At 36.6% G+C, this 576716-nt stretch overlaps 1 pseudogene across 1 annotated transcript; it reads right to left on the bottom strand.

The window, feature by feature from the left end:
- Positions 1–569761: 569761 nt before the first annotated feature.
- LOC308614240 (non-selective voltage-gated ion channel VDAC3-like) lies at positions 569762–570651 on the bottom strand (annotated as a pseudogene). Its single transcript has one exon. The product of its transcript is annotated as a non-selective voltage-gated ion channel VDAC3-like (transcript).
- Between the last annotated feature and the right edge of the window lie 6065 nt (positions 570652–576716).

The raw sequence follows: 576716 nt of genomic DNA, 5'->3' as shown, positions 1-576716 counted from the left end.
AAAATTGATAAACCATTAGCCAGACTCATCAAGAAAAAAAGGGAGAACACTCAAATCAATAGAATTAGAAATGAAAAAGGAGAAGTAACAACTGACACTACAGAAATGCAAAAGATCAAGAGAGATTACTACAAGCAACTCTATGCCAATAAAATGGACAACCTGGAAGAAATGGACAAATTCTTAGAAATGCACAACCTGCCATGACTGAATCGGGAAGAATTAGAAAATATGAACAGACCAATCACAAGCACTGAAAATGAAACTGTGATTAAAGTTCTTCCAACAAACAAAAGCCCAGGACCAGATGGCTTCACAGGCAAATTCTATCAAACATTTAGAGAAGAGCTAACACCTATCCTTCTCAAACTCTTCCAAAATATAGCAGAGGGAGGAACACTCCCAAACTCACTCTACGTGGCCACCATCACTCTGATACCAAAACCAGACAAGGATGTCACAAAGAAAGAAAACTACAGGCCAATATCACTGATGAACATAGATGCAAAAATCCTCAACAAAATACTATCAAACAGAATCCAACAGCACATTAAAAGGATCATACACCATGATCAAGTGGGGTTTATTCCAGGAATGCAAGGATTCTTCAATATATGCAAATCAATCAATGTGATACACCATATTAACAAATTGAAGTACAAAAACCATATGATCATCTCAATAGATGCAGAGAAAGCTTTCGACAAAATTCAACACCCATTTATGATAAAAACCCTGCAGAAAGTAGGCATAGAGGGAACTTTCCTCAACATAATAAAGGCCATATATGACAAACCCACAGCCAACATTGTCCTCAATGGTGAAAAACTGAAAGCATTTCCACTAAGATCAGGAACAAGACAAGGTTGCCCACTCTCACTACTTTTATTCAACATAGTTTTGGAAGTTTTAGCCACAGCAATCAGAGAAGAAAAGGAAATAAAAGAAATCCAAATCAGAAAAGAAGAAGTAAAGCTGTCACTGTTTGCAGATGACATGATACTATACATAGAGAATCCTAAAGAAGCTACCAGAAACCTACTAGAGCTAATCAATGAATTTGGTAAAGTAGCAGGATACAAAATTAATGCACAGAAATCTCTGGCATTCCTATACACTAATGATGAAAAATATGAAAGTGAAATCAAGAAAACACTCCCATTTACCATTGCAACAAAAAGAATAAAATATCTAGGAATAAACCTACCTAAGTAGACAAAAGACCTGTATGCAGAAAATTATAAGACACTGATGAAAGAAATTAAAGATGATACAAATGGATGGAGAGATATACCATGTTCTTGGATTGGAAGAATCAACATTGTGAAAATGACTCTACTATTCCAAGCAATCTACAGATTCAATGCAATCCCTATCAAACTACCACTGGCATTTTTCACAGAACTAGAACAAAAAATGTCACAATTTGTATGGAAACACAAAAGACCCCGAATAGCCAAAGCAATCTTGAGAACAAAAAACGGAGCTGGAGGAATCAGGCTCCCTGACTTCAGACTATACTACAAAGCTACAGTAATCAAGACACGTGTGGTACTGGCACAAAAACAGAAAGATAGATCAATGGAACAGGATAGAAAGCCCAGAGATAAACCCATGCACATATGGTCAACTTATCTTTGATAAAGGAGGCAGGAATATACAGTGGAGAAAGGACAGCCTCTTCAATAAGTGGTGCTGGGAAAACTGGACAGGTACATGTAAAAGTATAAGATTAGAACACTCCCTAACACCATACACAAAAATAAGCTCAAAATGGATTAAAGACCTAAATGTAAGGCCAGAAACTATCAAACTCTTAGAGGAAAACACAGGCAGAACATTCTATGACATAAATCACAGCAAGATCCTTTTGGACCCACCTCCTAGAGAAATGGAAATAAAAACAAAAATAAACAAATGGGACCTAATGAAACTTCAAAGTTTTTGCACAGCAAAGGAAACCATAAGCAAGACCAAAAGACAACCCTCAGAATGGGAGAAAATATTTGCAAATGAAGCAACTGACAAGGGATTAATCTCCAAAATTTACAAGCAGATCATGCAGCTCAATAACAAAAAAACAAACAACCCATTCCAAAAATGGGCAGAAGATCTAAACAGACATTTCTCCAAAGAAGATATACAGACTGCCAAGAAATACATGAAAGAATGCTCAACATCATTAATCATTAGAGAAATGCAAATCAAAACTACAATGAGATATCATCTCACACCAGCAGAATGGTCATCATCAAAATATCTCGAAACAATAAATGCTGGAGAGGGTGTGGAGAAAAGGGAACACTCTTGCACTGTTGGTGGGAATGTGAATTGGTACAGCCACTATGGAGAACAGTATGGAGGTTCCTTAAAAAACTACAAATAGAACTACCATATGACCCAGCAATCCCACTACTGGGCATATAGCCTGAGAAAACCATAATTCAAAAAGAGTCATGTACCAAAATGTTCATTGCAGCTCTATTTACAATAGCCCAGAGATGGAAACAACCTAACTGTCCATCATCGGATGAATGGATAAAGAAGATGTGGCACATGTATACAATGGAATATTACTCAGCCATAAAAAGAAACGAAATTTAGCTATTTGTAATGAGGTGGATGGACCTAGAGTCTGTCATACAGAGTGAAGTAAGTCAGAAAGAGAAAGACAAATACCGTATGCTAACACATATATATGGAATTTAAGAAAAAAAATGTCATGAAGAATGTAGGGGTAAGACGGGAATAAAGACACAGACCTACTAGAGAATGGACTTGAGGATATGGGGAGGGGGAAGGGTAAGCTGTAACAAAGTGAGAGAGTGGCATGGACATATATACACTACCAAACGTAAAACAGATAGCTAGTGGGAAGCCGCTGCATAGCACAGGGAGATAGCCCGGTGCTTTGTGACCACCTAGGTGGGTGGGATAGGGAGGGTAGGAGGGAGGGGGATGCAAGAGGGAAGAGATATGGGAACATATGTATATGTATGATTCACTTTGTTATAAAGCAGAAATTAACACACCATTGTAGAGCAATTATACTCCAATAAAGATGTAAAAAAAAAGATAAATAAAGAAGGGGGAAATGGTATTTGCTTTATCGAGGGGCAGATATAGCCTTTTTTGTGTGTATGATTCAATATTTTTATAAATTATACTCCAGTTAAAGTTATTGTAGAACATTGGCTATATTCCCTGTGTTGTAAAAAATAAAAAACAAAAAACCACATCTGGTGCTGCAGCTGCAGTTGGAGTCATGATCTGATTAAGTTTATGATAATCTACAGTTATGCTGCAAAATGTGTCTGTCTTCTGCATCAGCCGAATAGGCAAGTTGAATGAGGATGTGGTAGGAATCGCTACCCCTGTATTAATGGTGGTGCTAATCTCTGCAATCCTTCTAGCAACAGAGTACTGCTTTTGGCTTACCATTTTCCTACGTAGAGGCAGTTTCAGTGGTTTCCACTTGGCTTTTCCCACTAGGGTAGTGCTCACTCCACAGATGAGAGAACCAATGTGGGGGTGTTGCCATCTGATGAGTATGTCTATTCAAATTATGCATTTTGGAACTGGGAAAATAACTGCAGGATGGGTTCAGGGTCACGCTATCCCTGCCCACTGTGCAGTGGACCTGACGTCCATAATCCTTACTCTGACTAGCAGACCACAGTGATATTTTGGGTCTCCTGGAATTAATATCAGTTCAGAGCTAGTGTCTGTTTAAGTTAGAAAACTCAAGTAATTCTTTTGGAGTGTGTTGTACCTCTTCACAGGTCACAAACTATACCTCACCTTTAGGGGCCTGCTGGGACTTAAGTCTAGTTAGGTCTAGAAGAAAAGAAAGGTGGCAGGGGTGTATCTTGAGGAGAATCAGCATTGTTTTGCAGGGCGACTGCCTCAGGGCAGGCCATTATGGTCTCCTCAGGCAATCTGGAGTTAATCCTTTCAGGCTGGGTAGAGAGGCCACTTCCACCATGGCTGGAAAGACTTTTTCCACTGGCAGAGAAGACTCACAGAATTTAGGGCTCAATGTTTCCACTTCATCAGGGTCTCCCAATATAGCCTATTCCAACTTTCACGACCCCATTCCATCCCAATCAAAGTCCTCACTTTAATTGTAGACACCCTTGTATTGTAATTCAGTCAGTTGCAGGATGAGATTTTTGGGTTTGATTTTTCAGAAATTTTAGCCCTCAGCTATAGGAGATAAGGGTCTCCTTTAGGGAACAGGTAGAAGCTTTCAGGTCGTCTGTGAATACTTGAGCTGGGAATTTGAATCCCTGATCTCATCCTTTTCTTTTTAGGAGTATTCAACAGTGATACCTATACAACCAGATCACACCATGAACTCACTCTATAGTGAACTCACTCACTCACTTCTATAGTGGAAATGGAGTCATTAATGTCTTTAAATCTGACCAGACTAGAGAGCCAATTCCAGGAACTCCAGAACAAATTTAGAAAATTCATCCTTAAAATTTTATTCTGATAGAACCACTCTCTGTATCAATATTTCACTAATGAATTATGTGAAACATTCATTGAAAAATAATACTAGTCTTAAATTATTTCAGATAATAGAGGAGGAGAAAATATTTCCAAACTAATTTCATGAAGCCATTACAATCCTGATAGGAAAACCTTACAAAGACATTACAAAACAACTATAGAGCATTGGCCCTTATAAACATTGTGCAAAAATCTTTAACAAAATATTAGCAAAGAAAATGCAATATTTTCTGAAAAATGATAATGTATCATGGCCAAGTGGTATTTATCCAAGTAATTCAAGATTGTTTTAACACTTAAAAGCAATCAATGAAATCCACTATAGTGCCAAATAAAAGAGGAAAATCCTGTGATGTGTTGAATATCATTATTTTGATACATAAAGCCAAAACATGTGACCAAATATAAAACCCATTCATGACACAGAAAAAGAAAATCTGCTAGGATGCTTCGAATAAACCACAATTTCTTCATTCTGAGAAATGACATCTATGAAAAATCTGCAACTTACATCATACCCAATATTCTCCCTAAGACTGGGATTTATGCATGACGGCTCTTACCATTTCTATTCAACATTTTTTGGAGAACCCGGCCATCACAATAAGTGAAGAAAAAAGGAGGGAAAATGCATATGGATTGGAATGGAAAAAAGTTAAACCATCCTATTCAGAGAAAATCTGATAGCTTTTTGTAAAAACAACAACAACAATAAAAACCCCAAGGAATTAATAGCAATAAAAAAAGGTTCTCAAACTAATAAGTGAGGTTCACAAGACCTGAGGTTACCAGAACAATATACAAACAATTATATTTCTATATACTAGAAGCAAACAACTGGAAAAGGAAAAAAACAATTAAATTCCTTTTACAATTATATAAAACTATTTATAAAGTGCATAGGAATATATTTTGAAAAGTCACACAAAACCTTTATTTTTATTTATTTATTTATTAGTTTATTTTTGGCTGTGTTGGGTCTTTGTTGCTGTGTGCAGGCTTTCTCTAGTTGCAGCGAGAGGGGGCTACTCTTCATTGTGGTGCATGACCTTCTCCTTGCCGTGGCTTCTCTTGTTGTGGAACATGGGCTCTAGGCACGCTGGCTTCGTTAGTTGTGGCACATGGGCTCAGTAGTTGTGGCTTGTGGGGTCTAGAGCACAGGCTTAGTAGTTGTGGCACACGGATTAGCTGCTCTGCAGCATGTGGGATGTTCCTGGACCAGGGCTTAAACCCGTGTCCTCTGCATTGGCAGGTGGATTCTTAACTGCTGCACCACCAGGGAAGCCCAGAAAACCTTTCTTTCTTTCCTTTTCTTTTTCTTTCTTTCTTTCTTTTCTTTCTTTCTTTCTTTTTCTTTCTTTCTTTCTTTTCTCTTTCTTTCTTTTCTTTTTCTTTCTTTCTTTTTCTTTCTTTCTTTTCTCTTTCTTTCTTTCTCTTTTTCTTTCTTTCTTTATTAAAGTGAGGGAAGGGGGTAGGGGATGGACCCAGCATTTTCTTTTCCTTTTTTTAAAAATAAATTTATTATTATTTTTTAAATTTTTCGCCGTGTTGGGTCTTCGTTGCGGTGAGCAGGCTTCTCATTGCAGTGGGTTCTCTTGTTGCGGAGCATGGGCTCTATCTAGGTGTGTGGGCTTCAGTAATTGTGGCTCACAGGCTCAGTAGTTGTGGCTCACAGGTTCTAGAACACAGGCTCAGTAGTTGTGGCGCGTGGGCTTAGTTGCTCTGCAGCATGTGGGATCTTCCCGGACCAGGGCTCAAACCCGTGTCCCCTGCATTGGAAGGCGGATTCTTAACCACTGCACCACCAGGGAAGCCCAAAAACCTTTATTTTTAAAACCATGGAACATTGCTGAAAGAAATGAAGAGACATATCTATATCTTGAAAGATGCAATATTTTAAAGATGTCCATTTCTCCAAAATCAATCTATAGATTGCATATAATCTCAGTCAGAATCCCAGCAGACGTTTTTGGTTTTGTTTTTTTTGCAGTACGCGGGCCTCTCACTGCCGTGGCCTCTCCCGTTGCGGAGCACAGGCTCCGGACGTGCAGGCCCAGCAGCCATGGCTCACAGGCCCAGCAGCTCCATGGCACGTGGGATCCTCCTGGACCTGGGCACAAACCCGCGTCCCCTGCATCAGCAGGCGGACTCTCAACCACTGTGTCACCAGGGAAGCCCCCCAGCAGACGTTTTTTATATAAATTGATAAACTTGTACAAAAATGTATATGAATATGTAAAGAATCTAGAATTTTCAAAACAATCTTGGGAAAAAGAAAAGCAAAAAAGCTAGAAGTCTTATACTCATGACTTCAAGACTTACTATAAGTTATATTGATCAAGATAGCATGGCACTGTCAGAAAGACAGATAATAGATCAATGGAATAAAATAGAGGGTCCAAGTGAACCCATATTATATAGAAAATTGACTTTCAATAAAGGTGCCAACTCAATTCAATGAGGAAAGGACAGTCTTCTCAACAAATGGTGCTGGGACAATTGAATATTCACAAGAAACAAATAAACAAAAATCCACCCCCCCTTTCTCACACTATACGTAAGACTTAATCTGTTATGGATCATAGACCTAAACATAAAAACTGAATCTAGGGGGCTTCCCTGGTGGCACAGTGGTTGAGAATCTGCCTGCCAAAGCAGAGGACACGGGTTCGAGCCCTAGTCTGGGAAGATCCCACGTGCCGCAGAGCAACTAAGCCCATGCACCACAACTACTGAGCCTGCGTGTCTGGAGCCTGTGCTCCGCAACAAGAGAGGCCGCGGTAGTGAGAGGCCTGCGCACTGCGATTTAGAGTGGCTCCCACTCGCTGCAACTAGAGAAAGCCCTCGCACAGAAACGAAGACCCAACACAGCCATAAATAAATAAATAAATAAATAAATAAAAGAAAACTGAATCTACATAGCTTTTAGAAGACTACATACAAGAATATTATCATTACCGTTAAAAACATAAAGAACATGAATAGACAAGCCACAATATAGGAGAAAAGTATTCAAAAACGTATATTCACAAAACATATCTGACAAAGGACTTGTATCCAGCATATATTCAGAATTCCATGACTCAATAATAAAGCAAAATTAACCCAATACAAATATGGGCAAAAAAAAAAAAATGGGCAAAAGATGTGAACAGACACATCACAAATTAAGTTACCAAATGGTCAATAAAGACATGAAAAAATATTCAGCATGGAAAATGATCAGGGCAATGTAAATTAAAACGATATCACTAAGTACCCAGCAAAATGGCTAAAATATAAAAGACTAACAACACAGATTGCAAGGACCTGGAGCAACTGGAACTCTCATACGTTGCTGGCAGAAATGTAAAATGGTATAACCATTTTGAAAAAGGTTTGGCAGTTTCTTTTAAACTGCCTGCTCTTTGACCCAGCATTCCACTCCTAGGTATTTACCTAAGAAAAATGAACACATATGTCCACATAAAGACTTAGATGAAAATGTTCACGGCTGCTTTAATCACAATAGCCAAAAACTGTAAGTCCAAATGTACATCTGCAGAAAAGTAAACAAACTATTGTATAGCCATAAAACAGAGCACTACTCAACAATAATGAATGACTTGTTGATTCACTCAATAACATGGATGACTCTCCCAAATAATGTGCAGAGAGAAAGAAGGACATATACAAACAGTACATGCTGAATGATTGCATTTATGTTAAGTTTTAGAACAGGCAAAACTTACGTAAAGTGAGAAGAAAATCAGAATACTATTTGCCTGGGTTGGGATGAAGGGAATGTGACTGGACTGGGACACCACAAAAATTTCTAGGGAGACAGGAATACCCCACATTATGATAGAGTTGTGGATTGTGGATTACTCAGTTTTATCCATTTTTCAGAACTGTATATCTAATATTTATATATTTTAGTATATGAATTTACCTCAACGAAAAAGAAATTAAAATACTACTACTACCACTACTACTGCTGCTGCTACTACTACTGATAAAGTGGTGGATAGATAATGAATGACCGTATAGAGAAAATAAGAATGACGGGTGTTGATAATTGTAGCTAATGGGTCCAAGAGACTTCACTATACTATTCTGTTTACTTTTTATAAGTTTTAAATTTCCTATAATACTAAAAATAATTTGATATGCAATACAAATAAGTAACATGACAGTGACTGAAAAACAGGGTTATCCAGTAATCATTTAACACTCAAATTCTTGTATTTTATCTAAAAAAGTAAATCTAATTGCTCATGTATACATACATGTTTTTAACTTAAAAAATCAATTGGGGGGGCTTCCCTGGTGGCGCAGTGGTTGAGAGTCCGCCTGCCGATGCAGGGGACGCGGGTTCGTGCCCCGGTCCGGGAGCATCGCACATGCCGCAGAGCGGCTGGGCCCGTGAGTCATGGTCGCTGAGCCTGCACGTCCGGAGCCTGTGCTCCGCAACGGGAGAGGCCACAACAGTGGGAGGCCCACGTACCATAAAAAAAAAAAAAAAAATCAATTGGGGCCCGTCGCTCGCCGGCCGGTGGCCTCGCTCAGCCCTCAGCTCTGTGGCGGCGTTGGAAGGCTGCCCGGGCCTTTGCAGGCACATGGCGGCGGCCGCGGCGCTGCCGGGCGCTGCCGGGCGCGGGCGGGCCTTCCGCGGGCGGCGGCGCCGGGGGCGGCGGGTCCCCGCCGGGCGGCTGGGCAGTGGCGCGCCTCGAGAGCCGCGAGTTCGAGTACCTGATGAAGAAGCGCATGGTGACCATCGGGCGAAACTCGTCGCAGGGCTCAACGGATGTGAGCATGGGCCATTCGAGCTTCATCTCGCGGCGCCACCTCGAGATCTTCACGCCCCCGGGCAGCGGCGGCGGCAATGGCGGGGCGGCCCCGGGGCCGTCAGCGCAGCCCGGGCCCGACGTGGGCGGCGACTTCTACCTGCGCTGCCTCGGCAAGAATGGCGTGTGCGTTGACGGCGTGTTCCAAAGCTGCAGGGCGCCGCCGCTGCAGCTGCGGCGCGTATGAGTGGGGCCGGGGCCCGGGGGGATGGCCTGGCCGTCGCGACCCGGACCCCGACCACGGCCCCTACCCAGACCCGGACCACCGACTCGCAATCCACCGTGACCCACGACACCCTACCCCCACCTACGACCAGGAGGGACCCAGATCCGGGCCCTGACCAGCAACCCCCCCCACCACGTACGGCCCGTGGCCAGGACCCAGCCCCCGGCCAACGATCTCCACCTGGTCCTAGCCACAAGCAGGACACAGTCAGGACCCAGACCCGGAGGCCCATTCCGACCCCAAGCCCTTGTCCATCCTCCCCACAACCAAGACCTGTATCCCGACATCTGGCCTTGTTCTTCCTCCACATGGGCTGAGGTTTTCTGGGGTTCTGGGAGTTTGCATATATTTTTCATAACTAGCATGTAGGTAGTATGGAATAGAAATGTAAAACTCTGGTTGGTGGAACTGCCCCAAACAAAAGGCTGTATCTTCTTAACTGATAATGGGTTATCTGTTACTTTCTTTTTGTTCTACATGTTTTCAGTAGTGTATTATTTCAAGAGTGTGTTTTTTAAGCTGCAAGGACTTCTTTTTCTCATTGTTTTTTGTAGTCTAAAAATTGAAAGCTCTTGAAGCATGATGGATTTTTAAATCTGTTCTCTGAACGCTGAAATTTTGAGAAAACTAGATACTTTCAACATAACTTTTTTTTAAGTCAATTATTTAGAAATTATTATAAGGTGTTATAGAGTATAATTAAGTGAGCTTCATGAGGAACTGTCAATCCTGCTACAAAGCAGTTCAGCTTGATTCTATGTTTTTGTGAAGTTATCATTTAGTCTGCTTGAAAAACAAACTTGCTCTCTAGGAAATGCTAATTATTCCTTAGGGGCTTTCTAGATTATTCCAAGTAGAACCTTTCTCCACAAACTGGAATTTTTGACTGCTTTCAGTTGTTGAAGATGGTGCTTTTCTTTATTCCTTCACTCTTGTAGGTGGCTGCTGTGTTACTGCTTAGCCTGGAAAGCTGCACCAGCTAGTTCCTTAAACCTTGATGGGAGCATTTCAAGGACGGTTATTTTTCAAACCAGAAAAAAAAAATCAATTGGAACAAATCAATAAGAAAACAACCCAATTAAACAGTGGCAAAAAATTTGAACAGACACTTCACTAAAATATAGAGATGGCCAATAGGCATATGAAAAGATGCTCAACATTATTAGTCATTAGGGAGATACAAATTAAAACCACAATGAGATGTCACTACACGCCCATTAAAATAACTAAAATGAAAAAGATTAACAATACCAAGTGCTGACAAGGATGTGGAACTAGTGGGAATGCAAAGTTAAACGTACTTTTCAAACTACCTAGCAATTTCACTCCTAGATATTGACACATGGGAAATAAAAATATATGCCCATACAAAGACTTGTAAGGGAATGTTCATAGTTTTTATTCATAATAATAAAAAACTGGAAACAACCCAAATATTTATCAACTCAAGAATGGACAAACAATTTTGGAATATCCATAAAATGAAATGCAATTCAGCAATAAAAAGGGAGAAACTACTGATACTTACATCATGCCTGAACCTCGATAGCATCTTGTTAAGTAAAGGAAGACAAACAATTACACGTCCTATACTTCCATTCATATGAAATTCTAGGAAAGGGAAAAAGTATAGTGATGGAAAGCCGATCAGTGGCCCAGGGTTCAGTGGGTGGGAGGAGACAATTGACTTTAAAGGTACATATGAGAACTTGTTGGGATGAAGGAAATATTTTGTATCCTGACTGTAGTAGCAATACCATAGCTATATTTTTGACAAAAGTCATGAACTCGGACACTTTAAAAGGGCCGATTTTGCAAATTTTAAAAACAATGTATTGAGAGTGTGTAAAAACACATCTATTTTCTGGGGGAAGTATAATTTTCTTCCTAGTACTGTTTCTGGCAAAGTGGCAAATATGATTACAGAAACTGCAGTAGTATAAAATCCATTAAACATGAAGACACAGAATGGAAACTAGGCTTATACTTTGGCACAGGCACTAAAAAGCTCAAGAAACACTAAGATCTGCTTAGACTCAGTCTTATGACTCAATTAGAGTAAAACGTCTTCCCACTGAAATTATTAATGGGCTGTGGGGCTTTAAATAACACACTTCCCAAATCAGTTCTAGGTAGAGGCCAGCTTCTTATATGATATCCTACTTGCTGAATGTACCTTACATGGTTACAAAGTGCTTCTGCAAGAAGTTGTTTCAGAGTGTTATTTTAGTCTTCTGTCCTTCTGAGTCAGAAAGGGAGAAAGAACTCAGTTGTTGATATTTGAATGGGTGAAAATGAGACACAGAAAATAACTTGTCTATATTAAGAGACAAATAGAGCTAAAAAGGCAATCATTTGACTAGTGGTAGTATCAACCTATTCTCAAAGCTTTTTTTTTTTTTGACAATTGTTTTAAGGATGAGAAATTCAAAGTGTATCTTAATAGCATCCCTGGGAATTCAAAGTGTGAATAATCTTCCTGATATCTTCTTTAAACTCCTAGTTGCCATTTTTGGTTCCAGAGGTCCTAGAATGCAAAGGGGACAATGGGCATTCCTTGTTTTCAGTACAGTCTCACTTATGGAAAGCTGGCAATTCCAGGTTGCTGACAGTTTCCTAACAATGTTTACAGCCAATTAGGATGGTTTGGCAGCAGCATAGGGAAGAAATGACAGAGAGGATCTAGGTTATTCCTGCTGCTAAACCCAATGCCAAAAGTCGCTGTTCTTGGGCTCTTTCTCAAAGCTGTGTCCTGGCAACAAGCATTTCTAGAAAGAAGAATATGTGTATGTGTGTGGGGGGAGCAGGGTAAGCTGTTGAAGGGAGGGAAAGAGATATCAGGGAGACAGTGTCTTCATGTTTCCTATATGGTACTCAGCTGGGTACATCAATCATATTTAAATATTAAGTTGGTCTCTAAACCATATATCAGAATTTTGGTGGCAAATCTTTCACTCTACCCTTTTGAATCCCAGTGTTCTCCCCACTGCACCATTCTGCTCCAGCTGAGGCGGGTGCTATGTTGAGAGTGGATTGGCGAGGGAAAGGATAAATGAAGGGCAAGAAGACCTCCTGGCTGTTGCAATAAACCAGGGTAAACCAAGCAAGTAGGGATGATGGAGATGTAAAAAATTTCAAGATCCAAAAAAAAAAAAAAAAAAAAAAAAAGGTCTTGGTGACCTAATCAGGTGTGGGAATTAAGCAGAGAATTCTTGCTTGAGCAACTGGGTAGAGAGCAGCAGCATCCATGGAACCAGAAAAACATAAAAAATTGCTAGCTGGGTTGACGTTAGTTGGGGGAGCATAGCCATATAAGAAATGCATATGCAATTCAATAGGAATCTTAAACTGTGGTGCAAATCTTGTGACCCCATTATTTTTTGTTTGCTTGTTTACTATTATTCCATGTGAGTCTCTCTCCAGCCTCACTTCTTCCTATACATTTTCATGCCCACTTGCTTTGCTTCCTTAATCCCCTAACAGACTTACACTTAACTTCTTTTAGTTCCTTGAATGTTCCTTTCCCTATCTCACTTCTGCAACTAGACATATGCTTTGCTTTCTGGAGTGCTTTTCTCCTTCCCTCTAGTCTTCTTTCTTTGGGTCACTGCTATTCACCTTTCAGTTTTCCTCTTAGCCATCACTTTCTCCAGAATCCTTCCTTGCACCATCTGCAACCTTCCCAAGCCCATGTTAGGTAACTCTTTAATGTACTTCTACTTCCTCTATCATAGTGCTTATCACTAGTATTGAAATTGTCTGTCTTCACCTCTACATTATAAGCTCAACTAAAACAGAAGAAATGTTTGCCTTGCCGATAATTAAGCCCAAAGAATCAGAATAAAACGTAAATACACATTAGTAGAATTGAATATTTCTAAAATTATCTAGCAAACATAAAATAAATGTACAGAGACCCAAATTCTCAACCTTCGTAGTCATTATGACCTTTCTTCATTTATATCAATTGATATGTCAATTATAATTTATAAGAATAAGTAAGTATATATGTATGACATATATAATATGGGGAGGGAGAGAGAGGTAATGAACTAAGAGCTAGAAAATAGAGTTCTATATCACATTCTGTGCTTAAAAAGCAAAGTATGGCTTTATATATGGCATTTAAATACTCTGGGTTTAAATTTTATCATCTGTACAAATGAAAGGTAGGATGAAGAAAGTTTTATGTTTCTTCAGATTTAACATTATGTGGATCTATGAAAATAAACAACAAGGAGGAATCTAAGTCTTATAATTGTAAATGTTGTAAACAGAGATTTTCAAAAATAAGAAGAATTGGGGTGATGTACAATAATATGGGAGTAGAAATAAATTTCAAATTTCTGTCAAAAAATAGAAGTACCATGCGTTTTTTGTTTTTTTTTTAAAGAAGAACTTTATTCCTGTATTCTTCAAGTTTGACTTTGTATATTATAAATATTTTGTAAAGCCTAGCTGTAGACTTGCTCATCAAGATGGTTAAAGCTCACCATAATACATGATAAATCAAGTGCAGCTAGTAAGCACTGGTAAAAAGACCTTCTACTAACATGTAACATTAATGAGGGGCAAGATGGAGGGAGACTGTAGACACAAACAAAGCACTTGGATACATGCAAAGATAAATTACTGATATAATATTACATCATTTCCAAATAAAGGTAAGATATTAAACCAATATCAGGGAAAGTGGAAATCCTTTCAAGTGTTCCAGAACCAAATAAGTACTGGCTGGGAGAGACCTTAGAGATCATTTGATCCGGCCTCACTAGGGTCTTTGATCTTGAAATACCCCCAGTAAGTGCTGCCCCACTTATTCTTGAATGTCTTTGAGGAGACAATCTCACTGGAAGCAACTCATTCCATCTTTGGGCATCTCTATCTATTCCAGAATGTTTTCTTTTATCATGCTCCCTGAAGCTTCCATTCACTGGTCTTAGTTCTGCCACTGAGATCAAGCAAAACACCATCAAATATCTCTTTCACATGACAGCTTCAAATTGCTATTGCAAATCTGGAATGAATTCGCAATTATGTATTTCTATGCAACATAAAAATATACTATGACAATCAAGACCTTTTTGAACTAGATGTGATAGGAGTTTAATTTCTTTTTTATTCACCAAATTATAGAAATTACAGTTTTGCTTAAATCTGATTCATGTTGTTTTTAAACTAAAGCTATCCTTTTAAAAAAGTATCACACCACCTCCTGCCTCTTTTCTGTAGTTTGCCATCAGTCATCACAGTGTAATTGCTCTTGTTCTTGCTTCTTGGTATGTGAGAGGTGGGTGGTCAGTTTGTATGACATCTGACATTAAATGCTTGCTGAGTTCCCTCTTTTATAGAAATAGCTTATGTATCACACTGTAATATGCTGCCAGCTAAGGTACACTGGGGAGTAGAGTGGCCGTGAGGATGGTGTGAACAGAAGCCACTTCTTCTCTCAGACAAAAGTATGTTGCAAAACAGGGTTAAGAAAATGACAACTATAAAACAATGAATTCTTTGGAATAAGACCAGAACTAATTTTGTAACTTGGCCTAGAAAGTTACCATCTATATAACCTTCATTAAATGAGTTAATTTCACTCAGCCCTAGGGTCTTCATCTATAAAATGGGAATAATATTGACTTTGCAGGCCTCTTGTGATAATTAAATGACGCACTTTCATCTAGTAAATGCCTGGCTTGCTTCTCCTGTTTCAAAGCTTGTGTAGTTAGAAACTTTCCCTCTTAGCTCTTGATAGCTTCTCCAGGCCTCCACATCCTCCCACACAACAGTGCTGCTCAGGACACCCTCCAGCCCTATATTGAGGCCAGGTAGCATTTTCTGCTCTGAGCTCTTACCTCCTCCAACTGGTTGATTCCAAAATGAGAGCTCCTCAGCAGCAGTGAAAGCATCAGGACTGAACTGAGCCGCCTTATTCTCATTCCTCAGAGTAATAAAGATGCCAGCAATGCACAGACTGATGAGGAATTGAATGTCTCCGTGACCCAGTTTGGTAGGTCCCTGAGTAACTGAGGCTGCTTGGCCTCTGAAGGTCCTCTGGGTGGTCTTCTTTGGATAGCTTTGGTTGAGAGAAGCCTGCTGCTATTGCCCAGTGAACCAAGGGGAAGGAAACATGTACAGAATACTGATCATGTGTCAAGTACTGTGCCGGGTCTGTGCCTCAGAAACACTCGTTGAGATATCCATGCATTCTTCATTTATTCATCAAAATCTATTGTAAGCCACCTCTGGGCCAAGTTGTGTGTGACAGTCTCAGAGAAGTACAGTGAAATGTGTAAAACAGAGAAATTACACAGAGAGAAAGGAACTCTTAGTCTCTGGGGTTGTAAGATCCTGGAAGAAATGACATAGGAACTGAGGTTTGAAAGAGAACAGGCTTTAGAGGGAAGAACAGTTCAGGCATGGGAAACACACATATGAAAATACAGGAGGCCTGACCAAACATAGCTTGTTGTGGAAATCTCCATATGTTGACATTATAGAAGCTTGACATGCAAAAGAGGATTGTGAAAATAGCTTAAGCTAGAAAGAGGGTTTTGTGTAAAATAAGACCAAAGACATAGAACTTAAAGCTATGTTGCTTACCAAGGTAGGAAGGAGGGAAATCTCACCAGCTCATGGCTGGGCTGAAATCACTTCTCAATTCCTTTGCACATCAGAATCACAGACTTTCTGGTCAAAGGTACAAACTTCCAATTATAAGCTAAATAAGGACTGGGGATGTGATGTACAGCATTGTGACTATAGTTAACACTGTTGTACGGTACATATGAAAGTTGTTACAAGTAAATCCTAAGAGCTCTCATCACAAGGAGAAAAAAACCTTTTTGTTCTTTTTTGTGCTTTTCCTTTTTATTGTATCTATATGAAATGATGGATAGTAACTAAATCTAATGTGGTAATCATTTCACAATATATATAAGTCAAAACATTATGCTGTATGCCTTAAACTTATACAGTGCTGTATGTCAATTATATCTCAATAAGACTGTAGAAAATTAAGCACAGAGTTTCTTTTATATAAGGATACAACATAAGATCCTTTGAGAATTGAATTTTGTCAGCAGTGGAGTAGAAATTTGAGGATACGTTGGTGATGCAAGTATAACATGATGCGGGGGTAGGGAGATTCTTGGGAAAAGTTGTGGAGAGAAACCTTAATGAAAGCCCACCTCAGAAGGTTATCTGTGAAGGGTAGTAACAATTTAGATGTGAAAGAGGCACAGGACTTCTGTGGTAAACATTAAGGTATTTTTATTTTGCTGAGACCATATACTCTTCTAACTAACAGGAAGTTATATAAGATGAAGTTCTGTTTAATATAGGAGAGTTGACTTTTTTCACCAGGAACCTGGACTCGTGTGTTCTATATATTTTGCAGGGTTAATGAATAATTTAAGCATGTAGAGTCATGATCAGATTTACACTTCATAAATATTACCTTGATCACAATGCAGAATATAAATTTGTGGGGGATGAGGCTGGAGGCAGATAAATTAGTTAGGAGGCTACTGCAATATCCTGAGGAGAGATAATGAGGGATTAAACTAAGAAGAGCCACTGGGAATAGAAAGGAGATGAGGTTATCTAATAAAAAACTGCAGAAAATAGCAAATATAATGGAGAAAATTTAGATGCATTCTGTTTAAAGTTGGAGTAAGCCATGGGTACCTGCTATCACTGATACTTTTCAACATAGCACAGAGATTCTGGTCAATTCAGTGATATTAGAAAAAGAAGGTGCAGTAGATGAAAGCATGAGACAGTGTGTGACTATTTACTGATGATATAATCACACACACACACACACACATCCACAAACTATTAAAACAAAAAATAGAGTCCATCTGTATGCTGGATACAAGATCACTTTAAAAATCAACACACAGGGCTTCCCTGGTGGCTCAGTGGTTGAGAATCTGCCTGCTAATGCAGGGGACACGGGTTCGAGCCCTGGTCTGGGAGGCTCCCACATGCCGCAGAGCAACTAGGTCCGTGAGCCACAACTACTGAGCCTGCGTGTCTGGAGCCTGTGCTCTCTGCAACAAGAGAGGCCGCGATAGTGAGAGGCCCACGCACCATGATGAAGAGTGGCCCCCACTTGCCACAACTAGAGAAAGCCCTTGCACAGAAACGAAGACCCAACACAGCAAAAATAAATAAAATAAATTAATAAACTCCTATCCCCAACATCTAAAAAAAAAAAGCTACAAGAGAACAAACTATACCTAATAAAATACAGGTGTTGGAGGAACAACAGAGCAGAACAGAATTAAAACCAGAGCCCCTAACTCCTCATTTAAAAAAAAATAAATAAATAAAAATAAAAATCAACACACATTTAGACCTTTAATCCATTTTGAGTTTATTTTTGTGTATGGTGTTAGGTAGAGTTCTAATTTCATTCTTTTCATGTAGCTGTCCAGTTTTCCCAGCACCATTTATTGAAGAGGCTGTCTTTTCTCCATTGTATATTCTTGCCTCCTTTGTCATAGATTACATGACCATAGGTGTGTGGGTTTATTTCTGGGCTTTCTATCCTGTACCATTGATCTATATTTCTGTTTTCTTTGACATAAATCACAGCAAGATCTTTTATGACCCACCTCCTAGAGTAATGGAAATAAAAACAAAAATAAGCAACTGGAACCTAATTAAACTTAAAAGCTTTTGCACAGCAAAGGAAACCATAAACAAGATGAAAAGGCAACCCACAGAATGGGAGAAAATATTTGCAAATGAAGCAACAGACAAAGGATTACTCTCCAAAATATACAAACAGTTCATGGAGCTCAATATCAAAAAAACAAACAACCCAATCCAAAAATGGGCAGAAGATCTAAATAGACATTTCACCAAAAAGACATACAGATGTCCAAGAGGCACATGAAAAGATGCTCAACATCACTAATTATTAGAGAAATGCAAATCAAAACTACAGTGAGGTATCACCTCATACCAGTCAGAATGGCCATCATCAAAAAATCTACAAACACTAAATGCTGGAGAGGGTGCAGAGAAAAGCGAACCCTCACACACTGTTGGTAGGAATGTAAATTGATACAGCCACTGTGGAGAGCAGTATGGAGGTTCCTTAAAAAGCTAAATAAAGAACTACCATATGACCCAGCAATCCCACTACTGGGCAGATAACCCGAGAAAACCATAATTCAAAAAGACACATGTACCCCAATGTTCATTGCAGCGCTATTTATGATAGCCAGGAGATGGAAACAACCTAGATGTCCATCGACAGATGAATGGATAAAGAAGATGTGGTACACATATATAATGGAATATCACTCAGCCATAAAAAGAAATAAAATTGGGTCACTTCTAGAGATGTAGATGGACCTAGAGTCTGTCATACAGAATGAAGTAAGTCAGAAAGCGAAAAACAAATATCATATATTAATGCATATATGTGGAATCTAGAAAAATGGTACAGATGAGCCTATTTGCAGGGCAGGAATAGAAACGCAGATGTAGAGAATCGATGTGTGGACATAGCGGGGAAGGGGAGGGTGGGGTGAACTCGGAGATTAGGTTTGACATAAATACACTACCAAGTGTAAGATGGTTAGCTAGTGGGAACCTGCTGTATAGCACAGGGAGCTCAGCTCAGTGCTCTGTGATGACCTAGATGGGTGGGATGGGGAGGTCCAAGAGGGGATATACGAATATATATAGCTGATTCACTTCACTGTACAGCAGAAAGTAACACAACATTGTAAAGCAATTATACACCAATAAAAATCAACACACAAAATATCAACAAATTGCATCAAAAACAATTGTGCCAAAGACTACATATCTACTCAGGGATTCCACCCCACTCCTCCCCAGCTCTCTTCCTTTTTCCCACTCACATCTAAGTGTGGCAAACCTTCCTGCCTCCTTCATGGGAAACCCAGGGAACTACAGTACTCCTTGTGGTTACCCTACATCTTAGCCACATTTAAGCAAAATATCCTTTATTAATCTCTCCTGCTAGGACCCTGACAAATCATAATACTAATCATCCCTTCTCAAGATGATTAGTATTAGCCACCACAGAAATTCCATGTTTCTTTTCTGTCATTGATCCAACAAATATTTGTTGACATGTGACCCAATTTTGGCCAATTAAATGGGACAGGAAATCTAATTGGCTTCCAGGGAAAAGTTTATACACTCATTAAAAAGCATCACAGCCTGGTGTATAGCACGGGGAGCTCCACTCAATACTCCGTAATGGCCTATATGGGAAAAGAATCTAAAAAAAAAAAAAAAAAAAAAGAGTGTATAGGGATTTCCCTGGTGGCGCAGTGGTTAAGAATCCACCTGCCAATGCAGGGGACACAGGTTCGAGCCCTGGTCCAGGAAGATCCCACATGCCACGGAGCAACTAAGCCCATGCACCACAACTACTGAGCCTGCACTCTACAGCCCACGAGCCACAACTACTGAGCCTGCGTGAAGCCCGTGAGCCTAGAGCCTGTGCTCTGCAACAAGAGAAGCCACCGTGATGAGAATCCCATGCACCGCAAGGAAGAGTAGCCCCCGCTCACTGCAACTGAGAAAGCCCGCTCGCAGCAACGAAGACCCAATGCAGCCAAAAATAAAATAAATAAATACATTTATTAATTAAAAAGAGTGGATATATGTATATGTATAACAGATTCACTTTGCTGTACACCTGAAAGTAACACAACGTTGTAAATCAACTATACTTCAATAAAAATTAAAAAAAAGAAGTATATGAAAAAAATAGTATCACAGGAAAAGATGGTTCTCTTTTTCCCCTGAACATTGTCCTAACTGAATGTGGAACTTGAAATTTCTGAATCATCTTTCTATCACAATGTGGATGAAGTTATCCCAAAGAATTTGTTCAGCACTGAGAGAATGAAGTGAGAGAAGAAAGCAAAGAACCAGACTCTAGAGAACTTCAACACTGATAGGTGGTGTGAAAGAGGAGTTCTAGAAGTGACTGAGAAATGTCAATCAAAGAGATAGGACATGAGTCAGAAGAAAGGACAAGTATGGAAAGTAAGAAAGAAAGAGCTTCAAGAAAAAAGGGCATGGTTGATATCATCATGCTGTTGAAGGGGTTGGTCAACTGAGGTCTGAGAAGAGACTATACAATCTGAAGCAAAAGCAGTTGCAGGGGAATGATGGTGCTGAAACCCAATTGTTAATGCTTGAAAAGTTAAAAAGGAGTTAGAACATAGATGTAGAACATGAGGAGAAACTGGATACATTTTCGGACAGTTTTCCAGAGAAGCAGGGCATTAAAAGGAGGAAAGGAAAGTTGTTAGCCCTTTTTTCTCCTTTTTATATAAGAGATAATCCAGGATGGAATAAACCTGCGGGTAGGGAGTGAGAAATTAAAACTGCAGAGGAAGACAGATTGATCGCCATAGAACTTTCATCAGTTTGAACAATTACACTATTTTTAACAGCGGATTGATTTTAATCAAGTCTACCTCATGTATTTGAACACTTATACCTATGGTCTGAAGGTGTAGGACCTGAGTTTCTACTCCTGTAGCCCCCCACCCCTCACTCTCTTCCTGCACCTCCCTTTAGGGCTTTAACACTCCAACTTAACCTGATAACTGTCAGGAATGTTTGTGGCCCTGGCTGCAGCTTGAGTTTTAGGTATGTGACCCTCTAGTGAAAGTAAGAACTATGGAAAAAAGCAGGAGAGCTGACCAGAACCAGAGCACTTGGGCAGATACTCTGACTTCTGATGACATTTCTGGCCACAGAGTCATTTCACTAATGCCTGAAATCTAGGTGGTGAGGCAGGGCAAGGGGCCTGGGGCTTGGAGAGAAGCAGGTTAGAAAAGGGATTTCCTTGGGGAGATTGCTCAGAGGTAGGTCTAGAAAATGTACTGTTCAAAGGGAAAACAGTAGCTACTTTTCTTTTCCTCCCTCCCTTCCTCCCTCCCTCCCTTTTCCTCCCTCCCTTCCTCCCTCCCTCCCTTCCTTTTAAAATTACTAACGCCTTTATAATAGTTACAGTTATTCAGAAACGAATCTAAGCTTTTCTAATTTATTTTGCACTTCCTGGGATTCATTTCCTCCTCCACACTCTGCCCTCCTGTATTTTCTTCCTGTTTAATATTAATGTGATTCCCATCTTGTTTCTCCTCCACTCAGCCTACTTTCTTTTTCAGCTTCAGTGACGAGTCTCTGGCACTCAGGTTAATTTTCCCTTTATTTTAATCATTTCTACTTTCTCACTTTGACCTTTCCTTCATTTCTAATCGACACCCCCAGACTGCTGTGAGAAATTTAAGTCACCTCCATCCATTTCAGAGGACAAAAGAGTGCACTGCTCAGTCACAAATTCTCCATCTCATTTCCTTCCATAACAGAGGCCCAGCGAGATTAGTCGAAAGGAGCAAGAAATGGGTGAACTATTTGTCCGTGGCAGCTAAAAATTTAGCATACAACAACAGCACATTTGCCTAATTTCCTAAGAGTATGAGGTGTTCCACAGAAGTGATTTTTAAAGATAACAGGAGTTTACTGTTTCTCAAGCTCCAATATTTAAAAGAAAAAACTTTCTGTTGGAATCTTTATGAAGACTGATTATTCTGTAATGCACTTGCTAAATACCAGCCTCAGTGCATGAAGTCACTAGAAAAGAGAAGCAGTGTGGTGAACACACTGGCTATCTGAGTTATTTTCTTAGCTCTGACAACCTCTTCAGGTGAAGCTGTGCAGCTTTGGGCAGTTACTTAACTTCTCTGACACTAAGTGGTTTCATCTGAAGTAAATTAGGTCTCTGCTCCCATGAAGTCAGCAGTGCTAGAGAGATCTTACTTTCTTTAATGTTCATAGTGTCATAATGTGATTATTACGAGGGTGGAGGCTTTGTTTTATTCAACTTACCCAGCATCAAAGAGACAGGTTTTAGGGCTTGTGTGTGTTCAGTTTTTGTTCTGGATTTGCCCTTTATTTGAGTGTTAAAGTACACAGAGTGTGGTGCTGTATGTCCAGATTGCAGGGAATTAGGATTCCCTTCTCATTTACCAGTATCTTTTTCAGCACACAAATGTTTTATTTTCCTATTAGTCTATCCCAACATTTTACTGCATCTAGAGATTTATACAGGGTGCAAGTTTGGGGGTCCATAAAGGCTAGAAATGGAGGCCCACTCTTCACTTCTGCAACACTGATGCATTCACAGACTTGTACAGTCAGTATTTTTGTGCCCTGGAAAACCAGGTTGGATGACAGCACCTGGAGAACACTAATGTCTTTCATTTTAGTTTCATTTCCTGGTGTCATGGCAGAGGAGGGCATGTTCCCTTTGCTGCTGGCAGGTGTTGTTAACTATGTTCAACTGTATTTTCCTTGTAATTTACTTCTGTTCTTTTTTTTTTTTTTTTTTTTTTTTTCTTTTTGCGGTATGCGGGCCTCTCACTGCTGTGGCCTCTCCCGTTGCGGAGCACAGGCTCCGGACGCGCAGGCCCAGCGGCCATGGCTCACGGGCCCAGCCGCTCCGCGGCATATGGGATCCTCCCAGACCGGGGCACGAACCCGTATCCCCTGCATCGGCAGGCGGACTCTCAACCACTGCGCCACCAGGGAGGCCCCTTTACTTCTGTTCTTGAAGTAAATGTCACTCATGGTTTCTTATAGCTCCCATTGGTCTAAAGTGTATAAAATCCAAGCCTGAGTCTTGAATTGCTGACCTATCTGAGGTTATTGCAGCAACAGTTCAAGAAGACTATGACACAGAACTGGGGACAAAACTTGGGAATAACCTTGAACAAGTCCATTAACCTATTTTGGCCTCAGCTTCTTTATTGGTACAGTGCACATGTTAACCAATATCATCCCTTCATCTGTGACATTCGAAGATTCTAGTTCTTGATGTTGCCACTAGTGGTTAGTTTCTGCATTTCTCTGTGAGTTGTTTAGAGATTTTCTTTACATATATACTTAATTATTGGCCTGGGCCATTGATTTCCATTTCATGTATATATCTAGATATTGGATTTAAAAATATGAATGGATCATTATAAGCCCATGTAATTCAATATCAGAAGGTGTTGCATTAAGGAAAACAGTCTAGCTTCCAAATTTAGAAGTAACTCAAATATTTTCTTGAAAGCCTCAAGACTAAGAGATCCTCCAAATAGTTCATGAAATATTTCTTAACATCCCTTGTCCTCTCTTCAATTCTTTATCTTCATAAAACTCTTTGCAGACTCTCCCTCCCCAAAATGCAGAAGACCTTATAATTCCTCACTTTCTTCTTCCTCCCATCATTTCCCCTTACTTATTTCCTGTTTTACACAGGTTTCTCCTGACATGTTTTTTATCCTTGTTCTCATGCTCTGTCCCCATCCAGTTCTTGAGCAAAGGGTAAAAGGCAGGGAGGCCAACAGTGAATGTTCACTTTATTGCCACATTCATCTCTAACTGATGATCTTTTGCAAATAACTGAAAAAGCAGGAAGTCATGGTGAGAAATGTGACAAAAGTACAGCTTAGTTCCTCACCTGTAGTCTGGGAGAGACAAAGGGAAAACAAAAGAATTAACTTCCCAGTAGTAACCTCTTCTTTTCTCCCATATTGAGTTCATCAAAATGCAGGGGGTCATACATCTTTGGAATAACAAGCTAGGCACACTGTCCATTACTTCTCCTCACAAATACTAGAAAACTATGGGACCTTCATAGGCTAATTCTAAAATAATGGAATATTTTAAGGGCCTAATTCAGGCAATAATTGCCCTAAAGAGCCCATTCTAAGACAAATTATTTATGAGGTAGATAACTCTAGACAGTCAAACCAATCTTTCCCTTCATTTATTTAAATTCCAACTTTCTTGAGAGGGTCTTGAGTTGCTCTGTTTCTGATCACGTTTATCCCTATCCAGTCTGGGTGTTCACTAATGGGTGTGTATTATTATCTGTTTAATCCTTTAAATAGAAGGCATCCTGTATCATTTAGAAACCATTTGGCTACTAACACTAAATAATGAAGGCTGTTTCTACATGCAAAATGTCTCCAGGGATGCTGCTGATTGCACTGTTTTGGGGACTTGACTTACGACATCAGAGCTGGCTGGCATCTCTGTGATTAATCTAGCCATCTCTTATTGTTTCATATCATGAACACAAGATGGCTCTTGTAGTGTTAGTTTAATGTCCGCATTCAAGCAGAAAGAAGGGGAAGGGGAAAAGGGTTATAAGTCAGGAATTTTGTCCCTTTAGTTAGGAAAGCATAAGCAAAAGTTTTCCCCAAACACTGCCCCACCTCTAGCTCAGCAGCCATGTCACTGAATAGAACTGGATCCCATAGCCATCCCTCACTGTAATGGAGGCTCAAAAGGATGAGAAGAGGATTGATTCATGAGCCACTGCCTGAGGCTGTGAATATTATTTCTCTGAACAGATTAGGTTGCTTTTCTCAAGGATAATATGGGAATGGCTCTGGAGAAGCCAATCCCCACTGAATCTGCTGCACCTTTCAAGGAAGTAGAGAAGCATCTTTGAAAGAAATTTTCTTAAACAGATAAGGGCTATTAAGTTTTTGTAGAGATTTACTAGTAAGTGTTGATCAAATAGTCTCTTCGATGTATGGGAACAGGAAGGAAAAAGAGGAAGGGAATAAGAAGGCAAGAGTATCTGTGGAGAAGGCAATGGAACTGAGACTTTTTCTGGTGGATCCAGAATTCAAATTTATATCTCTCTGTAGAATTTATCATCCACACTACTTTGTATTTTACTGCTGTGGAATTTTTCATCCATTCTACTTTACTGCTTCAATTAGTAAGTATTATATTTTAACTTAAATTCCTTAGCATCAACACCACTGAGAGGGTTACAGAGTGACTGCTGGTATATCCCTTTCCTTCACTTTTATAAAGATAAGTGAAAAACTGAATGTATAATTCTCTGAGAACTCAGAGGTCACAGTGGTGAGTATTTTGATGAGGAACAAAAAACTATGGTCACCATTTGGATGTGGGAAAATTTTTCTCTCTTGGGGGAAGTAGATTTTCTAGAATTCTGAGAAACTAGAGGTAGAGGTATATTCAGAAACACTTGGACACTGAATCTGCTTTTGCACCTTAGCTGTCATGTGGCCTCACTCCCTCTGAGTTTATTTGGAGAACTGCAAGAGCCTGATGTTTTAAAACATTCCTTTAAATTGTAGTGAATAAATTAAGTGTAATTTCTTCTAGATGGAGATGTAAGCCTCAAATATAAAAGACATTGGTGTAGCAAGAATAGAGTTTTTCACCTTTGGTAAGACCCTAACTTTGTGTGGGCAATGCCACTGCAGCTTCATGCCCAGACTGGGGACTCTGAAACTGAGGAAAGCTCTGCTAAAATAATATGTCAGTTTTGTTCCAGCCCCATGTGTCATTTCACTTCCATTAAAATATTTTACCTGTGAAGAATTAAATGGTGAGGTAAGTCTAATCTTAGGGTTATCTGTGTGTGTGGTTCTTTCTCGCTTTCTAGTCTCCAAAAATGCAGGTTCCACAAGTCAATGACATGGAAGACTGTAGTCCTGTTCTCTCTTCCCAGTGTTAGTTTCCAAGTCACACTATTACAAGGTTGTTTGGGGAACGACTACTCTAAAAATGAGCAAGTCGTACCACTGGAAGGATGCCAGAAAGCCTCCTCATTGACTGAAATGATCTATTATGCCAGTCTCAGTGGGTACATGAAATGAGTCCCAAGGAAAGACAAAAAGTGAGAAAATTTAGGAGGTACCTGCTATAGAACTGATGGCATATTTACTCATAATCACCCACCAAAATCCTAATAAGAATTTACATGCTTGCTTTCCTTGTTGGAATCTGTTTGGAAAACACTGAATCAAGTACTTGTCTGCAAAGATATAGTCCTGAAGCCCAAAAGGCTGGCCTGCATAGACAAGCTGCAGAAGTGATTTCTGGGATCCTAGGCTGCAGCATGAGTGGGTGATATATAAAGAGAATGGTTACTGAATCCCAGCAAAGAAACCCTGTCTATCCGGCGTGGTTTCCTACAGCTAAGCAAAGGAGCAGCCTGTCTCTATATAAATGGCTTTAGCACCAACATAGCTGTGGATTTGGAGCAGAAATAACTAGGAAGAATCTAAAAAATGTGGGCTTTAACAAAGAGATGCCAAAAGCCTGTAGGAATAACACAAGAACAGGAGCCTAACCAAGCAGAAAGCAACAATCTTTATTATAAAGCAAAGAGCAACAGCAAATTGAAAGGCATGAGCTATATCAACCAGTTATAGATACAGCAGGAAGGGAAGCCACACAGAAGGATGCCATGTGGAAAATGTTCTGTGAGCTTCTTAAAGAAACACAGAGCAGAGAGCATGGTGCAGAACTAACATCCCACAGGCTGATTCTTACTGTCACGTTATGATGCCTTGATTTGCTGTGATTGTCAAAGACATGAGAGTTGCTGGAGTTCATCCCCACCCCCACACTTCAAATACAGCTATCCTAGTAACTTCACTGACAGCAAATACAGCTGAGGTGATTACTGCCATGCCCTGAGTTCACCACACTAGGAGAAAGCTCTGCCACTCAGCTACTGGGGGTCTGAAGCTTTGCCATTGAATACGGTGGCTTCAGATGTCCTTTGATTCTTCTTCTGCAAAAGAATATGCTTAAGCACAAGCAAGCATAGGGTATCTGGGAAAGGACAGGGGCACCAAATAAAACCTCTATTACCTCATAATTTTGCATGTGGCCAGTGTTACAGTTATGGAGAAGAGCAAAACAGGTTATTTGGGTACAGCTAAACATTTTATCTTAGTATCAAGAACAAAACAAACACTTGAGACACCAGACTAGTGAGTAGCTGTGTTTTCCTAAAAAATGGTGTATGTTATAGACTGAATGTTTGTGTCCCCTTCAAATTCATCTGTTGAAAGCCAATGCTGGGCTTCCCTGGTGGCGCAGTGGTTGAGAGTCCGCCTGCCGATGCAGGGGACACGGGTTTGTGCCCCGGTCCGGGAAGATCCCACATGCCACGGAGCAGCTGGGTCCGTGAGCCATGGCCGCTGAGCCTGCGCGTCTGGAGCCTGTGCTCCACAACGGGAGAGGCCACGACAGTGAGAGGCCCGAGTACAGCAAAAAAAAAAAAAAAAAAAAGAAAGCCAATGCCCTCCCCACCCCCCACCTCCAGGGATGATATTAGGAGGTGGGGCCTTTGGGAGGTGATTAAAATTAGATGATGTCATGAAGGTGGAGTTCTCATGAATGGGATTAGTGCCTTTACATGAGTTACCAGAGAGCTTGCTTTCTCTCTCTGCTCTTCATATTATGAAGTTACAAGGAGAAGTCGGCAGTCTGCAACCAAGAAGAGGTTTCTCACCAGAACTTGACCATGTTGGCACCCTGATCTAGGACTTCTAGCCTCTGGAACTGTGAGAAGTACATTTCTGTTGTTTATAAATACCTGGGTGCTTTTATCTTGGGCTTTTACAAAACATTAAAAAAAATTGTTGACAGAAGAGAGAGGCTTGCAAAATGGCAGAGCAGGAGGATGTGGAGCTCACCTCCCTCCCCATGAGCACGTCAAAAATACATCTACATGTGCAGCAATTCTCACTGAAAACAGACTTGAGACTGGCAGAAAGACTTATACAACAAGAGTATGAGATAGAGCTACACAAAATCAGGCAGAAAGGGTGGAGAAGTGATTAGGTTTGGGCCAGTGCCCCTGGGAGGTAACACAAAAGTGGAGGGAAATATCACGGCTTTGAGATCCCCCCTGGGTAGTAAGTGGCATGAACCACATATTGGGCACCTGAGCCATGGGGTCCAACACTTTGAGAATGAGTCCCCTTAGCTGGTTGAAAACCAGTGGGACTGAAAGCAGGGCTGTAAGAAATCTAGACTCCGCTTGTGAAGAGCACACACATGCTTGCTTACTACTGAAACAAGGCAGAGGAAGCAGACTGAAACCGTCCAGGTCTCAGGCCAGTTTCTCGCACTGCCCCAGTGCATGCCCCAGCCTGAGCAGAGTGCCCCTTCTTCTCCTCTTGCTCTGCCACACAGCTCCACATTGGGGTGAGGGGTGCTGCAGTCAATGGGAGTACATAGTTGTGAGGGATGGAGCCAGCATTTGAACATGTCTAAGGCAGCCATTGCTGGCACTGAAGGAGGCAGTGAATCAGAAGCAGTCCAGGACTTTAACTGGTGTGACTTCACCACACTAGGGTGAAGGCTGGTGATGCCAAGGAGAGTGCCCAGTTGTGGTGGATGGAGCCATATTGGACCTGGCACAACATCCAAATGGGACAAAAGTGGCCATTACTGGTGTTCATGGAGGTGATAGATGGGGAAAGGTCTGGAGCTCTGACTGGTGTGACAAGACTGCATAGTATGCATCCTGACCCATACAAAGTGCCCACTCCAACACATCTTGCTCCAGCACTGCTCCCTTCTAGGACAAAGATGCCATTGCTAGTAGGGGGGACGGCATAGGAAGCACCTGGGGAAGGCAACACCCAGCCTCTAGCAATGGCCTTGTCATCTAGCAGGTGATTTGATAAATGTTTATTGACTGAATAAATGAGCACAGATGATTTCCTTGACAGGTCTCACTGGTAGATTCATTTGATCTAATGAATCAATTAATTCATTCTGCATTGGCAAATTGTGCAGATTTTAAATTAAATCCTTTTTAAAAACTCCCTATTTCTCTATTTTAAACATAAGGCTAGGACTTTGACTCTGTGATCATTCTCTATACCTAGGCTGCCAGATTGGTGGTCCTTGCCATTCCAGAACAATAGAGTTCATGACAGAGATGTGCAAATCCATATCCACATATGATCAGAGCATCATGGTACACATAAGGACATGGGGAGCTATGAAGTGCATCTGGCCCAGGAAAGATGCACTCCCAGAAAAAGAGGATTTTGTCCGAGCTTTAAGATGCTGCGGTGTCCAATTTATTCATAATAGTTTTCAAGGCAAAAATCCAGGGATGCGTAAGTATAAAAAAGAGGAGGAATAAAAATAACACTTGCAACTCAACAAGCTCCAGATCATTTTAATCAAAATTATTTCCAGTTACTGTCACTCCTCCCGAGCAGCCAATTCTGCCACAAGGCATTAGGCCAATACAGTCAGGTTCCTGAATGTTTTCTTCATCAATCCAGGAAATATATAGCAGGCCATTTGTACCATCTGCCACCCAGGTGTCAGTCATTGGAAAGCAGCTAGGAACCCGGGAAAGTGTGTTGGAATGCCATTTGGAAAAATAATGAAACGTGCTCTGGGAAAGAGACTGGGAGTGTATGGAGCAAGAGGAAGAAAGAAACTCCACAAAAAGAGCACATAAAAAGCAAAGATATGTTAAAGCTCTGACAAATCAAAAGAAATTCTTCTATCACCTCTCAGCCAATTTGATATCATTCTTGCTTTTGGCAATCATAAAAAATATAATATTTCCCAGGCATTTTGTTGTGGTTGATATTACATTCTTTATGCATATAAATATCTCCTTGTAACAATATTTGTGCACCTCTCTTTTTTTATAGTGGGGAATACGGGGGAAGAAATCTTGTTACAGGGCATCCTAATCCTGACCTTATCTCAAGCTGTAATAAAAAAAAATCTTCATTGTAGTTAACCTTCTGAAATAATTATGATCTTTATTTAGAGACTGATTAAAGTCACATAAGTGCAACCTTTACACAGCTGGTATTAGAAATGCTGGCAGCTTTGGTCTTCAGTAATGTGGCCATTTCATCTGCCACAAAATTATACTGTCTTACTTTTCAGTTAGGAATCCTTAATACAGACAATTGAGAAGTTTTCAGGCAAGGCACACCTGTGATAGAATGGCATCCGGTTACATAGAACGGTCATGGTTTTGTCTGTCTTTGTGTGCTGTTCAGGTATCCATATAACTGACACAGTCATAGGAGTCAGTAATAGTCATTGTATCTTCAGCAATGGAACAGACAAAAGTGTGTGGTTGGTAAAAATTTCCCTGAGTATCATGTCACCTTTTTTAGTGTTGCTTCTGCTTTTGTGGGACTCCTCTCCTTCCTCCCCCTACCTGCCTCTTTGCTCCCACACAAATTGCTTATCTGTTGATTTATTTCATGGAAATCTCACTTGGAGTTTGGGAGAGTTCAAAAGGACCTAGGCCATGTTTCTCTAACTTGAGTAATGTGTGGCTTCCTTTAAAGAATTTTTTAAAAATCTCCTGGAATTTGAGTATTAACTTAAGTGATTTTTACAATAATGTTACTTAAGTATTTATAAACCTAAAGCTAGGTATAAGCTCCATCTGCTTATAGCTATTATACATGAATACAATCAAGACAAATTACATATTAAATACAAGGGAAACTACAAAACAACATGAATTTAATGTGACAGATAAACCTGTTTTGCTAAAATTAAATTGACTCTCATATTGTAAATATTGTCCTCAGTGCTATGGCTCAAGTCCTCTTGAGTTTGGCATGTATATAACTATTATAAGCTCTGAAGTGACTATACAGGAATACAGTGGGGGATGTAGGACAGTTATCATTTTGACTTGTGCACACAGGCAGTGTGAGGGCAGTCAGATAGCTTTGCCAGCACAGCAGAAGGATTCCAAAGATTCTACTATATTTAAAACACCTTTTTTTTTAATTTTAAAAATAATCTTGGAATTAAAAAAAAATTCAATTCAAAGCAACAATTCCATTGGTGGTTACTTTCAACAGGTTTTCCCACCATGAACTATTATTACCATTAAAGAAAAAAATTGTTGGTGAGAATTTATCTCCCTTAGTTCATGTTTCTTTTTTACCTAAAAAAAAAGAGCTCTACATGTATTAATTATTGAAACAAAATATAACAAATACCAAAACTAAGACTTGCTATTAAACATCTGCATTTTTTGCAACGCTGTAGTAAATCTTGCTCACTGCATTATTTATTCCAATTTCTTTTTCTTCAAACCTTCAGCAATATTTTCTACGAGTCTTTCTGATATTTTGCTGATAAAAGAACACATTTTAGTTTTTTTCCAAGTTGTTTTTTAATGTATTATTTCATCCATTTTTACTGTATCAGGAAGAACAGGGATTTACTCAATGGTTATATAGCTTTTTGTTTGTTTTTTGTTATTAAGGAGGAAACCTAAAATCAACTTACAAATATTTATAATTAAATTAAAAATTTTTTAACCTTGAAATAATTATAGACACAGGAATTTTCAAAAATAGTCAAAAGAGGTCCCAGGTACCCTTCACTCAGCTTCCTTCAAATGTTCAAACATCTTGTCTAATGCTAATATAACATCAAACATGAAAACCAGGTCATTGGCATTGGTACAATCTACAGGCCTTATTTATTATTAAATTTTAGTGAAACTTTGTAAATACTGGCTTGAGCATAAAATAGCCTCAGGTATTACTGAACAAATAATTAAGGTATGTATCATGATCTAGCTGCTTAGTTTGTGAATGTTTCGGGGCTCATCATGATGCCTTCATAGTATCCATTACCTAATCAACTGAGGGAGAATCTGTGCTTGGGGCAAGGCTCTTTATTTATAATAATGGATATAAATCATGTTGCAAATATTGTTCTTGATGATTTATGTTTCTAGGCTGACACTATGTGTAATTTGATTAGACTGCTTTTTTAAAAATTTGATATGTGGCTGACAGTTTTCCTAGAATTAGAAAATATATCTGTTCTTTCCCTTTATTGATTTATATTAGTGCATATAGTAATGTATTATCTTTAACCTAGTTTCTTTTTTTGGTCACTTTTGATTTGAGGATTTAATTGAAACTAAATATTTATGCAGTAAATCTACTTGACTAGGAACATGTAAGCTACATAAATTGCTTAATATAAAAGGGTGATTGAGGGTCCTATTTCTCTCTCCTCTCCCTTTATGTTAAGGAACTCTCTTCACTCAAGATTACCTCATGTATTTCATATGACACCTGACCCATGACCTTCTTGTAAATAGATTTTAAAAAATAGGACTTGAAGTTTAAACACTCAATGGATCATCTTATGTCCCTATTGGAGGTTATGAACTCCCTTAAAAGCACTGACCCACAAGATAACAAAGCCTTCACTGTTTCTTTCTTCCTTTCTAGCGTCATTACTTTGTGTTTATAGCTCATAATAGCAGACTACTGTTAACTGATGAGAAACATCTTCTTAACCCTTTGTAAAATACTTTTCACTTCGTCTGGAGTTCTCTTCCTTCCTTTACTGATCTGGAAAACTATTCTTTCTTTGAAACTCCAACTCAGATGTCCCTTCTTCCAAAAAGCTTTCCCTTTTCCTTTCTCTGTATTACATGTTCCATGTAAATCCACTGGCATACTTATCTCCCCAGGCTGTACTTTGTTTCATTACGTCCCTACTCAGTAGAGGGTAGAAGCTATGTCTTATTCTTCTCCCTCAGTGTTTGGCATCTTGGATCCAATTGATTTTAGACTTATCTTTTCCCAAAATGCAATGGCTTGTCTTTATAGAATCTTGACCGCTTGAACCACATGGAACCCACCAGAAAAAGCACAATGATGGTGTGGAATAGAGTATTTGCCATTAAAAATTTTAACCATGACGATTTTCAAAACTAATACAACTGGAGAAAAGAATTAACCTGTAAAAGAAACAACAAATTTATCTTTGATAGCTTCAGTTATATTACTATTATGAAAGAATTCTGAGGATAATAAGCATAATTTTCCCATAACATTCAGGATTATTGTCTCCACTGTGCATTAAATGGCCTATTATTTTCTTACTCATAAAGGTACAATGAATATCTCTGAGGTATTTCATGACCCTGCCTCCACAAGCCCCCAGAGACCTTAAGCTGCATTGTAGCCTCCAGGACTGCAGAGCATGTTATATGGCGGAGGGTAAGGGAGGTGTCTCATATTAGACTTTAAAAACTAGGCTTTATGCTGTCATATCCTTTGGGAAATGAACCACAGGGTATACATTTCTCATTTCTTTTCTCTCAGGAGGGTGCCAAACTCTTGCTTAGGCACAAGGGAGAGAAGGTGCTTTGGGCTATTTTTTCTTTTCCTCTGATATTTGTTTTATAAAGGAACTATTACTGGACTCCAGCTAAAATTCCCCCATTGCATATACCTGAGTGTGTAATATCCATTTGTTTTAAGCTTCCTCAAATGCCAAATTATCTGTCAAGTCTTATGCTTAATTGTTATGTTTTCACTGCTTCTGATTTATAGTGTTTGTCTCTGGTGCTCATAGTAAAGATATCTCAGACATCTCAGTGACCAAAAGAGTATAGTCAGAGACAGTAGGGAGTTAGGGGAAGAGCATAACCTAGCTCACTAGATACTTGGGGAGTTAGGTAGATGAAGTCTTGATTTGTTTGTCCTCAGGTACATAATCTGTCCCAGACTGGGAGGAGAAAACGGGGAGATAAAACAGGGAAGACAGTAGTTTTTTTCTTAAGAGCTGGTTGTTGAAAATTTTCCAGCTTACCATTGGGAATAGATTTAATATGACAAAAATGTATCTAGCATCCAAGCAGTCTATAAGAAAGACTGTCTCCAATGCTATTGTACCTACTGTATATACTATTACTTATTACCAGCAAAAAGGTTGAGCTTTTTCCACACTTAGTTCCAGCATCCACCAGGGTCCTGGCAGGGGAAAATAACTCACTCAAAAAGGGTATTTTGATCATGGTTTTGGGCAAGATGAAGAGAACCTAAAAAGCATCAAGAGTCCTTACTACTTTTTAGCCTGAAGAAGATAGGGAAGAGGGAGTCATTATCAGAAGTTGGAGACAAAGCAGCTGTGTAAAAGGGGGGCACTTAGCAGGACCTGTGACCTCTGGAGAAGGGATGCAATCAGGAGCTTGGAGAATACTTGGATGTCACTTTTCTGCCTTTGTCAATCTGCTCATTCTTCCCATTATCCAAACCCAACTGTTAAGTCAGGGGGCAATGGAGCCCACTGATGTAGTTCCTACAGATCAGACTCATGGGGCATAAAGCAGGGTGGAGTGACTTAGCGGGCATAAATGGAGGATATCCAACACAGAACCCACAGATGTTGGTTTTCTGTGTCTTTTTCTGGTGCGCATGTGTGTGTGTGCACAGAACATAAGATATCAGGCCTTAGAGATTCATTCCAAAGAGGCAACTAGCAATAAGCTGTAGGTTGCCCCAGCAAGGCCCTAACCAAACAATGGTACTAGGGTTGCTCTGGGTCCAAGATTTCAAGTCACCATTTTTGCTATTTCTTGTGATTCAGCAGGATAAGTGGCTAACTGGGTAAAGTGAACACTAGATATGAATGTTTTCTTCTTCAAGGAACCTTCCCTCGTAAGTGGTTGATGGAAGAACTGGTGCATTTTTCCAAATGGGCTCTTCCGTGCCTACTGTCCATTTCATAGAGGCCTCTGCCAGTGGTGTGCTGGAGCCAGTTCGTACCAACTCACAAGAGCCAATTGCATCACTTCCCAATTTCAGTTCAGTGACATTACATTTGCAGCCTGAAATTGGCCCTGGCGTGAAAATTTATACCATGGAAATCAGAAAGAAACTCTATAAATCATTTTATTTGCTTCCCCCAGAGAGTTTGTTTTTAAACATTGAGCAGCACACCACTGCTTATGCATATGGAAATTCTCTGAATAAATTACTAAGGAGAGTTCTAGGAAACAGAGCTTTCTGCTAGGTCTTAGATGTGAGAACCTACCCTTCTTGTTTTATTATTCTTCTCTTAAAATATTTCCTGTTTACTTAAAATTTCCCAAGTTTTGAATTCTCCTTTCTCTAACCACATAAATGCTAGTCCATCAAGGTGTCAGGGAATTTATAGCCTGCATATATTAGCTTGTAAAAAGTCCTGAATCAGTCTACATATGCCCTTTTTTGTATCACTTTGGCTTGGTTACATCTTCATGATTGTTTACCTATTTTATTGCATATATATCAACCCAGCTGAGTTACTCCATGTCAATCAGGATGAGGATTTTTTGGTTTGTTATTGCTACATCCTCCTGTGAATGTGTCAGCTATTTCCATTCAGTCAAAATGAGGGACTGTGATATATAGGACACCACTGGATTCTGAGGGGCATTGAGAGAGAACTGGGGGGGGGTGGCAGGGTTTAGGAAGACATTTGTATTGAAAACCTTCCTTCTTGAATAATTGTTGTTTTTAGGTAGGGGAGTTATCTCTATAGTGTCATGGATATTCGTATTATTTTCAGATGTGGAATCAGTGATGGAAGGGCGTTAGAGCTGAGACTTGCTTCAGAGAACTTATTAACACTGATGAAATCCAAAATTTATTTCTTCTGTTTGCCATTCCAGATCCCTTCTCCTCTCTTTTCTGCACTGCTCTGAGCCCTGGGAGACAGACCTCTGTGGATTGTATACTGAGACTCCCTTGCCTTCTACTTTCCTGCTGGGTTTACTCAACGGGAGGCACCAACAGATCAGACGAAGAAGAGATAAATCAGTTTAGCCATGAGTGCTTCTCTGCCAATATCTATGGTTCTCCCAAATTCTTATAATACCCTCTCTTCCCCACCATCCGTGTCTTTTCATGTTGGAAGTGGTAACAGCTCCATTCTGTTAGAAGTGTAACAGACCCTGGGGGCATCACCAAAGCTGTTGGCTCTCTTAACCTATACTCACCCTCTTGTTAAAACAAACAAACAAACAAAAAAACCCCTTTACTTAACACTTTTCAGTTACCTCATTTCATTGGACCATATATCTCCTATCAAGGTCCTAATACTTTGTTATAATTGTTTTAAATATAGCTTTTAAAGTGAAGAGAAAATGGGGAGAGACGTTTTCATTGCTGGTGGAGCTTTTTTGCACACCCAGCCCCAAGCCAAATTGCTGCACTCTGTCGACTTCCAGATTCCTCTGGGTGTTGTCAGTCTTCCAAGGAGTGATGCCACTCCTTTTGGCCTCACCAAGTTATTCTAATTTCTCATTTTCCAGTTGTGTTTTTTTTTTTATGGAGCAAAAGACATTTGGCACATGGCTTTCTTTCTCTTCCTATTGCATCCTAACGTCATGCGCATCCTCTTCTCTGCTGCCTTTAAATACAACAGCTACTCTTTATGCCCCATTAAGTGTAGCAATTTCTTCTAGTACAGGGGTATTTCTAGAGTTACACGTAATCATGTGAGTGTACTAGATTTATTAAAGCATTTGGAAATATCACTAGGGCTGTAAATGTCTCTAGTATTTCCAGAGTATGGAAAGTCTACCAGCAAATCTGGCAGAGAACAGTCTATTACCAATCCAAACACTAGCACTTCACATCTGTTATGCTTAAAATTTTTAAACTAATGTATTCATTCCAGAAACAACAGAACAAAAAGATATCCAGCTAGGACAACTATTTTCATATCGATATTTAAAATGCTTTCAATATTCACCATTTCATACTCATTAACTCTCCCATGACTTTTTGCTTTCAGTAGATCCATCAATTACAAACCAAAGCGAACAACTAAAAGGACATGTATCCTGAAGTAGCAGGATACAAAATTAATGCACAGAAATCTCTGGCATTCCTATACACTAATGATGAAAAATCTGAAAGTGAAATCAAGAAAACACTCCCATTTACCACTGCAACAAAAAGAATAAAATATCTAGGAATAAACCTACCTAAGGAGAAAAAAGACCTGTATGCAGAAAAGTATAAGACACTGATGAAAGAAATTAAAGATGATACAAATAGATGGAGAGATATACCATGTTCTTGGATTGGAAGAATCAACATTGTGAAAATGACTCTACTACCCAAAGCAATCTACAGATTCAATGCAATCCCTATCAAACTACCACTGGCATTTTTCACAGAACTAGAACAAAAAATTTCACAATTTGTATGGAAACACAAAAGACCCTGAACAGCCAAAGCAATCTTGAGAATGAAAAACGGAGTTGGAGGAATCAGGCTCCCTGACTTCAGACTATACTACAAAGCTACAGTAATAAAGACAGTATGGTGCTGGCACAAAAACAGAAAGATAGATCAATGGAACAGGATAGAAAGCCCAGAGATAAACCCATGCACATATGGTCACCTTATCTATGATAAAGGAGGCAGGAATGTACAGTGGAGAAAGGACAGCCTCTTCAATAAGTGGTGATGGGAAAACTGGACAGGTACATGTAAAAGTATGAGATTAGATCATTCCCTAACACCATACACAAAAATAAGCTCAAAGTGGATTAAAGACCTAAATGTAAGGCCAGAAACTATCAAACTCTTAGAGGAAAACATAGGCAGAATACTCTATGACATAAATCACAGCAAAATCCTTTTTGACCCACCTCCTAGAGAAATGGAAATAAAAACAAAAATAAACAAATGGGACCTAATGAAACTTCAAAGCTTTTGCACAGCAAAAGAAACCATAAACAAGACCAAAAGACAACCCTCAGAATGGGAGAAAATATTTGCAAGTGAAGCAACTGACAAAGACTTAATCTCCAAAATTTACAAGCAGATCATGCAGCTCAATAACAAAAAAACAAACAACCCATTCCAAAAATGGGCAGAAGACATAAATATACATTTCTCCAAAGATATAGACTGCCAACAAACAGATGAAAGAATGCTCAACATCATTACTCATTAGAGAAATGCAAATCAAAACTACAATGAGATATCATCTCACACCGGTCAGAATGGCCATCATCAAAAAATCTTGAAACAATAAATGCTGGAGAGGGTGTGGAGAAAAGGGAACACTCTTGTACTGCTGGTGGGAATGTGAATTGGTACAGCCACTATGGAGAACAGTATGGAGGTTCCTTAAAAAACTACAAATAGAACTACCATATGACCCAGCAATCCCACTACTGGGCATATACCCTGAAAAAACCATAATTCAAAAAGAGTCATGTACCACAATGTTCATTGCAGCTCTATTTACAATAGCCCAGAGATGGAAACAACCTAACTGTCCATCATCGGATGAATGGATAAAGAAGATGTGGCACATATATACAATGGAATATCACTCAGCCATAAAAAGAAACGAAATTGAGCTATTTGTAGTGAGGTGGATGGACCTAGAGTCTGTCATACAGAGTGAAGTAAGTCAGAAAGAGAAAGACAAATACCATATGCTAACACATATATATGGAATTTAAGGGGAAAAAATGTCATGAAGAACCTAGGGGTAAGACAGGAATAAAGACACAGACCTACTAGAGAATGGGCTTGAGGATATGGGGAGGGGAAGGGTAAGCTGTGCCAAAGCGAAAGAGAGGCATGGACATATATACACTACCAAACGTAAGGTAGATAGCTAGTGGGAAGCAGCCGCATAGCACAGGGAGATCAGCTCGGTGATTTGTGATCGCCTAGAGGTGTGAGATGGGGAGGGTGGGAGGGAGGGAGACACAAGAGGGAAGACATATGGGAACATATGTATATGTATAACTGTTTCACTTTGTTATAAAGCAGAAACTAACACACTATTGTACAGCAATTATACTCCAATAAAGATGTAATATAAAATAAAATAAAATATGAAGGTAGTTATAAAAAAAAAAAAAGGACATGTAAAAATGCAATACACATTGTCAGGCAGGGAGTCCAAAGCTATCCAGAGAATGCAATTAGCAAATTTTCTCCAAATTCATGCAAATGAAAAAACTGTATCACCACCTTCAAAATCCATATTTATTACTACCCCAAAGAGAGTAAATCAGGATCTAATTTTACACTCTAGCCCTCAAAAGAAAGTATTTTATAAAGTGATAATCATGAATAGAAAATTCACACTAAAAAACAAAATGTATAAAACAAATAAACATATTAGAAATGAGCTTTACTAATGAAATTACAGAAAATAAAACAATGAGTTTTCCTGTCTTTCAAATTGAGAAAATATTTTTAAAAATAATATTGATTAGTGTTATGGGAAAATAATAATGTATTGTATTTTTGAAGACAAACTATCTGGGTTTAAGTCCCTATTTCATTTCTAATTGAGTAACTTTGGATATGTGACTTAATCTGTTTGTGCCACAGTTTTTTAAACTCTAAAATGGGGTTCATTATAACATACATTACAGAATTACTGAGAAGATTTTCAAATATAGCATCTGTAAAATAGAACAGGTCCTGCCGCATGGTAAGGGCTTAGTAATTACCAGCAATCATTATTACAGCTATGATGAATGATGATGGCCTGTAGTGAGAAGGGCAGTGAGTGAATTGGGTGTTTAACACTTGTTTACACTATAGTGGGAGTGTAAATTGGCACAAAGTTTCTGGAGGGAAGTTTACCTGTACGCATATACAGTTTTGAAAGTATCAGTTTTCTTTAATACAGTAAAAACCATTTCTAAGCATTTATCCTAAGCATTACAGAGACAATGATTTCTTTCCAAGGATGTTCATTTTAGCATTATTTGTAGATAATCATTAGAAACAACATCTAAAAATGGCAATATAAAAATCATTCAATGGAATATTATATAATAAATAATATTTCTGAATATTATTTAATGTCTTAGAAAATATATAATACGTGAAAAAGCAGAATATTAAATGTTCATGTGGTTCGACTCTAATACTTGTTTTAAAATGTAAATTTTATAAATTGTATATATGCACAAAATTATATATATTGAAAATTTCATACATATATGAAAATCTGAAAAGAAATTAATCAATGTCTTGATTGCACAGGGCATTATTGCAGGTGGTTTTTGTTGACCTCTTTATATATTTGTGTTTTCTGAGATTTTTATTATTCTTATTTTATTTTAAACTAATTTTATTAATTAGTTTCAGAATTAGAACAAAAAATCTGACAAAAGTCTCCTTAAGAGCTTTATATATAATTAACAGACGTTCAAGCTAGAGCTGTCCTGTAGTCTCTTACTCTTCTTTCTTTTCCTGACAATTGCTTGTTCAATTAGATGCATTTACAACTTCATGTACAATTGATAACCTTTTGTCATAAATGTGACAATTACCTGCTCAGCAACCTTGACACCAGTTTAGTGGCCAAACATAAGTGTAACTCATCTCCACTTCAAAATATATAACATTTACTTGTAATTTATTGAGAATATACTATACACCAGACATCGTTAAATATTTTGCATACATTACTGACTTCCATTTTTATAATCATCCTGTGAATTAGGTATAATATTCTTTATTTTATAGAAGAGGGATTTGAGGCCTCTAGAGATTAACTTGTCCACAGGTACCCAAATTCCAATACTGGAATTTGATGCCAAATTAATCTGACTCAGAGACTAAGCTTTAACCCCTGCGTATGTTACCTCTCAACAAATGCCTTGTGCGTACCTGGCTTCTTTTCTTTGCTCTCATTATTGGGAAGAAGAAAAAACTATTCCAAAGTATAATCTAAGATTTATTGGTGTCTGAAAGTTAGTATAAAATAACCTGGAATTTAACAACTGTGGGTAATACATAAACTAGACAACCATGCTAAACAGGAGATTAGTTGTAGACATTTTGCTAAAGACCGTGCATTTACCAAAAAATAAAACTAAAATAGAATAATCAAATATAGGAAATGTATGGCAAACATTAGTATTTTTTATAAGAAAAAAATGTAAACAAAAAAAAAACTGTGTTTCATATGCGGATTCATTTCTTAACAATGGAAATGTTTCTTAGTTTTGGTTTTGGTTTTTGTCTTTACAGTGATAATTTGCTGCAATTGGCCATCCAGAGGGAGTAAGGGTTAGACACCATTTCCTCATTTGTATAACGAAAGGGTTTTTTATAATCTCAAACAGGGCTTAATTTTATCAGTCTATGATTCTGGTGATACTAGAACACCATAGCTATACAGTAAATATTTAAAGAGTGAATACATATCTTTCAGTTATTTCTTAATCCTATGTATTCTTCAAGGCCTAGCTGAAGCCTCACCTCCATGAAGTCTCCTTTGATTACTCAAACTGTCCGAACTCATAAATAGTACAGTAATTACATGTTATCTTTAAACATTTCTTAATAATTTCACATATGGAAGTCATTTTAAAGTAAGTTATAAATCAATTTGACAGAGACAGGTTTTCAGCCCATAATTTCATATACTCCTTGGGTTCTGCCACAGTGTTGCTCTCACAGTTGATGCTTAGCCAATTCTTGCTGAATGCAGAGTAAATTTGAATCTGCATCTAGATTCAGAATTTCTTATGTCAGGATATTTCTTTTATCAAAGTGAGGTTCCTCAGATTGCAGTCCAGGTCTTCTCCATACCTTCTGTTATTTGATCATCATCTTCATCACAGTCATCATCACCTTCATAATCAAGAACATTTATTTGGTCCTTCTGGAATGAATGGGAGCAGCTCATGTTCCATCTTCAAGTGAGATGGGAAACAGCCGGTTATTATTCTCTATATAATAATCTTTTATATATTTAAGGACTGCTCCCAGAGTCTAAGATCATTAACTCTAAAGTGCTTTGAGGGCTTCCCTGGTGGTGCAGTGGTTAAAAATCCGTCTGCCAATGCAGGGGACAACCGGTTCAAGCCCTGGTCTGGGAAGATCCCACATGCTGCAGAGCAACTAAGCCCATGTGCCACAACTACTGAGCCTGCGTGCCACAACTACTGAAGCCCACGTGCCTAGAGCCCCTGCTCTGCAACAAGAGAAGCCACTGCAATGAGAAGCCCGCCCACCACAAAGAAGAGTAGCCCCCGCTCACCGCAACTAAAGAAAGCCCATGCACAGCGACGAAGACCCAATGCAGCCAAAAATAAATAAATAAATAAATAAATATATTTTTTTTTAAAAAAAAGAGCCTTGAATGTTGGACAAGGTCAACTGACGCAAAAGAGGGAATGAGAGGAATGACTGAGAACATGTTATGGGGAGAGGAGGGATTGTGTGTTACCAAAGTGCTACACATCTCTCCACCAAGTGTAATGCAGCAAGCAAGGGCAGGAGAAGACGAGCTGTCAGTCTCTTGGTGCACATCATTTATCATGGGTCCTCTTCTGTCTGCAGAGGCAGGGACACCCCTGTTAGAATGCAGAGCTTGTCATTGGACCAATAGTATCTATGCACACTGAGTGCACTTCTGTTCTTGCCAGTTGATGTAGCTAAGAATGATTGTACTTCAGGATTGCGATTTCGCCAATGCTTTTGGCAGTTGAAATTATAATCAAATTCCTGAATATATATTTAAAGAAAATAGATGATTTTCCTCATTCTCCAAAGGGGTAGGGGATAGATTTAGAGCAGTCTTTTAGCAGTCATTGTTTACATTTAAAAATACCTAAAATTGGTAGTATAACCCGGGCACAGGACCAAGTTTTGACAAATTAGATAAAGAATTAGAGACCACCTTGAAAAATAGGCATGGGATTTCCACACTAAGCTGCATACTTCTAGGAGTAATCATTTTGTGTCACCACTCACATATCTATTCACAAAGAGGTAGTTGTTTCTGGAAGATGGCATCAAAAAGCAAAGGCCAGCTTGAATAAAAATCCAAATTTGGTCACCATCCTCCTCTAAATAGAAAGGAAACCACATAACTTCAGCTTTGAAAATTGCCTCTCCTTTCTTAGTTTCTTTGGCCAAAGTCTGAGCTACATATTTCTTAACTGTATTTCATGTTTACTTATTTCTACATCGCCTTTTCATTTGATTCAAGAACATACATCTCTCTATGTATGAAGTCTTACTTGGTTTTTGGTTTTTAGCCAAGGAAATTTAATTAATCTGGAAGATGGAAAGCTGAGGCCCATAAGGGCAGTAATAAATACTAAAAATATTGATAATAAGAAGGATGTAAAAATATTCTGATTTGGGGGTAGAGGGAGTTAATTATACTTGGAGGGTCTTAATTAATTAATTAATTAATTCTTGGTAGTCATTCCTCTTTTTTTTTCTCATTCCCTTTGCTCAGGTACTGAAAAATATTCTTTGGCCAGAATGCTGAAGCTGAAGCAGACAGACAGATTTTTCCATCTCCTATACTTTCTTTAGTCATTGCTCCTTCAGTAGGAATTGGTGTCAGCAGGCAGTGTTCATGAGCAGCAGATTTCCTGGGACAGTTCCAGTTTCAAAGAGGTTCTGTTGTCTTTCATAAACATATAAATGCAATTTACAGCATGTAATATGATTCAGGGATTGGAAAAATAAGGTCCCTCTTCATGGTGAGTATTAGTCAATTGATTAATCAATATGTATATTTGTATATATGTATGTTATATGTTGGTGTTTAAAAAACTATATATTTTATGTATGTATATATACATGTATATGTCTATATATATACACAGCTATACATACATACAGCTAATTCTCATTCTCATTAGTTTTGTTCTGTGAAGCTGTTGCAAACACTGAATTAGCAAACACTGAATCATTGCTCCTAGGGAAATACACAGGTTTCTGAAAGCCTCCAATCACAACATTCTTGTCAATTGATCAATACATAGCCTTGTTTCATGCATATTTCTGTTTAAAGATGCCTTTTTAATATATATTGCTGAATCATTAACATTGAACTCAAGACCCACAGCACTGTAATTCATGCTTGAATGAAGCTTATCTAACAGATATTTTCTTTGTAAGTCACATCACAGCTTTCTTGCACTTAGAACACTAGACAGCTCTTGAGCACTACCCTTGGGGGTTATTTTAAACTGTGAAATCAACAAAAAGCACAAAAATTCAAAAAAGGTAGCACTTAATGGACCATGAAACAGACACTGGTTTACAGTATGGGAGCTGAAACAAGAAGGAAGAGTATCATCTTCTTTGACTTTAGCTGGGATTGTGCGTCAGGTAATTCAAATTTTTCTTCACTCTGTGCATGTCTGCAAATAACCAAGAAACTCCTCAAGTGTTGACTTTATGGTTACAAATAAATTTTAGCAATTAGCCAAATTTACAATACAGAATCCACAAATATGAGGATCATTTGTATACATGTGTGTGTGGTGTGCAAATGTGTATGTATATGTATGCTTGTCTCATCTAAATTAATTGCAGAGGAGCAATTTGCAAAAATACTTTAACAAATTTACAAATCTAAAAGCCTAAATGGGCAATACTAGTAATTTCCTGGGCCATCCTAAGATAAGGGGAGATTCAGCCTGACCATTTACCTTCTATGTCTCTATTTACCACTGCTGAGTAAAGACACTGATCCTCAGAAATATGGCACTGAGACCTTTAGTTCTTAACAAGATGGAGTTGTAATCCTTCCACATGATTTCTTTGCCCACTCATTAACATTGTGTTCTAGCCTTGATATTCCCACAAAAAGAGAGATTTGGTACTCTCCACATACCCCACCTGTCTCTCTTCTGTGTTTTCTTCACATTTAATACACGTCTCCACCATATTACAAGCTGGAGAAGCACCACTATTATATACACAGCATTGCTTATTACTTGTGAACTTTCATTTTAAAAAAGGAAAGTACATTGAAGCTAAAGGCCAGTCAAGTATGACTACCACCAACAGATGGTGTTAATGTTTACTTATATAGCACTTTGTTCTAACCAAGAAGTTGAATCTGAGGAGAGATTTTCAGAACCTAATATGTATGCCAGTAGAGCAGCTTCTATATTTGTGTGTCCGTCTCCTCCACTTGGCTGTTATTCTGAGGGCAACAGTGGCATTTTACTAATTGTTGTAGGCTTCATGTGTATCACTGTATCTGACACTGTATAGATAGCTCTCGATAAGATATAATTTGTATTAACTAGAGTAAGGTATTATCATTGATTGCAAGAAACTTACATTTCAGTAATGTGAAGAAAAAGGAGAATATATTGAAATATTAAGAGTTATAATGGAGAGGAAGAATTATTGGTGAGTTTTATTTTCTTCTTTATGTTTATATATCGTCTAATTTTCTTACAATAAACATGGTATTATGTTTCAATAAGATGGTAAAAAATTTTCTGAATTGAAAGACAGAAAGCAGAAATATTTATTTTTGCAAAATTCACAGTAGTGTCCCCTCTTTCATCAGATATGAGCATGTAGAGCAAGAGCATTATAGACAGAAGATGCAGTGTTTGCAAAATCTTTGCTTGTGTAAGGAACTGGAAGGAAGAAAATGTGGCAAGAATATGAGGACGAGAAGGGGAGAGACAATCTAGTGCCTACCATATCACATTGTGTCTACCACTCTGTTGGCTGCTAAGTGGATTGGATATCAGAGTAAGGATTGGCGAGAGAGAAGAGAGGGTCAAGAGTGTCTCTAGCTTTGGCTTGTAAAATTAGATGAATGGGGGTGCTGAACTAGGCTCTCCTGAAATGTTTGTTTAGGAATGTCTTACATTCAGTCCTGATATGTTGAGTTTAATCTGTCTTCAGATAGAAATGTAAAATGAGCAACTGCCTGTTAATAATAATAATAATAAAATAATAAAAATAATAAATGACAAGTAACACTTATGTAGCCCTTATTTTTTGCTGGTCATTATTGTAAGAGCTACATATTCATTTAATTCTTCCAACAAACCCAGGAGATTTGTTTATTATTAACTTCTTTTTACAGATGAGGCACATAGAAGTGTGTGTGTGTGTGTGTGTGTGTGTATTGACGTGGCGTTCAGTGGCAAGATGGTGGGGAAATGAGCGAGCAGAGGATCAGAGTATTGAGCAGGATTGCTAAACAGCTTTGATGGCTCCTTTGAGGCTAGTGAACTCAAATTTATAATACCAATAGGCGATTTATAATAATACCAATAATACCACTTGGCTACTGGAGTGAAGACAGAGAAAAAGCAGAGAGTAGGCAGCATAAGGCTTGAGGTTTTGCTCACGAGGTGTGATGAAAAGACAGAAGAGCAAAGGAGTTTAAGAATGTTACTGAAATACAGTATGATAAGAAAATGGAAAAAAGATGGTGCTGATGATTGGCAGAAATTGAGGAGTCAGTAGATTTCCTTTTAGCCAATCTGGAGTCCCCACAGAATCCTTAAAGGTCTGGAAATATGATCACTTTATGTGATGTAAGCTTATGATCTGCCTTAGCTTAATCTCATAAAAATACTATCAACTTGCTTGAACTCCAGAAAATCATGCTTTTTCTCAACCACTAAATCCTGACCCAGTTGTTTCTCTTTAGGTGTCAAGGATCTCAATGATGTCTAATCCCCAGAGGTTTGTGCTTTGTAAGCCCAATAAATCTTAACCCAATAAATCTATTCACAATTAAGATACGTTCTCATATTTATTAGCCTTTCACTTTAATTGAAGGTTTATTCCTCTCTGTGTATCTTTAGAAAAGTGGAAGTCAAAACTATAAATCTAAACATTAAATAACGAGCCTTTTCTTTAGGCTCATATGTTGGCAAAATTATTGCTGAGGTAGCTTAAATAAATAATGATTACTATTAACAAATAGCTTTGGGCAACACAATCTTCGAGAACACCTCTGTATTTTCAGGATCAATGGCCCATCACTAGTGAGATATCTAGAAAAATGTTTGGGTTTAGGTGGGGAAAGAGATAAACTGGAACCCTCAAGCTGAATGGCACTGAAAAGAAAAATGTATCACAATTTTATGATTGTCCTATTCTTTGGATTTTCTTAGGCTCACCAAATCAATGTGAGGAAGAACGTCCCTAACTTGCACTACTGTGTAATCAAAATTATTTGCTTGCACATTTTTGAAACTGTAAATGATTCTGACCTTTGCTAAAGTATTATGAGTAGAAAGGAAAACTGTCCCTTTAAAACTTGCCTCTTGATGTTAATAGAGACTTCTCCCAGCTCCATGCCAGACTCCATTTGTTGTAATGTTGAATTGAAGTTTCCAGGTGAAATGAACAGCTGCCAAGCTAGCCTTTCAAGAGCTGCCTTTGGGAACATGATACAGTATTATCCATGTTGTGCCATTCTATGCTGAGTAGTAGTTAAAATTATCAGAGGTCTGACTAAATGATCTGTTTCAAGGTCTATTTTCTCCTTAGCTAGTAGAGTAACTTCAGGCTGTTCCATCCATTTGTTCTTCCTCAGGGCACAAGAAGCCAGCCAGTTGACTGAAACTAAAGTCTCTCACCTGTTTTCTTCTTTTTCTTTTTTTTTTTTTAGTAAATTTGTAAACTGAATTCAGTCTCTAATAGGTTTATCTAAAACCAAGCTTTTGGTTTTCCTGGAAACATGTCTTCTTTCACTAGTTAAGAATGTTTTCCACTTGTTTTTGAGTTTAAAAGTCTGTCAGTTTCCTGTAGCCAGTGATCAAGGCAGGTAGTATGTTTTTGTTTTGTTTTGTTTTAACCCCTCCAGACTCCAGATCTGATTGATTACAGAACAAATTTTACCATTATTCAGAAGTCCAGATCTATTTCTTTCTGGCAGAACATAATTACCTCTTAAAAGCTTAAGGAAAGATGTGATAATCTTCAAAATTTGGCTTGTTCATCAAATCAAATGGCTTTTATTAAGCAACAGTTTGAGTTGAGTACAAATGAATCAAAAACATATTTTAAATAATAAGGGAAAACGCCTTTGGAAAACCATATATTGGGTCTTTCCAAAAGCAAAACAACTGAAAATTTGTTGTGGTGTTTGGCAAAATTAAGGACATGTATGAGTTTTGGGGAAGAAATGGAAAGAAGCCAGTTTTCTGGGAAGAAGACTTTGAGTTATCTCTTGTAAAGACATAGGATAACTGTAAATATCTTTCTTATCTCCAAGACTAGTGACAGAGAAGGTTATGGAAACTCGCCTCCCTACATATAGAAGAACTCTATTAATTAACTTGAGGTGCAATTGGATTTTTAAAATAAGTTTCCTACAATGCAATGCAAGACTGGAGGGAATGGAATAATACTAGTATTCTAGAGACTATGACAGGCACCGAAAGGGGCTAATTTGTGTCAGGGCCTCATTCAGTACTCCCAGACACTATTTAAAGTAACCTATATTCATCCATGTAGCTAGAAATGGGTATTTCCCCTTGCCTTCTCATAGCTTGTAGACTGTACACTGGAAGAGCCCTTATATGTCCTCTATCGTGATTGTAATTTGATCTCAGAGTATAGGTCAGTTTCTCAAAAAGGGTCTTTTTCTGACTTTCTCCATCAAAATTATGTCTCCCTCTCCAATAGTTGCTTTCTCATAGAACCTGTTTATTTTCATTTCTAATCTTTATTACGACTGGTAATTTAACACTTATTTATAATACTTGTCTAATGTCTACCATCGCATTAAACTCTTAGTTGTGACTGTGTTGTACCCCTCCTGTGCCTAGACTAATACCCTCACAGCCTCACCTCTGATTTCAGCCACTTATCTCATGATGATGAGTTTCTTGCCTCTGGAGGTCTTTCATTTTACCCCTTGACCTTCTCTTATGCTGCAGTCTTTATGGGACCCACTCATCAAGCAGGTGTTTGCAACCTGGAATGCAGGGAGCGAATGTCCTCAGGGAGAACTTTCATCCAACAAGGTCCAGAGCTGATGGAGAAATGCTTTGGTATATTCTCGGGCTGGCAATGCTGAACTATTGGACTCACGTATAGAGTGCCAGACTTACAGCTGGCTCTAGTAAATGCTATATAATTGTGAATGTAGACCATTTGCCCATGTGCGTTGACCAAAGTGTTCACATGCACACCGGAAAGGTCTGATTTTCTTCTTAAATGTAATTAATATAGGTCCCTGTTTTTGTAGAAATTATTGTATTGTTGAATTTTGAGTCCTCAGAGTGTGTCAAAATGGTTTAGTTTGCACTGCATCTAGGGTTCTTTGGCCCTTTCTCTATTGATCAGTTGATCTCACTCTCATATTGTCTTTTACTGGACTCTGTTTCCAGATTCATGCTCAGAATTCTCCTTTTCTGACAATATCTGAGCTAGTTCTTGCTCCTCAGTTCCTGGTGGAGTCATGGAGACCCAGGAATATCCCCCTTGTTCTGGAGTTTGGTTCATTCACCACCTCTTCCCACTGGGTTCTGACAAAAACATCCATCTTCAGCACTCCTCTGTCTCATAATCCTCTTTCAAAGAATCTTTATTTTTTTCTCAAAATTTCACAGGAAGCCAGCATCTAGGTTTACAGATACCTCCCTAATAAACTGTTGTCTCCAGAGCTTGAGAATTCAAACCAGCTGACTTGAAATTAGTATTTCTATCCCAGAACCAAAATTGTTTAGAGATTTTCAAAACCAATTCTACCTTTGAATTATGACCTGAAGCAGAAGAGTAATCAAGGTGTCTGGCTTTAGAACCTAAGGGTCACTTGCTGCAGACAGGCAGCTCAGAGTTCTAAGGAAAACAAATGCCCCTCTCATGGTCCCAGGAGGAGAGCACAGCACAGTAGACCTAATGGGAAGTGGTTTGAATTTGAAGTTCAAATCCAAAGCTTCCATGTCAAGCTTAGAAGAAAAAAAACTATTCACCAGGTCAGGTACGTTATAATAAGCCTTGAAGATTACAAGTTAGTTTTTCAGGAAGTTGAATACTTTTTCCCTGTCAGGCATGAAATGATTAGTAAACTATCCAATCCCTATTTGAAATATAGGAGGGTGGGAAATTCCATGTAAAATGTAATGAAGTGGCTATCACCCCTATTTTATTGATGAGGAATCTGAGGCACTAAAGGATTAAATACCTTGCTCAAAGTCAGAAATTTAAAAGCTGGTAGAGATGGGATTCAACCCAAGGATTATTTAATTTCAAAAGCCTCACTTTTGCTATAATAGCATGCAGCATCTGAGCCAAAATAAGCTAAAAACAAAAAAGATTTTGTTCAAATGTATAACTACTTGAAAAGTAATATTTTACTTATAAGAAATATCACATATCTTCTTCCTGGCTGTCAAGTTAATGTCGTATCAGAAAGCAAAAAAATATTACCTGCATTGGAACGGCTTATATTTTTCTTTACATCACACACCTAAAAAGTATAGCACAGGCATCTAAAAGTGGAAGATGGGGAACAAAGTATCATTTACTATAATTTTTATTTCTTCAGTTGTGATTCTTCTCTATCATCTTGGTGGCAAAGTTTTACATTCATTTCATAAACCCTAAAAGTGTAATGTGGGATTGTGCTGAGGTGAGTAGATGTGGTCCCTGAAATGTGTTAAGTCCTGTTCTCTGGTTTTGAAACCGAGTGGGGCCCTGTGGGGCTCCCGGGCATGGAGGCCTTTTTTTGTCCCCCATTTCTTGCAGGCAAGACTCCAGCCTCCATGACCTTCCCTGAGTTCCAAAGGGCAGATTCAAACAGTTGCTAATCAAGGGAGGAGTAGCCAAGAAACCACCTGAGGCAAGGTTAAAGGGAGCAGAGAAGCTCATAGAGATTAGGAGACCACCTGAGATGAGATTACGGGTGTGCACTGCCCCCCCAACACCACCCTTGATCTATTGCTATAAAACCCCTCATATAATCCTCCCGGGTTGGGACACACAATTTTGGAGGGCAGGAGCCCACTGTGTTCCCCTTTGCTGAGCAAAGCAATAGAACTATTCTTTTCTACTTCACCCAAAAACTCTGTCTCTGAGGTTCAATTCGGCAGCAGGGTACAGAGGCTGAGATTTTGACATCAATTTCCTCATATAAGAGAAGCAATTTCTACTGCTAATGAAAAAGCATGGAAGGTAGATGGTAACTGGAGGCATTTTTATTTCTATTTCCCATTCTCCCTTTAAAATTTTATTTAAAGGGTTATATTCCTCCCCTGCCCCTCAATGAAAACTTGGGCAGGCTCATTATTTTTCTGTGCCCATTCAGATTGAAAATGAACAAACAAAATAGTCATTTTGTCATAAAAACTCATAATTCAGAAATTCAATAAAATTAATATCCATTTCCACATAAGAGTTAAAATTCTAAATTTGACTTAGTGGTAAATCTCTGACTCCAGTCGGGGGTTGATGGTTGGGGAAATGGATGAAGGTGATCAAAAGGTACAAACTTCCAGTTATAAGATAAATAAGTTCTGAGGATGAAATGTATAGCATGGTGACTGTAGTTAACAAAACTGTAGTATATATTTGAAAGTTGCTAAGATAGTAGATTTAAAGAATTATCATCACAAGAAAAAAAGTTACAACTATGTGAAGTGATGGATGTTAACTAAACTTAGTGTGGTAATCATTTTGCAATATATACATGTATCGAATCATGTTGTATACCTTAAACTAATACAATGTTATATGTCAGTTTTATCTAAAAATCCTGGGGAAAAACTCAATATGGTTTAGTTTAAAAAAATCACAGCATTATGTGTGGGGTATGTGTTGTGGAAATAGGGACCATCCCCCCCAAAAAAATCTCTGATTTAATCTACTTCATGCAGAAAGCCTACATGGGGAGGGGTGTGAGGTACTTCTATTCTCTGCTTTCTTCATGTTCTCATTCTTGATTTTCCTGCTAGGGTGGGGGTTGAGGTAGGTGAGTCTAGAGGTCTATAGGCCAGTTATTACTTGTTTCACTTGTTAGCAATATGGGCCTGGCAGATAGCTAAAGTTAGTGATCCTGAGTGGGCCTAGCTAATGATGAAAGCTAGATCTATCTCTTATGGGTGCTTTTGTTGGTACTTCAAAGGTCGTCTGCTTGGCATCTCTTTCCTGCAGTTTTCATTAATTAGCCAAACATATCTATCTCCCAGATGGTCTCTTGTAACCTCTAACTCAGCACCTGGGCATCCAGCCTTTCTCTTGAGGTCCCTGTACCCCTCTGGAAGGCCGTAGTGGTCAGAACCAAGAGAACTCTACTTACCACACCTCTACTGACCAGACCTGGTCAGTGGAAAACACTCCTACAACATTTGGGGTTTCAGGATGATCTTACTGCTTTAGCACTAAACTGACTCTACCACCAAGGATGTTAGTCTGCCTGACCATTGCTTTCTACATTTCCAGGGATCTAATTAGACTCCCACTGTAGTCCACTTTAGCTTCTTCAGGCAAGTCAGGCACTGCTCTCTATCTTTGGACTGCAGGGAATATATCTCAAAACACTCTGAGTCATCCCCTTATCAAGGATGTTATCCAAAATTTATAAATAAGGCAAAAAGATTACCATGTGCCCTTTCAAATTCATATGAGCATTGTCTGACTAGCCTGTCCAAAGGTCATCTGTCACTCCAGAATAAGCTAACATTTTTGACTTACTATTTACTATTAGGTCTTAGATTCTGAAAAGTTAGGTACAAACTTACAGAATATTGATCAGCTACAAATTCGTTTTGATCAATAGGGATGGAAATGATAAATTTTTAGAGAAGATTGGTGATTTCTATGGTTATAATTTATTTATTTTTATGGTCCTATGGGACATTACACAATTTTCTAACTTTGAAATTGTATCTGGCATTTATTTATATATAAAAATATATAAATACATATATTATTGTTTTGTTATCAGGCAGTTATACTCATTAAGGAGTTAAATAAGCTATTGATGTAGATTCACTGTTTATTCGTGGGAGAGTTAACTCTTTGAAAATTACATTTTGATGCCCTGGAAGCCCATGTTCTATGTTCGGAGTTAGAAGGTGGTGCCTCACTTCTCATCACTTGAAAAGAGGGTGGTGAGAGTTCATCAAAGTAACAACTCTTTCTAAAGAACTGTGTTCACCAGTCTGTTTCACAATATCCTTCCCTCACACTCTGGTCCCTTATTATATTCATGAAGTAAATGTAAAGATTCATGACTCTGGGAACAAGTTTTGGATCATTTCCTTTGAAAATTAGAATATGGAAGGTTAGTTTCTCATTTACATTTGACTCCCTAATAAACTATTATATTGATACCTCAGTCAGTCAGTTGTGGATCACAGGCTCTAGGCATGAGGGCTGCAGTAGTTGTGGCACGTGGGCTCAGTAGTGTGGCTCATGGGCTTAGTTGTTCCTCAGCATGTGGGATCTTCCCGGACCAGGGCTTGAACCCATGTCCCCTGCATTGGCAGGCAGATTCTTAACCACTGCAAGACCAGGGAAGTCCTGGCAGTATTCTTTGAACATCACATTTTCACAATATTTATGTCTAGAAACTTCTAAAAGAGGTCAGTATGAATTGGCCTAGCTTTCATTACCTGCAAAGCTGAGAATTGTTTGCTATTTATATTAAGCAGGTACAAGGTAGGTGCTAAAGAAGGGCATAGATTAGAGAAAGTGACCTAATCTCAAATGCTGTCTTCTTATATATGCAACAACACCATTTTGTTTAAAGTTAATTTGTAAAACATCAGACTTCCTACATAAAACCTTTATCAAAAATGCCTTCTGAGATCAGTTATAAATGATCAACTAGTGAATCACTTATCTGATTGAGGTTATGTGAATTCCTGTACAGTTCACAACCTCTCACCTTGTTTTAATGTCAGTTATGGAGATGGGCTCCAGTAACATGAAAAGTACTATGACATGTATCTGCGTATGACTTGAAAACTTAAAGACAAAATAAATGCAACACATTTCATTTAACACAGGCTCTGAACAGAGTGGAAGTATTTGCAATTACTGACTAAAAGAAACTGACAAGAACTTCCAGGTTGGGATTATCCTCGCTCATTGTATTTCACTTTCAGATGATTAAAACTTTGGAAAGTGATGAGGTCAGTATAGGCAAGCCCAAACTGGTTGAGATCTTTACTAATCTTTGGGAACATAAGATGATGTCAACTCAACGATTTCTACAAAGTTTCAAACTTTTTTTTTTAATATTTGAATTTTATTTTTTTATACAGCAGGTTATTAATTATCTATTTTATACATATTAGCATATACATGTCAATCCTAATATCCCAATTAATCACACAACCACCCCCCCACCTCCACTTTCCCCACTTGGTATCTATATGTTTGTTCTCTACATCTGTTTCTCTATTTCTGCCCTGCAAACCAGTTCATCTGTACCATTTTTCTAGGTCCCACATATATGCATTAATATATGAGATTTGTTTTTCTCTTTCTTACTTCACTCTGTATGACAGTCTCTAGATCCATCCATGTCTCTACAAAGGACCCAATTTTTTCCTTTCTATAGCTGAGTAATATTCCATTGTATATATGTACCACATCTTCTTTATCCATTCATCTGTCAATGGGCATTTATGTTGCTTCCATGACCTGGCTATTGTAAATAGTGCTGCAATGAACATTGGGGTGCATGTGTCTTTTTGAATTATGGTTTTCTCTTGGTATATGCCCAGTAGTGGGATTGCTGGGTCATATGGTAATTCTATTTTTAATTTTTAAGGAACCTCCATACTGTTCTCCATAGTGGCTGTTTCAATTTACATTCCCACCAACACTGCAAGAGGGTTCCCTTTTCTCCACACCCTCTCCAGCATTTGTTGTTTGTAGATTTTCTGATGATGCCCATTCTAACTGGCGTGAGGTGATACCTCATTATAGGTTTTTTTGTTTTGTTTTGTTTTGTTTTTTGCGGTACACGGGTCTCTCACTGCTGTGACCTCTCCCATTGCGGAGCACAGGCTCTGGATGCGCAGGCTCAGTGGCCATGGCTCACGGGACCAGCCGCTCCACAGCATGTGGGATCTTCCCAGACCGAGGCATGAACCCATGTCCCCTGCATCGGCAGGCAGACTCTCAACCACTGCGCCACCAGGGAAGCCCCCTCATTGTAGTTTTGATTTGCATTTCTCTAATAATTAGTGAAGTTGAGCAGCTTTTCATGTGCTTCTTGGCCATCTGTATGTCTTCTTTGGAGAAATGTCTATTTAGGTCTTCTGCCCAGTTTTGGATTGGGTTGTTTTTTTAAATATTGAGCTGTTCATATATTTTGGAGATTGATCCTTTGTCCATTGATTCATTTGCAAATATTTTCTCCCATTCTGAGGGTTGTCTTTTTGTCTTGTTTATGGTTTCCTTTGCTGTGCAAAAGCTTTCAAGTTTCATTAGGTCCCATTTGTTTATTTTTGTTTTTATTTCCATTACTCTAGGAGATGGATCAAAAAAAATCTTGCTGTGATTTATGTCAAAGAGTGTTCTTCCTATGGTTTCCTCTTAGAGTTTTATACTGTCTGGTCTTACATTTAGGTCTCTAATCCATGTTGAGTTTATTTTTTTGTAGGGTTTTAGGGAGTGTTCTACTTTCATTCTTTTACACGTAGCTGTCCAGTTTTCCCAGCACAACTTATTGAAGGGACTGTCTTTTCTCCATTGTATATCCTTGCCTCCTTACAAAGTTTCAAACTTTTTAAAAAATAAAAATATTTGTTAATTGCAAACACCAGGATCCCAAGTTGATTGATTATCATTATAGTGCTATATTTTCTGGTTTTCTGGGAAAATACTAAATACAAAATGGCCCACCACTGTACTATTTTATGTTCAGGCCCTGCAATCTTTGAAACGTTTAAAATGCAAGTTGTAAAATGCAAGTTTGAAATAGAATTCATTGTGCCAGAATTGACAGAGGGCAGCAGAAAACTTACAAGCTGTCCTCTAGTAGATTCAAAAAGTAATTAATTGCAGCTGCTGTTTTGCAGCAAGCTGGGGAAATGTCACCAAATACAGAAAACTCCAAAAAGAATGACAAGGCCTTCCTGTAATTTTCCCAGCCTAAACAAAAATGAGATGAATGCATTGTGACTGCTGTAGGTAATGAGACTTTGTAAGATTATTATAAATAGGGTGCATAATTAGTGTTCTGCAGTGCAGTAAGCATTTTGTGTTTTTTGTGAATTTGGAGTAGGCCCCAATGGCTTGACAAAACTTTCACTCTCCCTAAACTAGGCAAACATCTTGACTTCAGACACTGCCTTCAAATACACTGACTGTTAATTACTTGTGAAGATGAATTTAGAAAAGAATCAAAGCATTAACTATAAGAAGAATTAACAGTGAGTGAGTGACTACCATGTGTCAGCAATGAGTTATTCATTTTACAAACTACACATTACAGGTATTATCTAATTTAATCTGCATTAGGCAACTACTGTTATTCTCTTTCATAGATGAGAAACTGAGGTCTGGAGAGGTAAACTTGACCAATATTTATAGATAACAAATGATATTTGAACCCAGGCTGTCTAATTTAAAATCCTTGATTCTCTAAGTTATAACATATTACTTTCCACAGATGCCTTCAATGTATGGAAATTTGTATTGTGTATTTTTTCCTTTGAGCTGTTCTTTAGAGTGATGTTTGCTATGCATTTTAGTGAAAAATATTCCAGAAGAGTAAATGCATTTACTATAGAGAGGCCAGTGATGGCAGCCACTACAAAGGAAAAAAAAAAGCCGTGTTGAAATTGTTAATTGATGAGAGTCAGGGACCATCCATCACTCTGTACTTGTATTTGCAAAGGTGAACTCATAAATATCCAAAAGTTTTCATTTATTTTTGGTAAGAATTAAAAATAGAAAATAGGAGGACTAAAAAGAATTTTACTATTTGATTTTAAAATGAAAGGAAGCCATCATCAGCTTTGAAGAATGTCAGTAAAGAGGAAGAAATACATAACTTTTTGTAGAGATAAAGTGGTACGTTAGTTTACAAGTATATCATAACCAAAGACATCTTGAAAACGGTGGTGTGAACTAGGATCTGTATAGTTGGGGACTTGTGGGAAAGGGAATACAGGGAAAGAGAGTAGGCCAGATTTCTGAGGAACTCCTTCCTCTGGATTAATTTGGGTATAACCTAAATTGATGTACAAGAAGACCCAAGGCACAATGGCTTAAGCATTATAGAAGCTTACTTTTCTTTCACATACTAGTTAAGAAGTCCATGGCTGCTAGGGAAGCTCTACCATCCTCATGATACACTTTCATCTCTGGATCCCTGGCATCTGCATCTGCCATCATACCTATATGCCAGCCAATGGTAAAGAGGAGAGGGACAAGGAGAGAGCAGACTCATTCCCGTTTAAGAGCAAGATCCAGAAGTGGCCCACATACCACTGTAGCTTAAAACTTAGTCATCTGACCACAAGGGGGCCTGGGAAATGGAATCTTGTTGACCGGCTGTGTGCTCTGCTGACTCTAGAAGGAGAGTTTGAATCTTTGTGGACAACTATCAATATTTGCCATACTCAGCCAGGGAAGTAAGGAACATAGGTGGCTGAGCCCTAGGAGATATCATGGTCCAATTGTTGAGTTAGGGATTTCCCTCTGTCTCCTCAAATTCCCTCTCCTGTTTCTCGATACCTCTCCTCTTTGCCCTAACTACCTCTGGAGGATTGCAAAGTAGAGGAAAGAAATACATAGTTGTTAAGTATGCAAGGTGATGTTTTGGTAGTGAAATCCCATCATTCATCATTCCACCTTTCTGGGGTAGATGACATTCAAAAAAAGAAAAACAAAAAACCAATAGCTAAATGGGAGATAAAGAGCCAATATTATTTATGCCAGCCAAGCAGATTACATAAACAAGTGTAGGGCTTTTCTGGATTTATTTTGTATTTTCTTTTCCTTCATGAAACATCAACCTGCAAGTCAAAGTATACTGTCCTAATCCTTCCCATTTGGGGGATCTGTGGAATTGACTCTGAATCTTTTTATTCTACAAGTCAAACAGACAAGAATGGAAACTATGCTTCACACACAACCCTTCTACCCCAGTCTGAGATGGAACTGAAAGTGTGAAGAGGCTGGTGGGCTCTGCCCAGTGTGTGCCTACCTCATGAATTCCACACACAGAAGAGAGAATGCTGCATTTGGGTGAAAGCACTGGAAGGAAAAGGCCACTGTTGGTTGGGGGCCTTTTATGTTACATTCAGTACTTAGCTCTGACTAATCACTTCAGCTTTTCCTCCTTTTGGGGAGGTACTAATGGGTAGAAAGAGAAAGAAGTAGTAAAGGCAGAATTTTCTTTCTCTCCAGGTTGAAGGTATAAAAAAAGATGAAAAAATAACCCACTAGTTACTGTGGAAGAAAGTACAACAACAACAAGCCATGTATTCACTGGTTAATTTGTCCCCTTCCACCAAAGTGGTAATTCAAAGAGAAATGTTTAAAACAAAAGGATTTCAGGATGACATAAAATAGACAGGCCCAGCTATGGTTCTATATATGGTAGCAACCTAGAGGAAACAAGACACAAAGATGGAAACATATACATACATTCTCTTCTTGGACGTAGGAGGAAACAAGTTAGATAAAACCTGGATAATAAGAACTTGTGGTCTGGATGTGTTGCTTTCTAAATGGGATGAAGAACTCTCTGCTACCAGCTACCACAGTGGTCATGCTCCTAAGTTCAAGAGAAGCTGTTGCTCCAGCCAAGCATATATTACTTGAGCTGCTCATGTGCACCGCACCCTGAGCTTTGGTTTTGGGCACCCACACAGGAGCTGAGACTTTCCTTTATTCATATCTCAGTAGTTAGATGCTGCTGCTGGAAGAAAAGCTAAACTGTGTCTCTTAACTAGGAAGGGGCTTCTGGTTATTGATCAATCCCTGAATGCAGAGCCTAAATTTAGTGTTTGTGGAATTGTAAGCCGCAGTTTCCCCATTAGTAAAATGGAAAAAGAAGAAGTATTGAAATCATTGGGTTATTATAAAGATAAACTAGCATTATGAATGCCAAGAATTTAACACAATGCCTAATGTGATGTTAAGTGTTGAATACATTATTAAAATTGTTGTTGTTTTACAGATTTGATTTACCACATAGTATGCAAGGTTCTGGGGATCAAACAACAATTAGCATACGTTTTTGCTTCAAAAGGTATACAACCCAACATTGGGAGATAAATATGACAAATATGGGAACAACAGAGTAATACTTGTTCTGTAATAGACATATTTACAGAGTGTGTTACTCATCAGGAGAGATTTTATAGCAGAGGCCCCACGTTTTGCCTAATTTAATTCAACAGGAAAAAGGAAAATTTAGAAACTTTGTTTTACTCTCTAAATCTCTATGATAAGGAGAGTCCCACTTCCAAATTCACCATCTCAGGAAGTTGGATATTACCAATTTATACTATATTCCCATTTCTGCCCCCTACGACCGCCCTCACAGTGGCAAACTATATCTCCTCCTTCACATACTTATGTTTAAAATCTATCTCCATCCCTGCTTTGCATTTGAAGTGTGAATGACATTTCCATGTGTAGTGTTTATAAACACCTAGAAATTATGTACATAAGATGTTCAGTACAGTCTATGACACACTGAAAGGGACTTAGGCAAACTAATAGGATCTCTGAATGACAAAAAAAGCATTTCTGCCTGGAGAGACTTTTTTTCATTAGAAATGCCTCTGCCCCAACAAATGTCCTTTCTGCCTTTCAGTTAAAAAGACAGCGGGGCCAGCTGGGGACTATGAAAACAGAGTTGAGTGAGAGCTAGGTTAGGGGCATTAGAAAAAGAATGTGGAGAATCTGGAAACTTTCTGTTCACCAGTTTAAAAGGACAATCATTTAGGACAATCATTGAAAAGAATGCAGTTGACATGCTGAGAATCCTTCCCTTTTTAATAAATATCTGATGAAACCTCTTGACTAGAAGTTTTAACTTGCTGGAGAGACTAACAGGAGACAAAACTTGTGGAGATAGGGCACAGAATGACATGACAATTGCATTGAATTAATACTTGCATACAATGAACAGGAGTTCATTCATCATAGGAGGCAGTGTGGCTAAGTATAAGACCTGGCACATAATAATCTGCCAAAATGCATGAAAGCAAGGATGAGAAATTTGATTAGCCTCCTGGCAATTCCTAGGAAATGAATATTTTCCATAGCTTAGAATTTCATGTCATGTTGTCTATACTTAGTAGGTATTTAAGTTCTTCCCTGGGAAATAGATGCTTTTCTGATTTCCGATCACTCCTGAAACTGGCTTCCCAAACCAGATCACTGTTCTTGCTCTAAGAAATGTGTGCTGAGGTTCATAGGCACTCTTACTTCCTCTGACATTTATGTTTCCTCTAGTGTCCCTTTCCCACATCTCCTGATATAGGACATGTTCAGTGATATGAAATGTGTTGTCTGACAATGTAATCAATAGAGCAGAAACCTGCCTCAAGATGCCCTGGGACCTATGTCTCATATTGATAAAAGGTGTTATTACATTGGGTACTGCTGGGCTGTTGAATCTCTCCATTTTTATTAATTGCATCTCTCAGCTACACTGGATAGAAAAGAGCTGCTGCTTTATGAGTTTTTTCATTTCCTGAATCTGGTAATGTTTTGGACTCTGAATGGGGAAAAAAACAATTCAAAAAAGCAACAGTTGTTGTTTGTCTCATACAATTAAATTCCAGAATCAACTCCAGAGGTGATGTTTTAAGGGGAAGCAGGATATATTGGTCATAAATATCTTTGCCATTTGTTGAAATTGCAGTTCGATTTGGAGATGAAATCTGATAAAGTAAACAGAGAGCTAGACTGGAGTTAGGATACTAGCTTATTGCCTGAGTACTCCTGATGACTTCCTGGGATGCTTTAGCTAAACACGTCATGCTTTTCTGCGCTATAGTTTCTTTGTGCACAAATGTTGATAGCTGTGCCTATTTTAGAAGACAAAAGATTTTTATTTGTAGTTATACATATATAGCAAGGTACTTGATATAAAAACTCTAAATTATAGCCAGGGTATACAGTCTGTGCAGTAAACAGTACCCTATGCTTGGTTTAATGGTTGACTGTCCCTGTCTTGAAAGTTTTAATTCTTTTAAACAAGGGATGCTAATTTTTCCTTTTGTACTAGACCCTGCAAATCAGGCTTGATTATTGCACATTCAATTGTAATGAAGAAAACTGGTAGATATAGATCTCCATACTATAAATTCTTTTTTTAATGATGTAAATTGACTATTCATCCAATGTTTTTAAGGAGAATTTGGTTTAGTTCTTACCTCATAAAAGTACTCAATATTAACTAGTTTATTATAATACTGGCAGGAGTAATTTCTGCTTGATTTTATAAGATGCAGACATCATTGTCTTATGGAAAAACTAGCAAAATCCTCTGGAGAAATAAACTTTTACACTTTTGGAAAATACTCCTGGGCCAAGGCAATATTTTTTGGTCTTAGGTACTCTTGAAAAGACTAATCTTTAGGTAGAAACTGTCTTCTATCATCTAACATTCTTATGTGGTCAACAGCCGTCAGGCAGAATCCTAGACACAAGTCAACTCAACAACACCTAGCAGAGTGACAGCCACTGCTGTGTTTGCCATTGTAAGCTGTAATTAATCAAGTTTTTTTTTTCTGAAAATACCTTATTGAGTATGATGAATCAATGACATTAACGACATATATGGGGGTAAGGGGCATACTATGACTATCCAGTTTACTTGTTAAGATAGTTTTCCAATACAAGCCATTGCATTACTTTTGTCATTATTCTTTTTTAACCCCTGTCATATAGAATTAACAAGTTGAAAGTTGTTTCTCAGGAGTTAAGACATTTTGTTGTTTATTTATTTATTTTTTTTGTGGGGAAGGAGTGTGGGGTTGTTATTTGTTCAAGTCCATATACATGCAATCTACATATGAACTACTCACAAATGGTACCCTGTTTCATTCCTAGTTTGGGGCTATCACCCTTTCACTTGTTTAATTGGCCAATCACAAGATTCATGATTTTAAGATAATGTATGGAAGAAAACCCTACTTTAATATATGTGCATTGTCATTATATTCCTTCTGTCATACACAGAAACACGTTTGCCTCAGGTAGTATATTATAGTTTGTTTGGAATACAAGCATTGTAAAAAGACAGCGTAAAAACTGTTTTAAGTGCTATGACAATATATAGATTAAGTCTATATTTTTAATTAAAAATATCGAAGGGATACCTAATTTAGACTGGAAGAGCAAGGAAGGAAACCACATTTAAGCTAATAACTGAATGATATTAGCAGCTAGCTTGAACCCACAGTTTAACCTTAAAGATAGCCTGGAAGCAAAAGGTGCAAACCAGAGAATAGATAAGTGGAGTGAATATGATGAAAACCATAGTCTGGTCAAATATGAAGAAAATGTAGTAATTGAGGTTAAGGAGAGACCTAGCCTTTAAGGAAAACATTACAAACAGTAGTTAATGGAAGATAACCTGGATTCAAGATTAGTAGATGATGGGTGTAGAATCTTAAGAATTCAACTTCAGAGCATCAAGTGCTTTTGGAGAAATGTTTTCTTCAAGAAATACTACATACAAGCTCCATGAAGACATAGATTCTGTCTTGTTCACAGCCATATCACAAGGTATATAAAGAATCTTCTCAATAATAAGCTCCCATGTCATGTACTGAGTAACTGAATGATTTGTCTAGTTAAGCATGTAAGTAAAGTTAAAAATGAGAAGCCATGTTTGTCTAAGTGAGATCAAGCTGAAATCTGTAACAAAGCTGTATAACTGTAAATTGTCTTCCTGGACAGATTCCTTATACTTTAGCAAGACACTTTTTATACTTTTTGCAAATGAGGGTTATGCTTGTTCTATCTGGACAGAGAGAAAGAGAAGGGGTACATATCAGTTTATGAATGCAGTAAAAATGTTCTTTGAACTTTAGAGCTCTTACTCTTCTTTTTAAAGAAGTTTTAAAAGAAGTTTCAGCATCTAAAATATCATTTTTTAACTCTTTCCTATATATGTCATTGTTCAAATATATTAACAGTTGGCAGAGTCTGTGGGGTACTAAGGAACCAAGGACTTCTTCCTAATGGCAATCGAGAAATATGTGTCCCTTGAATAATGAAAGCAATAAAGATGAGTGGTGAATAGATAGCTTCCACAATTTTTGTCCAGGTCACTTAAAGGACATATAATTAAGTTCAGGAAATAACCAGCTCTCTTATAACGTATTTTTTTGTAAAATTCTGTTCTGTTGATAAATATCTCATAAATTTCCATTTGTTCTTCTTATATGTGAGTGTTAAAAAAGGTCTAATTCTAAACTCTGCAAAAGGTGTACTTATGGATGTGATTTTAACTACAGAGAAACTAACTATACCAAGGAGAAGTTTTTTATTTAGCTGATGACAGAATGCTAATATAAACCAGTTACATGCATCATGTGAGAAACCATTAAAATTAGATCAATTAAAGCTAATGACTTGAAGGAATAATGGGATTCAAATGAAAATATTTTTAATAAAAACATTATAAAAGAAGCCCAATATAACTAGTTTAAAAAATATTTTGAGTATTGATTTTTTTTTACATTTTAAGGTATTTATTTACCATGGGGAAAAATAGTAATTAGTGGTTGATTCTTCAGGCAGAGTAAAATCTATTGTTACAAGAATATTTTAAAAAACCTAATGAAGAAGTGTGAGCTGAAATCCCTTATATTAAGGTGATTAAATGAATCATTTTTCATGTATTTGATCAAACAATACCGTCAGTAGAGTAAAGGCATTATTTTGATTCCTGGGCATCTTGTGCTTATTCAAGATAAATATAATATTATAAGTATATATAATATTATAAGTATAATATTCTATGGCCTCAGATTCTTCTGCCAACTGCAGTCTCACAAAGATTTGGTTTGTCACAGTGGGGATCAAGAGAGAGCATGTGGGTCATTTTCAGAACCACTCAGGAAAACAAATTTCTCAGATGGTGGGCCAATATTTTATTTTTCTTATGTATACAGTGTATTTAGCAGGAATAAAGAAAGACAGTGAAACACTAACAAATAAAAGGCATGTTTACTGTTATATATATTTTTTCCAATTTTAATTATGTCTCTCCTCTCCAAAAGAAATTTAAGATACTATCATCAAGGGGTGACTAACACAGTGTGAGAGATCTATTTAATCAGAGTTCTTTGGGCAGAAAAAATTACAAAAGTTTCAAAGTGTGTTTTGTGCTGTAATGTCTGTGAACTTTGATAGGAGAACAACCAGGTCCTGTGTTTGGTCATCAGAGCTGGGGTGTCTCAGCACAAGGAGGGTTCACGCTTAGGGATGAGGGCTCCATGGTCCCTGCTGAGCATAGTGTGATAAACTCAAGAGCTCCTATTCAGAGATTTGGGGAATCTCTAATGGATCTCATTATTCTTAGTTTGGATAAGACTTGCTTATGTTTAAGATTCCTAAAGAACATGAGTCTCTGTTAGATATCTAAAAGCCTGTCCCTCCCCTTCCTGGTCCACACTGCCTCAACAGTAACATCTGCTGGGAGTTTAAATTCTTGTTTTGTTCTCCTTTTTATAATTATACCTCTTTCACCTTTGGTTGAAATTTGACTTATTTCACCTTTCTCTAAATTGATTTTTATATCCATCTATTATATGTAGATTATTTTCACCCCTTTAAGGATTTCTGAAAATAAGAAAACCTATAATAGATTAAAGATGGCTGCACAATCTTTGCTATTCCTCCAGTTAAGGTGTAAAGTCTAATCTCTCTCCTCTTGAATCTTCATTGGCTTTATATACTATTAACCAATGGAATAGAATAGAAGTTAACTTCTGAAATTATGAGACTAGATCATAATAAATCTTGCAGCTTCTGCCTGGACCTCTTGAGCTCATCTGGAAACTTCCCTTTGGACCTCTGAGCCTCTATGTAAGAAGTCTGACTACTCACCTAGAAATACTATGTGGAGAGGCCCTGGGACTAAATGAAGAGGGAGAGGTCCCAGATGAGCTCAACCTTCCAGTCCTCACACGGAGGCACCAACCATATGAGTAACCATCAGAGACCATTAGTCTAAGATGGATACTGAATGTCCCAGGCTGAAAGAAAGAAGAGAAGAAAAGCAACATGGTGATTCTACAAAAGATTCTACAAAAGATTGGAGACTCAGCTGGAGGCTGTGAAAAAAATAGGAGTTCAGCAAATAGCCTAACCATGGCAAAACAATATAATTCAGCAATAGAAAGACAGTTACACCATGAGTAGGGAAACTGTGATAGGGAAAGCAGATATAAAAACTGATGAATAAGAGTACTAGTTACTGAAGAGTCAAAAGGAGGAGAATTGAAGGTAGCCACAAATAAGGAGAAGTCTTAAGAGCAGCATATAAATGCTCCCCCAATTCTTGACTGACCCCTGAACTTTGAATCCAATAATCATAGGGTAAACAATACCTGGAAGGCTGTCATATAAGTCGGTTATTTTTTAAAAAGCTTTCTTAATAAGCCTACCCAATGACTAACTGAGATATCTTATTGTCCACCATGAGGTGTAAAGAGGTAGAAAATAAATAGCCTTACTTTTTTTCCATTGAACTTTATTGTCAGCAGAAATAAAACAGAATTTCTTTCTATAAAGTAGGAGGGAACCCCAGGGAATCAGGTAGGTAACTATAATTATTTGCATAAAAAAGCTAAACATTTTCCAAGGGTAGGAATGCTGGAATAGATTTATGGGTTGTGATCATGACCTAATCCTTACCCCTTCACTTTTTTTTTCTGCAGAAGACTGAGATGATATTCTCTTCACCAAAGTGTTGAAATATATTTGGGAAAAGGGGCAAGAGCATCCTTGGGAAGAAATGTAGTGTCTCTCATCTGTGCTGAGAGAGGATGGTAAGAAATGATGAAATTGGAGTAGACTCCTGAATTTCTATGACTCCTGCGTTTTGTGATTATAACAATGATCTCACCATGGGGATCTTTGGCCATGACTAATTAACCAATTAGTTCTCTTAGACTGGAATATGTGGACAGGCCATTAATAAATTATTTAACATATATTTCTGAATAGACCTAGAACTGGTGAATAGAGGCCTGATTATTGCCACTGTGATAGAAAATCTCCATTTGAGTCAGTTCAAAGAAACTTCTCCAAAGGTATAACTTCTGTCAGTTCTACTTATTTGCCCCTTAGTCATACTTCCCCTTAAACTTTTGTATTATTAACTCATATTAGTACTTATCTCTGTATGAATGTCTTATCTCCAAAACTAATCTGTAATTTTCTTCATGTAGGAGCCATGTTTTATGCTTCTTCTCATTTCCTGAAGCACCTAGCTCAACAATGAACATGTGTTATCCATCTGTAATTACTTTACTAAATTGACTGGACACAATGTCTAGACAGGAAGTGACTATTTATTTTGCCAGCACTGCCTTCACTCAGATATCCTTTCCCTATCCCTGGACAATATCTTGGGAAGATAAAGGTTTCTGTTTTTTTCTGTTCACTTTTAGACATTCAAATGTTTTCTGAATGTAATTCTATGTTTATGCAGCATAAAAACAATCATATATGTTTTAATCTCTCCACAATCCTCCAATAACACATGCTAATCAATAAGGAGAGAATACAAAACCTTCTATTGCTCATGCCTACAGAATAACAAGGAGACGGCAAACACTATAAACTTCAATTTATATGAAAATGGGTAAATAAATATCTGAAATCAATACAGCCATCCACAAACTCCACAAAAGATTGGGTATTCAAATTGCAGATTGAAAAAAACAGAAGCTCAGAAAGCAGCGTAACCATGATAAGAAAAGATAATTCAGCAACAGAAAGAGAACATTACACTCTAAGTAGGAAAACAGGGAATAGAAATAACAGATCTGAAAACTGATCAATAAAAGTGTTGGGTACTAAAGAGTCAAAAAAGAAATGAATGGAAGGCAGCCCAAAATAGAGGAGAGTTCCAAACCATCATATAAATTTTCCCTAGATTCTTGGATGATGATCTGAACTCTTCATGCACTAGAAGAGACTCCAATTATCCCAAAGTAAACTATAGCTGGAAGATGAAAATACCCAATGTGAGATTTCAGCAGCTGCTTAATGAAAAAAGACAGAGTGTGAGGTTCAAGTTTTGTAAAGTTAGAAGGGTTGGTAAACAGCTTGAATTTTTATGACTTAGAAGTAAAAATTCTATCTAGAGACTAAAAGATTTATCCTAGGTTTAAGGGCGAAAAATAAAAAGACACATCCTGACAAAGACTAAAATGAAGATTCCATAAAGTTGAGATACTCTGCCAGCTATTTATCTGACTGGTAAACAAACTCAACACACTTCAGGGAGGTGGGGAGAAAAACCACACAATCCAGGGTCCCTACAAAAGCATCCCTCATGCACAGGATAAAATTAAAAGAAGTACTAAATAGATGAAGAAACAGAAAATTCGATTTATAGTTAAGAGAAAAATCCATCAACAGAAACAGACCCCCAGGCAACATAGATGTTGAAATTACAGACAATCCTAAATCCTAGTATTTAGGATACATTTGTTACAACATCTGCAGGAAAATATATATAATTAGTGGAGCTATACGGAAATTTTAATTAAGATGCAATTAGGAATATGAAAATTAAAAAATGTGAAATTAAAACAAAATTATTGGCGGGGGAGATTTATCAAGATGGTAGAGTAAGAGGACATGGAACTCACCTCCCCCCCACAAATATATCAAAAATACACCTACATGTATAACATTTCTCACTGAAAACTAACTGTAAACTGGCAGAAAGTTTCCTGTACACGAAGGTTGTAAGAAAGATCCACATGGGATTGTGTAGAAAGGGAAGAGAAGCGTTCAGGTCAGGACCTGTGCCCCTGGGAAGAGACTCAGAGGAAAAGGGAGATTATGCACAGAGAGCGATCTGCCCTGGGGAGTGAGTGGTTCGAACCACATATTGAGCAAAAACAATAGAAAAGATCAATAAATCCAAGCTGGTTTTTTTTTTTAAAGATAAACAAAATTGACAAAACTTTAGCCAGGCTCATCATGAAAAAAAGAGAGAACCCAGATAAATAAAACAAGAGACAGAGTGGAGAAATAATAACTGATCTTACAGAGACACAAAAAATCAAAAGAGAATACTATGAACCGTTATATGTCAAAAAATTGGACCTAGAAGAAATGGACAAATTTCTAGTAACATACAACCTGCCGAGACTGAATCAGGAAGAAATAGACATTCTGAACAGACTGATCACTAGTACTGAAATTGAATTTTTAATAAAAAGCAAACTCCCAGGAAACAAAAGTCCAGGACCAGACAGCTTCACAGGGGAATTTTCCCAAACATATAAAGAGGAGCTATAGCTCTCCTCAAACTATTACAAAAAAATTGAAGAGGGAACTTTCCCATATCCAATCTATGAGGCCACCATTACCCTGATACCAAAACCAGACAATGACACTACTAAAAAAAGAAAATTATGCACAGTATCTCAGATAAATATAGATACAAAAGCCCTCAACAAAATATTAGCAAACCAAATTCAACAATATATAAAAAGGATCATGCACCAGGAACAAGTGGGATTTATTCCAGGGATGAAAAGATGGTTCAATATCTGCAAATCAATCAATGTGATACATCACATCAACAAAAGGAAGGATAAAAAATTCCATGAGCATCTCAATAGATGCAGAAAAAGCATCTGACAAAATTCGCTATACATTCATGATAAATACTCTCATCAAAGTGGGTAGAGAGGTAACATATCTCAACATAATAAAGGCCATTTATGACAAATCTACAGCTAACATCATACTCAACAGTGAAAAGCTGAAAGCCTTTTCTCTAAAATCAGGAAAAAGGCACTCTCACCACTTCTATCTAACATAGTATTGCCAGTCCTAGCCACAGCAATCAGACAAGAAAAATAAATAAAAGAACTCCACATTGGAAATGAAGTAGTAAAACTGTCACTATTTGTAGATAACATGATACTATATATAGAAAACCCTAGAGTCTCCACCAAAAAGCATTAGAATAAATAAATGAATAAAGTTGCAGCACACAAGATTAGTATACAGAAATCTGTTGCTTTTCTATACACTAATAATGAACTATCAGAAAGAGAAATTAAGGAAACAATCCCATTTAAAATTGCATCAAAAAGAATACCTAGGAATAAACTTAACCAAGGAGGTGAAAGGCCTGCACTCTGAAAACTATAAAATACTGATGAAGGAAATTAAAGTTGATACAGATAAATGGAAAGATACCCATGTTCATGGTTTGGAAGAATTAGTATTATTAAAATGTCCATACTATCCAAAGCAATCTGCATATTTAATGCAAGCTCTATCAAAATACCCATGACATTTTTCACAGAACCAGAAAAAATAATGCTAAAATGTGTATGGAACCACAAAAGACCCAGAACTGTCAAAGCAATCTTGTGGAAAACAAAACAAAATGAAACAAACAAAAAAAAAAACCCAAACCTGGAACTATCAAGCTCCCAGACTTCAGATTATACTGCAAAGCTACAGTAATCAAAACAGCATAGTACTGGCACATAAAAACAGACACATAGATCAATGGAACAGAATAGAGAGCCCAGAAAAAAACCCCATGCACTTATAGTCTGTTAATGTATGACAAAGGATGCACAAATATATAGTGGAGAAGAGACAGTCTTCAATAAGTGGTGCTAGGAAAAATGGACAGTTACATGTGAAAGAATGATACTAGAACATTTCCTCAAAATATATACAAAATTTACTTAAAATGTATTAAAGACCTAAACATAAGACCTGAAACCATAAAACTCCTAGCAAAAATATCTTTCAAAAACAAAGGCAAAATAAAGATATTTTTAGATAAATAAAAGCTTAGGGAATTGGTTATTAGCATATAAATAAAATAAGAAATGATAAATAGAGCTTTTTTTGGCTAAAAGGAATTCCAAGTTAATAGAATTAAGGGTCTAAATGATTTTTTAAAAATCACTGTAAAATGTCACTATATGGGTAAATATGAAAGACAATTTTTATGTTCTTAAATACTTTTTCTTTATTTTAAGATCTACTTTCTAAGCAATATACAAATATATATATATTTCAAATATACAACATGTACTGTTAATTATCATCACTATGTTGTGCATTACATCCCCAGGAATTATTTATCTTGTAACTGAAAGTTTGTACCTTTTGACTACCTTCACCCATTTCACCTACCACCCTCCTCCACTCCCCCGAGCATGGCATTCTTTAACAAAAGTTCCCAAAGCTCAGTTCACAAAGCTCTTTGCAAAAATTTGGAAGGAGCAGTTGAGATCTGAGGAATGGGTATGCAGGGAATGGGAGGAAGGTGTCTCTATTGACTCTTAGCTTTCCTTGATAATACCTGGAATTTACAAAATTTATCACCTTTTCCCTCACAAAGTCCTTGAGATGTAGATTTTATGATACAGACAGGAAAAATCTGAACAGAGATGTTAATTTATCCATGATATACAAATGAAGCCAGAAGCCACTCCTAGAGCACACCATTTTAATTAGAAAAGAGTTTAGAAATCATCTAGTTGAGAGGTTTTTCACCTGGGGTCCACAACCCACCAAATAGCCCTTGGATACATTCCTGTGGGTTGATAATTTGGATGGGAAAAGAATTGTATCCTTTTGAACTAACCTCTAACTGCAATTTAGCACTTCCTTCTACTAAAATTGTAAACCACAAACCATTTAATACTTAAATACTTTTAAGTCAATTGACTATAGCAAAAAGGCATATAGTATGTAGTTCATAACATATGTAGGAGTAATATCTGGACAAGAATAGCACAGAAGATACTAAAATTGAATTATAATATTTCATGATTCTTATGTTACATGTATAGTGCTATAATAATAATTCAATATAGACAGTTATGAATTAGGAAACATATTTTAATCCTAATAATAACTGTATGTTAAAAACAAAATACCAAATATGAAAGGTATAGCTAAATACAACAGAGGAGAAGGGATGGAACACCAAAAATACTTGAAAAGAAGACAGACAATGAACTATAAAAGAACAGACAAACAGATAACAAATAAAAAATTAAATAGCTAGAAATTAGACTTAGATTCAACCATATAAACATTTACCCTAAATGTAAATACACTAAAGAGTCTTATTGAAAGGAAGAGGTTGCCATAATGAATAAAACAGACCCAAGAAAATGCCTTCTTACAGGAAATACTTTAATTTCAAGGACACACAAAGGGAATTTTGCTTCTGGCTATTTGGAGTAACAGCAACTAAATATACCTTATTACCTAAAAAATAACTTTAAAAATCTAAGAAAAAAATTTTGAAATAATACTTTTCAGACACTAGGCAGAGCAGAACTGTGATTCCTAAGAAAGAACAAACAAACAAGATGAACTGTATAAATGCACTGGTTTTGTTGCAGGAAAGACAGTGGGGCTGGAGAGGATGGTCATGTCCCAGGTCTCAGGCAAGTCCCTGGGGTGGCCACCGACTGTGGGTTCTTGGCTTCGCACAAGAAAGAATTCAAGAACAAGCCATAGTAAAGATAAAGAAGGTTTATTCAGGGAGATACACCTCCATAGAGAGAGTGTGGGCTATCTTGGAAGACAAGAGAGGCACCAGGATACAGGGTTGTCAGTTTTTACAGGGGTGGGTAATTTCATAGGCTAATGAGTGAGAGGAGTATTCCAGCTATTTTGGGGAAGGGGTGGGGATTTCCAGGAATTGGACCACTGCCCACTTTTTGATCTTTTATGGTCTGCCTTGGAACTGTCATGGTGCCTGTAGGTGTGTCATTTAGCTAATGTGTTACAATGAGTGTATACTGAGGTTCAAGGTCTAGTGGAAGTTGACTCATTCACCATCTTGGACCTAGTTGGTTCTAACCAGTTTTTGTCATGTCCTATGGCTATGTCATTCTTTTAAAGGTTGTGCCCTGCCCCCTTCCCTCCTGTCTCGGTTTGCTGACAGCTTCTAGGCCATAGGTCAGTGAAAGGAACACAGATAGAGACCATCATTCTTGATGATTTGAAATGACAGAAATTGGGTTGAGGAAGAAAATGTTGGCTAGAATGTGTGGGGCAGAATGTTGAAGGTATCTGCACTGCAAACACAGAAAGCTACAAAATACTAGTGATCTTATTCAGTGCAATGGTTGAGAAAAAGAAGTAAAAGGATTTAAGGTTGAGATAGAAGAGGCAAAATTGACTTTATTTGCTAACAGCATGATCATTTATTTAGAAAATCCTAAGGAATCCACAAAGAAGCAACTAGAATGCCTAAGTGAGTTTGGTAAGCTTGTAGGCGATAAAGTTAATCCATGAAAACAAGCAACTGTATGTCTATATAATTGAAAAAATGTAAACTGATTTAAAATTTACTGTTTACAATAACATCAAAGAATACCCTTGAAATACTTACAGGTACATTTTGTGCATGACACATACACTGAAAAGTACAAAATACTGCTGAGAGAAATTAAAGAAGACCTAAATAAATGAAAGTTAATACCATATTCATGAATCAAAAGACTCAATACTTTTAATACAATTCTTCCCCCAAAGTAAATCCCTAGAGTAAAAGCAACCCCAATCAAAATCACAACCGAGGGGCTTCCCTGGTGGTGCAGTGGTTGAGAGTCCGCCTGCCGATGCAGGGGACACGGGTTCGTGCCCCGGTCCGGGAAGATCCCACATGCCACAGAGCGGCTGGGCCTGTGAGCCATGGCCGCTGGGCCTGCGCGTCCGGAGCCCGTGCTCCGCAACGGGAGAGGCCGCAACAGTGAGAGGCCCGCGTACCGCAAAAAAAAAAAAAAAAAAAAAAAAAAAACCACAACCGACATTATTTATCTTTTAGTAAACGATGACAAGTTGATTTTGGAATTATATGGAAATGTAAAGGATCTAGAATAGGCAAAATAATGTTGAAATAGACCAAAGTTGGGGGACTTACACTACCTGGGGTTTTAAGGTTTACTATGGGAATGCAGTAATCAAGAGACAGTGATCTAAAAATAAACCCATATATACATACTGAGTTAAAGTTCAACGAGTTTCAAGGTCATTCAATGGGTAAAGTATATTATTTTTGACAAAACGTGCTGGGAAAACTGGATATCTATATGTAAAATAAATAAACACCTACCCTTGCCTTATAACGTATGTCAAAATTGACTTGAAATGTATTAGTCACATATGTTTAAATATCACAAAATAATACTTTTAGAAGGAACTATAAGAGAAAGACCGAGATCTTTTAGATAGTACACAAAAAACTTGAAACATACAATAAAAAATATTGGACTTCATTAAATTAAGAACTATGGTGTTCATAAAACATTATTTAGAACATAAGAAAGATAATCCACAGCCTTGGGAAAATATTTTCAAAACACATTACATAATAAAAGTATGCACTTCAATAAAAAAAAAGATAGCCCTCCAAAATTGGGAAAAACTTTTGAACAAAAACATCACAAAATTACAAAAATGGCTAATATGCACATTAACATGATAATATGCTGAACCTAATCTGTTATCAGAAAAATGTAACTTATAGCCACATGCAATATCACTACTAGAGTAGCTCAAATTACAAAGACTGATCATGCCAAGTGTTGGTGAGAATGTGAAGCAACATGAATTCTCATCCACTACTGGTAATGCAAAATGGCACAAAATGGTATAGCCTCATAAGAATAAATGTGTCAGTTTCATATAAAGATAAACATAAATTTACTATATGACCCAGCCACTTACTCATGGTATTTACCCAAGAGAAATGAACACTTATATACATAAAAAGATATATACTTGGGTATTCATAATAGGTTTATTCATAAGAACCAAAATCTGGAATATTCATAACATCAACTACTCAGACCTATTATGTAGATATTCCAATTAAAAAACTATATTGTGAATTACAGCAGACCAATAGACCAAAGCAACAGAATAGAATCCAGATACACAAATATTGTAATCTGATTCATGTCAAAACTGACATTGCTGAGTACAGAAAGAATTTGCTGTTCGATAAATTGCTCTGGGATTATTGTATACTCATATATAAACAAAGTGAAACTATTTCTATTCACAGCATACAAAAAATTTAATTCCAAATGGACTGCAGATATAATCATGAAAGCTAAAACAAATAAGCATTTAGTGGAAAAAATAGAACATCTTTATGATCTTGAAGTAAGTAAGGATAAAATGTAGTCTAATCAAAAATTTTAAAAAGACTGGGCCATATCAAAATTAAGAATTTTCTCCTTCAAAAAACACTATTAAAAAAATGAAAATATAAGGTATAGAATGTAAGAAGGAAGATATTTGCAATACATATACCCAATGAAGAATTCATACCCAGAATATGAAAGAAAGAAAAAAAACCCTACAAAACAATAAAGGAAATACAGGCAATCCATTAAAAAAATTGGCCAAAAAGAAAAATTCAAGAAGTACTAAAGAGTCTATCCAAATTGCCAATGAACATAAGGAAGAGTATTCAACTTCATTAGTCATTACAGAAAGGCACATTAAAACTTTCATGCTGGGAGGAGCCTCAAGATGGCAGAAGAGTAAGACGTGGAGATCACCTTCCTCCCTACAAATACATCAGAAATACATCTACATGTGGAACAACTCCTACAGAACAGCTACTGAATGCTGGCAGAAAACCTCAGACCTCCCAAAAGGCAAGAAACTCCCCACGTACCTGGGTAGGGTAAAAGAAAAAAGAAAAAACAGAGACAAAGAATAGGGACGGGACCTGCACCAGGGGGAGGGAGCTGTGAAGGAGGAAAAGATTCCACACACTAGGAAGCCCCTTCGCGGGTGGAGACTGTGGGTGGTGGAGGGGGAAAGGTTCGGAGCCGCGGAGGAGAGTACAGCCACAGGGTGCGGAGGGTAAAGCGGAGAGATTCCCGCATGAGGACTGCTGCCGACCAGTACTCACCAGTCCGAGAGGCTTGTCTGCTCACCCACTGGGACGGGTTGGGGCTGGGAGCTGAGGCTCAGGCTTTGGAGGGCGGATCCCAGGAAGAGGACTGGGGTAGGCGGTGTGAACACAGTGCATCACAGCTAGCTGGGAGGGAGTCCGGGGGAAAGTCTGGAGCTGTTGAAGAGACAAGAGACTTTTTCTTACTTCTTTGTTTCCTGGTGTGTGAGGAGAGGGGATTAAGAGCACTGCTTAAAGGAGCTCCAGAGACAGGTGCGAGCCACGGCTATCAGCGCGGACCCCAAAGATGGGCATGAGATGCTAAGGCTGCTGCTGCCGCCACCAAGAAGCCTGTGTGCAAGCACAGGTCACTATCCACACCTCCCCTCCCGGGAGCCTGTGCAGACCACCAGTGCCAGGGTCCCGTGATCCAGGGACAACTTTCCTGGTAGAACACAGCGCGCCTCAGGCTGATGCAATGTCATGCTGGCCTCTGCCGCCGCAGGCTCGCCCTGCATCCATACCTCTCCCTGCCCCCGGCCTGAGTGAGCCAGAGCCCCCGAACCAGCTGCTCCTTTAACCCCGTCCTATCTGAGTGAAGAACAGATGCCCTCAGGCGACCTCCACGCAGAGGTGGGGCCAAATCCAAAGCTGAACCCTGGGAGCTGTGCGAACAAATAAGAGAAAGGGAAATTTCTCCCAGCAGCCTAAGGAGCAGCGGATTAAATCTCCAGAGTCAACTTGATGTACCCTGCATCTGTGGAATACCTGAATAGACAATGAGTCATCCCAAATTGAGGAGGTGGACTTTGGGAGCAACGATATATATATATATTTTTCCCATTTTCTCTTTTTGTGAGTTTGTGTGTGTACGCTTCTGTGTGTGATTTTGTCTGTATAGCTTTGCTTTTACCATTTATCCTAGGGTTCTCTCTGTCCAATTTTTTATTACTTAAAAAAATTTTTTGTAATAATTATTTTATAATAAATTTATTTTAACTTCTTCTTTCTTTCTTTTTTTCTCCTTTTATTCTGAGCCGTGTGGACGACAGGCTCTTGGTGCTCCAGCCAGGCGTCACAGCTGTGCCACTGAGGTGGGAGAGCCAAGTTCAGGACACTGGTCCACAAGAGACCTCCCAGCTCCACATAATATCAAATGGTGAAAATCTCCCAGAGATCTCCATCTCAACGCCAAGACCCAGCTCCACTCAATGACCAGCAAGCTACAGTGCTGGACACCCTATGCCAAAGAACTGGCAAGACAGGAACACAACCCCATCCATTACCACAGAGGCTGCCTAAAATTATAATAAGGTCACAGACACTCCAAAACACAACACCAGATGTGGACCTGCCCACTAGAAAGACAAGATCCAGGCTCATCTACCAGAACACAGGCACTAGTCCCCTCCACCAGGAAGCCTACACAACCCACTGAACCAACCATAGCCACTGGGGACAGACACCAAAAAAACGGGAACTACGAACCTGCAGCCTGCGAAAAGGAGACACCAAACACAGAAAGTTAAGCAAAATGAGAAGACAGAGAAACACACAGCAGATGAAGGAGCAAGGCAAAAACCCACCAGACTGAACAAGTGAAGAGGAAATAGGCAGTCTACCTGAAAAAGAATTCAGAATAACAATACTAAAGATGATCCAAAGTCTTGGAAATAGAATGGAGAAAATACAAGAAACTTTTAATAAGGACATAGAAGAACTAAAAATCAAACAAACAGATGAACAACACAATAAATGAAACTAAAAATTCTCTAGAAGAAATCAATAGCAGAATAACTGAGGTAGAAGAATGGATAAGTGACCTGGAAGATAAAATAGTGGAAATAACTACTGCAGAGCAGAATAAACAAAAAAGAGTGAAAAGAATTGAGGACAGTCTCAGAGACCTCTGGGACAACATTAAACGCACCAACATTTGAATTATAGGGGTCCCAGAAGAAGAAGAGAAAAAGAAAGGGACTGAGAAAATATTTGAAAAGATTATAGTTGAAAACTTCCCTAATACGGGAAAGGAAATAGTTAATCAAGTCCAGGAAGCACAGAAAGTCCCATACAGGATAAATCCAAGGAGAAACATGCCAAGACACATATTAATCAACTATCAAAAATTAAATACAAAGAAGAAATATTAAAAGCAGCAAGGGAAAAACAACAACTAACACATAAGGGAATCCCCATAAGGTTAACAGCTTATCTTTCAGCAGAAACCCTACAAGCCAGAAGGGAGGGGCAGGACATATTTAAAGAGATGAAAGAGAAAAACCTACAACCAAGTTTACTCTACCCAGCAAGGATCTCATTCAGATTTATGAAATATTAAAAGCTTTACAGACAAGCAAAAGCTAAGAGAATTCACCAACACCAAACCACCCTTACAACCAATGCTAAAGGAACTTCTCTAGGCACGAAACACAAGAGAAGGAAAAGACCTACAATAATAAACACAAAACAATCAAGAAAATGGTAATAGGAACATACATATTGATAAATACCTTAAATGTAAATGGATTAAATGCTCCAATCAAAAGACATAGACTGGCTGAATGAATGCAAAAACTAGACCCGTATATATGCTGTCTACAAGAGACCCACCTCAGACCTAGGGACACATACAGACTGAAAGTGAGGGGACGGAAAAAGATGTTCCAGGCAAATGGAAATCAAAAGAAAGCTGCAGTAGCAATTCTCATATCAGACAAAATAGACCTTAAAATAAAGACTATTGCAAGAGACAAAGAAGGACACTACATAATGACCAAGGGATCAATCCAAGAAGAATATATAACAATGTAAATATTTATGCACCCAACATAGGAGCACCTCAGTACATAAGGGAAACACTTACAGCCATAAAAGGGGAAATCGACAGTAACACATTCATAGTAGGGGACTTTAACACCCTACTTTCACCAATGGACAGATCATCCAAAATGAAAATAAATAAGGAAACACAAGCTTTAAATGATATATTAAACAAGATGGACTTAATTGATATTTATAGGACATTCCATCCAAAAACAACAGAATACACTTTCTTCTCAAGTGTTCATGGAATATTCTCCAGGACAGATCATATCTTGGGTAACATATCAAGCCTTGGTAAATTTACAAAAATTGAAATCGTATCAAGTATCTTTTCTGACCACAACACTATGAGACTAGATATCAATTACAGGAAAAAATCTGTAAGAAATACAAACACATGGAGGCTAAACAACACACTACTTAATAACCAAGAGATCACTGAAGAAATCAAAGAGGAAATGAAAAAATACCTAGAAACAAATGACAGTGAATACACGATGACCCAAAACCTATGGGATGCAGCAAAAGCAGTTCTAAGAGGGAAGTTTATAGCTAAACAAGCCTACCTTACAAAACAAGAAACATCTCAAATAAACAACCTAACCTTACACCTAAAGCAGTTAGAGAAAGAAGAACAAAAAAACCCCCAAAGTTAGCAGAAGGAAAGAAATCATAGAGATCAGATCAGAAATAAATGAAACAGAAATGAAGGAAACAATAACAAACATCAAAAAACTAAAAGCCGGTTCTCTGAGAAGATAAACAAAATTGATAAACCATTAGCCAGACTTATCAAGAAAAAAAGGGAGAAGACTCACATCAATAGAATTAGAAATGAAAAAGAAGTAACAACTCACACTGCAGAAATACAAAGGATCATGAGAGATTACTACAAGCAACTATATGCCAATAAAATGCACAACCCGGAAAAAATGGACAAATTCTTACAAATGCACAACCTTCCAAGACTGAACCAGGAAGAAATGGAAGATATGAACAGACCAAACACAAGCACTGAAATTGAAACTGTGATTAAAAATCTTTCAACAAACAAAAGCCCAGGACCAGATAGCTTCACAGGCTAATTCTATCAAACATTTAGAGAAGAGCTAACACCTATCCTTCTCAAACTCTTACAAAATACAGCAAAGGGAGGAACACTCCCAAACTCATTCTACGAAGCCACCATCACTCTGATACCCAAACCAGAGAAAGATGTCACAAAAAAAGAAAACCACAGGCCGATATCATGGATGAACATAAACTCAAATATCCTCAACAAGATACTAGCAAACAGAATCCAACAGCACATTAAAAGCATCATACACTATAATCAAGTGGGGTTTATCCCAGGAATACAAGGATTCCTCAATATATGCAAATCAATCAACGTAATACACCATTTTAACAAATTGATGGAGAAAAAACATATGATCATCTCAATAGATGCAGAGAAAGCTTTCAACAAAATTCAACACCCATTTATGATAAAAACCCTCCAGAAAGTAGGCACAGAGGGAACTTTCCTCAACATAATAAAGGCCATATATGACAAACCCACAGCCAACATCATCCTCAATCGTGAAAAACTGAAAGCATTTCCACTAAGATCAGGAACAAGGCAAGGTTGCCCACTCTCACCATTATTATTCAACATAGTTTTGGATGTTTTAGCCACAGCAATCAGAGAAGAAAAGGAAATAAAAGGAATCCAAATCACAAAAGAAGAAGTAAAGCTGTCACTGTTTGCAGATGACATGATACTATAAATAGAGAATCCTAAAGATGCCACCAGAAAACTACTAGAGCTAATCAATGAATTTGGTAAAGTAGCAGGATACAAAAGTAATGCACAGAAATCTCATGCATTCCTATATACTAATGATGAAAAATCTGAAAGTGAAATTAAGAAAACACTCCCATTTACCATTGCAACAAAAAGAATAAAATATCTAGGAATAAACCTACCTAAGGAGACAAAAGACCTGTATGCAGAAAATTATAAGACACTGATGAAAGAAATTAAAGATGATACAAATGGATGGAGAGATATACCATGTTCTTGGATTGGAAGAATCAACATTGTGAAAATGAGTCTACTACCCAAAGCAATCTACAGATTCAATGCAATCCATATCAAACTACCACTCTCATTTTTCACAGAACTAGAACAAAAAATGTCACCATTTGTATGGAAACACAAGAGACCCCGAATAGCCAAAGGAATCTAGAGAAAGAAAAATGGAGCTGGAGGAATTAGGCTCCCTATCTTCAGACTATACTACAAAGCTATAGTAAGCAAGACAGTATGGTACTAGCACAAAATCAGAAATATAGATCAATGGAATAGGGTAGAAAGCCCAGAGATAAACCCATGCACATATGGTCACCTTATCATTGATGAAAGATTCAAGAATATACAGTGGAGAAAAGACAGCCTCTTCAATAAGTGGTGCTGGGAAAACTGGACAGCTACATGTAAAAGAATGAAATTAGAACACTCCCTAACACCATACACAAAAATAAACTCAAAATGATTAAATACCTAAATGTAAGGCCCGACACTATAAAACTCTTAGAGGAAAACATAGGCAGAACACTCTATGACATCAATCACTCCAAGACCCTCTTTGACCCACCGCCTAGAGAAATGGAAATAAAAACAAAACTAAACAAATGGGACCTAATGAAACTTCAAAGCTTTTGCACAGCAAAGGAAACCATAAACAAGATGAAAAGACAACCCTAAGAATGGGAGAAAATATCTGCAAATGAAGCAACAGACAAAGGATTAATCTCCAAAAACTTCAAGCAACTCGTGCAGCTGAATATCAAAAAAACAAAGAACCCAATCTAAAAATGGGCTAAAGACCTAAATAGACATTTCTCCAAAGAAGATAGATAGATTGTCAACAAACCCATGAAAGAATGCTGAGCATCATTAATCATTAGAGAAATGCAAATCAAAACTCCAATGAGATATCATCTCACACTGGTCAGAATGGGCATCATCAAAAAATCTACAAACAAAAAAAGCTGGAGAGGGTGTGGAGAAAAGGGAACCCTCTTGCACGGTTGGTGGGAATGTAGATTGATACAGCCACTATGGAGAACAGTATGGAGGTTCCTTAAAAAACTAAAAATAGAACTACCACACGACCCAGCAATCCCACTACTGGGCATATACCCAGAGAAAACCATAATTCAAAAAGAGTCATGTTAAAATGTTCACTGCAGCTCTATTTACAATAGCAAGGACATGGAAGCAGCCTAAGTGTCCATCAACAGATAAATGGATAAAGAAGATGTGGCACATATATACAATGGAATATTACTCAGACATAAAAAGGAACAAAACTGAGTTATTTGTACTGAGGTGGATGGACCTAGAGACTGTCATACAGAATGAAGTAAGTAAGAAAGAAAATAACAAATACCGTATGCTAACATATATATATGGAATCTAAAAAAAAAAAATAAAAATGGTCAGAAAAACATAGGGTCAAGATGTGAATAAAGATGCAGACTTACTAAAGAATGGACTTGAGGATACAGGGAGAGGGAAGGGCAAGCTGGGACAAAGTGAAACAGTGGCATGGACATATATACACTACCAAATGTAAAATAGATAGCTAGTGGGAAGTAGCTGCATAGCACAGGGAGATCACATCAGTGCTTTGTGACCACCTAGAGGGGTGGGATAGGGAGGGTGAGAGGAAGGGAGATGCTAGAGGGAAGAGATATGGGGACATATGTTTATGTATAACTGATTCACTTTGTTATAAAGCAAAATCTAACACACCATTGTAAAGCAATTATACTCCAATAAAGATGTTTAAAAAAAAAGCTATAATGCTTACTTACCATTATGTGTTGCCAGAATGAGTGAAGAAGACAGAAGATACCAAGAGTTGAAGATGGACAACAACTGAAACTCTCATAATACTGCTGGTGGGAGTACAAGTTGGTATAAATAAATTTGAAAACTTTTTTTCAGCATTTAGTAAAGCTGAAGATATATCCTATGGCCCAGTAATTTTACTTCTAGGTATCCCCCAACAGAAATTTAATTCCTATTTTACTAAAATATTTTTACCAGAATTGTCAAACTACCACTGTTCAAAATAGTCCAACATTCACCTACGTTAGAAGGGATAAATACATTGTGAGGTATTGGCATAATAGAAAAGTATATACACTTTTAGAAAAAAGAAACATGAGAATCAGAAGAATATATATTATGGGATTACATTGTTATGAAGTTAAAATATCCAAACACAATTTTTAGTATTAGAGGTCAATCCAGTGGTTACATATAGGTGTAAGGTAAAACTGGAAGAGGGTTTGAGGGGCTCCTGGTGTGTTTCAAAATGTTCTTCTTTAGCTAGATGGGTATATATGAACATATCTACCGAGGTATGCTCAGTAGGTAAAATTAATCAATATTTACATTTATAATTTGTATACTTTCCTATGTGTATGATGTACAATTAAAAGTTTATAAAAATAAAAATGGGAAAAGTGCAGTCTTAACAAAATCAACATTCATTGTCTTTAGCTTTGGCAACTCACTCAAATTCTGAAATAATAGAAAAAGTTCCTGCAACACACTCTATAAATATACTTTGAATTCTCAATCATGTATTCTTATATGCATAAAGGCAACAAATTCTGGCACAGCACCAAGTTAGAATTTAAGCTACATACTTAAAATCAGAACAACTTATTGCACTATTTTCCATGAAACTACTTGAATGTTCTTGGTTTGAGACTAATTGGAAGAAAATGTTATTTACCACCATCCCATGTGAGAAATGAGGACACCAAGTAAAATTAACTCTTCTGAAACTAATATTTTAGTTTCATTAAGATTTCATAGGGTCAAGACTAGAAAAAGGGCAGTAGAACTTTAAGATATCAACTGTGTTAGATTGCTAGAGCTGCTGTAACAAAGTATCAGAGACTGGGTCGTTTAAACAACAGAAATTTATTTTCTCACAATTCTGGAGAAAAGGAGTTTAATATCAAGGTGTTGGCAGGACTGATTTCTTCAGAGGCCCCTCTCCTTAGCTTGTAGATGACTGTCTCCTCCCTGTGTCTTCATGTGTCTTTCCTCTGTGTCTGCGCCCTAATTTCCTTTTCCTATAAGGATGCTAGTCATATTGGATTAGGGCTGAACCCAATGTTCTCATTTAACTGTACTGACCTCTTTAAAGGCCCTGTCTCTAAATATTGTCACATTCTGAGGGACTAGAGTTTAGGACTTCAACATATGAATTTTGGGAGGACATGATTCAGCCCATAACAGCAACTAATTTGAAGATTGTGGCAGAATCCTTTTTGCATACCCAAGAAGTATTATAAAAACACCTCCCACTTCTATACTACCAGCACCCAATTTTGCTAGATACGTTTTTCCTAGGCTTCCTGGCCCCTTCTAAGACCTACAGCCTGAATGATACAGGGCAACCATGAAAATTCCACTTCCCTTTCCAATCATGTGCCTAGGCATAGGCAAGTGATATAACCCTTGGCCTGTGAAATATAAGGGGAAGAGCATATGGGAAGCTTCTTGGGAAGTTTTCCTATTTCTTAACTAGAGACACAATGGAAGAACCAGCCTAGTTCCCGACTTTAGATTCTGCTTCATGTGGGTTTGAAGCTTGGAGCTAAAGGGAATATCCTGCAGCCCTGAGTGTAACCACTTCATAGACCCTAAGAAAGATAGAGAATAGAGAAGGATGATAGAAAGTCAAGGAAATCACAGTGAAAAACATGACCCATAGCTCTGACACAGTGAGTTGAATTAACCTTGGAATTACCCTACCCCAGACTTCTTGGATATATTTTTTTCTTTAAGCCAATTTCAATTTGATAATCTATTTCTTGAAGCCAGACATCTTAATTGACACAAGGATGATGTAATTTGTACTCTAAGTATTTTTGTTGCCCATTTTACAAATACTCTGTGGGAAATAAAAAAAAAGAATTTTTACCCCCTTTTTACATAGTGCTGAGAAAGCCCAGTACATTTTCATCTTACTATAGATGAAAATGAGGCATCATAGTCACATAGTTTTGCAGCAATATAATTTTACATGAAAGAAAAAAATCATGCTTAGGCAATAAAAATTGCCTATAATTTGCATTATGTTCTTTGTTCCAGTTTACCTCCTGAGAGCCTTGTATGTCAACTTCAGACTTATCAGCACTGACAAGGTGACTTAGGAAAATTGCTGACCCCTGGTCTTGTCCAATGGTATGAAAACAATAAAATGCTTCTGGATTTTCATTTTACACGCTGATGTCAACAGATCTCATTCAAATAGACATCTCTTCCAAGAGACTAACCTCCAGTTTCAGTCCAATATATTTGTGCCCCCTTCAGGTTTAAAAACTGTTCTCAAAAACCCTATCTGACATGAATTCAATGAGTTAAGAATCCTTTTGCACCATAATTGTAATCCATTACATCCTGTGAAAAGATATGCACGAAGTGCCCTGCATTTCTCTGTCAAGTCTTTCTTATAATTTATGTGAAATCACCTCACACATTAGGTGCTAAATAAAGGTCACTTTGTAAGATAAGACATATCCCTAACAACTTTCTTTTTAGATCCACAGAGGGTTTTTCACAGATTCTATGGAAATCTGGATTCTCTCTTGCTAGGCAGAGAGTTCTACTTCTTCATTGTCTCCAAATTTCTTTCCAGTGCTTTGCTCATATTCAGTTAACACTGAAGCTTGGCATCAAAGCAAGTATTTCAAAATTTATTTGGCTTCAATCTGTATTCAATCTGATACAGATTGACTGGATGACATTTTACATTTCCTGGGGCCTACAAAAATTTTTCCTATTATTCAATCTACCAGCTACTCCATCTGATTTTGGAATGAAGGCAGACAGATTTTCACAGATGGAGGCCACTCTCTCATTGAACTTTAAATAAAGCAGCCAGGACTGTATACTATTTCTACTTTCAAAATTGCATCTAAAAATGCAAAGAAAAAGAACACCTAAATAAATCCAAGGTAAAGTTGTCAGGTTGTTTATTCTGAGTCATTGATCCTGACAGATTTCAGATTGTTGGTATCAGATGGTACTATTAGGCAAGATCAAAATTGCCCTTGCCCATTTTGACAACCTCTCAGTTATCATCTGCATCTTTATTGCTTCCTGTGAACTTCTTCACTGCCATATTGATTTGATTAGGTGGCACATCAAAGCCAAGTTTTTATGTAGATTAATGATTAAACATGTAATCTGTAATTAAGCCTGTAATTTTAGAATGTGTTCCTAGAGCAGACTTTGAGATAGAGAACTGAGTAAAGGTTTAGGGATGAATTCTCACAGGATATACACCTATACACAAGCCAGAATTGGGAATGAGAAGCTGACCTGCAATGTGGTTGCACCTGAGACCTCAGTAGAGCCTACAGATTGGTGGCAGGGAGGTCACTCTGAAAGGCTAAAATAGCCCTTTGGAGTTCTCCTAAGCTGAGGGTAGGACTCAGGCCTTTGTATCAACACACAAACCAACCACTGGCTGCCAGCCACCAACAAGAGGGAATGTAACCTTAGGATATCAGTTCCTTGATGCTGAGAGCAATTCCTGGTGAGTGAAGCAGATGATAGTCACACTAGCTGAGGAGATGAGTGCCTCGCACTGAAGAGGGAATGTGGACAGAGCACCACTTGCTTCTTAAGGTAATTCCCTCCATCCAGGAATTACTCTAGTATTTGGCTTGTTCTTATTTTATGGGTTAATGTTAAATACTATAGCCCCTACCACTAATATTGATCTTGGAGGGACAGCTAATGCTATCACTTATCTCCTCTTCTATACTATTTAGATTGCCCTCACACTCAGCTGGTGCCTCTCCTGGTTTAAATGACTTGTCTGGTGTGTGCACCGAGATTCTTATCCCTGAGGGATGGGACCCATATGTTACCATGCCCTTCTCAGGCTATGACTGCTGCACTTATTCATTTATTATTGAATCTAAGCACAGAAGCAACAAGAGGTACCCCAAATCACTTGTGTGCCAAACATATTCTTACCTACCAAGCTCCTAACAGTAAAGGACATTTACCCCTGCCAGCATGGCAATTCCTTTCTTTGCCTCCTGGTCTTTGTTCAGATTACTGAGTGGTAGTCAGAGCTTAAATTTCAGTGGGACTTTATCAAATTACCTGGTGGAAGTGACCACCATCTGGAACCAGGTTCTCTAGATGCACAAAGCCTACAGTCTTATAGGGATAGAAAGTATACCTTAAGTAGAACAATGAGGGTGATATTGAGTGGGGCCACTCCTACTTGTACGTGTTGGTTTCCAGACCCATGCATTCTGCCTACTGAGGACACAGCACTTAATTTATGGTAATTACCACACCCTGGAGGATGGTGCCCCATAGTCGTAGATTATTATCTCTAAACTGATGCCTGAGCAGGGTTGTTAAGAGGCTATCTCAGTGACCTTTCAGGCTGGAAGTTTGTGGGTGTTTGCAGTATGTGAAGATTCACTGTACAACCCATAACCATTTGGCCACTTCCAGGTCTCCTCACTCTGAGATGATACTGTGAAGAATCCTGTGTCTTTGTATCACATATTCTGTTAGCCCTTGAAAGTTGTGCTGGCCAAGGTCCTGAGGGCAGAAAAGGCAAACCTATACCCTTAACCTAGTCAGTCCCAGTCAAGATGAATCTGCTTATTTCAGGGTAGAAAGTGCTCAACCTAGTCAATTTGTCATCAAATGGTTGATTAGTCTCTTCAAAGAACTGTGCCATACCAGAAGGCTTGTTCTCTGTTGCTGGCAGTTTAAGGTATTCAGCAGTGGCAGTAAATACATCAGCCTCTGACTTGAAGCCTATGCTATTAAGCCCAAGCACAGGCTTAATAACTGGTAAAATTATGAACAGATAAGGCATGAACTGGGAGAAAATATTTACAAATCACATGTTTCACAATGGATTTGTCTTACAGAGAGCGGGAGCCCTCCATTTTGATGCAGTCCAGTTCAGCAAGTTTTTCTTTTATGGGTTTTGCCTTTGTTATAATTTCTAAAAAACCTTTTCCTATCCCAAGGTATCAGATATTTTCTCCAAGATGCTCTCTTAGACTTCTGCATTTTCAGACTTTATATTCGCACCTATGATCTAGCCTTTAGCATGTCTTCAAAACTTAACTAATTTCCTTTTACCTGCTTGTATGGCACCAAGCACTTCTTTCTCCCTTCTTCTGCCACAGGTAAGTCAGTGCCCACATCTCATCCACCACTGAAGAAAACCTTTCTTTCTTTGGATTTCAAACTACCTGGTTGCTTGGTGATATCAGGTCTATTATAAAAACAATAAAAATTATGATTTTGTAGTTGATCCATCTTTTCCTTTTTGTTGAGTGCAGGATATCTTCCAGCTTTCTAAGTTCTAGACACTAAGTGGAACTCTATTGATTATTATTGTTATTTTAAACAGCTTTATTGAAATATGATTCAACCACCATAAAATTCATCTATTTAAAATATAAAGTTTAGTTATTTTTAGTATATTCAGAGTTGTGCAATCAACACCACTATATACATTATAATTTTAGAACATTTTCATCACCCTCAAAAAAAATTCAATATACATTAGCAGTCACTTCCCACATTTCTCTCCCAGCCCTGAATAACTACTAATCTACTTTATGTCTCTCTAATTTTGCCCATCCTGGACATTTTATATACACGAAATAATACAGTATGTGGTATTTTTTGACTGGCTTCTTATAAGTTTTTAAGGTTCATACATGTTCTACCAAGTATCAGAATTCATTCCTTTATATGGATGAATAATATTCCCTTGTATGGATATATCACATTCATCAGTTGATAGATACTTGGATTTTTCCACTTTTTCATTATTATAAATGATGCTACTATTAAAATTGGTACATATGTTTTTGTGTGTATACAATAATTTTTCATTTCCCTTGGGTATATACCTAGGAGTGGAATTACTGAGTACATGGTCACTTATTTCTAACATTTTAAGGAACTACTGAACTGCTTTCAAAAGTGGTTTTATTTTTAAATTATTTTTCAATGTGCCTAAAATACAATGATTACAGTCATTATGTTCTTTGGGCTCATGCTCTATAATCATCATTATTCCACTGATGTATTAGTCTACTGGTGGACTGCTGTAGGTAAAGCCTTTTTTTGGACAATCATGTAATAATCCAGGCAAGTGATCATGAAACCCTGAACTAAAGCAATAAAGTGAAAATTTTATTAAAAAATAAGTAAATAAAAATCTGAAATTATTTAAGAAGAAGTACTGACAAAATCACAGTCCCATTATAGTTGGGAATGAAAGAGAAAAAGGAATCAAGGGTGCTTTTTACATAAAGCCCACTCATGCAGACTTATTGAGGCAAGTTAGGCTATTGCTACAATTTGCACAAGCTATTAGATACTTTTGATTTGCATAAGAATTTTATTTGCTTAAATATTTCTTTACATTTTTGCTATTTGTAAATAAGGGTGGCAATGAAATATTGCCTAAGAATTTAAATTATAGTTTTAATAAATATATAGAGATATTCAATATGTATTTAAGTAACTCGATTATCAGTTACCTCTGAACAAAGTTACATTTTGTTTCTGCTTTAACAAAAACTGCTGATATTATTTGCTCATTTTTGATGCTGCCAGTAATAAAAACAAACAAAAACACAGAAAACAAACACTGTACTTATACTGCTGCACAACGTCCTAGGAATTTTCTGGCTGTTTTTTAACTTTGAGTCTGTATTAGCTGCTTTGGTTCTTGCAGAAGGTCAGCATGGATTCTGGTGTCTTAACTCTATCATTTAGCAGAGGTAATGTACTAATATGCTTCTTGCTCCTAACTCTAAAAGTAACCCAGTGCTTCTTCTCATTGACTTACGTCCCAAATCATTACTTGATTTCTAGATTGACCTCTTCTAGGTAACTAAGATAATAACACCAGTCTGTTGAATGACTTCCTGATTTCCTGCTCCATGAAGCTCATTATATTCTTCTACCAATAAGGAGAGCTGGCCTTCGTATTCACACTCTGTTATCACTCAGCTACACTTGCTTCCCCAAAAGTCTAGCACTAAGATATAATAGAGTTACTTTGCTAACCTCGTTGATCTTGATACTTTGCAAATTGCCATAGGCTTTTAAATAATTTTCATTTTTCTTAAATATAACAGTGCAGTTAAAAAGTTATGCAATTTTTTTCTTTATAACACCTGTTTCAGAAATCATTATAGCTGAAGTTTCTTCATGGCATAAATTGCCTTATTTTGATTTCATCACTTTTTATGTCATTTCTTTTCCATGTCAATATGATTAAGGCTATATTTAGAAACAGCATTTTCAGACAACCTTTGCTTATCTAGCTGCAGTTTTTGTGAACATGCTTTAGGGTTTCAATTACCATGCAAATATACCCTTTCTCTTTACAGCTTGCCTTCCTCATTCTCCCCCCCTGCACACACCTGCACACAAAATCCAGATACATTTAATTCTTCTTAGTGTGGTTAAGTCAAAATGGTGGAACACTCTTATTTTTCATTGATATTTTCTTTCCTACTCTTCAGAAGCTTGATTATGAATCATACAAGCAATCTCAAAATATAGTTTAAATAAGATTCCTTTATTCTTTCTTTAGATGGCTGACTTGAAGAATAGCACAACTATTGGCATCCAGAAGGATCAGAGAACTAGGGAGCCTCCCACTGAGGTCCTGAAGGCCAGTGGTAATGAACCAAGCCACAGGGGCCACTGTGCTGGGGTATATCTCCTAGCCAGTGCAGCCCAACAAAATCGGTTTAGACATGTATACATCCATTACACTTACAATGATACAGTAGACTCATATCTATATGATATTTTACATCCTATTGTCCTGGCTGCAGTCCTAAAAATGTGGTCAGAAGAAAGGAAAATAGAAAATGACATATATACTAAATAGTATTTTCTTTTTGAAACAAAACGTTAATTTTTGTTTGAAACAAAACAAAAAAAGTTAATTTTAACTCTATATGCATTTTATTCTTTTTTTTTTTTGGTCGTTGGTTGAGGATATTTTTGAAAAGTTTATGTGTCTACTTATCTCTTTTCAGATAGTGATGAAAAGGGAAACTACTTTTATGAGTTCCATTAGCTTTTGTTGTAAAGAATCGAAAAAACATTAGAATATCAGGGATTTTCTTACAGAAAAATCTAGTAAAAACATTCTTAATGACATACTTCATTCGTTATTGGCTCTTTGAAAGTTCCCCTCCCATTTGAAGCTTTGCAGTTAGCTCAAAAAGGGAGCATCTGGCATCAAATTATGAGTAAAAATGCTTAATAAAAGAGCCACTGTCAGAGCCTGCCTTATGGGCTGGTGGAATAACAGAGCTGCTTTACAAGATGAGATAGGAGAGGCCAAAAGGCAGACATTTCCCTTATCCCCTCCCCAAATGCAGGCTTTATTACACCATCACAGTTTCTCAGTTCCCCAGAGTTCTTTCTTTCTTTTTGGTTGGTGACTAAAGGGCTCTTTTGAAATGTTAATTTTACCATCAAGAGGCAGTATGGTCTAATCTTTAAGAATATGGGCCGGGCTTCCCTGGTGGCGCAGTGGTTGAGAGTCTGCCTGCCAATGCGGGGGACACGGGTTCGTGCCCCGGTCTGGGAGGATCCCACGTGCCGCGGAGCGACTGGGCCCGTGAGCCAAAATTACTGAGCCTGCGCGTCTGGAGCCTGTGCGCCGCAACGAGAGAGGCCGCGATAGTGAGAGGCCCGTGCACCGCGATGAAGAGTGGCCCCCGCTCTCCACAACTAGAGAAAGCCCTCGCACAGAAACGAAGACCCAACACAGCCAAAAATAAATAAATAAATAAAGCAAACTGTCAACAAGTAAAAATAAACAGTATTATATTAAAAAAAAAAAAAAAAAAAAAAAAAAGAATATGGGCCTTAGAATCAGATCCCCAGTGTTCTAATCTTTGCTCTGACACTTACTATGAGAGTTACTTAATGTTATCTCTAAGTAAGATTAGTGTTAATCTAAAAGAGGTCTCCTGATCTCTTAAAATTTCTGTAAGAATGAAATGACATATCCATATTCAGTTCCTAAAATAACTCTCGACACTTAGTAAGTACTCATTAAATATTAGCTATTAATATCATTATGTAAGAGGGGAAATACATTCATCGCCATGAATTAACTCCTTTGATACAATGTGCTTCTCATTCTAGCAGGATTCTGCATTGATAGAACAGGGAACAGTGGAGGGGAAGGTCAGGATATGTCTTGAGTACTAAAGACTGTGAAGAGAATGTAGGTTTGGTATACGTTATAATTTCTCATTATTCTTAAAGATAGTTTCCAAAGTTGTATAAATTTCAGGCCCCACAAGACATGGATCCTCTTCTGTCAACATGAGTAGTGCCTCTCAAAATTTAATGCACACATGCACCACTTAGGCATTTCATTAAAAGATTTCAATTTATAAAAAATATTTGCAAATGATATGACTGGTGAGGGGTTAATAGCCAAAATATATAAACCGCTCCTACAGCTCAACATCAAACAACAAACCAATTAAAAAATGAACAGAAGACCCGAATAGACATTTTTCCAAAGAGGACATGAAGATGGCTAACGGGCCATCATTAAAACCACAATGAGATATCACCTCACACATATCAGATCAGTTATCATCTAAAAGAACACAAATAACAAGCGTTGGTGAGGATGCGGAGAAAAAGGAGCCCTCGAACACTGTGGGTGGGAATGTAAACTGGTACAGCCACTATAGAAAACAGTATGGGGATTTCTCCAAAAACTAAAAATAGAACTACCATATGACCTAGCAATTCCACTCCTGGGTATATATCCAAAGGAAATGAAAACACTAATTTGAAAAGACACATGTACCCTAATGTTCATAGCATTATCTACAATTGCCAAGATATAGAAGCAACAGATCAATGGATAAAGAAGAAAAAAAACCCCCCACACACAATGGATTACTACTCAGCCATAAAAAAATAACAATATTTTGCCATTGCAACAACGTGGATGGACTTGGAGGGTATTATGCTAAGTGAAATAAGTCAGATGGAGAAATACAAATAATGTATGATATCATGTATCTGTGCAATCTAAAAAATAAACAAACTATTGAAAATATCAAAAAAGAAACAGACTCACAGATAATTACCAGTGGGAAGATGGAAGTGGGGAGGGGCATGATAGGGGTAGGGGACTATTATGTACAAAATAAATAAGCTACAAGAATGTATTGTACAACACAGGGAATATAGCCAATGTTTTGTAATAACTGTAGAGTATAACCTTTAAAAATTGTGAATCACTGTGTTGTATACCTGTAACTTACATAATATCGTACATCAACTATAATTTAAAAAGTTTAAAAAATCTGGGATGGGGCCCAAGATTCTAGATTTCTAATAGGCTGACACCAATGCTGGTGGTTTCTCTGGGAACACATTATGAGTAACAAGGACAGAGAATATTTTGAGTAAAGATACAATCAAACATGGCATTAGACTTTCCCATTCTCCACTGTGTCATACCAGCACTGCCACTGCAGTGACCATGGCCAAAAATCCCTTAGTGCACATTTGGCCACACATCATGATCCTGCAATTTTACTGTGTCATGCATTGTGATGTCAGGACTCAACACAGTTCGGGAGTAGAAATGTGATCAAATTATCATTTGGCTAATTGAGAGGACTGGTTCTATTGCCTTTGATTGAAGATACATCAAAGTCAGACCCTCTGGGAACATAATCGGAAAAGCAACTCAGTGAAGGCTCTCTAGTGCCTCTATGGGAAGCCTCCATTGCCTGACCTTCTGATAATAAGCCCTTGTGAGGTAAGAATCACATTATCAAATACTTCTGGAATGTTTACTATTTGACACTGGATAGACCAAAATTTGATGAATTTTTGTGCTAAGAGAAACCTTGGAGACTCTTTAATCCAACTCTCTCTCTACTCATAGATTAGAAATTTGAGGTCCAGAGGTATTAAGTGACTTGTGCAAGACAACACAGTTAGGAGCAGAATTGTCTCCTAAGCCTAGTTTTCCTCTAACCATGTTGTCCCTAGAAGGATAGAGGACAAGTTTTATGCAGGAAAAGAATGCTACCAACACATGGTAACCTCTAACATGCAGAATAGGTGAGCTTATACTGAGGTATTTGAATGGGAGGGTATTTGAATGGGAGGTATAATGACAGAGGTGGCCAAGGAAGGTTTTAGAGGATATCTGGAACTGAAGCTGGACTTCAAAGGAAGAATGATCCAGATGCAAATTCAGTTTTCCAATAAGAGAGTCCCATTGAAAAGGACTATGCTCTGTGGTTATCACGGAACCCAGGGAATAGCAATCAACCATAATGGAACTTGTTTTCTGGAGAGACGGCTGAGCAAGAGACGTCTGGGACCTGGAAAACTGAAATACTGATTAATATAGCAGATGTATTGTAGGAGCAGAAGGTCCAGACAGGTCCAGGGAGGTCCTGAAGGTCAAACTATTCCTGGAGACTGTGTTTTAGGGAATGGGAATTAAGTTCCCAAGAGGATTTTTGAAGTAAATAAGGTCTTTGGAAAACAAGAAAGGGTACCAGACATAAAAAACAAAGGCAGGGATTCAGGCATAAGGAAATAAGACATGTCAGAACTGCTATACGAAGAGGGGAATTAATTTCAAGGGATAAAACAATGTCAGAGGTATTGGTATTCAGGTACACAGTCAGAGCAGGGCCAAGAGCATGGCTGATATGGCACTATCTGCTAGCCCAAGGATCTGAGAATTCCCCTTGACCAAGAACAGAATTATCTACAGGTAGAGACAGATGAATTAACTGACCACAATTTGGATTATGAGGGCAATGGAATCTAGGACTAAGACATCTCACCATCAACGGAGACAAGCCCCTCTTCTCTGAGGGTCTGCTATGTTAAGACGCAATAGTGTACCATACAGCCTAAGGTACTACAACAGAAAAACTAGGGAGACAGAGCTGTAGACTCTGGAGCCAAGTCATTTTGCAGCTCCCTCTATTTAGGGATGATGAGTTTGGTTTGTGAAAAGATCACTGGCATTGGAGGTGAGTCTGGATTAAAGTTTTCAGTCTGACACTGATCTATTGTGTGAACGTAGTCAAGGCACTTATTTATTTTCCTTGAGCCAAATTTGCTCACCTGTAAAATGGGGCACGGAAACTGCCTTGTTCATTTCACATTTTTTAGGGTATAGTTTTAAAAGTATTTAAAAATCATTTCAGACTTAGAAAAAAATTACAAAAATAGTACAAAAAATGACCATAGACACACACTGTGCACCATTCTGCCAGATTCCCCAAATATTAACTTTTTCTAAATCACATTTGCTTTATCATTCTGTGTATGCATATGTGATTTTTTCTGAACCATGTGAGAGGTGGTTACAGATATGATGCCCCTTCACCCCCAAATAGTTCCATGTATGTTTCCTTCAAACAAGAACATTCTATTACATACACAAGACAATTCTAAAAATAAGGAAATTAATTATCTAACCTAAGAAAAATTCATATTTTTCCAATTATCTTAAAACATCCTTTAGAGGAAAATTTTCGTGGTGTGTATGTGTGGTCTGGTATAGGATCCAGTCCAGGATCTTAGATTGTATTTAACTATCAAATCTTGTAAGTCTCTTTTAATCTTCCCCAGTCTTTGTCTTTCATGACCTTAATGTTTTTGAAGAATATTTTGTAAAATGTCCCTCAATAGGGTTTTTGATGTTTTCTCATGAGTTAACTCAGCTTATTCATTTTTGACTGACAAGAATAATACTGACTTCATATTTTGTTGTCAGAATCAAAAGCAATAATCTGTATGAAACTGCTTTAGTAAAATGTAAAGTTCTATCCCAAACCTAACGTTGAGAATTAAAAGGATTATTACTCCCTTCAATCCCAATCCTCATCTCTGCTCTTATCCTCTAGAATATGTGGTATTTCTCCTGCAAAGTAGCACTAGGATACACTGTCTTACTTAGGTACAGCAGTGAAGCTGGAGGATAATTGAATCCTATGTCATGTTCACTAAGAGAGAAACTTTAAAACAGTGGTGTTATAATAACCTAGGGTGCTCCTATCCTCCTCTTGCTGTCTCCCTATTTCTTTCCACCTAGGAATCTCCCCTTGTAAAATCCTTGCACATTTAATTGCATCCTGGTGTCTACTTCCCAGAGGACCTGGACTAATAGAGGGTACTACTGCTCTCCTGGACACTGTGGGAATAATAATAATCATAATAAAAATTATTATCTCTCCCTGAAAAGCAGGGCACTGTACTGAAATAGGCAAGTTGTCTGGCAAAATAACATCTTGTGAATTCTTCTCGCTGAATCAGTCCAAATCATCAGGCTTTGAAACCATAGTAAAATGTCACCAACCATTTGCATTCTAGAGACAGCAGAGAATGTCAACTCCACCCCAGAGTGAAAAACCAATTGGGTCAGGAAGAGAGTAGTTGAACAGAAGCCTCAGGGAAGGAAAGAAGAATGGAAGATACATAATGTGGAACTAGTGATTTCCATAATAACAAGGGTCCCCTTAAGCAAGAAGAGTGAAGTTAATTGATTTTATATTAGTTGATGCTAAGAACAATGATTAAGAATGAGAGGAAGATCATATGTCGGCACTGTGTTTTCTTGCAGCAGTTGCTGCTTGCAGAGGACATCAGCCCACTGCATCTCTCTGCAGTCTCTGGCCCACTCCTGCAGGACCGGTCACTGTGGCCACTGCTATTCTCTGCACCCCAGCCCGGCCACTGCTGCCTCTGTCCAGTTCTTACAGCCTCAGCACCGCCTTCACCCCGGCAGCAGCTTCGACTGTCACTCCCGGCTCCTGCATCACAGTCTGACCACTACTGCACATTCCACCTCTGCCCCAGTCACCACCACTTCTGATATTCCAGCGGTTGTGATGGGATCCCACAGAATTATAAAATAAAAGTGGGACAAAAGTGCCTCTGCTCGTGACTTATTCTTCCACTACTGAACATACCTCTTTCTTCAGATTTTGGGTCAAAGAGAGAGTTGCCGTGCTGTGCCAGACTTGGAGGAGGCAAAGGAGGCCTTCAAGACAGCGGAGGAGTGAGACGTTTGAGATCACCTTGCTCCCCACAGACACATCAGAAATACACCTACATGTGGAACAACTCCTACAGCACATCTACCGAATGCTGGCAAAAGACCTCAGACTTCCCAAAAGGCAAGAAACTCCCTGCGTACCTGGGTATATATATATATTTCCGTTTTCTCTTTCTGTGTGTATGTGTATGCTTCTTTGTGTGATTTTGTCTGTATAGCTTTGCTTTTACAATTAGTCCTAGGGTTCTGTTTGCCCATTTATTTATTTAAAGTATAGTTTTTAGTGCTCGTTATCATTGGTGGATTTCTTATTTGGTTTGGTTGCTCTCTTCTCTCTTTCTTTCATTTTTTCTTTTTTTTATTACTCTTTAATATTTAATAATTAAAAATTTTTTTTCATTTTAATAACTTCATTTTATTTTAACTTTTTCATTCTTTCTTTCCTTTTTTCCTCCCTTTTATTCTGAGCTGTGTGGATGACAGGCTTTCAGTGCTCCAGCCAGGCATAGGGGCTGTGCCTCTGAGGAGGGAGAGCCAAGTTCAGGACACTGGTCCACAAGAGACCTCCAAGCTCCACGTAATATCAAATGGAGAAAATCTCCCAGAGTTCTCCATCTCAACGCCAAGACCCAGCTCCACTCAACAACCAGCAAGCTATAGTGCTGGAAACCCTATGCCAAACAACTAGCAAGAGAGTAACACAACCCCACCCATTAGCAGAGAGGCTGCCTAAAATCATAATAAGGTCACAGACACCCCAAAACACACCACCAGACATGGACCTGACCACCAGGAAGACAAGATCCAGCATCATCCACCAGAAAACAGGCACTACTCCCCTATACCAGGAAGCCTACAAAACCCACTGAACCAACCTTAGCCACTGGGGGCTGACACCAAAAAAAATGGGAACTATGAACCTGCAGCCTGCGTAAAGGAGACACCAAACACAGTAAGTTAAGCAAAATCAGAAGACAGAAAAACACACAGCAGATGAAGGAGCAAGGTAAAAACCCACCAGACCTATGAAGACTTAACAAATGAAGAGGAAATAGGCAGTCTACCTGAAAAAGAATTCAGAATAATGATAGTAAAGATGCTTCAAAATCTTGTAAACAGAATGGAGAAAATACAAGAAACGTTTAACAAGGACCTAGAAGAACTAAAGACCAAACAAACAGAGATGAACAACACAATAAATGAAACTAAAAATTCTCTAGAAGGGATCAATAGCAATAACTGAGGTAGAAGAACAGATAAGTGACCTGGAAGATAAAATAGTGGAAGTAACTACTGCAGAGCAGAATAAAGAAAAAAGAATGAAAAGAATTGAGGACAGTCTCAGAGACCACTGGGAAAATATTAAATGCACAAACATTCGAAATATAGGGGTCCCAAAAGAAGAAGAGAAACAGAAAGGGTCTGAGAAAATATTTGAAGAGATTGTAGTTGAAAACTTCCTTAATATGGGAAAGGAAAGAGTTAAGTCCAGGAAGCACAGAGAGTCCCACATGGGATAAATCCAAGGAGAAACACACCAAGACACATATTAATCAAACTACTAGAAATTAAATACAAAGAAAAAATATTAAAAGCAGCAAGGGAAAAACAAAAAATAACATACAAGGGAATCACCATAAGGTTAAAGATGATCTTTCAGCAGAAACTCTGCAAGCCAGAAGGGAGTGGCAAGACATATTTAAAGTGCTGAAAGGGAAAAACCTACAACCAAGATTACACTGCCCAGCAAGGACCTCATTCAGATTTGATGGAGAAATTAAAACCTTTACAGACAAGCAAAAACTAAGAGAATTCAGCACAACCAAACCAACTTTACAACAAATGCTAAAGGAATTTCTCTAGTCAGGAAAGACAAGAGAAGGAAAGACCTACAGTAACAAACCTAAAACAATTAATAAAATGGTAATAGGAACATACATATTGATAACTACCTTAAATATAAATGGATTAAATGCTCCAACCAAAAGACAACAACTGGCTGAATGGGTACAAAAGCTAGACCCATATATATGCTATCTACAAGAGATCCACTTCAGAACTAGGGACACATACAGAGTGAAAGTGACGGGATGGAAAAAGATATTCCATGCAAATGGAAATCAAAAGAAAGCTGCAGTAGCAATTCTCATATCAGACAAAATAGACTTTAAAACAAAGATTATTACAGAGACATAGTACAGCAGTACATAATAACCAGGGATCAATCTAAGAAGAAGATATAACAAATGTAAATATTTATGCACCCAACATAAGAGCACCTCAATATATAAGGCACATACTAACAGCCATTAAAGGGGAAATTGACAGTAACACAATCATACTAGGGGACTTTAACACCCCACTTTCACATGGACAGATCATCCAAAATGAAAATAAATAAGGAAACACAAACTTTAAATGCTATACTAAACAAGATGGACTTAATTGATATTTATAGGATATTCCATCCAAAAACAACAGAATAAACTTTCTTCTCAGGTGCTCATGGAACATTCTCCAGGATAGACCATATCTTGGGTCACAAATCAAGCCTTGGTAAATTTAAGAAAAGTGAAATCATATCAAGTATCTTTTCTGACCACAATGCTTTGAGAGAAGATACCAGTTACAGGGAAAAATCTGTAAAAAATACAAACACATGGAGGCTAAACAACACACTACTTAATAACCAAGAGATTACTGAAGAAGTCAAAGAGGAAATCAAAAAATACCTAGAAACAAATGACAATGAAAACACGACGACCCAAAACCTATGCGATGCAATAAAAGCAGTTCTAAGAGGGAAGTTTATAGCAATACAATCCTACCTTAAGAAACAAGAAACATCTCAAATAAACAACCTAACCTTACACCTAAAGCAATTAGAGAAAGAAGAACCAAACACACCCCTAAAGTTAGCAGAAGGAAAGAAATCATAAATACCTCATCAGAAATAAATGAAAAAGAAATGAAGGAAACAATAGCAAACATCAATAAAACTAAAAGCTGGTTCTTTGAGAAGATAAACAAAATTGATAAACCATTAGCCAGACTCATTAAGAAAAAAAGGGAGAAGACTCAAATCAATAGAATTAGAAATGAAAAAGGAGAAGTAACAACTGACACTGCAGAAATACAAAGGATCATGAGTGAATACTACAAGCAACTCTATGACAATAAAATGGACAACCTGGAAGAAATGGACAAATTCTTAGAAAAGTACAACCTTCAGAGATGAACAGGAAGCAATAGAAAATATAAACAGACCAATCACAAGCACTGAAATTGAAACTGTGATTAAAAATCTTCCAACCAACAAAGGCCAGGACCAGATGGCTTCACAGGTGAATTCTATCAAACATTTGGAGAAGAGCTAACACCATCCTTCTCAAACTCTTACAAAATATAGCAGAGGGAGGAACACCCCCAAATTCATTTTACGAGGCCAACATCACCTTGATACCAAAACCAGACAAAGATGTCACAAAAAAAGAAAACTACAGACTAATATCACTGATGGACATAGATGCAAAAATCCTCAACAAAATACTAGGAAACAGAATGAAACCACACATTAAAAGGATCATACACCATGATCAAGTGGGGTTTATCCCAGGAATGCAAGGATTCCTCAATATATGCAAATCAATCCATGTGATACACCATATTAACATACTGAAGGAGAAAAACCATATGGTCATCTCAATAGATGCAGAAAAAGCTTTTGACAAAATTCAACACCCATTTATGGTAAAAACCCTCTAGAAAGTAGGCATACAGGGAACTTACCTAAACAAAATGAAGGTCATATATGACAAACCCACAGCCAACATCATCTTCAATGGTGAAAAATTGAAACCGTTTCCACTAAGATCAGGAACAATACAAGGTTGCCCACTCTCACCACTATTATTCAACATAGTTTTGGAAGTTTTAGACACAGCAATCAGAGAAGAAAAAGAAATAAAAGAAATCCAAATTGGAAAAGAAGAAGTAAAACTGTCACTGTTTGCAGATGACATGATACTCTACATAGAGAATCCTAAAGATGTTACCAGAAAACTACTAGAGCTAATCAGTGAATCCGGTAAAGTAGCAGGTACAAAATTAATGCACAGAAATCTCTTGCATTCCTATACACTAATGATGAAAAATCTGAAAGTGAAATTAAGAAAGCACTCCCATTTACCACTGCAACAAAAAGAATAAAATACCTAGGAATAAACCTACCTAAGGAGACAAAAGACTTGTATGCAGAAAATTATAAGATACTGGTGAAAGAAATTAAAGATAATACAAAAAGATGGAGAGATATACCATGATCTTGGATTGGAAGAATCAACATTGTGAAAATGACTATACTTACTACCCAAAGCAATCTACAGATCCAATGCAATCCATACTAAACTACCACTGGCATTTTTCACAGAAGTAGAACAAAAATTTTCACAATTTGTATGGAAACACAAAAGACCCCGAGTAGCCAAAGCGATCTTGAGAAAGAAAAACAGAGCTGGAAGAATCAGGCTCCCAGACTTCAGACTATACTACAAAGCTACAGTAATCAAGACAGTATGGTACTGGCACAGAAACAGAAATATAGATCAATTGAACAGGATAGAAAACCAAGAGATAAACCCACACACATGTGGTCACCTTATCTTTGATAAAGGAGGCAGGAATATACAATGGAGAAAAGACAGCCTCTTCAATAAATGGTGCTGGGAAAACTGGACAGCTACATGTAAAAGAATGAAATTAGAACACCCCCAACACCATATTTAAAAATAAGCTCAAAATGGATTAAAGATCTAAATATAAGGCCAGACACCTTAAAACTTTTAGACGAAAACATAGGCAGAATACTCTATGACATAAATCACAGCAAGGTCCTTTTTGACCCACCTCCTAGAGAAAGGGAAATAAAAACAAAAATAAACACATGGGACCAAAGTAACTTCAAAGCTTTTGCACAGCAAAGGAAACCATAAACAACACCAAAAGACAACCCTCAGAATGGGAGAAAATATTTGCAAATGAAGCAACTGACAAAGGATTAATCTCCAAAATTTACAAGCAGCTCATGCAGCTCAATATCAAAAAAACAAACAACCCAATCAAAAAATGCGCAGGAGACCTAAATAGACATTTCTCCAAAGAAGATATACAGATTGCCAACAAACACATGAAAGAATGCTCAACATCATTAATCATTAGAGAAATGCAAATCAAAAGTACAATGCAATATCTGCTCACACCAGTCAGAATGGGCATAGTCAAAAAATCTAAAAACAATAAATGCTAGAGAGGGTGTGGAGAAAAGGGAACCCTCACACACTGTTGGTGGGAATGTAAATTGATACAGCCACTATGGGGAACAGTATGGAAGTTCCTTAAAAAAGTAAAAATACAACTATCATACGACTCAGCAATCCCACTACTGGGCATATACCCTGAGAAAACCATAATTCAAAAAGAGTCATGTACCACAATGTTCATTGCAGCTCTATTTACAATAGCCAGGACGTGGAAGCAACCTAAGTGTCCATCGACAGATGAATGGATAAAGAAGATGTGGCACATATACACAATGGAATATTACTCAGCCATAAAAAGAAACGAAATTGACTTATTTGTAGTGAGGTGGATGCACCTAGAGTCTGTCACACAGCGTGAAGTAAGTTAGAAAGAGAAAAACAAATACCGTATGTTAACACATATATATGGAATCTTAAAAAGAAAAAAAACGGTTCTGAAGAACCTACGGACAGGACAGGAATAAAGACTCATATGTAGAAAATGAACTTGGGGAAACGGGGAGGGGGAAGGGTAAGCTGGGATGAAGTGAGAGAGTGGCATGGACATATATACACTACCAAATGTAAAATAGATAGCTAGTGGGAAGCAGTGGCACAGTACAGGGAGATCAGCTTGGTGCTTTGTGACCTCCTAGCAGGGTGGGATAGGGAGGATGGGAGGGAGACACAAGAGGGAGGAGATATGGGGATATATGTATATGTATAGCTGATTCACTTTGTTATAAAGCAGAAACTAACATACCATTGTAAAGCAATTATACTACAATAAAGATGGTAAAAAAAAAAAAAAAAGAGGAAAACATCCGCTCCCCTGAAGGAGATTCTAATAGGACTTCTAACATTTCCAGCTCTTAAATGAGGATGGGTAATGATCCTGCATATTTCATTTTCACAGTGTCATGTAAACAAGTAGACCAGCCTGCCTGGAGTTGCAGCCAATTGTAGCAGTGTTCTGTAGCAAAGATTTTATCTGATGTGTGAAAGGCATATCAGCCTTTCAGAGGTGGCAGGCCAACCTTCCCCAGGGCTTCCTGTTGGCTTGAATCTTTGGTGATGCTTGGAAGGCAGGTGCTGGTCCTAAAATGGCTCACAGCCTGATTTGCACAGCCTCAAGGGACAGCCCTGGGAGACTTTGTGAGTAGTCAAAGTGCCTCCAGGAATCCCCAAAGTGCTGAATGATCTCAGCAGGGACCAGGGCCTGGAAAAGAGAAAACATTTGACTTACGTCTGCATTTACTGCAGACAAAAGGATGGCGTGTTTGGTTATGAAGTTCTCAAGAAAATATCTTCATCAGTCTAATTTAAAACCATACCAGTTGGGCAGATAAATCATTATGTAAACCATATCACTGCTATCAGAATATTTTAAGGAAATGAGGAAAGACTAGCTATGTTTCTATTCATGAATTCTTTCCGTGTTACACACACATACACACACAAATGCTAAATTTGATATAATTAGTTCTGTTCTCTACAGAAAGCTTCATTTACTGGGGATGCCATTAAACAAGTGAAATACAAATTCCAAGTGACATTGATATGATCATAATCACTTTCCTGGCTGCCAGAGATATTTTCTGAAAGGAACCTGCATTTCTACAGATGGCATGAAAAAAAAATTAGGCCTGCAGAACACGCCCATTATTCCTGCAAGGCCCTCAGTTCATTAGTTGAAGCAGCCAAGTCTTCACGAGCTGTGACTGATCAACAAATGGGAAATGAGCAAGAGTATAAATTCCCAGCAAACCAAATTATTAACATTTGCTGCCTGCATCTTGGAAACACAGTAAATCAAATGTGTCATCATTTATCAAGACAAAATATCATTACTAATTGGGATTAATTTGCTGCTGTGGGACTGCTGACCTTTGCTTAAAGAAAATAAATCTGCTCGTTAGCTGTCTTCATTTAATTTTCCTTGAAGGAGGGAGAGGGGAAAAGGCAGCCTGCTTTGGGGAGGAGGAAGGAGGCGGGGGACATTCTTATATTCTAAACAGCTATACATTCTAAAGTCCCAAAGCAATGGGAGAACCTGCTGATGTACTATTGCCAATTGACAATTCAGGATTTTTGATATGTGCTCAGAGATCACAGTGCCTCCAGCTGCCATTGTCTATGATTTAATACTGTCTTGGGAAGGAATACTTAGAAAAATTTCCAGGGTGAAGTTCTATATGGTTTCATTTACAAATAAGAAAAGGCAAGCACAATTGCAAGGGAGCAGCCTAGGATTTATCTGTATGCACTAATAGTAAAGGGTGTTCAAAAGAAATACATATGTTTGATTCCACATGTGTCTAAGTTCTACCTGGAACCACTGACTTGATAACTGTGGGGGTGATCTTTTACTTTTAGTAGCTAGCAGTGCTACCAGGACTGATGAATGTATATGCTTTGCAAGGTGGCTGTAAATGCCTGAGTCAGGGTTACTATCTTTTAGACCCTGAAAAAACTGTGGATCCTGAGAATTCAACTGTGGACTCAAATCAACAAGTTAACCAATCACTACTGACCTTCTGAGTTTTTAAAACATTAAACTGTTATTTATCTTGATTACTGAGGTTTTTGGTGCCCCCTTAAATTTTGTACCCCATGCAAGTACCATGGTCACTTTAGCCTAATACTGTCAGGCATTGCTTAAGGTTAAAAGATTTACTCATCACAAGTAATGAGAAAACTAAAGGTGAATAACCTCTGAAGTTTACAAACCTAGCAAGCGGTGGAGGCAAGATTCAAACCCAGAGCACTGATGCCAGGATTCAGCATCATGGCTATTACAACACTGCCATTGCCCTTTGCTACTGTTGGGGAATTGGGGTGGGTTAAGGAGTGGACCATGACACCAAGCACTCTATGATGTCATGGGAAGCTTAGACACACAAACACAGACACACAAACACACACACACACAACTGAAAGAATAAGATGCCACATTATAACAAGTTAAATGGAAAAATGTATGAATGAGCCAATCTATAATACAAGAAAACTGAAGATTAAAAAACTAAAACCCTAAATGCTTTATTTAAAAGTTGTATAGAGATTGGTTCAAGATGGCAGAGTAGAAGGACATGCTCTCACTCCCTCTTTTGAAAACACGGGAATTACAACTAACTGCTGAACAATCATCAACAAGAAGACACTGGAACTCACCAAAAAAGATACCCCACATGCAAAGACAAAGGAGAAACCACAATGAGACGGCAGGAGGGGCGCTATCACAATAAAATCAAATCCCATAACTGCTGGGTGGGTGACTCACAAACTGGAGAACACTGATACCACAGAAGTCCACCCACTGGAGTGAAGCTTCTGAGCAACACATCAGGCTTCCCAACCTGGGGGTCTGGCAACGGAAGGAAGAATTCCTAGAGAATCAGACTTTGAAGGCCAGTGGGATTTGATTGCAGGACTTTGGCAGGACTGGAGGAAACAGAGACTCCACTCCTGGAGGGCACACACAAAGTACTGTGTGCATCAGGACCCAGGGGAAGGAGTAGTGACCCCAGGGGAGACTGAACCAGACCTACCTGCTAGTGTTACAGGGTCTCCTGCAGAGGTGGGGGGCAGCTGTGGCTCACTAAGGGACAAGGACACAGGCAGCAGAAGTTTTGGAAAGTACTCCTTGGCGTGAGCCCTCCCAGAGTACCCCATTAGCCCCACCAAAGACCCCGGGTAGGCTCCAGTGTTGGGTCGTCTCAGGCCAAACAACCAACAGGGAGGGAACGCAGCCCCACCCATCAGCAGACAAGGGGATTAAAGTTTTACTGAGCTCTGCTCACTAGAGCAACAGCCAGCTCTACCCACCACCAGTTGCTCCAATCAGGAAACTTCCACAAGCCTCTTAGATAGCCTAATCCACCAGAGGGAAGACAGCAGAAGCAAGAATAACTACAATCCTGCAGCCTGTGGAACAAAAACCACATTCACAGGAAGATAGACAAGATAAAAGGCAGAGGGCTATGTACCAGATGAAGGAATAAGATAAAACCCCAGAAAAACAACTAAATGAAATGGAGATAGGCAATCTTCCATAAAAAGAATTCAGAATAATGATAGTGAAAATGATCCAGGACCTCGGGAAAAGAATGGAGGCAAAGATCGAGAAGATGCAAGAAATGTTTAACAAAGACCAAGAAGAATTAAAGAACAAACAAACAGAGATGAATGATACAATAAGTGAAATGAAAAATACACTAGAAGGAATCAATAGCAGAATAACTGAGGCAGAAGAACAGATAAGTGACGTGGAAGACAGAATGGTGGAATTCACTGCTGTGGAACAGAATAAAGAAAAAAGAATGAAAAGAAATGAAGACAGCCTAAGAGACCTCTGGGACAACATTAAACACAACAACATTCGCATTATAAGGGTCCCAGAAGGAGAAGAGAGAGAGAAAGGACTCGAGAAAATCTTTGAGGGAATTATAGTCAAAAACTTCCCTAACATGGGAAAGGAAATAGCCACCCAAGTCGAGGAAGTGCAGAGAGTCCCATACAGGATAAACCCAAGGAGAAACATGCCAAGACACATAGTAATCAAATTGAGAAAAACTAAAGACAAAGAATAATTATTGAAAGCAGCAAGGGAAAAATGACAAATAACATACAAGGGAACTCCCATAAGGTTAACAGCTAATTTCTCAGCAGAAACTCTCAAAGCCAGAAGGGAGTGGCATGATACACTTAAAGTGATGAAAGGGAAGAACCTACAATCAAGATTACTCTACCCAGCAAGGATCTCATTCAGATTCCATGGAGAAATCAAAAGCTTTACAGACAAGCAAAAGCTAAGAGAATTCAGCACCACCAAACCAGCTCTACAACAAATGCTAAAGGAACTTCTCTAAGTGGGAAACACAGAGAAGAAAAGGACCTACAAAACCAAACTCAAAACAGTTAAGAAAATGATAATAGGAACATACATATCGATAATTATCTTAAACGTGAATGGATTAAATGCTCCCACTAAAAGACACAGGCTTGCTGAATGGATACAAAAACAAGACCCATATATATGCTGTCTACAAGAGACCCACTTCAGACCCAGGGACACATATAGACTGAAAGTGAGGGGATGGAAAAAGATATTCCATGCAAATGGAAATCAAAAGAAAGTTGGACTAGCAATGCTCATATCAGACAAAATAGACTTTAAAATATAGACTATTACAAGAGACAAAGAAGGACACTACATAATGATCAAGGAATCAATCCAAGAAGAAGATATAACAATTGTAAATATTTATACACCCAACATGGGAACACTTCAATACATAAGGCAACTGCTAACAGCTCTAAAAGAGGAAATTGACAGTAACACAATAATAGTGGGGGACTTTAACACATCACTTACACCAATGGACAGATCCTCCAAACAGAAAATTAATAAGAAAACAGAAGCTTTAAATGACACCATAGACCAGATAGATTTAATTGATATTTATAGGACATTCCCTCCCAAAACAGCAGACTACACTTTCTTCTCAAGTGCACACAGAACATTCTCCAGGATAGATCACATCTTGGGTCACAAATCAAGCCTCAGTAAATTTAAGAAAATTGAAATCATATCAAGCATCTTTTCTGACCACAACACTATGACATTAGAAATGAATTAAAGGGGAAAAAATGTAAAAACACAAACACGTGGAGGCTAAAACTATGTTACTAAATAACCAAGAGGTAACTGAAGAAATCAAATAGGAAATAAAAAAATACCTAGACACAAATCACAATGAAAACACGACAATCCAAAACCTATGGGATGCAGCAAAAGCAGTTCTAAGAGGGAAGTTTATAGCTATACAAGCCTACCTCAAGAAACAAGAAAAATCTCAAATAAATAATCTAACTTTACACCTAAAGGAACTAGAGAAAGAAGAACAAACAAAACCCAAAGTTAGCAGAAGGAAAGAAATCATAAAGATCAGAGCATAAATAAATGAAATAGAAACAAAGGAGACAATAGCTAAGATCAATAAAACTAAAAGCTGGTGCTTGGAGAAGATAAACAAAATTGATAAACCATTAGCCAGCCTCATCAAGAAAAAGAGGGAGAGGACTCAAATCAATAAAATTGGAAATGAAAAAGAAGTTACAACAGACACTGCAGAAATACAAAGCATTGTAAGAGATGACTACAAGCAACTCTATGCAAATAAAATGGACAACCTGGAAGAAATGGACAAATCCTTAGAAAGGTATAACTTTTCAAGACTGAAGCAGGAAGAAATAGAAAATATGAACAGACCAATCAGAAGTAATAAAATCGAAACTGTGATTAAAAATCTTCCAACAAGGGGCTTCCCTGGTGGTGCAATGGTTCAGAATCTGCCTGCCAATGCAGGGGACAAGGGTTCAAGCCCTGGTGCGGGAAGATCCCACATGCCGCAGAGCAACTAGGCCTGTGAGCCACAACTACTGAGCCTGCGCGTCTGGAGCCTGTGCTCTGCAACAAAAGAGGCCACGATAGTGAGAGGCCCGTGCACCACAATGAAGAGTGGCCCCCGCTTGCCACAACTAGAGAAAGCCCTCGCACAGAAATGAAGCTAACACAGCAAAAATTAAAAAATTAAAAAAAAAAATCTTCCAACAAACAAAAGTCCAGGACCAAATGGCTTCACAGGTGAATTCTATCAAACATTTAGAGAAGAGCTAACACCCATCCTTCTCAAAATCTTCCAAAAAATTAGAGGAAAGAAAACTCCCAAACTCATCCTATGAGGCCACCATCACCCTGATACCAAAACCAGACAATGATACTACAAAAAATACAGATCAATATCACTGATGAATATAGATGCAAAAAATCCTCAACAAAAATACTAGCTAACAGAATCCAACAACACATTAAAAGGATCATACACCATGATCAAGTGGGATTTATCCCAGAGATGCAAGGATTCTTCAATATACACAAATCAATCAACGTGATACACAATATTAACAAATTGAAGAATAAAAACCATATGATCATCTCAATAGATGCAGAAAAAGCTTTTGACAAAATTCAACACGCATTTATGATAAAAACTCTCCAGAAAGTGGGCATAGAGGGAACCTACCTCAACATAATAAAGGCCATATATAACAAACCCACAGCCAACATCATTCTCAATGGTGAAAAACTGAAAGCATTTCCTGTAAGATCAGGAACAAGACAAGGATGTCCACTCTCACCACTATTATTCAACATAGTGTTGGAAGTCCTAGCCATGGCAACCAGAGAAGAAAAAGAAATAAAAGTAATACAAATTAGAAAAGAAGAAGTAAAACTGTCTCTCTTTGCAGATGACATGATAGTATACATAGAGAATCCTAAAGATGCCACCAGAAAACTACTAGAGCTAATCAATGAATGTGGTAATGTAGGAGGATACAAAATTAATGCACAGAAATCTCTGGCATTCCTGTACACTAATGATGAAAAATCTGAAAGGGAAATTAAGGAAACACTCCCATTTACCATTGCAACAAAAAGAATAAAACACCTAGGAATAAACCTACCTAGGGAGATAAAAGACCTGTATGCAGAAAACTAAGACACTGATGAAAGAAATTAAAGATGATACCAACAGATGGAGAGATATACCATGTTCTTGGATTGGAAGAATCAATATTGTGAAAACGACTCTACTACCCAAAGCAATCTACAGATTCAATGCAATCTCTATCAAATTACCAATGGCATTTTTTACAGAACTAGAACAAATCATCTTAAAATTTGTATGGAGACACAAAAGACCCCGAAGAGCCAAAGCAGTCTTGAGGGAAAGAAATGGAGCTGGAGGAATCAGACTCCCTGACTGCAGACTATACTACAAAGCTACAGTAATCAGGACAATATGGTACCGGCACAAAAACGGAAATAAACAGGATAGAAAGCCCAGAGATAAACCCACACACCTATGGTCAAGTAATCTATGACAAAGGAGGCAGGGATATACAATGGAGAAAAGACAGTGTCTTCAATAAGTGGTACTGGGAAAACTGGACAGCTGCAGGTAAAAGAATGAAATTAGACCACTCCCTAAAACCATACACAAAAGTAAACTCAAAATGGATTAGAGACCTAAATGTAAGACTGGGCACTATAAAACTCTTAGAGGAGAACATAGGAAAAACACTCTTTGACATAAATCACAGCAAGATCTTTTTTGATCCACCTCCTAGAGTAATGGAAATAAAAGCAAAAATATACAAATGGGACCTAAGGAAACTTAAAAGCTTTTGCACAGCAAAAAACCATAAGCAAGATGAAAAGACAACCCTCAGAATGGGAGAAAATATTTGCAAACACATCAACAGACAAAGGAGAATCTCCAAAATATATAAGCAGCTCATGCAACTCAATATTAAAAAAACAAACAACCCAGGCCAAAAATGGGCAGAAGACCTAAATAGACATTTCTCCAAAGAAGACATACAGATGGCCAAGAAGCACATGAAAAGCTGCTCAACATCACTAATCATTAGAGAAATGCAAATCAAAACTACAATGAGGTATCACCTCACACCAGTGAGAATGGGCATCATCAGAAAATCTACAAACAACAAATGCCTGCGAGGGTGTAGAGAAAAGGGAACCCTCTTGCACTGTTGGTGGGCATGTAAATTGATACAGCCACTATGGAGAACAGTATGGAGGTTCATTAAAAAACTAAAAATAGAATTAGTGTATGACCCAGCAATCCCACTACTGGGCATATACCCAGAGAAAACCATAATTCAAAAAGACACATGTACCCCAATGTTCATTGTAGCACTGTTTACAATAGCCAGGTAATGGAAGTAACCTAAATGCCCATTGACAGATGAATGGATAAATAAGATGTAGTGCATATATACAATGGAATATTACTCAGCCATAAATAGGAATGAAATTGGGTCATTTGTACAGACGTGGATGCATCTGGAGAGTGTCATACAGAGTGAAGTAAGTCAGAAAGAGAAAAACAAATATTGTATATTAACGCATATATGTGGAACCTAGAAAATGGTACAGAGGAACCGGTTTGAAGAGCAGAAGCTGAGACAAAGAAGTAGAGAACAAACGTATGGACACCAAGCAGGGAAAGCGGTGGTGGGTGGAGGTGGTAGTGTAAATGAATTGGCAGATTGGGATTGACATGTATACACTGACGGGTATAAAATGGATGACTAATAAGAAAATAAATAAGTAAATAATAAACATTAATACATACATACATACATACATACGTACATAAAAGTTGTGTAGAGCACTGAATTAAGACATCTGCAGGTCAGTGCCAGCACCTGCCTAAGAGACCTCAAACACCGAGTTCTGGATCAAGGGAGGAAAAGGGGTTGGGCCAAGTAGCTGCCCAGGGCCCTTGATGAATCCCATCTGTGATCAGTCTATTTTGGGAGTTTACCAATCTCCAATTCAAAAGTGCTTCTGCTTATTTTCCTTTCAACATGATTTAATATTAGCAGTGGTAGGAAGCATATTAATGTTTGTGTTAATGTGTCTTAAAACAATTTCCTCTTCTAAATTAGAGACATTATTCCTTAATATTTTGACAGTATGGTTGTACTTCGTAAACTTTTTGTGTGACTTTTTAAAAGTTACGTGAAATGGCACATAGAGACTAGCTGTGAAGAGGGAGACAGGGGTGCCAAATTGCCCTAAATGATAATTTAAAAGAATTTTAATTTTACTAAAATGTATGATATTTCATAATTCAGTGTAATGAAGAGACCTAAATGCATGAGTTATAAGAGGTTCCTCTGAAGAAGGGCCATGAGTAAGTGCACTTGTGTACTATGCAGAATTCTGCAAAGAAGTAGGGAGAAAAAAACAGGGCCAGGAGACCCACAGTCCTCACCAAAAATAACGCTCCTGGGAGTCATGTCCAAGGGTAGCTCCAGGAAACTGAGCTGATGGCTCTGCAATGCTTATTAAAAAATAAGTTTCTGTACATGGACTTCCTTTCAGTTCCAGTTGGTCTCATTACTGAATTCTCTTCTTCATACTCAATTGAACCTAAGATTGAATTTCATTGATGTTGAAATCCTTCAGCATCCACCCTTAGTCCAAGTGGGTCACCTGGTTTCAACTGCATTACTCTGGTCTTGTCACTGACTACTCTTGACATTTTTACCCTGTTCTGAACCTGCTCTGGGGCAGCCAATGATTTCAGGATTTTGAGTTATTAGTAACCAGATTTAACTGCCCAGAATACCATTGTGAGAGTTAATTAATTCATATTCATATGAATACATTAAAAAAACTCCCTACCCCACCCCAGCTATTCAGCTCCTCTACCTGGTAAATAGAGGTAGTTTTAATCAAAGATAGTATCTATAGAGATATCAATTTTATAACCTGTCCCTTCTAGGACTCAGAAGGTTTTAGTTAACGACATTATAATGACTGAATTATATGGTGACTCCTCATGAGTTCCTCTAGTACTACCCTAAATATTACACAAAAGTGTTTCTTGTTTGGGAGTTGAGAAATAAAGACATCATTTCAAAATAACCAGAGCAGCCTATGAAGTAAAAATATATACAGTTTTACTAAACTCACCAACATTCCAGGTAATTATAGCTGTAGCTCCAAAATTTTATTTGCCAGCATCTTTCTAGCGGGGATTTGCTAGGGATCCTGTAGCAAAGAACTACACTGATCAATACCCTGGTGCTTTCAGTCCTTCTAGGGGACCAATTGGATGCAATGTATGGAAAAAAGAGGCTGATTTTGTTTTTGGAATTTTACCAAAATTTATTGATCTCATGGTATACGGCTCAAAGGAGGAAGCTTTGACAAAAGTTGATGCAGGCTCAGCCTCTCCATATCGCAATATCATTCATAGTCCTCTGCAAGTTAAGGTGCCCACCATGTCCACACTACTCCTATCCCAATAGAGGAAGTAAAGATCTGTAAGCTCTGCTCTATGTCTAGGGGGTATTTTATCTAGTGATCTTCTGGGCCTTTGACAAGCCTGAGGTTTATAATTCCCCACACTTAGAATTTGAACAGGTTTCCTGGCATAAGGATACTACCCAGAGGCACATGCTGTTTTTTTCTTTTTTTTTTCCTTTCTGCAATACAATGCAAATGAATAAGGCACTACTAGATTACACAGTCAACCCACACAAATATTGTGAAGGTCAATTCCAACTCTAGATATACCCAATTCCCAAAGGACTCTACAAACCCTTCAAGAGAAAAAGAAATGCAGGATGTTAGAAGATAGTAATATGCATCACAAAGAAATTGAGGAAGAGATATGGGAAAGGGGTAGGGCCAGACTAGAGAGTCAGGTCTTCTGTAGTCTGTCCTCTTTCACTTTCTCAGCTTGCTGTTGTATTCAGCCCGGCCCCCCTCTTTCACTGTAGCAGTCTCCCATGCCTTGGTCTGTCTACTTCAGTGTGCCTGTTCCTCTCCATTCATACTGCAAGTATTATAGCAGCCCTCTGACTCTACTCCATTCTAGCCATTTTATGCCAAGGGTTTTCCATTCTAATGAAAAACACCTCTTTTGGTCCTTAGTTCTACTGTCATTGCTGTTTTACTTTTTCCCACTTTTTGGGTCATGTTCATTGTATTTCTGATTTCTGTTTTCCATATTTTTGCTTCCTGATATCCATTTACAGTAAAGAAGTGTGATAGTTCATTTTTCCTCTTCATTTGTTCCCATGTCAGGTTCTGTAACTACTAGCCCAGCAGTTTGTTTTCTTTCCCTATCTGCCCCCTAATGACAGAGCTCAAGTCATCTTACATGCTCTCTCCTGGTCGCACAATCACAAGGTCACCATCATCCAGATCACACCATCTCCCACTTCTCTCACTGACAACCTTGGTCACCCTGGACCATCATGTGTTCCTGTTTTTGTGACTGAACTGCTTATTTAGACACAATTGGTCTACCTTGTCTCTCTGGCTTGCTCCATGCTTTTGCAAGATTCGCTGTTCATCCACTTCCATTGTTTTGGAATGAAAGGACTGACCTGAGAGACTTCAACTCTGTCAGACCAAAAACAACAACAGACCCACAAATTTTCTTCTCTGTGGTCTTTGCAATTTTCCTAATTTAAATGTTCCCTTTCCCAAATACCACCACCACCACCACCACTGCCCCCCTCCTCCAAACACACATACATCTACATGTCACTATAGCTACCAAGATTTCTAAACACAGTAATGCTGACTCAGGATAAAAACCATAGCTGACTATCCCTCTCTCACACATGTGATATATACTAATTCCCTTGAACCTTATCGGTAAGAGATAACTACATACAAGTAGCTTGCAAACCCCTTGGAGAGAGAGACTATACCGCATATTTTTTGTTTGCTTGTTTATTTTGTTTGTTTCGTTTTTAACATTGAGTGCCAGGCATTGTGCTGGGAACCTATAAGCCCTCAAGAAATGCTTGTTGATAACTTGAACAATTAAATAATTTAACTTTTCCTGGCTAAGGTTGGTTCCTTCAGAGCCCAGGAGGAGAAGACCACAGATTCCAATATGAGCCTACTTACCCACATCCTTCTCCCACCTCTGAGATGGATGTTTTTACAACCCTGCAGATGGGTGGGGCACATTTTTGACTGAACAGTTTGTCAGTGCCTTAGTATAAACAACCTCACCTTTTCCTTTTCTCAACTCTTTCTTCCTCCCTTTCCCCACTTCAAGGTAATGATCCCTGAATTCATAACACCTCCCGCCTCAAGGTAATGATCCCTGAGTTCCTATCTCCATCTGACTTTACTCATTTTTCTACTATATGCTTTCTTTAAAGGACCTTGCACTTTTTTGTTCCCTTGTGTTATTTGTATCTTGTATTCTCTTTAATTTAGCATAGTTGACAATTAAAATTAAAAATATTATTGATGATTGTGCAAGTAACTGCATACTCCGAAAACCCCTAGTTAAATTTTGAGACCTACTTCTCCAAAACCATTCTGCTTTACTACTGAGATAACCCACAGGAAATTAATAAACTGATGAGAAGAGACTGAGCTGTCACTCAAGCATGCCCAGCATCACACCCCCTTCTTCCATCTCAAGGATGAAATGACATGAGTTATGGCATTTTGTAATAATAGTCCAGATTTAGCTCGAGAGGGTTGAACTTTAAACAAGTTCTTTTGTCCCATGTTTATGGTGGTATAAACAAAGTTGCAAAAGCAACAAGAAAGGCAGCAAATAATATCTTTGAAATGTCATAGGGAATCTTGGCAGCAGTAAAGTGTACTCAGTCTTCCAAGAAGAAGTAAAGCCATTCCTCAAAGAAACAGACAGATTTATAGGGTTAGTAGATGTTGATTAGGCTTAAGAAGGGGGCTATTCAAATAGAATCACAGAATGCTTTCCTGAGCAAAGCCTTCATTCTCCTTACTTATTTTCCCCTTGTTTAAGTGCTTCAGAACTTTATAAGAAGCTATACGCTATTGGAGGTTGCTAACTAGTGATCTAAGAACTCAAGTCGGTCTGAAGAGGGGTTTTGTTGTAAAAATAATTATAGTTCATATCAAACTCCGTATTTGCTATTTTTCTTATTTTCTTGGTAAAAGGAGGCTTTGGCAACAACAGGTCCACATTCCCACAGGGCAACAATGGCTTTTGCTGGCAACGACTTTCTCATTGAACGGTTCCTGTCTGGTTCACCATATAACTTACTGTCTCTTAATGTATTTTACTTCAATCACTTAGCTAACTTGGTGAAACTCTGGAGATAATTTGCAATTTCTGCTTGAAGCCTTTTGAGATGTAAGGGTTTATTCAGGATGGATACCTTGCAAACTGGCCCCCTCATGTTGCATAGAAACAGGATCCAGCCCAGTGCTTGTGGAAATCAGTGATGGTCTAGACTTTAGTACACCTCTGATAATACTGAAAAATAAAGCTGGTATTTCCTCAACCATGGATACTGTTGTGATGAATTCTGTTACTAGCTTGTCATGTCATGCAACTGCAACTGCAAGCCTTGAGACTGGTCTCTTGATCACGTCAGAGGAGGGGCTGGTCCTCACCCACAACCATGAAAGTTGAGCTGGCAGGATACGGTTAAAGACGTGATTTTACTAAGCTATGTGATTATTACATCCTGGCCCCTCATCACACCAGAATGCACTTGTGCTTTTTTTTTTTTTTCATACAACTTAAAAGTTCCACAGATCAAGGGTTAGGGTCTCCTGCCCAGAGTCTGATGCTCAGTCTTGTTTGATCTCTGTGCTCAGCCTGAGGATGTAATAGGCAATAGGGGTTCACATACCTGCTACTTCTCTTGACTCCTTGGATTTTACCCAACGACATTGCTACAGTAGGTTTTGTGAGAGTGCACCTTGGCTATTTGCCCTTGTTTCCATGACAACTGGTACTAAGCATCTGACCAAAGACCCATCATGGACTTCTAGTGTAAATAAAAGGATTAGAGATCAAAGTCCCACCTCACAGATAGGATAAGTCTTAAAGGTGTCTACTTTGGGCAGCATGGCTGGATATTGGGATGACAGGTCACTGTTCATGAAAACTAGTCTATGAAGTCCTGAGAAATGGGAGAGTTTCAGGGAATAAGAAAACCTATATTGAATTCCTAGGTTGTTAATAAGGGCCTTAGAGAGAGTCACTCAGGAAGGAGTGAGCTCCATTAAGGGGGATACTGAACCATGCCCCCTGATGAACTGCATACATTCGCACATGTATATATACACACGCAGACAATGGAGATGAACACACACAATGGAGATAACCCACCAGTTGTTCACTGAAGGACTGACTAGTTGGTATAAGATAGAATAGGTATTAGGAAACTATAAAGACCATCTATAAGACAGGGAGGGATAAAGAGGGCTCCCAAATAGAGTCCTTGTGGGGGTGAGAATAGCTGACCACTTCCTTGACACTCCAGAGTCATCAAGTGACTCAGAGGTTGATGCAGAGACACAGTGTGTCCAACTGCAGATGCCTCCACATACAATTCATATACTAGGTGGACAACACTGTTACCTATTCAGTTTGGTGATGGAACACCAAAAAAACACAAGATTGTGCTTCCACCACACAATGTGCTTCCTCAGCTAGCATGACATGAAGATGGACATGCCATCCAGTACCAAAGTAATAGGGGGAGAGATGGCAGCCAATTTAGGGTCTGTTAATGGAACTACCATTAATCCAGTCCTCTTGCCCTCTCGCCAGACTCTGACAAGATGCTCCGCCAGTACAGACCAATGAAAATAACAACCAGTAATGAGTCCTCAAGAGGCTAAAAAAGATAAAGTACAGCTATTCCTCCCTTCAAGATGACATAGGTTCCTCAGTCATGGAAAAGGCCTTGGAAACCCTGGTTGACCTTTGCTTAATCTTTGCCTGAGCCAAGGATACGGTCTTCTTACTTTTTCTGGACTTGACAATGTATTCCTATAGGCGATTCTTACAAATGGCAGTACCCTGTCTGCTTTGAGTAAATATGATCTGCACCCTGGGATTAGTCACCTGGTCAATACTGACCTACTTTCAGAGTCTCCCACAATGACATCAATGATTGCACTGTCTCTTATTGAAAATGAGCACAGGTTAAAGTGGTACTAGTTGTTAACATAATGAAGTATGCCATATGGTTAGAGGCCATCTTTGGGAGGTAAACTTAGTATTAAGAAATAACTTGTCGAAGACTGTCTGCAGGATGGTCTTTCAGAAAATGAATTGAATTCCTTCAAAGTTCAATGGAAACTAGGTTAGCCGAAGTTTCCTGGTCAACAAATATACTTGAAATCAAGTCCCCTAGACTATCTTTCACATTGCCAGGGCATGGCTGGTGTTAACATGGTGACATGTAGCTACTAGCTTGCCAGTCTTACAGCAAAGCCATTTTCTAAAATCTTGGTAAAGTCATATCGCCAAGTCATATGGCTACAATTTCAAGGCTTATACCTCTACCATGGGTCACACCAGAAGACAGACTGTTGCTTCCTAATCATACAATTTAGAAGCCTTGCAACCAAAGAGTGGGGATCCAATTCCCAGAATCTGATATTCAGTCATGCAAGATTTCTGTGCACTACTGTAGAAGGCAATGAGCAATTCAACACTTACACAGCTACCACTGCTTATGTCACGGTGAGCTTTCCCTACTGAAATAAATCAGGCCTCGTGTGCATGCTGCTTGGGTATGTATCTTCATCTGCAGGACACTGCCTGAGGAGCTTGCTTTTGAGCCTTTTTTTCCCCCCAGAAAACTTCTGTAACATCCTATATTTTCTTATTTATAAATTATACTGAATCCTTCAATGTTTTCCTATTTGTATGTAGAAAACTCCTATGTAGGACACTAATTTATACTGGTGTTTTTTTGTTTTAAACGTATATATGATAAATGTTGGGGGAATAATGGATGGATTTAAATTCCATCTTTGATGCCAAATGCTGGATGCCCCTATATGTGGGGATATTTATAGTGCTAATGAGAAGGTGGTGTTTAACACAAAATGCCAATAGACCACAGGAAATTCAAGAGGAGCACTGAAAGTTTCATTCCTTCTTTTGTCTTGAAAATAGTTTCATTGGGGCTCATTCAGCTCCTCCTCTCTGCACAGGCAGCTGACAGCTAGCCATGTGAAGGGTTGATTTTCAGGCCTGTATAAATACATTGAGGGTCTAGTAAGGACCCCAGAAAAAAGGGTCTGGGGCTCAGAGTCATCCTAATTTGAATATAAAAGGATGTTTTTTTATTTTATTCCTCAAACTGATGAGGCAGAAAATATCAATAATATATTTCAAATGTTTAATTAATTTGCATAGCTGATTCAATTTACCTAGCACATTTTAACTATCAAAATTAAATAATTTATAAGCCAGAAAAATGTAGGTAATAAATTCTGAGAAACTTAAAAGAGACTATGCAATAATACTGAAACTGTTATATAACTATATTCCCTTTGTCATCCAAAAATTGCTTTTTAATAACTCTGTCAGTTACTGTCATTTTCTTATTGGTTCTTAAACTGTAGTTTCATCCCCTTAATTGTTTTCATAATAGATTAGGGGAAGCTTAGAACAGGATCACTCAGTCCTTTCTTTTGCTTGTCTCCTCTCAGTTTAAAATACATGAGTCTCTTAACAGCCCCATATTCATGAGTTTACAGGTAGTCTCAACATTGGGAAGTGGAACCACACGTTCATTTTAGAAAATTCTTAGAATGCTCACCTTCTCTCTGACCACAAAAAAAAGGGTGGGGGAAGGAAGGAATAAAAGAAGAAAAGAAGGAAGGAAACGAGGAAGGAAGCAAGGAAAGAAAAAAAGAAGGAAAGAAGGGGGAGGAAAAAAATATTACCTGCTTTCACATAAACCTCTTTTTCGGGGCACACATGTGTCCCTTTACCTTCTTGTCTTTATCTAATATTAGAACTGGAATTATCACACCTATTAGTCAGTGCTAGAAAATCAAGCAGTAAAGAGTAGAAGGGGGAATGATGGTAAAATTGCTTTGGTGGTCTTAATAATGTCCAAAAAAGCAAAGTCCGTGGTTTCAGTTAAGGTAAAAATAAATGTATTCTGAAAGCCACCACCATTTTACTTTGTCATCATCTTCTTTTTATTTCCAAGGTATCTGAGGATTCGTTTAAATAGTACAGATATTACTAAGTGGGAAAACAAAAGGAGAAATCTAACAAATGTGCCATTATATTTTAGTCCTGCTGGAATTCCCAAATCCCTCTGATTTTGTTTTTTTTTGTTTTGCAGACAGCCTCAGTGAATTAGATCACAGCCAGCCTCTTGAGACTGAATTAATCATTCATATGTTTTTTTGAAATCTATTGAATAAATACGAGAGAGAGAGAAAGCAACCAAAATGCCTGCTCACGTCTCAGTATTTGGCCATGTGCCAAATTTATTATCTGAGATCATCTTTCATGGACCTATAAGCCCTTTGGAGAGCTTTCAGTCGCCGTGCTAGCTCTTAAGTACCTCTGTTTAATTGTCTATAGATTAGTGTTCTATGTTGTTCTCTGCTCCTTTGTGTTTCCTGGGCGATCTATCTGATGTAACCATACAGGTTGCACAAAAGGGCTGAGGGCCTGAAAGAAATTGTGAGAGGCTTGTAAAGAAATCAGGCTGTGGGTATGGGAAAATCATAAAGAAAATAGCAAAACAGAACACAGACCTTTTCCCAAAGTTAACAGTGATTTGAAAGAAGGTTCTAGAGAAGATGGTGATGGATGAAAAGAACATAAGGCTATTGTTTTGTTTTAATGATGCGGGATTAGAAAACAAATGGATACTCTTCGACATGAGAAGGTACCCAGGATACCTGACTGACATCAGTGTTGCTTGAGCAAGCTGAGGTGGTTTGGCAAGAATAATAAAGTAATACGAGCTTTTAGAGGTCCTCTGGCTTCAGAGCTGACCAAGAGTGGAGCAGTTTGGAACAGAATTCTGATGGTAATACATCTTAAGCCAGTATACGAGAGTAGAAGAGGAAGAAAGAGAGTTGGCAGATGTGGGATTTCCATCTGGACTGGATCAGGGTTCTCAAGGTCCTCTTTCCTCCTGTCTATCACCCATTTCCTACTGTCAGCAGGCCTTATGTGCTTGGAAACAGATTCTCTACATTTGTAGGTTCTTTTTCTTCCATCCATACCTCGCCACCTGATCTCCTAAATCCTAGCTTTTCCTGGATGATAGTGCCTTCTATATTCCTGCAGCTATAACCCTGAAACATGGAGGGAGGAGATGGAGCTGGAGGCATCAGTGTTCTTGTTCTTTGCTGCCTCTACCAGCCCATTCAGCCCAAAATAAATAAGTTTCACCATAAAGGCAAGTGGAGTGAAATCTATGCTATCTTTAAAACACACTCTCCATTCTAGTCATCTGTGCCTGCAGTCTTAGGGCATTCTAGCAGGCAGTTATGCTTGCTTGAATTTATGTAGAAGTTTTGCCACTTCCCTGTCTTTTGACTTTAGGCAAATTCCAGGAACCATGTGGCCACTTTACATGTCCATAACATGAAGATAATGACACCTATTTTAAAAAAATGTTAAGAGAAACAATGATCTAATACGAAAGAAATTTAACTGTAGCTTCCTGGAAATGAAATACTCGGTGGCGATTGATAAGATTGTCAATATTATCAAATTTCTCAAGATTTCAGCATCTGTTTCAAATTTTCTTTTCCAGCCTATCCTTTAGATCATCTTCCTGGACTTCAATATCATGTGATGGTGGCCATTATTCCTTTCTAGCTATAATACTCTACTGTACCTCTGTACACGTACATTTCTTCCATTTTCACACATACATTTTTCAAACATTTCAGTTTCAGTTGGGTGCATTTTATAACTGATTTTAAAAACTTCCAACCATTTTCCCCCTTAATATCTTGCTATTTTTGTTGGTGGGAATGTGAACTGGTGCAACCACTATGGAAAACAGTATGGAGGTTCCTCAGAAAACTAAAAATCGAACTACCTTATGATTTAGCAATTCCAGCAATACTCCTGTGTATATATGCAAAGAAAATGAAAACACTAATTTGAAAAGATACATGCACCCCAGTGTTCAGAGCAGCCCTATTTACAATAGCCAAGATGTGGAAACAACACAGCTGTCCATCAACAGATGAATGGATAAAGAAGATGATACACACACACACACACAATGGAGTATTACTCAACCATAAAAAAAGAATGAAATTTTGCCATTTGCAACAACGTGATGGATCTAGAGAGTATTATGTGTAGTGAAATAAGTCAGATAGAGAAAGATAAATACTCTATGTTATCACTTATATGTGAATCTAAAATATAAAACAAATGAATGTATATAGAAAAACAGAAAAAGACTCACAGATATAGAAAATAAACTGGTATAGTGGGGAGAGGGAAGTGGGGAGGGACAAGAAAGGGGTATCAAATTAAGAGCTTAAGAGATAAATATTTAAGGAGCAAGCATATATTGTACAGTACAGGGAAATATAGCCATTATTTTATAATAACTTTAAATGGAATATCTATGAAAATATCGAATCCCTGTGCTGTATACTTGAAACTAACATAATATTGTAAATCAACTATGCTCAATAAAAAAATTTTTAACTAAAAATAAATAAATAAATATGCTTCCTATAATTGATTACATTAGAACTGAATAAATGTGATAATTTACCTTCGTCTCAATTGTTATTTTTACTACCTCCCACCCCCTCCTTGTTTTCATAATTTCCCTCGAAGCAAACTATCAGGACATGCACAAGAGTCCCTTTTGCTTTCAGTAGCTATGGATCTCTTTGCTTGAAACTCAAACTTCATTCTTCTACGCTGTACTCTGCTGCTCTAGGCAAACCACGCATAGCCAGGCTTCTAAGCCCTGGTCTACTTTCCCAGCAAGACAGACACCAATCCCTAGAGAATAGGTCAGAAAATCTTTTCCTATAAAGCATCAAATAGTAAATCTTTAAGTCTTTGTGAACCATATGGTATCTATCACAACTATTCAATTCTGTCTTTGTAGTATGAAAGCAACTCTAGACATATATGCAAACAAACGGGTGCGGCTGTGTCCCAATAAAACTCCATTTACAAAAATAAATGGTAGGGCATCACTCATACATTACGGGTAAAAATGTAAAATGGTACAGCTACTCTGAATACAATTTGGTATTTTCTCATAAAATTAAACATGCAAGTACCATATGACCTAGCAACTGCACCCTGGGGCATTTATCTCAGAGAAATGAAAACTTACTTTCACTCAAAAACCTGTACACAAATGTTCATAACAACTCAATTTATAATGATCAAAAGCTGAAAATAACACAGATGTTCTTCAACAGGTGAATGGTTAAACAATGTGGTAGTTCCATACCATATAATGTTACTAACCAATAAAAAGACATGAACTTTTGACACACACAACTTGGACAAACCTCCAGGGACTAATGCAGAGTGAAAAAAAATTCAATCCCAAAAGGTTACATACCGTATAACTTCATTTATGTAACATACTTGAAATTACAAAATTATAGAAATGGAGAATAGATTAGGGGTTGACAGGAGTTGAGGTGGGGGAGGAGGGAGGTGAGTATGGTTATAAAAGGGCAACGCAAAAGACCTTTGTAGTGGTGGAACTATTCTGTATCTTGACTGAGGTGGTGAATACATGAACCTAAACATGTGATAAAATTGCACAGAATTACGCACACACAAATAAACACACACACACACATGAATGCAAGGAAAATGGGGAAATCTGAGTAAGATTTGCAGACTATTATTGTGTCAATATTTTGGTTAAAATATTGTACTAGAGTTCTATAAGATATTACTATTGTGGGAAACTGAGTAAATGTTATATGGGATCTCTTTATGAATTTTTACAACTTCATGTGAATCTACAATTATTTGAAAATAAAACATTTAGTAATGGTAATAAATAGGTGGCCGGCCAAATTTGGACCACATGCAGCAGTTTGCTGACTTCTGTTCTAGAGCTGTACTTCCTTCACTTTGTTTTTAAAATCTAGCTTCCCTGCCTATGGTTCCAAATTTTCTATTTCTGGCTCTTACCTCTCTTTCTTGATCCATACACTCATTTTCAATTGCCTGCTACATGGGTAACCTTCCTATACTTCAGCCTCAAAAAGTCCACAATTATGCTATCATCATTCCTAATCCTCTTCCCCCAACCCAAACTACCCATTTCTTCCTGTCTTTGCAAGTCCTTGCTCTGTGAATGCTCGCAGGACCTGCTGTAAGTCAACCTTGGTCCAAACCCAGGGGTCACCTCTGATTCTTCCTATACCCTCCATAACTAATTATGTGATAAGATCTTTAGTTCCATCGCCCAAGATGCTTCTTCTATTGATTCTTACTGCTATGACTCTGAGTCAAGCTTTTTTTCTTATTTGTTGTTTAAACTATTGTCAGAATCTTCTGTGTGGTTCCTTCTTCCTTGATTCTCTCCATTAAGCCATTTTACTCTGTCTCACAGCTCTGCAGAGGGCATTTCTTTGCTCAAACCCACTCTCTGACTGACTCTCCTTTATTTTCGGAGGGAAGTCCAGGCTCCTCAGCCTGCAGTCTGGGGCTCTCTACATCTTTTCCTCAGCTAGTCTTTCTACTGTGGCCACTTACCTATTCATCCACTATGCACCAGCCAAAATAGAAGTCTTTCTATTTCTTACACATTTATCTCTTGATGGTTTTGCCCTTCTCTCTGGCTGCATGCCTACAGTCCCATCTCTGATAGTCAAAATTCTTTCAGATGATGATCAAGATAAGTCAGTCTGTCAATAAACAATATGTCTCCATGGACATAATGAACATGGACATTGGGGAGAATCTCCTTTCTGAGAGGCAATGGCAACAGTACTGATTTATAACATAACACTGCCCAGAGAAACTTCAAGCCTGGCAGGAAGGATGCTTGTGTGTGCAGGTAGGTAAGGTATACACTGTGTTTAACTAAACAGAGTTGATTTATATGTATGGTGGGGTGACAATAGCCAAAGGAAAGACAAGTCAGATCTGGTAAAAAACTAATCAGATTCTGCTTTCATCAGATTAATTTTGTTTGAGATCACATCGACATCCCTCTTTAGTATGCCTCTCTTCTGTACCACATCATCACAGGACAGCCCTCTCGTGGCCCTTTGGCTCTCCAAATAACACTAAATCAAGACTGGCACGTGTAGTAGATTTTTACTGACAGTGGGTTGATCTAGATTCAGGGATGGTTGAAGCCAGTTGTGCAAATCACGTCTGTAGAAATATCTCTCTCTCTCTCTCCTCTTTGACACTGCTTCCCTTTATTTTGACTTTGTTTTCAAATGGGTTTCTTTCTTCGGTGATAAAAATAACCACTAGAAGCTTGAGGCTCCCATATTTCATCTTCATGATTTTCTCAACTGAATATTATCATTCTTGTCTTTAATTCCCTGTGTCAATCAGTATGGACAGTTTTTATGGTACCTCTGTTCTTCCTTTAATTATAGCTTGTGCAAATTTGTAATTTTACAAGCTTTATCTTATTTAATCCTTATAATTACTCTGATTTAAACACTATTATTTTTCACATTTTACCAGTAAGAAAACTGAGTTTCAGAGATTCTCAATTAACTTGCTCAAGATTCCTTAGTTAGTAAATGGTGAGTAACAATTTGAACTTACGTGGTCTAGTTCCAAAGCCCATGTGCTTAACAAATGCTCTACTGCCTACCTGAGACTTGGTTTATCCATTCTGAAAGTCAAGATAATTATAACTACCCTACTTTCCTCACAGAACTCTTGTGCTTATCAAAATTTAACAAAAGGTATATAATTATGCCAGAAAAGTACTGTTGAATGTATAGGATTATTTTTCCATAATTCATTTTAAACTTCATCTAATATTCATCTATCTTTTTGTGAAAAATGAAAGGTAAATGTTTTTACTAGTACCCAAAATATGAAAAAATTTCCTACATCTCAATAAGATGACAACTTAATTTTTTAAATGGGAAAACAATTTGAAAAGACACTTCAGAAAATAATATGTATGAAAGGCCAATAAAGACATAGTTAAATCATCAACATCATTAATCACCAGGTAAATACAAATTAGAACCACAATGAGATACTATTATCTACCCATTAGTACAGCTAAAATTAAAAAGAGAGACTACTGCTAGTAATCTAAACGGTATGACCACTTTGGAAACTTCTGGCAATTTTGTAAAAAAGCTTAAAATATACTTTCTAGGGCTTCCCTGGTGGCGCAGTGGTTGAGAGTCCACCTGCCGATGAAGGGGACATGGGTTCGTGCCCCGGTCCGGGAGGATCCCACATGCCGCGGAGCAGCTGGGCCCGTGAGCCATGGCCGCTGAGCCTGCACGTCCAGAGCTTGTGTTCCGCAACGGGAGAGGCCACAACAGTCAGAGGCCCGTGTACAGCAAAAAAAAAAAAAAAAAAAAAAAACCATAAAAAACAAAACACTTTCTAGCCATTATACTCCTACATATTTACGTAATAGATATAAAAACATAGTTCTCCACAAAGATTTATATGTTATTGTTCATAACAGCTTTCTTTCCAATAGTTAAAAACAAGAAACAATTCAACTGTGTGTGTATCTACAAGTGAATGGAAAAACAAACTGTAGTATATTCATACAATGAAATACCATTCAGCAATATTAAATACTGATATATACTACAACATGGATACTTACTGTATAATTCCATTTGTATAAAATGAAACTAATCTGTAGGGATAAAAAGCACATCAGTGGTTGCCAGGAATGGAGTGAGGGGTTCCCTACACTGAAGCACAATGGAAGTGATGTATCTTTAGTGTAGTTGGTGGTTTCAGGGGTCTATACAGCTGTCAAAAATCAATGAATTGTACACTTTAAATGGATGCAGTTTATTGTATGTAAATTATTCCTTAATAAAGTTTATAAGGGAAAATTTTTAAAGTGATGGATGACAGCCAAGTTTGTGACTAATTTAAACAAGATGTTCTAGAGGGGAAACTAATCAATGAGGGCTGATGGCAGCTCATACCAGCCTATGACAGCTGATTGTGCACATCTTTTCCCAACTCCACAAACACCGGACAGTCAAAGACATCTTGATGGTGGCTTGGGATCAGCTATGGTAGTAGTATCTACACCATGGAAACAGATAAATGTTACAAAGTAGCATTCCCCTTCCCCCCAAGAACCTATTGTTAAGCACTTACTAGAAAATCACTGATTGGTATCACCTATAATATATATACTTTACACCCAATATGTCTGTTTATAGCTGGGTACTTAGCTCAATTTTTTTAAAAATAAATTTATTTATTTATTTTTGGCTGCACTGGGTCTTCGTTGCTGCACAGGCTTTCTCTAGTTGCAGTGAGCAGGGGCTATTCTTCATTGTGGTGCGCTGACTTCTCATTGTGGTGGCTTCTCTTGTTGCAGAGAATGGGCTCTAGGCATGTGGGCTCAGTAGTTGTGGTTCACGGGCTCTAGAGCGCAGGCTCAGTAGTTGTGGCACACAGGCTTAGTTGCTCCATGGCATGTGGGGTCTTCGTGGACCAGGGCTTGAACCCGTGTCCCCTGCATTGGCAGGCAGATTCTTAATAATTGTTTCACCAGGGAAGTCCCGCCTCAACTTTTAAGAATTTAATAATAAATATGGGAAATTGGTAAGAAATTTAAATGTAATATAGTATACTTACTGAAGGAAAAAAATAACTTTCTAGTTAGACTCTCTAAATTTGGAAAAGAGGGATGGGACAGAGATCATGTTAGATGTAAAGTAGAAAGAACACCAGGTGAGGAGTTAGCACACGAGGCTGACACAAGTTCTATCCACTTATATGCTGTGTGACCCTGAGCATGTCCCCTTTCTTCTTTTAGCCACAAACTCCTCATTTGCAAAATGAAGATTATACTACCATATGGGCTTGAATCACATGGTTGCTGTGAGATTAAATAAAATCATATCTGTGAGGGTGCTTGTTATTATGAAGTTCTAATCTGATGTTTCTAGAAGGTTTAAATGTCTTCCCAAATATATTGCAAACATCTTGAAAACAGAGAACATAATAGTAATTCAGTCGTTACTTATGAATTATACAAAGCATTTCCAAATACAAATACCAAGAGTCTTACTTCTATTTTGAGTGAGACTAGGAAGTTTAGATATCTACCTCTCTTTTGAATATGTATATTTAGATTATGTCATTATGTGTGTGATAAAATCAGCTACAATCTTTTCTTTTACTGTTAACACTTCTGCTCTCTAACTTAAAACTTCCCCATTTTAAAACAGTTTGAAATAGAACCTCTCAAGCATAGCTATAAAACTGCATCTAGCCTTCTATGCTGAAATTTAAGTAGCCTACAAAAAAAAAAAGAAATTGTAGAAACTTCTTTCAAAGAATCAAGTAATTAGAAATAAAAAACAATCAGTCTCAGCAGCAGTTAGGAATAGAAATGTCAGGGGGTAATGCTTCTTGTGGCACAAGAAAACCAGAAGTGTAGTGAAGGAAGGAGGCTTATGGAAGAGCCCATTTGTCACTTCCTGAAACCAAAAAGTCAAATGTGGAGGGTAGACTCTACTGGAACTTTCCGAGGATTTTTAGGACCAAATTCAAGATTGGTTGCATGGAGAAAAATAGGGTCATGAAAATTTGCACTGGAAACCATGGAGAGTGATGATGGAGTTTCTTCAGGAAGTGAAAGGATGAAAGCAACCTTTTAGGAACATTTGCCTGGTGGCACTAATGTCAATACAAATGTCCAGGTATAAACAGAGTCTGGTACCTGGAGTTTCCAAAAGATTGGGAGGAGGGGAAACTGGGTAGCTTATGACACAAGAAAAACACTCACTAGAAACGTCTATGCATTTCAATCAACGGTAAGCTCATTGTGAACCAGGCTGTAGCAAAAGCTAAGGCAACTTTTGGATGTATTAGTAGAGTAATTCATCTAGGGTGAGGATGTTAATACCCCTGTTTGTTCAGCTAGTCAGACCATTTCTAAAGGGTTGTATAGAGCGTTACTTAACATACTCTAAGAAAGTCTGAAAAACAGTCGCATATGAAGAATGAAGAAACGGGGATATTCAAACAGGAGAGGTGAAGACTGTTCAGATGTATAATGGAGGCTGAAGATAATAGCTGTTTTCAAAGCTGAGGAATTTTATATGGAAGTCAAAGAAGTTCCTTTTTCCTTCTGAGGTTTAAACGGTAGTAGGGCAACCACTTAGAAGTTATCCTATAACTCACTTTCTATCCAAGTAGTAGGGAGGTTAAGATCCATAAATATAGGATACTTCCAACTTGAGAATGTGTGAATTCAAGATACAGAATCAAAGCTAATGGAATGAACATATAATATTCTTGCCCTTCTTATACAAGCTGCTACTGATGCTGATTTGAATTGCTCATTATAATAATGATAAGTTTGCACTGATAGACCTCCCATTTAATTCTCCTACTTGCAGCTGCATGGAGTTTGTCTTGGAATAGAATATAGTATGAGGCCATGGGACTCATGAAGGACTCAAGTCTCAGAGGCCAGCCTCATTAGCACTGATCTAACAGGACTTAGACATGCTCATTTTCACTGGGATTAGAACATGGCAAGTTTGCCTGAGTGATTGACTTTATTATTGAGAAAGGACAATAATTGGATCATTATTAAAATAGCCTTCCAAGAAGATGAATATTGAGTTATCTTTTAATTATCAATGGCTAAATTAAAAGCAGTTCTCATTGTGGATTGATGTATTATTCCAGCCTCAGAATTATTGGCTCATGCATTTAATATACTATAAATATAGGATGACTTTCAAGTTATGATAAGCTGGCTTACAAACCAAGCCCAAGCTGGCTACAATATTGACAACATCATTAAAAGCAGAAGCAATATATTATTAATTTAAAAGATGGGTGACACTGTTATAATTAAATGGTATAAATTTAGTTCAAAACTATACATTTTTCTCCAATTTTCCATTTCTAGTTGGTAACATATAAACATTTTAATCTGTTTTGCACTACAGTTTCAGATCATTGGATTATATACTTTTCCAAACAATTGGTTATATTTTCAAGTCGTTAAAAAAATGACATACTTATTCATGTTGGGATGTCATTGGTGAACCTGTTTTAGGCCTATACAGGGATATCTTTATTCATTCTCTCACCACCATCTGCCTACCATCTGCCAGGTATTTGGAAATATTATAATATAGAAAAAGTCACTGCCCTCACTGAGCCTACACTGAGCTCCAAAATGCACCTATAAAATGATTTACTCAAAGCTATATTGAGAAAAAATATCAATCAAATATCAGGGCAGAAGATGGGCAGTTTTAAATGTCAATGTCTCCAAAAAAAATTAACTCTGATATACTCTTTGGCAGGAAGCTTCTTGATACCACCAAAGCTAAGAGGTGAACTGTGAAAGAGGAAGACTTAGAATCTGGAACCACATTTCTCAAACCGTACCAACTTGCCTTGGAAGCCACAGAAAAATCACAGGGTACCATGGAGTATTTTGGTAATCAAGGAGGATATGGTGACATTGTTAGACACCGCATGAACTCCCAGTATAAATTTGTTGGGACCTAAATTCTCAATACACAGTAATGTTAGGTATTTCTTTTGGCCTAGGAGTGTTGTAAGAAAAATTAAAGTGACACAAATGGTATTATGAAGTGAGAACATTTAAAAATATTTAAGAAATGGAGTATCTAACAGAAGACAAAGGCAGAGGGAATCCTTAGGAGGATGGTGAAAGGAGAGTCATAATGACTAATATTCAGCAGATCTAGAGATCTACCAGCTAACACGGAAGCAGGTCAGAAGAGTCTGGGAGATACTTCTTCAAAGATTGTTTTAAAGTGGTAGACTGTCCAATGGGTTAAACAAACTGAGAGAGGAGATTTGCATCACTTTGAAGGTTGTGGTATGATTTATAACAAATACATAGAAAAAAATCAACTAAACTAAGACAATTGCCAATATATGGATAGGAAAAAAAAAGGAGAAAGAAAATAACCATAGTAATACTCATGGCTCATTTAGTAGTAGCTTTTATAATGTAAAATAATGCAAACACTGAATATCTTTTAAAATTTGGTCTATTTTGAGAGAATATGGGAAATAGGAAGTGTCTAAATTTTTCTGTGTGTGTGTGTGTGTGTGTGTGTGTGTATCAGAGACTAAATCATCATATTGCATTTGGAGAAGCTAGGAGATAATTCTTACCACCAAAAATAACTTTTAAAAGTAGCAATAAAATCTTACTATATTAAGTACCAAAAGAATAAGCTAAAAATGTGGAAGGTGGTTGCCTTTGGGGAACTGATAATTGGGAGTAGTCAGAATAATTAATTAATTAATTAGTCTCATAGAACTATTTGACTCAAAATTCAGACTATAATATTAATAAAAAATGTTAAAACTTAATTATTTAAACACATTTTATGAAACACTGTAGCCCATGTACACTTCCTTGGGCTTTTGTTATGACCTCTGTTTCTTCAGTGACTACTTTATCTGAGTCTGACCTCAGTGAAAGCAGGAGAGCAAGGATTTGAAGGATGAGGTCCCTCTTTCAGAAGATGTTGAGGTAAAAATAAGTGAAATAGAATGTGGCAGCTTTTGAAGGAGAAGAACCCAGAGATAAATTACTTTACCCTGATTATTTCATTCTTTTTATTCAAGCATTTATTTTATTTTGAATTTTACTTTTAAAATAAATATACAGTAAAACTGTCTTTTTAAATTATAATTCTACAAATTTTAGCATGTATAAATTCATGTTCTAAAGTTCAACACTTTAAAAATGTAGTACCACTTGCTTTTGGCCTCCAAAACTTCTGATTTGAAATCTTTAGCCATTCAAACTCTTATTCCCTTAGAAGTAATGTGCCATTTTCCTCTGGCTACTTTCCTGATTTTTTTTTCTTAATTTTCAGCAGTTTGATTATGATGTATCCTAGCATGGATTTCTTTGGGTTTATAGTTTTGAAAGTTAACTGAAATTTTTTAATCTTTAAGTTTGTGTCTTTTACCAAACTTGGGAAGTTTTTAACCGTTATTAAAAATATATATTTTTGGCAATCTGAGGACACTAATGAGGACATTTTGGTATTGCCACCCTGGTCCCTGAGCCTCTGTTATTTTTGTTCAATCTATTGCTTCTGTTTTTAGATTAGGTATTTTTAATTGATATATCTTCAAGTTCAAGGACTATTTCCTCTGTAATTTCCATTCTGCTATTGAGCCTTTTAAGTATTTTATTTTGATAAATGTAGTTTTTAATTCTAGAATTTTCATTTGGTTCTTCTTCAAGTCTGTTATTTAATTGCTTATATTCTCTACCTTTCCATTTATTTCAAGAGTGCTTGCCCTTGTTTCTTGGAGTATTAGCTACTTTAAAATCTTTATTAGAGGGCTTCCCTGGTGGTGCAGTGGTTAAGAATCCACCTGCCAATGCAGGGGAGATGGTTTTGAGCCCTGGTCCAGGAAGATCCTATATGCCACGGAGCAACTAAGCCCGTGCACCACAACTACTGAGCCTGCGCTCTAGAGCCCACGCGCCACAACTACTGAAGCCCACGCACCTAGAACCAGTGCTCCACAACAAGAGAAGCCACCACAATGAGAAGCCCGCACACAGCAACCAAGACCCAACACAGCCAAAAATAATAAATAAATAAAATAAAAAAAAATCTTTATTAGATAAATGCAACATCTGTGTTATCTCTGCATGGGTGTCTTTTTTTTCCCCATGTAAATTGAGATTTTTCTGTTTCTTCATATGTTGAACAAATTTGTATCGCATTTTGACATTTGAATACTGTGTTACAAGGGTCTTGTTTAAATCCTATTATGAATGTTGATATTTTGGTTTTATCAGGCAATATCTAGTTAGGTTTAGGTCACAAGTTCTGACCAGCAGTCTTCTGTAGGATGTGGTTTCAACGTCATTTCTGTTTTCAAAGCTTTTGCAATTCTGTTTGGATCTTTCCTGGGTGTGCATCACCCCATGGACAGTCTGGGACCTGAGTGGTGGTCTATCTTTTGATTCAGTTCTCAGTGTCTTTAATATGGTGTGTAGGACTACCACATGTACATCTTTGAGGGTAAAACTAGGCATTCATAAACATCTGCATGTATTATAGTAACTTTCTTCACTATCTCCCTGGTACTCTGTGATTCCTGGGCCTTTCTGTTGGTTCTGAGAGCAGAAAGTTGGGGCATTATTTATTATAGTCTATCATGCCCTCCTACCACTATGCCCCTGTCTGAGATAAAGTAGCAGGAGAAGAGACAGAGAGAAAGAGAGACAGAGAGAGACAAAGAGCAGAAGGAATGTGTATTTCCCAAACTCTTCTGTGACTCCAACTATTCTGGTAGGAAATGAAAGTTCCCCTGCCATCTTCACAGTTTTAGGTGCATGTGGGTCTCAGATGCTACCACTGTTGCTTAAAGTTTCCCACTCTTTGAGCCTGAACTAGGATGTTCCTCTGGAGCTTCTCTCTGTTCACGCCCATGATCACTTCTCAGTTTCTGGCAGCCTTGAGACTGCGACCAGGCTGGGGGATATGAGAGAGAAAAAAATTATTAACTCACCAACCCTGGCTCAGTATTCTTCTTCGATCTGCCTGTTTCAATTGCCTTTTCTGAGTCCTCAAAAAGATCCTCCATGTATCTGCCTAGGTTTTCTAAGTGCATTCCTTGAAAGAGACAGGGTGGAGTATTCTGATTCCATTTTACCCATAACCGAAACCCACAGTCATTTCATTCTTATTTACGTACTTATGCATTTAGTTCTGTACTGTCACAATTATGAATGTGTGTATTTCCATGTTTCTAGTTTCTTTCTTTTAATGGTAAACCCTCTGGAACAGGGAACATTTTTTCTTATGACTTACAGGGCATTATGCTCCAATATATTTTCAGAAATGGCACTGCTAAAAGAAGTTAGAAGTCTCACATTCACCCCATCCTTTTCTTTTCCCTTGCTAATTGAACAGTGTTCATTCTAACCCTGGCCATACAATAGCCTTGTTAAGATGGGGTGGCTTTCTATATACAGAACACACGCTATTTCAGTTAGTAGATTAGTAGTTGGTGTTTGAAATGATGTGAGACTCAAGGAAGGGGCAAAGATAAACAGGGTGAACAAAAATGAAATGAATATGAGAGACATGGTGACTGTATACACATCATCTAATCACTGCAGGCAGATTTTCTAAGTAGACACCATTGACCTATTTTGTGGACAAGAAAAATAAAATTAGTGAGAACTTTGTCACCTACTTATACAATTACTCTGAAATCAGGGAGGAAAAACAAGGCCCTTCACAGAGCTCTGCCACATCACTGAACTTATATAAAGGAGGTGGAAACCGAAAACTTGAGAAAACCATTATCAGTGCAATAACTTCCTACTGCTTCCTTGCCTTGCCTTTGCTACAAACCTTTCAGAGCTGCAGTTAACTATGATGAATCTGACATTCTCTTTATTGTCAGTGTTTTTGCTCGATTCTCCAAGTGGCCTAATGAATCTTGGACTTTCTATTCACGTTTGCATGCTTCAGGAGTGTGAAGATTGAGGGGCTGGGGTTTGCCTTGACTTAGGGAATTTTGGCTATAGAGTTACGCATGAGATGATTTGCTGCTGCCCAGGGCTGAGCAAGCTAAAACATGCTCCTTAACCTGGTGATCTGATAACAGATTATTTTTAAGACCGAGTATCAAAGATTGTGTGGTCTTTGGCTAATGCATGCAGTATATATATCTACCTGTCGACCATAGACTAATATTGTAAAAGAAGATAAGGAGGAAATAGTTAATAGCTTTGTAGAGGAGGAAAAATTTTCCTCTACCCTTTTAGGTTCTGTTCACTGGTCTAATAATCAAATTGACATAAGACAACTTAACAGGAGAAAAACACAAATTTAATTTCATACATATGGAAGTCCCATAGGTATGGGACTAACAAGTGACTGAAGCAGGCTGTTTATATACCTTTTCAGAATAAGAATCAATTATTTGCAAACATGTGACAAAACAAATGGGTTTTGGCTTGGGATAGCAAATCAATGAAGAAATAAAACGTTTGTTTATACCGCTTTCTCTGCCTTGAATTCTCTATCTCTGGGAATAAGGAGGCTCTCCTTCCTCCAGGCATAGGGAAGATATCTTCACACGGGAGGTTTATCTTTTGCTTTCAAGGGAACACAGGAGGGTCAGAGTGTTCTTCTTATACCAGCTATTTCTCAAGTAACTTTAATTCAAAATAATCAATATACCACCTTGGCATATTTCAGGGCAGCCTGCTCTGAACCCCATCAGCCTTTAGACAGGCTCAGCCTCAGTTATAGCTAAGCCTAGATTACTGGGAAAGAAAGCTCACAAATGAATATCCATATTTTTTTTCTTTTTAAAGAATTCATTTGAAATATTACTGCCCCAAATAATACTTTCCATAGTTATATTTCACATGATAGAAAGGCCTGCCTGCTGTGGTCACTTGGTCCTTATAGTAACCCTGTGAGGTAGATGAGACATGTTTTATTATTCTCATTTTATATATGAAGAAACTAGTTCACACATATAATGGTTCAATATCACATAGCAGTTGCATCTCAGAAACAGGTCTCAAACAAACAGAATGATGTTTCCATTTACTCTTCACCAATCAGACTTCCACTCCTATCACTTCAGAGAAAAATACACCTACAAAGATCATTAATCACTTCCTTGTTTTTGTAAGGCATACCCTCCCGGCAGCATTGACACAGCCCATTGGCTCCAGATTGAAACCCTCTCTTAGTTTTTTTCCTACTTTAACAACTCCTGTTTCTTTCTATTCTTCTTTACTAGAGCAGCCTGCTCCTCCAAATTTTAAATCAAGTAGCTTTTCAAGGATTGGTCCTAAGCTCTCTTTCCTTTTTAAGTTATATTTTTTCTCTAAGCAGTCCTAGCTACTCCCATAAATGAAGATGCATTACCTTTTATTATAAAGGTAGTTTTTACCTTTCTACACACTAGAGAATTCATATCATTCATACTCAAATATTTCCATTTCAGTGCATTCATTTCTCACTTCATTAATTTACTCAAAAATATTTATCAAGATTCTACTGTTTTCTAGGCACCAATCTAAGTTTCAGAATGCAACAGGCCAAAGAGGAAAAAAAAAAGATCTGCCTTCATGGAATTTACATTTGAGTAGACAACATAGATAACCAGCAAAACTTGTTATATAATATGATGGCAGAGTGTAATAAACACCACAAAGAAAATTAAAGCATTTGAGAATGGCAGTGGTTGTGATGCATGTGAGCAGTAGGTGGCGGTGGGGTCATGGAACATGGAGCAGACAGGTAATTCCATTATTAATGAAAGAACCCTGGATGGCCCTGTGGGAAGGAGGACCACTTCACTGGAGAGAAAGGGAATTAGACTAAGGGTCAAGAAAATTCACAATTTATCTTGCCTCTCTCCTTCACATATATTTTGGTAAAGTCCTTTAGCCTCTCTGGGACAAATCCTTAGATGATTTCTGAGTAACCTTTCAGCTTTATGATTTTTATCACAGATCTTAGAAAAGATGGGACAGAGGCAAAGGAATAAATGAGAAATAGAATTATTAGTGCTTATTTATTGTCATCAATGAAGCTTTATTTAGATTACAGATCTATTTATTAAGTTCAGCCATTCTCCCAGGAATATTTATTGACCTCCTACTAATTTCCAGGCACTGGGCTAACTTCAAAGAATGCAGAGGTGAATGAGTTCACAGCCTTTATGTCAAGTGGCTCACAGCCTAGTTCACCATGTTTGGATCAGATTTTTCTCTGTTTGGAATCTGTCAAAGTCCCATTTTTGTTACATCTTCCGGGTCTTAAGTACCTCCTACAAAATATCTTCTGATACTCTAACAGAGAGAGACCCTTGACCAGGAAACCCCTGAATTTTTCATAAATAAATAAATAAATGACGAAGGCCATTTGGAAAGATTTTGAAAGAAACAGAGAAAGATAGCATCCCTGATACTCCTTGTTAATTTTTTGAAAATTTGAACCCAATTATATAAAGATAAAATACAAAGTCCTCTAATTCATCACAATCTCTGTTAACAGGTCATTTCAGGGTTTTAATCAAAGACCTACAATAAGTTATATGTGGAGGACCTAGACTAGAAAACAGATCAGAGAATTCGGGGGACAATAAACACAAGTCACACAGGAAAACCACCTGATAGATATTACTTGTATTCAGCAATATCTGATTCTCCTTTCTTCAGGGCACAGAGAAGACTGAAGTTCTCAGCATCTTGCAATTGGTTGTGGCCATAAGACAAATTACAGCCAATAAGTTGCAAGGAGAAGTGGTGTGTCTCATTGCCTTGCTGAAGCATCTAATTGCTAGTGTGGAACTCTATAGCATTTTCTTCCAGCCTTGTCAGTTAAGGAGGCCATAAGTGCTAAATGGTGAAACGGTAGGATAATGGAGCTTTCGTCAGCCTAGATCTCCTACTACATAGAAAACAGTTTCTCTAGAACTCTGCATAGAGGAAACAACATTTTTTTGTTTAGTCACTGAGATTTGGAGGTTGTTTATTACCACAACATAACTTAGCCTATCCTTACTAACTTACTATCTAATCGAATGTACTTTTTATCAAGTTAAAAAGAATTTGGGATCTTGGAGAACTGTGAGGGTACCCCAAAACAAAGGGTCCATGTGATTTATACTCATCATTTTTAACACTAACTCCCAAGAAATCAACAGGCATTCTTACCTTTCTTCATTATTTTTATGTGAAGCATTTGCTAATCTTTCCTGTTCTCACTAATCTTTCAATGTGAAAATCTAGAGACTTTGGCTGCTTTGTCTTCTCCTGCTTTTCTTTTTTTAAAAAAAATTATTTTATTTATAATAATTTTGAAGAATTTTTAAAAATCAGTTTTAGGTTTACAATAAAATTGAGAGGAAGGAAGTAATATGCATTTAAGTTTCCTCCATGTTTTTTCATGGCTTGATAGCTCATTTCTTTTTAGTGCTGAATTCCAGTTTTTCTTCTGACTAGTAACATAGTAACCTGATGTTTATACTACAAAATTCAAGTCACTAGAGTTTGAGGTTCAGTATTATGTCCAACTTTACACAGAGAGGATTCATTCATTAATTTCAGCTGTTTTCACTGACCAGCTTTCTAAGTTCTGTCAAGTTCATCACTAGTCCCAAGGAAATCAATATCTTCTCTACCTGGTTTTATTAGAGTTCAGATCTTTCTTATAACCTCTCCTTTCATGTGACACCCCACTTTCCCAACCCTTTATTCAGAAACCTTGAACCTCTCTTTTCCAGGCATTCAGTAGCTTCAAGCCCTCACATACTCTGTTTATGCAGCACTTGCTTTTTACTGATCGAACAGCTCGAATATTATCAGTTCTTTTTACAGTTCGAACATTATCAGTTCTCTTTCTCACTTCTTTCTTATCTTGTGATGGTCCTTCACATTGTGCCAGATTTCTGCCTCAGACCTTAGAGACCCCATTTTTCTTATTCTATGGGATTTTATTTTTTTTCCAGTCAACTCCTACTAGATACAGGTATATATTCAAAATAACCATACTTGCCTGAGATTATTGTTTTAGTTAGAGGGCTACAAGTAGATATATGCACAAACAGGAGTTTAGCTACCCACATTGGGGTCAAGTGACAGAAAAGAACATGATCCTTTCCTTCAGGACCCAGGTTTACTCTGAGTCATTAAACAAATTCTAGTACCTTCCTGAATGTGTTTACTGTTAGAGCCATCTTAAGAATTCTGATAAAGATGATTTAAGACATTTAATATTCTTGGCTCCCTGATTGAGAAGTCTTATCTTAAATATATTAATGCAACCATAAATGAGGAACTCAAATATATCTTCTGTCATTCCCTGAGCCCTAACTTTTAATGAAGTAACAATTAATGTAAGGATAGATTGTCATCACAAAGCTCTGTTCATAACTGCTTAAGTTGAGTTTGTGGTCTGCTGATTGGCTGAGGGAAGTTAACTGAAAGCAATTATATACAGACAATTTGAAAACTGTAAAAAGTAAAATAAATGTGAAAATGTGAGCCTCTGGCACAATGCAGTGAGTCTTATGGTAAGAGTAAAAAATGAAAACTTCTATATTATGTATATTTAACAACCTTTCCATGATGTTATTTTCAAAAGATTATAAGCCAATTTTAGTATCTAAGCAGGAAAACCAACTTCTAGACTTCCTAAAATGTCTCTGTCCATTTCTGACCCACTCCTCTTCCCAAAAGGCATAAATTAAATCGAATATAAAAAGAATACTCATTCATTATCCAACTAGCATTTGTTTCTTGGATATAAACCAGGCAGTGTGTTCAATATAAGGAATTAAGAAAAAAATCAAATACTTTCCTCTTAAGATGCTTAAAGTCCAGTAGGAAGACAGACATACAAAAAAAAAACATTACAATTAAGTATGTGAAAAAAATTCCAATATTAGAAACGCCAACAGAACATTATGAAGGAACATAAGGGGACAACTAATTCTAAGAAAGCTAGGAAGGCTTCACAGAGAAACTCACATTTTGGTTCATCAGACCAAGAAGGTGATAGAGGTGACAGGAAAAACAGATATCTGTGTGCAACACTTAGTTCTCACACACATGTACACAAAGTTTATTGACACAGCTTATTGAGTGTGTCAGTAATTTAAAGACTATCCATTGTAAGGTGCACAGGTGGGTAGATTTGTACTACATCAGACTGTGAAAATGTGCTCTGACTTCTGGCTGCTCAGGTTGCAGGGCTTGCACAAGAGCTTCTAGACCAGAGTGAGTAGCTAGTGTACAAATCTTAAAAGGTCAGAGTTGGCTGGGGCTTCAGTGATATTCATATCTAAGTCCTCTATTTTACAAGGCAGCAACTGAGTCCCAGAGAGGGGGGTAGCTTGTCCAGTGACACTTATTAGTATAAACAAACAGTATAGAAATTCTACAAATAGTAAATAATGACACTGTTTACCGTAATAAGTTGACAAATGCATGTCCCTGTACGGATCAGGAAAAATATGATTTAAAAAGCTGCTCCTCAGATACAAAATAATATGTTTTGCTTTGTTTTAAATCTGTTTTCTTCTTTTACAAGCACTCCTCAACTATAAATGTTCAAAATTATTAATCTTATTTGGAATCCCTTTTTATGTTCTTTGGTAACAAGTAGCAATCACATAATGATTATGTTCTCCCCAGCAGAGATGTAGTAGAAAGTTTCTTTATCCTAAATTTGGTTGCAAGTTAGGAAATGAAAAATTTGAAAATATAAACTCTAAACTGATTTTTCCTTTCTTTTTTAAAATTTTATTTCTGATTTTATTTATTTTTTATACTTAGTTATCTATTTTATGCATATTAATGTATATATGTCAATCCCAAACTCCCAATTCATCCCACCACCACTCCCCAAACTGTTTTTTTCTGAAATGTTGCTGCTTCCAAAAACAGCCTTCACCTATTTTGTTTTCTTAGTGGCAGGGAACAGTAATGTTTACCTAGTATTCTTTCTTGGGAGATAAATGATATAGGTTACAATATGGTGGGGGCAGGGAGAGAGAGAGGCAGAGAGGGAGAAAAAGGGAGATAAGTAATTTCCTTATGAATAAGTGGGGATATCTGGGATATCACATAGTTTGGGGGAGTGAATCCCAGGAATCTGAGCTGGATAAAGAAGTTAGAAGTTTCATACTAATATTGTTTCTCACTACTAGATATATTAAAGATGTAGATTAAAAAAAAAAAAAAGAAGTTAGAAGTTTCTACTCTGTGTCATGAGAATAGAAAGCCATGTTCAGGACTGAAGCCAGATTCTTGAGAAGCCAAAAGAAAGCCACGTAGACAAAGTGAAGCCTTACAGGAGCAGGGCATAGAGGCAGAACCATTGTGGGGAAAAGGGCAAATGTAGCAACCAAGAACAAGTGATATCCATTGGAGCATAAAAAATCAGTGAGCTAAATCTCATCTCCAGTGGCTTACAAATTTTACTTTGAACCCTGACTATAGAGGAAGATGTTAAGAATGGAGCAGATTATGCCAATATGCTTGATGTTGACAAGGTAAACTAGAGAGGTCTTTGAAACCTTTTAGTATAGATGAGATTTCTGTAAGAAGGAAGGTTTCGGAAGCATCAGGATTGGGATATTTTACTTGAAAAGGAAAACATTTTCCCTTATAATTCTTCAGCTTAAGAATAGTAAAATGTGGTCTTAGTATTCAAAAAAAGTTTTTTTTAATGCAGAGAAATAGCTGCCATCATACATAATCCATGGAATTCCAGGAGATCAAGTTAAAACAAAGCTTTGTGCCTGAAGTAAGCACTCAGGAAGTGTTGACTAAATTGGCAACCCAGGTACCAGAGCCAGAAGAGATACACTCAATATTTAGAGAGAGTAAGTATTAAAATAAAACTCTTACTTGGATAAGTATCAAAGTAAAATGAATAGAGGTCTTTGAATGTGTAAAGATTGCTAAGGTGTGGGAAAAAGGGAATTTCTCTGAGCATATTAAAGTAAGGATATTAGAATTTCTTAAGAGTAAAACAGTAATTTGATGAGCATTTTTGTAAAAGTAATTCTAAGCCTTAATAAAATGTATTTAAGGTGGGGGGATGCTGATAATTCTGGTGTACAAGGTGCTTTAGAGATGAAGAGCAGATTATAAGGAAAACTAAGTGTTTTCATTATTACCAACTTCACTGAAATTGTTAGATTCCCACACCTAATTTATTCTTTGCAGCAAATAGGTCAGAGGGATTATGGATGCTAGCAGTATTCTCACAGGCTTTTCCCAATCTCCTGACATACCATACATGTGAAAAATAGCCAAAAATAAATAAATACATAAATAAAAAAATAATCATTTTACTTAGATGCATCCCCTGGAGCTGGAAGAGTGATGCTACTGAAATAATGGATAAAATATATAAGGATAAAATATATAATTTATGAATTCAGATGCTACCATGCCCAACATTACTAGTGCTATCTGCATAATGAAAGCAAAACCCCATACTAAATTTGACAGCTGACTTAAGAATAACCTATGGAGACAAAAAGCACACAGGAAATTTCCATATGCTTATGAGTGGAACAGGGGGTGTGAACTCAGAACCTGGTGGTATGTCCACTGAGGTTTTGTAAATTCTGTCCTACACCAGCAGTTCTTACTATGATGGGAATGTGAATGAATTAAGGAGGCAAGGAACATCAAACAAGCTCACTTTGCAGTATTTCCCAGACTCTCTTTCAGTAACTATTTTTGTTGTCTTAACAAAGCATTTGATCTTGGCATCACATCTTAAAAGATGGATGATTTTTCAACAGTTGGATGACTACAGCTAAAGTCTTAATCCACTGGAAAATTTTTTTTTGTTGTACATGTGTAGATATAATCCAACATATTTGCCATCGCAATTAATACCTCTTTTTTTTCTCTATCTCTCTGTATACATCTTCTTAGGATTATTTAAGAGATATTGAAATTACACCACACAGTTATATTAAAGGTTTGTGTTGGGGAGACTTTCAAGATGACAGAGGAGTAAGACGTGGAGATCACTCTCCCCCCCATAAATACATCAAATATACATCTACATGTGGAACAACTCCTACAGAACACCAGTGCTGGCAGAAGACCTCAGACTTCCCAAAAGGCAAGAAAACCCCCACATACTTGGGTAGGGTAAAAGAAAAAAGAAAAGACAAGGCAAAAGAATAAGGATGGGACCGGACTTCTGAGAGTGAGATGTGAAGGAGGAAAAGTTTCCACACACTAGGGAGCCCCTTCACTGGTGGGGATGGGAGGCGCATGGTGGGGGAGCTTCAGAGCCATGAAGGAGAGCGCAGCAACAAGGGGTGCAGAGGGCAAAGTGGAGAGATTCCCACACAAAGGATAGGTGCCGACCATCACTCACCAGCCTGAGAGGCTTGTCTGCTCACCCACCAGGGCGGGTGGGGGCTGAGAGCTGAGGCTTGGGCTTTGGAGGTCAGACCTCAGGGAGAGGACTGGGGTTGGCTGCATGAAGACAGCCTGAAGGGGGCTAGTGTGCCACAGCTAGCCGGGACGGAGTCCACGAAAAAGTCTGGACCTGCCAGAGAGGCAAAAGACCTTTGTTTCGGGGTATGTGAGGAGAGAGGATTCCTTCCTAGTGTGCCCACAGAAGGCAGAGCACTGCCTAAGTGAGCTCCAGGGACAGGCACGAGACACGGCTATCAGCTCAGACACCACGTTCTGCTGCTGCCACCAAGAATGCTGTGTGGAAGCACAGGCCACTATCCATACCCCCCTGGGAGCCTATGCAGCACGCCACTGCCAGGGTCCCAAAATCCAGGGACAACTTCCCTGGGAGAACACACAGCGTGCCTTAGGCTGTTGTAACCTCACGCTGGTCTCTGTCGCCTCAGGCTTGCCCTGCATTCCAATTATGACTAACATACCCTTCCCCCCCCCAACCTGAGTGAACAAGAGAGCCCTAATCAGCTGTTGCTTTAACCCCCTCCTGTCTGGGTGAGGAACAGACTCCTGAGGGTGGCCTACATGCAGATGCAGGGCCAAAACAAAAGCAGAACCCCAGGAGCTATGGGAACAAAGAAGAGAAAGGGAAATTTCTCCGTGCAGCCTCAGGACCAGCAGATTAAATTCCCACAGTCAACCTGATAAACCCTGCATCTGAAGAATACAGACAACAAATGTTCCCAAGATGGAGGCGGTGGACTTTGGTAACAACTGTAGACTTGGGACTGCTTTCTGCATCTAATTAGGTTTTGGTTTTATGTTTTTCTTAGTATAATATTTAGTGCTTATTATCATTGGTGGATTTGTTTATTTTGGTTGCTCTCTTCCTTTATTCTTACATATATATATATATTTTTTCCTTTTCTCTTTTTGTGAGTGTGTATGTGTATGCTTCTTTGTGTGATTTTGTCTGTATAGGTTTGCTTTCACCATTTTTCCTACGGTTCTGCCTGGTTTTTTTTGTTTTTGTTTCTTTGTTTTGTTTTTTTCCCTCTCTTCCTTTTCTTCTGAACCCTGTGCCTGGCAGGGTCCTGGTGCTCCGGCCAGGTGTTGGGCCTGAGCCTCCGAGGTAGGAGGGCCAAGTCCAGGACACTGGAGCACCAGAAACTACCAGGCCCCAAGTAATAACAATTGGCAAGAGCTCTCCCAGAGATCATCATCTCAACAGTAAGACCCCGCTCTACCCAATGGCCAATAGGCTCCAGTGCTGGATGCCCCATGACAAACAACAGCAAGACAGGAACACAACCCCACCCATTAGCAGAGAGGTTGCCTAAAGTCATACTAAGTTCACAGACACTACACAACACACCACAGGACGAGGCCCTGTCCACCAGAAGGACAAAATACAGCACCGCCCACCAGAACACAGGCACCAGTCCTCTCCACCAGAAAGGTTACACAAGCCACTGAACCAACCTCACCGACTGGAGGCAGACACCGAAAACAATGGGAACTATGAACATGCAGACTGTGAAAACGAGCTCCCAAAAACTCTAAGTCAAAGAATGAGAGAAAACAGAGAAATATGTAGCAGATGAAAGAGCAAGGGAAAACCCCACCAGACCAAACAAATGAAGAGGAAATAGGCAGTCTACCTGAAAAAGAATTCAGAGAAATGACAGTAAAGATGATCCAAAGTCTCAGAAATAGAATGGAGAAAATACAAGAAACGTTTAACAAGGAACTAGAAGAACTAAAGAGGAAATAAACAATGATGAACAGAATAATAAATCAAATTAAAAATATTCTAGAAGGAATCAGTAGCAGAATAACTGAGGCACAAGAACAGATAAGTGAGCTGGAAGATAAAATAGAGGAAATAACTGCCACACAGCAGAATAAAGAAGAAAAGAATGAAAATAAATAAGAACAGTCTCAGAGAGCACTAGGAAAACATTAAACACACCAACATAAGAATTATAGTGGACCCAGAAGAAGAAGAGAAAAAGAAAGGGTCTAAGAAAATATTTGAAGAGATTATAGTTGAAAACTTCCCTAACATGGGAAAGGAAATAGTCAATTAAGTCCAGGAAGTACAGAGAGTCCCATACAGGATAAATCCAAGGAGAAACACACCAAGACACATATTAATGAAACTATCAAAACTTAAATTCAAAGAAAAAATATTAAAAGCAGCAAGGGAAAAACAACAAATAACATACAGGGGAATCCCCATAAGGTTAAAAGCTGACCTTTCAGCAGAAACTCTCCAAGCCAGAAGGGAGAGGCAGGACATATTTAAAGTGATGAAAGGGAAAAACCTACAACCAAGATTACTCTACCCAGCAAGAATCTCATTCAGATTCGATGGAGAAATTAAAATCTTTACAGACAAGCAAAAGCTAAGAGAATTCAGTGCCACCAAACCAGCTTTACAACAAATGCTAAGGGAACTTCTCTAGGCAAGAAACACAACAGAAGGAAAAGACCTACTATAACTAACCCAAAACAATTAAGAAAATGGTAATAGGAACATACATATCAATAATTACCTTAAATGTAAATGGATTAAATGCTCCAACCAAAAGACACAGATTGGCTAAATGGATACAAAAACAAGACCCGTATATATGCTGTCTACAAGAGACCCACTTCAGACTTAGGGACACATACAGACTGAAAGTGAGGGGATGGAAAAAGATATTCCATGCAAATGGAAATCAAAAGAAAGCTGGAGTAGCAATTCTCACATCAGATAAAATAGACTTTAAAGTAAAGACTATTATAAGAGACAAAGAAGGGCACTACATAATGATCAAGGGATCAATCCAAGAAGAAGATAGAACAATTGTAAATATTTATGCACCCAATATAGGAGCAACTCAATACATAAGGCAAATACTAACATCCATAAAAGGGGAAATCAACAGTAACACAATAATATTAGGGGACTTTAATACCCCATTTTGACCAATGGACAGATCAACCAAAATGAAAATAAATAAGGAAACACAAGCTTTAAAAGACATATTAGATCAGATATGCATAATTGATATTTATAGGACATTCCATCCAAAAACAACAGAATACACTTTCTTCTCAAGTGTTCATGGAACATTCTCCAGATAGATCATATCTTGGGTCACAAATCAAGCCTCAGGAAATTTAAGAAAATTGAAATGATATCAAGTATCTTTTCTGACCACAATGCTATGAGACTATAAATCATTATAGGAAAACATCTGTAAAAATTACAAACAGATGGAGGCTAAATAATACACTACATAATAACCAAGAGCTCACTGAAGAAATCAAAGAGGAAATCAAAAACTACCTAGAAACAAATGACAGTGAAAACATGATGACCCAAAACCAATGGGATGCAACAAAAGCAGTTCTAAGAGGGAAGTTTATAGCAATACAATCCTACCTCAAGAAACAAGAAATATCTCAAACAAAAAACCTAACCTTACACCTAAAGCAATTAGAGAAAGAAGAACCAAAAAAACCCCCCAAGATAGCAGAAGGAAAGAAATCATAGAGATCAGATCAGAAATAAATGAAAAAGAAAGAAAGCAAACAATAGCAAAGATCAATAAAACTAAAGGTTGGTTCTTTGAGAATATAAACAAAATTGACGAATCATTAGCCAAACTCATCGAGAAAAAAAAGGGAGAAGACTCAAATCAATAGAATTAGAAATAAAAAAGGAGAAGTAACAACTCACACTGCAGAAATACAAAGGATCATGAAAGACTACTACAAGCAACTATATGCCAATAAAATGGAGAACTTGGAAGAAATGGACAAATTCTTAGAAAAGTACAAATTTCCAAGACTAAACTAGGAAGAAATAGAAAATATGAATAGACTAATTGCTGACACTGAAATTGAAACTGTGATTAAAAATTTTCCAGCGGGCTTCCCTGGTGGTGCAGTGGTTGAGAGTCCGTCTGCCGATGCAGGGGACGCAGGTTCATGCCCCGGTCCAGGAAGGTCCCACATGCCACAGAGCGGCTGGGCCCGTGAGCCATGGCCGCTGGGCCTGCGCGTCCAGAGCCTGTGCTCCGCAACGGGAGAGGCCACAACAGTGAGAGACCCGCATACTGTTAAAAAAAAAAAAAATTTCCAGCAAACAAAAGCCCAGGACCAGATGGCTTAACAGGTGAATTCTATCAAACATTTAGAGAAGAGCTAACACCTATCCTTCTCAAACTCTTCCCAAATATAGAAGATGGAGGAACACTCCCAAACTCATTCTATGAGGCCACCATCACCCTGATACCAAAACCAAAGATGTCACAAAAAAAGAAAACTACAGACTAATATCACTGATGAACATAGATGCAAAATTCCTCAACAAAATACTAACAGAATCCAACAGCACATTAAAAGAATCATACACCATGATCAAGTGGGGTTTATCCAAGGAATGCAAGGATTCTTCAATATACGCAAATCAGTCAATGTGTTACACCATACTAATCAACTGAAGGATAAAAACCATGTGATCATCTCAGTAGATGTAGAAAAAGCTTTTGACAAAATTCAACACCCATTTATGATAAAAACTCTCCAGAAAGTGGGCATAGAGGGAACCTACCTCAAAATAATAAAGGCCATGTATGACAAACCCACAGCAAACATCATTCTCAATGGTGAAACAGTGAAACCATTTCCTCTAAGATCAGGAACAAGACAAGGTTGTCCCCTCTCACTGCTATTATTCAACATAATTTTGGACGTTTTAGCTGCAGCAATCAGAGAAGAAAGAGAAATAAGAGGAATATAAATTGGAAAAAAAGAAGTAAAACCATCACTGTTTGCAGATGACATGATACTATACATACTGAATCCTAAAGATGCTACCAGAAAACTACTAGAGCTAATCAGTGAATTTGGTAAATTAGCAAGATACAAAATTAATACACAGAAATCTCTTGCCCTCCTATACACTAACAATGAAAAATCTGAAAGAGAATTAAAGAAACACTCCCATTTACCAGTGTAACAAAAAGAATAAAATACATAGGAAAATACCTTCCTAAAGAGACAAAACACTTGTATGCAGAAAACTATAACACTCATGAAAGAAATTAAAGATGATACAAACAGATGGAGAGATACAACATTTTCTTGGATTGGAAGAATCAACATTGTGAAAATGACTATACTTACTACCCAAAGCAATCTAGAGATTCAATGCAATCCCTATAAAACTACAAATGGCATTTTTCACAGAAGTAGAACAAAAAATTTTACAATTTTTATGGAAACACAAAAGACCCTGAATAGCCAAAGCAATCTTGAGAAAGAAAAATGGAGCTGGAAGAATCATGCTCCCTGATTTCAGACTATACTTCAAAGCTACAGTAATCAACACAATATGGTACTGACACAAAAACAGAAATATAGATCAACGTAACAGGATAGAAAGTCCATAGATAAACCCACGCACATATGGTCACCTTATGTTTGACAAAGGAGGCAAGAATATGCAATGGAGAACAGACAGCCTCTTCAATAACTGGTGCTGGGAAAACTGGAGAACTACATGTAAAGAATGAAATTAGAACACTTCCTAACACCATACACAAAAATAAACTCAAAATGGACTAAAGACATAAATGGAAGGCCAGACACTCTAAAACCCTTAGAGGAAAACATAGGCAGAACACTCTATGACATCAATCACTCCAAGATCCGCTTTGACCCACCGCCTAGAGAAATGGAAATAAGAACAAAATTAGCAAATGGTACCTAATGAAACTTAAAAGCTTTTGCCCAGCAAAGGAAACCATAAACAAGACAAATAGGCAACCCTAAGAATGGAAGAAAATATTTGCAAAGGAAGCAACTGACAAAGGATTAATCTCCAAAATATAGAAGCAGCTTATGCAGCTCAGTATTAAAAAAAAAAAAAGATGTAATCCAAAAATGGGCAGAAGACCTAAACAGACATTTCTCCAGAGAAGATACACAGATTGCCAACAAACAGATGAAAGTATGCTCAATATCACTAATCATTAGAGAAATGCAAATCAAAACCACAATGAGGTACCACCTCACATTGGTCAGAATGGCAATCATGAAAAAATGTACAAACAGTAAATGCTAGAGAGGATGTGGAGAAAAGGGAACCCTCTTGCACTGTTGGTGGGAATGTAAATTGATACAGCCACTATGGAGAACAGTATGGAGATTCCTTAAAAAACTAAAAATAGAATTACCATATGACCCAGCAATCCCACTCCTGGGCACATACCCTGTGAAAACCATAATTCAAAAAGGACATGTGCCAGAATGTTCATTTCAGCACTATTTACAATAGCCAGGACATGGAAGCAACCTAAGTGTCCATCGACAGATGAATGGATAAAGAAGATGTGGCACATATATACAATGGAATATTACTCAGCCATAAAAAGAAACAGAATTGAGTTATTTGTAGTGAGGTGGATGGACCTAGAGTCTGTCATACAGAGTGAAGTAAGTCAGAGAGAGGAAAACAAATACCATATGCTAACACATATATATGTAATCTAAGAAGAAAGAAATGCTTCTGAAGAACCTAGGGGCAGGACAGGAATAAAGACGCAGAGGTAGATCATGGACTTGAGGACACGGGGAGGGGGAAGCATAAGCTGGACGAAGTGAGAGAGTAGCATTGACATATATACACTACCAAATGTAAAGCAGATAGCTAGTGGGAAGCAGCTGCATAGCACAGGGAGATCAGCTCGGTGCTTTGTGACCACCTAGAAGGGTGGGATGGGGAGGGTGGGAGGGAGGCCCAAAAGGGAGGGGATATGGGATATATGTAGACATATTATTGATTCACTTTGTTATACAGCAGAAACTAACACAACATTCTAAAGCAATTATACTCCAATAAAGATATCCAAAAAATAATTTAAAAGAAAAGGTTTGCCTTAAGTGTCTCACTTTATGCAAATCAGATCGAAGATTAAATTCTGATGCAAATCATTTGCAAGTATTTATAGCAAAATTTCTGTTTTCTTTTTCTTTAATTGTATATGTTGATCTATTTTCATATTGGACCAGATGAAGTAAACTGAGTTATCAACCTGACTGAGGACCGTGTTTTTTCCTCTGAAAGCCAGCCAACTAGATTTTGAAAAGACATTCTCTGTGGTTCATTATGGGGAGGGGTGGAATGATGTGTGGAACCTCTATTATCTGTTCTAGATTATGTCAAGGATTAGAAATAGATTATTGTCACCTTAACTTTGACTATATGAGTTTTTTTGTTTGAACCACAACCCTAACATTATTAAAATTTAGCTTTTGTATTTCATTAAGAGCTAAGCAATTAGGTTTGCATTTTTGATGCACCATAATTGTAATAGTGTGACATTGTTCTAATGATAATGTTCATTGATCATTCATAATGCAACTACTTGCACCATGAATCAAGTATAAATCAACACCTTTTTTATTTTACTTGCAGTAAAGCACTTTATTTTCAGATTGATAATTTGTACTCAGTTTAATCATCAGCTGTCAGAATTTTTTGGGTTTAATTTCCATATGCTTTTCTTATCACAGATCTTTAAACCCTTATGAAAAGTGTTTTAGGAATAAACCAAATACCATGGCAGGAGAACAAGGCGAGGTTTCAGCTTTATTAATAAAGAAGTCTATTTAATTGCTGAGTAAAAAATTTGACATTCCAGCATAGGACAGACTGCACGTCAGTGAAATCCTTGGTTTTACAGAGGGAATAGAGGTGCAATATATCACCTTCTAATAGCATCAGAATAAGTAGACACGTGGCTATTTGACCTCAATAACTATGAGGTTCTTTGTGGTCCAACCCACCCTCTGACTTCCATGGCTGATATAGATACTGTCCCTAGAATCTATTCAGATACCTTTCCAAGTTTCTAAATTTCTAAAATAAAAGTATAACTGCTGTGGTTTTATATAGTGTCAACTGCTCTAAGTTAGATGTATGATTTCCAGAATTTCTTTTCCTGTACGGTTCTGGGTTAAGGTGGGTCATAGGAGAAATTTGTGCAAGATTTGAGATGAGGAAGAAAATTAGCAGTCATTATGTTCTGAAGGTTAGGGTAGCATGACAGGTGCATATTGTCACTGACCTGCTATCTCGCCTGACTGAGGAGGGAAAGCACTTTGGCCTGGAGCTCTTTCAGGTTCTTTCTCACCACATTCAGCTTCTCTAAGTCCTACGCTAGGTGCCTGTCCAGGTTAGTGGAAAAGGGTACCAGCTTCTTTGGCAAAACACCACATCACTGAGACTGGATACAGGGTTTTATTCTGTCCTCCCGATTTCCCATTTGTTGTCACTCTCCTTTGCTTCATGCCTAGGTTTTCTTTCCACTGCCAACCATGCTGATCGACAGAAGCTTCAGGTCCAACACCAGAAGCAACAAGAGCTTTCACAGACTTCTGTATCACCTTCCACAGTGTGTACTGTCTAATCTCTATATAGACTCTTTTTACCATATAACTCCTAATGGTTCTGCTTCTCAGATCAAACCCTCACTGGTAGAATAACAGAAGCTAAATTCTAGGCCAGTGATCCCCTTTCAGCTGATAACTGGGGAAGAAGCATGAGTTATGCATTCTTTTCTCCATGACTTTGCAGCATATGTTGACATGTTTCTATGACCAGAGGAGAACAACTTTAATTTTTATCTGTGTATACATGTATCCTTTTTAAAACACAGAAAGCAGTCTTATCATCCAGAAAATATATGGAAATGAAGCCCTAGAACCTTTGTTCATTATGGTTGGAGTCTATGTTGCCCTCAGATCATTGTCTTTGCTGTTCTAAATATCAAGAGCGCATACATTGCTGTGTAATGAGGGATCCTTTTCCTCTGCCAGTCTGTTCCCATTGTCACCAAACTAGGTAGAGAAGAGGGAAAAGCTCCGAACTTGGGTAATTATTAAGGGGTTTATCTCTTCGTGGAAGCTGTCTTTCTTCTCTTGGCATCTTATTCTTTCTGGCTTTTCTACTCCCTAAGATTAGCAACCCTCTTGAGAAAATAGAGTTAATCTCCTCAAGAAACTTCCATCTCTCCTATGTTTACTCATTAAATTAGACTCTCCTGTGACAATTTGGATTTAATTTCAAGTTTAATGTTATTTAAAAACAGGTTCTATGATGGTAGGGAGACAGCCTGGTAGTGCTCAAGGAAGTTCTACAGAAATCTCATCTCATCCAACCTTGTGGATTTTTTGACCTAGAAGATGAATAAACCAGATTATGCTGCATGCTCTAGACTCTGTGTATGGAAGGGAAAATGGTGACCAGCATTCTCTGGGAAGGGTTTAAAACTAGAATAGTCTCATCCAATGGGACTGGACCAATGCCAAAAGGACATACTTGGGGACAGATTATGGAAGGAAGCTAAGGCAGGTGGCTGGAAGGTGGCATCTTGTGAGTTTAGAAACAGACACCTCCAGTATTCTTTGCATTTCTTTCAGGAGTAATAAGATCTCCCAAAACACAGTAAGATGCATCATATTTGGGAGTAAAAAATAAAGGCAAAAGGTGAAGATTTTGATGATGATGATGTTTATTGTTCATTCATAATACAACTAGATCACCCACAGGCAGTTAGCCCTATAGGTACCTTGAGAGGAGATGTAGAACTCCAGTTAATCAGACTCTTATTAGGAGACAAGATTTCAGTTTCTGGAGGGAGAAAAGGGAAAAGAAGGTAAAAACTTCTGAAAAACCAATTCAGAACCCAGTTACAGAGGAACCCTGTTATTTATGCATTTACTAAATGCTTATTGAGTGTACAGCATATTCTGTATCCTAGATGAGGCACTAGGGATGCAATAATTTTCAAAACTGCATTTCCTGGAACTAGTGCTTTTGCATTAGTGGCATTCTTTGAAAAATAATTCTGTGAGCAAATATTTATTATTACTATCATTTTCTACAGAACTGTTGAGAGCATTTATACTGCTAACGTACTTTTCCAAGAGAGGTATATAGTAGGTTGCATTTTCCACACACAGCCTGTTTAATGGTGCATCCTTTAGGAAATGTTGGAGTCATGCATAAATACTATCCTTGCCTTAGAAGACCTCACAGTCTACTGACAGCTAATAGTGAGAAAAGTGATCAATGTAGGTAAATAGAACACTGGAGCGATAGAAATGGAAAGTAAAGAGAAGAAACTGTGCTGATGCTTCTCCATTTGCTCTTTTGGTTTTATTATTTACCCTTCTATGTCTGCTGTGTCCCAGGGAGGTGATGGCTGTGGACAGCATTATTTGGGCTTTCCTGCCCTCTATTTTCCAATTGGGATCAGTCAATAAAAGATCTCAGCAGAACATCAGAGGGCATGAAGATAGAAAGATCAGTATATTATTTCTGCCTCCACTTACCCCCTCCCTCTACCCAGGCAGGGGAATTTTGGCAGCAGCTGCTTTCTCCTGATGAAGGCTACAAAACATGTCAAGCAGCCTCCCAAATATGCCAGTATGTCTCAACTGATGCAGGATATGAATTCCTCTATTCATTCAGGGCTAGAGTGGTAACAACTTCCACTTGCTGTTAGTTCCTGTGTGCTTCACCATCTGCTGTTCATCCTTTAACCCTGCTCACACCTCTGTATAAAGTATTGTAATTAAATTATCTTTAACTTCTGAATGAATCGTCTATACTGTGTCAAGACTCTCAGTGAAAAAAGAACTAATATTTTTGATCATCTATTATGTCCCAAACCTTTTAATACATGTTACTTTAGTTATCACAAATGTCCTCCAAAGTATGAATTATAACCTCCATTTTATAGAATAAAAAAATTAAAGAGAATCAAGACCCCCTCAAAATTAAGTAACTTGTTTAAGGTCACACTTCTAAAGTTAGTGGACCTGGAGCTGAGGCTCGGGCTTCAGTCAGAGTGCAGGGAGAGGACTGGGATTGGTGGCGTGAACACAGCCTGAAGGGGCTAATGCACCACAGCTAGCCAGGAGGGAGTCCGGGAAAATGTTTGGACCTGCCGAAGAGGCAAGAGACTTTTTCTTCCCTCTTTGTTTCTTGGTGCGCGAGGAGAGGGGATTAAGAGAGCTGCTTGGAGGAGCTCCAGAGATGGGCATGAGCCGCGGCTGAAAGCGCGGACCCCAGAGACGGGCGTGGGACGCTGGGGCTGCTGCCACCGCCGTGAGGCCTGTGTGCGAGCACAGGACACTTTCCACGTCCCCCTTCCGGGGAGCCTGTGCAGCCCGTCACTGCCGGGGTCCCGGGATCCAAGGAAAGCTTTCCTGGGAGAACGCACAGTGCGCCTCGGGCTGGTGCAACGTCACGCCGGCCTCTGCCGCTGCAGGCTCCACCCGCACTCCGTGCCCCTCCCTGCCTCCCCAGCCTGAGCGAGCCGGAGTTCCCGAAGCAGCTGCTCCTTTAACCCTGTCCTGTCTGAGCGAAGAACAGATGCCCTCCGGCGACCTACACGGAGAGGTGGGGCCAAATCCAAAGCTGAGAACTGGGAGCTGTGAGAACAAAGAAGAGAAAGGGAAATCTCTCCCAGCAGCCACAGAAGCAGCGGATTAAAGCTCCACAATCAACTTGATGTACCCTGCATCTGTGCAATACATGAATAGACAACAAATCATCCCAAATTGAGGAGCCAGGAGACAGTGCTGTGCCTCTGAGGTGGGAGAGCCAACTTCAGGACACTGGTCCACAGACGACCTCCCAGCTCCACATAATATCAAACGCTGAAAATCTTCCAGAGATCTCCATCTGAACACCAACACCCAGCTTCACTCAACGACCAGCAAGCTACAGTGCTGGACACCCTATGCCAAACAACTAGCAAGACAGGAACACAACCCCACCCATTAGCAGAGAGGCTGCCTAAAATCATAAAAAGTCCACAGACACCCCCAAATACACCACCATACGTGGACCTGTCCACCAGAAAGACAAGATCCAGCCTCACCCACCAGAACACAGGCACTAGTCCCCTCAACCAGGAAGCCTACACAACCCACTGAACCAACCTTAGCCACTGCGGACAGACACCAAAAACAACGGGAACTACGAACCTGCAGCCTGCAAAAAGGAGACCCCAAACACAGTAACATAAGCAAAATGAGAAGGCAGAAAAACACACAGCAGGAGAAGGAGCAAGATAAAAACCCACCAGACGTAACAAATGAAGAGGAAATAGGCAGTCTACCTGAAAAAGAATTCAGAATAATGATAGTAAAGATGATCCAAGATTCTATTTCCAAGATCCAAAATTTTGGAAATAGAGTAGACAAAATGCAAGAAACAGTTAACAAGGACCTAAAGAACTAAAGATGAATCAAGCATCGATGAAAAACACAACAAATGAAATAAAAAAATGCTCTAGATGGGATCAATAGCAGAATAACTGAGGCAGAAGAACGGATAAGTGAGGTGGAAGATAAAATAGTGGAAATAACTGCTGCAGAGCAAAATAAAGAAAAAAGAATGAAAAGAACAGAGGACAGTCTCAGAGACCTCTGGGACAACAATAAACGCACCAACATTCGAATTATAGGGGTTCCAGAAGAAGAAGAGAAAAAGAAGGGACTGAGAAAATATTTGAAGAGATTATAGTTGAAAACTTCCTTAATATGGGAAAGGAAATAGTTAATCAAGTCCAGGAGGCACAGAATCCATACAGAATAAATCCAAGGAGAAATACGCCAAGACACATATTAATCAAACTGTCAAAAATTAAACACAAAGAAATCATATTAAAAGCAGCAAGGGAAAAACAACAAATAACACACAAGGGAATACCCATCAGGATAACAGCTGATCTCTCAGCAGAAACTCTACAAGCCAGAAGGGAGTGGCAGGACATAATTAAAGTGATGAAGGAGAAAAACCTGCAACCAAGATTACTCTACCCGGCAAGGATCTCATTCAGATTTGATGGAGAAATTAAAACGTTTACAGACCAGCAAAAGCTGAGAGAGTTCAGCACCACAAAACCAGCTTTACAACAAATGCTAAAGGAACTTCTCTAGGCAAGAAACACAACAGAAGGAATATACCTACAATAACGAACCCAAAGCAATTAAGGAAAAGGGAATAGGAACATACATATCAATAATTACCTTAAATGTAAATGGACTAAATGCTCCCACCAAAAGACACAGATTGGCTGAATGGATACAAAAACAAGACCCATATATATGCTGTCTACAAGAGACCCACTGCAGACCTAGAGACACATACAGATTGAAAGTAAGGGGATGGAAAAAGATATTCCATGCAAATGGAAATCAAAAGAAAGCTGGAGTAGCAATTCTTATATCAGACAAAATAGACTTTAAAATAAAGACTATTAGAAGAGACAAAGAAGGACACTACATAATGATCAAGGGATCAATCCAAGAAGAAGATATAACAATTGTATATATTTATGCACCCAACATAGGAGCACCTCAATACATAAGGCAAATACTAACAGCCATAAAAGGGGAAATCGACAGTAACACACTCATAGTAGGGGACTTTAACACCCCACTTTCACCAATGGACAGATCATCCAAAATGAAAATAAATAAGGAAACACAAGCTTTAAATGATACATTAAACAAGATGGACTTAATTGATATTTATAGGACATTCCATCCAAAAACAACAGAAAACACATTTTTCTCAAGTGCTCATGGAACATTCTCCAGGATAGATCATATCTTGGGTCACAAATCAAGCCTAGGTATATTTAAGAAAATTGAAATCGTATCAAGTATCTTTTCCGACCACAATGCTATGAGACTAGATATAAATTACAGGAAAAGATCTGTAAAAAATACAAACACATGGAGGCTAAACAATACACTACTCAATAACGAAGTGGTCACTGAAGAAATCAAAGAGGAAATAAAAAAATACCTAGAAACAAATGACAATGGAGACACGACGACCCAAAACCTATGGGACGCAGCAAAAGCAGTTCTAAGGGGGAAGTTTTTAGCAATACAATCTCAGCTTAAGAAACAGGAAACATCTCGAGTAAACAACCTGACCCTGCACCTAAAGCAATTAGAGAAAGAAGAACAAAAAACCCCCAAAGTTAGCAGAAGGAAAGACATCATAAAGATCAGATCAGAAATAAATGAAAAAGAAATGAAGGAAACGATAGCAAAGATCAGTAAAACTAAAAGCTGGTTCTTTGAGAAGATAAACAACGTTGATAAACCATTAGCCAGACTCATCAAGAAAAAAAGGGAGAAGACTCAAATCAATAGAATTAGAAATGAAAAAGGAGAAGTAACAACTGACACTGCAGAAATACAAAAGATCTTGAGAGATTACTACAAGCAACTCTATGCCAATAAAATGGACAACCTGGAAGAAATGGACAAATTCTTAGAAAGGCACAACCTGCCAACACTGAATCAGCAAGAAATAGAAAATATGCATAGACCAATCACAAGCACTGAAATTGAAACTGTGATTAAAGTTCTTCCAACAAACAAAAGCCCAGGACCAGATGGCTTCACAGGCGAATTCTATCAAACATTTAGAGAAGAGCTAACACCTATCCTTCTCAAACGCTCCCAAAATATAGCAGAGGGAGGAACACTCCCAAACTCATTCTACGAGGCCACCATCACCTTGATACCAAAACCAGGCAAGGATGTCACAAAGAAAGAAAACTACAGGCCAATATCACTGATGAACATAGATGCAAAAATCCTCAACAAAATACTAGCAAACAGAATCCAGCAGCACATTAAAAGGATCATACACCATTATCAAGTGAGATTTATTCCAGGAATGCAAGGATTCTTCAATATACGCAGATCAATCAATGTGATACTCCATATTAACAAATTGAAGAAGAAAAACCATATGATCATCTCAATAGATGCAGAAAAAGCTTTCGACAAAATTCAACGCCCATTTATGATAAAAACCCTGTAGAAAGTAGGCATAGAGGGAACTTTCCTCAACATAATAAAGGCCATATATGACAAACCCACAGCCAACATCATCCTCAACGGTGAAAAACTGAAACCATTTCTACTAAGATCAGGAGCAAGACAAGGCTGCCCACTCTCACCACTCTTATTCAACATGGTTTTGGAAGGTTTAGCCACAGCAATCAGAGAAGAAAAGGAAATAAAAGGAATCCAAATTGGAAAAAAGAAGTAAAGCTGTCACTGTTTGCAGATGACATGATACTATATATAGAGAATCCTAAAGATGCTACCAGAAAACTACTAGAGCTAATCAATGAATTTGGTAAAGTAGCAGGATACAAAATTAATGCACACAAATCTCTGGCATTCCTGTACACTAATGATGAAAAATCTGAAAGTGAAATCAAGAAAACACTCCCATTTACCATTGCAACAAAAAGAATAAAATATCTAGGAATAAACCTACCTAAGGAGACAAAAGACCTGTATGCAGGAAATTATAAGACACTGATGAAAGAAATTAAAGATGATACAAATAGATGGAGAGATATACCATGCTCCTGGATTGGAAGAATCAATATTGTGAAAATGACTCTACTACCCAAAGCACTCTACAGATTCAATGCAATCCCTATCAAACTACCACTGGCATTTTTCACAGAACTAGAACAAAAAATTTCAAAATTTGTTTGGAAAAACAAAAGACCCCGAATAGACAAAGCAATCTTGAGAACGAAAAACAGAGCTGGAGGAATCAGGCTCCCTGACTTCAGACTATACTACAAAGCTACAGTAATCAAGGCAGTGTGGTACTGGCACAAAAACAGAAAGATAGATCAATGGAACAGGATAGAAAGCCCAGAGATAAACCCACGCACATATGGTCACCTTATCTTTGATAAAGGAGGCAGGAATGTACAGTGGAGAAAGGACAGCCTCTTCAATAAGTGGTGCTGGGAAAACTGGACAGGGACATGTAAAAGTATGAGATTAGATCATTCCCTAACACCATACACAAAAATAAGCTCAAAATGGATTAAAGACCTAAATGTAAGGCCAGAAACTATCAAAGTCTTAGAGGAAAACATAGGCAGAACACTCTATGACATAAATCACAGCAAGATCCTTTTGGACCCACCTCCTAGAGAAATGGAAATAAAAACAAAGATAAACAAATGGGACCTAATGAAACTTCAAAGCTTTTGCACAGCAAAGGACACCATAAACAAGACCAAAAGACAACCCTCAGGATGGGAGAAAATATTTGCAAATGAAGCAACTGACAAAGGATTAATCTCCAAAATTTATAAGCAGCTCATGCAGCTCAATAGCAAAAAAACAAACAACCCAATCCAAAAATGGGCAGAAGACTTAAATATGCATTTCTCCAAAGAAGATATACAGACTGCCAACAAACACATGAAAGAATGCTCAACATCATTAATCATTAGAGAAATGCAAATCAAAACTACAATGAGATATCTTCTCACACCAGTCAGAATCGCCATCATCAAGAAATCTAGAAACAGTAAATGCTGGAGAGGGTGTGGAGAAAAGGGAACACTCTTGCACTGCTGGTGGGAATGTGAATTGGTACAGTCACTATGGAGAACAGTATGGAGGTTCCTTAAAAAACTACAAATAGAACTACCATATGACCCAGCAATCCCACTACTATGCATATACCCTGCGAAAAACATAATTCAGAAAGAGACATGTACCAAACTGTTCATAGCAGTTCTATTCACAATAGCCCGGAGCTGGAAACAACCTAAGTGTCCATCATCGGATGAATGGATAAAGATGATGTGGCACATATATACAATGGAATATTACTCAGCCATAAAAATAAACAAAACTGAGCTATTTGTAATGAGGTAGATAGACCTAGAGTCTGTCATACAGAGTGAAGTAAGTCAGAAAGAGAAAGACAAATACCGTATGCTAACACATATATATGGAATTTAAGAAAAAAAAATGTCATGAAGAACCTAGTGGTAAAATGGGAATAAAGACACAGACCTACTTGAGAATGGACTTGAGGATATGGGGAGGGGGAAGGGTAAGCTGTGAGAAAGCGAAAGAGAGGCAAGGACATATATACAGTACCATACGTAAGGTAGATAGATAGTGGGAAGCAGCCGCATAGCACAGGGAGATCAGCTCGGTGCTTTGTGACCGCCTGGAGGGGTGGGATAGGGAGGGTGGGAGGGAGGGAGACGCAAGAGGGAAGGGATGGGGGCACAGATGTATATGTATGACTGATTCACTTTGTTATAAAGCAGAAACTAATTAAAAAATAAAAATAAAAAAAAATAAAGTTAGTAGACCTGAGACTTGAGCCCAGCTGTTCAAAACCCATATGCTTTTTATCACACTATATTATTAAGAAAAAAGGACCAATTATTGGAAATAGGTGAAAAGATCAGAAAGAGATCAACAACAAGATTTGCTTCATACTGAACTAAATAATGAAGTGATTTGATGATGGAACTTAAGGATCAGAGCAACTGGATTAAGTGCAAAGAGAGGAGGACAACAGAGGCCAGGGACAAGGCAGCCTCTTTCAGAAGTGAATGTGGTATTTTCTCCAATCATAAAGGTATGCAGACACAAGTACACTCAGTGTGTACATTGTCATAAAGTCATAGCCTGCCACAATGAAGGAGGCTTGGACTCTTTTAGAGCTATGTGTATCTGGGAAAGTCTCTTAATTGCTCTCTATTCCTGTACCCTTAAAAAAATAAGATTATGCAAGCAATGTCACTACAGTTAATAATACTGTATTGTATACTTGAAATTTGCTAAGAGGGTGGATCCTAAGTGTTTTCACCCCCTAAAAAAGAAGAAAATGATAACTATGTGAGGTGATGTATATGTTAATTAGCTTGATTGTGGTGATTACTTCACAATGTATAGGCATATCAAAACACCAAGTTGTATGCTTTAAATATATACAATTTTTATTTGTCAATTATACCTCAACAAAGCTGGGGAAAAATAAGATTAGGAATAACAACAACAAAAAGTTACCTGTGTTTATTTGTGCAGTGGGGGCCATAGATAAAGTATTGCTGTTTTCTCCAACTTTAGGGAAACATGAGCGGACTTAGGTCTCAATATATGACATTTGCTGCCTATTTATGTTAGAACCTGAAGCCCCACACAAATGTGATAAAGCTAGATGGCTAATAAAATATTTTTTATTTCTTAATATATTTCTTAGCATATAAAATCCCTTAGTGTTCTAACCCTCTATAAAAATCTACAGCATCTGAAAAAAACAATTAGGGCAGTTACACATCCAGACATCTGCAAAGAACTGTAAAAGTTATTAGATAAATGAAATTCAGTAACAAAGCACAAAAACATCAACTGACATTTGCAAGAATTTTGAAAGCTAGCAATTTATTTCTTTGCAGCTAAGTCTAGAATATGGGTTTCCTAAAAGGACTGTCCTGTCTCTGAAAGGGCTAATGTGGGACACACAAAGGACAGCTGGAAGACCTGATGACAATGGCTAACATAAAAAAAAAAAAAACATAGCCCAAACTATGCACTTTCTATAAACCTGAGAGAATGAAGATGAAAGATTTAATCAATCGAAACAATACTATTTGCTCATTCTCACATCAGCTACTTGTTTTGCCTAAGTATGTTATTTTCCCCTTGATTTTGCTGGAAATATTTTTACCAAAAAGAATGGATCTCATAGTGGTGACAGAGTATTTCTTAACACAAAAGAAGTTTTTGCCTGCAGGGTCTATATCACATGGATCAAAGATTTTTTATTAAAATACATACAGTTAGGACTATAGCTGCAATGTTTTTGTGTGATATCTAGATTTTGTAATGAAACACAGCAGAAAGCATGTGAACTTTACGTAAAAAAATGCAATATTCCTGAAATCTGTGTAGGATCTTTCTAACTCCTGGTATTATGATTAATTTTCTCTGGGAGGCAGCTGCTGTTCAGAGACATTCTTTTGATGGAGAATATCTGGTGATGCCAGTCAGAATAGCTGCAAAAATGATGATAGCTATATCCTTTCTAAACTGGGTTTGTCTGATGAATCATGAGAAATTTTAGAGCTACACATAAGTGGGACCCAGAGTAGAATTTGTGTGTGTGTGTGTGTGTGTGTGTGTGTGTTATTTTTCCAACATTTGAACTGATGTAAATCTGGGAGGCCAAACTTATTATTCTCCACAAGTGGAACAATGACCAATAAAATATTATGAAAAAAATGGGGTATAGTGTCAGAGAATCTGGTGTGAGGCAAAGCTCTACTGTTTTTCTGACAGTGGATTTGGGGCAAGTTACTCTACTTCTTTGAGTAACAATATCCCTAACTGAGTCATGTCAATCATAATAACATCTATTTCACAGGTAGTCATAAGAATCAACTAAAATGATATACATGAAAGTGATTACAGACATCTACTTCTTGGAGTCAGGTAGTCTATAGAATCTTACCAACTTTCTCCCTGAGAACGATTAAACAAAATGGATGAAATATTTTAAACTCAGTTTTAAAATACATAGTAAAGGGTTAGTTATTAGAAATGGAATATCAGAAGTCAAAAAATCAGTAAAACTAGGAACTTAGGAGTAGCAAAAGACTGAATTTTAGTTCCATCCTGAAGACATTTTCCAAATCTGAATGAACTTAATATTGAGTTTTCATGGCCTCACAAAAGACACAAGACAAAGCCTAAAACCAGGTAGGAAATCTAACAGGGGGTCCCTCCTACCTTGGCATTAGGCTAGAACCTCCAAAAGCTAATCCTTGGTATAAGGGCATCTAGAAATGAACCTGCCTTTCTTCCCAGGAAACTGTTTAGAGAAAATCCCTTTTCTGAATCCATGATTTGGGGAGTAAAGGAAAACAGTATTTCCTCTGGAAACCTACAACTGTAAGTATATCTCACATAGATTTGTATACCAAATTTACATTACTTTGCTGGTTTGAAATGTAGAAGTTTTCATGTCAAAAATCCCTTAAGTTGGGCTTCCCTGGTGGCGCAGTGGTTGAGAGTCTGCCTGCCAATGCAGGGGACACGGGTTCGTGCCCCAGTCCGGGAGGATCCCACATGCCGTGGAGTGGCTGGGCCCGTGAGCCATGGCCGCTGAGCCTGCACATCCGGAGCCTGTGCTCCGTAACGGGAGAGGCCACAACAGTGAGAGGCCTGCGTACCGCAAAAAAAAAAAAAAAAAAAAAATCCCTTAAGTAGTAGTAATCCAGAGATGTAGTAGAACTAAATGGAAATCATTTCTGGAGAGATCAACCTTCAGTCTAGCTCTCAAAAGAAGGTAAGTTTATAGTTAAAAATCATTAAGTAGGTAGGTTAGGCAGACTCCATGATCAAAATCCAGCAGGCACAAAAAACCTGAGAGAGAGACAGACTCACAAAAAGTTCACATATTGAAATTATTACACAAAATATATAATAAGCACATTGAATATGTCTACAGGTAAAAGAGATTAAAATTAAGTAAAGAGTCTTCTGTTTCTATGATGGGGTAACTTGTATTTAATTAATCTTCTTGTCCAAAACAACCATTAAAGTTGAACAAAATATAGAAAACAACTACTTGGAAGCATAATAGAGCAAAGAAGATAGCCAAGACTTGAAGGGATAAGATTCTGGAAAGAGATAAAGTGCTCTGAGGTGAGTACTAGTATCCACTCTTTTCTTCTCAGAACATTTGCCAATACACAACTAGTTTCATAGAAGCCAGACAGAAAGCAGTGACCTAAAGGGAGTTATACTGGGATGAAGATGCAAAAACTGGACCTTAAGCTAGAACTTGAGGGTCAAGATCCCAGAAAAAAAGGAACCACAAAGAAAGGACCCCCCTCCATTTACTCATGCAATTTCCCCTTTAGACATTAATCAACTCCCATACTGAACATGCACAATGTAACACTGTGAACCAAGTAGTTCCTTCTAGTCCTCATTTGATGATAATTTTTATCATGAATGGGTATAGAATTTTTTCTATTTAGAAAATTGCATGTTTATTTTTTTCTTATTAAATCTCTTAATACGGTACTTTACATTGTTTCATTTTTCAAGTGCTAAAGTAATCTTGCAATCCTAGGCTATACCATATTTGATCATGTATAATTGTTTTTATATATTACTAGATTTGCTTTGCTTTTATTTTGTTAAAAACTTTTTATGCCTATATTTATTAGTGAAATAGTGATTTTCATTACTTATAATGTCTTTGGTTTTATTATTACTGCTGTACTCAGGTGTCAGAAGGATTCCCTGCTGTTCTCTTTTCTGTTAGAACTTGTGTAGAGTCAGTATTATTTGTTCCTTAAATGTTTGATAGAGTTCGCCAGTGAAATATTCTTTGTGGAATCACTTTAACCACACTTCAGTTGTTTTAAATAGATACAGGGCTATCCAGTATACCTACTTTCTTGAGTGACCTGGGTAGTTTGTATCTTTCAAGGAATTTCTCCATTTCATCTAAGTTATCAAATTTATGGAAATAATATTTTCATAATATTCCATTATTATCCCTTTGATCTGTAGGCTCTTTAATGGTGTCCTCTTTTCATTCTTTTTTTTAATAGTATTTATATTTTAGAGCAACTTTGGCTTCACAATTGTCAAAATCAAAACCGAGACCAGCCTTGAAAATTTCCTGAGCAGACAAAACTACTTCAGTCATACAGATAAAGCTTAATTTAGCTTATTTTGCAAGACTAACTTTACCTGGGTTATGCCTCTGGAAATCATAAGCAAAACATGAACTGTTCCCAAGATTGATATGAGGTAATCATTGAAAATTCTACTATTATAGGCAATCACTGTAAAGAATACACAGTCACTATTTTCTCACATATATGTTTCTTTGTAACAATATACCCTGAGCCTCATTCCATGTTTTGGTTTGAGTGCTCCCAGTTTTCAAACTGTTTTTGTTTTTTATTTTGGTGTGTGCAAAATAAACTTTTACTAATTACTACTTCAGTGAATCATTGGTTTTATTTCTGTTCTTTCTGAACTTTTGACAGTTCATGGAGTCAGAAACGGGATCCAAAGAAGACCCCCAGCGACTCTGAGGTTAGTAAGCAACCAGGTGCTGGTACCCACAGAGCCCACTGAGCTCACTGCTTTCTTATGGACCTTGGAATTTGAGGCAAGTCTCTCTTGGATCTGAGCTCCACTCTCTCTGCATACTGAGCTCTCCAACTTTATCGTGCACATTTGCTTTCTGTTTGTGTTTGTTGAAGCTCCTTGGTAAGACATCCTTCTGTTTGTAAGTGGAAAAAAACATGATTCTCTGGGTTTTAGGAAGCAATACTAAAGTTTCAGGCAGGGATTACTGGCTCCCTATAGATTATTTGTTTTAGGGAATCTAAAGGCAGAGATGGGTTCCACCTGGTCTAAATTTCTTCCTCCTCCTTCCTTAAAAAAAATCCTACCTACCCACAATAGGCCTGGATCTTGTGCCTTTTTAGAAAAATGGGTGAACTTTTGAATAATTTGAGATTATAGTGGCCACTTTGGGGAAACTTTAATTTAGATAAGTCTGCCTTAAGAGGCACCCTTAAAAGAGAGAATTCCAAACCTCTCAGACAACGAAATGCATTCTTTGACTGGTATACAGAAGCTTCTACAGGATAAAATGACTCCGAAAACAGCTCTAAAAAGATATTTATGGAAGCCAATAAAAAATATTTAATATGGGCATACTTCATTTTATTGTGCTTCGCTTTATTGCACTTTGCAGATATTGCATTTTGTACAAGTTGAAGGTTTGTGGAAACCCTGCATTGAGCATATCTATAGGTGCTTTTTTTTTTTTTTTTTTCCAGATGCATTTGTTTGCTTCATGTCTCTGTGTCACATTTTGGTAATTCTCATAATACTTCAAACTCTCCACCAGCAAAATGATTATAACATGCTAAAGGTTCAGATATGGTTAGCATTGTTTAGCAATAAAATATTTTTAAATTAAGGTATGTATATCGTGCTTTTAGACATAATGCTATTGCACACTTAATAGACTATGGTAAAGTGTAAACATAACTTTTATGTGCACCGGAAATGCAAAAAATTCATGTGACTTGCTTTATTGTGATAGTCACTTTACTGTGGTGGTGGGAACAAAATTCATAGTATTTCTGAGGTATGCCCATAAAAGACTGGACATCTGAGTTAACCCTGACTTAGTCCATCTGTGAAAAACACAATTTGGATGTAACTATTCTTTTCGTTTTGTACTTGAGACAGTTAAAATTTTCAAAACAAAAGCTGTAAGATCTCTATTTTTATCTGTATGTTTATGTATCTCTGTGTATGTTATAGATATGTGATATTTTTCTACCTGCAGATGGTATTACCAAAATTTATATGTAAAGAGCTCTATTTAATTGACTTAAAGAAAATTAAGAGTTTATATAGATCAAGTATACTCTCAGAAACATGGAAACTAACCCAAATGTTTTACAAGTTCACACGATCTGGGATAATCTTTGATAAATAAGTGTTGGTTTAAGTTTGCTGGCTTAATAAATACAGGCATGCCTTCAAAATTTTTCAGCAAGGACTATAACTTTAGGTAATTGTTAACTGTTTAATGTCTAATCCAAGAATAATTGCTAAAAACAAGTAATTTAAATAAATGTAAAGAAGATCAAAGTTTAACTGAGTTTAACTAATGGATATTCATTGAATATCTAGGTCATTTCTCAAAGATAAACATTAAGTGCTAAACATAATTTTATCTGTTTTAGGCTTTTAAATTTTTTATAGTGACAAAAGATATTTGTGTCTATTAATAAACATGTTTTGTGCCACACTGAAAAATTTACTATGTGGGAGGAATACAAGTCTCTTAAGTAAGTTCCCTAGTCTTGGGAAAGAAACATCCACTGGGGAAATCCCATGTTGGCCATCAACCTCTATGTGGGGAGGGATGCCACGCAAGTTAGATGCTTGTGGACAACTGCATGGGTATGGGGACACCCTGAAAATGCTGGCTGCTTTAATGCTCTTGCTTGAGGAACTGTGCATAGTGCACTGTGGCAAAGAAGTAAAACAAAGGGACACCAATGCCCACCTAGAGGCTGAAACTCATGTTGGAAAGTTGGAAGAAGTGCTGAGCTTAGAGAAGGACATGAAGTTGTCCATGACCCTCCTAGCTTTGGAGCTGGCAGACAAGGTTGGAAAGCAGGATAATAAACTGGAAATCTTGGTGTGCCATTCTGTAAAGCTAGGAGGGCACAGGATACTGTGGATTAAGATCCAGGTGCTTGTTACAAAGCCTGATAAGGACACTAAGAAATGGAATCTCTGATAAGCATGAAGAAGAGGATACTGTGGTGACTGATAAGGAAATGGACAAACCAACACATACCATCTGACTTATAATACAAAGGAAATTTTTAAATAGCAATTACCCCAAAAAACCTGGGAGAAAACTTACATTCTTTCTCTATCCCTTGAAATTCTAAATCATGTCTTTGAAATGTAAATACCCCAGGAAGTAATCAAAACATTGTCACAGAACTGAAGGAAAAAAAAAAAAAAAGTGGGAGGGGGGAGGTTTTTAAAAAAATACAGACTGCTATAGACGATCCTTTGCCAAAATTTATTTGTAAAGGATTGAAGGAGTTTTATAAAACTACTAGAGGGCTTCCCTGGTGGTGCAGTGGTTAAGAATCCGCCTGCCTATGCAGGGTACTTCGGTTCAAGCCCTGGTCTGGGAAGATCCCACATGCCACGGAGCAACTAAGCCCATGCGCTACAATTGAGCCTGCGCGCCACAACTACTGAGCCCGCGTGTGCCACAACTACTGAAGCCCGCGCTCCTAGAGCCTGTGCTCCGCAACAAGAGAAGCCACCACAATGAGAAGGCTGCGCACTGCAACGAAGAGTAGAACCCCCTCGCTGCAACTAGAGAAAGCCTGCGCACAGCAAAGAAGGCCCAATGCAGCCAAAAATAAACACTAATTAATTAATTTAAAAAATTATTAAAAACTACTAGAAATAAGGGTAAAAGAAAATGAATATATATGAAGAGAAATATGTGTGTTTTGGGGGGAAAAAGGTATGAGAAATGGAGATACATTTTTGTTGAGGGATAAGAAAATAATTTTGTCCTAAAAAATAATTGTTCCAGAAAAAAAATAGGAAAAAACCTAAATAGATATAGAAAGCTGTAGAAGGTTTGTGGTAAAGGAACCTTGTGAATGGTATTTTATGTATGATCAAGCTGACTTGATCTATTTGGACTGGATCTATTTAACTTTTTAAAAAGGGAATATTAATACCATAAGTATACTGGTGCAAAATTAGAATTTGGTTTTCTCTCTGTCAAAAGGACAAAGTTTTATTCGAATATTGGTCTGCTCTTAATAAGAAATTGTAAACAAAGGTTTTTCTTTATCTTTAATGCAATCTGCCTATAAAACAAAGATTCTGTGTTTTGTCTTTATCAGGTCTTTGATTGCTTTAAAAAAATGTGGCTCTTCTCTACTAAAAGAGCTAAGTTTTTTTACAACTCTGTAACTTTTTGTATATGTTAAATTTCGTGGGAAACACTGCCAAATAAGAAGTCATGCTAAACTTTTTTTAGGGTATATGTTTATGAAATTCCTAAAAATCTGGTATGTCCTGCTATAATATTTTCAGTCACAATTCTAGCTATTATCTTTATTATTTATCACAAAAATAACCAAATTTACTTGTCAATTACATTTTTTTTGTATGTGTATGTGAACTCTCACCAGATCTTTAACTATGGCCATTTTTAAAGTTTTTGTCATTTGCAGACAGTTACTGTTTCACACTGATGCCTTTGCAAAAGTGCTTCATCTTCAAAGAGATTCATGGAAAAGACCCTGACAAGTACTCTAGCATGCAGGTTTCTGATAACTTTAAGATCATAACACTGAACTGGATAAGAATTTCCAAAACTCTGATGGAAAACTGATGAATTTATAAAACTGCTAACAAAAGATCAAGAGCAAGAAGAATTAATTACAGGGGACTAAATGAACTAATGGAGATGATTATAATTTTATGACTTCATTTAAAACAGTGCTGGTTCTTTAATGTTTTGTCTCTAGATTTAAAGGACCCTTTTCTCCTCTCCTTAAACACTAACTAAACTTCTTATTTTTCATGGCAATATTTGTATTTATATAAGTTCAATAAAAATCTGTTTTCTTTGTTAACAGGATACAACTCGTAAAGTCTATGGCTTGACCTCTTAGCCTAAAGAGACTTTAAAGGTCTAATATGAAATTCCCTATGCAAAGTTACAGCAAATAAGATTTAAAAGAGTCTACATTGTCTATCACTATTCTTGCTGCACTCATGTAAATAATCAGGCCAAGTTTATTAAAACTAAAGAATTTGTAGGGCTTCCCTGGTGGCGCAGTGGTTGAGAGTCCGCCTGCTGATGCAGGGGACACAGGTTCGTGCCCCGGTCCGGGAAGATCCCACATGCCGCGGAGCGGCTGGGCCCGTGAGCCATGGCCCCTGAGCCTGCGCGTCCGGAGCCTGTGCTCTGCAACGGAAGAGACCACAACAGTGAGAGGCCTGCATACCTCCAAAAAAAAAAAAAAAAAAAAGAATTTGCAAACAAATTAGTCTTTTTTTTAAATATATAGCAGGTCCTTATTAGTTATCAATTTTATACACATCAGTGTATACATGTCAATCCCAATCGCCCAATTCATCCCACCGCCACCCCTACCCCCCCCACCACTTTCCCCCCTTGGTGTCCATACGTTTGTTCTCTACATCTGTGTCTCTATTTCTGCCCTGCAAACCGGTTCATCTGTACCATTTTTCTAGGTTCCACACATATGCGCTAACATACGATATTTGCAAACAAGTTAGTCTTATAGTTACCTTTGATAAAAAATGTAGATTAGAGAAAAAAATGTTTCAGTAATACGCTTTTGTGGGTATCATATTCTAGTGTTGTTAATTGTCTTTGATGTTTTGTTTTCTACCTGTAAATGGGATTGGATCCTGAATTCTTCTCGTTTCCTCCAGTATTTGCCTAGAATTCTCCAAACTAACATTTCCAATTTCCCCCCACCATTTTGACTTGGAATCACTATGAAACTAAAACTGTCCTTTTCCCGAAGCCATATAAACTAAAGCTGAACAACTTGATATAAACTTTAGAGAAATCACCATAACAGCTCATGTTATGTGGACATGTGGACAATCTTTATGCCTGTTGCTATGTGGCCACTCAGAAAAATTACCCAAGACATTCACACTGAAAACCAGGAAAATCTGTCTGATTACCACTGCTTGCATCACCTCCTGAAATAAAACACCCTCAATATTCATCCTGTTCTAAGTAATCATGAGGATATGTATTTGCTAATACATTATGCTGTGCTTATGTAAATATTTTTTTAAAAAATCGAAACCCTTATTTAATTGGTTAACTTTTGGTTCCTGGAAATCTTCATTCTGGGGAATTTTTCAATCTTTGGCTATTGTTCTCCTCACGGTCATCATATTAACCTCTCTAGTGCATTGTCTACTCTTGAGGGTTTTAAATGCTTGTTGGGAGCCATTCGCATGCCAAGTGATATACATCAGGATCAGACAACAGGATAAAATCAACAACAACTACATAAATGATGAAGCTAATGACTTCATGGCTCTCTAGCCTAATGACTCAACTAATGGAAACAGTGAATATGTGATTCTTTGGCCTGATTAAATGAACAATGGTAACTGAGAATGATATTATACTGGTTGGTTATTCTCTGCCTGCTGAGAGAATATCAGAGGGGAATCATTAAAATAAAAAACAAACAAACAAACAAAAACAAGTAGAGATCAGCCCTGAAAATTCCCTGAGTGGACAAAACTACTTCAGTCATACAGATAAAGCTTTTAACTTAGTTTATTCTGCAAGACCAACTTGACCTGAGTCATTTCTTGGTTATGCCTCTGGAAAGCAGAAGCAAAGCTTGAACTGTTTCCCAAGGTCAATATGAGGTAACCACTGAAAATTCTACTGTTATAGCCAATCACTGTAAAGAATACACAGTCACTGTTTTCTCACATATATACTTCTTTATAACAATATACCCTGGGCCTCATTCCATATTTTGGTTTGAGAGCTTCCAGTTTGCAAATTGTCTTTTTGGTGTGTATACGATAAATTTTACTAATTACTAATCAGTGATTTGTTGGTTTTACTTCTGTTATTTCTGAACTTCTGACACAGAAAAGCTGAGCAGAAGGAACAAAGGTTTCCCATATACTCTGTGCCCTGACAAATACATAGCCTCCCCAATATCAACATCCCCTACCAGAGTGGTACATTTGTTACAACTTATGAACCTACACTGACACATCATTATTACCTAGAGTCCATAATTTACATTAAGAGGCATTCTTTGTACATTTTCTGTTTGGACAAATTTATAATGACGTGTTCACCACTGTAGTGTAATACAAAATATTTTCACTGTCCTGAAAATCCTCTGTGCTCTGTCTATTCATTCCTCTCTCTCTCCTAGGCCCTGGCCCAGGAGGGAGCGAGGAATGAATAGGCAGAGCACAGAATATGTATTATTTTCTAATATAAACATTTAACTACAAATTTTCTCCAGATACTTCTTTAGCTCCATTCTCCAAATATTGATATGCTACATTTTATCTTCATTGCATTCCAAATATTTTCTAAATTCCCTTGCAATTTTGTTTTTAATTCAAGGCATGGGTTAGTTAAAATTGTATTGTTCATGTGTGTGTTATCAACTCTTTGGACATTTTCCAAATATCTTTTCTGTAATCAATTTCTAATTTAATTCTGTTGTAATCAGAGAGCATACGTTGTATGCATGATTTCAATTCTTGAAAATTATTAAGATTTGTTTTCTGGTCCAGAATATGGTCTTTCCTGGTGAATATTCCATGTACACTTACAAAGTACACAAAGTCAGCTATTGCTGGATGGAATGTTCTTTAAGCACCTATTATGTCAAGTTGGTTGATAATGTCTCTCCAGTCTTCTCCATCCCTGATTTTGTTTCTTTGTTCTTTAAGTTATTGAAAGGAGTGTTGAAGTCTCCAGCCATAATTGTGAATTTGTCTATTTCTCCTTTAAATTCTGTTTTTGTTTTGTGCATTTTGAATCTCTGTTTTTATATGCATACACATTTAGGAATTATATATGTCTTCTTGTGGAATTGAAACTACTATTATCATGTGATATCCTCTGCATCCCTGGTAATATTTACTTCTCTAAAGTGTACTTTATCTGATATTAATTGACACTAAGTGTCTTTAATTCATGTTTTCACATAACTTCATTTTTTCATCCCTTATGTCTCTATATTTAAAATACATCTCTTGGAGATTGCATGTAGTTTGGTCTTGCTTTTATTCTTATCCAATCTGTTATACTTCATATTTCAAATGAGGGTGTTTAGTCATTTACATTTAATGTAGTTATTGATAATTCTACCACATTACTACATTACTAATGACTACATTACTAATTGTCATATATTTTACTTCTTCTAAACATATAATTGCCAAAATATGTTACTATGTATAGTCAATTATTCTTTATCAAAATTAAATATACAGAGACTCTCTATTAAATTCACCTTCATTTTTAGTATTTGTGGCACTCTTCATTTCTTTATGTATATCCATTTATTTTCATCTGATATTATAAAACTTGTTCCTGAAGAATTTTCTTCAGTATTTCTTGACGGCTGGTAATGAATTCTTCCATCTTCTGTTTCTCTGAAAAAGTCTTTATTTTGCCTTCATTTTTGAAACATATGCTCCCTAAATGTTTAATTCTGAATTGACAGTTTTTGTTTATAAACTTTGGCACATTAAAGATATAACTCCATTTTCTTATGTTTTGTAAAGAATTCTGAACAGTGTGCTATAATTCTTACCTTTTCTCCTCTATATGTGTGTTTCTTTTTATCTGGTTGCTTTCAAGTATTTTTCTACTTCTGATTTTCAGCCATTTGAGTATGATATGCCTGAATGTGTGTGTGTTTCATCTTTTTTATTTCTTGGAAATCTCTAGATTTCTTGTATATGTAAGATTCTTTCATTTTATTAAATATTTAAAAACTAATTGGTCATTATATCTTAAATTATTTTTTCTGTCCTATTCTCTATTCTTGTTCTGCAACTCCAATTACTCATAGATTAGACTGTTTGACATTGTACCACAGCTATTTCTCTTTGTTAGAGTTTAGATAATTTTTATTGATGTATCTTCAATTTCAATAACTCTAATCAGATATATCTGGTCTTCTGCACACTAAAAAAATTCTTTATCTCTGATAATTTTTTTTAGTTCTAGAGTTTCATTGATTTTTATTTAATGGTTTTTATCTCTCTGCTGAACTCCTCCATCTTTCAATGTATGTTGTCTACCACTTCCTCTGGTTTCCTTAATGCATTAATTGTAGTGTTTTAAAAGTCCCTGTCTCCTAGATACAATATCAGGATCATTTCTAAGTTTTTTTTATTGCTTTATCTCCTAACAATGTATTTTATTTTCTGCCTGCTCTTTTGTATGTTTCATAGGTTTATATTATGTTTCATACTGTGTATATAAGAACATTAGAGCCTGAGGTAAAGGGTACTTACATCCAGAAATGGACCACTAGCATGTTTTTGCAGGGGATTGCCAGTCCCCAGGCAATCCTTGGCTTGGAAGACCAAATGAAAACCTCAGATACTGTCCCCCTTCCCAGCCAAAAGAGTAATAAAAAACAACACTGCATCCTGGGAGGGAGATTAAGTGATGGCAGATATTAGTGTCATCATTAAAGAACTACATGTTGCAGGGGCAGTGGTCCCTATCATATATTAATTTAATTATACCATCACTTATTACATTATTGTATATGAACTGTCCCTGGAAGTGTGTGCCCTTGGATGATGCAGCATCCTGCAATTGAGGCAAACCCTAAAGAAATTCAAAGCTGAAAGCTCTTCCCTGAAAGCTGGGGCAATAAGTCCTGTCTCAATGGGGGATTTGAAGAGCACATTTCCATGTTGACCATAGCAAATAATATAAAGTAAGATTAATTAGGCAATTTAAACTTGAAAATAAATGAATTTCTTCTAAATGCATTATGTAATTTTCCTCAAATCACCTTTTTTTTTCTACCCCAAACTTGATTGTGTCATCACAGACTGTGACAAGTAAGATGAAAGCCACGAGGCTTACCCTGACTGGACTTGTCCAATAGTCCAGCTTTGACTTTTCCCCTCAAATATGTCAGTGCAGACACCTCACTTAAAATAACAGTTTAAATGCAAAAACTGACTTCCATAAAGGAATGGAGACTCTCTTTTATTTAATTAATCACCAAATACTTATTGAACTAGGTGTCAAGAAATGAAAATAACTAGGGAAGCCTAATAGCCTCTAGACTTAATGTCTTTTGTGTACATTGTTCAGTATTTCATGGAGTTAGTCACCACATTTCTCACCAGTTTCTTCCTAAATGTATTACTGTTTTTTTCCCCATGGAAACATATTTTTAATTACATAATGGAAGTCAGTAGAAAATAGGATTTACATGACAAATATTTCCATTCAGTCACCTTTGCTATAAGTCAAGGGATTTATTGCTGATAAAATAATTTTTCATGCAATCACCAAATTGAGTATGCAATCTGGTTTATATACTGTGTGGCATGTGAAATAAAAGATGAATAAGCTGTAAACTCTTTATAAGAACCTCTATTCTATTAGGAGAGGTGAAAGATGGACATAAATAAACAAAATATAAAACAATACGTATGAGGTGCCAGATGACAAGGAAAGTAATGTAAGAATTCAGAAGAAAGTAATTCTACCTCTGCTTGGTATGAGGTCTCTGGAAATGGAAGGATAGAAAACATTCTTAGCAGAAACAACAGCATTATAACCAAGACATGAAAAAAAAAAGAAAAAGAAAAATCTTTAGGGAAATGGTTACTAGTTCAGGTCGGCTGGAGCATAGGTTATTTGCAGGAGAATGGATAAATTAAAGTTTAGAAAGGTGTTTTGAATCTCATGAAGGTTTGAACGCTGACCATAGGATTTAGGATTTCATTAACTAGACAATGGGAATACTCCCATGGTTGTTAAGAAGGGAATGTGGAATGTGTATAGGTTCAGAACCAGGGAATGTGTATAGGTTCAGAACCAGGCTTTTAGAAAACTAATTTGATTGCTTGGAGCAATCTGGATTGAACTGAAGATTCTAGAAGTTTGAGAGCTTTAATTAGTTCTCAAAAAAAAAAAAGAATATTCAAATAGTTCAAGTAAAAAGTAATGAGGGCCTAAATTATTTTTGCACAATATTGCAATTATTTATGTACTCTTCTATTACATCTTATTTAAATTTTTGAATCTAAATTTCTGATACAGTGTTAACCTAGTTTGCTTTTTAAGAAATATAGTAAGTCTATATAGAATAAATATAGAATAAATGAGTCTATGCTAAGTAGGAAATACAACGCAAAAGACAGTTTGAAATCAATGGAATCTTCTGAATCATCTGATATGGAAACTGGAACAGAGAGATTTCAAAGAATTTGCACATGAATGGATGAAAGAATGGTGGTAATGATTATAGAAAAAAAAACCTCAATTGGAAGAGCAGGTTTGAGGCACAATATGGTAAGTTTGGGGCAAGTTGAGGGACATTCTCACTTGAGCCAGGAGGGAGTGCTACTTTTGACCACTTTCTCACAAAATGGTACACAGAGAGGTAGGCACTTGCCTTTTCCTCACAGAACACAGCATTGCTTCAGGGCAGTGAATACTGGATGGAAGTTAGCATCATTTTGGCTTTTTAGATGCCTGCTGTTTTGAAATGTTTTGGGGGTGTAGCCCTCCGTGGAGGTTAGTGTTTTCTCAGATGAGTAGCAGGAGCATGTGTGACCAAACCCTAGAGAATAGTTCAAGATTTGGCAAAAGGAGTAAATGTCCAGCCACCAGAGGGGACTCCCAGGAACAACTTGATGGGAAGCAACCGCCTCTAGAAGCTGTAGTTACATTGTTGGACACAGGTGGGATTCATTTGGAACTTGCCCAGAAGATTTTGGGGTGGGTGGAGTGTACATTGCAGGAACCTGAGGATTGTCAATAATGTCGGTGGGTTATTGATCTCACAGAATTAGTGGACATTATTGTTAACAGAGTTGCATAATAGTCACAGGCTGTGGACACTACAGACAAGCCACACTCCTCTTCCATAGGAATTGCTCCCTCCTACCCCATTTGCTTCCAAGAATCATTTCTATATACATTTAGCATATCTTGTCAATGGACAGAAATCATTACAGAACCAAGTTTTAAAGCATTTATGGTTGGTTTTGAATTCGGAAAAAATGCGCACATATCCCCAGAAAAGCTAAGCACAGGTTTTCATCCAGAATGAATAATTATGTATAGAACTGATTACTTAAATACACAGTTCATGATTATGAATGAAATTACCTGCTTTACACTGCAAATACCTTGCTCTGCATGGATTAAGCAAAGTAAAACTTGATTGCAGATGCTGAAAATTTTAGGTCTTGAGATTTTTCAGTTGCGCTGAAAATATATCACTTACCTCTTATAATATTCCCCTTATAGAAGTAATTTACAAGTTGAAATTGAAAATGAAATCTTGGTTATACTGGATTTCACAGTGGAGTAAAATTCCAGGAGCTGGGCCACAGGAAAGTAAGTGGGTTGTTTTTCTGTTTTTTATATCATCTAGTTCAGATACTTTTCCCAAGATACAGAGGCACAGGCCAAGTAGATCTCTACCTACTGGTTTAATCTAGGGGATTCCTGCAAAGCCCCAAACTCCTTAGTTTCTCCTATAAGCCTGTGTAGATACCTAAATCCTAAATCCTACCTTCATTAACTTTACTGGTTTAGAGTTTTTTTACTTATTAAAATGCATGTTTCTAAGGAAAATAATCTGTGAAAGTGTAATCCATCAAAGTAATGTAGTGTGAACCAGCTTGTCAGCTCTATTCCAAAGTGACAGCTGGGGAAGAACAGGTTTATTTTCCGATGTTGTTTGGGCAATGTCATTTTTCAAATCTTTCCCCACTAACCAGATTAGGACCCTCTGTGGATGCAAGGGCTTTGGTTTTGGATTTTATCAGATAATTTTATGTGGACTCACTTCCCATTTTTGAGGAATTTATTTACTTTTCTTGGATTTCATTGAGAGTTTTGTAGAAAACCAGCTTTGTAAGTATGTAATGCTTAAATGCTGAAATTGTGATCCTAGATCAAAAATAATTTAAAGACACCAGACTCAGAAGCACTTTGAAATGTAGGCACAACACAGCTCATTTCCCTTGGTTTATTACTTTCCTTTATGTTAATAAATCATAGCACTATTTTAAATTAACTTTTATATTTACTAAAGTAATACATTTGATACATATTTAAAGTAACATAAAGTTTTGAAAACTAAAGTCACTTTGAAAGTTACTATAAGGGAAAGCAATAGTTCTTTGCTCTCCAAGGCCTCTGATTTCTTTTTCCCTATGTTAAAGGGAAAGCATTAGATATAATATTAGTTGTAGATTTTTCACAGACATCCTTGATCAAGTTGAGAAACTGCCCTTCTTTTCCTGGGTTGCTGAGACTTGTTACCATAAATGTATCTGAACTTTCTCAAATCATGCTCTGTACCAATTGAGTTAATTGTATATTTTCTGTTTTAGCCTATTGATATGGTGAATTAAGTAACATTAAATTATTTAAGTTAATAAAATTAAATACTAGTGGATTGACTTTATGGATTTATGAATGTTCAACATACTTTTCATCCCAAGGATAAACCCCCAGTTGGTCATGATATATTATCCTACTTTACATTACTGGTATTGATTTGCTTACTATCATAGTTCTTTGGATTTCTTTGAACCTATTGCTTCATTCTCCCATAGCTTCTTATAGGTCAGTACACTCTTCCACATGATGAAAAGTATCTGATACTCTGTCAGTTCAAGTCTCCTCTGCATCCTCATTCAATTTGGACAATTATTCTCTAGGTTTGCTGTTCTCTAAATCATCATTCTGAGAATGTCTTTCTTCTCTCAACTTTTATCCTCTTTTCTCTGTATCCATGCTCTCTTTTTCTTGGTTGTTTTTTAATTACCTATACATTAATTTTTGTGGAGAATATCTTTCAGTACTCTCCTTTGAAAAGTAGTTTTTGAGACACTTTTGGTCTTGGAATGACTTCAAAAAGGATTGTTAGTTTGGTTGGCATAAAAATTTATGGAGAATTTTAAACCTTCTCCAATTAGAATGTTACATTTTGTTTTCCATTTTGCTGTGAAAAAGTCCAGAAAAATGATGCTTCTTGACCTTTGGTAAGTAACATTGTCAATTTTTCTTTCAAAGAACGTCTAGGACCTTTTCCTTATCCTTGACATTCTAAAATTCCATAAAGATGCCTCCTGTGTGATTTTTTGGAAAGTAATTGTGTGATTCATTGGTCAGCCTCTTCAATTTTGAATTCTGGGAAATTCCTTTAGTTCTGGAAATTTCTCTTCTGTAATTTATTTTTTGTGTGTGTTAACTACTAACTTGTGAATTTGGAGTTAAATTTTTAGAGGAGAAAATAATGGCAATATTGATATACTTATAATTCTAAAACCAGAAGTCTGCTATTTTTCTCAGTCTATAATTTTAGTTTAACAAACATTAATTGAACATTCATTATATGCAAGGCACTATGCTAGAGAAAAAGAGCCCAAAGATAAATTAATCCCAGACACTGTTCTTTAATTGTTTTTGATCTACTCAGTAAAAGATATAGACATGAAATCTGATAATAGCATTCTAATGTAGTAAGTGCTGGTAGGCGGGATAAATAGGAGGATAGAGTGTGTGGAGGAGGGACACTCTTCTAGGGAGTTCAGGGAAGATTCTCTGGAGGAAACATGTAAGTTAAAATTTAAAGACGCATGTAAGAATTAATAAAATGAACATGTAGGTGAAGGACATTCCTGGCAGAGAGTGACAGTCATTCATTCATTTATTCATTCATTTACTAATTTATTCAATAAGCATTTAAATCTTATTCCAAACATTCTAGACATGGGGATGAATAACACATAGTATAATCAAAGGCATGAAATCACAAAATAATATGTTTTGTGTCTGTGTGTACTTGTGTGCAACTAGAAGAGTTTCAGAAGCGTTACTGTAGTGTAATATACGAGAGGTGTGGCAGAAAAGAAGTCTGGGAACAGGTACTTTCTTGAAGTGTACGGTATGGCATGGTAAGTAGCTTGAATTTTTTTTTTTCGGGTTTTTGAGTGTCATTGTCGGATTTTTCCCCTGGTTTTGTTTTTATAATATAATCATTTTATATGTCTTTCTTATATTTGTCTTTTTTAGCTTACCAACTAGATATCATTTACAGGCTAGGAATTATGGATTTAACTCTTTTCTCTCCAAAATAGGATGATATCACCTATGTTGTCTTTGCTTTAAAGCAGACAGTTATCTATATCTATATATCTGTATCTATCTAAATTCCCTCTGCACCTTTTTTCTCTACCTCCACTCGCAACCAACTCTCACATTTTCTTCCACTAAAATAAGTTGACATGTCTAAACATACTGATGTGTATTTTTCTGTAATTTTATCTATGTTGAAATAATCATGTGTAAACATTCATCTATCTTTTTTCTATTTCTACATTCATTTATAAATCTATCTATTCATTATCTGTTTCAAGTCTGCCAGGTCATTTAGAAAAATTAGTTCCTACTGTACCATTTCTCAGCTAGGCCTCATAGAAATCCTTTCATGTTAACTCATATAGTTTTAATTAATTATTCTTAATGGCTACAAAGTACTCATGTCATTGTACCATAATTTATTCAACCATTCTCCTACTGATGGTTATTATCTTTGTTTCCAGTTTTATGTCACAATAACAATGCTGAAATAAACAACATCCTTGTACATATATCTTGGCACACTGTTGTTTTAATTTTATGAGATAGGTCCCAGATGCAGAATTACTGAGTTGAAAGGTATGTGTATTTTCAAATTTAATAGATTTCGTTGTTAAATTACTTCCACAAAGAACTATGCCCTATGTACACCAGCAAATTAAGAGAAGGTTGATTTCCCCATATCCCTCCCAACAATAGATATCATTGCTCTGTTTAATTTGTGCCAATTGGACTATAAAAAATATTTCATTGTTACCATACTTTTCATTTCTCTGGCTACTGGTAGGTTTGGGGATATATGCATTGGTCATTTGGATTTGCACTTCTGTGACTTTTGCTTATTGTTAATTAGCTTTTTCATATGAATTTGTACATGGTCCTCATTTTAAATATTAATATTTTGTTTGCCATCTATAACTCGAATGTGTACAATTTAACAAGTGGCTTTTGTTATACTAATTTTTCATATAAAAGTTTATAATTTTGTAGAATGATATTACTATTTTTATAGTCTTTGCTGTTTCTGGATTTCCTATCTTGATCATGAAGTTCTTCCCCACTCCTTTATTATGTGTATATCTCTTATAGTTTCTACTAAGTTGTCTTTTCCTTTAAAGTTTTCAATCCATCTGAATTTTTCTTTTATTTATGATGTGAGATAGGAATCCAACTTTCTTTTCTTTCAAATGCAGAACGAGTGTGTGAGCACTATTGAAATAAAATACCATCCTTGTAATGTATTAAATTTTCATATGATCTGTAGTCTGAGTCAGAATTTTCCATTAGATCCCAATGATTTCTATTTCTATGTGAATATCTCATTTTTACATTACAGGATATTAATAATGTTTTTAATATTTATTAAGGTAAAGTCCTTTTCACTATTCTTGCATTTGTTTTTATTGGCTATTTTCAGAAATTATTATTTCTTATCCATTTAAGATATTTGTAAATTCTCAAAAATAATTTTAAACTGTAATCCCACAAATACTTTAATTGGAGTTGAAATATATTTATTTATTAATATTGAGTAAGTTGACATTTTTATTCTAATAATTCTACCTGAGAACATAGTATGTTATTTCCATATTTTTCTGATTTTTAAAAGTGATTTCCTCTTTTAGATGAGAAAAACTAAACTCAATAATCTCTTATTAATTTCTTTCCCCAACAAGTGAAAACAAACATGAAGGGAAAATTTAAATCCTTTGTAGGGACATTGGTCTCCAAAAGAAATCCTGATACTTTGTCCTCAATAATCATAATATTTCCCTTGAATTTTTTAGGGTCAGACTGCTCAAGATATTGAGTATATCTTTGAAATATGTTATCTGAATAAGCCACTTCAAATTATACAAACTCTGTTTACTAGTATTATCAGTGCAATAAAGAAATATTTTTGATTTTATTAACTCAAGAACTCAAATCTTACCCCTGCTAGAGCAAGGAAAATTGTGTAGAAAAGAAGCCTTTGACTTATAGTCCACTTCCTCATATGGCATAATGAAAAGATAGACTCACTGTAGCTGTGATTTCATCATATTCAATGTGTTTACTATTTCAGAGAAATGTGCTCGCCGATATTGTAGACATCATTCATATGTGGATATTTAAATTTAAAAGAATTAAAGGTAAATAAAATTAGAATTCCTCAGTTGCACTAGCCACATTTCAAGTGCTCAACAGCAATATATGTCTAGGAGATACCATGTTTGACAGACCAAATAAAAAATATTTTTCATCAATGCAGAAAGTTCTTTTGGTCAATGTTATTCTAGAATAATGAATTAAGAATATTATTGATCACCATCTATTCTCTTTGAAGGAATAATGCTTGGATTGATTTTCATAGACAGCTTCTTTGTCTGTGTCACATGTTTTTCTTGCTACACAATGCCAATGCTCTTTCTCCATGTTCCAAAGGTACCTCTTCCAGTCTACATCACACCTCACAAGATAATAATTAACTACTTCAAAACAAACACTCTCTTCTGTATCCCTCTGAGTTTGGTGAAAAATAGAACAAAGCACGTGTTCTTCTTATGGGCTCTATACCAGTGCCCAAAGCTGATATCCCACACATTACTAAACATTTCCTGGCATACATACATACACGCATACACCACAGACATGTGCACTCTACACATATACCTCAACACATACACAGTTTCTTACATGCTTATGATATCATTGGCATCCAATAGTACAATTTTATAGATAAATTTTACTAGCAACTTATTCTTATTTTTGTGGCATACTATTTGTCATTAATTTGCAGTTGGTTTTACAACCTTCTCAACAATAGTGTAAAGGTCATTTGCATTTCCTTTCACTCTGAGGAATTTAATTTTAATACTGTTTATGTCATCTGTGCTATTCAATGGTAAAATATGATCAACTTTATATGAAAAAGACTTTTTATATTATATTTATAGAAAATGTCATTACTTAAGAATTAAGAGAAAAGTTCAATGACTTTATGTTTATGTTACCATTTGTTAAATTTTATTAACAGCTAAATCATTGTGGACCAAGAAAATTATTCAACAGCCCAACAAAATCAAATTTTTAAATAATTCTGTACTTTATAATTCTATTTTTATTTGGCTGATTTTGTATAATCATTACAATTAAAGATTCAATTTATAAAAATATACATTCACATTCTATACTACCACTGGCATCCCATTTATTATTTTTCTCAATACTAACAAGAATATTCAGATGGCCAGTGTTTTGTGTTCCTTCCTCTATCAAGCTTTTACACTTCAGTAAACAATTTTTGGAGCTACTGATTCATTGTTGTCAATAGAGATATCATAAATACAGTAAAAGTGTAAATTTGATATATATATAATATAAATAACATATATGCTACACATAAATTGAATATACATATTATGAATACATAAGATGTGAAATTATGTTAGCCGTGATAAATTACACACTCTTAAAAATGTGCACAGAAGGTGAAAATTAAGTAAAACAAGATTTCCGTAAAGATCATAATCTCACATTTTTATCTTTTGAAATATATATTGAAATTATTTTTTCATAACTTGCCTATCTTACATAGATCACTTGTCACACCACAGGACTTTGAGAATATTACTGGGGTAAACAAGCAGGCTGTCAGTGACTCTAATCTATGTATACTTTTGGGGAGAGACTTTAATTTTTCAGTTTTTACTCCTCAGGAAGTTGTACACAGGGATCAAGTGTGGGAAGCCAATGATGCAGATGATATCTACATGGAGTAGTGGTGGAATGTAGAATGAAATCCACAACATCCACTTAGAGAATTGAAGTGGTAGGTGACTCAAAAGTGAGACAAAGTTTACTAACGTTTTAACAAAGTCCACTCAGAGATGAAGGCAGATTTTTGGGAACAGAAATACATCTATGAATATGTGAGGGCACATAACCCTATGGGGTGACATAGGGCTACCCCGTAAAGAATATTTACTCTCTCCAAGACAGAAGGAACTTGTCAGGGTCACACAAAGCTCCAGGTGTAAACTCCATAAAGTGCTGAGCCTCTACCCCAACCAACACTTACCCACCAACAACAGAAGTTAATAAATGCAGATCACTGATTTCTTATTTGCTTACCATAATTAAAGGGAATATAATTACAGTGTATTCACCCAACTAACATACACAGGAATACTTCATTTACTTAGCATTGTCACTGAGGGAAATGATTTTATGTAAAGAGAATTTACATGTAACTATCTCAAGTACAAAATCCCTTTAAAAATTGAAATGTCATTTAAAAAATCTCTCTAAAGTTTATTCTAAGAAAAAGCAAACAGAGATAAACAATACAATAACTGAAATGAAAAATACACGAGAAGGAATCAATAGCAGAATAACTGAGGCAGAAGAACAGATAAGTGACCTGGAAGACAGAAGGGTGGAATTCATTGCTGCGGAACAGAATAAAGAAAAATATGAAAAGAACTGAAGACAGCCTAAGAAGCCTCTGGGACAACATTAAACACACCAATATTCACATGGTAGGGGTCCCAGAAGGAGAAGAGAGAGAGAAAGGACCCGAGAAAATATTTGAACAGATTGTAGTTGAAAACTTCCCTAACATGGGAAAGAAAACAGCCACCCAAGTCCAGGAAATGCAGAGAGTCCCAGGCAGGATAAATTGAAGGAGAAACATGCCGAGACACACAGTAATCAAATTGACAAAAATTAAAGACAAAGAAAAACTATTAAAAGCAACAAGGGGAAAACGACGAATAACATACAAGGGAACTCCCATAAGGTTAACAGCCGATTTCTCAGCAGAAACTCTGCAAACCAGAAGGGAGTGGCATGATATATTTAAAGTGATGAGAGGGAAGAACTTACAACCAAGATTAATCTACCCAGCAAGGATCTCATTCAAATTCAATGGGGAAGTCAAAAGCTTTACAGAAAAGCAAAAGCTAAGAGAATTCAGCACCACCAAACCAGCTCTACCAAAAATGCTAAAGGACCTTCTTTAAGTGGGAAACACAAGAGAAGGAAGGGACCTACAGAAACAAACCCAAACCATTTAAGAAAATGGTAACAGGAACATACATATCGATAATTACCTTAAACGTGAATGGATTAAATGCTCCAGCCAAAAGACATAGGCTTGCTGAATGGATACAAAAACAAGACCCATATATATGCTGTCTACAAGAGACCCACTTCAGACCTAGGGACACATATAGATTGAAAGTGAGGGGATGGAAAAAGATATTCCATGCAAATGGAAATCAAAAGAAAGCTGGAGTAGCAATATTCATATCAGATAAAATAGACTTTAGGGCTTTCCTGGTGGCACAGTGGTTGAGAGTCCGCCTGCCAATGCAGGGGACATGGGTTTGTGCCCCGGTCCAGGAAGATCCCACATGCTGCGGAGCGGCAAGGCCCATGAGCCATGGCTGCTGAGCCTGCGCGTCTGGAGCCTGTGCTCCACAACAGTAGAGGCCACAACACTGAGAGGCCCATGTACCATTAAAAAAAAAAATAGACTTTAAAATAAAGAATGTTACCAGAGACAAGGAAGGACACTACATAATGATCAAGGGATCAATCCAAGAAAAAGATGTAACAATTATAAATATATATGCACTCAACATAGGAGCACCTCAATACAGAAGGCAACTGCTAACAGCTATAAAAGAGGAAATCAACAGTAACACAATAATAGTGGGGACTTTAACACCTCACACCAATGGACAGATCATCCAGACAGATAATTAACAAGAAACAAAAGCTTTAAATTATGCAATAGACCAAGTAGGTATAATTGATATTTATAGGACATTCCATCTGAAAACACTTTCTTCTCAAGAGCACACAGAACATTCTCTAGGATAGGTAACATCTTGGGTCACAAATCAAGCCTCAGTAAACTTAAGGATATTGAAATCATATCAAGCATCTTTTCTAACCACAAAGCTATGAGATTAGAAAAAATAACAGGGAAAAAAACAGTAAACACAAGGAGGCTAAACAATATGTTACTAAATAACCAAGACATCACTGAAGAAATCAAAGAGTTAATCAAAAAACACCTAGAGACAAATGACAATAAAAACCTATGGGATGCAGCAAAAGCAGTTCTAAGAGGGAAGTATACAGCAATACAATCCTACCTCAAGAAACAAGAAAAAATCTCAAATAATCAATCTAACCTTACACCTAAAGGAACTACAGAAAGAAGAACAAACAAAATCCAAAGTTAGTGTAAGGAGAGAAATCATAAAGATCAGAGCAGAAATAAAGAAATAGAAGCAAAGAAAACAATAGAAAAGGTCAATAAAATTAAAGCTGGTTCTTTGAGAAGATAAACAAAACTCATAAAACTTTATCCAGACTCATAAAGAAAAAGAGGGAGAGGACTCAAATCAATAAAATTAGAAATTAAAAAGGAAAAGTTACAATGGACAACGCAGAAATACAAATCATCATGAGAGACTACTACAAGCAACTCTATGCCAATAAAATGGACAACCTGGAATAAATGAACCAATTCTTAGAAAGGTATAACCTTCCAAGTCTGAATCAGGAAGAAATAGAAAATATGAACAGACCAATCACAAGTAATGAAATTGAACCTGTGATTAAAAATCTTCCAACAAACAAAAGTCCAGGACCAGATGGCTTCACAGGTGAATTTTATCAAACATTTAGACAAGAGCTAACACATATCCTTCTCTACCTCTTCCAAAAACTTGCAGAGGAAGGAAAACTCCCAAACTCTACAAGGCCACCATCACCCTGATACCAAAACCAGACAAAGATACTAAAAAAGAAAAATACAGACTAATATCACTGATGAATATAGATGCAAAAATCCTCAACAAAATACTAGCAAACAGAATCCAACAACATATTAAAAGGATCATAGGGGCTTCCCTGGTGGCGCAGTGGTTGAGAATCTGCCTGCCAATGCAGGGGACACGGGTTCGAGCCCTGGTCGGGGAGGATCCCACATGCTGCGGAGCAACTAGCCCCATGAGCCACAATTACTGAGCCTGTGCATCTGGAGCCTGTGCTCCGCAGCGAGAGGCCACGATAGTGAGAGAGGCCCGCACACCGCGATGAGGAGTGGCCCCCACTTGCCGCAACTAGACAAAGCCCTCACACAGAAACGAAGAGCCAACACAGCCATAAATAAATAAATAAAATTAAAAAAAAAAGGATCATACACCAAGATCAAGTGGGATTTATCCCAGGATACAAGGATTCTTCAATATATGCAAATCAATCAATGTGATACACCGTATTAACAAATTAAGGAATAAAAACCATATGATGATCACAATAGATGCAGAAAAAGTTTTTGACAAAATTCCACACCCATTTATGATAAAAACTCTCCAGAAGGTGGGCATGCAGGGAACCTACCTCAACATAATAAAGGCCATATATGACAAACCCACTGCAAACATCGTTCTCAATGTGAAAAACTGAAAGCATTTCCTCTAAGGTCAGGAACAAGGCAATGATGTCCACTCTCACCACTATTATTCAACATAGTTCTGGAAGTCCTAGCCATGGCAATCAGAGAAGAAAGAGAAATATAAGGAATGCAAACTGGAAAAGAAGAAGTAAAACTGACACTGCTTGCAGATGACATGATACTATACATAGAGAATCCTAAAGATGGCACCAGAAAGCTGCTAGAGCTCATCAATGAATTTGGTAAAGTTGCAGGATACAAAATTAATGCGCAGAAATCTCTTTCATTCCTTTACACTAACAATGAAAGATCAGAAAGAGAAATTAAGGAAACAATCTCATTCACCACTGCAACAAAAAGAATAAAATACCTAGGAATAAACTTACCTAAGGAGGTAAAAGACCTGTACTCAGAAAACTATAAGGCACTGATGAAAGAAATCAAAGATGACACAAACAGATGGAGAGATATATCATGTTCTTGGATTGGAAGAATCAATTTGTGAAAATGACTATACTACCCAAAGCAATCTACAGATTCAATGCAATCCCTGTCAAATTACCAATGGCATTTTTTACAGAACTAGAGCAAAAAATCTTAACATCTGTATGGAGACACAAAAGACCCCAAATAGCCAAAGCAATCTTGAGGGAAAAAAATGGAGCTGGAGGAATCAGACTCCCTGACCTCAGACTATACTACAAACCTACAGTAATCAAGACAATATGGTACTGGCACAAAAACAGAAATATCAATCAGTGGAACAGGATAGAAAACCCAGAGATAAAACCACACACATATGGTCAACTAATCTGTGACAAAGGAGGCAACGATATACAATGGAGAAAAGACAGCCTCTTCAATAAGTGGTACTGGGAAAACTGGACAGCTACATGGAAAAGAATGAAATTATAACACTCCCTAACATCATACACAAAAATAAACTCAAAATGGATTAAAGACCTACATGTAAGACGGGACACTAAAAAACTATTAGAGGAAAACAGGTAGAACACTCTTTGACAGAAATCACAGCAAGATCTTTTTTGACCTACCTCCTCGTGTAATGGAAATAAAAACATAAATTAAAAAATGGGAGCTAATGAAACTTAAAAGCTTTTGCACAGCAAAGGAAACCATAAACAAGCCAAAAAGACAAGACAACACTCAGAATGGGAGAAAATATTTGCAAATGAATCAACAGACAAAGGATTAATCTCCAAAATATATAAATAGCTCATGCAACTCAATGTTAAAAAAACAAACAACCCAATACAAAAATGAGCAGACGACCTAAATAGACATTTCTCCAAAGAAGATATACAGATGGCCAAGAGGCACATGAAAAGCTGCTCACCATCACTAATCATTATAGAAATGCAAATCAAAACTCCAGCGAAGTATCACCTCACACTGGTCAGAATGGGAATCATCAGAAAATCTACAAACCACCAATGTTGGAGAGGGTGTGGAGAAAAGGGAACCCTCTTGCACTGTTGGTGGGAATGTAACTGATACAGCCACTATGGAGAACAGTATGGAGGTTCCTTAAAAAACTAAAAATAGAATTACCATATGACCCAGCAATCCCACTACTGGACATATACAATGAGAAAACCATAATTCAAAAAGAGTCATGGGGCTTCACTGGTGGCGCAGTGGTTGAGAGTCCACCTGCCGATGCAGGGGACACGGGTTCGTGCCCCGGTCCGGGAAGATCCCACGTGCCGTGGAGTGGCTAGGTCCATGAGCCATGGCCACTGAGCCTGAGCGTCCGGAGCCTGTGCTCCGCAATGGGAGAGGCCACAACAGTGAGAGGCCTGCGTACCTCAAAAAAAAAAAAAAAAAAAAAAGTCATGTACCACAATGTTCATTCCAGCACTATTTAGAATATCCAGGACATGGAAGCAACCTAAGTGCCCATTGACAGATGAATGGATGAAGAAGATGTGGCACATATATACAATGGGATATTACTCAGCCATAAAAAGAAACAAAACTGAGTTATTTGTAGTGAGGTGGATGGACCTAGAGTCTGTCATACAGAGTGAAGTAAGTCAGAAAGAGGAAAACAAATACCATATGATAACACATATATATTGAACCTAAAAAAGATAAAAATGATTCTGATGAACCTAGGGGCAGGACAGGTATAAAGATGCAGACGTACAGAATGGACTTGAGGACATGGGGAGGGGGAAGAGTAAGCTAGGACGAAGTGAGAGAGTGCCATGGACTTATATACACTACCAAATGTAAAACAGATAGCTAGTGGGAAGCAGTTGCATAGCACAGGGAGATCAGCTCGGTGCTTTGTGACTACCTAGAGGGATGGGATAGGGAGGGTGGGAGGGAGACGCAAGAGGGAGGGGATATGGGGATATATGTATATGTATAGATGATTCACTTTGTTATACAGCAGAAACTCACACAACATTGTAAAGCAATTATACTCCAATAAAGATGCTAAATAAAAAAAAAAGAAGATGTGGCACACTTACACAATGGAACATTACTCAGCCATAGAAAGGAACGAAATTGGGTCATTTGTAGGTACGTGGATGGACCTAGAGACTCATACAGAGTGAAGTAAGTTAGAAAGAGAAAAATGAATATTGTATATTAACACATACATGTGGAATATAGAAAAACGATACTGATGAACCGGTTTGCAAGACAGAAATAGAGACACAGATGTAGAGAACAAAACATATGGACACCAAGGGAGGAAAATGGGGGCCGGGGGTGGTGGTGTTGGGATGAATTCGGAGATTGGGATTGACATATATACACTAATATGTATAAAATAGACAACTAATAAGAACCTGTATATAAAAAATTTAAAGAAAAAAAAATGTATAACCCCAGACTAACCATGAGAAGGACATCAGACAAATACCAGTTGAGACTCACTCTACAAAATATTTGACCAGTGCTCTGCAAACTGTCAAGGCCATCAAATATAAGGAATGTGTGACAAACTGCCACAGCCGCTAGATGCCAAAGAGCCATGATCCCAAAATGTAGCGTGGGGTGCTGGATGGGATTCTGCAACAGGAAAAGGACAGTGGGGAAAAACTGAAAAGATGGGAATCAGGTATGAACTTTCAATAATGTATCCGAATTGATTCACTAATTGTTATAAACATACCATGGTAATGTAAAGTGTCTGTAATGGGAAACTGGGTGTAGGTATATGAGAACTCTCTGTACTATCGTCACATTTTTTTCTGTAAATCTAAAGTTCTTAAAAAATAAAATTAAAAAAAAAATAAAGGTTATTCTATACCACCTCACTTTCTAAAACAGAATGTACTGAATAGATTCCCCCCCACCGTCAGTGATATTACCTGAAGAACATCAATGATTTTGCTGTGCTCTATAAACTGATGCCTTTATAGGCTCTTGATGCATATGAGATTTCTTTCCTCTTCACTAAACGGCCTCAAGCAGTTCTGATTCTGCTTTTAAGTTTCTCTGGCTCCTCCCCAGTGGATAGGCTGTTTTCAGTTGAGACTTCTTACCAGAGTGCCTGCTTAAAGTACTGCCTTCCCATCCTTCTTTCTTTTCCTTTCCTTCCCTTCCCTTCCACCATCTCTTCCAAATTAATGTTTCTAATTTGTTTAAGGCTAGACAAGTATTCATATATACAATAGCAATGAATGTTTTGTAAGAGTCCATCAATTTCCTACTGATGGTCAGTGGCTTTTCTAGGGAGTAAAGTAGCAGGTTTAGGGAGCTGGTTCTGTGATACTCTGTCTCCTGGCATTTTTTTCTCTTTTCTTTCTGTGTTCTAAGCTGTGCTTGACAGGACTGAGGAAACCCAACACTTGACTTCTGGTTAGGTGTCATAGTTTTGTAGTTTATGAAAAGCAATTAAAAAATATCTGTATCCCTTTATAAAATTTCAAATATAAAATGAAAAATCAGCACTAACAGAAAATGCACATAAGTACATGCTCTTAACCACATGATTTCTGCAATTACAAATTTCCTTGGCATTTGTTTCAGTTCATACTTCCTGTTATTGGCGTCAGATCCATTTCACTTAGGAGTGCTAGGTGAGCAAAATTCTATAGTATAAAACTCTTTCTTCCTTGTGTTCTTATTCATGACACACAGTATTTTTTAAGTCTGAGGAATCACTGCAGCAAGTTGTAAATGATGTATGGAGTGACGAGTCTTTTTCTACTGCATGAAAAGAGAAACTGTGCTGAGTAATGACTGCTGAGATGCACTCTTTCTTGTAATATTTAGTTTATACAAAGCTTTGGAAACCCAGCAGGCTCCAAAACTTCTGCACAGTAAGACAAAACCCAAACCAAAATGTGTTCATTTCTTTTTTCTTTCTTTTCAATACATTTCCAGTTGAGCAATCAGTTTCATGCCCCAGGGTGCATTGCATGCCTAGAGCCCTAACTATGCAAAGTGCTAGGATTAGGATTGGATCAGGAGGTGGAAATAGGAATTGCAGCCCTCTGGCCTCTCTCCACAAATCCCTACCATCAGCAAGGGAAATTCACCCACAAGGAAATTCTCTGTGTGTGTTAGGGATGGAGGGAGGGTGTGCATGTCATGTGCATGCTCTTATGCTCTTTGCTCTTAAGTGGAAAAAACATGTAGTTGGTCTCAGTCACTAAGCCAACCTCATCCTGGGTGTCCAGTCTTCTGCTGGGCAGAGAGGAAGTGCTTATATCCTGGACCAATGGGCTGTTCACCAAGACAGCATTCCTTCTGGGGCATGCTTGGAAGGGGACAGGGATGATACCAAACACAGAGAAATGCTTGAAAATAGACATATTTAGAGGGAGGCTCTCCTGAGAGTGAGTAAATGGAAGTTAACTTTCTTCTTTTTCACTGACTTCAAACTGCCAAGGACATTATTTTAACTTAGGAGTACTCACACATGCGTCTGCATTACAGTTCCTTTGTAGGAAAACTTTGGTATGAAATTTCCTGAGATACAGTTGGTGAGAAGAATGTCTTTTTCCTTTACTTGGAGCTGTGAATCCAAGTGACCCCTTCTTGTAATGTGGAACAAATACAGAAACACCGACAACTCACATATGATCTACCACCATCTCAGGTCAGCATCTCACAGCTTGAGTAGCTTGACTTGGAACTAAATGTTCTTTTCCTGCAATATTTGCTTATTAGCAGTTCATACTATTTTTTGGAGAGAGGATGTGTTTAAAGTTAGTGGAAGAAAGGATAAAGTTCATGTGCATGACCATTGTAGAATATTTGGTCCTGTCCAAAATGTCCACAAGACATTTGGCCCATGCCAAAAGGCCCTTGAAATTTGATCCATGCCAAAATGTCTATGAGCATATTTAGTCCATGCAAAATGGTTTTTGACAGGACCAAATAAATATCAAGGATCTTTTGGTGTGGATCAAGCGTCTCCATCCACGTTTTGAATAGGATCAAATATGATCAAATATCAAAAATCTTTTGGACTAAATTTCTTTTTATAATTTGGATCAGGCCAAATATCAAGGAGCTTTTGGCATGGGCCAAATGTCTTATGGATGTTTTGGACAAAACAAAATGTCTGCTAACCATACATGACATGTTCCCATTAGATGGATGGAAGCATTAAATGAATAAGCTAGTTTTGGGGTTATTTGAAATTCACTGTAAGTCTTCTATAGCTCTACCTCTTTTTCCTCCCATTCATCCATGACAGACCCATATGCAGCAGCACAATTTAAGAACGAGTGAGCAGCCCTTAATATCTTTTTATCTGTTGCTCAGAGATGTGCTCAGAGATGGGCACTGCATAGATGAAATTCTTCTGAAGAGTACTAATGATCATCAAGGATATATGTGGTCATTAGGGGAAAAGTGATGGACATTGGATTTCATGGCCCAGGCAACTGGAGTTAAGATATATCTATGTGGGTATAAATTGTGTGAATTACTGGTCTGGACTAGGACCCAGGACACCTAATCTAGCCTCTAAACACATATGAATCCAGCTTATCTTCAACCTTTTCAGCCCTTACTTCCAGATATAAGAATTAAAGACATATTTCTATGCTCATTAACTAATTAAAATTATTCCTAAGAATACTTCACTTGCATAATAGTTTTGAATTTGAAAACAAATGCCTCAAAGGTATTTGTCCCTGCCATCCACTTAAGCTGCCAGCAGGTAAATGGTGATACCTGGGTTATGGTATCAGCTCTATATTGGAATTAATTTTTAAAATTAGATTCATAATTTTCTCTGTATAGTCATACTTTTCAGTAGAAATTAAATATCTACAGTTAAGCATCTAAAAATAATAATTAAAGTATATATATAAAAATGGGGAATTTTAAAAGGATTTTAAAAATACATGAGGCTTTTAAATTGAAATTTATATCATAATCATACATTCATGTCATCTTATAACAATTTCTCCTTTTTTCTCCATTATATTAAGCCCTCTAATGTTTCAAGTTTGAAAGATACTAAAATTCAAGCTAAAATAACTTTTATTTCTCTCTTTAATAGAATGGCTGTAGGTATTTTCTCATAATTCCATGAAAATTTCAGGTTGACATCCTGGCATTACCAATCAGCTCTCTGAATGATCAGATTTCTGGTAACTTGCCCTTCCACAATTAGATTAAATTAAAATTTAAAGTTTTAGGAAAGAGATCAAGATGGAGGAGTAGGAGGACGTAGAACTCACCTCCCCCCACAAACACATCAAAAATACATCTATGTGGAACAATTATCACAGAAAACCAACCAAAAACTATCAGAAAGATCTTTTATACAACCAAAGTTATAAGAAAGATTCCACGTAACCAGGTAGGACAAAAAACCAACAAAGTCATCAGGACATGACTGGCAACCCTGGGAAGTAGCTGTGAAAGAGGGAAGGTCCACATGGGTGGCTCCTTATCCTGCGAAACCCCCTTGCCTTCTGGGAAGTCTACCAGGACAGACAGAGGGTCTGGTGGGGTCTGAACTCTGCTCATGAGAAGTGCTCACACGCTGGCTTCCTAGCAATCAGGGCAGAGAGAGACCAGCACTGATGTCTGCCACCTTGCAGTGCTTCCCAGACCAAACATGCCCTGAGCAGGGCTGCCAGTATGGGCAGCAGCTAGTGCTGAAACTTGGGCTTCAGGGGATGGACCCTGGAAGAGGACTCCATCTAGCTGTGTGAGACATCTCGGAGGCCTTGGAATGTAGTGAGGGCCTAACATCAGAACCCATTGTTAGTGCACATAGGGTGGTATGTGGGCCCCCTGTAGGAGCCCCATTGTCAGTATGCTCACGTCTGGGCATGGCTCCAGCAGCAGTGAGTTGTGTAAGGGTGCACAAGGCATGTGGGGGCAAGGCTGACATCAGAGCCCATTGTCAGTACTCCCACAGCAGGGGCGGGTTTGGGGGCAGCAGACTTTGTTGGCAAGCAAACCATGTGGCAGGCAGCATCACAGAATTGCACATCTCCAACACAGAGCCTCTGGAAAGGAGTATGCAGTGGTTCCTTTCCCAGCAGGAGCACTCAAGTTCCATCTCACAATGCAGCTTGGAGTGGGATCTGGGGCAGAGAGGCCCTAGGAGAGCCTTACCATAGAGACAGGCTAAGTCTCAGGTGGCAGCACAACCACCTCAATTCTGTAGCCATAATGCCCTGGTCCCCAGCAACAGCCTAGTACTAGGTCTGGGATGAACACAATGCAGAAAGGGATGTGACTTTTTGCCACTTCTGGGCAGAACCCCAGACACCTGTATGGGCACTGTATAGGTTCACTGTGATCACATGGGCCTCACTTGCTTCAGCTGTCACCTCCTTCAGGACAGAGCACACACTTAAGGGCAACAGCCTTATCAAACCTGACCTTCAGGGCTTCTACTCCAACAGCTGGGGTGTCACCCCAACAGAGTGACAGCCATGAAGAGAAGAGGAGGCCTCTAAACATCTAGTGCAGGCTCTGGTCACCACAACACCAATCACACCCTTATCAAACAGATAATGGCCAGCATACCCTGAGGAAAGACATAGCAGGCATCCATACCAAAACCAGCCCTGGCACCAAAAATGTGGGACTAAAACAGTACACAGGGATGATCCCACATAAAACAGCACTTCAAGACCACAGTAGATAACTGTTTCTCCTAAATTCATAGAGTCAGAGATATTTAAGTAAGATGAAAAAGCAGAGGAACTATTCCCTATTAAAATAACAAGGGAAATCCCCTAAAAGAACAAACAATGAAACCTAGATCCTGAGTTCAAAAAGGAGGTAATAAAAATGCTAAAGGAATTAAGAAAGATTATCAGTAGAAATGCAAATCACTTTAACAAGGAACTAAAAACTATAAAAAGGAACCAATCAAAATTAGACAACTCTGGCTTCCCTGGTGGCGCAGTGGTTGGGAGTCTGCCTGCCGATGCAGGGGGCGTGGGTTCGTGCCCCGGTCCAGGAGGATCCCACATGCTGCGGAGCGGCTGGGCCCGTGGGCCATGGCCACTGAGCCTGCGCGTCCGGAGCCTGTGCTCCGCAGCAGGAGAGACCACAGCAGTGAGAGGCCCACATACCGCAAAAAAAAAAAATTAGACAACTCAATTGCCAAGGTAAAACCCCATCTAAAAAACAATGAACAGCAGACTAAATAATGCAGAAGAATGAATATGTCATCTAGAAGATAGAATAATGGAAATTACCCAATCCGAAGAGTGTGCAGAAAGACAAATAATAAAAAAAAAAAGAAAGGAAAGCAACATACAAGATCTATGGGATAATATAAAGCATGCCAACTTGTGCATAATAGGGGCTCCAGAAGGAGAAGAAAGAGAGAAGGGGATCAAAAACGTATTTGAAAAAATAATGGCTGAAAACTTCCCAAACCTAAAGAAGGAGACAGATATCCAGAAATGGGAAGAACAGAAGATCCCAAACAATATGAACCCAAACAGACCTACACTAAGACATATCATAATTAAAATGGCAAAAGTTAAAAAGATTTTAAAGGCAGCAAGAGAAAAACAAAGAGTCAGTAAGAAGGGAACCCCCATAAGGCCATCAACTGATTTCTCTACAGAAACTTTGCAGGCCAGAAGGCAGTGGTATGATATATTCAAAATTATCAGTAGAAATGAAAGAAAGAAAAAACCTGCAACCTAGGATACTCTAACCCAGAAGATTATCATTTAGAATAGAAGGAGAGACAATTTCTCAGACAACAAAAACTAAAAGAATATAGCAATACTAAAGCTAACCTAACAGAAATATTGAAAGGTCTTCTCTAAATAGAAAAGAAGCAAGAATCTATAGGAAGGGGAAACACACAATAAGAAAGGCAAATATATAAAAGGAATGAAGATCACTTAAATAAGCCAGTACATAGATTAAAAAATTGTTTTGTGAATGTAATCATAACTATAATTAACAGCAAAAGGATACACATTAAGATGTAAAATAGGACATCAAAATCACAAAATGTCAGGGAGGGAAGTAAAAAATGTAGATCTTTTAGAAAGTGTTTAAACTTATATGACCATCAGTCTAAAGCAAGTAGATATAGTTATGGTTGAACATACTTGAAAACCAGGGTAACCGCAAATCAAAAACACACAAGATATTCACAAAAACCAAAAAAAAAAAAAAAAAAGGGATTTAAGGATAATACAAAAGAAAAGCATCACACCACAAAAGTAAAAACAAAAAGAAAAAAGTACAAAAGAACTACAAAATCAACTGGAAAACAAGGTTTATAATGGCAATAAATATATACTTAATTAATTTTAATGTCAATGGACTAGATGCTTCAATCAAAGGCATAGAGTGGCAGATTGGATTAAAAAATAAGAGCCTAGGGCTTCCCTGGTGGCGCAGTGGTTGAGAGTCTGCCTGCCGATGCAGGGGACACGGGTTCATGCCCCGGTCCAGGAGGATCCCGCATGCTGCGGAACAGCTGGGCCTGTGAGCCATGGCCGCTGGGCCTGCGCATCCGGAGCCTGTGCTCCGCAATGGGAGAGGCCACAGCAGTGAGAGGTCCGTGTACCAAAAAGAAGAAAAGAAAAGAAAAGAAAAAAAAAAAGAGCCTGTAATATGCTGTCAACAAGAGACTCACTTTAGGGCAAAAGATACACATAAATTGAAAGTGAGGGAACGGAAAAAGATATTTTCTACAAATGGAAATGACAAAAAAGCAGGGGTAGCAAAACTCATAGAGATAAAATAGACTTTAAAACAAATTCCATAAAGAAAGACAAATAAGGACACTATAATGATAAAGGGATCAATACAAGAGAAGGATATTATACTCATTAACATATATGCACTCAATGTAGGAGCACCTAAACATATAAAACAAATAATAAAAGACATAAAGTCATAAATTGACATGAATACAATAATAGTAGAAGACTTTTAACACCCCACTGATATCAATAGACAGATCTTCCAGACAGAAAATCAATGAGGCAACAGAGATCCTAAATGACACAATGGACCAGTTGTACTTAATTGATATCTACAGGATGCTACATCCAAAAAACCCAGAATACACATTCTTTTCAAGCACACATGGAACATTCTTTAGGACAGACCAAATACCAGGTCATAAAACAAGATTCAACATATTTAAGAGGACAAAGATTATTTCAAACATCTTTTCTGACCACAATGATATGAAACTAGAGATCAACCACAGAAAGAAAAACAGGAAAAAAAATTACATAGAGACTTAACAACATGCTACTAAAACAAAAAAACAAGGGGTCAGTGATGAAATCAAAGGGAATCTTAAAATACCTCAAGACAAACAGCAATGAAAACACAACCTTACAAAATCTACAGGATGCAGCAAAAGCAGTTCTAAGAGGGAAGTTCATAGCAATACAGGCCTTCCTCAAGAAACAAGAAAAACCTCAAATAAACAACCTAACCTACCACCTAAAAGAATTAGAAAAAGAAGAACAAACAAAATCCAAAGTCAGAAGGAAGGAAATAATAAAATTAGAGAGGAGGGAAATAAAATAGAGATTAAAAAAATAGAATCAATAAAACCAAAAGCTGGTTTTTTTTGAAATGGTAAACAAAATTGACAACCAGCCTCACCAAGAAGAGAGAGGACCCAAATAAAACATGAAAGAGGAGAAAAAACAACCAATTACTACAGGAATTCAAATAATCATAAAAAAAGTACCACGAGCAGTAATATGCCAACAAATTGGACAACTTAGAAGTAATGTACAAGTTTCTAGAAACATACAGACTGCCAAAATTGAGTCAAGAAGAAACAGATAATTTGAATAGACCAATCACTATAAGTGAAATCAAATCTGTAATAAAAAATAATAAAATAAAATAAATTTAAATAAATAAATAATTTAAAAAAATTTAATTAAAAATAAACAAACAACAAATGAAAAATCCTCCCTGCAAATAAAAGTCCAGGACTGGATGGCTTCACTGGGGAATTCTACCAAACCTACAAAGAACAACTAATACCACTCCTTTCCAAACTCTTTCAAATGATTAAAGAGGAGGGAATATTCCCAAAGTCATTCTATGAAGCCACCATCACCCTGATATCAAAACCAGACAAAGACATTAAAAAAAAAAAAAGAAAATTACAGGCCAATATCTTTGATGTCTATAGATGCAAAAATCCTCAACAAAATATTAGCAAACTGAATACATTCCAGGGTTGCAAGGATGATTCAACATATGGAAAATCAATCAGTGGGATATACCACATTAACAAATGGAAAGACAAAAACCATATGATCATCTCAACAGATGCAGAAAAAGCACCTGATAAAATTCAACATCCATTCATAATAAAAACTCTCACCAAAGTGGGTATAGAGGGAACATTTCTTAACATTATAAAAGCCATTTAGGACAAACCCACAGCAAACATAATAATGGTGAAAAGCTGAAAGCCTTCCCACTAAATTTTGGAACAAATAAGGATGTCTATTCTCACCACTTCTATTCAACACAGTATTGGAAGTCCTAGCCATAGCAATCAGACAAGATAAAAAAAAAGGTATCCAAACTGGAAGGGAAGAGATAAATTTGTCATTATATGCAGATGACATGATACTCTATATAGATAACCCTAAAGACTCCGCACAAAAACTATTAGAACTATAAGTGAATTCAGCAAGGTAACAGGATACAAGATTAACATATAGAACTCTGTTGCATTTCTTTACACTAAGAATGAAATATCAGAAAAAGAAAGTTAAAAAAAATCTTTTAAAATATTGCATCATAAAACATACCTAGGAATAAACCTAACCAAGGAAGTTAAAGACCTATAAGCTGAAAACTATAAAACATGGATAAAGAAAACTGAAGTTGATTCAAATAAATGGAAAGATATCCCATGCTCTTGGACTGGAAGAATTAATACTTTTTAAATGGCCAGGCTACCCAAAGCAATCTACAAATGAAATGTGATGCCTATTAAATTACCCATGACATATTTCACAGAACTCGACCAAATAATCCTAAAATTTATATGGAATAACAAAAGACTCCAAATTGCCAAAGTAATCCTGAGGAAAAAGAACAAAACTGGAGGCATAACTAACTCAGACTTTAGACAATACTACAAAGCTACAGTAATCAAAACAGTGTAATATTGGCACAAAAGGAGACATATAGATCAATGGAACAAAATAGAGAGCAAGAAGTAGATTCACACACCTATGGTCAATCAATCTATGACAATAGAGACAAGAACATACAACATATACAGTCTCTTCAGCAAGTGGTGTTGGGAATGTTGGACAGCCTCATGTAAATCAATGAAATTATAATACTTCCTCACACCATATAAGAAAATAAATTCAAAATAGCTTAAAGACCCAAATATAAGACATGATACCATAAAACTCCTAAAAGAGAACATAGGCAAAACATTTTCAGATATAAATTGTAAAACAGCAATACTTTCTTAGATTAGTCTCCCAAGGCAAAAGAAATAAAAGTAAAAATAAGCAAATAGGACCTAATCAAACTTAAAAGCTTTTGCACAGCAAAGGAAACCATCAACAAAACAAAAAGACAACCTATGGGATGGGGGAAATATTTGCAAACAATCTGACCAACAAAGGCTTATTTTCCAAAATATACAAACAGTTCATACAACTCAATATCTAAAACACAAACAACCCAATCAAAAAATGGGCAGAAGACCTAAATAGACATTTCTCCAAAGAAGACATACAGATGGACAACAGGTGCGTGAAAAGATGCTGAGCATCGCTAATTATTAGAGAAATGCAAATCAAAACCACAATGAAGTATCACCTCACACTGGTGAGAATGGCTGTCATCAAAATTTCTGCAAAAAATAAATGCCCCAGAGGGTGTGGAGAAAAGGGAATCCTATTACACTCTTTGTTGGTGGGAATGTAAGTTGGTGAAGCCACTATGGAAAGCAGTACGAGTCCCTTAAAAAAGTAAAAATAGAGTTAACCTATTATCCAGCAATCCCACTCCTAGGCATATATCCAGAAAAAATGAAAATTCTAATTTGAAAAGATACATGCACCCCGATGTTCACAACAGCACTATTTACAATAACCAAGATATGGAAACAACCCAAATATCCATCAACATATGATTGGTTTGATTTAAGAAGATGGGGAGTATAATATATATATTACTCAGCCATAACAAAGAATGAAATATCACCCACTTGCAGCAACATGGATGAGCCTAGAGAATATCATACGAAGTGAGGTAAGTCAGACAAAGACAAAATATTATATGATATCACTTACATGTGGAATCTAAAAAATAATACAAATGAATCTATATAAAGAAACAGACTCACAGACATAGAAAACAAATTTATGGTTACCAAAGGTGAAAGGGAGGGTGGAGGGATAAATTAGGAGTATGGGATTAACAGATGAAAACTACTATACACAAAATAGATAAGCAACAAGAATTTACTGTATAACACAGGGAATAATATTCAATATCTTGTAATTACCTATAATGAAAAATGATCCAAAAAATATATATATATATATAACTGAATCATTTGCTGTACACCTGAAACTAACGCAGTATTATAATAAACTATACTTCAACAAAAATCAACCAGTCAATCTTCTTGCTCTTCCATGCCTGTTATGACTGTCTTTTTATGATTAAATAACATTTTTTCCTACCTCACTGCCTCTCATTATTTGACTTTTTTGTTTAACTTTGGTGATTTTTCTCCTTTGATCTAGGTTTGACTTTGGTAATCTTATTGTTCCCTTTGCTTTAAATAGTCACCTATTAAACATCTCTAAGTGAAGACGAAGTACTTAGGCCATCTATGCAATTGTTTTTTCTCTGCTTTACAAAAGTCTAGTTGATGCAAATATTGACCCAAATTTTGAAAAATAATTTTTTTTATAGGCCCACAGTCCTAATTACAACTTTTGTCACCTGGATCCTGAATCCTCCCAACCCACCTCTGTCCTGAACTGTGATGATGATGGTGATGATGATGATGATGATTTATGACAATATGTATCTAGGACTTACTATGTGCCAGACACTGTTCTAAGTGCTGTATACATCTTAAACCATTTAATTGTCACAAAACTATTTGAAAGTAGATAGATTAGTATCTCATTCCTCATTTCATAGATGAGGAATCTAAAGCCGAAGAGGCTTAGAAAGCTGGCCAAGACTATGACAATATTAAAGTCTGAAACAACTTTAGACCTCTTGTTTTAGCCACTCATTAATCCAGTTATGGAGTTCCTGAAGAATTTATCCACACTAATTAGGAAACAGTGTAGACTTTTCTGACAATCTTGACAGGGAGACAGAGAAGGGCTTACACTATGCACCAATAGTAAAAAAAAAAAAAAAAAAAAAATCTAAAAACACAAATTGCACATTTTATTCTCTGAAATTCCTTCTCAGCAATGCCATCCCCTATAGGACATTTCTGTGTGTTGACCTCACTCCCATGCAGCTATCCTCTGGCAACTGTCTGCAGCTACTGAGTCTCCCTGAAAACTTCTGGTTCTCGTTCCTCAACTGTACAGAACACATTCAGGTCCTTTCATCCTTTACTCCCCCACTGTCCTACAAAACCATCCAAGTATTCAGCTACAACCTGCCATCCCCAGGATAAACTCCACATTCTCAGAAAGCAATGAGTATATAGTGATGAAACATTGTGATTCTATTAGAACTTGTTTCTATTAGTTACATAGCCTTTGTAATTATCATTTTAATGGCTCATTAAATCATCTCCTGGCTGATGTTCCATAATTAATAAACTACTCTTTTATTGTTGAATATTTTGGTGATTTTTAGTGTTTTGTTGTTGTTTTGTTTTATAAACAACCACAATAAACATTTTTATTCATTTGTACTTAGCACCTGTTGAATTATTTCTTTAGGATAAATTCCCAGAAGAGAGATTACTGGGTTAAAGGATAGGATTATCTTTATGTTGCATTATTTTCCAAATAGGTTGTATCAGTTAACAGAGCTGTCAGTTGTGTATACGTTAAAAGTCATAGGAAAACTTTGTCAACATTTTTGCTATTTTCCTACTATGCAGAAGGATGAAAATACTTTCCTCATACGTTTGTTTTCTATTTGTATTTTCTCTAGTGTGATTGCTTTGTCCACATTCTTGGATCATTGTCTACATGGTAAATATTTTTCTTTGTTTCCTTTTTATTTTTATTTTTTATTTTTTTGAATTTAAAATTTTTATTTATTTTTTTATACAGCAGGTTCATATTAGTTATCCATTTTATACATAGTGTATATGTCAATCCCAATCTCTGAATTTGTTTCCTTTTTAGATTTGAATACCATTTGCACTCAAAGCCCACTAAATTTTTGTCTGCTACACTTGTAGCAAGTAATTTAACTTTTTTTATTTTTTCATTTTAGTAAAGTCTTATATTCCAAGGCTATTTTAAATATACTTTGGTCTTTCCCTATGTGATTGCTCTTTTTGCTTCAAAGGCGAGAAATCCATCTTTTCCAGAGATCAGATAACAATTTTATTCTCCCCTTTAAAGCAATAGTTTTGTTTTTCTCTCTATCATAGATTTGGAATATATTTTGGAGTCTAATCTGATATTCATTGTTGAAATAGGATTTTGTTTTTCCAAATTCTCAAAAACACTGTTTTGTCAAGGGCAAATTTTATTTTCATGACAGGAGTTACTTGAAGGATTTGGTGATCAGAAGAGTCTGAATATTGGTTTCTGTGCAGGATGAGGCCAAGAAGAGAGGAGTGGTGAAAGGAAGAGCACAAAAGTGGCTACTGGAAATATGGAAGGCAAAGTATCTATTTTACAGTATAGGCTTTGGCAGTCCCTGTGCTGGAATTTTCAATCAGGCATGAGAACTTTTGTTACTCCCTGTGGTGTAAGAACAAGATTGATGGGTTAAACTGCTTCGAGGTAGCTTAGAACAGTAGCCTAAGGACCTATCTTTTACTCCAGTATGAAGATTTTTGGAATAAATTTTTTTTTAAAAAAAGAAATTAAGGGCTTCCCTGGTGGCACAGTGGTTGAGAGTCTGCCTGCCAATGCAGGGGACACGGGTTCGTGCCCTGGTCCGGGAAGATCCCATATGCCGCGGAGCAGCTGGGCCCGTGAGCCATGGCCGTGGAGCCTGTGCATCCATAGCCTGTGCTCCGCAACGGGAGAGGCCACAGCAGTGAGAGGCCCGCATACTGCAAAAAAAAAAAAAAAAAAAAAAAAAAAAAAAAAGATAAATAGCTTAGAATCAGTAATGTGAAAATGAAAGAATTAAGTGGAACAAAACAAGAAACCCAAATGCCATCTCTGAGTAATGAGGAGGACCTTAAAATTTAGGCATCCCTTTAATTCATCTAGGAAATTCTACATGTTTCCCAGTAAGGCAAGTACCGTTTCCACGTGTGGCTTCAGGAAGGGAGGCAGACATATATCAGACCATGGACAGCAACACTGATGCATGAAGAAGGAGTAAACAGTGGTGCTTCCAATGGGCAGTTCCTTCCAGGGATCAGTCAGTCCCAAAGCCTCCCCAACATAGGATTATGTGTTTGACGGTAATCACAAAAACATGCTGCTACCTGTTCTGCAGCCCTGTTTCAGAAGCTCATTCTTTATAATTTCCAGGCTGTGAAATTATCCATCTAAATTTTCTTCACACAAATGCTGCTTGATGAAAAAAAGTACAGTGCAGATTATGTCCCTTAATGTTATTGCTAATCTGTAATAATCGTGGGTGATGATTGCTCTTTATGTTATTCAAATTCAAGGTAAAAATGGATTTTTGTGTATGTGTGTGTGTGTTTGGTGTGTGTGTGATTTTGATTTGGAAGGAGAAAAAAAAAGAAATGGGACAGCTGAGTCAGAGTGCTAGACTGAAGAAATGGATTAGCACTGATTATTTCTGATTATTTCAATCCTCTACATGAGGTAAAAGCATTAGAAAACCATGTGATTTTTATATTTTAATATTTGATTTCTGAATCACTACAAGTGATAAGTAATAGAAATGTGCAGCAGCAGACGTTATTTTAGGTTCTGTTTATGAAGCGGAGACAATTCCAAAGAGTACAGGGATTACTGACATAAAAGCAAATGTTAAGTTCCAGTTTCTCCTTCAGGTCTCTACCTCCCAGGTAGTAGAAACAGAATTATCATCTTCAGACATTTCCAACCATTATCTCTGTTTCCAAAACTTGACTATGCCCACCCAATTCCCCGCCCACTTCTGTTTCTGTTAACTCGGATGCTAATTATAAAATTCATGTGGATAGTTGAGATATAAACAATGGATTAATGGTTTGTGGACCAAGAATTGTCACTGCTTTTTGCTGTTGGCAGTAAGGCAACACCTGGGAACCAGGAATGGGAAGGATTTCTTATCTGAAAATTTTACTCTGGAGTCCATATATACTAAATCTCTCTCTCTATCATAGCTACCCAAGTGTGGCTCATGCCAGCAGCCATTTAAAAGTGGCATTTGCTTTGTAAAAAATAAGGGAGAAAGTCCATGTAGAATAGATGCAGTAATTTTTTTTTGGTATTTTATTTTGATGTATTCATTTATTTAGTGTCTCAGCTGAACTCAGATAAAATCTTTATTCTTCTGTCTTTTACAAGCTTTGATCTTTTTTTCCCTTAAATTTAGTCTTTTCGGTCACTGTTTTTTTGTCTCTGTTTTTGTTTTTAACCAAAACTAGCTTTTCTTTCTGTCTCTATAACTATTGGTTTTATATTATGACTATTTCCCTTTAAGCCATTTAAAAAGAGCATTTCATCTAGGAGATTCTATATGCTTCCTGTTAAGGCAGATTTCAGTCTCCTTATGTGGCTCCAAGAGTACATAAATATATGTCTACATACTTGACAAAAGTGGTAAATAAAGGAACAGGAGAAAGAACAGCTTCTAGAAGGCACTTCCTCTCAGGAGTTGGTCTCAAAGTCCCCCTGTAAAGGACTGCATGTGTTCCTGGTGATCATAAACATGGGCTTTGCTTGACTATATTCCCTGACACATCTTGACTGAGTAGCTGTCCTATTCTGGGCACACAGCTTGCTTGTCTTTAGCATATATGACTATACCTCCCTATCTCTTTTTTATTTTTTTAAACATCTTTATTGGAGTATAATTGCTTTACATTGGTGTATTAGTTTCTGCTTTATAACAAAGTGAATCAGCTATACATATACATATATCCCCATATCTCCTCCCACTTGCATCTCCCTCCCACCCTCCCTATCCCACGCCTCTAAGTGGTCACAAAGCACCGAGCTGATCTCCCTGTGCTATGCGACTGCTTCCCACTAGCTAAAGACGCAGACATAGAGAATGGACTTGAGGACACGGGGAGCGGGAAGGGTAAGCTGGGACGAAGTGAGAGAGTGGCATGGACTTACATAACTATCTCTTTCTTAGGGTATTTTTCAGTTTTTGGTTGTAGGCTACTCACTGCTGTCTCATTACATGTTGCAGAACTGAGCTCGATGAATTCATGTTCTCACTGCCATTAAAGCTCCTGACTGATTACCTGTGGTATAGACTTCCCCTAAGAGGTGGTCTTAAATAACTAAAATCCACCACAAGGAGAAAAAAAACTTCAAAACCCTTTAATACTCATACTTCTTTTCTCTAACCTCTGTCACACCATCCAATGAATTCAGAGTGAAGGAAATACTGAAAATGCAGATACTTTGCTTGGATTCTATCTTCCTAGATCCCAATTCTAGATATTTCTGATCTTGGGTTTCTTAGAAGTGCTGGGATTCATGAGACTATTGTCTCTCAGAGAGAAATCATAGAATAAAGCTCTCTGGTTCAGTGGAGTGCAACAAAGACAGTGTATATTGGGGTTAGCCAGGAAGTTATATATTATAGAAATCCACAAATCCAGCTAATTACCAGGTGCCAAACTACCTTTGCAGTGCTATCGTTGTAAGGACATTAAAACCAAAACTTCAGCTGGCATGAGGCATTTATAGCTCATCTGGGCCATTGGATGGTATATGTGTGTGTGTGACAGAGAGAGACAGAGAGGAAGGGAGGGAGGGAAAGAGAGAGAGAGAGCATTAGTGAGAACAGGTGGAATTTCAAAGGCAAAGTAAGTGTATTTATAAAACGGGAGACATAAATAGAATAGGGTCAGTGTGTCCATCTCTTTACCAGTGGTACATGTCTGTTGAAATGTATTTTCTTAAGGTTCTCAATTTTCCTTAATTCACATGACTTACACAGACCTTAAAATGGATAACTATGGATCATAATGAGAGACAGAAGGAGAGTCAGACAGGGAAGCAGCTGGAGATGAGAAGTGATGGAAGGGCACCAATCCTCAAAGTGCTGAGGCATTTTAATCACCTCAGACTTGCCCTCAAGTGCTAGCACCTTCGGAGACTAATAACTGTGATCCTTAGCAAAAGAAAATTGGGCTTGTGACATCTTGAATAGGGAAAAAATGACACTTCTTGTTTTTAGGTACAAATGAGACACTTAGGCAGTCTAGAGCAAGATAGCCCTGTAGGAATTTCCTCAGGGGGTAGGTAATAGATCAATTTACTTTATCACTGACTAGGTCCTAAAACTAGTCTCCTTTTGCCACATAAAGAACTCAGGAGGAGAGCAGTGCCTGAATATACCATTTGGGATAACTGAAATTGAAGTTTTCTAGCTAAAAATCATTTAATAAGATTTCCTCATAGCCTTTTTAAATTTCAAATGTTAAAAGGAAGGAAAAAGAAAGGTACATTTGGTAATTCAGTGATCCCATGTCATCTAAAACATTCACTTTTCATATATGACCAAAGCCATAGATTCTACCATTTTTTGTTCTCCCCATGTGAAATGGAAAATCAGAGTTCAGCAGCCTTTTGGGCTATCCATTTTCTTTCTCTGTTCTTAATCATCATGCTGAGTAACTGCCTGCTTAGAGGATGAATCACTTTGGCAATTGAGGTAAGTGCACATGTGAATGTTGTAAATTTACATGATTCTTCCAGGAAACCTAATACTAAAGCATACTTAATCTCAATTTAATTACATGAGATTTTTCTTTACTCTGTAACTTAGAACCTGGTGTGCTAACTTCACCTGATCAAACAATTTCATGGATGAAATGAGTGTGCATGTAATACTGTTTAATTGCTCCAGGTGTGTGTGAGAGAGAGAAAGAGAGAGAGAGAGAGAGGGAGAGTGTGAGTGTGTGTGTATGATACAAAGTGAATGACTAAAAATACACAGTAATTCTGGATAGCAGGCCAAAAGAGTTAACCGAAAGCCCTTCATATTGGAGACACAAGGAATGGAGTGCCTAGGAGTTAACTAGAAGATACATGAAATAATAAAGGACAGAGATATTCGGCCTGGTACTATTTCTCTGTTTCCACAATCTAATAATAACTATCGATTTCAATATAGCAAGCTTTCTGGGAGCAGCTCTCCTAAGACGAATGCTGTTGAGCAGACACTCTCGGTACAACCCTCACCCCCACCCCATTCATTTTACTGCTGGGACAGGTTTTGCTGCTAACCGATCACACCTGCAACTTTCTCCAGAAGATCGTCCTTGGGTAATGGGCTCTGCTTCACCCAGAGGCAGCCTGGAACCAATGAATGACTGAGTGCCATGAGTATGTGAGTTGGTGGGAGGTGGTGGCAATAAAAGCTCCACCATCTTGTTGCCAAAAGGCAGGCAGACAGTGCAAACATTTATGTGGTATCAGGCTGAAGCTAGATGTCATCTGAAATCATGTGTTTACTTAGTTTCTCCCTGCCCTATCCTAATTTCCTCACTTCCTTTGAGGTTCCTCCTAAGAGCACCCTCTAACTAAGTCATTTACATAAGAATCATGTCTCAGGCTCTGCTTCTAAGGGAGCCAGACCTAAGACAGTTACAAATGATGTTCAAAAATGTTCCTAGGGCTTCCCTGGTGGCGCAGTGGTTGAGAGTCCGCCTGCCTTTGCAGGGTACACGGGTTCCTGCCCCAGTCCGGGAAGATTCCACATGCCGCGGAGTGGCTGGGCCCGTGAGCCATGGCCACTGAGCCTGCACATCCGGAGCCTGTGCTCTGCAACGATGGAAGAGGCCACAACAGTGAGAGGCCCGTGTACCACACACACAAAAAAAAAGTTCCTAAATGCCATGTTCCTAAATCCCATTTCATGTTCTAAATGTGGACTTTCATCAATCATTGAACAAGCATATAATAATCTTATCCAGGTGCTTCCAGACAGCAAACTTGGATATTAATACTACTTTTCTTGGTAGAGCAGTTTTTGCAATTATTTGAATACTGTATTGCTCTTCACCCATACAATCTTATGAGAATAGGAAATTGAAAATTAAAATGCACATACTAAAGACAGGGAATGCAGTTCTAGAACAAAAAAAATGGAAGCAAAGATGAAAATCATTAGAGCTGTACTGAAATGGTGAGTCTTTAGCCTCATTCAGACTAAATCAACATAAGGTAGCAAAATGTGATTGATTGTGAAGGAAACAGACAAAATTAAAAAAACATTTACAGAAGGTTGGGTGTACAGCATTGGGTATTTTGTCTAAAGGAGAAAAGGATTATAGTAAGTCTTTTCTTAAACCTTTTAAAAAAATTTTTGTGTTTGTTCTAAGAGTACATTATATATATGAATGCAGATAACTGCATAGGAATAGGCAATTAAATTTTAAGAATGGGAAGGCAAGAAATCCAGTGGAAAGGGAAGGGGAATGAAGAATGTGGTAGACCTGGATGCACCACCCAGATCTCCCTTCAAGTACCTGCTACAGGGCATATTGGCAGGTAGCCTCTCTCTGCCCCACCTTTGGCTCTACCTTAGCTTTTGTGCTTAGGGCACGCCCCCACTGGGCTGTTCCCTGTTAGAGACTGAGCACAGCAGAGGCACCAGGGTTGGGTCATTTCTTCCCAATGCAGGGCTCCTTTAACAGACAACCCTTGATCTAGGGATTCCCATCAGCCTGGCTGAGGCTTTCTCAGGAAAGCATTGCAGTCGGAAGCTCCTCCTACCCAATTTTTTTTTCCTTTCCTCTCTCCTTTCACAAATGTCAAACCTGATCATATTTTGAAGGTTCTCTCAGCCTTCTCATGCTCCTTCCTTCTTTATCCTTTACAGTCTCTTCCAATAAGTTTCTCACGAATCTAATCTTTCTTGACAAATTCTTCTCCAAAACCCCAAACTGATACAAAGAGGTGTAATTTAGGAATAAAAATATGCATTATTCATTCACTGAGTCCTCTCAAAGAAATGCTTCCAAAGTACTTATGCACAGTGTAGATGGTGGGCTTTGTAGTTTTCTGCCATCAAACTATAAAGCTAAAAATTTAAGCAAATAGGACCACCTGAAAAATGTCTTAATTGGCTATCTGGTGTACATCTTCACAACCAGCTTAAATTTTAGAACACAAAAGCCAGCCTTCAAGAATCAGCAAAATCCAGAACACTGACAACACTAAATGCTGTGGAGCAACAGGAATTCTCATTCATTGCTGATGGGAATGCAAAATGGTAAGATTCATCTGTTCCCTGGTATTTATCCAAAGGAGTTGAAAACTCATGTCCACAGAAAGGCCTGCACATGGATGTTTCTATCACCTTTATTTCTAATTGCCAAATTTGGAAGCAATCAAGATGTCCTACAGTAGGTGAATGAGTAAATATAATGTGGTACATCCAGACAATGGGATATTATTCAGCACTGTAAGAAATGAGCTATCAAGCCAGGAAAAGGCATATAAATGCTGTTATATTACTAAGTAAAAGAAACCCATCTGAAAAGGCTACATACAGTGTGACTCCAGCCATATGACATTCTGGAAAAGGCAAAACTATGGAGACAATAGAAAGATCAGTGGTTGCCAGGGCTTAGGAAGAAAAAGGGATGAACAGGCAGTTCACAGAGGATTTTAGGGCAGTGAAACTACTCTTTTATGATACTATAATGGTGAATATGTGTCATTATAAATTTGTCCAAACTCATAGAATGTACAATACCAGAAGTGAACTGCAACATGAACTAGGGACTTTAGGTAATTATGCGGGGTCAGTGTAGATCTATTAATTCTAACAAATGTACCACTTTGATTGGGATGTTGATAATGGGGGAGGTTATGCATGTGTATGGGCAGGGGTTATAAAAGAACTCTCTGAACTTTCCACTCAATTATCCTGTGAACCTAAAACTACTCCAAAAAATAAATTCTATTAAAACTGGGAAGGAAAAAAAAAATTCAGGCCTCAGACCACAAAAGAAAGAGCTCTAAGGTGGTAAGAACTAATATTTGAATTCCATGTGCTTTGGGCAATCCATTTTATGCCACTGGGCTTGAGTTTTCTTAATTATAAAATCAGATATAACAGTGTTTATACTGCAAATATATTGTAAAGATAAAATAAAAAGACTTAGTGTATGAGGAAACACCTAATAAAGAATCAATAAATGATAATTTTCCCCTAGCTAAACACCTGACTACCAAACCTTAACAACAGAAAATCTGAAGGTCATTGTATGTACTTCAAAATTAATGGATGTAGGAGAATAGGAGGAAAAAAAGGAAAAGAAAGAGAGAAAGAGAGTGAGAGAAAAAAATAAAGACATATGATGGAATGAATTGGGAAATTGGGATTGACATATATACACTAATATGTATAAAATAGATAACTAATAAGAACCTGCTGTATTAAAAAAAAAAAGAAAGACATGAACATAGAGAAAAAATATTTTCCTGTGTTACCACAGGCAATGCTTTTCTCCCCCATCTCTGAATCCAAGTGATCAGGCTGCAAAAGTGAATATATATTTTGTGTTTTCTTTCTAATTTTCAGACTGGGAAAGATGAGAGATTACAAAAAGAAAAAATTCTTCCTTAAGCTAAGCTATAAATGAAAAAGCAGGAATGATAAGTTCTAATACTAATCCTTCCATAGATTTATCACATTTCCTTAAGGTATTGAAACCCCTAAATCTGGCAGAGAAGTTCAATGATTCGTTGTGACATTCTGGGCTTAAATATTTTAAAAGGCAATGGTCCATGTAGCAGAGCCTCAGGGAAATGTGGAGACCTCACAGAGGAGATTGGAAGTCCTTAAGGCAGGGCCACGGAGAAGGAAATTAAAAAGGAGGTGGAAGCTTTTAGAACAGTAGATTAGAGGGTAAGAAACGAAAGACTTTCGAGGGCAATGGTAATAAACAGTGTAGGGCACCAGATCTTGCCTCTCCAGCTGAAGTTTCATTACCCAATTGCTGAGAGTGGTGGTGGCCCACAACTCTTAGCTGAGATAGCCGCTCCACCCAAGATCAGGCCTCCTCTCTAAGAGTCAATACAGGATACCAAATGCCCGCCTAACTTGACTTCACCTGGGGTGAATCTGAAGGGATAACCCAGCTTCAGAGCTCTCCCAGGGATTGTTGAGGTCTTGGTCATAACTGCATTGCAGTTCAACCTCTCCTTCTGCATATTCCTACTTCCATATGCCCACAGAGGTGTTGATCTTAAGAGTGTTTCCCAATAAACTTGCTGCATGCAAATCTCTGTCTTACTCCCTGCTTCCAGGAAACCTGACATGAGACATTAGCTGTGTCGAAAAGCATCAAAAGATGGAATGAATGAATTCAATTGATTGTCACATCATGACAGGCTCCAAGAATATGTGTAAGAGAAAATAGGTTTAATCAGATTTACTGCAGCAGAAGACCAGCAGCCACTAGTGCATTAGTAGTTGAGCCCCTATAAGGATGCATATTTTAATTTGAAGCAGATATACACCCTGGGGCCTATATAAAAATTTTTACCTTTATTCAGATCAATGGCGCTGAATAAAGAACTTGCCATAGTATTGAAAATGAATATAAACAACATAATTTAATGAAAAAAATCACCAAATAAACTGGATAACAATATAAAAATATACTTAAGAGAAAGGTTGAGTCCTAGACCCTGTCATGAAAGGCAGACTCAATGCTTATTGGCCAGTCAAAATGGGACAAAATTACCCTGGACCATTGGAAGCCACTGGAATAAACAATTCCTGTTCGTTTATAAGCACTGTGTTTATTCCAGTGTCTTCCAATGGTCCAGGGTAATTTTTCTAATTTATAAGTTTGCACACTATTTAGCAACAACTCAGTTTTCTGGGTTGCAGATGCAGCATTTATGTTCTTCCTTCCTTATGTTATATTATTTTAAAACTTCATTTAATTCCCCCAGCTGATCCTTCTTCCTGCTCCTCTATTAAAAACAATTAGAACAACATTTAACCTTAACCACCCTTAGCCAATTTCTGCTGACAATTTCTATTTTTCCTTCAGTTATATAGAGCATGCTTAAAATAAGGATATAGAATGCCCCTTCAGATTTGATCCTCTATGTTCATCTTCTATTCTTTATTAAAGTTTGTTAATACTTTAATTCTAATGGAATTCCCATACTGTGATAAGATAGCAGGGGCCTAAAGCAATGAAAGTGTGGTATGTTAAAGACTTACTGCCTTCTCTCCAAGAAAATCATAATAATTAGTAAATCATGAATAAAACTATGCACGACAACATCAGATGTGATACTCTATATTCTATGCTTTTGAAAATTTCAACTTTGAAATTTCAATTTTACCAGTCTCAGCACAGATCTTGGGTCTGTCATAGGCTTCAGCTGACAATTATTATTTCTCCATTTCTCTCATATTAGGCTAATGTCCCTCCTACTTTCAGAATGGTCCTTTGGCTGATTGATGTCATTTCATAACATTCGAAAACAAAAGAGATATCTGTTGAGTATCCTTTTTCCTAGACTTCAAACTCATCAAAAATAGCACAAGTAAGCAAAATGATGTTCAAGGGAGTGGAAGGAGGAGGGGTTGGAGAAGGCGATGAAATCAATGATAAAATTAATTATGTCATTGTATGTCATCAATTTTTAAATGCAATTTTTACCACATATAACATACATTCATATTATGTATTTGAGTCCAAAATATGGACTATGAGGGTATCTTGTATACAACTTTTCTTCCAAAAGGAGTGTTGCTGGCAGTAAGTAAAAGAAATTTTGAAAAGATGCATAAATTTTAGGGATTAGTGGCCCCTCTCTGCAATAACGGCCGTAAGAGCAAATGTCTATCCCTTGTCACCCATAGCTAGTCTATCAGCTTCTTAAAAGTGTCTTGTACATTTTCAGACACAGAGACCTTCTTTAACAAGGAGAAGCAACATCAGGAAGTGAATTTGGCCTATGGGAGAGATGTGGCCTTGTTTGCTTGGACAAATGCAGCATGTGCTTATATTTATTGGGTACTTTTATGTGTATTAATTCATTTGATCCTCCTAACCACCCTATAAGGAATGTACCATTATTTCCTTTTTATATAAAAGAGGAATCAGATACTTGGAGGTATAACATAACCTGCCCAAAGTCACAGAGTTGTTAATTGTCAGGTCTGACATTTACACTCAGGCTGTCCGACTCTAGAGCCCCTTCTTTAAAAATAATATACTGCAAAGGCAAAGGTGGGAGAAGAGCAAAAACACAGGCCGTATCAAACAGAAGGTCAGGGGGCAGCCAGCACATTCACTAACCTGAGTTCTCATTTGTAATAGGGGAAAAATCAATAGATATTGCTTTATTATCTAGTCTCTTTTAGCCCCCAAAGGTTGTAAGCTGAATTAAACAGGAAATCATATTTAGCTGTTACCTTCACAGAGCTTGGAACATGAGAAATACTCAATATACATATATCTGATGAATTAATAAACTGGATAAAAGAGAAATACTAGTATAAAATCCTGAAATTTTACCCTTTGCCTCCTATTCTTATAATTTTGTATATAACATTCCCCCTATTTTGTCAGAAGTATGTATTATCTCAGGAACAATTCTGATTATAAACATGAATGCCAAAAGGAGTTGATGTTCATCTTAAGACTTCCAAATGAGGCCCCTGAAACCCAAAATTAAAATATGAGCCTTGAGAGAAAAGTATTTTTTGAGGCTTGAAAGATAAAGTCCTAGCATAATCGATTTTCCTATAACACTGAGAGCCCTTTCAAGGTTGAGTTGTGTGGAAAATCTTCTGAACTTGAATAAGACAGAAAAAGAAGAAAGCAAGAATATAAAAGGAGGTTAACATATATAGAGGGTAGACTAAAGAGTTTCAATAAATGTATAATTAAAATCCCAGCCTAAAATAATGAAAAAGAAAGGAAGGAAGGGAGGGAGTGAAGGAGGAAGAGAGGGAGGGAGGAAGGAAGGAACACGATATTCAAAGACATGATGGCTGAGATGTTTCCTGTACAGATCAGAAACACCAATACTTACATACAAGACAAAAAAAAAATCCCAACTATGCTAAACTAAAAAAGAAGCCTCACTTAGATACATAATAGAGAAACTAAAGAACATCAAACACAGATGGGAAAATCCTACAAGCAGCCAATATGAAAATATCAGTTATCTCTAGAGGAAAACTATTAAACTGACAGCTGATATCACCACAGCAACATTGGAAACGGGGAAAAAAAAAGGAATGACATTTTCAATATGTTAAGAGAAAATAACTGTCAAGTTAGAATTCTAAATTCACCAAACTAATTTTCGACAAGAAGGCCAAAATTGCATTTTTTTTCTACCAGCAAACATACACCGTAATACAATCTGGGGAGCCAAGAAAACGGTAAACAAGTGGATCAGTCTAAACACACCAGAATAGTATAAAACAATCACAGTTTGAGATCCTTAATGTCAATCTGAAGCTTCAAAATCATGTTTTAAATTCATTTGGTCTTGTCATAGGTGTATTAGTTTCCCATTACCACAGATTTAGTGGCTTAAAACAACACAAATTTATTATATTGCAGTTCTGTTGGTCTTGGGCTAAAATCAGAGTGTGGGCAGGTCTGTGTTCCTGCTGGAAGCTCTAGGGCAGCTCTAGCGAATAATTCATTTCCTTGCTTTTTCTATCTAGAAGCCCTCTTGAGGTCTAGGGCTCACCTACCTTCCTTGGCTTCTGGTATCTTCATTCCTGCACTCAAAACCAGCAAGGTTGGGCTTCCCTCGTGGCGCAGTGGTTGAGAGTCCGCCTGCCGATGCAGCGGACACGGGTTCATGCCCAGGTCCGGGAAGGTCCCACATGCCGCGGAGCGGCTGGGCCCATGAGCCATGGCCGCTGAGCCTACGCGTCTGGAGCCTGTGCTCCGCAACGGGAGAGGCCACAACAGTGAGAGGCCCGTGTAAAAAAAAAAAAAAAAAAAAAAAAAAAAAACAGCAAGGGTGGCATGAGCTTTTCTCACACCATCTTGCTGGTTCTCCCTCTTCTGCCTCCCTCTTCCACTTATAAGGGCTCTTGTGATTACATTGGGCCCAGCTGGATAATCCAGAATAATCTTCCCATTTTAAGGTCAGCTGATTAGCAAGATTAATTCCATCTGCAACCTGAATTCCTCTTTGCCATGTAAAATATATTCACAGGTTCTAGGGATTAGGACGTGAACTTCCTTAGGGGACCATTATTATGCCACTACATTAGGCTTCTAATTATCTTTGCCAGTTTTTAGTATACAGTAAACCATGTCTGATCATGTAGGATTTACATATTAAGGTAAACTGCTTATAAACTAATTTTTAAAATCACAGAAGCACTACTGACACAGTAATCAATACACAGAAAAGCAGACTAACAGGTTTGGAGATTGTTTGGTAGTTTCTTATAAACATAAAAATATATCTACTCTGTGACCCAGTAATTCCGGTCCTAGGTACTTCCCCAAGAGAAATGAAAATATATGTTCACAGAAAGACTTGTACATGAATGTTCACAGCAGCCTTATTTATAATAGCCAAAAGCTGGAAACAACCCAAATGTTTGTGAACAGAAATATAGACAAATCGTGGTTATACTCAGATAAAGGAATAAATTACTCATGTACCCAACAATATGGATGAATCACAAAATCATTATGTTGAATGAAAGAAGCCACATACTTAGACCCAAAGGAATCCATACTATAGGATTCATTTACATGAAATCCTAGAACAGGTGTAATAACACATAATAGAAGTCAGAAGGTGTCAGTCCTAGGGCAAAGTGGGAAAGTGACTGAAAAGGGGCAAGGGGGAACTTTTTTGAGTGTCTGGGTGGTGGTTTCACAGGCATATACAATTATCATAACTCACTGAACTTAAGAACTGTGCAACTCCAATAACTTATCAAAGCTCCCTGGTAATGCTTCAGATATCATCTAAGTAACTTCAAACTCCACCTGTCTGGTGCTGGTGGCATTTAGTTCCTTTGCTGTTAAGTTTATTCTCAGACATTTTCACTCTTGTTAAAATTACTTTTAGGGCATCATTAAAAAGCTTCATTTATTTTTGGATCTAATTAAAGTAACCAAACACATATATTGTCCAAATTTAAACATTTTCCCATAAGCATAACTGTTTCCTGGGTACACATATGCTTGCCTTTCTCTCATGGGCTGATGTCTTATGTATTTCTTTTCCAAATTTATAATCTACAATGACTACATTCAATACCATAAGAGAGGAGTACATTATTGCAGGCTCATTACCTTTGAAAAGGTATGTAGCTATTTCTCATTAATTAGAATGAAGTAAGATCGAATAATAGTAGCCCAATTCATGATAATTTCTGTTCTTGTAATTGATATCATCAAACAAATGAATTCAAGAACAATCAATATTTCCAATTAGACTTTTTTCAGTCTTATTTACATTCAATTTTCCCTTATAAAATTTTAAATTCAATTTTTATTTATTGAAAGTATATCTGTAAGTCCACACTAATTAGATCTGAAGTACAAAATTTAATTATATAAAGTAGGTCAGGTTAAACTCATCTGTCAAACTTCAAGTTATAAGTAAGTTTCAGATATTTTTTTGTCATACACTTGCACTTTTGCATCCAAATCCTTTGTATAAGTGACTTTTAATAAACTAAGTGCCTTAAATGTCACATTTTCTTAACCTTATCAATACCTGGAACACAATACCTGGAACACATCTCACTTATTTTGTCTATAACTAAGGGTGACATGCTACCTTAATTATCTCTCCTAATGGTAAGAATATCCTTTCCAAATAAAAAAATTCCAAATAAATGCTAATTTTTCCAACTTTAACTTATTTTTCGATTTCATTTCATTTTTCAGAACATTTAATATTATCTGGAGTCATATATCTGTTTTTGTTGCTTCAGGTCCATGACAAAACTTGTCTTAAAATGACATATACTTGTATGTGGCTATACTAGCTTTCCACATAAAACATACTTTGTACACAGTAAGAGTTCAATGATGTTTGCTGAATTGAGCTGCTTTCACATTACTACCCACACACATATATATCCTAGATGATATTGAATTCAAAAAGATTAAAAAGTCTTCTTCAGATTGAGGAATTACTTATTTGCCAGAGGAAGGATTCTGAGTCTCCCAGAGAAATATAAACTTACAAGTCCATTTTCTTTGCTACCCAATATGGTATTTTCTACAATATTTTCTAGATCTGTACAAATCTTGGTCAGTAGACTTAGACTCAACTATTATTAGGAAGGATTCATCCTCTGTCTGGGGAAAATCACTTTATATTTGTATATAATAGGAAAGCTTTTCTAGCTGATTGAACTGTTAGCACAAGTTTCTACAGGATTCAAAAAAGTTAAAAAAAATTACCTCATGGACACTGTATGTTCTACTTTGTTAATTAACTTTCTTTTAAGTCATACTTAACTCCTTTCTATCATTGTGAATATTTATTTAATTTTATTTAAATAAATTTGATTTATTTACTCCTAAAGAAATTCAATCTTAATTCCTTTAGTTATCCTGTCACTACTGAGAATCAAAATAGTTTTAATTATACTCTCTGTTCAAGGGCCATACCACCTTGACTTAATGTTTGCATGTGTCTCTATCCCTGCCCTGGAAATAGTTTCATTTGCACCATCTTTCTAGATTCCACATATATGCATTAATATATGATATTTGTTTTTCTCTTTCTGATTTACTTCACTCTGTATGATAGCCTGTAGGTCCATCCATATCTCTACAAATGCCCTAATTTCAATCCTTTTTAAGGTTGAGTAATATTCCATTGTATATTACCATGTGTAAAATAGATAGCTGGTGGGAACCTGCTATAAAGCACAGGAAGCTCAGCTCGGTGCTCTGTGATGACCTAGATGGGTGGGACAGGAAGCAGTGGGAGGGAGGTCCAAGAGGGAGGGGATATATGTATACATATAGCTGATTCACTTCATTGTGCAGTGGAAACTAACACAACATTGTAAAGCCATTATACTCCAATAAAAAAATGTTTGCATGCAAAAACAAAAGTGCAAAAACACTTGTTATACCTTGTCTTCTTGACAATGGACATTCTGACATGTGTGAGGTGATATCTCATTGTGGTTTTGATTTGTATTTCCCTGATGATTAGTGATATTGAGTACCTTTTCATGTACCTGTTGGTAATTTGTATGTCTTCTTTGGAAAAAAATCTGTTCAGGTCCTTTGCCCAATTTTAAATTGGATTATTTGTTCTTTTTGCTATTGAGTTATATGAGTTCCTTATATATTTTAGATATTAACCCCTTAACAGATATATGATTTGCAAATGTTTTCTTCCATTCCATAGGTTGCCTTTTCACTCGATATTTTCCACTGTGTTGTAGAAGCTTTTTAGTTTGATGCAATCCCACTTTATTTTTGCTTTTGTTACTTGTGCTTTTGGTGTCTTTTCTAAAAAATCATTGCCAAGACCAATGTTAAGAAGTTTTCCCCTGTGTTTTCTTCTAGTGCTTTTATAGTTTCAGGTCTTACATTAAGTATTTAATCCATTTTGAGCCAATTTTTAAATATATGAGATAAGGGTCCAGTTTCCTCCTTCTGCATGTGGATATCCAGTTTTTCTAACACCATTTATTAGGATATTATCATTTCCCTATTTTCTGTTCCTGGCAACCTAGTCAAAGATCAGTTGACCATCAATGCATGGACTTATTTCTTAAACAGCTCTATAATATTCCTTTTTAAGTATTAAAGAGAAGCACTTGAAACTGAACACAGCCAACAATTCCTGAAAGTATTTCAGGACTAATAATGGGCAGAAAGGTAAAACAAACAAACAAAAAACTTTCAGAGAATTACACCTAAACAAGGCTTATTTTTGTAGGTATGCCACAATTATCTAAATTAATTTTCTAAAAAATATACAGAAAACTACTTTTCACTGTTCCTTGTTTTTTTTTTTTTTTTTAACTGTCTTGGGTGAAACGTTTAAAGCTTAAATGTTATTGCTTTTCTTAGAAATTTTTTTATACTGTTGCAACTGATGACAGAAGCACTAACTACCTCAAAAGTGCCTCTCTTTATAATATTTTTCTTCCAATTCTTATTTCCTAAAGGATTTATATGGTTCATATAGTCATTGATACTTCTGAGTGCCAAAAATATTCCTAAAGGTGACGATAGTTGAAAACAGAAGATTTGTTTTTTCTTTGTGATTCTAATTTATGTGCCTTTGAAATCATTGAATTTAATTTTTGTCTTTCTCTATTCTCAATTATCAAGCATAATTTCAAGAGGAGCATTGAGGAATATTTTTCATATTTTAAACTCCTCAGATGGTTTAAAAAAATACATAATTCCTGAGTGGGTCTTTAAATTAACCACTTTAATTTAATATATAAATTCAACAACCTAACTAGATCAATGAACCTGTATATAGGGTAGGTTATTTTGCCTGAAAATTTCCTTTAAGAATCATGTGCCTGCCCATTTGTATCTTTTCCATTCATAGGACCGAATAATCCTTTGCAGGAAAAAATGTCTCATGAAACTTAATGGCAGGTCATCATATTTTTATCAAAGATACCAAATTTTCCTGAGAAAAGGGCTATAGAAGTCCAATCTAAATTTTCACTTTTAGGGGCTTCCCTGGTGGCGCAGTGGTTGAGAGTCCGCCTGCCGATGCAGGGGACATGGGTTTGTGCCCCAGTCTGGGAAGATCCCACATGCCGCGGAGTGGCTGGGCCCATGAGTCATGGCCACTGAGCCTGTGTGTCCGGAGCCTATGCTCCGCAATGGAAGAGGCCACAACAGTGAGAGGCTCGCGTACCGCAAAAAAAAAAAAAAAAAAAAAAAAAAAAAATTCACTTTTAGAGGGAAAATATGAAAAAAAATTAGTAACACCTTTATTGTAAGCAGTCTAATAATGTACTTCTTTGAGTACATGGAGATTCTTTAGAACTGGGATATCTTCATCCATTCACCCCTCATATTTTAAATGTTTATTGAATGCCAACTGTGAGCAAAATATCATAAATATATACATGCTCTTTAACCCTTGGAATAATAATTCACAGCAGTAAGTTAGGCAGGAACTGTACTTTTTTTAAAATATAGAATTCTATTTATTATTCATCCCATCAAACATGAAAAATATTTACCCCACAGAGAACTACAAGTAAATACTTCCTTGGTTTTAGAAGTCTAAATTCTGGTAGGCAATGTAGAAAATGAAGAAATGTATAGCTTCACTTCATTATACACTATATAAAAATGTGTATAAGTGTATCCTGATAGAGAGATGAGAGTTGGAGTGATGGTATTCAACACAGTTTCCTGTGTGCTTTAAATTGCAACATAAGGGAAATAAATATTGTGCACAATTCTTTCGGGAAAAAAGATAAGGGGACTTGATTCCATAATACAGCACTTTTCTTGAAGCTAAATTTAAAAGACCTAAGGTAGACAAAAAGGGAGAGATGTGTAGGGAATATAAACGAAGCAAACTCTGGTTTTATAAAATGATATTTAAGAGAGAAAATGCAGTGCCATGTCCACAGATTCAAGCTAAGAAGCATCTATGCACATTTCTGGCTTTTTTATTTTTCAAAAGAAAGGGTTACATGCCAGAAAGCTGACAACAGAAGAAGTATTTGGAAATTCAGTTCTTTTATCTTGAAAATAACATCTAGGAGAAATGGAAAGACTGCATTTTTTTTATCTGCACAAAAGCAAATTCAAAAGATTATTACTTTTTATTCTCTTGGTGATATCACCATAGGCTTTAATTAAATATTTTACCCAAAAAACTCACCCTTTAAATTTGTGACTAAGAGTACTTTAGGAAAGAATGAGAGTCTGAAAGTCCACTGGAGAGGTCATGATTTTAAAGTTCCTCTGACTCTTATTCATAAACTGTCAAAACTTAAAATCTGGACACGGGGTCTAATCCACAAAAACTCCATAATGCTCACTGCAAGGAAAGAAGGGAACTCAAACTCAGTCATTGTGTCATCAGTATCACTATACCCCAGAGAATAACATCACATTAAAAATCATTTTTTCTTTCCCTTACACTCTAAGAAGTTTACTATGTGATCTTAAAAACAAATATCACTTGGCTAGAAAACAAGCAGCTCATTAAAACAGGATATATAGTCTCCCTCAAGGATAGCGAGATCCCACCAGTGATCTGCAGTGTCTCAGCCTTTTTGTTCGTATCTGAGGTCCTTAAAAAATTGTCTTGAAGGGGTCAATTTGCTTTCAAGTGTGTTTTCTCTACACCTAGACATTGATTTGTAAATCAGAGTGTTTAAAGCTTTGAAAGAAGAGAGGACTCTCCTACCATTTTCTTTTCTTTCAATTCTGGCCACAATTCTGCCGTGAAAGTGCTTTTATCCAGTCCTTTGGACTTCTGGAAAATGGAGATTACAAGACAATTAGTTAGGTTGAGGTTTAGTTAAGAGTGTGTGTGTGTGTGTGTGTGTGTGTGTGTGTTTGGGGGGGTTGCTGGTTGGAGATGCTCTTTTTAGCACAATTATCTAATAAATCTGACTAATATTTACTATGTTTATTGAATTAACATTTCAGTACATGACATTTGCAGCCCCACCTGACTTTATGCATTTCTTGTCATCCTGTTGTCTCTATAATTATCACTCTTGTGATAATAATAGCCAAAAATTATCTATAACTTTGAGTGTTAGGTAGTGTTTTAAGTACATTATACATTATCTCACTTAAGACCCATAATAGCCCATAAACGATATACTACTGTTGGTATCCCAATTTCATAAATGAAGAAACTGAGGCATAGAAAAGTTCAATGGCTTGTTCCAGGTTTCAAAGCCAGTCAGTAGGTGAAGCCATTATTTCAACCCAGCCAGGGTTTTAACTGTTAAAACATTCTGCTTCTTGATTCCTCCAGCACTTCATATCTACATCTTCAGTGTTGTTTTCTGATTAGCACTGTCTCCCTTTTCCTTCCTTCCTCCCTTCCTTCTCTTTCCACACATATGTACATATTTATGTGTGTGTATACATATATCTATGTGTGTGTTAATATATTAATAATTGGCAAAGTGTTTACTTAGGAAGAGAAAATTTCTTTGTATGTATATGGAGTTAGCTTGTAGGCCTGTGCAATATCTGGAAATGAGAATAACTGTTTTTCATAAGAAGGGAAGGAGTCATTAATTGTTCTGAACTGTTTTGACATCAGGAAAAAGGGAAGATGGCAGAAGAGGGAGTTGGAGGATGTGAGCCAGTGAGACTGTGGACTACTGAAGTTCCACAATGTGAATACCATCTCAGGTCCCCTCCAAAATGTTCAATACTACCCCTCCAGAGTTCTGTTCTATGGGGAATCAAACAACAGGACCTGGAGCAAGGAGCTAGAGAAAAGCATGAGACAGTAAGTCTTTAAAGGCATGGAAGTTTGCAGTGGGCTTTTGCTTTTCAAACATCAATAGAGTAAGGTTTGGGCCAAGTTTAAATACATTTTCAAGGATGGGACCCAGAATAATATCTTAACATCTTGGTTTCCCTCTCTTTCTCCATTCCTTCCTGCCTGCCTTTTTCTCATTTTCCTCGCTTTTACCCCTCCTTTTCCTTATTTTCTTTCTCCCTCCTTCTTTCTTCCCACCCTCCCCCTGCCCTGTTCCTCCTTGTCTTTCCTCCTCTCCCCCATCCCCCCTTCTTCATCTTCTACTCTTTCTTTCTCCCTTCTCTATCTAGTTTAACAAATCCTTTCAATTGCTTCCATAAATACATAAAATATAACTAAAATGGCAAATAGACATTTCAAAGCAAAGTTGAGTAAACTCCAGATTAAATAGAAAACAAGACAAAGGTTAATAGTATTCACAGATATGTAGGTTATAGAAAATATTTTTATACAGCTATGCTCAAGTTGTGCTATAAATTTTAACGTGAGCTTCCTCTTGGCTAAAGCAATAAAGGGAAATAAGTGCTTACAAGATGCATATTGAACATAAGCAAATCTATTTCTTGGAATGGATACTTTTTCTGCTATTTTCCTTATAGCTTGTTTGTTTATGGAATGTTACAAAATTTTTCTGTTTGTTCACGTGACATGGTATACACCTAATGCTTTCCCAGTTTTAAGATGTTTTGCCATGTTGGCCAAGGTGACTAGCCTCTTCCAGTTTTGAGGAAAATTTTCATCCCCATACATGTCATAGTCCATCCCTGATTATAGGGTCAGGAAGGGCAGATACTCTCATTGTTGGCAAACTTTTAAGACTTTGAGACAGCTACATTGTTTAGCGTGTTTCCTAGAGTGGTTTACTACAGTTTAACCTATTGAGTTTTGGGGATGCAGTGGACTGAAAGTCCATTAATTCCACTAGTAAATCTTGTTGATATTTTAAAGCCAATTCCCTTGTTGGGATTCTTTACTAGAAAATATTTCTCTCCATAGCAAACCTAGCACTGGAAGAGCAAATGTCAGCCTTTTTTTTTATAGTGACTTTCTAGGTCCTCGATCTCCAACTGGAAATAAAAAGCATATTGTTTTATATATTTAGAGGCAGAAGTAGTCACTGCACAGTGTGAAAGTGCAGTAAGAAGTGAATTCCATCAATATATTTTACAAAAGAAACAAAATTTAGAATCTCAAATGAGCTTCCTATAAAGCGATTACACTTGAGTGCTAGGTAATATTGCCAGCACAGCACTTTTTGATGGTTTAATGGGAATTCTCTACAATCTTAAATTCCTTCAACTTAAATTGCACTTCAAAGTTTCATTCATATCCTGTAAAAATGATATAGTTAAGTTTTCAACAGGGAATGAATTATTCATTACAGCAGATAATGGTGTTAGGGTGCAACCAAGGAGGTATAACATTAGCATAAAGAATTCCCTGTGCCACCTTAATTGTTAAAATTGAAAATATAGAACACAAAAGATATTGAGTCAGAGATCTTTTTGTTAAATTAAATAAATGAAAGCCTTTTATGATAACCTTTGTATCATACTTTTAAGCATGCTACCCAGGGGTTTATAAACCATTTGATCTTTCTTATTAATGATATTAGTGCAAGAAATACACTTCTATGTAGTCTTAATGATAGTTTAGGGTGGAGGTTTGGGTTTTTAATTTTTTGGTCTTATGAAAATTCCACAAATATACTATTTGGAGTAAAAAATAATATATCATTTCATTTATTTTGTCTCTGAAAGATGTTGATTTGTGAGTAGTAGCTTACAAATGCGCTGATTGAAATTTATAAGAGAAATAACCTCAAACAGTATTTTATTCAATAAAGGTATCCTGATTGAAGCATATACAATGTATCACTGATTCAAAACATCATGATGTAATATGTGCCAGATAAAACATTAGACAGTGTGAGAGATAGAGAGGTAAATATGACATGATTTATGCCCTTAAGAAAACCACTATTTATTTGAGGAGAAATATTATGAAAGTTAGAGGCAAATTTCAACGGGATGGATCAGCTTCCAAGCTTAGCCACTTGGCTATTGGCAAGTCTCAGAGAAAAAGAGCAAGAAAGAGAGACAGAGAGTGAGAGAGAGAGAGAGAGAGAGGAGAGAGGGATCCCAAGATGGAAGCCACAGTCTTTTTATGACTTAATATTGAAAGCAACATCCTGTAAGTACTACAGTATTCTATTTGTGAGAGGTGAGTCAGTCTAGCCCACACTAATGAGGAAAGGATTACACAAAAGGGTGAATATCTGGATAAGGATTGTTGGAAGTCATCTTAGAGGCTACCTCCCCAGGCATATATATATTGCATCAGCTGCTGCAAGTAAGAGTATAACTATGTCAGACTTCCTCAAATATCAAGGGAAAATAAACAGAAGGTGAATGCAAGCAATGCAGTAAGCATAAAAATAAACAAATAAAAACCTGTGGCTCATGAAGTCTTTGGGAAATTCCCATTCTGACCAGCTATTTCAATTCAACCCAAGAGAAGGCATTTTTAACCACTGAAGGAATGTAGTTCCTCTTTGTGAACCAATATGATGCCAGATTATTTTCATTTAATGAAGCAAAGTGGAAAGAGAAAGGTGGTCATAGTTCTAAACTGTTGGGTTATTAGTCCATGTTCTTCTGAAGATTCTTCATCCACCTTGAGATTCTGGAATTGTTTTTATTATGGAAAATCATTTTTCCTTCTAAGAGGACTATTTGATGAAATAGAAAGAGCAGTAAATTTGTATTTAGAAAACGTGGCTTCTAAATCTGGCTCTGCCTCATACCAGCTGTGTGACTTTGGACTACTCATGTGCCAGTTCTACATCAAGTTTTCTCAATTATAAAATGGATGGGATGCAAAATGATTAAATGCTATGACAGTTGTACATGCCAAAAGCAATGGGATCTCAGAGAGAGGAAGTGAGGATATTGATCACTAGAGTATTGTGGGATGAGTGTGGGGTTCCAGAAGAGTGGGAAAGGTTGAGACCAGGTGCTGTGGGAATGAAATACAAAGCCAACTAGGTATGGGAGAAAATGGATAATGCCCCTGCTAAGGCTGGGTGATATGGATTTGTTGTGGAGTCAAAGAGAACCACTTCTTGATAGCTTTTGGCAGCTTGTTCAGTGGGCTAGAAGCAAGAGTACTGATTGTAAATAGTGAGATTCACCTAGAGTTGGGATTTGCAAGAAAGGTGCAACTGGAGATCAAGGAAGCATGATAATCTAGGGTACTATTTAGTGGGAAAAGGTAGTCCTGGAGTAGCCCTTTCCAATTGCTACATTTTGAATAGAGAACTTTCTAAAGCTATTGGGAGACACTGCTCGCAGAGGCCTCTTATGTCAAAAAATATGGTCTATGTGCCAAGACATCTGCTCTCTGTTCCTATTTATGGCTCTAACACATGGCAAATCATTTATACTGATATAGGCAACCTAACTGGCTGAAAAAGCACTTGGCCAGCTACAGGCAAAATTGGTAATCTTATCTTTAGTGTATTTTATATATATATATATATATATATATATATATATATACATTCTCTGTACCCTTCACTGTTTCATTGTGGACCCTTAAGCCTTTAGCCCAACGTAACTCTCACAAGTCTCAGGCTAACTTTTTTTTCTTGCTCTGGAAAAACATATATGATTAAAAAAAAGTAGGACCTTCAATTCAGAAATTCAATACCTTTTATGTGTATCACATTTGCCTACAAATATGAAGTTTATTGCACAGATTTTCCAAAAAGTCCTGTCCCAGGTGTACCAAATCTCTATTGGTGAGACTCCAGTCTTAGGCAAACCTGTCTGAGGCAGAAGAAACTCAATTCCTATGATAAAACTGGCCATGATCAAGATCAGTGCAAAAAAAGTTCTAAAGTTGAAGCCCTTGCTTATTGTAATGTATTATAATGCAATGTCTCCTCTTTCTTTCTCAATGGATGCAAGGCAGGACTAGGGCTATTTTATCTATTAGTCACAAAAAGCAGAGTGCTTAGGGACTATAAGCACTTCAAAGACCTATGAAAATGTTTTGAGTTTTTAGAAAAATAGTTCATTTAGTAAAAAATGAAACAAAACTCCAAAATTAAAATTAATTTTTAACTCTATGTCTGCCACATGTAACATCATTACAACATCATTGCAACTTCATTAATTTCAATCTTCACAAAACTATGTCCTTGAAAATACTTTGTAGCTTACGTTTTTTAATATGACAGTCAAAAATTATACAATTATTGTAAAAAATCATAAATTATAAATCGAATAACTTACTCATAACTAAATAAGCTTAAAGATATTAGTTTTCATTCATTTACTTATTCATTCATTTCACAAGCAAGCACAATTTGTACTAGGTTAGTAGTGTTCAATCTGAAGTACTAGTATCCTTGGAAAATAAGAAGACTTTACAAGGAGGATGTAGATATTAATGGTTTTAAGTGATTAGTTTACAGATGTTCAACTTCTATGTGTACTCATTACTGGTATTGATTCACCTAAGAACAAGGCTGCTCCTCTGGTTCCATTTTCCCACTGCTTCATTTCTGATCAATCATCTTTCTTCCCATTGTAGATTAAAAGCATGGACCTCTAGAATACACACACACACAGACACACACACACACACACACACACACACATACAAAGACACACCTCACTCATAGGGTAGTCTAAATATTACTGTAGATGCTGAGGAACAGAATGCTAAAACAACACATTCTTAAGAAATACCAGTGGCTTTTTTTTTTTTTGGCTTTCACCACAGTTGAAGTAGGAACAAATTGTATTTCATAAAGTAATTTCTGATGCTAGAAAGACGTAAGTGACATCACTATAAGAAAACTCCTTCCATTTCTACCTAATTATTTAAGCAAAAAGTTTTCTCAGTACTTATACTGACAACAACCAGACACAAAAAATGGAATTGATATAGAAACCTGTCTTCTATCAATAAGCGATAAATTGAAAAGTAAAAGCTCCACCCATATCAGTAAAAGATTGACTTCCAATAAATTTGTGTTAGAAACTGATTACCAAAATTTAATATATTTATTTTTTATCAATTCTGTGCATTTTTTATCAATTAATGATCATAATAATAATCAATCCAGAGGATATTTTTCAAAGCTTACAATCTCATGATTATAGGTTTTTAAATAAAAATAATTTTTCTCTTTCTCTTTCTCTCTCTCTGGATATATTATAAATATATTTTGGAATAAAGACACAGACCTACTAGAGAATGGACTTGAGGATATGGGGAGGGGGAAGGGTAAGCTGTGACAAAGTGAGAGAGTGGCATGGACATATATACACTACCAAACGTAAAATAGATAGCTAGTGGGAAGCAGCCGCATAGCACAGGGAGATCAGCTCGGTGCTCTGTGACCACCTAGAGGGGTGGGATAGGGAGGGTGGGAGGGAGGGAGACACAAGAGGGAAGAGATATGGGGATAAAAAATAAAATAAAATAAATAAATAAATAAATAAATATATTATGATTTTTGTTGTAGAAAATATAAGTATAATCAATAAAATATTTTTATAGAAATATATTAGCATAAATTATGTAGGGAATTGCAGAACAGAGATTTATATTGTTTCAATACAGATTTCAAAAAGCCATGGCATTGTGAGTAGTAACAGTGTTGTTTCCTTTTTCCTCACTGAAGATGGGGGTGGGTAATAAGAAAGAAGTGAGGAATAATATATAAAATAGATAATAAGCAAGGACCTACTGTATAGCACAGGGAACTATACTCACTACTCTGTAATAACCAATAATAGAAAAGAATCTGAAAGTGAATAGATACCTGAATATGCATAACTAAATCACTTTGCTGTACACCTGAAACTAACACAACATTGTAAATCAACTATACTCCAGTGTAAGATAAAAAACTAAGAAAAAAAAAAAAAGAAAAGAAACTAGCCAGGGATGGCAGGCACATTTGGCAATAAAGAAGGCAAAGAGATGATTCCTGGAACTCAGCAAGATTTGAAGCCTGAACACTTCGTAGATTCTTCACCAATTAATTGGATAATAGTCAAATAATCATGGACCTGTGAAATCTGTAATCCATTTTTAAAATCAAATTGTTTATAGAGACCAGGTCCTCACCAAAAATATTTGGCAAGGACCATACCCACCCTAGAAGTGACCTTGACTGAAAATTATGGGGTTAGGTAGGCCCAGTCATCCCACAAAACTTAGGACAAATATGAAGACCACTCTAGCTTCAGAGCTGTACACAGGATTAGCTGAGACATCCACTAAACTATATCACAGCTACACTTATCCATCTGCCCAAACCTGCTTCCTACTCTACCTTATCCTTCCCTTCCCTTAAACAGGGGTGTTGATCACAGGGCACTCACTGTCCAATAAATCTCCAGCATGCCAATCTGAGTAAGAGTCTGCTTCCTAAGCCACCTAATTTGTGACACATCCTCATATCCTGTCGAATATGAGTTTGTAAGTATACTGACTTTTCATAATTTGTGAAGGATTTGAACTTAGAATACTTATTTGGATTAGAAATTGTGTGTATATTATTGAGTTTTACTTCTGATCCTCTGGTGTTTCAGACTGTACTAGTTTATACAGACAGAGAAGCCTTTGACAGTTCACTAAAATGAGTGTTCTTTGTTAAATCTGCTTCCAAGGACCTCCTGAAATGGTATGAAGCAAGAAAAGTTGAAGAAAAAACTAAAATTATAGAACATATAAGAGAGAAAAGAACATGAACTGAATCCAGAAATTATCAAAAGATTAATTCATAGTAATTAGGTTACATTTATTACAGAAATGAAAGATTAGATTAATATTTAAAAGCCAATTAATGTAATCCACATTAACAGAAAAAAAGAAATATCATATTATATGACCATCTTAATGGATGTAGAAATACATGTGATAAAATGCAACATCTAATCACAATAAAGATACTTGAAAACAAGGAACAGAAAGGATATGTAACAAAACTCATGGAAAATACCAATTTTAACAGTATATTACTGTAAGCATTTCTCCCACGATCAGGAAGGAGACAAGGATGTCATTATTACTATTTCTATTATACACTGTACAGTAGATTAAGGCCAAGGTATCAGAGTTAGAAGAAGGAAAAAACTGTCATTATTCACAAACAGCATAATTATATATGCAGAAGGTCCAAAAGAGAGTAAAATAAAGTTATTAAAATTGATAAATAACCTTAGTAAAGTTGCTGGATATGAAGCAAATATAAAATAGAAATAAATTGCATTTCTCTTCACCAGAAGCAAAGAAAATTAAGTATTTTAAATAGATTATTTCAAAGTAGCCTAAAAAATATCAAACATTAATACAAACATTTTGGAAAACTGCTTGGCAAATTCTACCACCCAAAAATATGTGCATACCCTAGGATTCAGTAATTCCACTTCCAGATATATAACCAACAAAAACTCATACATATGTTCATAATAGCATTATTCATAATGGCCCCAAACTGGAAATCTCCCAAATGTCCATCAGTAGTAGAATGGATAAAATAATTGATGTGTTCACAAAATGCAATGTATACAGCAATAAGAATGAGTAAATAACATATACATAAAATTATGAATAAATTTCATAAATACAATGTTGATCAAAATAAATTAACTACAAAAGAATACTTGTTGAATGATTCAAATTATTTAAAGTTCAAAGTAGATGGAAGAGGATGGAAGAGAGGCTTCTGGGATGTTGGTAATTTTCCATTTCTTGATCTGTTGCTAGTTGCAAGAGTACTTTGACTTTGTGAAAATTTATTGAACTGTTTACCAATAATCTATACACTTCTGATATTATTCACATATAAGCAATAATAGTAGAAGCATAAAATTTCTTTCAGAAAACTATAAAGCACAGATTTGAAAAAAATCAATGTTATTAAGATGCCAGTTCTCTGAAACTAATGTACAGATTAAATATAATCTCAATTTTGTGGAAATGGACAAGTGATTCTAAAAATTTATGAGGAAGTGCGATGAGTCAAGAATAATAAGGACGATCTTGGGGAATAGAACATGGTATAAGAACTTTAGCAACTGCATGTCAAGATTTACAAAGCTATAGTAATTAAATATTTAAGGTATTTTTTTGAATAGTCAAATAAATGAATAGAGTAGAATAGAATTGAATAGGATAGCACAGAAACATGACCATGCTATGAAACTGTAGAATTGTGGGAAAATTATGTTCTTATTAAAAAATATTGCTAGAAAATAAAATATTAATTTGAGGAAAAATAAAACAAAAATCCATTCTAGGTGAATTTTAAAACCAAAGATGATATAAAACCAACAAAATTTATAGAAAATAATATAGAACAATAGTTACATAATCCCATGATATAGAATCACTCTTTAAATATCTACATAAAACTAATTATTAACAAAATTTTAAATATTGGACTATATTAAAATTAAAAATAATAGAAATAAAAATGTCCATCAATAAAATGTGCAAAGGAAATACATGGAATTGGAGAAGACAACAGCAACACATATCACTCAATAACAAAGGAATCCTATTAAAAATATATAAAGTCCTAAAAATCAAAAACGAAACTACAGACAACTCAAGAGAAAAATGGGCAAAACACCTGAACATGCATTTCACAAAAGGGGATAACCAAGTGGCCACAGTTGGCTTATATCTTGATTAATCAAATAAATAAAGATGGAAACAGTGGGATATCATTTCATACACAAGAGAACAGCTAAAATAAAAATGATTATCACATGTTGGCAAGAATGTAGACAACTGGAAACTTTCAGACGCAGCCTGTAGGAGCATAAATTATATACCACTTTGGAAAACTACTAAGCATTACAAATTGAATCTGAAGGTCTTCCTAGACTATGATTCAGCAATTCCACTCTTAGGTAAACCCTAAAGAAATGCACTTCCATGTGTTACGAAGAGATATAGACAAGAATGTGCCTCACCATAAAATTCACATTAACTGCAAAATAAAAGTAATTCAATTTCTGCTAATATTAGAAAGGATAAATAAATGAGGTGTAATCATACAGTGAAATAGTATGCAGCAATGAAAATAAGTGAAAACTAGGTACATGTAGCAGCATGAATGAATCTCACAAACATAATGCTAATGAAAAGGGCTTCACCACAAAAGAATACATATGATGGAATTTCATTTACATAATAGGTTACAAGAAAAAATGTAGTGTATGATATCCATACTTATTTATTAAAATTACAAAGAAATGCAAGGAAATTATAACCAAAGATATCAGGAGGGTGGTTACCTTTGGCAGGGAGAAAAATTAGTGACTGAGGGGAGGCATGAAGATGGAATTGAGTCTTTATGCTGCTATTAAGATTTTTTTCACTGTTTTAAACAATCCCAGTTAAAGATATGTTAACCAGAAAACAGAGTTGTCACATACTGTGCAGTCACTAATAACTCTAAGATACTCTTCAAACAAGCCACACATGCAGGGTGCCTTCTGATGTTATACAGAAAAATCACCCTGCTAGAAAGTCCAGTTAAACAAAATAAACTTTTCTCTCTTGAATACTGATTTAATCTCACAATTCTCTTTTAACATAGTCCTGGCATGACTAAAATGTTTGTGAGAGCTCAAATTACTTGGGTAGCAATAGATCTCAATAAGATTCTACTCACCAATTATATTTATTTATATTTTCTATCTTAGAAAAAAAATTGTAATCTTTTAATCCAGTAGCCAAGTAAATATAAGAGAATTCACAATTTATGTGGCTAATTTTGTGTTGTTTTGACAGTTCTCTCATGTTTCTTACCATGTCCCATGTGGACTTTACTATACAGTATACTGCAAACTTGAGTAGAAGTTTCTTCTCCATGACCACCTAATCTAGGCTTATGACTTGCATTTATTTGCCATTTTTTCAACAGGGCAAATTTTAAACACACGTCTAAGTTGAAAGGATTTTATATTGAACATTCATGTACCCACCTTCTATACTCTACCATTAACATTCTATTTAATTTGCTTTATCATTTAGTTATCTAGCTATCTATCCCTTTATCCAACCATCAATCCACCTCATCAGATAATTACTATTTTTTTTTTTTTTTTTTTTTTTTTTGCGATACACGGGCCTCTCACTGTTGTGGCCTCTCCCGTTGCGGAGCACAGGCTCCGGATGTGCAGGCTCAGTGGCCATGGCTCACGGGCCCAGCTGCTCTGCGGCATGTGGGATCTTCCTGGACCGGGGCACGAACCCGTGTCCCCTGCATCGGCAGGCGGACTCTCAACCATTGTGCCACCAGGGAAGCTCAGGCATTTATGACAAGGTAAACCACAATGAAAGCAGCACTCAAGTCAAGAAACAAATTTTTTTCCAAGAACAATTCCTACCCTCCATGTTTTCAGTCCTTGGGAAGGTAAATGATCCTAAAGGGAGAATTTTTTTTTTTAAATAAATGTGGAATTTTAAGGAAATTAGCTCATTTTACCTTCCTTGTTCTCTTCTTTTTGGTAGGTTTGTCTACAGGTTGAAGATGAAGAAAGATAGAATTTCACACAAAAAAATTGCACATAAAACTTCCTCATAGGTTTCCTAGTATTCTCTAACATATATTAGAATTTCTCAACACTTCCAAAGTCGAGGAGGTTGAATATTTTGTAAATCAACAAACACACCAGACTGAGTCAGTAAACAAGTTAGATCTATGTCACATGGGACATTTGCTAATGTAAGTTTTCTAAACATGGGCAGTTTAGAGGTCGTATTTGCCATTATCAGGTAATACAGTTTGCATTGAACTAATACAACCTAATGTTTTTTTAATGTATGATCTTTTTTCTGAATTCCCCTTAGACATGATTGCAGCAAATTGCACAGTGAAGAAAGCTTTCCATTTTTCACTATGCAGTGATTTGACTTCTCACATTTCTGTTGGAATGAAAATTAGATTCAAGGACAGCTCTGTACCTGATAACTCTGACAAGGTGTGAAATGCTAAGCTTTATATGGCTGTAATGAACATACGCAAGTTTTTTGTTTTCTTTTGTCTGAAGGCTTCAGGCTGTCTATCCTGGAGTAAAGAAATTATTTCTAGTATTGTGGCATCAGCTATCTTGTCTGTACTGTCCATGTTCTCCAAATGCCAGCTGTATGGGGGAAATGCTACTTCATTAAGGGCTTCTTATTACTTAGGGATTTGATTATACAAGGATTGACAACGTTAATAACTCTCCTGGTTGATTTTCTGAGCTTCTCTTTGCTCACCAGCTGACATCCTTTGGAATCACATTTGAAGGAGGGTAGCAAAACTGTAAACTTTTATAATGAACAGAGGAAAAGTTAGTGTAAAGTAGAAGAACAGGAAGGAACTAAGGACATTTTTGTTTACTTATATAGAAATATTACTATTTTTATATGATTATTGACAGTTTACATACAGAGTACACTAAAATTCAGATCTTGTTAAATATGCTTTTAACTTTTTGGTGAAGTCACAACAGTAAAGTAAGGTCTACAGCTCTGTGCGTGTGGGAAAAAAATTATGAATATGTGGCCAACGAAGGCTGCTACTAATTCTCAAGGGAAAAATGAAGTCCTGGGCATGCTGGACATGGATAGCTTAGAAATATGGATGAACAACCTCCAGTTCTTGCACAAGCCCCAAATCAAGAGAATAAATTAAATTCCTATTGTGTGATACAAGATCAATATACAAAAATCAATTTATTTCTATACATTAGCAATGAACAATATGGAAATAAAATTAAGAAAAAATTCCATTTAAAACAGCATCAAAAAGAACAAAATACTTAGGAATAAATTTAACCAAAGAAGTGTAAGATTTTTACACTGAAAACATTATTGAAATAAATTAAAGGAAATGTGAATAAATGCAAAAGCATTCTGTATTCATGCCTTGTAAGACAATATTGTTAACATGGCAATGTTTCTTGTTTTAGTTTTCATGTTGCTGCTATAAAAATGTACTTCAACTTCAGTAGTTTAAAACAGCACAAATACATTCTCCTATAGTTCTGGAGGTCATAAGTCCCCCAGAGAACACCAAGAACATAGGTCTTATGGGCTAAAATCAGTATGTTGGCAGAGATGGTTCTTCTGGAGTCTCCTGTGAAGAATCCCTTCCTTGTCTCCTCAAGCTCGTAAGACTGACTGCATTCTTCAGTTTGTGGCCATATCACTTCAATCTCTGCTTCCGTCACCACATTGTCTTCTAGAGACATCTCCCTCTGCCTCCCTCTTATAAGGATACTTAAGATTATATTGAGCTCACCAGGATAAGCCAGAAAAATCTTATAATCCTTAACTTAGTCACACCTGCAAAGTCCCTTTGGCCATGTAATATAACATATTCACAGGTTCTGGGGATTCAGATATGGATGTCTTTTGCAGGAGGTGGGGAAACATTATTCATTACCACACTCCCAAACTGATCTACAGAATCTATGCAACCTCTGTCAAAATTCCAGCTGCCTTTGTTGTGAAAATGGAAAAGCTGATTCTAAAACTTATTTGGAAATGCAAGGAACCCAGGATAACCAAAACAATCTTGAAAAAGAACAAATTTCGAGGATGTACATCTCCCAATTTCAGAACTACAAAGCTTCAGTATTCAAGACAGTGTGGTACTGTCATAGACATATAGATCAATGGAATAGAATTAAGATTCCAGAAATAAATCTATACATTAATGGAAATTGAATTTCAACAAAGGTGCCATGACCATTCATTGGGAAAAGGAGAGTCTTTTTAACAAAGGATGGGAATAACTGGATATACACATGCCAAAGAATGAAATTGGATCCCCTATCTCACATGATATTAAAAAACTACCTCAAAATGGATAAAAAAAAAACAAGATGTAAGAGCTAAAACTATAAAACTCTGAGAAGAACACATGGGTGCAAACCTTTGTGATTTGGGGCTGGGCAACATTTTCTTAGATATGACACCAAGAGCACAAGCAATCACTGAAAAATTAGTTAAATCTGACTTCATCAAAAATAAAAACTTTTGCGTGTCAATGGACACTACCAGAAAAGTGAAAAGAAAAGTCACAGAAAGGGAGAAAATATTTGAAATCATGAGGGTCTGGTATCCAGGATATAAAAGGTACCTAAACAACCCAACAACAAAAAGACAAAATAGCTTAACTTAAAAATAGGCAAAGTATTTGAAGAGACATTTCTCTTAAGAAAGTGCAGAAGTAGCCAATAAGCACATGAAAATATACTCAATACTATTAATTATTAGGGACATGCAAATCAAAATCAAAATGAGATATCACTTCATACCTACTAGGGTAGCTTTAGTAAAAATTTAAAAAAGGAAAAAAAATTGTTGATGAGAATGTGGAGAATTTGGCACCTTCATATATTGCTGGAGGGAGTGTAAAATGGTGCAACTGCTGTGGAAAAGTTACTTCTTAAAAATTTAAACATAGAATTATCATATGCCCCAACAATTCCACTCCTAGTTATATACCCAACAGAACTGAAAACATATGGTCACACAGTATTTATAGCAGAATTATTCATAAGAGCCAAAATATGGAAACAATCTAAATGTCCATCAATTGGTGACTGTATAAACAAAATGTGGTATATACAAGCAATGGAGATATTATTCATCCATAAAAAGGAATAAAGTACTAACACATGCGACAGAATGGATGAACCTTAAAAACATTATGCCAAGTAAGGAAAGCCAAACACAAAAGGCTACATTGTGTAATTTCATTCACATAAAATATCCAGAATTAGTAAATTCATGGAGACAGAAAGTCGATTAGTGGTTGCCAGGAACTGGGGAGAAGGAGGATGGGGAATGACTGATAATGGGTATGGGATTTATTTTTAGGGTGATAAAAGTATTCTGGAACTAAATAGTGGTGATAGTTGAGCAATGTTGTGATATACTAAAATCTACTGAATTGTTAAAAATTAAAGCATACATTACAGATAGAAGGATAGAGTTTAAAGGTTATCTTGAATTCCAGGAAACAAATAATCTCTCTAGTCTCAAAATTTGAAGAGTGTTGATTTTTTGTTGGTTTTTGTTTTACTCTGTATAATTCTTTGAGAATAAAACAGAGATATTGAATATTCAAAGGTTAAAACAATCCATTGTGTGTTCTAGAGTATGGTAAAAGGTATCTTGTGTTTTCATTTCTCTTTAATAGGATAGGAAATTGATGTCTCAGATATTGAGTCTGTGTGTCCAAACTGAGTGTTGATATGTGACATAGTGGGAAGGGGCATGAAGTGGTTGGTACAGAAAGTAAGGTAGTTATATGTTATGGAATGAATGTTTGTTCCTCCTCAGAATTCGTATGTTGAAACCCCAATTCCCAATGTGATAGTATTTGGAAGTGGGATCTTTTGGAAGTAATTAGGTTTAGATAAGGTCTTGAGGATGAGGCCTCTATGACAGAATTAGTATTCTTATAAGAAGAGGAAGAGAGATCACAACTCCCTCTCTCTCTCTCTACCATGTGACGACACAGTGAAAAGGCAGTTGTTTTCAAGCCAGGAAGAAGGCCCTTACCAGGAACTGATGTGTCAATATCTTGTTCTTGGACTTCCCAGCCTCCAGAATGTGAGAAATAAATGTTTGTGTTTAAGTCACTCAGTCCATGGAATTTTGTTTTAGCAACCTGAGCTGACTAATACATTATGGAATGAGATAGGAAAAGGAGAATGGGACAAAAGCAGACCAGGGAATAAGAAATATATTTGCTTAATAAAACAGAGACCAGATCGGAGAGAGATTTTAAAAAAGGAGTTGTGTAATATTATTTAAGTTCTTTGATTTTTTTTAATTAAAAATACTCCCATGGACCAAAAATAGTGTAGATGGACCATAATAACATTGCTCTGTTGCTCAAAGTCTCTTTAATCTTTTTTAAAAATAAAACTATAGTAGAATAGATATGCTTATTAGTCTTTATTCATGCAGAAGTCATAGATTGTTTTAATTTTATGTATTGTGGTATAACTATGTGCCCACAATTTATAATGTCTTTTAGGAAAATACAGTGAAGCAGGCAAAGAAAAGGATCTGTTGAATTCTTTCAACTTGAAATGGTTGTTTTATTTTTATTTCCTTGTAATGAACTGAGTTATTCAGAATGAGAGTTCAGGAAACAAAGAAGTAAAGATTGGTGATTAATAAGGCATAAAATGAAAATACAGGGCAGAACAAGAACCTTGCCAATGGTAAGGAATACGGTCCAGTGTGATAAGATAGGGAATTCACTGTGTACGCTTGAGAACTAAGGCCCCTTCTATAATGAACCATCCAAATTATCCCCTTATCAGCCATTTAGACCCAGTGCCATTTTGCCGTCCCTGAGACTCCTTCAGGGACATATCATTGTACAGGCTAGCAAAGAACAGCAACAAACCTGGAGGAGTCAGTAAACAAACTGGACAATAGGTTACGAGGTTTTGCAAATAGTAGGATTTCAAATAGAGATAGAAAAAGTCTTATATGCAGCCTGACTACTTTCTCCAAATATATACTACTTTACCCTCATGCCAACTACATTCTTTTCTGGTCTTCAAAGGGAGCATGTCTTATCAGCTTTAGTGCAAGGTGATTCTTCCATGAAGCATTGCTTAGGAGTTTGTCCTAGATTTGTCTTTTAAACTCAGCACCAATAGCTATGTGAACTTGGGGTAAGTGATTTATCCTCCTAAGCCTTATTTATGCATCTGTAAAATGTAAATAATAATGTCTGCTTCAGAAGCAAAGGCTTGTAAAGATTAAATAATGTCTGTGAAGTGCTTCATACAGTACCTGAAAGCGTAAGCACCCAATTCATATTACACAGCTTGTATTTCTTCAATTCTGAGGTTCCATAACCAGAAATCATATTTCCTTTTCTCTTCTCCTTATGCATTAAACCTAGCTAACTTCTCCAAGTTGTTCTCACCAGGCACTTTCTTAAATAACTTAAGCCTTTTTCTTTTCCAGTAACAGCTGTAATCTCTTGAGCTCTTTCCACTCACCCTCTGAATTACACAGCCTCTGCCCTTGAATGGGCACTGATATCTCAATTCCTTCCCTACTTCTAATTCCCTTATATCCAAGTATAATCTTCAGGCTTTATATGTAAGAAGGACTCAAGGATTTGGGCAGATTCTTTTCAAAGTGTAAAAACGAAAAAACAAAATTAGCCATGCACCTTGCCATCCTTGTGCTTCATTTTTGGGCAGGAGAAACTAAAAGACCAGCAATGAGGTTCTAAGAAGTGCTGAGGAAGGTTTCCACACAGTAAGGCCTGTGCCTCCTTACTGATGTCAGTAATTGCCTGCTCTCACAATCATCCACACCACAAACATTACCCCTCAGAAACTGGCTTTTTACCAAATTCTGGTAGTAGGTCAAAGAAATCTGCAAACCACAAATGAGGATCTTAAAATGCACTGAAATGTAGATTCTGTGTCAAATATAAATACTGGTATTATTTACGTAGTATTGCTTCTCTAGGGAATTCCTTAAACTTCAGTGCTTAATCACTACCTTAAGTTGTTTATTAAAAAGGCAGATTCCTAGTTCATTCAGTCTGAACATAATTGCAAATGAATTTAATGTAGATAGTTCATGTATCACACTTTGTAAAATGCTGCCTATAAAATGGAGAGACAGTTCACACCTTAAGGTAAGAAAGCAAAACCCCTGAAGATGCACTTATACATGATAAGCAGAACGTACTATATAACCAGTTTATGTACTTACAAAAACAAAATACCTTTTGCTCTACCTTAAATAATTTCACTCTGTATCCTGAGCATTAACTTTTCATTTAAATAAGGTAAAACAAAGCAATCCTTCGCTTAACTCAAGGAATGCATTCTTGGCCATGCTCAGAATGAAAGTGCTACAAGTAGAAGTCAATTCCCTGTGAGAAATGATATAAAATCTGGGGATTGCATACTTTTTTAAAAAATTAATTACAATCCAGTGGTGGCTTTGCTCTTGTTATCCTTAGGAAATGGTTTGCTTTTGCCAAGATTTTCAGAGAAAACTCTGAGAGATCGATTCTTAAGACATCAGAAGAAAATATCATTAACCACTCAGAAACTTCAAGCAATAGGCAAAGTCCACTAAATGGGAAAAGTTTTCCCTAGGAAGAACCTCATTATAGTGTTTCATGTAGGTGCTTCAAGGAAGGAACTGCTGGGTGGCAAAATGATTTTGATATTATGGAAGTTCATTAAAAAAGGATTCTGTCTGTAATGAGATGGAGGTACATGACCCATGGAAGGAATAGAAGCAGGAGCTGAAGAATAAGTGATGGCAAAGAGGGAAGAAAAAAAAAGCAAAACTATGATGATAACCTCAAGCAATCAGTAATGTCTCCTGAAATTGAGAGAATGAGATAATCAGGAATAATGAGAAAAAGATAGGACAAAGCATATAAATGGTGGTTTTATTTAACTCCTTTCTCCCCTGCCCTGCCCCCTCACACCCCAGAATAGGTCATGTTTCCTTTTAAAGGATTCATTATTTGTTCAGATATACAATCTAATTTTAGAGACTTTAAACTTCCTAATTGTATCATTTTTATATTTTTATTTGTTTTTGTTTTCATGGAAAAGGCATTTTATTTTAAATATAGCAGTGTGTACATAATAAATCAGTTTATTTATTTGTTCTTGATTTTGTTTTAAAATCCAAAGAAGACATACAGATGGCTAAAAAGTGCATAAAAAGATGCTCAACATCATTAATTATTAGAGAAATACAAATCAAAACTACAATGAGGTATCACCTCATACCAGTCAGAATGGCCATCATCAAAATGTCTACAAACAATAAATGCTGGAGACAGTGTGGAGAAAAGGGAACCCTCGTGCACTGTTGGTGGGAATGTAAATTGATATAGCCACTATGGAGAACAGTATGAAGGTTTCTTAAAAAACTAAAAATAGAACTATCATATGACCCAGCAATCCCACTACTGGGCATATTCCCTGAGAAAACCATAATTCAAAAAGACACATGCACCCCAATGTTCATTGTAGCACTATTTACAATAGCCAGGACATGGAAGCAACCTAAATATCCATCAACAGAGGAATGGATAAAAAAGATGTGGTACATATATACATAATGAAATATTACTCAGCCATAAAAAAGAACAAAATAATGCCATTCGTAGCAACATGGATGAACCTAGAGATTGTCATACTAAGTGAAGTAAGTCAGATACAGAAAGACAAATATCATATGATATCGCTTATGTGTGGAATCTTAAAAAAAGGGTACAAACGAACTTATTTACAAAGTAGAAGTAGAGTCACAGATGTAGAAAACAAACTTATGGTTACCAGGGGATAAGGGGGCAGGGATAAATTGGGAGATTGGGATTAACATATACACACTACTATATATAAAATAGGTAATTAATAAGAACCTACTGTATAGCACAGGGAACTCTAATAAACACTCTGTAATGGCCTATATGGGGAAAAAATCTAAAATAAGAGTGTATATATGTATATGTATAACTGATTCACTTTGCTGTACACCTGAAACTAACACAACATTGTAAATCAACTATACTCCAATAAAAATTAAAAATAAATAAATAAATAAAATACAACAGAAACCATTGAAAATTAAGTTTTCAAATACTGTTCCTTTTCTATTTCCATATAAAATCTTTAATTTTCAACCTGGCTTTTATTTTCACCTGCCTCTAAAATCTCCCTAATGTTAGCTAATTTTTTTTTTCTGGGCAATATAAGTATTTTGATATTTTTGTAAAGTTCTATCCTTATGTATTTTTAACCTGTATTTCAGAAAGATAACTACCTCATTCCTTCTAAAAAATTATATTTAATTTTGGCCTTTTCCATCTTTGACTCACTTAGCTTTCTTTTCTTCATTGGAATACTTTGCTTTTTCCTTTCCTTTGCTTTCCTTTTCTTTTCATCTCTTCCCTTTTTCCTTCTCTCCCTCCCTCCCTTCCTTCCTTCCTTCCTTCCCTCCTTCCTTCCCCCTCCCCTTTTTTGTCCACCCTTATCTTTCTTCCCTTTTCTCCCCTTTCTTCTCCTTATCATTTCCCTTTTTCTTTAAGGTTCCCTAGGAGATTTCTATTCATCCCTTTCTGTACCCATGAAGAGCTCAGTTAATTTGCAGGACTTCCTAATATCCATTTCCTACCTCGACACTTCACATTATCTCTAGGCTTGTCATCTTCAGTTTATTTTTTAAAAGATATCTTCATTTTCCTATCCAATCAAAGTCTAAAATGGGTCAAATACAAGTTTATAATCTGTCCATAGAATAATTATAAGATGCCAATTTTTCCCCATGCTGATGTTGGCATCAACATTCCCCAGATTTTAATACCTAATGTCTTAGTCATCTTTAAATGTTTTCTTTCTTCCATGAAGGAAATACTTCACTAACAAGTATACTGATTTTTTTTTCAGCATGATTGATATGTCCCTTACTTTTTTCTATTTTTGTATTTATGACTAAATCTCTAATTCTCATCAACTCACATCTGAACCATTATATGCATTTTTTCTGATTTCTTTGCATGTAAGTGTGACAAGTCCAGAAACCAAGTACCATGAGGACACATGAAAGTAAATGAGACTATCAAAAGAAGAGATGATTATGGAAAATGGTATTACTTCTCTTTTCCCTCCCAACTCTGGCATCCCATGATATGTACTTTTCTTTCTTAGGTTCATGCTTTTACTATATTTATATTTTTCTCAGTCTTATTTAATTTTCCTAACCTACCAGGAAACAAAAAAGAAGGCCATAGTATTGTCAGATATTGTCAAATGATGGCTTCTCCAAACATCACCAAATCAACCTATTGATTAGACAAAGCTGGGTTTATTGCTTACCTAGGCAGAGAGAGCACTACCATGACAATCTTAGTAGTGTCTCAGAGGGAAAGAGCAAAAACTTGGCTTTTTGAAGTCTGGTTTAAGGTGGATCTTCTAATGCAGAAAACTTGGTTAAATTGAGAAGAGATCATAAAATAATAATTTAGGATTGGTAGATAGGGCAAGAAGACAGTTTTGAGTCAAGGAGTTCCAAGAGTTAGGGTATAAACTGTCTTTTGATGCTTTCTATTAAATAATTGATGGCTTTTCCCAAAAGTTCCTTAGAAGAACAATAAGTCATTTGAAGCTTTTATCTTCCAAGGCAAGGGTTTCCTGAGATAATAAAGGTATGTTGAACTTTTTTCATAAAGAGATTCCATCTCTTCATGGAGAAGATTTTAAAACACATAAGGTTTTAAAATATATATTACAACTGCAAAAATAAAATTTTATAAGAAAAATAGAGCATAAAATCTTTCACTTCCTGAAAACAGGTGCTTCAGTTTTTTTTTTTTACAAAACTCAAGAAACTTGTCTTTTCAATAGTTTCACTTTAGAGAAGAATCACATATCTAAATCAAAAACCACAAGCTCAAATGCCTAGATGGACCAGGACCAAAACATCAGTGCATCAGGGTGTGGGTTCCCAAGGACTGTGGGAACCAAGGGGTTGGTAAGGACTGTGGGAACCAAAGATTTGGAAACTTTCTCCATTTAAAAGCATTCATATCCAAATTAAAACATTTTAAACCATGTCTTAGTTGAACAGAATCTATCTTCAGGCCAGCTTCTACCTGTAGGCCACCATTTTGCAACCTTTTTTCAGTTGGAAAGATTGTGAAGATCTTACAGATGTTTGATGTTGATTATAAAGTCAGGAAAATGCTTGAAAGTTTCCCAGTGTCCATCCAGCCATTTAGCATCAGATATGTGCAGCCCCAAAGTGTAGACAGAGCCCTGTGAGTAACCCCATCCAGTAATGAAAAGGATTAAGTATTACAAAGTTCTACAGTGACATGGAGAAACATAACGCTAATCCCAGATGCTCAGACCAACATGAGAAGATAAAGAGCTACAATTTACTTGGGAACAATTGCAGTTCTTTTGATTACGGAAGACATTCTTTCTTTAGCAAAGCAAACAAAATTTCACAAGTGCTTTTATTTTCATATATCTTCATTTGTTTTTCAACATTGATAAGTATTTAAAAGCATTTGAAAGCCTATGCGTTCTCACAAAATCATCATCTTCACTGTAGATTTGAAAGAAGAAAAGTAATAGAGGGGAAAAATGCTGGTAAACCTTCTCACTAGACTGATGAAGTCAGCTGTTACTCTCCAGCATGACTTCTGGCGTGACTGCTTAAATGATCATTTGGTTCTTGGTGTCAACAAGTTTTCAGACCTGGCTCTTTTGGTGTATGCAGCTTTAGGAATTATATATGACATGTTGATTATATTCTGCAGCAGGAAATGCTGTAGTGATCTGCTTTGTCCAAGCTCAGTCTCATTGCCATCAGCAAGAAAATCTCTAAGAGCCTTGAAAAGGACAGGCTGCCAGCTAAAAGCCCAAACAGAATTAAATTGTGGTATAAAAATATAGTAAACTCAATTATACTGGGATAGTTAGTGGAGGTAATTTGTTAGTCATGTGAACACCCCTTCTCTCTGGTCACTCTGTTTGTTTATGGGCTGATCTAGAAAATCATAAAATCCATAGTTCTGTTAAGAAAATCACTGGGCTCCATATGGTTTAAAGTGTTTAATATTCCATTTAAGATAAACCATTTCAGTACAAATCATTCCTGTAGGTCTATCTACCAACTGAGCAATCTGCATCTTTTTGATGGCACTACCTTAGCATTTGTCACTGGCCTTGTTGAAATGTGGAGAAGGCAAATATGCACATCCTCAGCAAAAACAATGATGGCCACATAACTGATTCATCACACACTATCCATTTCCAAAAGAAAAGGTAACTCTATCTCTGAAGTCTAACCATGCAACAAGGGCCAGCCTTTGAGTGTAGAGGGCAGTGGAAAGGTGGGTAAAAGAGGGTTGGTAGCTGTCATTCTAAGCCAAGGAAAGTCTTTAGAGATGCATGCATTCTTTAATCTGCTTTCAGAAGGCTGCATGATGTCTCCTGAATAATGTACAAAAAGTAGAGGCACTGCTGCTTCATGATGTTTCCCTAAATTGACCTGTCATCTGAGGTCACATCACCCTCCTCATACTGTGGCTCTCCTCACTGTGCTGGCTATGGTATCCATAATATGAAGTCACCTCAGTCTTTACAATGTATTCAAATTTACTCTATTGAATGCATTCCTCACTTACCTGCTTTTTGGTGATATATATATGTTTCAGACAGTTTAGAGCCAGATGGAAGGATTTTATCATTGAAAAGAAATTTTAGTAAATGAGAAGTAAACCAGAGAATCTTGGTTTTCTCCCACTTACGAATAGGTCAGAACAAAAAATGCATACATAATTGACAGGAAACTGAAGGAGATAAATAAGATAACATTCTGTTATTTTTATTTATTTACATATTTAGATTCTGCTAGATATTTCATTTGGACAATAGGTCTGGAACTAATCTATTTTAAATCTAACCTAGAATAATACAATGTAAGTTTTAGAAGAAAAGTTAGCATCTAATTAACCCATCAATTCATAGATTACATAACATTAATGTAGGAATCAGATGCTGTAATTCTAGGGAAGTACCAACTAGCCCTGTCCCAGAATCTCTTGCTTGGTCCTTTTATTCCACTATACCTCCCAGACTTCACTATCCTGAAGGCCAGGGATCTTTGTCCTCTCAATGTCAAGCCTAGTGTCTGGCCCAGAGTAGTCTTTCTGAAAGCAGCCAGAGAGGAAAAACTCTTAACTGTAACAAAGATCTTGAAGTTATAATTATGAAAGTGAATTATCAATTTAATCTATGGTTTGACCTAAAACCAAATTCCTATTGAAACAGAAAATGCATAGAAAATAACCCCTCAATTCAGATATCTCGAAGTATAACTTAGGAATTATCTGCATCAGACTTCCCTCAGTGCCCCCATTCCAGGCTTACTGAATTTGAACATCTAGGATTGCAGCTTACATGTTTAATACAGTTTCATAGGTGATTCATATTGTTTCATATTCACACTGAAATTTGAAAAGCACTTTATTCATCTGTTAAGGCTCCAGCAAGGATCCTCAAACAACTTCTAATGGGAAGCTTCTTTTATCTTACCTAAATAACTAGATGTATGGGCAGGTGATGGTAATACTGAGTGCCTGTGTAGATGGGGAATTTCAACCAGCCAGAGTCAGGAATTCCCATGGAGGAGAGAACAGAGAAACAGTGACAATGATTTCTGGCTCCAGGGTTGTCTCCTTGCCTGGGCCTAATATTCCAGTGAGCCACAGGGAGTTGGGTGTAGCAGCAACCCTCATCCATAAGAATTGCCATCTTCCCTGTTACTTCACACAAAGAGGAGAGGTTTTCCTCATATTGTGAATAAAGATCTCACAGAGGGAGCTATTTTTCCCTTTCTTTCAATCAACAATCAACTTATTTCTTACTGTAGGCTGGACTTTATATTATAGATTTCAAATTATTTCATAGTCTCTATGTTAGAGGAGTAATTTAAAGTTAAAAAAGAGTCACTCTAAAGGTAATCCTGTACAAAATTTGGAAATATATAGTGTTTTAACAAATTATAGTGTTTATTCATTTAGTCGCATATACTTTTCTAATGTATTTTTAGGTTTCATTGAGTATAATTGACATACAATAAACTGCACATAGACAAGTATACAATTTGATAAGTTTTGACATCACTATACAACCATGAAACCATCACCACAATCAAGATAGTGAATACAGCCATCAACTTGCAAATTTTTCTCGTATCTTTTGGTAATTCTTCCCTCCTCTTCACTCATTCCAGCCTACCTCCCCTTCCATGACTTCACTCACTCATAAGCTTTAGGTCACTATGGATTAGTTTGTTTTATCTAAAGTTTTTCATAAATTAAATCTTACAGTACGTCCCCTTTACTGCCTAGCTTCTTTCACTTGGCATAGTTATTTTGATATTCATCCACTATATATCAAAGGTTTTTTCCTTTTTGTGAGTGAGTAGTATCTCATGGTATGGATGTACCACCCTTTGTTTAAGCTTTCATCTCTTGATACATCTGGTTTGTTTTCAGTCTTTCTTTGGCTATTACAAATAAAGCTGTTATGAACATTTATGTACGTCTTTAAGTGGGTATATTGTTTCTTTTCTCTTGGGTAAACTCCTAGCCTGGATCAAATGGTAGATGTGTATTTACCATTATAAGAAGATGAAAAATTGTCTTTTCAAAGTGATTGTATGAGAGCACTGTATGAGAGTTTTATTTCTCCCACATCCTCATCAACATTTGAAATAATCTGTCTTTTAATTTTAGTTACTTTAATAGTTGTATAGCAATATCATATTACAGTTTTCACTTGTACTTCCTTCATTATTAATGATATTGAGCATCTTTTCATTTGCTTATTTCTTATCTATGTATCGTCTTTGGTAAAGTAACTGTTAGAATCTTTTGTCTGTTTATTTACTGGGTGTTTCATTTTCCTATTATTAAGATTTCAGAACTTAGTATACATTTTGGATAAAATCCTTTATCAGATATGTGCCTTGAAAACATTTCTCCTACACTGTAGCTGTCTCTTCCTTGTCCTAACAGTATTATTTGGACACCAAAAATTTGATTTTTGATGACATCCTATTTATCAATATTTTCTTTTTGGCCTCATGCTTTTGGTATCGTATGGTATCTAAGAAATTATTTGCCTTGCCAAAGGTCACCTATATTTCCTCCTTTGTTTTCCTCTAGAAGTCTTATATTTTTTGGTTTTATGTTTATGTCTATAATTCTTTTTGAGGGTGTCTCTGTTTTTGTTTGTTTGTTTTGGTATACCATATGAGGTATGGATCAAAAGACAAATGACAGCCTTCCCTGTTTGGTGCAGTGGTTGAGAGTCTGCCTGCCAATGCAGGGGACGCGGGTTCATGCCCCGGTCCGGGAAGATCCCACATGCCGCAGAGCGGCTGGGCCCGTGAGCCATGGCTGCTGAGCCTGCGCGTCCGGAGCCCATGCTCCGCAACGGGAGAGGCCACAACAGTGAGAGGCCCGCGTACCGCAAAAAAAAAAAAAAAAAGAAAGAAAGAAAAAAAAAGACAAATGACTTCTTCAGAGTGCTGTCTCAATGTCCACATTATCTAATCAGGACTGGTGGTATGGTTACGATGAAGGATGTAAACAGAAATCTGTATGTAGTGACATAGGCTGAATCCAAACCACAACCATGGCATTTATGAAGGCGGGAACACAGGAACATAGGCTGACAGCTGTATAAGTTCTTTCAAGTTACAGTTTCTCCCTCTTTTACATTCCTACTGAAAGAGAGACTTGCTACATTTCTCTTGCCCTGACCCTACTGAAGTATTTGGAGAAAGCTGAGAACCAGGACTGGAAAGAATGGTGCATAGCATTGCTCCTTGGTACTCATTATTAATACACATTTTCTATCTTCTACACTTTTGAAACAGAAGCAGGTCCCTATTCTTACCTCTTGTCCTTTATCTCCTCAGTCTGCTAACCTACACATTGAGAAATCATGGGGAAAAAAGCGGGTATCCAGGGCCAGGGGCATTAGTGTATGTGTCTGTGATGTGAAACAAAGAGAGGGCATGAAATACTTCCTACTACAATTATGAAAACATAAACCTAGCCAGCTATAAATTATTTCTGAATTTATTTTTAAATATTTAACTTTGCATAGGTATCCAGCTGCAGTTTCTATACATAAACATTCAGCCAAAATAGCATTTTCATTAACAAGATTGACTGCTAATGGGAATATGTTCACACCATATCATGAAATAAAAAATTCAGGCACAAAACATATGTAGAGTTATGAGACTGCTCTGTTAAAAAAAATTCTATGCATATTAAAGGACTGAAAACAGAAAAGATAAAAATATATCTGCTGGTGGTAAGAAAGTGATTTTCAAAAAATAGTTCTTTGTGTTTTCCTGTTATTTAAACATATTTTTATAACAAATATTTTCTTTTATAAAATTATTTTATATGAAGTAACTAAATAGCCTTAAAAATCATACTGGTAAAACACAGGCACTTATATAACCAGAGGTTTGTGCAAAACCTGTTAAGCTAAGAATTTTCTCTAATAAAATGAATGCTACTCATATCAGCAAAGTAGTACAACTGTGGGCTAGTGACAATGACATGAAAAACAGAATGCTAAAAACATATCCATTAAAACATTAAATTCTATAATGGATAGATTCAACCTTTATCGCTTGTTATTTGGATTGCTCAGCTCACTTTAGCCCCTTTTTAGAATTCCAAAGGATTTGCTTCAGGAGGACAAGTCCTCCTGCATCATTATTTAATACTTCTCTGTGTCTTCACATGTTTGAGTCTGTAAAACAATTCTGTTCTAAGATATTGAAGACGAACTCCTGAGGTTGAACAGAAAGATGCACTTGTCTCACCAAAATTCAAAGTCATTATGAAACAGAAATCCTGCTTCCCCTCAGTAATAGAGTAGCCATGAATCATAGCGTCACTCTGGCTCTGTCACAAGCTGACACTTCATGCCTCAGACAATAACTTGATTTGTTCAGAGAATATCCCTGTGAGGGCCGCCCATAGTATCGATGCCCATTGAAGAGGATATAATTAAGCCCTTGGTGAGCTAATTTCATTTTCTTTTTTAACAACATGGGGTGCATAAGAATAAAATATAAAGTAGAGAAAAAAAAGGTTCTAAGAAACCTTGCTTTGCCCAAATCTGGTGCAGGGTCTCACCTCTCTTTGATCTGATAAAGAATGTTTAGAGACATTCAGAACAGCCTTCCTTCAAATACCCCCACATTTACAGCATATGTGTTTGTTTCTACCAACTAAGCACCATTAGGCTTTCTCCAGGTATAACAGTTTCTTCCAAATTAACTGCAGGAAAGCTCAGTGCTTCATGTTCGTTATCTGATTCTATTATGGCTTAAGGATTGAGAAATTGATTCTGATTCACTTTACCACTTGCTGTGAGCAGTTTGGAGTAAAGGTATTTGTCGATTAGGGTAGTTTCTTAGAAGCTTGTTATTTGCTTGGGAATATGTCCATTACCCAACAACTGGAAACATAAGGAGCTGAAACAGCTATATTTTTAGTTAAAATAAGAATTTTATGTTGAGACAGATAAGTAGCAGATTAATAGTCATCTTAGTCATTCCTATATTGGGATAAACTCTGAAGTTGCATGAGGCAAGTGTTCTACTATGAAAAAGAAATAATCTCCACGTCAAAAATTCTCTTCATCTTTGACCTTTATCCACCTTTCATATCTAAATATAGTTCCTTTCAAAATACAGGGAAAGGAGCTCATTATGCATGTGTTACATGTCTTGGTCAAAGGCATTATATTAGTTGGGCGATTAAGAGCACTACAAAAATTATCTTGAGTTCTGTCCCAAACTGATAACCAGCAAGATAAGCATGCTGATTTACTGATTTGTAACTCTCTAAATCCTGGGCCCATCCCTGGTGGAATGTACAGGCTGCACCTCATGTCAGAGCCTGTATCAAGAGTAGGGTAGACAGTAGCCCCTGCATAGAAGCCCTGGCAACGTGGCAGGTAAAGCTGTACTGGTTAATAGGTAGGAAAAGAAAGAGAGTTATTGAAATGTGTTTTAAAATTGTCACCTTATGATGAGAGCCTAACCAGATGGTCATTTTTTCCACTTTCAGGTTCCAGAGGTTCCAACTAGTCAGGGCTGGTAAGAAGAACTAAACAAGACTGAATTTGTTCATAAGACAGAGCACAACAAATTGAATTTAATGTACAGGTCCTCACTTGCCCTTGCTGGCTATTTTTTGTCTTTTTGCCCTGTCTTCCCACATTCCCAAATTCCTAGAGTTTTTAAACTATGAGGTTCTCTTATTACAAGAGGAAATATTGTCCTATAATCCACTAACATTTATGTGCATGTGTTTGATATATTTTGTCCTAGAATCAATGAAATTTTCAAAAGTAACAAATGGAGAAAATATTAATACAAACAAAGATGAATTCAGACTTGTAGCACCTGGGTATGGGAGATGTTTGGAGGCAAAGGTTTTTTCCCAAACTTCCTCACTCAGGATACATGAGGACTTTTCTTGTCCGCACATGCATGAGGTCAGCTGTGATGCCCTCACTGACACCCCTGTGGTGTTTTATTCTAAAAGCTAAGTCAAGATTTGGGATACCAGGCATGCAGAGAGAAAAATGAGTTAGTGGTTTTTTCTGTCATTGGTCCAGAGTGTCTGAATAAATTGGGAATCCTTTCAAAGATTCCTTGCAAGTAACAGAATGCCAGACTAATAGTGTTTCAAGCAAATAGTGATTTGTTTCTCTAACACAACAAGTTCAGAGGCAGTTGCTGGCATTATTCAAGAGTTCAAATCCACATATAGGTAGACCTTTCATTGTGATCTTTCTTTTTCTAACTTCACCTTTGTTATCACAGACCATTCCCTGAGGCTCATAAATTAGCCCTAACCATTTTCCACATTTTTATATTTGTCTATCTCTCCCTGTATCAGCAAGAAACTAATCAATAATGCTAGATTTTTTTCTCTGAGGGAGCAACAAAGTGAATAGGAAGGAGAAGCAGTGGTTAATCTTGATTGACTGAAAATGGACTGCTTCTCATGGCAGCTGGGGCTCCTTGGTCAGTGTTTATTGTCGGGAATGGGTTAATGGAGTCCACCGCATCCTCTTAGGTAAACTGTAAACAGAGCATTATTATTCTATCCCAGTGGATCCCTTTGGCCACTCTTATTTAGCAGAGTGAAGAATAGTATATATATTGGCTCATCCCCTAGAATTTCCTTAGTCTTGCCTTGCACGAACTCAAGTTTTACAAGATGCTTCACCTGATGAACTATTTCCAAGTGTGGAACCTTCGAAATGAAAAAAAAAAAAATCTGTTCAGGAAATGTATCCAGACTGACTTAAAGAGGAAGGCGCATCATCTTTATCTGGGCAATTCCTTCCACTGACTTTGGACCTGGACTGTTGTGGTTTCTGTATTTCTCAAGCTTATCTCACTTGGAATTTTTTTTTACTTGTTTGTGATCCCAGCATTAGACACTCTTCCTCACAAACTAGTTTCCATTCCTTATAGCAACTAAATTTGCATACGTTTTGAAGTTTTAGAATTTTGAAGCTTTAAAAAGCATTACTTTTTTACTGTTTCCATGACAGCTCACCCCAGCTCTGCTATGCTTCCTGAGGTTTTGAGTCTCCATGCCCTTAAATGTTGGTTTTATCAGAGATCTCTCTCTTTTTCTTATCCAACTTTATGCATACGCTGACTTTCTTTTCAAATTATCTTGTCCCATCCAACCACTAACTCCCTGCTGGTCCACTGCATCCAAATTTGTATCTATAGCCAACTTTATTCTCCTGATATTGGGAAAGCTATTTATAATTGCCTTGTCTACATCCCAGCCCAAAAGGTCCATAAGCACCTTGCTTTCAAAGTTTCAAAATGTATTTGATGGCAATCTACATTAAAAATGTGTTCAACATCATTAGCCATTAGGTATGTGCACATTAAAAACACAAAGGGCTATCACTAAACACTTATCAGAAAGGCTTGAGGAAAAAATAAATGCTGGTGAGAATGTGGAGAAACTGGATCACTCACACATTGCTGGTGGGAATGTAAAATGGCGCATCTACTCTGGGAAATGGTTTGACAATTTTTTTAAAACATGCAAATACCATATGACCCTGACTGCACTCTTGGACATTTATCCCAGAAAAATGAAAACTTACATTCACACAAAAACTTACAGATGGATGTTCATAGCAGCTTTACTCATAATAGCCACAAACCGAAAATGACCCAGATGACCTTTAACAGGTGAATAATACTTAGTAATAAAAAAGTATGAACTGTTGACATATGCAGCAACTTGGGCAAATTTCCAGGAAATTAATTATGCTGAGTGAAAAATGGCAATCCCAAAAGGTATGACTCCATTTATATAACATTCTTGAAATAACAAAATTGTAGAAATGGAGAACATATTAGCGGTTCCCAAAGGTTGGGAGCTGGGTGAGGTGGGGAGAGGGAGGTGGGTATGGCTTAAGAAAATGGCCAGATGAAGAATATTTTTGGGATTGGAAACATTCTACATCTTGACTGTATCAGTGTCAATATCCTGGTTGTGATAGTGTAGTTTTTGCAAGATGTAACTGTTGGGTCAAACTTGGTAAAGGATATGTGGGATGACTCTGAATTATTTCTTGCAACTACATGTGAATCTACAATCATCTCAAAATGTAATGAAAATTTTAATCACACTTGTTTTGGGTAATACTGAATAAGTTAGAAAAGCCAAGTAAAAACAAACTTAAGTTCCCAGAATTAGAAAATTGCTCTTAAAAATTAACTTGCATACTGTAACTGCACCCTTTCTTCTAAATTATTTAATCATACTTTGCATTAACCAATTTCTAAAAGACTTAATTTTCTCCACCTTGATAAGCCAAAATTTGTATGACTCTACTTTCCTATCAGAAATTCTACACAGAATCAATTCATTTGCGATATCTTTGGGAGAAGTCATGTCTTTTAAACCATAAAGCAAAAAACTTATAAAGATATGTTTTTAAAAGCCATTTTAAATGTTTCAAACATGTCTGATACTAACAGATACCATTTAATTTGTATTTTTACCAACTTCATACAGATAAATGTACTTCTTTGAAAAACATTGCTTTTTTGAGTAGATACTAAAGAATATTTATGATTAAGAAAGGGACAAAGCCATTGATAGAATCCTAGAAAGTACCAAAAAATAAGAAACTAGAAGAATCCAGTGAAAGGGGGAAGGCAGAAGAACTGAGAAAGATTACTACAAAGCTCAAGGGGGAAAGTATCCTGCATTCAATATAATTTCTTCAAATTTGTCCTCCATTTAACTGATTCTCTCTTCAACCTTATTTCCATTGTTCTTAAAATTATTTGTTGAGCTTATTTTTAAATTATTTTTAAGTAAATATATAGACAAGTATACAAATTCCAAGCATACAGCTCAATGAATTTTCATCAAGTGAGCCGAGTCACCACCCAAAACAAGAAATATATCACCAGAACCCCAGAGAACTTCAATGTGCTCTGCCCCAGTCACCAACCATGCTCTTCCCAAGGGTAACTAAAATTCTAAACTTTATGACCATTGATTATTTGTGCTTGTTTTTGTACATTATATAAATGGAATTTTAAAGTATTTTAAAATAAAATGACATTATCTTCCTCACAGTACACCTTCCTCCTTAAGTGTTTTCTATTTTGGCTTCCTAAATTAGAATGCTTAAAGTCATCTTCACGTTCTCCCTCTCCTGCTTCCAACGTGATCCTTCTAAAATATAAACATTATTAATCATTCTTCAGGGCAAGTCAGATCTGTGTGTCATCTTCAGGAAAAACAAAAAAGTCCAATCATTTTAACTGGGTAACAAATCCTTTGAAGATCTGCCTCTGGAATATTTTTCCATGTTTACTCTGCCTACAAGTCCCAGCATGCATTTTACTCCAGGTGTATGGTATTATTTGCAGTCTCCAAAACATACTCTTTCACACAACTCTAAGTATTTGCATATGCTCTGATTTCTTTCCAGGATGCTTTCCTACCTCTTTATCTGCCTAGTGAAGAGCCTATTTAACCACCAAAATTTAATTAAAATATCCTCACTATCCCTCATTTCACCCTCAGAGACAATTAGTAACTGTATGACATTATTTTCAGTATAGTCTACAACTACTTGTAACACTTTTAACATAATGTACAATTATTTCTTGGCATGTCTCTCCATTCCATCGATTAAGGGTTTCTTCTACTTTTCCCTATATTCCCCATGTTTAGAAAAATATACATTAAAATAGTTGGTTTATTTGAATGACAAACAGTAAACAAACAGAAAAAGAAAAAGAAGTGACAAACAAAAGTGAAGTAATTAATATTCTCTAGATGCATCAAGGAAGGAAGGAAATGTCCTTATACAAAAGGGGCATTTAAGTTCAGTGTTAAGGAATGTGTAGAATTTAGGTAGGCTAAGAATGAGGTAGACATTGATCTCTCATTATTCACAAGCAGTAACACGTCTTTGGGAAAGGTGTACCTGGTGGATCCCAAGCACTTAGAAAGGGCTCTTCTTCAGAGAACTTCAGAAAATAAACTACTTCATTGGGCCTGACCAAGACCCAGACGCTCAGACAGCATTTCAGCCACCTGACTCAGACACAGGCCCTGTCTCCTGGAGGTATTTTGAAAGACTAGAAATCATAAAACAAGCATTGGCCTAGGTCCATATCCCTACTGCTTGTAGAATTTGTTGTTTGGTCCTTTATAAGACTCCCACACATTATCTGTATGATGGGGATAACATGTTCTTTTTCAAATGGGTTAATGTAAGCATCAAGTGAACTAATGTTTATGAAGTACCTGGCACAATGCTTGAAAAATAGTCAGTGTCCTGGAATTGTTAATTCCCTTTTTTGTTCCCCCAATGCATGCTTGTGATGTCTTCCTTTTTATACATTAACTGTCTATTGCATGCTGTACATTGTACTAGGATGAGGAGATGAGAGGGTGGAGGTGAAATACTGTGTGAATTAACTATGTAGCAGACTGTGTGGAGGATACTGTAACCCCAGCCAGGGCCGAGCATCAACAGTAAATCCTGCCATGTGAAGTGTGTTCTGCTGACCTCTGAGATTCACTGGAAGCCCAGTGTGGCCTGGATTGCTGACATAGGCATGATGAGAACTGTGCTGCTCAGTGCAAAACAGCTAGCTTACTTCACCTGATTTTGCACAGATTCAGAGCACAACACTCATTTCATCTGATTTGTGCTTAGACGAGGCAAAGGAAAACAAATGTCTGAAAACAAAACCCACATGCTAAGTCAGCAAGTTTTGAAGCTCTAGTCAAGATTGCACATAGATGAATCCGTTCTTGCCTAGATAATTTCTGTTCCTGTGCCTTTCAGCAACACTGTGTAATCACTAGTGTAGAAACAGCTATATCTGACACTGTGAGGACAGAGGGACTCACAAAAGCAACAGAATAACCATGATTTAGCTGCTCAATACATCTTCTGCTTGAAAAAAAAATTAGCTTAGCCACTACATGTTTTTCTCTGTATAATACCACTTACATTCACATATTTGACACATACTTTTTAAGCATCTACCATGTGCTAGGCACAGTGTTTGCTGTATGCTAAAGATTCAGTGGGAAACAACATGGATGAGGTCTGTGATCACAAAGCTTAGTGCTGATCAACAACTAATTTGAGAAATTTCCCGTTCACGCAACCAATAAGGTGTGCAGAAAGACGAAAGGACATAGAAAACATAATTATTTAGCAAAATATTTGTTGAGCAGTAGTAACCAGATGCTATAAAAGAGTCAGAATATATAGAAAATGGGAAATGATTCGTTGACACAGATTTGCTATAGATGCAGATACAGGATCTAAAGGGATCCTCACTGTATGATTTGGGTCATGAGTGATTGCAGATAAGGACATTGGGAGCAGACAGAGGGGTCAGAGCCAGAATGATATATCAAAGAAATAAGACAGCAACAGTCTGTATTGCTTTTCTATTACACATAAACAAATTACCACAATTGAGAGCAGGTTAACTGGGTCCACTGCTTAGGGTATCACAAGGCTACAATCAAGGTGTCAGCCAGCTGATCCTTACCTGGTGGCCCAGGGTCCTTTTCCAAGCCATGTGGCTGTTCTTTACCTAGGAGCTATAAGGTCATGTACACTGTGTCTTCTGGTTGGCTAGAACAAGTTTTTTGACACTTCACCTTCTTTTAAAGAGCTCACATCATTAGGTCAGGCCCACCCTGGATAAGCTCCCTTTTGATTAACTCAAAGGCAACTGATTAGTAATCTAAACACAGAAGTGCTATACCATCAGATTTACGGGCCTCAACCACACTCAAATGGAGAGGATTATCATTGGGGAGGTGTGGGGGAGGAATCTTAGAGGCCATGGTAGAATCTTGTTTGAAGTCAGAGTTATCAATAGAGGGAATCCCTTCATAGTTAGCTGCCTTTATCCTACGTGTGCTCATTTGCCCTGTTTGGAGGAAACTAGCAGTGTTTAGGAGTAAGACTCCAAAACTGGACCACTTAGGTTCAAATCCTGACTCCACTTCTTTTTTTTTTTTTTTTTTTTTTTTGCGGTACATGGGCCTCTCACTGGTGTGGCCTCTCCCATTGCGGAGCACAGGCTCCGGACGCGCAGGCTCAGCGGCCATGGCTCACGGGGCCAGCCGTTCCACGGCATGTGGGATCTTCCCGGACCGGGGCATGAACCCGTGTCCCCTGCATTGGCAGGTGGACTCTCAACCACTGCGCCACCAGGGAAGCCCCTGACTCCACTTCTTCATAGCTGTGTGACCTTGGGTAAGATACTAACCTTTCTGATGACAACAATGAAGTGTTTACTCAAAGTATTTTGATTTTATTATCTGCAGACAATATTAAGTAAATTATGATTGTAAAGTAGTTCAAATGTGACCATTTAGTACATGTAATTGTAGAGGAAATTTCCTAGTTTTTGGTTATGATTCCTTATCCTTGGGAATTAAGTAAAGGAGATCAAGTCCCAGCTTGCTTATTAATAGCAAGGATTGTGATTAGAGTAAAAAAAGTAATGATTTTATCTTATTCTGTATTAAAGACCACAAAATATTTCAGTGTATTAGCACTAATAGACTCAGATTTGTTAAATTAAATTAAGCAATTGAGCCTAAAAGAATTAGACCCTGCTTATAATGAACAGGTCTTCAGAGTAACTAAGCCAATAAAAAGACAGCCTTCTCTTGGGCTTCCCTGGTGGTGCAGTGGTTGAGAGTCCGCCTGCTAATGCAGGGGACATGGGTTTGTGCCCCAGTCCTGGAAGATCCCACATGCTGTGGAGTGGCTGGGCCTGTGAACCATGGCCGCTGAGCCTGCACGTCCAGAGCCTGTGCTCTGTGACGGGAGAGGCCACAACAGTAAGAGGCCCACATACAGCAAAAAAAAAAAAAAAAAGACAGCCTTCTCTTCTTACACAAAACCTTGGATGAATGGGACAGTAAGGAATATATCCCTTTTTTCTAATGTCCTTGGAGAAGGGTGGCTAGACTATATATTATAAGCTAGTATAACCTAAGTAGGTATCTTGCTAGTTTTGAAGACATACTTCATCCTGGCTCAGTTCTTTGTTTCATCCAATAAATAACACTGATATCATCCTCCAGTAGTCACAATCTTCACATCCATCAAGAACCACAGGATTTTGAAGAAGGAAACCTGGACTGTGAACATGTCCTGCTTTGGAGACAAGGGACGTATACTTGGCAGACCTACAACTAATGTGACTGCATCCTTATGTATCCATTGCCTCCAAAGTCTTCTTTTGAGAGACTAACTTAAAATGCTCAATGGTATGGGTCTACATAGGAATGTTATGAAAAATTTAGCTAGGATTTGAAAAATTTTGGTACAACCATCAAGCTATTTCATTTTGTTAATTTGTTATGTAATATAGCTGCATTTTCCAGGTGGCAGGAGCTCTCAGCTCAGCAGACTGGGCCCTAATTAAGGCCTATTGTGTATTGACACTCTTCCTCTGGAGACCCTGATAAAGGCCTCAGACAACTTCAAAACTGCCCATACATGGGACAACTGGATGCTTTTACAGCCTAAGGAATCTCACACCTTAGCAAAAAACTTTTTTCTCAGTACACCAAGATGAAGGGAGAGCAGAATATAGGAAATAGATCCAATTTTAGCTGAACTTCAGTTTAGAGTTAGGAAGAAAAGCATTATATTAAAAAAAGATATCTTACAGCATAAAGTGTAGGGTGGTTACCTGAGTAGGAAGATAAGCTCTATCAGTGTCAAAAACCTGCAGAATCTAATTAGCAATGGTATCTCTGAGGCCCCAGAAATGACTGGTGAAGATTAAGCTATACAAGCTACACTGACTATGGCAATGTCTGACATTTCACCCTTTCCATGAAAGTCAAGGAATGCATTAACTTCAAACATGAAGTTTCCCAAAATTATCCATTCTTTTAGCTAGTACCCCAATCAATTATTAAAATATAATTTTCAAAAGGTTAAAGTATAACTAACATATAAGTATAAAATGAACACCTGTCAAAGACTTTAAGTAATGGAAAAAACCAGCAAGAAATCAGTTCCAAATATATTTGCGGAGATAGGCAATGTAAGAAAGAATGGTAAAGATAAGACTGCACTGTTAAACACAAAGCTATTGTCCGACAGGGCACTAACCTGTTAATGTGGAGTATTTTCCACTGGTAAGAAATTATTTTCATCCCTGTTGGATGAAAATGTTTAAGTTAACCTCTCCCCCTAGATCAGGGTCCCTCAGATTGGTTGGCACTATTGGCATGCTGTTGTGGGGGCCTGCCCTGAACACTGTAGAAGGCTTAGAGGGTTCCTAGCCAGCAGCACAGCTTCCCCCAGTCATAGCAATGAAAAATGTTTCTGATGTTGTCATATGTCTCCTGAAGGGTAAGTAGAATTGCTTTATAGAGTCCAAGATTATCAAAATTTATCCAAAACTTCGAAATGGGCAAAAGAGGTCACTGGGTCTTCTTTCAGTGTAGCAGTGGGTGTACACCTTTGAGTTTCTTTTGACTGGACTATTTTACTTAAGTAGGCAGTGATTTCCAATCAGGGACAATTTTTGAAGTACTTCTTGTATTGCCAGCCCATACTACTGATTTTCCATTCAGCTCGGTCCCTCAGTATGTTCCATCGTGAGCTGAATAGGAAAAAATATTAATTTGACTATATATTTGTAACATAATACCCATTTTTTCAAAGGATGCAATAAATTGTGAGCAGCCATTTTAAGTTCTCTTTTTAAATATTTTAACTGTTTTATCTTTAATCCTTTTATAGACATTTGAGTCAGAATATACCAATGTTAGGCAAGGACTGTAATTAAATGCAGTGTTGGCTATTCACCTCTCACTTATTGGTGGCACCATTTTCCAATAGGTTATTCTATTGGATATAGCTCTACTGGATCTATTTCCTATTTCTAATTTTTCCCTGCTGTCTACAGAGGAAAGATAAGTAACTTTGTGACCTTCAGTGATGGTAATAATAATGAAGACACAGGTCAACCATTCCTTATCTAAAACTCTTGAAGATAAACGGGCTTCAAAATTCTGAATTTTTCAAATTTTAGAAAGTTGATATGGTACATATTACTGAACACTCCCTGTGAGGTCTGGGGCAGCATCCTATAATCAAAAACTTTAATATTTCTACAGCTAAACAAATAGACCTACACATCAAATGGGAATAAAAAATCTACAAATAAACTCACATCATCTCACACCAAACTTTGCTACCAAATGACTTTGTGCCAAATTTATGAAAAATATTTTGATTTTCAGAGCTTTTTGGATATCAGAAATTTAAATTAGGGATTATGGATCTAGAATAATAACATAATAACAGCAACAACAATATCTGATATTTAAGAGTATTCACTATGAAGCAGGCCCTGTGTTGTATTGCATGTCATTAGATCATTTCAACCTCCCACAACCCTATGAGGTAATTCTATTATCACCCTTATTACACCGACGAAGTTTGGAGAGTTAGGTACTAGCTCAAGGTCATACAAGATTTAGATCTAGAAAATGTGATCGACAGCCCAGGCTCTGAAGTAGGTAGGATTACATGCTGAAACCTAAAAACTCTAGCCACATTTAATACTCAACCTTTCCTTTTTGCTCTACCTGTCCTTAAGTCTACCAACCATGGGTCAAGAACATCACATTAGTAAGTTAAGGGCACTATATTTATGTTCCTCTGTCTTGCCCAGATATTTTCAAGCAAATGTGACTTAAAGGAATACAACTGACTCATTCTACTCAGGTTCACAGGATTTCTTTGCCAGTTTATTCAATTTATCTTAAAGCTTCCTATCAAGAATTTCATAAGCACAAATACACTTAGTATGGATACAGAGAAAAGCTGGCAGTCAATATTTCAGCTGTTTCCAAATGCATCTATCCTGCTGATACAGGCTCAGGGAGAGTTATAATCCACATCACACTTTCATGAAATGCTTCCCAAATGATTTTATTAAACATTTTCTGTGAGAAAAGTCAGCTGAAGGACTGACCCAAAGACAACCCAACTGGGAGTAACAGAGTGGCTAGAATATGAGCCTTCCCCTTATACAACATTTCTAAGCTGGCTTCTCATATGTGCCATTTTGGGAACTACAAATATATATCTCGTCTGTCACTGTGTTCATAATTTTCGATTGTTTTTCAAATCAGTTAAGAAATGTTTTGTATTCTCAGTAAGCAATGCATCAGCATGACTTCTATGACTATAGAACTATCAGTTAATCATGTAATTTCACCTCTATATTCCCCTTTAGTCCTCACTTTTAGTAGTCCTATGCCTTATGCAAATACAGCTAGACGTGGCTCTCTGCAAACTAGGAAGAGAACCCAAACACGTTGGCAGCCTGATTTCAGACTTCCATCCGCTAGAGCTCTGCTTCTTAAAATCCAGGTGAGAGACTGCTACATGCCACGCAGGTGTTGATGGGCTGACACATCTCCATCAGCCCTGCCCTTGGAGAGAGGCTTGACCAAGGACAAGATCGGCCTGGTGACTGTGAAGATACTCTGTTGTTAGATTTACAGAAGGGTGTATCAGACTGGAAACCCTGTCTCTGGAGGTTTGGAATCAAGAGGAGCAGAGGGGGGCTTCCCTGGTGGCGCAGCGGTTGAGAGTCCGCCTGGCCATGCAGGGGACACGGGTTCATGCCCCCATCCAGGAAGATCCCACATGCCGTGGAGCAGCTGGGCCCGTGAGCCATGGCCACTGAGCCTGAGCGTCCAGAGCCTGTGCTCTGCAGCGGGAGAGGCCACAACAGTGAGAGGCCCGCATACCACAGGAAAAAAAAAGAGGAGCAGAGGGAGGTAAGACATAGACAAACAAGCTTCATGGACCATGAGGATTCCAGAATGTCCTCACTCTGAGGAGAGTCACCATCCTTTGACCTCACAAACCAAAGGATGCCTATTACACACTGGTTTACAGCAGGAAAATGGGAAAACATCTTCTAACCACAGTCTCCTGGGCTTGAGATGGAGAGCAAAGGACCTACTATTGAAATAGTACCTGTGAAAAGTCTGCATTAGAGGACATTTCAAAGGAATTTTATTTCTTTCAATTAAATGTATTAATAAAGACTAATAGCTATAAAAATGAAAAATAATAGTAGCTTACTATCACATGGTATATCTTTTTTTTCATCCCTTTACTTTCAACCTATTTGTATCTTTTGTATATAACATGCATCTCCTATAGACAGAATATAGTTGGATCTTATTTTTTAATCCAGTGTGGCAAACACCTGTGTTTTTTTTTTTTTTTTTTGGCTGTATGTGGGCCTCTCACTGTTGTGGCCTCTCCCCTTGTGGAGCACAGGCTCCGGACGCCAGGCTCAGCGGCCATGGCTCACGGGCCCAGCCGCTCCACAGCATGTGGGATCTTCCCGAACCGGGGCACGAACCCGTGTCCCCTGCATCGGCAGGCGGACTCTCAACCACTGCGCCACCAGGGAAGCCCAACACCTGTGTTTTGATTAGACTGTTTTAAGTCCATTCACATTTTAAAAATAGCTTTATTGAGATATAATTCACATAGCTATTGTTCACCCTTTTAAAGTGTACATTTCAGTGGTTTTTAGTATATTTACAAAGTTGTACAGCAATCAACACTATCTAATTCCAGGACATTTTCAGCAACCCAAGAAGAAACCCCATACTCCTACCCCCAGCCCATGGTAATCAATAATCTACCTTCTGTTTATATGACCTTTGTTTTAAACATTTCAGAAGTTGTTCTCAAACACCTTGAGCCAGAAAGGCTGTGTTCTGCTGACAGATCTGTCTTTGAGTAGGGTAGAGATGAACGATGAGTATATTTTCTGAGCTTCAGTCTACTCTTCAAACCTACTCTTTAAATTGATGAAACTCAGAGATTTCTGCTTCTTATCACAATATGATAACTGGGAGCTATATTTACCCTTCCACCTCAAAAAATTAGAAAACCAGTAAAAGAATATATAGAACAACAATTTTCAGACTTTGGGTAGCAAACAGCAGAAGACTATGATTTCTAATAGAAGAAGCACAAATAAACAAGGTGAATCCTATATTTTCTACAGTTTATTGTCTGGATGCAGATCCCTGTAGGAATTACAGAGCAGAGGAACCCAAACAAACCTTAGCATCTTTGTTGAGTAGAGAAGAGATCAGAAGTCAGGCAAGGTTGTTCAAATTCATGGGGAAATGTACTAGAGGAACAAGAACACAGAGAGACAGCACTGGAGATCTGCAGAGGGTCCCCTCATGTCTTTGCTTTAGTATAGATTTGTGTGTGTATGGAAAGAAATTACCCAAAGTCATTGAAAAGGACCACTGAAAGGCAAAGATTTAAACAATATTTGGATCTCATACAGGTGAAGAATAATTCATGTTTTCATGACAAAGAATGGAAAGGCCTCATAAAATAAGTAGTGATGGATGGAGTCCTCAGGAAAGTATTATTTGACTCAGCATTTCCACTTCTAGATGTATACTCAAGAAATATGATAATGTACGCTCACTCAAAGACATGTACACAAATGTTTTTAACAGTATTATTCATAATAGCCAGAAACAACAATTGGAAAATATTGTGGTGAAATGGAAGGAATACTGGGGCTGGGAATTAAAAGAGGCAAATTTGATTTCTACTTTTTGAGTTATAGCATGTTATTTCTTTCTGAACTACAGTTTGCTCATCTATAAAATGGAAAATAAAAATTATACAGGATTATTGTGATGACTAAATTAAATAATTTTTTAAAAGTTGATTTGAAATGAGATTGGAAATGTACCCAAATATTATTGTATTAGGTAATTACTAGGGCACCAAATGTAAGAATACAGTTAGTGACTTTACCTTCCCAAAAAGCTTAAACTTCAAATCAGAACTGATCAACTGTTATGGGGCACAACTTAAGCAGTATTCAACTAATATCATTACTACCTTTTATTTCTGTTTGAGCAATTCATGCCAATATTCAGAGTTTTGGAAGATACAGTTACAGATTTCTTATTTATTTATATCTCTGGAGGAATCCTTTAGTTTCTGTGTTCCTTAATCATTAAATCTTCAGTATATGTAACTTAAATTAGTTTTGTTTTTATGTTTTATTAGCTTGTTTTATGTTTTATTAGTTTCTTTGTTTTATAAAATATTCTTATTAATTATTTTATATACCCAGGTTCCACTATCTTTAAATCAAATAAAAATCACTGAAATCCATCTTTCAAAATTAATGAAATAGGTTTGTCTTCACTTCAGAATGTCAGTACTCATAAACCTTAAGCGGCAGAAATTTCCATGAACACTACAAATAAGTTCAAGGGCTCAGTCCCTGAGAATCTAAACGTAAAAAGTTAGTAAAGTAAAACAGGACTAATTTAATTATAGTATTTAGCTGGATATCCAAGACTATGAAACATTCTTCTATATTTTTTGCTTTTCTTGTTGCTGCCTACTAAATTCTACTGTTTCTATCCTTGGTAACTTTTAGTCACAAGCCTAATTTAATTTAGTTTTTCTGAATACTTGACATAAAAGTCAATTACTATAGACTGTGACTTCAAAACTTTCCCAGATTATAAAATTTTCTAGTGTCATCATCACTTAATATTTATGAAGTATCTACTTGACTTTGTCCCCTCTGGGATACTCAGTTTCCAGATATCCAGACTGATGAGTGTATATTCAATAATTTGAACTTTTTCCCTTTCTTTATTTCCTTCACTTACTGTCCTGCTTCTATCCTTTCTCAGGGTATGAGTATGTGTATTTGTAATTTTCTTAGTCATGTCAAGAATGCTTGCCACAATGGGTACAAATCTAGTTAAAGTGAGATCTTTGGCTAGATTATTAATAGTTTATGTATTTTATTACATTATCCTGTTGAAATAGCATGAATTTGAGAACCAGAAATTTTCTCATTCAAATCTTAGTTCTACCACTTCAAACTGTATGATTTGAGTAAATGGCTTATTTTCGAGTCTGTCTCCTTATGTGCAAAACAAGAATCATAATAAGTGTTATGGGGAGTGAAAAATGATGGATATAATTTGATTATTACAGAAACAAGCAAGGATGAGGTACTCAGTAAATAGTCATTATCATGAAAATCGTCAACACCTGGGAGAGGTACAAGTCTCCCCACCCCCCTCCCTTCAACAGAACATGAGTTGTGGTTTTTAGTTCACTGAATCTGGTCACAGCTCTGAAAAGTCTTACTTCAGTAGCTCTCTAGAGATCCAGAATGGCATGCCATTAACAGACTAAGTGAGGAGTGATTATGTTGGCAGGGGTCTTTACTCACACATGATACCACTTCACAGGACAGTAGATTCCACCTGCTTCTTTCAATATAATATTTAGCGGCATGGTGTGATTCTGGTTAACTGTGGTTAACCTCAGTTCTGGTTAAGACGGCAACTTGACAATCCCTTTCTCACCTCCAGAAATTTATAAATTTATATAAATTTACATAAATGATAAAGCAATTGAAAGGAAAATAATGAAGAAAGTTTTGAAGATCCCCCAATTTTCCCCTTAAAAAGAAACTCAGCAGAATACTGGCAGAACCCAACTGAAAATGCCTTTATTTCCCAGGCCTGAAAAGCTTGAAAGCCTTATTCATCCCTTGGAAGCACTTTGACAGCTGAAGATTTGTATCATTTGAGAGTACTTATTTATCTAATTTGGAAGAGTCACTACCTTAAGAAAATATCTTCCTGATACCTTCTGAGATAATAGGGATTTCCCTGATGTGTGAGCACCAGTGTCAGAAAGAAATCTAGACACAGCCATAGAATGAACCAGTTGAGAATCTACACCACACAGACCCATGTTAACCAACAGCTAGCTCTGGCATAGTGGTCTTTTCCAATGTAGGAAAGTAAAATCCCACAACCCAAACAGCCCCAAAAAGATGTTCAAGGTGCTTGTCAAGGTTCTTAAGCTAAAAAAAAAAAAAAAAAAAAAAAAAATCCCTAAGCTGTTGTAACTTAAGTGGCTTATATAAATTTGTATAAAACAAACAAAAACCAGAACTGAGCTCAGCCATACCTCCAAGGGTCCCAGCTGAACAAAGCTCATAAACCATTAGTGTCCCTCTTAGAAAATCAAGGGGCTTCCTCCTTAAATTCTGTATTGACTTTTCCACTTGGCCTGGGCATTAATCTTGCTACAGTATGATGCATTGAGAATTGTACGGAATCCATCCTGACCCACAAAGAGGGTGTCTAGGGCAATTCTATCACTTATTACAAGCCTAATCAGTAAGGCTGACCTGAAGGCCTTCCAGGGCTGAGGAAGGTAAAAATCACTCTGTTTTCTGGAAAGGGACAAGATACTGCCTGATTCCCTCACAGAAAGCAAATTCTCAGGGGCACACAGGGTACCCCCTGGAAAGAAAGTGTTGTTTGTAATTAACCCAGGATGTACAGGTAGACAGTGCTTCCAATGTGGCCTCCTCACTTGCTGTAGGCTTTAGGGTTCCCAAATCAGTTCCAATAATTGAGTTTTGTCCTTATTTTTGGAGGGACCACCTTAGGGTAGTCAGTCTAAATCTGTTTTGTTAGTTCATATACCGGGGGTTGGGGAGGAGACATTTGTTTGACTCTCAGAATGACTGTGTATGGGGAGGGGGGGGATCATCAGGAGGTATTTTGCATGGGCAGTAAAGAAATGAGGGCCATCCTTGCTATTTCCAGTAGACTTTCTCAGTAACGTTAAGGGACTGGTGATCAAATCATGGCCAGAGCCATCTGGAGGGGGACAGCAGACCCAGCAATCAGTTATATTTAAGATACTTGCTACTATCTGGGAGAGCCTCACCAGGGCACTTTCCTTGGGGAGGAAGGCTTTAGGGCAGTTCTGAAAGACAAAGGTTATTAATGCCTCACCTACCTCCATATTTCTAGTGTTCTTTAGATCACCCTCACCCCACCCTTACTCATGATGTCAGGTCGTTGCTTTCCCTTTAACACCAAAAATTGGTGTGTCCCATTCCAGTAGCTTTATCTTCATCTTTTTTACAATCATACACCCTACTTGCACCTTTTGTCCAGAAGGGTCAGTAAGAATGAAAAGAGGGATATAATGAAAAATTATTAGAAGATCCTTAGTATAAACCTATGTTATCAATTGAAAATATAGATTTAATGACATTGGAAGTGCTGACACCATAAGATTAGTAAAATGAAAAAGATCCAAATAGTTCATTTAATTTAATCCTAATTTAGAAAAAAATAAAAATCATAACAAAAAGACTGGAAAATATGTTAAAATTTAACAATAGTAATTCATGAGTTAATTTTATTTTGTAGCTTTAAAGTTCTGCATTATTATTCTTTTGACATTAGTTATATATGCTATATATGTGTTTCCCTCAATAGGGAAAACAATAAATGCTATTCTAAAAATTCAAATGAAATCAGTGGAAAGTCCTATAACTTCCCATAAACAATATGGAAAGAAGTCTATTTTAATTCATTTTCCAATTGCTTCTACCTTTAATTTTAATACTTCTTTCTTTCCTTTCCTTTTTTATAATTCTTCTAAAAGTTTTGTATCATCATGTTCACAGGCAACACATGTGAAGGGTGACGAGGAGAAGGAAGGTGTAGGCAAGGAGAGTCTCCAGACTGAAATGCAGGCTTGACACCTGTGAAAGGAGAGAACAGGGAGGAATACCAGATAGGAAGAGTTTCAGGCTAAAGCACAGTTCTAGGGATGTTTTGGCTGATGGTGCTATCAAGTCAATATTGACCATTACAGGAGGCCCCCTTCCTGGAAGAATGAACACCCCTGGTTACCTGCCTCCTATGCTCAGTCATGAACTGGGAACAGTAATGGAAAAGTCTGTCTCCTGTGAAAACTCAGAGGTAGATTCAAGGAGGGGTACTGGTCTCCTATACTCTATTCAGTAAGATTCTGGGCAGCACATTTCCATGGCTCCACAGTTTTAGTGTGAGCCTAGCCTTCATTGTGCTCTCAAAGATGTTCAAAAAGTTTTTCCTCACACTGTAAAATTTCTCCTGAAGTGTCTCTGTTACCTGTACCATTGTGAACCATCTTTCTCTTAAAATTAGCAGAAAAGAACAAACTTTAGTACATTTCTTTCATCTGTGAATCTGGCAATGGAAAGGGGCTTTGGAGTGACACGTCTAAGGCTGATTCCAGTTTTGCCACTTATGTGCTGTATGAGGTTTAACATCTCATGTAAATTTTCTTCCTCCTCAAGAAAAGTCCTTACTAGAGCAGTATGATAGAAACTTTCAAGCATAGTTTCTCAAGGAAGGGAGACTTTTGTAGAAACTCCCCACATGTGCAGCTGTGCTTATATTATGTGAGACTGTGCAACTGGTCATATCTGGAAGCACATGGGGTGGATACTTGGTTCCCACTGTGCCAGTTAGGATCTTCCAAAAATTTGGGATTAGGTCACATATGTCAGTGTCTAAAACCACTTGAATTTGGAAAAAAAAAACAAACAAAAAAACAAATTTATAACCAACACTGTCACTGTAGTATGGTCAACTTTCATCATGTGCACATCAAATCACACACAGAGAGAGCAGCCTGAACCTCAATACAGAGGCAAAAGCAAGAGATAATTAGGAAGTGATACAGAAAGACATACAGATTGAGAATACCTGCCTTCATGCCTGATTTTCTCATTTCCTGGTATCAGTCCTCGTGTGACTAGGGCATACTTCCTTGTTCTTAAAATAAATTCCCTTTTATACATAAGTTAGTCTAAATGGATTTCTGTTGCTTTTTACCGAAAGAGCTTTTAATAAAATAGACAGAGTCCTGATTAATTGATGCTTTTCAGAATAAATGTATTTCCTTTAACCTTAGCTTTCCTGGAGTCAGCTATTTTCTGAAACCCATTTTTCCATTTTTCTTGAACTTTCATTTAGCTGGCTCTGGACAGATTATATTAACGGATTATAGCTGTGTTTGGAGGCATGACCAGGACTCTTATGCCCTTATCCCTTACTGGAGCTAAGTATGAGGCAGAATAAAAGAAAAATTAAAGTGTACACCTGAGATTGCATCATTAACGATTAATTCCAGAAACTTGGCAAAAAGAATCATCAGCCTCAGTCTCCTTGCTCTGTGTTAGTGTAATGGTTAACTGAGGAATCTGACTTCAAAAATGGTCTAATCAGTACAAAGGCATCCTCTATTTAGCAAGGATAATTTAATTAGATAGTGTTCCTAAAATATAATATTGATTACTGAATATTGTCTGCTTTAACTTTTAAAAAACTTCATTGAAGTCATGATGACATTGTGAGCCATGCAGTTATAGATGACCGTAATTAGGTCAATGCAATATTACCAATAGCGTCTGACAAATGAAGCCATCAACCCAGTGAACAAACTTGCATCCTTCATACATAAAGCTGTAGCCACCATCCCCAAATTATTAGGAGATCTTTGTTTTGCTTTCCGGCAGTGGAGATGGCTTTGTGCTCTTGCACTGTGACTAGAACTAGCTCTTATCAAAAGGATTCCTAGTATAAGAATGCAGGCTGCTAAACAGCAAAATTAACTGGTCTATACACAAACTATTCTCTAGTATAAATCCCATTTCCACTGTGTTGCAGTCACCTTCATTGGTTATCAAGGTATGAGACATCCATCCCTTTAAATGAGACATCTTGCCTATGAAAGAAGTCTGTAGGCATCCATTCATTTAGAAATAACTTCTTCCACCCATATTTATTTATTTATTTATTTATATTTTTATTTTCTTTTGCGGTACGTGGGCCTCTCACTGTTGTGGCCTCTCCCGCTGCCGAGCACAGGCTCCGGACGCATAGGCCCAGTGGCCATGGTTCACGGGCCCAGCCGCTCCACGGCACGTGGGAGCTTCCTGGACCGGGGCACGAACCCATGTCCCCTGCATTGGCAGGTGGACTCTCAACCACTGCGCGACCAGGGAAGCCCCCATCCCTATATTTGCAAAGCAACTTATTAGTTCTTTTATTACAGCTCTTATCACAGTTTACCTCATATTTGAGTTAACTATGTTTGTCCTTAATTATGTGCTTCTGAAAATCTGCTTCTATGTCTCACTCTACTTGTAACACGCACAGAATCAACCAGTGCTTATACATTGTAAGTAATGTATAATTACTCATTCAATTTTTAAAAAAAATAAACAATAAGTAACTAATAATATTGATATCCCTTTAAGAGAAGGAATTAAAGCACTTGGAACTTTGAGGGCCATAAGTAAGGAGATTCTATTTATTTACAGAAAAATCCAGTATAACTTGCTAAATATATCTAGATTCATACAAATATAGTTAATTCCTTAAAATCGCAGAACTTTTGAAAATATTAGAGAAACAACATAACCTGAGCACTTTATATACACACTGATAAGCAGGTGAAAAGGTTCATAGTTGACCATGAAGCAAGTCAAAGTCTCTTCATATTAAATATGACTTGAAATATACTAATATATGAAACATTTTATGTAAGAATCTGATCAGTTCTCCTGACAAGGTGGATTATAGCTCAAAGATAATAGGAGGGATATGTTTAAATGTCACAGGAGAGGAAGTTATACCACAGCTTTAATAGCTTTTTAATGCTCAGAATCTGATCAAAGTAATTATAGCTTGGTAATTCAGAGAACGGGAGATATTTACTTCTCAGAGTAAAATGAAATGTTTGAAAAATACAAATTCATTAAAATATCTTGACATTTACTAAGAAAGGAAGCTTAACACAGGACAAATTTCCTTTCAGTCTGAAATACTTTAAATTATACTCATTTTATTATTATATTATCAAAAAATTTAAATTATAATTCTAAACAGATACAGGTTGTAGAAAGTTTAGAAAAATTAGACAATAAGAATATAAATACTATCATTATTCCCAAAATCTAGAATTAAATATCATTCATATTTTACTGGATTTCCTTTAATATGTTTTCTCTTTATATATGTTAATTTTATGCAATTGGTGACACAAAAATTATATAGCCTGCACTTTTACTTAAAATTTTAATGTGAAACATTACCCATGATATAGAAAAAACTTTAAAATTATTTTTGTCAATAACTACATGACATTCTATTACATGAGTATACTATCTATTTTTAAGAGTCTCTTTATTATTTGGCATTTAGCTTTTTCCCAATTTTATTATAAATAATTTTACATTGGGTATCTTCTTCATAAATTTTTATTTAAGTAACAATACTAATTGAAAATGATATGGACATTTTAAAGGTTCTTAACTTACCAAACTGCTTTAGAGAAAAATTATCAAAATTTATATTTCCCAAATAGTCATACAGATCTCATTTCATTAAATGCTTTGGTTGCTCTGAGAAAATGTTTGTTTTCCAACTCTACTTGTATTTATTAATGGTGCTTTTTTTTTTACTTTATTCTATGTCATATGTGCTGGAGATGAGTAAGTAAGAGCCAAAAATACTATAGTGACTCAGATCCTGGTTTCATTCTGAAAATATTCTCTGTTTATCAAGTTCTACCATCTTATCAACCTTGGAAGTAAAAAAAAAAAAATGTGCCAATCATACGTTCATACTTACCTTTCTTCTCTTAATAAAACACTGAATATTTGGCATAAAATTTTTTAAACCATCTTTGTGTTTTCAGTCTGAAAAATTATTTGGGACAAAAGCCCTTATTTTATTTTCTACTGAATAACAATAAGAATGATAATGATATAGAATGAAAACAAGAAAACAACTATGATGCTCTTTCTCTATGCCAGACTCATGATAAGCGTTCACATTCATTGTTGGATTTGATCCCAAGGTAGAAAAACATAATGTAATTCTTTAATGTAAAAGTTTAAACCCTATATTCTTTGGTTCAGATCTCCATATCTAAAAACTAAACATTCTCTCTGTTAGTCAAGTCATGACTGGAACCAGATTGTAAACCTCTAATTATCAGTTGTTAGTGGAATCTTCTGGAAGTATATGAGAGCTATGAGAAGATACAATTTCGAGTTGCTCAGTCATATAGAAGACTATCAGATAAAAATGAAAGGTGGGAATATTTGGAAGAGATTGACTTGGAGATAATAAAGAAATAACCATAAACTATATTACTTGAAGAAACCTCAGGTCAAATTTGCACCTCTTCTACATATTGTAATATCAATATCTTGTAGCCATAGATGTTTTTGTTGGGTTGTTGAAGTACCTGGCAGTCTCACTTACAATGTCTGAACTCTAAATTTTCAATTTTATAACTCATAGAATATAATATTAAGTATCTAATTGCTGTTTGTGCATCAATTAAATCCAGCAAATGTAAATTTAAACAGATAGCTGGTAAATCCTTGTTAAGGAGAATAACAGGAAACTATTATAAATAGTCCTGTATAAGGCAGCATCTTTCCTCTTCTCCTTCTAGAAACCATATAAATACTCATTCAGGGACAAAGAAAAAGAAAACTTCATGATGCTCCATGATGAGAAAGGTTAGTCTAGTGGTGGAAGACCTCAGAAAATGTCAGGAAAAAATTACATTTCTTGAAAGTGAGGGACTCACTCTGGATTGCAAAAGATTATCACTTCATTGTAACAATAGAGGCAGGAATGAGATTGAGAAAGACTAACAGCAAAAGCTGTCAGGAACTTTTTTTTGTTTCATTGAGAAAGGCTAAGGGGGAGAGTTTAACAAAAGTAGGTTAAAAAGATCCAAAAAACATTATTTGAAGGAAGCTCTTTGTTCTTGTGGTAGTAAAGAAGAAAAGATCCCTTTGGAGGTGAAGCCTAAAAGATTACAAAAGTATCGCTACGCATCAATACTTTCTATATATTATTGTTCCAGAAATATATGATTTATTTAATGATGAGTAATAACAAATAAACTGGTATAGCATTAACACAAATATATTGTAAGAAAAAGGATGGAAAAGAACAGCATAATTTTTTTAAAAAAGAACACTGCAGAAAAACATTTTATGAAGCACATAAAAATTGTGAGCAAATATTTCACCATTAATTTTCTTAAGTATCTTTATAAAGAAACTGCCTCAGTGAAGAAGGACTACAAATAATAAAGAACATCAATTTAGGATATGGAGAAATATAAATAGACAAGATGCAGAAAAAAAGTGGAACAATTAATCATAAAAAGGAAGACAAAATTTAAGGGAACAAAAAGTATACTATATTCTGTGGGAAACTTGGGGGGTAAAATATGCAAATTGGTCAAAATAAATTGGAAATAAAGATTTTTAAAAGGCTACACAGAAAAAGATCAATGAAAAAATAACACTAAAAAGTAAATTAAAACAATGTAACAAAACAAATATTTAAAGATAATATTTTTTAAAGCTTTCCTGAAAAAACCAAAAACAGCAAAAAAGACAATATTCAAATTGAAAGTAATATCTCAGGAAAAATCAACACAACATTTAACACTGCAACATATCCTAGTACACACAATGAATATAAAGGAATAAAAGAAAAATTTTGGTTAATTGTAGGGAGTTCAAGACACTTTTTAGGCAAAAAGATATCAGACTGCTTCAGATTTCTCCACAGCAACATTCAATGCCAGAAAATAATGGGGATAAAGCCACAAAATACTTAAGAAAAGAAAGTGTAAACCAAGGACTTTATACTGAGCCAAGCCAATATTCAGGTAGACAGGTTAAAGACAAACTGTTTGGTTTTGCCACAAATCAGGGAATGTTTTTTTTTTCTTTTTTTTGGTACGCGGGCCTCTCACTGTTGTGGCCTCTCCCGTTGCGGAGCACAGGCTCCGGACGCGCAGGCTCAGCGGCCATGGCTCACGGGCCCAGCCGCTCCGCGGCATGTGGGATCTTCCCGGACCGGGGCACGAACCCGCGTCCCCTGCATCGGCAGGCGGACTCTCAACCACTGCGCCACCAGGGAAGCCCCCAGGGAATGTTTTTATTATGAATTCTTCCTCTAGCAAACTATTGAAGAATGAGCTTCAGAAAACTAATAAATGACCTTGAAAGCTAGTGAAAAAGGATTGGTGGTAGGCATAAATTACATATAACTTTAAAACAAAGAGTAAAATAAAAATAAAGATTAGAATGAAGAGAATAGAATAAAAATTTTTAAATAAAAATATAAAAGAGAGTAGAATAAGTGTTATATGCCTGGACACCATAGAAATGATATAGCCAACCAATATTTGGGAAATGGAACATAGAATAAGCTGCTGATTACCACCTACATAGTGCTTCAGAGTCAAGAGGGTATCAATTCAAGGTGACATATCATATATGAGAAGTTTACATAAAATTTATAGTACCAAAATGAATACTAAGATTAAAATTGGTCTATAGAAGATGTGAGAAAGAAAAGCTAGTAAATGTTATCAACCATTTAAGAGGGAAGCAATAGCTACAGCCTAAAGAAATACATTAATTGTCATTTAAAAATATATTATAAATATCTTTCCACATCACCCAGAGAGAATCTACATTTTTTTATTGGGTGAATAGCATTTCTGTTTCTGAATATATATGATTCTTTTAAATAAGCCATATTATTGGAGATGTAGGTGTTCCCAAAATGTTAATTTAAGAGAAATAGCGCTATGAACTCTAAACATATGTTTTTGTGTATTTGTGTGTTTACTTTTCCAGTTAAACTCCTAGTAATATAACTCTTGGGTCAAAATATTGACAAATTTTGGAGGCTTTTGTAATATATTGCCAAAGTATCTTTTAGAGGAAAAATGGTGATAATTATTTCTCTTGATTCTTGTTAATATTAGATGTAATCACACTTTTTTATCTTTACAGAATTCCTGAGAAAATTGTCATATTTAAATTTACATTTATTTCATTCTTCATAAAACAAATGAACTCATTATATACCGACTAAATTTTTTATTTGTTCTTTTTTTTCAAAACACCTGTTTATTCCCTTTCTCCAATTTCCACTGAAGTCTGCATTCTTTTCATATTGATCTGTAAGTGTCCACTATGTATTATGACAATCCTTTATCATGTTCCTTATAAATATTTCTCCCCTTTAAACTTTTATTTAGGGTATTTAAAACTCATAAAAAAGTTACTTTTATGTTAAATCTATTTCTCTTTTCTTCTATAGCTTCTGCCTTTATTTCAGTCTTAGAAATTATTTTTAACCTAACTGTACATAATTTTTTTTTAGTATCTTAATTCTCTAGACTTTCTATAGCATCTGTGATTTATTTATTTATTTATTAACACAAAAGGTGTTTATTTAAATCATTTCCCCTAACTTGGAATTCCTTTTTAAAAAATATACATACACTATTGGGCTTCCTTGGTGGCACAGTGGTGAAGAACCTAACTGCCAATGCAGGGGACATGGGTTCGATCCCTGGTCCGGGAAGATCCCACATGCCACAAAGCAACTAAGCCTGTGTGCCACAACTACTGAGCCTGTGCTCTAGAGCCCTGCAAGCCAGAACTACTGAGCCCATGTGCCACAACTACTGAAGCCGTGAGGCTAGAGGCTCTGCTCTGCAACAAGAGAAGCCAACACAGTGAGAAGCCTGTGCACTGCAATGAAGAGTAGCCACTGCTTGCACAACTAGAGAAAGCCCATGCACAGCAACGAAGAACCAATGCAACCAAAAATAAATAAATAAATAAATAAATAAATAAGAAGCGCTGTCAATCATGGAAAATATTTAAAAAAATAAAATATACATATATTATTGAAGTATAGTTGATTTACAATGCTGTGTTAGTTTCAGGTATACAGAACAGTGATTCAGCTTATATATATATATATATATTCTTTTTCAGGTTCTTTTCCCTTATGGGTTATAAAAAATATTGTGTATAGTTCCCTGTGCTATACAGTAGGTCCTTGTTGGTTATCTATTTCATATATAGTAGTGTATATATGTTAATCTCAACCTCCTAATTTATCCCTTCCCCCACTTTCCCTTTTGGTAACCACATGTTTGTTTTCTATGTCTGTGAGTCTCTTTCTGTTTTGTAAATAAGTTCATTTGTATCTTTTTTGTTCTTTAGATTCCACATACTTGATATCATATGATATTTGTCTTTCTTTGCCTGGCTTACTTCATTTAGTATGATAACCTCTAGGTCTATCCATGTTGCTGCAAATGCAATTATTTCATTGTTTTTTTTATGGCTGAGTAATACTCCACTGTATATATGTACCACATCTTCTTTATCCATTCATCTGTTGATGGACACTTAGGTGGTTGCTTCTATGTCTTGGCTACTGTAAATAGTGCTGCAATGAATACTGGTGTGCATGTATCTTTTTAAATTATACTTTTCTCTGGATATATGTCCAGGAGTGGTATTGCAGGATCATATGGTAAATATTTTTAGTTGTTTTTTATTTTAAAACATCTTTATTAGAGTATAATTGTTTTACAATTATGTGTTAGTTTCTGCTGTATAACAAAGTGAATCAGCTATACACATACATATATCCCCATATCTCCTCCCTCTTGCAGTTCCCTCCCACCCTCCATATCCCACCCCTCTAGGTGGTCACAAAGCAAGGAGCTGACCTCCCTGTGCTATGTGGCTGCTTCCCACTAGCTATCTATTTTACATTTCGTAGTGTATATACGTCCATGCCACTCTCTCACTTTGTCACAGCTTACCCTTTCCCCTCCCTGTGTCCTCAAGTCCATTCTCTATATCTGCTTCTTTATTCCTGTCCTGCCCCTAGGTTCTTCAGAACCTTTTTTTTTCTTTTGCATTCCATATATACGTGTTAGCTAATGGTATTTGTTTTTCTCTTTCTGACTTACTTCACTCTGTATGACAGACTCTAAGTCCATCCATGTCACTACAAATAACTCAATTTCATTTCTTTTTATGGCTGAGTAATATTTCATTGTGTATATATGCCACATGTTCTTTATCCATTCATCTGTCGATGGACACTTAGGTTGCTTCTATACCCTGGATATTGTAAATAGAGTTGCAATGAACATTGTGGTACATGACTCTTTGAATTATGGTTTTCTCAGGGTATATGCTGAGTAGTGGGAGTGATGGGTCATATGGTAGTTCTATTTTTAGTTTTTTAAGGAACTTCCATACTGTTCTCCATAGTGGCTGTATCAATTTACATTCCCACCAAAAGTGCAAGAGTGTTCCCTTTTCTCCACACCCTCTCCAGCATCTATAGTTTGTATATTTTTTGATGACTGCCATTCAGACTGGTGTGAGGTGATGCCTCATTGGAGTTTTGATTTGCATTTCTCTAATGATTAGTGATGTTGAGGATCCTTTCATGTGTTTGTTGGCAATCTGTATATCTTCCTCGGTGAAAAGTATACTTAGGTTTCTGCTCATTTTTGGATTGGGTTCTTTTTTTTTTGATATTGAGTTGCATGAGCTGCTTGTAAATTTTGGAGATTAATCCTTTCTCAGTTGATTCATTTGCAAATATTTTCTCCCATTCTGAGGGTTGTCTTTTGGTCTTGTTTATGGTTTCCTTTGCTGTGCAAAAGCTTTGAAGTTTCATTAGGTCCCATTTGTTAATTTTTGCTTTTATTTCCATTTCTCTAGGAGGTGGGTCAAAGAGGATCTTGCTGTGATTTATGTCACAGAGTGTTCTGCCTATGTTTTCGTCTAAGAGCTTTATAGTGTCTGGCCTTACATTTAGGTCTCTAATCCATTTTGAGTTTATTTTTGTGTATGGTGTTAGGGAGTGTTCTAATTTCATTCTTTTATATGTAGCTGTCCAGTTTTCCCAACACCACTTATTGAAGAGGCTGTCTTTTCTCCACTGTATATTCTTGCCTCCTTTATCAAAGATAAGGTGACCATATGTGTGTAGTTTTATCTCTGGGCTTTCTGTCCTGTTCCATTGATCTATAGTTCTGTTTTTGTGCCAGTACCATACTGTCCTGATTACTGTAGCTTTGTACTATAGTCTGAAGTCAGGGAGCCTGATTCCTCCAGCTCCGTTTTTCGTTCTCAGGATTGCTTTGGCTATTCGGGGTCTTCTGTGCCTCCATACAAATTCTTTTGTGCTTCCATACAAATTGTGAAATTTTTTGTTCTAGTTTCGTGAAAAATGCCATTGGTAGTTTGACAGGAATTGCATTGAATCTGTAGACTGCTTTGGGTATTACAGTCATTTTCACAATGTTGATTCTTCCAATCCAAGAACATGGTATATCTCTCCATCTGTCTGTATCATCTTCAGTTTCTTTCATCAGTGTCTTATAGTTTCCTGCATACAGGTCTTTTGTCTCCTTAGGTAGGTTTATTCCTAGATATTTTATTCTTTTTGTTGCAGTGGTAAATGGGAGTGTTTCCTTAATTTCTCTTTCAGATTTTTCATCCTTAGTGTATAGGAATGCAAGAGATTTCTGTGCATTAATTTTGTATCCAGCTACTTTACCAAATTCATTGATTAGCTCTAGTAGTTTTCTGGTAGCATCTTTAGGATCCTCTATGTATAGTATCATGTCATCTGCAAACAGTGACAGCTTTACTTCTTCTTTTATGATTTGGATTCCTTTTATTTATTTTCCTTCTCTGATTGCTGTGGCTAAAACTCCCAAAACTATGCTGAATAACAGTGGTGAGAGGGAAAACTTTGTCTTGTTCCTGATCCTAGTGGAAATGCTTTCAGTTTTTCACCATTGAGAATGATATTGCCTGTGGGTTTGTTATATATATGGCCTTTATTATGTTGAGGTAAGTTCCCTCTATGCCTACTTTCTGGAGGGTTTTTATCATGAATGGGGCTGTTGAATTTTGTCGAAAGCTTTTTCTGCATCTGCTGAGATGATCATATAGTTTTTCTCCTTCAATTTGTTATGATGGTTTATCACATTGATTGACTTGCATATATTGAAGAATCCTTGCATTCCTAGGGTAAACCTCACTTGATCATGGTATATGATCCTTTTAATGCACTGTTGGATTCTGTTTGCTAGTATTTTGTTGAGTACATTTGCATCTATGTTCATCAATGATACTGGCCGGTAGTTTTCTTTCTTTGTGACATCTTTGGTTTTGGTATCAGGGTGATGGAGGCCTCATAGAATGAGTTTGGGAGTCTTCCTCCCTCGGCTATATTTTGGAAGAGTTTGAGAAAGAGAGGTGTTAGCTCTTCTATAAATGTTTGATAGAATTTGCCTGTGAAGCCATCTGGTCCTGGGCTTTTGTTTGTTGGAAGATTTTAAATCACAGTCTCAACTTCAGGCTTGCAATTGGTCTGTTTATATTTTCTATTTCTTCCTGGTTCAGTCTCATGCAGTTGTACTTTTCTAAGAATTTGTCCATTTCTTCCAGGTTGTCCATTTTATTGGCATATAGTTGCTTGTAGTAATCTCTCATGATCCTTTGTATTGCTGCAGTGTCAGTTATTACTTCTCCTTTTTCATTTCTAATTCTGTTGATTTGAGTCTTCTCCCTTTTTTCTTGATGAGTCTGGCTAATGGTTTATAATTTTGTTTATTTTCTCAAAGAACCAGCTTTAAGTTTTATTGATCTTTGTCATTGTTTCCTTCATTTCTTTTTATTTCTGATCTGATTTTTATGATTTCGTTCCTTCTGCTGACTTTGGGGTTTTTTGTTCTTTTTCTTATTTCTTTCTCTTATTGCTGGCCACGTTCCCTTTGGATTCTCTGCCCTCCCAGTGGTCCCCCCCTTTCCCCTTCTGGGCATGGGATCCCTTCCCCTCCCCCAGCCACCCCTCAGGGGCACTGGCCCCATACTGCCTCCATTTCTCCTCCCCCCTCACTCCCCCACAACGTTCCATGTCCTACCCATCACTGGGGGTTCCTCCCTTCCCCTTAGGTGTCTGTGGTTCCCCCACTGGTTCCTGGTAGGTGCCCTAGTTGTGCAGAGACGCAAATTCTGTGCCCTCCTAGTCTGCTATCTTGACTCCCCTGTTCTTATTCTTAATGTCTTCTGGAATCTGCCATATTAGAATACATGAGAATGGAAGAAACACTTCCCTGAACAGTTTAAAAATCAATCCTAAGTGCATCGTTGTATATTTTCTTTTACTTTTTTTCTTTCACTACTTCTTTTTTCCGCCACAGCTGTGGATTCATCCATATGGTACCTTCTCAAGAATGCAGCCAATTTTCCTGTATTATTGTCTAATTTACAAGTCTTGTGCCTTTTGTTTTTTGATATTCTTACAATTGAAATCTTGTGTTTGGGGAGACTCCATTTTTGCAATTCCTGTTATTGATCCCATTGAAGAATATATTGTTTATAGTTACATAATGGGGCTGGAAATAAGAAAGTATAATTGGATTTGGCCAAAGGAGATACAAAAAGGAATGACCGCTGCCTTCTCTGACTGGTTAAATAATACCTATATTTCAGAAATCACTCTAAACCTAGGCTGAGTAATCTCCTCAAACTATCCTTTGACCTAGTTTTCTCTATAAAGTGGAAAGAGCATGACCACATACAGGCATGGGTTGAATTTAAACTCCATGTCTTAAATTTTCCATTTCAAAGGAATTTATCAACCATATATAAATTTTGCAAAGACTTAACCTAAAATAGTTTAGTAGCTTTTGAACAGTACACCCACACTAAGATTACAGAAGTGTAATGTTGTACATTGGAAGTGGTGGAGGGGGTGTGGTAGGGGATTCTTATGGAGATAATTTTGGATAAAACTGCTGATATGTTATTAATACATCCCCCCACCCCAACTCACCCTATATACATACACACACACGCAGGCAAAAGGTGGGAGTAGGTACTTGTCTTTCACCATTCAGAGAGTTTGATACATATCCCAAGTAGTTATAAGACACACTGAGTTAGTGTCTTGCTCCTGCCTAGGAAATCTGCAGCCTAAGGATAAGCTAGCTAGCAGCTTTCGTGGCACTGTGAAGAAGAGTTGCTGATGTGCTAGGATAAGTCTATGCAACCTAGAGTTGGCACAGCTAATAACTTACATGACTGAATTCCTAGTTGTTGAGGAAAGAGTAAGTGATCTTTAGAATAGAGTGCACTTGCTCAGATTTAGGAAACTGTAACTGAGCAAACATCAACAATGACGTGTGGAAGTGGTAGAAATGATCTCCAAAGACTCCATGGAAGTGTCAAACCAAAAAAAGGAACGTTAAACATCCCCCAGGCCAGAGAACAGAAAGCCAATTTACAACAGTACCGGTCAAAAATTAATTCTCCTACATCCTTTAACTCTCCTCCCTTAGCTTGTTTCTTGTTATCTTGAAGGGGTTCAAGGTTGTAGATATAAGGTGGGGGAGGAAGTGAGCAAGAGAGATGAGGCTGACCACAGCCCCTTCCTTGAAGTAACTTCTCTGGTTGTAGCCAGAGAAGATGGAAAGAAGCTTTAACTTTGATCATGTTGGAAGCTTTCATGATTTTATGGAAGTGGGCATTTTTAATTAATAAATTGTTTGTGAAACAAATTGACCTGGACTGTCTACTATCTACCATGACCAAAAAATCTCATTTCTGTCCAGTTTTTCTCCTGGGGCAATGGAAGTACTATATCCACTGGGATAGTTTAAAGGGACAGTAGGAAACAGAAATAAAATTGATTTTATGTTTAAACGTTATGAATCTTGCTTGATTAATTCTATTAGGTTTATGGCCTTGAGCAAGTTACTTAAAGTCTCAATTCCTCACCAATAAAATTAAGTTAACTATTAGTACTTCAAATATTGCTATGAAGATGCAAGTAGTTTTTTTTTTTTTTTTTTTTTTTTTTTCTTTTTGCGGTATGCGGGCCTCTCACCGTTGTGGCCTCTCCCGTTGCGGAGCACAGGCTCCGGATGCGCAGGCCCAGCGGCCATGGCTCACGGGCCCAGCCGCTCCGCGGCATATGGGATCCTCCCAGACCGGGGCACGAACCCGTATCCCCTGCATCGGCAGGCGGACTCTCAACCACTGCGCCACCAGGGAGGCCCGCAAGTAGTTTTTAAAATTATAAAAAGCATTACTACTTAAATTGTCTAACACTGTGTCTGACTCATAATAACCATTAAATAAATAGTACCTACTGCACTTTTCCTAGCACACTTGGACCTTTCACTTATGATTAAGATATATTTTATGGTATTCTTGTTGAATACAGATAGTACACTCACAGTGTTTGACAACAACAACAAAAAAACAAACAAACAAAAAAAATTGAGTATTCACTTTTCACAAGGCATTACACTAAGTACTTTTTCATATATCTTTTCATTTAATATCAAAAAGTCCACATAAGGATATCACCATTAGTACTGTTGTATATAATGCATTTGAGACTTGATAATGTTGAGAAAGTTGTTAAAGTTCATGGAGCTGGTGAGAAGCAATGCTGTAGCCGTAATTCTAATACTTTTCTCTATACTATGTGACCAGGACATTTTTCCAATATCTCAAGCTATTAGTAATCATTTTTAGTAGATGTTCTGCCCAAATGCCTGATAACAAAGGACAAGAAAGATGCGACTGTTTTCTGAATGATTACAGGATGAAAGAACTTACTTTCACCTTTTAAGCACCACTTATGTCTGGAGAAATCTTTTTCAATAAATATCTGTTCTGAGTTCCCAGTCCCATATACAGCATTTTGAATGATCAAAAAAGTTTCTCCTCTTAAGGAATTTAGTGTCTTCTTAGGAAAAAATATAACTAAAATATAATCAAATGTAAAAATTATTGTTAGAAGCAGTAAGTGAAAAGGAAAGAAAGGTCAAAGAAGCACTTGTCTGAAGCAGAGTTTGAGTGAGAAAGACCAGTGGAAGAGATGGGTTTGAGGTGGGCCTGAGAGAATGAGCAGGCTTCTGAGCAATACACAAAAAGCAGGAGGCTTTTATAGATGAGAGGAATGGAAAAGGTATCAGATATACTTTGAGTTTAAATCTGTGATGGCTCTGTGTTTTGTCCTTTTAAATCTATTTAAGCTGGGAATCCAGTATGGTTTAATTGTACAAATAAACATTCCTTAGAGTTACTGAGAAAATAGAATAAGGCATTTGACTTCTGTCTTAGTCTGTTCAGGCTGCTATAACAAAAATAGCATAAACTGGGTGGTTCACAAACAACAGAAATGTATTTCTTACAGTCTGGAGCCTAGGAAGTCTAAGATCAAAAGTGCTAGCAGATCTGTTGTCCGGTAAGGGCCTGCTTCACAGTTCATAAATGACTACCTTGTGCTGTGTCTTCACATGGAGGAAAGGGTGAAAGAGCTCTCTAGGGTCTCTTTTATGAGGCACTAATCCCATTCATGAGGGTTCCACCTCATGACTTAATCATCCCAAAGGCCAACCTCCTACTATCATAACCTTGGGATTTAGATTTTCAACATATGAAATTAGGGGGAGGGGAGCACAGATATTCAGTACATGGCAACATTGTAAAGTATAAACTTTTCTTTAAATAATAGCTGAATTATATTTTAAAAAATAATAGAGACTTAGCACCTAATCATGTTTTATATATAACACAAAATGATAAGTTGGGAGCATTTACTCCATTCTAGAAAAATAAAATTTTGTGTTAGAATTATACTGAGCTAAGTAATTAGAATGTTGGAAAAACTGCTATTCAGATATTTTAAGTCACATTTATCTATAGAAAATAAGATTTTCTAAATATTATGTTGTTGCATAAAGTGTCTCATTGCTTTATGCACATCTTTTACTTTAAGTGAAAGCCACAATTTGAAAGTAAATAACATTTGCAAGCCCCTAGAACAATTAAGCTCTTATGATCTGTGTGTATATAGGGATGGAAAATATTTCTCAAATTCATAAAGCAAAAGAATTGAGGACAGAGAGGGAAGGTGAATGGAGGACAAAAATAAAAGAAGATATGATGACTGGTTACAAAAACATGAAGCACACAGTAAGGTCTGTTGAATTCTCAGGAATTTTTCAATGGTTTCAACTCTTAATTATTTCCCACATCCCATTCAAAGGTGCATTAAAATATTAACATCAGTATTTCATTTCTTTGCATTTATAATCATGCCCTTGCCCCACACAGACTCACACCTGCACATCTGATCTTCTTACACAAATAACTTGGTAGAGCTATATTTTAAACCTCTAGTTCCTAAGTTGAACTGATTTTCTTTGACTCCAGATACATGTAGCACCAAAATTTGTAGTAGAGAAGGAAAAGGGATCTACAAAGATCTAAACTTGAACTAGTCTTGACACTGCATAAAGTGTTTCAGTTCCAGTTCATATCTCACTAAAGATCAGATTCATAAAAACAAAACAGAAAAATAAAAAACAAGAACAACAAAACATGTGGTAACAAATAGCATGGCTTACTGTAAAGAGAATGGGATTCATATGCTACTAAACCAAGCTGGATCTGAAAGCAGGCTCTGTCACTTATTAGCTTTGTGTCCCAGGAGAGTGATTATCAAACTTGGGTGCATACCAGTCAATCACTTGGGAATCTTGTTAAAATGCAGTTTCTGACTCAGTATGTTTACGGTGGTTCCTGAGATTCTGCATTTCTAACAAGCTATCAGGGGATGCTCATGCCACAGGCCCAAGGACCACATTCCTAGTTGCAAGTTCCTAGGACAAGCCACATAAGCCTGCTAAGGCTGTTTCTAGTCTCTAGGGAAGATATCATAACTCCCCTTATGTTGCTGAAAAGAAGTGAATGTAATAATTCAATTAAATCACCAGTGACTGGTGTGCGATAGATCTTTAGTAAATACCTTTGATGAAACAGTTATCTTTTGAACATCTTTCCACCACCTCTAATGTGGTTTTCCTTGTGGTGGGTTTGCTTAAGTCTCAATTTTTCCCTTGAGGAAAAGTTTCGACAATTAAACTAGAAATTTCTGTAAAATATTCCTTGTAATTGTGACTCGGATATTGCAAATTCCCTGCCAGTATTAAAGGGTTAATAAACATTGCAGAGTTTCAGTGTTACTAAGGCCCTCATCTAGGACTATTAGTAAAATGACCTTGAGGCAACCAGCTGTCACTTAGACAAAATGCCTTATAAGGCCTGAAATAATGACACCACATTCTATCATCCCAAATCTGCATTTCAAAACCAGCAAAACGCAGCTGTCTGTCAGCCTGTCAGAAATCATTCAGCTTGAACCTAAACGTGTTTTTACGCTTTTCACCACAAATTTTAACAGTCACAAATGGAGGGATGGCTTCTATAACCTAATGAAGCTCTCACCACCTCTGAGACATTTCAACCCCCTCCACTTAAATGCTTCCTGAAACAAGATGTACAACGTCTGTGTCACAGAGAATGTCATGGCTCATTTGTCATCTAACCTCATACCTCTGGTAAGGACAGGGGAAGAGATGATTTCTCTCAGGTGGTGAATTCCAATGCGTTGAACATATGACTCATTGTCTTAACTCTACTTAAGGTATTTTCAGCTTTTCCATTTCAAAATGAATCTCTAACTACTGTATTAATAATCATGAAGGTCTCTCTTGAGAAATGAACAAATACGCATTTTGTCATGTCTAAATTCATTGGCTTCCCTTTAATATTAATGCCTCTAAATTTGTTTATTGACTGTCACTTTACCATATCTTTTTCTTAAGCTAAAGAAAGGCTATTAATAATATAATTCATGTATGAAATGTTTAATATTTAACACTATCTCCTAGCTGCTCCCAATCTAATATATTAATGTAGACGCATCATTATGCTAAAGGAAATGCCTCACAATATTAGAAAATGTTATGGACCCAAAGGAGTAATGTCTAGTTAATTACTAAAGAGGAATCTACATCTGGTAGATTCTGTCTTCCCTGGTTTATTCTCTGATAGGTCTCCAGATGATGTCTGAATCAGTTTCCTTAAGCACGCAAAGGTTTCAGAGGTTATTAGTAGTAATTGTGTTGCACAACTGAGGGAATTTTGTTTAGCGTGATGAAAGCAGCAATGTCATTATTAGTTGATTAGTGTGAACAACCTTTGACAATATGTAGCACCAACTATGACTCCAACTGGTGGCAACTCATTATTCTGATTGCTATTTGACTTGCAGTATTATCAACCACAAAGTGAGCGACACAGACCAGGGAAGAAAAGCAATAATTGGAAGATGTTCTTATGACCAATGGGAGACATGAAGATTTCATTGTTTAGGAAAATGAATCTGCATGAAGCAATTGAGATTTTGGGGTTAGATTTAGAAGTCAGAAGTCTAGTAAAGTAATGCATAAAACTTAGTATCATAGAACTTTTTTTCATCCAATTAAATGTAAAGTAGGTTAAGGCATTGTGGTTTTAGTATTTGTCAAGGGACAATTTCAATTGCAAGGCAAAACAAGATACACACAAAAAAGGAAAGGAGGAGAAACTGCTAGGAGGAGTTTGGAGAGTAGGTACTAGAGGAGTCTATGAGAAAAAAAATATTTTCTAGGTGAACAAATGCTATACCCTTGGAAGAATCTAAACAGAAACATCTTATGTTAAATTTAAAAGACACATGTTTTCTGGTAAACTCCAATGGCAATATCATCAATAACAAGAGGTGCTTTTTTCTGTTTTGAGGCTTTTTAGTTGCTTCTAATGACATTACATGATACTTATCACATATAAAAAAATCATAGATATAAAAAATATATATCTGAAGCCTGTCAAAGAAAAATTGAATCATATGGAATTAAATAGGCAAGAAAACTTTATTCAAGACTTGCAACAGGGGTCAAGACTACTGCAATAACAGAATGTTTGAACTCAAATCTGTTGAAACAACAGGCAAGAGAGTTCTTAAATGATGGAGTGAGCTGTCGAAAAGTACTGGATGTGTTAGGAGGTAGGTTGGTCAATGTGATTAGGCCATCTGTGTTTGCTAATTGGACATTATAGAAGTTAGGCTTCTACTCTCTTACAGAGAATGAGAGAAACGGTCTCTATCTTCCTTAATGATTGTATTTGAAAGGGATGGTTCCCAGGTCCCCGAGAAAGACATTCCTGGTTGTAAAATTGGTAGAAGCTAGGAGGAGATTTACTTTCTAAGGAGGCAGAGAAAGAATTTACAATTCCAAATTTTCTAGAGAAAATGCCCTAAGAAAAGAGTTCTGGGGCCTATGATTCCCCTTAGTCAAGCTGAGGGGAATGTTAAGGTCATCTTGATCAAGTCCCACTCTTGAGACACATTGGCCATTAAACTTTTGGAGAACATTCTTGTAGACCTAGACCATTTTTCATACATAAGTTCACATTGGATATACAGTGTAGGTAGGTCCAAATATAGTTTTTAAAAAAATAAATTGGATTATATCCTGTTATTTTTGCAACTGTTTATTTGATTTGACAATGTATCATGGAAATACTACTATTGTGAACAATATGTACACAGCATTCCTTTTAGTGATTTCATTGATTTCATTGTATTCAATCTTATGGGGCCATAATTTTACCAACTTATTTATGGTAGCTAAAACTTAGTCTCTCCCATCCTTTCTCCAGATCTCCTATTAAAAGTAAACAACTTTACATGACTTTAAAGTCACCCTTCTTGAAAGAAAACTTCTTTCATTACTTTGCACTTCAAAATTTTGAAAAGAAAAAAATTACCAAATATTTACTAAATATTTTTGTAAAAAATTACCATACCACAGGGCAAATGCATTGTTCTTAGCTAATTAGTTTATTATTTTAACATATTTTTCTTAGCTCACTCGATTTTGATATTGAGAGGAAGGGTTTCAAAGCTGAATCCTCATAACAAGATAATTAACTAATTCATAAGTTGTGCATCTATTTACATCTCTATTTTCAAAGCTATACTTGAAATTCTAAGTTAATTTGCTATGGCTACATTGGATCTATGATCATACTGACAGGCCTGCTGAGCCTGATCCCTGCTGTGAGATGCATTCTATAAAATTCCAGAACATTTGTGAAATACACACACATTAATTCTAATAATGGATTTAAAGAAGAAGGCTTGTTTGTTTCCTTGTTTGTTTTGTTTTTTCAACAATAGATAATTTAAATAAAATATTCTAGGAAAAAACTTTTTTTTTTTCCAATATAGTGCAAGGTCAATATTGGCTTTCATTTAGAACTCTACTTCCATCCTCTTGCTTATTTTCTTCCAGACTCTAGACATAAGGCCCTTGTTTTTAGACACTCAGAAGATATTTTCATGTAGAATTGGAGAAGATTGAGAAAGAAACAAATCACAGCTGGATCTCCCTCTCTTTCATTCTGTTATTAATGTTATGAAAACATTAGTGAATGTCAGAAATAAAACAGTCATCATTTTCACTATTTGCAGAAAATGTATCATATAGTTTCATTAGTTTGAATTTTTAAAAGATTGTGGCATAATTCAATTGAACATTCATATTAGAAATAGATCGTTAGTTTGGTCCACCAGGATGTCAGGGTTACATCAATGGAACCCGGCCAAGTCTCTTTTCTTACTAGCCACTTTGGTTTGTCAGTAAGAATTCTGTTCTATAGTTATAATATGAAGCCCTCTACTCTGTATAGCAAAGTTATTGTTACACTCCTTGGGGGGTAAAGCTTCCCTGACTTTTACTTTTTCATGAATCTTCGTTGTTCCCTGAGAATCAGACTCACCACGACTTTATCAAACTTTATTACTTAAATAGAGTATGGAAATTGGAAGAGACTTGAAAAACCAACAGTGGAATAAATCAACAAAACTATGTTTAGTTTAGGCATATCGTGCCCTTTACTAGCTGCAATCAATGCAGGATTCTCCACTGGAAATACTTGAGGAAAGGCAGGAAAAACAAAACAAAACAATGTTTTCATAGCTGGAAACTCAGACAAGTGTGATAGTTAAAGTGGTACATTTTTCAAATAAATAAAGGGAGTTTGAACAAGAAGAGCTTAGGCAGGATATTACCACAGTAGTAAAACCTCAAGTTTGCTAGATACCAAGAAACTAAACCTCAGAAGCTAGAGCCCTTCCCTTTACTAGGGTCACTGACATGAATGGCAAGAACTATTTCTTCCTTGAACATATTCTTACCTTTCAAAATTTCAGAATTAATTGGAATCCCCAGAATCTAGTATTTCAAAAAACAGAGAGATTTGAATAGGTATGTGAAAGATGTTATTTCTTGAATGATTTCCTCCCAATGCAAGATGTGTGGCAACATCTTTACCACTGCTCACTTTTTATGTCCTCCTCAGGATAGTAGGGGCATCAAGCATAGGTGATGAAATTCAACATTTCTACATGTAGTCCTAATGTTACAGAACTTCCAACTAGAATTAGACATTGTTGGTTTTCTCTACTGCTATTTCCTTGGCTCTTGTGATCCACATATTTCTAAGTCTCCTTCATGGGTCATTCTTCTTAGGCTGGTCTCTTAAACTTTGATGTTCTTCACATTTTTATCTTTCTCCCTGTACATTTTATCTCAGAAAAATCATAAGTACTTCAATGCTCCTGATTCTCAAAACTATATTTCCAACTTGGTTTTCTTTCTGAGCCTTGATCCTAATATCTAATTGCTTCTGGACATTTCTTCTAGATTGCCACATTTATACCAAAAACTCAATTGATCATTTTCCCCTTCATTCTTACATTTTCTTTTTCCTATCTCATTGAACTATTCCACCAACTACCCCATTACCTAGCCAAAACATAAGCATTAACATTTCCTTCTACCTGATCCTGTGCATTTCATAAGCCACCAAGTTTTATATCATTTTATATCTTTTATCTCTTGATTCATCCATTTCATTCATGATACCATTACCATAATTGTATCCACATTATTCTTTGCCCAAGTTTCCGTAATAGCCTCTTAACTGCTATTCCCCCTCGCTCCATCACTAATCCGCCATACTGTGTACAAAGTGATTTTTCTAAAGTGTTCATCTGATCATGGCTCTCCTCTGCTTAAGACTTCTTAATGGTTTCCAAAGCCTTGAGATTAATTCTAATATGGAGTACAAAGCACCAAAACCACTTGAAGTTTCATCTTTTACCACTTCTGTTCTTTATATTAGAACATTCGTGTTCTAACCATCCTAAATGATTTCTACTTTTTGGACATGCCCTGTTTTCTCTTGTCTGTTAATTACTACATTCTCTGACCCCTTCCTCTCCTTGGCAAATGTTTTTATTTTCTTTCTGGGCTCTTTCTCTGCTTCCCCAGGGTAAATTATAAATTACCTGCTCCTCCTATATTCTCTCAGATCTTCATTCGTTGGCCCTGATAAACTTTAGTTCACTGGGTCTCTGTGTACTTACTGGTAGCCCCCTCTATATTGTACAAGATATGAATGTGTCATTGAACACCTCACTTAGCTCCCTTCTTACTTGGCACATTATAGGCAATCCATATTTGTGGAATGACTGAACATGTGAATGAACATTAAATCATTTTAATCCACATTTGACTGGTATATCTTCTTCCTCTGAATTTCTGTACCCATTTTATTATTTATTTTATTATACTTTAAATTTGTTACTAGTGAAATGAACGTATCATCACTAATATAACTTCTGCAGAGTAAGTCATATCCCAGAAAAACACAATTTCATTGAGTTGTATGAATTTTTACAAATAGATCTTTTCCCAATCTATGTCAGAATTAATGAAATTCCATACAGAAGGCAAAAGGTCAAACACTGATCACACATTACTGATCACAGCATCTTCTGATGTTTCTCTAGAATTTAAATCTGTAGATGAATACTGCCTTCTTGCTATTAATATTCTTGAGAAGATGTGAAAAAAAATTCTGCACAATCGTGTCTGGGAAGCCAAATAAAATAAATTCTTTTTAGAAGGCCCCACATGGCAGTATGGATACAGGAGATTTCTGCATTTGCTCTTTTGTTTGCATAATGTGTATCTATTTAGGTGCATAACAGCTGAAATTTGAAATGTCAGTTTTTATTAATGAAAGAGATGGAGTAGCAGACTTGATGGAGAGTGACCTGATATGCACTTCAAATGACTGGTTAAATACACAGAAAGGAAACTGTTCCATAAATACAATCCATTTTGAAGATGCATATGGTTCATCTAAGGTATTATAGAGGAATACTGAGGTGTGGTTTAAGACAATATGTCAGATTTCAAGCATCAAAATCTCTGAACTGAGTATAATAGCCGACTAGATAAGCTATATTTTAGAGAACCAGAAAGAATTGGTCATAAAGAGGAGGCAATTGTTCTTCTTTGGTGTATTGCCCATTTTATTCCAAATATTTATTAAAGAGTGCCTGACCCAATGCTTCCCTTAATCCATATCTATGGTTTAAATGCTACAGAACAATGGCTCAAATGGGGCCCCCTTGAAAACATAATTTGAAATGATATGCTTTTTGGTTATAAAAATTTGATTTTATAGAATCAAGGATTCAGGAGTCAGGATGAAAACAAAGGGAAATAATTAAATTAGAGCACTATATCATATTGGACAAACCATAATGATAAATACTGTGCTCTATATATGCATAAAATATATGTATATATACTACATATGTAATTATCTTCTACTGGCCTTTTTTCTAATTATCTTCTAGGGGCTTTTTGAAAGCAAACAGTGAAAATCCTTTCTATCTAGTTCAGTTCCTGTTTGCTCAAGGACCAAGTTAATGAATCAATAAATATGTACTCTTAAGACTATGTTACTGATATAAGGAATAACCAAAGATATCCCCACGTCCTTTCATATCTGATTATAAATATATTACTCTTTTTTCATTTATTTACATTAACACAAATTTATCCTTTCAAAGAAAGCATCTCATGATGTCATTACATAGATGATGCATGACTGCCTAGATGTGAGACCAAGTAAGTATAGAAATCCTCAGGTTTTACATAGTTGGATGAAAAGTGAATTATACTTTTTATTTAGTATCAAATAGACCTCTCACATAATACTTTACTTAATTCAATCACATATTAAAAACACAGTAATGCAATAGAAGAGTAGTAACTGAATGCAAGATATAAGTCAGCAGAGCTTAGTCCCAGCCTTAGCATACTGTTGTATGGTCCAGCCTTGGTCTCTATGGTTACGAGAGAAGTAAAATTGAAAACAACAGCAAGCAAAACGACTATATTGTTCATCTCTTATCTCAGTTCTTGTTTCTTTTTATGCCTATCTTTTATGGACCAAGTAATCCCATTGCCTTTAACTTTATTATTGTAAAACTCTGGTAAATAAATATTACTACACAAAAGTGAAGCCTTTAGCCATGGCATTACATATTAAAAAAATTGCCTACAATGTCAGATATTGATCAACTGAGGACAACATATTCCCAGCATAATGATCACACTTTGAAGGCTTGTAATTCAAGTGTTGTTTCTGTCATTTCAAGCTTCCAAATTCTACCATGCAGGATAACAAATCATATTCCCAATACCATGTCCTAGGGAAATAATTGGATTGTTCTTTTCCTCTTGAATCAGGACGAACCCTACTGAGCACTTCACTGTGAATGGAAATCACTTCTATTGACCTTGTGACCTCTTACTCAACCCTCATTATCTTCCCTAGTAAGAACACTCAGGTTACTTTCTGAAAAATGAGTGTTATGGGATTTGGAGGACAGAAGACTGGCTGTATGAAAAAGGCTTTAACTGATTTGTATATAAAGTGTAATGTATATGTAAAGTTGGTAGGAGGAGCAAGAATTCACAGTGTTCAGCCCATTTTCAAAGTTCACAACTTATAAAAAATTAAGAATTAGTTATTTGAAGATATAAAAAAGATCCCAAGGCCTTTGGCATTGCTTGAATAATATGGAGAAGAAAATGATGCAGAGCAAGAAAATTTACCTACTATTTTTTCTGTTGAGTGCTTACAATATACTATGTTAGACATTATACTTAACAATGTCTCTTAATATAACAGCAAATACAATAGATACGGTTACTCTTATTTTACGGCTGTGGCAATGGGGCACAGACAGGTTAGGTAATTTGACCAATGTCATGCAACTTGTAAATGATGAAGTCAAGACTCAAATCCATATTTTCTTTACATTAAAGTGTATGCTCTTTACACTATGCAATACAGCCAAACCCTGAGGTTGGTTGTCTAGAGCAGGCTAATAAAGTCACTCAACACATATTTAGGTAATTCTCCATCTTATTTCAGTAACTTCCTTTTTAGGTCCTTTATAACCAAAGGAAACAAAGCGCTGCCCATGAGTATCTAATATATTGAATAGCTTCTATGTTTTATTTCAAGTGAGATCATGTTTTAAGTTTGACTATTGATTTTCTTTAAAGGCAAACAATACCATCAGACCAGTTTTTCCTTTCCAGGGAGTGAGGCTTTGGGGGAATAAAGAGCTGGCACTATACACAGACTATATCAAAGGGGACACATAAAAATTGATACTTTCTTTTTATTACTTGAGAAAAGTGCATAGTGGCAATTAAAGTGCCTGAGTATCTGAGCTCAGATCTATTTATTGTGGCTGATAATGGGGACAATGAGAAGATGTGCTCTATTCCAAGAGTAGAGAAGGCTTTAATAGCCTTTGAAGTGAAAACAAATAGTAAGAAAAAGCATGCAGGCAAGTTCCTCTTTGGAGGTGCAGGGGATGTACAAATTCCATTATTTGCTAATAGAATTTGTGCTACTCCGCCTCATCACTTTGAAATTGTTTGCAGCTTCCCACATCTCTCTTAGATGCTGGCCTCCTTGGTGGTTGTCAGCAGGACATCCATCTGTTTCAAAGCTTTTTTTTAAACAGAGTCAAGATCACATAAAATGCTACTGGGTATTTCCAGTCCATATTAAAGGAATAAAATAAATACTATGTAATTATTATATATGTTTCAACCTAGTTTTATGCATTAGCTACCAACTTGAAGAGCTGCCTATAAATTGTTTATCTGTACAGTTGGTTAAAAACAAAGTTTTAGTTAGGCAGTCTTCATATTCCTGGATTCCATGTTGTCTGCCATTGCTGCATCCTCTTTATTTGTGTTACTGAGCATGACCCTGATGGTGGGAAAGGGGAATTAGTGATGGAGTGCATAGACATGGCCAATAGATAGAGGAAAGGCAATCTGAAAGATGTGCTCTGTTAGCTCCTGCTTATCACATATATTTGTAAGGACAGCAGCTACTTCATTAGGAAGATATCACAGGACTGCTCCTAACTTGAGGTAAAAACAACAACCAATAGTTTTGTAAGTAGGATGGGTTACATGTTACTGTCAGCTTTGCATCCATCTAGCACTCAGTGATTCTCAATTTGGCTGCACATTAGAATTATTGGGGCATATTTTTAAAATAGTAAGTTAAGGTCATATTCAGAACAATTTAATCAGAATCTCTGGGGACGGAATCCAGGAATCAGTACTTTGGGGGTTCCCGAGATGATTCCAATGAGCACCCAAGACTTAGAACCACTCAGCCAAGATCCAATTGTCAGCAGCACCAATATGAACATATTTTCTTATGTACAATTTAAGAAAGAAAACTGGGTACACGTAGTTCAGTCTCAGAATGATATTGTGTTCAAGAAAAACAGATCAATAACCAGACGTAATTAAAAATTTTCAATGTTTATGCATGTATCTAAAAATTATTAAGGAGAAATTAAATATATAGTTTCTAAGAAAAGAAACAAAAACCTGTTACAACATATCTTTCCTCTCCTAGGTATTCTCTCATACTCCAAAACTTTTTCATCTGCATTTCCAAACACTTAAAATCATCCCTTCTACCATTGCTACCATCAGCCTGTCTGGTTTTCTATTTTTCTTTCTGCCTCTTTCATATTCATTCCTCACCATTTCCTTCTGCTTAGTGTTTTATTATGTAGATTGACAAAACCAGCAAAAAGGACTCCTTCCTCTGTTGGAGGGATACCAAATTGGAAAAACTGGGCTGGCCATTCTAGGATTAGTTTGGTGGGCTGGAGTGAGAAACAACTGTAACCCTCCCATATTGCCATTTCGGTGTTTCCTCATGCCTTTTTGTCAATCTTTAAGCCTTTCCTTTCAAAAGTTATGAGGTAAAATTCTGTTCCCTAAAAGAGTCCTTGTTCTCCCAGGGGCCTCTAGAGAGGCTTGCAGGAACTTTCAGATGAAACCCAGTGATTCCATTTCAGTCCCTCTACACAATCTTGAGTCTGAGAAAATGATGACTTCTTGGGAAGCAAATATAGCAGCTTAGCATTCAAACTCCTGACCATGTTGAACTTTACCTAAACTCTGTGCTCCTGAAAATTAGCCACGGTTGAGAAATTCTCCCATACTGTAGTGTTCTGGAAAACATCTAATCCAAAGGAGCACCGTGCCCTCACGTATTCAGGCATAAGACTTGCCTCCACACTTCAGATAAGACTCACCGTCCACTCCCCCTCATGACTGCCTTGCTATCTGCCTCTATAAAACCCCACACCCGTTTTCTTTTCTTTGAGAGGTTCCTCTGCATTGAGGAACATTTTCCTGATTCCAATAGCCTGAATAAGCTCATCCTCTTAATTGTCTGGGTCATTTTGTCTTTCACACTCCTTATTCCTATAAAAATCTTTTGTGAGATGATGAAAAGGGTACATGGGGCAATGAGTAACTCCATGTATCTCTTTTGCCTCAGCTGAAGCACGAATAAGGGTATTTTTTAAAATAAACTTTTAAGTTTGGAATAATTATAGACTTACAGAAGATGTGCAAAGATTATACAGTGTTCCTGTATACCCCTCATCCACCTTCTCCCATTGTTAACATCTTATATTAATATTTGTCAAAGCTAAGAAACTGACATTGGTACATTACTACTAACTAAATTCCAGACTGTGTTTAGATTTTGCCAGTTTTCCATTGAGAAACTGCCTGCCATGGCAAACATCCCCCAAATGAGGACCATAATGACAGTTTGACCTCACACACAAAAATTGTTGAATGCGGACCACAACTTTAGTCTTCCCCCTCTCCAATGAATAACAACATTGCTTTCTGCCTGGAGGTTTTTTGTAAACCATGGAGCAGAGAGGTGAAGTTCAAGAAAAGACCACTGGTGGCATTTTGCAAGGGAAACAGCCTAGCCAGAGGAAGAAGCTGGAATTAGGGCCCCAAAAGGCAACTGCAATTTGCAGGTCAAAGTTATGAGAAAGAAAGGAGCTTTTAAAATCTGCATTGAGGTTTTGCTCAGGTCCCTGTCCAAACCCTCTCCAGTAAGTATCTGTTCTGATCTTACTGCTACACAATACCTGAAAAAAAGTAGCATCATACACTCTTGCCAGTTTCATACCTATATATAATGTGAGGGAAAATCCAATCCAATGATAGCTGAAACCACAATTTCCTTTATTTTCATTTTAATGCAACATTATTTTGCATATATATGTTATGTTGTTATTACTGTTATTGTGATTTTTTAACCTAATATCTATATAAAAAGTCTTTCTTTGTCTCATTTAGTAGTGTTCTCCCCTCAAATTCTATTTTGTCTGAAATTAATACTGAAGGGTATGTATTAATATTTCTCTATATGCATTGATTTATTTCAATATCTATTTAGCTCCATATCATTTTCTTCAAATATATGTTATTGTTGATTCTGCTTGATTATTCAACTTTTTTTTCTTGTGAAAAACCACAATTTTTACCTTTGTTTGCTTTTAGTATTTTCCCTGTTATCTTCTCTTATTATTTCTTGAATCTTGGGGAATTTTAATGACCAAACATTTCACTGATCTAATTTTCAGCACTATCAATTCCTTTCCTATTCACTCCAAAGTGAATTTTAATTTTGTTTTGAAATTTGGGTATTCCTATAGTACTATATTCTTATCAACTCTCTCCTTTTGTGTTTTTGCTTTCATCTTAGATTTTCTTTTTATAAACGTCTGCCTTATTTTTTTAGAAGCCACATCTTCTTGCACTCAATTGAAGATATAAATGATAAAAGAAAAACAAGATTATTTTAATCCATTCCTAATTTAAATACTATTCCTAAAGTATATTTTATCTGTGAATTTTAAAGATGTTTCTTTTCACTAGAGTTAAAGTAATTTTCACATATCACATAGCATTTTGTTTTTCCACTTCTGTATTAGCTTTCTAGGGCTGCTGTAACAAAGTACCACAAACTGGGTGGCTTAAAACAACAGAAAATTTTTTCTCATAGTTATGGAGGTTAGAAGTCCAAAATCGAAGTGTCAGTGGGGTCATGCACCCTCTGAGGCTGAGTGGAATTCTTCCTTGCCTTTTCCTAGCTTCTGGTGGGGGCCGGCAATCATTGGCTTGTAGCTGCATCTCTCTAATCTCTACCTCTGTCACCATATGGTGTTCTCCTCTGTGTCTTTGTCTGTCTTAGCGTTGTCTTCTTATAAGGACACAGTCATGTTGGGTTAAGGGCTCACACTACTCCAGTATGATCTCATCTTAACATCTGCAGTGACACGGTTTACAAATACGCTTTCATTCTGCTAAGGTTAAGACTTCAATGTATCCTTTTGGAGGAACACAATTCAACCCATAATGACTTCTAAATGAGGAACTATTTATCCATATATGGTTTTGCTGAGAGACAGGATAATTAACATGTCCTTGGACTTGGTCACAGATCTCTTGGAATAGTTGCCAGATAGTTTCAACAGAAACAAGGTAATAAGGTCATGTTCTTTCATGTATGCTGCAAATCAGTGAAACTCTACATAGCATAAGCTAGTAAAATAAACAGGAAAGTTTATGTGTATGTCATATTAGAAAATGCTCTTAATGTCCAAACACCTCATATAATGGATTTTTATGTTTAAAATACTGACAATGAATAACTCCATTGCTTGATGTTGCAAGAATTCTCCAAATCTTTACCTAGAGGACAAGTTGATTAGTATAGCTCATTCCTAGCTCAATTTTCAGCACCTAGCAGGCATTCATCCAGTGCAGTTCTTCTTGACTGAGATGGAGTTTTTCCCTGCCTTTTCATCTCTGAACTGATGGAGTATAGGTGTGACTATTCACTTCAGAAAGCACTATTTGCAGAGCTATTCCTCTACATTTTCTTACAACACACCTGATATGTTAGCAGTACCTCTGGCATGCAGTATGTGATCACAATTCCCTATTATTTAATGTCCTATCTTTTTTCCTATGAGTTTCATTTTTTTTTAAATTTATGCAGGGGATGTATTAGGAAGAGAATAGTATCTCTAGATACTGAAAAAAGCCTTTCTGAGTTTTCTTAGATACTTTGGTGAGAATTTTACTACAAAACAAACATCATTAATAAGTACTTCTTTGACTTATAATGGGGTTACATCCAAATAAATTCATAGTAAGTTGAAAAAACCATGTTTAAAATGCATTTAATACACCTAGCCTACCCAACATCATAGTTTAGCCTAGCTTACCTTAACGTGCTCAGAACACTTATATTAGCCAACCGTTGGGCAAAATCATCTAACACAAAGCCTATTTTATTATAAAGTATTGAATATCTTATGTAATTTATTGACTACTGTACTGAAAGTGAAAAACAGAATGTCTGTATGGGTCCAGAATGGTTGTAAGTGTATCGGTTGTTTACCCTCCTGATCATGTGGCTGACTGGAACCTGTGGCTCACTGCTGCTGCCCAGCATTGCAAGAGAGTGTTGTACTGCATATCGATAGCCCAGGAAAAGATTAAAATTCAAAATTCAAAGTATGGTTTCTACTGAATATGTATCACTTTCCTACCATAGTAAAGTTGAAAAATTTTAAATAGAAGCATTGTAAGTTGGGGACCTGTGTGTGTGCATGTGTGTGTGTGTGTGTATACCATATATATATATATATATATATTCAAATTTATATATAGTTATATATAATTCATTATATATGACTTTATAAATAATTTTCAATTTAAAAATATAATTTTCTTTACCTCATATAAGGCAGTTAAAAATATTTGAAGAGTCATTAAGAGTGCTTATTTATTTGAATATGACACAAATCGTTTCTTTTTTTATTAGAGAGTGTCTTGTTGGCTCTAAGGGATTTGACAGGCTAATTGCTAAATAGTTTCCTTTTCAAGATATTCAATAGAACTCAGTATTTGAATAAGAAGTTTAGATAATTCACGTAGCTTCTTACTTATTATATTAATAGTATTACTACCTCTTAGTCAAAAGCCTGTATTAACTCTCCTAAGGAAATTGGTGCATTTTTTTATTCTCTAGCTTATAAAAAGGACCTGAATTTCAAAATACTAGATTAGAGGACTACTTGTAATATTGATTGGTTAACAAAAGACTTTGATTCACTATGACTTGTATGATTGCTGCCAGCAGTATCACTGCTTTCTAGCTTCTTTAACATTTCAGAAAATATTCACGTGGGAATACTAAAAGTAAAACATTAAATATCTGGTCAGAAAAACCTGGTTTGTGACCTGGCTTTGATAGTTACTAGCTGGGTGAAATTGAGAGGAAACAAATCCTCTAAATTGGACTTCCTTGTAGGGAAGAAGCTTAATAATACCATCCAGAGTTGCTGGAAAAAATCAAAATGATATGGTGTACTGCAAAATCTTTGTAAACTAGTACCTAAATGTTGGGAACTGTGATTATTATTATTCTAATGATGATGATTATCAGACAACTACAATTTAGTAAAAACAAAACTTTTGTCACATGAATATATGATAAATAAACTTGGTTTGCATGAATTTCTTTAACATATACAATCAAAGGCTCCAGTTCCACTCAAGATAGAGTAACCAGTTTTACAGCCTGAAGACCAAGAAGGAGGACCCTGGGAAGTGGAAAGTGTCAGAGAAATCACTAAGAGGAAGGAGCTCAGGAAAGAGACACCATAATGCTGTGTATAAATACTTGGGCTCACCCTCAAGTCTCATGCACATGTTTCTGATTAAAATAGCATATCAAACTCTTTGAGAATAATACCAATGTGCTCATGACCACCCAGATCCCAGACTAGCCACTGAATGATGCACATGTGGTAGAGATGGAAATAATATGGCAAGCACATAGAAAAATGAACTAACAGAATGTGTGTGAGAACTTAACTGAATTGATTTCCAGCTAAAATCAAACATTAATTAAATGATATCAAGAACATTTTAACATCATATTCAAATTCAGGATGCAATCCAAACTTACGTGACAAAGAACTGGGAAAAATCTTACTAACTCAAAGAAAAGACAACCAACAGAGGCACAACTTGACAGGACCCAGCTGTTGTAATTATCAAAGACTTTAAAGCAGCTCTTATAATCACGCTTAAGAAGTAAGAAGAATACTCTTGAAATGAATGGAAAGAGATAAAGTCTTGAGAAAATTTTTATAGAAAAATTAATAACTGAAATAAAAATTCACTGGATGGGCTCAGTAGTAAAATGAAGATGATCATGGAAAGAGTCAATGAACTTGAATACAGATTAAAAGAAATTATCCAAACTGAATAACAGAGAGGTAAAAATTTTAGAAAAAAATAATAGAACCTCAGGGATCTATAAGACAATACTAAAGTTTCTAACATTTATGTAAGTGGAGTCCCAGAAAGGAACAGGAAAGACTGTGGTACCAAATAAATATATGAAGAATTAATAGCTAAAAACTTCTTAAATTTTGTTAAAAGATGTATAAATAGTCTTACAGATTAAAAACTCAGTAAACTCCATATCAGATAAACAAAGAAAGCCATGCTTAGACACATCATAATCTAAATCTTGAAAACTAAAAACGAATAAAAATTCTTGAGAACCCAGAAAAAAAAATGCCACATTATGTATAGGGTAACAATGATTCAAAGGGCAGTAAATTTCTTATCAGAAACAATGAAGGTCAGGAAACGTGGAAACTATTTTTTAAATACTGATACAAATTGTCATTGCACAATTCTATATTCTGTGAAGATATTTTTCAGGAAAGAAGGTGCAGTGAAGATACTCTCAAATTAAGAAAAACTAAGACAATTTGTTTCTAATAGAACTGCCCTAAGGAATACTAAAGGAAGTTCTTCTGATGGAAGCAAAACGAATCCAGAAGTAAACTTGCAACTTTGGGGATATAGTACAAACAATAGAAATTGTAAACATCTGGATAAGTAAAATAAACTATTTTCTCTTCTTAATTTTGTTAAAATATGTGTTATGGTTAAAAGCAAAAAATCTAACATTGTCTTGTGAAGTTTGATACATATATACTATTGGGTTGGCCAAAAAGTGTCTTCAGTTTTTTTTGTTTTTTTTTTTTTGCGGTACACGGGCCTCTCACTGTTGTGGCCTCTCCCGTTGCGGAGCACAGGCTCTGGACGCACAGGCTCAGCGGCCATGGCTCACGGGCCCAGCCGCTCCGCGGCACATGGGATCCTCCCGGACCGGGGCACGAACCCGTATCCCCTGCATCGGCAGGCGGACTCTCAACCACTGCGCCACCAGGGAGGCCCTGTCTTCAGTTTTTAAGTAAAAATAAAAGACATTTTTCATTTTCACAAAGAACTTTATTGAACAACGTATTTACCATTTTGTTCCACTACTTTCTGCCATTTTTCAGGCAACTTCATAATTCCATATTCCCAAAACTTTCTATCTTTTTGAGCAAAGAACTGTTCCAGGTGCCTTTTACAGTCTTCCAGAGAGTTGAAATTTTTTCCATTAAGAGAATTTTGTAAAGACCAAAATAAATGGAAATCTGAAGGTGCAATGTCTGGTGAATACGGCAGATGAATCAGAACTTCCCAGCCAAGCTCTAACAGTTTTTACCTGGTCATCAAAGAAACTTGCGGTCTTGCATTATCCTGATGGAAGATTATGTGTTTTCTGTTGACTAATTCCAGATACTTTTCATAGAGTGCTGCTTTCAGTTGGTCTAATTGGGAGCAGTACTTGTTGGAATTAATCGTTTGGTTTTCTGGAAGGATTAATAATAGAGGACTCCCTTCCAATCCCACCATATACACAACATCACCTTCTTTGGATGAAGACCAGCCTTTGGTGTGGTTGTTGGTGGTTCATTTCACTTGCCCCATGATCCCTTCCATTCTACATTATTGTACAGTATCCACTTTTCATCGCCCATCACAATTTGTTTTAAAAATGGAACATTTTCATACGTTTAAGTAGAGAATCACATGTGGAAATATGGTCAAAAAGGTTTTTTTCACTTAACTTATGTGGAACCTAAACATTAAAGCAATTAACATAACCAAGCTGGTACAAATGATTTTCAATGATTGATTTGGATATTTTGAGTATGTCAGCTATCTCCCACGTGGTATAACATTGATTGTTCTCAATTAGTATCTCGATTTGATCACTATCGACTTCAATTGGTCTACCACGACTGTAGAGCATCGTCCAGCTAGAAATCTCCAGGATGAAACTTCACAAACCACTTTTGACACATTCAATCAGGTCACAGCACCTTCTCCAAACACTGCACAAATCTTTTTTGCATTTCGGTTGTGTTTTTACCTTTCTTGAAATAATAAAGCGTAACATGCCAAAATTTTACCTTTTTCCTTCCATCTTCAATATTAAAATGACCACACAAAAATTCACCAATTTTGCTGTGTTTTTTTAAATGCACACTGATATAACTACTGTCACATACAATCTAACAAAATTGTTTTGAATGAAGTTAAAGACAACTAAGTGCTACTAGAGCCATCTTACAGAAAAAACCAAACGAATCTTTTGGCCAACCCAATAAAATACAAAAGGGGGACAAGATAAAGATTCTGACCACGTATATGGAGGTAAGGTTTCTATGTTGCATTTAAAATGGTAAAATACTAATTCTAAGTAAACTGAAAATCTATGTATGCTTAATTTCTTTAGCAACCAGCAAAAATATAATAAAAAAGATATAGTCAACATTACGAGTAAAATGGGATAGTAAAATAGAATACGAAAAATATTCACTTAATATAAAAAAATGGAAAAGGGAGGCAGTGGAACAAAAATGAAAGGAAAACAAACAGAATGGTATCCCTACAGAAAAATATATCAATAATTACATTAAATTCAAATGATATAATTACATAAAAAGACAAAGATTATCTAAAAGGGTTTTAAAAAAAGAATACAAGACCCAACTATATGCTGTCTATAAGAAATTTTAAGTACAATGATATAAGTAGAATAAAAGTAAAAGAATGGTAAAAGATATACCATACAAACATTGATCCATTTATCATTATGTAACAGCTATCTTTATCTCTGGTAACTTTCCTTGCTCTGAGTATATTCATTTCTTCTGTAAAACTTCTAACATTTTTTTGTAGGTAAGCTGGCAATAAATCCTTTAAATTATTGTTCGTAAAAGTAAATATTTTCTTTTCAATGTTGAAAGACTTTTTTTGTTGGGAATAGAATGTTCAGTTAATAGTTTTTATTTGTTTTTGTACTTCAGCATTTTGAATAAATCCCTCCAGTATCAGTTGGCTTGTGCAGTTTGATGAGAAATCTGCTATATTTTTATTTCCATTCCCCTTTATGTAACATGTTCTTTTTCTTTCAAGATTTTCTGTTTGCCTTTGATTTTCAGCAGTTTGATTATGATATGCCTAGGTGTTTTGTTTTGTGTTTACTCTGTTTGGTGTTCCCTGAGCTTCTATATCTACATCTAAAAAATCCTTTCATAGTAACACCTAGATTAGTGTTTAACTGAAGAATTGGTTATTATAATCTAGCCAAGTTGATACATAGACATATCAGCCATTTGATATTTCACTTTATCCATCTTTTCACCTGGAATATTTAGCATATTAATCTTAGTTATTTTAAATTACCTGTCTCAGAATTCCAAATCTGTGTCCTGAGTTCAGTTCTATTGATTTCCTTCTTGTTTGACAGCATGTTGTTTTCAACTTTCTTTTTTTGTATGCCTTGTAATATTTTTTTTTATAGGTGGAAATCTTGTATAGGGCCCTAGAGACTGAAGTGGATTGAGATAAGTAGTTTTGTTTTTCCTTATTGGATTGTAAATGAGCTTACTTTCCTTCTGCTAAACTATGCCTATGGAAATTGAGACAATCTAGTCAGGAGTTGATATGTGTTTGGGATTTGTTGTTACTATGGTTTCCTTCAGTGTAGTACAGGGTTCAAATTGTACCCTATTTTTAGGGGAGGAGTTGGTTTTCCAGTGGTTTTATCTCAGTATCTGCTCATCCTCATCTTTAGGTCTTCCCTTTGTACTGTGCCTCAGCCAAAAATAGTCTCTCTACATGCTGTTGGCCTTTGTCTAGCAGAAAACTGCTGCATCTTGTTACTTGATGCTTGTTAGCCTGGGGTGGGGTGTAGGAAGGAGGTGTCTACCCTTACTCTGATTTAGCCTAAGTCCCAGGAAGGCACTAGATTTCTGATTCCTAGGGGTGGTCATTCTCAGTGGTTCTGTCCCATCTTCAGTTATTGTAGACCTCTAGTGGTTTGGGACCAACAAGCATTCCTACCCTGCCCACAGGATACTGGGTCTTATTTTGTTCCCTTTTATTGGCAGTTGTTTTCTTAGTGCACTAAGTGTGACAGGTTTTTTGTTGTTTTTGTTTTGGTCTTCCTTGAACAGTTGAGACTATTATTCTATAGAAGAGGTAGGATAGAAGAATCTGGGTGGGATTTTGTGCCTTCCTTATAAGAGTTGCTCTTCCTTTCCCAGTCCTACCACCAAGAAGTCTCTCAGGACTTGTGACAAACTTTTTATATGAGCACCCTGTGAGGAGAACTGCTTTCAAGTGGGTCTGCAAGTATTCAATTTCCATCAAGTCTGTGTACCTCAGTTATTCTATATTATCTACCTAGCCTCTACCAATTTGTTAAAAATTTAAGTGGATTCTACTGATGGACCCAGAAGCACCTGACTCAGGGAAGCAAGTGCTCCTGTGCTGTCTCTCTTTGAAAGTGTCTGTATTTCCTTGGATTCCAAGTTAGTTCACAGCCTGTAACCTCAGTTCTCTGACAGGATCACTGAAATAGCAAATTTGCAGATCATCTGGAATTTTTTTTTGTTTTTGTTGCTGTTGTTGCTTTAGTGTGGGAGTGATGCTTTTGTTAGTTTTCTACATTCCAAAGTTCTAGTTTTTGAATGAAATATTGGGCAAAAGAAGTCTTGGCTCTTGCTTCTTTGATTTTATGGGGAAGATGTTTATTGAAATACAATTATATTAATTTAAAAATAATTAATGCTTGTCTAAAAACTGAGACACATTCTCTGAAAAGAATATTTTAACAAAGGATCTTGATTTGTAGGTTTGGTATTTTGAAATGGACTGAGGAAAAGATGCTTAGGCAAAATATAGTTGGGTTAAAATTAGTTACTGGCTAATATAATACAGATTCCATTTTTTATGTTTGACTGTTAATAGCTTTTAAACTTTACTCCTCCTTCTTACCCTCTGCCCCACAACTGAGGGAGCTAATAAGAAATCCTTTGGCACTGGAGGGAGATTCAAACCATGCAAGCCCCTTGTCAAGCTGCTTAGGAGCCCTCACCCTGGCCTCACCCCAAAACCACAATAAAAACCTCTAGCCAGTCTCCTTTCTTTGCCGTCTCAAGCCATTTTTGGACCTCCTTGGGAGGTCTACCCTGTTCTACCCAGAAAAGCCTCAATTGTGTAATTATACCCTCTTGGTGTGTGTATGGTGTCATCGATCTCAACATCCAAACCAAATTTTGGGTTGGGTCCATCCTGATATTTCAGTGTAGCCACAATAGCTAATCTCACATCTACTTAAGCCTGCATTGTTGAAAAGAATTTTGGAATATTTGCAAGTAGGTTATACTATATGTATGCAAATATTCTTGTTTAGACTATAAAAGTGTAGAAATATTTATATAAAGAAATTGAAAATGACCTTTCAACAGTTTACTCTTTTATTGAAGTACAGTTGATTTATAGTATTATATTAGTTTCAGGTATACAATATAATAATTCAATACTTTTATAGATTGTAATCCATTTATGGTTATTACAAAATATTGGCTATATTCCTTGTGACATATAATACATCCTTGTAGCTTGTGTATTTTATACACAGTAGTTTGTACCTCTTAAACTTGCCCTATTCCCTTTCCACACTGGTAACTACTAGTTTACCCCAATCTTGCCCTATTCCCTTTCTATGCTGGTAACTACTAGTTTGTTCTCTATATATGTGAGTCTGTTTCTGTTTTGTTATATTAATTCATTTGTTTTATTTTTAAGATTCCACATATAAGTGATAGCATACATTATTTGTCTTTCTCTGCCTGACTTATTTCACTAAGCATAATACCCTACAGGTCCATCCATGTTGTTGCAAATGGCAAAATTTCATTCTTTTTTATGGCTGAGTAATATTCCAGCGAGTGAGTGAGTGTGTGTGTGTTTGTGTGTGTGTATCACATCTTCTTTACGCATTCAGCTATGGATGGACACTTGGGTTGCTTCCATATTGTGGCTATTGTAAATAATGCTGCTATCAACATTGGGGTGCATATATCTTTTCAAGTTAGTGTTTTTGTTTTCTTCAGATATAATGCAGAACTGGAATTTCTGGATCATGTGGTAGTTCTATTTTTAGTTTTTTGAGAAACCTCCATACTGTTTTCCACGTAGCTGCACCAATTTAAATTCCTACCAACAGTGTACTAGGATTCCCCTTTCTCCACATCCTCGCCAACACTTCTTCTTTGTGGTCTTTTTGATGATAGACATTCTGACACGTGTGAGGTGATATCTCACTGTGGTTTGGATTTGCATTTCTCTGATGATTAGTGATGTTGAGTGTCTTTTCACATGCCTGTTAGCCATCTGTATGTCTTCTTTGAAAAAATGTCTATTTAGGCATTCTGCTCATTTTTAAATTGGGTTGCTTGGGTTTTTTATTGATATTTAGTTGTATGAGCTGTTTATATATTTTGGATATTAACCCCTTATCAGTCATATTATTTGCATTTTCTCCCATTCAGTAGGTTGTCTTTTCATTTTGTCAATGGTTTCCTTTGCTATGCAAAAGCTTTTAAGTTTAATTAGATTCCATTTTTTACTTTTGCTTTTGTTTCCTTTGCCTTAAGAGACAGATCCAAAAATATATTGCTATAATTTATGTCAAAGAGTGTTCTGCCTATGCTTTCTAGGATGCAACATTATCCTTATTTTTAACTGTGAGCTTCTAAGGCGATTTGATCATGTACTTGATATATCAGATCTAGTCTCACGAGGAAATAGATGGAATACTTAAGTTATGATAATATGGTAGTTTAATACAGGGTATATTTGCAAAGTTATAGGTAAAGAAAAAAGAAGAGGCTACTACTTGGGCTAGTAGGCTAGTAACATTAGAGGCCAATATCACTCCTACATCTGAAGGGTAGAGGGAAAGAGGGCAACCACAATATGAGGAGAGAGAGGGCTGAGTGTACAGGTTATGAGGCTGAGATTTTTTTGGTGGGGACACACAACCAGCATAAGGTGACCATATAGGGAGGGAGCCAAGAGAATGCTGATATCACTCTTTCCCTCTCATCTCCTACATATGATCCTCCCTTTGTTCTCCTTGACAAAATCCATCTGGAAGCCTGAGGACAAAAGAACTTTTAATGCCATCCATATAAGTCAGTACTGAGCTGGGTGAAGGTGAATAGAAAGGAGATCTGAAGGTTCAAAAGAAAGATATCCAGGGCCTCCCTGGTGGCGCAGTGGTTGAGAGTCCGCCTGCCGATGCAGGGGATACGGGTTCGTGCCCCGGTCTGGGAGGATCCCATATGCCGCGGAGCGGCTGGGCCCGTGAGCCATGGCCGCTGGGCCTGCGCATCCGGAGCCTGTGCTCCGCAATGGGAGAGGCCACAACAGTGAGAGGCCCGCGTACCGCAAAAAGAAAAAAAAAAAAAAAAAAAAAAAAAAAAAAGAAAGATATCCAGAACACAGGACATTCTTTATACTTAAAGTAATATTGTAAATCTACTTTCAAAATTATTGTCATTCCTCCTTTGAGTAGAACGACATACCCTTTGGTGTTACTACGCGTAGAAGTAATAATAGCTTTCACGACCCTAACAACTTTTGTAAAGTTTCCTGTATTATTTAATCCTTAACATATTCAGGTGTATCAAATATCTTTAGCTGCTGTTGCTGATTATTGTTGTTGCTGTTGTCCTGTGTGTGTGCTTACGCATTTACTACAAACCCCTTGTTCAGAGTAAATAACAATAACTCTAGAGGTTATCCCTTATCATCCTAAGAGTCCTAAAATACCGTTTTATTTTTTCCTTCAACGTTGAACTTTGGATAGTTGTGTCCATACTACACTACAAAAGATACAATGCTTTTCAATTCACCCCATGTCTAGACCAAGAGTGATTTCATCGTTTCTGTAATGATTTTATAATGTTAAAATATTAAGAAGGACATACAGTAGAAATAATTTTAAACACAGTTTTAATTTTTTCCCTTTGCTAGTCAAAGTTGATCCTTTTATGTTAAAAACTTTAAAACACTTTTAAATGAACACAGACTAGACTAGACATGTGTACCTATAGGCTATGAAGAGAATATGATTGATTGTGTTCATTATTTTTCCCTTAGAATAAAGGATTCATTTTTACTAAATAGCTTCACAAATATTTTCAGGGGTAAGGTAAGGCAGCCTTAGCTTTACTTATCTTTCTCATCTTTAGACTCTCATCCAGATTCTGTTCAGTTGTAAAATCAGTGTTTTATATTCTGATATTCTCTGATGCATAATAGTGTATCCTGGCAAATGAAGGTTCTGCTCAACTGCTGGTAGAAAAAGTTCTTTTTTTCCCTATCTCATCCATCTTATTGAGCTGATGCTATGGTTTAAGATATGTATTAAACAACAGAAAATAGGAAGATTTCTGATGTTCATATTTCATAAGTAGTTATAACAATTAAAATAATTTTATATCAGTGTAAAATGCCAGTAACAACAACAAAAACAAAAAACAGATTTTTTTTTGGAAAGAAAACATATTTCTGGATGAAGTTATATTTCCTTTCTAAAAATCTGGTTTCATCATAGTTGTTGAGCTAGATATTCAGCTAATCAATAAAAAGACCTGCATTAGGAAGAATGAAGATTGGAAATTCAGATTCCAGGAGATAAGTACCTAATGTCATGGACTTTATAATCTAAAAGTAAATAAAGGCATTGATGAGTACTTGGGAGATAAGTGCATGGGAGGTAACAGAGTAATTACAAGCTACAATAGCACTGAAAAAAAAATGACTGTGTTCTTCAGTAAAGTCACTATTTTCCTATTGCATATATTTATCCATCACAAGCTAAATTTAAGTAAATTACATATTATTGTGGTCTTTAGTCACTAAATATAAAACTTCTGATAGTGGCAAAGAAATCTATATTTTAAAGCCTTTCATTAGGATCACTGAAAAAAATAAATGGTTCTAAAAACTTACACAATTAAAAAATTCATAGAAACTAAAGTTATTCTGATTTGTATAAAAGGGGCATGTACTCCTGGTTTTCTCAGCCTTAGGTTAGTATAAGTGGTTTTGAAAAAGATTTCTTTAAACTATATTACCTTAATTGAATGCTCCTTGAGGTTAGGCCAAGACAAGAGAGGGGCTGAGAGAGAATGGCTCACAGAATGGAATTCTTAGAGTCAAGGAGACTAATGATCACCTCAAGTCAGTGAGACACAGGCAAAGCCTCTCTCTACAGGTTTTGGCAAGTGTGACATGTATGCATCCTCCCACCCTACAACAGCACATGCCTCCTGCAATATAGTTTACCCCTAATGGTGACAGTGATTACCTCTGTCAATACAGCATTTTATGAGAAAGTACTTCAGTAGTAGAGTTATGCATCAGTTTTTTTTTTTTTTTAAGACTATTTTACTTTTACAGCTGGGACTTAGAGCTAGGTTATTTATCCCCCTCTCTAAATGAGTGGATCTCCACATAAGAATTCCTTTCACAGAGCATGTTAAAAACATAAGCAAGTTGAAGTGCTGCCCCCATTCTTTCTGAGAAAAAGAGAGGATTCGCAGACAGAGAGGGAAGTTAAAGGTGATGATTTCTAACCACTTCAGGAAGATATTTTGCATTATGAAAGTGGCATAGAAGGGATACCCAGGGAGTTGGACTCTAAATCACTGGGTGAGAGAAGGAAGAGACTTTCCAACAATGGGTCCTAGGCAAGTGCAGCAACCTTGTCTGCACCAATCAAATAAGTGACCAAGACTGTCTTAGGGATGGGATAAGCCAGCAGGCCTCACTTTCTTGTAGGGTTGGTTAAATAAAATATGACTCTTAACCATTAACAGTCAGGCATTACAGACTGAATTGCATTAAACGAGTGTGGTAGGCAGAAAAACACCCCCCAGCCCCCACCAAAGATGTCTACACATGAATCCCCAGAGCCTGTGAATGTTACTTTATATAGCAAAAGGGATGTGATTAAGGGTTTTGAGATGGGGAGATTATCCTGGATTATCCAGGTATATCCAATGTAATTACAAGGGTTCTTATTAGAGGGAGGCAGAAAGGTCAGAGAGGATGGGATAAAGAAAACAGAGGTTAAAGTGATTTGATTGCTGGAAGGGGGCAATGACTCAAGGAATGTGGGAAGATTATAGAAGCTAGAAAAGGAAAGGACATGAATTTTCCACCAGAGCCCCCAGAAGGAAAGCAATTCAGCTGACACCTTGATTTCAGATTTCTCATGTCTATATCTGAAAGAAAATAAATTTGTGTGGTTTCAAGCCACTAAAATTTTGGTAATTTTACCAAATTTACTAAATTTGGTAAATTTACCAATTTCCTGTTATAGCAGCAACAGGAAAATAATGAAGATTTTGGTACCTGGAAGTGGAGTGCCACTGTAACAAATAGCTAACATTGTAGAAGTGGCTTCAGTATTGAACAATGGACAGAGGCCAAAAGAATATTAAAGAGCATGATTTTAAAAAGCCTAGATTGCCTTAACTTTAGAAGATACATGGATATTAACAATTCTGCTAGTGTGAACTCGGAAGGAAAAATTACCTAGCAGGTAATTGAATGAACATGCCTGGGTACAGAAAAACAGGCAGAAGTGGGAGAATAGAAAAATGGAAAAGGCCTGTCCCAAACATGTAGGGCAAATACTTGGGAATCCTGGCTGATTTTTGTCCGAAAGGAACATAGTCATAAATTTTTTCAGGTGTTTTAAGATAAATTGAAAATAGCCTGATTTTTAAATGTTGATCATTAATTTAAAAAATTTTAAAACACTGTCGAATCCAAATCTATATATATGTTGTTCTGATTTGGCCCAAAGGCTAACATTGCTTTACGTGAAATTTAGAAGAAAGAGATTGTTATAAAATACACAGGAAGTTTTTCTTTTACTTGAAATATACTTTATGACCTAGTTGTGTTGCTGCATCATTTGATGAGTATCAAGTGTTAAAATGCTAGATTATGATAACAGGTGATTTGAATGTATTGACTGTATTGACTGTGTTGAACAGATAGTAAGAGTTCACTGATAACAACAGAAAAAAAAAGGAAATAATGTTTCTAAAGACTTACCATGTGCCAATTACTGTACTTGGTAGTTTACATATGATTTTTAATTTAATCTTCACAAAATTATGTTGCACTATGATTGAGAAAAGTGAAATACAGTATCTCTTGTAAAATATCAAAGAACATGTAAGTCATAAACCCATGTTTCTCTGCCTCTAAATTCACTGTCTTTTCAACAGAACTGACCACCACCCTAGCACTTAATATAAACCATGTTCTTATGTGTTAAAAAAAAATCACTATGTGGTTTGGATTTAGAGAATAATTCTGAGGTGAAACATCGTCTTTGAATATGGTAAGAATAGTTAATGGACACAAATAAACAGCAAGACTATTAGATCAAAGATAACTAAGGTGAACTATCCAGTTTCTCTTTCGACAGAGAATGTGTTGAGGGGCTGGGATAGAACTATTGAAATATATACACATATTGGGTGTTGAAGTAAAGGAGAAGGAAAAATATAGTGAAGATGAGGCATTATGCACTTCTATCCTAGACTTCTATGGTGTGTGTGGAATAATCTTGGGATTTGGAGGCTGAAGAATCATGTTCAAGGAAAGTATTTCTGCCTTACTGAAGAACATATCGTACAGAGCCTCAGTGTAATGGGAATGATACTCATTTCATAAGACGACTGTAAGGATGTTTAATGCTATTTAAATTTAATGGCTTATAAATGTTAGTTTTTATTGCCTGTGTAGATATGATTGCATGATTATAGAATTCTTTTACAATTTATTTTTGCTTAAGATATGTCTTCATTTTTCATATTATTGCATTCGATGAAAAACAAAAACAGAAACAATAACAAACCCACAAAGAATTCTCCTATTGCTAAATTAAGTCTTTAAGAAATAGCCAGAATGGGCCATAACACACTACCCCAAGACCACAAGGATTTTGTTAACAGTGAGAATCTACAGATGTGACTTAAGGCTTAACTTAAATAACTCCATTGTACATTTCCATCAGATGAGACTCTCCTTGAATACTCATAGATATAGTAATGTCCATTAAAATTGAAAATGAGACTCTACTAGTCTCAAACTAAATATGCATGGGGGTGGGCGGGGAGATGAGAGAATGCATTTTTTGTGCATTCAGAAGAACCACAAAAGGACCTGAATCTATCATTAAAAAACAAAGCAACACAAAACAAACAAACAAAAACCTTTCCCTTATTACTCAAAAGATACCAGGATTTGCTACCAGTGGTAAAAGTTCAAACGAGAAAACTTCACTATTAACATTATAGCAAGAAAGAATGTCTCCTTCTACTGGAAAGAATCCTATAGTGAAAGGAACTTGAGAGAGTTAAAACTGTTCTAAGGCTCAAACCTTTTAACCTCTTAGGATGAATATTCCTAAAAGATCAAAATATTCTCTGTTTCCTAGAATAACTGAATTTTTTTTTAAAAAAAGCAATACCAACCAGCTAAAGATATCTTTTATCTTTCCAAAGGGTAATGTTTATCATTATCCTCACATGCATTTACTTATTATTTACGATAATTTACTATATAGACATATTAAACTATTTTGAAAAGATTATTTATGGGAGCAAAGAATTTCCATGGGATGCATTTAAATCACTATGCAAGAACTGTTTTACATTTGAAAAAGAAATATAGTAATTAGGTCACCTGAGGGAAGAGTGTTTGAAAATGAATGTCTTTTATAAGGACTTACCATTTGCAATTGTGTTCAGAACTCTACACATAATGGTTCCAAAACTGATAGTACATGAAAAACTGAAACTACAATTATTTTTTAAATTGAAGCTTGCTCTTACAGTATCAAGTGCAAAGCCAGCTTCACAAGCATGCAACCTGGGCAGTCACAAAGCACCCTATCCTGACAAAGGCCCTGTACTTGGTTCAATTCTCTGCTGTTGCTGTCTTAAAATTCTTCATAATTTTTGTACAAAAGGCATCATATTTTCATTTCGCATTGTGCCGCACAACTTGCTTACCTGATCCTGGTTTTTAAGTGACTTATTGTTGATCCCCCTTCAACCAGCAATACAGTCCCTCTTCCACAGGGTCTCTGTCTCTTTATCACATTAACAGAACCACTACCATTCAAAAAATATTCCAAAAACTACAACTTGATGCTACTTCCTAAAATAATTAAAGATTTAAAAGACCTTTTAAATTTCCAGCTAATGTTGAAGTAGAAAAATAACTTACACCATTGTTGGGATCCCATCGAATCTTATTTTAAATTGAGAGAGATAGTATGATGATCAGAGAATAAAAGAGTTTATTGAAAATTATTATTGAATTCACTACTATACAAGTGCAAAAATTTTAATTTTTTTATGTATGTGCCTTATTACATAACCAGATTTTATTGTGAATTTTCTACACATAGAGTCATCGGGGATATTTATTAATAATGCAGAAATCTAGGTTTTGTCCCCTGAATTTTTAATTCAATAGCTTTGGAGTGATGAGGACAGCACTCCATACTTTGAGTAAGTACCCCAAGTAAACAACCCAAGATGAAATCCATCATTTACTCTTCTGCTTTGTTTATTCAATGATATAAGAGTTTTTCTGTATATTAAAATAGTATTCAAAATTGTTTTAAAGACATATTATTCCATCATGTGGCAATGCTATAATTTATTTTTTAATTGTATGCAGTATATCTGGAATATTAAAAATAATCAATTCAAAACCATTGTAAACTATAAGATAGTCCAGTGAAGTAGCTAAATAAAGGATAAATATGCAGGAATTAGTGTTCTTCATTTAGACATATAATAATCTGTTAGTGGGTAAAATGAAATGAAAGAATAATAAAAATATAAATTACATACGAATAAACTTATTAAAACATTTGTCAAACTTATATGAGAAAATATTCAAAATCAAAAACATTCCAAATGTTACTGAGTGGTATAAAATAATATTAGCATAATTGAAGAGATTTAACACACTCTTTGATAATAATAGTAAATATCTTTAAAATGTCAATTCGGACAATTCACTGAAGAAAACATGGTCATGTCATTATAATATACATGCAGATAAGATATGAGGAGAAGGTACTTACCTCTATAGTATGATTCCCCCAAATCCAAAACCACAGTCTAATCATGAAGAAACATCAATTGAAAGACATTTTATAAAATACCTGAGGAATTAAGTGTGTCCTGTGTGACTCCACTGGTAGAGGATTCTCGGAAGTTTGTGTCTGGATTCCTCTGGATTTCACCCCATGCCCTTTTCCCCTTGTTGATTTTGCTTTATATCCTTTCACTGTAATAAATAAACTGCGAGTAAAAAAAAAACAAGAAAAAAAATTGTCAAGGTCATGAAAAGGAAAGAATGGCTGAGAATTCTAAATTCTATTCTGAATTCTCTGTTTTGTTTCATTAATTTATTTGTCTTTACACCAGTGAATTACTCTCTTGATGATTTTAGCTCTATAAAAAGATGAATTAAATAATTAAATTAATTAAATAATATAAATTAATATGAATTAAATAATATGAGTCCTTGAACTTTACTGTTCTATTTCAAAGTTGTATTGGCTATTCTTTTTCATTTCCAAAAAATTATGAATCAGCTTGTCAATCTATACCGACTGTTGATATTTTGATTGGGATTGTATTGAACCTATGTATCAGTTTGGAGATGTGATTACTTAATATATGGAGGCTTTTGATCGGCATGGCATAGCACTCAAGCTATTTAGATCCTCTTTAATTTCAATCAGCAAAATTTATAATTTTAGTGTATTCTTCTATATCTTTTTCTCAAATGTATCCCATATTTTTATATTTTTCATGCTACTCTAAATGGTATTGCTTTTCTATTTTCAATTGCCAATTATTTGTTACTAGTATATAATAATACAATTGATTTTTGTGTATTGGTCTTGAATCTTTTAACCTTGTTAAATGCACTTATTAGTTCTAGTACCTTCTTCTCCCTGAACTCCTCACCTAAAATCTATAGGACATTCTCCATAAAAATCAAGTTATCTTGAAATAAAGACAGTTTTATTTCTTTTCTAATCTTAATGCCACTTTTTTTCCTTCCTTACTATACTGACTACAACCTCAGGGACAATACTGAGTAGAAGTGGTGATAATGAACACCCTTGGTTTGTTCCTGATCTTAGTGGGAAAGAATTAAGTTTTTCAACACTGAGTATGATGTTAGATGTAGGTTATTGGTAGATGTCCTTTATCAGACTGAGGAAATTCCTTTAAAGACATGTGAAGAGTCTGAGATTTTATTGTATTTTCAAGCTAATGAATTAGCCTCCCACAATTTAATGGATACTGGCAGAAAGCATAAGACAAAAGCTTTCTGATTCAAAGACAAAAGATTTTAACTCATATTGATAACTACTGCTAAAGTATCATTTTCTTGCACTACTTCCCTGAGCCCTAATTCCCACAATGTGATGTAAAAAGGACCAAGTCCCGCCTGCACATTCTGTGGATTGTGTTACTGAGGAGGAACTCTGATCTTAGGGCATCCAAATATTCTATAATAGGCAGTATCTATGCCTGCCTGGTGCTCCAGAGGTAGACATTATCTTTACTAAACATGTAAGAATGTGCATTGTTTATTCTGGAGGGGGACATTTTCTCTATTTTCCACACCTGTTGCTCTACAAACACCCTTGAAAAGACAGTCTAGCACAACAGGACTATCAATACTTCGCTTGTAAGAAATGCAGAAACAGAAGACACTTATGGACAATTTTCTCTTAACCACTTCCTTTTATTCATATTTTGTTGAGTTTTTACCAAGAATGAATGTTGGACTTTGTCAAATGCTTTTGTAGTATTTTTTAATCATATAGATTTTAATCTTCATTCTACTATTTTAGCATATTTTGTTAATTTATTTTCAGATGTTAAAAAAATAAAAATTTGCTTTCCTGGGATAAACCATACTCAGTCATGATGAATAATTTTTAAATGTTGATTGATTTAGTTTGCCAAAGTGTTTTGAAAATTTTTGCATTAATGTTGATGAAGCATACAAAGTGTCACTTTATTTTCTTGTGAAGCTTGCTAATTTTATTAGATTAACACTTGTCTCATAAATAAGTTAGGGAATTGTCCCTTCTCTAATTCTAAAGAAGTTTGCATAGAATAGATACTATTACTCCTTTTATTTTGACAGAACTCACCAATGAAGTCATGTTGGCCTAGGCTCTTTTTTTTTTTTTTTTGTGGTACGCGGACCTCTCATTGCCGTGGCCTCTCCCACCGTGGAGCACAGGCTCCAGACGTGCAGGCCCAGCGGCCATGGCTCACGGGCCCAGCCGCTCCGTGGCACATGGGATCTTCCCGGACCGGGGCACGAACCCGTGTCCCCTGCATCGGCAGGCAGACTCTTAACCACTGCGCCACCAGGGAAGCCCTAGCCTAGGCTTTTTAAAAAATGAATATTTATAATAAAGATTCAATAACTTTGCTTGACAGAAGTCTACTCAATTTTTCTACTTTTTAAAATTAATTTTGGTTAGTGTGTCTTTTCTAGGAATTTATCTATTTCACCTACATTATGTAACATGTTGGCATAAAGTGGTTTATAACATTCTCTTCAAAGATTTTAATTTTGATAAAGTTTATAGAGCTGTCCCCTCTTTCATTTCTGATGGTAATTTGTCATTCTCATTCTTTTTTTCCTTTGTCTAACTAGCTAAAGAATTATCAATTTAATTGATTTTTTAATAGATATAACGTGTTTTCACTTAATTTTAAAAATCTTTTTGTTTTCTAATTCATTGATTTATGTCCTGATCTTTATTATTTTCTTTTCTCTCTTGAATTTGATTTGCATTTCTCTTTGTAGTGTCCTGAAGTGGATACCTAGGTTAATAATTTTCTCTTCATCTTTTAGTAGCATGGCTTTGATTTGTCTAAGTGTAGTTTCCTTTGTATTTTTCCCACCAGAGATTCTTTCAGCATCTTGAATTGATAGGTTAATTTTTAAAATTCAATTTTGGAAGTTTCAGTCATTTTTTTCTTCAAAGAGTTTTTTAGCACCATTTAATTATTTTACTCATGCTGAAGTCCTTTTAACGTGTATTGGGATGCATATGACTCTATGACAGGTTTCTGAGATTCTATTCATTTTCTTTTAATTGTTTTTCTGTATTTTCTGGACTGGAAACTTTCTAGTGTGCTATCTTCAAATTCATTGGTTATTTCTTATGATATCTAAAACTTTCTGTTGAGTACATTTACTACATTTTTCATTTTGTTGTTGTAGTTTTTAACCCTAGAATTTCCACATTACCTTTTTTTACAGTTTCTATTTTCCTGTTGAGACCTCCTATTCATTGAGTCATTTACACATATTTTCCTTTAATTAAGTCCGTGTCTATTAACTTTTTTTTCCTGAATATGGGTCACATTTTCTTATTTCTTTGCATGTCTAGTATTTTGTTTTTGTTGAAAACTACACATTTTACAAAATATTATATTATAGTCACACTGGATTGTGTTTTATTTTTCTGAAGATTGTTGGTTTTGTTTTAGCAACTGCCTACAATTAAACGGTTGACTCTATTTCCCCCTTGCTATGTGACCACTGATGTCTCTGCTCAGTTGTTTTTAAAAATATTCTTATTTTTACCTTTTAATCAGGCTTCCTAGGAGTCAACCGTGTGTCTGCATAGCTTAGTGATCAGGCAATGATTTTGGCAAAGACTGTACTCAACTATGTGTAACCTCATAAGGATTCCTTACTCTGCCAAGTCATCTGTGTATGGGTTGGGGATTGCAGTCAGAGTTGCAGCCACTTATCATGTCTGTTTTGGCTTTCACTTTTCACTGCCATCACTTGGTTCTTTCTTGTGCATGCATAGTTTTCTAGTCAATCTGAGATGTGTAGAGAGCTTATATCAGGCTTCCTATGGCTCTTTCATTTCCAGAATCTCTCTACTAAAAAAAAAAAATCTGTCTAATCTGCCCCTCTCCTCAACAGGGACTGCAGAATTAGGGTAGCAAAGATATAGATTATTACTGTTTGTTTCCAATCTATTCTACCTGCCATCTGTTTTTGCCCTCTACTTCCAGATTTTAGCCCATTCCATTGGCAACAAAGTTTCTGGGTCTTATGGCAAACTACATGCTGGTAAAATTGCCATTCTCACCAACAAAATTTGGGGGTGGGCAGACATTGGGTGGGATAAGGAGAGCTGGGGTCAGATGAGAGCAGCCTTAGTCAAAAGGCCACACATTCACAGTGTTCTGACTCAAAGTTCCTGTGATTTTTCAAGAATAAATATGTTCCAATTTGTTGGTTTCTTTGCTCAATTTCCTGTGCTCTGAAATGATTGCTTTTTGAGTATTTTGGCAAATGTATTTATTTATTTTTGGCGGTATTACCAACCTTTTACTGCCATAACCAGAAATCCTTCTCTCCACTAAACACTTTTGACAGATATTGAACTGTACTTGTAAATTAATTTTGGAGGACTTCACCTGTTTATAATATTAATGTTTCATTCAAGAACACTTTTTCAAAATATGTATTATTTATGTATGTTCTGCGTATTTCTAAACCTCTAATACACTCCTTTCTTCACCTGGAATGTGCTGGTATGAGATGAATTTGGAGGATGCTTGGTGACTCCTTGTGAAATTCTGGCTTCTACTGCCCTATATCAGTGTCTTTCTGATCCATTCTTTCTGCTCTCTAAAAGTGTATCCCAAGTCCTCTGGAGGTGTAAGTGAACAGGACGGAAATCTGCCTGGCCTCAGTTCTGCCCACACTGTTAGCATTCCTGATGTGTTGGAGAAAGAGTATGTCAAGATGGAACAGTGAAAACCATACCTAGGAGAACACTGGGGAAAACTGTATAATAGAATGACATTTAAAATATTAACCAGGGTATATTCTCCTAATATGTTTCTGTTCTTGTTTTTATTTTTTCAATACGGTAGTCAGTAAGTAATTCCTTGCTTCAGAGATTTGGGTGTTTTATTGTTTGTTGATTTATTTTGTAATACAAAAAAGCAAAAGATGCTAAAAGTCAGAGGCAGTTTTGTTTTTTTGCTTTGTTTTGTAAAAGCCTAAACTAATTGAAGAGATTATTGTAGGCACCCAACTAGCATAAAGAAGTGACAGGAATGCCATTAAGGGCAAAGAGAGAGAGAGAGAGGGAAAGAAGAGATTCTTGGAAGCTAATGCATGAGTCAGGTTGCAAGTGTCTTTGTGATTGAAATAGAAAAAAACCTATTTGTCATAATAATAGCTGCATACAAGGAGCTGGGCATCTGCACCCATAATAGATGCTGTTCATACCTCAGATTATATCCCCTTTTACCCCTTTCAGTTTCCATAGCTGCAGTTTCTGTGCAGACTAATGGCTTCTGAGTCTAACACATGTATCTCTACCTTCTCGGACTGAATGCTTTTCCTGGAAACATGATAGCTGGCTCAGCCCAAGCAAAGATCAGCCTCAAAATTCCAGAGACAGGTTACCAAAGGCAAATCTCAACCAATGAACGGCAGGAATCAGTGATAAAAACACGAGTTTCCCAATCCCTTGGTGGACAATTCTAAGTCATATGGTCCCTCACAGGACAGCCAGGAGAACTGAGCCCCAGTTGCGCATAGCAGTAACCCCACCCCATTAATACATATTAAAATGTTAAAGTTCCCTATTTCACTTTCCTCATTCCTATACCTGTGCTTCCTGAGACCATCTCTCCTACACCTAAGTCCTTGTCTCAGGGTCAGTTTTGATGGCATCATTATCTGATTACATTTAAGATTATCCGCAGTCTCTCCTCAAGATCTATAAGCTGCTTGCTTGGTGACACAGGAAATTAAATAAAGGTGTGACAGGAACAAGCTGTACGGCAACTTTCAAGTCTTTGACAGTGGCACTAATTTTTACACTTCCTTCAGAAGTGATGTTGCTTTACTGTTATGTTAGTATCATGGCAAAGAGTGAACACCAGGAATATGGATTTGGTCTTTCCTACATAATAGCCCTTATTTCATGGATCAGGGAACCAATGTGGGGATTCTGCCAGGTACCAGGAAGATAGGTAGAATGAGACAGAGAGAGATCAATTGATCTCTACTATATGTACCTAAACTAAGTAAATAAACACAGATGTTTCTGTGGTACCAATTGGACCTAAACTGAGATGAATTCTGGCCAAGATACTTTCTATCATCTAATATCTATAAGCCACAGTGACCACAGTGGTAAAGTGGGGTGGATAGGAACTAGCTTTCATTTGAAGTCAGTACCTAATAACCTCCAGAAAACCTAATTTTTTTCCTTTTTCCAGTGCACACACCCTGGTAAATGACCATAGATCATGAAGGCTTGGAGAAATAATTATACTGAATACTTGTTGCCACATTGCAATGGACCAGGCTCCTCCTTAATCAAGTAACTGTGGGTCTGCAAACTGAGTAAGGGGTTGTGAATCACCACTATGGTGACTTGAGTTAGGTTTCTTCCAATATCACCTAGAATTTATCTGTTTATATAAGTCAAGGCTGTCCCTCTATTTCATTCATAGGGTTTGCTCCCTTGATCAAATGATAACTCACTAATACTGTAGCCTGAGAGTCAAAACACTCCACATTCCACTCAGTTAATCACTTGTGAAAACTGGGCACACCTGTGCTGAAGTGCTGCCACCTGTCCTCTATCACTCTGTGATCCAATTATTCCTACTATAATTGGGAAACCCAATTACATACTGGCATTGTCCATGATCATCTCTGGCCTTGAGAGGACAGGCCCCCAAAAACATTTTGTAGATGCTGATTTTTTGCTTTTTAATGCCCTCATGAAGGGAGTGTTCAGTAGGCTTTCCTAAGGTTATGAGATGACTGAACACATAAGAGTTCCACTCCAAGATTCCCATCTCCTTGAGTTTTCAGAAACTTTCCTCTAGATAGTGCTTGACTGGTCCCACCATCTCTCTTCCCTGTTGGTCACTTTTAAGGCCAAGCCCACAGTCAGATGCTTGAGCTAACGGTATAAATCACAAATTCCAGATGAGTATACTCATACCGCTAAAATAGACTTAAGTCAACTTTCCATTCTGTCATCCAGTACTACCACCCTTAGAAACCGTACGCATACATGCTCCCTCAGTTCTTACAGATACAAATCAGCCAGATTCTGCATTATTTCAGTGTCTACGCTATGTCCTCCTTGAATGAACCACATACCCCACTAGGGCTCTGCTGGAACATAAGTTTATTTATGGTGAGTGTGGGTCCTGAAGACAATCTGAATCTCCTTATGAATTCTGATCCCCAGTTAAAATTCTTGAAAAACTTCTCTTCAAGGGAAGTCTGGTTCTCTCACTGAGGTGGGAGAAGGACTGCTTTCACAGGTAAGGAAGATTTTGCCGTAATGTTTGGTTTAAAATTGTCAGCCACTTTGGGAAGCCAAATGTGTTGCCATCCCAAGTCTTGGGATCCCAGTATTTCTTGTTTATCTTGTTTTAGCATAAGAGACCTGGCAAGGCGGTGATTTAAATGATTTTACGACACTATAACATATATGATCAAGTTGTGGATCTGACCCCGAGCCACGTCTACACTGCAGCTACAAATGATAAGGGATTCCTTTAGCAACAACCTAGAGGCATTCTGATTCTCCACCTGTGACTTGACTTGGGTGTACAAGGCCTTAAGCTTACTGTTTTCATTTTGTGAGCTCTCCATGGTAGCCACAGTTACCCAAACTGTTTTTATCATCATCATTGTCAGTAAACACCACGTCCTCTGAACATAATGCCATGTCCTTTGATTGTCCCATGTCTTTCTCTCCACTAGCACTTCATCCTCCACTGACACATATGATTATTTGACTAATTGTGATGCCGCTCCATCCCCCAAAGTGCCTCTGTTCCCTATGTGCAGTGCCCTCAGGAAAGTGATAAGACCCCTAAGGAGGAGCTGCACCAAGTTTCCCACATCATCAAACATCCCTTCATTGTCCAATATGTGGCATTTGGAATCAAAGAGCTACCAGAATAAAAGGGTCTCTGGGAGCTCAGACAATTAGGATATCAGTAGCAATCAATATAAAGTAGAGAGTCAAAGTCCTGTCCTTGTTTTAAAAGTTTTACTCTCATTTTCCTCCTAAATATTGGTATAACTCTAGGAGGCAGTGGAATCCCAACACCAACTGCAAGATTGAGGTTGGGTGTCCAATTTTAATTTATGGGCGATACACAGATTTGTATACATTTTATGTAGAGTCTATGGTTTGGTTTGGTTTTGTTTGCGGTACGCGGGCCTCTCGCTGTTGTGGCCTCTCCCATTGCAGAGCACAGGCTCCGGACGCGCAGGCTCAGTGGCCATGGCTCACGGGCCCAGCCATTCCGCAGCACGTGGGATCCTCCCAGACCGGGGCACGAACCCGCGTCCCCTGCACCGGCAGGCGGACTCCCAACCACTGCACCACTAGGGAAGCCCGAGTCTATGGTTTTAAGTTAATATGTAGAACATATCTAAGTATTTTATATTTTACAGTAAAGAGATGTTAAATTAAGCTTTTTCTGATATTTAGGAGTTTCGGAAACATCCCCAAAGTTTGAAAACACTAGAAAACAATGCAGGACTGGCAAAAAACTTGTGTTTGACTCCTCATTTCCCACGCCACCTCTCAGCTATAAAATGGGACTGGTTTAGAGAGGAAATGTGACTACAGCAGAGGGAGTCAGTGGGACCCTGTTGCAAAGAAGCCAGAAACTGATGGGAGGCTGACATGGCTTGACTGAGGCAACGTCACTCGCTACTACACATGCTCCTTGTAGTTCCCTGTGTTTTCCAGGTAAAAAAAATCATCAACAGGGCTTCCCTGGTGGCGCAGTGGTTGAGAGTCCGCCTGCCGATGCAGGGGACGTGGGTTCGTGCCCCAGTCCGGCAAGATCTCACATGCTGCAGAGCGGCTGGGCCTGTGAGCCATGGCCGCTGAGCCTGTGCGTCCGGAGCCTGTGCTCTGCAACGGGAGAGGCCACAACAGTGAGAGGCCTGCGTACCGCAAAAAAAAAAAAAAAGCATCAACATTTGACATGCAGCATACAGAGGACCCCACTAACAATGCATTAGAACATAAGACTATGCCCATCCTTTCCTTACCAAGTCTGAAGTCGCAAAAAACAACAGGTAACAAGTAGAATAAGTGTGTATCCAGAAGGAAAAAGGAAACCTAAGACACCCCTCTTCCTGATCACAAGCTTCCATACCAAGACTGCAGTTAAAACAGTTTTTCTTTGTTGGGGGGATGGGTGGGTGACAGTGGAAGTGGGTTAAAAAGCTATGAATCAGATGACAAAATAAAGATGTAATTATATATCATTCTTCATTTTTTAATACCTCAAAAATACGACTAATTTACATGAGAGTAACCAGAAACCCTAATGCGATGGTTCTCAAAGAGTGGTCCCCCACCCTCTCCAGCAGCATCAGAATCATCTGGAAACTTGACAGAAATACAAATTCTTAGAACCCCTCCAGACCTATTAAACGAGAGACTCTGGGGTAAGGCCTAGAAATCTGGTTTTCACAAGCCCTCCAGGTGATTTTGATCAAGCTAGATTCTGAGATCCACTGCCATAGTGGGATTTGCTTATGATTTCAACCAGGTGAGGGGAAGAAAAGTTAGCAGACCTTGTTTAATAGACAGTGGTAGAAACAGTTTATGTTTTGCATGGCACCTTCAGGGTCCACCAGGCTCAGTAAACCAGTTATATATAGCTGCTTGCTGATATTTCTACATAGTGGATCTTCAGATTTTTTTAAAATTTTAAATCCTAGTTTTAATAGCCTTAAATGTTTTATTTTGCTATTAGTCCTGTTTTGTTTGTTCTGTCTTTTCTTCAGTTATCTTCCCTCTATTCTGATATTTTCTGTATCTTTTGAAATTTTTCTCATTCTGATCATTTCTTCCTTGTGTTTAATGTCTGCCTTCTATTTTTCTAATAATACTTCTCAGCAAAATTCAGCTATTATTTCATGATTCCAATGATTTTGTGGCAATCAACTTCTTTATTTCTGAACATTGAATATTCTTTTGATTTCACAATGGAAACTTGTTTGCCTGTGTTAATTTTAGTATTAAATCTTTGAGCTTTTCCTGGGTTATACTTAAGTCACAAATGAAGTTTTCATGCATAAATTTTTCTCCTCCTTATTCATACTGTACAAACATTCTAGTCAGACATTATTCCCTGTTTGCTCATATTTCCAAATGATTTTTATAATCTTTAGAGGAAAAGTCTTTGGATGTGGCTTTGAAACCCTACTTCATAGCTCCACCAATGGCCAAGGGCAGGTTTGGAGTTTGATGTAACATTATAGCCTATTTAGTATTACTAAATGTCAAAGAAGAACTGGGAAAGGCCTGAGAGAAATGTGGAAGACAGCATGTTTGAAGGAGGCTCACAGCATGATGAAGCTGTGTGCTACAGCTGTGCTGATATCAGGTGGGCTAAATTGATTTGGCAGGGGGCCCCCAAGACACCTGCTACACCTTGTAAAAACTATCTCACACACAGCACTCTGAGAAAGAAAACAACCAACTTCCCTATAATCAAATGAGAGGAGCATTTTGGAGCAGAGCATGAGAACAATCAGTGTCAGTACAGTTGGCTCACTAGTTCCCCAAGTGCAAGTTTAAGTTCAATCTGAAAGCCAGAGGCAGCAGCAACATCAGATTAAAGGCACCAGGTGCTGGTTTCAACAGTTTATTACATCATTCTAGAAGATAGACTGTGAGTTTCTGAAGTCAAGCAACTACTTTTAATTCATCTTTATCTACATTCCATCTACAACTAGACTTGGTAACTTTTTCAGCAGTGTTCAAAGAGCCACTGCTACAGTTTTTACCCCATGGCAGTCATAATAAATCTACCCATAACTTGGAAGAATATTTTTGTCACCTGCGATGTACCATACAAATATAAGAAATCTTCTTTCTTTGTGTTCTAAATAGTATACATCAACTGTATAAAGGTAAAGTGTTTCAGAGGAACAATCATGTTACTCGATTATCTTTGCCCAAGGTTAAATTATGTAATTACATGTCTGTTGTTGGGCAACATACCCTCAACACATACACACAGCCACACCCATACCCACATACACCCTTTTTGGACTTTTTGGATGGCAGCAGATGTAGAATCTCTGAGCTTACATCCGTGAAAACACCTAGCATGGTGATTGGCATAAAAGTAGATACTTAGGAATTTCTCCACTGGAAGTGTTAAGGTCATCCATTGTCATCACTTTCCACATCCAATCACTCACACCTTCCCTGCACTAGGAATCCCTGCTTTATACTCATTTTTAATCTGTGATGTAGACACAATTTTTTCACCCAAGAGTCACAGATCATCAGTTCTTCATCTTTATTCTGTTACTATTATTGTATGTCTAATTTTCTTCCTTAATGACTTTTCTCTATTTTCTTTCTGGCTTCTATTTTTGAGATAATGTCTTCTTGCTTGCCCTCTCTGCACTTTCATTCATCCCTATCATACTACAGTGGCCGTTCTCTGCTAAAGAAAACAAAAACAAAAACAAAAACCACTATAACTTTTTTTTTTTTTAACAATGTAATGCCTGGTTATCAGCACCTCACATATACCTGATTGAGGGAATATTCCTTTTCCTGCATGCAGCCTAGATAGCATCATAGCATCTCTGTCTCACTCTCTCTCTCTCTCTCTCTCTCTGTCTCTCTCTTGCTCCTTTTCCCAGTGTTTCATGATATATAGCAACATTTTAACAGTAACTCCATGGATTTCCATTGCAATGTTTGAAATATGTAAAATACTACAATTTACACTTTAACAAAGAAGGTGTAAGCCCTCTGCCTAAAATACTTCCCTGAAATTTTTCCGTAATGTATAGATCCCTCCACCCCTACCCAGCATACACTTACACAGCTTTCCTTACTGTCCTAGTATCTTCCTTTTGTTGCAAATACTTAGGCAGATTTATTTTCAGGTGAAAGTGAAGTAAATTTGAAGTGAAGGGGAGACTTTCTTCTCTAGTTAAAAATGTTATATAGTACTTCAGATATCCTACATCAAGGTCAGAAATTTTCACTGCATTTTTTTTTTCTGCACTGGGTTTTAGTTGCGGCACACAGGATTTTCGTTGAGGCATGCGGGATCTTTCGCTGTAGCATGGGGGCTCTTTGTTGTGGCCCGTGAGGGTTTCTCTCTACTTGTGGTACGTGGACTCCAGAGTGTGTGGGCTCTGTAGTTTGTGGCATGCAGGCTCTCTAATTGAGGTACACATGAGCTCAGTAGTTGTGGCACACGGACTTAGTTGCCCCACGACATTTGGGATCTTAGTTCCCTGACCAGGGATCGAACCCGTGTCCCCTGCGTGGGAAGGTGGATTCTTTCCCACTGTACCACCAGGAAGTCCCTTTACACTGCATTTTAAGTAAGGATTGATCTTTCAATGCTGATTACAAAAATAGGATTATAAAATAAAATGGAAATAAAGAAGTATACCATCTCCTATCAAATAGGGCATCCACTTTTATTTTCTATGTTAACTTTTTATTATTTTTCTGTATGCATTCATCCTGGTAATCTCAATACAAAGTATCAATTTCTATTTTGTTTTCATTTCACATATTGTCAAGAACATTTATCTATGTTGCTACATTGCCTTTACAATTGTCATTAAATGATGGGATGCAGTTTAAGCAAGTACATTTATCATTATTTATCACTGATTTAATCATTCCATTAACTCTGATATTTTATATTTTTTATTAATGTAAATATGAAATAATGATGCACTGTGAAAAAATGAAAAGATAAGCATCTATACAGAAAGTTTTTTAAAACTTTAAAAATAAGGCATAAATAAATATATGTTCCTCACCTGTGTGTTCTACATATTTTCCAAAACGTGCAACAATACTTATAGAAAAGCTATAAAGTGTGCCTTTAAGTAAGTGATGAATGTCACCAAAGGGTGGCCTCCTTTTTACTGTGTATATTTAATCTGTATTATAATCTCTATTGAGTTCATTTTCAGAATCTGGGGCCCTAACCCAAGGCTGTCCTTACATTTTTACTTCTGTATACCTCAATTTGACAGTTCACTGTTCATTATTCAATTCTCTGCAAAAAAAAAAAAAAAAAATGGCAGGGCCCAATTCTTATCCAGACTAGGCCTCTGACTTTATTTTTGAGCTGTCCTTTCTACACTTGCCTGTACATTACACTGCCAAAAGCCACTGCCCTCATCTCTGGAGTGTTAGATCTCCTTGAGATATGCCTGATGTTTCCATGCCTTCTAAACCCATTGAAGACTTTGTATCTATTCAGGACATCTTATAGCTGCACTGTGGGTGCAGCTATCATGAAGTGGTAAAAAAGTGGTTGACCTGGGTCCTAAATGTCTCTAAGTCTCATTTTATTTATCTGTAAAATGGGGGAATTCATGACTAGTTTACACAGAGAATTTACACTGACCATGCAGTGTGATCATGGAACATCCTGAAAATAAAAGCTGATCCAGAAGTGCCTTGAGGAGATGCCATGCATTCATAATAGCCAAGTCCAAGGCACACTGGCAAATTCTAGGCCAGTGATGAACTGGCCTCCTCATTGACAGCCATACCTCTCATAGACAGCACTCTTCAACTCCATTAGACCACTGGCAAACACACTGCCTGCATGCAAACCTCTGGACCATTGCTTAGGCTGAGCATACAGCCTGTGATGTCTCCAGCCTTGCGCATGCAGGATAATGTGCTATTTTTATTTCAAGACTTGGCTCAGATTCAGCAGTTTCCGTGAAGCCTTTCCTATTGCCTGAATTAAATGTATTATATTTCCCTTTATGGTCCTCCATCACGTTCTTTCTATTCCTGTTAGAACTTATATTTTATCCTGCCTTTAGAACAGTTTTCTGCTTCCATACAGGTTTCCTCAGGCAAATAGTGTCTCCTAGGTGTGTCTTTATTCTCTAACTCTTTACTACAGATTTAGTTACATGGAATTTTCTTTAAATTTTTTGACAAAAGTTGATGAATGACAATAAACTATTATTTTGGTATGTACAAGGATGTCTTGGATTATCATAAAGTTCTTGGAAAAAGCTAAAATGTTTAGCCTTTTCTGGAAAATTTAATTTGTATGAAGATAATTTTTAAGAAAGTTAATGTTACCATCTTAATTTAATCCTTATTGAAACACTGATAGATTTGTATAGTGCTTCAGTGTTTTCAAAACATTTTCACTTGCTTTATATCACATGATCCTCATAGCAACTCTGTAAGTTATGAAGTTGAGTATCTTATATGAGCCAAACCCACTGGTAAGCCATTAGGGTCCATTTTCACATTAACCCCTCTGATAACCATGTAAGGAAAGTATTATCATGCTCATTTAAGAGATGAAAATGTTGGTTTATGGATGATAACATGTCCAATTCATATAGCTATATAAGCTGAAGAGACTAAAAACTTAACCCAAATTTGTGTCCTATCAAAGCCCCTACTCCTAACCTTAGGTGTAAATAACTTGTCTAAAACCCCACAACCCTAACTATTTAGTGTGCCCTAATGTATACTTTGCATTATTTAGAAAAACAAGAACTTTTAAAAAGTACTATTTGTGTAACATTAGAGAAAGCATTTCTTCCATTCCTAGAAATCATTCTCTCTCACAAATGGTGCTTTATACCTTGAATTATGCTTGCACTAATGTCAATTTACATGTGTCAACAGAATGACATCTCTGCTGTACTTCCAGCTCTCTCAGACATTCTCAAGATAGGGTGTGGAGTATGGTTATATAACCCTGAATTTTAATAAAACTTACATTTATATGTAGAGACTGCTGTTGTCCATGAATATTTACCTGACCAGGCTTAAGCAAACCTTAATTTTAGGGGTTTTTAAGCTCTATATATTATAGAAAATTGGGAGGTTGTAGGCACAGTTAAAATAAGGAAAAAACAATGGTTACATTATAATAAACTTTTAGAAATAAAGTACTACTTCTATTTCCAGCAATAAACTAACAAATTAAATGGCTGGAAAGATTTTTCAGTCAGAAATATTATTTATTTATTTATTTTATTTATTTTTGGCTACGTTGGTCTTAGTTGAGGCACGCGGGATCTTCGTTGAGGCATGCAGGATCTTTCATTGCGGTGTGCGGGCTTCTCTCTAGTTGTGGTGTGGGGGTTTTTCTCTTCTCTAGTTGTGGTACACAGGCTCCAGAGCATGTGGGCTCTGTAGTTTGTGGCACATGGGCTTAGTTGCCCCGAGGCATGTGGGATCTCAGTTCCCTGACCAGGGATTGAAACTGCATCCCCTGCATTGGAAGGTGGATTCTTTACCACTGGACCACCAGGGAAGTCCCAGTCAGAAATATTTACTGGCAAGAAGATAGTATATTCACATTGTATTGGAAAGCCAATAAATATGCAGCAGTTTATGTGATATCTAATTTTGAAATTAATTTATTTGTTATTAATGTGGCTACTGTTCAATATTCTACACAAAATATGCAATTTAACATGTCACTAATCATTACTTGATTGTGAGTTCCTTTATCTCTTTCCATAGTTAAAACACTAAAAGTAGTTTTATCTGCTAGAAATGGTAGAGTTGAGTAGTCATAGTTCCCTATTCCCAAAAACTTCAGCAAAGCAAACGTGAGTATGAAGAGCATATAGTCAACTTCATCATCAAAGCAAAATACAAAGTATATTATGAGCCTCAAGACTGTTTTTAAATATTTTCTCAGGTGTTTTACATCAAAAATTATATAGAACCCACAGTACAATGTTTTTCTTTTATTTATTCATCTATTCATTCATCAATGCACTCAACCATTAATCATTTGATGACTATTACTGCTTAGGTCATTTTAGAATCTATGTAACCTTAATTCCACAACCATACTATATTAGAATTGTATGAGAATAGTTATTGGACAATTTTATTTATGAACATACGTGCACAAATTCTCAAAAATATTAACTTAAACACAATAGATTTTAATAGTGGAGTTTGTTTTAGGAATTCAAAGATGGTTCTATATAAGGAAAAAACTATTATTGTTCACCACTTGAATAAACTGACAAAGAAAATTTAAATGATTATCTCAACTGTTGAAAATTACTTGATGAAGTTTAACACATACTGATGATAAAAACTCAACAATATGAATACAAGTGTATTCCCTTAACTATGTAAAGTTTATATATCAAATACCTGAAACAAATACCTGAAATAACTTTTGACAGATTTCTTTTAAAATCAGGAACAATATAAAGATGTGAACTTCTGCAACTACATTTTTTTTTTTTTTTTTTTTTTTGCAGTACATGGGCCTCTCACTGTTGTGGCCTCTCCTGTTGCGGAGCACAGGCTCCGGACGCGCAGGCTCAGTGGGAATGGCTCACGGGCCTAGCTGCTCTGCGGCATGTGGGATCCTCCCGGACTGGGGCACAAACCCGTGTCCCCTGCATCAGCAGGCGGACTCTCAACCACTGCACTACCAGGGAAGCCCTGCAACTACTTTTTAACAAAGTACCAGTGATGCTGACCAATGTTATAAGGCAAGAAAAATTTAAAAAAATAAGAGACAGACAGACAAAACTTTCACTACTATTAGGAGATATGATCATCTAAAAAATAGATCAATAAGGAAACTATTAGAAAATTCTGATGAGTTTAGCAATCTGTTGGATACAAAGTCAACAAGAAATAACAATAGAATTTTTTTTCACACCAACATACACTGACTGGAACTTACAATAAAAGTACATTTCAGGGCTTCCATGGCAGCGCAGTGGTTGAGAGTCCTCCTGCTGATGCAGGGGACACGGGTTCGTGCCCCGGTCTGGGAAGATCCCACGTGCCGCGGAGTGGCTGGGCCCCATGAGCCATGGCTGCTGAGCTTGTGCGCCCGGAGCCTGCGCTCTGCAACGGGAGAGGCCACAACAGTGAGAGGCCCGCATATGACAAAAAAAAAAAAAAAGTACATTTCACATTAGCAGAAAAAATATAAACATTAATTTTCTAGAAATTAATTTACTCAAGGAGTCACTTTGAAAATAAAGTCTATCTTCATATAATATGTATAATACACATACTTCAGGCTTTATAAAGTCTAAACTATTTTACTTAAGAAAACCAATTCAGAGCACGCAGACCTAACAAATATCTCATGTCATTAAAAATAGGCAATTCCATTAAATCCATTCAAAGTTCTTCAAGGTTTTATGGGAATGAAAGAAAAGGAGGGTCTTAAGCTAAAGTATTAAATATGAACTGTAACTTAAATAGTTGGGAGTTTCTGAGTGATATATTTCTTATATTAGGATACCCTATCTAAGAATGAGGAATTTTCCTCTAATTATTTAGATGACCTATATGTCTTTTATCACAGCTTTAGTGTTTTCTTCACACCCTGGAAATAGGATACCCAGGAATAGGTCAAAGAACATAAAAACAAGAGAGAAATGTTCACATGTGGCCTGGCACTGAGATTAAAAAGGATAATGTATTCAGCTTCTAGGCAGTTGACCTAAGGGCATAAAGTCTGCCAGTCTTTCAGACATACTTCCCTACTTAGTATCCTCCATATGTCTGAAGAAGTAAAATAAAAAATCCAGTTAAGAAGTGAAATACCACCCTGCTCTACAGGCTTCTCAAATACAAACACTGCTTGTTTATCTTTGGACCTCCCAAATTCCAGAATCGTTCCAGGTATAGAATAGATAGAGGTATGTATGTCCTTTAAATTTAATTACTATAGGAGCCATATACCAATCAATATCCTAAAAATTTTTTTTTACTGTTTAGATTTCTTGTTCCTGTTAAATCAAACTTCTTGGACAAATTGATTATGAGCACATGTCAAAGTGTTTGTGCAAACTTTTCATGAGAAAGAGGCCCCTTAAAAAAGACTGTTCAAAATTTTCTGTTCTGCAGGAGAATTTTATAAGAAAGAAAAATTGTTAAATAATTATTGTTAAGATGGATTAAAAAATATTTATCTCTGATAAAATATTTTTATGACTTTTACTCAGTTGTATGGGCAACCTTAGCTTCCCAGAGTTTCTTAATCTCATTTAGGTATATCAAAAAATTACTCAAGTGTTTATCATAAATCATAATTACTTCCTAGATGGAGGTCATGAAGTATGTCAAGCAAAAATGATCTGTCTCATCCCAGGTTTGGGAAACACTCTTTTCTCATTAATTTTATTATAAAGTGTACCAAGACAAAGCAGGTTAAAACTATATAGCATTCCCTAATTAAAATTAATTTGGATATTACTTGATTGGTGGTTGGTTCCTCTGGCCAGCCTTTTTTTTCCTTTTTGGTGGAGAAGAAGAGAGGATATGCAGTGGAAAGGTCATGGACATGCAGAAATTGGTAGGCAACTTCTTCTAGGGAAGCAAGGAGACAGAGCAGGGATCTCCAGATCACTAATATTTACTTACTTTCTCTGTTGCTATTTCCAGCCACCCAGGAAAAGCTATAACATTTATATATGATCCCAACAGAAAAGTAAATTTAATTACTTGATGTGTTATTCTCAAAAGATTTATCAAAATAGCTTTTAGCCTCTTAATTGTTATTTCTTTTTTTGTCCACTCCAGAACCAAAGTACTAAATGCTGGTTAATTACTTTGCAGACTCAGAACCTAGGGTATTTTGGGTGTGAATTTTTTAGCTGCATCCCAAAGTGAAAAGGAAAGGGAGAGAGACTGATTCAACTCAGGCTGAGAAGGGTCCCAATATGAAGCCAGCTAAGATGTGGTCTATCCATCCTGACTTCTCCCAAACAGAGAAGAGTTTTTATTATGTTTATCTGCCATGCTACAATAGGTTAAGTATCACCATGTTCACTATTTGCATCAAAAAAAAAAAAAAAAAGAAAGAAAGAAAGAAAGAGAGAAAGAAAGGAAAGGAGAGCTCTTTATTTAGAAGGCCTAGATGCAACCCTTAGCTCTTCACAATTTTTCACAGCCTCCCAAAGAGGCAGTATTTTTCCACTGCTGGTGGAACTCATAACTTAAACTGGCTGGTCCTGTCAAATTCAATTTGACAGTGTCACTTTGAAAATAAAGTCTATATTTCATATAATATTTATAATACACATACTTCAGGAATTGTAATTACAAAATCTAAACTATTTTACTTAAAAAACCAATTCAGAGCACACAAACCTAACCAATATCTCACGTCATTAAACATAGGCAATTCCATAAAATCCACTCGAGTTCTTCAAGGCTTTATGGGAATGAAAGAAAAGGAGGGTCTTAAGCTAAAGTAAATATGAACTGTAAGTTAAATAGTTGATATAATATACTTTAAAGGTCATTTAAATTTTTTGAACTATTACTCCAAAAGGATTCACTTTGTGCCTTATAAGAGAAATCCTTCTGCAACATATACATATACAGTAAAAATTTGTCATTTTATTATTGTAATATTTAAAATATTTTCTCCTGAGTGTTTTTATCTGCTGTCAAACTTGCTATCATTGTACTTAAAATTAATATAACAATTCAAAATGTTCCATGGGACAAATGAAGTATGCTGTTATTAAAATAATTAGATTGAACTCTATTTTATCATTTCTCTTACTGCATGATTATGCAGTATTTCTTGAGTACCCAAAGTAACATACCAAAATAACTTAAAGTGTAGAGTGTTTAGTTCTCTTTAACTGAGGATTAACTAAATAATTTATATCCATCAAATTTTTATTAAACATCAACAAAGAACTCAAAACAAAACTAGGTCACAAAAAAAATCTCAGTTATTACCATAGAATTTCAATCATGCAGATTGTGTTCTCTGTTAAAAATGTATTGAAATTAGAAATCAGTAACAAAACTGTAATTAACTCACATATATTTGAAAAATTTTTAAATAATAATGTTCAAATAACTGTCTGGTGAAAGAAGTAAGCATAATAGAAATTAGAAAATATTTGGAATTGAATAATATTTAAAACATGATGTATCAGACAAATGAAAAAGGTATTGAGTACTCACATTAGAAAATAAGAACTAAAAATTAGCAAACCAAGTGTCCATCTCAGGATGTTAATAAAATAAAAACAGAATAAACTGACTAAAAGCAATAACAAAGAAAGAAGTAGAAAATAATGCCATTAAAAACAATGCAACAATAGAGATGATCAAAAAACAAACAAAACAATGGTGCATTATGATGAGAGCACCTGATATCTACTTCCTTAGCAAATTTCTAGTATTCAATACGGTATTATTAACTATAGTCATCATACTGTATATTAGATGTCTGGATTTATTCATCCGACATAACCTTAACCTTGTACCTTTGACCAACATCTCCTATTCCCCGCACCTCCCTGGGCCAGACAGCCCTAGTTCTACTCTCTGCTTCTATGTATTTGACTTTTTTAGGTTTCACATGTAAATAACACCATGCAGTGTTTTTCTTTCTGTGTCTGAATGATCTTCTGACTATAATAATGATTTCACTATGTAAATGTATATCAAATTATTATGCTGTGCACCTTAAATATACATGATTTTTGTCATAAAATAAATAAAAAGTTATTCTCTGGAAGTTTGCTTCTGACCAATGTAGAGTAATTCTCCCATAAAACTCTAAAAAGAAAGAGAGAGAAGAGAAGAGGAGAGGAGAGGGGAGAACAGGAGGGGAGAGGGGAGAACAGGAGAGGAGAGGAGAGGAGAGGAGAGAAGAAATGAGGTGAGCCTGACTGTAATGGTTGCCACAGCTTACTGCCTTGAGAGAGTTTCCATGATATAGCACAGAAGGAGGAACCCAGATACAGCCAGGCATTGCCTGATTTAAGGAGATTGAGCTGAGATTTAGGGGAGAAAAGGAAGCCAGAGTTCAAAGGATTCAGTGCCAGAGAGGAAAGAGCTACACAGAGAGAAAACTCTGGAGATCTGAATAGCAGCCCCCTGAAGTAACCAGCAGAGTACTCAACAGACCCTGTGTGTAGGGAAACAACCCAAGGCCAGAGAAAGAACCTTCCAATTAACCTAAAAGGTAACAGTGCCTGGTGCTCACACAGGGTCAAGAACAGCACCTGTTCCTACCAGTCTGACTGGACAAACTCAACTTCATGGGTCAGAGAGTAGTGCAAACAGAAGAAACTTGCCTCAGTTTTGGGAAACAATTATCTATAGAATAAGCAATGTTCCAGTCCCTCCTAAAAAACACACACACAGCTCAAAAGAGTAAAACTTTTTTTCTAAAATACTTAGTTACATCCCAAAACAAAGCTCAAGAACATTTATAGGAATACAGATATACTCAGAACCAAGCAAGGTAAAATTCACTATATCTGGCATCTAATCAAAGGTTACCAAGCATGTCAGAGATGGAAAAGAAACATAGCCCACAACGAGAATAATCAACAAATCAAAACCAACCCAGAACTGATACAGATATTAGAATTAATAGAGAAGAACATTTTAAAAGTTACTATAATGGCAAACACATATTCAGAAATTTAAGTAGACATCATATAAATATATGGAAAAGATATAAAAAACATCCAAATCAAACTTTAAGAGGTAAAAACTACAATGTCTAAGATGAAAAATCCACTGGATGGAATAAATGGCAGATTAGACATCACAGAAGTAAAGCCTAAAAAACTTTGAAGCATACGATAGGAATCATCCAATATGAAACACAGAGAGAAAAAACAACTACTAAAATGAAAATAGCCTTGGTAAATTTAAGAAAATTGAAATCATATCAAGCATCTTTTCTGACCACAGTGCTATGAGATTAGAAATAAATTACAGGGAAAAAATCATAAAAACACAAACACATGGAGGCTAAAAGATACATTACTAAATAACCAAGAGATCACTGAAGAAATCAAAGAGGAAATCAGAAAATACCTACAAACAAATGACAATGAAAACATGATGATCCGAAACCTATGGGATGCAGCAAAAGCAGTTCTAAGAGGGAAGTTTATAGCTAAACAAGCCTACCTCAAGAAACAAGAAAAATCTCAAATAAACAATCTATCCTTAACCTAAAGGAACTAGAGAAACAAGAACAAACAAAACCCAAAGTTAGCAGAAGGAAAGAAATCATCAAGGTCAGAGCAGATATAAATGAAATAGAAAAAAGAGAAAACAGTAGCTAAGATCAATAAAACTAAAGGCTGGTTCTTTGAGAAGATAAACAAAATTGATAAACCATTAGCCAGGCTCAGCAAGAAAAAGAGTGAGAGGACTCAAATCAATAAAATTAGAAATGAAAAAGGAGAAGTTACAACAGACACCACAGAAATACAAAGCATCCTAAGAGACTACTACAAGCAACTCTATGCCAATGAAATGGACAACCGGGAAGAAATGGACAAATTCTTAGAAAGGTATAACCTTCCAAGACTGAAGCAGGAAGAAACAGAAAATATGAATAGACCAATCACAAGTAATGAAATTGAAACTGTGATTAAAAATCTTCCAACAAACAAGAGTCCAGGACCAGACGGCTTCACAGGTGAATTCTATCAAACATTTAGAGAAGAGCTAACACCCATCCTTCTCAAGCTCTTCCAAAAAAATTGCAGAGGAAGGAACACTCCCAAACTCATTTTATGAGGCCACCATCACCCTGATACCAAAACCAGAGAAAGATACTACAAAAAAAGAAAATTACAGACCAATATCACTGATGAATATAGATGCAAAAAATCCTCAACAAAATACTAGCAAACAGAATCCTACAACACATTAAAAGGATCATACACCATGATCAAGGGGGATTTATCCTAGGGATGCAAGGATTCTTCAATATACCCAAATCAATCAATGTGATACACCATATTAACAAATTGAAGAATAATAACCATATGATCATCTCAATAGATGCAGAAAAAGATTTTGACAAAATTCAACATCAAAAAAAAAAATTCAACACCAATTTATTATAAAAACTCTCCAGAAAGTGCGCATAGAGGGAACCTACCTCAACATAATAAAGGCCATATATGACAAACCCACAGCAAACATCTTCTCAATGGTGAAAAACTGAAAGTATTTCCTCTAAGGTCAGGAACAAGACAAGGATGTCCACTCTCATCACTATTCAACATAGCTTTGGAAGTCCTAGCCACAGCAATTAAAGAAGAAAAATAAATTAAAGGAATACAAATTGGAAAAGAAGAAGTAAAACTGTCACTGTTTCCAGATGATATGATACTATACATACAGAATCCTAAAAATGCCACCAGAAAACTACTAGAGCTAGTCAATGAATTTGGTAAAGTTGCAGGATACAAAATTAATGCACAGAAATCTCTTGCATTCCCATACACTAATGATGAAAAATCTGAAGGAAAAATTAAGGAAATACTGCCATTTACCACTGCAAAAAAAAGAATAAAATACCTAGGAATAAACCTACTTATGGAGACTAAAGACCTGTATGCAGCAAGCTATAAGACACTGATGAAAGAAATTAAAGATGATACCAGCAGATGGAAAGACATACCATGTTCTTGGATTGGAAGAATTAATATTGTGAAAATGACTATAATACCCAAAGCAATTTACAGATTCAATGCAATCCCTATCAAATTATCAATGGCATTTTTTACAGAAATAGAACAAAAAATCTTAAAATTTGTATGGAGACACAAAAGAACCTGAATAGCCAAAGCCGTCTTGAGGGAAAAAGTGGAGCTGAAGGAATCAGACTCCTTGACTTCAGACTATACTACAAAGCTACAGTCATCAAGACAATCTTGGCACTGGCACAAAAACGGAAATATAGATCAATGGAACAGGATAGAAAGCCCAGAGATAAACCCACGCTCCTATGGTCAAATAATTTATGACAAAGGAGGCAAGAATATACAATGGAGAAAAGACAGTCTCTTCAATAAGTGGTGTTGGGAAAACTGGACAGCTACATGTAAAAGAATGAAATTAGAACACTCCCTAACACCATACACAAAAATAAACTCAAAATGGATTAGAGACCTAAATGTAAGACCAAGCACTATAAAACTCTTAGAGGAAAACATAGGAAGGACACTCTTTGACATAAATCACAGCAGGGTATTTTTTGATCCATCTCCTAAAGTAATGGAAATAAAAACAAAAATAAACAAATGGGACCTAATGAAATTTCAAAGCTTTTGTACAGCAAAGGAAACCATAAACCAGACGAAAAGACAACCTCAGAATGGGAGAAAATATTTGTAAACAAATCAATGAACTAAGGATTAATCTGCAAAATATATAAACAGCTCATGCAGCTCAATATTAAAAAAACAAACAACCCAATTAAAAAATGGGCAGAAGATCTAAATAGACATTTCTTTAAAGAAGACATACAGATGGCCAAGAGGCACATGAAAAGCTTCTCAACATCACTAATTATTAGAGAAATGCAAATCAAAACTACAATGAGGTATCACCTCACACCAGTTAGAATGGGCATCATCAGAAAATCTACAAACAAACAACAAGTGCTGGAGAGGGTGTGGAGAAAAGGGAACCGTCTTGCACTGTTGGTGGGAATGTAAATTGATACAGCCACTATGGAGAACAGTATGGAGGTTCCTTAAGAAACTAAAAATAGAATTACTATATGACCCAGCAATCCCACTATGGGCATATACCCAGAGAAAACCATAACTGAAAAAGACACATGCATCCCAATGTTCATTGCAGCACTATTTACAATAGCCAGGTCATGGAAGCAACCTAGATGTCCATCGACAGACGAATGGATAAAGAAGATGTGGTACATATATACCATGGAATATTACTCAGCCATAAAATGGAACGAAATTGGGTCAGTTGTAGAGATGTGGATATATCTAGAGACTGTCATACAGAGTGGACACCAAAGGGGGAAAGCGGCAGAGGGTGGGGGTGGGGGTGTGAAGAATTGGGAGATTGGGATTGACATGTATACAGTGATGTATAAAATGGATGACTAATAAGAACCTGCTGTATAAAAAAATAAATTAAATTAAATTTAAAAAAAAAGGGACTGAGTCTTAGAAAAATTTATCCCTTGGTATTGAAAATGCCAGCAGACTTCCACTTTGGTTAGCAGACATCAAACTGTATTAAAAAGTGAATCTAAAATTTCTTCAGTGGTGATAAACATTGTTAAAATTGAAATAAAGGTGATTAATGTCAAAAAGAAAATACAGAATAGAGAGCTCAAAAGTAGATCTAAACAAATACAGTGAACTGACTTTTTACAAAAGTATAAAGACAGTTCAGTGAAGACAGAATAACCTTTTCACATAATGATACTAAAATAATTGGACACAATTTACAAAACAATAAACGCTGACATATGCCTCACACCTTATACCAATATTAATTCAATATGGATTATAGCCTTAAGTGTAAAATGTAATACTAAAAAATCTTCTAGAAGAAAATAAGAGAAAATCTACATGACCTTGAGTTTGATTAGTTTTAAGAGATGACCTCAAAAGTATGATTCATAAAAGAACATATTAGTAAATTAGACCTTGCCAAAACTTTTGATCCGTGAAAGACATTTTTAAGAGAACAAAACGATAAGGCACAGACACCAAGAAAATATTTCTAAATTACACATCTGCTAAAGGATGTATATCTAGAAAATGGAAAGAATACTTCAAACTTAACAACAACAAAACAACCCAATAAAAATAGTAAATCTGAATTGTCTCATCACCAAAGAACATTTATAACTATAAAATAAACATATGAAAGAATAAGCTGATCATTGGTTATTACGGAATTGCAAATTTTTTTTAAACTATACCTCTATACCTATTAGAATGGCTAAAATAAACTAACAGAAATTTTTAAGATAATTTTTAAGATATAGAGCAACAGAAATTCCCATCCACTGCTATTTGAAATGCAGAATATCACAACCATCTTGGAAAATAGTTTTCCAGTTTCTTATAAAGTTAATAATATGCTTACCATATGATTGATCATCTCTACTCCTAGGAATTTACCCACATGAATTGAAGATTTACGTTAGCACAAAAACTTTTACACCAATGTTTCTAGCACCTTTATTCATAAGAGCCAAAAACTGAAAACAACTCACATGTCCTTCAAAAGATGAATGGATAAGCAAACCATGGTGCATCCATCTAATGGACTAATGTTTAAAATAAAAAAGAACAGACTATTGATTCATGCACCAACATGGGTGGATATTAAATGCATTTTGCTTAGAGAAAGAAGCCAGACTTCAAAGTGTTGATATTGTATAATTCCATTTGTAGGAAATTCTGGAAAAGGCAGAATTATAGGTATGGCAAACAGATCAGTTTGTTGCCACGGGTTTAAGGTAGTGGTAGTTTGAGTACCAAGGGGTCGCTCAGGAATTTTTAGAATGATAGAATAGTTCTGTATTATACTGTGGTGATGGATATATGACTCTATGTAATTATCAAAATACATAGAACTGCACATCACTGAGTTAATTTTATCATATGCAATTTTTTAAAGTATCCCCTAAGATGTTGGGGGAACTCAGGATAGGATACAGACTTTTTAAACATGTCTATTCTGCAAATGTGTGACATAACCTCACTGAAGGAGATGGGAAGAAAAAAAAGACCAAATTACTTTGGAAAACCATGTTTTGCCAAAATACTATAAGACAAAAGAGAAAAAAAAGTATATAAAATACCTTCCCAGTACACTTCAAAAGAGTCAAGGTCATGAAAGACAAGGAAAGATCAAGAAACTGTCCAAATGGAGACTAAGGAGACAGGATAACTAAATGCATTATGTGGTATTCTGGATTGGATCCTAGAACACAAAGGACATTAATGAAAAAAAACTGGCAAAATCTGAATAAAGTCTGTAGTTTAGTTAATAGTATTCTATAAATATTAATATCTTAGTTGTGATAAATGCATAGTGGTTATGAAACATGTTAACATTAGGGGAAGCAGTGTGAAGAGCATGTGGAAGTCTGGAGAGGTAGCTTGGGTCAAATTGTGAAGGCTTTATTTATCTGTTATTGCTATTTTTAAATTACAAGCTAACAAGGTTATTTTCTATCCTGAAACCAAAGAGCAATAGCATGTTTCAGTAGGAAAATGACATGATGATTGATTTGCTTTTACGTTTTTGTTTGTTTTAGTTTTTGTTTTTTTTACACAGATGACTCTGACTACAGTAGGGAAGACAGTCAGGAAGACAGGCAACAGCGAAACCAATTATCCAATAAAACTATTATTGAGAAACTATGATTAAAACTATTATTGGAAACTATGATTAAACCTAATATTGAGAGGATTTACTTTGTGTTCAATTATGAGCAATTGCCAACCCTTTAAAATTAGTATTAATGAACATTATTCAATCTTAATGAGAATGATGATGCAAAGAAGATTGTCTCTTATCTGGTCTGCAATAGCATAATTTTGATTCTGGTACACAGGCATTTCTAGTTGAAACACCTTCACAAACAGGAGGTCGAGCCCTAAAGAGGTAAAGTCAAAGCTTCAGTATCACCAGGGGGTAATAACCAGTTTTGCTAACTCTAGTCCAGTGCTGCTTCACTAATGGCACCTGGTGGATTAGGCAGACATGAAGGCTGACTGCTTGGCTGCGCTTCATGTTGATGCTCTAAGGTAGAGCTGAGGAGAACTGAAACTGGGAGCCAGGGTTGGAGGACGCATCTAGCAAGGGGTACAGTGGAACTGGGCATACTATCTTGACAGTTACTTCTCTTCATTTTTGGAGGAATGACATGATATCATTACTGCCAATTTATATTTGGTGAATGGTGCTATTTTTTATATATCTACACTGGACATCTATTGTTTTTATCTGCTGAGCACACTGCTTAGTTCTCTTGGTAATAATAGCGATTCTCTTTTCCTTCCTTTTGGGGATTGCTCCTCATTCACTCTCTGAATTTCTGACAGGCCACTACTCATAGTACCCTGCCCTTCCTGTCTGGGTTTGTTACTCAGGTCAGGAAAAACAAAGCACTACACCTCCCTTGATACCTAGTTCATGACAGACAACAGCTCTTCCCAGGACTTTTCAGAACTAGAGTTGAACGGATGGCTTTCTTCCCATGCATCATGACCTATATGTACATGACATTAGTCCTGCTGGTGGTCATGCCTCCCACCATGAAAAGCAACCTAAGAGAGAAAGGCCAAGATGAGAGGCAGAGAGACAGGGAGAAACATGATGATTGTAATAGTTTGAGTTGCCCCAGGGGCAGACCCTTAGACAAGTATTCCAGGGTAACTAGTTTACTTAGAAAGTAAAAGAAACACCATCAAAGGAGTGTGTAAGTGAGACAAAGAAGAAAAGGAGGCTCATAAAGGGTAAGTTACAAAACCACTTACTACTGTGATAGTGCACTACACAAAATGATATTTTTTTACACTTACAGTGGTTCCAGATTGAGATGTATGTGCTGGTGTTTGGAAAGCAGCACCTCCCTGGCTCTGAGGGAAATCAAATTACAAACAGACGATTGCTTTTAAAGGATGAAATCAGAACAAGAGGGCTTAGCCATTGGATTCAGCATTCAATGAGCTCAGTCTGGACAAGCAGGAGCAACCATGAGTCCAGTCACTCATTCTTCCCCTGGGCAATGCTGGGTATGCAGAACCCATTTCCCCTCTCAGACACCTTAGATTCCTGTTTCATATCCTCTGTCTCCCTCTCTCTCCCTCCTTTTTCTCCTCTCTCTCTCTTTCTCCCCTCCCCGCCATCCACCAGCTCTCAATCATTGGTGGTTACTGTGTATCTGACACTAAGAGCTTAACCTGCATTATCTCAGTTGGTTAATTTTCCAAGCAGACTTATGATTTAGGTACTACTAGTTTTATCTTCTTACAGAGGGGGAAGCTCGTGCATAAGAGGGTGTGGCAGCAGCCGACTTATGTTTATGTATTGATCAGTGTTTAGAGTTTGGGTATATTTTTTAGGTATCAACAGCATTCTGTATCACTTTCCTTCAACATTTGCTCTTACTTTTACCTTTTATTCTACCTTTTTTTTTCCCTCCCAAATGCACTCTGCACTGCCTCCTCTTCGGCTTTTGATATTCCTGCTTTTATACAAAGTACATTGTAGACTACTCAATATTGAGTCTGAAGAGGCTCAGGTTTGAAACAGTTATGTTTTACCAACAGATTTTTAAACTAAGATATTTAAACTAAGGCAAGTGGCTTAAGCCCTCCAAGCTTTTTCCACCTCAAAGTTGAAGCCAATCCTCTGCAGGATCCACCTCACACATCAAATAAAGTGACAACATGCAATCTCTTTGCTAACTGGCAATTGCTATGAAGATTAAGGTGTTGTGGAAGCGGGAGAGGGCATGTGTGGAAGTGTGGGTACAGTGGGAGAGGCAATAAGGCAGGGCTTGGATGGCGCCATTCCGCATTTGAGATGGCACACAAAACAACTGTGGAATAGAGTCTGCAAGCTGGAAAGGGGTTTACAATTGCTGAGGTTTGAAAGGATCTGCTAAAGTGGTTTTAGAAAATTGTTGACTAAGTAGTTTATCAATCCTCATATTATCAACCTGCACACATGTTTCATGCTCTGCAGCATCTCAGCAAATGCTTTGGTTAATTACCCACTAATTATAACATCATTGAATGGCTACACTGAGGCAACCACATAATTATGGAGCAAAAAGCTCTGAGCAATTACAAGGCTGGGCATATTGGCTGATTACAATTAATCCCCAGCTCATTGTTGATATTTGTCACCTGCTTAATGTTCTTAATATCTTGATGTATGTGATAAACCATGTGCAACATAGGAAACAGGGCCTATGGAGAGAAAGTCAAATTTAAGGGAGAAATAAGAACATATATGCAATGAACTAATGAGTAGATAGTCTGTTCACCTCTATTTGTCTAGCCAGTATGTAGGAGGTAACTGCTCTAGTGGTTCTCCTCCTCTAGGGCCTCCCAGTCCATGAGGAGACAGTCTTGTATGCCACAATATAGTGAACTAGCCTTGGTAGAAATAGATATGAAATCCATCTCTACCAATGGGAGCCTGGTAAGACAGTGACTTGGAACACTGGAGAACATTCCAGAAGATCTTCACAGAGGAGGTAATATTGAGGTCTGTTTTTGAATGATGAAAATATTGCTAAGTGCTCAGAAGGGAGTCTCTGAGAATACACAGTTTTCTTTAAAGCTGTTAGTGAATCAGCAAAAACACACACAGAAATAAAATAACAATATTTTGTTACATCTCCTGAAAATAATGCCCAGCTTCAAGTAAACAGAAGAATGAGGGAGATAACTAGTAGGAAGAAACTCCTGTAAAAGTGTATTTTAAATGGCTTGATTCTCTCTATCACACCCAGCTTCCTCAAGCTGGAAGGAAGCTGGAAGCGTGTGTTTCTGAAACAATTGTATGTAAGAGCTTCCCTTGGCAAATCCTGTAATTGATCTCCATGCTTGGCAAAACAAAGGAAGCTTGAATCAATCTGGAAAAAAAAGTTGTAAAATGTAATTAGGTAATTATAGAAGAGTTACATTTTCACATTGCCTTCAAGACACCATTGTTTTTAGCCTCCTATCTTTCCCTCCAATTCTAAAACTTCTTGAAGTGTCTCGGGTATTTTCACCCTAAACATTTTCTTAGACAGACTGTAAATATCTCGAAACATTGGATTGACATTTTTTGTATATGGTATATGGATTTCTCTAGATTTTTTTCATATCCTGTAAGCCAAAATCAAAAATGCAGCTACTATGTAATTAATATTTACCTTTAATACCTAAGATTGGCCCATGATCATTTCACTGAGGGAGCTGAAAATTAGTAATTGAATGTATTACATACCTTAGAGCTATATAAGTATATTTTTCACATAGAACTAAGTTTCTGTTCCCAGGAGGGAAAAATGAACACATAGAAAAGAAAAGTGACAGTCAAGTTCCTTTGGTACACTATTTCAACAGTTATGTACTGCTCTGCACATAGTAAGATTCAGTAAGTGTCTATTGACTGAATTAGAAAGTTGAGACATCACCTTGACAGAAATTTGTGTGTGGTTATAAGAGATCAGATTGGGGATAATGTAGGCAAAACAGTCTGAGAACTCTGCCCACAGCTAAGTGTTTTAAAGATCAGCCATTTTATTATAGTTTTTCTCTGCACAGAATTGGAGAGTCAGCACTATTCTGTAAAAATCCTGCCCAATCAAATTGCCCTGTGTGAAGAACCAATGCTCTCTTTGGAAGAGGCATTTCCCACTGAACTTTCCACACCATTCACTACATGAATGCTCTAATGAAGTCACCAGTTTCCTTAAGCATTATTGTATTATTTTAGGAAAATCTCTTATTGACATTTGTAAAGAAATGTCAATTTTATAAAATTACAAATAAAAGCAAAGATTTTGTCAGTGTTTTATCACAACCTAGACCTTTTAGAACCCTATATGTCAACATTGTGTCTAGCACAGTGTCCTAAAGGTACACAATACACTCTTTTTTTTTGGAGGCAGGGAGGTATTTTGTACATTTAGCCTCCCATTTTTACCAATGAGGTTTAAATTATACTTTCCTATATATGTTAATATATTTTGAAAACTGGGAATACCTGACCTATTATATAGTTACTAACACAGTATAACACATTCCATACTCATGCTAAATAACTGAATGTTTATTGCGTTTCAAGATAATTGCTCTTAGGTTCAGTTTCCCATTAACAAAATGGGAATGGAGATATTTATCTAGCCCTACAGCAAAGTGCGAAGGATATAATGACCTTAAAAGAACTTTGTGGGCTTCCCTGGTGGCGCAGTGGTTGAGAGTCCGCCTGTCGATGCAGGGGACACGGGTTCGTGCACCGGTCCGGGAAGATCCCACATGCCGCAGAGCGGCTGGGCCCGTGAGCCATGGCCGCTGAGCCTGCGCATCTGAAGCCTGTGCTCCACAACGGGAGCAGCCACAACAGTGAGAGGCCCGCGTACCTCAAAAACAAACAAACAAACAAAAAGAACTTTGTGGATTATAAAGCTGTCTGCACAGGCAAGGAATTGTCATCACTGTGAAAGATCTTCAGTGATTACAGTATTATGTGTGCCACTGCTTCATGTCTGAGGCCCTCAAAACAGCTAAAAAATGCCCAGCTCTAAAGTGGAGACAAGGGATGCTTAAGCCAAAAGTGACAGACCTTTCCTTACCTTTCTCAGTGTGATGCAAACTCCAAGCCAGCCTGCCTGGTCATGCAGAGATTCCTGCTGAGGCCACTACATCATCTTTCCAAAAAGCACTGCACTAAAACATTGTCATTTAATCATTGAATCCTTGGGCTCAAAGACCATTTAGTACATTCATCTCTTTCCAAATTGTAAAGGTGTTGGTAAACATGACTATAAATCTGTATTACAAATTATAGATTTGGCATGAGTATGAAGAGTGTTTAGTGTCACTAGGACTCTGGTCCAGTACTGAAATTCTCATATTTCCATTTTTTTTAATCTACATATCTTTAAAACACATTATTACATCCTTATATCATTCTGCCTCAAGTGAAAGGACTATCTTAAAGTATAAGAAAACTTGAAATATATAAAAAGAAAAGTAATGTTTTCTATGTTCAAGAAGGAAACCATTTGGATTAAGAGGTAACACTGGTCTTCATGGTTTAAACTTAAAGATGCTTAGTTGAATATTTAGATGATTTTTAGAATTGAAATTGGGACAAGTAGAGCCCTGAAGAATCATCCCATACTTATTAATGTCCTGATCATGTGACATTCTAACGCATGGAACTTGGTTTACGGTTTTTCGGGGTTTTTTTAAATTTTAATTTAATATTTTTTATACAGCAGGTTCTTATAAGTTATCTATTTTATACATATTAGTGTATACATGTCAATCCCAATCTCCCCATTCATCCCCCAACCCCACTGCTTTCCCCCCTTGGTGTCCATATGTTTGTTCTCTACATCTGTGTCTCTAGTTCTGTCCTGCAAACCAGTTCATATGTACCATTTTTCTAGATTCCACAAATGCGTTAATATACGACATTTGTTTTTCTTTTTCTGACTTACTTCACTCTGTACGACAGTATCTAGGTCCATCCATATCTCTACAAATGACCCAGTTTCGTTCCTTTTTATGGCTGAGTAATGTTCCATTGTATATATGTACGACATCTTCTTTATCCATTTGTCTATCAATGGGCATTTAGGTTGCTTCCATGACCTGGCTATTGTAAATAGTGCTGCAATGAACATTGGGGTGCATGTGTCTTTTCGAATTATGGTTTTCTCTGGGTATATGCCCAGTAGTGGGATTGCTGGGTTATATGGTAATTCTATTTTTAATTTTTTAAGGAAGTTCCATACTGTTCTCCATAGTGGCTGTATCAATTTACATTCCTACCAACAGTGCAAGAGAGTTCCCTTTTCTCCACACCCACTACAGCATTAATTGTTTGTAGATTTTCTGATGATTCTAACTGGTGTGAGGTGATCCTTAACTGTAGTTTTGATAGCACTTTTCTAACAATTTGTGAGGTTGAGCAGCTGTCCATGTACCACTTGGCCATCTGTATGTCTTCTTTAGAGAAATGTCTATTTAGGTCTTCTGCCCATTTTTGGATTGGGTTGTTTGTTTTTTTAATATTGAGCTGCATGAGCTGTTTATATATTTTTGAGATTAATTCTTTGTCCATTGATTCATTTGCAAATATTTTCTCCCATTCTGAGGGTTGTCTTTTTGTCTTGTTTATAGTTTCCTTTGCTGTGCAAAGGGTTTTAAGTTTCATTAGGTTCCATTTGTTTATTTTTGTTTTCATTTCCATTACTATAGGAAATGGGTCAAAAAAGATCTTGCTGTGATTTATGTCAAAGAGTATTCCTCCTACGTTTTCCTCTAAGAGTTTTATAGTGTCCAGTCTTACATTTAGATCTATAATCCATTTTGAGTTTAGTTTTGTGTATAGTGTTCTAATTTCATTCTTTTACATGTAGCTGTCTAGTTTTCCAGCACCACTTATTGAAGAGGCTGTCTTCTCTCCATTTTATATCCTTGCCTCTTTTGTCATAGATTAGTTGACCATAGGTGTGTGGGTTTATCTCTGGGCTTTCTATCCTGTTCCATTGATCTATCTTTCTGTTTTTGTGCCAGTACCATACTGTCTTGATTACTGTAGCTTTGTAGTATAGTCTGAAGTCAGGGAGTCTGATTCCTCCAGCTCCGTTTTTTTTCCCTCAAGATTGCTTTGGCTATTTGGGGTCTTTTGTGTCTCCATACAAATTTTAAGATTTTTCTGTTCTAGTTCTGTGAAAAATGCATTGGTAATTTGATAGGGATTGCATTGAATCTGTAGATTGCTTTGGGTAGTATAGTCATTTTCACAATATTGATTCTTACAATTCAAGAACATGGTATATCTTTCCATCTGTTTGTGTCATCTTTGATTTCTTTCATCAATGTCTTATAGTTTTCTGAGTACAGGTCTTTTACCTCCTTAGGTAGGTTTATTCCTAGGTATTTTATTCTTTTTGCTGCAGTGGTGAATGGGATTGTTTCCTTGATTTCTCTTTCTGATCTTTCACTGTTAGTGTATAGGAATGCAAGAGATTTCTGTGCATTAATTTTGTATCCTGCAACTTTACCAAATTCATTGATTAGCTCTAGTAGTTTTCTGGTGGCATGTTTAGGATTCTCTATGTATTGTATCATTTCATCTAGAAACAGTGACAGTTTTACTTCTTCTTTTCCAATTTGTATTCCTTTTATTTATTTTTCTTCTCTGTTTGCCATGGCTAGGACTTCCAAAACTATGTTGAATAATAGTGGCGAGAGTGGACATCCTTGTCTTGTTTCTGATCTTAGAGGAAATGTTTTCAGTTTTTCACCATTGAGAAGATGTTTGCTGTGTGTTTGTCGTATATGGCCTTTATTATGTTGAGGTAGTTTCCCTCTATGCTCATTTTCTGGAGAGTTTTTATCATAAATAGGAAAACTTGTTTTACTGTTGATCAAATCCAACCTACTGCTATATCAAGCAATTCATTATAACTCTGAAGGATATTCTTGCAAATTTTTTTCCCATAGTTCTTGAAGGTATATCCTCCCAGGAGAAAGCCTCAGGGACACTGGGATTTCAAATCCTTTGTTCAGACTGTTGTTATAATGCAAATAAATATTTAGAAAAACTGATAATTCTTTTTCATTTCAGAAGATAAAGAATGAAAATATTAGAAGACTAGTTTTGGGACAACCTGGTATTAAAGAAGAGGAGACTAGCCTTGCTTGAAGCAGTAGACTCTACTGGCTTGTTTAAGGAAGCTATATCTAGTCACCTGATGTCAAAGCATTTAACAAATAACAAAGGAAATAAGAAGCCCCCACACCAAGAAATAGTCAAGAAAAATATGCTACTTACATCCTTTGTCTGTGAGTTTTGAGAGGTTGGATCTGAAGTTCCAATATGATTTTTATTCTATGTGAGGTTTTTTAACAAGAGGACTGTTGTTATATGACTGTTCAAGCCATAAGAGGTGGCTCCCACCACTTTGGCCTTTGTTTTGGAAACAAAACACAAATTCTCAGTTGATTTCCATGTATTACATATAGGCGCAAATATACAGGCTTGTATCTAACTACAAGGGACTAATACTAAGTCCTAAACATAACTAGGGTCTGAAGAAATATGAGATTGAGATGTTCACATATATCACTTCATCAGAATGCTAGAGATCATGAGGAAGTATTTAGTGCTAATGTGATGTTTGCTAAGAATGCAGCATCATGTAAAAAGTAATTCTACAGGGATTTTATTTTTATAAATTCTGGCTCAAATTGCTGGCCAACATAGTGATGGTCAAAACTCTAAATTTACATGTGGTGTTTTGCTCCATATATACATAGCCTTAAAATATGTATTCCTGTTTGTCTAAAGACTCTGATACCAATTTCGCATTATTTGTCCTCCTCCTCTTTTGGAAACTTAGAGTAAATGGGCCCAAGATGACACACAAAGCAGTCTTCATGTGATTAGATGTCCTGAGAATCATGCTTGTGAGCAATAACTGTTGTATTCTCTAGTCCCTCCTTCAAAGATGGTGGCCAGCTTGTCTTTGATTAATGTTTCTAGGTTGCCACTAGTATGTGATCACACCCATTTTTCCAAGCAAAGATCAACACTGTCAGCCTTCACCTTCTGTTTACCCAAATTTGTAGCATACACACATACCTGCATCAGCTCTTTCAACAGACATGGATTCATAGCTGTACTACATGGTTTGGCAAGGATAATAGGATGAACAAAGCATGGTCATTACACTACATAAGCTTTGAGTCTAAAAGGTAAATGTGCAATGTGGTCAATGAATATATTACACTAAGCAGATTAGGTCACTTGTTCTAGAAGAGATTAACAGACACTGTGGTCCTTCATAAGAGGGAGATGATATAAGGCTGTGGGGCAGTTGGGGATGGGGGTGGAAAGGGAGGTAATGGTGAAGAATATTTAGGGGAATATGAGATTTGAAGTGATTCTTAAGAGAATACAATAACCCATGTGGGAATCATTGCTACTACTTAAATGTAAATGGGATGGAGGAAAAGATTGTGTTCTGTAAACATCTTTGACTTTTTAGAGTGACCAAGCAGTCTGTTTTAACCAGGTCTGAGGGTTTTCTCAGGATGCAGAACTTTCAGTATTAAAACTAGGAGAGAGGTGAGAGGCCCAAGAGCTCCGGGAGGTCACAGATTTGGGAGCGATCTTTGCCCTGGTGATTTCAAAACCATGACCCACAGCCAAGGGTGAGGGAAGTCACTTTTGAAGAACTTTTCCTTGGAGGTTAAAAAAAAAAAAAAAGAAGAAGAAGGAGCGCAGGGAGAGGACTGGGGCTGGCGGCAGGAAGAGAGCCTGAAGGGGTTAGTGCACCACGGCTAGCCCGGAGGGAGTCTGGGGAAAGGGTCTGGAGGTGCCGAAGAGGCAAGAGACTTTTTTCCTTTTGTTTCCTGGTGCGCGAGGAGAGGGCGTTAAGAGGGCTGCTTGGGGAAGCGCAGGAGACAGGCGCGGAACTCGGAGACGGGCGTGGGACGCTGGGGCTGCTGCTGCCGCTGCCGCCGAGGGGCCTGTGTGCGAGCACGGGTCACTGTCCGCCCCGCCTTCCTGGGGGCCTGTGCACCCCGCCACTGCAGGGGTTCTGGGACCCGGGGACGGCTTTCCAGGGAAAACGCACGGAGCGCCTCGGGCTGCTGCAACGTCACGCCAGCCTCTGCCGCCGCAGGCCCGCCCCACACTGCGCGCCCCTCCCTCCCCTCTGCCTGAGTGAGCCAGAGCCCCCGAATCAGCGGCTCCTTTAAACCCGTCCTGTCTGAGCGAAGAACGGACGCCCTCCAGTGACCTACGCGCAGAGGCGGGGCCAGGTCCAAGGCTGAGACCCGGGAGCTGTGAGAGCAGAGACAGGGAAATCTCTCTGTGCAGCCTCGGAGGCAGCGGATTAAAGCTCCACGGCCCATTTGATGTGCCCTGCGTCTGTGGAGTGCATAAATGGACAGCGAATCATCCCAAATTGAGGAGGTAGACTTTGAGGACAAGATTTAAGACTTTCCCCCCTTTTCCTCTTTTTGCAATGAATTATCCCAAATTAAGGAGGTGGACTTAGAGAGCAAGATTTCAGACTTCTCGCCCTTTTCCTCTTTTTACAACAAATTATCCCAAATTGAGGAGGTGGACTTGGAGAGCAAGATGTTTAATTTTTCCCCCTGCTCTCTTTTTGTGAATGTGTATGTGTAATCTTCTGTGTAAGATTCTCTCTGTATAGCTTTGCTTCCACCATATGTCCCAGGGTTCTATCTGTCCGTTTTTTTTTCAATAATTACATTTTAATTTTAATAACGCTACTATATTTCATACTTTATTCTATTTTACTTTACCTGCTCTTTCTTTTTTTCCTACCTTCCCTTCTTCCCTGCCTCCCTCCGCTCCTACTTTCCTTCTTTCTTTTTCTTTCCTCCCTCCCTCCCACCCTTCTTCTTTCCACTTTTTTTTTTGTTCCTTCCTCCCTCCCTCACTCCTTTCTTTCTTTCTTCCTTCCTTCCTTCCTTTCTTCCCTTCTTCCTTTCTTTCCCTCTCTCTTTCTTTCTTCTACTAATTCTTTCTTTCTACTTTTTCTCCCTGTTATTCTGAGCTGGGTGGATGAAAGGCTCTTGGTGCTGCAGCCAGGAGTCAGTGCTGTGCCTCTGAAGTGGGAGAGCCAACTTCAGGACACGGGTCCACAACAGACCTCCCAGCTCCACATAATATCAAGCAGCGAAAATCTCCCAGAGATCTCCATCTCAACACCAGCACCCAGCTTCAGTCAACGACCAGCAAGCTACAGTGCTGGTCACCCTGTGCCATGCAACTAGCAAGACAGGACCACAACCCCACCCATTAGCAGAGAGGCTACCTAAAAACATAATAAGGCCACAGGCACCCCAAAACACACCACCAGACATGGACCTGTCCACCAGAAAGACAAGATCGAGCCTCAACCACCAGAACACAGGCATTAGTCCCCCCCACCAGGAAGCCTACAAAACCTACTGAAACAACCTTAGCCACGGGGGACAGACACCAAAAACAACGGGAACTACGAATCTGCAGCCTGCAGAAAGGAGACCCCAAACACAGTAAGATAAGCAAAATGAGAAGACAGAAAAACACACAGCAGGTGAAGGAGCAAGATAAAAACCCACCAGACCTAACAAATGAAGAGGTAGTAGGCAATCTACCTGAAAAAGAATTCAGAATAATGATAGTAAAGCTGATACAAGATTCTATTTCCAAGAACCAAAATCTTGAAAATAGAATAGACAAAATGCAAGACACAGTTAACAAGGACCTAGAAGAACTAAAGATGAATCAAGCATCAATTAAAAACACAGTAAATGAAATGAAAAATACTCTAGATGGGATCAATAGCAGAATAACTGAGGCAGAAGACCAGATAAGTGAGGTGGAAGATAAAATAGTGGAAATAACTGCTGCACTGCAAAATAAAGAAAAAAGAATGAAAAGAACAGAGGACAGTCTCAGAGACATCTGGGACAATATTAAACGCACCAACATTCGAATTATAGGGGTTCCAGAAGAAGAAGAGAAAAAGAAAGGGACTGAGAAAATATTTGAAGAGATTATAGTTGAAAACTTCCCTAATATGGGAAAGGAAATAGTTAATCAAGTCCAGGAGGCACAGAGAGTCCCATCCAGAATAAATCCAAGGAGAAATACGCCAAGACACATATTAATCAAACTGTCAAAAATTAAATACAAAGAAATCATATTAAAAGCAGCAAGGGAAAAACAACAAATAACACACAAGGGAATCCCCATCAGGATAACAGCTGATCTCTCAGCAGAAACTCTACAAGCCAGAAGGGAGTGGCAGGACATAAAGTGATGAAGGAGAAAAACCTGCAACCAAGATTACTCTACCCAGCAAGGATCTCATTCAGATTTGATGGAGAAATTAAAACCTTTACAGATAAGCAAAAGCTGAGAGAGTTCAGCACCACCAAACCAGCTTTACAACAAATGCTAAAGGAACTTCTCTAGGCAAGAAACACAGCAGAAGGAATATACCTACAATAACGAACCCAAAGCAATTAAGGAAATGGGAATAGGAACATACATATCAATAATTACCTTAAATGTAAATGGACTAAATGCTCTCACCAAAAGACACAGATTGGCTGAATGGATACAAAAACAAGACCCATGTATATGCTGTCTACAAGAGACACACTTCAGACCTAGAGACACATACAGATTGAAAGTAAGGGGATGGAAAAAGATATTCCATGCAAATGGAAATCAAAAGAAAGCTGGAGTAGCAATTCTTATATCAGACAAAATAGACTTTAAAATAAAGACTATTAGAAGAGACAAAGAAGGACTCTACATAACGATAAAGGGATCGATCCAAGAAGAAGATATAACAATTGTAAATATTTATGCACCAAACATAGGAGCACCTCAATATAGAAGGCAAATACTAACAGCCATAAAAGGGGAAATCGGCAGTAACACAATCATAGTAGGAGACTTTAACACCCCACGTTCACCAATGGACAGATCATCCAAAATGAAAATAAATAAGGAAACACAAGCTTTAAATGATACATTAAACAAGATGGACTTAGTTGATATTTATAGGACATTCCATCCAAAAACAACAGAATACACATTTTTCTCAAGTGCTCATGGAACATTCTCCAGGATAGATCATATCTTGGGTCACAAATCAAGCACTGGTAAATTTAAGAAAATTGAAATTGTATCAAGTATCTTTTCCGACCACAATGCTATGAGACTAGACATCAATTTCAGGAAAAGATCTGTAAAAAATACAAACACATGGAGGCTAAACAATACACTACTCAATAACGAAGTGATCACTGAAGAAATCAAAGAGGAAATTAAAAAATACATAGAAACAAATGACAATGGAGACACGACGACCCAAAACCTATGGGACGCAGCAAAAGCAGTTCTAAGGGGGAAGTTTATAGCAATACAATCCCACCTTAAGAAACAGGAAACATCTCGAGTAAACAACCTGATCCTGCACCTAAAGCAATTAGAGAAAGAAGAACAAAAAACCCCCAAAGTTAGCAGAAGGAAAGAAATCATAAAGATCAGATCAGAAATAAATGAAAAAGAAATGAAGGAAACGATAGCAAAGATCAACCAAACTAAAAGCTGTTTCTTTGAGAAGATAAACAAAATTGACAAACCATTAGCCAGACTCATCAAGAAAAGAAGGGAGAAGACTCAAATCAATAGAATTAGAAATGAAAAAGGAGAAGTAACAACTGACACTGCAGAAATACAAAAGATCATGAGAGATTACTACAAGCAACTCTATGCCAATAAAATGGACAACCTGGAAGAAATGGACAAATTCTTAGAAAGGCACAACCTGCCAAGACTGAATCAGGAAGAAATAGAAAATATGAATAGACCAATCACAAGCACTGAAATTGAAACTGTGAATAAAAATCTTCCAACAAACAAAAGCCCATGACCAGATGGCTTCACAGGCGAATTCTATCAAACATTTAGAGAAGAGCTAACACCCATCCTTCTCAAACTCTTCCAAACAATATCAGAGGAAGGAACACTCCCAAACTCATTCTACGAGGCCACCATCACCTTGATACCAAAACCAGGCAAGGATGTCACAAAGAAAGAAAACTACAGGCCAATATCACTGATGAACATAGATGCAAAAATCCTCAACAAAATACTAGGAAACAGAATCCAACAGCACATTAAAAGGATCATACACCATGATCAAGTGGGGTTTATTCCAGGAATGCAAGGATTCTTCAATATACGCAAATCAATCAATGTGATATACCATATTAACAAGTGGAAGGAGAAAAACCATATGATCATCTCAATAGATGCAGAGAAAGCTTTCGACAAAATTCAACACCCATTTATGATAAAAACCCTGCAGAAAGTAGGCATAGAGGGAACTTTCCTCAACATAATAAAGGCCATATATGACAAACCCACAGCCAACATTGTCCTCAATGGTGAAAAACTGAAACCATTTCCACTAAGATCAGGAACAAGACAAGGCTGCCCACTCTCACCACTCTTATTCAACCTAGTTTTGGAAGTTCTAGCCACAGCAATCAGAGAAGAAAAGGAAATAAAAGGAATCCAAATTGGAAAAGAAGTAGTAAAGCTGTCACTGTTTGCAGATGACATGATACTATACATAGAGAATCCTAAAGATGCTACCAGAAAACTACGAGAGCTTATCAATGAATTTGGTAAAGTAGCAGGATACAAAATTAATGCACAGAAATCTCTGGCATTCCTGTACACTAATGATGAAAAATCTGAAAATGAAATCAAGAAAACACTCCCATTTACCATTGCAACAAAAAGAATAAAATATCTAGGAATAAACCTACCTAAGGAGACAAAAGACCTGTATGCAGAAAATTAAAAGACACTGATGAAAGAAATTAAAGATGATACAAATAGATGGAGAAATATACCATGCTCCTGGATTGGAAGAATCAATATTGTGAAAATGACTCTACTACCCAAAGCAATCTACAGATTCAATGCAATCCCTATCAAACTACCACTGGCATTTTTCACAGAACTAGAACAAAAAAATTCAAAATTTGTTTGGAAAAACAAAAGACCCCGAATAGCCAAAGCAATCTTGAGAACGAAAAACGGAGCTGGAGGAATCAGGCTCCCTGACTTCAGACTATACTACAAAGCTACAGTAATCAAGACAGTGTGGTACTGGCATAAAAACAGAAAGATAGATCAATGGAACAGGATAGAATGCCCAGAGATAAACCCACGCACATATGGTCAACTTATCTTTGATAAAGGAGGCAGGAATGTTCAGTGGAGAAAGGACAGCCTCTGCAATAAGTGGTGCTGGGAAAACTGGACAGGGACATGTAAAAGTATGAGATTAGATCATTCCCTAACACCATACACAAAAATAAGCTCAAAATGGATTAAAGACCTAAATGTAAGGCCAGAAACTATCAAACTCTTAGAGGAAAACATAGGCAGAACACTCTATGACATAAATCACAGCAAGATCCTTTTGGACCCACCTCCTAGAGAAATGGAAATAAAAACAAAGATAAACAAATGGGACCCAATGAAACTTCAAAGCTTTTGCACAGCCAAGGAAACCATAAACAACACCAAAAGACAACCCTCAGAATGGGAGAAAATATTTGCAAATGAAGTAACTGACAAAGGATTAATCTCCAAAATTTATGAACAGCTCATGCAGCTCAATAGCTAAAAAGCAAACAACCCAATCCAAAAATGGGCAGAAGACTTAAATAGGCATTTCTCCAAAGAAGATATACAGACTGCCAACAAACACATGAAAGAATGCTCAACATCATTAATCATTAGAGAAATGCAAATCAAAACTACAGTGAGATATCATCTCACACCAGTCAGAATGGCCATCATCAAGAAATCTAGAAACAATAAATGCTGGAGAGGGTGTGGAGAAAAGGGAACACTCTTGCACTCCTAGTGGGAATGTGAATTGGTACAGCCACTATGGAGAACAGTATGGAGGTTCCTTCAAAGACTAAAAATAGAACTACCATATGACCCAGCAATCCCACTACTAGGCATATACCCTGAGAAAACCATAATTCAAAAAGAGACATGTACCAAAATGTTCATTGCAGCTCTATTCACAATAGCCCGGAGCTGGAAACATCCTAAATGTCCATCATCGGGTGAATGGATAATGAAGATGTGGCACATATATACAATGGAATATTACTCAGCCATAAAAAGAAACGAAACTGAGCTATTTGTAATGAGGTGGATAGACCTAGATTCTGTCATACAGAGTGAAGTAAGTCAGAAAGAGAAAGACAAATACCGTATGCTAACACATATATACGGAATTAAAAAAAAATATCATGAAGAACCTAGGGGTAAAACGGGAATAAAGACACAGACCTACTTGAGAATGGACTTGAGGATATGGGGAGGGGGAATTGTAAGCTGTGACAAAGCAAAAGAGAGGCATGGACATGTATACACTACCAAACGTGAGGTAGATAGATAGTGGGCAGCCACAGAGCACGGGGAGATCAGCTCGGTGCTTTGTGACCGCCTGGAGGGGTGGGATGGGGAGGGTGGGAGGGAGGGAGATGCATGAGGGAAGGGATGTGGGAACAGATGTATATGTATGACTGATTCACTTTGTTATAAAGCAGAAACTAATAGAAAAAAATTAAAAAAAAAAAAACTAGGAGAATCCTGGGCAAACTGGTCACTCTATGTTTCCTCCTCTTACACCAATGCACACTTGTGATTTAAGGGCGACCTGTGGATTTCATCAGTTGAGTATTTCTTTAAAGTGTCTTGTCCTCTCTTTCATCATTTTCACATTTTTTGTTCAATTTTCGTAATTTCTTGCCTGAATTACTCCAAAAGCCTTCTATCCATCCTCCTCCTGGATGATAGATGATCTTTCTAAAATACAAGTTTGGTCATGTCACTCCCTGCTTAGAATTCTTCAATCACTCCTCATTACCTTTAGGATAAAATCCAATGTCTTTAGAGTGTGTAATAATCATGTAGGAGGAGAGGTTCTTTAAAAAGTTAAATTCCCATTCATTCATGTGTGTATTAATCCAACAAATATGTGTTAAGGGTCTATTATATGTCAAACACTGTTCTAGGAATCAGGTCTAAGATGGTAAGCAAAGCAGACAACATCCCCATCCTCACGTAGCACGTATTCTAGTAGGGCAGGGATGGACAATACACAAATATATACTGAGTACAATGCCAGATAATGATATGCTATTAGGCTTTCAAAGAAAACAAAGGTGAGTAAGAGAGGAGAGGGTGGGTACAATTTTAGATAATGTAGTCAGGGAACACTTCTCTGACACTTGAGCATGAAACAGGGTCTTGAGGATATTTGGAGAAAAGAATGTTTTAAGAAGAGGGAACAAAAAATACCAAAATCCTGAGTTGGGAGAGTGTTCAGTGCCCCTCAAGAGACAAAAGGAATTCTGAGTAGGGCTGGAAATGAGTGACTATGAGAAGCCTGACAGGAAGCAATAGCAGAGGGAGAAGCCAGGAGCCAAAGCATCTAGACAGTTGTAGGCCATTTTGAAGATGTTTGATTTCATTCCAATGATATGGTCAGCTGCTTAGAGTTTTGAGCAAAGGAGTGACATGATTTGCATTTTAAAGAGGTCTCTCAGGCAGTATGAAAACACTACTAAAAGAGTAGAATCAGGGAGACATGTAGGAAGCTAGTTACTACAGGCAAGGAAGTGATACTGGCTTAGAATACAGTGGTATTAGAGGTGTTAAGAATTGGCAGTGCCTCAGGCCTCACTCAACACCTCCCTCCAGCAGCCATACCTCACCACTTACATGCTTGCTTACACCTCTGTGTGTTGCTGGCTCTGCCAGTAATTCCTTTCTCCTCTCCACATGCCTTGTTCTAGATACCTCACCTTTAAAAAAAAAAAAAGCCTAGTAAAATAATCATCTCTTTCAGGAAGCCATCCATAGGTCTGGGTTTGGATTTGACGTTTTGTCTGTGCTGCTCTGCACCTGTCCTTAATTTACACACTGGTTGTGATTGCCTGTTTACATGTCTGTTTACAATCCACCCAAAGCTCACACTTATTCTCAATATCTCTCTATCTCTCTGTCACACACACAAATATACACACACAGGCACCACAGCTGTGATCCCTTTGAGGAAAGTGACTGGCATATAGTTAATGAAGAATACATGTTGTGTTGAATAAATGAAGGAAGGAGTTTGCATATCAAAATGACAAGACAAGAAATTGGGCCCTACTTGTAAAGGCGTCATGAAAACAGGAATATTCAATCAATGGACTCCTTCATTCATTCAGTGTACATTGTTTAGCATCTACTATATGCAAACATGCAGATGCATGCTAGGTGTTGGAGACACAATGATGATAAGACACAATCAGCACTGATTGCAAATCCAATCATCAGTATATTCCAATTGTGACTGAAAAGTACATTATCAAAAAATACCTAAAACCAGTTAGCAAATGATACATGGAAGTTCATACATTGTGAAATAATCACAGATGATACTTTACAGCAAGTTCTCACTCCTATAGTTATACTTCAATGATTAAACAGTAAAATTTTTAAAATGTATAACAAATGTCCTCTATTCCAAAGAGTACAGACAGAAATGATTCTGATAGAAACCATGGAAATGAATTATGAGTGACATGAGACCAATCCCAGTCCAGGTCAGGAACAAGCTATAAAACAAAGTGCAGGCCCATAATAGAATCAGCACTATGCCCAGTATAATTCTATGGCATGAAACACTGATAGCAGATACACAGAACAGTTGTTCTTTGTGTATAGACACTATAAAAGCAACTTACAGGCTAGGTGGCTTGTAGCAAATACCACCTTCTTGTAAAAATCATACAAGACTGATGAGAAAATCATGGGGTGGACCCAGAATAAGCCAAGGTCCCCCGGGCATGGAAAAACCAACCAGAGGGCATTGACCTTTCTGTTCTCATATGACCAGGCTTTGCAGCAGAGCTATGCCCTTCTACTACCCACATTGTCCAACAGCTTGCAGCTGGAGTAAATAGCTTAATTACTGACATCCACAAATGCAGTGGCCAACAATTCCCATGGGGTTTTCTGAAACCACTCAGCTACAGATGGAAGAAGGGAATCTGCAGCAGGATAAATATCTGCTTGGGTTAGAAAGCACCAAGGCAATCATGCCTGCTGTGAAAACCAAAACGGCATACTGCTCCTGTCTGTGGCTGAGTCTCTGAGAAATGATTACTGAAGGACTAAAATTTCAGGGCACTGTGTATGTTCAGAGCCATCATCAGAGTCAAACAAACCTGGGTTCCAAGCATAGGGCTTTGTACATTTTTATTAACTGATTGTGAAATCTTAAAACTATTAATTTTTCCTATTCCTTTTTTTTTTCAGTAAGGACCTTTAATAGCATTATGTATCCTATAAGAATTGATCAACATTGTAATATTGAAACATGTTTCCACACCTTTTTTTCTTTCTTTTGCCTCTTTTTTCCTTTATTCTGTTCTTGTAGTTATTCCTTCAACTGCAAACAAAATACCCCAAAGAAATCTTGTGGACAAAGGATTTAAAAAACAATTGAATTCAGATCCCTGACATCCAGGAAATGATTATTAGAGAAATTCCAAGAGTCCATTTCTTCCTCAGTGTTTTCTTAAATACATTATCACAAAATTTATCACCATGCATCAACCAAAGGTAAGAAGTTATCAATTTTATACTCATCTATAACTGGAAACTAATCTCGAACCCAATTTTAGTACTGCTACTGGTAGAAAGGGTATCTATCATTGTGCTCCAAAGAAAAATTAACGTGCTACTTATGGCTGTTTCCTTTAAAACTGTGCCTTCATACAAATCCAATGAAGGGAAATATCAAAACCAGGAGCAAAGGTTAGAAAGGGAGGGGAACCACAGTCCTGAATTTCAATGGTTAAGTACAGAAATTTCAAGAGCTGTGAACATTCAGGAGCCTGATTTCACTTCTAGTAAGTGGTAAAATTTAAGGGCAGGGCTAATATGTGAGCTAAAGGAGAAGAAAAGATTGAATACTTAATGCTTTTACAAGGTTGAATATAACATGATGCTTTGTAGTTATAAAGAGAGAGTTTTCTGCTATTTAAGATGACAGGACAGATCTTGGAGGAAAGATATTTGTAGATGAAAGTAACGAGATAGAATTCAATGAAAACAATGAACGGCTCAGAGATTAGTATGCAATAAATTACTCTCAAATTACTCTTTCCCCTCAAGTTGCCATCTTCAAAAACATCACATCCTTGACCCCACATTCCTTTCTTTATCTTATCTCTTATACTTTTCATTCACAGAGTATTCACTGCCTCATGAGCTTTTCTCTTATTCATTCCTAAGGCAACCCTTACATCCCTCTTACTCCTTATATGTTGCTATTTCTCAGAATCTATATTTTTGGTCCGTAGCTGTTCTCAACCTATTCTTCCTAATCTAGAATGGACTCACCTCTGCAATAATTTAAAACCACGTCTCTACAGAAGACCTCTCTCTTGAGCTCCAGCCCAAAGACTGGAGCTCATCATGACTTGAACAAGCCAAAGACTCTTCAATGGTCTCAAATAAACATGTTCATTTGTGGTAACTTCTCAAGAAATTATAACATCAATCAATCCACTGGCCTTAAAACATCCCAGATTTCTGCCTTTTCCATACCACTCACGCAAAGCAGTTTTAACTTTAACGCCTACGTATGTAACTATGCCCCATATACTCCATGCTCAACTCCAAATTTTAATTCTGAACTACTTCATTTCTCACCAGAATGACTATAGGATTATTTCTAATGCAGACATTTGTTAAACCATGTTCTCCAAACATTGGGTATTTCCTGTACTGAAGAGGGAGGGGTGAAGGGAGACAGAACAATCAGGTCCTAAGTTCCTCATCCCTATTTCAAGCAAGTATATCCCTCTCTATCTAAGGTTTCAAATAATATTTCCTTTGAAAAGTAAATATTCTGCTATTTAGAATATGTAAATATTCTATATCTAATCCATTTTCCATATTATCGATATCATGCTAATGTGAAAATCTTATATCATTTCCTTGATAAATAGCCTTGGTATCAGTTAGGGATTTTTCCTACAGCTCAGGAAACCAGAACCATAAGTGATAAGGAATAATAGATTGATTATAGAGGTTAGACCCTACACTATTGTGGAAACAGGTAAAGAGGTCTGTGGAAGTTTGTTGCTTATGCAATGTGTGGTGAGCTAAAGTCACTGTAGGTCAAAGGATTGGCAGTCAGGAAGAAAAACTGGAGGCAGAGTGAGAAAAACAAGCCCATGATGACAGCTAGAATGTACTGCACAAGGCCAAACTGGAACTCACATCTGTCTCTCACTGATTTCAACCTTGACACCACATGTGACCTGCAGAAGAAGCCATTATCCTTCACACATACCTGCACACGTTCTGGCTTAGGACTCACCAAAACTGAAGAAGGAGATATGGTGGGAGGTGAAGGAGCCGTGACTCTGCCAACAAGATGAGTCTCCACATATAAGCAGCAGTGTGAACAAGCTAACAAGGTAGTGTCTAGCTCCCATACTGACTTGCAGTACAGTGACTGTTACTTCACTTCTGCCCTTAAATCTTACACAGATTTCTCTTGGGGGCAACACTATTCTCAAAGCATACAGGGAAGCAAATTCTCTGAAATATAGCTCCAGTTTGGTAAGCAGACACTATAACAAACCACAGTTCCTTTCAGTTGGCACCTATAGCCTTCAGGGGAAAAAATGTCATACCTCCCAGCTAATACAGAACTGTTTTTATGACCTTGTCTCAGTTTGCCTCCCTAGTCTCATCTCTGGGCATACTCTTATGTTCTAGACATATCAAATAAGTTTCTGCTCCCAAGTTTCTGCTTTTTCAATCTTTATTGCCTTTGTGCAGTTTCTTATCTAGAAAGCCCTTGTTTTCTTTGACTGATCAGCTACTACTCATTCTTCACTTAGTAGGTTAAATCTCAACTCCTCTAGAAATCCTTCTTCACACCTCCTTGTAGGTAGTCTGAATAAGATGTACTTCCAATATGAACACTTCCATATGGTAGTTACTACCATAGCTATAGTTTTTGGTAGTTACTAATGGAAAGTTCTGGATTACTTGTTCACTTTATTCACTATATTTTAAGTTCTTTGAGGACAGAAAATATGATCTTGTACATCCATGTATATAAATATTTCAAAGAATGCCTGGGTTATCATAAATATTCAAAAGATATTTGTTGACTTATTAATCAGTAAAATGAGTAAATGAATAAATGTATGAATACATGACAGGAAAGAAGACCAAAGGAGAACTACTGCTACAAACTGGTGATTCTAGTAAAGAATTGCTCATAAAGAATTGGGTGATAATTCTAGTGTGAAAAGCAAGACTTTCCTAGGTAAGAGCTTGCTTTCATTCACTACAGATGAAAACTCTGATCTCCGTCTCAAAACTCACATGATTTTACTTAAAGGTGAGTTTATGTTTAGCAGTTCCTATAGGAGAACTTCCTGCCTATCCCAAGTATACCGAGGAGTTGTCCATGTCGATTGAAAAGCCTGTCTCCATATAATGAGTGTTACCTGACACATTCACACATAGTTTTCAGTAAAGTATTAAATCATCCATGTCAATGGCTTACATTGGCCAGGCAGGGGTAGCTTCACAGCAGCCAGGGAACTGCGTGCATTGTAGTCACTTCCCTTAGACAGCAGTGGGAGAAGTGAAGGGTAGATTGTGGCCATCGGTCAATTGTGTATGTGGACTTCACTAAGGTGGTCGATTCTGTCAAATACATCAGTTCGTGAGGAATCCTATGAGAGACCTGCTGTCGAGGGAAGTTTACACATATCGCTCTCTTACTTTATGCGGGAATCATGAAAAATGATGTAGCTGTGAGACAGACAGCAAATTCATTTACTGTGACTAGGTGTACAGGCCAAGATGACATCTCTCAGCCATTAAGATGTGCATTCCAGCAGTATTCCACACTGCCTTCAAGTATAGTATTCCAGCAAGGGGGAATCACTGTATGTGATTTTTAGTTTTAGAAAAAAGGACAAATATCCTATGTTATGGACTACTCATAGAATAATTATGCTGCAGATGTGGTTATATTTAGGTTATGTATATTGACTTGCAGTCAGTACTATATTTTGACTTTTTTAAAAACAGAAGATGATGGGTTTTAGTGTATTTTACAATTTAGAGATTTCTATTACAAGTATATATCTCTAGTCCAAATCTCTTTCCAGTCCCCAACTTCCCTAAAGAAAATTCAAAATCAGCGTGTACAAGTTCCACTACTTTCCCTTCTGTCCCCCGAACATATATATACCCAATTGGTGGATGAATTCTATAGACTCATTTTTATCAATTATTTTTAAATTTCCACTCTAACTCAGGCCCATATTACCTTTTATCTTTGAAAGCACAAGTCAGGAACCCAGAATAGAACTTTTTTTTTTTAATTGGGGTATGGTTGATGTACAATATTATGTAAGTTTTAGGTGTATGACATAATGACTTTTTTTTTTTTTTTTTTTTTTGCAGTACGCGGGGCTCTCACTGTTGTGGCCTCTCCCGTTGCAGAGCACAGGCTCCGGATGCGCAGGCCCAGCAGCCATGGCCCACAGGCCTAGCCACTCCACAGCATGTGGGATCTTCCCAGACTGAGGCATGAACCCATGTCCCCTGCATCAGCAGACAGACTCTCAACCACTGCGCCACCAGGGAAGCCCATGACCTAAATTTTTAAGGGTTATATTCCACTTATAGTTAGTATAAAATATTGGCTATATTCCAGAATAGAACTTCATATGTGCAAATTCCAGCTAAGCTTAAAAACAAGGCTCTTATGCTGACACCTGTATTTCAGCTCTTTGTGACTTTCGTGTCCCAGATACTCTTATAGGATTCTGTAGCTATCCCCCAAAGACTGACCATACTCTTGAGTGATGGACAGGTTTTTCAGGTTTCCTTGAAAGCCTCCCTCTCTGCTGGTCAACGTTTGTCTCTTTAGAGTCTAACATACATTCTGAAGCCCTCACCTCAGCCTCTCTGGAGTGTATCAGTGTCTCCCAGGGAAGGCTGACCTGACTGGTTTCTCTGCTCCTCTTAACCTGTTCCCTGTAGGTCCCACCGTTTCCAGATATCTCATAAGATAATACATTAAAGGGAAATGACTCTATTATAGAATGTTGACCAAAGTCAGGATCAGAAATCCAAGATAAGAAGATACTAAATGTGTTAGGAAATAGACTACAAAGAAATTGATTTTCCAGTATGTTGCAAGGTGGTAAGCAGAGATATTCGTCAGACATCCTGTGCCCTACCTGTGCTTTCTCTTTATGAAACAATCCTCTCATATACCCTGGATGAAAATATGGTCTTACTGGCACTGACTTTAGTCCAAAAGAAAATCTGCTATTTCTCAATACTATTCAATGGAAACACACTCATTGTGTAATTTCTTTACAAATCATGCTGCAATGCCAAAGTAGAAAATGATTGTGACATAGTAAGAATTGAACTTGTCAGGACTTGCAAGACCCTATCTTATAGAGTGTCATCCATATGCTGTGTGCTCATGCTTCTACCCGCCTTAGGTTCTCTGGAGACCAAGCAATTGCATTGAGATTTACTGTAACTCTCTCCTCTGTGTGACCACCTTACTTCTAATTAGACTTTGTAAAAATTAAATCAGAAATGTTATCTTACAATGCATGAATGTGTGACTTCCTACCTTAAATAACAACTCATAATTCATTGTTATTATCACCGTCATCTTTCCATATCTGTGCCTTTGCTCTGCTGCTTTCCTGGTAGACTCTCCTTGTGTCCACCTCTAAATTTCCAAGTCATCTCAAGTCCCATGTCAAAGCTGCCTCCTTCACAAATCCTTGGTTATTTTTCCCCAATATGTGCTGGTGTCTCTCTCTCTGCCAAACCCTCAAGGCACTTTATTAATATTGATTTTTTTTTTGCATTCTTCTTCATTTTCCTTTTGCTATTGTATTACCAACATGACCCTCTTGCAAATTTCTGCTGGATTGTAACATTGTATCTTTTGGAATGAAAATGTATTGGCTAATTTAAGTTGCATATTTTCAAAAGAGGAAAAATCCCTTTTTAAAAAGGAGAAGCAGAATCTTCAAAGTGAAACCAATAGCAGTGCTTTGCAAACTTTAGTGGACAAAGCCAAAAGGAACTTCATTTATGAGGCCTGTGATAGTTCAGAAAGTTGCATTTTTAACAAGCAACTCAAGTGATTCCATGCAGGTGGTCTGAGCACCACATTTCAAGAAACAATGCCAGAGAGAACATACAATTGCTAAAGGGAGCAGACAGGCGGTAGCCAATGTGTATAACAAACAATTATCTGTAATTTAAATTATCTGTAGTTCTGGATTCACAGAACAGAAAGCTGGTCCAAGTACAGAAATGGTTAGCTATAAACAATAAAAAAAACTCATGATTAAAAAGGTACAGTGAAGGGAAATTACACTGGACAATTGTTCTACACAACTTGAAAAATGGACATGTAGAATTATTTTTTAGAAACAAAATTTTAAATAAGCTTTCTTGAACTGATTCTGTTGGCTTTATGAATGGGAGGCAGGAATTTCACATAGATACCATGTAAGAAACTTAGAAACGATCAATACAAACATTAAATTGTGTGATATCAATCTAGAGCTTAACATAGATAAAGTATTATAAGTGACAGAAAGAGTTAAAAATGTAGGAAACAATCAATTTATAAATATTAACTGCTTACAAAAGAGGTATGCAACTGCACATGGGGATTTGTCTTTTAATTATGCCCTGATTTTCTGTTTCTTTAAATATATAATATTTATTTTTTTAAATTTATATTTATAATATAAGATAGGTCACAAGCATAGCACAGGTCTAAACAGCCTGAAAGTAAGGATAAAGTCACATTAATAGCAATGGTTCTAATCTTGCTCCTACTTGCCCCACTTGCAAAGGACTCCCAGTTCCCTAGCAAAGTCGTCTTCACTGCCTGTAGAAGAATTCAAGAAGTGTCATGTATACTCAGAAATAGATCCTTTTTTATTATGCACAGATGCTGACTTGCTTGGCATCATCTGGGTACCACTATTTTGCCAAGTTCCTATCATCTCTTGTCAGTCATCACTGAGTACCTCGTAGCCCGCCAGATGCTATGATCTCCTTCCACAGCCGAGTCATTGGCACCACCAAGATGATAAACCTCCATGGTGTTCTTTTGCAAAATGGAGAAGACTGCTTCTCTCTCCTTTGGTTCTTAACTACATTAGAATGCACTGTGAATGCTCTTGCTTAAGATCAACATTTTACAGAGACCTTTTTGCTTATAAATAAGCCCTTTTTGCTTATAAACACTCTAATTTTCATGGAACTTAGTTATGAACCCAAAGGTGGCTGGACCAAGAAGCTAATATGAACTATACACATACCCACTGCCTTCTCAAATACTTATACACCCAGCGTGCATTGCTCCAAGAGCTTCTCATTTCTCATGTGACTGAGCTTCTCTTGATCCTCCATTACTATCTGTGTCTAGTTTCATTTATAGTCCAATAAAGACCACTGTTACTTAAATAGTATAGTTAAATAGTTAAATAGTTATGTTAAATAGTTATGTTTTGTTTTGTTAAATTAAGAGCTCTACTTTTATAGTGAAAACATGCTCAAGTGGGGAAAAATGTTATATTGTAAAAAAAGATAGGTATCATACTTATGAGAAGCTTTTTTAAAAATTTAAATTATAAAAACTTAATCCAGAGACTACCAACTGCCTGGTGGGTACTTATATAAACTATGTATGCAATGGCAAGAATAAAAGAATTTCCATAAGACTTAATCAAAAGTTGCAAATTGAATATTTTTGTTTAGCCTGCACAGTTTTTTAACTTAAAAAATACTTAATTGGTAACAATTAAATAATAAAAATAATGGTTTCTGACATTTATTAAGTGCTTATTATGCAGGGTCTTACATGAATTTAACTTATTTAGTCCTCACAAAATCCTATGAGGTAGGCAGTACTACAATAATGCACACCTCCCAGAATAACAATCATGATGGTGTGGTCTTCATAGCCTTCAAGACAACACTATATTGAACTACATTTTCAGTTTAGAACACTGAGGCATGGAGCATCTGAGTAACAGGAGAGTCACAGACTAGTAAGTGGCAGAGCCAGGACTCAAATGCGGAGTCTCAGGCGCTAAGCCTGCCTTGGGCTATACTGCCTCTGAAATCAGAAGATTTCACATTACAACACCTATTTCTGTCCTCTGTGGAAAAATCAGATGATCTGGCAACATTAGCCCCTCATTTTGTCATGATTCCAAAGGGCTGAAGGGATGATGGATGCTCCCCTGTACCAGCAAACATATCCATTTTGCACAGCCCATTCCTCTTTATTGCCTCCCTGTCAGGGAACCCTTCAATGTTATACCTGCTTTGTTGTCCTACAGTACAGGTGAAGGGAAAGTGAAACATGTTTGAACCCAAAAGATAGTTCATGAGGGCCTGGTATTCTATCTGTCATTCTTTACAAACCTATATCACCACTGGCCCTGTATGCATGTGACTTTGTGAATTTAGATCTAGGTTTTCAAATCAAGACTTCTTTATGAAATAACAGCAAATCTCAGAATTATAATTGTAGCTACATAATATAGAGTTTCATTCCAAGGCTCTAGAATATATAGATTTTGATCACAAGGCTTTGGATTAGACAGACCTAATTTAAATAATAGCTTTGTCACCTATAGCTGTATAACTTAGAATAATTAAATTTTAAGTTCTGAGCTTCAGTTTCTATTACTATTCAGTGTATCTAATGAAATAAATAAATGCCCAACCCATCCATACTCACTGAATGAATAAATGATTAGGTGAATGAAAATATAAATGAAACATTATAAAGTGCTAAATGAGTACTGCTATTTTTTATTATTTTTATTCATTAACTCAGTTTCATGTTTGGGTCTTTGATAGGAAAAAGAAAAGTGCTGATATTAATCACTCCAGGCTATCTATATACTGATGATTTTATCCTGGTAGCTTCTAATCAGGACGCCATGAGACAGTGGTTAAATAATTTGCTAAAGCTGTACTTTTCTTTGATCTATCAATGCTAAAGGAAAATATCTTCCTGCAGAGTTAGCAGAGACACCTGGGAATTGCTACCAGTATCCTGGCCAATGACTTCATTCCAATAACAACTGAGATGACTTTTGCTACTTGAATGTATTCTTCCTCTAACATCAGCCTTGAGGAAGTAATTATTTGCTCGAAAATATACTAAGTGTTTCTTTATTGACAAAGCATTTGCAGAAGGATGATGATACCAAACATGAAACTACGGTGCCCATTATTTTCCTATAACATACATCTCTTTGAATTATAATGTTGGGATACCTGACTGCTGAAATATTAGATCCTTGGAAACTAATATATTAAGGACTAATACTGAGGACCCAGCCAAGTGTTTTACAGAATGCAGACACTCAGTAAATACTTGCTCAAGAAACAAATTAATCGATGTATAAATTGAACATGTAGCAGGAAGTTCACTGGATTCACACTCATTTGCATGAGATCACATATACAATCAGTCTTGGCATCAAGAGAGGCAGAAAAAAATTAGATTAAGTGATAGTCTCAGCAGAGCACCCCTCACTTCACTAGATTAGGGTCTTTCCAGATTTCCAAATGCAAGCAATGAGATGAAGAGCTGGTATTAGCTAATCCTTTGAGCATATAATGATTTCCTGGAGGGAACTTGAAGGGGCTTCATGATTGCCCCCATTAAATATACAAAGATTTCCTAAAGTTCAATTCAAAGGGACATTTCTCATGGGAACTGGATGTAAAATCAAACTCCAAATGGCTGCCCTATGCCACAGCAGGGACCAGCTGTTTCCAGAGAATTCTGTGAATATGTCAGGATCAAAGAATATTGTGAAGCAGGCATTGAATGAGAAGCCAAGTTCCAATGAGGCATCTGATGGAACATTAGACTCTTCTATAACTAAAGAACCATCAAGACATCCCTAAGTGCACAGTCCAAAATATAAATTATATTTAGCAAAAATAATTTCAAAAAATGCTTACTTTTTTTCAGTTCCTCAAACGTCACACCTGTGAAGCCTCAGTTTATTTTTCAGTAAATGCTGCTATTAATGACTACAAAATATAAAAATACTTTTGTATGTTCTGATCTTGTAAAGTATCAGAATTGAGTATTTGGAGAGAAAAAAACACATTCTTGAGAGGGCAGATAGCTGAAGCAAGAAAAACTAAAATCCTGCAGCCTGTGGAACAAAAACCACATTCACAGAAAGATAGACAAGATGAAAAGGCAAACGGCTATGTACCAGATGAAGGAACAAGATAAAACCCCAGAAAAACAATTAAATGAAGCAGAGATAGGCAACCTAACAGAAAAAGAATTCAGAATAATGATAGTGAAGGCGATCTAGGACCTCGGAAACAGAATGAAGGCAAAGACAGAGAAGATGCAAGAAATGTTTAACAAAGATCTAGAAGGGGGGTCCTGGAGGGAGATGGCGGAAGAATAAGACGCGGAGATCACCTTCCTCCCCACAGATACATCAGAAATTCATCTACACGTGGAACAACTCCTACAGAACTCCTACTGAACACTGACAGAAGACATCAGACCCCCCCAAAAGGCAAGAAACTCCCCACATACCTGGGTAGGACAAAAGAAAAAAGAATAAACAGAGACAAAAGGATAGGGACGGGACCTGCACCAGTGGGAGGGAGCCGTGAAGGAGAAAAGGTTTCCACACACTACAAGCCCCTTCGCGGGCGAAGACTGCAGGTGGCGGAGGGGGAAGCTTCAGAGTAGCGGAGGAGAGCACAGCAACAGGGGTGTGGAGGGCAAAGCGGAGAGATTCTGAAACAGAGGATCGGTGCCCTCAGGCACACACCAGCCCGAGAGGCTTGTCTGCTTGGCCGCCGGGGCGGGCGGGGCTGGGAGCTGAGGCTCGGGTATCGGCTTTCAGTCAGAGCGCAGGGAGAGGACTGGGGCTGGCGGCAGGAAGAGAGCCTGAAGGGGTTAGTGCACCACGGCTAGCCCGGAGGGAGTCCAGGGAAGAGGCAAGAGACTTTTTCTTCCCTTTTGTTTCCTGGTGCACGAGGAGAGGGCATTAAGAGAGCTGCTTAAAGAAGCACCAGAGACAGGCGTGGGACGCTGGGGCTGCTGCTGCCGCTGCCACAAGGCCTGTGTGTGAGCGCAGGTCACTGTCCACCCCGCCTTCCGGGGAGCCTGTGCACCACGCCACTGCCGGGGTCTCGGGACCCAGAGACGGCTTTCCCGGGAAAGCGCACGGAGCGCCTCGGGCTGGTGCAACGTGACGACAGCCTCTGCCACCGCAGGCCCGCCCCACACTGCGCGCCCCTCCCTCCCCTCTGCCTGAGTGAGCCAGAGCCCCCGAATCAGCGGCTCCTTTAAACCCGTCCTGTCTGAGCGAAGAACGGACGCCCTCAGGCGACCTACCCGCAGAGGCAGGGCCAGGTCCAAGGCTGAGACCCGGGAGCTGTGAGAGCAGAGACAGGGAAATCTCTCTGTGCAGCCTCGGAGGCAGCAGATTAAAGCTCCACGGTCCACTTGATGTGCCCTGCGTCTGTGGAGTGCATGAATGGACAGCGAATCATCCCAAATTGAGGAAGTGGACTTTGAGGACAAGATTTAAGACTTTTCCCCCTTTTCCTCTTTTTACAACGAATTATCCCAAATTAAGGAGGTGGACTTTGAGAGCAAGATTTCAGACTTTTCCCCCTTTTCCTCTTTTTACAACGAATAATCCCAAATTGAGGAGGTGGACTTTGAAAGCAAGATTTTCGATTTTTCCCCCTGCTCTCTTTTTGTAAATGTGTATGTGTATGCTTCTGTGTGAGATTTCCTCTGTATAGCTTTGCTTCCACCATATGTCACAGGGTTCTATCTGTCCGTGTTTTTTTTTTTTTCAATAATTACTTTTTAATTTTAATAACGCTACTATATTTTATACTTTATTCTATTTTACTTTACCTCCTCTTTGTTTTTTTCCTACCTTCCCTTCCCCCCTTCCTCCCTCCGCCCCTCCTTTCCTTCTTTCTCTCGTTCTTTCCTTCCTCCCTCCCTCCCTCCCTTCTTCCTTCCACTCTTTTTCTTTCCTCCCTCCCTACCTCCCCCCTGTCTTTCTTTCTTTCTTTCTTTCTTTCCTTCCTCCCTCCCTCCCTTCTTCCATTCACCCTTTCTTTCTCTTTCCTTCCTCCCTCCCTCCTTTCTTTCTTTCTTTCTTTCCGTCCATCCTCCCTCCCTCCTTTCTTTCTTCCTTCCTTCCTTACTTTCTTTCTTCCTTCCTTCCTTCCTTTCTTTCCTTCTTCCTTTCTTTCTCTCTCTCTTTCTTTCTTCTACTAATTCTTTCTTTCAACTTTTTCTCCCTTTTATTCTGAGCCGGGTAGATGAAAGGCTCCTGGTGCTGCAGCCAGGAGTCAGTGCTGTGCCTCTGAAGTGGGAGAGCCAACTTCAGGACACGGGTCCACAACAGACCTCCCAGCTCCACATAATATCAAGCAGCGAAAATCTCCCAGAGATCTCCATCTCAACACCAGCACCCAGCTTCAGTCAACGACCTGCAAGCTACAGTGCTGGTCACCCTATGCCAAGCAACTAGCAAGGCAGGAACACAACCCCACCCATTAGCAGAGAGGCTGCCTAAAAACATAATAAGGCCACAGGCACCCCAAAACACACCACCAGATGTGGACCTGTCCACCAGAAAGACAAGATCGAGCCTCAACCACCAGAACACAGGCACTAGTCCTCCCCACCAGGAAGCCTACACAACCTACTGAAACAACCTTAGCCACGGCGGACAGACACCAAAAACAACGGGAACTACGAATCTGCAGCCTGCAAAAAGGAGGCCCCAAACACAGTAAGATAAGCAAAATGAGAAGACAGAAAAACACACAGCAGGTGAAGGAGCAAGATAAAAACCTACCAGACCTAACAAATGAAGAGGAAATAGGCAGTCTACCTGAAAAATAATTCAGAATAATGATAGTAAAGATAATACAAGATTCTATTTCCAAGATCCAAAATCTTGGAAATAGAATAGACAAAATGCAAGAAACAGTTAACAAGGACCTAGAAGAACTAAAGATGAATCAAGCATCGATTAAAAACACAATAAATGAAATGAAAAATACTCTAGATGGGATCAATAGCAGAATAACTGAGGCAGAAGAACGGATAAGTGAGGTGGAAGATAAAACAGTGGAAATAACTGCTGCAGAGCAAAATAAAGAAAAAAGAATGAAAAGAACAGAGGACAGTCTCAGAGACATCTGGGACAACATTAAATGCACCAACATTTGAATTATAGGGGTTCCAGAAGAAGAAGAGAAAAAGAAAGGGACTGAGAAAATATTTGAAGAGATTATAGTTGAAAACTTCCCTAATATGGGAAACGAAATAGTTAATCAAGTCCAGGAGGCACAGAGGGTCCCATACAGAATAAATCCAAGGAGAAATATGCCAAGACACATATTAATCACACTGACAAAAATTAAACACAAAGAAATCATATTAAAAGCAGCAAGGCAAAAACAACAAATAACACGCAAGGGAATCTCCATCAGGTTAACAGCTGATCTCTCAGCAGAAACTCTACAAGCCAGAAGGGAGTGGCAGGACATAATTAAAGTGATGAAGGAGAGAAACCTGCAACCAAGATTACTCTACGCAGCAAGGTTCTCATTCAGATTTGATGGAGAAATTAAAACCTTTACAGACAAGCAAAAGCTGAGAGAGTTCAGCACCACCAAACCAGCTTTACAACAAATGCTAAAGGAACTTCTCTAGGAAAGAAACACAGCAGAAGGAATATACCTACAATAACGAACCCAAAGCAATTAAGGAAATGGGAATAGGAACATACATATCAATAATTACCTTAAATGTAAATGGACTAAATGCTCCCACCAAAAGACACAGATTGGCTGAATGGATACAAAAACAAGACCCATATATATGCTGTCTACAAGAGACACACTTCAGACCTAGAGACACATACAGATTGAAAGTAAGGGGATGGAAAAAGATATTCCATGCAAATGGAAATCAAAAGAAAGCTGGAGTAGCAATTCTTATATCAGACAAAATAGACTTTAAAATATAGACTATTAGAAGAGACAAAGAAGGACACTACATAATGATAAAGGGATCGATCCAAGAAGAAGATATAACAATTGTAAATATTTATGCACCCAACATAGGAGCACCTCAATACATAAGGCAAATACTAACAGCCATAAAAGGGGAAATCGACAGTAACACACTCATAGTAGGGGACTTTAACACCGCACTTTCACCAATGGACAGACCATCCAAAATGAAAATAAATAAGGAAACACAAGCTTTAAATGATACATTAAACAAGATGGACTTAATTGATATTTATAGGACATTCCATCCAAAAACAACAGAATACACATTTTTCTCAAGTGCTCATGGAACATTCTCCAGGATAGATCATATCTTGGGTCACAAATCAAGCCTTGGTAAATTTAAGAAAATTGAAATTGTATCAAGTATCTTTTCCGACCACAATGCTATGAGACTAGACATCAATTACAGGAAAAGGTCTGTAAAAAATACAAACACATGGAGGCTAAACAATACACTTCTCAATAACGAAGAGATCACTGAAGAAATCAAAGAGGAAATAAAAAAATACATAGAAAAAAATGTCAATGGAGACACGACGACCCAAAACCTATGGGACGCAGCAAAAGCAGTTCTAAGGGGGAAGTTTATAGCAATACAATCCCACCTTAAGAAACAGGAAACATCTCGAGTAAACAACCTGATCCTGCACCTAAAGCAATTAGAGAAAGAAGAACAAAAAACCCCCAAAGTTAGCAAGAGGAAAGAAATCATAAAGATCAGATCAGAAATAAATGAAAAAGAAATGAAGGAAACGATAGCAAAGATCAATGAAACTAAAAGCTGGTTCTTTGAGAAGATAAACAAAATTGACAAACCATTTGCCAGACCCATCAAGAAAAAAAGGGAGAAGACTCAAATCAATAGAATTAGAAATGGAAAAGGAGAAGTAACAACTGACACTGCAGAAATACAAAAGATCATGAGAGATTACTACAAGCAACTCTATGCCAATAAAATGGACAACCTGGAAGAAATGGACAAATTCTTAGAAATGCACAACCTGCCAAGACTGAATCAGGAAGAAATAGAAAATATGAATAGACCAATCACAAGCACTGAAATTGAAACTGTGATTAAAAATCTTCCAACAAACAAAAGCACAGGATCAGATGGCTTCACAGGTGAATTCTATCAAGCATTTAGAGAAGAGCTAACACCCATCCTTCTCAAACTCTTCCAAACAATTTCAGAGGAAGGAACACTCCCAAACTCATTCTACGAGGCCAACATCACCTTGATACCAAAACCAGGCAAGGATGTCACAAAGAAAGAAAGCTCCAGGCCAAAATCACTGATGAACATAGATGCAAAAATCCTCAACAGAATACTAGCACACAGAATCCAACAGCACATTAAAAGGATCATACACCATGATCAAGGGGTTTATTCCAGGAATGCAAGGATTCTTCAATATACACAAATCAATCAATGTGATACACCATATTAACAAATTGAAGGAGAAAAACCATATGATCATCTCAATAGATGCAGAGAAAGCTTTCAACAAAATTCAACACCCATTTATGATAAAAACCCTGCAGAAAGTAGGCATAGAGGGAACTTTCCTCAACATAATAAAGGCCATATATGACAAACCTAAAGCCAACATTGTCCTCAATGATGAAAAATTGAAAACATTTCCACTAAGATCAGGAACAAGACAAGGCTGCCCACTCTCACCACTCTTATTCAACTTAGTTTTGGAAGTTTTAGCCACAGCAATCAGAGAAGAAAAGGAAATAAAAGGAATCCAAATCGGAAAAGAAGAAGTAAAGCTGTCACTGTTTGCAGATGACATGATAGTATTCATAGAGAATCCTAAAGATGCTACCAGAAAACTACGAGAGCTAATCAATGAATTTGGTAAAGTAGCAGGATACAAAATTAATGCACAGAAATCTCTGGCATTCCTGTACACTAATGATGAAAAATCTGAAAATGAAATCAAGAAAACACTCCCATTTACCATTGCAACAAAAAGAATAAAATATCTAGGAATAAACCTACCTAAGGAGACAAAAGACCAGTATGCAGAAAATTATAAGACACTGATGAAAGAAATTAAAGATGATACAAATAGATGGAGAAATATACCATGCTCCTGGATTGGAAGAATCAATATTGTGAAAATGACTCTACTACCCAAAGCAATCTACAGATTCAATGCAATCCCTATCAAACTACCACTGGCATTTTTCACAGAAGTAGAACAAAAAAATTCAAAATTTGTTTGGAAAAACAAAAGACCCCGAAGAGCCAAAGCAATCTTGAGAATGAAAAACGGAGCGGGAGGAATCAGGCTCCCTGACTTCAGACTATACTACAAAGCTACAGTAATCAAGACAGTGTGGTACTGGCACAAAAACAGAAAGATAGATCAATGGAACAGGATAGAAAGCCCAGAGATAAACCCATGCACATATGGTCAACTTATCTTTGATAAAGGAGGCAGGAATGTTCAGTGGAGAAAGGACAGCTTCTTCAATAAGTGGTGCTGGGAAAACTGGACAGGTACCTGTAAAAGTATGAGATTAGATCATTCCCTAACACCATACACAAAAATAAGCTCAAAATGGATTAAAGACCTAAATGTAAGGCCAGAAACTAGCAAACTCTTAGAGGAAAACATAGGCAGAACACTCTATGACATAAATCACAGAAAGATCCTTTTGGACCCACCTCCTAGAGAAATGGAAATAAAAACAAAGATAAACAAATGGGACCTAATGAAACTTCAAAGCTTTTGCACAGCAAAGGAAACCATAAACAAGACCAAAAGACAACCCTCAGAATGGGAGAAAATATTTGCAAATGAAGCAACTGACAAAGGATTAATCTCCAAAATTTATGAACAGCTCATGCAGCTCAAGAGCAAAAAAACAAAAAACCCAATCCAAAAATGGGCAGAAGACTTAAATAGGCATTTCTCCAAAGAAGATATACAGACTGCCAACAAACACATGAAAGAATGCTCAACATCATTAATCATTAGAGAAATGCAAATCAAAACTACAATGAGATATCATCTCACACCAGTCAGAATGGCCATCATCAAGAAATCTAGAAACAATAAATGCTGGAGAGGGTGTGGAGAAAAGGGAACACTCTTGCACTCCTAGTGGGAATGTGAATTGGTACAGCCACTATGGAGAACAGTATGGAGGTTCCTTCAAAAACTAAAAATAGAACTACCATATGATCCAGCAATCCCACTACTAGGCATATACCCTTAGAAAACCATAATTCAAAAAGAGACATGTACCAAAATGTTCATTGCAGCTCTATTCACAATAGCCCGGAGATGGAAACATCCTAAATGTCCATCATCGGACGAATGGATAAAGAAGATGTGGCACATATATACAATGGAATATTACTCAGCCATGAAAAGAAACGAAACTGAGCTATTTGTAATGAGGTGGATAGACCTAGATTCTGTCATACAGAGTGAAGTAAGTCAGAAAGAGAAAGACAAATACCATATGCTAACACATATATATGGAATTAAAAAAAATGTCATGAAGAACCTAGGGGTAAAACGGGAATAAAGACACAGACCTACTTGAGAATGGACTTGAGGATATGGGGAGTGGGAATTTTAAGCTGTGACAAAGCGAAAGAGAGGCATGGACATATATACACTACCAAACCTAAGGTAGATAGATAGTGGGAAGCAGCTGCAGAGCACAGGGAGTTCAGCTCGGTGCTTTTTGACCGCCTGGAGGGGTGGGATGAGGAGGGTGGGAGGGAGGGAGATGCATGAGGGAAGGGATGTGGGAACAGATGTATATGTATGACTGATTCACTTTGTTATAAAGCAGAAACTAATAATAAAAAAAAAGATCTAGAAGAATTAAAGAACAAAGAAACAGAGATGAAAAATACAATGACTGAAATGAAAACTATACGAGATGGAATCGACAGCAGAATAACTGAGGCAGAAGAACGGATAAGTGACCTGGAAGACAGAATGGTGGAATTCACTGCTGTGGAACAGAATCAAGAAAAAAGAATGAGAAGAAATAAAGACAGCCTAAGAGACCTCTGGGACAACATTAAATGCAACAACATTCACATTATAGCTGTCCCAGAAGGAGAAGAGAGAGAGAAAGGACCCAAGAAAATATTTGAAGAGATTATAGTTGAAAACTTCCCTATCTAGGGAAAGGAAATAGCCACCCAAGTCCAGGAAGTGCAGAGAGTCCCATAAAGGATAAACCCAAGGAGAAACATGCCGAGACACATCGTAATCAAATTGCCAAAAATTAATGACAAAGAAAAATTATTGAAAGCAGCAAGGAAAAAGGACAAATAACATACAATGGAACTCCCATAAGGTTAATAGCTGATTTCTCAGCAGAAACTCTCCAAGCCAGAAGGGAGTGGAATAATATACTTAAAGTGATGAAAGGGAAGAACCTAAAACCAAGATTACTCTACCCAGCAAGGATCTCATTCAGATTCGATGGAGAAATCAAAAGCTTTACAGACAAGCAAAAGATAAGAGAATTCATCACCACCAAACCAGCTCTACAACAAATGCTAAACGAACTTCTCTAAGCAGGAAACACAAGAGAAGAAAAGGACCTACAAAAACAAATGCAAAACAATTGAGAAAATGGTCATTGGAACATACATATCGATAATTAACTTAAATGTGAATGGATTAAATGCTCCAACCAAAAGACACAGGCTCGCTGAATGGATACAAAAACAAGACCCATATATATGCTGTCTACAAGAGACCCACTTCAGACGCAGGGACACATACAGACTGAAAGTGAGGGGATGGAAAAAGATATTCCATGCAAATGGAAATCAAAAGAAAGCTGGAGTAGCAATTCTCATATCAGACAAAATAGACTTTAAAATAAAGACTATTACAAGAGACAAAGAAGGACACTACATAATGATCAAGGGATCAATCCAAGAAGAAGATATAACAATTGTATATATTTATGCACCCAACATAGGAGCACCTCAATACAGAGGGCAGCTGCTAGCAGCTGTAAAAGAGAAAATCGACAGTAACACAATAATAGTGGGGGATGTTAACACCTCACTTACACCAATGGACAGATCATCCAAAATGACAATAAATAAGGAAACAGATGTTTTAAATGACACAATAGACCAGATAGATTTCATTGATATTTAAAGGACATTCCATCGAAAAACAGCAGGTTACACTTTCTTGTCAAGTGAGCACGGAACATTCTCCAGGATAGATCACATCTTGGGTCACAAATCAAGCCTCAGTAAATTTAAGAAAACTGAAGTCATATCAATCATCTTTTCTGACCACAACACTATGAGATTACAAATGAACTACACAGGAAAAAACGTAAAAAGCACGAACACATGGACGCTAAACAACACTTTACTAAATAACAAAGAGATCACTGAAGAAATCAAAGAGGAATTCAAAAAATACCTAGAGACAAATGACAATGAAAATATGACGATCCAAAACCTATGGGGTGCAGCAAAAGAAGTTCTAAGAGGGAAGATATAGTTATACAAGTCTACCTGAAGAAACAAGAAAAATCTCAAAAAAACAATCTAACCTTACACCTAAAGGAACTAGAGAAAGAAGAACAAAAAACCCCCAAAGTTAGCAGAAGGAAACAAAACATAAAGATCAGAGCAGAAATAAATAGAAACAAATAAAACAATAGCTAAGATCAATAAAACTAATAGCTGGTTCTTTGAAAAGATAAACAAAATTGATAAACCATTAGCCAGACTCATCAAGAAAAAGAAGGAGAGGCCTGAAATCAATAAAATTAGAAATGAAAGAGGAGAAGTTACAACAGGCACTGCATAAATACAAACCATCCTAAGAGACTACTACAAGCAACTCTATGCCAATAAAATGGACAACCGGGAAGTAACGGACAAATTCTTAGAAACGTATAACCATCCAAGACTGAACCCGGAAGAGATAGAAAATATGAACAGACCAATCACAAGTAACGAAATTGAAACTGTGATTGAAAATCTTCCAACAAACAAAAGTCCAGGACCAGATGGCTTCACAGGTGAATTCCATCAAACATTTAGAGAAGAGCTAACATCCATCCTTCTCAAACTCTTCCAAAAATTGTGGAGGGAGGAAAACCCCCAAACTCATTCTATGAGGCCACCACCACCCTGATACCAAAACCAGAGAAAGACACTACAAAAAAAAGAAAATTAGAGATCAATATCACTGATGAATATAGATGCAAAAATTCTCAACAAAATACTAGCCAACAGAATCTAACAACACATTAAAAGGATCATTCACCATGATCAAGTGGGATTTATTGCAGAGATGCCAAGGAATCTTCAATATACACAAATCCGTCAATGTGATACACCATATTAACAAATTGAAGAATAAAAACCATATGATTGGGCTTCCCTGGTGGCGCAGTGGTTGAGAGTCTACCTGCCGATGCAGGGGACACGGGTTCGTGCCCCAGTCCAGGGGGAACCCACATGCCACGGAGTGGCTGGGCCCGTGAGCCATGGCCGTTGGGCCTGGGCCTCTGGAGTCTGTGCTCTGCAACGAGAGGGGCCACAGCGGTGAGAGGCCTGCATACAGCAAAAAAACAAAAACAAAAACAAAAACAAAAAAACATATGATCATCTCAATAGATGCAGAAAAACTACTGAGAAGATTCAACACCAATTTATGATAAAAACTCTCCAGAAAGTGGGCATAGAGGGAACCTACCTCAACATAATAAAGGCCATATATGACAAACCCACAGCAAACATCATTCTTAATGGTGAAAAACTGAAAGCATTTCCTCTAAGATCAGGAACAAGACAAGGTTGTCCATTCTCGCCACTATTATTCAACATAGTTTTCAAGTCCTAGCCATGGCAGTCAGAGAAGAAAAAGAAATAAAAGGAATACACATTGGAAAAGAAGAAGTAAAACTGTCACTGTTTGCAGATGACATGATACTATACATAGAGAATCCTAAAGATGCTACCAGAAAACTACTTGAACTAATCAATGGATTTGGTAAAGTTGCAGGATACAAAATTAATGTACAGAAATCTGTTGTGTTCCTATACACTAACAATGAAAGATCAGAAAGAGAAATCAAGGAAACAATCCCATTTACCACTGTAACAAAACGAATAAAATATCTAGGAATAAACCTACCTAAGGAGACAAAAGACCTGTATGCAGAAAACTATAAGACACTGATGAAAGAAAGTAAAGATGATACCAACAGACGGAGAGATATATCATGTTCTTGGATTGGAAGAATCAATATTATGAAAATGACTATACTACCCAAAGCAATCTGCAGATTCAATGCAATCCTTATCAAATTACCAATGGCATTTTTTACAGAAATAGAACAAAAAGTCTTAAAATTTGTATGGAGACACAAAAGACCCCGAATAGCCAAAGCCGCCTTGAGGGAAAATAATGGAGCTGGAGGAATCAGACTCCCTGTCTTCAGACTATACTACAAATCTACAGTAATCAAGACAATATGATACTGGCAAAAAACAGAAACATAGATCAATGGAACAGGATAGAAAGCCCAGAGATAAACCCACACACCTATGGTCAACTAATCTATGACAAAGGAGGCAAGGATATACAATGGAGAAAACACAGTGTCTTCAATAAGTGGTGCTGGTAAAACTGGACAGCTACATGTAAAAGAATGAAATTAGAACACTCCCTAACACCACACACAAAATTAAACTCAACATGGATTAGAGACCTAAATGTAAGACCAAACAGTATAAAACTCTTAGAGGAAACCATAGGAAGAACACTCTTTGACATAAATCACAGCAAGAACTTTTTTGACCAACCTCCTAGAGTAATGGAAATAAAAACTAAAATAAACAAATGGGACCTAATGAAACTTCAAAGCTTTTGCACAGCAAAGGAAACCATAAACAAGACAAAAAGACAACCCTCAGAATGGGAGAAAATATTTGCAAAACAAATCAATGGACAAAGGATCAATCTCCAAAATATATAAATTGGTCAATATTAAAAAAACAAACAACCCAATCCAAAAATGGGCAGAAGACCTAAATAGACATTTCTCCAAGAAGACATACAGATGACCAAGAAGCACATGAAAAGTTGCTCAACATCACTAATTATTAGAGAAATGCAACTCAAAACGACAATGAGGTATCACCTCACACTGGTTAGAATGGGCATCATCAGAAAATCTACAAACAACAAATGCTGGAGAGGGTGTGGAGAAAAGGGAACCCTCTTGCACTGTTGGTGGGAATGTAAATTGATACAGCCACTATGGAAAACAGTATGAAGGTTCCTTAAAAAACTAAAAGTAGAATTACCATATGATCCAGCAATCCCACTACTGGGCATATACCCAGAGAAAACCACAATTCATAAAGACACATGCACCCCAATGTTCACTGCAGCACTATTTACAATAGCCAGGTCATGGATGCAACATAAATGCCCATCTACAGACGAATGGATAAAGAAGATGTGGTACATATATACAAATGAATATTACTCAGCCATAAAAAGGAACGAAATTGCATCATTTTTTGAGACGTGGATGGATCTAGAGACTGTCATACAGAGTGAAGTAAGTCAGAAAGAGAAAAACAAATATTGTACATTAACACATATATGTGGAACCTAGAAAAATGGCACAGATGAACTGGTTTGCAGGGCAGAAATTGAGACACAGATGTAGAGAACAAATGTATGGACACCAAGGGGGGAAAGCGGTGGGGGGGGGTTGTGTGATGAATTGGGCGATTGGGATTGAGATGTATACACTGTTGTGTATAAAATTGATGACTAATAAGAACCTGCTGTATAAAAAAAAAGTAAAAAAAAAAACCCAAAAAACTAAAAAACAAAAAAAAAACACATTCCCAAATTCAGATTATGATTTGATGGTACAAACAATAACAGAGATTTTAAATATTTCAACAAAATTAATTTTAAGGTATATTAAGATGTGAATAATTAGAGAAGGAAGAATCTAATATCTTCTCAGATAAAAGTCACAGGAATCTTTTATTTTCTGAGAAATATCACATAATGGACAATAGCTTAAAACAGAGAAAAACAATAGTGTTCAATAATACCTGATGGAGTAAAGTCATGTTTATTTAATTATTCTCCTTAAGTAAAATAAATGATTAAGAAAAAAGTGAGCTGAAAATTCTAGCTACAGTGAGATTAAAAATGACTACAAACCTCAAACCATATTTTGTCAAAAATGCCTATCAAATATTATGCAATTTGGATTAAATAAAGGTAGATCCTAAAACTCAATACAATGTTTCATAGTTTGAATAGCATATGTAGTTCCCTAAAAGATATGTATGGGACTTTGAGCACCTAATTTTTAATCCTTTCCTTGGAAAAATCAGGGGAAGTGTGGGTAGGAAAACCATTAGAATAGTTGACAGCTTCTAGTGTGCATGATTCTAGAGGGAAGATCAACAGGGGATACAATGTTAAAGAAAGAAAAGCACAGCTTAATCATATTTATTTTAAAAAAACCCAATATCCTCTTAAATTTTATAAATGTGAAAAAAATAAATGGGAGGAGAAGTAGCAATCAGCTATTATCTCCTGATTTCATTCAACATATCAAAGAAGAACCAAAGACCTGTGAATTTCAGAGATGGCACCTCAACTTTTAGCCAGGTGATTTCTGTCATTTCCATAGGATAAAATTTGAAGATAAACATGTTCCTGAGGTATAAGACACAGAAGACTGAAATGTGTTGTGGAGTGCTTTGGGAATCAACATCTATTGGGAAATGAAAAAAGCAATATTGGGTAGAGTGAGAAGTTTGGCTATTATGCAGTCACAACAAAGGTATGCACTGATCTCATGGTGACTCAGGAACTGGAATAGCCCTACAGAGTTGTACCAAATTGGCAGGAGGGATCAGCCTTTTATAATTTGACATTTCCAGTTACTGAATGCTTCCACAGAGGTTGGAAACCTCTCTTAAGCTGAGAGCAATTCCCAATAGCTGGAGGAATGAGTGCTTTATTTCTGAAGTTGATGGGTGGAGATTAGGGCAGTACATGACAGTGTTCACTAAACATATTTGAATCAGTGAAACACAGTATGTACAGGTATTGCTGAAAACAGAGTCTATGACTTAAAAGATTTTCTTGAGGAAAATTATCAAAATCTAAAATAAAAAGGAGCAATGATGTACAATGCTTAGAAAGCATATGATAAAAAGATGGAAGACAAAGGACATCCAGCATATGCATTACTAATATTCTTGACAAAACAGAACAATAAAATAAGAAATAAATTCCTGTATGATAAGTAAAATAAATGAAAACTGAATAGCAATTTCAAAAGGAATAGAAAACAAATGATTAACACTATTAATCCAATAATATTGTGATGAATTTACTGAATTCAAGTTTAAAGAAAGAGTCCCAAGGAAATAAAGACAGAATTAGTAGATCATCTCTATAGGGGAAACATTAGGCTAATTCCTTATTGTTTCATAGTAAATTTTGGTACCAGAAAACATTAGAAGAATATTTACAATATTTTAAAGAAAATCATATGTCAAAGAACATTTTTTCCAATTATTTGTTCTTTACACTTGAGGTTAACATTAAGATGTAATGTGATTAGAAGCTATCAGTAAACCTACCACCCATGAACCAGGCTTTAAAAACAAAACTTAAAAACTGTAATCTGAAAAGCTTACAGATGAATAAAAATAAAAATCTCAGAAACAGAAAATCTATTGTTGGTATGAATGAACTGCAGTGAGCACTGAAGCCCAATTTAAGTACATAGCCAAGGTTTTTAAAAATAATTTAAGTCTAGATCTATGGGAATAATGATTAAAAACAAAATATAAATGTTATAAACTTTGGTACTATAAAACAAAAATGAGGGGACAGGAAGGAAAATGGATGTTTGAGGAAATTTAATTATGTTGTTTTTAATCTTTCATTATGGGAACTTTCTATCAAAATAAACAAAACAGAACAAAATAAAAATACAATCCATTTATGTATTGTATGCAAGTATGTAAAACCAAGGAACTCAAAATGATTATAAGTTTAAAAAGTTGGGCCAAAACATAGAAGGGAAAAGTAAGCAAAAATCAAAATACATCAGGTCACACACAAAAAAGATACATTCTAAAAAAAAATTATAACTGGTATTTCATCAAACTGCACAAACCATACATGCAAGAAATACTTGAAGAAATAGGTTGCAGCACAATGGTAATTAACTCATTTTTGATACCATTGACAATTGAACATAAAATAAATAGATAGAGGACCTGAATAAAATGATTACTAATATTGGCTATACAAATAGATGGAAAGGTAGATAGTCCATATAAATGTTCACTCTGATATTAATCATTTTTTCTAAGACAAATGGAATACATTTTAATGACCCTGCATTTTAATAAATTCTAAATGTTATATAAATATTCTTCTACAGTTTATTTTATACCCTTCTTAACCAATTGTTAAATCAAACAGAAATCAGAACCAAACGTGTAGAATACCCAGAAAACAGCAACAGTGAAAATAATCTCTCTTAAACATATGAATCCACTAATAAACAGAAAAGAATAAAGAATGAATTGAACTATCAACTAAAATTTAGAAAAAGAGTAGAGAGGAGGGATTATTAAAGATATAAATATAAAATAGTGAGTTATAAAACAGAAAGGAAGTAAACATAATAGTTCTAATATTAGGACCTCTGATACAAGAAAAATAATAAAATAAAAAAATCATTCATATTAATTAATACAAAAGTGGGGAGAAAATATAACCTTATAAAATTGCTTATGAAATGTGGAATATTATCTGAAAGAGTAAATGTTTTTTACACATACACACACACATCCATGAAAGAAAATAGTTTGTACAATTAAATGCAAATAGATTTGAACACAAGGTTGAAATAGGTCATTTTTCTTGGAAATATAAATGAGCAAAAAGATCTCAAGGAAATATATAAAAGCTAAATATACACTTGGGAATAAAAGAAATTGAGAAGGTTTCTAAAGGATTAAATCCCAAACTTAAGCCAGGTTCTATGACTTTAAACATCAAGGATAATCACAAGACTATGTAATCCTCAGCCCTCATTTTACTTGATGTGTCAGCAAGATGTGGCAGAGTTGGCCCTGCTTGGTCCTTCCATTTTTCCCCTAGCCCTAGCCCAGCCTTTTCCATTAGAGTAGGCTTTCATCACAACTAATGGAAACCATATTTTCCATTTGCTCAAGCCAACAAGCTTCATCATCATTTATTTTCTTTTCTTTTTCTCACACCACACATCTATTCCACCAGTAAATCCTATTGGCTCTACTTCAAAATATATCCAGTTTCTCTGATATCTAGCCTTTTATCATTCCTCTCGTCATACCATCCTGGTTTAAACCACCATCATTTCTTGTCCGTATTATCCACTACCCTCCTCACCAATCCTCTCACCTCTGTTCTTGCTGCTTCTTCTTTTATTTATTTATTTTTTTGAAAAATCTTTTCGTCCACCTGTTCACCTACAGCCTTTTTCAATAAAACAGTAAGAATGCTCTTCAAAAAGTTAGAACATATTATTCCTTCCAAAGTTTTCCTATCTCACTCAGAATAAAAAATATTCAAAATCATCTAGAAGGCCCAAACTCTCAGACTTGCTGTTACTTATCTGACTTTAATCTCCCATCATTCTCCCTCTTGCTCATATTACTCTAGCTACACCACTATACTAGTCTTTCCTGTGACATGCAAAGTAAGTCCTCTGGCTTCTGGGTCTTGTCACTTGCTATTCCCTCTGCTTGGAAGGTCCTTGTCCTATATAAATGTATAGCTCACTCCATCACCTGTTTAGTTCAAATGTCACTGTCTCAGTGAGATTACATTTGTTTTCTTTTGCTGTGTAGCAGATTACCACAAGTTAGCAGCTCAAAACAACATAAATTTCTTACTTCACAGTTCTGTAGGTCAGAAGTCTGAGGTGGCTTGGCTGCTTTCTCTCCTCTAGGTTTCACCAGGCCCAACTCAAGGTGTCAGCCAATATGGGTAATTACCTCCAGTCTCTGGGGAAAAATATGCTTCCAAGATGATTCAGGTTGGTAGAATTTAGTTCCTTGCAACTGTGGGACTGAGATTTATGTTTTCTTGCTGGTTGTCAGCAAACAGCTTTCTCATCTCCATAAGGTCACCTGCATTCCTCATTACCTTAGCTCCCCCATCTTCAAACCAACAAGAGTATGTTTCCCTTCTCACACTTCTAATCTCTCTGACTTCTTCTGCCACATCTCCTCTACTTCCAGCTGGAGAAATTCTCTTCTTTGGGGGCTCATATGATCAAATTCGGGCCACCCAGATAACCCAGGATAACCTTCCTATTGTGAAGTCTATAACCTTAATCATGTCTGCAAAGATCCTTTTTCCACATAACGTATTATATCCATAGGTTCCAGGGATTAGTGTGTGCACATCTTTGGGGGTCATTCTGCCTACCACCCCACTTTGACTACTCTGTTTAAAATAGAACAGCCTATGGTCACACTACCAATTCCTTTATTATTTTGTTGTCTCATAAGCACTGATCATAATTTATTTATATAATTTACTTGTTTGTTTATCATTTGTGAACACATGATAAACAAAATCCTAAAATATAATTTTATGAAAGAAAAGATTTTATAGTGCTTCATTAATTACTGTATTTTCCTAGTACCTAAAAGGGTGCCTAGCATATATTAGGCATTCAAGTATTTATTGGATGAACAAATTAAACAATATTTAATTGTCTGAGAATGTAGAGGAAAAGTAAATCTTCTATATTAATTTATTTCAAATGTAGTATAACACATTAACGAAATTTGACAAAGATAGCTCAAACAAGAAAAATGTAGAATGAAAATTTGGACACCAAACTGTTGCTGTGGTTTCCCTTGGAGAGAAAAGAGGAATTAGTGGAGGATATGAAGAAAAAAATTCTGAATAATTATTTATTCTTTAAAATTTTTTGATAAAGATACATTTAGTTAATACTCAGGTAATTAAAATGTATAAAGGTAAACTTTCACTTCAAAACTAAAAAGCAAACTAAAACTTTTGACTATAATCAAATTAATAAAAATCAAAATTCTTACAAGAATCAGTTGGACACTAACCAAATGGTTTTAATGTTAACCTGAAAAAATAAATACAAACAAATGACCATCATAAGCAGAAGTGTAAGGAGGAGTAGTCATAAAGATATTATATTCAATAATACAGGTTTTATAAAAGTTTGGTATTGCCACATGGATAGATAAACAGAACATAATATAAACTCTGGAAATAGCACAGAATATATACGGGAAATTAATATATGATATAGGATTCATACCAGCTAGTAAGGATATTTCACTAAGTAATATTTGGATGCCTTTAATAGTATGAAAAACAGATGAATAAATCTGGGTCCATATCTCACTCCTCATACTCAAATAGATTCTAGGGAGAGAGTAGATTTTAATTTAAAAATAAAAACTATAATATTGCTAGAAAAACCATAGGCGATTTTTTAAATTTTTTTTTTGTGTGGTGTGCGGGCCTCTCACTGCTGTGGCCTCTCCCGTTGCGGAGCACAGGCTCTGGACGTGCAGGCCCAGCGGCCATGGCTCACAGGCCTAGCTGCTCTGCAGCATGTGGGATCTTCCCTGACCGGGGCACGAACCCGTGTCCCCTGCATCGGCAGGCAGACTCTCAACCACTGCGCCACCAGTGAAGCCCCATAGGTGAATATTCTTATGATCTTAAATTATATAAAGTCTTTCTAAGAAAAACATAAATCCTAGCACCAAAAGGGAAGCAATTGATAAGTTTAATTACAGGAAAATGTTAAATTTGTATACAACGAAACTTCAGCTTCATTAACAAGGGTAAAATATGATTTTAAAAATCTGATAAAAGCTACATATATGCATAGGAGATATGAATTTGAGATATATACATAAATTATAAATATGTGACAAAAGACTAATTTTTCTAAATCTTTTTTGAAATGACCAAGACTCAGATACAAAAAATGGCCAAAGGAAATAAACAGCATTGCCTAACAAATGAGTCAAAACAGTCAATTGACATATAATTAAAGAAAAACAAATTTGAACATTTTTGATAGCACTTTTCACCAATGAGATCAATAAAATGTTAAGAAATAGTAATATACAAAACTCTCATTCACTCTGAGAATGTGATATGTAAAATCATTTGAAAGGCATTTTGATTATCTATCCTCCTATTTACCTATCATCTATCTGTATATACATAGATGATAGAGAATCCAGAAATGGTACATAAATACATATGAGAACATACACTTTTTAATGAGCATAACTTTTGACCCATATCAGTTCCATTTTTGAATATGTGTGATATACTCACATAAAGATTGTGAAAGATGTATAAGTAGATTGATATCACTGCACTCTTTGTAATTATATAAACTGAAAATAAGTACATTTTAATAAAGTATTGTTAAATAAATTAATGCACTTTCATATGATGGTGTGCTCTGCAGATCTTATAAAGAATGAGGTAACAAGAAATATTTGAGTTGTTTGCCGTTTCTCCACCATAAAATTCCCCTTTATATTTAATAAATATCTTGAGGAAAATACTTTTTTTTTTTTTTTTTTTTTAATTTATTTATTTATTTATTTATTTTGTGGTATGTGGGCCTCTCACTGTTGTGGCCTCTCCCATTGCGGAGCACAGGCTCCGGACGCACAGGCTCAGCGGCCATGGCTCACAGGCCCAGCCACTCCGTGGCATGTGGGATCCTCCCGGGCCGGGGCACGAACCCGTGTCCCCTGCACTGGCAGGCGGACTCTCAACCATTGCGCCACCAGGGAAGCCCAGGAAAATACTTTGATACTAGAAAAATATCGTTTCTCCTCAAAGAGGGAAACCTATTTACTAACTAGAGTACAGTACTTTTATACAGTTCTTATTGTCTTTAGCCTTACAATGTGCAGTCAAATACTGTTTTCCAAAGTTAATTATAGGAATTCTGTTCATCCCTACCCCTCTCAGTGTAATTATATTAGTGGTCTGTAAGATTAATTTGTTATGGTTGGTATTCCATTTTAGGTTCAAGAAGTATGGTAAACTTGCAGTTTGTCTAGCTTTTTTCTTTTGCATATTTGGGATTGACACTTTTCCCAGATCTCTACTTTCCCAAGTGAAAAGTAGTTCTGATCTGCATTACTTTTCAAGTGAAGTTTTATAGATGAAGAAAACACAAATAACTAAATCTCGAACAATCTCAAATTCATGAATACATTTCTAAGCATGTCTAATGCAATTATCAAACTGAATTTTCAGGAAGAGACACAATTCTAAGTATATTGCATGGATGCCCTTGGTTCCCTATAGGGAGACCTTGGTTTGCAAGTTTCCATAATTTGATTTAAGAGATACTCAAGCCACATTTCAAATGCCATTCTTTGCTGCCTTTATTGCCCTTTGGGCTTTCAATGATTTCCAAAACATAGTTGTGCCTATATCAGCCTTGGTAATTACCCAAGCATTTTTGAGTTAAAATAAAGAAAACAGTAATTGAATGAATATAGTTCTCTTTTGCCCTATGGTGAACTTAATTTTCTTTGTAAGTGTCTTTACCATTCATTCTAAAGCTGCATTCAACATCTTAACTAATATGGAGCCTTAGGGAAGAATTTCTAAGATGTTTGGAGAATCAAAGCAAGTGATTCTAAATAAGGTTGCACCGAGTTAATTTTAACTATAATTTACAGATGTGTTCAGATTTCCAAAATGTATAGTACCATATTATGTAAGGGCACATTTACTTCTGTATTTAGGTTTAACTGTCACTCATAAAACACACACAGTACTGTACTATTATTAGAGCGATTTGAAACACTTGACAATTGTTAAATAAACACAGTAATTCATTAAAACCTTGGGGAAGTTTTCTCTTTGGCAGTATGAATAGCTTTTCTTTTACTTCTGCACAGAATGCTAATGTAGAAAGCCTGTGATCAAAGTGTACTGGAGGTGCACTTTTATGGCAGGGAGTCACCCCACATTGGTGTTACTGCTTGATTCTTTTGTTCAGTAAAAATGCCACTTGCAGCAGAAGTACACACAGAGTGGGAGAAAGTTACAATTCTGAACAAGGAAATCAAGTAAAGTTGAGATGCTTCTGATATTCTGATAAATCTGAAAGGTTTTCCTTTGAAGCCCAGCCTTTGCTAGACATCTTTTTTTCTGCTGTGAGCAAAGTGACTGCTGGACACCTACAGCCTCTCTTTCTAGCTGGCAGGAATGTTCCTAGAAGTTGACAAGAGGCCCACATAATGTGGCTTGTATTCTTATTACTGAAGACAGGCTGAAAATGCATTGCTTGCTCTGATGCTCACTGTTGCAGCTGTTGCTAATGAGGTGCTTTTTTTGTTAATAACAAGTGAGACTCTAGCTGTCCTATAACAACTTAATGAATGTCCTTGTTTTTTCAGTTGTGGATCTTGACAATCCTGTCAGACTTGTCTGTAACAATCTTCGATTGTAAATGGCTTTATTTTGCATGTATATACTACTGATGCTAGACTTTAGCTCTTTAACATTATTTCTAAATGCTTTCTTAGAAGCATTTAACTCTCATTTGGTCCTACTTAAGATGAAAAAAGTATATTTAAATTAAAAATTAGTCTACCTCCTTAATATCTCAGTCTGATATTTTATTTCATCTGTAACATGGAACTCTTACATGGACACATATTTAACATTAAAAAAATCATGTTTTCAAATAAAATTTAATTAAAATATTAAATAAAATATTTATGTTATTATATTCATAATATGATGTAATATTTTATTATATAATTCATAATATATGAATTATATAATTCATAATATAATAACAGAAATATTAGTTTAAAAACAAAAATGTGATGTGACCTTAGCTCTGTAAAACCATATGTATCTCTTCTAACATTACAATATGTTCATAGCTGAAACCTAGTTAAGAGTCCAGAAATAGACCCAAACATGTATGGTCGATTATTTTACACAAATGGTCCAAAATAATTCAATGGAGCAAGGATAGTTTTCTCAACGAAAGGTGTTGGATTAATTGGACATCTTTATGTCAAAAATTAATTAATAAAATTTTTAAAAACCTTGACCTCACACCACATAAAAAGTTAACTCAAAGTGGACCACAAACTTTTGTAAAACTTAAAATTATAAAACTTATGGAAGAAAACGGGAAAGAATCATTGTGACCTTGTGTTGGTCAAAGACTTCCTAGACATGATGCAAAGAGCACAAATGTAAATATAAAAGATTGTTAAATTAGACCTCATCAAAATTAAAACCTTTGTTCTTAGAAAGACATTGTTTAAAAAAAACAAGTTATAGAACAAATATTGCAAAACAAGAATAAAGAACTCTCAAATATCAATATAAAGAAAACAAAAAACTGAATGAAAGGTAGGCATAAGATTTTGACAGAACCTTCACTGAAGAAGATATATACAAGATAGCAAAGAAGCACATGCTAGCATGCTGTCACCATCATTAATCATTAAAGAAAGAAAAATTAAAACCACAATAACATATTACTACTTATCTATTAGAAGGGCCCAAATTAAAGGAAAAAAAAAATCTTTCTATACAAAATAGTGGCAAGGATGCAGAGTAACTAGAAAGCTCATATATAGCTGATGGGAATGCAAAATGCTACAGCCACTTTGGAACAGAAACATATATCCACACAAAAATTTACATATGGACGTTCTTTGAGACTTTGTTCCTGACTGCAAAAAACAAAGCAATGTTCTTTGACTAGTAAACAGGTAAATAAACTGTAGTACATCCATACTATGAAATTCTATTCAGCTATAAAAAAAAATAAGCTACTGATTCTCACAGAAACATGGATTCCTTTCAAAAGCATTATGCACAGTAAAATAAGCCAGACCTAAAAGGCTGCACACTTTATGGTTCTGTTTATACGGCATTCTGGAAAAAGCAAAACTATAGTGACAGTAATCAGATCAGTGGTTGCCAGGGCCTCAGGGAGGGGGAATGAAAGTGACCATGAAAGGATGCAAGGAAACTTTGGAGTGATTAAAATATTCTATATCTTGAGCATAGTGGTAGTTCCATGACTTATAAATTTGTCAAATTTCATAGAAGAATGCATCTGAAATGGGTGAATTTTGCTATGTGAAAAATTTACCTCAACAACCAAGAAAAGTGTTAATAATACTTATTTCTTGGTAATAGAGTTTTCTTCTCTTTGCTGTCCTATAATTTCAAAAAATTTAAAAATATTGTAGCATTTCAATACTGGAAAAGTGCATTTTTCTCAGTATTGTAAATCAATTTGATTGGAGCTCTTCCAGTACTGGCTGCTTCTCTAATACATCTCCTACAGATGAAGAACACAAGTGAAAATTTTCTTTGGAAGAACAGAGAACTTGTCTTTTGAAGCAACTGAATAGAGATACTGAAATGTAGAAAAGAAGGATCTTGTAAGGCTCATCTATGAGCCACAAGAAATCTCTTATTTAGCTCCTCTTCTTCTAAAGTAATCACTATATTCCTTTGGGATTTTTTAAAAGAGGCTAAACAGCCCATAATTACTCAGGTTTTAGAATAAAGGGATATGGCTACTATGCTGTTAAAGTAGTAGTATGTAGTTATTTGGGAATCAACAATTCTCTCAAGAGAAGTGGCCCTGGCAATCATTAAAGGGGCATTCACTCTTTCAGGATGCTGTAGTACAATGTCAGGAGTATCAAACTCATATGAGTATAGAGGTCATTTAAGCAACAGTAATAGATGAAGCCAACTTGGTGTAATATGATAGGCAACATGGAAAATAAGACAGTCTGCAGAATGCAACCTTCTAAAAATATTGACACTGAAAATTTTAAACACAGTGCAATTTAAATAAAACACTTCCCATTGAATATAGCCACATGGATGCCCTTTTGATTTCTGGATTTATGCATCACAACCAAAAGCATAGTAATTGCTTTTTTACTTTTTATGGACCAGTTGCTCAGAAAATAGATTGTATTCTCTGAATGGAGAATTTTTTTCCTTAAAAGTAACTTTAATTTTTAAATCAAATTCACACAAATAATTCAGTCAAAAATAATCCATTAATAAAAGATGAAATCTCACTGAAAATCAGAAAATAATTTGAATTGAACAAAAACAGTATAATTTTGGGATGCAGCTAAAGCAATTCTTAAGGAAAAATCTATGTCTTTCAGTGCTTATATTAACAAAGAAGAACGATCTTTAAACAAAAACTTAAGTTTACATCTTAAGAAACTAATATAAGAAAAGTAAACTAAAATTAAGCAGAAAAAAGGAAATAATAAAGATTAAAGCAGAAATGATTGAAATTAAAAAAAGAAAAAAACAGAGAAAGTCAATTAATCCAAAAGTTGATTATTAAAAAAGTAAACAAAAATTGACAAACTTTAGCTAGACTCATCAGTTTATAAAAGAAAGAAACCACAAATTACCAAGCACAGTAGTGAAAGAGGAAGGCGTCATTCCTGAGCTACAGAAGCTAAAAGGATTAAAGGAGAATACTGTGTACAAATTTATGCCAACCAATTAGGAAACTCTGATGAGATGGACAAATTTCTAGAAACAACTGCTGAAGCTGACTCAAGAGAAAATGGAAACTGAATAAATCTGTAACCAGTAAAGAAATGGAATTTGTGATGAAAATTTTCCTTACCAATAAAAAGTTCAGACCCAGAGAAATTCTCATATGAAATCTGTAATTTACTTAAAGAATAAATGTTACCAGTATTTCATAAAGTATAAGAAAATAGAGAATGCAACACTTTCTGCCATATTCTAAGAGGACAATAATACTATGACACCAAATGAAATGTATGAAAAGAAAAGAAAGTTGACCAAGATGACAGAGTAGGAAGACAGTTCCTACTCATGTGCCCATGGAAGGAAGCTTACTTCCTCCCATGGGCACACGAAAATTACAAATATTTACAGAGCAACTATCAATGAGAACAACCTGAAGGCTAGCAGAAAAGAGTTTTCACAACTAAATATACAAAGAAGGGAACACAATGTTATGAATAGGAGGAGCAGAGATGCAGTATAGTCAAGATCCATACCCCTAGTTAGGGGACCAACAAATGGGAAGATAATCACAACTGCAAAGATGTCCCCAAGGAGTGAGGGTTCTGAGCCCCATATTAGGCTCCCCAGGCAAGCGTCCTTCACAGGGAAGAAAAATCCCCAGAATTTCTGGCTATGAAAGCTAGTAGGGAGTATAAATGGGAGAGCCAGAGGACTGAAAGAAACAGAGACTCCACTCCTAAAGGACTCATAGAAAATCTCACATGCTCAAAGACCCAGCAAGAGGCAGTAATTTGAAAGAAGCCTGTGACAGACACACTTGCTAATCTTGGATAGCCTCCAGGAGAGGCAGGAGGTTATCTGGAATCACCCTGGAAACAAGACTCTGGCAGCAGCCATTTCTGGGAGTTCGTTCCACATTGGGGACACTGGTGCTGGCAAGCAAAGTTTTGGACTCCTCCATATAGGCTATTATTGCCAAGGGCTTACCTTTCCACCAAGGGGTTGACACCAGCACTGGGACACCCCAGGCTGAGTAGTCAGCCATATGGGTACCCAGTCTTGCCCACCAGTGGAGGAGCAACAGCCCTAGGAATTCCCAAACCCTGCAGCTAGCCACCTGGGGACGGGCACCAGGATACCCCTGGCAATGCATCCAGCCACCCCAGGACCCAGCACCGGCCACCAAGGGGTGTCACTATCCCAAGGACCCCCAGGTTGCACAGCCAGACACCATAGGAAATGGGCCCAACCACCAGCAGGCCTGCAGTCTCTGAACAAGGCATGACCTGGCAGCCAACTGGGCTGGGGACCAGCCCTGCCTTCCATTATGCCCACATAGGGGGCACTCCTACAGCATAAAACTCTGGTAAACAGAGGGGAGTGTGCTCCTGGGCCCCATAAGAGGTATCCTACATAAGGCCACTTCTCCAAAATCAGAATATATAACCAACCTATATAATATATAGGAATAGGCACAGGTAATTAGGCAAAGTGAGGACACAGAGAAATACGTTTTGAATGAAGGAACAAACAAAACCCCAGAAAAAGAACTAAGAGAAGTGGAGATAAGCAATCTACCCAATAAAGAATTCAAGGTAATGATCATAAATATGTTCAAGGAAATTGGGAGAAGAACAGGTTAACACAGTGTGAAGTTTAACAAAGAGTTAGACAATATAAAGAAAATCCAAACAGAATTGAAGAATATAACTGAAATAAAAAATACACTAGAAGGAATCAACACAACAGAGGAACAAATCACCAAACTGGAAAACGAGAGTGGTGGAAATCACAAAAGCTGAATAGTAAAAAGAAAAAAAGGGTTTAAAGAATTGAGGACAGCTCAAGAGACCTCTGGGACAACATGAAGCATACTAACATTCTCATTACAGGGGTCCCAGAAGTAAAAGACAGAGGGAAAAAGGCTGAGAACTTACTTAAAGAGATAATAGCTGAAAATCTTTCTAACCTAAGAAAAGAAACAGATATCAAGGTCCAGGAATCACAGATAGTCCTAAACAAAATCAACCTAAAGAGATCCACACCAAGACATACTGAATTAAAATGATAAAAATTAAAGATAAAGGTAGAATCTTTAAAGCAGCAAGGAAAAACCAATTAGTTAGGTACAAGGGAACTAATTTAAGACTGTCAGCTGACTTTTGAGCAAAAGGGGAGTGGTCCAATATATTTAAAGTGATGAAAGGAAGAAAAAAAAAACTACAACTAAAAATACTATACCCAGCAAGGCTATCTATCATTCAGATTTGAAGGAGAGATTGAAAGTTTTCCAGACAAGCAAAAGCTAAGAGATCAGCACCACTAAACCAACTTTATGAGAAATGCTAAAGGGACTTCTTTAAGCATAAAGGAAATAACCACAACTAGAAATATGAAAATTATAAAAGGAAAAATCTCATTGGTAAGAGCAAATATGCCATAAAGATAATAAATTAACCACTTATAAAGTTTGTAGGAATGTTAAAAGACAAAAGAAGTAAGATCATCTATATCCACAACTTAAGGAACACACAAAACAAAAAGATGGAAAATATGAAATCAAAACATTAAATGTGTGGGGGAGAGTAAAAATGGGGATTGTTAGAATGTGTTTGAACTTAAGAGATCAGAAACTTTAACAAATCATATATATATAATATATATTGCTATATATAAACCTCATGTTAACCACAAACCAAATATCTATAAAAGATACACACAAAAAAAGAGAATCAAATCCAAACATAGCTCTAAATACAATAATCAAATCTCAAGGGAAGATAACAAAAGAAGATGAGAAGAACAAAAAAATAATTACCAAAACAACCAGAAAACAACAAAGTGTCAATAAGTACATACCTATTAAAATTACTTTAAATATAAATAGACTAAACCCTTCAATCAAAAGACACAGAGTAGGGCTTCCCTAGTGGCGCAGTGGTTGAGAGTCCACCTGCCGATGCAGGGGACATGGGTTCGTGCCCCGGTCCGGGAAGATCCCACATGCCACGGAGCAGCTGGGCCCATGAGCCATGGCCACTGAGCCTGTGCATCCAGAGCCTGTGCTCCACAATGGGAGAGGCCACAACAGTGAGAGGCCCATGTACTGCAAAAAAAAAAAAAAAAGGACACAGAGTAGCTGAATGGATACAAAAATAAAACCCATATATATGCTGCCTAAAATAGACTCACTTCAGATGTAAAGAAATGTACAGACTGAAAGTGCGAGGATGTGAAAAGGTATTCCATAAAAATGGAAATGAAAAAAAATCAAGGGTAACAACATGTATATCAGACAAAATACACTTTAAAACAAAGACTATAACATGAGACAAAGAAAGACATTACATACTGATAGAAGGATCAAATCAGCAAGAAGGTATAACAGTTATAAATATATGTACCCAACATAGGAGAATCTAAATACATATACCAAATATTAACAAACATAAAGGGAGAAATTGACAGTAACACAATAATAGTAGGGGACTTTAATATTCTACTTACATCAATGGGTAGATCATCCATACAGAAAATCAATAAGAAAACACTGGCATTAAATGATACTTTAAACTAGATGTATATAATTTAAAAATATATAGAACATTCCATCCAAAAGCAGCAGAATAAACATTCTTTTCAGGTGCACATGGAATATTCTCCAGGATAGGTCACATGCTAGGCCACAAAACAAGTCTCAATAAATTTAAAAAGATTAAAATCATATCAAACATCTTTTCTGACCACAATGATATGAGGCTAAAAAGCAACTACAAGAAAAAACCCTGCAAAAACACAAACTCATAAAGTCTAAACAACATGCTAGTAACAACTGATGAGTCACTCTAAACAATCAAAGAGGAAATGAAAAAAATATAATTGGAACAAGTGAAAATGAAAACACAGTATCCCAAAATCTATGGGAAATAGCAAAAGAAGTTCTAAGAGAAACATTTATAGCAGTACAAGTGTACCTCAGGAAAAAAGAAAAATCTCAAATAAACAACCTAACCTTACACCTAAGGGAACTAGAAAAAGAAGAACAAACAAAACCCAAACTTAGCAGAAAGAAGAAATAATAAAGACTGGAGCAAAATAAATAAAATAGAGACTAAAATAAAATTGAAAAGGTCAATGACTAAGAACTGTTTCCTTGAAAAGATAAACAAAAATTGATAAACCTTTAGCAAGACTCATCAAAAAATAAAAAAATTTAAAAAGAGAGAGGGTTGAAATCAATAAAATCAGAAATGAAGAAGTTACAACTGACACCACAGAAATACAAAGGATCATAAGAGATTATGATGAACAGTTATACTTCAATACAATGGACGACCTACAAGAAATATATAGATACCTAGAAATGTACAGTCTCCCAAGCTTGAATCAGGAAGAATTAGGAAATATCAACAAACCATTTACCATTAATGAAACTGAATCAATCATAAAAAACTCCCAACAATTTAGAGTTAAGGACCAGATGGCTTCACAGGTGAATACTTCCAAACATTTAAAGAGTTAGCACCTATATTTTTCAAACTATTTCAAAAATTTGAAGAGAAAGGAATGCTTTCCAAACTCATTCTATGAGGTCAGCATCTCCCTGATACCAAAACCTGAAAAAGACACCACAGAAAAAAAGATTACAGGCCAATATCCCTGATAAACATAGATGCAAAAAAATCTCAAAAAATATTAACTAATTAAATTCAACAATATATTAAAAAGTTCATTCACCATGATCAAGTGGGATTTACCCCAGGGATGCAAGGATGGTTTGATATTTGCAAAAAAAAATCAATGTGATAAATCACATTAACAAATTGAAGAATGAAAATATATAATCATCTCAATAGTTACAGAAAAAGCCCTTGTCAAAATTCAAAATCCATGTATGATAAAAACTGTCAACAAAATGGGTACAGAGGGAACATAACTCAACATAATAAAGGACATATATGACAAACCCACATCTAAAATATTCCCAAATGGTGAAAAGCTTAAAGCGTTTCCTTTAAGATCAGGAACAAGATAAGGATGCCCACTCTTATCACTTTTGTTCAACATAGTATTAAAAGTTCTAGCCACAGCAATCAGACAACAAAAAGACATAAAAAAAAAATCAAACTGGAAAGAAAGAAATAAAATCGTCACTATTTATAGATGCATGATACTATATGTAGAAAATCCCAAAGATGCCACTGAAAAACTACTACAACTAATAAATGAATTCAGTAAAGTTGCAAGACACAAAATTAATATACAAAAATCTGTTACATTTCTATATGCCTAACAACAAACTATCAAAAAGAGAAATTACGAAAACAGTCCCATTTACAATTGCCTCAAAAATAATAAAATATCTAGGAATAAATTTAACCAAGGATATAAAAGACCTGTACTCAGAGAACTATAAGACATTGGTGAAAAAAACTGAAGACAACACAAACAAATGAAAAAATATACCATGCACATGGACTCAAAGAATTAATGTTGTTAAAATGACCATACTCCCCAAGGCAATCTACAGATTCAATGCAATCCCTATCAAAATACCAATGGTATTTTTCAGAGAACTAGAACAAGTAATTTTAAAATTCCTATGGAAATAAAAACAACCCCAAACAGCCAAAACAATCTTGAGAAAGAAGAACAAGCTGAAAGTATCATGTTCCCTGGTTTCAAACTGTACCTGAAAGTACCAGAAGAGTGTGGTACTGGCACAAAAACAGACACATGGATCAATGGAACAAAATTGAGATCCCAGAAATAATTCCACAGTTACATGACTAATTAATCTACAACAAGGTGACAAAAATATACAGTGGGGAAAACCCAGCTTCTTCACTAAATGGTGATGGGAAAACTGAACAGTTACGTGCAAAAAATTTAAACTATTTTCTCAAACAATATACAAAAATAAACTCAAACTGGATTCAAGACTTAAATGCAAGACCTGAAACTATAAATCTCCTAGAAGAAAACATAGGAAGTATGCTCTTTAACATTGGTCTTAGCAATATTTTTTGGATATGTCACCTCAGGCAAGGGAAACAAAAGCAAAAATAAACAAATGGAAGTATGTCAAACTACAAAGCTATTGCACAGTGAAGGAAACCAACAACAAAACAAAAAGACAACCTACTAAACAGGAGAAGATATTTACAAATGATATATTTGATAAGAGATTAATATCTAAAATATACAAAGAACTCATACAGCTCAACTACAACAGCAAAAAGATTAAAAATAAGTAGAGGGCCTGAATAGACATTTTTCTTAAAAAGGTATACAGATGGCTAATAGGCAAATGAAAAGATGCTCAACATCACTAATCATCAGGGAAATGAAAATCAAAATCACAATGAGATATCACTTTATACCTATCAGAATGGCTATCATCAAAAAGACAACAAATAAGTGTTGGTAAGGTGCTGAATAAACAGGGACCCTCATGCACTGTTGGTGGGGATGTAAATCAGTACAGCCACAATGGAAAACACTATGGAGGTTCTTCAAAAAAAATTAAAATAGAACTATCACAAAATCCATCAGTTCCACTTTTGAGTATTTGCCCAAAGAAAACAAAACCACTAATTCGAAAAGATATATGCACCCCTATGTTCATGGTAGCATTATTTACAATAGCCAAGATACATCAATAGAAGCAAACTAAGCGTCCACTAACAGTCCAATGGATAAAGAAGATTTGGTATATATAAATCTATATAATGGAATATTGCTCAGCCATACAAAAGAATGATATCTTGCCATCTGTGACAACATGTATGCACCAAGAGGGTACTATGCTAAGTGAAATAAGTCAGACAGAGAAAGCCAAATACAAGTGAGATTTCACTTATATGTTGAATCTAAAAAACAGGATAAATGAAGAAATATAACAAAACAGAAGCAGACTCAAAGATTCACAGAACAGGTGGCTGTCAGTGGGAAGAAAGGAAGGGGAAGGAGAGAAATAGGTGAAGGACATTAACACATTCAATTTTTTAGTTGCAGCAGGGGGGTTGGTTGGTTTCTATCTATTACGCATTTCTCCCAGTACAAAAGGACAAGAGAAATAAGGCCCACTTTAAATAAGCACCTTCACAGCAATTAATGTTTTAATCTCAACTTAATAAGCAAGCACAAACAATTTACCAGAGACCAGGATTTTGTTGGGGTGGCAGAGCCCGGCAATTGCATAAAATTTAAACCTTTATACTCAGAGGTTCAAGCCCTCTCCCCCCAAAATGTTTATAATTAACATGTTAATGCTCATCATCCCTATGCTCCTAGCGGTAGCATTCTTGACACTAGTAGAACGTACGATCCTAGGCTGCATACAACTCCGAAAAGGACCAAACATTGTAGGCCCTCATAGTCTGCTCCAACCCTTTGCCGATGTAATCAAGCTATTCACTAAGGAACCCCCGTGACCAGCCACATCCTCCACCACTATATTCATCACTGCACCTATCCAAGCCCTGACCCTAGCCCTCACAATGTGAATCCCTCTGCCCATACCATACCCCCTCATCAACATAAACCTAGGGGTATTATTCATACTAGCAATATCAAGCCTAGCCGTACATTCCATTCTGTGATCCGGCTGGGCCTCCAACTCAAAATATGCATTAATTGGAGCTCTACAGGAGTAGGACAAACAGTTTCATATGAGGTAACACTAGCAATCATCCTCCTATCAGTATTTTTAATAAATGGATCCTTTACCCTATCAACACTAACTACAACACAAGAACAACTATGGCTATTCTTCCCATCATGACCATTAGCTATATTATGATTCATCTCTACCCTAGCAGAAACCAACCGAGCCCCATTTGATTTAACAAAAGGAGAATCAGAACTCATATCCAGCTTCAATGTAGAATACGCAGCAGGCCCTTTCACCATATTCTTCTTAGCGGAATACACCAACATCATTATAATAAATATATTCACAACTATTCTATTCCTGGGAGCATTCCACGACACCTACACACCAGAACAATATACAGCAAATCTCATTGTTAAAACACTATTACTAACAACATCTTTCCTATGGATTCAAGCATCCTACCCTCAATTCCGATATGATCAACAAATACACTTACTCTGAAAAAACTTCTTACCTCTGACACTAGCCTTGTGTATATGACATGTCTCACTACCCATCATAACAGCAAGTATCCCTCCACAAACATAAGAAATATGTCTGATAAAAGAGTTACTTTGATAGAGTAAATAATAGAGGTTTAAGTCCTCTTATTTCTAGAATCATAGGAATTGAACCTACCCTTAAGAATTCAAAGTTCTTCGTGCTATCACATTACACTACAATCTACAGTAAGGTCAGCTAAACAAGCTATCAGGCCCATACCCCGAAAATGTTGGTTTATATCCTTCCCATACTAATAAACCCCATTATCTTTATTATTATACTAACAATCGCAATTTTAGGGACTACAATCGTAATTACTAGCTCTCACTGATCACTAGCCTGAATTAGGTTCGAAATAAACATAATAGCTATCATCCCCATCAGAATAAAAAACTTTAGCCCATGAGCTATAGAAGCCGCCACTAAATATTTCCTAACACAGGTCACCGCATCTATATTACTTATAATAGCAGTCATCATTAATCTACTGCACTCCAGTGGTGGGATGAGTTGGGAGATTGGGATTGATATATATATGCTCATACATATAAAATAGATAACTAATAAGAACCTGATGTATAAAAAAATAAATAAAATTAAATTAAAAAAAAATTTTAGTTACAAAAAAAAATGAGTCATGGGTATGAAATGTATGGAGTGAGGAATATAGTCAATAACATTGTAATAACTTTGTATGGTGACAGATAGTAATTAGACTTATCATGGTGATCATTTTGTTATGTATAGGAATATCAAATCACTATGTTTTGCACCTGGAACTAACAGTGTTGTAGGTCAATTATACTTTACCTGAAAAAATAAAAATAAAAGAAAGAAAAGAAAATTGCAGGTCAATATCTCTCATGAATAGAATAAAAAAAAAAGAAAAACATTTAATGAGATTAGCTAAACAAATCCAGCAACACTAAAAGGATTATCAAACAGGACCAAATGAAACTTATACCAGGCATGAAAGGTGGGTTTAACATTCAATATCAATTAATATATCATATTAATAGTATAAAAGACAAACCCCATATTTTCAACAGAAAATACATTAAACAAAATTCAATTACTATTCATGATAAGATATCTCAACAAATTAGGAATAAAAGAGAATTTCCTCAACCTGACAAGGGCACCTATGAAAAAAATACAAATAACATCCTTCTTAATGTTGAAACACTGAATGCTGTCCTCATAATAAGGACATGAGGGCATGTCCACTCTCACCACTTTTATTCAATAATTTAGTTCCAGTCATTGCAATAAAACAAATGAAAATAAAATATAAAACTATTCAGATTTTAAGGAAGGAGTAAAACTCTATTCACAGGAAACCTCATCACATTTGTGAAAATGCAGACATAACAACAGTTACACATGCACCCAAACAAACTGATAGAATTAATAAGTGAGTTCAGAAAGGTTACAAAATAGAAAATCAATTGTATTTCTATGTACTACCAATGAATAATTAGAAAATAAAATTAGGAAAGCAATTACATTTAAACAGAAGTTTTAAATACTTAGAAAACACTTAACAGAAGACACATGGGAAACTATACAACACGAAGAAAAACTGGAGTATCCAAATAAATTGAGAGATATTTCATGTTCATTAATTGGAAGTTTCAACATTATTATGATGGAAATTCTCTCCAAATGTATCTATATATTCAATGTAATCCCTATCAAAAAAACATCAGACTTTTATTTTCTGGATAGAGACAAGTATGTCTGAAAATTTGTTCATATACGCAAAGGAACTCAAATAACTTAAATAACTTTGAAATAGAAGAGCAAATTTGAAGGAGTTACACTACCCGCTATCCATTAATTGAAGATTTGTGGTACCCTTGTAATAATGGGTGTATAGATAATGCAATGGACTTGAGAGTCCAGAACTAAACCCTCATATTTATGATTAATTTTTCATTTTGTTTTGTTTTTTATGAATGCTCTGAAGCAATACAATGGGAGAAACATAGTATTTTCAACAATGATGCTAGGAAAAATGGATATCCTTATGCAAAAATATGAATGAAGACACCCCACACCAACATAGAAATATTGACTCAAAGTGAAGTACAGAAGCAAAGATAAGAGCTAAAATTATAAATCTTCTGGAATAAAACAGGAGTTAATTTTTATGACAATGGGTTAAAGAATTCTGAAATGTGATAACACAAAGAAGGAAATAATTGATAAATTGGACTTAATAAAAATTAAAAACTTGAGAGTTTTGAAATGCACCAATAACAAAATTAAAGGCAAGTGTAGGCTTACAGAAAATATTTTTTCAGTCATACATCCAATAATGGGCTTGTATCCAAACTACATAAAGAATTCTTACAACTCAATAATTAGAGGACAAAAAAACAGTTTTTAAAAGGTCAAATCATATGCATAGGCATTTTACCAAATAAGATATATCAAGAGGTAATAAGCATATGAAAAGATGCTCATCATTATCAGTCTTTAGGTAAATACAAATTAAAACCCCAACAAGATATCACTATGTTCCCACTTGAATAACTATAATCAAAAAGGCAGAAAATAAGAGTTGTTGGTGAAAATGTGGATAATCTTGCTTTGCATTGCTGACGGGAATGTAAAATGGTAAAGCTACCTTGGAAAACACTCTGTCAATTTATGACTCAGAGATCCTACTCTCATGTATCTATCTAAGATAAATAAAAACGTATGTCCAATGAATTTGGTAAAACTGCAGGATACAAAATTAATGCACAGAAATTTCTTGCATTCCTATACACTGATGATGAAAAATCTGAAAGAGAAATTAAGGAAACACTCCCATTTACCATTGCAACAAAAAGAATAAAATACCAAGGAATAAACCTACCGAGGGAGACAAAAGACCTGTATGCAGAAAACTATAAGACACTGATGAAAGAAATTAAAGATGATACCAACAGATGGAGAGATATACCATATTCTTGGATTGGAAGAATCAATATTGTGAAAATGACTATATTACCCAAAGCAATCTACAGATTCAATGCAATCCCTATCAAATTACCAATGGCATTTTTTATGGAACTAGAACAAAAAATCTTAAAATTTGTATGGAGACACAAAAGACCCCAAATAGCCAAAGCAGTCTTTAGGAAAAAAAACAGAGCTGGAGGAATCAGACTCCCTGTCTTCAGACTATACTACAAAGCTACAGTAATCAAGACAATATAGTACTGGCAAAAAACAGAAACATAGATCAATGGAACAAGATAGAAAGCCCAGAGATAAACCCACACACCTATGGTCAACTAATCTATGACAAAGGAGGCAAGGATATACAATGGAGAAAACACAGTCCCTTCAATAAGTTGTGCTGGGAAAACTGGACAGCTACATGTAAAAGAATGAAATTAGAACACTCCCTAACACCATACACAAAAATAAACTCAACATGGATTAGAGACCTAAATGTAAGACCAAGCACTATAAAACTCTTAGAGGAAACCATAGGAAGAACACTCTTTGACATAAATCACAGCAAGATCTTTTTTGATCCACCTCCTAGAGTAATGGAAATAAAAACAAAAATAAACAAATGGGACCTAATGAAACTTCAAAGCTTTTGCACAGAAAAGGAAACCATAAACAAGACAAAAAGACAACCCTCAGAATGGGAGAAAATATTTGCAAACAAATCAACAGACAAAGAATCAATCTCCAAAATATATAAACAGCTCATGCAGCTCAATATTAAAAAAAACAAACAACCCAATCCAAAAATGGGCAGAAGACCTAAATAGACATTTCTCCAAAGAAGACATACAGATGGCCAAGAAGCACACGAAAAGCTGCTCAACATCACTAATTACTAGAGAAATGCAAATCAAAACTACAGTGAGGTATCACCTCACACCAGTTAGAATGGGCATCATCAGAAAATCTACAAACAACAAATGCTGGAGAGGGTGTGGAGAAAAGGGAACCCTCTTTGCACTGTTGGTGGGAATGTAAATTGATACAACCACTATGGAGAACAGTATGGAACTTCCTTAAAAAACTAAAAATAGAATTACCATATGATCCAGCAATCCCACTACTGGGCATATACCCAGAAAAAAACATAATTCAAAAAGACACATGCACCCTAATGTTCATTGCAGTACTATTTACAATAGCCAGGTCATGGAAGCAACCTAAATGCCCATCGACAGACGAATGGATAAAGAAGTTGAGGTACATATATACAACGGAATATTCCTCAGCCATAAAAAGGAATGAAATTGGGTCATTAGTAGAGATATGGATGGATCTAGAGACTGTCATACAGAGTGAAGTAAGTCAGAAAGAGAAAAACAAATATCGTATATTAACGCATATATGTGGAACCCAGAAAAATGGTACAGATGAACTGGTTTGCAGGGCAGAAATTGAGACACAGATGTAGAGAACAAAAGTATGGACACCAAGGGGGGAAAGTGGTGGTGGTGGTGGGGGTGGGGTGGTGTCATTAATTGGGCAATTGGGATTGACATGTATACACCGAGGTGTATAAAACTGATGACTAATAAAAAAAGAATTCAAAAAAATAAATAAACATATAGCCACACAAAGATTTGTGTACAAACGTTTACAGTAAAATTATTTATAGTAGTAAAAATGGAAACAATTCCAGTGTCCATTAATTGGTGAAAGGATAAACAAAATGTGGGGTATTCATCCAATAGAACATTATTCATGTACATAAGGAACAAGCTATTGATATGTGCTACAATATGAACGGACCTTAAAACCATTATGCTAAGTAAAAGAAGACAGATTCAATAATCTACATCCGGCAGGATTACCTTTGTATCAAAGCTCCATAAAAGGCAAAGCTGATCCATGTTTGTCTGATATTGACTTCAACTGGGCATAAGGAAACACTTTGGGGTAATGGATGTGTTCAAAACCTGGGTTGTGCTGATGGTTGTACAACTCTATAAATTTAGTTAAAATAATTTAAGTGTACTCTTACTATGTATGAATTTATAGGATATAATTTATATAAACCCAAACCTGTAAAAATTTAAAAAGTAAAAGGGAAAAATAATACATGTGTTAGTGTCAGTTCTTTTCAAATTAAAGAATTCTGAATAGCAGAAAAACTTGAGTTCTAGCAATGTTAAAAAAACGTATTTTTGCCTTTTTCTTTCCTTTTGCTTACCTAGTTTAAATTTTATACATGAAAGTCCTCAGATTTTATTGGAACTCATAGCAGCATGTAGGTCTACTAACTGTTTCTGTCCTACATTTATTCTTTACTCCATTCTTTTTGCAGCTTGTCTTGCTGAAGAGTAGTTTATGGCCTTAGAGGAATCAAGTCTCTAAGACAAAATTTCACAAAGTGTGTTCCACCAGATGTTAATGGATGTAATTACCCCTCTCCAAAATCTCAAAATATTTTATGGATCAATAAGTTTGGATAACAGTAGGCTAAAATAAAAAAAGAAATAAACAGTTTTAATTACTGCAGTGCCTCTCGGAGTCCTCAGCATGTTGCTGCAATTTTGTTTTTTTATACAAAATATATATTACATGATCTCCTGCAGTCACTCAGAGACCCAGTGATGCCAACTTCAGTGATCAACTTCAAATCCCAAGCGTATGATTGGGGGTCACTATATCTACCTGGAAGATAAGGAAAAAGAGAGTGTGTGCATTTCTGTGGTCAGAGCTCCATCATATGATCACACTAAACTGCAAGGAAAGCTGGAAATATAGGGCAACACTGGGCACATGAAAAAGGAAAAGAAGTAATGGATATGATAGACATCTAGCCAATGTCGTTTTTTAAAATGAGAGTAAATCACTTCATTCTTTGGTTTGTACAGCTCACAGATTTCCCAGTGACAGATGGAATATGACTACAGATAGATATACCCTACATCTCTTTTATAGAACAGTATTATGTACCCGACACTTCTTCAAATTTTCGTATACTACTCTTCATCATGTGAGCCCTTTGTCCTCTACTATGTTTTTTAAAAAAAGCTTTGCCTGAAACTGCCATAACCCATTGCGGGGAGGAGAAAAAATGCTTTTTTGAAAGCATTTAAAGAAAAAATTTCTCTGAATGCACAATGTATTCATATTGTCTACATTTTCCTCAGTTCACTCCTTTAACAATAGCACTAATGTTTGTGGAATGCTTTTGATTTTTACTAGTGGTTACCAGTGGGGAAAGGGAAGGGTGGAGGGGAAGTATAGGGGTAGGGGAATAAGATGTACAAACTATTAAGTATAAAATAAGCTACAGGGATATATTGTACAACACAAGGAATATAGCCAATATTTTAAAATAACTGTAAAAGTAGTATAATCTTTAAAATTGTGAATCACTATATTGTATACCTGTAACATATAATATTGTACATCAACTATACTTCAATTTAAACAATGGAAAAAAAGAAAATTATTGGTAATAAGTAACCACACTTATTTCACACCTCTTCCCTTTACAGAAAAAAAAAATTACATACAAAGTTCCATTTAATCCTTATACTTGTCCTGGAAGATATACATTAATATACTCATATTATAAAGAAACAGTGGATGGAGATGTAAAGTGTACCTTTTAATTGACAGTGAAAAGTTTTGTAACACAGTTTGCGGGAATACCTCACAAGAGTACAAGTTCAAATCAGACAAGATTGAGGGATATTTTATCTCAGTCAGTCAGGGGCAATTTTAAGAACCTGCCTTTAGGAAATAAAATCTACATTAAAAGGAAGGACTTACTCCTGTATTCATTACATAATACCCTTAAATTCATTGAGTACAGTTTTTAGATCCCTGTATTAAGTACCAAGATTACAAAGAGGTTTAAAGATCAACTTTTTATTTCCTGCAAAAAGCATCAAATCTATCTGAAGTGCCAGAACTTGCATAGGTAACACTAAACAGTACTTGAGAACACCTGTGTTAATGCCAAATGAGTGCAATAATGAGTACTACAAGTATAGATCTGAAGTGAGTCCTTAGGGCTGTAGTAATCAGGAAAATCTCCCAGAGGCTGCTAAACTGAGTAGAGTTGAGGGAGTCTTTAGGTGACTAAGAAGGAGAAAAGGAAAGGGAATCAAGTCATGAGGAATTGCAAGGACCTAAGCAGAGAAGTAGGAAGCAGTATGGGGTATCCAAAGAGCATTGCATAGACCTGCTCTACAGAGCAAGATTTCTTATTGGGAAACGAAGGTCCCTAAACACCAAAAAAAAAAGGTTAAGATTTTTCTATAGGCACTGGGAGCCAATTATTTCAGAGCAATTATCCATATCTGAACTTATTCTATTTATTTGAATCCTTTCACTAGAAAACAAGGGAGTATTATGAGCAATTATATGTCAACCAACTAGATAACTTAGATGAAATGGATAAATTCCTAGAGGAAATGGATAAATTCCTAGAAGATCTGAATAGACATATAACAAGAAATTGAATTAATTTAAAAACTTCCTACAGGGGCTTCCCTGGTGGCGCAGTGGTTGAGAGTCCGCCTGCTGATGCAGGGGACATGGGTTCATGCCCCAGTCTGGGAAGATCCCACATGCCACAGAGCAGCTGGGCCTGTGAGCCATGGCCGCTGAGCCTGCATGTCCGGAGCCTGTGCTCCACAACAGGAGAGGCCACAACAGTGAGAGGCCCGCGTACCGCAAAAAAAAAAAAAAAAAAAAAAAAAATCTAGTTCTATACACTGTAATAGACAATCCAAAATTTAAGAATACAGTTTCATTTATGATAGCATCAAAAAATACCAAATACTTGGGAATAAGTCTAACAAAATAAGTAAAAGACTCTTACAATGAAAACTACAAAACACTGATGAAAGCAATTTTAAAAGATCTAAATAAATGTAATGAAATCTCATGTTCATGAATTAGAAGACTTTATATTCTAAATATGGTAATACTCCACAAATAAATCATATTGAAAACAAACAATCTCTATTAAGAGCCTCAAATTCTGCTTTTTTGCAGAAATTGATTAACTGATCTTAAAGTTTATCCAGAAATGCAAGGGTCCCAGAATAACCAAGACAATCTTGAAAAACAAAAAATGTTGGATGATTCAAACATCCCAATTTTAACACTTACTAGAAAGCTATAGTAATCAAGATAGTGTCGTATAAGGATAAATACATAGATTATCAGAATAGAATTGAGAGTTCAAAAATAAACTTTTACATTTATAATCAATTGAGTTTTGACAAAGACACAGTCAATTCAATGGGGAAAGGAAAATCTTTTCAACAAATGATGCTGGTATAACTGTATATCAAAATGCAAAATCAAAATGCCTCAAACTAAATACAAAAAATTAACTCAAATGGATCTTTACCTAACTATAAAAGCTAAAACTATTCATAGAAGAAAACATAAATGTAAATATTTGTTATCTTAGCTTAGACGACGGTTTATTAGATGTAATACCAAACTCATAAGCAACAAAAGAAAAATAGATAAATTGGACTTCAGCAAAATTAAAAACTTTTGTACTGCAAAGGCCACCAGCAAGACAGTATTTGAAAATCACATATATTATAATAGACATATGTCCAGAATACATAATGAACTCTTACAATAATGAGTATATAAAGAGCTCAACAATAAAATAAAAATAAGCCAATTTTCAAAATTAGCCAAGGATTCGAATAAACACTTCTTCAAAGAATATATACAAATAGCTCGTGAGCACAAGAGAAGATGCTCAGTATCTTTAGTCATCACGGAAATACAATTCAAGCCACAGTGAGATAATCCTCTAATATAGACCAGGTTTAACTTCAGTAGCTGCTTAGCTCCCCCTTTTCATGACCTTTTCCTCCCTCCTAATCCAAGCATTCATTCAGTCTACAAAGTATACTAACAGAAGGTCAACAGAATTTTACAATTACAGAAGGCACCATTTACATTGTATTCTATTGTAATGATGGCCCCCTGGATTTGTGCAATATGTCAGTATTGCCTCAATATGTATGTATTGGAACAATTAATTGGAGAAAACCTTAATGGTAGTAACATCAGCAAGATAGCAGAATAGGAAGCCCTGGACCTCCTCTCACCCACAAACACTGCAATTCAGCAACAATTCACAGACAAATTCCATTTGTGAAAAATCCAGAAACTAACTGAAAGGCTTTTGCACACCAGGAGAATATGAAACTCATCAAAGCCAGTAGGGAGATTTGGAAAAACCTATCACCAGAGTCCCTGCCCCAGACACAGAACCATATGATCAGCAAAATACTTCCTAGCCCCCATCTTCACTTAGGGGACGGAAGGGGTAGGTACACACATCCAGTGCCCCAACTTTTCTGAGGGGTGCCTCAGAGGACTGGCTTCTGTCTTGCCAATCTTGGAGCTTTGATAAACCCAGCACAGTCTAGCCACAGTGTTCCCCCAGAGAGGGAAATGCTCAGGCTGTTAGATACCATAGATCCTCACCCTTCTTAGCACAGAATAAGCAAATGAAAAATCCAAATTTTCAGCTTACCGCTAGGGAGGGAAAAAGTTGATTCATGTATCTAGAACTCCAAATTCTCCAGAGGTGCTCAAAGAAGTTTTGCCATTCTTGAAGCTTTGATGGGTCCAGCACAGTCTAGCCACCTAGGGAAGAAAAGAAACAGTGGCTTTGGTTTGTAGACACCAGATTCTTCCCTTCATGCTAGCACAGAGTATGTGTATGAAAATTCCCAGCTCTTAGCTTTCCCCAGAGAGAGAAAGGGTTGATCCATGCATATAACACACCAATTTCTCTGGGTCTTCCCAAAGAACTGGTCTATGACTTGCCAGTCTTGGAGCTTCGATAGGTATGGCACAGTTAGCCATCTGGGGAAGAACATGAATGGCGGTTTGGACTACATGCCACAGCTCCTTTCCACCTCAACTCAGCACAGAACGAATGGAAAAAAACACAGCTGCCTGCTTATCCCTAGGAAAGGAAAATTTGGTAGAGACCCCTAGAATCTTCAGTCAGGCTGATTGGTAGGGGGTCTTCACCCATAAAAGGCCAGTTTATGACGACTGGGAGAGGCACCTGCTTTGTCTAATGCATAGAGAGTTTTTGTAGGTGACTGAGCTTAAGTTGTTATCAGCTTAAGTAGACTGTTAATAAGATATTTTATGTAAGCTTCAAGGTCACCACAAAAGAAAAATAAAAGGAGAAAGGAATCAAAGCATATCAATACACAACATCAACAAAACACAAAGGAAGAAACATAAAAAAGAAAATACATACAAAAGAAACACATAACCTTCAGAAAACAACTAACAAAATTCAATAGTAAATCCTTCCCTAATGATAATTATTTTAAAAGTAAATGGTTTTATTTCTCCAGTCAAAAGACATAGAGTGACTAAATGGATTTAAAAAAGAAAGAAAGAAAGAAAAGGACTCAACTATATGTTGTCTACAAGAAACTCACTTTAGATTTAACAGCACACATAGGCTGAATGAAGAGATGGAAAAAGATATTTCCTGCAAATGGCAACCAAAAGAGAGCAGATGTGGCTTTACTTATACCAGACAAAATAGACTTACTTCAAAAATTTTAATAGACGAAGTACATTTTATAGTGATGAAGAGTACAATTCATCAAGAAGATATAACAATTATAAATACATATGATTCCAACATCAGAGCACCTACATATAGATCAAACACTGGTAAAACTGAAGGGAAAAGTAGATAGTGATATAAAATTGTAGGAGGGCCTCCCTGGTGGCGCAGTGGTTGAGAGTCCGCCTGCCGATGCAGGGGATACGGGTTCGTGCCCCGGTCTGGGAGGATCCCATATGCCGCGGAGCGGCTGGGCCCGTGAGCCATGGCCGCTGGGCCTGCGCGTCCGGAGCCTGTGCTCCGCGATGGGAGAGGCCACAACAGTGAGAGCCCCGCATACCGCAAAAAAAAGAAAAAAAAAAAAAAAAAAAAAAATTGTAGGAGACTTCAATATCTGACTTTCAATAATGGAGAGAATATCCAGACAAAAGATCAATAAGGAAACAAAGGACTTGAATATCACTATAGGCCAAATAGACCTAACAGCCATACACTGACGATTCGGCCAAATAAGAGCAGAATACACATACTTCTCAAGTACACATGGGTCTTCATCAAAGATCAATCACATTTGAAGTCACAAAACAAGTCTTAACAAGTTTAAAAGTATTTAAATCATATCCAGTATATTTTCCAACCACAATGTAATAAAATTAGAAATCAGCAGCAAAAGCAAAACTAAAAAATTCACAAATATGTGGGAATTAACTGCACACTCTGGAACAACAATGGGGTCAAAGAAGAAGTCAAAAGGAAAATTAAAAAATACTTCAAGACAAAAGAAAATGAAATGAAACGTAAACAAAACTTACGGGATGCAGCAAAATGAGTATTAAGAGGGAGACTCATAGCAATAGCACCCACATTAAAAAGAAATATCTCAAATAAACAATGTAACTTTACACTTCAAAGAGCTATAAAACAAAGAACATATTAAACTCAAAGTTAGCAACAAAAAATAAATAAATGTACATAACAGAGCAGAGCTGCATAGCACAAGGAGATCAGCTCGATGCTTTGTGATGACCTAGAGGGGTGGGATAGGGAGGGTGGGAGGGAGGCTCAAGAGTGAGGGGATATGGGGTTATATGTATCCCTATAGCTGATTCACTTTGTTGTACAGCAGAAACTAACACAACACTGTAAAGCAATTATACTCCAATAATGATGGAGGAAAAAAAAGAGAAGAAATAAATCATGTAGAAATTAGAAAAAATAGGAAAAACATTAAAAAAACCAAGCTTTTTTTAAAAAGATAAACAAAATTAACGAATGCTTATTTTAAAAAGAAAAAAATAATTCAAATATAGAAAATCAGAAATTAAAGAAGAGGCATTAGAACTGATGCCACAAGATTAAAAAGGATCATAAGAGACTGCTATGAACAATGATATGCCAATACTACCAAAACTAGATGATAAACAAATTAAAAGTCCAAAACTATTTATAACAGGTATGGAGATTGAATTATTGATCAAAAACCTCCCAAGAAATAAAACCCAAGATGAGATGGTTTCAATAGTGAATTCTACCAAACATTTAAAGAAGAAATAACACTAATCTTTCTCAAACACTTCCAAAATATTGAAGAGAAGGGAGTACTTCCAAATTCATTTCATGAGGTTAGCATTACCCTGATATCAAAGTCAAACAAAGACACCAGGAGAAAAGAAAACTACACACCAATATCCTTGATGAATATAGATGCAAAAACCCTCTACAAAATACAGCAAACAGAATCCAGGAGCACATTCAAAGGATCATACACCATAACCAAGTGGGATTTATCCCTGTGATGCAAGGATGGTTCAATATTTGAAAATCAATTAATGTGACACCACATTAACAGAATAAAGAATAAAAGTCATATGATTATCCTAATAGATGCAGAAAAGCATTTTACAAAACTCAATACCTTTTCATGATAAAACTTCTCAACAAACTAGAAATAGAAGGAAATTACTTCAAAACAATATAGGTCATATTTGGAAAACTAATTTCTTCTATTGTATTCAATGGTCAAAACTGAAAACTTTTCCTCTAAGATCAGGAACAAGGCAAGGATGTCCACTCTAGTCACTTTTATTCAGCAGAGTACTAAAAGTCCTATCCAGAGCACTTAGGCAATAAAAAGCAATGAATGGCATACAAATAATCAAGAAAGAAGTAAAACTGTCCCTGTTTGCAGACTACATCATCTTGTATACAGAAAAATCCTGAAGACTCAAAAAAAAAAAATACTGTTAGAACTAATAAACAAATGCAGTAAATTTGCAGGACGCAAAATCAACATATAAAACATCAGTTGCATTTCCACACACTAACAATGAAATACCCAAAAGGAAATTAGAAAAGCAATATCCCTTACAAAGGCATCAAAAATAATAAAATGAACAGGAATAAACAAAGAGGAGAAAGACTTACATACTAAAAACTACAAAACACTGACTAAAGAAATTAAGGAAGACACAAACAAATGTAAAAACATTCTATGTTCTAGATCAGAACACTTAATAATATTAAAATGGCCATATTACCCAAATCAATCTACAGATTCAATGTAAAATCCCAATGGCAATATTTAGAGAAATAGAAAAAAATAATTCTACAACACATATGGAGACACAAAAGACCATGAATAGTCATATTAATACTGAGAAAAACAAAGTTAGAGGCATTACACATCCTGATTTCAAATATATTACTAAACTACAGTAATCAAAACAGTATGGGGGCTTCCCTGGTGGCGCAGTGGTTGAGAGTCCACCTGCCAATGCAGGGGACACGGGTTCGTTCCCCGGTCCAGGAAGATCCCACACGCTGTGGAGTGGCTGGGCCCATGAGCAATGGCCGCTGAGCCTACGTGTCCGAAGCCTGTGCTCCACAATGGGAGAGGCCACAACAGTGAGAGGCCCGCGTACCGCAAAAAACAAACAAACAAAAAAACAGTATGGTACAGACAACCTACAGAATGGGAGAAAATATTTGCCAATAGTGTGACTGACAAGAGATTAATCTCCAGTCTCCAAAATACAAACAGCGCTTAAAGCTCAATATCAAAAAAAAAACAAAAAAAAAACAACCCAATGAAAAAATGGGCAGAAGATCTAAATAGGCATTTCTCCAAAGAAGACATATATAGTCAATAGTCACATGAAAAGATGCTCCATGTCACTAATTATTAGAAAAATGCAAATCAAAACTATAATGAGGTATCACTTCACGCTGGTCAGAATGGCCATCATCAGAAAGTCTGTAAATAGTAAATGCTGGAGAGGATGTGGAGAAAAAGGACTCTCCTACACAGTTGGTGGGAATGTAAATTGGTATAGTCACTATGGAGAACAGGATGGAGGTTCCTTAAAATACTGAAAATAGAGCTACCATATGATCCTTCAATCCCACTCCTGGACACATATCTGAAGAAAAGTAATTCAAATAGATACATGCACACCAATGTTCAATGCAGCACTATTTACAATAGCCAAGACACGGAAGCAACCTAAATGTCTGTTGACAGATGAGTGGTACATACAGACAATGGAATATTATTCAGCCATAAAAAAGAATGAAATAATGCCATTTGCAGCAACATGGAGGGACTTAGAGATTATCATACTAAGTGAAATAAGTCAGACGAAGACAGATACCATATGACATTACTTATATGTGGAATCTAAAAAAAAATGATACAAATGAACTTATTAACAAAACAGAAATAAACCCACAGACATAGAAAACAAACATACGGTTACCAAAGGGGAGAGGTGGGGGAGGGATAACATAGGAGGTGGGATTAACGTATACAGATTACTATACATAAAATAGATAATCAACAAGGAGCTATTGTACAGCACAGGGAACTATACTCAATAATTTGTAATAACCTATATGGGAAAGAATCTGAAAAATAATATATTTATGTATATATATTTGTATGTGTGTATGTGTGTGTGTGTGTGTGTGTATATATATATATATATGTATATATATATATATATATATATATATATATATATATATATCTGAGTCACTTTACTATACACCTAAAAGTACACAACATAGTAAATCAACAATACTTCAATTAAATTTTTTTTTAATTAAATAAATAAAATAACTTGGACAGGAGAAAAAAAATCTACCTTGGATTAAACTTTAAACTGCTTAATGGTTGTATTAGATTTGAGAAGGATCCCAGGAGTCTTCCTTGAATCATTTAATAAGAAAATTAAGAATTACAAACCAGGAGACATGAGAAATACGTCAATTTAAAAAAAAAAACAGACTTCCGGGTAAGATGGCGGAAGAGTAAGACGCAGAGATCACCTTCCTCCCCACGGATACACCAGAAATACAGCTACACGTGGAACAACTCCTACAGAACACCTACTGAACGCTGGCAGAAGACCCCAGACCTCCCAAAAGGCTTGCCCCGCACTCCGTGCCCCTCCCTCCCGCCTGGCCTGAGTGAGCCAGAGTCCCAGAAGAGGCAGCTCCTTTAACCCTGTCCTGTCTAAGTGAAGAACAAACGCCCTCCGGCGACCTACACGCAGAGGCGGGGCCAAATCCAAAGCTGAAACACAGGAGCTGTGAGAACAGAGAAAGGGAAACCTCTCCCAGCAGCCACAGAAGCAGCGGATTAAAGCTCCACAATCAACTTGATGTAACCTGCATCTGTGGCATACATGAATAGACAACAAATCATCCTAAATTGAGGGGCCAGGAGTCAGTGCTGGGCCTCTGAGGTGGGAGAGCCAACTTCAGGACACTGGTCCACAAGAGACCTCCCAGCTCCACATAATATCAAACAGCGAAAATCTTCCAGAGATCTCCATCTCAACACCAGCACCCAGCTTCACTCAACGACCAGCAAGCTACAGTGCTGGACACCAGATGCCGAACAACTAGCAAGACAGGAACACAACCCCACCCATTAGCAGAGAGGTGGCCTAAAATCATAAAAAGTCCGCAGACACCCCAAAACACACCACCAGACGTGGACCTGCCCACCAGAAAGACAAGATCCAGCCTCATCCACCAGAACACAGGCACTAGTCCCCTCCACCAGGAAGCCTACACAACCCACTAAACCAACCTTAGCCACTGGGGACAGACACCAAAAACAATGGGAACAACGAATCTGCAGCCTGCAAAAAGGAGACCCCAAACACAGTAACATAAGCAAAATGAGAAGACAGAAAAACACACAGCAGGAGAAGGAGCAAGATAAAAACCCACCAGACCTAACAAATGAAGAGGTAATAGGCAGTCTACCTGAAAAAGAATTCAGAATAATGATAGTAAAGATGATACAAGATTCTATTTCCAAGATCCAAAATCATGGAAATAGAATAGACAAAATGCAAGAAACAGTTAACAAGGACCTAGAAGAACTAAAGATGAATCAAGCATCGATTAAAAACACAATAAATGAAATAAAAAATACTCTAGATGGGATCAATAGCAGAATAACTGAGGCAGAAGAACGGATAAGTGAGGTGGAAGATAAAATAACAGAAATAACTGCTGCAGAGCAAAATAAGGAAAAAAGAATGAAAAGAACAGAGGACAGTCTCAGAGACCTCTGGGACAACATTAAATGCACCAACATTCGAATTATAGGGGTTCCAGAAGAAGAAGAGAAAAAGAAAGGGACTGAGAAAATATTTGAAGAGATTATAGTTGAAAACTTCCCTAATATGGGAAAGGAAATAGTTAATCAAGTCCAGGAGGCACAGAGAGTCCCATACAGAATAAATCCAAGGAGAAATACGCCAAGACACATATTAATCAAACTGACAAAAATTAAACACAAAGAAATCATATTAAAAGCAGCAAGGCAAAAACAACAAATAACACACAAGGGAATCCCCATCAGGATAACAGCTGATCTCTCAGCAGAAACTCTACAAGCCAGAAGGGAGTGGCAGGACATAATTAAAGTGATGAAGGAGAAAAACCTGCAACCAAGATTACTCTACCCAGCAAGGATCTCATTCAGATTTGATGGAGAAATTAAAACCCTTACAGACTAGCAAAAGCTGAGAGAGTGCAGCACCACCAAACAAGCTTTACAACAAATGTTAAAGGAACTTCTCTAGGCAAGAAAAAAAACAGAAGGAAAAGACCTACAATAACGAACCCAAAACAATTAAGAAAATGGGAATACGAACATACATGTCGATAATTACCTTAAATGTAAATGGACTAAATGCTCCCACCAAAAGATACAGATTGGCTGAATGGATACAAAAACAAGACCCATATATATGCTGTCTACAAGAGACCCACTTCAGACCTAGAGACACATACAGACTGAAAGTAAGGGGATGGAAAAAGATATTCCATGCAAATGGAAACCAAAAGAAACCTGGAGTAACAGTTTTCATATCAGACAAAATAGACTTTAAAATAAAGACTACTAGAAGAGACATAGAAGGACACTACATAATGATAAAGGGATCGATCCAAGAAGAAGATATAAAAATTGTAAATATTTATGCACCAAACATAGGAGCACTTCAATACATAAGGCAAATACTAACAGCCATAAAAGGGGAAATCGACAGTAACACAATCATAGTAGGGGACTTTAACACCCCACTTTCACCAATGGACAGATCATCCAAAATGAAAATAAATAAGAAAACACAAGCTTTAAATGATACATTAAACAAGATGGACTTAATTGATATTTATAGGACATTCCATCCAAAAACAACAGAATACACATTTTTCTCAAGTGCTCATGGAACATTCTCCAGGATAGATCATATCTTGGGTCACAAATCAAGCCTTGGTAAATTTAAGAAAATTGAAATTGTATCAAGTATCTTTTCCGACCACAATGCTATGAGACTAGATATCAATTACAGGAAAAGAGCGGTAAAAAATACAAACACATGGAGGCTAAACAATACACTACTTAATAACGAAGTGATCACTGAAGAAATCAAAGAGGAAATAAAAAAATACCTAGAAACAAATGACAATGGAGACATGACGACCCAATACCTATGGGATGCAGCAAAAGCAGATCTAAGAGGGAAGTTTATAGCAATACAATCCCACCTTAAGAAACAGGAAACATCTCGAATAAACAACCTAACCTTGCACCTAAAGCAATTAGAGAAAGAAGAACAAAAAACCCCCAAAGTTAGCAAGAGGAAAGAAATCATAAAGATCAGATCAGAAATAAATGAAAAAGAAATGAAGGAAACGATAGCAAAGATCAATAAAACTAAGAGCTGGTTCTTTGAGAAGATAAACAAAATTGATAAACCATTAGCCAGACTCATCAAGAAAAAAAGGGAGAAGACTGAAATCAATAGAATTAGAAATGAAAAAGGAGAAGTAACAACTGACACTGCAGAAATACAAAAGATCATGAGAGATTACTGTAAGCAACTGTATGCCAATAAAATGGACAACCTGGAAGAAATGAACAAATTCTTAGAAATGCACAACCTGCCAAGACTGAATCAGGAAGAAATAGAAAATATGAACAGATGAATCACAAGCACTGAAATTGAAACTGTGATAAAAAATCTTCCAACAAACAAAAGCCCAGGACCAGATGGATTCACAGGCGAATTCTATCAAGCATTTAGAGAAGAGGTAACACCTATCCTTCTCAGTCTCTTCCAAAATATAGCAGAGGGAGGAACACTCCCAAACTCATTCTACGAGGCCACCATCACCTTGATACCAAAACCAGACAAGGATGTCACAAAGAAAGAAAACTACAGGCCAATATCACTGATGAACATAGATGCAAAAATCCTCAACAAAATACTAGCAAACAGAATCCAACAGCACATTAAAAGGATCATACACCATGATCAAGTGGGGTTTATTCCAGGAATGCAAGGATTCTTCAATATACGCAAATCAATCAACGTGATACACCATATTAACAAATTGAAGGAGAAAAACCATATGATCATCTCAATAGATGCAGAGAAAGCTTTCGACAAAATTCAACACCCATTTATGATAAAAACCCTGCAGAAAGTAGGCACAGAGGGAACTTTCCTCAACATAATAAAGGCCATATATGACCAACCCAGAGTCAACATCATCCTCAATGATGAAAAACTGAAACCATTTCCACTAAGATCAGGTACAAGACAAGGCTGCCCACTCTCACCACTCTTACTCAACATAGTTTTGGAAGTTTTAGCCACAGCAATCAGAGAAGAAAAGGAAATAAAAGGAATCCAAATCGGAAAAGAAGAAGTAAAGCTGTCACTGTTTGCAGATGACATGATACTATACATAGAGAATCCTAAAGATGCTACCAGAAAACTACAAGAGCTAATCAATGAATTTGGTAAAGTAGCAGGATACAAAATTAATGCACACAAATCTCTGGCATTCCTATATACTAATGATGAAAAATCTGAAAGTGGAATCAAGGAAATACTCCCATTTACCACTGCAACAAAAAGAATAAAATATCTAGGAATAAACCTACCTAAGGAGACAAAAGACCTGTATGCAGAAAATTATAAGACACTGATGAAAGAAATTAAAGATGATACAAATAGATGGAGAGATGTACCATGTTCTTGGATTGGAAGAATCAACATTGTGAAAATGACTCTACTACCCATAGCAATCTACAGATTCAATGCAATCCCTATCAAACTACCACTGGCATTTTTCACAGAACTAGAACAAAAAATTTCACAATTTGTATGGAAACACAAAAGACGCCAAATAGCCAAAGCAATCTTGAGAACGAAAAATGGAGCTGGAGGAATCAGGCTCCCTGACTTCAGACTATACTACAAAGCTACAGTAAGCAAGACAGTATGGTACTGCCACAAAAACGGAAAGATAGATCAATGGAACAGGATAGAAAGCCCAGAGATGAACCCACGGACATATGGTTACCTTATCTCTGATAGAGGAGGCAGGAATATACAGTGGAGAAAGGACAGTCTCTTCAATAAGTGGTGCTGGGAAAACTGGACAGGGACATGTAAAAGTATGAGATTAGATCATTCCCTAACACCATACACAAAAATAAGCTCAAGGGGCCTCCCTGGTGGCGCAGTGGTTGAGAGTCCGCCTGCCGATGCAGGGGATACGGGTTCGTGCCCTGGTCTGGGAGGATCCCATATGCCGCGGAGCGGCTGGGCCCGTGAGCCATGGCCGCTGGGCCTGCGCATCCGGAGCCTATGCTCCGCAACGGGAGAGGCCACAACAGTGAGAGGCCCGCATACCGCAAAAAGAAAAAAAAAAAAAAAAAAAAAAAAAAAAAAAAGCTCAAAATGGATTAAAGACCTACATGTAAGGCCAGACACTATCAAACTCTTAGAGGAAAACATAGGCAGAACACTCTATGTCATAAATCACAGCAAGATCCTTTTGGACCCACCTCCTAGAGAAATGGAAATAAAGACAAAAATAAACACATGGGACCTAATGAAACTTAAAAACTTTTGCACAGCAAAGGAAACCATAAACAAGACCAAAAGACAACCCTCAGAATGGGAGAAAATATTTGCAAATGAAGCAACTGACAAAGGATTAATCTGCAAAATTTATAAGCAGCTCATGCAGCTCAATAACAAAAAAACAAACAACACAATCCAAAAATGGGCAGAAGACCTAAATAGACATTTCTCCACAGAAGATATACAGACTGCCAACAAACACATGAAAGGATGCTCAACATCTTTACTCATTAGAGAAATGCAAATCAAAACTACAATGAGATATCATCTCACACCAGTCAGAATGGCCATCATCAAAAAATCTAGAAACAATAAATGCTGGAGAGGGTGTGGAAAAAAGGGAACACTCTTGCACTGCTGGTGGGAATGTGAATTGGTACAGCCACTATGGAGAACGGTATGGAGGTTCCTTAAAAAACTACAAATAGAACTACCATATGACCCAGCAATCCCACTACTAGGCATATACCCTGAGAAAACCATAATTCAAAAAGAGACATGTACCAAAATGTTTATAGCAGCCCTATTTACAATAGCCCGGAGATGGAAACAACCTAAGTGTCCATCATCGGATGAATGGGTAAAGAAGATGTGGCACATATATACAATGGAATATTACTCAGCCATAAAAAGAAATGAAATTGAGCTATTTGTAATGAGGTGGATAGACCTAGAGTCTGTCATACAGAGTGAAGTAAGTCAGAAAGAGAAAGATAAATACTGTATGCTGACACATATGTATGGAATTTAAGAAAAAAAATGTCATGAAGAACATAGTGGTAAGACAGGAATAAAGACACAGACCTACTCGAATGGACTTGAGGGTATGGGGAGGGGGAAGGGTAAGCTGTGACAAAGTGAAAGAGCGGCATGGACATATATACACTACCAAACGTAAGGTAGATAGCTAGTGGGAAGCAGCCGCACAGCATAGGGAGATCAGCTCGGTGCTTTGTGACCGCCTGGAGGGGTGGGATAGGGAGGATGGGAGGGAGATGCAAAAGGGAGGGGATATGGGAACATATGTATATGTATAACTGATTAAATTTGTTATAAAGGAAAAAAAATGTGTAATAAAAAATTAAAAATAAATAAATATAAATAAATAAAATAAAGAAATAAAGTAACAACTCCAAAAATAAATAAATAAAAAATAATAATAATAAAAAAAAAACAGTATGGTACTGGAATACAGACATATAGTCTAATTGAACAGAATGGAGAATCCAGAAATAAATCCATGTATTTACAGTCACCTGATCTTCAAAATGGGTGCCAAGAATACATGAAAGGGAAAGGACAGTATCTTTAACAAATTATGTTAGGAAAACTGGATATCCACATGAAAAATAATGTTTGGAGCCATATCTTACACCATGTACAAAAAATCAACTCAAGCTGAACTAAATGTCCAAAACTGTAAAACTTCTAGATAAAAACATAAGGGAAAATATCCTTGATACTGGTCTTGGCAACAATTTCATGAATATGTCACCAAAAGCACAGCCAAGATGTGGAAACAACCTGATGTTTATCAACTGATGAATGGATAAAGAAAATGTGGTTATTAGTTCCATATTTCTTTATCGATATACACAAACACCATACACACACATACACACACACAATAGAATACTTTTCAGCCTTCAAAAAGAAGGAAGTTCTGTGATACAGCACAACATCAATGAACCTTGAGGACACTATGCTAAGTGAAATAAATCAGTCACAGAAAGGCAAATTCTGTATGATTCCACGTATATGAGTATCTAAAACAGTCAAAATCATAGAAGCAGAGTGGAATGGTAGTTGTCAGGGGCTAGGACGAGGGGTATACAGGTAGTTTCTAGTCAAGAGGCATAAAGTTTCAGTTAAGTAAGATGAATACGGTCTAGAGATCTGCTGTGCAACATTGCCCTTATAGTCAACAAACATATAGTATAAGCTAAAAATATTATTTGGAGCATAGATCTTATATTAAGCATTCTTTGAACAGAAAATAAAATTAGGGGAAAAAAGAAAACCCTAATGAATAGTGGCATCAAACTCTGACCACCTGATATATACCCTGCCTCTAGAGTAGTAGATATGCCAAAAGAAGTTGCTAATTCCATCACTTGGATACTGTTCAACAGAAGCTGAAGAATCTAAAGGTTTCCCTTTGTCTAAGCCACCATTCTTCTATTGATATTTTGACCACAGAACTATTAGAACTTTATTCAGGTAAATGTCCTTCTACATAGGTATCCATGAACCAGCCATATCATAGGGTTACATCTGCAGATGACTAAGTTCATTAAGTTTGATTCTCAGTGTTTTCACAACCAAAAACTGGCTCTTGCCTTACAAGCCACCAAATATACTAATTTCGTTATTACTGCAGTTTGTGAATAAAATATCAGTTGGAGAAAAATTTGATCTAAGTACCCTGCAATATTAATGTAGTAGCCATAATGATGTCTGTCAGATTCATCAACAGGGCTTGCTTAGGGATTATATTTATCCCTCTTGGACTCAATAACACATGGGGGAATTTTGTTGGGAGATATTGGTCCATTTCTTTAATTAGATTCCTAGTGATATGTAGCATAACTTCCCTGAACATAGAACTATAAAACTTTACATCCCACTCTTTCCCCCATCCGTAAGTTCTAGATTTTTTTCTTTCTTTTAACATCTTTGTTTTAATTAGGAATCCTATAATTCCTTAAGGTTTACACAAGGCAATTATAATAACTTTTAATTATATACAAATGAATTGAGATGTAGAGGAATTGTACTACACATTCTTAAGACTTTCAGTTGCTAAGAGTTGAGGCTCAGGATTCTGGGAAGCTGGAAGTCCCTAGAAAAAGAAGTAGCTGGAATACTATTAACATGTTATTTCTATGATACCTGGATGGTTTTAAATCCACCAGACACAAGTGTGTTAATATAATCCATTAATGAATCTTTGCTAGAACTTGTGCTTTGTTATTTGGAAGGCTAGCCCTTAAAGAATTTTCCCAACACTCTACATCAAGCATAAATGAATTGTATTTTAGCATAGCAGATTTTTTTTAAATTTTAAGGTGATTTATGCTACTGGACTGCTGGTAAACTTTTGAGCCTCAGAGATTAACAGATTTCAAAATGGGACTTCTACTCCTTTCATTCTGTTGACCTAGAGTGACTTATTCAGTCTCTTAGACATCTGTGACCTCAACTTCAGAACAGGTTGGGGTATACATACCTCTCAGGAGCATTCTGAGGTTTAGATAAGATAGTGTGTGTAGAAGCACCTAGCACAGTGACTTACACATGAAGAGCGATAATAGAAGTTCATTAAATAAACTGTAGTTTCACACATTCACCCAACAATTTGTTGAACATTTGTTGAATATCCATAATAGGTCATGAGATATTTAATAAATATAAATTGATTTTGGATTAAGGGACATATTTGATAGTTCCTGAATGATTTTTTAAAGACTAAGAATAGTATGTTCATAGAAGTATCTTACTGTAGCATATATAGAGCAAATGAAGAGTAGAGGAATCACTAAAATATTTCAGATTCCAAACCCATTCTTAATGCTAGGAGTCTGAACTTTCCATATAAGTTTCCTGCATTACAGAATGATAATGTACTGTGGTTAAGAGCATGGGCTCTGAAACCATACTTCATGGAATCAAGCCTCTGCTCTGTCCCTTCCTATCTCTTTGACCTTGGGCAATTTACTGTACTTCAGAGTTCTTACTTGTTGGTTAGGAACATAGCAAAGCTATCTCATAGAATTGCTTTAGGGATTAAATACATCAATTCATGAGAGGCCTGGCACATTGTAATAATTAACTGTTTTTGTTTTTATTGCATAAACTTATTTAACCTCCTCTTTACTTAGTTAGGCAGACACAGACTAAGACATTAAGAAGCAGGATTTCAACTTCCTAAAAGATATTTTAGTTTAGCTCATAAATTTTTGCTTTTAATCTTTTTTGGCAAAGGCTTTAAACAAACATTATGCTTACCATGGGAGGCATGATTTTTTTTTTGCCTCTTTTTGAAAGTGATTATAATTCTCTATGTCTTCTTTTCTTTTTTTTTTTTGTAATTCACAAAGATTTCCAGACCTCCTGAGAAAATTTCTCACATTTTAAATCAGAAACAGGGGGAGAAAAGTACAAATCTTGAACAGGTTGAGAGACAACTACAAAAGAACAGATTCTCTGACAATGGGAACAAAATTCCATAATAGACGACCAGAGTGTCTTCTTTCATTTTTTGACCTTTAATTGAAAGATTAAAGATAAGTAGTTCCTGTGATAAAGCAAAAGGCTGATTCACCTGCCCTGTAGCTTAAAGTAAAAAAGCTTCCTGGAAGCCTTACTATATATTATGAATCACTCTCTTGTCACTCTAAGAAGTTCATAGCTAAGTAAAATGCTAGAAATGGATTGATGGTGCTGTGACAGGCACCAGGGCTAGAGAAAGAGGTGAAAGGCCTCCAGATAATACATTTGGGCCTCCCTCAAGGCATTTTTTGTAAAGCTGATGTTTCTGACCTAAGGCTTTCCTGCCTCACTGTATCAGAAAAGACTATTCTTTAAAAATTCCCACTATCTTAAAACATACAAATCTGTAGAGTAAGGTTATGAAAAGCCAATTTCTTTTTTTGCCACTTCAATTTAAACATTCCCTGTGCCTTTGGAATTATCTCAAGGGTGTATCCAAAGATAAGTCCTAAAATACTAGTAGTCTTTATTTAGGAAGTCATTGAAAATCCCATACTAATCAGACCCTGGGCAAGAAGCTGCTGAAAAAAGGAAAAAGTTGGATTCAGGCCAATATCTGACACATCATTTTAACAATCCATACAATCACTTATCATTTTTTATTTTTTATTTTTTGCGGTACACGGGCCTCTCACTGTTGCGGCCTCTCCCGTTGTGGAGCACAGGCTCCGGATGTGAAGGCTCAGCGGCCATGGCTCACCGGCCCAGCCGCTCCGCGGCATGTGGGATCTTCCCAGACCGGGGCACGAACCTGTGTCCCCTGCATCGGCAGGCGGATTCTCAACCACTGCGCCACCAGGGAAGCCCCACTTATCATTTTTACATCACTTTCCCTCTAACTCAATTAAGCTAATGTGTCTTTTTGCATTTACTTACTATAATTCAGCCATAATGATTAATCCTTTATAGATTTTAAAGCTTTCAACTAGGCCCATCTAAAAATGGAGTGGTTGGCAGCCATCTCCTCATGCAAATTAAAGGATCATTTTTTTCCTCCCCCAAATTTCTATTCACTATACTGTATTCATATAATATGCAAAGCATTATTATAAACACTATATCACACACAGTGAGACAGACATCAACGAGTGAAGCTAGATGAATGAAGAAAAAAGATTTATTCATATTCTATAGAATTTGAATTTTTATTATAATAAAAGGTAGCTTAAAGTTAATGTCATACACAAGTGTCAAAAATTCAATGGGTTCTGTGTTAGGGACAGTTCAATAATGGTGGGGAGATCTAGAAAGCTTACTGGCTTCTTGGATCTTGGAAACTAGGAATGAAAGGCAAGGGGCAGAGGGAGGGAGAGAGACAGAGACAGAGGAAACATCTTAGGTCTAGGGAACTCGAGGTGACATTGTACAGAGGGCAGAAAGTGAAATGTGGTTTGTGGCCCTATATGGCTTGAAGGTAGGATATAAGAACTGAAGAAGTAATCAATAAAGTTAGAAGAAAAGGGTTGAGTGAGGGCTGATGAGTGTCTTAGTGAACATTAAATGAATTATTAGCCATTTATTAAGCCATAGACGAAAGGACACTTGTAATGAAAATTGTTTGATTTTGCTATCATATAGACTTAGAGTCACGTAACAGATCTGATGCCCACTAATTGTATGATGCTAAGCAAGTTACTTAATCTGTCTGAGCCTCAGTTCTCTCATTTGTAGAATGAGAATCACATCTAATTTTCAGGGTTGTCTAAAGTCTACAGGCAATATATATGAAATATGTATCATTATGATTGGCAATATTTAGGCATGTAACAAAGTGATTAATAATAATAAGCATTCACTGGAGTTTACTATTTTATAGAAATATATTATGTTATTTTTTAATTATTATTATTTGTAGAACTAGTGTGTTCATCAGAATTTAAGCTTCCTGAGGGCAGGGACTTATTTATGTTATTTATTATTATATCCCTAGTGATTAAAACATTGCCTGGATTATAACATTTGATCAATCAATATTCATTAGATGAATGAATGAAAAATAATCATATTCAGTTTGTTATAAATATTCATCCCTGTCAAAATAAAACTTTAAGAGTATTGATCTGGAAGTTCTACATAGGGAGAATTAGAATGAGAAGAGATAGGGGCCTCCTTTGTGGGGATGCCATCACATTAACCTAGATGAGAAGTAATCCATAATTGTAGTGAGAATGGATGGAACAAAAGGGAGCTATTCAAAAGACAACATGGTAGATGAAAGAAATACCAGATTTCAGCAATTGATGGGCTGAAAAAGGATAGGTTGTTTCAATGCAAATTAAGGAGTTGACGATGCTTAAGGTTTTGAGCCTTAGCACTTAGAAGGAAATTGATCTTAATTCACCAAAATGAGGATGTCAGGACAAAGAGAAAGTGAACAAGTCAACTCCAGATATTATATATGTCTATATAGACTTATTGAGTGTTTTCCATGTCAGAAACTATGCCAAGGGCTTCACATACATGATCACATTATATCTTTCTCAATGCTCATATGAGGTGGATATAATAATTACTCTCTCTTTACATAAACCAGGAGACTGAGGCATACAGTGATTGGATAACATGACTAGGGTCAAGCAGATAGGCTGTGTCCAAAGTAGGAATTTGAACACAGACTTTCTTGACTCCAGAGATTCTAACCATGAGGCTCCACTGCATAGTTTGAGTATGAGATGCTATTGGGCTTTATGGGAGGGGAAGGAATATTTGTCCAATAATTGAAGGGAAGGGCTTGTCTTATCACTATTATAATAGTCCTATGATGCATCATGGATGATTTTTTACTTTTAAGAAATCTCTTTCATATTATTTCTGGAAGTAGTTACACAATAGAACCCTGTGCCAGACAATTCCAAATTTATTTGTTCAATCACAAATACTTATTTAATTCTAAGCAGAGGTTGCCATAAATAGGATTCAGTTAACTCTTAGGGTGGGTGTGGTAAGGACCACAGTGGAGAAATGGACAGCAGTGGGCGAAATTCTAGGTGACACTGACCTTTCTGCAGACTTAACCTGACAACATTCATCTGACGTTTTAACATAAACTTTGCAAGCTCTTATTTTCCACATGAATTTCCTCAGAAACTATTAGTAATACATTTATTTAAATACTCCCTGGTGAATTTCCCATTTCAAACTCTAAGTAAGGAAAGCAGTTTTTAGGTTGTACTTAGTTGATTCATGGGATGAACTTTAACCAGTGTTCTTGAGAATCTCCCCTCTGTCTCCTATTTATTTAAATAAAGAACACATTGTCATTCTAGTGAAGTTTGTAAATTTAGCAACATTTCTGATTCATCAGGACCATTCTCTTTGCTTACCTTTTAGCTATCATGTTATATTTTAACAAATGCTTAATTGCAAATCAAATACGTTTTTAGGAAATGATATTTTAAGCATCTAATTGAATCATGCTGTCAAGGCTAGCATGTCACATACAAATTGAAGGAAAGCCTGATGCTCAAACAATAGTTTATACTTGAGTTTACTAGACAGGAAGTAGCTCTGTGTCTCATAATCTACAGTGATACTAAAGCAGTCTTCAGTTAACTAGAAGGCCATGTAGACAAAAAATATATATATTTTACATTAGTCCTTTAATGGGTAGACAATATTAAGTGTAAAACAGACTATTAGGCCAAGTGTTTGTGACTATATCTTATGTCAGAGGCTCAACTAGGAAGCACTCATGATTAGATATTATTAAAGCTTGAATATGGGGCCAGAATTTGCCTGTATATATATGGAATTTTGTACTTCTCTATTTGATTGCTCATGATTTTTTGAGTTCATAGGAGGGAAAGCAAAAGCTGCCTTCTTCAACTCTATATCCTTCACAATCCTCAGCACATGTCCCTGCTCTTGACACATCTTCTGTGAATATTAAATTGAATAGAAGTTGAGATTCTGAAATAACTTAAATCAGATATCAAAGTAACTCAAAGGGTGCAAACTTTCAGTTATGAAATATAAATATGTCCTAGAGATCTATTGTATAGTTTAGTGCCTATAGTTAATAATACTTTATGGTATATGTAAAATTTTGCTAAGAGGGGAGATCTTAAGTGTTCTTATCACAATAATAATAATAATAAACAAATAAGACAGAAAGAAACCTTTGGTGGTAACAGATATGTTTATGGCATAAATTGTGTTAACAGTTTCATGGATGTATACTTACCTCCAAAATCATTGTCATATACATTAAATATATTTTTTGTATGTCACTCATACCTCAATAAAATGGTATTAAAAATATGTCCTATATTTTGGGCTCACATGAGGTATCTTGCCACTTAAAATCCTTAGCTCAATATTGGGGTAACTCAGTGGGCATACAGTGGTCCCATTTTCCCTAAGTCAGGAGGACCTGGAATTTGCCAGCTCAGAAACAGATGTCAGCATGCAGCATGCTTATAGAGCTAGAAGCACACTTGTAGTGAGGAACTCTGGTGAGGGAAGTCAAGATTCATTTCTCATGGGTTACGTTTCCCATTGTCTTTCCCACCAGATATTCACAAGATCTTCCATCCCAGACGTGTGTTGGAATTTTGAAATGTGGCAGTATAGACCCTGAACTGGAGTCTACTAAACAACTTTCTTTTCTAGGACCTTCTAATTTCTTTAATATTTACAGCAATCATTTCTTTGAGTAGAGTCAAGAAAAGGGGGTACATAGGAAAGCCCTTTACAGCAATGTATGTCTTGACTCCAGGAAATAACAGGTCCTCATATGTATTTGAGACTCTTTCTTGACTGCCACACCAAAGAGGTTCCTCCTGACCCCTTGCTGAGCTCACTTCTGCCCTTGGTGTAGAAAGCATATTACACAGCCTGAGTATGGAGTAAATGTCCAATGGAGACGTGTGGGTATTCACAGACTACACTGTTATCATTCCAACAGCTTCATATTATTAAAGAGAGATGCTCTTTTCCTTAGGATTAATTTGGTTTATATTACAAAGGACGCAGTGGACAAGTGAGAATCTTTTAAGCTTTGTCTAGCCTCATAAAAGCTTGGGTTGTCCTGGAAAATGGAAATGAAGACAAGAAGCCTTTCTAGGTCTCATCTTTGAAAAGCATTTTTTTGCTATCAAAGGCAGAGCTACTAAGCAGAACTGACATTCCAAATTAGTCGTGGGAATAATATCTCATGAAATAAAATAAGGTAAAAAATCTCTACTTGGACTCCACTAATTTGGAATGTATTATAATATGGAGCCAGACTGGACATAAGTCTACTTTTAGAAGGAGTTTACTACCAAAAACATGCACTAAAACAAAATGTTATCATAGTTCCCATCAATTTAGTTTCTTTTTCAAGGTTCTTAAGCAAGAACATTTGCAAACAATTAATAAAATATAAGTAAATAAAGAATAACAAGTTCATTTATTCATTAAAATGTCAGGATGTTCCCTGATAAGAGCTTGATATTTTCATTTTTGCTAATATTCATATAGGTATCAATTATTTTAAAGACAGGATTACAGAGAAGAGATTTGTATCAGTGACTTGGAGAGAATGTATTGGTGTCAATCTATATTAAGAATGGCTGACTTTTATTGAATGTTTAATATGAGCCATCACTGTACTTGCATTATGAAATTTAATTATCACAATAGACATAGCAGGTGAGCACACCCTTGTTATGTTTTACAGACTAACATACCATAGCTTAAACAGTTAAAAGCAACTTGCCCAAGGGCACAGACAGGGCTTAGAGATAGGTCTGTCTGATACTGACTCATGTGTTTTTTAACTCTTCTGAAATATCGTTTCTGTATTTAAGATTATGAAAAAAATTTCCATATATAATCTCTTCTCACAGCAGCATTAAGACATTAATAAACTCATACACAAAGAAATACTATATGATGTATAAACTCATATACAGCCTATCAGTCAGACTTTTAAAAACCATGTTTTGTTAATTCTCAGGGACTTGTTTATGTGGGTGTGTGGTAGGGTACAAAACACTAAAGTTGGGAAGGACATCAGTGGAATAAATGAGGGGTAACAAGGTGAAAATGGGCAATTCAGGAATGAAGGGTCACCTTAGAGTTGTTAAAATAAAAAGCAAAAATTCAAGTCCACAAACATTAGCCTCCAAAGATCCTATTACCATTTGGGGCCATTCCTTACTTAATGTACTGAAATCATTGGTGAATATATTCCTAAAGAAGTTACATCAAGATCCTAAAAGTTTGCTAATATTTCAAAATCAAATTAGAAAATCTGATTTGGTGAGAATATAAATATATTTATAAAAAATATTTTCTTAAAATAGTATAAATTCAGATATCACTAATTTAGACTATCATTCCCTCACTAATTATAAGCTAAATGAACTTTTATGTTGTTCCTAGGTAGAGGCTGACTCTAAACTTATTTGGCATAGCAAAGCACTATTGAACCACACATTAAAAAAACCCACTTTGGCTTTTACAAAATAGACTGTAAGAGCCTCAGAGGACACACTACTGGTGCTGCTGTCAATAATTCATGGATTAGAGTCCACCCACAGGCTTTGACCTGATAGATTACAAGATACAAATGATCAAAAAAGTGTGCATTAACATATAAAAAGAAAATTCAGTTTTTGTCTAGGATCATCTTTACACTTCTCTTTTTTAAAATTTAAGACCTTATTCACAGTTAAGGGAAAAGTTGACTCTTTCTTCCTCATGATCTTCTCACACCCCTTTAAAAAATGAAAACTAAAGAGAGAGCATGGGAGGGAGAGAGAAAGAGGGAGAGGAGAGAAGAAAGAGGGAGATGGGAGAACTGATGGAAATAATAGCTGGGATTTATTTGTCACTGGCCAAAAAAGGATAGAGGGATTAGTGTATGAAAAGTTATGCCCATCCTAAGGAGAAAATTTAGGACTGGATGGGATTTAATTCTTAATTCTTCATGTTAGTCATTTGTCAAGCTAAACTATATGAGGAATAAATATACACTACCTGGAAACCTAAACCTGGACCATCATAGGAAGATGAGAGTCAGCAACGTAGGAAGGGACATTAAGATACTGTATATATTAAGAGAAGTCATCCAGTGCCACTGTTTCATCGAATATGTATTTGTGACTAGATGCCTAACCAGGTGGGAAACACTGAATAAAGATAGAAGAAGCAAATATAAATCAGGGCCTCTTCCTTAGAGGAATTCAGGTCTAGTTAAAGAGATAAGATATATACAGATATAACTCAGTTAAGTGACTACATGCCATCAACTAAATTGTGTCTACTCAAAAATCATATGTTAAAGCCCTAACCTCCAATGGGACTATATTTGCAGATAGGGCTTTTAGGAGGTATATAAGGTTAAATGAGGTCACAAGGGTGAGATCGTAATCTGATAGGATTGGTGGCTTATAAGAAGATAAAGAGAGAAAGCTCTCTCCATGCACACACACCAAGGAAAGGTCATGTGAGTACACAGCAAGAAAGAGGCCTTATGCAAGCCAGGAAGAGAGCTCTAAGTAGGAATCAAACCAGTCAGCTCCTTGTTCTTGGACTTTCTAGCTTCTAGAACTATAAGCAACAAATTTCTGTTCTTTAAGCCACTCAGACTATGGTATTTTGTAATGGCAGTTCAAGCTGACTGATACATTATATAAAGAAGGAAATTATTTTTGACCAAAATAAACGTCATAGATAATTCAGAGGGTAAACCATTGCTGGGGCAATCAGGGAGACTTTTATGGAAGAGGTAGGTCTTGGCCATTCCTGCTTTAAAGAGCAAAACAAAGAGTTGGATAAATACAAATCGGACCTAAGAATGGAGAGGTGGGCTGAGCATGTGTAGAGGGATGGAGGAGGATGGAGTCACAGGACTAGACTTGATCCAGACCATGGCATTTTCAATACCAGGCTAAGGAATCTGGATGGAGCAATGAAACAAACTAAAAGTTTAGGAAGTATATGGGGTGGTTGTGTATTTGAAGGATTGGAGAAGGGGTAGTTGTAAAGCAAAGAAACCAATTTGAATGTTTTGTTTTAATTTAATCAGGAGATGAGAGGTTTATCCCTGATGATGACAGCTAATCAAAGGTTTTATAATTTCATGAATTAGAAAAGAGTAAATTTTCATAGCACTAAGTTCTGAGGGGATCTAAGATAATTCCCAGCTCAAGGGAAGTTGTGAAAACAGCAAAGATCAAGGCACAGCCTGAGGAGTTCTGAAGAAAAGCACAGGGCCACATACAAAGTTGCATTTGAAATTTATTATTGAATGGTGATTTTTATTTTCTCAACTGTTACTTTAGTTAACTCTTACAAACATTAATGATTCACAAATTTCTTCTCTAATTAATTAAATCATTAATGTTTAATTAATCATTAAACATTAATGATTCACAAATCTCTTCTCTAATTTACCTATATCTTTAGCTGCTTCAAGGGTTTTTTCCAGTGCCTTACTGCATGATGAGTACTTACTGTATTAGACTGAGTTCTCCAGAGACAAGGAATCAATAGGAAGATAGATAGATAGATAGACAGACAGACAGAGAGATAATAAAGAATTGGCTCATGCAGTTATGGAGGCTGAGAAGTCCCAAGATCTGTAATCTGTAGGCCTGATCATGGGAAAGCCAATAGTGTAAATTCTAGTCTGAGCCTGAAAGCAGGAGAAGACCAATGTCCCACTATCAAGACCATCAGGAAAAGATAGTGAATTCTCTTTTGCTCAGCACTTTGTCCTGTTCAGGCCTTCAGTGGATTGGATGAGACCTGCCTACACTGGGGAAGACTATCTGCTTTAGTTAGTCTACTGATTCAAAGGTTAATATCGTCCAGAAACACCCTCACAGACACACCCAGAATAATCTCTAACCAAATATCTGGGCACCCTGTGGACCAGTCAAACTGACACATAAAATTAATCATCACAAGTACCTCAAAGTAAAACATTCCAAACTGAAATCACCTTTTCCATTCCTATCTCCACAGATAGAGCCACTGCCAACCCAGCAGCCCAAGCTTCTTCTGCTTTCTCTCTCCACCCTAATTTCAAGGGGTTAGGAAAGTTAAATTAGCCCAGAAATATGCCCTTTCCCTTCTGTATAACACTCCACTGCCTTTATTTGGATCTCCATCTTTAATGGCATGAACTATTGCAAAAACTAACCTCCTGGTCTTCTTGCTTCTAATCTCACCCACTTTACAACTTTCTCCACTACCATAAAGATTTATTTTTTCTAAAATGTAATTCTGATCACGATATTTCTCTGTTTAACATCAGCCTTTGATTCATCATTATTTACAAAATAATTCCAACGTCTTTACTATGACATTATCCAAATTTGGGTTTTGAATACCTTTATAGTCACATATTTTACCATTCCTCTTGGTGTATCATTTTATCCTATGGTTGAATCAAAATACTTCTGAATCTATGAATACATATGCTATGAACTGAATTTATCACCCCCAAATTCATATGTTGATGTGTCTAACCCTGAGCACCTGAGAATGTGACTGCACACAGAAATGCGGACTTTAAAAAGGTAATTAAAATTAAATCATAAAGGTAGGCCTTAACCCAGTATGATGTGTCTTTATGAGAAAAGGAAATTAGGACACAGACACATATAGAGGGGAGACCTTGAAAAGATACAGAAGAGAGATAAGATGGCTGACTACAAGCCAAGAAGACTGTTTTCAGAAGAAACTAATCCTGCCAACACCCTGATCTGCAGAACTGTGAAAGGATAAATTCCTGTTGCCTAAGCCACCCAGTCTGTTGTACTTTCATGTGGCAGCCATTAGAAAACTAATACAAAGTAACATTCATTTAAGTTTCCAACACGGTATTTATTAAATGTTCTCTTCTCCCAACCTAAGATTCCTTTCCTTGTGTTGTCTCCTTGGTAAAATTCCACTCATCCTTCACTACTCAACTCAGTTTCATCTGAGAAATGCTCTCTTTGTCCTCTACAAGTACTTTATACACCTTATGGCACATGTCACATTATGCTTTAATTATCTTGTTAATATGACTTTAATTGGAAGAATATTTTGGACTTAACAATTTACTCTGGAGGTCTGGAGTTACAGAAATTCCAGGATTAGGCAAGATATTTGCATGGATTTTTACTGTAATAAACAGAATCAAATAACCTCTACTCCTTTGTCTCAGATTGTTTTCCCCTTCATGTCCAGTTGATATTCAAGATGAAAAATTCTGGGTATTCATTTGCTGGTCTATTAATGCTAGATAATAGGGAGAAATAAAAGTACCAAGGTGTTTTTACAAAACTTAAATGATGTAATACTCCTAATTGAAGTGTCACAAGAAGATAGGAGATAAACTCCCAAGACGGGGAAAAGCATTTTATAGTGGTTGGAATCCAATTTGTACTGATACTTCCTTTACCCACTTCAACCCCATATCATAAAATAATTATCCTTAATTGAGGGCAAGTGTTGACAAATATTACCTGTAGCACCAGATAGTACATATTTTCACTCTGTGAGACATATGTCTCTGTTGCAACTATCGAAACCTTCCGTTGTAGCACAAAAGCCACCATAAGAAATATGTAAATAAGTGTCCCAATAAAATTTTATTTAGAAAACTAGATGATGAGCTGGATTTGGTGTGCAAGCCTAGTTTGCTAACCTTTTATTTAGGGAATGGGGAAAAAGTGAAAGGATATACATTTTACTTGGCCAAGTTATCCTGTAGAAATATACTAAAAAACAACCTATAGGTATTTGAAATTATCAGTAGAAGAGTTTTATAGAGAATAACAGAAAGATAAGTCTTAAACTTAAGTCTTGGAATATTGATATGATGAAAAGCTAGGAAGAACAAATGGAAGGAAAAAATAGAAGTTGGCTAGATAAATATGCTGATGAAGCAATCTTCTTAATCACAGATCCCTTTCCCAAGTAATTCTTCTCTACCTCTTAATTCCTATCATCCATGTCTCCAAATCATGGATTGTGTGTTTCAACCCTTTATACAATTTGCTCATAGTTACTTTTTTAGAATACAGGAACACTCTTTCGATTCCAGTAATAGGCTCTGCACTCCCTAAAATGTGTAGTAATGGAAGTAAAAGGCAATGATATGTTCTAACCCACTCTACTTCTTCCGTACTAAGAGTATCCCAAATTTGTTCAGGGTACCAAATGTACCCGGCTAAGAATTCCAAGTTCTAAACTACCTTGCAACTAGGGTATCCATATGAATTTACCTGAGCAATGACATAAATCTGAAAAGGCTGAGTGGGGCTTCTGGAAAAGCTCTGCAAAGATGTCATTTTGTCACCTGCTCACTCATCTCTTCATCTTCTTCCTTCTTGGGGTGAGGATGAGATGCCTAGAGAAGTAGCAACCATCTTACAAAAATAAGAATGAAAAACATCTGCTAAGAATGACAGAGCAAGAAGCTAAAATGAGTCTGGGTCAGGATGAGCAGCAGCACCTGCCTTGGGCTACCTAACTCTGGATTTCTTGTTACATGAGAAAAAAAACTCTGTCTGTTCAAGTCAGTGGTAATTTGACTCAGCATTTTTTTCTTTCTGTTCACATCCAAATTAATAAGATGAGTAAGAAAATCCATGGTTGTAGCAAACATGAGATCATGGAAGTATTAGTTTTCTATGCCTGCTGTGGCTACCAACTTAGTAGTTCAAAACAATGCAGATGTCACTTTACACTTCTTTAGGTCAGAAATCTGATGCAGGTCTCACTGGGCTAAAATCAAGGTGTTGGCAGTTCTGTACTCCTTGCTGGAAGCCCTTAGGGAGCTTCCTTTCCCTTTCCCAGCTTCTAGAGGCCACACATATTCCTTGGCTCATGTCCGCTTCCTCCATCTTCAAAACCACTCTTTGGTAGTTACATTTCTCTCTGACTCCAGCCTGGAAAGGTTCTCTGCTTTTAAGGACTCACATGATTAGACTGGGCCTGTATAATCCAAGATAATCTCCCCATATCAGGGTTCTTAACTTAATCACACATCTAAAGTTCCTTTTGCCAAGTAAGGTAAATATTCACAGGCTCTGGGGATTAAGATCTAGACATCTTGGGTTAGTTATTATTCTGCCTACCAACAATTATATAAAGAAAACTATATAAGGTTAAATGACCTTGTTTCTTGGTATAACTCAATTTTTTTGTAAAGAGTCATGCAAATAGTAGAAGAATAATGAAAAATAACTATTTCTATCAGACATACGAAGTATTGCACCATTTAAAAAAATTCTATACTAAAGTAATACTATTATATCAGCAATAATCTACCTTTCCAGGATGGATAATGAGCCTGAACATCCCTTAAATTGGGAAAGCTAAAAACTGAATTAGGCAGAAATAATGAAAAATTTCTATTATTCACACATGGGTTGTTGCAATTTTTCAACAGGACAGATTATAGAGGTAGAAAATTTTATAGAATAAATGGCTGCTTCTCAGGGAAAGAAGTAGTTGTAGAAATCAGGAAGCAAAAATCTATACAAAAACTTATGTAATAACAAACATTTTAAAATATTTTACAATTTATAATGTGATTTTTTCACATTATTCATTCCACTTAATCCTACATTCTTCCTAGAATTAATGCACATTAAAAAGGAATATTTGATTACTCTATTCTACTTTATCTTCTATATATAGTAAACCACCAAATAATTTGATAATTTTTCAGGGAATCCTTCTGGTTTCCATTTCCTTGCCAAACCCACTGTCAAGTCATGTCCAAGTAAGACATAATTTAGTTTTTAGATTGCATTGTTTATTTGATCTTAAACTCTTACCTCTATAATACCTCCTACATGCTGTTTCTAGAACAACACTAGAAACATAAAATTTTACAATATATTTGATTTGTAATGGATACACTCATTTAAGGGAAGCTTGAGAAGCAGCCATCAACCCATTAGTTTCTGCCACTTCCAGGGGCAGATAATGTTCTTTTGCAAAGCTCTGCATACTATATATATATATAGCATTGGTAAGCTTTCTGATTATTTGGAAAACTTCCCTTCCTATTTTTATTTAACTCCCCATTTTTGCCTTTTAAAGCAACATGCACTAAATAAACTCTTTCTCCAGCATAATATATTTTCAAATATTTGAAGATAGTTATCATATTTCTTCTTTTTTTTATTGTTTTATTTTGTTTTTATTTTATATCTAACATTCACCTAATGCAATCAGAGACTTTGTATAAGTTATTCAGAAGCACAGTCAAGCATAAACACCGATTACAAATTACTACTTTAGGAGTTAAAAGTATCCAGACAAAGGGTGAGTTACAAGTAAATGGCTACAAAAAAGCAATCACCATCTTTTCATATACTTGTTAGCCATTTGTATGACTTCACTGGGAAAATGTTTATTCAAGTTGTCTGCCCATTTTCAATTGGATTCTTTGATTTTTTGCTATTGAGTTGTATGAGTTCCTTATATATTTTGGATATTAACCCTTATTAGATAGATGGTTTGCAAATATTTTCTCCCATTCCATAAATTGCCTTCTCATTTTGCTGGGTGTTTCTCTTGCTGTGCAGAAAGTTTTTAGTATGATGTAGTCCCCCTTGTTTATTTTTTTTTAACATGTGAAGAATATTTATTTCTCTTCCACTTATTCTTTTTGTTTTTTTTTGTTTTGGTTTTGATTGGTTTTTTTTATTTTTTGCTTTATAACAAATTTAATCAGTTATACATATACATATGTTTCCATATCCCCTCCCTTTTGTGTCTCCCTCCCATCCTCCCTATCCCACCCCTCCAGGCCGTCACAAAGCACCGAGCTGATCTCCCTGTGCTATGCGGCTGCTTCCCACTTGCTATCGACCTTACGTTTGGTAGTGTATATATGTCCATGCCGCTCTCTCACTTTGTCACAGCTTACCCTTCCCCCTCCCCATATCCTCAAGTCCATTCTCTAGTAGGTCTGTGTCTTTATTCCTGTCTTACCCCTATGTTCTTCATGACATTTTTTTTTCTTAAATTCCATATATATGTGTTAGCATACAGTATTTGTCTTTCTCTTTCTGACTTACTTCACTCTGTATGACAGACTCTAGGTCTATCCACCTCATTACAAATAGCTCAATTTCATTTCTTTTTATGGCTGAGTAATATTCCATTGTATATATGTGCCACATCTTCTTTACCCATTCATCCGATGATGGACACTTAGGTTGTTTCCATCTCCGGGCTATTGTAAATAGGGCTGCTATGAACATTTTGGTACATGTCTCTTTTTGAATTATGGTTTTCTCAGGGTATATGCCTAGTAGTGGGATTGCTGGGTCATATGGTAGTTCTATTTGTAGTTTTTTAAGGAACCTCCATACCGTTCTCCATAGTGGCTGTACCAATTCACATTCCCACCAGCAGTGCAAGAGTGTTCCCTTTTTTCCACACCCTCTCCAGCATTTATTGTTTCTAGATTTTTTGATGATGGCCATTCTGACTGGTGTGAGATGATATCTCATTGTAGTTTTGATTTGCATTTCTCTAATGAGTAAAGATGTTGAGCATCCTTTCATGTGTTTGTTGGCAGTCTGTATATCTTCTGTGGAGAAATGTCTATTTAGGTCTTCTGCCCATTTTTGGATTGTGTTGTTTGTTTTTTTGTTATTGAGCTGCATGAGCTGCTTATAAATTTTGCAGATTAATCCTTTGTCAGTTGCTTCATTTGCAAATATTTTCTCCCATTCTGAGGGTTGTCTTTTGGTCTTGTTTATGGTTTCCTTTGCTGTGCAAAAGCTTTTAAGTTTCATTAGGTCCCATGTGTTTATTTTTGTCTTTCTTTCCATTTCTCTAGGAGGTGGGTCAAAAAGGATCTTGCTGTGATTTATGTCATAGAGTGTTCTGCCTATGTTTTCCTCTAAGAGTTTGATAGTGTCTGGCCTTAATTTTAGGTCTTTAAACCATTTTGAGCTTATTTTTCTGTATGGTGTTAGGGAGTGATCTAATCTCATACTTTTACATGTCCCTATCCAGTTTTCCCAGCACCACTTATTGAAGAGACTGTCCTTTCTCCACTGTACATTCCTGCCTCCTTTATCAAAGATAAGGTGACCATATGTCCATGCGTTTAACTCTGGGCTTTCTATCCTGTTCCATTGATCTATCTTTCTGTTTTTGTGCCAGTACCATACTGTCTTGATTACTGTAGCTTTGTAGTATAGTCTGAAGTCAGGGAGCCTGATTCCTCCAGCTCCATTTTTCGTTCTCAAGATTGCTTTGGCTATTCGGGGTCTTTTGTGTTTCCATACAAATTGTGAAATTTTTTGTTCTAGTTCTGTGAAAGATGCCAGTGGTAGTTTGATAGGGATTGCATTGAATCTGTAGATTGCTTTGGGTAGTAGAGTCATTTTCACAATATTGATTCTTCCAATCCAAGAACATGGTACATCTCTCCATCTATTTATATCATCCTTAATTTCTTTCATCAGTGTCTTATAATTTTCTGCATACAGGTCTTTTGTCTCCTTAGGTAGGTTTATTCCTAGATATTTTATTCTTTTTGTTGCAATGGTAAATGGGAGTGTTTCCTTGATTTCACTTTCAGATTTTACATCATTAGTATATAGGAATGCCAGAGATTTCTGTGCATTAATTTTGTATCCTGCAACTTTACCAAATTCATTGATTAGCTCTAGTAGTTTTCTGGTAGCATCTTTAGGATTCTCTATGTATAGTATCATGTCATCTGCAAACAGTGACAGCTTTACTTCTTCTTTTCCGATTTGGATTCCTTTTATTTCCTTTTCTTCTCTGATTGCTGTGGCTAAAACTTCCAAAACTAGGTTGAATAAGAGTGGTGAGAGTGGGCAGCCTTGTCTTGTTCCTGATCTTAGTGGAAATGGTTTCAGTTTTTCACCATTGAGGACGATGCTGGCTGTGGGTTTGTCATATATGGCCTTTATTATGTTGAGGAAAGTTCCCTCTATGCCTACTCTCTGCAGGGTTTTTATCATAAATGGGTGTTGAATTTTGTCGAAAGCTTTCTCTGCATCTATTGAGATGATCATATGGTTTTTCTCCTTCAATTTGTTAATATGGTGTATCACGTTGATTGATTTGCGTATATTGAAGAATCCTTGCATTCCTGGAATAAACCCTACTTGATCATGGTGTATGATCCTTTTAATGTGCTGTTGGATTCTGTTTGCTAGTATTTTGTTGAGGATTTTTGCATCTATGTTCATCAGTGATATTGGCCTGTAGTTTTCTTTCTTTGTGACATCCTTGTCTGTTTTTGGTATCAAGGTGATGGTGGCCGCGTAGAATGAGTTTGGGAGTGTTCCTCCTTCTGCTATATTTTGGAAGAGTTTCAGAAGGATAGGTGTTAGCTCTTCTCTAAATTCTTGATAGAATTCGCCTGTGAATCTATCTGGTCCTGGGCTTTTGTTTGTTGGAAGACTTTTTATCACAGTTTCAATTTCAGTGCTTGTGATTGGTCTGTTCATATTTTCTATTTCTTCCTGGTTCAGTCTCGGCAGGTTGTGCATTTCTAAGAATTTGTCCATTTCTTCCAGGTTGTCCATTTTATTGGCATACAGTTGCTTATAGTAATCTCTCATGATCTTTTGTATTTCTGCAGTGTCAGTTGTTCCTTCTCCTTTTTCATTTCTAATTCTATTGATTTCAGTCTTCTCCCTTTTTTTCTTGATGAGTCTGGCTAATGGTTTATCAATTTTGTTTATCTTCTCAAAGAACCAGCTCTTAGTTTTATTGATCTTTGCTATCGTTTCCTTCATTTCTTTTTCATTTATTTCTGATCTGATCTTTATGATTTCTTTCCTCTTGCTAACTTTGGGGGTTTTTTGTTCTTCTTTCTCTAATTGCTTTAGGTGCAAGGTTAGGTTGTTTATTCGAGATGTTTCCTGTTTCTTAAGGTGGGATTGTATTGCTATAAACTTCCCTCTTAGATCTGCTTTTGCTGCATCCCATAGGTTTTGGGTCGTCGTGTCTCCATTGTCATTTTTTTCTCTGTATTTTTTAATTTCCTCTTTGATTTCTTCAGTGATCACTTCGTTATTAAGTAGTGTATTGTTTAGCCTCCATGTGTTTGTATTTTTTACAGCTCTTTTACTGTAATTGATATCTAGTCTCATAGCATTGTGGTCGGAAAAGATACTTGATACAATTTCAATTTTCTTAAATTTACCAAGGCTTGATTTGTAACCCAAGATATGATCTATCCTGGAGAATGTTCCATGAGCACTTGAGAAAAATGTGTATTCTGTTGTTTTTGGATGGGATGTCCTATAAATATCAATTAAGTCCATCTTGTTTAATGTATCATTTAAAGCTTGTGTTTCCTTATTTATTTTCATTTTGGATGATCTGTCCATTGGTGAAAGTGGGGTGTTAAAGTCCCCTACTATGATTGTGTTACTGTCGATTTCCCCTTTTATGGCTGTTAGTATTTGCCTTATGTATTGAGGTGCTCCTATGTTTGGTGCATAAATATTTAAAATTGTTATATCTTCTTCTTGGATTGATCCCTTTATCATTATGTAGTGTCCTTCTATGTCTCTTCTAGTAGTCTTTATTTTAAAGTCTGTTTTGTCTGATATGAGAATTGCTACTCCAGTTTTCTTTTGATTTCCATTTGCATGGAATATCTTTTTCCATCCCTTTACTTTCAGTCTGTATGTGTCTCTAGGTCTGAAGTGGGTCTCTTGTAGACAGCATATATATGGGTCTTGTTTTTGTATCCATTCAGCCAATCTGTATCTTTTGGTGGGAGCATTTAGTCCATTTACATTTAAGGTAATTATCGACATGTATGTTCGTATTCCCATTTTCTTAATTGTTTTGGGTTCGTTATTGTAGGTCTTTTCCTTCTGTTTTTTTTCTTGCCTAGAGAAGTTCCTTTAACATTTGTTGTAAAGCTTGTTTGGTGGTGCTGCACTCTCTCAGCTTTTGCTAGTCTGTAAGGGTTTTAATTTCTCCATCAAATCTGAATGAGATCCTTGCTGGGTAGAGTAATCTTGGTTGCAGGTTTTTCTCCTTCATCACTTTAATTATGTCCTGCCACTCCCTTCTGGCTTGTAGAGTTTCTGCTGAGAGATCAGCTGTTATCCTGATGGGGATTCCCTTGTGTGTTATTTGTTGTTTTTGCCTTGCTGCTTTTAATATGATTTCTTTGTGTTTAATTTTTGTCAGTTTGATTAATATGTGTCTTGGCGTATTTCTCCTTGGATTTATTCTGTATGGGACTCTCTGTGCCTCCTGGACTTGATTAACTATTTCCTTTCCCATATTAGGGAAGTTTTCAACTATAATCTCTTCAAATATTTTCTCAGTCCCTTTCTTTTTCTCTTCTTCTTCTGGAACCCCTATAATCCGAATGTTGGTGCGTTTAATGTTGTCCCAGAGGTCTCTGAGACTGTCCTCTGTTCTTTTCATCCTTTTTTCTTTATTTTGCTCTGCAGCAGTTATTTCCACTATTTTATCTTCCACCTCACTTATCCGTTCTTCTGCCTCAGTTATTCTGCTATTGATCCCATCTAGAGTATTTTTTATTTCATGTATTGTGTTTTTAATCGTTGCTTGATTCATCTTTAGTTCTTCTAGGTCCTTGTTAACTGTTTCTTGCATTTTGTCTATTCTATTTCCAAGATTTTGGATATGGGAAATAGAATCTTGGATCATCTTTACTATCATTATTCTGAATTATTTTTCAGGTAGACTGCCTATTACCTCTTCATTTGTTAGATCTGGTGGGTTTTTATCTTGCTCCTTCTCCTGCTGTGTGTTTTTCTGTCTTCTCATTTTGCTTATGTTACTGTGTTTGGGGTCTCCTTTTTGCAGGCTGCAGGTTCGTAGTTCCCGTTGTTTTTGGTGTCTGTCCCCCGTGGCTAAGGTTGGTTTAGTGGGTTGTGTAGGCTTCCTGGTGGAAGGGACTAGTGCCTGTGTTCTGGTGCATGAGGCTGGATCTTGTCTTTCTGGTGGGCAGGTCCACGTCTGGTGGTGTGTTTTGGGGTGTCTGCGGACTTTTTATGATTTTAGGCCACCTCTCTGCTAATGGGTGGCATTGTGTTCCTGTCTTGCTAGTTGTTTGGCATAGGGAGTCCAGCACTGTAGGTTGCTGGTCGTTGAGTGAAGCTGGGTGCTGGTGTTGAGATGGAGATCTCTGGAAGATTTTTGCCGTTTGATATTATGTGGAGCTGGGAGGTCTCTTGTGGACCAGTGTCCTGAAGTTGGCTCTCCCACCTCAGACGCACAGCACTGACTCCGGGCTCCTCAATTTGGGATGATGTGTTGTCTATTCATGTATTCCACAGATGCAGGGTACATCAAGTTGATTGTGGAGCTTTAATCCGCTGCTTCTGAGGCTGCTGGGAGAGGTTTCCCTTTCTCTTCTTTGTTCTCACAGCTCCTGGGTCTCAGCTTTGGATTTGGCCCCGCCTCTGCGTGTAGGTCGCCGGAGGGCGTCTGTTCGTCGCTCAGACAGGACAGGGTTAAAGGAGCAGCCGCTTCGGGGACTCTGGCTCACTCAGGCCGAGCGGGAGGGAGGGGCCCGGAGTGCGGGGCGAGCCTGCAGCGGCAGAGGTCGGCGTGACGTTGCACCAGCCCGAGGCGCGCCTTGCGTTCTCCCAGGGAAGCCGCCCCTGGATCCCGGGACCCCGGCAGTGGCGGGCTGCACAGGCTCCCAGAAGGGCGGTGTGGGCAGTGACCTGCGCTCGCACACAGGCTTCTTGGCGGCAGCAGCAGCAGCCCCAGCGTCCCACGCCCGTCACTGGGCTCCGCGCTTTCAGTCGCGACTCGCGCCTGTCTGTGGAGCCCCTTTAAGCAGCGCTCTTAATCCCCTCTCCTCACGCACCAGGAAACCAAGAGGGAAGAAAAAGTCTCTTGCCTCTTCGGTAGCTCCAGAGTTTTCCCGGACTCCCTGCCGGCTAGCTGTGGCACATTAGCCCCCTTCACGCTGAGTTCTCGCCGCCAGCCCCAGTCCTCTCTCTGCACTCTGACCGAAGCCCGAGCCTCAGCTTCCAGTGCTGCGCGCCCTGGCGGGCGAGCAGACAAGCCTCTCGGGCTGGTGAGTGCCGCTCGGCACCGATCCTCTGTTTGGGGATCTCTCCGCTTTGCCCTACCCAGGTATGTGGGGAGTTTCTTGCATTTTGGGAGGTCTGGGGTCTTCTGCCAGCGTTCAGCAGGTGTTCTGTAGGAGTTGTTCCACGTGTAGCTGTATTTCTGGTGTATCCGTGGGGAGGAAGGTGATCTCTGCGTCGTACTCTTCCGCCATCTTACCCGGAAGTCCCATATTTCTTCTTAATCATATATTGCCTCAGTTAAACTTCCCGTTTATCCAACTCTTCCTCATTGCAACTGAAAACTCAAGATTTTTCTGCTCTCCTCTGGATACATCACAATTCATCAATGATCCACTAAAAGTTTTTTTGGTTGAGTTAAATTGAGTACTCCTAAGACCACCACACTGCAGCATATGGAGAGCAGGTAAATCTGGCTGTATTTTTTTATATTGCCTATGATTCATGAATTCTGTGACTTTATATTTTCTTCCATCTTTCATATGACCTATTATCAAACATGATCTATCCCATCCTGATCTTTTACAATTTATATTTTTAAATAAATATTTCATATTACATATGTAATACCTATTCATTGTAGGAGATAAAGATAAGTAAAATGAAAAAAATAAAAGTCATAAATTTGGCATTCAAAGAATTATTAATCATTTGAATCTAAATGTGAATATCATATTTGCTTTTTAATAGTAGATAAAGCAACTAGATCAATCTTCCCACCAAGGACAACTAGAACAAGCTGATAGATAGATAGAAAGATATAAAGTTATATAAATATCCTTGAGCACTAATAAAATGAAGACATTTTACTGATACTACATATTATTGAAGTCAGAAATCCAAAGAGGTAAAACAACACTTGGAGCAGCTTTTCTGCTGGTAGCATTTGACATGCTGAGAATGTCAGAAGCACTTCTGAAAACATCTTGGGGCGGGGAATAAATCTTTGGAGTTCAGGATTCAAAAAACATGGAAGTCTTGGTAATTCTAATACTTAGGATTGGGACTCTAAAAAGCTGCAACCTAGGAAAGGAGTGACCTGGAAATAGACCTAAATTGGCTCTCATAGAGACCTTGAGAAAAAGCCTCAAATATTCTCAATTCCTGGGAATTGATTAAATCATATCAGATTTCTGGTGTCCCCAGATACTTAGGAGGAGTAAAGATGAGTCCTCCATGTAGGATTATGACACTAATCTCATCCTCAAATCATTTCTAAAAATAAATTTCCAAATATAATGTTAGTTACACAATCAAAATGATCAAGCCTACAGGAGATAAGACTACATGAATGGCCCAACACTTAATATAGATCATAATACAAATACTATATATGAGAAAACTCAGTTTTCAGCAACTTGCTGTTGTCTCACACCATAAGTAAGAGAACCAGGACTCAAACGGAGGCAACATGACTGCAGAGTCTGTGTTTTAACCACTACAACACACTGCCTCTTAATTAAAATGTGTAGGTGAGAAACAAAGGAGAAGTAGGTAAGTGTGTTATCTGGACTGGAGTCAGATTCCTTGGGCTTGGATTCTGGTTCCAGGCCCTTATGCAAGGTACTTCATGTCTCTTTCTGTCTGTAAAATGTGAATGTTGTTAGCACCTACCTCACGTGAACACTATAAGAATTCATGAAAATTGTGTATACTGTGTTTGGCAAGTAGTAAGCTGCTCAAAAAATAGCTATTATTTTTTATAATTATGTGTCCCAAACAGGGGCCATAGTATTTTAGATTTGTTTTGTAAGAAGGGAGACACCATATCTGATTTATAATATTAAAATAAATAAAAAATGAGGTAGTCAAGGAAAAATATTTCTCCTCCTGCCTTCTACAGAAATAAAAAATTACAAAAGGAGAAAGAAATTTTAAAAGGAACAAATTTGTCAAGAAAGACTAAAGAATATTGGCCACTCTTACAGTTATCTCACTTATTATTCACTTCAATCCCACAAGAAAAGTGATTTTATTCCCATATTACATTAGGAAAACTAAGTCTTGTTGATTATTCATAATCACAGAATCAGTAAATGATAAAAACCAGGAGGATATGAAACCATATCTCCCTGACATCATAGCTCTAATTAAAAGAAAAGAGAGACTATATAAACCAAAACTTCCTGGTCTAGGAAGAGGAGAAACTGGATTTGTCTGCAATAATGCAGTGTGAGTTGGCACTCCACTTTTGCTAGGGTGGTTTTGGCAGGGCCTGGCCCGAAGCTGAATGGACACATCTACCTGCCCCAAAGGTATACCTCAAATGGGAGGACTACTACTACTACCTACTACAATAAGAAGATTACATAGTATCTGAAGTTTCATAATATAATATCCAAAATATCTAGGGTACAATAAAAAAATCACTCATCTTTGAAAGAACAAGGAAAATCACACCCTGAATAAAAGTATATACCAGATGTCAACACTAAGATAAATCATATGTTGAAATTATCTGAAAAGGATTTTAAAGCAACCACCATAAAAAGGCTTGAAGAAATTGTGAATCTTCTTAAAACAAATAAAAACATAGAAAATATCAACAAATAAATAGAAGTTATGAAAAGGGACCAACTGGAAATTATAGAACTGAAATATACAAAACTGAAATAAAAAACCTGCTTGATGGGCTCAATAGTAGAGTGGAGATGACAGAGGATAGAATCAGTCAAATTAACACATCAATAGAATTTACCCAATCTGAACAAAAATGGAAAATAGACTGAAAAATAAAACAACAACAACAACAAACCCAGAGCCTCGGGAACTTGTAGGACTATAACAAAAGAATTAGCACTGGTATAAATAGAACCCTGTAAGAAGGGAAGAGTGAGAGTGGAACTGAAAAGTTGATCAAGGAAATAGTGGTTGAAAACTTTCCAAATTTGGTGAAACATATAAGTCTATAGATTCAAGAAGCTGAGCAACCCAAAGTAGGATAAACCTCGACACCACATGCCGTCAAGGATGTGGAGAAACTGGATCACTCATATATTGATGATGGAAATGTCAACTGATACTGTGGAAAATAGTTTGGCAGTTTCTTAAAAAATTAAACACGAGCTTACCATATGACTCTGTAATGGCATTGCTGAGCATTTATCCCTGAGAACTAGAAATGTGTTTACACAGGAACTTGTACATGAATGTTCAAAGCAGCTTTATTCATGTTAGGCCCAAACTGGAAATAAGCCATTTGTCTTTCAATGGGTAACTGGTTAAACAAAACATGATAAATCCATACCATGGAGTATAAGAAAGAAGAAGGAATAAACTTTGATACAACTTGAATATTGTATGATGGATGAATCTCAAGGTCATTATGCTGGGAGGAAAAAAAATAGTCTCAAAGGTGTCATGCTATTTACATAACATTCTTGAAATGACAAAATTATAGAAATCAAAACCAGATTAGTGGTTGCCAGAGCTGAGGGCAGGCAAGGGGTTGTAGTCAGCGGGGAGGCAACTGTGGCTGTAAAAGGGTAGCATAAGGTATGCTTGTAACAGAACTCTTCTGTATCTTGAATGTGAATGTGGTCACACGTTATGATAAAATATCACAGAACAAAACACACAGACACACACACACACATATACAAAGGAGCACATGTAAAACTGTTGAAATCTGACTAAGATTGATGGGTTGTATCAATATGAATTTCCTGGCTATGATATTGTACTATAGTTACACAAGATTTAACTGTGGGGGCAAACTGTGTGAAGGGCATATAGAATTTTACTGTATTTTTTCTTACAACTGTATGTGCATCTATAATTACACAAAATAAAGTTGTAAAATGCATAAAAATATTGTAAATTAATAAACTTTATTTGTAGATGACATGATCAAGTATGTAAGAAAAATTATCCAGAAGAATTTAAACTGTTGGAATTAATTTAGCAAAGTTGCAGGATATGTCAACATTCAAAAAATAATAATTCTCTGTACCAGCAGCTAACAATTATAAAAGGAAATTTTAAAAAATGTTTCATCTACACTAGTTTGTCTAGGAGTAAATATAATACAATATGTGCAAGAATTATACACCAGAAACTATGAATCATTGCTCAAAAAGAATTTAATAGCCCAATTTTAAAGGATTAGAAAATCCCTTATGATTAGTATCAAAATTCTCCTTCAAATTTATCTTCAAATCCTCTGCAAACACAGCATATTTGGGGGGAAAATTGAAAAGCTGATTCTAAAACTTATACCTAAGTGGAAAGAACCTAGAATAGCCAAGACATCTTGATGATGAATAACAAAGTTGGAGGAACTACATTATTAGATTTCAAGACTTATTCTAAAACTAGAGTAATTAAGAGAGCCTAGTTTGGCATATACATAGAAAAATAGACCAGTGTAACAGAATAGACAATCTAGTAATGGACCTGCAAATGTATAGTCATCAATGGTTTGAGCTCTGATTCACTGGAGGAAAGGATGTCTTTTCAATAAATTATACTGGGACAATTGCCTACTTATTAGTTTAAAAAAAAAGAAGAAGAACATAGACTCCTACCTTACATGCTCATAGGATATGTACAAGTTGATTCAAGATGGATCATAGGCCTACATGTGACTGGTAAACAATAAAGCTTCTAGAAGGCAATAGGACAATATTTTCACATCTTTGGTGTAGGCAAAATATTTCTTAAACAATACCCAAAACCACTAATTAAAAAGAATATAAATAATCCTTTGATTTTATGAAAATTAAAGATGTTTATCAATCAAAAGACACCATTAACTAAGTGAAAAGACAATTCACAGACAGGGAGAAGATACTGCAGTTCACATATCCAACAAAAGATATGACTGGAGTATATAAATCGCTCCTGCAAATAATTTTTTTAAAAAAACACCCAATGAAAAAGGGCAAGTCTTGAACAGGGACTTCATAAGAGGGAATCAAGTGGTAAGAATAGGAACATGTGCACAACATTTTTACCTACAAAGGGAATGCAAGTTAAAACCACAGTGTGATACCACTACATATTTCCCCTGAAGACTCAGATTCCAACGAGTCACAATACTAATGTCAGAAAAAATGTGGAGTAACTGAAACTCTCAACAATCATTGTTAGGAGTGTAAATATTTACCAGCACTTTGAAAAATACTTTGGCAATATCTGCTAAAGTTATACCACTCCTAGTCATATTCACAAGAAAAATGAGTGCATAAGTTCCCCCAAAAGTGTATACAAGAATATTTCAGAATAGCCCTAAACTGGAAACAACCTTAATTTCTATCAACAGTAGATTAAATTAATAAATTGAGGAATATTCATATAATGGCATACTATAAAGCAATAAAAAGAAACTATAGATACATAGAACAATATAGATGAATCTCATAGTTATTATGTTGAGTGAAAGGAGTTGGGCTTTAAACATACAAATGACTCCACTTATATTAATTTTAGAACAAGCAACACTAACTGATGGTGATATAAGAATACTGAATACCCCTGAGAGATGAGAGAACCTTCCAGGGTTCTAGAGATGAGAGAACCTTCCAGGGTTCTAGAAATGTTCTATATGTTTAAATGAGTGGTAATTACAAAGGTGTAAATATGTGAAGATATTTATTAAGTTGTACACTTAATGCCTTTTATACAATCAATCTATAGTATCTAAGTTACACCTCCATAAAACAAGTTTTAAAAAACCATAAAGGTTCTTAATGATACTATCTCCCTCCAAGGAGGGTTAAGTTTTTTTTGACAGGCAGAAAGACTTTTGGCAGAGCACTGTGATCGTATGGGGGCATGGTGCCAGGCTTCCTCAGGACTGCTCTTCTTCAGATTTTCCCTTACTCTCAAGCTATGAATCTTATTTCTTTGGTCCCTTACTCTTAGGATGTGGCCTTTCTGGAGACTCACTTGAAAGCCCAAGGTGTTTATGAAGTCTTCTCCACCTTTAAAATGCTTGAATTCCAACCTCTGTCTCCACAGCACAACACAGATGCTAAAATCTCTGCTCAGTTTTTCAACATTCTAGATGTCATATTTTACTGAATTCTAAGGTGACGTACCCTATATACACATAGTTTAAATACTGGCCAAAGACTCATGGGAGTATATAGGCAGATTTTTGAGTGTCTTCACTGGACTCTCCTTCTGTCCAGAATTTAGCCTGTAAAGTACCAACAGACCTGAACTCTGTCTTCTCAGTCAGTTAATTCTACCAATTTCCTCTCCCTAGAAGCACAGTTTGGAAAATCCCCTTAGAAGATAAAGCTGGGATAAAAATGGAACTCTCCTACTGTGCTTTTTTTCCTCTAAAGGATCATAGACTCTGAAGCACTGCCTGCATTGGTTGCTCTCCATTGTCTTTCAATAGTTTGTTTTTTTAATTTCTAAAGTTATTTTTTCCAGTTTTTGTATTCTCACCTACACTTCCTGTTCCCTCAGTTGGAAAGTTAATCTGATACAAGTTATTCTGTCATAGTGAGAGCTTGAAGTCTATTTGTTTTCTTCACACATGGAATATAAAAACTTAGGAGTGAGGAAACACGTCACATACTTTTACAATTCTTAAATTACCTAATTCTTTTTTCAGGTCACAGTTTCTCCTCAGAAAGTTTTATGATTGCTTCATTTGAACTTGAATAAGAGGCAGGAAAACTGCAGATAGCAGTTGTGAGCAAATTACTGTGTGATAGTGAGAGAACCTCAGTTAAATTTAATATTGGGTAGAGAAGGACTAATCCTGTATCTCTTTCAGGTAGTTGGGTCTGTGGGAACGACCCTCCAGTGAATTACGATTCTCTGATGCCTCTCTGTACATTTTTCATGAGGCAGTGCATAACAGCAATCACAATTCCGTTTGACATTGCATTTGTGATTCATAAATAGAAATATCTACTTTTTTGAAATGTTTCAGAAAAATTATATAACAGATGAGGAAACTGAGAATCAGAAAGGATTAGAAAGAGTAGAGAATGGAAGCCAACTGTCATTGAATCTCCCCTAAGAATCATTGTGCAGATTTCTTACACATAGAACCTATTTTAATTCTCACAGCAATCCTAGGAGTAAATGTTTGGTAATTTTCAAAGAGATTAATTCTTTTTTCCTAGTTTCTCAGGTAATAATGAAAGGGTGCTGGAACTTGAATGCGTCCTCTGACATATTCCAGTGCAGGTTCAGATACAATAGTAATTAGTGCACACTGACTCTAGAATAAAGCATGCGAAAACCTCCTACATACCAAATTTGAGGGTCTTAGAAACAGAATGTACAAAAATAACAAAGGCTGCTGATTGATAACAAATTTAAGAAGCTCTTTGTTATGCAAAACCATTAATAAACGATGGAATACCAATGTGTGGTTTGGAACAACTCTCTCCTTTTCTAAATGTATAAACATTATTCAAATGCTACACCCAAGTACTACATGTAGAGCTTGAAGATTACTTGGAAAATGATACCATAAAACTAGAAAATATAAAGCTGACACCACATGATTTCCAATATTTTTTCTTGTGTTTTATGCTATTTAAAGGTAAATTGTTCCCATTTGACCTAGATCAGCACTGTGAACTGAAGAAGACACTTTAATTGAAACAACAGAAATTTTTTAAGTATATAAAAAATTATAGGCAGTCTAAAAATGTGTTTACAGTTGATCAAAGAATTTGTCACATCATATTCCTTATAATTTGGCCTTTCAATAAAACCATAACCAACTTGGAAGTGAGAAAATTTTTTACAGTGCATAAAAATCATTTTGCTAATTTCAAGTAATGAAATCAGTAAAGGTTGTATTCTTTAATTAGGAAGTAGCATAAGGACTTTTGAAAATCAGACAACTGCTCCAACTGTACAACTAGATTTTGATTAGGTGTGCATGTAAGGGAGCCTGGGGAGAGCCAGAGAGAGGAATAAAAAAGCTTGTCACATTCTGGCCTTCAAGGCTGATCTGTTCCTCTGTGTTCTTCATAAATATTGTGATAGGAGAACCACCTTCTCTGGGGAAACCTGGACACAATCTAGTCTGTAATTTCACCAGGTTAAGCAAGGAATCTTGACTTTTAGTAGAGAAAGCTTGACCTTGCAGCCATTTTTTCTTCTAAGGTGTAAGATTTTTCTGCTAAGGTTATAACACTCCAAATCTTAAGCTGTTGCCACTGAACTCCTTCCTGGAACACACTCTACTTGCAAAGGTCTAAGGTGATCCAGCTATTCCAAGTGACTTCCAAGTAATCCTAATTTAGCAAACAAAACCTAATATTTATACAGGACCTTGTTCAGAAAAATCCAAATCCTTTAACATATTACCTGTATCAAAACACATTATTACAAAAAAAAAAGTTTTCTCAGAAAGCAAATATAAAAACACTCCATTCTTGCAAACACATTATTTACGTAAATTCTAAACTACCACATTTTTTATAATTTCTCTTTTAAATGTGAAGCCATTCGTGAACTGTAAAAGAATAACTGGTAATATGATTCTCATACCATCTTTACTATTTTCAGATAACTTTTTTCTATTCCACTTTATATTTTCACCTCACATTTCTTCTACGGAATTTGTATTATTTAAAAATTTCATGAGTTGTAGACATATCTTATGATTAGCCTTTCTCACTGGTACTTGTTTTTGTTTTTTTGTTTTTTTGTTTTTTTTGTGGTACGTGGGCCTCTCACTGTTGTGGCCTCTCCCGTTGCAGAGCACAGGCTCCGCGACGACGCGCAGGCTCAGCGGCCATGGCTCATGGGCTCAGTTGCTCCGTGGCATGTGGGATCTTCCCGGACCGGGGCACGAACCCGCGTCCCCTGCATCGGCAGGTAGACTCTCAACCACTGCGCCACCAGGGAAGCCCCTGGTACTTGTTTTTTTAAAGATTAACTCTTCTTAAAATTTCAATCTTTCTGTCTCTGGAACTTCCAAATTGTCCACAGGATGCTCCTCCAAATCCTTGATATTAAATCATCCACATGTTGGTATCTTAGTATATTTTCTCTTCTCCATAAGGACTTCTTTCCTTTGAAACTCCACACTATCTACTCATTAAGTCTCTGTCCTATTTCTTACTTTTGACTAAACTAATTGAAAGTGTGGTTTATGTCCATTAGTTTCTTATTTTTTCAATTATGACTCACTCCCAGGATGATTTTGTTTTTATTTAGTTCATTTTCGATGACATCATCAATGAACTCTTAATTGCCAAAAATTATTCCATCATTAGTCCTATACTGTTGACCATCCCCTCTTCAGGTAAGAGCTCTGCTCCTTTAGCTTCTGGCACACTATTCTCTCCTAGCTCTTCTCCTCACTTTTATAATCATTGTTCTTGTCAGAATACCCCCATTCTGCTACTCCTTTTAGGGTTTATGTTCTAGAGGGCACTGCCCTTTGAAGTCTCTTTTTATCACAAGTGCTTTTTCAAGCTCTTTTTATAGGCAGACATCTTGCGAAAGCCTATTTTCTGAACCAACTTCTCTCTTGAGCTCCAATTATCTACTGGATATCTGCACCAAGATAGTCCTTAGACATATCCAACACACTGCCACGAGAGGCATTTGATTACATAGTCTTTATACATCTCCTGTATTTCTCAAAGATTTCATATAATGTACCAATCAGTGCTCTTCATTTCACTAGGATACCAGTGGTGAAAGTCTTGACAATTGCACACTATCCCATTCCAGAGGTTATCCATGCTACCAATGATGGATGTGTCCTGCCTTGCTAGATATTTAGTTCAAAATCCCATTTCAGAGCTGTCAATTGAAGAGCTTATTTACATACAGTGCTGACACATATTATTTTGACATAAAAAGCCATTACAGCAAATTCAAAACAAACTAGATGGTTTTAAGAATAGTTTTGTTAGATTAGTACCTGCTAGAATTTCTATTTCCAGCCTGCAAAATACGGAGGTATAGGGAGAGGTTTAATGTCTGTGTAGAAAATTTAGAAATAGAAGCCTCTGTAGGAACTAAAATAAGAGAAATTGTGTTTGAATCTTAGTTTCACACTTTAAAACTGACTTTTAAAGAAATCAATCTCTCGAGATCCAAATTTCATCATTTGTAAAGTGTTAAAATAATATTAAATTGTTTATATAAGATCTGCTTTCTCTGGCATGTAAGAAATATTCAATCATTCATTCAACAAATATTTATTGAATACCTACTATATGCCAATCATAGTTCTGGGTGTTATTAGCTATTTTGTTTTTGCTATCATTATTTGTAGTTTTTGGCTTTATTATCATGCCATATGGATACAGAGAAGGAAAAGGAAAATATCACATCTACTTATTTACCTCCTGACCTACCTTAAACCTTTGGAACTTTGGTAGAGTGTTTTCTATAAGAAGTTCTTAAAGTTTATTCCAGTTGATCCATGTTATTCCATGGTTGGGCAGTTTCCTGCTTATACAATTAATTCAAAACTATTAAAATTGGCAAATGCTATGTTTATCTTCAGTTTGTCTTCCTTAAATCTCTAGCAGTAGAGAATAGAGGTATAAATGAGCAAGCCTGGAGCCTGCAGTTTAGTGATGTGGTTTTAAATCCTCTCCTGTATGGACTGTATGTAGAAAAGTTATTTGATCTCTTTCTGATTCAATTTATTTATCTATGAAATGGGAAAGGATACTAGCAACTACTTTCTAAAGTTGTTGAGAGTTGAATGAGTGCTTAGAATAGAGCATGGCCCAAAATCAGCCCTCAACAAATGTTACCAGACATGTGAATACTGTTACTTTAAGTTTACTCACTGGGTCACTATTCTATTGAGTCCCACAAAGATTCTATGATCCTCAGATGTTCCATCAATTTTTTCTTCAGTTATCAAATGGATAAGAGTTCAGACTTCCTTTCTTCACTAGCAATGCCAATGACACACAATTACATGTCTTCACATCTTAGAGAGTGAAGGCTACATGGACAATAACCAGCAAAAACATTTATTCAATATTCTTCATTGTTTTTTACTTTTAATCAGAACAAGATTTCTATGGGGCATAGATTGGAAAAGGACAGAATTTTGGTTATAAATCTACTTTCAGGGTGATGTTTTCTGTAATGAGAGTAAAGGTATAAAAAACAGACACTGAAAACCATCTGCTAAAACATCCCAGTTGAGCATTATACATATTTCAACAGTATTAGATCTCACTATCTCTCAGTCTGGTTTTTATTTTTCCTTACTAACATTATTTCTACTTTACTAGATGAATAAAATATTTTTACACTTGGTTACTTGTTCTATTGCTTTGTCTTTACTTAATCATTCTGTATTTGCTTTTATTGGCCTCAGAACTAATTATCTCTGTGTTTTCCTTAGCATACACTACTGTAGTAATTGCTGAAAGCAACAATTTGATACAGTATCTCAATCTCTTTTTTATTATTACTTGTATAATCTTTTAGTTTTATTATATATCAATCAGCTGTATGATAGCTAACTTTTATTGAACTCAAATCATGTGCCAAGCATTGTACAGTGAACCTTACATGTTATTTATTTTTCACAAATTCCTTTGAGGTCAGTGCTATCTCTACCACTTGGAGATAAGATAACTATTCTGATATAATTACAGACTCCCAGGAAACTGCAAAAAAATGTACATAAAGTCCCATGAAATTATTTTTAGTATATAATATATGGTCGTCAAAAAGAATTTAAAAAAAATAAAAGTACAAAGACCAAAATAATGATTTTCTCAGAAGTAACAGAAAGCAGTAACCACCGTTGATATTTTAATGCATTGCCTTCTACAATTATCTATGTGTAAGCATTTCTACAAGAATGAAATCCAATCATATGTAGTTAGTATCCATATTATGGCATGAGTATTTTCCTATTATATTAGGTAGCTCTGAAAAATGCCACTGTAATACCTAACCAGTATCACTTCAAAAGAATTTATCATAAATAATCTAATCATTCTATTATTTTTGGGTAATTGATTTGTTCATAATTTTACTATTAACAATTATGCTTCAATAAACAGTTTGAAAAATCATCTATGACAAAGTTTCTACTTCTTTAGGGTAGATTCCTTGATAATGAAATATCTGATAAATAATATGACTATTTTAAGTACTCTTAATTGAAACTGACAAATTTCTTTCCAGAAAACTTTAACCCATTTATTTTTATGCAAGCAGTTTATGAGAATGATTATATCAATTGATCCTTATCAAAAATTGATATTACACTTTTAAAAAAGCTTTGCTAATTTGATAAACAAAAAGCAGTGCTTTAGCTATTGTTACCTGGAAACCACACTATCAGTGGTGGAAATGGCCTTGTTCTGGAGCCAGCAAAATAGTGTATCCAGGTCCAGATAGCCAAGGTGGATCTGGAATTGCAGCACTATATAGAGATACCAGGCTTCCCTTCAGAGACAACATCATATTTCTCTAAATATTCAGATCTTTGAAGGACAACACTAAAGAACATTCAAGGAAAATAAGACACCAAGAAGCCATCCTATGGCATCGGATGGGGTCAGCACACCAGGTAGAATAAAGATAGAAAGCTCATCTTGTGTAACCAGGTCTTTGTAAAGAACAGGTCTCAGCAATGATGGGCACAACTGCATCCTAGGAACAAACACTCCAGGAAAAGGTGACCAAGTCAACCAGCCTTCCAAGAAAATCCATATACTTCCAGCTGCTCCAGGCTCTTGGGTTGGGACCCACCTATAACCAACTCAGCCTATTGACCTATTGTGGAGATTGCCTATGTCATCCACACAGGAATGGCATTCACAACTCAAGCCAGCCCAGTTCCTTAAGCTTGCATGCAGGGATGTTTTGGGGGTTATTTCTGGAGTTGCCTCTGCCCCTTAAACCTCATGTAGAGACACCTTCATTCATTGTGCTAGGGCAAGATGCCATTCTCTTGTCAAATGAACCTCTGGGGCTTCAACTAGGAATTTCCTCAGGGTAGCTTCTCACATAAGGAGGAACAATGTTTCTGTATCAAAATTGGCCTTTGAGTTCAGTATTTGTATATCCAAGCATTCCTCTCATACAAAACTGTGCCTTTCTACCTTCCTTTAACCCATCACCAATTCCCCAGTTACCCCCAGCCCCAGTGAAGTCTGCTGCCACAGTTTTGAGTAATTATTAATCCGCCTTGTAAAACACTCCAACAATTAGGGAACCATATAGTTTAGAGAGCACTTACTGTGAGTTTTGTCAGAATACATCTATGTTTTAAATTTAACTTTCTTTATGTACCTTGGATATACATATTGAGTTTATTAACAAATACTTCTTAGTTCATAGAAAATTTATCATTAACTTAGGCAAGGCCTCTCCCTTACTTTTTAACTCTTTAACCCCAAAGCACAATGCTACCAGTCACTTACCAGGTTATATTTCACAAAGATCCTTAACAATGTACATATATAGAACTTCTGCTTTTGCTGTGAGGAATAACTGCCTTGCCCTCATGCCATAAACAATTAGAAATGACACAAAAATATACTAAATAACATTATTTGACTATAATTAATGCAGGGCTGAGATTCCTGAGAGAAAGAAACAAATGAAGTGAGTTCTAAGATCATCCTTGTTTTCTACATGGAGGGCCATTCCAGTCTGTGAAAGAAAGACAGGGAGCTCAAGCAGAAAATGTCAGTCATACAGGGTTGAGAAGACAGAGATTAGAAGTGGGTGGAGAGACTAAGGTAGCTGGAATTTATGGGGTGTGGTGGAGTAGAAGAGAGATGGGAGATCAGCAGCGATAACTTCAGAAATTGCTGAATTGAACTCCCTGAGTCTGTTCCAGACCATAAATTGTATACATATGGTGAGACTTCAAGAAGCTAGGGAAAGGCAAAGAATTATAAGTTGAACAATTTCTAGAGGTCACAGTACAGTACAAACTGTACACTTAAAATCAGTGATTTGTATTATGAATTATAACTCAATAAAGGTAATTTAGAAAAATAAACAATGTGCATAATCTTATAAAATATAAAATGGTGTTTCAGGTGTATGTTTCTAATGTAACTAAATGAAGTTGTGCTATAAATCTCACATTTTTAATACTTTTTTCATTCAATAATCTTTTCCAAAGATCTATCCGTATCTCTGTTTATTATTTATTGTTTTTAGGTATTTAAATTTATGTGAATAAAATTATAATGATGTTTTTATTATATATTTTAAATCTGCTTAGGCTCGTCTTATCTCTCCTAATATTGTGTGTGTCTCCTCTGGTTAAAAAAAGAAATCTCAATTAAGTTTTGTCTTTTAATCTTTGCCAAGAAACAACTTTTGTCTCTTAACAATCTTCTCTGGAATCTTTTGCTTTATACATGATTGATTTCTCCTCTTACTTTTATATTCTTTCCTCATCATTTATTTTAGGTTTGCACCCATTTTTTACTTTCTTAGGCAAGACATGTAATTAATAAATTTTATCCTTTATTCTTTTTAATAGAAATGTTTTATGTTATAAATTGTGTTCTATAAATGCATACTGTTTCAGTGCATCCTGTAGTTATGATAAGTGGTATTTTCATTATTGTATTTTTAAAGTAAAAATAAAGTTGCTTTTACATTTGTCACTTATCTATAGTAAATAGCTAATCAAACCAAAAATTATCTTTGCACTTTCTATTGATAAATCAGACATAAAATGCTCCAATAAATGTTGATATTATAATGGAGTAGTAATTATAATTAAAATTAAAATATAAACAACTCACATGTAAGATTAACATATAAGTGATATTTACCAAAAACTTTTCTGAAAATATAGTTCCATCTATCTTTAATTTGAATAAAAGGGTAGTCTCTTAAGTAGTCAACAATTCTTAAACTTATAATAAAAGAGAAATAATCTAAACTTATCTTGATGAGCAAGAAAAAAATTCAAGATTTTTTGGGTGTGATTACGACAGTACAAACAGTTGGTTTACTTAAAGGTTGAATTAAATTTGAAGAGAATCTCTTCTACTTTCAGGACATGAAGTTGATGGAAAAATCAAGCTCACAGAGAAAAAAAGGACTTCTTCCACAATATACCCCCACTTTTTAAAATGAAATCTAACCAAGGATGTGGATTATATTTAGGTGTTATAGCTCTTGACTCTGATCTAACTGCATCCAACAGATTTTGATATGTGATGTTCTCATTATCATTCAGTCTGAAGTATTTTATATTTTTTCTGGAGAATTTTTTGACTCGAGTTATTTAGAAGGGAATTATTCAATTTCATCTGCTTCATTCTACTTTTTAAATATGGCTATCAGAACAGTTTATACATGAGTAATTTAAATTATTGATTCACACTACATACGAGCTTTATATTATGTTTTTATTAAAGAGCACTATTCTATATTTTTACTAATTTTTAGACTAATTTATCAGTTTTAAGAGAGATATGTGTTTGGCTTGTATCAAGTTAAAGATTATTGCCTGTATTACTAGTTTTCTGAATGTTTTCATCATAAATATTGTTGAAACTTATCAAATTATTTCCCTGAATCTATTAAAATAATCATATTTTTCTCCTGTAGTCTAAAAGAGTGGTTAATTACATACAAAAAAAGTTAATATCTCGTTGATTTAGATTGAGTCTTTAATCAACAGTTAACTTGAAAGTTAAAGACAGAGTATGAGAATTTGGAGTAAGAAAAGTAAACTTCAAGATAGTAGGCAGTCAATGAAACCAAGGTTAGTGGTTGTTTCCATTTCACTGAAAAAGAATGAACAGTCAACTAATAAGATTACTAAAAGATCACTAAAAAAGTTGTGCAACACAGAAGGCAAATCTAGAAAGATTGATTTTGCTGAGATTTTGTAGAGTAATCAAAAATAAAATGGTTTGAAGTTATAGCAGAAAGTGACAAAATAAGAACTAAGCTTGATCATGCTCATTTATTTACCTCTAATCTAGAGGTCTGTTTCATGAGAGAGAAGAAAATCTACACCATGACAATTCTATCTTCTTCATCCTAAGTACCATCTACCCATTTCCTCACACACACAACCCAATAGGAAAATTTCCCTTCATGTCTCAGAAAAATAATTTGTACTAAAGAATTAATGGATGCAGATACAATTGTTTGATTATCATCCTAACATGGCATATTAATTATCAGACATTGCCTTTAATTTCAAAAAGCTATTACCATAAATATAAAACAGAAAGCTCTGAAGGAAGAAAAAAAAGTTTGTTTTTATATCTTAATATTTTATCAAGTAAAGCCTCATGTGACCTTCAGGCAGAGAAAAAGGTCACAGTTGGTAATTGAAGCCATGTTCCCACTTCTTGTAAATAGTGAACCATTATATTACTTCCCTATAACAACCTAATTCTCATTGATATTTTACTAAGCTCTCTCCAAAACTGAGATGTTAATCAAGACGTGGATGGGAAAATGATGTAAATCTTTATATTCAACACCATGAATATCTGGTTTATTCCTGTGTAATGACTTAAATGATCTTACCCACAGGCTTTAGACCAAAATTAGTGTAATATGCATTTTCAGGTCTAATGCATAGCAACCCAGTCTTTATTTGACATTAATGTTAGTGGTATAAAAAGCATCTAAACCAGTAATGGGATTTATAACCTTAATGAATAAATTCTCTATTCAATTACACTTCCATAGTCATTATGGAGTTCTTACTTTTATATTTATTTTCCCAAGCCTAATGATTAATTTGAATTTTGAAATATTAGATGATGATCCACAAGTAGTTTCCAAATGTATCATAATCTTTTTAAATTCCTGGCAGACTTCCCTGTTTATCCATTTGCAAGACTTGATGCCTCATGCATTTGAAATTACATAACCATATAGGTGAGAAAAAACAAATATTGTACATAAAAGTTTTACTACATCTCTCAATTTTTTAAAGAACTAAATAATTATCTTACAACAAAACAAAATATGAACGGTCATGACTTTCCTTATTTTTAATTTTTGTTATGGGCAATGGAAATAATTGATTTTTTCAATCATTTTTTACAGTAGAATATAATTATAAAATATAATACATCTAGAAATATGACATTTTGTGATTGACTTCTTCCATACTTACATGCAAATAAAAAGTTCTTTCCTTGATCTACATCTGTACTAGCTTTATAAATTTTAGAGTGATTATGTAATGGATTAAACTGAGTTAGAAATTATGCTATGTTGCCTGTATTACATTAATGAAATTACATGTGCTAAAATTACATAGAAATGAAAATGCCCATTTCTCACAAAAATACCTTTTTAAACCAAATTTATGTCCAGTCAGTAAGTCAGACTAAGCAGCTATGTCACCACCACACATATATACCAAACATATAGAAATGTCAGATGAAATATGGAAAAATATTTACATTATAGAGCTAAGCTTGAAACCAAAAAGAAAAATATCTAGGTACCCAAAATGTTTTACCGATGATTTAGAAGAGAATTAAATTCCATATAACAGAGGAGTTCAAGCTAAACACCTGCTGCACATGATTAAAACCAGGATATCCCAAAGCATTTCTCTATACAAAAAATAAAGAGTAGGAAAACTCTACCTACTGATCCATAAAGGAAGCAAGGAAGTTTGCCATCTTTCTGGAGCCATAGGTAGAAATAAAGTACACGGCAACAGCACTGAAGGTCCTTCCTGTGCCACATGCATGTGTGAGCAAAAACACACAATCCTTGTGCTGTGGAATCTCAAGACAAACATTTAACATAGAAATAGTCTGTAATCAATAAAATATATTAGGCCTGATAGTGGCAAATATGAAGTCAGCTCTTTAAGTCACTTTTATTACTTGGGCACTCCATGGAAAGTAAGTATCAGTGAATTTTAATTCATAATAAAAAAATCACAATCCACCATTTGTGAAATACTAGATAGTTCTAAACCAGAACTACTAGATTATTTAAAAGTTACATTTAGACTAAGGCTTTTCTAAACGTTCAAACACAATTTTAAAACTGAAATGGAAACCAAAAGGCAAGTACAGGACAGTATGAGATAACAGAGTAGGTCTTTAAGTTAAACACTCAAAAAGACTAACGTGTCACTAAAGATTGGGATCAGTTTCTGAATCTAGTCTGAAAAATCATAAAGGAATGGAGATTAGTGGACCTCGTGATGTGAAGGTTGCACTGAAGGTAAAGTGCTTTTCCATTTCAATATGCACTCTCAAGGTCTTTCAGGGCCAAGAATGCATGAGTGATTCCTTTAGACTAGATGTCGGTCATGTGGAAGAGAGAACATTCCTGGAGGAATAAACTTATTTAGAATTGGAAAGCTGACATATAGCTAGATAGCCAGGCATTTAAGAAAGAAACTGCAACAAACTTTAATCAGAATACATTCTCCCTAATGTAGGAAATATAGATGGGAGTTCCCCACAAATTAGGTGGGGGTGAAGGAAAGAAAAGAGAAAATATTTGAAGACCCATCAAAGTACTCAAAGAGAAAGATTTAGCCTCACAGATCTGATCCTGCTTTATATTCCTGAAGGCTTACCCATAAGAGTTATATCAAGTCTTTAGCTGCTGGTTGATTTCAGCCAGTGGAAAAACCCCACAGGATACTTGGGGGGTTGGGGCAAGTGGGATGAATGAGAACTTGGTTTATTTATTCTCTTAGTTCCCTCCCTGCTTGGGCTGTGGCTTGGCAGTGTCTGTATTCCTCCACCTCGGACCTAAGCTGTTGATGGGTGACCTCAGGTATGGTGGTGGCTTTTCACTCTTCCTAACCATGGGGAGTTTCACCTTCCATTTTAAAACACTCTCTTCATTAAACTCTTAGTAATCATCCCTTTTGGATGTGCCACCTGTTTCCTGCCAGGACCTTGAATGACACAGTAAGTCAGAACTTTCTTCATCTACCTACATCTCCTAGCTACCCAACCTCCATCAACTCTGGAGGCCTCAGACACAAGATTAAAAAAGCCAAGGAAAGCCCTGTAGAAATTCAAGGCAGAGGGAGAGAAGCAGACCATATGTATCCCATCTCAACCTTAGACTTTACTCATGTACTTGGCCCAAGACAGAGGTGGAAAGAGGTTTCAGCATTAAATCAAGTTTAGAGTTTTGGCTATTACATGAAACTCTAATGATCCCAGACCTGAAAATTTAATTACCAAATTGAGACAGTATTTAGTGCCTCTAAATAACCACATGATTCTTTATTAGCTAAGGGCAATTAGAAATGTCATAGAATACTTGAATTTTGCCTATTACTTGGGAAGAGTAAACACCCACAGTGTCAGTATAAAGGAATAGGGGAGACATATGAAGTGGCTTCATGATTAAATCCCACATATTCATGGTTATTCAATTTACTAATTACATATATGAGCAAAACATAGGTTGGAAGGATACACACCAAAATCTTTATGGTAGTGGCCCGTGGGGAAATGGTAGCCAAAGTTAGTTCAACATTATACATGTATCTACTTTATATCTTTTTTCAAAAACCTTAGATCTAAAGCAGCAATGTCAATCTTTTCAAAACCTGTGGATATGTGGTATATGAATGTTTATCATATTATTCTTGATACTTTTTCCTCTCTGTTTTAAAACTGGGCCTCAGTGTTAAATCCATATATTCTTCGTCTTCACAAATTCTACTTTTTTTCAAGTCACAAAGGCATGTTGCTTTATTCAGCTGGCCTGAAAAATGGCCCTACTATTGATCATTTCTTAGTTTACAATCTGATTTGAAACTTCAAGTGTCCTCACAAAGGCAGGAATTCAAAACTCTATTGCAGTGATATAAATGCTAATGGGAAACTAAATGACATTGTTAACTACAGCTCATTTTGCAGTTATAATTCAGGGCAGCCAGACATGGGCCTGTAACTCAAGAACTTAATGGGAATCCCTGAAGCAGAACTACTGAACTGCCAAGTATGTCTGTAAGAACTAGACAAAACACACCCCAGCAAGACTCTTTCACTGAAATGACTTCCTAAATTTGGAAATTGACACGTCTACTTTTTGGCTACGGTTTAGAAAAAAGATTTTTCCTTACTTCACAAACCACTCCATACCCTTCAGTCAATGTTAAATTACTATTTTCCAATTTTATTGAAAGCTGCATGAAAGCATTTTTGCTTTTTGAGAAGACAGTCCCCATGCTTTGAGAATGATCAATGTCCACTGAACTTTGATATAACCTAAATTAAACTGGGCCATCAGTTGGCCAATTCCAGCCAGATATCAAAACTTAAAGAAACTAAAACCAACAACTTACCCTCACACCAGAAAATCAAAAAAACAAACAAAATAGAAAAACAACAACCTAGTAGCATAATGTAGTTCTTGAAGCCTATTGATGAGATGCCAAAAGAGAAATTACATTATACAAAAAAAGAGCAAAACTTTCCAAAAATTATATCTGCCTAATTCTAGTCTAAATCTCTCTCATAATATGGCACCTACTCCCCAAACTCTCTTCTTCTCACCATTACTCTCTAGCTCTACCCCACTCCTTTTACTCCACCCCACCCCCTTCTCACAACTATTTTGTCCTTCAGAAAGGATTCTCCCATTCTTTCTACTCTAGAATGAAGGTATCCTCTTTTACTAATTATCTAGTCTCTTCTTATCCAATACCCCAAACAGAACAATAAAATCCCAAGGGTTCAGCAGATCATAAAGAGAATTTTCCTAGGAAAACTTGGTAGAAGGGACACAGACTTGCCAGGTTTTGCAAATAAAAATGTAGGTGACACAGTTAAATGTGAATTTCCAATGAAAACATTTTTTTAGTATAAGTATGTCCCAAAGAGATAGTTTGAAAATATTCATACTAAAAAATATATTTGTTGTTTATCTGGAATTAAAATTTAGCTGATGGTCTGTAATTTATCTACAACCCTTGAAGTGGGGATTTGTAAATATGTTTACATTATATTTTTGTCCTTGTGAAACCTATAAAACACGAAGATCCAGGTAACACCTCTTTCACCTCTGTATGTTGTGATATTAATTATTTATGATACACCTACTTCAATTCATACAGCACCCTAGCTTGGTGTGGGTTAGCTTCCTAAACTTTTCACTGGCATTTCTTCATATGTTTGATGCCTGCAATATGATTCTGCAAATCACTCCAGGAAAATACTATCATTTTTTAATGCTCGTTATCAACAAAAGGACATTTATAGAAGAGTATAAAGAATGTCACTCAGATAATCCCACCATGGACAGGAAAGGCTCTCATTATTGTCATTGCAGTCAAAACCTGCATTAATAATACTAGGGTCTACTCAGACTCTAAAGGAGAATAGAAAAAGAAGATAGAGGAACTCAACTTCTAAGATGCCTTGAAACTGAGGGCAAGCATCATTGATGTGGTCTAGAACATTCAGATTCAATTCCTGTGCTGAATTAGATGTATGATCCAATTTTCCTTCTTAATCATTCTCAAAAAAAAAAAAAGAAACTCTCTTAGTTACTTAATAACTAAGGATTTTAAAGGAATTGACTTAAAGCTTCCTCCTTTAGTGGCTTTCATGCTAATGTACTTGGGACAAATTATTTAAGTTGTAAAGCGATAGACTTAGGACAAATTTGCTGTTGTTACATGTTATTACTAGTTACACAGACCATGTGCACTATTAATTAAAGTGGTAAAAACACATCTTGGGGCAAATAGCATAGCACATTTAATTTTAGAAGTTGGATATACAAAGGTTGATTGAAAACTGGGTATGCTTTGACTTCTCTCACTAATGATATATTAGCTGAAGGATGGATTTTTAAGGAAAAAAAAAGCAACAGGTTAATATCTGTAGAATTCATCATTTTCAAAGCATATCCTATTGTTTGAGCCTTTGGTTTTATGAAAGAGGGAAATGAGTGTACTACTGAAAGTTCACCCATAGCACCAGCATGTAGATAACTCTATGGGTTCATGGTGCTGTTTTACAGGATACAATGTACCATTTAAGATAGGAGCCAAAATATGGTTCTATTTTCTCCATACAAGCCAAGGTACCAAAAGAAGGACTGGTTTTTCTTCCTATTACTCCTATTAACCCAGTTGAAGAATCTGAATCCTGTCTCTACAACCTTGAGCTCAATGGATTTAGAGATCCTAAAGCCCAAGGGAAGAATGTTATTACCAAACACTACCATGGTTCAAGGGATTTGGATGCTGCAGCCATTACTGGCCATTTTAGTTTCTTTATAATGGCAAACCAACATTCAGAGAAGGGGGTCAGTTTACTGGTCAGAGTGATTGATCATGATTACTAGGCCAACTGTATTGATGCTATGTAGTGAACACAAGGAATACTGTTTGGATCCCAGGGAATTCATAGTATTCCTTTTCCCAATAGTCAAAATAAATGGGAAACTGCAGCAACCCGGTAAAGACAAGACCATCAAGAACTCAGGTCCTGCAGGAGTGAAGTGCTCTGTCACCCAACAGGTAAGTATCACTGTTCAGCTGATATTCTGGCAGATGGGATGGGCAATATGGAATGAGTTTTGGAAGAGTATAGGTATTGTTGTGGAGGAGGAGTACCTCTCACCAGCTACAGAAATGGTAGCAATGGTCTATGTAGCAGCAGTTATGGTTTATGTTTAATGTTTTATGTTCCTGATTTTTCCAGTCTTTAAATGTTTCAGTGAAGATTTTCAGTTTTAGATGGAAGTATGACTAAACCAATATCATTCCATGATGATACAGTAATTGTTGTGACTTTGTATGTCCCTGGTGTTGGGTATGTAAATTTTTATCAGAATGAATTAAGGATGAGTGTACAATAAAGGGACCGGGGTGAGATGTGCTAGATAATTTCTTTTTGCCCTCCACATCTACTTTCTACTTTTCTCAATCTTGCTAGGCCTACATACTAACTTTAAAATCATGGGGTAGATACTCAACTTTTAAAATATCAAATTCAATGTGCTATTTTATACATATAAAAATACACATAATATTTACATAAGGTTTACAAAATATAGAAAGATAATATTTACATAAGCTTTAAAGAATAATTTTATTTATTTATTTATCTATTTATTTTTTAATTTTGGTCATGCCACATGGCTTATGGGATCTCAGTTCCCCGACCAGGGACTGAACCCAGGCCAAAGCAGTGAAAGTGCAGAATCCTAATCACTAGAGCACAAGGTTAAAAGGAGCACATGTGAGCCATCTATACAAAGGAAAAAGTAGAATATTGCAAACATTCTTAATGTTGTACTTTTCATTCCTTTGTTTCTGGTTAACTTTTATAAACATTTGTTTTCTGATATATAAAAGAAATAACCTACCTATCATCAAGTCTCATTGGTTCAGTCTTCAAAATACCTCTAGAATCTGGTCACATTTTGCTACCACTGAAACCCTAGACTCCCAGACCAAGTCACCATGATCTCTTCTTTGAACTATTGATATAACTTCTTAACTAGTCTCTCAGATTTGTCCTTTTGTCTACCTGCCTTCTATTCATCCCATAGAAGGCAAAATGGTTCTTTTAAAATATAAGTCAAATGGTGTAACTCCTCTGCTAAAAAACCTGTACTAATCATTTCGCATCTCACTCAGAATAAAATCCTAACTTCTCACCACGGCTTAGAAGGTGCCACATGCTCATGTCATTGCCTCCTTCTCTAACCCCAACTTTTCCCACTCTCACTTCATCCACTCCACTTCAACCACCCTGATCTTCTTTCCACTTCTCAAATTTCTCTGTTAACACTCTAACTTTTGTACTCACTATTCCTTCTGATTAGAATGTTCTCTTACATTTCCCCAAAGCTCATTCCCTCCCTTAGTTTAATTCTTGCTCTTTTCGAAAGCCATCTTCACAGAGAAACTTTTCAGATAACCCTACCCTATGGTACTCACTTATCTCATTGTCCCATCAACTCCTTATTTCTTTTCCCTATTTGCATTCTATGAACATATTATGTATTTGTTTGTAGTATATTATCCACCTTTAAAATGTAAACACAACAAAGACAGGAACTTTACCTCTGCTGTTCACTGCCATGTTTCCAGAATGCAAAGCAGTGCCTACCCCAAGATTCTGATACTTGATACCTCAGCCTCTGGGTGGCTAACCCAGCCTGTTTGCTGGAAACAACCATACGTGGTTACTCCAGTGTACTAATATTATCATTGCCTAAGTGTACTCTGATGTTATAATGCAAAATTCTGGAAGGGCTTGATTACAGAGAATAAAATAAATAAGATATACAAATTCAACTCTTATGCTAAAACTTTTATGACAGTCATGCAAAACCTATAAAAACATAGGAGATGAGTAAATACAATACACAAAACATTGTATCAACACATGTTTAATACACAAATGAATAACTGAAAAATGAATGCTTCTCTAGGCATTCAATGTGATGATAAAGCACCATGGGATGATAACAAAGCTTTCTGAATGAGAAAAAGTTGACATATAAATATCAATAGCAAGATTTAAAAAATCTATGAGATAATGAACCTCTAAGTGATCACTAAAATATCAGTGGAAGAGATTTGAAAATAATGAAAGAAGTTCCTGAAGATATTTTCTTCATCTGTTTTTTACCTCAAAATACTGGGCATTTACAGGAAGGGCACCGAAGACAAAGGCAGAAACAGACTACTTTAGTTTCTTTGAAGGTATAGGTTTACAATCAGATTTACACTTACTCTAAAAGAAAGCTTATCCCTGGAAGGAAGCCAGACAAACATGTCTAAAATAACTGAAGGTTTTTTAAGGACAGATTCCATAAAAGATTTCTTTCAGATGTACCTATATATAAATAATTCCTCAGAAAGCAATTCTGCATAGATACAGATAATTAGAGATGTTTGTCCTTTTTATAAAAATCTACTGAGAATATTTAAATACTATAACAAAATACTCCTTTCATTTCAGCATAAGATTTCTCCTATTTTTGAAGTCTCCACAGTGAAAAATAAGAGCCACGTTGTCAGCTAACACCATCAATATTTATTTTCACTTCTGCTAAGTGTAGCAAGGAAAAATAAAAATATAATCGTAATAAAAATTAAAAAAGCACGAGGAACAGAGAAAGAAGCAGGTTATGACTTAAGAAGCACTGCACAATGTATGTAAGGTTCTCAAAGAAAATAATTCTTAGATGATACTTTGCATACCTTAAAATGTGTGATCTTCATTTCGTATCTCTTCGCATATGAAGTATCTGATCTCCAGTGAACAAGACAGAGCTCAGTCAATTAACCAAATTATGACCAAGAAGCAAAATGTTTGTATGTCAGGTAACCACATCAACTTCTTAAACTATCCACAAAGTTGTGCAAATGCAACTGCAAACTTTTTTAAATGTGAAGGCAGCACAATTATTTTTTACTTCTGTCATAACATTTTTAATAAATGCCTTATCAGTATGAGCATCTTTGTCAGAGATTCTTTTTGAATTTTCAGCATAAAATGGAGCATAAAAGTTACAGAGGGGTTATTAATCTATCAAGTAAACAGTAAACAGAGTTAATTTCACCTACATATACTGTCATGTCACAATCCATAAAAATTACCAAGAAATCCCAGACACTGTGCCAAATAAATTCTGACAAAATCTGCACCATGTCATAATGAAAGGATGTATATATGGAAGCCAATCCTAAGAGACCCTTGTTGGTATATTTATGGTAAATATTGTATAATGACAATCCCTATAAATTATTTTTATTCAAAACTCATGTAGTAGCCACTCAATAATAGATTTTGTATTACATATGGTTTACACTTCAAAAAAACAGGAAGATCTCAGTTGAATTATTCATTTTGGGGATTATTTGTGTTTTGCTTTCAAGAAGTATTGACTATTTAACACAATTTTCTTATCTCTTATAATCACAAACATGCCAATAATTTTCATCCAAAAAATATATCCAAAGTCATAATATTCAACACATTAAAACAGGGAAGAAGGTCCTTATGTTTAGAGAAGAAAATAAGCAGAATTACATATGCTTAGATACCTCCTTCATTTCTTTCTGAGATTCATAGCATTTATTTCCATGTATTAATCTCTTTGCTGTAGAGGGTTGAACATAATTATTTTATTTTTAGAATCTCAAGACATAATCACATGGAATCATTTCTTTGTGCTTGGCTTCTTTCAATGTTTAAGGGAGTCATTCATGTTGTTGCATGTATTGATGTTTAGTTACTCTTTATTACTGAATGGCATTTTATTTCATGAATATGCCATGATTTGTTTGTACATTCCCCTGTTATTGGACATTTAATTATTTATAGTTCTTGGCCATTATGAATAATGCTTACTTAAAATCACTGTACACATATTTTTGTGGATAGATACTTTATTTTTCTTGGATGCATAACTGGGAATGGATTTCCCAGGTCTTAGGGAATTTTCTAGCATGATAGAAACATTAGTTAAAGGGGTGTATGTGTGTTTTATATTGAGTTTTGTGATTTTTTATGCAATTTGAATATTAACCCCTTATTTGATATATCATTTGTGAATATTTTCTCCCATTCAGTAAAATGCAAATTAAAACCACACCTCACATTTATCAGAATGGCTATCATCAAAAACAATAAACAACAAGTGTTGACAAGGATGTGTAGGAAAGGGAACCCACATGCACTGTCATTGGGAATATAAATTTGTGCAGCCATTATGGGAAACAGTATGGAGGCTCCTCAAAAAACTAAAAATAGAGCTATCATGTGATCCAGCAACTCCACTCCTGAAATACATCCAAAGAAAAAGAAAACACTAATTAAAAGATACATGCGGGCTTCCCTGGTGGCGCAGCGGTTGGGAGTCCGCCTGCCGATGCGGGGGACATGGGTTCATGCCCCGGTCTGGAAGAATCCCACATGCCGCAGAGCGGCTGGGCCCGTGAGCTATGGCCACTGAGCCTGCGTGTCCAGAGCCTGTGCTCTGCGGCGGGAGAGGCCACAGCAGTGAGAGGCCCGCGTACTGCAAAAAAGGAAAAAAAAAAAAGATACATGCACCCCAATGCTCCTAGAAGCATTATTTACAGTAGTCAAGATATGGAAGGAACTTAAGTGTCCCTCAACAGATGAATGGGTAAAGATGTGAGATATATATACATATAATGGAGTAGTACACAGCCATAAAAAAAGAATGAACTCTTGCCATTTGCAACAGCATGGAAGGACATAGACAGTATTACGCTAAGTGAAATAAGTCAAACAGAGAAAGGAAAATACCGTATAATTTCACTTGTATGTGGAATCTAAAAACCAAAAGAAATGAACAAACAAAATAGAAACAGACTCACAGAGAACAAGCTGGTGATTACCACAGGGGATGGTGGGGGAGGTTGGGCAAAATAGGTGAAGGGGATTAAGAGATACAAACTTCCAGTTGTTAAATAAATAAGTCATGGAGATGTAACACACACGTAAAAAATACAGTCAATAATACTGTAATTATTTTGTATGGTGACAAATGGTTACTGAACTTGCCATGATGATCCTTTTGTAATGTATTCGATTGTCAGATCACTATGTTATCCACTTGAAACTAACATAATATTGTACATCAACTATACTTCAGTAAAAAAGGAGTGTGTACATTTGTCAACATTCAACCACTGTATACTTAAGATCTACAAATTTTACTGTATATCTTTAAAAAAATACTTGGAATGTATTTCCCATTATTTTACTTCCTATTAAGTTTATTTATAATACAAAAATTCAAGCATAACAAATTATCAGCCTTATTCATAGAATAACTTATGTTATTTAAAAACCTTTTATGTACATTATTAGAATCTCAAATTTTACTTGCAACTCTATTTGCTAGCTAGAGAAAATATTATCACTGACTTGTAGACAAGGAAAGTGAGGCACCCAGAGAGTAAATGGCCTGACCAAGTTATATAACAACAGATATTAGGTGATCTCAGAGTCCTTTGTCCAGTGGAGCCAACAATAATCACTATTTCTTGGAACTGTTTTCATGGAAATCTTTCTGCATCATGTTTAGAACATTTCCCAAGGGAACAAATTTCAAAAAAGAGCTTCCAATTATAACCTAATGTACTGCTACTTCAAACTAGATGCAATGGTAGGAGACACTGCCCTTTAAAGATTTCCTAAACGTATTTGGAGTTAACTGCATTTATTCTCTCTTACTTGTTCACTGGGGTTGTGCTAGAACAGAAGAGCTTTTGCATTTGCATGCCCACTGTTGGTTCCATTGCATGAAAATTTCAGAAGGCTGAGGAAGAATTGGTAGAAATTATTGAATTTACTACACCAAAGAGAATGACATCATTCCAGTAACAAAGCTGTGCTCAGAGCAGATACTCATCTTCAATACAAACAGCTCTTCATGATATAATCTTTATGAATCAGCTACATTACTGTATGGCTACCATTTTTATGTCATGCGGACCTAAGAAAATCTATTATTTGTGTATTTTCCTTTCACATGTCTATACCCTTCTCCTCTACCCGCTGTATTGTTCTATGACTCACAAGGATAGCAGGCCATAATGAAGTAGATTGTTACTTCATGTCCAGACTCTGACCCAAGGCCATAATTAGATTCTTTCTTTCATATATATATATATGTATATATATATATATATATAGGTATATATATCATATATATATATGTATATATATATATATATAGTTAATTTTATGGGAAATATATGAAACAGTGACTCCTCATCTCTTTTTATACCTTTATTAGTAATGGAGTAATAATGTGAAGATAGGCTTGGAAGTTCCATGTAATGTCCTCTAATTGGGGATAAAGATCATAAGGGATCAAAAACTGCAGAACAGAGATGGCTCCAAGATTGGGAGAAAGGTTTGGTAGGAAGTTACACTATTACTGAAGCCTAACACCATTTTAGCACACCCATATTAATAAGGGTCAGACAAATTACTAGTTCAGAAATATTTATCTAAAACAGAGTATCTTTTCCCCTGCAGAAATTCAAGTACAGGTTTCCTACAGCTTTCCATTTTTTAAAGAAACTGGAAATCCAGATTTTTATGTAAAATCTCAAAGATCCTGGACGTTGGAAACTAATTTTGTTTATTTTAAACACTATTCAGGACAAGCAAGTCCATCAGTGGGTCATACTCAGTTGAAAAGCCACCATCTTGTGTCTTCTGCTTTGATAACAGTTTAACTTCCTACCAACCCCTTCTCCCAATCTTGGAGCTATCTTCTGTTCTGCAGATAGTCCACCCCTAACCATCTTTAGCCACAGTTAGAGGACATCATAGGAAACTTCCAAGCCTATCTCCACATTATGATGCCAATATTAGTAACACTGAATTCAAAATGGGTATCTTTTGACTTTTCTTAAACCTTGACACTCTCCCTTCCTTTTGGGACAAGGTGGCTGAACCTATCTTTCTTAGTTTTCCCCAACTTGACTAATCCATTGCATTTTGAACACTATGTCTGAGATGCACCTTGACTTCTCTCAATCTCCACCAATACTGAATTAACTCTTAATTATAGTTGTCTCTCTCTTGTTTTTCATAAACAGACATCATAAACAGGTCTTTATATTAATCCTACTTAGCTGTCTAAGTAGGCATTTTCTCAGAAAACAATAACAGAAAGTGAGAACAGCTAATAAATATTTGGAAATAAATGAACTATTGATAAAAATAAAATGTCATAAGTCTCTATACTTCATCCAGATACTTCAGAGAATGGTAGAATACTATTAGTAAATATCACATAGTACAGACTCTCCAAAAGTTGTCAAAACACTAACTTTTTCTCTAGTATAACTATTTGCAGATTGTAAAGTCAAGGTAAGTGAAGTGATTAACATAGTTTACATGGTAATTTTAATATTCCATTTTCCCATTTTCACCATTTTCATTTCTCCAGCCCAACTTCTGGCTAACCAAGTTCTCTTGCCTTTTTTCTCCCAGGTCATTGGGTAATATCCCAAACCATTTTTCAAACCAATGATTCTTTTCTTTCCATCAAAGTGTGCTTTACAATGATGTATTCCCTTAGATCCTTCACTATACTTGCTCTTTTTCTTCTCTCAACTATGCAATATTCTGTCCCTATTCTTTGTTCTAGGCTGATGACTTCACTTCTTATATCATGTAAAATATAGAACCAACCAAAATTAAATAACCTCAGCACCCCACCAACAAGCCCACCCACCTACATGTACGTGTTACTAATATAATCTTCCTTACTGTTTTAATATATAAGCCACTCTTGATTTTATCTAATGCCAACCTCTCTCTCTATGGACTGCATACCATTCTCTCAGTCTCTAGTGCCTACTTAAGTTCTTTGCTCCCTCAATTACCCTCTAACTTCTGCATAACCAATGTTTACCCACATAATATTTTTTTAATCAAAATACAAACATAGCCAGCTTACCCTTCCCACTCCCCAAATGTAAAATAGCTAGCTAGTGGGAAGCAGCCACATAGCACAGGGAGATCAGCTCGGTGCTTTGTGTCCACCTAGAGGGTAGGATGGGGAGGGTAGGATGGGGAGGGTGGGAGGGAGATGCAAGAGGGAGGAGATATGGGGATTACATGTATATGTATAGCTGATTCACTTTGTTATACAGCAGAAACTAACACACCATTGTAAAGCAATTATACTCCAATAAAGATATTAAAAAAAAATACAAACATACCAAAATATTTCTATCTAAAAATAATCCTCTTTATGTTAGGTCCTTTTCCAATTGACGTTACATTTTTTGTTCCCATTTATTTTAATAGGTCCCCAAATTGTCCATATATGCCTACTCTCTTCATTAATTCACATGCCATTTAGCCTTTCTTTGCTACTACTCTACTGAAACAATTCTTGTCATACTCAAAATGACTCCATCTTACCATATACAATGGTCAGTTTTTAGGCTTCAATCTATTTACTTTATCAAAATCATTTGACATATTTAGTCACTCCTTTCTTGAAACAATTTCTTTACTTGGATTCCAGGACTCAACATTCTGGTTTTAGCCATACCTCACTGTCAATTTTTTGTTTTTATTTTTGATTTTCAATGTCTCTTGTCCCAGAACTCTGCACATTAATATTAGCAGAATGATCTCCTTGGCCTCTTAGTTTTCTCTGTCTATAATCACAAACTAACACTGCATTGAGTTCTATGGATTCAAACACAATCAATATACTGATACTTACCAAATTTGTATTTTTAGTCCTGACCATTTCTCTAAGCTCCAGAATAATATCCCAACCACTTACTAAACATCTTGTGCCATACATCTTCTACTTGCCCCTCCAGATTCACTTTTCAACCCTCTATACTCTGGTCTCTACCCTGAAAATCTGATGTATATATAATGAGGGTCCTTACGACTTCTGACTTACGGTCACCTTCATTTATCATAAGGGAAATAGTAATTAAAATCACACTGGGATATAAATATGTATGAACCAAATTAGCCAAAATGAGACACACACACACACACACACACACACACACACCAAGCATAGATACAATGAAGGTGTGAAGAAGTCAGAACTCTCTTACACTGATGATGTGGGGTACAAATTGATACAACCATTTGATAGTTTAAAATACAGAATAAATCTGGAAATATACAAACCTTAGGACTTTTAAAATTCATTCTTACATCAGAGCAGATACATAGAAGACAGAAAATTGTAGCTTTTAAATCAAGAGCCATGGACTAGAATGTTCATAGCAGTACATTTGGTAATAGCCTCGAATTTCAAACTGCACAAATGTCTACAAAGCATAGGATGGATAAAATAAGTGTGGTATATTCACAAAATAAAATATCCTACAGTACTGAAAATAAATTAATTTTAACAATTTGCAACAATATGAATCATTAGTATACATATAATATTAAGCAAAGGATCCAGACACATAAGAGTGTATAATGCATGGTTACATTTATATAAAGTACAGAAATAGGCAAAATTAAATAAGCTGTTAGAAGCCAAAATGCCAGTTACCTTAATTAACAGAAGGGAATATTAATGCATTTTCTGGGGTAATGTTCTGTTTCTTGATCTGAGATATATACAGATGTACTCAGTTTGTAAAAATGTTAAAGGTTAAAAAATGAATATGAAAAAAAAGCATTCAGCAAATACATTAGAGAGAATTATAAAACTTTTGAGAAGGATATTAAAGGAGAGATGAAGAAATGGAGTTAAAAGCCATGCTTAGTGATCAAACACTCATCAAATAATTATCAGTTTTTCCTAAATTGACCTATAAAATAGATGCAATCCCAATAGGCTCTTTAAAAATTAAACTTAGGGGCTTCCCTGGTGGCGCAGTGGTTGAGAGTCTGCCTGCCGAAGCAGGGGACGCGGGTTTGTGCCTGGGTCCAGGAGGATCCCACATGCCATGGAGCGGCTGGGCCCATGAGCCATGGCTGCTGAGCCTGCGCGTCTGGAGCCTGTGCTCCACAATGGGAGAGGCCACAACAGTGACAGGCCCACATAACACAAAAGAATAATAATAATAATAATAAATAAACTTAAAACATAATTTTAAAATTTACATTGATAAGGGCCAATTATTAGCAAGATATACCTAAAGATGAAAAGGTGTCAGGCATGTATTAACAGCAGTTTTTAAGACAGTGTGCTACTAATACACAATAGACAAATTGGCCAAAGAAGCATCATAGTGATGTCAGGAATAGACTCAAATTTATATGGAAATTTGATTAAAAAAAACAGAAAAATAATTGATGATAACTCAGAAAATGTTGATTCTTCAATACTTGTTGCCAGGAAAAATTAGTTTGTAGAAAAAAAGTAACTAATTAAATCTTCACCTCAAGTCATAAAGTAGATCAATTCCAAGTGGTTGAAATAATAATGGAAGGAGAAACAATAAAGCCTTCGGAAATCGTTATATCTTTAACCTTTTAGGGGAGAGAAAGATGTCTTTTAAAAGATTAAAAATGAAAAATATTGCTAAATTTGACCATATTAAATTTAAAAATAGTTCTTCACTAAAATAAATCATAATGAATATAAAGAGGTAAACCACAAATTGGGAGAACATTTTTAGAAGTCATATAATCTACAATATATTAGTTGGCAGAATATACACAGGAATTTTACATGGAAGCAAGAAAAAGATCAAAAAGAGAAAATATAAAAATGTATTTTAGGAAGCTGAAAGGAGGGGGAATGAAAAAGACACTTAAGATACACAGGAGGAGCTTCAAGATGGCGGAAGAGTAAGACGCGAAGATCACCTTCCTCACCACAAATACATTATAAATACATCTACCTGTGGAACAACTCCTACACAACACCTACTGAATGCTGGCAGAAGTCCTCAGACCTCCCAAAAGGCAAGAAACTGCCCACGTACCTTGGTAGGGTAAAAGAAAAAAGAAAAAGCAGAGACAAAGAAAAGGGAAGGGGCCTGCACCAGTAGGAGGGAGCTGTGAAGGAGGAAAGGTTTCCACACACGAGGAAGCCCCTTCGTGGGTGGAGACTGCTGGTGGTGGACAGGGGAGCTTCGGAGCCATGCAGGAGGGTGCAGCAACAGGGATGTGGAGGGCAAAGCGGAGAGATTCCTGCACAGAGGATCGGTGCTGACCGGCACTCACCAGCCCGAGAGGCTTGTCTGCTCCCACGCCAGGGCAGGCAGGGGCTGGGAGCTGAGGCTTGGGCTTCGGTTGGATCCCAGGGAGAGCACTGGGATTGGCTGCCTGAACACAGCCTGAAGGGGTTAGTGTGCCACAGCTAGCCAGGAGGGAGTCCGGGGAAAAGTCTAAAGCTGCCGAAGAGACAAGAGAATTTTTCTTGCCTCTTTGTTTCCTGGTGTGCAAGGAGAGGGTATTAAGAGCGCCGTTTAAAGGAGCTCCAGAGACAGGCGTGAGCCACGGCTATCAGTGTGGACCCCAGAGATGGGCATGACACGCTAAGGCTGCTGCTGCAACCACCAAGAAGCCTGTGTCAAGCACAGGTCACTATCCACACCTCCCCTCCCAGGAGCCTGTGCAGCCCACCACTACCAGGGTCCCGTGATCCAGGGAAAACTTCCCCGGGAGAACACACGGCGCTCATCAGGCTGGTGCAACGTCATGCCAGCCTCCGCTGCCGCAGGCTGGCCCCGCATCTGTACCCCTCCCTCCCCACGGCCTGAGTGAGCCAGAGCCCCTGAACCAGCTGCTCCTTTAACCCCGTCCTGTTTGAGGGAAGAACAGATGCCTTCAGGCGACCTACAATGTAGAGGCTGGTCCAAATCCAAAGCTGAACCGCGGGAGCTGTGCGAACAAAGAAGAGAAATGGAAATTCTCCCAGAAGCCTCAGGAGCAGCGGATTACATCTCCACAATTAACTTGATGTATCCTGCATCTGTGGAATACCTGAATAGACAACGAGTCATCCCAAATTTACGAAGTGGACTTTGGAAGCAACGATATATATATATTTTTCCCATTTTCTCTTTTTGTGTGTATGTGTATGCTTCTGTGTGTGATTTTGCCTGTATAGCTTTGCATCTACCATTTGTCCTAGGGTTCTGCTGTCAATTTTTTTTTATTACTTAAAAAAAAATTTTGTAATAATTATTTTTTATTTTAATAAATTTATTTTATTTTATTTTACTTTATTTTATCTTCTTCTATCATTCTTTCTTTTGTTTCTCTCTTTTATTCTGAGCCGTCTGCAGGACAGGTTCTTGGTGCTCCAGCCAGGAGTCACAGCTGTGCCACTGAGGCAGGAGAGGCCAGGTCAGGACACTGGTCTACAAGAGACCTCCCAGCTCCACATAATATCAAATGGTGAAAATCTCCCAGAGATCTCCATCTCAATTCCAAGACCCAGCTCCACTCAACGACAAGCAAGCTACAGTGCAGGACACCCTATGCCAAACAACTAGCAAGACAGGAACACAACCCCATACATTAGCACAAAGGCTGCCTAAAATCATAATAAGGCCACAGACAACACAAAACACACCACCATACGTGGACTGGCCCACCAGAAAGACAAGATCCAGCCTCATCCACCAGAACACAGGCACTAGTACCCTCCACCAGGAAGCCTACACAACACACTGAACCAATCTTAGCCACTGGGGACAGACACCAAAAACAGCGGAAATTATGAACCTCTAACCTGTGAAAAGGAGACCCCAAACACAGAAAGATAAGCAATATGAGAAGACAGAGAAACACATAGCAGATAAAGGAGCAAGGCAAAAACCGACCATACCTAACAAATAAAGAGGAAATAGGCAATCTCCCTGAAAAAGGATTCAGAATAATGCCAGTAAAGATGATCCAAAATCTTGGAAATAGAATGGAGAAAATACAAGAAATGTTTAACAAGGACCTAGAAGAAGTAAAGAGCAAACAAACAGTGATGAACAACACAATAAATGAAATACAAAATTCTCTAGATGGGATCAATAGCAGAATAACTGAGGCAGAATAACGGATAAGTGACCTAGAACATAAAATAGTGGAAATAACTACTGCAGAGCAGAATAAAGAAGAAAGAATGAAGAGAATTGAGGACAGTCTCAGAGACCTCTGGGACAACATCAAATGCACCAACATTCGAATTATAGGGGTCCCAGAAGAAGAGAAAAAGAAAGGGACTGAGAAAATATTTGAAGAGATTACGGTTGAACACTTCCCTAACATGCAAAAGCAAATAGTTAATCAAGTCCAGGAGGCACAGAGAGTCCCATACAGGATAAATCCAGGGAGAAACATGCCAAGACACATATTAATCAAACTATAAAAATTAAATACAAAGAACAAATATTAAAAGCAGCATGGGAAAAACAACAAGTAACACATAAGGGAATCCCCATAAAGTTAACACCTGAAATTTCAGCAGAAACTCTGCAAGCCAGAAGGGAGGAGCAGGACATATTTAAAGTGATGACAGAGGAAAACCTACAACAAAGTTTACTCTAACCAGCAAGGATCTCATTTAGATTTGACAGAGAAATTAAAAGCTTTACAGACAATCAAAAGCTAAGAGAATTCAGCAACACCAAACGAGCCTTACAACAAACGCTAAAGCAACTTCTCTAGGCAGGAAACACAAGAGAAGGAAAAGACCCACAATAATAAACCAAAAATAATTAAGAAAATGGGAATAGGAACATACATATCAATAATTACCTTAAATGCAAATGGATTAAATGCTCCAACAAAAAGACATAGACTGGCTGAATAGATACAAAAACTAGACCCATATATAAGCTGTCTACAAGAGACCCACCTCAGACCTAGGGACACATACAGATTGAAAGTGAGGGGATGGAAAAAGATATTCCATGCAAATGGAAATCAAAAGAAAGCTGGAATGGCAATTCTCATGTCAGACAAAGTCAACTTTAAAATAAAGAATGTTACAAGAGACAAAAAAGGACACTACATAATGATCAAGGGATCAATCCAAGAAGAAGATATAACAAGTGTAAATATTTATGCACCCAACATAGGAGCACCTCAATACATAAGGCATATGCTAACAGCCATAAAAGGGGAAATCAACAGTAACACAATCAGAGTAGGGGACTTTAATACCCCACTTTCACCAATGGACAGATAAACAAAAATGAAAATAAATAAGGAAGCACAAGCTTTAAATGATACATTAGAGAAGATGGACTTACTTGACATTCATAGGACACTGCATCCAAAAACAACAGAATACACTTTCTTCTCAATTGCTCGTGGAATATTCTCCAGGAGAGATGATATCTTGGGTCACAAATCAAGCCTTGGTAAATTTTAGAAAATTGAAAGCATATCAAGTATCTTTTCTGACAACAATGCTATGAGACTAGAAATCAATTATAGAAAAACATCTGTTAAAAGTACAAACACATGGAGGCTACACAATATACTACTTAATAACCAAGAGATCACTGAAGAAATCAAAGAGGAAATCAAAAAAATACATAGAAACAAATGACAATGAAAACACGACGAACCAAAACCTATGATATGCAGCAAAAGCAGTTTCAAGTGGGAAGTTTATAGCAATGCAGTCCTACCTCAGAAATAAGAAACATATCAAATAAACAAACTAACCTTACACCTAAAGCAATTAGAGAAAGAAGAACAAAAAAAACCCCAAGTGAGTAGAAGGAAAGAAATCATAAAGATCAGATCAGAAATAAATGGAAAAGAAATGAGGGAAACGATGGCAAAGATCAATAAAACTAAAAGCTGGTTCTTTGAGAAGATAAACAACATTGATAAACCATTAGGCAGACTTACCAAGAAAAAAGGGAGAAGACTCAAATCAATAGAATTAGAAATGAAAAAAGAGAAGTAACAACTGACACTGCAGAAATACAAAAGATCATGAGAGATTACTACAAGAAACTCTATGCCAATAAAATGGACAACCTGGAAGAAATGGACAAATTCTTAGAAAGGTACAACCTGCCAAGACTGAATCAGGAAGAAATAGAAAATATGAATAAACCAATCACAAGCACTGAAATTGAAACTGTGATTAAAAATCTTCCAACAAACAAAAGCCCAGGACCAAATGGCTTCACAGGCGAATTCTATCAAACATGTAGAGAAGAGCTAACACCTATCCTTCTGAAACTCTTCCAAAATATAGCAGAGAGAGGAACACTCCCAAACTCATTCTACGAGGCCACCATCACCTCTTACCAAAACCAGACAAAGATGTCACACAAAAAAGAAAACTACAGACCAATATCACTGATGAACATAGATGCAAAAGTCCTCAACAAAATACCAGCAAACAGAATTGAACAGCATATTAAACGGATCATACATTATGATCAAGTGGGGTTTATCCCAGGAATACAGGATTCTTCAATATACTCAAATCAATCAACGTGATACACCATATTAACAAAATGAAGGAGAAAAACCATATGATCATCTCAAAAGATGCAGAGAGGGCCTCCCTGGTGGCGCAGTGGTTGAGAGTCCGCCTGCCGATGCAGGGGATGCGGGTTCGTGCCCCGGTCTGGGAGGATCCCATATGCCGCGGAGCGGCTGGGCCCGTGAGCCATGGCCGCTGGGCCTGCGCATCCGGGGCCTGTGCTCCGCAATGGGAGAGGCCACAACAGTGAGAGGCCCGCACACCGCAAAAAGAAAAAAAAAAAGATGCAGAGAAAGCTTTCAACAAAATTCAACACCCATTTATGATAAAAACCCTCCAGAAAGTAGCCATTGAGGGAAATTTCCTCAACATAATAAAGGCCATATATGACAAACCCATATTCAACATCGCCCTCAATGGTGAAAAATTGAAACCTTTTCCACTAAGATCAGGAACAAGACAAGGTCGCCCACTCTCACTACTATTATTCAACATAGTATTGGAAGTTTTAGCCACAGCAATCAGAGAAGAAAAAGAAATAAAAGGAATCGAAACCGGAAAAGAAGAAGTAAAGCTGTCACTGTTTGCAGATGACATGATACTATACATAGAGAATTCTAAAGATGCTACCAGAAAACTACTTGAGCTAATCAATGAATTTGGTAAAGTAGCTGGATACTAAATTAATGCACAGAAATCTCTGGCATTCCTATACACTAATGATGAAAAATCTGTAAGTGAAATTAAGAAAACACTCCCATTTACCACTGCAACAAAAAGAATAAAATATCTAGGAATAAACCTACCTAAGGAGACAAAAGACCTGTATGCAGAAAATTATAAGACACTGATGAAAGAAATTAAAGATGATACAAATAGATGGAGAGATATACCATGTTCATGGATTGGAAGAATCAACATTGTGAAAATGACTCTGCTATCCAAAGCAATCTACAGATTCAATGCAATCCCTATCAAACTACCACTGGCATTTTTCACAGAACTAGAACAAAAAATTTCAAAATTTGTATGGAAACACAAAAGACCTCGAATAGACGAAGCAATCTTGAGAACGAGAAATGGAGCTGGAGGAATCAGGCTCCCTGACTTCAGACTATACTACAAAGCTACAGTAATCAAGACAGTATGGTACTGGCACAAAAACAGAAAGATAGATCAATGTAACAGGATAGAAAGCCCAGAGATAAACCCACACACATATGGTCACCTTATCTTTGATAAAGGAGGCAAGAATGTACAGTGGAGAAAAGACAGCCTCTTCACTAAGTGGTGCTGGGAAACTGGACAGGTACATGTAAAAGTATGAAATTAGAACACTCCCTAGCACCACAGACAAAAATAAACTCAAAATGGATTAAAGACCTAAATGTAAGGCCAGACACTATCAAACTCTTAGAGGAAAACATAGGCAGAACACTCTATGACATAAATCACAGCAAGATCCTTTTGGACCCACCTGCTAGAGAAATGGAAATAAAAACAAAAATAAACAAAATGGGACCTAATGAAACTTCAAAGCATTTGCACATCAAAGGAAACCATAAACAACACCAAAAACAACCCTCAGAATGGGAGAAAGTATTTGCAAATGAAGCAACTGACAAAGGATTAATCTCCAAAATTTACAAGCAGCTCATGTAGCTCAATAACAAAAAAACCAACAACCCAATCCAAAAATGGGCAGAAGACCTAAATAGACATTTCTCCAAAGAAGATATACAGATTGCCAACAAACACATGAAAGAATGCTCAACATCATTAATCATTAGAGAAATGCAAATCAAAACTACAATGAGATATCATCTCACACCAGTCAGAATGGCCATTATCAAGAAATCTAGAAACAATAAATGCTGGAGAGGGTGTGGAGAAAATGGAACCCTCTTGCACTGCTGGTGGGAATGTAAATTGATACAGCCACTATGGAGAACAGTATGGAGGTTCCTTAAAAAACTAAAAATAGAACTACCATACCGCCCAGCAATCCCACTACTGGGCATATACCCTGTGAAAACCATAATTCAAAAATAGTCATGTACCAAAATGTTCATTGCAGTTCTATTTACAATAGCCAGGACATGGAAGCAACCTCTCCATCTGTCTATCAACAGATGACTGGATAAAGATGTGGCACATATATACAATGGAATATTACTCAGCCATAAAAAGAAACAAAATTGAGATATTTGTAGTGTGGTGGATGGACCTAGAGTCTGTCATACAGAGTGAAGTAAGTCAGAGAAAGAAAAAGAAATACCATATGCTAACACATATATATGGAATCTAAGAAAAAAAAAGAAAAAGTCATGAAGAACCTAGGGCTAAGAGGGGAATAAAGACATAGACCTACTAGAGAATGGACTTGAGGATATTGGGAGGGGGAAGGGTAAGCTGTAACAAAGTGAGAGAGTGGCATGGACATTTATACACTACCAAATGTAAAACAGATAGCTAGTGGGAAGCAGCCGCATAGCACAGGGAGATCAGCTCGGTGGTTTGTGACCACCTAGAGGGGTGGGATAGGGAGGGTGTGAGGGAGGGAGACGCAGGAGGGAAGAGATATGGGAACATATGTATATGTATAACTGATTCACTTTGTTATAAAGCAGAAACTAACACACCATTGTAAAGCAATTATACTCCAATAAGGATGTTTAAAAAAAAAAAATAGAAGAGATCTACAACATCTTTCAAGACCAGACAAGTTAATTCTATTTAAGTTTCCAAAGCACAGAAAGAGAAAGCTTCCAGACTCTTTATGTGAAGTGATGATAATTTAAAAACAACAGCAAAACAACAAATATTGCAAGACAAAATAATGTAGACAAATACCATATGACAATTGGTAATAAATTCTAAGTAAATTATTAACTAACAGAAACCAGCACAATAAAAAAACAAAAACAAAAACATACAAAACCAAATGGGATTTTTTTTGTAGAAGTACAAAAATCTTTAGAAAGAAAAAGGAAATCTACTTACATAATTAAACGTATTAATAGCTCAAACAGGAAAATTCCCATAGATCATTAACAGAAATCAGTAATATTAATCATCCATTCTTGATTTCAAAAATCTTAATAGAACAGGATGATTTTTATTAACATGATTATTAATAATCATGAATCCATGATTATTAACATGGATTATGTTAACTCCAGAGACAGCATATGCATAATGGGGAAACACTGAAAACATTCCCCCAAAATTCAGAAATAAGGTAAGATGTCCATTGTCACTATTATTACTTAGTGTTGTTCTTAAAGTACTATCACTGCAATTACAAAGCCAGGAAAAGAGAATGGTATGGAATCATGTTTACTTTCAGTCACCAAAATTTTATATCGAAAAAGGGGAACTACAACTGAAAATCAATAAGAAAAATAATTCCATAATATGCATAGATAGTAGCTTAATGCACAGAAATCTATAACAGTCATGTAGTAAGACAGCAACTGTTTAAAAGATATAATAAAATAAATGTCCTTTTTCAATAGATAAAAAATGTTGAAGTATAATAGGAATAAATGAATTAAGAAATATATAAGACCTATGTGGATTAAGCTTGAAATTTTTCCTGAGAGACTGAAGGTAATAAGACTAATGGAAACTCACAACATTGTTTTTTCAATGGGAAGCTTCAACATCATAAAAATAAAAGCTTTACCTAAGATAATCTTTAAATTTGACACAGTCACAATTAAAATGCCAAAGGCATATGCAAGGTGATGCCAAGGTCATATGGAAACAAACAAGAATAGTCGAGAACACAAGAAAAGGAAGAATATTGAGAAATAATAAGCTTAAGCAGATATATAAACATATTGCAAATATTAAGTAATAATGTTGGCTTTATTCTTATAAAATAGAGATGCATCAAAGAATGGAATGAAAATTTGTAGAAACAGATACAAAAACAGACAGGAATATGATAAAGTAGGTATCTACATTAAAAGAAGAAAGTTGGATTATTTAATATACTATGTTAAAAGTCTGCATGGAAACAATAATTTTATCCAGATTACATTCCAAATAAAGCAAACATTTACACGTAAACATATAAATAGGAATCAAATAAATAAAACCATAGTAGTATTTGAAGAAACCATAAGAAAATTACAAAACTATGTATGTATGTATTTGATTGTACATGTATAACATATTTTTGGAAAAATATTTAAGAGACAGAAATATTGTTTGCCTATAGTAGGGAGAATTACTTGGCTGGGATCAAAGATGAATGTAAGACTGTTTGCTCAATACTTTTACATAATGTTTGGATTTTCCACCATGTGTATGTATTACCTATTCAAAATCAAATATACACAATTTAGAATAATAAAAAAATAAAATGCACAAAGTGAGTAACAGTAATTCTTAATCCAAGAAATAATTCAAAGCATTAACATAAATATTTCATGCATATTATGGGAGGTGTTCCAACCCCTAAAATTATTGTACCTATCTGCTTCCTCTGACAGATTTTAGTCTAAGGGTCCTGGTTTATAATGCCCTATTCAGTCCCTAACTTCTAAGGATATCTTCTGATTTTATTGAAAGATTAAAAAATAGTTTACAAATGGTTCTTTTATTTTCTCTGAATTACTGCAATTAAAAGTAAAAAAAAATAAACACAGAGAAAAATTAATACATTTCATGGGTTATATTAAACTTTCCATGAGCATAGAGATTTTGGTGTTGAGAATTTTATTTCAGGAACCTAGGTCTGGATGAGAACCAAGTACCCACTGGCAGATGTATCTGATGATCTCAGCTGAAGTCCTATTAGAATGATCTGAGACTCCTTTGTGGATGGTTGCCTCTGATACAAAGCAGTCTTAAGTCAGAATAGATTTATGTGCATTGGCAGAGCCAAGTAACAAACAAAACATGTTCTCACAGTATGTCTGGCCTGAGCCTGTGTTATTAAATCCTGACTTTGATGAATCCCAGACCTTCAAGGAAGAGAAAATAAAGTCCAAAGACAGTTGGTTAATAAGAAATTACTGAATCAGCCTGGCCTAAGATGTTGTAGCAAGAGGAGCAACATTTAGTAAGTACGCAGAGAAACAGACAGAGGGAAAAAACTAGAAAATAAAGGTTATACTTTTCCAACTTCCCCTCAATTTTGCTTTCATCACATTTTGGATATTACAGATATGTAGAATATTTTATCATTGAAATTGTACATTTTATTAAATTCAGAGATGTTGCTATTAATAATTATATAAGTAAAGCAAGTATAATCTAGGACTGCTCTGGGCAAAAAAACTTATTTAGTTACACAAAGTATGGCACTTATTCCAAAGCATTACAAGACTTTGTTTATGTACCTGTCTCCTCACTAGTATGTGGATTCCCTGAAGAGAAAGACAGTGTGTGTTATTCATCCTTATATCATCGTTGGCCCATGCAAGGTGTCTTACATGACCAACATTGAATATTTTGTTGAGAGAGGGAAAAAATGAATGAATTAATTTGTGAATCAATGGATAAATACCAGGGACACCCCATCTTACTAATATGCTTCCCCAGTGTATTTTCAAATGATGTGATATAAAATTGTTAGGTCAAACTATATAATTTTATTGTACACATATTATAAAGGTATATATATTTTCAAAAAGATAGTTTTGTGGTAATTCAAAGGGTTGAGACTGGAGTTTGGAATGTTCAGATCTAGAAAACATATTCAATATGAAGTACTACTCAGTACTTTTAAGTATTCTTAGAGGCTTAGCCATGGGCGCTGATGAGCTTTATGTATATTGGTACAGTAATCTTAACTGAACCCAGTAAAATGTTGATCAAGTGAAATGTTTGAACATGGAGTGGTAAAATTAGCTGGAAAATATTTATGTCAACATCTAATAAAAACTATTCAGAAGTCTAAGAGTCCATTCTTCATACTTCCCTTAATAAAGGTATTCATAAAGACTTAGTTGTTACAGAACTAAAGATCATTGTTCAGAACAACTGTTTTAATTGCACATGATTGTAGACAGACAACTAGGCTGAATGCATATTGACACAAGACAATGCCTAAATTTAAAGTATTATTTGGTTATTATATCCACTTAAAATTATAAACTGTGATGCCAATATCAGATAAGGACAGTGTAAGAGAGAATCCATAAATTCTAAATGAAATATTTTAGAACCTAAATGCAGCAATACATATAGGCTATACATTGAGATCAGTCTACGAATTTGGTGATGGCATAATATTAAGAATTTATTAGAAGTGACAACAATGAAAATGGTGGAGCAAGAACCTCAAAAAATTCTCTACTTCACAAAAACAATAAAGGCATTGGCAAAAAAAATTCAATAAACTTCAGCATTCTCAAAATTACCCAAAGACTTGCAGAAAATCAGGGAGCATTTATTCAAGAAAAACAGCTGACTCTCCATAAGTAAGTTTTTAATTTGCCCTATTCCCATCTTCCCTACCCCTTAAGCTTTGTAGTATCTTTGAAAACCAACAGCCTGCGGTCACAGTAAAAACTAATAGCTTAGTAATCACTAGAGGGGGCCAGAAAAGGTTTGGAGCTCCTTCAAAGCCCCATTCACAGAGAATTTTTATTATTTGACTGGTCAGTTACTTCCTTGGAATATCTCACTTGCAAGGCTTTCTTTACTTACAATGACCTAGAGATTGCACACAATAGGCTCACCAAAAAGCTTAAAAGAAAGAAGCATAATATGTTAATAGGAGATTTGGAAAAGCTCTGATATATCTCTGATAATCTAGAATGCCATGCATGTAGGGCTTTATGCATTCCCAGGGCTATGAACTACTTCAGGAAAGATGTGAAAAGACGCCACACTCTCACTACAAGCTATCCTTGATGATTGGCACAAGCAGGAAGTGCAGGCTAAGGCAGAGTTTTAAACTCCCTGGCTGAGTGTTAAAGGCATTCACTAATACATGCATAGAGCCCCTTGACAAACATTGGCAGAATTCTTGGTTCCAGGTATCTAAGAAATCTCTATGCCATCATTATCTGACCACTAAGCTAACTGAGCAGAAGCCTTAGTAACCACACATGACAAAGAATACAAACTTTACAGAATTAGTTCAGAAAAGTCACTAAACAAACAAACTACAACAAAAAGCAAAAACAATAACCCTGGTAAGAAAAATAATGTGATTTTCAGTTTCCTGTTTTCAATAAAAAGAAAAAATAAATAAAACTATGTTGCATGGAAAGAAACAAGAAAATATGGCCCACGTGCAGGGAAAAAAAAAAAAGCCAAAAACTGTCCCTGAGGAAGCCCAGAAGTTGGAATTATTTGACAAAGGCTTTAAATCAGCTTTTCAAAATATGTTCAAAAAACTGGAGACCATATCTTAAGAAACAGAGGAATATATGAGAATAATGCATCACCAAATAGAGGATATCAATAAATAGATGAAACAGAAATGAAAGAAATGAAAATTTCACTAGAGGAGCTCAACAACAGACTTCAGCTGGTACAGGAAAGGATCAGTTAACTGGGAGATAGCTTAATTTATTATCCAAAGGAACAAAAGAAAAAATAGTAAACAAAATCAACAGAGCTTCAGAGACTCATAGAACATCATCAAGCATACCAAGCTCTAGAAGGAGAGGAAGAGGATAAATGAATATTGAAGAAATAATAAATGAATATGTCCAAAATTTGATGTAAACATTAATCTGCATTGAGACAAAAGTCTCAATGAACTCAAAGTAGGATAAACTAAAAGAAACCCAAACCCAGAGATGGAGGAAGATGGAGGAAGAGTAAGACGTGGAGATCACCTTCTTCCCCACAGATACATCAGAAATTCATCTACACGTGGAACAACTCCTACAGAACACCTACTGAATGCTGACAGAAGACCTCAGACTCCCCAAAAGGCAAGAAACTCCCCACATACCTGGGTAGGACAAAAGAAAAAAGAATAAACAGAGACAAAAGGATAGGGACGGGACCTGCACAAGTGGGAGGGAGCCGTGAAAGAGGAAAGGTTTCCACACACTAGAAGCCCCTTTGTGGGCGGAGACTGTGGGTGGCAGAGGGGGAAAGCTTTGGAGTAGCAGAGGAGACCACAGCCACAGGGGTGCGGAGGGCAAAGAGGAGAGATTCCGGCACAGAGGATCGGTGCCCTCAGGCACACACCAGCCCGAGAGGCTTGTCTGCTCGGCGGCCGGGGTAGGCGGGGCTGGGAGCTGAGGCTCAGGTATGGGGTTTCAGTCAGAGCGCAGGGAGAGGACTGGGGCTGGCGGCAGGAAGAGAGCCTGAAGGGGTTAGTGCACCACGGCTAGCCCTGAGGGAGTCCGGGGGGGGGAAAAGTCTGAAGCTGCCGAAGTGGCAAGAGACTTTTTCTTCCCTTTTGTTTCCTGGTGCGCAAGGAGAGGGCATAAAGAGCGCTGATTAAAGAAGCTCCAGAGACGGGCGTGAGCCGCGGCTAAAGGCGCGGACCCCGGAGACGGGCGTGGGACGCTGGGGCTGCTGCTGCCGCCGCCACAAGGCCACTGTGCGAGCGCAGGTCACTGTCTACCCACCCTTCCAGGGAGCCTGTGCAGCCCGCCACTGCCGGGGTCCCGGGACCCAGGGACGGATTCCCCGGGAGAGCACACGGAGCGCCTCGGGCTGGTGCAATGTCACGCTGGCCACTGCCGCCGCAGGCCCGCCCCGCACTGCGTGCCCCTCCCTCCCCTCTGCCTGAGTGAGCCTTAGCCCCCGAATCAGCAGCTCCTTTCAACCCGTCCTGTCTGAGCGAAGAACGGATGCCCTCCGGCGACCTACGCACAGAGGCAGGGCCAGGTCCAAGGCTGAGACCCAGGAGCTGTGAGAGCAGAGAAGAGAAAGGGAAATCTCTCTGTGCAGCCTCGGAGGCAGCGGATTAAAGCTCCACGGTCCGCTTGATGTGCCCTGCGTCTGTGGAGTGCATGAATGGACAGCAAATCATCCCAAATTGAGGGGGTGGACTTTGAGGACAAGATTTAAGATTTTTTCCCCTTTTCCTCTTTTTACAACGAATTATCCCAAATTAAGGAGGTGGACTTTGAGAACAAGATTTCAGAATTTTTCCCCTTTTCCTCTTTTTACAAATAATTATCCCAAATTGAGGAGGTGGACTTTGAGAGCAAGATTTTCGATTTTTTCCCCCTGTTTTCTTTTTGTGAATGTGTATGTGTATGCTTCTGTGTGAGATTTTCTCTGTATAGCTTTGCTTCCACCATAGGTCCCAGGGTTCTATCCGTCCGTTTTTTTTTTCAATAATTACTTTTTTATTTTTAATAATGCTATTATATTTTATACTCTATTCTATTTTACTTTATCTTCTCTTTCTATTTTCCTAACTTCCCTTCCTCCCTCCCTCCCTCTGCCCCTTTCTTTCTTTCTTTTCTTCCCTTCCTCCCTCTCTCCCTCCTGCCTTTCTTTCTTCCTTTCCTCCCTCCCTCCCTCCACCCCTTTCTTTCTTTCGTTCTTTCTTTCTTTCCTTCCTCCCTCCCTCCTGTCTGTCTTTCTTTCTTTCTCTCTTTCCTCCTTCCTTTATTTCTTTCTTTCCGTCCTTCCTCCCTCCCTCCATCCTTTCTTTCCTCTTTCCTTCCTTCCTTCCTTTCTTTCTTCCTTTCTTTCTCTCTCTCTTTCTCTCTTCTACTAATTCTTTCTTTCTACTTTTTCTCCCTTTTATTCTAAGCCGGGTAGATGAAAGGCACTTGGTGCTGCAGCCAGGAGTCAGTGCTGTGCCTCTGAAGTGGGAGAGCCAACTTCAGGACACGGGTCCACAAGAGACCTCCCGGCTCCGCATAATATCAAGTGACGAAAATCTCCCAGAGATCCCCATCTCAACACCAGCACCCAGCTTCAGTCAACGAACAGCAAGCTACAGTACGGGTCACACTATGCCAAGCAACTAGCAAGACAGGAACACAACGCCACCCATTAGCAGACAGGCTGCCTAAAAACATAATAAGGCCACAGGCACCCCAAAACACACCACCAGACATGGACCTGTCCACCAGAAAGACAAAATCGAGACTCAAACACCAGAACATAGGCACTAGTCCCCCCCACCAGGAAGCCTACACAACCCACTGAAACAACCTTAGCCACTGGGGACAGACACCAAAAACAACGGGAACTACGAACCTGCAGCCTGCAAAAAGGAGACCCCAAACACAGTAACATAAGCAAAATGAGAAGACAGAAAAACACACAGCAGGTGAAGGAGCAAGATAAAAACCTACCAGACCTAACAAATGATGAGGTAGTAGGCAGTCTACCTGAAAAAGAATTCAGAATAATTATAGTAAAGATGATCCAAGATTCTATTTCCAAGATCCAAAATCTTGGAAGTAGAATAGACAAAATGAAAGAAACAGTTAACAAGGACCTAGAAGAACTAAAGATGAATCAAGCATCGATTAAAAACACAATAAATGAAAAGAAAAATACTCTAGATGGGATCAATAGCAGAATAACTGAGGCAGAAGAACGGATAAATGAGGTGGAAGATAAAATAGTGGAAATAACTGCTGCAGAGCAAGATAAAGAAAAAAGAATGAAAAGAACAGAGGACAGTCTCAGAGACCTCTGGGACAACATTAAACGCACCAACATTCGAATTATAGGGGTTCCAGAAGAAGAAGAGAAAAAGAAAGGGAATGAGAAAATATTGGAAGAGATTACAGTTGAAAACATCCCTAATATAGGAAAGGAAACAGTTACTCAAGTCCAGGAGGCACAGAGAGTTCCATACAGAATAAATCCAAGGAGAAATACGCCAAGACACATATTAATCAAACTGTCAAAAATTAAACACAAAGAAACCATATTAAAAGCAGCAAGGGAAAAACAACAAATAACACACAAGGGAATCCCCATCAGGTTAACAGCTGATCTCTCAGCAGAAACTCTACAAGCCAGAAGGGAGTGGCAGGACATAATTAAAGTGATGAAGGAGAGAAATCTGCAACCAAGATTACTCTACCCAGCAAGGATCTCATTCAGATTTGATGGAGAAATTAAAACGTTTACAGACAAACAAAAGCTGAGAGAGTTCAGCACCACAAAACCAGCTTTACAACAAATGCTAAAGGAACTTCTTTAGGCAAGAAACACAACAGAAGGTAAAGACCTACAATAACAAACCGAAAACAATTAAGAAAATGGGAATAGGAACATACATATCAATAATTACCTTAAATGTAAATGGACTACATGCTCCCACCAAAAGACACAGATTGGCTGAATGGATACAAAAACAAGACCCATATATATGCTGTCTACAAGAGACACACTGTAGACCTAGAGACACATACAGATTGAAAGTAAGGGGATGGAAAAAGATATTCCGTGGAAATGGAAATCAAAAGAAAGCTGGAGTAGCAATTCTTATATCAGAAAAAATAGACTTTAAAATAAAGACTATTAGAAGAGACAAAGAAGGACACTACATAATGATCAAGGGATCGATCCAAGAAGAAGATATAACAATTGTAAATATTTATGCACCCAACATAGGAGCACCTCAATACATAAGGCAAATACTAACAGCCATAAAGGGGAAATCGACAGGAACACACTCATAGTAGGGGAGTTTAACACCCCACTTTCACCAATGGACAGATCATCCAAAATGAAAATAAATAAGGAAACACAAGCTTTAAATGATACATTAAACAAGATGGACTTAGTTGATATTTATAGAACATTCCATCCAAAAACAACAGAATACACATTTTTCTCAAGTGCTCATGGAACATTCTCCAGGATAGATCATATCTTGGGTCACAAATCAAGCACTGGTAAATTTAAGAAAATTGAAGTTGTATCAAGTATCTTTTCTGACCACAATGCTATGAGACTAGACATCAATTACAGGAAAAGACCTGTAAAAAATACAAACACATGGAGGCTAAACAATACACTACTCAATAACGAAGTGATCACTGAAGAAATCAAAGAGGAAATAAAATACTACCTAGAAACAAATGACAATGGAGACACGACGACCCAAAACCTATGGGACCCAGCAAAAGCAGTTCTAAGGGGGAAGTTTATAGCAATACAATCCCACCTTAAGAAACAGGAAACATCTCAAGTAAACAACCTGACCCTGCACCTAAAGCAATTAGAGAAAGAAGAACAAAAAACCCCCAAAGTAAGCAGAAGGAAAAAAATTATAAAGATCAGATCAGAAATAAATGAAAAAGAAATGAAGGAAACGATAGCAAAGATCAATAAAACTAAAAGCTGGTTCTTTGAGAAGATAAACAAAATTGATAAACTATTAGCCAGACTCATCAAGAAAAAAAGGGAGAAGACTCAAATCAATAGAATTAGAAATGAAAAAGGAGAAGTAACAACTGACACTGCAGAAATACAAAAGATCATGAGAGATTACTACAAGAAACTCTATGCCAATAAAATGGACAACCTGGAAGAAATGGACAAATTCTTAGAAATGCACAACCTGCCAAGATTGAATCAGGAAGAAATAGAAAATATGAATAGACCAATCAAAAGCACCGAAATTGAAACTGTGATTAAAAATCTTCGAACAAACAAAAGCCCAGGACAAGATGGCTTCACAAGCGAATTCTATCAAACATTTAGAGAAGAGCTAACACCTATCCTTCTCAGTCTCTTCCAAAATATAGCAGAGGTAGGAGCACTCCCATATTCATTCTACGAGGCCACCATCACCTTGATACCAAAACCAGGCAAGGATATCACAAAGAAAGAAAACTACAGGCCAATATCACTGATGAACATAGATGCAAAAATCCTCAACAAAATACTAGCAAACAGAATCCAACAGCACATTAAAAGGATCATACACCATGATCAAGTAGGGTTTATTCCAGGAATGCAAGGATTCTTCAATATACACAAATCTATCAATGTGATACACCATATCAACAAACTGAAGAAGAAAAAGCATATGATCATCTCAATAGATGCAGAGAAAGCTTTTGGCAAAATTCAACACCCATTTATGATAAAATCCCTGCAGAAATTAGGCATAGAGGCAACTTTCCTCAAAAAAATAAAGGCCACATATGACAAACCCACAACCAACATGGTCCTTAATGGTGAAAAACTGAAACCATTTCCACTAAGATCAGGAACAAGACAAGGCTGCCCACTCTCACCACTCTTAATCAACTTAGTTTTGGAAGTTTTAGCCACAGCAATCAGAGAAGAAAAGGAAATAAAAGGAATCCTAATTGGAAAAGAAGAAGTAGAGCTGTCACTGTTTGCAGAGGACATGATACTATTCATAGAGAATTCTAAAGATGCTACCAGAAAACTACTAGAGCTAATCAATGAATTTGGTAAAGTAGCAGGACACAAAATTAATGCACAGAAATCTCTGGCATTCCTGTACACTAATGATGAAAAATCTGAAAGTGAAATCAAGAAAACACTCCCATTTACCATTGCAACCAAAAGAATAAAATATCTAGGAATAAACCTACCTAAGGAGACAAAAGACCTGTATGCAGAAAATTATAAGACACTGATGAAAGAAATTAAAGATGATACAAATAGTTGGAGAGATATACCATGCTCCTGGATTGGAAGAATCAATATTGTGAAAATGACTCTATTACCCAAAGCAATCTACAGATTCAATGCAATCCCTATCAAACTACCACTGGCATTTTTCACAGAACTAGAACCAAAAATTTCAAAATTTGTTTAGAAAAACAAAAGACCCCGAATAGCCAAAGCAATCTTGAGAACGAAAAACGGAGCTGGAGGAATCAGGCTCCCTGACTTCAGACTATACTACAAAGCTACAGTAATCAAGACAGTGTGGTACTGGCACAAAAACAGAAAGATAGATCAATGGAACAGGATAGAAAACCCAGTGATAAACCCACGCACCTATGGTCACCTTATCTTTGATAAAGGAGGCAGGAATGTACAGTGGAGAAAGGACAGCCTCTTCAATAAGTGGTGCTGGGAAAACTGGACAGGTACATGTAAAAGTATGAGATTAGATCATTCCCTAACACCATACACAAAAATAAGCTCAAAATGGATTAAAGACCTAAATGTAAGGCCAGAAACTATCAAACTCTTAGAGGAAAACATAGGCAGAACACTCTATGACATAAATCACAGCAAGATCCTCTTGGACCCACCTCCTAGAGAAATGGAAATAAAAACAAAGATAAAGAAATGGGACCTAATGAAACTTCAAAGCTTTTGCACAGCAAAGGAAACCATAAACAAGACCAAACGACAACCCTCAGAATGGGAGAAAATATTTGCAAATGAAGCAACTGACAAATGATTAATCTCCAAAATTTATAAGTAGCTCATGCAGCTCAATGGTAAAAAAACAAACAACCCAATCTAAAAATGGGCAGAAGACCTAAATAGGCATTTCTCCAAAGAAGATATACAGACTGCCAACAAACACATGAAAGAATGCTCAACATCATTAATCATTAGAGAAATGCAAATCAAAACTACAATGAGATATCATCTCACACCAGTCAGAATGGCCATCATCAAGAAATCTAGAAACAATAAATGCTGGAGAGGGTGTGGAGAAAAGGGAACACTCTTGCACTGCTGGTGGGAATGTGAATTGGTACAGCCACTATGGAGAACAGTATGGAGGTTCCTTAAAAAACTAAAAATAGAACTACCATATAATCCAGCAATCCCACTACTAGGCATATACCCTGAGAAAACCATAATTGAAAAAGAGACATGTACCAAAATGTTCATTGCAGCTCTATTCACAATAGCCCGGAGATGGAAACATCCTAAATGTCCATCATCGGACGAATGGATAAAGAAGATGTGGCACATATATACAATGGAATATTACTCAGTCATAAAAAGAAACGAAACTGAGCTATTTGTAATGAGGTGGATAGACCTAGAGTCTGTCATACAGAGTGAAGTAAGTCAGAAAGAGAAAGACAAATACCGTATGCTAACACATATATATGGAATTTAAAAAAAAAAAAAGTCATGAAGGACCTAGGGGCAAAACGGGAATAAAGACACAGACCTACTTGAGAATGGACTTGAGGATATGGGGAGGGGGAAGGGTAAGCTGTGACAAAGCGAAAGAGAGGCATGGACATATATACACTACCAAACGTAAGTTAGATAGATAGTGGGAAGCAGCCGCATAGCACAGGGAGATCAGCTCGGTGCTTTGTGACCGCCTGGACGGGTGGGATAGGGAGGGTGGGAGGGAGGGATATGCAAGAGGGAAGAGATGTGGGAACAGATGTATATGTATGACTGATTCACTTTGTTATAAAGCAGAAACTAATTAAAAAATAATTTAAAAAATCAATCAATCAATCAATCAAAAAAAAGAAACGCAAACCTAGACACATCATGTCTAAGCAGTTTATAGTCAACTAGTGAGAATCTTGTAAATAGTTTGAGAAGCAATTCATCATATGCAACTGATCCTAAATAAGATTATAAGCTAATTTCTCATCAGAACCCATGAAGGTCAGAAGGCAATGGGAAAATAAAATCAAAAGACTGAAAGAAAAAGACTGTTGACCAAGAATTCTACATCAGGCAAAACTGTCCTTTAAAGATAAAGGAGAAATCAAAACGTTCCCAGAAAAACAAAAACTGAGAGAGTTCATTAGTAGCATACCTGCTCTACCATAAATACTAAAGGGTGTCCTTCAGGCTGAAATAAAGTTCACTAGATAATAAGAAGAAATAAAGAGCACCAGTAAAGGTAACTATATAGGTAATTTTTTTTAAAAAGTATAAATGTATTTTTGTTTGTAACTCTTTTCTCCTACCTAATTTAAAAGTCTACTGCATAAAGCAATAATTATAAATTGGTGTTGATAACATACAATGGATAAGAATTTAGTTTATATGACAGAATAGCACAAAGGAGTTGGGAGGGAATGGAGCTCAGAGAGCAAAGGTATAAAGAAAACCTACACAACTCCTCCTGCATATTTCTTCTTATTCTCACACTATCACACTCACAACACTTCTAACACCAGGCATGTGGGGGTTTTATCCACACCAAGCAATTTTGCAACACCAGTTGTGTGTCCTACAATTTAACTCAATTCTGATGTTACCTACTTAGGGATAGCATCAGATCCCATAGGGTATGGGCTCAGTTCCACAAGACTACCTTACCCCTTCAGATGCAAATTCCAAGACCTGCTTATCACCTATGCTTCTGAAAATCAGCTATAATTCAGAGGATCCCACAACCCCCTTGTCAGGTTCCATTAATTTACTAGAATGGCTCATGGAACCAGGAAAAGTACTTCCTGTTTTATCAGTTTAATATAAAGGGAGATATTAAAGGATACATATGAACCTCCAGATGAAAGACATGTGTAGAGCAAGATATGTGGGAAGAGACAGAGTTTCTATGCCATATGTGGGTATGACAATTTCCCACTACCTCCATGTTCACCACCCTGGAAGCTCTCTGAACCCCATACATTTTGGGATTTTTATGGAGGCTTCATCATGAAGGCATGATCGATCATTAACTCCATTTCCAGCCCCTCTCCTCTCTCTGGAGAATGGGGTGAGGGACTAAAAATCCCAAGCTTCTAAGCATGGCTTTGACTTTGTGGTGATGGGTCCTATACAGGAGCCATCTAGGAGCCCACCCAGAGTTGCCTCTTGCCATCAGAACAAAAGACATCCCTATCAATCAGGAAATTCCAAGGAATTTAGGAGCTCAGTGTCAGGAACCAGGGTCAAAGAGCAAATATTAGAAGAAAAGATGCTCCTAGTGTTCTTACTGCTTAGGAAATTACAAGGGTTTTAGAAGCTCTGTGTCAGGAACTAGGGGTAGAGACCAATATAAAAATTTTCTGTTATTTCACAAAAGGTTTTGTATATTATTAAATTTGAGTGGCTATCAATCTGAGAGATTACTACACATCAAAATATTATTTGTAAATTCCAAATTCCAAAAAAAATTGTAGTTTTTCTTCAGTTTTGTTAAACAACTCAAAAGTAATGAAAAAAATTAAAAAGGAATAAAAATGGTACACCAGAAATGTCTATTTAACACAAAAGAAAGTAGTAATGAAGGAATAGAAGAAAAATGTGTACGACATTAAAAAATAGGAAAATGACAGATATAAATCCTATCTTATCAGTAATTACATGAAATATAAATGGATTAATCCTCCCAATAAAAGATGAACAATGGCACAATGGATTAAAAAATACAGTTTACTTTCAACATAAATTGAAAGAAAAAGTTTGAAACTAAAAGGATGAAAAAAGATATACCATGCAAACAGTAACCAAGAGAGAGCTGGAGTGGCTAAACCAGTATCAGATAAAATTGACTTTAGGGCAAAAATTTTTACTAAAATATTATTATGATAAATTGTTAATTTATAATAATAAGGGTAAATTCATCAAGAAGACAGAACAATTATAAACAAATATGCACCTAAAATAGAGCCCAAAGAATACGTAAAACATTAACTCACAGAATTAAAGGAAAAATAAAAAAATCAACTGGGATAGGTGAACAATTCAATGGTTCACTCTCAATAATCAATAGAACAACTACAGAGAAGTTCCAAAAGGACAAACGAACACATGACCAACACTATAAACCAACTAAATCAAGGAGGTATGTATAGAACACTCCACACAGGAGCAGAAAACAAATCCTTCTTAAGTGCACATGGAACATTCTCTAGGATAGACTACATATTAGCCCACAAAACAAGTCTTAATAAATTTAAAAGGACTGAAATCATACAAAATATAGTCTCCAACCATAACAAATGATATTAGAAATAAATAACAAGGAAATCTGTGATTTACAAATACATTAAAATTAAACACACACTGCTAAATGATCAATGAACTAATAAGAAATCACACGGGGAATGAAAAAATACCTTGAGATTAATGAAACAAAAACACAGCATACCAACACATACGGGATGCAGTAAATGAGAGCATAGAGGGAAATTTATAGCTGTAAAGACCTATAGTAATAAAAGAAAAAAAGAAAGATAAGAAATAATCTTCTACCTTAAGAAATTAGAAGTAGAGAAGCAAATTATGCCCGTAGTATGCAAAAGTAAAGAAATAATAAAGATTGGAGTGGAAAAAAGTGAAATGGATAATAGAAAAAGAAAGCACTAGAGAAAATATACAAACCCAAAAGATGGTTCTATGAAAAGGCCAACAAAAATGGTGAAGCTGTAGCTAGACTTCCAAGAGAAAAAGAGCAAAGAATCAAATTACTAAAATCAGGATCAAAAGAATGGACACTACTAGAAATAAAAAAGTATTTCACGGGAGCACAAATCTTTTACAAACTCGCATAAAAAGTAAAAAGAGAAAATACTTCCCAACTCATTCTGTAAGATCAGTGAAGAGATGCAGAAAAAACATTTGACAATATCAAACATACTTTTATAAACAAAAGAAAAACAAACACTCAAGAAACTAGGAACTGAGGGAACTTCCTCAATCAGATAATGCACCTCTACAAAAACAAAAAAAACAAACAACAACAAAACAAAACTAACATCATGCTTAGTGGTAAAAGATCCAAGTATTTTCACTATGATCAAGAAAAGATAAAGATGTCCACTCTCACCACTTTTATTCAGCATTATACTGTAGGTCCTGGGCAACACAATTAGCAAGAAAAATAATTAAAAGGCATCCTGATTAAAAGGGACAAAATAAAACTGTCTCTATTTGCAGATGATATGACTTATAATATAGAAAATCCTAAGGAATCTAGTAAAAACCTAATAGAGCTAATAACTGAGTTCAATAAAATCGTAGGATACAAGATAAATATACAAAAATCAATTGTATTTTTTAAAATTAATTAATTTATTTTTGCTGTGTTGGGTCTTCGTTTCTGTGCGAGGGCTTTCTCTAGTTGTGGCAAGCAGGGGCCACTCTTCATCGCAGTGCACGGGCCTCTCACTATCACTATCGTGAGGTCACTATCGAAAGGTCACTATCGCAGCCTTTCTTGTTGCAGAGCACAGGCTCTAGATGCACAGGCTCAGTAGTTGTGGCTCACGGGCCTAGTTGCTCCACAGCATGTGTGATCCTCCCAGACCAGGGCTCGAGCCCGTGTCCCGTGCATTAGCAGGCAGATTCTCAACCACTGCGCCACCAGGGAAGCCCCCAATTGTATTTTTATACACTTGTAATGACTAGTCTGAAAGTGAAATTAATGTAAAATCCATTTAAAACATACTGAAAATAATAAAATACTTAGGAATAAATTTTTAAAAGAAATGTAAGACTTGTGTTCTGAAAACTACAAAACATCATTGAAAGAAATTAAAAGAGGACCTAAATAAGTCAAAAAACATCCTGTGTTGGATGAGAATGGCTTAATACTATTAATGTACCAATACTTCCCAAACTGGTCTACAACTTCAATGAACTCCCTCACAGAATACCAGCTCATTTCTTTATAGAAATTGACCAGCTTATTTTAACATTTATGTGAGATTTCAAGGGACCCAGAATAGACAAAACAATCTTGAAAAAGAACAGTAGGAGGATTCTCACTTCTGGTTTCAAACATTACCAAAAGCTATGGCAATGAGGATGTGTGGCACTGGCCAAACACTTATATATAGGTCAGTGGAGCAGAATTTAGAGTTCGGAAATAATCCTAGACATTACGGTCACTTGATGTTTTACTAGCATGCCAAGCTCATTCAATGCGGAAAAACAGTCTTTTGAATAAATGACAGAACAATAGGAATGCCACAAGCAAAGGAATTAAATTGGATCTCTACCTCAAACTATATACAAAAATTAAAATCAAAATGAATCAAAGACCTAAACGTGCAAGTTGTAACTATAAAAATTTTAGAATAGAACGTCATGGTAAATATTTGTGGCCTTGAATAAGTAATTGTTTCTTAGATGTAATGCCAAAGCACAAGCAACCAAAGGAAAAAAGTAATAAGCTGGATGTTATCAAAATTAAAATCTTTTGTGCACCAAAGGGCACTATCAAGAAATTGAAAACGTAACCCACAGAATGAGAAAAATTATTTTTAAGTCATAAATCTGATAAGGGACTTATGTCTAGAACAAAGATATAAAGGACTCTTATGACTCAACAATAAACCATAAATAACCCAATTATTCAATAAAAATGTTCTAAGGATTTGAATAGTAATAAAAGATAAACAAATGGCCCATAAACACATGAAATGCTTCTCAGCATCATCAATCATCAGGGAAATATAATTCAAAACCACAACATGATACCACCTCACACCCACTAGAATGGCTATAATCAAAAGACAAGCAATAACAAGTGTTGATAAGATTGTGAAAATATTAGAACTCTCACACATTTCTGCTGAAAATGTAACATAATGCAGCCACTTTGGAAAAGTTTGGCAGTACCTCAAAAAACTAAACATAGCGTTAACATGTGACTCATCGATTTCACTCCTCACTACATGACCAAGAGAAATATATATATATATATATATATATATATGTGTGTGTGTGTGTGTGTGTGTGTGTGTGTGTGTGTATGTGTGTATATACATCCACACAAAAACTTATACATGAGATGTCATTGTACATTTGTCCAAACCCATAGAATGTACAACACCAAGAGTGAACCCTAAGTGAAACTATGGACTTTGGATGATTATGATGTGTCAATATGGGTTCATCCTTGGTAAAAAATGTACCATTCTAGTGAGTGATACTGATAATGGGGGAGGCCATGCATGTATGGGGGACAGCGAGTATATGAGAAATATCTGTACCTTCAATTCAATTTTGTTGTGAAACAAACTGCATTAAAAAAATACTCTTAATTAAAAAAAATTACACTTATACATGAATATTATGACAATATTATTCATAATAGCCAAAATGTGGAAGTAACTCAAATGTCCTTTAACTAATTAATGGACAAATAAAATATGGTATATCCACAAAGTGAACTATTATTCAGCAAATAAAATGAATAACCTACTAAGTGAAGTAAATTAGAAAGACAAATGCCATATGATATCACTTACATGTGGAATATAAAATATGACACGAATTAACTTATCTACAAAACAGAAACAGACTCACAGACATAAAGAACAGATCTGTGGTTTCCAAAGGGGAGGGGATGTAGGGGAGGGATGGATTGGGAGTTTGGGATTAGCAGATGCAAACTATTATATACAGAATGGATAAACAACAAGGTCCTACTGTATAGCACAGGAAACTATATTCAATATCCTGTAATAAACCATACTGGAAAAGAATATGAAAAACATTTTTTTTTAAAAAAGGAATAAAGTATTGATACAACATGGGTGAATATTGAAAACATTATGTTAAATGAAGGAAGCCAGTCACAGAAGGCCACAGTTGTATGATTCTTTTTACTTGAAATGTCCAGAATAAGCAAATCCATACAAATGGAAAGTAGATGTCATGGTGAAGGCTGGGAGGGGAGCTGGCAGGGAGTGAAAGGGTATGTGCTTTCTGAGCTGATAAAAATGTTCTTGAACTCAGTAGTGATGATGGTTGTAAATTATTGTGAATATACTGAAAACCACTCAACTGTATACTTTAAAAGGTTGAATTTTATAGTATGTAATTTATATCTCATTAAAACATAAGAATTTATTAATGTGAATCACTAGAGATGAAATAAAAATTACGTTATCTCAATGAGAAATAAATATTTGATGAAATTTAATATAGTAATAATTTTTAAAATTAGTAATAAACTAATAACAGAATGTCTCACTTAAATTGATAAATAGCATTCAGTAACATAGCAAATAACATAAAAATAAACTTTTATCACTAAAATTTTAAAAGTCTGACACTTACTAAAATATCACACACATACCAGCTGTTAGAAACATGTGACCAAGTAACATGAAACAAAGGGAGGTTGGGACACCATAAAAATAAACTTTAAGTAGCTTAAATATTAAAAGTTACAACTAGGGCTTACTTATAATTAATATGTCAACTGAAACAAATTACATGGTAGAAAATTGTGCCAGAGGACTCATAACAAGGCTATCAAATCTGAATTTTAGAACTTAAATTACTAGAACTGAAGAGTGCAGTATACAGGTTTTAAAACAATGAAATGTAGCAGATGAAACATTTAATTGATTGATTCAACAGATTATATCCAGACTGAAGCACAGAGATAGAAGAGTATGACCAATTAACCAAAAGAAGGTAACACAGGCTTGGGAGCCATGTGAGAAGCTCTAAAATACCTAAAAAAGGAGTTCCAATAATTAGTGATGTTGAGTATCTTTTCATGTGCCTCTTGGCCATCTGTGCTTTGTGATGACCTAGAGGGTTGAGATAGGGAGGATGGGAGGGAGGCTCAAGAGGGAGGGGATATGGGGACATGGGAAGGTATATGGCTGATTCGCTTTGTTGTGCAACAGAAACTAACACAGTATTGTGAAGCAATTATACTCCAATAAAGATCTATTAAAAACATTAAATTAAATTTTTTAAAAAAGGAGTTCCATAAGAAGAGAAAAGAATGAATGGGGTAAAAACAATAGTTGAAACAACACTGGCCAAAAATCTTCCAAAATTGAAGAAAAACAAGACACTTAGAGTAGCTCAATGAATCATAAAAAAAGAAAAGTACAAAGAAAAGCATACCTAGACAAAGCAGAGTCAGACTACTTAAAACTAAAGACACAAGAAAATCTTACAAGCAACCAGAAAGTAAAAACAAGTGCATTGTCTTCATAGAGTAACAAGAAACTCACAGCTTACTTTCCAACAAAAATGATGGAAACCAGAAAAATAAAAAAAGTGTCTTTAAGGTGCTGAAAGAAAGCAACTGCCAAACTAGAATTCTATATGCAGTGGCAATGTTCTTCAAAAATGAGGTCACATGAAGATGCTATTGAGAAAAAAGAAAAACTGAAAGAATCCCTCACCTGCTGAATCTCACTAAAAGACTTACTCAAGGCACAAACTGAATTTTTCTGGGAGGAGATAAATGATGCCCAATGGAAGTACAAAAAAAATGAATGCAGATTTTTAATGGTATATATATGGTTTAATATAAGTAAATACATGAAAAAATCCTTGATTTATACAGCTAAATCAGCTTAGAAAAAAATTAGAGATTAAAATTCATATAAAAGAAATAAGGCCTGGAAATCAATATAAGTATTCATTTTAAAAAGTTAGTGAATACCAGAAAATCACATTCAAAGAAAGTTGATAAATAGAAATAACAAAATAACAGCAGCTATCAATGAAAAAGAAAACAAAGGTACACAACAGGGAAATAAATAGTGATAAATGTTGGGTCTTTGAGAAGATAAATACAATTGATAAGCCTCCAACAAGGGTAATGAAGAAAAAGAGAAATCACATAAATATCAAGAATGAAAAATGGGACATTAATGCAGATTCTACAGATATTAAAAAGATAATAAAAGTAAACTCTGAAGAAATTTAGCCAGTAAATACCTGAATAGTCTATTTTACTAAATAAATCAAAATAGTATTTAAAATGTTCCTACAAATAAAGCCTAAGGCCCAGATGGCTTCCTTTCAAGTTCTTTCAAAGTTTCAAAAATGAAATAACATAAATTTTCTAAAAATTTACAGTATAAAAAAATAAAGGAAACATTCCTAATTTCATTTTATGTAGCCAAAATGAACTTGATGTCAAAACCTGAAAAGAACATGACAAGAAACAAAAATGTAAAAATAATGTTCTCATTAACATAGACATGAACTCTACTCCAAGTAATAGTAAACTGAATTTTATAATTTATTAAAAAATACAACCAATTTATTCCCTGAGTGGTAGCTTGCTTCAACATTTAAAAACAATAATAATTAATGCATACACTGGGCTAACACAAACAAAGAAAAACAATTATGAAATCATTTTAACATGCCATAAAGTTTTTCTTCAATTTAGTCATCTGTTTATAATAGACACTCTTAGCAAACTCTGTAAAAAGTCATTGAACTACATACTTATGACTTGTATGCATCTTGTATACATGTTAAACTTGATAAGTTTATATTCTAAATAAACAGGTGAATAAATTTGAACATCTGAATGACCAAATTCTCCCTATTTGTTTTCTTGCTTCTTTAGTATATTAGGTTATTTTATCCAATTATTCACTTCCTCTCTATATTTGAATTATGAGAACCATGAGTCTTTGAAGTACCTCCAAATATTGTGGGTAAAGTATATTGCCCTGTCCCATTGATGTTTGGCTTGCCCACGTGACTGCTTTGACAATTGCAATGTTAAGGAGCTCTACTCAAACAGAGGCTTTACATATGTTGTGTGGTTTAGTTTAGCTCCTCATGCTTCTGCCACAAGTCATGAGAAGATCATGTTCCGGATATCACTGGCTCAAAGAGAATAAGAAGACAGTCCTGAATCCAAATGTCAGCCAGAAGCTGACTTCAGCTAATCCCAACCAAAACTAGCAGAACTATAGCCTGCTTGCACACCCATGAGAAGGAAATAAATGCTTGTCATGGTGAACCACTGAGTTTTGAATTGTTTTAATGCAGCACTATTTCAGCTGAAACCTGATGAATACAGCTTTCAAAGATTTAGTAGACTCATGGGTAATTCTTAATTTGCATCTGTAATTCACGAGACCTTCGTGAAATTAAGCTAGAGGTCATGAAAAGACTGGAAAGTCAAATAATACTGGGCAGTTAAAGATAACCATATTTAAAAATAATTAATATTTATTGCATGCCAGTGTTCTATAATTTTTCACAATATTTTAGTGCATTAATACATGGAAGTATATGTGTGATTATATTGTATGTGTGGTGCTGGTTGGTGGTGGAGGGAACATTTTCCTTCAACAGAATAATCCAACACTGCCTTTCCCCTACCCTGCAGTGAATGCTAGAAACATCGGTAGGGTTCTTATTTACTTCTGGTGACGTTTCTGACTATTCCTCTCTTGTGCTAGTGTGGATGAAGACTGTAAGCAAGTACATGGGGAACCTGAAAACAGACATAAGAACTGGTTCTGCACTTTTTTTTGAAGCATTTGGAACATCACAAGGTGCATTCTTGGTTTGCACACACACATATGCACACATATCTGTGACTCTGTCATAGCCCTCAGTCTAATTGCACAAATGTTCCCATTTATATATCTTTCACATGTAGCAAAAGGTGCCACATGCTAGTTTCTTCCTCAGAATCATATGCCCCAGAACTCCTATGCAGGTATATTTTTATTACCTCCTCCTCTCACTACTGCCAGTAGCAAATGAGGTAGTAAATCCATTCTAGGCTTTCACACTCAAGTCCCTTAGCATTTTGCAAGGCCAAAACACAGATGGGTACTATTTTTAATTTAAAAGCACAGTCAGATGTTAAAAAGAAAAAGAGCTATCCCTCTACAAAACTAAGATCAATAAATATATTCTGTTAAAAACTGCTCAATTTTAATTTGTCCTAACTTATAATAACCAGGATTATTTTTAAATATCTTAATTGTGATTGCCTACAATCTTGTTTTATTTTACTGCTAATATCTATGCTAGATGCCTAAGAGGTATAAAGAAATGAAAAGCTCTCTTATACTGTTTAATACACATAAGTATATAAATGTTTTTCACATTCTTAAACACTGTAAACTCTGCAAATCAAACTTTATTTCTTGTAGTTGTGAATAATTATGACACTCACTCATCCAATCACAGTACTCAAGCACAGTATATCCTTTGTATTCTTTTGGTTCTATATTTTTCTCTACTCAGAAGATGACAGTAGGCATAATTTAAGGGTTTTTTTTTTAATTACAAAATTCAATCATACTTAACTAAGATTTATGCTTTTTTTTTCAAAATAACATTTTATTTTAAGATACTTGTAGATGCACATACAATTGTAAAAAATCATACAGAGATCCAACGTACACTTTACGCAGCTCCCCTCCACCTCAAAAAGCATCTTGCGGGCCTCCCTGGTGGCGCAGTGGTTGAGAGTCCGCCTGCCGATGCAGGGGATACGGGTTCGTGCCCCGGTCCGGGAGGATCCCATATGCCGCGGAGCGGCTGGGCCCGTGAGCCATGGCCGCTGAGCCTGCGCATCCGGAGCCTGTGCTCCGCAACGGGAGAGGCCACAACAGTGAGAGGCCCGCGTACAGCAAAAAAAAAAAAAAAAAAAAAAAAAAAAAAAAAAAAGCATCTTGCAAAACCATAATACACTATCATAACCAGCATATTGACAGTGATACAGTCAAGACACAGAAGATTTCCATCACCACAAGGAACCCTCCTGTTGCTTTTTATAGCCACCCCCACCTTCTTCCCACAGCCACTTTCTCCTTAACCTGTAGCAAACATTAATGTGCTCTCCATTTCTATAATTCTGTCATTTAAATAATGTTATATAAATAGAATCATGAAGTAACTCTTTGGGATTAGCTTTTTCACTCACCACAATTCTTAAGAAGAATCAACCAGGCTGTTGCATGTATCAGTAGTCTGCTCCTTTTTATTCTAAAATAGTATTTCATAGTGTAGATGATCATAGTCTGATTAAGCATTCACCCATTGAAAGATATGTGGGTTTTTTTCCAATTTTGGCAATTATGAATAAAGCTTTTAAAATTTTTTATGTACAGATTTTTGTGTAAACATGTGTCTTTATTTCTCTGGGATACATGCGTGGAAATATAGATGCTGGGTCATATGGTAATTGCATATTTTGTTTAACAAAAAAATCTAACAAGCTATTTTCCAGAGTGAAACCAGCCTTTCATCCCTGGAATAAACATAACATAGATGTGATAAACAATCTTCAGATTCTATTTGCTAATATTTTGTCAAAGATTTTTACAAGTATATGTATGAGGAATATTAGTCAGTAGTTTTCATTTTTTGTACTGTCTTTGCCTGGTTTTGATATCAAGGTAGTACTGTAGCATCTAAAAATTAGCTGGGAAGTCTTTCTTCTATTTTCTGAAAGACATTATGTAGAATTTGTTTCACTTCTTTTTAAACATTTGGTAGATTTCTGTAATGAAACCATCTGGGCTTGAAGATTTCTTTTTTGGTAGTTTTCAAATTATAAATTAAATTCCTTAACAGTTATAAGGCAATTTAAATGATCTATTTCATAAAGGTGAGTTACGGTAATTTGTGCTTTTAGAGGATTTGGGCCATCTAATTTGTCAAGTTTATATACATAGAGTTGTTTGGAGTATTTTCTTTTTATTCTTTTGATGTCTACAGTCTGTAGTGATCCCCTCTTTTATTCCTGACACTGGTAATTTGTGTCTTCTCTCTTCTTTCTTTGTAAGTCTTGTTAGAGATTTATCAATTGTATTATTGTTTTCAAAAAACAAGTGTTATTTCATTGCTTTTCTCTATTGTTTTTTATGTTTTTAATTACATTGATTTCTACTCTTTTTTCCATTATTTCCTTCCTTCTGCTAACTTCAGTTTTAGTTTGCACTTCAATTTCTATGTTCTTGAGATAGCATCTTAGATTATTAATTTGAGCTTTTTCCTCTTTTCTAATGTGCATTTAGAGCTATAAATTTCCCTCTCAGCATAGCTTTAGCTTGGTCTTGTGAATTTTGATATATTGTATATTCATTTTCATTCGGTTCTTTATCTTTTTAATTTCCTGTAAGATTTCCTCTTTTTCCCACAGATTATTTAGAAGTATATTGTTTACTTTCCAAACGTTTGGGGATTTCATCTTTCTGACATTGATTTCTAGCTTTTTTTCTACCATGGGCAGAGAACCCAGAATAGGATATCAATTCTTTGAAATAAGCTGAAGTTTGTTTTATGGTCCTGTACATGCTCTATCTTGGTATGTGTTCTGTGAGCACTTGAAAAAATGTGTATTCTGCTTTTGTTAGGTGCAGTGTTCTATAAATATTAATTAGATCTTGTTAGTTGATAATATTTTTCAGTTGTTCTGTATAATTCTTTGACTCAAGTTGTTCTATCAAATGCTAAGAAAGGGGTGTTGAAGTTTCCAATGATAATTGTGAATTTGCCTTTTTCTTCTTTTAATCCTGTTTTTATTTCACATATTTGTGGCTCTGTTGTTTGATACATACACATTTAGAACTGTTACATCTTCTTTGTAGATTGACTCTTATCATTATATAATGTCTCTCTGTCTCTGATAACTTTGCTCTGAAGTAGGCTTTATTTTATACTAATAGAGTTACTGATGCTTTCCTCTGATTAATGTTTACATGATATAATTTTTCCACGTTTTTACTTTCAACCTACCTATATCATTATATCTGAAGTGGGTTTCTTATAGAAGGCATATAGTTGAGTCTCATTTTTAAGCAACCCTGCCAACATCTTTCAACTGGTATATTAAGACCATTCAAATCTAATCTAATTATTGATATGTTAATGTTGCCTGCCATTTTATTTGTTTCTTGTTTGTTTTCTCTGTTTTAATTTATTTATTTACTTACTTACCTACTTATTTTTGGCTCTGTTGGGTCTTTGTTGCTGCACGTGGGCTTTCTCTAGTTGCGTCGAGTAGGGGTTACTCTTCATTGAGGTTCATGGGTTTCTCATTGTGGTGGCTTCTCTTGTTGAGGAGCACAGGCTCTAGGCATGCAGGCTTCAGTAGTTGTGGCACATGGGCTCAGTAGTTGTGGCTAGCAGGCTGTAGAGCATAGGCTCAGTAGTTGTGGCACGTGGGCTTAGTTGTTCTGTGGCATGTGGGATCTTCCTGGACCAGGGATCGAACCCATGTCCCCTGCATTGGCAGGTGGATTCTTAACCACTGTGCCACCAGGGAAGTCCCTCTCTGCTTTCATTTAATGTTCACTTTTGTCTACTATCCTTTAGGTTATATGAACATTTTTTAGGACTCCATTTTAATTATACACAGTGTTTCTGAGTATCTCTTCATATAAAATTTTTAGTGATCATGCTAGGTATTACATTATATATACATGATTTACCACAGCCTACTGGTGTTTTCATTGACCAGTTTGAGTGAAGTTTGAAACCTTATCACTTTTTCTGTCTCTTTCTCTCCCCCATTTGTAATATAATTGCTATTAATATTTCCTCTACATACATTTATAGTGACACAACAGAGCTTCATAATTTTTGCTTCAATCTTCAAACATAATATAGAAAAACCAAGAGAAGGAAAGTCTATTGGATTTACTGACATTTTGCTGATCAAGTTCTTTCTTCCTTCCAAAATTTTTTCTTTTATCATTTCCTTTATATTTACAGAAAATCCTTTGGCCATTAGATCTGTTGGCAACAAATTATCTTAGTTTTTTCCCTTTTTTTTAAATCAAAAAATGTCCAGATTTCTCATTCATTCCTGAAAAATGCTTTCATTGGGTTTAGGATCTATGTTGGCAGGTTTTTTTTTTTTCTTTTCCAGCAACTGAAAAATGTGCTATACCTTTCTGGACTCTGTGATTTCTCATGAGAAACCTATTATCATTTGAATTGCCTTCCCTATAGCTAAAGTGGCAATTTTCTCTGCATTTATCAAGGTATTTTCTTTTGTCCATAGTTTTCAGGAATTTAATTTTAATATGTTTTTCATGGATTTATTTGGGTTAATACTTTCTGGAATTTTCTCAGCCTCTTGAATCTTTTTACATCTCTTGACAAATTTGGACATTTTTAGGCCATTATTTCCTCAAGTATCTTTTTAGCCCTGCACTCTACCTCCTCTCTTCCCAGGACTCAAAGACATGAATGTTAGATCTTGTGTTGTAGTCCCACAAATATTTTTAATTTTTTAATCAGTTTTAAAAATTCAGTACATTTTCTCTCTGTTGTTAAATTAGTAATTTCCATTATTCTATATTCCAGTTCATGATTGTTTTCTCTGTCCTATGTATTTTACAATTGAGACCATTCAGTTATTGGACTTTGCAGTTCTAAAATTCCCATTTGATTTTTCACAGCATCAGTTTCTTTGTTGAGACTTTCTATTTCGTTGCTGAAATTTTTTATGATCTTTTTTGTTTCAAATGTGTTTGCTTATTGAAGTTTTTCATAATGACTGCATTAAAATCTTCATTAGTTATTTCTAAAATCTCTGTCTTGTCACTGTTGACAACTATTGCTTGCCTTTTCTCATTCAGTTTGAAATTTGGTTCTTGGAATGATGTTATTTTTTAAATTGAAATCTACACATTTACATTTTCATATTATGTTATGAGACTTTGGGTCTTGTTTAAATCTTCTGTTTTAACTAGTATTTTCTGACACAGTACATGCAGGGAAAGTGAGGACACCAGTTCTTTACTGCCAGCTGAAGTTGGAAGGCCAAGTTCCCCACTTGGCCACTGTTGACCCTGAAGATCAGGGATTCCTTGTTGCTAATGAGCAGAAGGGTGACTTCTGACTATCCACATAGTCTCCACTGACATCATGTTAAGAGCGGTCTCATTACCAGTGGAAAATGGTGAAAGTTCCAATTCTTTTCTGATATGGAGGGGTGCCCTGCTTTCTTTTTTTTCCTCAATAAACATGCTATAGGATTATGGACAATTCACACATACTTAAAACCAGTAACACCAATAAATATTGTACATTTAGTTTGAATGTTATTGCTAACCAACTTAAACACCTAAGTGAGTGAAAACATTATATTAGATATTAATGCCACTGGTATTACTCTTGCAGACAATTTTGTTGGATGTTCCAAATATGAACATAATACTTAATTTGTGGGTAACTTATGTTTTATTATTTTGGGTACATATTTCCAATTCATATTATGAGTCTAGATATTTTAGATACTTCAAAAGGAAATATGTGCATTACCAATATAGCTACCATTTTACTTTTAACCTAGTAAAAATTTGAGGCCATGAATATATACAAAAATACCTGAAAGTGATTTTTAGATATAAAGCATATGTTGAAATACAAAATATAGCCCTCCTTCCCATATTTTATTCCCTGTATAATGAATACAGTTTTTCCTAAGGCTCTGATTGAGATTATGAATTCTTTGGAAAGAAGAGGCTTTTAGTTGCAGTCAAAATGAGAAGGCAACTGGAAGTGGTTCTGGATGGTGGCATAGGAAGAGCCAGAACTTATTTCCTCCCACAGACACAACAAAAATACAGCTACATATGGGTCAATTTCCTCTGAAAAGAACCTGAGAACAACCTGAACACCTGCCCTGCAACAAAGGATAAAAGGGCCACACTGAAACAAGTAGAAGAGGCAAAGAAACTATCTCACCAAAAACCCCCTCCCCAGCATATTGCCACATAATAGAAAGGAATCTCACTAGATGGGTTCTTCTATTGGAGGAGTGAGGAACTGGCTCCCCACACCAGGCACTCCAATCCCTGGGATCTACAACAGAGAAATGAACCCTGAAAACATATGGCTTAGAAAACCAATGGGGCTGAGCTCTGAGGTTCCCCAAAACTATAAAAAACTAAGCTTCCATCTTAAAGGGAACGTCGGTGTTCTCATTCACTCCGATAACCAGCAGTCTGAAAACTTCCAAGTCTCTATGTGAGGGAAAGTTGTTTGTGAATCTAAAAGCATTGTTTGGAGTGGCAGGAGATCATGGAAACATTATCTGGGGATGGAAGCAATGACAGACAACGTTGTTGTGCTCACCACTTAACCTGCTAGCACAGGCAGAAAGTCTTGGACACAGGGGCAAGTAACTGAGGATGTGTTGCAGAAGACAGAGAGCTCTGCCCTTCCTCCCTGATTGGGGTGCCCTGGCATGAATGGTTGAGGCATTCTCCTTCTCCCTAGCTGAAGTCTGCAAGTATGGGCCACTGTGACACTCTCCCACCCTCTAGCTGAGACTGGCAAGTATGAGCAGTCTTGGAATTATTCTTCTCCCCACCAAAAGTCAACTGAATACTCTCCAGTCTTCTGGTTGGGGCTGGCAAATAAAAGTCGTCATGGCATTCTCCTGCTCTGAATGAAAAGCTGACAGGCAGGCATAGGCAAAGCACTATCATGCTGTACTGCTGAAGTCCAAAGGTACACACAGCCAAGTCATTTTCCCAGTGATTTCCTGAAGCAAGAGAGCAAGCCTTGTCCCTACACTCTCAAACTGCCTAGCTAAAGAAAATGGGTACATACAATCCACACAAGGGATACTCCTTGACTGCCTGGTCCTGGTGGCCAAGGGGACTGGTGATCCTGAGCTCCATGGGGCTATAACAATTAGAAAGACAGTTATTGGCAAGCCATCACAGTGCAGAAACTTCTCAGAGAGAAGACAAACACAACTCCCAACTTCCTGCGAAAAAAGGTCTATCTACTTAGCCCGGAGTTTCACCTTGGGGGATAAACTTCAGGTTTCTGACGTATCTAGAGGCTAAGGAGACACTCTTGGGGAACATAAGCAGGAAGATACCACCCTTGTGCACCCCCTTGGCCTTGAAACAGATCACAGGATTTCCAAGAAAGGAGTTTATACTCTCTTCAGACAGACAGATTTTTGCAACTGTCACCAAGGGAACAATTCCAGATTCCCAGGTATGGAAGTCATCAGGGATTGACTGCAGCCCCACAGAAATGTATATATCTGCATAATTTAAATACTGCTGCCTGAAGGTCTGTCATCCATACAGCCTGAAAATAGGTGCTAAATGATGTTTCTCCCCTTGAAACACTGACAGGTCTCAGCACACCCTCAACAATAGGGACATGTCAAGAATAAAATGAGCAGTACAGAAAATCACAAAGATTCAAGAGACAAACAAGAGCTAGGACAGGGTTGAACAAGAAAAAAAAAGTCACTACAGAAAGCCATTCCTTCAATAAAGAAAGAAATAGCACTTTGCCTAAATTATAGAAACAAACACACAGAGCCAAATAAAATGAGGAAAGAGAGAAATATGTTCAAAATGAAAGAATGAGAAAAAAACTTCAGAAAAAGACCTCAATGATATGGAGGTAAACAATCTACCAGGTAAAGAATCAAAAGTTATGGTCATAAAGAAGTTCACTGAACTCTGGAGAACAAATCAATAAACATAGTGAGAACATCAACAAAAAGGAGGAAAAAATAAGAAAGAACCAATGAGAGCTGTAGAATACAATAACTGAATTGAAAAATTCACTAGAGGAAATCAACAGATTAGATGATACAAAATAACAGATCAGAAATCCAGAAGACAGGGTAGTGGAAATCACAAAATTGGAACAGCAAAAAGAAAAACAGAATTTTTAAAAATGAGGGTAGGTTAAGGGACCTCTGGGACAACATTCAATGTATAGAGATCAAATAAAAAGAAGAAGAGAAGGGGGCATAAAACTTATTTGAAGAAATAATGTTTGAAAACTTCCCTAAACTAGGAAAGGAAACAGAGAGCCAGGTCCAGAAAGCAAAGAGAGTTCCAAACAAGATGAACCCAAAAAGATCCACACCAAGACACATTACAATTAAAATGTCAGAAGTTAAAGATAAAGAGAGACCCTTAAAAGCAACCAGAGGTGTAAAAAAAAACATTAATATAAGGGAACCCCACAAAGCTATCAGCAAATTTGTCAGCAGACATATGGCAGGACAGAAGGGAGTGGCATAATACATTCAAAGTGCTGCAAGGAAACAACTTGAAACCAAGAATACTCTATCCAGCAAGGTTTTCATTCAGAATTGGAGGAGAGATAACTGGCAAGCAAAAACTAATAAAGCTCAGGCTTCCCTGGTGGCGCAGTGATTGAGAATCTGCCTGCCAATGGAGGGAACATGGGTTCGAGCCCTGGTCTGGGAAGATCCCACATGCCACGGAGCAACTAGGCCCGTGAGCCACAACTACTGAGCCTGCGTGTCTGGAGCCTGTGCTCCACAACAAGAGAGGCCACAATAGTGAGAGGCCCGCACACTGCGATGAAGAGTGGCCCCCGCTTGCCACAACTAGAGAAAGCCCTCACACAGAAACGAAGACCCAACACAGCCAAAAATTAAAAAAAAAAATTAAAAATTAAAAAAATTTAAAAAACTAATAAAGCTCATCACTACTAACTGGCCATACAGGAAGGGACTTCTTTAGGTAAAACAAGAAAAGATTATAAATAGAAAAAAAAAAAAAAGAAGATATATGCAAGGAAAAAATCTCACTGGTAAAAGCAAATATATAGTAAAGGTAGCAGATCAACCAATTATAACACTAGTGTGAATGTTAAAAAACATAAGTAGTAAAAGCAACTATAACTACAATAAGTAGTTAGTGGATACAAAAAATAAAAAGATGCAACATATGACATAAAAAATATAAAACATTGGGTAAGGGGAGTAAAAATGTAGTACTTTTAGATTGCATTTGAATTTCAGTAACTTACAACTTAAAATAGACTGCTTTTAATATAGATTGTTATATATGAATCTTCTGGTAACCACAATCCCAAAATCTATAACAGATACACAAAATATAAAGAGAAAGAGACCCAAATATAACACTACAGAAAATCATCAAGCCATAAGGGAAGAGAACAGGAGAAAAAAAAAGAAACAAGAGAAAAACAACAAAAGTAATCAGAAAAAAAAATTAACAAAATGGCAATAAGTACACACATATCAATACTTAATTTAAATGTATATGGACCAAATTCCCCAATCAAAAGACATAGGGTGGCTGAATAGATGTTTTTTTAAATGACTCTTCTATATCATGCCTACAAGAGACTCACTTCAGATCTAGAGACACACGTAGACTCAATGAAAGGGATGAAAAAAGATTTTCCATGGAAATGGAAACAAAAAGCTGGGATAGCATACTTAAATCAGACAAAATAAACTTGAGAAAAAAGAGTGTAATAAAAGACAAGAAGGCATTACATAATGATAAAGGGGTCAATCCAACAAGAGATATAAGCATATCCTCATCTTACTGTTCTTCATTTTGTTGCACCTCACAGATATTATGTTTTTTATAAACTGAAGACTTTTGGTACCTCTGCATTAAGCAAGTCTATGGGCACCATTTTTCCAATAGCATTTGCTCATTTAATGTTTCTATGTAACATTCTGGTGATTCTCACAATATTTCAAACTTTTTCATTATATTTGTTCATTTATATTTGCTGTAAATAAACTTTGATAGATAAGGAGTTTCTTCTTATTTATGAACAAAAAAGTGGTTTCTTGGTTGGAATCTAATACTGGTGAAGATACTCTGAAGACTGTTGACATGACAACAAAGGATTTAGAATATTACATAAACTTAGTTGAAAAAGCAGAGGTAGGGATTGAGATTATTGACCCCAATTTTGAACGAAGTCCCATGTGGATATAATGCTATCAAAAAGATTGCATGTTATAGAGAACTCATTCATGAAAGAAAGAATCAATGTGGCAAATTCCATTGTTGCCTTCTTTTAAGAATCTACCACAGTCATCCCAACCTTCAGCAACCTCCACCTTGATCAGTCAGCTGCCATTAACACTGAGGGAAGACCCTCCACCAGCAGAAATATTACAACTTGTTGTAGACCCCCATAATGGTTAGCATTTTTTATCAATAAAGTATTTTTAATAAAGATATGTACATTGGTTTTCTTTACATATAACGCTATTGCACATTTAATAGACTGTAATATAGTTTAAACATAATTTTAGATGCACTGGGAAACCAAGAAAATCTTTTGTTACTTTATTATGATATTTACTTTATTGTGGTGGTCTAGAAACAAAACTGTAATATCTCAGATATATGCCTGTAGAATGTTTGTTAACATTTACACAACCAACATAGGAGGACCTAAATAGATAAAGTAAATAATGACAGAGAGAAAGGAAGAAACTGACAGTAATACATAGGGGACTTTAACCCCCCACTTATATCAATAGGTATATCATCCACACAGAAAGTCATTCAGGAAACATTGGCCTGAAACAACCCATTATATAAAAAGGACTTAATAGATGTACACAGAACATTCCAACCCAAAACAGTAGAATACACGTTCTTTTCAAGTGCACATGAAACATTCTCCAGGACAGAGCATATTTTAGGCCACAAAACATGGCTCAATAAATTTAAAAAGCCTGGATTCATATCAAGCATCTTTTCCAACCAGAGCAATATGAAACTAGAAATGGATTACAAGAAAAAAAGTAGAAAAAACCCCACAAAAACATGAAAGTTAAGTGGCATGTTAACAAATAACCAAAGGGTCAATAAAGAAATCAAAGAGGAATCAAAAAATACCTTGAGGGCAATAAAATTAGAAACACAACAATCCAAAATGCAGCAAAAGCAGCTCTGAGAGGGAAGATCATAGTGATACAGGCCTACCTCAAGAAACAAGAAAAAATTCAAATAAACAGCCTAAACTTATACCTAAATAACTAGATGAAGAACAAACAAAGCCCAAAGTTAACATTTTAAAAAGGACATATTGAATTTCAGAGCATAAATAATTGAAATAGAGAGTAGGAAACAATAGAAAAAAATCAATGAAACTAAGAACCACTTCTCTGAAGATAAACAAAATTGATAAACCTTTAGCAAGCGCATCAAGTAAAAAAAGAGGGCCCAAATAAACACAATCAGAAATGAAAGAGAACTTACAACTGATACTGCAGAATACAAAGAAACATAAGAGACTACAGCAAACAGTTAAATGCCAACAAATTGGACAACGTAGAAGAAATGGATAAATTATAGATTCACACAAACTTCCAGACTGAACCATGGAAAAAGTAAAACATCTGAATAGGCTAATTACTAGTAATGAAATTGAATCAGTAATCAAAAACTTCCAACAAACAAGAGTCCAGAACCAGATGGCTACACAAGTGAATTCAATTAAAACTTTAAAGAGGAGTTAATACATATTCTTCATAAAAAATTCCCCAAAAATTGGGAAGGAAGAAACACTTTCCAATACATTTTGCAAAGCCAACATTATTCCTATACCAAAACCAGACAAACACACCACAAAACACACACACAAAATATGTCAATCCAATATCCCTGATGAATATAGATGCAAAAATTCTCAACAAAATATTAACAAACTGAATTCAAAAACACATTAAAAGGATCATATACCACAATCACGTATAGGTTATTACAGGAATGCAAGAAAGATTCAACTTCTGCAAATCAATGAATGTGACACACAACATTAACAGAATAAAAGATAAAAATCATATGATTATCTCAACATGCATAAAAAGCATTTGACAATAGCCAATATCCATTTATTACACAAACTTTCAACAAAGCGGTATAGAGAGTAAGTACCTCAACATAATCAAAGCTATATATGAAAAACACAGTTAACATCATACTCAATGATGAAAAGTGTTTTAAGATCAGGAACAAGCAAGGATGCCCACCACAGCCACTTTTATTCAACACAGTATTGGAAGTCCTGGCCACAGCAATTAGGCAATAAATAAATAACTGGAATTCAAATTGGAAAGGAAGAAGGAAAACCATCACTAATTGCAGATGACATGATTCCAAATATAGAAATCTAAAGATTCCACACACACACACACACACACACACACAACTATTAGAACTAATAAATGAATTCAGTAAAGTTGCAGGATACAAAATTAATATACAAAAATGTATTGTGTTTCTATACATTAACAATGACTTATGAGAAAGAGAATTTTTTAAAAAATCCAATTTAAAGTTGCATCAAAAATAAATTTTAAAAAACTAGGAATAAATTTAGCCCAGGTGATAAAAGACCTGTGCTCTGAAAACTATAAGAGAATGATGAAAGAAATTGAAGACAACACAAGTAAGTAAAAAAACATACCATATTCATAGATTGGAATAATTAATATTGTTAAAATGGCCATACTAACCAAAGCAATCTATAAATTCAGTGCAATACCTATCAAAAAACTAATGGCATTTTTCATAGAATTGGAACAAATAATCCTAAAATTTGTGTGAAAAAACAAAAACCTCACATAGACAAAAATATCTTGGGAAAGAAGAACAAAGATGGAGGTATCATGCCCTCTGATTTCAAACCAAACTACAAAGCTACAGTAATCAAAATTCTATGATATTGGCAAAAAAAAACCACAGGCATTTAGATCAGCGAAACAGAATAGAGAACCTAGAAATAAACTCATGAATATATGGTCAATTGATATATGACAAAGGAGGCAAAAATATACAATGGAGAAAAGATAGTCTCTTCATGCAAAAGAATGACTGTCTTACACAACACAAAAATAAATTCAAACTGGATTAAGGACTTGAATGTAGACCTGAAATCATAAAACTTCCAGAAGAAAATATAGACTCTTTGACATTGCTCTTACTAATAATTTTACAGATCTGTCTCCTTAGGCAAGGGAAACAAAAGCAAAAATAAACAAATGGCACTATATCAAACTAAAAAGCTTTTTCATGAAAAGGAAACCAACAAAACAAAAAGGCAACCTACTGAATGAAAGAAGATGTTTGCAAATAATATATATCTGGTATGTGGTTAATATCCAAAATATATAAAGAACTTATACAACTTGAGTATCAAAAAAAAAACAAACCCTGATTAAAAAATGGGCAGAGGACCTGAATAGACACTTCCCCAAAGAAGACATACAGATGGCCAATGGGCACATGAAAAAATGCCCAATATCACTCATCATTAAGGAAATGTAAATCAAAGCCACAATGAGATATCACTTCACACCTGTCAGAATGGTGATTCTCAAAAAGGCAAAAAATAACAATTGTTGGCAAGAATGTGGAGAAAAGGGAACCCTTGTGCACTGTTGGGGGGGATATAAAATGGCACAGCCACTATGGAAACAGGAACATATGACTCATACATCAGGAAAAAAAGCAGAAACTGCCTGTGAAAGAATACAGCTGTCAGATTTAATAGAAAAAAGCTTCAAAGCATCCACTGTAAATATGTTCAAAGAAAATCATGATGAAAAAGTAAAGTAAGATATGAGGACAATGTCATATCAAATAGAGCATATCAATAAAAAGACTGAAACTAAAAAAGAAACACATGAAAATTCTGAAATTGGAATAAAACTATAGCCAATTGATTTTTGACAAAGGTGCCAAGACCATTCAATGGGCAATGAACAGTCTTTTCAATAAATGGTGCTGGAACAGGAAAGTCACATGCAGAGGAATGAAGTTGTACCTCTACCTCTCACCATATACAAAAATTTACACCAAATGGATCAAAGACCAAAATTTAAGAGATGAAACTATAAAATTCTTAATAGAAAGCTTATGGGAAAATCTTTATAAACTTGGATTTGGCAATGGATTCGTAGATACGATACCAAAAGCAACCAAAAAATAAATAAATAAATTAGACTTCATCAAAATTAAAAAGTGCTCCAAAGGGCACTATCAAGAAAGAGAAAGTATATGGGGAATGGCCAATATGGCAGAGTAGAAAGACCGTGAGCTCATCTCCTCCCATGGGCACACCAAAATTACAACTCTTTACAGAGCAACCATCAATGAGAAAAACATCAGTACCAATAGAAAAGATCTTCTACAATTAAAAACATAAAGAAAAAAACCCACTATGAGTGGGGTAAGAAGGGCAGAGATGGTGTATAGTCAGGATCCACACCCCCACGTAGGCAACCCACAAGTGAGAGAATAATCATAATTGCAGAAGTTCTGCCCAAGGAGCAAGGGGTCCAAACCCCAGACCAAACTCCCAGCCCAGGGATCCTGTACAAAGAAAAAGTACTCTTAGAATGTTTGGCTTTGAAGGTCCCTGGGGCTTGCTTTTGGGAGAGCCAGAAAGCTATAGGAAACAAAAACTCCACTCTTAAAGGGTACACACAAAATCTCACATGCTCTAAAATCCAGGGCAGAAGCAGTAATTTGAAAGAGCCTGGATCAGACCCACTTGCTGATCTTGGAGTGCCTCTCAAAGAGGCAGGAGGCAACTGCAACTCACCTTGTGGACATAGATGCTGGTGGCAGCCATTCTGGGGAGCTTATTCTACAACAAGGACACTGGTGCTGGCAAGTGCCATACTGGAATCCTCCCTCTAGCTTATCAGTACCAGGACACAGACTCACCCACCAGCCTGTTGGAACCAGTTCTGGCCAAACTGTGCAGGGACACAGACCCACCCACCAACAGAACAGCTACAATAGGCACCCCTGAGCCTCACAGTACTCTGGGGCACAGCTCTGCTCTCCAGATGGCCCCAGGCCCCACTCTACCCACCAGGGTGCAGACACCAGCTGCAGGACCCCTGGGTCTTGCAACCAGAGACACTAAGACCCAGCTCCGCCCACTAATGAGTCAGCACTAGCCCTGGAACCCAGTCTCACACACCAGTGAGTGAGCACCAGTCCTGCAACCCCTTAGGCCCGAGCCCTGCCAACCAGCTGGTGACACCAGCTATGGGACACCTTGAGCCTCTCAGCCAGCTGCCACAGATTTGGCCCCACTCACCAGTGGGCCAGTACTAGCCCCAGGACCTGGCCTCATCCACCAGCCGGCAGGTACCAGGACTCAGTGGGAGATGCAGCCATCTGTGCCAGGACCTAGCCCCGCCCACCAGTGGCTGGCATCCTCCACACTAGGCAAGGCTTGGCAACCAACCGGGCCAGGGGCCAGCCATGCCTACCCATGTGCCCAAATAGTTGGGGATCCCGATAAAGCAGAAGGACCTAGGCAACCCATATATAGGGCATTTCTAGAGCATATAGGTCTGGTAACCACAGCAGAGAGCACTGCTGGGCCCCAAAGAAAGTCTCCTACATAAGGCTACTTCTCCAAGATCAGGAAACATAACTCACCTACGTAATACATAGAAATAAACACAGAAAATTAGGCAAAATGAAGCAACAAAGGAATACATTCCAAATGAAGGAATAAGACAAAACCCCAGAAGAACTGAGTAAAGTGGAGATAAGCAATCTACTCAGTAAAGAGTTCAGGTTACTAATCATAATGATACTCAAAGAACTCAGGAGAAGAATGAATAAACACAGTGAGAAGTTTAACAAAGAGTAAGAAAATATAAAGAAGAACCAAACAGAGCTAAAGAATATAATAACTGAAATAAAAAATACACTAGAAGGAATCAACAGTAGATTAGATGATACAGAGGAATGGATTAACCAGCTGGAAGACAGAGTAGTGAAAATCACTCAAGCTGAACAGAAAAAAGAGAAAAAAATAACAATGAGGACAGTTTAAAAGGCCTCTGAAACAACATTAAGCATTCTAACATTCTCGTTACAGGGGTCTCAGAAAGAGAAGAGAGAAAGGGGCAGAGAACATATTTGAAGACATAATATCCCAGCAATATGACCCAGCATTTCTACTCCAAGGTATATATCCAAGAGAAATGAAAACATAACTTCACACAAAACTTTCACACAGATGTTTGTAGCAGCATTATTAATAACAGCCAAAATGTGGAAACAGCCCAAATGTTCATTGACTAATTCATGGATAAACAAAATATGGTATATTCATAGAATGGAATATTATTCAGCCAGAAAGATGAATGAAATACAGGGACATGCTGCAACATGAATGAACCTTGAAAATAAGCTAAGTAAAAAACCTTTCATAAAAGACCACATATTGTATAATTCCACTACATGAAATGTTTAGAATCAACAAATTTACAGAGACACAGAGTCATAAAATAAATTAGTGTTTGCTTGGGTTTGAAAAAGGGATAGGGATTAGGAAATTGATAGCCTAAAGTAGACAGAGTTTTTTTCTGAGGTGATGAAAATGTTTTAAAATTGACTATGGCTATGGTTGCACGTATCTTTGAATATACTGAAAACCACTAACTGTACACTTTAAATGGGTGAATAGTAACATATATGAATTATACCTCAATAAAACATTTTTTACAAAGAAGTTAAATTAACATTAATGTGAACTTACTCTAGAAAAGATTTTTAAAAACATGAATGAATTATTAGCAGTACACATTGTAGAGCCTCCAGCTTAGGTAACTTTCAAGAAAAAGACAGGCAGTCCTTGGTGTGGGGTGGCAAGATCAAGAGGTTTTGTAATTTTCTTTATCTGTGCTCATTTATGAAGATGGAATTAGGGTAGCTCATAATATGTATATTACATAATAACTAGAATACTGTGGTTAATGAGATGTTCTCTCATTCAGGCCAGGATGAAATAAGAATATATCTACTTTAGAGCCAAAAATAAAAATTAAAGATATAAACAATTTACATATTAAAATTTGGATGAAATTTGGGCTGGTATTTTTTGGTAAGGACTGATATAAATTCTGAGTCCACAATAGCAATCAAATAAAGAAAATTATTATAAAGATACTTTAAATGTAATGTGTCCTTTAAAGATAACAGAAAAGTAAATGTGTTTAAAACTCTGGGTTTTTTGTTTTAAAGTATTTACATATTTATTTCTATTGTGTTTTATAAATTATATAAGAAATGAATACTGATTATTACTAAGAGAATCTTAGTAAAAATCATTTCCTCTTTTCACTTCCCAATTACCAATATTTAGTGTGCATAATTCAAGTTATTTTTATTTGACCACAAATATAAATATAAACAGAAATTTACATATATCAATATTTTCCATAAATTGGACCAGATATACACATTGCTTAAAACCTCATTTCAATTGTACATATGTTTAAATATTATCAGAGAGGACTTCCATGATCATTCTTCTATCATCCTAAACCCTCTTCCAGGTTTAATTTTTACATAATTTATGACTATTTGAAGTAAAAGTCAGGGATTTTGTTTATTTTGTTCACAGCTATATTCTCAGAGCCGAGAACAGTGCCTAATAAATATGTTCAATAAATATTTGTAGAATGAATAATGATTGTGCACGTTAGTACATAAAGATCTACATTAATTTTTCTAATGGCTACACAGTGTTCCTGTGTTGATGTCTAGTACTACATATTTAATCTGTTCCATAGTCATGTGATTTCTTTCCCTTTACATATATTTTCTTAACATGTATGTGTGTAAAACCACTGAGTTCCAGTTAAAAATGTTGTGTTGACCTCTTGTTTAATCATAAAACAACTATAAAATGCTAAGGAAAACAATAATCAGAGAATAATGGAAAAATTTTAGAATTTAGATATACAATTTAAATAAAAATTTGAAGAATCTTCTCAAGAAGCAGGGAATAGGACATATTTTATAAAATAAACAAAATGTTTTTTAAATGCAGAGGATTAAACTGAGGTCCATTATTTGACTGATAAAAATTCTAGAGAGCAAGAATCAAATAATCAAACAACATTTTTAAATGTACATGGGTCTAAAGATTGAACGGATATATCAAGTGCCCAGCAAAATGAATGAAAACAGACATGCATCATATTATAGAAAATTTCTGAAAATTAGAGTTAAGAGATGATCCAAAAGCCCAAAAAGGAAGCAAGAGGTGAGATACAAAAAGACATAATAAGAAGACTACTCAGAAGCAATACTGGCTACTTTTTAAAAATGAACATTGCCTTAGCATTTTGAGGAAAAAATATCTTCGACCTAGAAATCTACTCTCAGTTCTTGGGTGTATAATAAAATAAGGAAATATAGTAGAGGCACTTCCAAGCACATAATGGCACAGCAATTTTACCTCTACGGATACTTTCTAAGGAAGTTTCATGAGGGAATGCAACAAAAGATAAGGATGTAAACATAGAAATTGGAAAACTTGCGCTTCATGTAACAATGAATCCATCACTCTTAGCCTGACACAGTGCAGCTAGTATTGAAATAAGCAGCACATACTGGAACACAATGGCAGAGAGGTCTCACTGACCATCTCCCTATATAAAGGGAACCAGAAAAATAACTGATATGATAGAGCAACCTAAATATTTGAGGAATATATAAAAGAAAGATACTGAGAGAGAAAAAGCAAATGGAAATTAAATATGAAAAAAGTCTACCCACATAAGTAAGTGTGATCAGAATGTACAAGCTAGCTTGGCACTGAAACATTTGGATAGTGATATTAATGTACACTGCCTTTGGATTATAAACAGTGTTTTAACAATTTGGGGAAGAGGGGTAGAAGAGACAAGAGCAATGTAAGAGAGCTACATGCTCATGTACCATGGCATAAGTAAATAGACCTTTCCTAACTTGAGACTACTGCTCATTTTCTTTGTAGATATTATGTTATCCTTTTCTGTAAGTTCTTGATATTTATTCTGCACCTTTAGAATTCTGAAACATTAGCAGGATATGCCTAGGTGTGGAGTCTTTCTCCTTTAACCATATTCATCCCTTGATAGGCCCTTTCAATTTGAATATTCCATTCACCCAAAGGAAATTTCCTTCTATCATCTTTTGGATTATTCTCCCTTATCTACCTCTGACTCCATTTATTGGACATCTTATCAAACAGATATGGAGTACTGTAAACATTTTCCATGTCTCAACTTTTATCTCACATTTTCTGACTCTTGATCTCTTTGCTCAGCATTCTAGCAAATTTCCTTGACCTTATCTTACTTATCATTATTATGAGCTTTCTCTTTTTCTTTTTGTTTTTGTTTGCCACTCCAATAGTTGTGTAGAGGCATTCACTATGGTTTTAGTTCACATTTCCCTAATAGGTAATGATATTGAGCCTCTTATTTATTTCTCATCCATATATCATCATTGGTGAAGTGTATGATTAAACTTTTCCCCTTTTATTATTTTTAATATATTCTCAATAAAAATTCTTTAAGAAATGTTATAGGCGAACATTTTCTCCTAGTTTGTGGCATTTTAAAATATTTTTTCAGTGTTTTTCATTGAACAAAAGTTTTTCATGTTGAAAAAGTTCAATTTACCATTTTTTTTTTTTTTGAATCATGCTTTTGGTGTTACATCTCAAAGTCTTTAACTAACTCAAGATGATGGAGATATTTTTCACATGTATTCTTTTAGAAGTTACAGTTTTATGTCTTCATTTATATCTATGATTCATTTTAAGTTAATATTTGTCTAAAGTGTGAGGTATGGGTCGAGGGTCATTATTATGCCTAGGAATGTTCAAATTCCAGCTAGTGCTCCAGCATCACATGTTGAAAAAGATTACTCTTTTCCTTCAAGTTGCCTTTGCACTTATCACAGATCTTTTTACTACATTGTGAGGCTTTATTTCTGAGCACCCTATTCTGAGTTGATCGAGTGTCTACACTTTATCCAGCACCATACTGTCTTGATTTTGTAGGTTTAGAGTAAGTCTTGATATTGAATAAGTGTGGATATTCCAATTTGTCCTTTTGACAAAATTATTGTGATTTTTATAGTTCTTTTGTCTTTCCATATTAATTTTGGAATCAAGTTGTCAACACTTATTTTTTAAAGTGGGTGAGGTTTTCTATGGGGAGTCCATTGAATCTACAGAGGAATATGATGAGAACTGACATTTTAACGATACTGCACCTTACTTTACGAAGACTTTTTTTTTTTTTTTTGGTACGCGGGCCTCTCACTGCTGTGGCCTCTCCTGTTGCAGAGCAGAGGCTCCAGACGTGCAGGCTCAGCGGCCATGGCTCACGGGCCTAGCTGCTCCACGGCATGTGGGATCTTCCCAGACCGGGGCACGAACCCGTGTCCCCTGCATTGGCAGGTGGACTCTCAACCACTGCGCCACCAGGGAAGCCCTATGAAGACATTTTTGACATAAACATTTTTTGACAGTATATTGGAGATTTGCAGGCACCCAGAGTCATTTGAACGTAATTCTGCTAAATAATATGGGTGCTCAAGCTGCATAATTGGATAAGTTATAAATAAAAAGTAAATAGGGAGTGACATCAGCAAGATGGCAAGAAGGAAGCCCTCCACCATTCTTCCCCCTTTAAACACACCAAATCAGTAACAATTCACAGAAAAATACCCTTTTTGAAAGCCCATAAACTAATTGAAAGTCTCCTGCACCAAAGGTGAATGCAAAACCAGACTAACTGAAGCTGGTAGGGAGGTCAGGACATCTTTTCACAGTAGTCTCTGACTCAGGTAGCACCATAAAATCAGGAGGAGACCCCTTAGCTCCCAATTCTCCCAGGGGGAGAGAAGAGGTTTATTCATTCATCCAGAGTCCCAACTTTTCTGAAAGGGTTCCCCAGAGGACTGGCTTCTGTCTTGCCAATCTTAGAGCTCTGATGGGCCTAGCACAGTCTAGCAAACCAGGTGAATATGGAGATGGAGACTTCCCTTGTTATCACAGGCTGAATGAATAAAACAAACAAAACCCACAATTCTCAGCTTCCCCCTAGGGAGGGAGGAGTTGATCTATGTGTCTAATTCCCCAACTTCTTTGGGGTTATGCAGAGAACTGGTATCTGAATTACCAGCTTTGGACTCGTAAGTCCACTGAGATATCATCTCACACCTTTTAGGAGAGCTATTATCAATAAACAAATGATCGGTGTTAGTGTGGATATGGAGAAATTGGAACACTTGCACACTGTTCGTAGCAATGTAAAATGGTGCAAACACTATGAAAAACAGTATGGAGTGTGCTAAAAAATTAAAAATAAAACTGCCCTGTTATCCAGCAATGCCACTTCTGGGTATTTATCCAAAAGAACTGAAATCACTATCTTGAAGAGATATTAGCACTTCCACACTCACTGCAGCATTATTCACATAGGTCAAAATGTGGAAGCTATCTAAATATCCATCATCAACAGATGAATGTAAAAAGAAAATGTAGTGTATACATACAATGGGATACTATTCAGCCTTAAAAAAGAAGGAAATTCTGCAACATGCCAAAGCATGGATGAACTCTGAAGACATTATGCTAAGTGAAATAAACCAGTCACAGAAAGACAAACACCACATGATTCTACTTATATGACGTATCTAAAATAGTCAAATTCGTAGAAGCAAAGAGTGGAATGATGGTTGCCAGGGACTAGGGGGAAGAAATATAGGAAGTTACTAATCAGTGGAAATAAAGTTTCAGTTTAGTAAGAAGAATAAGCTCTAGAGAGCTGTTGTACAGTATTGTACCTATATCTAACAACATATTGTGCACTTAATTTGTTAAGATGTTAGATATCATGTTGTGTTCCTAACACAATAAAATACATTATTAAAGTTACTAAACAGTTGTCCTCACATAGCTTATGAGGTTTCCAAAATATTTTTTTCAATGGAAACATTATGATAAAAGCTTTCCAAGGTGACTATACTAAGTTGTATGGTTAAAAATAGCATTAGCTGCTGAGAGATTACATTTTTTTGTATTTTCCCTTTACATGCACATTAACCATTTTTCACTTTTCTATTAAACTGCAAGTACATCATGAGTGGAGATCTTATATTATTGTCAACTCTTATGTGCCCCTGTCACAAAAATGCATTCAGTGGACAGTCAACGCTACTGCAGAGGAAGTGAATTCATGGCAGAACTTCAAAAAAATTAAATGACTCCAAGTGAAAATATTAAAATTCCTTAATCCATCTAGATAATTCAGTTCCCTTTTTATGGGGTCAGTGACCATAGTGATGGCACATTATACAGAATCCTTTGTCCTTGGGTTTAACTGATACAAGAAGAATACATACCTGACTAATTTGCAAGCTCCTCAAATCCATTTTAAAAATAGAAAAGTCTATTGCAATAAACAAATATCCTAAAAGGAGGAAGGGGGTACTTTTCCCAGCCATCCCACAACACAAGGCAAGATGAATTATGAAAAATAAGAAGTTGCAGGGCTTCCCTGGTGGCGCAGTGGTTGAGAGTCCGCCTGCCGATGCAGGGGACACGGGTTCGTGCCCCGGTCTGGGAAGATCCCACATGCCGCGGAGCGGCTGGGCCTGTGAGCCATGGCTGCTGAGCCTGTGCGTCCGGAGCCTGTGCTCTGCAACGGGAGAGGCCACAACAGTGAGAGGCCCGCGTACCGCAAAAAAAAAAAAAAAAAAAAAAAAAAAAAAGAAGTTGCAAAAGAAAAATGGAAAGCATGTCTTACATACTGCTTTGCTTTCATGAAGTAATTAATAATATAAAAATAAATATAAGAAAATAACACTATACTTTTACAGAAATTGAACGTGAAAACTTGCCCTTTTGGAAGGGAGTTCATTTTTCTGTATAATATTTACAAATCCATACACGTGTCTGTGTGTGTGTGTGCACACGTGCACACGCACCATTTCTCCTCTGTGTTCCTTACGGGAAGATTAGGAATACTAGCTAGAAATACAAAAGCGATGAGCTCTTATTTTTCTTGGAGGCGGGGGAGTCATTTGAGGGATTATTTTTGAGTATGATAAGCATATGATGACTGTACACAAAATATTCACAAACCTCATAGGAAGCTTTGACAACTTAACTTCCTAAGGATAAGTGGTCTTTTAGTTTGTTTTGTTATTGTTGTGTTTTTTGTTTTGTTTTTTACTTCTTTCCATTTTGTTGCAATAATCTTGGCTGATAAGAAGAAAAAGTAGTGTTTGTGATCTTGCCAAGATATCTGCTAAAAAAAATCATCTGTTTGGCTATCTAACAAAACGTGATTTTTGTTTTGATTCATGTACGTAAGGGAGGAAAACATTAATGATGGAAAGGACATGGAGGGGGGACCTTCAAGATGGTGGAGAAGTAAGACAAGGAGATAACCTTCCTCCCCACAAATACATTAAAAATTCATCTACATGTGGAACAACTTCTACAGAATACCTACTGAATGCTGGCAGAAGACCTCAGACTTTCGAAAAGGCAAGAAACTCCCCACATACCTGGGTAGAGCAAAAGAAAAAAGAAAAAAGAGACAAAATAATAGGGACAGGACCTGCACCTCTAGGAGGGAGCTGTGACGGAGGAAAACTTTCCACACACTAGGAAGCCCCTTCACTGGCGGAGACGGGGATGGCGGGGGGAGCTGCGGAGCCACAGAGGAGAGCGCAGCAACAGGGGAGCAGAGGGCAAAGTGGAGAGATACCTGCACAGAGGATCAGTGCCAACCAGCATTCACCAGCCTGAGAGGCTTCTCTGCTCACCTGTAGGAGTGAGTGTGGGCTGGGAGCTGAGGTTCGGGCCTCGGAGGTCAGATCCCAGGGAGAGGACTGGGGGTGGCTGCATGAACAAAGCATGAAGGGGGTTAGTGCGCCACAGCTAGCCAGGAGGGAGTCCGGGGAAAAGTCTGGAACTGCCTAAGAGGCAAGAGACCATTGTTTCAGGGTGCACAAGGAGAGGAGATTCAGAGCACTGCCTAAACGAGCTCCAGAGACAGACACGAGCTGTGGCTATCAGAGCAGACACCAGAGACGGGCATAAAATGCTAATGTTGCTGCTGTAGCCACCAAGAAGCCTGTGTGCAAGCACAGGTCACTATCCACACCTCCCCTCCCAGGAGCCTGTGCAGCCCGCCACTGACAGGGTCCGTGATCCAGGGAAAATTCCCCGGGAGAACACACAGTGCACCTCAGGCTGTTGCAACGTCACACTGGCCTCTACCACTGCAGGCTCATGCTGCATTCCAATTATAACAACCGTACCCCTCTCTTACCCCAGCCTGAGTGAGCCAGAGCCCCCTAATCAGCTGCTACATTAACCCTGTCCTGTCTGAGCAAAGAACGGATGCCCTCAGGCGACCTACAGGCAAAGGCGTGGCCAGATACACAGCTGAACCCCAGGAGCTAGGCGAACAGAGAAGAGAAAGGGAAATTTCTCCCAGCAGCCTCAGGAACAGCGGACTAAACATCCACAGTCAGCATGATGCACCCCGCATCTGTGGAATGCCTGAATAAACAACGATTCATACCAAAATTGAGGCGGTGGATTTTGAGAGCCACTGTAGACTTTGGGTTTGCTTTCTGCACCTAATTTGTTTCTGGTTTTATGTTTATCTCAGTTTAGTATTTAAAGCTAATTATCATTAGTAGAATTGTTTATTGATTTGGTTACTCACTTCCTTTTTTTTATATGTATATATATTTTTCCCCCTTTTCTCTTTTTGTGAGTGTGTATGTGTATGCTTCTTTGTGTGATTTTGTCTGTATAACTTTGCTTTTGCCATTTGTCCTAGGGTTCTGTCTGTCCGTTTTTTGTTTGTTTGTTTGTTTTTAGTGCATTTTATCATTGGTGGATTTGTTTTTACGTTTGGTTGCAATCTTCTTTCATTCTTTTTTTTCTTACTTTAAAAAAGCTTTTAATAATATTTAACTTTTATTTTTATAACTTAAATTTTTTTTCTCTCTTTCTTTCTTTTCTTCTCCTTTTTCTTCTGAGCCATGTGGTTGACAGTGGGGTATTGGTGCTCCAGCCAGGTGTAAGGCCTGAGCCTCTGAGTGTGAGAGCCAAGGAAGGTAAAAGAGTGGAAATAACTACCACAGAGCAAAATAAAGAAAAAAGAATGAAAAGAACTGCGGACAGTTTCAGAGACCTCTGAGACAACATTAAATGCACCAACATTTGATTTAAGGGTCCCAGAAGAAGAACAGAAAAAGAAAAAAAAGGCACTGAGAAAATATTTGAAGAGATTATAGTTGAAAACTTCCCTAATATGGGAAAGGAAGTAGTCAATCAATTCCAGGAAGCACAGAGACCCATACAGGATAAACCCAAGGAAAAACATGCCATAACACATATTAATCAAATTATCAAAATTAAATATGAAGAAAATTAAAGGCAGCAAGGTAAAAGCAACAAATAACAAACAACAGAATCCCCGTAAGGTTAACAGCTGATGTTTCAGCAGAAACTCTGCAAACCACAAGGGTGTGGCAGGTAATATTTAAAGTGATGAAAGGGAAAAAGCTACAATCAAGATTACTCTCTACCCAGCAAGGATCTCATTCATATTTCACAGAGAAATTAAAACTTTTACAGACAAGCAAAAGCTAAGAGAATTCAGGACTACCAAACCAGCTTTACAACAAATGCTAAAGGAACTTCTCTAGGCTGGAAACACGAGAGAGGGAAAAGACAATAACAAACCCAAAACAATTAAGAAAATGTTATTAGGAATATACATATTGATAACTACCTTAAATGTAAATGGATTAAATGCTCCAACCAAAAGACATACGCTGGCTGAATGGATACAAAAACAACACCTATATATGCTGTCAACAAGAGATCGACTTCAGACCTAGGGACACATACAGACTGAAAGTGAGGGGATGGAAAAAGATATTCCATGCAAATGGAAATCAAAAGAAAGCTGGAGTAGCAATTCTTATATCAGACAAAATAGACTTTAAAATAAAGACTATTACAAGAGACAAAGGACACTACATAAAGATCAAGGGGTCAAACCAAAAAGAAGATATAACAATTGTAAATATTCATGCACCCAACATAGTATAGCACATCAATACATAAGGCAAATGCTAACAGCCATAGAAGGGGAAATCGACAGTAACACAATCATAATAGGGGACTTTAACACCCCACTTTCATCAATAGACAGATCATCCAAAATGAAAATAAATAAGGAAAAGCAAGCTTTAAATGATACATTAATCAATATGGATTTAATTGATACTTACAGGACACTCCATTGAAAAACAACAGAATAAGCTTTTTTCTCAAGTAAGTGCTCATAGAACATTCTCCAGGACTGATCATATCTTGGGTCACCAATCAAGCCTTGGTAAATTTAAGAAAATTGAAATCATATCAAGTATATTTTCTGACCACAATGCTGTGAGACTAGATATCAATTAAAGGAAGAAAACTGTAAAATATACAAACACATGGTGGCTAAACAACATGATACTAAATAACCAATGGATCACTGAAGAAATCAAAGAGGAAATCAAAAAATACCTAGAAACAAATGACAATGAAAGTACGAGAAACAAAACCTATGGGATGCAGCAAAAGCAGTTTTAAGAGGGAAGTTTATAGTAATACAACCCTACCTCAAGAAACAGGAAACATCTAAAAGAAAAAACCTGTTACACCTAAAGCAATTAGAGAAAGAAGAACAGAAAAACCCCAAAGTTGGCAGAAGGAAAGAAATAATAAAGATCATATGAGAAATAAATGAAAAAGAAATGAAGGAGACAATAGCAAAGATCAATAAAACTAAAAGCTGGTTCTTTGAGAAGATAAACAAAATTGATAAACCACTAGCCAGACTCATCAAAAAAAAAAAAAAGGGAGAAGAGTCGAATCAATAGAATTAGAAATGAAATAGGAGAAGTAACAACTGACTGCAGAAATACAAAGGATCATGAAAGATTACGACCAGCAACTATATGCCAATGAAATGGACATCCTGGAAGAAATGGACAAATTCTTAGAAAAGCACAACCTTATGAGACTGAACCAGGAAGAAATAGAAAATATAAACAGACCAATCACAAGCCTGAAATTGCGACTGTGATTAAAAATCTTCCAAGAAACAAAAGCCCAGGGCCAGATAGATTCACAAGAGAATTCTATCAAACATTATACAAGAGCTAACACCTAACATTCTCAAACTCTTCCACAATATAGCAGAAGGAGGAACACTCCCAAACTCTTTCTATGAGGCCACCATCACCCTGATACCAAAACCAGACAAAGAGGTCACATAGAAAGAAAAGTACAGGGCAATATTACTGGTAAACATAGATGCAAAAATCCTCAATAAAATACTAGCAAACAGAGCCCAACAGCATATTAAAAGGATCATACACCATGACCAGGTGGGGTTTATCCCAGGAATGTAAGAATTCTTTGATATATGCAAACCAATCAATGTGATAAACCATATTAACACACTGAAGGAGAAAAAGCATATAATCATCTTAATAGATGCAGAAAAAGTTTTTGACAAAATTCAACACAAAATTCAACTCAAGAGAGGGAACCTACCTCAACAAAATAAAGGCCATATATGACAATCCCACAGCCAACATTGTTTTCAATGGTGAAAAACTCAAACTATTTCCTCTAAGATCAGGAACAAGACAAGGTTGTCCACTCTCACAACTACTATTCAACATAATTTTGGAAGCATTAGTCACAACAATAAGAGAATAAAAAGAAATAAAAGGAATACAAATCGGAAAAGAAGAAGTAAAGCTGTCAGTGTTTGCAGATGATATGACACTATATAGAGAGAATCCTAAAGATGCTACCAGAAAACTACTAGAGCTAATCAATGAATCTGGTAACGTAGGAGGATACAAAATTAATGCACAGAAATCTCTTGCATTCCTATACACTAATGATGAAAAATCTGAAAGAGAAATTAAGAAAAAACTCCCATTTACCACTGCAAAAAAAGAATAAAATACCTAGGAATAAACCTACCTAAGGAGACAAAAGACCTGTATGCAGAAAACTATAAGACACTGATGAAAGAAATTAAAGGTAAAAAAAACAGATGGAGAGATATACCATGTTCTTGGATTGGAAGAATCAACATTGTGAAAATGACTCTGCTACCCAAAGCACTCTACAGATTCAATGCAATCCCTATCAAACTACCAATGGCATTTTTCACAGAACTAGAACAAAAACTTTCACAATCTGTATGGAAATACAAAAGAACCCAAATAGCCAAAGCAATCTTGAGAAAGAAAAATGGAGCTGGAGGAATCAGGCTCCCTGACTGCAGACTATACTGCAAAGCTACAGTAATCAAGAGAGTATGGTACTGGCACAAAAACAGAAATATAGATAAAAGGAACAGGATAGAATGCCCAGAGAGAAACCTACACACATATGGTCACCTTATCTTTGATAAAGGAGGCAAGAATATACAATGGAGAAAAGACAGCCTCTTCAATAAGTGGTGCTGGGAAAACTGGACAGCTACATGTGAAAGAATGAAATTACAACACTCCCTAACACCATACACAAAAATAAACTCACAGTGGATTAAAGACCTAAGTGTAAGGCCAGACACTGTAAAATTGTTAGAGGAAAACATAAGCAGAACAGTCTAAGACATAAATCACAGCAAGATTCTTTTTGACCCATCTTCTAGAGAAATGGAAATAAAAATATAAAGAAACAAATGTGACTTAATGAAACTTAAAAGCTTTTGAACAGCAAAGGAAACCATAAACAAGATGAAAAGACAACCCTCAGAATGGGAGAAAATATTTGCAAACGAATCAACAAAGGATTAATCTCCAAAATATATAAGTATTTCATGCAGCTCAATATCAAAAAAACCAACAACCAAATCCAAAAATGGGCAGAAGACCTAAATAGACATTTCTCCAAAGAAGATATACAGATTGCCAACAAACACATGAAAGAATGCTCAACATCATTAATCATTAGAGAAATGCAAATCAAAACTACAATGAGGTATCACCTCACACAGGTCAGAATGGCCATCATCAAAATATCTACAAAAAATAAATGCTGGATAGGGTGTGGAGAAAAAGGAACCCTCTTGCACTGTTGGTGGGAATGTAAATTGATACAGCCACTATGGAGAACAGTATGGAGGTTCCTTAAAAAACTAAAAATAGAATTAGCAGATGACCCAGCCATCCCAGTCCTCGGCATATACCCTGAGAAAACCATAATTCAAAAATAGTCATGTACCACAATGTTCTTTGCAGCTATATTTACAATAGCCTCGACATGGAAGCAACCTAAGTGTCCATCAACAGATGAATGGATTAAGAAGATGTGGCTCATATATACAATGGACTATTATTCAGCCTTAAAAAGAAACGAAATTGAGTTATTTGTAGTGAGGTGGATGGACCTAGAGACTGTCATAGAGTAAAGTAAGTCAGGAAGAGAAAAACAAATACCATATGCTAACACATATATTTGGAATCTAAAAAAAAAAAAAAAAAAAAAAAGGTCTGAAGAACCTCAGACTCAGACGTAAAGAATAGACTTGAGGACATGGGGAGGGGAAAGGGTAAGCTGGGACGAAGTGAGAGAGTAGCACTGACATATACACACGACCAAATGTAAAATAGATAGCTAGTGCAAAGCAGCCATATATCACAGGGAGATCAGCTTGGTGCTTTGTGTCCACATAGATGGGTGGGTTAGGGAGGGTGGGAGGGAGACACAAGAGGGAGGAGATATGGGGATATATGTATATGTATAGCTGATTCTCTTTGTTATACAGCAGAAACTAACACACCATTGTAAAACAATTATACTCCAATAAAGATGTTAGGAAAAAAAAAAGAAAAGAAAGGACATGGAGGTTGGGTTGGGTAAGACAAATGGACAGAAATGGAGTTTACTGGAAGTCTCCTAACTGCTATGCATCATGTTCAACACCTTAAAAAGTTAATCACTTTTCACCATTTTCTTACCTTCATTTTAGAGGTGAGTAATTGAAGATGAAGGAAGTGAAACAACTGGCTCAATATTACACAACTCATGAATGAAACTCTTCTGTAAAACCCATGATTATTCTCTCTTTTTAATTCATTTATTAAATTAATGGTGGCTTTGTTGTTGACCAGAGATATTTCCAAATATCACTAGATATGCTATCAACCTTAAATAATTTCCTAACTCAGTGAAAATTATATCAAAATTCAAAGCCAAAATCATAATTTAAAAGATAAACTTATCTATAAAATGCAATCTTAATGACTACTTTTAGAGAAGATTATTTAGTTGGAGAAAACTTCTTGGTTCTCAACATTCTTAAACTTAAAAAATACCTCAAAAACAAAGAAGACTCTCTCAACTGAGCTGGTTATTGAAAAAATAAATAAAATTGATAATCATTAAACCAGGCTTACCAAGAAAAAAAATAATGTGGGTCCAATAAATAATATCAGAAACAAAAGAGAAGATACAACTGACACCACTCAAATACAAAGGATCACAAGAGATTACTATGAAAAATTATATACCAACAATGTGCACATGGAACCTTCTCTAAGATAATTTACATGTTAGACCACAAGACAAGTATCAGGCAAAAAAATATATATAATTCCCAGGATAGGAACAACCATGGAGACTGAGAGGTAAGAGAGGAGTGATCAGAGAAGCTCAGTTTGATCTTCCAAAGGAACAAGTGCAGCTTGGGTGGGGGTTTCATCAGACTGCCTCAGAGGAGGAGTACTAATTTTACTGATCTCTGCTATCTTTGCAGTATCAGAGAGGAAAGGGATGATGAACTTGTCACTGATGGAGAGATACTGACAGGTCATTATTTATCAGAAAAGCCAGCCTAAAGTACAGTCAGTAATTGCCAATTAGAAGGAGGGATGACAGAACCTAGAAGAGGAAATGTAGTTTTTTTCTAACCAGTCTGATGCAAGAATCTCAGGTAGGGACAGATATTGTACTACTCAAAGAAGTAGTACAATGAGGAACTAAACATTGCTATTCTTCCCAAAAACTGGAAAGGGAAAGATGAAACTTCAAAGGGTAAAAGGAGATTGCAATTGAGACTGCTATGGAGGTCCCCCAACATCCAGGTTGGTGAGTCTTCAAGACACTTTACTAGCTGTTCTATTATGGGAAAATGAGTTAACCTTTCTGTCTGTTTCTCATCTACAAAATGGACTGTGATGAGGACTGAGTAAGATTTTTAAATGTAAATATCATAGTGTGAGCTAAGAGGTTACTGAATACAAAGTGAGCATTCAGTAAATATTTATTATTAATTAGGGACAGATTATGGGAGACTATAAATGTGTGATCTAGATAGCAATGCTATTCTGTCAGATGCATCTCTGCATCTCTGCTTCCTCTGACTCTTCATATACTTAAGTCAGTGCTATAAGCAATGCTAAGAGGTACTGTAGAAAGTGTCTCAGTGCTGCTGACAATACCTAGATAAAATATATTTCTTATAAATAGGTATGTCCAGCACTGATTTCATGTCTCTAGGATTCCTGCAGGTACATCCTATCTCTGGGCCTTCAAAGCACAATAACTTGGTTCAAGATCAAGACGGTGGAGTAAGAAGATTCTGAGTTGACCTCTCCAACGGACACACCAAAACTACAAATACATTTAGAACAACTATCTCTGAGAATGACCTGAAGACTGACAGAAGAGATTTTTTTACAAATAAGGATATACAGAAAAGGCCACATTGAGACAGGTAGAAGAGGCCAAGACGCAGTCTAGTCAGAAAGCAAACCTCTGCTGCAGCCACCCATAAGCAAGAGGAATATCACAACTGCAAGAGATCCCCCTGAGGAGCAAGGGGTCTGAACTCCACTTTAGTCTTCCCAGCATGGGGGACCTGCACTGGGAATACGGACCCCCATAACATCTGGCTTTGAAAAGTGACAGACAGGTCATACGTCTAGCAGAGCTGAGGGGCTGTGGGAAACCAAGATTCAGTTCTTGAAGAGCTTGCATACAAACCCACTCACTCCAAGTCTGAGCATAGAAACAGAAGCTTGAATAGCAACTGGGTCATATGAGAAGGTGATTCATTGACTAAGTTTAAGGCATGTGCCAGAAGGGAGGGATCTGGTGGACTCTCTCTGGGAATGGAAACATTAACCTTAAATGACACTTTTTTTTAAACATCTTTATTGGAGTATAATTGCTTTACAATGGTGTGTTAGTTTCTGCTTTATAACAAAGTGAATCAGTTATACATATACATATATCCCCGTATCTCTTCCCTCTTGGGTCTCCCTCCTTCCCACCCTCCCTATCCCACTCCTCTAGGTGGTCCCAAAGCATTGAGCTGATCTCCCTGTGCTATGTGGCTGCTTCCCACTAGCTATCTATTTTAAGTTCGGTAGTGTATATATGTCCATGCCACTCTCTCACTTTGTCCCAGCTTACGCTTCCGCCTTCTCGTGTCCTCAAGTCCATTCTCTAGTAGGTCTGTGTCTTTATTCCCGTCTTGCCCCTAGGTTCTTCATGACCATTTTTTTTTTTTTAGATTCCATATATATGTGTTAGCATACAGTATTTGTTTTTCTCTTTCTGACTTACTTCACTATGTATGACAGACTCTAGGTCCATCCACCTCATTACCAATAACTCAATTTCGTTTCTTTTTATGGCTGAGTAATATTCCATTGTATATATGAGCCACATCTTCTTTATCCATTCATCTGTTGATGGACACTTAGGTTGCTTCCATGTCCTGGCTATTGTAAATAGAGCTGCAATGAACATTCTAGTACATGACTCTTTTTGAATTATGGTTTTCTCAGGGTATATGCCTAGTAGTGGGATTGCTGGATTATATGGTAGTTCTATTTTTAGTTTTTTAAGGAACCTCCATATCGTTCTCCATAGTGGCTGTATCAATTTACATTCCCACCAACAGTGAAAGAGGGTTCCCTTTTCTCCACACCCTATCCAGCATTTATCATTTGTAGATTTTTTGATGATAGATGGCCATGCTGACCGGTGTGAGATGATATCTCATTGTAGTTCTGATTTGCATTTCTCTAATGATTAATGATGTTGAGCATTCTTTCATGTGTTTGTTGGCAATCTGTATATCTTCTTTGGAGAAATGTCTATTTAGGTCTTCTGCCCATTTTTGGATTGGGCTGTTCATTTTTTTCATACTGAGCTGCATGAACTGCTTGTAAATTTTGGAAATTAATCCTTTGTCAGTTGCTTCATTTGCAAATATTTTCTCCCATTCTGAGGGTTGTCTGTTTATCTTGTTTATGGTTTCCTTTGCTGTGCAAAAGCTTTTACATTTCATTGGGTCCCATTTGTTTATTTTTGTTTTTATTTCCATTTCTCTAGGAGATGGGTCAAAATTAAACAACGCTTTTGATCAGATGACTTAATAGATATACGGAAAACATTTCATCCAAAAACAGCTGAATATACATTCTTTTGAAGTCACATGGAACATTCTCTAAGATAGTTTACATGTTAGGCCACAAGACAAGTATCTGTAAATTTAAGAAGACTGAAATCATATCAAGCATTTATTTTACCACAACAGTTTGAAAACTGAAATTAATTACAAGTAGAAAAATAGAAAACACACACACTCAAACACATAGAGCCTAAACAACTTGCTACTAAACAATGAATGAGTCAACACAGAAATCAAAAAGGAAATTAAAAATTACCTTGGCACAAATGAAAATGGAAACACAATGCTACAAAATCTGTGGGACAAAGCTTAAGTAGTTCATGGCTATATAAACCTACTTCAGGAAACAAACAAAAAAAAAAACCCCAAAATCTCAAATAAAGAATTTAACCTTACACCTAAAACAACTAGAAAAAGAACAAATGAATTTTGAATTTAGAAGGAGGTATATAACAAAGATCAGACTGGAACTAAATGTGGTAGAAGCTAAAAGGAAACAATATAAAAGATCAATTAAACTAAGTGCTGGTTATTGAAAAGATAAATAAAATTGATAACCATTAAACCAGCCTCACCAAGAAAAAAAAGAAAGTGGGCCCAATAAATAATATCAGAAACAAAAGAGAAGATACAACTGACACCACTCAAATACAAAGGATCACAAGAGATTACTCTGAACAATTTTATACCAACAAATTGAACAACTTGGAAGAAATGAATGAATCCTAGAAACATAGAATCTTCCAATACTGAATCAGGAAGAAATAGAAAATGTGAACATACTGATCATTAGTAACAAAACTGAATCAGTAATCAAAACACTCCCCAAAAGAACATAATTCCAGAACCAGACAGCTTCACAGGTGAATTATACCATAATTTTAAAGAAAAGTTAACATCTACCCTTCTCAAATTATTCCAAAAAAATGAAGATGGGCGAACACTTCCAAACTAATTTTACGAGACCAGCATTACCCTGATACTAAAACCAGATGAAAATGCTACAAGAAAAGAAAATTACAGGCCAATATCCCTGATGAACATACATGCAAAAATCCCCAACAAACTATTAGCAATCTGAACCCAATAATACATTAAAAGAATCATACATCATGATCAAGTGCAATTTATTCCAGGGATGAATGAAGGTTCAATATCTGAAAATCAATCAACATGATTCACCACACTGCGAAATTGAAGAATAAAAGTCATATCATCTCAATAGACACAGAAAAAGCATTTGACAAAATGTGACATTCATTTATGATACATACTCTCAACAAAGTGGCTATAGAGGGTATGTACCAATATAGGCTATATACAAATACAAAACTAAAAAAAAAAGCAGGTACAGTCAGGAACAAGACAAGGATGCCCACTATTACCACTTTTATTCAACATAGTATTGGAAGTCCTAGCCACAGCAGTCAGGCAAGAAAAAGAGATAAAACGCATTTAAATTGGAAAGGAAGCATTAAAATTTTCACTATTTGCAGAAAACATATTATATAGAAAAGTCTCAAGACCCCACCAAAAAAAAATTACAACTCATAAAATTAATTCAATAAAGTTGCAGGATATAAAATCAATATATGAATATCTGTTGCATTTCTATACACTAATAATAACTATTGGAAAGAGAAATTAAGAATACAATCCCATTTACAAATTCATCAAAAAGAATAAAATAATTAGGAATAAATTTAACCATGGAAGTGAAAGCCTATACCCTGAAATCTATAAGACATTGATGAAAGAAATGGAAGATGATACAAATAAATAAAAAAATATATACCATGCTCATGGATTAGAAGAATTAATATTGTTAAAACGTTCATACTACCCAAAGCAAACTGTAGATTCAATACAATCCCGTCTCAAAACACCAATGGCATTTTTTACAGAAGTGGAACAAATAATCCTAAAATTTGTATGAAATAACAAAAGACCCCCAATAGCCAAAGAAATCTTAAAAAAGAAAAAGAAAGCTGGAGGTATCATCCTCCCTGATTTCAAACTATACTACAAAGAGGTAGTAATCAAAATCATGTGATACTGGCACAAAAACAGACACACAGGTCAATGGAACCAAATAAAGTGCCCAAAATAAACCAATTCTTATAAGGTCAATAATTTACAGCAAAGGAGCCAAGAATATTCAGTGGGGGAAAACTGGTGCTGGGAAAACTGAACAGATAAATAAAAAAGGATGAGATTATACCACTATCATACACCATATATAAATATATACTCAAAATGGACTAAAGACTTAAATGTAAGACATGAAACACTAAAACTCCTAGAAGAAAACATAACCAGTACACATTTTGCCATTGCTCTTAGCCATATTCTTCTGGGTCTGTCTCCTAAGGCTAGGGCAACAAAAGCAAAAATAAATAAATGGACTACATCACACTACAAAGCTTTTGCACAGTGAAGGAAACTATCAACAAAACAAAAAGGCAACTTACTGAATGGGAGAAGATATTGTCAAATAATATATCTGATAAGGAGTTAATATTCAAAATACATAAAGAACTCACACAATTCAGTATCTAAAAAAAATTTTGATTAAAAAAATGAGCAGAGGATCTGAATAGACATTTTTCTAAGAAAGACATACAGATGGCCAACATGCTCACAATCACTAATCATTAGGGAAATGCAAATCAAAACCACAGTGAGATATAGATATCACCTCACACCTGTTCAGTTTGCCTAGCATCAGAAAGACAACAAATAAGAAGTGCTGGTAAGGATGTAGAGAAAAGGGAACTCTCATGAACTGTGGGTAGGAATGTAAACTGGTATAGCCACTATGGTAAAAATGTATGAGGTTACACAAAAATATTAAAATAGGACTACTAAATAATCTAGCAATTCCACTTCTGAATATTTATCCAAAGAAAATTAAAACATTAACTTGAAAAGATAGATACACCTCTATATTCACTGTGGTATTATTTACAATAGTCAAGATACAGAAGCTTGATACATGAATGGATAAAGATGATGTGGCATATATATATAATGGAATATTAGTCATAAAAAAAGAATGAAATCTTGCTATTTGTGCTAACATGGATGGACAAAGAGAGTATTATGCTAAATGAGATAAGTTAGAGAAATACAAATATCATATGATTTCACTCATACGTGGAACCTAGAAAGCAAAGATATGAACAAACCAAACAAAACAGAAAAACAGAAGTAGACTCGTAAATACAGAGAACTGGCGATCACCAGAAGGGAATATACGAGGTTGGGAGAAACAGTTGAAGGAATTAAGAAGTACAAACATTCAGTTATAAATAAGTCAGAAGGATGTAATGTACAGCATAGGGAATATAGTCAATAATGTAATAATTTTGTTTGGTTACAGATGTTTCTTACACTTATTATGGTGATCAATTTATAATGTATATAAATGTTAAATCACTATGTTGTACACCTGAAACTAATACTGTATATCAACTAAGCTTCAATAAAAAAGGAAAAACATAATATATGCAGGGAATAAATAAAATTAAATTTTAATTATGTTTGATATTTTCAGTGCTTTATAACTCAAAATGAAAGATGGGGAATTATTATGAAGATTCCTGACTGTAAATAAATTACAGTACACACAGACATACATATGTACCAACTTATGTATCTATGGGAGATTTTAGCCACTTAAAAAATACAGAATTTTAAAAGTAAGGTAAAAGCACAATAATTTAAGCCATGACATCCCAAAACTATATTTTCACTTGAGAGGTAATGTGTTTACTTGTGAATAAACTGGAAAAGAGATTATTAGGGACAATTTTTGAAGTTTATGCTGCTACACTGACTCTTGTGAGTGTTAGCCAAATTTTGAAGTTTATGTCTTTAATCAAATCTGCAACCATACAAAGTTGGCAAAAAATGTAGCTTTGAAATAACATTCTGAAAAAATGTAATTGTAAATGTTATCCAAGGAAAATGTGTTAGGAAGGGAAGAAGAAAAGTAACACTTGTTTATACTCATATTATGTGATCCTCAAAACAATATTCAGTGAGTTGTTTGTTTGTTTGTTTGTTTGTTTGCGGTACGCAGGCCTCTCACTGTTGTGGCATCTCCCATTGTGGAGCACAGGCTCCGGACGTGCAGGCTCAGCAGCCATGCTCACGGTCCTAGCTACTCCGTAGCATGTGGGATCTTCCCAGACCAGGGCACGAACCCATGTCCCCTGCATCGGCAGGCGGACTCTCAACCACTGTGCTGCCAGGGAAGCCCAAGTATTTTTTATTTTATTTCAAATTTGTGAAAAGTAAGGCTGAAAAGTAAGATACAATCCAATGTGCATAGCTAATAAATGGCTTAACAAGGATTCAAACACAATTTTATTATTTTAAAAATAATCTCAAAAATACACAAGTAGAAATTACATGCTATAGAAAAATAGAACCTAAATAATAAGAAAAATTTAAATAACCACTCCTAAGTACACAATGTAATCATGTTAAACATCTTAATGTATAGTGCTGACATTTTAACACACACATACATTTTTAATGAAAATGCAATTATACTCAAAAGCAGGTTTTTGAAACATGTCAACAATATATAAGGCAATATATCATATCAACAAATGCACTTTTAAAGCATCACTTTAAATATCTATGTAATAATCTAGTTTTGACTTACCATTTCTCCACTATTCCTTTACTGTAAATAATATTTTTATGAACATCCTTATAGTCATACAATTTCACTTCTGTTCCAGATATGTATTATGAGGAAACATATAAAGACATAGGCAAAGGAATAGGCAAGTTTATAATGTTAATTCTTCACATCAAGTTTTCTTCCATTTATATCAATTTTATATATTTTATATTACATCAATTTTTAGCAGCACATGAGAGTGTATTTTTCCCAAATCTATACAAAGAATTGTCTTGAAATAATTGTTAGCAATTCATAAAAGAAATAAATATATATATTTAGTTTGCATTTCCATTATCAGAAATAGTAAGATTTTAAAATGTTTCCTGGCCAGTTGTATTTCTCCCTTGATGAATTGCTTATCCATGTCCTTTGTATGTTTTCTACTAGGTTGATTCCTGTTTTCCTAATTAATCTATTACTACTTTATTTATCAAACTTATTTTTTTGTAACTTTGAATTATTTTCACTCATTTATTCAAATTAACCAGTCTTCTTCTGCATGGCTTCTACATTTGATGTGCTTCCTTGAAAATCTTTCCCCATACCCAGATTATATAAATATTCATCTGCATGTTCTTTTCTCTATGTTTTTTTCTATTTTACACTTTTAATTCATCTTGAATTTATTTCATCATGTGAGTTAAAGAGACAATGATGTATTTAACAAATAGTTACCCAGTTATCACATTTTAAATAATCCACCCTTTTGCCACTACTTAAAAATGTTCATTTAGTTATATTCTTAACTTTTGCATCATTTAAATTTATAGGTCTATTTCAATGATTCCAGTTTTATAATGGGTAATGCCTGGACAACCTAGTCCTTGAAGACCTTTGAGACCAAAAGTAAAGAGGTGCTTCTCTTACCCCAAGTGGACCAGAAAGAACCCACTTTATTTGGGTGCCAAAAGACTGTTAAAATAAGTCTATCTCTTTTCTTTCCCTCTGTCTCTTCTATCATGTGTATCTAAAGTGGTAGAACACCCTCACTACTAACTTCCATTTATAACTAGGAATCCTGCCCCTCTTTCTGTAGGGTAAAAAGCAATAGTAAAATACATATGTGTTTTACCCAAACTTTGAATGTCTTCATTTTCTTTGAAATTACCCACAAATTAAGGACATAAAGCTAACCTCTGAAACCAGAAAGTTAGTTATCAATCAAATACTCAACTTAAATACCATTTCCTCAGGAAAGAATTTCCAGACCATTTGATAAAATTAATTCTTCATGTGATTATTCAGTGTAAGACTTTTTCTATAAATTTTCATTTCCTTGAGTGCAGGACCCTTGTCTGTTTTGCTTCACTGTACCTAGTACCTCACATAATACCTGTACTACAAAGGATACACAATAACTATTTTGATTAATGGATGGATTATACTTTAGTGTTTAATTAGTTCCTTGCTTCCCTGAGAGGTTATTTAATTAAGTTTCCTTAAAATAACTAAGTGATTTTAATTGGAAACAGCATGAATTTATAAATGTGTTTCTGGAAGAAGTGAAATCATTACAATCTTGAATCTTCCCACCTGGGAACATGGATATCACTTTTCATTAACTTAGGCTCACTTAATGTATGTCAAAAAAAGTTTTGGGGCTTCCCTGGTGGCACAGTGGTTGAGAGTCCACCTGCCGATGCAGGGGACATGGGTTTGTGCCCCGGTCCGGGAAGATCCCACATGCCACGAGGTGGCTGGGCCCGTGAACCATGGCCGCTGAGCCTTCGCGTCTGGAGCCTGTGCTCCACAACAGGAAAGGCCACAGCAGTGAGAAGCCCGCGTACCACAAAAAAAAAAAAAAAAAAAAAAATTGTTTTTCTCTTCATGTAGTTTCCTCACATTTGCAATTACATATACTCTTAAGTAGCCCATAATTTGTTTTGCTATTCTGAATGAGAGTTTTTTTCTGTACATTATCTAAGTATTTATTAAAAATATATAAAAATAATATTTTTTTACTTATTTATAAGGCAACTAGTCATCTAACTGAATTCTCTCAAGTTCTAATATTTATATAGTTTTTTCTCTTTGTTTTCCCAGAAAGATAATCACATAATGTGCAAATGGTGTTAATATTTGTATGTCTAACAACTGGTATACTAGTAAGCACTTAGAAAATATTACTGAAAAATGTGTTTTATGGATATGTTGGCTAAATATTTGTTGAATGAATTAAAAAATGATGAATGCATTTTAAATCTCAAGTTCTAATATTTATAGTTTTTTCTCTTCATTTTCCCAGAAAGATAATTGCATAACATGCAAATGATGTTAGTATTTGTATGTCTAACAACTGGTACAGTAGTAAGCACTTAGAAAACATTGCTGAAAAATATGTTTTATGAATATTTTGGCTAAATATTTGTTGAATGAATTAACAAATGAATATATTTTAAAATATCCAAAAGAACTTTAAAAGTGTTCAAGAATTAGTGACACGAACTGAAAGTTCCTTTCACATGCTGTTATTTTGTATATGTTTTATTTCTTTGTTCTGACTCACTACATGTACAAACCCTAGTTAAAAATAACTAGAAGGAAAAATAAAGTAACTTAAGGGAAGTTCTGCTACCACATAGGATGCAAAACTCTTAAAGAAAGCATCACACTCTTCCTAACAGTGAGAAACCTCCAGGTAATGTATAAAATCATAATTTGAGTCCTTCACCTGATGCCTTCACAGGTGAATTCTATCAAACATTTAGAGACGAGCTAACACCCATCCTTCTCAAACTCCTCCAAAAAATGAAGAGGAAGGAACACTCCCAAACTAATTCTACAAGGCAACCATCACCCTGACACCAAAACCAGACAAAGATATTACAAAAAAAAGAATATTACAGATGAATATCACTGATGAATATAGCTGCAAAAATCCTCAATAAAATACTAGCAAGCAGAATCCAACAACATATTAAAAGGATCATACACCATGACCAAGTGGGATTTATCCCAGGGATGCAAGGATTCTTCAATACATGCAAATCAATCAATGTAATACACCATATTAACAAACTGAAGAATAAAAACCATATGAGCCTCTCAATAGATGCAGAAAAAGCTTTTGACAAAATTCAACACTCATTTATGATAAAAACTCTCCAGAAGGTGGGCAGAAAGGGAACCTACATCAACATAACAAAGGCCATATATAATCCCACAGCAAACATAATTCTCAATAGTGAAAACCTGAAAGCATCTCCTCTAAGATCAGGAACAAAATAAGGATGACCACTCTTGCCACTATTATTTAACATAGTTTTGGAAGTCCTAGCCATGGCAGCCAGAGAAGAAAAATAAATAAAAGGAATCCAAATTGGAAAAGAAGAAGAAAACTGTCACTGTCTGCAGATCACATGATACTATACATAGAACATGCTAAAGATGCCACCAGAAAACAACTAGAGATAATAAATGAATTTGGAAAAGTTCCAGGATACAAAATTAATACACAGAAATCTCTTGCATTCCTATACACCAACAACAAGAGATCAGAAAGAGAAATTAAGAAAAAAATCCCATTCACCATTGCAACAAAAAGATTAAAATACCTAGAAATAAACCTACCTAAGAAGATAAAAGACCTGTACTCAGAAAACTATAAGACACCGATGAAAGAAATCAAAGAAGACATAAGCAGATGGAAAGACATACCATGTTCTTGGATTGGAAGAATCAATACTGTGAAAATGACTCTACTACCCAAAGCAATCTACAGATTCAATGCAATCCCTATCAAACTACCAATGGCACTTTTCACAGAACTAGAACAAAAAATCTTAAAATTTATATGGAGACACAAAAGACCCCGAATAGCCAAAACAATCTTGGAAAGAAAGAAAAAAAAAATGGAGCTGGACGAATCAGACTTCCTGACTTCAGACTATGCTACAAAGCTACAGTACTGAAGACAGTATGGTACTGGCACAAAAACAGAAACATGGGTCAATGGAACAGGACAGAAAGCCCAGAGAGATAAACCCATACACCTATACTCAACTAATCTATGACAAAGGAGGCAAGGATATACAATAAAGAAAAGACAGTCTCTTCAATAAGCGGTGCTGGGAAAACTGGACAGCTACATGTAAAAGAATGAAATTAGAACACTGCCTAACACCACACACAAAAATAAACTCAAAATGGATGAAAAACCTAAATGTAAGACTTGACACTATAAAACCCTTAGAGGAAAACATCGGAAGAACACTCTTGGACATAAATCACAGCAAGATCTTTTTTGACTCACCTCCTAGAGTAATGGAAATAAAAACAAAAATAAACAAATGGGACCTAATGAAACTTAAAAGCTTTTGCACAGCAAAGGAAACTATAAACAAGACAAAAAGACAACCTTCAGAATGCAAAAACATATTTGCAATTGAAGCAACTGACAAAGGATTAATCTCCAAAATATACAGATAGCTCAAGCAGGTCAATATCATAAAAACAAACAACTCAATCAAATAATGGGCAGAAGGCCTAAATAGACATTTCTTGAAAGAAGACATACAGATGGCCAAGAGGCACATGAAAAGCTGCTCAACATCACTAATTATGAGAGAAATATAAATCAAAACTACAATGAGGCATCACCTCACACTGGTTAGAATAGGCATCATCAGAAGAAAATCTACAAACAATAAATGTTGGAGAGGGTGTGGAGAAAAGGGAACCCTCTGTACTGATGGTGGGAATGTAAATCGATACAGCCACTATGGAGAACAGTATGGAGCTTCCTTAAAAAACTAAAAATAGAATTACCATATGACCCAGCAATCCCACTACTGGGCATATACCTAGAGAAAAACATATTCAAAAAGACACATGCACCCCAATGTTCACTGCAGCACTATTTACAATAGCCATGTCATGGAAGCAACATAAGTGTCCATCAACAGACAAATGGATAAAGAAGATGTGATAAATATATACAATGGAATATTACTCAGCCATAAAAAGGAATGAAATTGGGTCATTTGTCGAGACATGGATGGACCTAGAGACTGTCATACGGAGTGAAGTAAGTCAGAAAGAGAAAAACAAATATTGTATATTAACACAGATTTGCGGAATCTAGAAAAATGGTACAGATGAACCAATTTGCAAGGCAGAAGTAGAGACACAGTTGTAGAGAACAAATGTATGGACACCAAGGGGGGAAAGGGGAAATGGGATGAATTGGGAGATTGGGATTGACACATATACACTACTATGTATAAAACAGATAACTAATGAGAACCTGCTGTATAGCACAGGGAACTCCACTTCGCTGTACAGTAAAAACTAACACAACATTGTAAAACAACTATACCCCAATTAAAATATATATATTTACAAATGCAATAAACAAATAAATAATGAAAGCAAGAGCCAAACATTTTATTTGAAATATAATATCGAGAAGTAATCAATTCTTTTAACAACTAAAAGCAGTAGACATAAAAATTTTTTTAAAAAATAGAGTCCTTCAGAAATTTGAGATTACAAGCCAACCAGATGATGTAGATTTCAAAGAATGAGAATTTCTTCCATTAGGAGATGGAATACTGAACCCTTGTTTTTGACAGAGCATAAGAAGAAGTAGCTGATAAGAAAATAACTAAATAATATAACAAACTCTTAAATCTGTTTATGCCCTTGTATGACAGTTTAAAATCTCTAGATGTGTCAATCATATAGGCTACATCAATTCACCAGATTTTTTTCCAAGGGTCTCTGTACTAGGTGCTCATAAAGATTGGTGTCAGGGAAGGACACCTAAAAGAATTCCCCTGAAAATGACAGATATCCAGTCTGCCCTGGTTTTAGGATGGAACAGAAGAATCTGTAGAAGTCTTCCTGAGCTCTGGACCCTGCATGAGAACAAGGTGAGGATCAGCAGTCCCTAGAGAAAAGGCTACATATTACCCCCACATACCAGACCTTTCTATGCTATAAAGCAAATATTGTCTGACATTAAGCAAGGAGCAGGGGATATATCCATACTGCAGACCAGCTCTAACATAAGGCAAAAGTCATCTGCCAATGAGAGAGAGAAAGGAAACACTTTCATGTCTGGTTACTACCTTAACACCACAAAAAAGTTAGCTGCCATTTGGGGAGGAGGGAAAATCCTTTTGTGCACCAGATGCTACTATATGATACACAGATTGCTACTGCCACGTGTACTCAACTTTTCCCTCACTACCACCAATAAAAGGCAAAGTTAGACTTCAATGGAAAGGGAGGCAAAGAGAGAGATAACTCATCTTGCACTATGTAAAAGTCAGGAGTTGTCTGCCATTAGAGAAGGATGAGAAAAATTGAAAAAGATCTACCCCTGAGACTCATACACACAATGCTTGCCTCAGACTGATGTTGGAGCGGAAGAATAGAGATATCTCCCTGCACCCACCATGATTCTTTACCAAATCATAAGCAATAACAGTCTGTGACAAAAGAAGAAGCTAGAGCACAGAGAGAATGACTATGTCATGCAAGCATACAGGGCAGCACACAGGGCCTGCTGAAAGCTTAGGGTAGAGAAGGGATAACTGAGAAAATCTTCTGGAACTCCAGGCCACAGACAAGGGCAAGGTAAGGCAGTCCACTACAATAGAAATTTGAAACCTATGGTTCACTGAAGGTAACTATAGAAACAAAAAATGTAAACTCAGAACAATTACTGACTAGACTGACTTTAGCTACACACAAATGCCTTAACAACAGTGTGTCCATTTCTGGGCATAAATTATATATACTTCAGTCTCTATTGTTCTTTTATCACAATGTGCATCATTTTAGACATAAGAGTTATAAGACATACACAGAAAAAGAAAAAAAATCAAGAAAAATAGACCCATTGTCAAGAGATAAGACACTTAACAGAACCAGATCTAGATATGCCCAGATATAGAAACAATATTGAAATAAGCATGATTAATATGTTAAATAATCTAGTGGAAAAACTGGACAATGTACATAATCAGCAAATTTGAACAGAATTAGAAACTATAAAAAGAGATAAAATGGATATGTTAGAAATTTTTAAAAATATGATATCTGACCTAAAGAATTCCTTTGATGATTCTATTAGAAGATTGGACACAGCCAAGAAAAGAAAAAATGTACTTTAAGATAGTTTGATAGGAATGATCCCAACAGAAACACAAAGGGAAAAAAAAGACTAAAAAACAAACAAGTTAGCTAACAATAACAACAAAGAGAAAAAAAATACATTCAAAATCTGTGAGGCAAAATAAAACACAATAATATATCTGTAATTGGAATCCCAGAGAAAGAAGAGAGAGACAAACAGACAGATACAACAGGGCAGGAGAAATATTTAAAGAGATAAAGAAATCATGGCCAAGAATTTTCCAATATTTACATATGACAATAATACACAAATACAAGAAACACAATGGACCCTAGAGAGTATGAATTGAAAGAAAAAAACTCCTAGGCATTTAATAGTTAAAAGGCTAAGATCCAAAGATAAATAGAAAATATTGAAGACTTCCATAGGGTGAAACATTTCAATCAGAGAAACAAAATTAAAATTATAGCACACCTCTCATCATACACTTTCCAAATCATGGAACAATAAAACATATTTAAAGTACTAAAAGAAAATACTGTCAAATTAAAATTCCATACACAGCAAAAGTATCTTTAAAAAAAAGGGTGTAATAGAGGGGTTTTATTTTAGCTAAACAATAGCTGAGAAAATTTATTGCCAACAGGACTGCACTATAACAAACGTTAAAAAGTTCTTTGGCAAAAGGAAAATAATACCAGATGGAAATTTAGATGTACACTAATAATGAAGAGTATTAGGAATGATTGAAGAGTTAGCAATGAGTTAGTAAATAAAAAATATTATCTTTATATTTAATCTCTTTAGAAGATAATTTACAGCAAATAGAAAAAAAAATACTAATATATTGTGGATTTTATAACATATATAGGACAACAACATAGTCCAAAGAGAGAGAAACAGAAATATAATGTTGTAAGATTCTTATATTACATCTAAAATGGTATAATATTATTTGATGCTGCACTGAGATAAGTTAAAACTGTAAGCCCTAGAGCAAGCACTAAAAAAGGAGAGAAAACAGACAATAAAAAATAAAATAAAAATGTGTTTGAAAGACAAAATGTCACAGTACTTTATAAAGCATTTTGTCTGTTTCTTCTAAAGAAAAATATAATTTTACCATATGACTCAGAAATCTCACTATTGGATATTACACAAGAAGGAAAAAAAACTTAGGTCTACACAAAGGTCTATATGTGAAAATTAATAATACCTTTATTCATAATGTCTAAGAACTAGAAACAGTCCAACTGATTGATACATGTGATAGTTAATTTTATGTGTCAACTTGACTAGGCTGAAGGATGTCCAAATACCTGGTAAAACATTAATTCTGAGTATGTCTGTGAGAATGTTTCTGGAATAATTTGCATTTGAATTGGTAGACTAAGTAAAGAAGATCACCCTCCCCAGTGTGGATGGGCATCATCCCATCTGTTGAAGGCCTGAAAAGAACAAAAAGGCAGTGGAAGGGTGAATTTACTTTCTTTGTCTTAGCTGTGATATCCATCTCCTCTTGCCCTCAGACAGGACATCAGCACTCCTGGTTCTTGGGCCTTTCGACTCAGACCAGGATTTACACCATCAGCTCGCACTATTGGAGATATGTACACACACACATCTCCACCCTACTGATTCTGTTTCTTCTGTTTCTCTGGAGAACCTTGTCTAACACAATAAGTAAATTTTAGTATATCCATACAATAAAATATTACTTGTCTATACAAAGTTATATGGCTCTGATACTTATAACAACGTGAATTAAATCTCAAAAAGCATTAGGCTAATGAAAGAAGAAAAAAATAAGACTATATACACTATGATCCCGTTTACAAGACAAACTAGGAAAGACAAAACTATCAAGACCACAACTCAGATGAGTTCTTTCCTTGGAGGCAAGAGTTGAGGAGAGAAGACTGACTGAAAACTGGCAGGAAGGAACAATCTGAGTAAAGGATATATTCTATGCTTTGATTTTGGTGGTGGTTATATACATATAAACATTTGTCGAAAGTCATCAAGCAATACACTTAAAAAGGGCAAATTTTATTATGTACAATTTTTACCTTAATAAAAAATTTTAAAATGCGTTTCTTAAAAAAGTGACTGAAGTGACAACAGAGAGACACAAAGAATTTTTGTGAAAGGGAAGACACACCACATTCCATTGGGAGACAACATTTCATTCCCCTTTAGTTCTTTAGGTTGGCAATTCTTGCCTGTAGGAAGGGATTACTACATGCTCTCTGATATACCGTAATTAGACTAAATGCTTTGAATCTCACCTGAAATTCCTGAATCCATTGTAACACTGTTAAAAATAATACTGGGTAACATTTATTTCATGATTTATATGTGGCAGGTCCTGTTTAAAGTCTTTATAGGGCTGACTTTCCAAGATGGCAGAGGAGCAGGATGATGTAGAGTTAATCTCTCCCCACAAACACATCAAGAATACATCTACAAATGGAACAGTTCTCACAGAGTACCTGCTGAACACTATCAGAGGACCTGTGACACCAAAAAGGACAAGAAAGATCCCCATGTAACCAGGTGGGATGAAAGAAAGAAGGGAAAAGGAAGAGGAGAGGAAGCAGGATGGGACCTGTGAACCTGGCAGGGAGCTAAGGTGAGAAAAAATTCCCACACCTGGGGAAGCCCCCTCACTGGTGGGGAGATCAGCTGGGACAGAAGGGGAGCTTTGGGGGCTTGGAGGAGAGCCCAGCAACTGGTCTGTGAAAAGCAGGACAGAGTGAGACCTACACAGATGGTCTGTGCCACAGCACTGCATGCCCCAGACTGAGACAGTTGTCTATCAGTGTGCACAGGGACCGGGAGCTGGAATGTGGGGTTTGGAGAGCAGACCTGGGGAGGGACTGCTGTTGGATGTGAGGAGATGGCCCGAGGGGATGGGAGTGAGGGGTTCCGCAACCAGGACTTCTTGTGGAGGAAGCCTGGACTGCTACAGAAGCAAAGCTCCACTACTGAGTGACACGCAAAGAGTGGCTGCCCACTGCAGCCTCTCTCCTCACACATCGGCCCCTGCCTCCACAGGCACTAAGAAGGGCTCCTGCCAGAGTTGGCTCACACACCCCTGCTGTCTCCTCCTCCATCACCGCCCCCGCCATGCCTGGGTGACCCACTTACCCTGATCACTGCCTGATGGGCTTGCGTTTTCCAATCGCTACCCTAGCACCCTCCTGCCTGGGTGGCCCGCTCACCCCCAATCACCACCTTGGCTTCGTCTTGCCTGATGGGCTTGTGTTCTCCAGCAACCTCTGGATCCAACTCTGGTGGGAGCAACACAGGCAGAGGTAAGGGTGAAACCACAGCTGAGCCCCAATGGCCATGTGACTAAGGAAGGAGAGGTGAAATCTCTCCTCACAGCTGCACGGACCACAGAGTTATACCATCCTTGATGGCTTCCTAAATTCAGTGCCTGCGAAAAATCTGAAAGGACAACAAGTGCTCCTGCAGCTGTGATGGGTCTGGCTTTAGCAGCTGTAGGCATTGTGGGCAGGTACACATGGGGGTTGGGCCAGGCAAGAGTCTAAGCTGCCTCCTTAGCTCCCACAGTGGTTCCAGGTGCATGATTACTGCAGTCCTGGGACATGACCTCAGCGGATCTGTGCTGGTGGCCCAGTGAAAACAATGCCTGGGAGTCACCAGGGCCAATTGCTGGCATATCCACAATTAAGGTGGGACTGAGAGCAGTGCCAACACCAGTGTATTTTGTAAGCCTACACAATGGGCAAAAGGGGACATAACAGAGCACATTCACAGGTGAACAGATCCAGAGGAGTAATACTCAGTGGCTTCTCTCCCGGTGGAAGTGCTCCAGTCCTGCCTACCTCACACCATAGATAAGAAACACTGCTAAGAAACAGATCAGAGGACCTCTACTCAAACAACTAGTGGGCAGACCCTGTCCCTGACAGGGCAGTGACAGCCACAGAGCAAAGGGGCAGCCCCACTCAATATCCAGGGCATGCTCTGGTTGCCACACCACCAGTCAAACCCCCTATCAAGAGGATAGTGGCACAAGCCTCTGGACCGACCTCACACACCAGGGGGCACAAGCCAGAAGCAAGAGGAACTACAGTCCTGTAGCCTGTGGAAAGGAAACCACAAACACAGTAAGTTAGACAAAATGAGGTGACATAGAAATACGTTGCAGGTAAAGAAGCAAGATAAAAACCTACAGTAACAACTAAATGAAGAGGAGATATGCAATCTACTGGAAAAAAAATTCAAGGCAATGATAGTAAAGATGATCCAAGATCTCGGAAAGAGAAAGGAGGCATGGATCGAGAAGACACAAGAAATGTTTAACAAAGGCCTAGAAAAACTGAAGAACAAACAAACAGAGATGAACAATAACTGAAATGAAAAATACACTAGAAGGAATCAATAGCAGAATAACTGAAACAGAAGAATGAATAAGTGAGCTGGAAGACAGAATGGTGGAAATAACGGCCATGGAACAGAATAAAGAAAAAAGAATGAAAAGAAATGAGGAGGGTCTCAGAGACCTCAGGGACAACATTAAACACACCAACATTCAAATTATAGGGGTCCCAGAAGAAGAAGAAGAAGAGAAGGGCCTGAGAAAATATTTGAAGAGATTATAATTGAAAACTTCCCTAACATGGGAAAAGAAATAGTCACCAAAGTCCAGGAAGCACAGAGAGTCCCAGACAGGATAACTCCAAGAAGGAACACACCAAGATACATATTAATCAAACTAACAAAAAATAAATAGAAAGAAAAAATATTAAAAGCAACAAATAACATACAAGGGTATCCCCATAAGGTTATCAGCTGATTTTTCAGCAGAAACTCTGCAGGACTGAAGGGAGTGGCATGATACATTTAAAGTGATGAAAAGTAAAAATCTACAACCAAGAATACTCTACCCGTCAAAGCTCTCATTCAGATTCGACAGAAAAACCCAAAGCTTTACAGAAAAGCAAAAGCTAAGAGAATTCAGCACCACCAGACAAGCTTACAGCAAAAGTAAAGGAACTTCTCTATGTGGGAAAGAGACCAGCAACTTAAAACAGCCTTATAAATATATAGACTACTATATCATCACCTCATGGGAAATGCAAACTGAAAAACTATAACAGGTACACACACAAAAAAGAAAAAGTAACACAAACACATTAAAGAGGGTCATCAAACCACAAGAGAAGAGAACAAAAGAGGAAGGGAAGAAAAAGACCTACAAAAACAAACCCAAAACAATTTAAAAAATGGCAATAGGAACACAAATATTGATAATTACCTTAAATGTAAATGTAGTAAATGCTCCAACCAAAATATAGAGACTGGCTGAAAGTATACAAAAACAAGACTCATACATATGCTGTCTACAAGAGACCCACTTCAGACCTAGGGAAACATACAGACTGAAAGTGCAGGTATGGAAAAAGATATTCCATGCAAATGGAAATCAAAAGAAAGCAGGACTAGCAATACTCATATTAGACAAAATAGACTTTAAACTAAAGACTGTTACAAGAGACAAGGAAGGACACTACATAATGATCAAACCAAGAGGAAGATATAACAATTGTAAACATATGCACCCAACATAGGAGCAACTCAATATATAAGGCAAATGCTAACAGCCTTAAAAGGGGAAATCGACAGTAACACAATAATAGTGGGGGACTTTAACACCCCACTTTCATCAATGGAGAGACCATCCAGACAGAAAATCAGTAAGGAAACACAGGCCTTACATGACACATTAGAGCAGATGGACTTAACTGATATTTATAGAACGTTTGACAAAAGCAGCAGAATACACATTCTTCTTATATGCACATGGAATATTGTCCAGAATTGATCACATGATGGGCCACAAAGCAAGCCTCTGTAAATCTCAGAAACTTGAAGCCATATCAAGCATCTTTTCCAACCACAACACTATGAGATTAGAAATCAATTACAAGAAAAAAAAACCATAAACAATACAAACACATGGAGGCTAACCATATGTTACTAAATAACCAATGAATCACTGAAGAAATCAAAGAGGAAATAAAAAAAATACCTAGAGACAAATGACAACAAAACCACGATGATCCAAAACCAATGGGATGCAGCAGAAGCAGTTTTAAGAGGGTAGTTTATAGCAGTACAATTTTACCTCAAGAAACAAGAAAAATCTCAAATAAACAACCTAACCTTACACCTAAAGCAACTAGAGAAAGAAGAACAAACAAAACCCAAAGTTAGTAGAAGGAAAGAAATCATAAAGCTCAGAGCAGGAATAAATGAAATAGAGACAAAGAAAACAATAGCATAAATCAATGACCCTAAAAGCTGGTTCTTTGAGAAGTTAAACAAAATTGATAAACCTTTAGCCAGACTTATCAAGAAAAAAAGGGAGAGGACTCAAATCAATAAAATTAGAAATGAAAAAGAAGTTACAGTGGACACCACAGAAATACAAAGGATCATAAAAGACTACAACCAGCAACTGTACACCAATAAAATGGACAAACTAGAAGAAATGGACAAATTCCTAGAAAGATACAACCTTCCAAGACGGAACCAGGGAGAAATAGAAAATATGAACAGACAAATCACAAGTACTAAAATTGAAATTGTGATTAAAAAACTCCCAACGAACAAAAGTCCAGGACCAGATGGCTTCAAAGGCGAATTCTATCAAAGACTTAGAGGAGACTTAACACCCATCCTTCTGAAACTGTTCCAAAAAATTGCAGAGGAAGGAAAACTCACAAACTCATTGTGTGAGGCCACTATCACCTTAATACCGAAACCAGACAAAGGTACCACAAAAAAAGAAAATTATAGGCCAATATCACTGATGAACATAGACACAAAAATCCTCAACAAAATACTAGCAATCAGAATCCAACAATACATTAAAAGGATCATACACCATGATCAAGTGGTATTTATCCCAGGAATGCAAGGATTTTTCAATATCTGCAAATCAATTAGTGTGATACACCACATTAACAAATTAGAAGAATAAAAACCATATGGTCATCTCAATAGATGCAGAGAAAGCTTTTGACATAATTCAACACTGATTTATGAAAAAAACTCTCCAGAAAGTGGGCATAGAGAAAATATACCTCAACATATAAAGGCTATATATGACAAACCTACAGCTAACATCATACTGAACAGTGAAAAGCTGAAAGCATTTCCTCTAAGATCAGGAGCAAGGAGAAAGAGAAGAATATCCACTCTAACCACTTCTATTCAACATCGTTTTGGAAGTCCTAGCTACAACAATCAGAGAAGAAAGAGGAATAAAAGGAATCCAGATTGGAAAAGAAGAAGTAAAACTGTCACTGTTGGCAGTCAACATGATACTATATGTAGAAAATCCTAAAGATGCTACCAGAAAACTACTACAGCTCATCAATGAATTAGGTAAAGTTGCAGGTTACAATATTAATACACATAAATCTCTTGCATTTCTATACACTAACAACAAAAGATTAGAAAGAGAAATTAAAGAAACCATCCCATTTACTATCATGTAAAAAAGAATAAAATACCTAGGAATAAACCTACCTAAGGAGACAAAAGACCTGTATTCTGAAAAGTATAAAATGTTGAAGAAAGAAATTGAAGATGACACAAAAGATCAAAAGATATACCATGCTCTTGGATTGAAAGAATCAATATTGCCAAAATGACTACACTACCCAAAGCAGTCTACAGATTCAGTACAATCCCTATCAAATTACCAATGGCATTTTTCACAGAACTAGAACAAAAAAATCTTAAAATTTGTATGGAGACACAAAAGACCACGAATAGCCAAAGCAATATTGAGAAATAAAAATGGACCTGGGAGAATCAGGCTCCCTGACTTCAAACTATACTACAAAGCTATAGTCATCAAAACAGTTTGGTACTGGCACAAAAGTAGAAATATAGGTGTTTGGAACAGGATAGAAAGCCCAGAAATTAACCCACACATCTATGGTCAATTAATCTACGAAAAAGGAGGCAAGACTATATAATGGAGGAAAGACAGTCTCTTCAATAAATGGTGCTGGGAAAACTGGACAGCTACATGTAAAAAAATGAAATTAGAACACTGTTTGACACCATACACAAAAATAAACTCAAAATGGATGAAAGACCTAAATGTAAGACCAGACACGATAAAACTCTTAGAGGAAAACATAGGCAGACATTCTCTGACATAAATTACAGCAATATCGTTTTTAATCCATCTCCCAGAATAATGGAAATAAAAACAAAAATAAACAAATTGGAACTAATTAAACTCAAAACCTGTTGCACAGCAAACTAAACCATAAACAAAATGAACAAACCCAGAGAATGGGAGAAAATATCTGCAAACGATGCAACCTAAAAGGGATTAGTCTCCAAAATTTACAAATAGTTCATGCAGCTTAATATCCAAAAAAATCCACCCAATCAAAAAATGGGCAGAAAACCTCAATAAACATTTCTCCAAAGAAGACATACACATGGCCAAGAGGCATGTGAAAAGATGTTCAACATCATTAATTATTAGAGAAATGCAAATCAAAACTACAATGAGATATCACCAGACACCAGTCAGAATGGCTAACATCAAATAGCCCACAAAGAGTAAATGCTGGTGAGGGTATGGAGAGAAGGGAACCTTCCTACACTGTTGGTGGGAATGTAAATTGGTACAGCCACTATGGAGAATAGTATGGAGGTTCCGCGAAAAACTAAAAAAATAGAGCTACCACATGATCCTGCAATCCCACTCCTGGGCATATATTTGGAGAAAAACATGGTCTGAAATAATACATGCCCCCCAATGTTCACTGCAGCACTGTTTAGAATAGCCAAGACATGGAAGCAACCTAAATATCCATCGACAGATGAATGGATAAAGAAGATGTGGCACATATATACAATGGAATATTACTCAGCCATTAGAAAGAATGAAATAATGCCATTTGCAGTAACATGGATGGACTTAGAGATTGTCATACTGAGTGAAATAAGTCACACGAAGACAAATGTCGTATGATATCACTTATGATGCATGCGGAATCTAAAGAAAGGTTACAAATGAGCTTATCTACAAAACAGAAATAGAGTTACAGATATAGAAAACAAACTTATGGTTACCGGGGGTAAGAGGGGAAGGGATAAATTGGGAGATTGGTATTGACATATACACATTACTATATATAAAATAGATAACTAAGAAGGACCTACTGTGTAGCACAGGGAACTCTACTCAATACTCTGTAATGGCCTATATGGGAAAAGAATCTAAAAAAGAGTGCATATATGTATATGTATCACTGATTCACTTTGCTGTACATCTGAAACTAACAAAACACTGTAAATCAACTATACTCCAATAAAAATTTAAGTAAATAAATAAAGTCCTTATAGGTATTATTTAATTTAATTGTAAAAATAACTCTATGAGGCAGATGCTATTATTCCTTCATGTAGATGAGATGAGCAAGGCCCTAAGATGTTAAGAAAGACAGTGGAGAACAGGGAAGCCCAGGCACTCTGACTCTTTATCTTGTCCCAGTGCCCTTTGTCTCCCTCACCACAGATCCACTTCCTAGTCTTCCCCACCCTTCTGAGACCCTGGAAAGCTGACTTGGAGTATGGACTCCAGTGAAGATTTCTCTTTCTCTTCAGCTTTTGGTTAAGTTCAGCAAATAAAAGAAGGCGGAAGAGGGATATCTGCATATTTATTACTCTGGTTTCCTCCTTGTAAGGTGGCTGCTGGCACCAGGCCTTCCTCTATCAAAGGTTACAACTTCTGTTAGGTGCCATATCCTCTCTGAGTTCTGGTAAGTATTCCCCTGACGTCATTACTCTGGAAATCCTAGGTATTACACTAGTCCTTTAAAGGACGAATGCACCTAGGGTGCTTCCACAAACTTCAGAGTGAGTGCCTTCTTAAAGTTTATGCCCTCAGTCCCTTGCCACATCCCTGGTACCCAACTATCTAGTGTACCATCTGTTTTCTGCTGGGACACTGACCAGTACATGTTCTAATTATGATCTACTGCTCTACATTGCCTCCTCAAATGCCCAGAAATAGTAAATGAAATGGTCCTGCAAGATGATGACCACAGGGTCAAGGCTAAGGGTCTCAGTCTAGAAGCAACACATTTTTTAAATAAAATAAATGGGAAAAAAATAAGTATATGAAAAGTTGATTTTCATGACAAAATTACTGGTCTATTCTTGAATGGTTTGAAAATTGTTTCTATAGTGTGCCCTGATGTATTTTTTGAACAAAGGTTACCATTGGATTCAAAGCAACATAGGAGTTATCACTGACAAATATTTATACCACTAAAATAAGCTTCCATGTCCATTGAAATCATCTTGGAGTTTGTAACATGCTAATCATCAAGCAAACTGCATACAAATTCTACCTCAGTAGCTCTGAGGTAGGATCCTGAAATCAACATTTTAATAGGCATTCCAGATGATTCCAATGCACATGATCCATGGATTACACCTAGAGAGGGAACTAGGCTGTTACTCTATTGAAGCTTCATAGAATTGGCATATTTTTTGCTGATTCCATGATATTTTTTATACTTTCTCAATTATCCATACCATCGTCAGGCGCAACTAGGTTCACTTGATAGAGGCCATGGAAATGGCAACTGTGGTGGCCAGAAGATACGAATATTCTGAAGTGTAGTGGAAGATCTCACCAACCCACACATCCAATGGAGAATAAAACAAAACAGAACAACAAAAAACAATACACTACTACAATATGAGTGAATAAGAAAGACTCATGGGTAAAGATTCATAATAAAGATAAAGATTCATAATAAAGATTCTTTGTTAAGTGGTAGAATTTAGGGTGCCATGACAGCTCAGTGGATGAAGCTATTTTTAGGTAGGCTGCCTTTATACTGTCACACAAATCATATTTCAAATTTGTCAAGTTCACTCTGAGTATAGCATCTTACTAGCACTAAAGTTAGACAAATCTTTAAAAGCACCTAATTTCTATCCTCAAGCTACAGTAATTTAAGATGATAGAGATGAAAATAAACGTTATGAAACATATGACACAAATTACTATTCTTCCTTTATATACTCTTTTCCAATCACATTAATTACAATGACATTTATCATCTACTTAATTTAAAATATTTCCTATACTTCAATGAAATAATTAAAAATAAATAATAAATAAAATATTTCTTATCTTTGCAACTACATACTTTTTATAAATAATACACGAGAGAACTCTGAGTATAAATTCCTTTGTTTTGAATGATGGTTTGCATCTTTTGGTAACATATGCTTAAATAATACAGCTTTATCTGTCCTAGGAGAATCTTTCTTGTAGTTGTTTTCTATTTTGTGTGAGGAAATTTGCAAGCTGAATGCTACATTAACATACATTTAATGTGGCCATGAGATGACATGTAAAGCACTGACTGCCCCTTCCCTTCCAAATATTTAAATAGAAAAATCTATTCAAATTACAACTTGCAGGTTTTCTGGCAAATGACATCATGCAGCAATTTAAGGGTAGACTTGGTGAAGCAACAATACAGCTTTGTCATCTCACTTTTCTCTCAGTATAAGCAAACCAGTTTCTGCAGCTGAAAGTTTCAAGTGATTCTGAGTCCAATTTTTTTTTCAGTAAAGAAAATAACAGTGGAATTATGATTTGAAGCTACAAAGCAAATAATGTCAATCTTGTAGAGCCCTGTTCTGTACCACCCGACTTTCAGAAACAACCATTTCATAAAAGCTCCATCTACTTTTGTTTTAATTTACAATTATTGACATTTTAATAAGGATTTTGCAGCAATATCAGGCATCACATGATGCCAGGGAGGAATTATAACTTTATTGCAGCCCACACTGACAGCCAACTCATAAAAATGAATGACATTTTATATCATAACATCTCATAGGCCATTCAGAATGTTAATTGCTTACTTCATCTTTCTTTAGCATAATGAGGCAGACAGTATAACAATATTCAACATGAAAATGAAGATTAAGAAAATTTGAATTGAGGCAGGAAAGCAACATTTAACAGGATTCAGACAACATTCAGATTAAAAGTTTCAATTAAAACACTGTTAGCAAGATTTTTATCACAAAAGCAAAGCTTTGCCACCAAGACCAATCACTATTTTGAAGAATATTTATCTGTAGACACACTTAGTTCTTCAACCTCTATTTCTAAAATGTTCCAAAGTTTCTTACCCAGTTCAGCAATGCAAGATTCATTGGCTCAGATAGAGCTATAAAAGGTCATTAAATTAAAATACTTGCAAAAGACACCTTATAGACACATAACCAAAATAATATTTATCTTTGTGAAAACCATTCTTCAATCAAATAGCCTTAAACTTCTACACATTTTAAAATTCTGTAGTTTACCTTTGGATTGAGATTAATCAAAAGACAGTTGAGGGTATGTGAATTTTAAAAAAATGTATATATGATTTATAAATATAAATTTATATAAATACAAAATATATTACATAATAATGCATTATAATATTATATATATATTATGTATTTCCTACTTCCATATATATGGAATTAAAAAAACAAAAACCATGAAGAATGAATGAAACAAAGTGAGATACTCACAGTAACATATAAAACTTGAGAGCTTCCCTGGTGGCACAGTGGTTGAGAGTCTGCCTGCCAATACAGGGGACATGGGTTCGTGCCCTGGTCCGGGAGGATCCCACGTGCCACGGAGCAGCTGGGCCTGTGAGCCATGGCCGCTGAGCCTGCGCGTCCAGAGCGTGTAAAAAAAAAAAGAAAAAAAAAAACTTGAAACTGGTTACCCACCTTTGTAAAACTGTATAGCAATACCAAAATAGGGTATTTTTGTTGTCTGTATCTTTGTACAGAATTGAGAAATTCATTTTTATCATCTTTCTATGAATTTGAAGTATCAATACAGAACATTTTTACTTAGTTGGGGTGCCCAAACTGCCAGAATGAAGCAGACAGAGAAAGCAGTCAAGGCTAGCCTCAGATGGGGATAAATGGGTTTTGCATTCTGAAGCTGAATACAAATTGAGGAAGGTAAAAGTGTTAGGGACAAATTAGCTGTGTCTAATAGACTTCTAATACCAATAATATAATAAGTAAATAGAATGATAATGTGTCATTTTTGAGTGTTGTCATATTTCTTGTGTGGCTTATTTATGATGTCAGAAGAAACCAAGATACTAGAAAATACAATAATGTTATTTCACATTTTAAAACTAAGATTTATTATCATCTAATTAAATGTTCCTCATTTTTCAAGGTGTTAGAATAGTATCAATTTCCTTTAATGAGTGCTATGTCATCATTCGTCATTTGAGATTTTCCAGAAACTTGTCTATTTAGTAACATTACTTGAATTTTTTTTCATTCTTCTTATTTGGATGGATTTTTTCTTTCCTGTTCAGATGACTGCAGGGTTTCTTGACCAATTTTTTTAAATTTTCTGACTTATGCTAACTGCACATTTGTTTTCATGTATGACCTAACTGTAAGAAATCTTCAGAAAACAGTTTGCATTTTCATTCAGTGATTCAATTACCATGAACTCTTAGGGGTAATTAAAATTTTTACGATGGTACTATGACATAGCTACTTTTAAATAGATTTAACACTTTGTTGAATTCTTCGAATTTAACACATTATGTTAATTTTTTCTTGGAAAATCTCCCTATACCCATCCATTGTATATAATATTTATTCCATTAATGCATTATAAAGTCTTTTATGTGTAACTTCTGACCACGAATAAAAGGAATAATTGCTTCCATTTTCTTTCCTTTTCATTATTGCCCTAGCTTCACATACTATGATACACATTGTATTTTGGATCCTAATCTTAGGAAATCAAAGTCCATCCTTCCTTTTTAGAGATGGTGACCTCTAAACTTTATCTTTTTATACAGTACTTTTGTTTTTTGTTTGTTTTTTTATGTTCTAAATGTGATGGGTTTATTTTACTCTGATGCAAAACCAAAGATTCCACTACCACACAGAGGCCAATATATTACAAGGTCATGAAAAAGTGGTGTGGGACATGCAGGACGTGGTGGACAACTGGAGGGTTGGGTCACCTCCTTTGTTACATGACACTGCACCATCTCTGAGGAAAACATTTAAAACAACACTGCAGAACTGAACTGAAACGTGGCACAAACATGACAACTTCTGGGCATGCCTTGAAGCACCTCCCTTAGGAAGGGCTAAATATCTAGCCCTCAGTGTGGGGAGGATTACATTTCTTTGGAAGAATAAAAGTTCACACTTTTGAAATTTCAAAGAATTTTAAGCCAAAACATAGTGGGTTCATTTCTCTTCACCTCCAGGGACAAAGCTGATGCTTTACTCAAAACCACATTAAGCTTCTAGCTCAAATCCCAGCCCGACCTTGTGCCCTCCTGCATTAAAGTTCTTTCCATTGATTACTGCTGACAGAGTCGGTTTCACTCCTGGTCAGAAAGGGTCTGAGTATAACCCAGTCCAATCAGACTGGCATTATTTACTTTAGCAGACAGAGAAGTTCTACAACCCAGCTTGTACTTAGCAGCAATGCCAAAATGGCTGTTGATACTGCTGGCCATCCACACGAGGTTTATTGATGTTTTAATCTTCTCATTCACTTTCTGGTAGTTTGACCCTCCAAATTCAGTGCCATCGTTCACATGAGTGTGCAGCTGGAAGTCTGCAGCCTTGTAACCCAGGGCTAAATTATTCTGAGACAGTTTGGATTTGGCTGTGTCAAAATTCATCTGATGGCCAGAAAGCCAACCTTCAAAGGCCAACACAGCCCAGCCATAGATGGTTGGTTCAGAAAAATCTAAATCAAAGTTACTGCCAAGACTGAAACAATCCCATTTATAGGAGGCCTTCAATTTCCCACTCTTCTTTCCTGTGTTCAGTATAAATATGGTATCAAAAGAGTCAGTTTCAACCCTTCAGCCAACTTACTCTCCAAAGAGATTTCTGTCCCAAGAGTACTGTCTTTGGGTGAAGGTCAGTCCATAGTTACAGATCTTGTATTTGGTCTCTAGGTTGCTTGATCCTTTCCCTGTATCAGTGTAAGCATGACCAGATGTAGAAAATTCCACTCCACTACATGACTTGGTTCTCAGATATATTTTGACCATGCCAAACCCATACTCTTTGTTGAAGACGTCCTTGGCAGCCTTTCCTAGGTCACAGTAAGTCAGTGTGTTATACATATCTCTGACCGGAGGTCCTGTCCACTCTGTCAGAAGGGCCTGTCCACTCCCTATACAGTAAGTTTTAAATGATATCTACTGTTGTTAAAGAATATATCTTTGAAATCAATGCAATTTACTGTTCACTCTCACAAGGACAATGACAACATATATTTTCCAAAGTTTTAAAATGAGAGACATCAACCTCCTTTGTCAGCCCTAGCTGTCCTTGTTGATACCTGAATAAGTAACTTAATATTTTTGAACATTAACTTGTCTCAGACATAAAATGGGTATATCCTTTTTGTTTTACTTTGGTAAATAAGTAGGCTAGATTGACCTATTTTCTCCTCTTTTCTTTCTTGTCAAATTGGAGCAGTTTTAAAAATTGCTAAATTTCAAAAGAGTAAAATAACTTTCAGGAATGCTGTGGATCAAATCAAGGAGGGAAGATGCAAAGAAGGGGCAGTGCAACCATTTAAGTAAAACAGTCAGAAATAATGAGTTAGATGTCAAGTTTGGTCCCGAAAAGCACACAATATGGTGGCTAAAGAATGGGTTTTAGAGTCATACTAACATAGATCTGAATCAAATTTACATTGTGGCTTTTTTTTAATATAAATTTATTTATTTACTTATTTATTTTTGGCTGAGTTGGGTCTTTGATGCTGCATGCGGGCTTTCTCTAGTTGCAGCGAGCGGGGGCTACTCTTTGTTGTGGTGCGCAGGCTTCTCATTGAGGTGGCTTCTCTTGTTGCAGAGCACAGGCTCTAGGTGTGCAGGCTTCAGTAGTTGTGGCTCACGGGCTCTAGAACGCAGGCTCAGCAGCTGTGGTGCACAGGTTTATTTGCTCCGCAGCATGTGGGATCTTCCCAGACAAGGGCTTGAACCCGTGTCCCCTGCATTGACAGGCGGATTCTTAACCACGGCGCCATCAGGGAAGCCCTATATTGTGGCTTTTGACACATTACCTCTTACCTCCTTGTGTCTGGTTTGTTTTGTTTTGTTTTGATAAATAAAATAGGGATAATTAAACCTGCTTCTGAATGAGGATATAAGAATTAAGTAAAATCATGGAGGCGAAGCGATCAGCACAGTACCTAGCAAATAACTATTTGTATTTTTATGTACTAGCCTCCATTTATTTGAGACTTAATGACAAGATGGCATGAAACAAAGAAAACCTACCCTGGCAGTATAACTCAAAAGTGACCTTTCTGTTTCAGAATATTTTAGTAAAGTTTTGCACCATATTTGAGACTTCATTTATGTAAAATTCAAGCAGCTCCTCTAAGAAATAGCTCAAACTAACCCTTGTGAAAAATGCCCCTTTCTGGATGAAACTGCTTTTGAAGATGATGAATGTAAAACTGTCTAGGTGTGCAAATCTAGATGTGCAGTTTTCTAATGCAGCTGTAGAATTAATCTGATAAAATAACATTATAAATCCCTGCAAATGTACACTGTGTGGCTTCTAAAAATTAAATTGGCATTCTCGTCTGAGTTGTGAAAATTATGTATTATGGCTTAGATTGTGTCAAGTAAACAGTTCTGGTGGAGTAGGGGAAAGAAAGACATAAATCGAATCTTTCTGACTAATGATTTAAATAAAGGGATAATTTGATTTAATTCCTATCTCACTGATCTTAACTCTAGTCAACTTCCGATTAGCTGTGAGTGGAGATGCATAAGGCAAACAATTCAAATAGTTTAGGAACTGATGTGGCAAGTGATGTTATGTCCTTCAAAGAACCTCTAGCCTCTGCTCAATGAAAAGAAAGAGATTGGCTACTCACTGGAAATCATGAGCTAACTTAAGTGGTATTCAAGAGATATATCCATAGGTAATGACAAATCAGACTTATCATTTGGATGAGTGAGTCATAGACAGTATTATGGAAAGAAGATAACTTATGAAATAAAAATGAAAAGAAAAAGAAAAGAAAGACCAAAGAACTCACAGATATATAATCTAGACAAAACTCTCTGGCAGCACCCTGGCTGGCCGAACTCATTGGCATTAGATCCAGCCCAAATTTAGCTTGAATCTCTATATAGTCACTTATTAGCTGTGCTACGTTTAGCAAGTCGCTTAACATCTCTGAGCCTCGTCTTGGTCATCAGTAAATAAGAATAACAACACTTCATCCACATTGTTGTAAAAAGTATTCAGATAAAATATGGGAAGCATATTAGCAAAAAAGTAAGTACTCCATAAATGGTAGCTATTCTTATAAATTGATGATGGTGATGATTACCCCTTGCCTACAAATTGCCCATTTTTGAGAGCCCTTAAGATTCTTTTCTCTCGGGAGGCTGCCCTTTATGTTTGTTTTAACTGGATTTCACTTATGTATAAATGAATGGAAGTAGAAAATAATATAATTTGAATTTATACAATCTTGTATTTCCACCCCTACCCCAGCCCCCACTCTGGTTGGTATTATGAAAAGATAGGAAGCTGATGCAGAAGCCGTTGCATTTATTCTAATCAAGCCTGGTCAAGAACGGAGAAACCAAACCTCATTGGTTACCTTCTAAAAAATTACAGAATTAAATGAAAATAGTTATACATGATAATGTTTTACCAGTTTATAATTACAAAGCAAGGTCATATTATTTGGTAGTCCTGAAATTACAACAACTCAGAATCCCATCCCACTACTCTGCAGCAGTTTGTTCTTTAGTCTTACTTTCTCAAATACTTTCTAGATACCTCAGAGTAGGCTTATATATTCTACATATCTGTTATGATGCCCCTTACAGCTCAATTATCCATTTGGCTGGCTCCACTGCTGACCACATCCCTGGTTCTTGAAGCACTTACATATGTGCTAGAACATCTGGGATGACTTTGTTCTGTATGAAAGACAAACACTTTCCTTAATTCTCAACAGTGACAGCTGAGACAATGCTGCAATACTTAAACAAGATTTACAAAAGTTCAAGAATAAAAGAATAAATATTAGTGCAGTGCAGATAGTGAAGTGCTGCTAGATGTGACCAGGACACAAGCACACAAATTTAGACCCAGACCCATTCTTAACAGTTTCCAATAGGCTGTCACCTGCCTGGTTTCCTGAGTGTGGCCCTGAAGCACAAAGTGAATTACTTTTTGCAAAATGTCATATTCTTTTCTAACTGCCCTTATTCCAAGGGCAATAACCACAAAATTCAGAGAGGAAAACACCTCATGGCCAGAGCCCCAGATCATCTTTCCAGTCCTCATTTCTTGTCTCCTCTTGAAAGAAAGATTTATGCTCAGTATTTCCAAAGCTCTCAGAGCACACCCATCTCCACGTTCTGAGGTGAACCTACTTGATGAGTATCCATGGAATAATTCCAGCACATACAATTGCAGGATATTGTATCCTGAAGCTGGGTACTCAGACAATTCTAGGACACCAGCTGACTGGTCCAGGTTGAACTTCTGTTACCCAGCCCAATCTCCTTTTTACTATTTTTCCACTGCTATGGGGTGAAAATCAGGCTTGCGTATCTTTTTTTTTTTTTTGCAATCTCTGTGGCACCTGTTGCCAATCTAATAAAAGACTTGCTGTACAAGATAAAATACAAACATTCCTGCCAAGATTAAGTGAAAATTTTCAGAGATGGTAAAATCTAAATCCTTACATAAAAAAGAAACCATTAGCTGACCACAAAGCAGAATATATGCATAGTCAGACTCCCATTCATATGTACTAACCAGAATACTTGTGTTCCTGGTCTTAAAATTTCTATTCACCGGTTTCTCACTTTTATCACTGATTTTTAGGGGAAAAGTTTCCATTTCTTTTGAAATCCAGTGATAATCTGTCAACATTTCTTAATAATCTACATTAAAACTTTTGACATTCACTAACATCAAAAAAGTTTGTTAAAAATAAAAGAATTCTTTTTTAAGTTAATTCATGCTTTTCTCAGGGATAATTGGTGGATACTTGCTTTACATTTGCATAATTAAATGACCATAGTTTTGCAATTTTTTCATTAAAAAAGGAAATCCTCAAAGGTAACTTCATGTTACAACCTCTTTAAGACAGAAAACTGCCCAGAGCTTTGAAATTACTGTCTTCCATGAAGTTTTCAGGAATTAAAAAAAAAAAGCAATATGCTTTTAAGAGTCTTCATAAAAATATGATATTCATTACAATCATTTGCTTTTCAAAGGGTAGAACCTTTGAAATGGCATAGCCTCCAGGTAGCTGCACTCCACAAGCTCATGGCTTACCCCAAAGTAAATATTTTTAACAGAATTGGAAAACAGGGTCTTTTACTTGCTGCAAACTGGGGAACGCAGTCCTACCTACTCCAGGGCTAAGGGCTTGAGAGCAGAGCATTAGTGTGACCATGTTCCACTTTCTCTTATCTGTTGGGAATCCCTAGAGCAGACACAACTTGCAAAATCTTATGCAGTGGCTTTCAATCAGGAAAGCAGAGGTGTAATTGTGGTATTGTTTGTGTTACTGGGGATCACTTTCACTTCTTATTTCCCCAAAGCCAGAGATTACTCTTTTGGGCTCTTACTTGTAATGAAGTCTATTTATTAATTATGTCAATTTATAATTGTTCTGTTAAGTGGTTCTGTTCAATCTTGTGTTGTTTGGGAATCAAAATGATTACCTTTTTTAAAAGTCAAATTCTGAGTCATATTTAGATATTAACCCAGAGTTCACAACTAGAGACAGATGATGAGAGAAGACTAATAGGAGGGAGAATCCAATTTACCAGCTAACTGTCATAGACATTCACCATTACAATAAATGTGAGGTACAAGAAGAAAAGCCTAACTGAAAACAACCAAATGTACATCAAGAGAAGAATAAGCAAACAGTAGTATATTCATACAATGGAATACTGTGCAGCAATAAAAAAGAACAAAGTACCTATAACACAGAAATATAGATGAATTTCAAAAACATATAGAGTGAAAGAAGTCAGACACAAAAGACTACATATGCTGTGGTTCCAATTACATGAAGTTCAAGAACTGGCAGAACTAACCTTATACCTTCTATAACCTTGGTTATAGAAATCCAATCACTGCTTGCCTTAGGTTGGGGAATAGTGACTGGAAAGGGGCATGAGGGAATTTAATTAGATAGTGGAAATATTTCATGTCCTGATTAAGGTCCTAGCTAAATAGGCATATACATTTTAGACGTATTTCACTCTATGAATGTAATACCTCAAAAAATAAAATAAAACTGAAGAGAGGTAAATAAGAGAAAAAATTGTCCATGCTAATCTAAAGAGGAGGTTTGCCTCCAAAAACGAAGCCTGGGAGAGGTTTGATTTAATCTAGAACAAAAATAAGGATTGTGAGAAAAGAATAGATATCAGGGGAAAAAATGGTTTCTCTGGGAATCAAAAAAGCAGAAATAGATAAAAATGATTGTGGTTCTTATGAATTCAGTGTATAGCAAAGTATTTTTATGAATCTATTTACAGAACTTAGCATGATGTGGTTTTCCAATCTGGCATAATGATTTTCAATCCTAAATCTCTTCTGCTCTAACTACTGGATCTACTGTAATATTTAAACAAGTGCAAGAATAAGTTAAAAAATCATAAGAAGAAAGAAAGAAAGAACGAAAGAAAAAGGAGGGAAGGAGGGAGGGAGGAAGAAAGGAAGAAAGGAGGGAGGGAGAAGGAAGGAAGGAAGGAAGAAAGGAAGAAAGGAAGAAAGAAAGAAAAAGAAATCTCCCTTGAAATACTCATTAAAATCTGAAGTTGAAAACTGTACCAGTCAGGGTACTGGGGGAAAAATACATGATACACTTAAATGGGGATATTTGAATAGAGTAGAATGAATGAGCTATTTAAACCTTGTGGGTAGATACACCAAAAGGGATAATGCTGTATGTGCCCTGTTGCTGGTACTGTCTCTAGGCCTAAAGGGGCAGAGGGTAACAGACTTATCAAAACCTGGAGACAAAATGTCTGTGTGAACAGAGCCACCTTGAAGAACACTGCTTTTCTTTTGAGGAAGACTCATCCTGTGACCACCCAGAAGGGAGAGAGATCTTTTATCTCCTTCCTTGCTCACCACTGATAACGATAACTGATAACCCAACTGGAAGCCA

The sequence above is a fragment of the Mesoplodon bidens genome, assembly GCF_964165515.1.
Source record: "Mesoplodon bidens genome assembly, chromosome: 3".
NCBI lineage: Eukaryota > Metazoa > Chordata > Mammalia > Artiodactyla > Ziphiidae > Mesoplodon > Mesoplodon bidens.
This window is presented reverse-complemented; position numbering and strand designations above follow the sequence as displayed.